The 576,716-nt window shown below is 45.0% G+C and overlaps 3 protein-coding genes across 20 annotated transcripts; 1 reads left to right on the top strand and 2 right to left on the bottom strand.

Annotated features, from left to right (window-relative positions):
- Window positions 1–94,709: 94,709 nt before the first annotated feature.
- LOC125522984 (uncharacterized) lies at window positions 94,710–98,875 on the bottom strand. 18 transcript variants are annotated; one of them, XM_087547240.1, is made up of 8 exons: window positions 98,383–98,874; window positions 98,191–98,280; window positions 97,994–98,107; window positions 97,340–97,578; window positions 97,097–97,209; window positions 96,371–96,487; window positions 96,217–96,293; window positions 95,703–96,132 (listed from the first exon to the last, which is right to left on the bottom strand). In XM_087547240.1, the coding sequence occupies exons 1-4, from the start codon at window positions 98,570–98,572 to the stop codon at window positions 97,556–97,558; spliced, it is 417 nt and encodes a 138-aa protein (XP_087403366.1). In that variant the 5' UTR covers window positions 98,573–98,874; the 3' UTR covers window positions 95,703–96,132; window positions 96,217–96,293; window positions 96,371–96,487; window positions 97,097–97,209; window positions 97,340–97,555. The 18 variants fall into 18 exon arrangements, with proteins under 18 accessions (XP_087403381.1, XP_087403379.1, XP_087403380.1 ...); XM_087547248.1 differs by having other exon boundaries at window positions 95,703–96,127; XM_087547244.1 differs by having other exon boundaries at window positions 96,389–96,487.
- Window positions 98,876–185,496: 86,621 nt separating this feature from the next.
- LOC125548416 (uncharacterized) lies at window positions 185,497–186,972 on the top strand. The gene has a single exon (XM_048712016.2). It carries the CDS (start codon window positions 185,643–185,645, stop codon window positions 186,639–186,641), a length of 999 nt encoding a protein of 332 aa, XP_048567973.2. The 5' UTR covers window positions 185,497–185,642; the 3' UTR covers window positions 186,642–186,972.
- A 296,243-nt stretch (window positions 186,973–483,215) lies between these two features.
- Window positions 483,216–484,933, bottom strand: LOC125548415 (heat stress transcription factor C-1a-like). Its single transcript, XM_048712015.2, has 2 exons — window positions 484,478–484,933; window positions 483,216–484,289 (listed from the first exon to the last, which is right to left on the bottom strand). The coding sequence occupies exons 1-2, from the start codon at window positions 484,724–484,726 to the stop codon at window positions 483,561–483,563; spliced, it is 978 nt and encodes a 325-aa protein (XP_048567972.1). The 5' UTR covers window positions 484,727–484,933; the 3' UTR covers window positions 483,216–483,560.
- Window positions 484,934–576,716: the final 91,783 nt, after the last annotated feature.

The raw sequence follows: 576,716 nt of genomic DNA, 5'->3' as shown, positions 1-576,716 counted from the left end.
GTTATATATATATACTCCATTGTCAGCGTATGGAAAAAGAAAATGCTTCCTCCTAGTGGTTTCCTGACATCTGGGACCCACGACATTGTCCGCGTATATAGTCAATAGACAAGAGAACAACACAAGATCGGCTGACACCTGGGACGTAGCTACTCGAGCGGTATTTTTTTGTTATTGTTGAGACGGAGCAGGGTTTCAACTGGGTTGTGGCCCGTCTAGCCCAGGCTTATATTTTATGTTCACCACATGACCAGCCCAGCTATTTTTTGTTTGTGAAAATGAGCCCAGTTTATTTTTTTCTGAAGAATACCCAATCTAGGCTTACTTATTTTTCTACGCCCTGATGGGCTGCAACTCTTTCAAGATGCCTACAAATCTTGAAAGCAATATGAAATGGGCTGTAAATATAAAAACAGATGACAAATTGGTAATTAGTTTATAATTTCTGAATTTTTTCACATTTTCAGATTCCAATTTCACTGGGCTTTAACCTAATTCAAATATATATTCAAAGTACTTTAAATCTGGCTCGACATTTCGGTATTAAAAATAGTTTGGAACCCACAGAAATATGCAAAATTTCGTTTAAATTTTTAATCCTGGCCCTGGCCAACCAAAAAATGGACTACAATAAATTGCATAAGAAGTTGCAATGAGCTATATATAAGTTATTAAAAAATAGGGAATGGTTTGACTTGTGGGCCTATTAAGTTGACGCGTATGCAAGGTTTTTTTTACTTATTATATACGACAACAAACGATTCTAGCACACGTAACCATTGGATGTCAATCCAACGGCCGTCGTGTTTCTTCAATCTCTGATCTTCTTGCTCCAGCCGCCAAATCCAACGCCGGCGGGACCGCCTGCTCCCGCCTCCCGTGGACAGTTGTGCTGTCGCGCAGGCCTCACCACTGGTCAGGCCATCCCTCTACTCACCCACATCCCTCAACTGCTGTGGCTTCGCCGCCTCCAGGTCATTCCCTTCCTGGATCTCACCGTCGTCCATCGCGCTGGTGTTCTCGGCACGGCATGGTAGACGTTGTCAACAAACGACAACATCGGAAGAGGGACGTACATGGAGAGACTGACAGTTGGGACCCACATGGTCCATGGCCGCACGCAAGCAAGTACCTCCTCCTTATTATGCCAAAAAGAATGAATACTCCCGCTGACAGCTCGGACCCACCAGCTATATCTTCGCACGCAAGGAAGTGCCTCCTTATTACGCACAAAAAAATGAATATTCCTCCTGCTAGCTGGGACCCACCATAGTGGGAGGCTGACTTGTGGGCCTACTAAGTTGACGCGGACGGAGGGCTTTGTCAACTTAGTCAACGAATGATTCTATCACAAGTGACCGTTGGATTGTTAACATCCAACGGTCGTCCTGCTTCTTCAACCTCTGATTTTCTTGCTCCAGCCATCCAAACCACTGCGTGCTCTTGCCTCCCGTGGGCAGCTGTGCTGCCGCGGAGGCGTCACCACCCCCTACTACTCCCAACGCTGGCCGGGCCCTGCAGCGACGGCAGCCTCACACCGCAGTCGAACCAGTGAACCCTCGTACTCCTCTCCGCGTGGGCATCCACTACCGCGTCTTCCTCGGCTCTTCGTCGTTCTGCCTCGCCGTCGTCCACCGCCTTGGTGCTCTTGACGCGGCATGGTCAATGTGGTCAACAAACGACTTCCATCGGAAGAGTACTGTACGTTGAGAGGCTGACAGTTGGGTCCACGGCCGCAACAAGGAAGTGCCTCCTTATTACGCGCAAAATAATTATTCCTCCACCTGAGCATGGACCCACCGGACGGGCCATCGTATTTCACAAAAAAATGTTTCCCCCTTGACTGCTGGGACCCACCAGCTACATCATTGCACGCAAGGAAGTGCGTCCATATTACGGGCAAAAAAATGATTCGCCCCCCTGACTGCTGGGACGCACCAGCTACATCTTTGCACGCAAGGAAGTGCCTGATAGTGGGACCCACCTGGTCGAAGCGTACGTAGTGTTTTCATTCTGGTCGCGAACGTGTATGTACATACGATCGGTCTGTCTGCAGGCTGCAGCGATGAACCGTGGTTGTGTAAGGAAGGGCACGTGTCATAGTAGGGGTGCACACGTAGCATGTACGCATACGTACATCAGCCAGGGTGCAAGAAAGTAAATACGGCCACGTACGTACATACGGGCGGGGTCTCGAACGCCTACTCGTGCATACGTATGGCCAGGGCTCATGTACATGGCTGGGTCGGAACAGAGAAGCTGCGCCGTCATCGTGATCATGGGGAGGCAACCGGCTGGGTCGGAACGGAATGCGTCGTCGTGTTCATTGGGAGCCAACCGGCTTGGAAGGAACAACCGATGGAAACAAAGCCCGGCGTACCGCAAAACAAAGGAAACGGCCTTGTGTTCGACCGGCCAAGGTTGAAACGGGATCCTGTTCATCGGGAGGGGTCTAGCGTACTACAAAATGGAGGAAACATACCTCCTAGGGTCGAAACGGGGTCCCGTTGATCGGGAGGGGTGTGGTGTACCACAAAACGGAGGAAACGGACTTGTGTTGGAGCGCTACGGCCGAAACGGGGGTCCTGTTCATTGGGAGGGGTGTGGCGTACCACAAAACGGGACTCCACGGGATACTGTTCATCTCCACCGTTGACTGCCTCCATGGGCTACTGTTCATCCACCGTCGACTGCCTCCACAGGCTCTTGTTCATCCACCGTCGACCTCCTCCAGCCTCCACCTGCGACTGTTCATCCACGGGCTCCTGTTCATCCAGCCTCCACCACGCGCTCCTCCACCGGCTACTGTTCAACCAGCCCTCTCCACGCGGTCCTATTCAACCACCCCTCCACGACAACTGTTCATCAAGCCCTCCACCGGCTACTGTTCAACCAGCCCTCCACCGGCTACTGTTCAACCAGCCCTCCACGGAGTCCTGTTCATCCAGCCCTCCACGGGCCCCTGTTCATCCACCGGCTCGATCGATCGGGGTACTGTTCATCTAGCAGGAACGGCCTCTACTACCATGAGGTCCTGTTCATCCAAACCCCACCGGGAACAGTTCATCCAACCCCCCCCCCCCAACAACACTCACTGTTCATCCAAAGGCAGCATCGATCGGCTTCAATTAGCAGCAGTAGCGAAGGAATCACTCATGTTCAGTTAACAGCAAGGGATCGATCGATCGCTCGGGTTCAGTAACACGTAGCCTGCAGTGCAATCGCTCGGGTTCAGTTAGAGCCCAATGACTCGCTCAGGTTCAGTTAGAGCCCAACGCCTCACACACATGCGCGTACGTACGAGAGAAATGCGCATCGCTCGGCCCCCGACCACCCACCATAACCGGGAACTCCCTGATATTTTCCTCGCCCTCGCTTCTACCATGGTTTTTTCTATCATGGACGGCCCAAAGAATGTCATGCAGCTGCGTCTCCGGCCCGCCCAGGACGAAAATCCCATTTTCTGTCATGATTTTTTCATAGAAGTAGGACCCCACCACATCTATGATGATACCCGGTTTTGTCACAATTATCGTCATAGAATTGTCATAAGTATGACAGAATTTTTTTTCGTTCGGCCCAAAATGCATGTCATGGGTGTGTCTTTTTTTTGTAGTGCGTGTTCTTATCGTCAAGGCATTCAATATGCAATGACCGATTCAAAGTAGGGTTAACCATTGATGCTTCATGGAAGAAGAAGATAAGAATAAACAAGAACTAAGAAGAAGATTATAACAATGGCTTAATGTAAATGGCTTAACTTGTAATTCAATTAACATGTGTAACCATAATGTGCCCCATATAACATTTGGAATCTTAGCATGTCACAGCAAACACAATTAATATAAGATTTCAAGTTAATATAGTCAATATATTTTTACTACTCATGAAGTAAAACATATAATAACTAAAAGTTGAATAGATTAAATTTCATCCTTAGTAACTGAACAAAAATTACTCATATATACAGTCCAACGCTGGAAATAACATTATTTTCCTTTGAACCATTAAAAATCCTAGTATTTCAGAGAAAATATAGTTAATATATCCAATATGTCGGTTGAACAAACCAAACAAATGAATTGAATCATCAGTGTGCAAAATACAAAAACAACGAGGACATTCGACAAAATATTATATATTTCAACTTTGGTACAACAAAATTAGTTATCAAGAAAAAATATGCAAATATAACATCCTTCTTGACCTAGCTTTTGATATAACTCCACTTGTATTGATGATAATCTGTATCTACTTTTGTAGATTGAGATAATAACTAATTTTACTTCAGGATTCCATTTCTTGTAAGATGAAATCAAACTAGAAAGAGAGATAGCAACGAACAAAAACATGGGAAGAAGAGATAGCTTTTATACTCCGAATGGATCGTTTTCCATGGGAGTTGTATAGGTGCAGACTCACTTATCGTATATACCCTACATGAATAGGTATCTATCCCCATAGAAAAACAAATATATGATTACAGACATATACAAAGTCTTATACAACACAAGGATCATATACACAAACATATGTGCGGATCTTGGCGCAGATCAACGGCCCACAAAGTGTGTGCCCCCGCACTCACGTGCCCTAAATCCTCTCTCGGAGGGCCACCAAAACATAATTACCAACAAGAAAAATGAAAGAGAAGCAGTGCATGTTTACACCGTAATAGCCACCGGTTAACGCGCGCCATCGAATTCAACAAATGTTTCCCACCGCCGCTAGCTGCAACGTGTGGCCAAATACTTACTTCAAATCTACAATAACAACTAACTCGGAACAACTGCAATGGAGGCCAAAGTACTCGCACAAGACTTTCTTAACAACTGCCAACAGTAAACCCGGACCTGTCGCCCCCCTTCAACGCTCCTAACGCCAAGCAACGACAAACATGAGTAAGAAAAGAAAAGAACAGTGGACACAAACATTAAATCGGGAACATGCAGAAGATAAAACCAATCCCGAACCTCAAACAGCCAAAGAAGCAAATGACATGGTGGCGGATGAAGCGAACAGGACACCAACAAGCGGCAACACCACCAGTGAAGCTGGGCAACCAAGCACGATCTGCAAGAAGCCAAGCGGAGCATGAACAAAGGATTTGGACTGCTCAAGAGTGAAACAAATACAAACCTTAGTCGTTGCGAAAAACGAACGATGGGCTGCCCGCCTCCAACAACAAAGAAGGAACGAAGGACGAGTAAGCTGGAAGAAACCCTAGCAGCAAGGCAAAGAGAGCGGTATGGGGTGGGTGGGGCGAGAAACAAATACTATAAGATCACCACCCCCATGTACCAAAACAACCTCATGCACGACACCCGGGTCCACATCAAACCGACATAGCTAACCCAAGGCACCCAACGGCTAGCACGCGAACATGTAGTTGGACGAGCTATTGTGCCAGACTTGGCCGAACACAATAGTATACCCGCACACATGCACATAGAATTCGGGTAGTCTAAGCAGCAGCTAGTGCACCCTCCTAGTCCAGATAGCCTACCCGACGGCCCCAAACATCAAGGCAACTCGAAAATAGCCGGGTGGGAAGAAGCTCTGGCAAACGCCCCTCGAATGTGATGGAAATATGCCCAAGAGGCAATAATAAAATGGTTATTATTATATTTCCTTATTCATGATAAAGGTTTATTATTTATGCTAGAATTGTATTGATTGGAAACTTAAATACATGTGTGAATACATAAACAAACACCGTGTCCCTAGTGAGCATCTACTAGACTAGCTCGTTGATCAAAGATGGTTAAGGTTTCCTAACCATGGACATGAGTTGTCATTTGATAATGGGATCACATCATTAGGAGAATGATGTGATGGAAAATATCCATCTGTTAGCTTAGCATAATGATCGTTCAATTTTATTGTTATTGCTTTCTTCATGTCAAATACACATTTCTTCGACTATGAGATTATGCAACTCTCGGATATCGGAGGAATGCCTTGTGTGCTATCAAACGTCACAACGTAACTGGGTGATTATAAAGATGCTCTACAGGTATCTCCGAAGGTGTTTGTTGAGTTGGCATAGATCAAGATTAGGATTTGTCACTCCGAGTATCGGAGAGGTAACTCTGGGCCCTCTCGGTAATACACATCATAAGCTTGCAAGCAAACGACTAAGGAGCTAGTCACGAGGTGATGTATTACGGAACGAGTAAAGAGACTTGGCGGTAACAAGATTGAACTAGGGATGAACATACCAACGATTGAATCTCGGACAAGTAACGTACCGATGGAGAAAGGGAATTACGTATGTTGTCATAACGGTTCGACCGATAAAGATCTTCGTAGAATATGTAGGAGCCAATATGGGCATCCAGGTTCCGCTATTGGTTATTGATTGGAGAGGTGTCTCAGTCATTTCTACATAGTTCTCGAACCCGTAGGGTCCGCACGCTTAACGTCCGATGACGATATGGTATTATATGAGTTATGTGATTTAGTGACCGAATGTTTTTTGGAGTCTCGGATGAGATCACAGACATGACGAGAAGGGGTTCCGGGCACCCCCGGCAAAAGATATGGGCCTTATGGGCCAAGAGGGGAAACACACCAGCCACAAGGGGCTGGTGCGCCCCCCATATGGGTCGGCCTAAGGAGGAGAAGGAAAGGGGAGAAGGGAAAGGAAAGTGTGGATTAGGATTCCCACTTCCTTCCCTCTCCCCCCTCTTTCCTTCCCCCTTGGGGAAACATGGCAGGGGGGTGCAGGGCAAGGCAGGGCCCCTAGGGGGGCGACGGCCAGCCCTAAGGCGCGCACTGGCCTCTCCCCTCCCCTACCACCTATATATATGTGGGAGGGGCGCCTAGCACACACCATATCAATTGTTAGCGGTGTGCGGCGCCCCCTCCACCGTTTACACTACCGGTCATGTTTTTGTAGTGCTTAGGCGAAGCCCTCCGGAGATCACTTCACCATCACCGTCACCATGCTGTCGTCCTGACGAAACTCATCTACTACCTCGACGTCATGCTGGATCAAGAAGGCGAGGGACGTCATCAAGCTGAATGTGTGCAGAAAGCGGAGGTTCCATGCGTTCGGTACTTGATCGCTTGATGCACGAATAAGTTCGACTACATCAACCACGTTGTGCAACGCTTCCACTTACGGTCTACGGGGGTATGTAGACACACTCTCCCCCTCGTTGCTATGCATCTCCATGGATAGATCATTGCGTGTGCGTAGAATTTTTTTGTTTTCCATGCAAGGATTCCCAAAAGTGACATCATGAGCCGGGTCTATGCGTAGATGATATGCACGAGCAGAACACAAAGAGTTGTGGGTGGTGTTAGTCATATTGCTTATGTTGGGGGGATGAACCCCGAGCAGGCAACAGAACCTGGATCCTATTCAAAAACATCGGGGCTGGCATCGCCCCTCAATCCGGCTCGGAACCGGTCGGGTTCCTCAACCTGGCCAAGTCCCTCAACCCGGCCAGGCCTGCTAGCGCAGGCCGACTAAACCCGACAAGCCAAGGCTTCTCCAACAAGCCAGCGCCCTCATGGCATCTTCCTCAACCCGGCCACGGGTCAGCTCCCATCCCATCCAAGGCGTACGACGGAACAAGTCCCCGTAGAGGGGATGAGCATGGCTATAGTGGCCCACCAACCCCGCTGACTGGCAGGAGTGTGGCTACAGTGGCCCACCTACTCCGTTAACCAAGGCCGGCATGGCAATAGTGCACCCCTCATCCCACTGATACAAGCCTCCAAAGTTCCTATCTAGTGGAGAACATACGAAGAAATCGTTTGTAGGGTACAAAACCACCTCGAAGATATTCTTTCCGATGGATCTATCCAAGAGTTCATACTAAAATAACACCAAATAATTTCAGATTCATAATACTCAATCCAATGCAAAGAACATCAAAGAGTGCCCCAAGATTTCTATCAGAGAAACAAAGACAAGAACATGCATCAACCCCTATGCGTAGATTACCCCAATGTCACCTCAGGAATCCGCGAGTTGAGTGCCAAAACACATATAAAGTGAATCAATATGATACCCCATTGTCACCACGAGTATTCATATGCAAGACATATATCAAGTGCTCTCAAATCCATAAAAGTATTCAGTCCGATAACAACCAAATCTCAAAGGAAAAAACTCAATTCATCACAACAAGATAGAGAGGGGGAAACTCCATATGATCCGACTATATTAACAAAGCCCACGATACATCAAGATTGTGCCATCTCAAGAACACGAGAGAGAGAGAGAGAGAGGGAGAGATTAAACACATAGCTACTGGTACAAACCCTCAGCCCCGAGGATGGACAGCTCCCTCCTCATTGTGGTGGCCGCCAGGATAGTGAAGATGGCCACCGGAGATGATTCCCCCCTCCGGCAGGGTGCCGGAACAGGGTCTAGATTGGTTTTTGGTGGCTATAGAGCCTTGTTGGGCGGGACTTCTGATCTAGATAAACCCTGAGGGTTTTGGGAATATTTGGAAATTTTGTAGTCTAAGGCATAGCCTCGTGGTGGGATGGGGTTGATGCCTTCCCAGCAACCCAGGTTCAAGGCATGGTACTTGCAATTTGGGTTTGTTGCACCAATTATAGTGTAGGGGGTTCCCTTACAGTCCTTCTATCAAAAAATATATTTGGGAATTTATAGGGCGAAGAGGGGGTGCGGGAGGCCACCGAGGTAGGCACAACCCACCTGGGCATGCATGGGCCCCCAGGCGTACCCTCGTGGGTTGTGCCCCCCTCAGGGCACCCCTAGGTGCTGCTCTAGCCCATTGGTGGTCTTCTGGTCCATAAAAATCCACAAAAAGTTTCATGGTGTTTGGGCTCCGTTTGATATTGATTTCCTGCTATGTAAAAAACATTCAAAAAACAACAACTGGCACTTGGCGCTATGTCAATAGGTTAGTAACAAAAAATGATATAAAGTTGCTATAAAATGATTGTAAAACATCCAAGAATGATAATATAACAGCATGGAACAATCAAAAATTATAGATATTTGGAGAAGTATCAGAGTGGTACGGTAATCCTGTCCTGGAAGTCATGTTACTAGACCATGGAAAACCTACAAACTATGAAGAAGCTATGATGAGCCCAGACTCAGATACATGGCTTGAGGCCATGAAATCTGAGATAGGATCAATGTATGAGAACAAAGTGTGGACTTTGGTGGACTTGCCCAATGATCGGCAAGCCATTAAGAAGAAGATAGACGCTGATGGTAATGTCACCATCTACAAAGCTTGACTTGTCGTGAAAGGTTTTCGACAAGTTCAAGGGATTGACTGCGATGAGACCTTCTCACCTGTAGCGATGCTCAAGTCAGTCCAAATCATGTTAGCAAGTGCCACATTTTATAATTATGAAATTTGGCAAATGGACGTCAAAATTGCATTCCTTAATGGATTTCTTAAACAAGAGTTGTATATGATGCAACCAGGAGGTTTTTTTGATCCTAAAGGTGCTAACAAAGTGTGCAAGCTCTAGCGATCCATTTATGGACTGGTGCAAGCATCTCGGAGTTGGAATATACGCTTTGATGAAGTGATCAAAGCATATGGTTTTATACGAACTTATGATGAAGCCTGTATTTATAAGAAAATGAGTGGGAGCTCTGATACGTCCATTTTGCATCATGCTTTTATATCGATATTTATTGCATTATGGGCTGTTATTACACATTATGTCACAATACTTATGCCTATTCTCTCTTATTTTACAAGGTTTACATGAAGAGGGAGAATGCCGGCAGCTGGGATTCCGGTCTGGAAAAGGAGCAAATATTAGAGACCTATTCTGCACAGCTCCAAAAGTCCTGAAACTTCACGGAAGCTATTTACAGAATATATAAAAAATACTGAGCGCAAGAAGTTCCAGAGGGGGCCACACCCTGGCCACGAGGGTGGGGGCGCGCCCTACCCCTTGGGCATGCCCCCTGCCTCGTGGGCCCCCTGGTGGCCCTCCGATGCCCATCTTATGATATATGGAGTCTTTCGTCGAGTAAAAAATGATAAGCAAGCTTTCGGGACAAGGCTCCGCCACCACGAGGCAGAACCAATCTAGGGCTCTGGCGGAGTTGTTCTGTCGGGGAAACTTCCCTCCGGGAGGGGGAAATCATCACCATCGTCATCACCAACGTTCCTCTCATCGGGAGGGGGTCAATCTCCATCAACATCTTCACCAGCACCATCTCATCTCAAACCCTAGTTCATCTCTTGTATCCAATCTTTATATCCAAACCTCAGATTGGTACCTGTGGGTTGCTAGTAGTGTTGATTACTCCTTGTTGTTGATGCTAGTTGGTTTACTTTGTGGAAGATTATATGTTCAGATCCATTATGCATATTAATACCCCTTTGATTATGAACATGAATATGCTTTGTGAGTAGTTATGCTTGTTCTTGAGGACATGGGAGAAGTCTTGCTATTAGTAGTCATGTGAATTTGGTATTCGTTCGATATTTTGATGAGATGTATGTTGTCATCCCTCTAGTGGTATCATGTGAACGTCGACTACATGATACTTCACCATTGTTTGGGCCTAGAGGGAGGCATTGGGAAGTAATAAGTAGATGATGGGTTGCTAGAGTGACAGAATCTTAAACCCTAGTTTATGCGTTGCTTCGTAAGGGGCTGATTTGTATCCATATGTTTCATGCTATGGTTAGGTTTACCTTAATACTTCTGTTGTAGTTGCGGATGCTTGAAATAGGGGTTAATCATAAGTGGGATGTTTGTCCAAGTAAGGACAATACCCAAGCACCGGTCCACCCACATATCAGATTATCAAAGTACCGAACGTGAATCATATGATCGTGATGAAAACTAGCTTGACGATAATTCCCATGTGTCTTCGGGAGCGCTTTCCTTCATATAAGAGTTTGTCCAGGCTTGTCTTTTGCTACAAAAAGGATTGGGCCATCTTGCTGCACCATATTTACTTTTTTTTACTTGCTACTTGTTACCAATTACCTTATCACAAAACTATCTGTTACTGATAATTTCAGTGCTCGCAGAGAATACCTTGCTGAAAACCGCTTATCATTTCCTTCTGCTCCTCGTTGGGTTCAACACTCTTACTTATCAAAAGGACTACGATAGATCCCCTATACTTATGGGTCCTCAAGACTCTTTTATGGTGCTGTTGCCAGGGAGTGAAGCGCCTTTGGTAGGTGGAATTTGGTAAGGAAAAATTTATATAGTGTGCTGAAATTTACTATCACTTGTTACTATGGAAAGTAATCCTTTGAGGGGCTTCTTCGGGGTATCTTCACCCCGACCGGTAGAGCAAATAGTTGCTCCTCAACCTACTAAACCTATTGAACCTACTGAAAATGAAAATGTTTACTTTGAAATTCCTTCGGCTATGATAGAGAAACTGCTAGCTAATCCTTTTGCAGGAGATGGAATATTGCATCCCGACTTACACTTAATCTATGTGGATGAAGTTTGTGGATTATTTAAGCTCACAGGTATGCCCGATGATGTTATCAATAAGAAGGTCTTCCCTTTATCTTTTAAGGGAGATGCATTGACATGGTATAGGCTATGTGATGATATGGGATCATGGGACTACAAATGGTTGAAATTGGAATTCCATCAGAAGTTTTATCCTATGCATCTTGTTCATCGTGATCGTAATTATATATATATAAGTTTTGGCCTCGCGAAGGAGAAAGCATCGCTCAAGCTTGGGGGAGGCTTAAGTCAATGTTATATTCATGCCCCATTCATGAGCTCTCAAGAGAAATGATTATTCAAAAAAATTATGCTCGGCTTTCTGACAACAATCGCTCCATGCTCGATACTTCTTGTACTGGTTCCTTTATGATGAAGACTATTGAATACAAATGGAATTTATTGGAGAGAATTAAACGCAACTCTGAAGATTGGGATCTCGACGAAGGTAAGGAGTCAGGTATAACACCTAAGTTTGATTGTGTTAAATCTTTTATGGATACCGATGTTTTCCGTAAATTTAGCACTAAATATGGACTTGACTCTGAGATAGTAGCTTCTTTCTGTGAATCCTTTGCTACTCATGTTGATCTCCCCAAGGATAAGTGGTTTAAATATAATCCTCCCATTGAAAGAAAAGTAGTTGCACCTATTAAAGTTGAAGAAAAGACTATCACTTATAATGATCCCGTTGTTCCCACTGTTTATGTTGAGAAACCACCTTTCCCTATTAGAATAAAGGATCATGCTAAAGTTTCAACTGTAGTCAATAAAAGTAATATTAGGACACACAAACCCCCTGATCAAGTTAAAGTTGAACCTAATATTGCTACGGTTAAAGATCTCTTGGCCGATAATATTGATGGGCATGTTATTTACTTCTGTGATGAGACTGCTAGAATTGCTAAACCTGGTGCTAAAGATAAACATAAACCTGTGGTAGGCATGCCTGAATTTCTGTTAAAATAGGAGATCATTGTTATCATGGCTTGTGTGATATGGGTGCTAGTGCCAGTGCAATACCTATTTCCTTATACAAAGAAATTATGCATGATATTGCACTAGCTAAGATAGAAGGTATTGATGTTACCATTAAGCTTGCTAATAGAGATACTATTTCACCAATTGGGATTGTTAGAGACGTTGAAGTCTTGTGTGGGAAGGCTAAATATCCTGCTGTTTTTCTTGTTCTTGGTTCCCCTCAAGATAGCTTTTGTCCCATTATATTTGGTAGACCCTTCTTGAACACTGTCAATGCTAAGATAGACTGCCATAAGGATATTGTTTCTGTTGGTTTAGGGGATATGTCTCATGAGTTTAATTTTGCTAAATTTCGTAGACAACCCCATGATAAAGAATTGCCTAGTAAAGATGTAATTATTGGTCTTGCTTCTATTGCCGTGCCTCCTACTGATCCATTAGAACAATATTTGCTAGACCATGAAAATGATATGTTCATGAATGAAAGAAGGGAAATAGATGAAGTATTCTTTAAACAAGGACCTATTTTGAAACACAATTTGCCTGTTGAAATCCTAGGGGATCTTCCTCCACCCAAGGGTGATCCCGTGTTTGAGCTTAAACCATTACCTGATACTCTTAAATATGCTTATCTTGATGAAAAGAAAATATATCCTATTATTATTAGTGCTAACCTTTCAGAGAAGGAGGAAGAGAAATTATTGAAAACTCTGAAGAAGCACCGTGCTGCTATTGGATATACTCTTGATGATCTTAAGGGCATTAGTCCCACTCTATGTCAACACAAAATAAATTTGGAGGAAGACGCCAAACCAGTTATTGATCACCAACGACGGCTGAATCCTAAGATGAAAGAAGTGGTAAGAAAAGAAATATTAAAGCTCCTTGAGGCAGGTATAATTTATCCCGTTGCTGATAGTAAGTGGGTAAGTCATGTCCATTCTATCCCTAAGAAGGGAGGTATTACTGTTGTTCCTAATGATAAAGATGAATTAATTCCGCAAAGAATTATTACAGGTTTGTAACACCCACAATGCGGCTATATCTCCCACGTGTCGGGGCACGACTTAGAGGCATAGCCGCATGGTAGGTCTGTCGCAAGAGGGGTAATCTTTACACATCCCATGTACTGAATAAGAAAGGGATAAAGAGTCGGCTTACAATCGCCACTTCACACAATACATAAATATATCATACATCAACCAAGGTACAAACAAAGGTCCGACGACGGAACCAAAATAAAGAAAGACAACCCCAAATGCTAGATCCCCGATCGCCCCAACTGGGCTCCTCTACTGATCATCCGGAAAACAAACATAGTAACGGCTCGAATCCTCGTCGAACTCCCACTTGAGTTCGGTAGCGTCCCCTGCACTGGCATCATCGGCACCTCCATCTGTTTGGAAGTATCTGTGAGTCACGAGGACTCAGAAATCTCACACCCTAGCGATCAAGACTATTTAAGCTTAAAGGTAGGAAAGGGGTAATGAGGTGGAGCTGCCGCAAGCACTAGCATAATATGGTGGCTAACTTACGCAAAAGAGAGCGAGAAGAGAAGCAACGCACGGTCCAGAAGCTAGTGGTGATCAAGAAGTGATCCTAATGCTACTTGCGTTCAAACATAACACGAGACCGTGTTCTCTTCTCGGACTCTGTAGAAAAGAGACCATCACGGATACACACGCGGTTGATTCATTTTAATTAAGTTAAGTGTCAAGTTCTCTACAACCGGATATTAACAAATTCCCATCCGCCCATAACCGCGGGCACGGCTTTCGGAAGTTCAAAACCCTGCAGGGGTGTCCCAACTTAGCCCATCACAAGCTCTCACGGTCAACGAAGGATATCCCTTCTCCCGAGAAGACCCGATCAGTCTCGGAATCCCGGTTACAAGACATTTCGACAATGGTAAAACAAGACCAGCAAAGCCGCCCGATGTGCCGACAATCCCGATAGGAGCTGCACATATCTCGTTCTCAGGGCAACACCAGATGAGCAGTCCGTACAACTAAAACCAGCCCTCAGGTTTCCCCAAGGTGGCGCTGCAAGGGGCTCTAGTTCGGGCCAACACTTAGAGAAGCACTGGCCCCGGGGGGTTAAAATAAAGATGACCCTTGAGTCTGCAGAACCCTAGGGAAGGTGATCGGTTGTTAGGCAAATATAAAACCAAGGTTGGGCCTTGTTGGAGGAGTTTTATTCAAAGTGAACTATCAAGGGGTTCCCACCCAACCGCGTAAGGGACGCAAAATCAAGGAACATAACACTCGTATGACGGAAACTAGGGCGGCAAGAGTGGAACAAAGCACCAGGCATAAGGCCGAGCCTTCCACCCTTTACCATGTATATAGATGCATTAAAGTAAATAAGAGATAATAATGATATCCCAACAATATCCATGTTCCAACATGGAACAAACTTCATCTTCACCTGCAACTAGCAACGCTATAAGAGGGGCCGAGCAAAGCGGTAACATAGCCAAACAATGGTTCGCTAGGAAAGGTGGGTTAGAGGCTTGACATGGCAATATGGGAGGCGTGATATAGAAAGTGGTAGGTAGAGCGGCATGGCAATAGAGTGAGCAACTAGCAAGCAAAGATAGAAGTGATTTTGAGGGTATGGTTATCTTGCCTGAAAAGTTCTCAGAGTTGACGAAAGCTTGATCCTCGTTAGCATACTCAATAGGTTCCTCGATCACGTACTCGTCTCCCGGCTCTACCCAAAGCAATAACACAAGCAAAGGATCAACAATCAATCATGGTGCAATACACAAGCAACATGATGCAAAACATGGCATGATATGCAATGCATATGCGTGCTCCAGAAGGGGAAGATTGATCAAGGCTTCAACTTGGAAAACCAAGTGTGCCGCTGGAAAGATGAGATGATTTTGGTCGAAATCGATATAAAGATCACCGGAAACGGAGGCACGGTTTGCAAATGGCAAGCAAAACAAGAATGGCACAATTCTGCGATTAACAGCACGATGCGATCTAGAATGCAACAAGAAACTAAGCTACTGCACTCCAACATAGCAACAAAGCATATGGTAGCAATCTACTCAAGATGCTTGACAAAACATGAACACTGAGCTACGGCTAAACCACACAAGAGCAGGTTCAAACAAGCATGTTAAAAGTGCAAAAGATATCAGCTTCACAGACTTAGTGAAAATAGTAACATGCCAGGAATAACATCAAGAAGCAATGTTTAGAGAAAGCAAACAACATGCCACAGGAACATATCATAGCAAACAAAGGCAAGGCATGAATCCAATAAATGCATAGATCAAAAGTCCCTTACAGTTCATGAGCCAAAATGGCACAGAAGATATGGTGGCACCCATGTAAACATAGCAAGTTTTATTAACAGTTTCAGACTTAGCAGAAAACAGAGCATGGCATAAACAGAATTATGAAGGCATCTTTGCGAGCTCAAATCACTCACCACAAGGCATTGCATGACAAGACAAGCATGTCAAAAGCAAGAAGACATGTTCATGAAGTAACCATGGCAAGAGCAAGTTCACTACCAACAACCATGGAAAAATTGATTAACATGTAAAACAATCTGCCAGGAACATTTTATATCAAAAGTAGAGCAACTTTAAGACATCCTAGGGCACTCGATAATTGCAAACATGGGAATGGATGGATAGAGCATAACCATACGTCCAAAACTCACTTATTGAAGATACTCAAAACAAGCATGGATCTCACTGTAGCAACATGTTTACATGGCATAAAAATAATAGCAGGCACAAGACTTGGCAAAATCCTAAGTCCTTGAAAACAACAATATCACGAAGGCTACTTTGCATGCTTGTTCTAGTCACCACATTGATCACAAAAATACATGGCAAGCACCCATGTAAATATGGCACGACATAGATCAAAACACATGTAGAGCTCATGCCGATATGGAGCACGCATCAAATGTGACAAAAATGACAAAACACCCTAAACTGATAAGTAGCAGCAGTAAACATTTTATGGCACTCTTGCATCAATGATTAGGGCATCAATATGAACTCAAACAAGCATGCCACAATGGAATGAAATGAAGAGCATCTCCCAGTTAACATTTTGATATATCATGCGTATGAAACAGAGCTATGGTCATGGAGTTATGATGCAATGAACAGGGGCATAAAATAATGCAGAAAAGGGACTTGCAGTTACAGGGAAAAAATGATGAGCGTGAAATAGTAAAAATCACACCGGGCATGACTTAGGCGGGGAGCTCACCATGGGCTCGGCCCATCTGGAAAGAGGCAAGGCGGGCCGGCGGATCTGGGCCGGACCACGGGGCCCACGTGGAGGGTCACGCGGCGCGACCGGTCGACTCCTCCCGATCGGACTCGGGAGCGGCGGCGGCGTGCAGCGATGAGCACCGACGAGGTGGGGCCGGTTGCCAGCGGATCTAGGGAAGGGCGGCGCGGGTCGCGCTCCGGCGAGCGGAGGGGCGTGCCGGCGGACGGTCTCCTTCAGATCCGGCAGGGAGGAGGCCAGAGCCGGGGTTGGCGCGGCCACCAGTGGTCGACGGCGGCGGCAGAAGCTTCGGGTGGCGTGGAGATGGCGGGACGCGGGCAGGTCGGCGGTGGAGTTTGGCGGCGACCGGCGCTGGAGGCGGGCCGGCGCTCGGGAGGCGAGGAGCGGAGGCGCGGGATCGGGCCACTCGGGCCCGGAGGGCCAGATCCGGTTCCCGGCGGGCCGGGCGCGGTGCGGGGGAGCAACGACGTTGACGTGGCGGTGGGGAAGGGCGACGTGGCGATGCGGGATTGGCCCGAGGCGGCGGCGCGGACATGTGCGGCGCGGGAAGATCTGTCCGGCGGCGCGAGGTGGAAGGAGGTTAGGGTTTCATCTGCGCGAATTTTGGACGGGGAAGACCTTTATATAGGTAGAGAGAGTTTGGAGTGTCCACATGAGGTTTAGTTTTCGCCCACACGATCGTGATCCCACGATGGAGGACATGCGAAAGGTTTGGATGTGTTATTGGGCCGTTTTGGAGGGGTGTTGGGCTGCAACACACAAGAGGCCTTCGCAGTTACCCGGTTAACCGTTGGAGCATCAAACAAACTCCAAATGGCACGAAATTTGACAGGCGGTCTACCGGTGGTGTACCAAGGCCACTTGGAAAATCTCGGTCCATTCCGAGAACATTTAACACCCGCTCACGAAAAGAGACAAAAGGGGGGCGCCGGGTGCATGAGGGAGTGTCGGATTGCGAAATGGACAATGGGAAAATGCTCGGATGCATGAGATGAACATGAATGCAAATTCGATGCACATGATGACATGATATGAAATGCATCACATGAACAAAAGCAAATCAAAGACAAAAACCCAACCACGAAGGGAATCTCATAACGCATCTCCGGAAAAGGCAAGAGTTGGAGTTAGAAATATGGAAAGTTGTATCCGGGGCGTTACAACACTCCACCACTACGAGAGGATCTCGTCTCGAGATCTAGGATGGCACCGGAGGGAAACGGAAGAGGAAGAGAAGAGGTAAAACTAAGTTGCTTCTTTTACAAATGAGTGAAACCAAAGAACCTTGAAAGGTTGAAGAACCTTAAAGAAAGAATACAATGGAGATGATCGAAGTTGAAAACACTCCGTTAGGAAAGAGGAACAAGGAAGAACAAATTCGGACAACACTCCGATTGAAAAGAGATGCAAGACTTGATAAGATGAAAAGAACTTGAGCAGAGGACACAACACTCCGGTTAAACAGATAAGCATGAAAAGAACACGATCCTCACAATTCGAGGTGATGAGTGAAGAGAGCAACATCACAATGCCTCTGGAAGAAATAATAGAAGCTAGATCGTTGGAATAATAGAATGGAGAAGAAAATGACAACTTCTTCCACAAAGAGCTTGGAAAGCACCCTTCCAAGAAGGTTATAACGGAGTTGTAGGGTAACCAACCACGAAACGAATAAGCTTGTAATGGGCTTATGGAAGACATCTCAAAATTATGAGGTGACAAACTGCCACTAACGAAAAACAATCGATTGGATTGATATGAATAAGGAGACGAGAAACTTATTTCACCGGAAGGATAAATGAAGAACTTGGGTCATTTATAAGCACCATAAATAGCAACAATCCTTAGGGAAAGCTTTAGGTGAAATATAATCCAATATAACTCCAAGGAAGAGATTGATGGATTGAGAAGAGCTCATGCTCGAAGAAATTGATGGGTTTAACTATCTCATTCTTGACAACCTGCGAATCATGAAACACGAAAGAAATTGTCATTAATGACATAACACCACCTCAAAAGATGAGATATGAAAGAATTGCACTTCGGAATGCAAGATGAAGAATGCTTGGACTCCACAAAATAAGACATGTGTTGAACACCATGTTTATTTGAGAGTATAGCTTGGCGGATCATAACTTCGAGAGAAATCTTGAAGAACGAATGAAGAATGAAGGAAATCCTTGATGAACCACCATGTAGAGCCTCCATGAAGAACTCCGGTAATAAAAGGATGATAAAAAGAAAGAGAAGTTGAAAGCACAAGGTGAATCCTTGCAATGATTTAGATGGAGCTTCACGATGATATAACCGAGAAAAACTTGGAACTTTGGAAAGAAATAAAGCATCTCAAACCGAGAATCTTGATGAACCTCCGGAATAAGGAGTTGAATATACTCGATGAAACGGGAATAAGAATTACATTATGCTTATCCTTCACAAATTTAAATTGATGACAAGCAACAGATTTGGCATACTACTTATTCTCGTAGAAAGGATTAAGATAGATATAGCGCAAACTTGGGAAGGTCTTCTACGAACCGCCGGTAGGATTGGAAAGATCGAATGAATTGATATGATAACCAAGGAAGATAACTCTTGAACGAACCACCATAAGAATTGAAAAACGAACGAAGTAAAGGGATGAATCACCGGTAAGAATTTGAAAACAAACAAAGATACTTGGGGAAATTTAGATACAAGAGAATGAAGAGATCACGAGCTAATTAGATAATACTTGAATGATGCACCGGTATGATTGGGAGAACGAGAGCTGAATGCTTGAATGAATAATTATGAGATGATGGGCTTTGGATGAATCAAACTGAAAAGACTCATTAATTGCTCCGGATGGTTGAAAAGAACTCTCACAATCGAAAACAATTATGAGAGGATGGCATAATGCTAGAACCACACATCTTGAGAGAACTGGTAAGACTAGGAGGAAAAACTCTTCTTCGGTCTTCAAAATCCGAGAATGACGACGAGAACACCACCATGAATCGTTGAGACACTCCGGAATGATTAAAACAGGAGAGGTTGAGCCAAAGATGAAAAGAATTTGAAAGCAATATTGGATATGGCAATTAACTGATGAAAATTCATTCTTACGTCAAACTTTAAAAGATTTGAGAATAGCTCTAGGAAAATTAGAAGAGTCGGGTAAGATCCTGGGAAAAGACCCATGGGTTAGGGCCCACTCAAAAGATACACCGTTGAAAAACTTAAGAGAGATTGAACCGGTTGAATTAAATGGCTTGAATGAGATAACATCCTCAAAAGAACTTGAATGAATTGAGAATGAAAACTTGAATCTTCTGAGACATCTTCAGCACTCCGGAACAAATGAATAGCGAGAGGTGAATGATTAGGGGTGTGCACCGGCATGAGAAAACATTTGAAACAAGGAAATGATCAACACCAAAATCTTGAATTGAATCCACTGGAGAAGAAAAAGAACGAAGAATGATGAACTTGAAGCTCCGTTAGTATCTTCTTGAGAATCACCGGATAAGAACATTGACGGAAAGGAATGGAGAGACTTCCCATCAGTAAAAGGATACTTGAATAAGAAATCTGAGTCCTCGAAGAAACAAAAGGGTGGGAGGGCGGGAAAACAAAGGCAACTTGGGACGGATGAAACAAATACCGTTGAGAAAAACTTAGAATTGATCTTGCGGATGTAGAAATGATCGGATCCACTTGAAGAGAGACACATCGGTTCAGAAGAAATTGAGATGGAGAAGGATTTGTACTCACATAAGAATATGAGAACACCGCTTAGGAAATTTATGGAATCAACATTTGACTTTGAAGCAACTCGAATACCACAACTCAAACACAAAACAAAGATTTGGCTTGCAAAATAAGCCAGAAACAAACATATGATAGATCCCATATCGTATCATGTGTCTGTTGGAAAGATATCTTACGTGATACTTGAATTCCCACTTATAAACTCCTGAAACTTCCTGGTTATGCAATCAGGTGTTGGGGATATAGGGGAAGCATAATGTCTCACCCAAACTAACAAATCCTACATCCAGTTGTATCCATCCTTCAACACATAACCAAGAAACCTTCGGAAATCATGTACCTCAACCTTCGAAAAGCATCCGTTATACGAGTTATGGCAATACTCCCGAACTCCCGCCCCAGTACTAGGTGGCGTCGAGGTTATCTCACCAACAACTGCATAAAAGAGATTTTCGATGTCGGCGAGCTCAGGTATTCCAGAACTGCAATGATAAAGTTGTGACGACAACACCTCGGAGCTCAACTCCCCAGGACACTGCCACAACCCCTAAATGTCAGGAGGCACCAAGAACAATGTTCTCGTCACAAAACCATCGGAACGATTCCAAGATACCCGCGTGATCCTAAAAAAATTGTGAAATTTGAGATGAGAAGAGTCAAAACTCTACGTAAGGAGGCCTCACCAGAGCGACGAAGCGACTGAGGAGTAAAAAGAATCCTAGTCTCTGATATATATAATCCTAAGACTCAAAACATTTTCTTCTAGACTCAACAACGTCACGATTCGATCAAGCAGGGGGCTCCTAAGTCGGGGAAGGCTCTGATTACCAACTTGTAACACCCACAATGCATCTATATCTCCCACGCGTCGGGGCACGACTTAGAGGCACAACGCATGGTAGGTCTGTCGCAAGAGCGGTAATCTTTACACATCCCATGTACTAAATAAGAAAGGGATAAAGAGTCGGCTTAGAATCGCCACTTCACACAATACATAAATATATCATACATCAACCAAGGTACAAACAAAGGTCCGACTACGGAACCAAAATAAAGAAAGACAACCCCAAATGCTAGATCCCCGATCGCCCCAACTGGGCTCCTGTACTGATCATCCGGAAAAGAAACATAGTAACGACCCGAATCCTCGTCGAACTCCCACTTGAGTTTGGTAGCGTCCCCTATACTGGCATCATCGGCACCTGCATCTATTTGGAAGTATCTGTGAGTCACGAGGACTCAGCAATCTCACACCCTCGCAATCAAGACTATTTAAGCTTAAAGGTAGGAAAGGGGTAGTGAGGTGGAGCTGCAGCAAGCACTAGCATAATATGGTGGCTAACTTATGCAAAAGAGAGCGAGAAGAGAAGCAATGCACGGTCGAGAAGCTAATAGTGATCAAGAAGTGATCCTGAAGCTACTTACGTTCAAACATAACACGAGATCGTGTTCTCTTCCCGGACTCCGCCGAAAAGAGACCATCACAGCTACACACACGGTTTATTCATTTTAATTAAGTTAAGTGTCAAGTTCTCTACAACCGGATATTAACATATTCTCATATGCCCATAACCACGGGCACGGCTTTCGAAAGTTCAAAACCCTACAGGGGTGTCCCAACTTAGCCCATCACAAGCTCTCACGGTCAACAAAGGATATTCCTTCTCCTGAGAAGACCCGATCAGTCTTGGAATCCCGGTTACAAGACATTTCGACAATGGTAAAACAAGACCAGCAAAGCTGCCCGATGTGCCGAAAATCCTGATAGGAGCTGCATATATATCGTTCTCAGGGCAACACCGGATGAGAAATTGGTACAACTAAAACTAGCCCTCAAGTTTCCCAGAGGTGGCGCTTCCAGGGGCTCTAGTTCGGACCAACACTTAGAGAAGCACTGGCCTGGGGGGTTAAAATAAAGATGACCCTTCAGTCTGCAGAACCCAAGGGAAGGTGATAGGTTGTTAGGCAAATGTAAAACCAAGGTTGGGCCTTGCTGGAGGAGTTTTATTCAAAGCGAACTGTCAAGGGGTTCCCATAACACCCAACCGCGTAAGGGACGCAAAATCAAGGAACATAACACCGGTATGACGGAAACTAGGGCGGCAAGAGTGGAACAAAACACCAGGCATAAGGCCGAGCCTTCCACCCTTTACCAAGTATATAGATGCATTAAAGTAAATAAGAGATAATAATGATATCCCAACAATATCCATGTTCCAACATGGAACAAACTTCATCTTCACCTGCAACTAGCAATGTTATAGGAGGGGCCGAGCAAAGCGGTAACCTAGCCAAACAATGGTTTGCTAGGAAAGGTGGGTTAGAGGCTTGACATGGCAATATGGGAGGCATGATATAGCAAGTGGTAGGTAGCGCGGCATGGCAATAGAGCGAGCAACTAGCAAGCAAAGATAGAAGTGACTTCGAGGGTATGGTCATCTTGCCTGAAAAGTTCTCAGAGTTGACGAAAGCTTGATCCTCATTAGCGTACTCAACAGGTTCCTCGATCACGTACTCATCTCCCGGCTCTACCCAAAGCAAGAACACAAGCAAAGGACCGACAATCAATCACGATGCAATGCACAAGCAACATGATGCAAAACATGGCATGATATGCAAGACATGATATGCAATGCATATGCGTGCTCCGGAAGGGGAAGATTAATCAAGACATCAACTTGGCAAACCAAGTGTGCCGCTGGAAAGATGAGATGATTTCGGTCGAAATTGATATAAAGATCCCCGGAAACGAAGGCACGGTTTGCAAATGGTAAGCAAAACAAGAATGGCACAATTCTGCGATTAACAGCACGATGCCATCTAGAATGCAACAAGAAACTAAGCTACTGCACTCCAACATAGCAACAAAGCATATGGTAGTGATCTACTCAATATGCTTGAAAAAACATGAACACTGAGATACGGCTAAACCACACAAGAGCAGGTTCAAACAAGCATGGCAAAAGTGCAAAAGATATCAGCTTCACAGACTTAGTGAAAATAGTAACATGCCAGGAATAACATCAGGAAGCAATGTTTAGAGCAAGCAAACAACATGCTACAGGAACATATCATAGCAACCAAAGGCATGGAATGAATCCAATAAATGCATAGATCAAAAGTCCCTTACCGATCATGAGCCAAAAAGGCACAGAAGATATGGTGGCACCCATGTAAACATAGCAAGTTTTATTAACAGTTTCAGACTTAGCAGAAAACAGAGCATGGCATAAACAGAATTATGAAGGCATCTTTGCGAGCTCAAATCACTCACAACAAGGCATTTCATGACAAGACAAGCATGGAAACAGCAAGAAGACATGTTCATGAAGCTAACCATGGCAAGAGCAAGTTCATAGCATGCATGGATCACTACCAACAACCATGGAAACATTGATTAACATGTAAAACAATCTGCTAGGAACATTTTATAGCAAAAGTAGAGCAAGATTAAGACATGCTAGGTTACTCCATAATTGCAAACATGGGTATGGATGGATATAGCATAACCATCTGTCCAAAACTCCCTTACTGAAGATACTCAAAAAAGGAATGGATCTCAATGTAGCAACATGTTTACATGGCATAAAAATAACAGTAGGCACAAGACTTAGCAAAATCCTAAGTCCATGAAAACAGCAATATCACGAATGCTACTTTGCATGCTCGTGCTAGTCACCATATTGATCACAAAAATATATGGCAAGCACCTCTGTAAAGATAGGATGGCATATATCAAAATAGATGTAGATCTCATGCCCATACGAAGCACACATCAAATGTGACAAAAATGACAAAACACACTAAACTGATAAGTAGTAGCAGTAAACATTTTATAGCACTCTTGAATCAATGATTAGGGCATCGAGATGAACTCAAACAAGCATGCCACAATGGAATGAAATGAAGAGCATCTCCCAATGAACATTTTGATATATCATGCGCAAGAAATGTAGCTACGGTCATGGAGTTATGATGCAATGAACAAGGGCATAAAATAATGCAGAAAAGGGACTTAGCAGTCATGGGAAAAAATGATGAGCGCGAAATAGTAAAAATTGCACTGGGCGTGACTTAGGCGGGGAGCTCACCATGGGCTTGGACCATCTGGAAAGAGGCAAGGCGGGCCGGCGGATCTGGGCCGGACCACGGGGCCCACGTGGAGGGTCACTCGGCGCGACCGGTCGGCTCCTCCCGATCGGACTCGGGAGCGGCGGCAGCGTGCAGCAATGAGCACTGGCGAGGCGGGGCTGGTTGCCGGCAGATCTGGGGAAGGGCGGCGCAGGTCGGCGCTTTGGCGAGCGGAGGGGCGCGTTGGCGGACGGGCTCCCTCAGATCCGGCAGGGAGGAGGTCGGAGCTGGGGTTGGCGTGGCCACCGGTGGTCGACGGTGGCGGCAGAAGCTCCGGGCGGCGCGGCGATGGCGGGACGCGGGCAGGTCGGCGGCGACCGGCGCTCGGGAGGCGAGGAGTGGAGGCGCGGGATCGGGCGGTTCGGGCCTGGAGGGCCAGATCCGGGTCCCAGCGGGCCGGGCGCGGTACGGGGGAGCGGCGGCGTTGACATGGCGGTGGGGAAGGGCGATGTGGCGACGCGGGATTGGCCCGGGGCGGCGGCGTGGACATGTCCGGCGCGGGAAGATCTGTCCGGCGGCGCGAGGTGGAAGGAGATTAGGGTTTCATCTGCGCGAATTTTGGACGGGGAAGACCTTTATATAGGTAGAGAGAGTTTGGAGTGTCCAAATGAGGTGTAGTTTTCGCCCACACGATCGTGATCTGACGATGGAGGACATGGGAAAGGTTTGGATGTGTTATTGGACCGTTTTGGAGGGGTGTTGGGCTGCAACACACAAGAGGCATTCGCGGTTACCCGGTTAACCGTTGGAGCATCAAACAGACTCCAAATGGCACAAAATTTGACAGGCGGTCTACCAGTGGTGTACCAAGGCCACTTGGCAAATCTCGGTCCATTCCGAGAACGTTTAACACCCGCTCACATAAAGAGACAAAGGGGGGGCGCTGGGTGCATGAGGGAGTGTCAGATTGCGAAACGGACAACGGGGAAAATGCTCGGATGCATGAGACGAACACGAATGCAAATTCGATGCACAAGATGACATGATATGAAATGCATGACATGAACAAAAGCAAATCAAAGACAAAAACGCAACCACGAAGGGAATCTCATAACGCATCTCCGGAAAAGGCAAGAGTTGGAGTTACAAATTTGGAAAGTTGTATCCGGGGCGTTACAAGGTTATAGGATGGTAATTGATTTCCGCAAATTAAATAAGGCTACTAAAAAAGATCATTACCCTTTACCTTTTATTGATCAAATGCTACAAATATTATCCAAACATACACATTTTTGCTTTCTAGATGGTTACTCTGGGTTCTCTCAAATACTGGTGTCAGCTGATGATCAATCAAAGACCACTTATACTTGCCCTTTCAGTACTTCTGCTTATAAACATATGCCTTTTGGTTTATGTAATGCACCTGCTACCTTTTAAAGATGCATGATGGCTATATTCTCTGACTTTTGTGAAAAGATATGTGAGGTTTTCATGGACGATTTCTCCGTCTATGGATCCTCTTTTGATGATTGCTTAAGCAACCTTGATCGAGTTTTGCAGAGATGTGAAGAAACTAATCTTGTCTTGAAAACAATGCCTGCCCGCGAGAAATTTTCCCAGGCCACCGCGGCATGGCCGGACCTCCATGCTGCTTTGGCGGCGCGGCAGGACATCTCTGCTGCTTCCGCGGCGTGGCCGGACCAGTCTACTACATCGACGACGTGGCAGGACCTCCGTGCTGCTTCGGCGGCGCGGCGGGACCTCTATGCTGCTACTGCTACGCGGCTGGACATGTCGTCTGCTTTCGTGGCGAGGCGGCACATCTCTCATGCTTCCTCTTCCATGCTCACCTCTCCCTGGTGGAAATCTCTCGACCCAGAACTCACGCTGGCCATGGCTTGATTGACTTGATTGTTTTTTGTGGATGAGGAGTTGAGGAGGAATGTGCAGTCATCTTAGCATAGTAGTATTTATAACCTAGTACTACTAATACATTCCTAAGTGGGAAACCGTTTAGGTTGTGATCGGTGTGAACAGGTTCGCAATTAAATATAGCGTGGTAGTAGTAGTAATTTGGAATGTGACGAGATGCGCTCAAAATTTATTGACGGTTCTAGTTTCGAAGTGCGGCACTATTCCCGGATGGCGTAACGTCAGCATGTTTTCTCGGCCGTGGTGTAGCATATGCCATGGTACTAGTTATTTTTCTACTGTTGTGTACGTGCAAAAACTGGCACCGTCAGATACATATCTTACGCTTGGCGTTCGACAGGAATAGCCTCGTGGCGAGCTATAGACTAGTCTTTTTTCAGACGCATTACACCTATCTCTCGGGACTTCTCGCATGCACCATCACTGCTCCCTAGATCGATGCCACCCACATACGCTTGTACTCTGAGAAGAGGTGCACGCACACACTCATCCTCTCTCACACACACATCTGTAGCTACGAATTCTAGTGTTCTCGACCATCCGATTGGCTCTATCATAGGTTTCACGTTGCTCCTTGGCCTTGAGATTGAGAAGTTTAAAACGCGGAGGCTAAGATGGAGGCGCGAGGTTTTGGTTAATGTGCAGGTCGCACACGGCACCAACACGACACGAGCTTCGTCTGCCTGGTGCGCATGTAGTCGGGTGAGTTGTCCAAGTATAGACACAACTAGGCCCTTGTTGGTATCCGCGCCTCGACTTTGGCTGGTCATAGTGGAGAGTAACATAGACTAGTTACTAGTCTATGTTACTAGTACCTTCATAGTGGGTAGTGTCATATAGTATATGAATAATTTGGCGACGAGCACTCTATATATGTACCACCTTCTTTCTTTAATTTCATCTTGTTAGTTTTGCTCCGTGGCGCAATCCATCGATACTACTACTGTACAAATGTATACAGTTTTTAAAAGGCTAGAGGGCGGGGCGCTCAAGCTTGGTCCTTTTCATGAGAGGTGTAGCGACCAGACCTCGAACAGTGTGATCTCTATGCTCCGGTGTCATCCCTGGATCAGTAATGCTGACACCACACAGTACTCGGAGGATTTATAGCAGAGTAGCAATCACACACTTATTACATCGAGTGTCTCAAAAGAGAACTTATTACAATAAATATTGCTTAAGGCCATCTAATAACGATAACAGCGGAAGGCTTGGACGATAAGTGAGTCCATCAACTCCAACGGCATCACTGAGTATAGAACCACGACCTAAAACTCCTCAATCGTCGTTTGAAAAGTCTGCAACATTAACGTTGCAGCCCGAAAACGGGTCAGCACATGGAATATGCTGGCAATGTAACACATAGAGAGTAATGGAATGAAACAGCTATACTATATGCATATTTGGGTGGTGGAAAGCTCTATGGTTACAATTTTTGCGTAAAGCCAATTTTTCCCTACTTCAAAGGAATAAATTTATTTAACTATCATGGTAGTTGTTAAACATTGAGAATGGTTGACAGCATTCTCAATCCCAATTAAGCATCATCATTAAACATAACCCAACAAAATTAATTTAGAGTAACATGTTGAGATTCACATGAAAATCCAGGTACTAGATACTCAAGATGTCCATAACCGGGGACACGGCTAATCATGATTAGTTTGTTACACTCTATAGAGGTTTGCGCACTTTTCCCCACAAGACTCGATCGCCTCCGTTTGGTTTCTCGCACTACATGGTGTTTGAGAAGACGGATGACCGAGACATAGTCTTTCAGAAGCGCTAGCACCTTACGATCGGGTAGACCGTACCACCTACATCCCCTACATCTACTAGTCTACCACTGTAAGAGTTCGCACGACTTAGTCAACTATGCTAGAGCCCATAATAGCTTGTGGCTGCACATGGAAGTTTCTAGTATGAATAGTCTTATGATCCCTTTGAGCCTGGGTGGCGGTCCAAAAGAAAACAGGCAAGTCCTGGAGTACCCAGGTGCCTCAATCCACCCAGATGTGTGTTTAAGTTGCCACCTTAGATAAACCATTAATTAACAATCTCACATCTGTCATGGATTTCACTCACCCAATCCACGTTGATGTCTACTACACAACCTTCTTCTTGTAGACGTTGTTGGGCCTCCAAGTGCACAGGTTTGTAGGACAGTAGCAAATTTCCCTCAAGTTGATGACCTAAGGTTTATCAATCCGTAGGAGGCGTAGGATGAAGATGGTCTCTCTCAAGCAACCCTGCAACCAAATAACAAAGAGTCTCTTGTGTCCCCAACACACCCAATACAATGGTAAATTGTATAGGTGCACTAGTTCGGTGAAGAGATGGTGATACAAGTGCAATATGGATGGTAGATAAAGGTATTTGTAATCTAAATTATAAAAACAGCAAGGTAACTAATGGTAAAAGTGAGCGTAAACGGTATTGCAATGATAGGAAATAAGGCCTAGGGTTCATATTTTCGCTAGTGTAAGTTCCCTCAACAATACTAACATAATCGGATCACATAACTATCCCTCAAAATGCAACAAAGAGTCACTCCAAAGTCACTAATAGCGGAGAACGAATGAAGAGATTATGGTAGGGTACGAAACCACCTCAAAGTTATTCTTTCCAATCAATCCGTTGGGCTATTCCTATAAGTGTCACAAATAGCCCTAGAGTTCATACTAGAATAACACCTTAAGATACAAATCAACCAAAACCCTAATGTCACCTAGATACTTCAATGTCACCTCAAGTATCCGTGGGCATGATTATACGATATGCATCACACAATCCCAATTCATCTATTCAACCAACACAAAGAACCTCAAAGAGTGCCCCAAAGTTTCTACCGGAGAATCGCGACGAAAACGTGTGCCAACCCCTATGCATAGGTTCCCAATGTCACGAAACCCGCAAGTTGGTCACCAAAACGTACATCAAGTGGCACGTGGTATCCCATTATCACCACAGATATCCACGGCAAGACATACATCAAGTGTTCTCAAGTCTTTAAAGACTCAATCCGATAAGATTACTTCAAAGGGGAAACTCGATTCATTACAAGAGAGAAGAGGGGGGAAGAAACATCATAGGATCCAAATATAATAGCAAAGCTCGCGATACATCAAGATCGTATCATCTTAAGAACACGAGAGAGAGAGAGAGAGAGAGAGATCAAACACATAGCTACTGGTACATACCCTCAGCCCCGAGGGAGAACTACTCCCTCCTCGTCATGGAGAGCACCGGGATGATGAAGATGGCCACCGGAGAAGGATTGCCCCCTCCGGCAGGGTGCCGGAACGGGTCTAGATTGAGTTTCGGTGGCTACGGAGGCTTCTGGCGGCGGAACTCCCGATCTATGTTGCCGTTCTGGAAGTTTTAGGGTATACGGAGTTATATAGGCAGAAGAAGCACGTTAGGGGAGCCATGGGGGCCTCACGAGGCAGGGGGCGCGCCCCCACCCTCGTGGGCAGCTCCCGTATCATCTGACGTGGGGTCTAAGTCCATCAGGTGTGTTTCCTTCCAAAAATAACTTCTCTAGTTGATTTCGTTCCATTTCGACTCCGTCTGATATCCTTTTCTTCAAAACACTGAAATAGGCATAAAACAGCAAATCTGGGCTGGGCCTCCGGTTAATAGGTTAGTCCCAAAAATAATATAAAAGTGGATAATAAAGCCCAATATTGCCCAAAACAGTAGATAATATAGCATGGAGCAATCAAAAATTATAGATACATTGGAGACGTATCAAGCATCCCCAAGCTTAATTCCTGCTCGTCCTCGAGTAGGTAAATGATAAAAAAGATAATTTTTGATGTGGAATGCTAGTTGGCATAATTTCAATGTAATTCTTCTTACTTGTGATATGAATATTCAGATCCGGAAGATTCAAGACAAAAGTTCATATTGACATAAAAATAATAATACTTCAAGCATACTAACAAAGCAATCATGTCTTCTCAAAATAACATGGCCAAAGAAAGTTATCCCTACAAAATCATATAGTCTGGTTATGCTCTATCTTCACCACACAAAATATTTAAATCATGCACAACCCCGATGACAAGCCAAGCAATTTGTTTCATACTTTTGATGTTCTCAAACTTTTTCAATCTTCACGCAATACATGAGCGTGAGCCATGGACATAGCACTATAGGTGGAATAGAATGGTGGTTGTGGTGAAGACAAAAAGGGAGAAGATAGTCTCACATCAACTAGGCGTATCAACGGGCTGGAGATGCCCATCAATAGATATCAATGTGAGTGAGTAGGGATTGCCATGCAACGGATGCACTAGAGCTACAAGTATATGAAAGCTCAAAAAGAAACTAAGTGGGTGTGCATCCAACTTGCTTTCTCATGAATACCTAGGGAAATTTGAGGAAGCCCATCATTGGAATATACAAGCCAAGTTCTATAATGAAAGATTCCCACTAGTATATGAAAGTGACAACATATGAGACTCTCTATCATGAAGATCATGGTGCTACTTTGAAGCACAAGTGTGGTAAAAGGATAGTAACATTGTCCCTTCTCTCTTTTTCTCTCATTTTTTTGGGCCTTCTCTTTTTTATGGCCTTTCTCTTTTTTTGGGCCTTCTCTTTTTTTATGGCATTTCTCTTTTTCTTTTTTTTCGTCCGGAGTCTCATCCCGACTTGTGGGGGAATCATAGTCTCCATCATTATTTCCTCACTGGGACAATGCTCTAATAATGATGATCATCACACTTTTATTTACTTACAACTCAAGAATTACAACTCGATACTTAGAACAAGATATGACTCTATATGAATGCCTCCGGTGGTGTACCGGGATGTGCAATGATGCATGAGTGACATGTATGGAAGAATTATGAATGGTGGCTTTGCCACAAATACGATGTCAACTACATGATCATGCAAGCAATATGACAATGATGGAGTGTGTCATAATAATGGAACGGTGGAAAGTTGCATGGCAATATATCTCGGAATGGCTATGGAAATGCCATAATAGGTAGGTATGGTGGCTGTTTTGAGGAAGGTATATGGTGGGTTTATGGTACCGGCGAAAGTTGCGCGGTACTAGAGAGGCTAGAAATGGTGGAAGGGTGAGAGTGCGTATAATCCATGGACTCAACATTAGTCATAAAGAACTCACATACTTAATGCAAAAATCTATTAGTTATCAAAACAAAGTACTACGCGCATGCTCCTAGGGGGATAGATTGGTAGGAAAAGACCATCGCTCGTCCCCGACCGCCACTCATAAGGAAGACAATCAATAAATAAATCATGCTCCAACTTCATCACATAATGGTTCACCATACGTGCATGCTACGGGAATCACAAACTTCAACACAAGTATTTATCAAATTCACAACTACTCAACTAGCATGACTCTAATATCACCATCTCCATATCTCAAAACAATCATCAAGCATCAAACTTCTCATAGTATCCAACACACTCATAAGAGAATTTTATTATTCTTGAATACCTAGCATATTAGGATTTTAAGCAAATTACCATGCTATTAAGACTCTCAAAATAATATAAGTGAAGCATGAGAGTTCATCTATTTCTTCAAAATAAAACTACCACCATGCTCTAAAAGGTATAAGTGAAGCACTAGAGCAAATGACAAACTACTCCGAAAGATATAAGTGAAGATCAATGAGTAGTTGAATAATTATGCAACTATGTGAAGACTCTCTAACATTTAATAATTTAAGATCTTGGTATTTTATTCAAACAGCAAGCAAAGCGAAATAAAATGACATTCTAAGAATATCAAACATCATGTGAAGAAGCAAAAACTTAGGATCAACCGATACTGACCGATAGTTGTTGAAGAAGAAAGGTGGGATGCCAACCGGGGCATCCCAAAGCTTAGACGCTTGAGACTTCTTGAAATATTATCTTGGGGTGCCTTGGGCATCCCCAAGCTTGAGCTTTTGTGTCTCCTTAATTCCTCTCATATCACGGTCTCCCTAAATCTCAAAAGCTTCATCCACACAAAACTCAACAAGGACTCGTGAGATAAGTTAGTATAAACCATTGCCAAAACCTTATCATACTCTACTGTAGAAAATCACTAAAATTATTATTCAACATTTCATACTAAATGCCTCTGCATATTTAATAGCCCTATCCTCAAATAGAATCATTAAAGAAGCAAACATATGCAAACAATGCAAACATAACAGCAATCTACCTAAACAGGATAGTCTGTAAAGAATGCAGCAACATCCATACTTACCTAGCTACAAAAATTATGAAAGAAAATTCACACTTTAGTAAATTTATCAGAGCTTAATATGTAAAAGGTTTCAACATTTTATCACATTCTGACTTTTCTAGGGAATTATTGCAACAGCGGTAAACTTTCTGTTTTCAAACAGCAACATGTGGACTTCTAAAATAGGCATAGTAAAGGCTATCAATGCCACTTTTATTGAAATAAAAGATGCAAAACATTGTTATAAATAACAGCAAGAAAATCCTAAAAAAATAAATTGATGCTCCAAGCAAAACACATATCATGTGGTGAATAAAAATATAGCTCCAAGTAAAGTTACCGATGAACGAAGACGAAAGAGGGGATGCCTTCCGGGGCATCACCAAGCTTAGGCTTTTGGTTGTCCTTGAATATTACCTTGTGGTGACTTGGGCATCCCCAAGCTTAGGCTCTTGCCACTCCTTATTCCATAGTCCATCAAATCCTTACCCAAAACTTGAAAACTTCACAACACAAAACTTAACAGAAAACTCGTATGCTCCGTTAGTATAAGAAAATAAATCACCACTTCAAGGTACTGTAATGAACTCATTATTCATTTATATTGGTTTTAAACCTACTGTATTCCAACTTCTCTATGGTTTATAAACTATTTTACTAGCCATAGATTCATTAAAATAAGCAAATAACACACGAAAAACAGAATCTATCAAAAACAGAACAGTCTGTAGTAATCTGGATCAAACGTATACTTCTGGAACGCATAAAATTCTCAAATAAATTGCTGGACCTTAGGAATTTATCTATTAATCATCTTAAAAAATAATTAACTAAATAGAACTCTCCAAATAAAAATGGCAGCAGTTCTCGTGAGCGCTAAAGTTTCTGTTTTTTACAGCATGATCAACAAGACTTTACCCAAGTCTTCCCAAAGGTTCTACTTGGCACAAACACTAATTAAAACATAAAAACACATATAAACAGAGTATAGATGAATTATTTATTACTAAACAGGAGCAAAAGGCAAGGAAGAAAAATAAAGTTGGGTTGCCTCCCAACAAGCGCTATCGTTTAACGCCCCTAGCTAGGCATGATGATTTCAACGATGCTCACATAAAAGATAAGAATTGTAATATAAAGAGAGCATCATAAAGAATATGACTAGTACATTTAAGTATAACATACTTCCTATGCATAGGGATTTTGTGAGCAAACAACTTGTGGGAACAAGAATCAACTTGCATAGGAAGGTAAAACAAGCATAACTTCAAAACTTTAAGCACATAGAGAGGAAACTTGATATTATTGCAATTCCTACAAGCATATGTTCCTCCCTCATAATAATTTTCAGTAGCATCATGAATGAATTCAACAATATAACCAGAACCTAAAGCATTATTTTCATGATCTACAAGCATATAAAATTTACTACTCTCCACATAAGCAAATTTCTTCTCAGTCGGAATAGTGGGAGTATCATAAGAGACTTGAATACTATAAATTGTTTCCACATTAAAAGAGTAATGTTCAGAGAAGGGGTATTCATAATCATGACAAGTTTTATAAATATAATCACTACTCTTTATAGCATAAGTATCATCATAATAATCATCATAAGTAGGAGGCATGCTATCATCATTATAAACTTGCATATCAAAACTTGGGAGAATAAAAATATCATCTTCATTAATCATAGCTTCCCCAAGCTTGGGACAAACATTAATTGCAGCAAATATATTCTCAAAAACATCATCTTCATCAAACATAGCATCCCCAAGCTTGGGCCTTTTCATATCATAAGCATAATCATTCTCATAATTAATAGTATGGATAGCACCAATAGTATAGCAATTATCATATTCTTCCAAGCAAGTGCCAAAAAGATTTTCAAGATCATAAGAAATATCATTATCTTCCACAATTATAGTTTCATGAGGCACAATATTAATAGGAGCAGCACTATTTGGGGGAGATATCTTTTTACCTCTCTTCCTTTTTCTTTTCTTCTTCTTCACCACATCATGTGTGGGTTCAATCCTCTTTTTGGAGCTCCTTATTAATGAGATTGGTTGAATAGGAGGCTCCTCCTCGTTACCTGATTCATCATAAGAAATAATAGGAGGATATTTGGAAGTCTCTTCCCTTTCATTAGTATTCTCTTCATCCTATATTTGTTTTCTTTTCTTTATGTAATTGGCAATATAAGGATTTTCAATGCAATTCACCGCACAATACATATAAATATTCTCTAGATCAAAATCAAGAACTCTATCAAGATTAAACTTTGGAATACCCTCAGTTATACATTTCATTTCTTCATAACCCAAAAGAAGGCTAAGCTCTTTATGATGCTCAAGGGTAATCACATTATCACAATGTTTGGACATGACTTGATCATGAAACAAATAGCATTGGAGCTTTAAATGACCATGTTCATTGCAAAGTTCACAAGGGGCACGAAAAATATTGAATCTTTCAGCACATTCATCTAGCTCTTCTTGCAACAATTTAGTTTCTAAGTACTTATGCCTCTTGCAATATCTATCTTCCCTATTTGGTGTGTACTTGCAAACCCAATGCACTCCACAAAAATTGACATGTTTATAGGAGACATTTTCATCATAACTAGTGCAATCATCATTAGTATCATAGATATTCAAAGAATTCGTACTAACAACATTGCAATCATGCTCATCATTCAAAGATTTAGTGCCAAACATTTTATAGATTTCTTCTTCTAGCACTTGAGCACAATTATCCTTTCCATCATACTCACAAAAGATATTAGAAAGGTGAAGCGTATGAGACAAACTCAATTCCATTTTTTACAGTTTTCTTTTATAAACTAAACTAGTGATAAAACAAGAAACTAAAAGACTCGATTGCAAGATCTAAATATATACCTTCAAGCACTCACCTCCCCGGCAACGGCGCCAGAAAAGAGCTTGATGTCTACTACACAACCTTCTTCTTGTAGACGTTGTTGGGCCTCCAAGTGCAGAGGTTTGTAGGACAGTAGAAAATTTCCCTCAAGTGGATGACCTAAGGTTTATCAATCCGTAGGAGGCGTAGGATGAAGATGGTCTCTCTCAAGCAACCCTGCAACCAAATAACAAAGAGTCTCTTGTGTCCCCAACACACCCAATACAATGGTAAATTGTATAGGTGCACTAGTTCGGCGAAGAGATGGTGATACAAGTGCAATATGGATGGTAGATAAAGGTATTTGTAATCTGAAATTATAAAAACAGCAAGGTAACTAATGGTAAAAGTGAGCGTAAATGGTATTGCAATGATAGGAAATAAGGCCTAGGGTTCATACTTTCGCTAGTGCAAGTTCCCTCAACAATACTAACATAATTGGATCACATAACTATCCCTCAACATGCAACAAAGAGTCACTCCAAAGTCACTAATAGCGGAGAACGAACGAAGAGATTATGGTAGGGTAAGAAACCACCTCAAAGTTATTCTTTCCAATCAATCCGTTGGGCTATTCCTATAAGTGTCACAAATAGCCCTAGAGTTCGTACTAGAATAACACCTTAAGATACAAATCAACCACAACCCTAATGTCACCTAGATACTTCAATTTCACCTCAAGTATCCGTGGGCATGATTATACGATATGCATCACACAATCTCAACTCATCTATTCAACCAACACAAAGAACCTCAAAGAGTGCCCCAAAGTTTCTACCAGAGAATCGCGACGAAGACGTGTGCCAACCCCTATGCATAGGTTCCCAATGTCACGAAACCCACAAGTTGGTCACCAAAACGTACATCAAGTGGCACGTGGTATCCCATTGTCACCACAGATATCCACGGCAAGACATACATCAAGTGTTCTCAAGTCTTTAAAGACTCAATCCGATAAGATTACTTCAAAGGGGAAACTCGATTCATTACAAGGGAGAAGAGGGGGGAAGAAACATCATAGGATCCAAATATAATAGCAAAGCTCACGATACATCAAGATCGTATCATCTCAAGAACACGAGAGAGAGAGAGAGATCAAACACATAGCTACTAGTACATACCCTCATCCCCGAGGGAGAACTACTCCCTCCTCATCATGGAGAGCACCGGGATGATGAAGATGGCCACCGGAGAAGGATTGCCCCCTCCGGCAGGGTGCCGGAATGGGTCTAGATTCAGTTTCGGTGGCAACGGAGGCTTCTGGCGGCGGAACTCTCGATCTATGTTGCCGTTCTAGAAGTTTTAGGGTATATGGAGTTATATAGGCAGAAGAAGCACGTCAGGGGAGCCACGGGGGCCCCACGAGGCAGGGGGTGCGCCCCCCACCCTCGTGGGCAGCTCCCGTATCATCTGACGTGGGGTCCAAGTCCATCAGGTGTGTTTCCTTCCAAAAATAACTTCTCCAGTTGATTTCGTTCCGTTTCGACTCCGTCTGATATTCCTTTTCTTCAAAACACTAAAATAGGCATAAAACAACAAATCTGGGCTGGGCCTCCGGTTAATAGGTTAGTCCCAAAAATAATATAAAAGTGGATAATAAAGCCCAATATTGCCCAAAACAGTAGATAATATAGCATGGAGCAATCAAAAATTATAGATACGTTGGAGACGTATCACACGTCTACTAGCATAGCATGGCATAATAAGCAAACATAGAAGTAACTCCCAAAGGTTTGAAAATAAACTGGTAATAGGTACTACCTCATCTACTTCCCATCCCACAATTTAATTAGATCCTAATCATGCAATGTGTGAGGATTGATCTAATGCAATAAAACTGGGTAGTAGAGAAGGTATGGTCAAAGTGTTACTTGCCTTGCTGATGATCCGGGAAACCTAGCGTTTCGAAATAACAGGCGGCGCACTCCGGATACTCTATCGCCAACAAACAAATGAGCATACAATAAGTACTCATCTACTGCACAGGTAAAACTCAAATAAGAGATCTAACCAGAAGGTTCAACTTAAGAACTTCGGTTGGCAAAAGAATCAAATCGAACGAAGCAACGAAAGACAAACGGCGAAAGAAAACAACTTCGTTCTAGCAATCTGGATCTAGGGCAAATTTTACAGTAGCAAAACCTTGTTCAAGTTGGTTAAACGAATAGAGGGTTTCGAGACAAATCCCTAGGCGCTTGAATCGCCTAATTTCGATAAACGAGCGAAAAGTTAAACTAAAACAAAAATCGGATCAGGAATCGCGATCAGAAAAATCGCGGATTTAATCCGAGAAAAGAAAACTGACGAACAGTTAATCGAACGGACGTTCGTTAACAAAAACTAACCGGTGAACACGTTCGCTAAAACGAACGGATCGGTGAACGTTCACTAATTAAATAAACCAGGGAAAAAAATAAACCGATCTAGGGTTTCGAAAAAAAATAAACCGAACGGCGAACGGCGGCGGCTATACCTCCGGTGAGGCACTCCGGCGGGCAGGGCAGGGCTCCGGCGGGTCGGCGGGGGTGCGGCGGGGTGCGGCGCAGCGACGGGAGGCGGCGGGCGGCGGCGCGCGGCTCGGGCGGCGGGGCGGCTGCGGCGTCGGATGGCGGTGCGGCTCGGCGGGCGGCTCGGGGCGGGGTGGGGTGAGGTGAGGGTCGGCGGGGGGTCCGGTATTTAAGGAGGGGGGGTGTGTGCTGCCTTGGGGGAGGGGGCACGGCGGGGCGGCTCCGAGTCAGACTTGGGCGGCGGCGCGGCTCCGGTCTCCTGGAGGGAGACGGCAGGCGGCGGGGTGGGCTGTCGGCTGGGCCTTGGCCTAGTCGGCGCGCGGCGCGTTTTTTTTAATATACTCCGCTCGGAAGAAAAGAATAAAAAGAAATACTAAACGGACTCCAAAAATTCCGAAATAAATTTTCACGGGCTTCTAAAATCAAGCCTCACATGGTGAACATTTATTTAGGACCTAAATGCAATTTTGAAAAATGCACTTTTTCCTAAATTCAAATAAAACACCAAAAAACTCCGAAATAAAATCTTATTTGATTTTATTATTAAATCCTCAATATTTCTTTATTTTGGGAAAGTCATTTTATTCCCTCTCTCATATTTTTGTAATAGAAATAATTGATGATAAAATAAATAAAATCAAATGATCCTATTCTCAAAATTTGAGAGAACTCAAATATGAAAATATCAAAATCCCCAACTCTCTCCGTGGGTCATTGAGTTGCGTAGAATTTCTAGCATCAACCACAATGCAAAAGAAATATGATATGCATTGATGATCTAATGTATAACATTCCAAATTGAAAATTTGGGATGTTACGAACCTACCCCCCTTAAGATGAATCTCGCCCTCGAGATTCAGGTTGGCTAGAAAATAGGTGAGGGTGGTCCTTGAACAAATCTTCCCCTCGCTCCCAGGTGGCTTCATCCTCTGAGTGGTGGCTCCACTGAACTTTGCAAAACTTGATAACCTTGCTGCGAGTAACTTGGTTGGCAAACTCGAGGATCTTGACTGGCTTCTCCTCGTAGGTCAAATCGTTATCCAACTGAATAGTTTCCAAAGGCACTGTATCTCTCAACGGTATGTCAGCCATCTCCGCGTGACACTTCTTCAGCTGAGAAACGTGGAACACATCATGAACTCCTGACAATCCTTCGGGCAATTCCAACTTGTAGGCCACTTCCCCCATACGTTCCAAAACTCGATATGGTCCTACAAATCATGGTGCTAACTTCCCTTTAACTCCAAAACGCTTTGTTCCCCGAAGTGGAGATACTCGAAGATAAGCTCTATCTCCAACTTCGTAAACTGTCTCCTTGCGTTTAGAATCTGCATAACTTTTCTGTCTAGACTGGGCTACCTTGAGCCTATCGCGAATCAACTTCACCTTCTATTCAGACTCTTTAATCAAGTCAGGACCAAACAACTGACGGTCTCCAACTTCGTCCCATGACAACGGTGTCCTGCACCTCCTTCCGTACAAGGCTTCGAAAGGGGCTATCTTTAAACTAGTTTGGTAACTGTTGTTGTAAGAGAACTCTCCATATGGCAAATTGTCGTCCCAACTAGATCCATAATCTAGCGCACAAGCTCTCAGCATATCCTCCAAAATCTGATTTACCCTCTCAGTCTGTCCATCTGTCTGTGGATGAAAAGCTTTACTGAAATCTAGCCTGGTACCCAAAGTTTCGTGCAACTGCTTCCAGAACTTTGAGGTAAACTGGGTTCCTCTATCCGGTACGATACTCCTTGGAACTCCATTCAGACATACGATCCTGGTCATGTATATCTTTGCCAACTTAGCACTGGTGTAAGTGGTCTTTACTGGGATGAAATGAGCTACTTTAGTCAATCGATCAACTACAACCCAAATTGAGTCATAGCCTGAACGAGTCCTGGGAAATCCCGTGATAAAATCCATGCCTAGTTTATCCCACTTCCATTCGGGTATCGGAAATGGTTGAAACAATCCTGCTGGCTTCTGATGCTCTGCCTTTACTCTCTGACATACATCACAAACGGCTACATACTCCGCTATATCCTTCTTCATTCTGGTCCACCAGAAAATATCCTTCAAATCCAGATACATCTTGGTATTTCCTGGATGAATTGAATATGGTGAATCGTGTGCCTCTTGCAAAATCAACTTCCTGATCTCTGGGTCATTGGGCACGTAAACGCGGTCTTCAAACCATAGGGTGTCGTGTTCATCCTCACGAAATCCTTTAGCTTTTTCTTTGCTCAGTTTCTCCTTTATAGCGGCAATCTCTTTGTCAGTTTTCTGAGCTTCTCTGATTCTATCCATCAAAGTTGACTGAATCTCCAATGCTGCTACATAGCCCCTCGGAACTATTTCCACACATAGTTCACAAAGATTATTCGCTAACTCCTTGGGTATCTCTCCCGTCATTAATGTATTGACATGGCTCTTACGGCTTAATGCGTCAGCTACTACATTAGCCTTTCTGGGGTGATAATGCAATTTCATATCATAATCCTTGATAAGCTCCAACCATCTCCTTTGTCTGAGATTCAACTTCTTCTGGGTGAAAATGTACTTCAAACTCTTATGATCCGTGTACACCTCACAATGATTACCAATGAGAAAATGTCTCCATGTTTTCAAAGCATGCACTACGGCTGCTAACTCCAAATCATGCGTAGCATAATTCAACTCATGAGGCTTCAGTTGTCTTGAGGCATATGAAACAACTCTCCCTTCCTGCATAAGCACTGCTCCAAGTCCTCGACGTGAAGCGTCGCAGTACACCTCATAATCTTTGGTCTGGTCTGGCAAAATCAACACTGGTGAGGTAACCAAACGTTTCTTCAACTCCTGGAAACTAGCCTCACATTCCTCTATCCATATGAACTTGGTATCCTTCTTTAATAACTCTGTCATAGGCTTCGCAATCTTTGAGAAATTCTCAATAAATCTCCGGTAGTATCCTGCGAGTCCAAGAAAACTCCAGATCTCTCCAACTGTTGTTGGGGCTTCCCACTTGGTCACGGTTTCAACTTTAGCGGGATCTACTGCTATACCTTCACCAGATATAACATGTCCGAGGAATCCTACTTCCTTTAACCAAAACTCGCATTTGCTGAACTTGGCATATAATTGATGTTCTCTGAGTTTTCCAAATACCAAATGCAAATGCTCCTTATGTTCCTCTTCATTCTTCGAATAAACCAGGATATCATCAATGAACACTACGACGAACTTATCCAAAAACTCCATAAACACTTTGTTCATCATGTTCATAAAATAGGCAGGTGTGTTAGTCACACCAAATGACATAACGGTATACTCATACAGCCCATATCTGGTAGTAAAAGCTGTCTTCGGAATATCCTGTTCTCGAATCTTCAACTGGTGGTATCCTGATCGCAGATCGATCTTGGAAAATACCTTAGCTCCTTGCAATCGATCAAACAGATCGTTGATCATTGGTAATGGGTACTTGTTCTTGATCGTTACTTCATTCAATCCTCGATAATCAACAACCATCCTTAACGATCCATCCTTCTTCTCCACTAGAAGTACTGGCGATCCCCAAGGTGAAGAAATTGGGCGAATATATCCCTTATCCAGTAACTCCTTAATCTGCTTCTTAATTTCCACCAAATCCTTTGCTGGCATCCTATATGGTCTCTTTGATATTGGCCCTGTGCCTGGCAATAGCTCAATCAAGAACTCAATATCTCTATCTGGTGGCATGCCTGGCAACTCTTCTGGAAATACATTAGGGAAATCCCTTACCACTGGTACTTCCTCCTGCACAACTCCTGTTAGGCAATTTACTTGGGCCCTCCTTGGCACATGCCGGGATACATACTTGATCCTTCTCCCTTCTGGGGTAGTAAGCAAAATTGACTTACTAGCACATTCAATATTCCCTTCATACTTTGATAACCAATCCATGCCTAATATCACATCCAATCCTTGAGATTCCAATACTATTAGGTCCAAGGGAAAAACATAGTTACCAATCCTTAATGGTAACCGGTCACACCATAGACTAGCCACATACTCTGCTCCGGGAGAGGTTACTAACATGGGTGACCTAAGGGCTTGGGTTGGTAGGTTATACTTATCCACAAATCCCCTTGAGATGTATGAATGCGATGCACCAGTATCAAAAAGAACTAGTGCAGTAAATGACTTAACCAAAAACTTACCTATTACTGCATCGGGCTGAGCTTCAACCTCCTCCACGCTAACGTGGTTCACCTATCCCCTGTTGAAAGGGTTCGGCTTCTTCCCAGAACTTCCATTGCCATTTTGGCCTTCAGGACATTCATTGGCATAATGTCCTGTCTTCGAATACTTAAAACAAGTGACTTGACTTAGGTCCTTCTTGGCTGGGGTTGAGGGATTGGTGCGGTTCTGGCCGTTGCTTCCTCCATTGCCATTACCATTCTTGGTGCCATTGTGATTGTGCGAGCTACCTCCTCCATGGGTATGTTGAAAGTGTCCTCCCGGTCTAGGGGTAAAGCGTGGCTTCTGCCGAGCTCCTGAATTGTACTTTCCTTGTCCATATTTCCTCTTGCGATTTTCAATTTGCTGCTGCTTCCCTTCAATCATAAGAGCACGATCTACCAACTCCTGGTAGTTGTTGAAGGTGGCTACCACCAACTGCATGCTCAACTCATCATTCAGTCCTTCCAGAAACTTCTCTTGCTTAGCTGCATCTGTAGCGACGTCATCTGGGGCATAACATGCTAACTTACTAAATTCCTCCACATACTGGCCAACTGTCCGTCCTCCTTGGCGCAAGTTACGAAACTCACGTTTCTTCATGGCCATAGCTCCTGCTGAAACATGGGCAGTACGGAAAGCCTACTGAAACTGGTCCCATGTGACAGTGTCTATAGGAAAAGTGGCTGTGAAATTCTCCCACCATGATGCTGCGGGTCCTTCTAGCTGATGTGCGGCAAACTTCACCTTCTCCGCATCTGTGCATCCTGCTGTGGTCAACTCCCTAGCTATCTTGCGGAGCCAATCATCTGCTACTATCGGCTCGGTGCTACTGGAAAACACCAGCGGATTCAGCCTAAGAAAACGGGCTAAGTGGTCAACAGGTGGTGGTGGTGGTGGGTTGTTGTTGTTGTTCCCCTGATTCCGATTCTGGACTAGCAACTGCATCAATGTGTTCTGCTGCTGAATCAACTGGATGAGCTCCGGTGGGAAAGCAAATCCGGGGTCACGTCTCGGAGGCATCTATGGGTTTAGAAAAGATGAGATATAAGAATAGAGGGGGTCTAAAGAGAAAACACTACCCATATGCACATGAGGAAAAACAAACAATTCACTTCAATCAATCAAACAAAGGCATACAATCGATCTAACTATCGCAAAAGTGCTCGGACTACTATATTTACATGGTGGACTACTACTACTGATGAGGTGGTCTACTAGAAATATTCTTCGGTTGCAGATTCCATGATATCTGCTCCAGCTTCATCAACATAGTCATCATCGCTACTATCTGCTTCCGAGTCGGTGCCGTCGATGATGATGTAGTCTTCCGGGCTAATCTCCTTGGGTTCTTCGTCTTCATCTACTGGCGTAGGGTCTCCCATAAATATTCCAATCTTCTTGATCAGGTCGTCATTCTTATCCACCAATATTTCAATTTCTTCTTCATAATCTTCACGTGTAGCCTTGAGTTCTTCCTCCAGTTCCTTGATTCTAGTCTTAGCCTTCTTCAGATCTATCATGTCGGCACACATCTGGTTCTCCTGTCGTCGAATGTGCTGGTTTAATTCCTGGATAAAAGCTACGATTGATCTATCCTTCCTGGTGCTGATCATCTCCCAGTGTTCATCTCGGCGCCCACAAATCTGGTAGATAGTATCCTTGAGATCCTTGCGGTAGACTTCTCCAATGCGTCCCATGGCGATGTGAGCTGCCATGCTCTTTCCTAGACCCCAAGTTGGTGCATCAAAAGAAAACTCTATGGGCTCAGTGACTGGCATGAACGTCCTGCCTGGAACTTGAACTTGAATCATCCAGTGCTCTTCTTCAGGTAAAGTGGCATTGTAGGTTCCCGTGAAGCTTGGTACTCCAATGTTCAGGTATCTAGTGACTTCCTTCAAGTGTCGTCCAAAGGGTGTATCTTCATCCGGTTGTGTGAACTTGTTCCTTGCATCCGCCATCCTAAAGAGTAGAAAAGATGAGAAGTCAGAAGAGAAGAGAGTGAATAGTGATCTAGGTCTTTTAGCTTAGTGGTCGTGTCCTACAGTCAGCGTGTGCTCTGATACCATCTCTGTAGCGACCAGACCTCAAACAGTCTGATCTTTGTGCTTCGGTGTCATCCCTGGATCAGTAATGCTGACACCACACAATACTCGGAGGATTTATAGCAGAGTAGCAATCACACACTTATTACATCGAGTGTCTCAAAAGAGAACTTATTACAATAAATATGGCTTAAGGCCATCTAATAACGATAACAGCGGAAGGCTTGGAAGATAAGTGAGTCCATCAACTCCAACGGCATCACTAAGTATAGAACCACGACCTAAAACTCCTCAATCATCATCTGAAAAGTCTGCAACATTAACGTTGCAGCCCGAAAACGGGTCAGCACATGGAATATGCTGGCAATGTAACACATAGAGAGTAATGGAATGAAACAGCTATACTATATGCATATTTGGCTGGTGGAAAGCTCTATGGTTATAGTTTTTGCGTAAAGCCAATTTTCCCATACTTCAAAGGAATAAATTTATTTAACTATCATGGTAGTTGTTAAACATTGAGAATGGTTGACAGCATTCTCAATCCCAATTAAGCATCATCATTAAACATAACCCAACAAAATTAATTTAGAGTAACATGTTGAGATTCACATGAAAATCCAGGTACTAGATACTCAAGATGTCCATAACCGGGGACACGGCTAATCATGATTAGTTTGTTACACTCTGCAGAGGTTTGCGCACTTTTCCCCACAAGACTCGATCGCCTCCGTTTGGTTTCTCGCACTACATGGTGTTTGAGAAGACGGATGACCGAGACATAGTCTTTCAGAAGCGCTAGCACCTTACGATCGGGTAGACCGTACCACCTACATCCCCTACATCTGCTAGTCTACCACTGTAAGAGTTCGCACGACTTAGTCAACTATGCTAGAGCCCATAATAGCTTGTGGCTGCACACGGAAGTTTCTCGTATGAATAGTCTTATGATCCCTTTGAGCCTGGGTGGCGGTCCAAAAGAAAACAGGCAAGTCCTGGAATACCCGGGTGCCTCAATCCACCCAGATGTGTGTTTAAGTTGCCACCTTAGATAAACCATTAATTAACAATCTCACATTTGTCATGGATTTCACTCACCCAATCCACGTCTACTAGCATAGCATGGCATAATAAGCAAACGTAGAAGTAACTCCCAAAGGTTTGAAAATAAACTGGTAATAGGTACTACCTCATCTACTTCCCGTCCCACAATTTAATTAGATCCTAATGATGCAATGTGTGAGGATTGATCTAATGCAATAAAACTGGGTAGTAGAGAAGGTATGATCAAAGTGTTACTTGCCTTGCTGATGATCCGGGAAACCTAGCGATTCCAAGTAACATGCGGCGCACTCTGGATACTCTATCGCAAATAAACAAACGAGCATACAATAAGTACTCATCTAATGCACAGGTAAAACTCAAATAAGAGATCTAACCAGAGGGTTCAACTTAAGAACTCCGGTTGGCAAAAGAATCAAATCAAACGAAGCAACGAAAGACAAACGGCGAAAGAAAACAACTTCGTTCTAGCAATCTGGATCTAGGGAAAATTTTACAGTAGCAAAACCTTGTTTAAGTTGGTTAAACGGATAGAGGGTTTCGAGACAAATCCCTAGGCGCTTGAATCGCCTGATTCCGATAAACGAGCGAAAAGTTAAACTAAAACGAAAATCGGATCAGGAATCGCGATCAGAAAAATCACGGATTTAATCCGAGAAAAGAAAACTGACGAATAGTTAATCGAACGGACGTTCGTTAACAGAAACTAACCGGTGAACACGTTCGCTAAAACGAACGGATCGGTGAACGTTCACTAATTAAATAAACCAGGGAAAAAAATAAACTGATCTAGGGTTTCAAAAAAAATAAACCGAGGCGGTTTTTAAAACAAAAACGAACGGCGAACGGCGGCGGCTATACCTCCGGCGAGGCACTCCGGCGGGCGGGGCGGGGCTCCGGCGGGTCGGCGGGGGTGCGGCGGGGTGCGGCGCGGCGGCGAGCGGCTCGGGCGGCGGCGGCACGGGCGGCGGGGCGGCTGCGGCGTCGGGCGGCGGTGCGGCGTTGGGCGGGCGGTGCGGCTCGGCGGGCGGCTCGGGGCGGAGTGGGGTGAGGTGAGGGGCGGTGGGGGGTCCGGTATTTAAGGAGGGGGTGTGTGCTGCCTTGGGGGAGGGGGCACGGCGGGGCGGCTCCGAGCCGGACTCGGGCGGCGGCGCGGCTCCGGTCTCCTGGAGGGAGACGGCAGGCGGCGGGGTGGGCTGTCGGCTGGGCCTTGGCCCAGTCGGCGCGCGGCGCGTTTTTTTTAATATATTCCGCTCGGAAGAAAAGAATAAAAAGAAATACTAAACGAACTCCAAAAATTCCGAAATAAATTTTCACGGGCTTCTGAAATCAAGCCTCACAAGGTGAACATTTATTTGGGACCTAAATGCAATTTTGAAAAACGCACTTTTTCCTAAATTCAAATAAAACACCGAAAAACTCCGAAATAAAATCTTATTTGATTTTATTATTAAATCCTCAATATTTCTTTATTTTGGGAAAGTCATTTTATTCCCTCTCTCATATTTTTGTAATAGAAATAATTGATGATAAAATAAATAAAATCAAATGATCCTATTCTCAAAATTTGAGAGAACTCAAATATGAAAATATCGAAATCCCCAACTCTCTCCGTGGGTCATTGAGTTGCGTAGAATTTCTAGGATCAACCAGAATGCAAAAGAAATATGATATGCATTGATGATCTAATGTATAACATTCCAAATTGAAAATTTGGGATGTTACAAGAGGCGAGGGCCTTTGTCATTTGACGACTCATTACTGCTGAAAGGCGGGGCCTTGTGATTTGACTGCTCGTATAAATGTGCCAACGACCTGAGGAGGAGCAAAGAACCATGCCGTATACTCAAGTTTTCCACTAGAGTAGTACTACGACGGAGGAGCATGAAACAGAACAGCCCAGTGCCATATGGAGATAAAAATGATCTAATTTGCTAGTCATCTCATTGTTAGCATTGTTCTATTCATTCCTTGCAGAGAACGTGACACGTGCGGTGAAACACCCGAAGCAAAAGAAGAAACACAGGAGCAAAAGAAGAAGGAAGATTATCATCCCAAATGATCTAATTCGCCATGGAGTCGTAACTGCTTCTTCATCGCCTCCACGACCTCCATCTCCTTGGGCGTATCCTCCGCCATCTTCTTCATTCTGTCCATGACGCGGGATTTCTCGACACGAGACTTCATCATCTGTTCCATGGCCGCATTACGTACCTTGACAGCAGCCGGGTGCTCGATGCGGAGCTTCACCAACTCCTCCTTCTGTTCCATGACGAGGGCCTGCACCATCTTCATCGAGGAACTACTAATCTCATGCAGCTTCTTCCAGCCGGCGTTCTTCTCCTTCAGTAGGTCGAGCTCGTGGCAGAGCTTCGCCTTGTCCTCCCGAAGTTGCAGGATTTCGCCGGTCGCCTTCTTCTCCGAGGCAATGCTCTTCTTCAGCAGCATCACCAAGTCGGCGGTCAACTTCCCCTACTTATTGAGCTCAGCGGGCATGTCGTCGAGGCTCGCCTTCAGCAGCTCCACCAAGCTGGGGATGAACTCCTTCTGCTTATTGAGGTTCTTATTGAGCTGATCGGGCATGCCATCGAGGGATAATGACTCCAGCGCCGCCAGCTCGGCACGTTCGCCTCCACGGCTAGGACGCTCCTGGGAGCCTTCGCCAGCTCGTGAGAGATCTTTCGAGGTCTCTGCGTGGCGGCGAGCCCACTTTTTTCCACAGCCTTGGTTGCCGCTCCCTTGTTACGAGTAGTTCTCGACCTAGAGCTCTGCGCACCGGACATGGCAAGGACGGACAAAGAAGAAGCACTTATGAGGAGGAAAGGTAGAGTAATCTTCGGTTAGGTAGTTCCCCTTTTTATAACCTAAGTACTAGCACTAGTACTAATACCTGCATAGTGGGAACACATTCAGGTTTGGTACGTACTAGTAGGTGTGAGCAGGCTTGCACTTAATTGTAGCACTAGTACTTTCGAATGTGATGGGAATAAGGTAAAGATAAATTGATGGGTTTTGGTTTCGAGGCCCGAAACGGCTCCCGATGAGTTTAGTGGAACATAAATTTCAAGTAGACTACACTGCTCAGATGCGTAAATATTATGTTACTGTCAAAAATTGGCACAAAATACGAAGGAGACCAATGGAAGTACTACTAGCAACCCATGATTTAACTACTCGCATGCGCGCAGTGGAGTAGTAATGTCTTTCTTCCGCCCTCACGTCCACTCAATTTGCATGTGTTGTATTAATTGACCATCAATGAAGTGAAGGACTTTACACGCGTCAAATTATCACATGGGGTAGATCTTGGTACAAAATTGCGTCCGCCCGTGTACCCGCGTGTGCGTGCGAGGGAATGAGTGCATGTGTGGCGTGCGTGCACATATTCGCTTCGTGCATGTACAGCCAGTGTGGCTCAGGGAGGACGAGTGGAACCAGCAGCACGTCAATGTGATCAATCCACACAAGGATGTCGCGACAACGCCTCCACATGTGCCACGTGGCTTCATGAACTGTAAGAGAGACACTGTGTAGCGTGCCATTGTGTTTTGCACATACTCGAAGTACTAGTAAGGTACAAGTGCATTGCACGCATTAGATTTTGCAACCAAATTATGAGTAAATACCACACTATAGCATGTAAGCTCTGAGTCATATATGCCTGATGTAGACCTTCGTTTAATTCTTATAGTTCATCTCGTTCAAAATCAATTAGTTTTTATAAAAAACCTAGGGCCTCTTTGATTCGTAGGATTTCGAAAATGCGAGAATAGGAAGAACATGGGATTAGAGTGGAATGTTGTCTTGAATCCTACAGGATTGTACGAGTGTTTGATTGTGCATAGAAAAAACGTAGAATTCTTTCAAAGAGGCTTGAGTGGATGGGATGTTTCCTATGAAATCTAGTGCAAATGAATCGTATGGAAAAATTCATATGGTTTACAATCCTACGAATCAAACAACCAACATAGGAAAAATTCCTAAGGATTAGAATCCTCCAAAATTCCTTTGAGAATCCTTTGAATCAAAGAAGCCCTTAATCTATTTTATGATTCATGGAATTGTGCGTTGTAAAGCATAAAGTAAAAAAATGGCAATTCAACTAGAAAAAAAGTTTGGGCAGTTATGATACGGAAGATTCTAGAACAAAGGAGAACCACTGTTGTTTTGAGATTTGTGCATTATGCTTAAGTTCAACCATGGAGTCTGCTAGATTGTACATGTGGCAAAATCCGGTGGGGGGCTAGAAGATGGTGCGAGGGGCTGGGTGGAGGGAGACTATGAAGGAGTGCAAAACTGCGAGATCGATATTTAGAGAGAGGGGACGAGAACGTGCGTTGTTGCACGCAGTGGCGGAGCCATGAAAAATGTCCCATGAGCTAGGGGGGCAAGCATTGCTAATCCTTTACGAGGAGGGCCAATTCATCAACTTAAACCATTTTTACCAGCTACTGTCTAATGATCACATTCATATTAGCCTCGATATATAGTGATGTTAAGGGGGAGGGCCCTTGATGCCCCCTGTCTTCGCCATTGTGCGCACGTCTGAGAGATGAAGCGGAAGGCATGGATGATGAGAGGGGGGCGTTGGATATATAATTAATGTGGGTGTATTAGCTATATATGTAATCCTATATAGAGAGGTATAGATTGATCGATGTGGACGTGGGAAAGAGGGTGAGACCTCACTAGATATATAGATTGATCAGTTTATCTGGAAAACTATGAAAGACCTAGCTATACACACACACACACACACACATAGAGGAACATCGATCGTTGCGCATGCACGTGAGACATAAAGAATGCCTGACATGATGGAGAGGGGGATGTGTGTGTGTGCGCCTTCATGGGAGACTGGCCTGAAGAAAAAGATTGCATGTGTGCGATGGATAATGCCGACTGGTAGTGTGTGTGCATGCATGCACGATAGGAAGTTAGTGGTAAAATTATAAAGAGAAGACCAATGTGTGGGTGTAAAAGACTAGGTGAGGTCATAATCAATGTAAAGTTGAATTAAAATATTTGAATAAGAGATCATGATGTTTGAAACCCATGCATGCATGAATATAACGGAGATCTGCGCGGTGTGGTTTGGAAACGAGCATGTTGTAATGTATACACATTGAACAAGGTCAAACTGGTTTGAATTTGAGATACCGACGGCAGACATCATTTGGCCACATTGCATCTGTGCATGGACACACTATTCTAATTGGAGATGATGGGTGGCTTTCGCATCACATATCTATATCTATACCCCTATATATATTATATTATATATTTTTTATATAGTGTGCGGATAACTTTAACTTTGAAAGATGGTCGTTGGATGAGGCCAATCTGATGGTGCAGAGCTGACAAATTTGAGCACTACTGGCCGTTGGATATCATCTAGATTCCACCAGATTTTGCCACATGTACAATCTAGAAGACTCTATGGTTGAACTTAAGCATAATACACAAACCTCAAAACACAAGCACTTATTCTTTGTTCTAGAATCTTCCGTATTAGAATTGCCCAAATGTTTTTCTACAAGATTTGTTTTTACTTTATGATTACAACGCACAATTCCATGAATCTTAAAATAGATTAGCTTTCTTATAAAAACTAGATGATTTTGAATGAAATGAACTATAAGAATTAAACGAACATCTACATCATGCATATATGACTCAAATCTTACATGCTATAATGTGGTATTTATTCATAATTTGGTTGCCAAATCTCATGCGTGCAATGCACGTGCACTTTACTAGTCTAAATGGTGTCTGTGTGTGTGTTGTGCGGGTTAAACACATTGTATGTAGTATATCATACTAGTCTAAATTGTCCTTTTTTGGTACACGTTAAGCTTGTTCTCCCAAAATTTCAAGCCACGCCTTGTTATGCCGAAATTTCAAGCTAGCATCTATGTCTATCGTGCTACGAAACTCCCGCCTCTTCAACCTGTGCCTTGTTACCCCGAAATATTTAAGATAAATCTTTGTCTCGTTGTGCTCCGACAACTCCCTCCATCTCAACCCGCGCCTTGCTATTCCAAAATTACAACGCGCGTGAAAACGCCCACCTCCTGTGAAATCCCGACACGCGAAATGCCCATGATGCCCCTGAACCAAAAGAACCGCCTCAAATCGGTGGGGGTACTTTCGTAACTTACCCCACATATCAGACAAGCGTGTCCCTAAGCCATGGTTCCCCACACCCATCCCATCCGCCCATCCATTCGTACACCAAGGCCGGGAAAACCCGCGAAGCCCCACACCCTCCTCCGTACGCCACCTAGTCGGAGCCTCTTCCCTGACGACGTCGTCCACAGCAACACCTCGATGTCCCTCATCCATCGTACCAGATGAGGATCCATCATCGATCTGGTCGTCCCGCCGGTTCAACCACCCTGTCCTCCACCTCCAAGGAGCAGCCCCAATGTTCCCCTTGTCTTTCGCGCCACCTCCATTCCCACACCGCCGTCTTCACCTGCACCACCAGAAGAGCATCATCATCACCATTTCCTCGGATGAAGCTGCGGCCTAATCAGCACCACCAAAGAGGTTGTACACTAATCGCCGCATTTTCTTATTGATTCGATCTCACGATGTTGCCAGAGCTCGGTCCCGAGCCGACACGGTGCGGCTCCATCCATGACAACATCGTCGGCCACTTCCTCCATGGCGGCGCTCCCTCGGCGGCGACGTCCACATCAGTAGGAGCTGCTGCTGCTGCTTTAGCTCTCGCTCGCGCTACTGCTCGGCTCTTGCTCTCGGTCCCCTGCCTTGTCTGCTCTTGCTCTTGCTCTTGCTTGTGATGCTGCTCCGATTTAGCTACACTTCAGTCGATTGAATCGACTTTTGGGTCAGTCGATTTTCAGGAGGTGGGGGGCTCGCCGGACTTAAGGAAGAACCAGCCGCAGCGGGGAGGGGGGCTCGCCGGAGAGGTACCCTACTATCTATCTTAGGGTTAAGGGTGGGGGCAGTGGTCGCCGGCGGTGGAGGGGCAGTGGTGTGGGGATCGCCGGAGAAAAAGCTCGGTATGGGGGGCCTAGAGGGATGGCCGGGGCGGCGGCGGACCGGTGGTGGGGAGTGTTTTCGGGGCGAGCGGGGTGGCGCACTGATGACCCACAAGTGTAGGGGATCTGTCGTAGCCTTTTCGATAAGTAACAGTGTCGAACCCAACGAGGGCAGAAGGAAATGATAAGCAGTTTACAGTAAGGTATTCTCTGCAAGCACTGTAATTATCAGTAACAGATAGTTTTGTGATAAGGTAATTTGTAACGAGTAGCAAGTAATAAAAGTAAATAAGGTGCGGCAAGATGGCCCAATCCTTTTGGTAGAAAAGGACAAGCCCGTACAAACTCTTATATGAAGGAAAACGCTCCCGAGCACACATGGGAATTATCGTCAAGCTAGTTTTCATCACGTTCATATGATTCGCGTTCGGTACTTTGATAATTTGATATGTGGGTGGACCGGTGCTTGGGTACTGCCCTTACTTGGACAAGCATCCCACTTATGATTAACCCTTATTGCAAGCATCCGCAACTACAACAGAAGTATTAAGGTAAACCTAACCATAGCATGAAACATATGGATCCAAATCAGCCCCTTACGAAGCAACGCATAAACTAGGGTTTAAGCTTCTGTCACTCTAGCAACCCATCATCTACTTATTACTTCCCAATGCCTCCCTCTAGGCCCAAATAATGGTGAAGCGTCATCTAGTCGACGTTCACATGACACCACTAGAGGGATGACAACATACATCTCATCGAAATATCGAACAAATACCAAATTCACATGACTAATTGTAGCAAGACTTCTCCCATGTCCTCAGGAACAAACGTAACTACTCACAAAGCATATTCATGTTCATAATCAGAGGGGTATTGATATGCATAATGGATCTGAACATATGATCTTCCACTAAGTAAACCAACTAGCATCAACTACAAGGAGTAATCAACACTACTAGCAACCCACAGGTACCAATCTGAGGTTTGGATACAAAGATTGGATACAAGAGATGAACTAGGGTTTGAGATGAGACGGTGCTGGTGAAGATGTTGATGGAGATTTACCCCCTCCCAATGAGAGGATCATTGGTGATGATGATGGTGATGATTTCCCCCTCCCGGAGGGAAGTTTCCCCGGCAGAACAGCTCCGCTGGAGTCCTGGATTGGTTCCACCAAGGTTCCGCCTCGTGGCGGCGGAGTTTCGTCCCGTAAGCTTGATTATGATTTTTTTCCTCGATGAAAGACTCCATATAGCCAAAGATGGGCATTGGAGGGCCACTAGTGGGCCCACGAGGCAGGGGGCACGCCCAGGGGGGTAGGGCGCTCCCCCCACCCTCGTGGACGGTGGGTGGCCCCCCTCTGGTACTTCTTTCACCCAATATTTTTTATATTTTTTGAAACATGCTCCCATGAAGTTTCAGGACTTTTGGAGATGTGCAGAATAGGTCTCTAATATTTGCTCCTTCTCCAGCCCAGAATTCCAGCTGCCGGCATTCCCCCTCGTCATGTAAACCTTGTAAAATAAGAGAGAATAGGCATAAGTATTGTGAAATAATGTGTAATAACAGCCCATAATGCAATAAATATCGATATAAAAGCATGATGCAAAATGGACGTATCAACTCCCCAAAGCTTAGACCTCACTTGTCCTCAAGCGAAAGCCGAAATCAAAAAATATGTCCACATGTTTAGAGATAGAGGTGTCGAGAAAATAAAATACGGACATGAGGGCACCATGATCATTCTTAGAATAGAAACATATATATATATACATATATATATATATTGTCATATGATCTCCCATGCTAAAGTAACAATTCATTCACATACTCAAATATCTATCAGAAACTTCATTGAAAACTAACAAACTATAATCTCAGTCACTGAAGCAATTGCAATTTATCATTACATAGGAAAGAGTCAATATAAGTGCTTCTCAGCAACTCCACATACTCAACCATCTTTTAGTCTTTCACAATTGCTAACACTCACGCGATATTTATGGTTATGAAGTTTTAGTCGGACACAGAGAAAGACAAGGGCTTATAGTTTTGCCTCCCAATGTTTTACCTCAAGGGTAATGTCAACAATAATAGTTCATGAAAACCCACATCCAATTAGCCATATATATCAGGATCTTTCCAACACATTGTGCTTGCCAACGGATAAAAAGTAAAAAGGAAAGGTGAAGATCACCATGACTCTTTGCATGAAGTATAAGACAAGAATAAAAGATAGGCCCTTCGTAGAGGGAAGCAGAGGTTGTCATGTGCTTTTATGGTTGGATGCACGAAATCTTAATGTAAAAGAATGTCACTTTATATTGCCACTTGTGATATGGACCTTTATTATGCAGTCTGTCGCTTTTATTTCTTCCACATCACAAGATCGTATAAAGCTTATTTTCTCCACACTAATAAGTCATACATATTTAGAGAGCAATTCTTATTGCTTGCAACGATGACAACTTACTTGATGGATCTTACTCAATCCATAGGTAGATATGGTGGACTCTCATGGCAAAACTGGGTTTAGGGATATTTGGAAGCACAAGTAGTATCTCTACTTGGTGCAAAGAAATTGGCTAGCAAGAGAGGGAAAGGCAAGCTCAACATGTTGGATGATCCATGACAATATAATTTATCTCAGATGTAAGAAAACATAACTCATTACGTTGTCTTCCTTGTCCAACATCAACTCTTTAGCATATCATACTTTAATGAGTGCTCACAATTATGAAAGATGTCCAAGATAGTATATTTATATGTGAAAAACTCTCTTTCTTTATTACTTCCTATTAATTGCAACGATGACCAAAACTATGTTTGTCAATTCTCAACAACTTTTATTCATCATACTCTTCATATGTGAAGTCACTACTCCCCATAAGATCCATATGATCTCTTTATTTCTTTTATTTCTTCTCTTTTATTTTATTCCCTCAAGATCATATAAAAATAATCAAGCCCTTTACTCAACACTAATCTTTATTATATATAGCTCATGGACTCGATTACATAGAAGGATCATAAAGCAAAAATCACAACTGGATCATACTAAAACTTTATTCTACTAGATTAAGATATTACCAAAAGGATCCAACTAAGAAAAACGGTAAAGATAAAAGTGATGGTGATACAATACCGGGGCACTCCCCCAAGCTTGGCGGTTTCCAAGGGGAGTGCCCATACCCATGTGTTTATGTCTCTTTCTTCGGGGTTGGTGATGTGATATTCTTGGCGATGATGCCCCTCAGGATACGATTCTCTTCCTCGAGCCTATTAACTTGCTGCTTGAGGTCCATTATTTCCTTACGGAGCTTTCCCATGACGGCTAAAGCTCCTTTCACCCAAGGATGTTGCATAGCTGCGGGAGAACAAGTAACACTCTTTTTCATATTTTCATAAGAAAGAAATCTAACATTGGAAGGGATGATCGAGTTTGGAATAGCCGAGCTCTGTAGTTCCCCCATAGTGAATCCCGCTCGGAAACGAGAAGTAACTTCTTCATCCTCCTCCATGGCATCTATCCTTTTCAAATCGGCCTCCATCTCTTCCTCAGTTGATGGCCCAAAGTGGTCGGCATTGCTGTTTGCTCTTGGCCCCGGTGTCGGATGAGACACCCGACTCTCCCTGACTGACTCTTGAGAAGACAACTTGCTCTAAATCTGCAGCAGAAACAACTCGAAACAAAGACATGATATATTTGCGTGATACGGTGGTCAAAACCTTCGGGAGATTATATAATGAATTTTTACCAACCAAAAGAAGTATCGTGCAAGAAAACGGAGTCTGGAGAGCACACGAGGTGCCCACGAGGCAGGGGGCACGCCCTCCACCCTCGTGGAAGCCTCGTATCCTTTCTGGTCTGCTTTTTATTTTCCTATTTTCTTAAATATTCCAAAACAGAGAAAAATTGCCATTAGAACTGTTTTGGAGTCGGTTTACTTACTATACCACGTACCTATTCCTTTTCGGAGTCTGAAACGTTTTGGAAAGTGTCCCTTATGTATTCCTCTGGGGTTATGGTTTCAATAACATTAGTTTCAACATTTATAGGATTACCTGAGATATAATGTTTGATTCTTTGACCGTTCACCACCCTCGGATTTGTGCCTTCGAAGTTGTTGATTTTTATGGCATCGGAATGGTAGACCTCCTCGATGATGTAAGAACCTTCCCATTTAGAGAGGAGTTTTCTTGCAAAAAATCTTAAACGAGAGTTGTATAACAATACATAATCACCTACATTAAACTCACATTTTTGTATCCTTTTGTCATGCCATCTTTTAACATTTTCTTTAAACAGTTTAACATTTTCGTAGGCCTGGGTTCTCCACTCATCAAGTGAGCTAATGTCAAAAAGCCTCTTCTCACCAGCCAGTTTGAAGTCATAGTTGAGCTCTTTAATAGCCCAATATGCCTTATGTTCTAATTCAAGAGGTAAGTGACATGCTTTACCATGAACCATTTTATATGGACACATACTCATAAGATTTTTATATGCAGTTCTATAAGCCCATAATGCATCATCAAGTTTCTTGGACCAATTCTTTCTAGATCTATTGACAGTCTTCTGAAAAATTAATTTAAGCTCTCTATTGCTAAGTTCTACTTGACCACTAGACTGTGGATGATATGGAGATGCAATTCTATGATTAACATCATACTTAGCAAGCATTTTAGGGAAAGCACCATGAATAAAATGTGAACCACCATCAGTCATTAAATATCTAGGGACTCCAAACCTCAGAAAAATAACTTCTTTAAGCATCTTAATAGAGGTGTTATGATCAGCACTACTAGTTGGAATAGCTTCTACCCACTTAGTAACATAATCAACAGCAGCTAAAATATGTGTATACCCATTAGAGGAAGGAAACGGTCCCATATAATCAAAGCCCCAGACATCAAATGGTTCAATAACAAGTGAATAATTCATAGGCATTTCTTGATGTCTACTAATATTAACAATTCTTTGACATTCATCACAAGACAAGACAAACTAACGGGCATCCTTGAAGAGAGTAGGCCAATAAAAACCGAATTGCAATGCCTTGTGTGCAGTTCTGTCTCCAGCATGGTGTCCTCCATAAGCTTCGGAGTGGCACTTGCGTAGGATTTGTTCATGTTCATGCTCAGGTACACAACGTCTAATAACACCATCTACTCGTTCTTTATAAAGATGTGGGTCATCCCAGAAGTAATGTCTTAAATCATAGAAGAACTTTTTCTTTTGCTGGTATGTGAAACTAGGTGGTATAAATTTAGCAACAATGTAATTAGCATAATCAACATACCATGGAGCAGTGCGAGAAGCATTTATGACAGCTAATTGTTCATCAGGAAAGCTATCATCAATAGGTAGTGGGTCATCAAGAACATTCTCTAACCTAGACAAGTTGTCTGCAACGGTTTTCTCAGCTCCCTTTCTATCAATAATATGCAAATCAAATTCTTGTAGCAAGAGAACCCATCTAATAAGTCTAGGTTTAGCATCTTTCTTTTCCATAAGATATTTAATAGCAGCATGATCAGTGTGAACAGTTACTTTAGAATTAACAATATAAGGTCTGAACTTATCACATGCAAATACAACTGCTAAAAATTCTTTTTCAGTAGTAGCATAATTTCTTTGGGCACTGTCTAGAGTTCCCCTAGCATATTGGATAACATTTAATTTCTTATCAACTCTTTGTCCTAGAACAGCCCCTACGGCATAATCACTAGGATCACACATAATTTCAAATGGTAAATTCCAATCGGGAGGTTGAACAATAGGTGCAGAAACTAAAGCTTTCTTAAATATTTCAAATGCTTCTACGCAATCATCATGAAAGACAAAAGGAACATCTTTTTGTAAGAGATTAGTCAGAGGCCGAGAGATTTTAGAAAATTCCTTAATGAACCTCCTATAAAAACCGTCATGACCAAGGAAACTCCTTATAACTTTAATGTCCTTAGGACATGGCATCTTTTCAATAGCATCAACTTTAGCTTTATCAACTTCAATACCTCTTTCAGAAATTTTATGCCCCAAGACAATACCTTCATTAACCATAAAGGGGCACTTCTCCCAATTCAAAACAAGATTAGTTTCTTCACATCTCTGCAAAACTCGATCAAGGTTGCTTAAGCAATCATCAAAAGAAGTCCCATAAAGAGAGAAATCATCCATGAATACCTCAACAATCTTTTCACAAAAGTCAGAGAATATAGCGGTCATACATCTTTGAAAGGTAGCAGGTGCATTACATAAACCAAAAGGCATACGTCTATAAGAAAAGGTACCAAAAGGGAAAGTAAAAGTTGTCTTTTCTTGATCCTCTTTTGACATGGGTATTTGAGAGAAACCAGAATAACCATCTAGAAAGCAAAAATGTGTATGCTTGGATAATATTTCTAGCATTTGATCAATAAAAGGTAAATGGTAATGATCCTTTTTAGTGGCTTTATTTAATTTGCGAAAATCAATTACCATTCTATAACCGCTATCAATTCTTTGTGGGATCAATTCATCTTTATCATTAGGAACAACAGTAATACCTCCCTTCTTAGGGACACAATGGATAGGACTTACCCATTGACTACCAGCAACGGGACAAATTATACCTGCCTCAAGAAGCTTTAGTATTTCTTTTCTTATCACTTCTTTCATCTTAGGATTTAACCGTCATTGGTGATCAACAACCGGTTTAGCGTCCTTCTCCAATTTTATTTTGTGCTGGCATAAAGTGGGACTAATGCCCTTAAGATCATCAAGAGTATATCCAATAGCAGCACGGTGCTTCTTCAGAGTTTTCAATAATTTCTTTTCTTCATGCTCTGAAAGGTTAGCACTAATAATAACATGATATATCTCTTTCTCATCAAGATAAGCATATTTGATGTTGGGTTCTACGGTAGGGTGCGCCGACTGCAAATTAAAATTTTCCTACGCGCAGAACAACCAAGAACATGCTACAGAAGATGGATCATAGTTCGTTACCACTAGACGCGCAGTGCTGTGCAGCAGAAGAAGAGTTGGGGCAGCGCGTCCGCGTGGATCGTCTCCTCCTTGTCCGATCTCCCTCGTACAGCCGGTAGTCGGTTCGCACGTATAGGTTCGCCCAAGCGGCGTAAGTGCACCGCCTCTAACGGTATCTGCGCGTGCAGGAGGAACTTCGTGCGGCGGACTGCTAGGTCTGATCACACAACCGGCAATGAGTGGAGGTGTCTATTCGCAACACATGCAAACCCTAGTGACAACGCCGAAGCGATCAACCACGTGAGTGTGCGGCACCTCCACTTTATATAGGCATCCGTGCAGGCTCAACACTTGGGCCTTGCACGGACCCTAAAGCCCATAAGTCTACTCGGCCACAATCCGAATACAGCTCGGATCACATCCGACCAGTGCTCTCGGATCCGACCTCATAGGTTCCTACCCTTAAGCGCGGGACCCCTTAGGTTCAAGCCAGCTTGGTCATAGTTCGGATCACCTCCGGACTACATGGCTGGTAGCGGCCTCTAGCAAGGCGTGCCGACCACCAAGCAGATGTTGAAGCTGGTTAGGCGAACCTCTACATCACACTTCCATTCCTTTTGCCACACGATATATGTTGTCGGGCTCAAGGCGAGTCTGTCATCCTTGTGCTAGCCTGACCTCTTTCTCGTTCCAGTCATGCCGACCACAAACCAGATTATCTCATAATCCTTGTCACATGGCCATGCTTATCCTAGTCGGACCACACGAGAGGCCCAGAGTATATCTCTCCTGATCGAAGGGGCAAATCCCATCTTGCTCGACCACGTCTCGCAACATGGTTTTGGAGAAACCCGAAACCTACCTTTATAACTACCCAGTTACGGAGTAGCGTTTGGTCGGCCCAAAGCAAGTCTGTATCCATCCCGAGTACATGCGTCAGCTCAGGTCTTAGGACATAGAACATATGTTGTACTAGAGACTCACAGATGACATATCGCTGCTTCTCATAGTTGGGTCTGTCCGACTCGGACCTTATCTCGACTCGGATCCGACTACGTCGAATCCGACCAGATCCTTCCAAATCCATATTATCTGGTTAGCATCCAATGCTCCATGGCTAGTGAGACCAAGCCATCGACCATGCCATATGCTAGTCTAGTTGGCTGCGCGTCCACATAGCCCTTTCGACTAGGGACCTTTTAGGACAATCATCATACAATGCATAGTCCCACAAACAAGTCATGTACTTGCTGATACACATTATTGATAATGTCCAAGGACTATCTTTATTCATAAACACATAGGAAATATCATCATACATAATTGCCTCTAGGGTTTCATATTCATAAACACATAGGAAATATCATATTCATAGACATTTGAGAGTATCAGGTAAAGGTTTAAGCTCAAACACGGGATCACCCTTAGGTGGAGGGGGATCCCCTAGGATTTCAACAGGCAAGTTGTGTTTCAAAATAGGTCCCTGTTTAAAGAATACTTCATCTATTTCCCTTCTTTCATTCATAAACATATCATTTTCATGGTCTAGCAAATATTGTTCTAAAGGATCAGTAGGAGGCACGGCAATAGAAGCAAGACCAATAATTTCATCCTTACTAGGCAATTCTTTATCATGGGGTTGTCTACGAAATTTAGCAAAATTAAACTCATGAGACATATCCCCTAAACCAAAGAAAAAATATCCTTATTGCAGTCTATCTTAGCATTAATAGTATTCAAGAAGGGTCTACCAAATATAATGGGACAAAAGTCATCTTTTGGGGAACCAAGAACAAGAAAATCAGTAGGATATTTAACTTTCCCACACAAGACTTCAACATCTCTAACAATCCCAACTGGTGAAATAGTATCTCTATTGGCAAGCTTAATTGTAACATCTATCTCTTCTATCTCAGCAGGTGCAATATTATGCATAATTTCTTGGTATAAGGAATGAGGTATTGCACTTGCACTAGCACCCATATCACATAAGCCATGATAGCAATGATCTCAATTTTAACAGAAATAACAGGCATGCCTACAACAGGTCTATGTTTATTTTTAGTATCTGGTCTAGCAATTCTAGCAGATTCATTGCAGAAGTAAATAACATGCCCATCCATATTATCGGCCAAGAGATCTTTAACCATAGCAATACTAGGTTCAACTTTAATTTTCTCAGGGGGTTTGGGTGTCTTAATATTACTTTTGTTGACCACAGTTGAAGCTTTAGCATGATCCTTTATTCTAATAGGGAAAGGTGGTTTCTCAATATAAGCAGTAGGAACAACAGGATCATTATAACTGATAGTATTTTCTTCAACTTTAATAGGTGCAACTACTTTTACTTCAATGGGAGGATTATATTTAAACCACTTCTCCTTAGGGAGATCAACATGACTAGCAAAGGATTCACAGAAAGAAGCTACTATCTCAGAGTCAAGTCCATATTTAGTGCTAAATTCACGGAAAGCATCGGTATCCATAAAAGATTTAACACAATCAAACTTAGGTGTTATACCTGACTCCTTACCTTCGTCAAGGTCCCAATATTCAGAGTTGCATTTAATTATTTCCAATAAATCCCATTTGAATTCAATAGTCTTCATCATAAAAGATCCAGTACAAGAAGTATCGAGCATGGAGCGATTACTGAGAGAAAGCCGAGCATAAATTTTTTGAATAATCATTTCTTTTGAGAGCTCATGATTGGGGCATGAATATAACATTGACTTAAGCCTCCCCCAAGCTTGAGCGATTCTTTCTCCTTCGCGAGGCCAAAAATTATATATATAATTACGATCACGATGAACAAGATGCATAGGATAAAACTTCTGATGAAATTCCAATTTCAATCGTTGGTAGTTCCATGATCCAATATCATCATATAGCCTCAACCATGTCAATACATCTCGCTTCAAAGATAAAGGGAAGACCTTCTTCTTGATAACATCCTCGGGCATACCTGCAAGCTTAAATAATCCACAAACTTCATCCACATAGATTAGGTGCAAATCGGGATGTAATGTTCCATCACCTGTGAAAGGATTAGCTAGCAGTTTCTCTATCATACCCGAAGGAATTTCAAAGTAAACATTTTCAATAGGTTCAGTAGGTTGAGGAGCAACTCTTTGCTCTACTGGTCGGCATTGTTGAGGAAATCGTTAACTGGTAGCTGCTCGGTTGGCTGGCGAGTAGGGGATTAATCAGCGAATCGGCAAGTTAATCGGCCATTTAATCAATTAATCGGACGATTTTTCAGTTTATCGGCTACTCGGTGACCCTACGAGTAGGGATTAATCGGCAAGTTAACTGGTTAATCGGATGAATTCTTGAACATGGCTGGTCGGGGTGAAGATACCCCGAACAAGCCCCTTAAAGGATTATGTTCCATAGTAACAAGTGATAGTAAATTTCAGCACACTATATAAATTTTTCCTTACCAAATTCCACCTACCAAAGGCGCTTCACTCCCCGGCAACGGCACCAAAAAAGAGTCTTGATGACCCACAAGTGTAGGGGATCTATCGTAGCCTTTTTGATAAGTAAGAGTGTCGAACCCAATGAGGAGCAGAAGGAAATGATAAGCAGTTTACAGTAAGGTATTCTCTGCAAGCACTGTAATTATCGGTAACAGATAGTTTTGTGATAAGGTAATTTGTAACGGGTAGCAAGTAATAAAAGTAAATAAGGTGCAGCAAGATGGCCCAATCCTTTTGGTAGAAAAGGACAAGCCTGTACAAACTCTTATATGAAGGAAAACGCTCCCGAGCACACATGGGAATTATCATCAAGCTAGTTTTCATCACGTTCATATGATTCGCGTTCGGTACTTTGATAATTTGATATGTGGGTGGACCGGTGCTTGGGTACTGCCCTTACTTGGACAAGCATCCCACTTATGATTAACCCCTATTGCAAGCATCCGCAACTACAACAGAAGTATTAAGGTAAACCTAACCATCGCATGAAACATATGGATCCAAATCAGCCCCTTACGAAGCAACGCATAAACTAGGGTTTAAGCTTCTGTCACTCTAGCAACCCATCATCTACTTATTACTTCCCAATGCCTCCCTCTAGGCCCAAATAATGGTGAAGCGTCATCTAGTCGACGTTCACATGACACCACTAGAGGGATGACAACATACATCTCATCGAAATATCGAACAAATACCAAATTCACATGACTAATTGTAGCAAGACTTCTCCCATGTCCTCAGGAACAAACGTAACTACTCACAAAGCATATTCATGTTCATAATCAGAGGGGTATTGATATGCATAATGGATCTGAACATATGATCTTCCACTAAGTAAACCAACTAGCATCAACTACAAGGAGTAATCAACACTACTAGCAACCCACAGGTACCAATCTGAGGTTTGGATACAAAGATTGGATACAAGAGATGAACTAGGGTTTGAGATGAGACGGTGCTGGTGAAGATGTTGATGGAGATTTACCCCCTCCCAATGAGAGGATCATTGGTGATGATGATGGTGATGATTTCCCCCTCCTGGAGGGAAGTTTCCCCGGCAGAACAGCTCCGCCGGAGTCCTGGATTGGTTCCGCCAAGGTTCCGCCTCGTGGCGGTGGAGTTTCGTCCCGTAAGCTTGATTATGATTTTTTTCCTCGACGAAAGACTCCATATAGCCAAAGATGGGCATTGGAGGGCCACTAGGGGGCCCACGAGGCAGGGGGCACGCCCAGGGGGGTAGGGCGCTCCCCCCACCCTCGTGGACGGTGGGTGGCCCCCCTCTGGTACTTCTTTCACCCAATATTTTTTATATTTTTTGAAACATGCTCCCATGAAGTTTCAGGACTTTTGGAGATGTGCAGAATAGGTCTCTAATATTTGCTCCTTCTCCAGCCCAGAATTCCAGCTGCCGGCATTCCCCCTCGTCATGTAAACCTTGTAAAATAAGAGAGAATAGGCATAATTATTGTGACGTAATGTGTAATAACATCCCATAATGCAGTAAATATCAATATAAAAGCATGATGCAAAATGGACGTATCACGCACCACCGGTCGCGGGCGGCTGTTTGGTCGGTGGTGGCTGGTGGCTCAGGGGGGTGGAGGTTGAAGATGAACTGCAGGCCCTTGATTTCGTATCCAACGGGTGCAAAATAGACTGACCAGAAATGAAAAAGTCTGTCGACTGACGTGTGGCCTCACCACTAGTGCGTTCAGTTTCGACAGTAAAATTCAGTTTCGACAGCAAAATTCAGTTTCGACAGTGAAGTTCAGTTTCGACAGTTAAATTCAGTTTCGACAATTAAGTTCAGAGATGAGCGGCTGATGTATTTTACATCTAGCACTTTGTGGTTATGTATTTTACGTCATCTATTGGAGATGCTGTTAGAATTCCACTCAGGTTAACTTTGTCTCTCTTGTCCTGCTTCAGCCTCAGCGTCGTACAACTCACCGGAGCTGCTCCAACGATGAAACCCTCCATCACACCGGAGCAGTACCTCGGGCACCATCTCCAGACGCCTAAGATCTTCTTCCCCTCCTCCGACAGCCAAGTCAGCTGGAGCATCCTCACCGGCCAACCCAATCACGCTGAGATCGACATGGCTTCACCAAGAGGTTGTACACTTGTTTCATATCTTTTTTACTCTACATGTCATATATTTTGTCCACTGACACACCGAGTAACGAGAAATACGATTATTTTATCCTACTATATGACAAGCAGTGAGGTACCAGGCAACTTAACTATCCGTGATGGACTCTCTTGAACGCCATCATTATTTATCTTTGCGCGTTTGAGCTGTGCATTTGTCGGTGGCCCTGGGAGTTGAGCTAGTAGGGCAGTGGCCTGGGTCCAAAGTAATAGAAGTAGCACAAAAACATTTTTTTGTGTAGGATTTTCCTTGCTCAAGCCTGCCTACTAGAATCACTAGTGCTTGAAAGGAAAAGTGAATGAAAAACATAGGAATTGGAAAGTTTCGTATGGTACTACTTTTAATGAATTTGACGCAAAGGAAAACTATAGGATTTGTTCCTTTAGTGTCTCCTTGAAAGAAAAACCATAGGAATTTTAATTTTCACTTGTCCTCCTTTTCAAATTCCTATTCATGAAGCACAAGACTAAGAGATAGTAGCATAATAGCATTATAACCGTACATTTTCTTGTGGTTTGACTTAATCCCACCATGCTTCTTTGCATCCTGTGATCTTCCGATTCTTGTGAACCAAACACTCAGATTGGCAGAAATCCTGTGTTTTTAAATTCTCTGTTTTGCACGTGCATTCCTATCCTATTCATGTCTATTTCCTATCCCTGCATTGTTAGAATCCTCAAATTCAAACAAGCCCTTACACAATTCCTTCTGTTACAGATATGTGTCAAAGAAAACCTTGTGTGGTTTGTCCTGCTCGTGCGGTGTTGTGTTCCACCCCAGCTCAGCTGCTCCAACGACGGAAGGGTTCACCACAGCAGGGATCCGCTCTCCAGACTGTCTTTCGCCGCCTCAGATCTTCTTCCCCGCCGCCGGAAGCCACAACAACTTCGTTACCATCATCAACTGAGCAGATGACCTTGAGGACTACACGGGTCCGCAAGAGAGGTCGCACTCTTCCATGTTTGCTTACGTTGTGCATCGCGTAGTATGATGACATGGTACTTTATCGTCGTGTTCACCTATTAGAGTCCGAGTCAGGTCCAAACTTATGCTGAATCTTGAGTTTTTAAATGGTTGTGGGGTACATATTGGGGCAGCAATCAGTACTATATGTCTACTATCTGGTTAATCTCGGGTGTCTACTATGAGTTTCATGTTGGGTGCAAACAAACATTAAAGGAGCCATTATCTGTAATTTTTTAACTAAAGCTATTATCCGCCTGCTATCATTGGTTTTGGGTCTATCCACAGTTTGCTACCATCACGCTGGATTTGTGCATGCAGTCCTTACATAATCTCACTATGTTTTATTCCTATGCATGTCAGTTATTGTACACAATGGAACTTAACATGTAGAGCAAAAGAGATGAGCCTTGCGTGGCAATAAAATTTCATGTAGACGTCGCTCCATGGTGGGCGCAAAGGCAGCCCCCTCCACCCATTTCGGATCATAATCAAGAGGAAGATAACTGTTCTGAGGGGGATTCGGAAGCAGAAGACCACTCCTATTTAACCCTATGAGGTCTTCGCTCTAACTTGACATGCCGATGTTGGTAATATCATGCATATGGTGCCTTGCATTGCTAATTTATGCATCAAAGATGTTATCTACTTAGTTTAGACATGCTTTGTGTCAATGCCATCTGTTTAGTTTCTTTATCGTATATGTGAATCATGCAATGCCATCTTGTTTAGCCAGGCATCATATATGTGAATTTTGCAATGCCACCCTGGTTAGCCAGTCATCTTATATGTGAATTATATCATGACATCATTTTTTATTACGTGTTAAATTTGTCAACATTTTTACTACATTGAATTACTCTTCATGTGCATCAGCCATTCGGCATGGTCATGGAAAAATCTGGAGTGGAAACAAGGTCTTCAGAGCAGACAATGCTATCTGACGAAGCGTGTGTCTTGCTGGTTACAGATATCTCCTCAGGGGAGGATTCAGAGACAGATGACCAGTCCTATTTCCCCCTCGAGGTGCATGCTCTAACTTGGCAGGGTTATGTTGCTCATATCGTGCGTATGGTATCTCGCATTGCTATGTCATTTGCTTAGTTTAGACATGCTTTGTGTGAATGCCACATGTTTAGTGTCTAATTGCCATATATGTGAATTATGCAATGCCATCTTGTTGCAAAACATTATATATGTGAATTATGCAATGCTATCTTGTTGCAAGGCATTATATATGTGAATTATGCAATGCTATCTTGTTGCAAGGCATTATATATGTGAATTATGCAATTCCATGTTGTTTAGCCAAGCGTCATATATGTGAATTATATCAAGCCATCCTTTTTTGTATTTCTCATTGCTTTTGTCGACAATGTTTGTATATTCAACTGCTCTTCCTGTGCATCAGCCATTTGAATTGGTGATGGAGAAATCTGGAGTGAAAACAAGATCTTCAAAGCAGACAATGCTACCTGCTGGAGCAGATATCTTGCTGGTTACAGATAGCTCTTCAGAGGAGGATTCAGAGGTAGATGACCAGTCCTATTATCCCCCTGAGGCGTATGCTCAAACTTGGCAGGGTTATATTACTCATATCATGCATATGTTGTATTGCAATGCTTAGTTTTTACATCATATACACGATATTGAATGCCATCTCCTTAGTTGGCACATCATATATGCGATTGCCCTCTGCTCACTTCCTTAGTATATAAATCATATATTTGAATTATATCATGCCATGATGTTTACATAGACAGCATGTATCTGAATTATGGCATGCCAACCCATTTTCTAAAGACATAATATAGTTACATGATCTCATCCTGTTCACATAGTCATCATATTTTGAATTATGTCATTCTATCCGTGAATTATACCATGCCATCATGTTTCCATCGACGGCATGTTTATGATTTATGGCATGCCAACCACTTTAATAGACACTGTAACATCCCAAAATTCTAAATTTTGGAATGTTATATTAAATAAATAGTTTTGATTGTTTGGGTGATTGATTGATTGATTGATTGAAATTGAGTGGAATTTGAAACTTTTGAAAAGTTGAATGAGAGGGAATGAAATGACTTTCCCAAACTTTCATCTTGCATTTTGATCTTCATGAATTCAAATCCATTTCATCACAAAAACCCTAGAGTGAAGATGATATGACTCCTTCCATTTAATTAAATGAAAAAGGGATTTGAAAATATTTGAATTCCATTTGAAAATATTTCAGATTCGAAACTTTATGCAACTCAATGATTTTCATGAGAGAAGATAAAATGACTTCTTCAAATTATATGAAATATGAGTTGGAAGTTAAAATAATCAAATTGAAAGTCATTTGGAAGTATTTTGAAACCCACTTTCAATTTAGGAGTTAATTGCCTTTTTCAAATTATTTTTTTCCTAAAAATAAATAAATGGAAATAAGGGTAAAATGATTCCCCTCAATGGAAAACTAGGAGAAAATAAATTTGAAATCATTTTGGTATTTTAAAAATGATTTTGTTGGGTTTTAAGGCAACAGTAGCATTGTTTGGTTTATTTTATTTTTTTGAATTTTATTTGTAGATGAAAATATGTTCATCTTTTAGGATTTCTTTTTCTGAACATTTTGATATATTATATGCCTATATAATATTTTTATGTATTTGTGATTTGTTTTTTTCTTGTCTGTGTTTAAATATAAATAGAAAAAAGGGCCGAAGCCTAGCGGACCCCTACCTCTCTACCCGGCCCACCTGGCTTTTCGGCCCAGCCAGCCCCGCACTGGCCGAAACAGTTACCTCCCGGTCGCCCGCTCCCTCTTCCCTCTCTCCCTCTCTCTCTCTCTCTCTCTCGCTCGCTGACCGGTGGACCCTGCCGTCTTCTTCCTCCTCACGCCAAGCCACGGCCACGCCCGACCTCACCCAACCGCCGTCGTATCCCGGATTCCTCGGGATCCTCTCCTCGATCCGCCCCCTCCTCCAAGCACCCTCCCCCTATATATACTCATCTCCCTTGACCGATTCGGCCCCAAAGCCCCCTCCGAGAACCCCCGCCTCCTTCTCAATTGCTCGCCGAAGCCGAGCGCCCCCGCCGCGCCATTGCCGCCCCACCGAGCTACTCCGACCCCCTCACCGCCTCCCGAGACCACCTCCGCACTCCCCTCGCTCATCCGCACCTCCCCATGCGCTCGCGCGAGCCCGAAACTCACCGGAGCACCGCCACCGCCGACGCCCGAACGCCACCGCCGCCTCGACCTCGCCGCCGACCGTCTCCGACCACCTCCACCGGCGCCATGACCACCGTTGGACTCGTCGTCGTCTGCTTCATCTCCCTGGCCACCCCACTGACGCCGAAGATCACCGGAGCGCCGCCACCGTCGTCGCCCGACGCACTCGCCGTCGACCACCACCGCGGTGAGCTCTCTCTTCCTCCTCAGCCGTCCGATCTAGATTATACGGTCGTGATTAGATTAGATCGAACAGTTAGGTTTTTTTACTAGATCGGTTTAGCTTCGGTTTATTTACGGTTTAGATCTAATCGGTTTAGCCGATCTGTCTTTCTCTTTTGGCCTGTACGCATTTCAGTTATTTTCCGCCCGAGCGCTGTTTAGTTTCAGCTCGCACACCTCGTAGCGCCCGTTAGTTTTTTTTGTTTTTTTTTGTTATTTTCGTTTCTGTTTTAAAAACAGAATAGTTATGATTTTATATTGCTTATAACTTTTATGTTTTCGATCCAAATTGATTGATTCTTTTTGCATTAGATAAAAAATTTGTTGAAGTTTATGTTTGTACCATTGGATTTCAAATTTGAGTAGTTTAAAGTTGAATTTGATGAAATTTATCCAAATCACTATTTTGGCCGTATCTTGAGTTTTATGAAATATCTTTGATTTATTCTTTTTGCTACTGTTTTGTCTATCCAGTAGCTTATAGTTATTCATTTTTAGTTTAATTTAATTAGGTTTATTGCGAAAATAGTACTATTTTTCTTATGTAGTTGTTTTAGTCATATAATTAGTGTTTTTAATTATTTTTAGTTAATTCTTTTTGTAAATTTTTACATGTTGTCATATGTTTATGTTAGACTGAAGTAGATAAATTTTTTTAGTTATTTATTAGTGTGTAGCTACTATTTTAGTATTTGTTTGTTTAGTTCATAGTGATAGTTGATAAAAGTAGTTCCATTAGTTTCAAAAGTAACTCTTTTTGCCACTTCATTATATGTTGTCATTGATTCTGTTATTTAGGAGTAAATTAGTTTGATAATTATTTTAGTATTGTTTACTTTTGTCTTTTGCTAGTTGTTATAGTTGTTCTGGTGTTAACTAGTCAGTTACAATAGTTTTCATACTAGTTCCTTTTGCTAGTAAATGCTTTAGTAAATATTTTGTTGTTGTTTTATTAGAATTATATTATCCATGATGTATAAGAGTTATTAGAGTAATTTAGTTTTAATAAGAAAGTTTTGATTGTTATTGTGTGAGTTGGTCTCTCCCTTGTTTTTGTGAAGTTTTCTTTGGAATTCTATTTGGTTTTCTTTGACTTCATTATTGTTTTATTTATGGCTTTTCGATTGTTATTTTGATTGCTAGTATTGTTTGATAAGATTATTGCTTATGTGAGTATAATGTTTGACTATATAGATTTTCTCGGAGTGACGAATAGTTTATCAAAGATTTCGAGAGCGTTATTATCTTCATCAAGTAATACCAGGCAAGTTCACTTTGACCATGTTTTCATACCTATGCTTTATTTGCATGTAGTAACACCCTTTCAATAATCCCTCCAGTAGTGTTATTGAATCTTGTAGTTGAGTAGAATGCATGAGGTAGAAACCCATCTCCCTGTTACCAAACCCGGGACGTTACATAGTTTTAATGCTACGCTATAGTAGACGGGGTTTGGTATGAGTGCATGAGAGTGGTGTGAAGAAGGAGGACTCTACGTCAATGGCGACAACTTCATGATGGCACCGGCAAGGACTGCATCTTCAGGACTCCTCAAGATTTCAAGACTCGAGATAAGAATTCAATACACACTACTAGGTGAAGAACGGTTGACGGGCACCCTGGAGAAACCAGTGGTTGGCCAGGATGCATGGAGAAGCGCCATGACATCTTGCGGAAAGCTTCACCCAGACTCAAAGAGACGGAAGAATACTTCATGCCCGGAAGCTTACCTATGCAACCGCAAGTCACTATGGGCTCTGGCTTGGTTGACCTTAGTTGTGACTTTGGCTAGGACGGTGCTAGCAGATGTAGAACTATGGTAGGATTGGATGAGCACCGGACAGTGGTCAGAGGAACTCTTCGGAAGACCATGTTTCGGTCATCTTGTTCTCAAACACCCTGAAGTGCAAGAATGTAAAGAGAGGGATCGAATCTTGCGGGTAAAGTGTAAAAACCTCTGCAGAGGGTTAAAACCTAATCGATTAGCCGTGTCCCCGGTTACGGACAATTTGAGCCTCTGGACTTGGATCTATCTCGGAACTCTCAACACTAGACTGCTAAATTAATTGTGGGCAACTTATGATGATTTGGGCTATGAGACATCGGTTGGCGGAACCATGTCATGATAGAAAACTCCGTAGTACAGACTCCGGATAATTCCTTTGATGTATGGAAAATAAAACCAGCTTTTACGCAAACAAAACTCAGATACAGAGCCACAAAGCCATATTGCATATAGTATAGTTTATCATCTGTTTTCTCTTATGGTGATCTTGCCGGTACATTCAATGTACTGACCTACACGGCTGCAACATCTCATGTTGCAAATATGTTTCTTCCGACGAGTAAGAGTTACGTCATAGGGTTACGGTCTACACTCAACCTGTCGATGGCGTTGATGGGACTCCACACCCGATTGTTTGTTTCCGCTGAGACTTATGAGGTATACATCAGTTTTACGTTATTTATACATGTGATTGCACTTTGATATATACATTGATGTACTGTGTGTGCCAGCATACCGATCCAGGGATGGCACAGATACAAAGAGGCTTGACCGTCTGAGGTCGGGTCGCTACAGATATGGTATTAGAGCACATGTTGACTCTAGGATGTGACCCTAGAAATCGGAAAGCCCCTAGGACAGGAAATCTCTAAAACTTTATTTTCAAAAGAATCTATTACTTCTTATCTTTTCTGATTTTATAAAATATCCTCTCTTACCTCAAATAGTTAGAATATACCCCTTTTCCCTTTTGACCACATGGAGGATCAACTGAAGCCGCTCCAAGAAATACAAGATATCGGAGAACTAATGACCATTTCCGAGTAAACAGGATTTGACCATGCATTAGAAGATTTGAAGCTACAACAGTTGAAGACTCCGGAGACTCGAAGAATCTGAAGGCTCTAAAGATTTATTTGTCTTTTAGAAGACCAAACCCCTGTTATATACTTACGTTAGATGCGACGATTTGTGAGCTGTCATTTGCTTGATGTTTTTCCGACAGCCACAAATAAAACCCATTTTCAAAACTATTGTTTGTATTGTGTGTATCCCTCCCCACCCCTCTCTTATCTCGCCCTAAAACCCTTGGACCCAGTAGATGATGAATGAAGTTGGACGGGTATTCTCTGGACCGAAAACCCAGCCGGAGGCAGAGCTATGGATTCAGAACATGGAGAATCACTTCGGGAGCAATTTGGTTTCAAGGAAGAATGAAGTATAGTATGCTCTTCAGTACTTTGAAGGAAGTGCTGCAACATGGTGACAGATGCATCAAGCTATACAGGGATGGAATGGAGCAAGGACTTGGGAAGAATTCAAGAAGACTCTGACAAGATCTCATCTTATCTGGAAGCACCATGATACCCCAAGAAATAAACCTTGTGCCTGCAAGATTTGCGGAGAAATAGGACACACCCAGGAGAAACACAAGGATGGATGCCCTCATTGTGAGGAGAAACACCCAGCTGAGGAATGCCCAACTAGTCAGGTGACTTGTTTCTTGTGTGAAGGAACCACCCACTACCGAGCTCAGTGTCACATTTACCCCATGGTGCAACAAACTATTCAGAAGCAGGAAAAAGGAATGAAAGAAGCCCTCCGAGAAGTTATGAAAGAACCTGTGATTAAGGGAAGTGTTGAAGACCCTGATGGAGAAAGCCTCAACATATTTTACTCCAATGCCTGTTATTTATGTGGAGAAGGACATTTTTCATAGTATTGCAACAAGGAAAGAAAAGAGTATCTGGGATACTTCCCGACAAAAGCAGTGGAGTTTGATCCACAGGGAATATAACATTTGATCAGAACGAAGAAAACCAGGAAGAGAACACAAAGACACCCTCAGAATAACCCAATTTCTGCAAAGAGGGACAAGAGTCATATTACCTGTTTTGAATGTAAGGACATCGGGCACTATGCCAATGATTGTCTCGAAAGGAAGCAAGGAACTCAAGGAGCAGGCACCATCACCAAGAAGCCTCGAGACATGCCGAAAGTTATTTGTTTTCGCTGCAAGGAAGCAGGACATTTTGCTAGGGATTGTACAAATCATGAGAAAGCTGGAGCTGAGTAAAGGAGATGTTAATATCAGTAATAAGGGTAGTAAGGAAAACACTTTTTCATGAGAATGCGGGGTTGAGTTATGTAATAGATTACTCAGAGATTGTAATAATTCATGACTCAATAAAGTTGATATGTCATATGCTGAAAGGCTTTAAGGAGTTGTTATGTCTTATCTTGGAAATTAATATTCTAGGTGAACATGAAAGAAAATGAGTTGCGATGCATAAACTGGATGTTGGAAATTGAGTTTGAAGTTTTGTTTGGATGATATGAATGTGTACCCAAGGAGATGTGTATCTTATGCTGAGCACCATTTTTTTACAACTGCAGATGACGACCCTTTATGAGTCTTTCCTTAAGGGCCCGGAAACAATCATGACCCTGACAAGTGATCATGACTACCCGAAGATCCTGAAGGACATGATGAAGCATATTCACCTTGAAGGAGATGCAGTCTACAAAGGCTACCCCTTCATGCAAAAGGGAGTGGAACTTTGGTATGTGGAGGTACACCTCCACCGTATGAAAGGAGTTTACCCAAAGACGATGGGGCAGTACTTTTTCATCTCACGTGTACCACAAGCAACTTTCTTCGATGCTGTTCGTGAAGCAGCCATGGAAGCCATACGCCAGATCAGAGAAATACTTGAAGCAAGACTCCGTTATACTCAGGAATACCTAAGAGAAGTGCATGCAGAGATGATGGAGATGAAGCTCAAGGCCACCATGATGAAACAGAAGATTGAAGATTTCAAGGCGCATGTCGCACAATTCCAGTGGGACTGAAGAATCCTCAAGGAGAAAAGATTAATAAAGTTGGACATAATGCTTGACCATACCAAACCATGTGGGTGGCAGCATTTGTAATAAAGTACTTTTTGGAAATTGGATTTACGAAAAATAGTTAAGGATGTAATAAAAGATTTGATATGAAATAATATGATAAACTAGTGCATTTCATTTTAGGTGTGGTAGTACTCCGTAAAGCCACATGGTCAATGAAGAAAGAAATGTGTTATTCATGACGGTCCATAGAAGGGAGCTGGACCAAATAAGTTGGAGTTTTGTATGGTCATCACCACAAGGGTATAAAGGAAGAAGTACTATTGGATTTAAAGACGATGATAATCCACTAAAGGATGAGTTAAAATTGTACAAGAGTTGAAGTGGGCCATAACCCACAGGCCCAGGAGTTCATAAGAAGCAAGCACACTCTTGCTGAAGGAAGATATTTTCGAAGAAAACTCTGAGTTAATCAGCCGACATTTTTGGGAGGATACGAAAACCCGAGAGATGTGAAGAAACGTTAGATGTCTTGTTTAGCTGGTAGGAACAATGGATTTATTCGAACTCAGTTCGTTGACAAGAGAAATTCTGCAATGCTAGTGAGTATGCCCAAGTATTAGAATACGTGATTCGATGTCTGCATATGTAGTAATGGTTCAAGTACGGGATGGATTGGCCCCCATACCGGAGACTTCTATCATGAACTATCATATGTTCATGGAAAATCAGAGAGCCTTGAAAACCTTAGAAGAATGTCGACACGATAGGCCAAAACCATAGAATGGTAGGATGATTGATCCATGTACCAGGCACCCGTTGCCAATCGTAAGATATACGATGAGATTCAACCAAACCCATTTTTCTACAGGAGAAACCATACATGGTTGACCACCATGAGAATTTCAATAGTTATTTAGTATTGGCGACAGACCAGTCTTCTAAGAAGACCCAGTCTCAGAAGAACGTCACCAGGATGAAAGGACACATGTTTGAGGAAAAGGTTATGCCCCGACCGGAAGAGGAACCGTGAAAGAGCTATTCCGGCATATATGAGAACACTGACACCAGCAACACAAAAGGATGGAGTACATGAGTTTTGTCAGAACCATACCCATGCTTTTAAGTGTGGTAGTACACTAGACCCTTCCGACCAAAATATTTGCTAGAAGACCCCCAACCCCTAACCTTTTCTTGCTAGCCTGTTCGAATCTCGACGACGAGATTCATTTTAAGTGTGGTAGGTTTGTAACATCCCAAAATTCTAAATTTTGGAATATTATATTAAATAAATAGTTTTGATTGTTTGGGTGATTGATTGATTGAGATTGAGTGGAATTTGAAACTTTTGAAAAGTTGAATGAGAGGGAATGAAATGACTTTCCCAAACTTTCATCTTGCATTTTGATCTTCATGAATTCAAATCCATTTCATCACAAAAACCCTAGAGTGAAGATGATATGACTTCTTCCATTTAATTAAATGAAAAAGGGATTTGAAAAGATTTGAATTCCATTTGAAAATATTTCAGATTCGAAACTTTATGCAACTCAATGATTTTCATGAGATAAGATAAAATGACTTCTTCAAATTATATGAAATATGAGTTGGAAGTTAAAAGAATCAAACTGAAAGTCATTTGGAAGTATTTTGAAACCCACTTTCAATTTAGGAGTCAATTGCCTTTTTTCAAATTATTTTTTTCCTAAAAATAAATAAATGGACATAAGGGTAAAATGATTCCCTTCAATGGAAAACTAGGAGAAAATAAATTTGAAATCATTTTGGTATTTTAAAAATGATTTTGTTGGGTTTTAAGGCAACAGTAGCACTGTTTGGTTTATTTATTTATTTTTTAATTTATTTGTAGATGGAAATATGTTCATCTTTTAGGATTTCTTTTTCTGAACATTTTGATATATTATATGCCTATATAATATTTTTATGTATTTGTGATTTTTTATCTTGTCTGTGTTTAAAAATAAATAGAAAAAAGGGTCGAAGCCTAGCGGACCCCTACCTCTCTCCCCGGCCCACCTGGCTTTTCGGCCCACCCAGTCCCGCACTGGCCGAAGCCGTTACCTCCCGGTCGCCCGCTCCCTCATCCCTCTCTCTCTCTCTCTCGCTGACCGGTGGATCCAGCCGTCTTCTTCCTCCTCACGCCAAGCCACGGCCACTCCCGACCTCACCCAACTGCCGCCGTATCCCGGATTCCTCGGGATCCTCTCCTCGATCCGCCCCCTCCTCCAAGCACCCTCCCCATATATATACTCATCTCCCTTGACCGATTCCGCCCCAAAGCCCCCTCCGAGAACCCCCGCCTCCTTCTCAATTGCTCACCGGAGCCGAGCGCCCCCGCCATGCCATTGCCGCCCCACCGAGCTACTCTGACCCCCTCGCCGCCTCCCGAGACCACCTCCGCACTCCCCTCGCTCATCCGCACCTCCCGTGCGCTCGCGCGAGCCCGAAACTCACCAGAGCGCCGCCACCGCCGACGCCCGAACGCCACCGTCGCCTCGACCTCGCTGCCGACCGTCTCCGACCACCTCCACCGGCGCCACGACCACCGTTGGACTCGTCGTCGTCTGCTTCATCTCCCTGGCCACCCCACTGACACCAAAGATCACCGGAGCGCCGCCACCATCGTCGCCCGACGCACTCTCCATCGACCACCACCGCGGTGAGCTCTCTCTCCCTCCTCGTCCGTCCGATCTAGATTATACTGTCGTGATTAGATTAGATCGAACAGTTAGGTTTTTTTACTAGATCGGTTTAGCTTCGGTTTATTTACGGTTTAGATCTAATCGGTTTAGCCAATCGGTCTTTCTATTTTGGCCCGTACGCGTTTCAGTTATTTTCCGCCTGAGCGCTGCTTAGTTTCAGCTCGCACACCCCGTAGCGCCCGTTAGTTTTTTTTTGTTTTTTTTGTTATTTTCGTTACTGTTTTAAAAACAGAATAGTTCTGATTTTATATTGCTTATAACTTTTATGTTTTAGATCCAAATTGATTGATTCTTTTTGCATTAGGTTAAAAATTTGTTGAAGTTTCTGTTTGTACCATTGGATTTCAAATTTGAGTAGTTTAAAATTGAATTTGATGAAATTTATCCAAATCACTATTTTGGTCGTATCTTGAGTTTTATGAAATATTTTTGATTTATTCTTTTTGCTACTGTTTTGTCTATCCAGTAGCTTATAGTTATTCATTTTTAGTTTAATTTAATTAGGTTTATTGCGAAAATAGTACTGTTTTTCTTATGTAGTTGTTTTAATCATATAATTAGTGTTTTTAATTATTTTTAGTTAATTATTTTTGTAAATTTTTACATGTTGTCATATGTTTATGTTAGACTGTAGTAGATAAATTTTTGTAGTTATTTATTAGTGTTTAGCTACTATTTTAGTATTTGTTTGTTTAGTTCATAGTGATAGTTGATAAAAGTAGTTCCATTAGTTTCAAAAGTAACTCTTTTTGCCACTTCATTATATGTTGTCATTGATTCTATTATTTAGGAGTAAATTAGTTTGATAATTATTTTAGTATTGTTTACTTTTGTCTTTTGCTAGTTGTTATAGTTGTTCTGGTGTTAACTAATCAGTTACAATAGTTTTCATACTAGTTCCTTTTGCTAGTAAATGCTTTAGTAAATTATTTTGTTGTTGTTTTATTAGAATTATATTTTCCATGTTGTATAAGAGTTATTAGATTAATTTAGTTTTAATAAGAAAGTTTTGACTGTTATTGTGTGAGTTGGTCTCTCCCTTGTTTTAGTGAAGTTTTCTTTGGAATTCTATTTGGTTTTCTTTGACTTCATTATTGTTTTATTTATGGCTTTTCGATTGTTATTTTGATTGCTAGTATTGTTTGCTAAGATTATTGCTTATGTGAGAATAATGTTTGACTATATTGATTTTCTCGGAGTGACGAATAGTTTATCAAAGATTTCGAGAGCGTTATTATCTTCATCAAGTAATACTAGGCAAGTTCACTTTGACCATGTTTTCATACCTATGCTTTATTTGCATGTAGTAACACCCTTTCAATAATCCCTCCAGTAGTGTTATTGAATCTTGTAGTTGAGTAGAATGCATGAGGTAGAAACCCATCTCCCTGTTACCAAACCCGGGACGTTACATAGTTTTAATGCTACGCTATAGTAGACGGGGTTTGGTATGAGTGCATGAGAGTGGTGTGAAGAAGGAGGACTCTACGTCAATGGCGACAACTTCATGATGGCACCGACAAGGACTGCATCTTCAGGACTCCTCAAGATTTCGAGACTCGAGATAAGAATTCAATACACACTACTGGGTGAAGGACAGTTGACGGGCACCCTGGAGAAACCAGTGGTTGGCCGGGATGCATGGAGAAGCGCCATGACATCTTGCGGAAAGCTTCACCCAGACTCAAAGAGACGGAAGAATACTTCATGCCCGGAAGCTTACCTGTGCAACGCAAGTCACTATGGGCTCTGGCTTGGTTGACCTTAGTTGTGACTTTGGCTGGGACGGTGCTAGCAGATGTAGAACTACGATAGGATTGGATGAGCACCGGACAGTGGTTAGAGGAACTCTTCGGAAGACCATGTTTCGGTCATCTTGTTCTCAAACACCCTGAAGTGCGAGAATGTAAAGAGAGGGATCGAATCTTGCGAGTAAAGTGTACAAACCTCTGCAGAGGGTTAAAACCTAATCGATTAGCCGCGTCCCCGGTTACGGACAATTTGAGCCTCTGGACTTGGATCTATCTCGGAACTCTCAACACCGGACTGCTAAATTAATTGTGGGCAACTTATGATGATTTGGGCTATGAGACATCGGTTGGTGGAACCATGTCATGATAGAAAACTCCGTAGTACAGACTCCGGATAATTCCTTTGATGTAGGGAAAAACCAGCTTTTACGCAAACAAAACTCAGATACAGAGCCACAAAGCCATATTGCATATAGTATAGTTTATCATCTGTTTTCTCTTATGGTGATCTTGCCGGTACATTCAATGTACTGACCTACACGGCTGCAACATCTCATGTTGCAAATTTGTTTCTTCCGACGAGTAAGAGTTACGTCATAGGGTTACGGTCTACACTCAACCTGCCGATGGCGTTGATGGGACTCCACACCCGATTGTTTGTTTCCGCTGAGACTTATGAGGTATACATCAGTTTTACGTTATTTATACATGTGATTGCACTTTGATATATACATTGATGTACTGTGTGTGCCAGCATACCGATCCAGGGATGGCACAGATACAAAGAGGCTTGACCGTCTGAGGTCGGGTCGCTACAGATATGGTATTAGAGCACATGTTGACTCTAGGATGTGACCCTAGAAATCGGAAAGCCCCTAGGACAGGAAATCTCTAAAACTTTATTTTCAAAAGAATCTATTACTTCTTATCTTTTCTGATTTTATAAAATATCCTCTCTTACCTCAAATAGTTAGAATATACCCCTTTTCCCTTTTGACCACATGGAGGATCAACTGAAGCCGCTCCAAGAAATACAAGATATCGGAGAACTAATGACCATTTCCGAGTAAACAGGATTTGACCATGCATTAGAAGATTTGAAGCTACAACAGTTGAAGACTCTGGAGACTCAAAGAATCTGAAGGCTCTAAAGATTTATTTGTCTTTTAGAAGACCAAACCCCTGTTATATACTTACGTTAGATGCGACGATTTGTGAGCTGTCATTTGCTTGATGTTTTTCCGACAGCCACAAATAAAACCCATTTTCAAAACTATTGTTTGTATTGTGTGTATCCCTCCCCACCCCTCTCTTATCTCACCCTAAAACCCTTGGACCCAGTAGATGATGAATGAAGTTGGACGGGTATTCTCTGGACCGAAAACCCAGCCGGAGGCAGAGCTATGGATTCAGAACATGTAGAATCACTTCAGGAGCAATTTGGTTTCAAGGAAGAATGTAGTATCGTATGCTCTTCAGTACTTTGAAGGAAGTGCTGCAACATGGTGGCAGATGCATCAAGCTATACAGGGATGGGATGGAGCAAGGACTTGGGAAGAATTCAAGAAGACTCTGACAAGATCTCGTCTTATCCGGAAGCACCATGATACCCCAAGAAATAAACCTTGTGCCTGCAAGATTTGCGGAGAAATAGGACACACCTAGTAGAAACACAAGGATGGATGCCCTCATTGTGAGGAGAAACACCCAGGTGAGGAATGCCCAACTAGTCAGGTGACTTGTTTCTTGTGTGAAGGAACCACCCACTACCCAGCTCAGTGTCACATTTACCCCACGGTGCAACAAACTATTCAGAAGCAGGAAGAAGGAATGAAAGAAGCCCTCCGAGAAGTTATGAAAGAACCTATGATTAAGGAAAGTGTTGAAGACCCTGATGGAGAAAGCCTCAACATATTTTACTCCAATGCCTGTTATTCATGTGGAGAAGGACATTTTTCACATTATTGCACCAAGGAAACAAAAGAGTATCTGGGATACTTCCCGACAGAAGCAGTGGAGTTTGATCCACAGGGAATAGAACGTTTGATCAGAACGAAGAAAGCCAGGAAGAGAACACAAAGACACCCTCAGAACAACCCAATTTCTGCAAAGAGGGACAAGGGTCATATTACCTGTTTTGAATGTAAGGACGTCGGGCACTATGCCAATGATTGTCTCGAAAGGAAGCAAGGAACTCAAGGAGCAGGCACCATCACCAAGAAGCCTCGAGACATGCCGGAAGTTATTTGTTTTCGCTGCAAGGAAGCATGACATTTTGCTAGGGATTGTACAAATCATGAGAAAGCTGGAGCTGAGTAAAGGAGATGTTGATATCAGTAATAAGGGTAGTAAGGAAAACACTTTTTCATGAGAATGCGGGGTTGAGTTATGTAATAGATTACTCATAGATTGTAATAATTCATGACTCAATAAAGCAAGACTCTATTATACTCAGGAATACCTAAGAGAAGTGCATGCAGAGATGATGGAGATGAAGCTCAAGGCCACCACGATGAAACAGAAGATTGAAGATTTCAACGCGCATGTCGCACAATTCCAATGGGACTGAAGAATCCTCAAGGAGAAAAGATTAATAAAGTTGGACGTAATGCCTGACCATACCAAACCATGTGGGTGGCAGCATTTGTAATAAAGTACTTTTTGGAAATTGGATTTATGAAAAATGGTTAAGGATGTAATAAAAGATTTCATATGAAATAGTATGATAAACTAGTGCATTTCATTTTAGGTGTGGTAGTACTCCGTAAAGCCACACGGTCAATGAAGAAAGAAATGTGTTATTCATGACGGTCCATAGAAGGGATCTGGACCAAATAAGTTGGAGTTTTGTATGATCGTCACCACAAGGGTATGAAGGAAGAAGTACTATTGGATTTAAAGAAGATGATAATCCTCGAAAGGATGAGTTAAAATTGTACAAGAGTTGAAGTGGGCCATAACCCACAGGCCCAGGAGTTCATAAGAAGCAAGCACACTCTTGCTGAAGGAAGATATTTTGGAAGAAAACTCTGAGTTAATCAGCCGACATTTTTGGGAGGATACGAAAACCCGAGAGATGTGAAGAAATGTTAGTTGTCTTGTTTAGCTGGCAGAAACAATGGATTTATTCGAACTCAGTTCGTCGACAAGAGAAATTCTGCAATGCTGGTGAGTATGCCCAAGTGTTAGAATACGTGATTCGATGTCTGCATATGTAGTAATGGTTCAAGTACGGGATGGATTGGCCCCCATACCGGAGACTTCTATCATGAACTATCATATGTTGATGGAAAATCAGAGAGCCTTGAAAACCTTAGAAGAGTGTCGACACGATAAGCCAAAACCATAGAATGGTAGGATGATTGATCCATATACGGTGAGATTCAACCAAACCCATTTTCTGCAGGAGAAACCATACATGGTTGACCACCATGACAATTTTGATAGTTATTTAGTATTGGCGACAGACCAGTCATGCTATCCTGTTTAATTAGCCATCATATATGTGAAATTATGTCCAGCTATTCTGTTTGGTTAGACAACATAAATGTGAATTATTTCATGCCCTGTTTTCTTCCCTATTATCCATTGCAACAGTCTATCTTACAATGTCTGTACATTCAATTACTTTTCTTGTTTATCAGCCATTTCAATTGGAGGGGATGATGGCATCTGTGGGAGTAAAAACACGGTCTTTAGAAAAGATCGTGCTACCTGTCGATAGAGATAGAACCACGGTTGTACTTGCCCAAGAACCAGCCCCACCACACATAACCCAGACTCACGCAGATTGTACCCCTAGCCAGTTGCACAGAGAACCAACTACACCCCTTCTAACCCCAACCCTAGCAGATAGTAACCCAGTTCCCGTTGACACGGCACCGTCTGCACCACAGAGCACCTAAACACAAGTAGTTAGTAATGCAACTGCGGTGCCCAAAGCACGAGTACCACCACTCCGAACCCCAAGTCAATGCTTAAAGTAGAAGAAGAATTGTTCTCAGGTCAGGTTCCATAGCTATGGTTCATACTACTTTGCTCTTGCATCACTATATTTACTCATACCAACTAATTTCAAATTTGAAGAATGCAATCAAAACTCCAATGGCTCAATAGATATGTTTTCAACCTGTTTCTTTAACGTGTTTGCTGTTGTAACTTGCTCTATGTTGATTTCAGTTTCAATTGAATAAATAGTTATGTTCTCATGCCATGCACATTACAAGTGTTGTTATTGATGTGTAGTTTCCCACACTTGTATTCTGTCTATGCTGCTTTGTCTTAAATAGATATGATTCGAACTGTATCTATCTTGATTTGGCAACATAAACTAGAATGATATAGACCATACAGTGACCATACTACATAGATATATGTTTGTTTCATGTTATTATCCTGTCCACCTTACTACTGAACTGGTTTACCAAAATGAGTTTCATGTACTACATTGTAAACCTGTGATGTGTTTGTTTGATTCTCTTTTAGAACGCGGATAAAATATTGGAGAAGAGTACCCCGTTATGCAATGGTAAAGGAAGTAATGCAGATAAGGTTCAAGATAGTGAGACATCCCTGTTGGTCTCCAAGAAAGCTGATAAAAACTATATTGAAGACATTGAGACAACCCCAAAGTCATGTCTTTATGTAGTGTTCGAGTTACTGGCTACTACTGCTGGCACCAGCTCTTCAAACTCGCTGCCTGAATTAGTTCGGCTTCTTGAGTCTCAACTTCAAGCTAAAATACATCGATTGGATGTTATGCGACAGGAAGCTGAAGGACTGAGGAAGTTCCTGCAGAATTCAGATGCATACTTTCTGGTGCAACAGCAAGTGCTGGAGGATTTAAGCGCCAAACAAGAGAAAGTTAATAATCTTGCTAAGCATCTTGCCAGCATTATGGGTACCCAGTATATTGTTTCCTGAGCTCTTCTGAAGTGGTTTAAGTTCTGGACTTGTTTTTCTGTGGCGTTTATATGCTGCTTTGTTCCCTATATTTGCACTGGTGGCGAACTTTGATGCCCAGTGGATGTAATATGTGTAATAGCCGTGATAGCCTAGCATAAGTTGCTTGCTTATTTATTTCCTTATTGTCTTGTTTATTTGTTTTCTTGTAGTCAGTGCAGTTATTTTTCCGTGGTTTTCTAGTGGCCGCAATAACCTATTTTTTAAAACTAGGCCACAATAACCATGGCTACATATTTACTGTAGTTAACATGGGCCTCCTACGGGTCATAGAAACAATGCGCCTTCTAAGGGTCGTAGAAACAATGGGCCTTCTGCGGTGTAGAAACAATGGGCCTTATACGGGCCGTATACACAATGGGCCTTCTATGGGCCGTATCATCAATGGGCCTTCAACGGGCCATATGATCGGTTGGTCAAACATGGGCCAATAACAGACCATATTATGACCGTAAATGGGCTAGAGTTGAAATCGCCCGTTCATGGGCTAACCATAACGGGCCATCGTTAATCGGCCGTATTTGATGATGCTATGAAAATGACCCAACGTATTAACGGGCTGACTGTAACCACGGGCTGAATTTGGCCCACAAGCAGAAAATGACAGTAACGGGCCGTAAGTAAATGAATGCTGGAAATGAGCCCAAGAATAAATGGGCCCTGAGAAGGCCGAAAGATAACATGGGCTGGAAACGGCACAGCGGAATAATGGGCCGTTAATGGGTATAAAGTGATACACTGTTCAATACGGGCCAGTTTCACCACGTGCCGTTAATGCATATAAAGTGATACACTGTTCATTACGGGCCAGTTTTACCATGGGCCGTTAATGGGCCGAGAGTTACTAAGGGCCTCATATGGGCCGAAAGACATCATGGGCCATACATGGGCCGGAAGTTAAAACAGGTTCGAATTATATTGGACGGCCCAGATGACGAAACTGGGCCTAATTCGGATAGGCCGTAAACGGGCCCTGGGTTAGCGGGTTGTAAATGGGCTATATGCGAACACGCCGTTAACAGGCTTGCCGTGGGCCGGCCCACCACCTTTTGACCAAGTCAAACGGGCTGGCCTTTTCACAGGAATGGGCCTCTATTGGGCCGTGCCATGTGTCGATGTATCATAGGCGCTTTGGGTCCAATGAGTGGATGACATCTGTCCCAACGGTGAGCTGACACGTGTTTCCTCCAGCCCATGATGATTTTACACGTGGAAAATCCCCATTGGTCGGGGTTGTTAACGGGTTATCGGATCCAAAACCGGACCCGATAGCTTAACGGCGTTCCGTTACGGTGGATGCCACGTGTCGGTCACCCTTGACGAAAGCACTTCTGTGACGCGTGATTTATCGTCATGGAAGTGGACACTTCCGTGATGATAATTTTGATAATGTCATGGAACACTTCTACGACAGCACAGGTATGACTATCTTGATTCTGTCATAAAATTGTCATGGATGTACATGCATGACAGAAAACGTGACCTACTGTGACAAACACGTATCATCGCGGAAGTGTATTTTTTGTAGTGCATGGACGCCAAGCCGACCTGCATCGAGCCTGCTTCCCCTGTAGGCGTGACCCCTGTTCGTCTCCAGCCGCGTCGTGCTTTGCCTTGAACCATTGTAAACATGGGCATGTGGACCTCCCCTGCCGCGCCTCCCCAACCTCCTCGCGCGTGGCCCAGCCGCCCCGTGCCCTGCTGCAGGCTTAGCCCACCAGATCTGCTGGCCCCAAGGCCCGCGAGGTGAGCACAAGCCAGCCCACCCCCCTGTTTGTTATGTGACGCCCTAGGCGCTGCATATTATCCTGCGCTCACCCAGATTTGGCCCTGTAGTGTTTTTTCCTGTTACATGAATTCAGCTTTTTATCCAAAGACTGCAGTTTAACAGAAAAGCCCTTGCACTTCATGCATTTAATAACTCACAAACCGTGCATCATATGTAAAAACTTTATATATGTAAAATGACTAGAATTTCATCTAGTTTCGTAATATCCAACTTTCATGCATGTTTAAAATGTTTAACTTGTTGTTTGCTTATAATTTGCATAAATGACATGTTAAAATGATTTATTTCATAACTAACTAACCGTAGCTCGATTTTAATCAAACTTTATATGTAAATGGGGTAGAAAAATGCCTAGTTTAACTTGGTGCTCTCATCTTGCATGTTTGACAACTCAAAAATATGGTTTAGGGCAGAACAGTACCAAATTCATAATATGCATATGGGGATTTTCTGGAATTGTTGTTTGTTATTTCCGGCCTCATTTAAACTTGCCTAAATAGGTAGTTTACTTTTGCCTCACCTCTTGCCATGTTAACCAACATTTTATATGGTTGAGTACCTAACCGAGAGTGAACTAAATAATCGAATGTGGTGTTTCATCAACATGCATCTTGTTACATGTTGAGCTCCACTTAACTTGTAGTTTTGCTTGTGCACTTTGCCATGCCATGCATATTTAAACCGGACATGCATCATACTTGATTGTGCATCATGCCATGTTTATGCTTGTTGGTTTACCATGTTGTTTGCTCCTTTCCGGTGTTGCTTCTTCTTGTTAGTTCCGGTAATGTCGCGTTTGTGAGGATCCGTTCGACTACGTCCGTTTGTCTTCTTCATGGACTCGTTCTTCTTCCTTGCGGGATTTCAGGCAAGATGATCATACCCTCGATATCACTTCTATCTTTGCTTGCTAGTTCTTTGCTCCATCGCTATGTCGCGCTACCTACCACTTGTTATATCATGCCTCCCATATTGCCATGTCAAGCCTCTAACCCACCTTCCTAGCAAACCGTTGTTTTGGCTATGTTACCGCTTTTGCTCAGCCCCTCTTATAGAGTTGTTAGTTGCAGGTGAAGATGAAGTTTTTTCCATGTTGGAACATGGATATTGTTGGGATATCTCTTATTTACTTTAATGCATATATATACTTGGTAAAGGGTGGAAGGATCGGCCTTATGCCTGGTGTTTTGTTCCACTCGTGCCACCCTAGTTTCCATCATACCGGTGTTATGTTCGTTGATTTTGCGTTCCTAACGCGGTTGGGGTTATGGGACCCCCTCGACAGTTTGCTTTGAATAAAACTCCTCCAGCAAGGCCCAACCTTGGTTTTACATTTGCCTAACACCCTAATACTTTTTTCCCTTGGGTTTCCGGAGCCCGAGGGTCATATTATTTTACCCCCCCCCCCCCCCGGGGCCAGTGCTCCTCTAAGCGTTGGTCCGAACTAGAGTCCTTTGCAGCGCCACCTCGGGGAAACTTGAGGGCTGATTTTAGTTGTATGGAGTGCTCATTCGGTGTGCCTTGAGAACGAGATATGTGCAACTCCTATCGGGATTTGTCGGCACAGTTGGGTGGTCTTGCTGGTCTTGTTTTACCATTGTCGAAATGTCTTGTAACCGGGATTCCGAGACTAATTGGGTCTTTCTGGGAGAAGGAATATCCTTTATTGATCGTGAGAGCTTGTGATGGGCTAAGTTGGGACACCGCTGCAGGGTATAAACTTTCGAGAGCCGTGCCCGCGGTTATGTGGAAGATGGGAATTTGTTAAAATCCGGTTGTAGAAAACTTGACACTTGACTTAATTAAAATGAATCAACCGCGTGTCTAGCCGTGATGGTCTCTTTTTTGGTGGAGCCCGGGAAGTGAACACGGTCTTGTGTTATGCTTGAACGTAAGTAGTTTCAGGATCACTTCTTGAGCACTTGTTAGCTTCGCGACCGTTGGGTGGCTTCTCATCTTACTCCTACTTGTGTATGTTAGCCACCATATTTTCTTAGCGCTTGCTGCAGCTCCACCTCATTACCACATACTACCCATAAGCTTAAATAGTCTTGATCTCGCGGGTGAGATTGCTGAGTCCTCGTGACTCACGGATACTTCCAAACAGTTGCAGGTGCCGATGAAACCAGTGCAGGTGACGCAACCAAGCTCAAGTGGGAGCTCGTTGAAGACCTTGGTCGTTACTATGTGTCATTTCCTGATGATCAATAGTGGAGCCCAGTTGGGACGATCGGAGATCTAGCATTTGGGGTTGTCTTCTTTTATGTTGGTTCCGTAGTCGGACCTTGATTGTATTTTGGATGATGTATGTTTAACTTGTTACTTGTGTGAAGTGGCGATTGTAAGCCAACTCTTTATCCCTTTCTTATTTAGTACATGGGATTGTGTGAAGATTACCCCTCTTGCGACAAAACCACCATGCGGTTATGCCTCTAAGTCATGCCTCGACACGTGGGAGATATAGCCGCATTGATACTTCTCCAACGTATCTAGAATTTTTGATTGCTCCATGCTATATTATCTACTGTTTTGGACTATATTGGGCTTTATTTTCCACTTTTATATTATTTTTGGGACTAACCTATTAACCGGAGGCCCAACCCAGAATTGTTGTTTTTTGCCTATTTCAGTGTTTCGTATAAACGGAATATCAAACGAAGTCCAAACGGAATAAAATCTTCGGGAACGTGATTTTCTCACCGAACGTGATCCAGGAGACTTGGACCCTGCTCCAAGGAACAAAAGAGGCGGTCACGAGGGTGCGCCCCCCTGCCTCGTGGGCCCCTCGTTGCTCCTCCGGCGTACTTCTTCCTCCTATATATACACACGTACCCCCAAACGATCAGAACAGGAGCCAAAAATCTAATTCCACCGCCGCAACTTTCTGTATCCACGAGATCCCATCTTGGGGCCTGTTCCAGAGCTCCGCCGGAAGAGGGTCGTCATCATGGAGGGCTTCTACATCATCCTAGCCCCTCCGATGAAGTGTGAGTAGTTTACCTCAGACCTTCGGGGCCATAGTTAGTAGCTAGATGGCTTCTTCTCTCTCTTTGAATCTCAATACAAAGTTCTCCCCCTCTCTTGTGGAGATCTATTCGATGTAATCTTCTTTTTGCGGTGTGTTTGTTGAGACCGATGAATTGTGGGTTTATGATCAAGTCTATCTATGAATAATATTTGAATCTTCTCTGAATTCTTTTATGTATGATTGGTTATCTTTGCAAGTCTCTTCGAATTATCCGTTTGGTTTGGCCAACTAGATTGGTAGTTCTTGCCATGGGAGAAGTGCTTAGCTTTGGGTACGATCTTGCGGTGTCCTTACCGAGTGACAGAAGGGGCAGCAAGGCACGTATTGTATCGTTGCCATCGAGGATAACAAGATGGGGTTTATTTCATATTGCATGAATTTATCTCTCTACATCATGTCATCTTGCTTAAGGCGTTACTCTGTTTTTAACTTAATACTCTAGATGCATGCTGGATAGTGGTCGACGAGTGGAGTAATAGTAGTAGATGCAGAATCGTTTCGATCTACTTGTCACGTACGTGATGCCTATATACATGATCATGCCTAGATATTCTCATAACTATGCTCAATTCTGTCAATTGCTCAACAGTAATTTTCCCCTACCGTAGAATACTTATGCTCTTGAGAGAAGCCACTAGTGAAACCTATGGCCCCCGGGTCTATTCTCATCATATCAATCTCCATCACTTTAATCTTTCTTTGCTTTTTTACTTTGCTTTTACTTTTTACTTTGCATCTTTATACCAAAATACCAAAAATATTATGTCTATCAGATCTCACTCTCGTAAGTTACCGTGAAGGGATTGACAACCACTAATCGCGTTGGTTGCGAGTAGCTATCGCTTTGTGCAGGTACGAGGGACTTGAGCGTGGGCTCCTACTGGATTGATACCTTGGTTCTCAAAAACTAAGGGAAATACTTACGCTACTCTGCTGCATCATCCCTTCCTCTTCGGGGAAAACCAACGCAAGCTCAAGACGTAGCAAGAAGGATTTCTGGCGCCGTTGCCGGGGAGTCTACGCAAAAAGTCAACATACCAAGTACCCATCACAATCCCTATCTCTCGCATTACATTATTTGACATTTGCCTCTCGTTTTGCTCTCCCCCCAATTCACCCTTGCCGTTTTATTCGCCCTCTCTCTCTCTCTATCCTCCCTCTCTATTTGCCTCTTTTTGCCCGTTTGCTTTTTGTTTGCCCGTGTGTTAGATTGCTTGTTTATCGCGATGGCTCAACCAAGATTTGGTGATCTTCACCTTAAAGGGTTAGAGGAGATCGAAACCAACGTCAGGAAGTTTATGGTTTTGCAATTTGAGCATAATAATTTCTTTAGAAACGAGCTTAAGGAACAAAAAAGTTTTATGAGTTATATGAATAAAGAGCTAGATGATATGTCTAAAGAATTTGATGGTATAAGATCCCAAATTGCTCGTTTAGAAAAGATGACTGCTGAAATTTCGGATATGCAAGCCACCTTAGTTAATAAGATGGCTGCTAAACCGGATACCTATGAAAATCAAGATGAAGATCTAAAAGTTATTGATGTATCTCCTATTAAATCTTTATTTTGCAATATGAATCTTGATGAAACTGAATATGATCTTCCTTTACCTACAAGGCGTTCTAATAATTCGAAATATTTAGATCTTAATGATGAAATTAATGAAAGTGGGATTGAAAGAAATAAAAATCTAGATGTTGCTAAACCCACTATATTGGATTTCAAGGAATTTAATTATGAAAGTTGCTCTTTAATTGATTGTATTTCCTTGTTGCAATCCGTGCTAAATTCTCCACATGCTTATAGTCAAAATAAAGCCTTCACCGAACATATTGTTGATGCCTTGATGCAATCTTATGAAGAAAAACTTGAGTTGAAAGTTTCTATCCCTAGAAAACTCTATGATGAGTGGAAACCAACTATTAAAATTAAAATTAAAAATCATGAGTTTTATGCTTTGTGTGATTTGGGTGCTAGTGTCTCTACTATTCCCAAGACTTTGTGTAATTTGCTAGATTTCCGTAATTGTGATGATTGCTCCCAAAACTTGCATCTTGCGGATTCCACTATTAAGAAACCTATGGGGAGGATTAATGATGTTATTATTGTTGCAAATAGGAATTATGTGCCCGTAGATTTCATTGTTCTTGATATAGATTGCAATCCTTCTTGCCCTATTATTCTTGGTAAACATTTTCTTAGAACGGTTGGTGCGATTATTGATATGAAGGAAGGAAATATTAGATTTCAATTTCCATTAAAAAAAGGGCATGGAACACTTTCCTAGAAAGAAAATAAAATTACCATATGAAACTATCATGAGAGCCACTTATGGATTGCCTACCAAAAATGGCAATACTTAGATCTATCCTCGCTTTTATGCCTAGCTAGGGGTGTTAAACGATAGCGCTTGTTGGGAGGCAACCCAATTTTATTTTTATTCCTTGCTTTTTTCTCCTGCTTAGTAATAAATAAATTATTTAGCCTCTGTTTTGGTTGTGTTTTTTGTGTTTAATTAGTGTTTGTGCCAAGTAGAATTGTTGGGAAGACTTGAGGAAAGTCTTGTTGAACTTGCTGTAAAAAACAGAAACTTTAGCGCTCACGAGAATTGCTGTCATTTTTATTTGAAGAGTGATATTTAGTTAATTATTTTTGCATATGATTAATATATAAATTCCTCACGTCTAGCAATTTATTTTAGAATTTTTGGGGTTCCAGATCTTGCGCTAGCTACAGATTACTACAGACTGTTCTGTTTTTGACAGATTCTGTTTTTCGTGTGTTGTTTGCTTATTTTGATGAATCTATAGCTAGTAAAATAGTTTATAATACATAGAGAAGTTGGAATACAGTAGGTTTAACACCAATATAAATAAATAATGAATTCATTACAGTACCTTAAAGTGGTCTTTTGTTTTCTTTCGCTAACGGAGCTCACGAGTTTTCTATTTTGAGTTTTGTGTTGTGAAGTTTTCAAGTTTTGGGTGAATTCTTTTGATGGATCATGGAACAAGGAGTGGCAAGAGCCTAAGCTTGGGGTTGCCCATGGAACCCCCAAGATAATCCAAGGACACCAAAAAGTCAAAGCTTGGGGATGCCCCGGAAGGCATCCCCTCTTTCGTCCACTTCCATCGGTAATTTATTTGGAGCTATATTTTTATTCACCAACATAATATGTGTTTTGCTTGGAGCGTCTTGTATTATTTGTGTCTTTGTGTCTTAGTATGCCACAATCATCCTTACTGTACACACCTTTTGAGAGAGCGATACATGAATTAAAATTTGATAGAATACTCTATGTGCTTCACTTATCTTTTGAGCGTAGTAGTTTTGCTTTATGTGCTTCACTTATATCTTTTGAGCTAAGTAGTTTTGCTCTATGTGCTTCACTTATATCTTTTGAGCTAGATAATTTTGCTCTATGTGCTTCACTTATATCTTTTGAGCTAGATAATTTTGCTCTATGTGCTTCACTTAGATCTTTTAGAGCATGGTGGTGGATTTGTTTTAAAGAAACTATTGATCTCTCATGCTTCACTTAAATTATTTTGAGAGTCTCTTAATAGCATGGTAATTTGCTTAATAATAATATGCTTGGTATTCAAGATTTGTGAAACTTTCTTTTGAGTGTGTTGAATACTAAGAAAATATTGAAGCGTGATAATTGTTTTGAAATATGAAGGTGATAATCTTAAAGTCATGCTAGTTGAGTAGTTATGAATTTAAAGAATACTTGTGTTAAGGTTTGTGATTCCCGTAGCATGCACGTATGGTGAACCGTTATGTAACTAAGTCGGAGCATGATTTATTTATTGATTGTCTTCCTTATGAGTGGCGGTCGGAGATGAGCGATGGTCTTTTCCTATCAATCTATCCCCCTAGAAGCATGTGCGTAATACTTTGCTTTAATAACTTCTAGATTTTTGCAATAAGTATATGAGTTCTTTATGACTAATGTTGAGTCTATGGATTATACGCACTCTCACCCTTCCACCTTTGCTAGCCTCTCTAATAACGCACACCTTTCGCCGGTATCATACACCTACCATATAGCTTCCTCAAAACAGCCACTATACCTACCCATTATGGCATTTCCATAGCCATTCTGAGATATATTGCCATGCAACTTTCCACCATCTAGTTCATCATGACACATTCATCATTGTCATATTGCTTAGCATGATTATGTAGTTGACATAAGTATTTGTGGCAAAACCACCGTTCATAATTTCTTCATACTTGTCACTCTTGATTCATTGCATATCCCAGTACACCGCTGGAGACATCCATATAAAGTCATACTTTGTTTTAGAATCGAGTTGTAATCATTGAGTTGTAAATAAATAAAAGTGTGATGATCATCATTCAATAGAGCATTGTCCCAATAAAAAGAAAAAAAGGCCAAAGAAAAAAAGAAGGCCAAAAAAAAGAAAATAAATAAAAAGGGGCAATGCTACTATCCTTTTACAACATTTGTGCTTCAAAGTAGCACCATGATATAGCGAGTCTCATATATTGTGCTTCAAAGTAGCACGATGTTCTTCATATAGAGAGTCTCATATGTTGTCACTTTCATATACTAGTGGGAATTTTACATTATAGAACTTGGCTTGTATATTCCAATAATTGGCTTTCTCAAATTGCCCTAGGTCTTTGTAAGTAAGCAAGTTGGATGCACACCCACTAGTTTTTTTTATTGAGCTTTCATACATTATAGCTCTAGTGCATCCGTTGCATGGCAATCCCTACTCACTCACATTGATATTTATTGATGGGCATCTCCATAGCCCGTTGATACGCCTAGTTGATGTGAGACTATCTTCCTCTCCTTTTTGTCTTCTCCACAACCACCATTCTATTTCACCTATAGTGCTACATCCATGGCTCATGCTCATATATTGCGTGAAGATTGAAAAGGTTTAAAAAAAGTTAAGTATGAAACAATTGCTTGGCTTGTCATCAAGGTTGTGCATGATTTGAATACTTTATGTGGTGAAGATGAAGCATAGCCAGACTATATGATTTTGTAGGGATAACTTTCTTTGGCTATGTTATTTTGAGAAGACATAATTGCTTTATTAGTATGCTTGAAGTAGTATTATTTTTATGTTAATATAAACCTTTGTCTTGAATCTTTTTAATCTGAATATTCATACCACAATTAAGAAGATTTGCATTGAAATTATGCCAAGTAGCACTCCGCATCAAAAATTCTCTTTTTATCATTTACCTACTCGAGGATGAGCAGGAATTAAGCTTGGGGATGCCTGATACGTCTCCAACGTATCTATAATGCTTCATGCTATATTATCTACTGTTCTGGATTATATTGGGATTTATTTTCCACTTTTATATCATTTTTGGGACTAACCTATTAACCGAAGGCCCAGCTCAGAATTGCTGTTTTTTGTCTATTTCAGTGTTTTGTATAAACGAAATATCAAACAGAGTCCAAACGAAATAAAATCTTCAAGGACGTGATTTTCTCACCGAACATGATTCAGGAGACTTGAACCCTGCTCCAAGGAACAAAAGAGGCGGTCACGAGGGTGGGGGCGCCCCCTCCCTAGGGCGCGCCCCCCTGCCTCATGGGCCCCTCGTTGCTCCTCTGGCGCACTTCTTTCTCCTATATATACACACGTACCCCAAACGATCAGAACAGAAGCCAAAAACCTAATTTCACCGCCGCAACTTTCTGTATCCACGAGATCCCATCTTGGGGCCTGTTCCAGAGCTCCGCCGGAAAAGGGCCGTCATCACGGAGGGCTTCTTCTACATCTTAACCCCTCGATGAAGTGTAAGTAGTTTACCTCAAACCTTCGGGTCCATAGTTAGTAGCTAGATGGCTTCTTCCCTCTTTTTGAATCTCAACTAGATGACCCGTTGCGCCCATGGCGCAAAAAGCGAGAGCAAACCATGAAAGTGAGAGTAATTTGGAACCAATTTAATAGATACTTAGGTACACATAGCGTTACATATTTTTTTACATGGTAGCATTATAGCTCAAAGGAAAGAAAGTTATAAGATCACTTGATGATAGCTTACATTGGCTTTATAAAGCATGTTATATTAGCAGATATGCATCATTGATATAGCTCATGTCTATTAACCTTTGGCTGAGTCTTGTATCTTCTACCAACAAGAAATATCAAGACATGAAGGCAGTGGTATTAGGTTCATGTCCCATCAGTATTAAACATGGTTTCATCGTTTAAGTAGCTGTGTCTTCATTCTACAATTATTATTTTCACGGTTCGTGCCACACACATTCTTTTTGAAGAATGATGCAAAGAACCATTGGCTGCTACACCTGCACAACTGCAGTATTAAACATTAAACCATTTGGCGCATCTAATAGGCTACAAAGTTGCTCGTAATAGTATATGCAAAGGTAGTGGAAAATATCATTGATTTGCACAATATCGTGAAACATCAGAACATCATGAAACGATTAGGTTAAATTATCATATACAGTTGAAATGCAGCAAAACGTTAAAACACAGAAAGGTACTTACCAACAATCCCAGGGAATGCACCTCGAGGGCCTGAACTATTTTTAGCTCTCCAAATGTCAATGATTTTCTTGATAGAAATTGATTTTTTGCACACAATCCAGGTAGAAATATATGAGTATGGTGGGAAAAAAAATCTTAGTACAAGAGGCTCATATTCATTACTGGAGCAGATGTGTATGGCAAAAAAATTGTAGAAGCGCAAACACCAGACAATGGTGCAACGTAGAAGCACCACACGCGGCAGATGCTCCAGGAATTATTCAGCTTAGCATCATGGATTCATGGTTCAGACAACTACCAAAATGTCAGCTTAAGTGATTATGTTATAGTTTCAGGACAAAGGATAACAAGAAAGTCCACCCATTAATTTGATTCAGGTTCAGCCTACCACAAGATCAGAGAAGTTAATCTTCGTCCACATTGGCTTCATCGGCTGGACCGTTCTGCTCCTGCGGCCCTGCCTCTTTATCCAATTTCCCCCGTTTTGCTACAGGCTGCATTTTTGCTTCTAAAGATTGCAGAAGGGGTCGAGTGCAATGAATAAAATTGAATGTTCTTTTTATATCGATTGTGTCTAAATACAATAGCTATTCGCTACAGGAAAAAGAAATCGCAAATTCATGCAATCCCTCATTCGTAAGGACATAGAGAGCTAATAAAATTCCATTTTTATTTATTTATGCTCCCATTTTATAACGATTGCCACTAAATACAATAGCTATTGCTACAGGCAAAGGAATGCCCAAAATTATACAAACCCTCGTTCATGAGGATATAGAGAACCAAAAATTTCTGTTGTTGTTAACAACTTGTATTTATTTATACTCCAATATTCTCGCCAACAATCTAAAGGGCTGAGCCACTGCACCCTTCATTTGCATTGTCACATAAAAGTTATTTATCCGTGCATCATCTAAATTCAAAGAACATATCCTTGATGGACACAACTGAGCAAGAACAACAGGTTGTAACGGAATGAAAGAGACAAGTAGACAACAGCACGACCTTCCAATCCTCAGGGGCTGTACAAACTGGGAACTCAAATCGTTTGCATCTTTCCTTCCTTGCACACAATCATCTGCCCTGCAAATAAGATCACACAGTTACTATCATCCTTAATGGTGCTGAGTAAATCAAATAGCAAGGACTAATAAGATGAGAATTTACCTGCCATGGCGTAGAATTGAGGAGGTAATTGGTTTAAGCAGCATGGAGGTAGAAACCAGCAGAACCTATCGATGGCACTATTGCATACAATAGAAATCAACACAAGTCAGTAAAAATCAAGAGAAGTGGACAACATAAATCAGCAGCACATCACCTGCATTCTAGAACATACTTTCAACAACTATCATACTGTAAAACTACAAGGCACATCAGCCATCAACTTGAATTTTGCAGTGCTCCTGAATTTATTTGGGCGCCGGTACCCTTACTACTGGAATGTAACAAAGGATCAATGGATTAGTACCAAAATTAACCGATTATACCTTGCATATATTTATATGTATTCACTATTTTATTGAGATATAGCAATACTATAAATGCTGAAAATGTAAGCAGATCAACAAAACTGCACAAAAAACACCCATACACGACACTAAAAATCATATGAGCATCTATAACTATTTTGTGGTTCAAATTTATAGAGACACTTTTGTAATATAGTTATAAAATATAGCTTCAACGAAATATGCATTTATACATGGATATAACACTAATCAAATGTACAAATCTGGCATCAACAATAGAGCTTCACAAGTAGCCTCAAGGATTTCTTTAGTTTCCATTGCCAGCAATGTAAGCGGTAATATAGTTATGAAGAAACAAATTCTGCATTGTAAAAACAGAGCATCTCAAAAAAAAGAATGAATAGGTGACATCAAACCTACAACAAATATATACCAACTATTGCCGGTTGATTTACTCACTAATCAGCAAAATATACTTAAATTTGAGGTTTTAGATTAAAAAAAGCTTGAGAAAAAGCTAACAATACACATGAGAAGATGAACAAAAAGGATAGAAGGAAGCGATAGAAGTATACCTTAAATTGAATAGCTTAATTGAGTATCTTGGCCAACCCTTTGTACCTCTCATATGTAGTTCTGAGGCAAAGAACGGAGAATAATCATTTGAATCGAGTGCACAACTGTAGACCTGAATGGAAGAGGAATGGTCAAGCACGGTATAGTAGAGTAGGACTATGAAAGCTAGAAATTTGTCCTTACAACGATGGAGACGTGCTACCAAAACGTAAGTTGGAGGAGATGAGGATCATACTACATACCGACAGCCTTCCCGGTGTCAGTCTTGATCACGGGCACTGGCCTGCTGTAGCCGCCTCCGGTCGCCTGGCAACACCCACGATGGGCTACGATGGACGACGCGTACCTGATTCCACAAGGAAGACGATCGAGGGCCGTCGCTCACAGCGCCGCTCTTGTCTTGACCGCCGCCGCCACGTGTCTAGGGAAACTTTTCTTTCCCTGAACTTGGTGAACCTTTAGCTTGTGTGCCTGAGATACTCTGCAAATATCAAATGGTATGAGAACAATAATGACTATTTAATGTAAAAGGGAGGTCATTGTATTTACTGATCTGAAAGTGTTGTGTATGATAAAATCAAAATAGCTAGAAGCCTAAAAGTGACCCAACAATACTTTCAACAGGTTGCTGTTTATGCAAGCAGTAGTATGCTTTTACCTCATAAATCAAAACATAACATGTTCAGGGCCAAAAATGTTGACCAAAATAAAGTGGTAGAAAGCCTATTTAAATTCATGACCGGTGCAGCCTCCTAGCTTAATAAATATATAATGGCAGTTCTGGCTGGTACTTAACATGGAGCAGCGGCAACCTCATATACTCAACTGACAACATCAACCTATAAAGAAAATGTGAACCAAATCAAAGTGGCATTGCTCCAAACCATAGAGCATACCTGAAAATCCGCTTCTCCATATCTTTTCTCTCAAATAGAGGCATGCTGAATCCTTCACGCAGGAGGTTGCCAATGCGTACGTCAAGCCAACAAAAAAGAACAGGAGAGCCCAACCTACAAAAAAAGAATGCAATTCTTTTACAACAACGAATCGTAGGGCAATCAAATGACAAGGGACCAAAAGAAAAGCAATCAACATGGCTCAGCATGCAAGCGGACGGCGTAATATGCCACTGCAGCAGCTTGGATTTTCATCGAACGCCTTATAGGTAGATACGAAAACGAATCTACACAAACAGGGATGAGATATTCTGTTGTTAAATTGAAAAAATAAGTGAAAAGGAGAGGGGAGAAGGCAAATCAAGAGGGGGGTGAAGAGGTGTGGGTACCTGTAGAGGCCAGATGCGGCAGAGGATTCATCGGAGCTATGTTACATAGAAGCTCAGCTGCGGCGGCCACCCGTGCTTCTCCTCTTGACCACGACCATGACGCCGCCCGGACTCCCGCCATGCTCCGCCACAACCAGGCCACCCGTGCTTCAGCTGCGGCGGCCACCCATGCTCCCTCCTCCAACGCCATCTTTCCACTGCCTAGATCTCGTTTTCCTCCTCCAACGCCATCTTCCCATCTCCACCTCCCCACGAAAAGGGCAAGACAAGGGGCATCGACCGGCGGGAGGCACCATCAGCAAGGAAGAGAGGAAGAGGCGGTGCAGGAAGGAGGAGGCCGTTGCGAGGAGAGGAGGGGAAAGAGGAGACATCAGGGGAGGAGAGAGGATGTGGTGGTGGTGGCGGCGGCGGCTGCTGGGAATTGGGAGGAGATGGGTGGCCTCTTTTCACCGCAGGGGAATCGCGTCTAGGTTAATCCCTGCCTCGGTAGGAACACGCTCACCCAATGCATCGAAAAACCACCTCATTTCTTGGCCTCACGACCAAACCAGCCCCACCCGTCATACAACATCAAACGAAAAGCTCAGGTAGACAAGGGATTAACGGTGTACCGACTGCCAGCAGACGAAAAAGCAATGTGGTAAAAGAATCATTCGGTCCACGACGGCGTGCGCGCGCGATGCCTCCGGAACGGTGGGTAGGGTAGCGTCTTTTAACTTGTCCATACAAAGTTCTCCTCCTCTCTTGTGGAGATCTATTCGATGTAATTTTTTTTTTGCGGTGTGTTTGTTAAGACCGATGAATTATGGGTTTATAATTAAGTCTATCTATGAATAATATTTGAATCTTCTCTGAATTCTTTTATGTATGATTGGTTATGTTTGCAAGTCTCTTTGAATTATCTGTTTTTGGTTTGGCCAACTAGATTGATAGTTCTTGCCATGGGAGAAGTGCTTAGCTTTGGGTTCGATCTTACGGTGTCCTTACCCAGTAACAGAAGGGGCAGCAAGGCACGTATTGTATCGTTGCCATCGAGGATAACAAGATGGGGTTTATTTCATATTGCATGAATTTATCTCTCTACATCATGTCATCTTGCTTAAGGCGTTACTCTGTTTTTAACTTAATACTCTAGATGCATGCTGAATAGTGGTCGATGAGTGGAGTAATAGTAGTAGATGCAGAATCGTTTCGATCTACTTGTCACGGACGTGATGCCTATATACATGATCATGCCTAGATATTCTCATAACTATGCTCAATTCTGTCAATTGCTCAACAGTAATTTGTTCACCCACCGTAGAATACTTATGCTCTTGAGAGAAGTCACTAGTGAAACCTATGGCCCCCGGGTCTATTCTCATCATATCAATCTCCATCGCTTTAATCTTGCTTTGCTTTTTTACTTTGCTTTTACTTTTTACTTTGCATCTTTATACCAAAAATACCAAAAATACCAAAAATATTATGTCTATCAGATATCACTCTCGTAAGTGACCGTGAAGAGATTGACAACCCCTAATCGCGTTGGTTGCGAGTAGCTATCGCTTTGTGCAGGTACGGGGGACTTGAGCGTGGGCTCCTACTGGATTGATACCTTGGTTCTCAAAAACTGAGGGAAATACTTACGCTACTCTGCTGCATCATCCCTTCCTCTTCGGGGAAAACCAACGCAAGCTCAAGACGTAGCACGCATCATGGGCGTTACATAGGTGGCCCCACCGGTGTTGGTTTGGTTTTGGCGGCTGCAGGAAGACAGGACTGAAGAAACACGACAGACTGTAAAAGCAGCAGGAGTACTTAACAACCTTAACTAAAACCAGCAGGGGCACTTAACAACCATAACTGAAAGCAGTATGAGTACTTATACAGGTTCAACCGTACAAAGCACGCCTCGGACAGTGCTACTTTGCCTATAGTTAACCAAAGGGTGAGGCCGCCAAGCCCCGGGACAAGGCCCAGGCGCCACCCCGCGCATCCACAACCTTCTGAAAGCGGCTTCATCTCACAATATGGTCAATAAACAGGATATTCGCTTTAGAGCCATGGAAAAACAGGAACATAATCTTCTGTCCTATTCTCCAAGATGGACGGGCCTTTCATTATTTGAGACCACTCATGAATAAGTATCTTTTCACCTCCAAGGGGAATGGAGTAGGTCGACATAAACATCATGTTGTGACCAAGCGCAAGTCTGACCTGACCATGGTCAGGCATCTGTATAGGAACAATAGACCTGGGCAGTTCCTGTTTCAAGAAGATCGCAGCTGTAAAACTATGCATAAGCAAGAGTTTATGAACAACATATATAACAGAAAATAGCTTGTACCATAAGTTTCTCAACACGGTTGGACCTGTTCAACGAGTGCAGCAGTGGCACACATGTCCCACGTGGCCTGCCACCATTGAAACGCCCCACAAGTACCTCAAGACGATCAATAAAGTGTATGAACTTGTGGATGTCGTCCAAGTCAACTTCAGTGGCATGAGTAACAGCTGAGTTCTTATAGAATAACAAACGAGTAGCCTGCTTAACTCTAAAAAAACCTACACGTGCCACCAATTATAAGAAAACATTAGTTAGAAGTAGCATCTTCGTGAGAGATTCGTTGCTACTTCTAAAGTTAATTTGTGATTAGTTAGACAGAATAGGTGGATTAAGAAGTAATCGAGGCAAGAAGCAAGAACCAAATACAAAATTAACATGGATGAACAATTGGAACGACGTTGGGGTGGAAGATCATAGTGAAGATGAGACGAGGTTCTGCTATTTCCATCGACATTCGTGCACTAACTTTCAGTCCGTAACACTTGAGAAAGTTTATCCAAATTCGGCCATAAAAAAGCAGCGATCTTCTTGGTTCATGATCCCAACTCGAAACTTATATCCATGGCTTGTCTTCACTGTGACCATTAAACTTGTGTATTCAGTTATGACAAGGCCGAGCATCTTGAGTACATGTGTTCTGGTAGAGCAAGGAATGCAATGTAGGAAAAATAATATGAGAACACAATGTATTCCCTGTATCCAAATCTAGAAATAATTTCCTCCTTCACGTCAGTGTTGACCATGGTACTAGTACCTTTTATACAAATATAGCAATCCAAATTTCCAAATTAGTCAACAACATGTTCAAAAAACCCCACCCTCCCGGATAGAAACGAGGATTCTAGAAACATATTGTGTGCGTTTCGAAATCCTGTGTTAGGATGAGAAGGAACAAGTGTGGCGTCTCGCCGAGGGCGCAGAAACCTGTAGGGTCCTCGCACTTTGGGCACTGCAAATAAACACACTAGATTCAGTAGGAAGAAAAATGCATCAACGGCGGCGGCTGCCATCCTAGGAGTACCCGCGACCAAGGGACTTGGATTTATCGGGGATGGATGAAGAATTCATACAAGGTTCTCCATGAGAAAACCCTATACAATCGCTGAGCGGGGGTTTTCTTTTTTTACGGGCGGGGGTTTTCTCTGAACAAGCAGACGAGGGAGAAGGGGATTCAGGCCCAGTGAAATATTGCTGCTTCGTCCGTCCAGCTTACTACTAAAGCTGGAAAGGTGGGGTTTTTTGTGATTTGACGGCTGATTGGGCATTACTATGGTGCTACGACCGGGGTGTGTCCACCATGTAGTTGTGCACTCTAATTTGGTGCATATGGCACGTGGACCCCGTTGTCGGATGCCCCACATATCAGTGAAAGGAAGTAGAAAGACAGGAGTAACTAGTTACACATAAATATATTTTTGATAGAGAGATACTCCCTCTGTAAAGAAATATAAAGATCTTTTATATCACAAATTTATACATAAGAAAAATCAAGAGGAATATATATATATAACATATATAATTATATAAAACATAGTTTTTTAACATGGTATAGACGAGTTGGTGATGATGATGTGCCTGCCATCCTGCAATATAGGCCGTTCGATTTATATCTGACGGATAGGAAGGAAACTATGGCAATTTTGCAAAAAGGTACCCACACACCTCTCCACATTTGCAAATAAGGCCTTCCCTCGTTCATCCTTTTCTCTCACAAGATAAAATACTCATACAAATGCATCTTGATGTTACGTGCAACGCATAGGCATTATGGGGGTTCAGCTGAGAAATACTCAGACAGGCTCACGGTTCTAGACTTTGGGCCATAGGCCGGTGGGCCTGCATGTTTGGGGGCCCATGTGTTCTACCTCAGCGCTTTTCATATTGCAAGCGGTCGGTACGGCGCTGGTTTTAGATGCTGTCGCAAGACGAATACACAAAATAGAATAAAGCACGACAGTTGTTGGAATGAAATCAAACGACAGTTCCTAACAAGCAATCAGAGCTGCAATTCTATCAATGATATTGTCGTACTACTTATACACACAGGACACTTGTCCAAGCTAGAGTATTACATCAAAATCTCTCGAAGGATAGATCAGTTCGGCAGTTGCGTGCTGCTACTGAAGAATTTTAAAGTTGATTTGGACCAGCTCTCCTTGCCGAGAAAGTTCGATTTTGACATCATCCCCTACCACAAGATATGATTTAGATTTGAACCTTGACCATCCTTTAGATTCAATCATTATGCGACCATCCTTTGTACTTACGGTATATTGAGCAGGTTCGTTCACACTAAGGCTGCGCATGGTAAGAGAAACTTGGCCACGGTCGCTCGGATTGTTGAACGACTCCCTCGTTGCTCTAGGAATTCTCTGTGTGCAAACAAGAAGACATACACAAACGGTTAGATCAACATAGTGAATCATGTGAAATAACATGGAAAGAAAAAAGAACGAAGCACTTGAGCAGCCAATGCTTACCAAGAAGGTGGACATGTCGGTTTTTGTAAGGACTTTGGTATATGAAGTGCGAACTGCAGCCTAGTCTGTTACCGGTGCAACTGTTGGTTCCGTTGCCGCTACACGGGCCGGAGCAGATGCAAGTGCAAGTGTTGGTGTAGGTGCCAAAGCCGTTGCTGGTGCCTGTGCCGGTGCGACTGGTAGTGCCGCTGCTGCTGCCGGAGATGGTGCTCCTTGTAGAGCTGGCGCCAGTGTCGATGCCCGATCCTCCAGTAGATCAGCCTGATCCGCTGGCGGTCGGTGCCCAATCCTCAGCTGGATCAAACTGAGCTGCTGCTGCTGTCAGTGCAGGAGCAACTGCCAGTGCTTGATCCGTTATTAAAGGTGGTACCGATGTGCGAGACAGCGGCGATCGTGTCTGATCTGCTATGATCAACTTTCTAAATTGAGTTCAATATACCGCGAAGGTTCCGTGACCGTGACCCAGTCTTTTTCTTCATTTCTTTTAAACGCGAGAAGGACTAATTGTGGCGTGTTTGTTAAACCAAACTGCAGTTCATCATAGCGATTCATCTTGTACTCAGACAACAGACTAATCCAATTTTTTTACAGTAATATAAATGATGGACAGTGCCTTCATTACTGACACGACATAAGAAGTGAAACCTGCAAAAATATCCATTGTAGAGCCAACCAAACGGTTTATTCTGTGATGAATGTCACATGGCAAAACCTGCATCGTAAAATTGCAACAAAAGAAAGAAAACATGACATTAAATCAATAAGATTTAGACAGTAAATCAATAAGATTTACTTGATGTGACACGAGTGAATCCTTACCAGGAAATCACTATGTTGAAGTACTAAACAGAAGATTGGTCGTTCAACTATGCATGGCATGCAGGGGCCCCGCCTACTCCCACTAGCAGGACAGTCCAAAGGTCGTGACAAATCGTATGGACCAAACATCCATGAGACTGGAAATCCTGGTGGGTGCGATAAACCCTTCAATGCATACAGATATTGGAGTGTAACCATAATTGATAAACCGTCCTCACAAAAAAGATGATCTGGATACTTCAAAATATACAAACTAAATCGAGTGGACAGACATTAACATAGACTATTCTCAGGACTCACCACACACCAAAAGCGGTAGTACTAAACAATACAGGGTTCACAAACACAAATCAAGTACTGAACAATAGTACTTACTATAGACAAGCAAAGTTGCACTAATTAAACTCTGCAGACCATTTCTTGCCACTGACTAGGCCATGGACTTCGTGAGAGATGTCTACCGGCACCATCACCATCTCCTCAACCTTGGAGAACCTAACAGAGTGGTATTTCCACTCATAAACATGACGATGAAGACAGGCCGCATCAGATTTGTCGGGAAGTTTTACAAGAACCACACCCTTCGTAATCGAAGGCACAACCAGTAAATTGTTGTGGTCAAGTACAACCTCGAGAACACACCTGACAACAATGCTACAGGAAAACACTAGTTCAGGACACGTGGCGACAAGGACATAGCAGTTGGATAGTTTAGCAGTAGAACTCATCCTCAGGTCTTCCAGTTCACACGGCATGACTTTGAGATCTTCATCTCCACCGCGGACCTGGTTCTAATTCAAACAGAAACCAACTATTTTATTACTACCTTCATTCAGAAATATAAGATGATTTTCGATATTTTACTTCATATATGACTACATATACACACAGAAATGAGTGAACAAAGACACTAGAACATGTCTTCAAAGGCATGAGAGCAGAGGGATTACTTGCAATATCCATAACGCAAGTTACTGATGCAAATATACCCTCTTCAAAGGTAGCATTGATGTTCATAAAGTAGTTGAAAGTAATCTATAAGAAATCAGTGTCAACCTCTCGCATGTTTTGGTCAAAATAGCAATTTAGAACCGCCATTTGGCACACAAAAATCACATGCAAGATCACCCGTAAAGTTGTACTACTAGTACTACTACTACGTGTTAGATGAAAAAACACGACCAAGATCGAGAAAAAGATCGTCAAGAAGAGATATTACCTGGACTTGCTTAATGAGGGATCCCTAAGAGGGGGGCTCGAAGAGGGCGATAGATTTGAGCTTGTCTGCGGTAGTCTCGGCGGGGTGCTTGCGCTTCTTTGTACCATGAGCCTCGACGGTTTTTGCCAGAGCCATAGACATCACTTTGGCCGGTGCTCCAACGTCCATCAAGAAACTGGCAAATAGAATGTAACATCCCAAAATTCTAAATTTTGGAATGCTATATTAAATAGATACATTTGATTGATTGACTGAAAGTGAGTGAATTCGAACTTTTTGAAAGTTAAATGAGAGGGAATAAAATAACTTTTCCCAAACTTCCATTTTTGTATTTATGATCTCCGTGAATTAAAATTCTTTTCAAATACAAAACCCTCGAGAGAAGATGACATGACTTCTTCCATTTAAATAAATGAAAAGGGTTTTGAAAAGATTTGAATTTCATTTGGAAATATTTTTAATTCAGAAACTTCAAGCAACTCAATGATTTTCATGAGAGAGGATAAAATGACTTCTTCAAATTATATTAAATATGAGTTGGGAGTTTAAAATGATCAAAATTTAAAATCCTTTTGAAATTATTTTCAATTTGGACTTATTTGGGTTTTATTCAAATTATTTTTCTCCAAAAATAAAAATATACAGAAAATAGGGTAACATGATTCCCTAAATCAGAAAATTGGAGAGAAATAAATTTGAATTAATTTTGGTATTTTTATAATGATTTTTATTGGATTTTATTTGACCAGTAGCACTCTTTGAATTATCTGAAATTTTGTGCATTTTATTTAATGCTAGGAAAATGTTCATCTTGTAGAAAATCTTTTTCTGAAAATTTTGATATATAATATGCCTATATAAAGTTTTATTTTTATTTCCGTTTTTCAGTTTATCGCTTTCTGTTAAAAAAACAAATAACAAATCTGCGCGTGCGCCTGAAACTAAATGTCTCCCACGTGCGCATCATAGTACTAGCTGGCGCCTCATCTTTTCTTTTTCTTTATCCTAAATGGGCCAGGCCCAGCCAGCCTTTTCATTTTTTAGGCCGAATTTTGTTTAAAAAAAACTGCAGCCGCAGCGTGCGCGCGGCCGGCTGAAGGCCTTTAGGCCCATCCGCCTCTTTTCTTCTCTGTTTCGTATATTTTCGTCTACGTTTAGTCCCACATTGCCTAGCCTTTAACCCCTAAGACTCTTTCCACCAATAAATATAGACCTATAGAGCCTCCAAAAATCATCCGATTCGAATTAAATCAATATTTTGGTTTGACTAGATTCATTTAAGAAAAATATTTTTCTCCTCTCCTGCGCGACTTTTGGAAGTTGTCTCCTTTCTCTAAAGTTGTCTTTTCTCTGCCTTATAAAGGTATTTTTCTTTGTTTTTTCTTCTTATACTTCCGTAGTTTATTTTTTAGACTAATACGATAAAATAATTAGATTATCAATTAGTCTATGTATTTATACATTAGACCTTAACTGTAGCTATTTTTCTTTTGTAAAACAGTTTGGCCCTGATTTTTCAAATAGCCATAACTTTTTACTCGTTTATCCAAATTAGATGAAACCAACGCCTATAGCTTCGTCTTGTTTTCACCTATCCAGTGAACCTGTCACATCAAATTTTTGAAATTTTCAAATTTCGAATTTTGTTCAGATTCATATTCAAATTTCTTTTGAACATAACTTGAGTTTCGTAACTCCGATTTAGTTGATTCTTTTTGCAAATCGAAACTCTTGACCTAAACTTTCTGATATAGCCAAATTCACTTAATTTTGGTACTGTTAGAAATTGTTTTATGTTGCAAGAGTTATTTGCTTGGTTTTGACGTTTACCGAATTGTCTTCTTCGATCTTCCCGATCTTTTGAGTGATTGCTTATGTGTGGTTACTATTGCTTACTTACGATAAATTGACCGGAGTGTGACGAGTAGAACTATCAAGAGTTTAGAGTGCGAATCATCTACATCAACATTGCAAGCAAGTTCTGTTGGGGAACATAGTAATTTCAAAAAAATTCCTACGCACACGCAAGATCATGGTGATGCATAGCAACGAGAGGGGAGAGTGTGATCTACGTACCCTTGTAGATCGACAACGGAAGCGTTTGGTTGATGTAGTCGTACGTCTCCATGGCCCGACTGATCAAGCACCGAAACTACGGCACCTCTGAGTTCTAGCACACGTTCAGCTCGATGACGATCCCCGGACTCCGATCCAGCAAAGTGTCGGGGAAGAGTTCCGTCAGCACGACGGCGTGGTGACGATCTTGATGCACTACCGTCGCAGGGCTTCGCCTAAGCACCGCTACAATATTATCGAGGACTATGGTGGAAGGGGGCACCGCACATGGCTAAGAATATGATCACGTGGATCAACTTGTGTGTCAAGGGGTGCCCCCTGCCCCCGTATATAAAGGATCAAGGGGAGGAGGCCGACCGGCCCTCTATGGCGCGCCAAGGAGGAGTCCTCCTCCTAGTAGGAGTAGGACTCCTACTAGGAGGGGGAAAGAAGTGGGGAGGGAGAGGGAAAGGGGGGCGCCGCCCCCCTCTCCTAGTCCAATTCGGACCAGGGGGGAGGAGGCGCGCGGCCCACCTTTGGCTGCCCCTCTCTCTCTCCACTAAAGCCCATATGGCCCATTACTTCTCCCGGGGGGGTTCCGGTAACCCTCCGGCTCTCCGGTTTTTTCCGAAATCACCCGGAACACTTCCGGTGTCCGAATATAGCCGTCCAATATATCAATCTTTATGTCTCGACCATTTCGAGACTCCTCGTCATGTCCGTGATCACATCCGGGACTCCGAACTAACTTCGGTACATCAAAACTCATAAACTCATAATATAACTGTCATCAAAACCTTAAGCGTGCGGACCCTACGGGTTCGAGAACAATGTAGACATGAACGAGACTCATCTCCGGTCAATAACCAATAGCGGAACCTGGATGCTCATATTGGCTCCTACATATTCTACGAAGATCTTTATCGGTCAGACCGCATAACAACATACGTTGTTCCCTTTGTCATCGGTATGTTACTTGCCCGCGATTCGATCGTCGGTATCTCAATACCTAGTTCAATCTCGTTACCGGCAAGTCTCTTTACTCGTTCTGTAATACATCATCTCGCAATTAACTCATTAGTTGCAATGCTTGCAAGGCTTATGTGATGTGCATTACCGAGAGGGCCCAGAGATACCTCTCCGACAATCGGAGTGACAAATCCTAATCTCGAAATACGCCAACCCAACATGTACCTTTGGAGACACCTGTAGAGCACCTTTATAATCACCCATTTATGTTGTGACGTTTGGTAGCACACAAAGTGTTCCTCCGGTGAACGGGAGTTGCATAATCTCATAGTCATAGGAACATGTATAAGTCATGAAGAAAGCAATAGCAACATACTAAACGATCGGGTGCTAAGCTAATGGAATGGGTCATGTCAATCAGATCATTCACCTAATGATGTGATCCCGTTAATCAAATAACAACTCCTTGTTCATGGTTAGGAAACATAACCATCTTTGATTAACGAGCTAGTCAAGTAGAGGCATACTAATGACACTCTTTTTGTCTATGTATTCACACATGTATTATGTTTCCGGTTAATACAATTCTAGCATGAATAATAAACATTTATCATGATATAAGGAAATAAATAATAACTTTATTATTGCCTCTAGGGCATATTTCCTTCAAGTTCACACTTTTATCATACCCCTTTATCACCCAGTTTTTATGCATTAGTTCCAATCCTCAAACATTGCATGGTTAGGATGTGATTTTAACATGTGGGTTGGGAAGTAGTTGATGAGGTAGAACCTATTACCCTATTACATTCAAACCCTTGGGAGTTACTTCTACGCGTTGCTTAATTTGCTATGCTATGCTCGTAGACGTGGTTTGGGTGAGTGAAATCCATGACAGATGTGAGATTGTTAATTAATGGTTCAACTTAAGGTGGCAACTTAAATACACATCTGGGTGGATTGAGGAACCTAGAGTACCCAGTGTTGCCTGTATTTTTGGAAATCCTGGAGTACCCGTGTGATTTTCCTATGGACCGCCACCCAGGCTCAAAGGGATCATAAGATTATTCATGCTAGAAACTTCTGTGTGCAGCCACAAGCTATTATGGGTTCTAGCAGAGTTGAGTATGTTACGTGAAGCTCTTGAAGAGGTGGATCAGCATGTAGAGGGTTGTAGGTTTGGTATGGTCTGCCCGGAGTAGAGAGTTAATGTTTCTGAAAGACTGTGTCTTGGTCATCCGTTTCTCAAACACCATGTAGTGGGAGAAATCCAATGGAGGCGATCGAGTCTTGTGGGGAAAAGTGCGCAAACCTGTAGCGACCTGACCTGAATGGATCACGTCTACTGTGCTACGGTGTCATCCCTGGATCAGTAATGCTGACACCACACAGTACATCGAGGTTTTATAGCAGAGTTGCAATCACACACTTATTACATCGATGGCTCAAAAGAACTTATTACAATAAATATGGCTGAAGGCCATCTAATATCGATAATAGCGGAAGACTCGGAAGATAAATGGGTCCATCAACTCCAGTGGCATCACTGAGTATAGAACCACGACCTAAAAGCACCTCAATCGTCGTCTGAAAAGTCTGCAACATTAACGTTGCAGCCCGAAAACGGGTCAGCACATGGAATATGCTGGCAAAGTAACACATAGAGAGTAATGGAATGAAACAGCTATACTATATGCATATATGGCTGGTGGAAAGCTCTATGGTTACAGTTTTGCGTAAAGCCAATTTTTCCCTACTGCAAAGGAATAAATTTATTTAACTATCATGGTGGTTGTGTAACATTGAGAATGGTTGACAGCATTCTCAATCCCAATTAAAAATAATTAAAACCCAATAACATTAATTAGAGGTAACATGTTGAGATTCACAATGATATTCAAGTACTAGATACTCAAGTTGTCCATAACCGGGGACACGGCTAATCATGATTAGTTTGTACACTCTGCAGAGGTTTGCGCACTTTTCCCCACATGACTCGATCGCCTCCGTTTGTTTTCTCGCACTACATGGTGTTTGAGAAACGGATGACCGAGACACAGTCTTTCAGAAGCGCTAGCACCTTACATGTGGGGTAGACCGGTACACCTACATCCCCTACATCTGCTAGTCCACCCCGTAAGAGTTCACACAACTTAGTCAACTATGCCAGAGCCCATAGTAGCATGTGGCTGCACACGGAAGTTTCTAGCATGAAAGATCTTATGATCCCTTTGAGCCTGGGTGGCGGTCCAAAAAAAAAACAGGCAAGTCCTGATAGACATCAGGTGCCTCAATCCACCCAGATGTGTGTTTAAGTTGCCACCTTAGATAAACCATTAAAATTATCAATCTCACATCTGTCATGGATATCACTCACCCAATCCACGTCTACTAGCATAGCATGGCATAATATTAAGCAAACGTAGAAGTAACTCCCAAGGTTTCATAATAATACAGGTAATAGGTACTACCTCATCTACTTCCCATCCCACAATTTAATTAGATCCTAATCATGCAGTGTGAGAGGATTGATCTAATGCAATAAAACATGGGTTGTAGAAAAGGTATGATCAAAGTGTTACTTGCCTTGCTGATGATCCGCGAGTCCTAGGGTTTCGAAGTAACAAGTGGCGCAATCCGGGTAATCTATCGCAGACAAACAACAAGCACACAATAATTACTCATCTAATGCACAGGTAAAACTCGAACAAGAGAACGAACCAGGTAGTTCAACTTAAGAACTCCGGTTGCAAAGAAAGAACGAAAAACAAACGGCGGAAGAAAACAACTCGGTTCTAGCAAGTTGAAACTAGGTCAAATTTTACTGTAGCAAAAGCTTGTTCAAGTTGATTAAACGGAACGGCGGTTTCGAAACGAAACTCCAGGCACTTGAATCACCTGATTCCGATAAACGAGCGAGAAGATAAACTAGAACGAAGATCGGATCTGAGATCACGATCGCGGAATAAATCCGACGAGAAGAAAAAGAAGAATGGTTAAACGAACGGATGTCGTTAACCTAGAAGAATCCGGTGATCACGTTCGTTAGGACAAACGGTCCAAAGGCAACTAAATCGGAGAAGAAAACGAATCCGATCTAGGGTTTCGGAGAAGAAAACCGAACGAAAAACCGATCTAGAAAACCGGAACGGTTTAGAGAAGAAAAGAATCGGAACGATTTGAAGAAAACGATCCGAGAAAAAGAGACGCGGGGCAACCTCGGCGAGGTCTCCGGTGAGGGGCTCCGGCGGCGGCGGCGTAGGGCGGCGGCGGCGGCTAGGTGCGGCGGCGGCGACGGTGACGCAGGGCGCGGGCGGCGGCTTAGGGCGGCGCGCGGGTGAGGGGTGGCGCGGCGCGGGGTGTGGTGGAGCTCTAGGCTTTGGGTTTGATGATTTAGAGGGGGGGTGTTGGGTTATTTATATTGGGGAGGGGTGAGGAGACTTGGGGTAGGGGACAAGAATTATACTAGGAATAGGAATAGAAAAGAGGGAAGGAAAAGATCTAGAAATAGAAAAGGAATATACGGAAGTAGGACCAAAGTCCTGCTAGGATTCGGTCCTAGCAAGAGGCGGCGGCGGCCGGCCGGCTCCTGGCGCTGCTGCATGCTGCGCGCGCAGGGAGGCTGAGGCGGTGGCTGGCTGGGCCTTGGCCCGGCTGGGCCTGCGGTAAGTTTTTTTAAAACGGTTCAGCGCGCAGAAAAAAAAACAAAAGGAGAACTAAATGAACTCCGAAAAATCTAAAGTAAATTTTCCTCGACTCCTAAAAATGAGCCGAACAAAATGAACTTTTCTATGGGCCTAAAATGCAATTTTCGAAAACGCGCATTTTTCCCTATCCAAATAAAATGCAAATAAACACCGGCAAACAAAATTGATCTATTTATTAAATCTTCATTTTTTTTCTAAATTTGGGAAAGTCATATTATTCCATCTCTCATATATTTTGACACCGGAAAAATTATTGAAGATAAAATAAATAAATCAAATGATCCTCCTTTTCAAAATTTGAGAAATCTCAAATATGAAAATAACGAAATCTCCAACTCTCCCCGGAGGTCCTTGAGTTGCGTGAAATTTCTAGGATCAACCAAAATGCAAGAAAAATATGATATGCATGATGATCTATGTATAACATTCCAAATTGAAAATTTGGGATGTTACAAAACCTCTGCAAAGTGTATAAACTAATCATGGTTAGCCGTGTCCCCGGTTATGGACAATTTTGAGTCTCTGGTCTTTGGATATTCATGTTGATCTCAACACTCTATTTAATCAACTTGATTGGGTTAATGATTATTATTTTGGGATTGAGTTGGAGGAACCTTCTCAATATTTTCAACCAACTTTGTAGTTAAATAAAATATATTTCTTTGCAGTAGGGAAAAATTGGCTTTCCGCAAAAACATTATAACCATAGAGCTTTTCCACCAGCCATATATGCATGTAGTGATAGCTATTATTCATCATTATCCTCCGGTGTGAATTTGCCAGTACATTCAATGTACTGACCCTTTGTGACTGCAACGTCTCATGTTGCAGGATTATCTTACGACGAGTAAGTGATACTTTTGGGTTACGATTTCTACACTCAACTTTGCTGTTGGTGTTGATGGGAATCCACAACCTTTGTTACTTCCGCTATTTGGATTGAGGTAATAGTATTTACGTTATTTTATACATGTGATTTACCTCTGTCATAAATCCTCGAGTACTGTGTGTGTCAGCATACCGATCCAGGGATGACACTTAAGCACAGAGACTTGACCGTCTGAGGTCGGGTCGCTACAAAATGGCATCAGAGCACATGTTGACTGTAGGACGTGACCCCTAGAAACTGGCAAGCCCATAGGAAAGATTTTCTCTACAACTTCATTTTTCAGAAAAAAAGATCTTTTACCTCTCCTCTCTTCTGAGCTTATTCAAATATTCCCTTTAGTGAGACCATACCCCTTTCCCCTTTTGACCACACGAAGATTTGACTGATGAGACCACTCCAAGAAGTACAAGATATCGGACAACTGAGACCATTCAGAATGAAGAGGATTTTACCATACATTATAATAATGGAAACTGCAATGGTTGAAGACTCCAAAGACTAGGAGAATTTGAAGGCCGTGTAGAATTTTCCAGATTTGTATGTCCTAGGAAGGCACCCCTTGTGGAACTTGGCAGACTATTGAAGCTGTCAATACCAGGATCAAGGTGTATCGGAGAAAGACTGAAACAAGGAGCATGAGAACTCGAAGTTTTGAAAACCCTAAGGCAGGAGATATCAACTATGGAATGATAGCTCATGGAAATGACAAGAGCAGAAACACGGTTATCCGTGATGTCATCGCCCGCTTATGCTATTTGTCACCGGGCTGAGTTAAGCAGGCATTTCTTCGGAAGGATTGGATGGTAGAAGGCTGATGGAGCACCTATCAGCAAAAGATGAAGTTTTAACCTTAGCCGGTGTATCACCAGAATCTGGAGTAGTACATCAAGAATTTTAAGATGGAGCTCCAGGAAGCCGTATTAGCCAAGGAAGCATTTTGTGAAGAACTCAGGAACCAGAAGCTGAAAGTAGCCAAGCTGGAGGAGCTACAACCCCGAGATACCGGAGATTTGTCAGGAACTGAAGGACAGTAGGACCATGGTTCATGCCAAGGATGATGAAACCTAAAAGTTTGGAACACAACTCCAGAATATTAAAGGACGTCACGAGAGACTTCGCGTCAACAGAGTTGATCTGGAAAAAGAACTTGAGAAAGACATGCATGATCGAAAGAAGCCATTGGAGACATGATCAAGACTTGAAGAGTTTGGCAATTTTGAAGATTTATTGACCTTTAGAAGACCAAACCCTTGTTATACCTACGTTAGATGCGGCGTTTGTGAGCTGTCATTTGTTTGATGTTTTTCCGACAGCCACAGATAAAATCTGTCTTTTCAAAACCATTGTTTGTATTGTGCATCCCTCTCCCTCTCTCTCATCTCACCCCAAAACCCTTGGACCCAATAGAGGATGAATGGAGATGAGCTTGTATTTTCTAGACCGATGAGTCAATTGGAGACAGACCGATGGATTCAGAACATGGAGGATCACATGGAGAATAACCCTATAGTTGGAAATGATATGACCCAGCATGCTCTTCAGTGCTTTGAAAGAGGTGCTGCTACTTGGTGGAGGATATACCAAACCATGAATGGATGTCAAGGAGTAACCACTTGGAGAGAATTAAAGTTGACTCTACAAAGATCTCACCTTGTGTCGCAGAAGTTGAAGCCTTATGGAAAGGATATGAGGAAACCTTGTGCATGCAAGATTTGTGGAGAACTAGGAGACACCCATAAAGAACACAAGGATGAATGCCCTAATTGTGAAGGAAGTCACCCAGTTGAAGAATGCCCAACTAGGCAGATTACTTGTTTCTTGTGTGAAGGGATTACCCACTATCCTACTCAGTGTCACATTTACCCCATGGTACGAAGAACCGTATAGCAGAAGAAAGAAGTAAAGAAAGGAGCCCTTATGGAAATTTTAGAAGAACCCGTGATGAAGGAAGATGTGGAGGACACACCTAAAGAGGACCCGAGTAAACCCTGCACTAAGTCTTGCTATTCATGTGGAGAAGAAGGACACATCTCCTAGAATTGTATGAATGGGGATCTAGTAGAATTCCCGATGGAGGAAGTAGAGTATGACCCACGAGAAATAGAATCCATGATTGGAACGGAAAAGTCTAGGAAGAGAAGTAGATTGGATACTAGGAAGGACCTGAGCCATATCACCTATTGCAGGTGCAAGGAGTCAAGGCACTACCTCAACAGTTGCCCAAAAAGGAAACCTTGATACTTGTCAGAAGTAATATGTTTTAGTTGTAATGGAGCAGGGCACTTTGCCAGAGAATGCCCCAAGGAGAAGGAAACTTGTGCTAGATAGTTGAGTTTGCAACAAAAGAAATGGAGTAGCAGAAGTGAGAACATTTTATTTTATATTGAGGTGTTGAGTTGAGACATGTAATGGAAAAGCGAGAGATTGTGATCATTTGAGAATGAATAAAGTTAGCATCATTGGTACTGATATGGATTTATGAGTTATTACTCTATGAAGAAGAATTTTGGCCATTTTGAGGATATGAGAAATATGGTCTATGGAAGATTTGTGCATTTTAAGGGTGGGAGTACCCTGTAAGAACCCTTGACCCCTGGAAAAGATAAGGATACTCCACTGAGTGGATTTCGGACAAAATGAATATGAGTTTTGTCTCGATATGTGTGATACCCCAAGAGTATGTAGGATAAAGTTGGAGACCGTCAGTTGTTTGGACCAAATGTGATCAAGGAGTCAGAAGAGAATGTTAAGTTGATTCGAGATAGACTGGAGGTAGCTCAGTCCAGGCAGAAGAGTTATGAAGACTAAAAAACGCAAGGAGGTAGTCTATGAAATTGGAGACAGAGCATGTCTTCGTGTGTCCCCTCTGTGAGGAGTTAAACGAATTGGAGTTAAGGGAAAGTTAGCCCCGAGATTTGTAGGACCATACCGAGTTTTGGAGCATATGGGAGAAGTGGCCAACAAGTTGGAGTCACCCGAAGGACTGTCAGGAGTTCATGATGTGTTTCACATTTCCCAGTTGAAGAAGTGCCATGCAGAGATGGCCAGTATTCCCCTGTAAGGACGCTTGACCCTGGAAAGGATAATGATGTTCCACAAAGTGGAATATGGACTTCATAAGTATAAGTTTTTATCTCGGTATGAGGGATATCCCACGAGGATGAAGAGATAAATTACTATTGGATATAAAGGAGGTATGATGTCGGAAATATGGATCAATGGAAACTCCATGATGAGTCTGAGTAATCATGTCCTAGTTTGGTGCCAATAGAAGGAAGGAAGACAGTACAATTGGATGGATTTAAGAATACTAGGAAGTTGGAAGTTGGAATAATGATTAGTTGCCCGATGATAAGTTCAAGGACTACAAGTGATGAGATGGGCCATAACCCACAGGCCCCAGGACCTGACAAGAAGCAAGCACATTCTTGCTGAAGGAAAAACCCTGGAGGAAGATACGACGTTTATCGGCAGACAATTTTATAGGAGTAACGCAAAACTTGGGAGTTGTGAAGGAACGATAGATGTTTGTTTAGCTTGTAGAATCAATGGATTATTCCGAACGCAGTTCATGGACAAGAGAAATTCTGCAATGCTTGTGAGGATGACCGAGTGTTAGAATGCGAGATTCGCTAAACCGTATACAAGGTAATGATTTGGGTGCGGGATGGATTGATCACCATACCGACTTACTCTTATTATTCGCCTTGCTATATGGGATGGTAAATCTGAGTGACTTACCTATAGTAGAGAGACGACGATCAAAACCTTGTTTAAGCCTTATAATGGTATAGGTATTTTTCCCTTGTACAAGGCAGTTTTTGCCAATTGTAGGTTATACGGTGAGGATAAACCCAGACCCATTTCCTGCAGGAGAAACCATAAATGGTTGACCACCATGAGATATCGATAGTTGTTTAGTATTGGCGCCAGACCCGTCAGCTAAGAAGACCCAGTCACAGAAGAACCTTACCTAGATGAAAGACACAAGAATTGAGGAAAAGGTTATGCCACTACCGAAAGAGCCCAGATAAGGAATTATCCTGAAGATCTGAGAAGACCAACACTGTTAACAATATGGATGAAGTATATGAGTTTTGATGGAACCGTAACCATGCTTCTAAGGGCGGTAGGACCCAAACCCCCTCATGCGACAATCAATGGATTTTGAGGAGACCCCAAACCTAACCTATTTCTTTCTAGCCTCTCCGAATCTCGAGGACGAGATTCATTTTAAGGGTGGTAGGTTTGTAACATCCCCAAATTCTAAATTTTGGAATGTTATATTAAATAGATACATTTGATTGATTGTTTGATTGATTGACTGAAAGTGAGTGAATTCGAACTTTTTGAAAGTTAAATGAGAGGGAATAAAATGACTTTCCCAAACTTCCATTTTTGTATTTATGATCTTTGTGAATTAAAATTCTTTTCAAATACAAAACCCTCGAGAGAAGATGACATAACTTCTTCCATTTAAATAAATGAAAAGGGTTTTGAAAAGATTTGAATTTCATTTGGAAATATTTTTAATTCAGAAACTTCAAGCAACTCAATTATTTTCATGAGAGAAGATAAAATGACTTCTTCAAATTATATGAAATATGAGTTGGGAGTTTAAAAGGATCAAAATTTAAAATCCTTTTGAAATTATTTTCAATTTGGAGTTATTTGGGTTTTATTCAAATTATTTTTCTCCAAAAATAAAATATACAGAAAATAGGGTAACATGATTCCCTACATCAGAAAATTGGAGAGAAATAAATTTGAATTAATTTTGGTATTTTTATAATGATTTTTATTGGATTTTATTTGACCAGTAGCACTCTTTGAATTATCTGAAATTTTGTGTATTTTATTTAATGCTAGGAAAATGTTCAGCTTGTAGGAGATCTTTTTCTAAATTTTTTGATATATAATATGCCTATATAAAGTTTTATTTTTATTTTCGTCTTTCAGTTTATCTCTTTCTATTAAAAAAACAAATAACAAATCTGCGTGTGCCTGAAACTAAATGTCGCCCACGTGCGCATCGTAGTACTAGCGAGCGCCCCATCTTTTCTTTTTCTTTATCCTAAATGGGCTAGGCCCAGCCAGCCTTTTCATTTTTTAGGCCGAATTTTGTTTTAAAAAAAACGGCAGCAGCAGCGTGCGCGCGGCCGGCCGAAGGCCTTTAGGCCCATCCGCCTCTTTTCTTCTCTGTTTCGTATATTTTCGTCTATGTTTAGTCCCACATTGCCTAGCCTTTAACCCGTAAGCCTCTTTTTCACCAATAACTATAGACCCATAGAGCCTCCAAAAATCATCCGATTCGGGTTAAATCAATATTTTGGTTTGACTAGATTCATTTAAGAAAAATATTTTTCTCCTCTCCGGCGCGACTTCTGGAAGTTGTCTCCTCTATCTGAAGTTGTCTTTTCTCTGCCTTATAAAGGTATCTTTATTTGTTTTTTTTCTTTTTATACTTCCGTAGTTTATTTTTTAGACTAATACGATAGAATAATTAGATTATCAATTAGTCTACGTATTTATACATTAGACCTTAACCGTAGCTATTTTTCTTCTGTAAAACAGTTTGGCCCTGATTTTTCAAATAGCCATAACTTTTTACTCGTTTATCCAAATTAGATGAAACCAACGCCTATAGCTTCGTCATGTTTTCACCTATCCAGTGAACCTGTCACATCAACTTTTTGAAATTTTCAAATTTCGGATTTTGTTCAGATTCATATTCAAATTTCTTTTGAACATAACTTGAGTTTCGTAACTCTGATTTAGTTGATTCTTTTTGCAAATCGAAGCTCTTGACCTAAACTTTCTGATAAGGCCAAATTCACTTAATTTTGGTACTGTTAGAAATTGTTTTATGTTGCAAGAGTTATTTGCTTGGTTTTGACATTTACCGAATTGTCTTTTTCGATCTTCCCGATCTTTTGAGTGATTGCTTATGTGTGGTTACTATTGCTTGCTTACGATAGATTGACCGGAGTGTGACGAGTAGAACTATCAAGAGTTTTGAGTGCGAATCATCTACATCAACATTGCAGGCAAGTTCACACTTTGATCATACCCCTTTATCACCCAGTTTTTATGCATTAGTTCCAATCCTCAAACATTGCATGGTTAGGATGTGATTTTAACATGTGGGTTGGGAAGTAGTTGATAAGGTAGAACCTATTACCCTGTTACATTCAAACCCTTGGGAGTTACTTCTACGCGTTGCTTAATTTGCTATGCTATGCTCGTAGACGTGGTTTGGGTGAGTGAAATCCATGACAGATGTGAGATTGTTAATTAATGGTTCAACTGAAGGTGGCAACTTAAATACACATCTGGGTGGATTGAGGCACCTCGAGTACCCAGTGTTGCCTGTATTTTTGGAAATCCCGGAGTACCCTCGTGATTTTCCTATGGACCGCCACCCAGGCTCAAAGGGATCATAAGATTATTCATGCTAGAAACTTCTGTGTGCAGCCACAAGCTATTATGGGCTCTAGCATAGTTGAGTAAGTTACATGAAGCTCTTGAAGAGGTGGATCAGCAGGTAGAGGGTTGTAGGTTTCGTATGGTCTGCCCGGAGTAGAGAGTTAATGTTTCTGAAAGACTGTGTCTCGGTCATCCATTTCTCAAACACCATGTAGTGCGAGAAATCCAACGGAGGCGATCGAGTCTTGTGGGGAAAAGTGCGCAAACCTCTGCAAAGTGTATAAACTAATCATGGTTAGTCGTGTCCCCGGTTATGGACAATTTTGAGTCTCTGGTCTTTGGATATTCATGTTGATCTCAACACTCTATTTAATCAACTTGATTGGGTTAATGATTATTATTTTGGGATTGAGTTGGAGGAACCTTCTCAATATTTTCAACCAACTTTGTAGTTAAATAAAATATATTTCTTTGCAGTAGGGAAAAATTGGCTTTTTGCAAAAACATTATAACCATAGAGCTTTTCCACCTGCCATATATGCATGTAGTGATAGCTATTATTCATCATTATCCTCTGGTGTGAATTTGCCAATACATTCAATGTACTAACCCTTTGTGGCTGTAACGTCTCATGTTGTAGGATTATCTTACGACGAGTAAGTGATACTTTAGGGTTACGATTTCTACACTCAACTTTGCCGTTGGTGTTGATGGGAATCCACAACCTTTGTTACTTCTGCTATTTGGATTGAGGTAATAGTATTTACGTTATTTTATACATGTGATTTACCTCTGTCATAAATCCTCGAGTACTGTGTGTGTCAGCATACCGATCCAGGGATGACACTTAAGCACAGAGACTTGACCGTGAGAGGTCGGGTCGCTACATAGAAATAAAAGAAAAGAAACCGTAATCACAAACCCAAAAGAAGAACAAAGAGGGAGTTATAGGATCAGTATCGGGGTTGCAAGACCGAGCCTTGGCCAGAATCAACACCATTGATGCGGTCACCTTTCCTTCTTTGGGAGAGAAGAACAATGGCAGAAGTAGGTTGGGGTTTTCTTGAAGAAATGAGCAACAATATGAGGGAGAAGCGAGGGTTGGGTAGAGAGGAAACTGAGAGAGAAGGGTGAAATGATGGTTGCTTCGTCCGTCCAACTTACTACTGGAAAGGAGGGTGTTTTGTGATTTGACGGCTCATTGGGCATTACTGCGATGCTTCGATCGGGGTAGTCTACCGTGCACTCGGGCACTCTATTATGGAGTAATTTACTGCATGGCTGGTGGACCCCGATGATGGTTGTCTCACACGTTTGCGAAAGTGAGTAGCAAAGTTCCCGACGACCGTCGAGGAGGATTCGGAAGGTAGAGCGAGTCCACTATTTTTTCTGAAGAAAAAATGATTACAGCAAGCGTTTCCACTCTTACGACGGAGGAGTGCGAAACACGTAGCCACTTGAACATACACAGTGCTCCTACTACTAGGCCTATGCAGTGGTTCATACATCAGTACTACATAATCTTGTTGCTAGTGCAGTAAGATATGACGATAACAAATGATGGTGTGCGCGTGTCAACTATATGAACATTAATGTAACATAGTACCGCTTTTTCGACTGTCCGATTGAGAATGAATGGTGAGATCAATGTTAACAGAACTAGGTCTACAGCACACGGAGAGTACGGTGCTACAGTACTCCACGAAACATGAACCATATGAAGCACGACGACTCAGTGTTAGGCAGGGTGTATGAAGGGTGCACGGGATGGGAGCAAAAGTTCCCTTCTCGACCCACTTTTGCGTGTTTGGCAGAGTGCATGAAGGGTGCATGAGTCCACACTAGTAGGTTAACAGAAATACACGAAGAGGGAACAACTAAATTGAGATGAGAATGCAACCAAACACACCCACACGCTTTGTGCTACAGTGACTGATCTGCATCGTCTGAGTTTGATCCAACGGTCATGTTGCCGCGAGACATGGACAGGCCCATGCAGAGGACGCCTAAACACCACCCAAGTCCCTCTGCTTCTCGAGGCACACGATGTTGGTGATGCAGCGTGCAACGGCCCGCAGAGCCCGCTCCCGGTCGACGGGAGCCAGCTCGTCAAAGACGGCGTCCAATGGCATGAATGGATTCTGGTGACGGAGCCCTGAGAGGATTCACCCGGCAATGGCGACGACAGCCCACAACCCCTCCTTGTCCAGCTCCGCCCCCACCATCGTGCGGAGACGGCTCAGCTGCTCGGAGATATATGTGAAGAAGGACACCAGGTCAGGAAGCCGCGGCTCATTAAAGTTGACGGGGTGGTCGAACGGGTTTAGCCTGACGGCTGGCATGGTCGCATTAGCACGACGGTAGGCATCGCGCAGCCGCAACACGTGCGTGGCAACTTGGTCCACCAAGTGGCTGAGGCGATCGTGGACCTTGTCACAATCGGCCCGCTCGCGCTCCAGTCGGCTCCCCTGACGGCCTATCGTATCTCCTGCTTTCAGCAACAGCGCCGCAGACGCCTCGAGCATCTTTGTGGTGGACGCCTGCCGCTTTTGAAGCTCCGTGAACTTCCGCACATAACGGAGGAGCATGGCAGTCCTCTCCTCCTTGAGCTCACCGAGCTCCACGTCCTTGGCCCTGAGCTCCACATCCTTGGCCTCGAGCTCCTGTGTCAGGCGCCTCACCTCAGACTCTGTGATCTGCTGCTCTGCCATGGCACCAGGTAGAAGCAATGGGGAGAGGAAGCAAAGGGGGCAAGCGACTGCTACCTCTTTAGCACTTCGTTGGGTTTCCCTTGAAGAGGAAAGGGTGATGCAGCAAAGTAGCGTAAGTATTTCCCTCGGTTTTTGAGACCAAGGTATCAATACAGTAGGAGATCACACTCAAGTCCCACGCACCTACACAAACAAATAAGGACCTCGCAAGCAATGTGATAAAGGGGTTGTCAAGCCCTTCACGGTCACTTACGAGAGTGAGATCTGATAGATATGATAAGATAATATTTTTGGTATTTTTATGATAAAGAGAAATAAAGATGCAAAGTAAAATAAACAGCAAAGGAAATAACTAAGTGTTGGAAGATTAATATGATGAAAGATAGACCCGGGGGCCATAGGTTTCACTAGTGGCTTCTCTCAAGAGCATAAGTATTACAGTGGGTAAACAAATTACTGTCAAGCAATTGATAGAAAAGCGAATACTTATGAGAATATCTAGGTATGATCATGTATATAGGCATCACGTCCGAGACAAGTAGACCGAAACGATTCTGCATCTACTACTATTACTCCACACATTGACCGCTATCCAGCATGCATCTAGAGTATTAAGTTCATAAGAACAGAGTAATGCTTTAAGGAAGATGACATGATCTAGAGGGATAAACTCATGCAATATGATATAAAACCCATCTTTTTATCCTCGATGGAAACAATACAATACGTGTCGGTTCCCTTTCTGTCACTGGGATCGAGCACCGCAAGATTGAACCCAAAGCTAAGCACTTCTCCCATTGCAAGAAACATCAATCTAGTAGGCCAAACCAAACTGATAATTCGGAGAGACTTGCAAAGATTAACCAATCATACATAAAAGAATTCAGAGGAGAATCAAATATTGTTCATAGATAATCTGGATCATAAACCCACAATTCATCGGATCTCGACAAACACACCGCAAAAGAAGATTACATTGAATAGATCTCCAAGAAGATCGAGGAGAACTTTGTATTGAGATCCAAAGAGAGAGAAGAAGCCATCTAGCTAATAACTATGCACCCATAGGTCTGAAGTAAACTACTCACACATCACTGGAGAGGCCATGGAGTTGATGTAGAGGCCCTCCGTGATCAATGCCCCCCTCCGGCGGAGCTCCGAAAAAGGCCCCGAGATGGGATCTCTCGAGTACAGAAGGTTGCGGCGGTGGAATTAGGTGTTCATGGTGCTCCTGGATGTTTAGGGGGTACGTTGATATATATAGGAGGAAGAAGTACGTCGGTGGAGCAACAGAGGGCCCACTAGGGTGGAGGGCGCGCCCAGGGGGTAGGCTCGCCCCCTGCCTCGTGCCTTCCTCCCTTGTTTCTTGACTCCCACTCCAAGTCTCCTGGATCACGTTTGTTGAGAAAATCACATTCCCAAAGGTTTCATTCCGTTTGGACTCCATTTTATATTCCTTTTCTTCGAAACCCTAAAATAGGCAAAAAAACAGCAATTTGGGTTGGGCCTCCGGTTAGTAGGTTAGTCCCAAAAATGATATAAAAGTGTAAAATAAAGCCCATTAACATCCAAAATAGATAATATAATAGCATGGAGCAATCAAAAATTATAGATACGTTGGAGACGTATCAAACATCCCCAAGCTTAATTCCTGCTCGTCCTTGAGTAGGTAAATGATAAAAGAAGAATTTTTGATGTGGAATGCTTTCTAACATATTTCTCAATGTAATTTTTCTTTATTGTGGCATGAATGTTCAGATCCGAAAGATTCAAGATAAAAGTTTAATATTGACATAAAAATAATAATACGTCAAGCATACTAACTAAGCAATCGTGTCTTCTCAAAATAACATGGCCAAAGAAAGTTATCCCTAGAAAATCATATAGTCTGGCTATGATCTATCTTCACCACACAAAATATTTAAATCATGCACAACCCCGATGACAAGCCAAGCAATTGTTTCATACTTTTGATGTTCTCAAACTTTTTCAATCTTCACGCAATATATGAGCGTGAGCCATGGATATAGCACTATGGTGGAATAGAATGGTGGTTGTGGAGAAGACAAAAAGGAGAAGATAGTCTCACATTAACTAGGCATATCAACGGGCTATGGAGATGCCCATAAATAGATATCAATGTGAGTGAGTAGGGATTTCCATGCAACGGATGCACTAGAGCTATAAGTATATGAAAGCTCAACAAAAGAAACTAAGTGGGTGTGCATCCAACTTGCTTTCTCACGAAGACCTAGGGTATTTTGAGGAAGCCCATCATTGGAATATACAAGAAAAGTTCTATAATGAAAAATTCCCACTAGTATATGAAAGTGATATAATAGGAGACTCTCTATATGAAGAACATGGTGCTACTTTGAAGCAAAAGTGTGGAAAAAGGATAGTAGCATTGTCCCTTCTCTCTTTTTCTCTCATTTTTTATTTGGGCCTTCTTTCTTTCTTTTTATTTTTGGCTTCTTTTCTTTTATTTTTTAAATTTTTCGTCCGGAGTCTCATCCCGGCTTGTGGGGGAATCATAGTCTCCATCATCCTTTCCTCACTTGGGGCAATGCTCTAATAATGATGATCATCACACTTTATTTACTTACAACTCAAAAATTACAACTCAATACTTAGAACAAAATATGACTCTATGTGAATGCCTCCGGCGGTGTACCGGGATGTGCAATGATGCATGAGTGACATGTATGAAAGAATTATGAACGGTGGCTTTGCCACAAATACGATGTCAACTACATGATCATGCAAGCAATATGACAATGATGAAGCGTGTCATATTAACGGAACGGTGGAAAGTTGCATGGCAATATATCTCGGAATGGTTATGGAAATGCCATAATAGGTAGGTATAGTGGCTGTTTTGAGGAAGGTGTATGGTGGTTTTATGGTACCGGCGAAAGTTACGCGATACTAGAGAGGCTAGCAATGGTGGAAGGGTGAGAATGCGTATAATCCATGGACTCAACATTAGTCATAAAGAACTCACATACTTATTGCAAACATCTACAAGTTATCAAAGCAAAGTATTACGCGCATGCTCCTAGGGGGATAGATTGGTAGGAAAAGACCATCGCTCGTCCCTGATCACCACTCATAAGGAAGATAATCAATAAATAAATCATGCTCCGACTTCATCACATAACGGTTCACCATACGTGCATGCTACGGGAATCACAAACTTCAACACAAGTATTTCTCAAACTCACAACTACTCAACTAGCATGACTCTAATATCACCATCTCCATATCTCAAAACAATTATCAAGTATCAAACTTCTCCTAGTATTCAATGCACTTATATGAAAGTTTTTATATTATAGCAAATCTCCATGTTGTTCTAAAGGACTCTCAAAATAATATAAGTGAAGCATGAGAGAACAATAGTTTATATAAAACAAATCCACCACCGTGCTCTAAAAGATATAAGTGAAGCACTAGAGCAAAAACTATATAGCTCAAAAGATATAAGTGAAGCACATAGAGTATTCTAATAAATTTCAAATCGTGTGAGTATCTCTCAAAAGGTGTGTACATCAAGGATGATTGTGGTAAACTAAAAATAAAAGACTCAAATCATACAAGACGCTCCAAGCAAAACACATATCATGTGGTGAATAAAAATATAGCTCCAAGTAAAGTTACCGATAGACGAAGACGAAAGAGGGGATGCCTTCCGGGGCATCCCCAAGCTTAGGCTTTTTGGTGTCCTTGAATTTTACCTTGGGGTGCCATGGGAATCCCCAAGCTTAGTCTCTTGCCACTCTTTGTTCCATAATCCATCAAATCTTTACCCAAAACTTGAAAACTTCACAACACAAAACTCAAGATAGAAAATCTCGCGAGCTCCGTTAGCGAAAGAAAACAAAACACCACTTCAAGGTACTGTAATGAACTCATTATTTATTTATATTGGTGTTAAACCTACTGTATTCCAACTTCTCTATGGTTTATAAACTCTTTTACTAGCCATAGATTCATCAAAATAAGCAAACAACACAAGAAAAAACAGAATCTGTTAAAATAGAACAGTCTGTAGTAATCTGTAGATAACGCAAGTTATGGAACCCCAAAAATTCTAAAATAAATTTCTGGACGTGAGGAATTTATCTATTAATCATCTGCAAAATGAATTAACTAAATAGCACCTTCCAAATAAAAATGGCAGCGATTCTCGTGAGCGCTAAAGTTTCTGTTTTTTACAGCAAGATCAAAAAGACTTTCCCCAAGTCTTCCCAACGGTTCTACTTGGCACAAACACTAATTAAACACAAAAAACAAAACCAAAACAGAGTCTAGATAAAGTATTTATTACTAAACAGGAGCAAAAGGCAAGTAATAAAAATAAATTTGGTTGCCTCCCAACAAGCGCTATCGTTTAACGCCCCTAGCTAGGCATAAAAGCGAAGATAGATCTAGGTATTGACATATTTGGTTTTAGGGAAGAAAAGAGCAAACTTATTATATATGGAATTAATCTTTCTATTTTGATAAAGCACATGGTTGTTAATGGTAGAAGAAATATTAAGCATTTTACGGAAATTTTCATCTAAGCTAGCTTTCATCTCTTTGATAGATTCTTTTTGGTAGGAGAGCAAAAGAGATGTGGATTCAACCTTCTCATTCATGGGGTGCCCAAATATGGTTTTCATCTTTTCATAAGTATCTACGACATCCCCTTCAAGAAAACCTTCTTCAAAAATAGAATCTAGGACATGCTTAAACAAAGAAGGTAGGGCAACATAAAAGCTCTTTAAGTAAATTTCAATTTGGTATTGGGGCACATAGCTGGCCCGGATCCTTAATAGTCTATCCCAAGCATCTTTCAAAGATTCATCGAGTGAATAACGAAAAATTCCGGAATCATCTTCGTCAAAATTATTAAGATTCTCATTGATAACTTCGGTAGGTCTTTCCATAGCATCATTTTTATGAGTTTAGAGGGAATAGAAGGATTGTCAAAAGTACTAAAACTCCGGAGAGAACCCCGGCAACGAATCTCCCCGGCAACGGCGCCAGAAATCCTTCTTGCTACCTCTTGAGCACTACGTTAGTTTTCCCTTGAAGAGGAAAGGGCGATGCAACAAAGTAGCGTAGGTATTTCCTTCGGTTTTTGAGAACCAAGGTATCAATCCAGTAGGAGATCACGCTCAAGTCCCACGCACCTACACAAACAAATAAGAACCTCGCAACCAACGCGATAAAGGGGTTGTCAAGCCCTTCGCGGTCACTTACGAGAGTGAGATCTGATAGATATGATAAGATAATATTTTTGGTATTTTTATGATAAAGAGAAATAAAGATGCAACATAAAATAAACGGCAAAGGAAATAACTAAGTGTTGGAAGACTAATATGATGAAAGATAGACCCGGGGGCCATAGGTTTCACTAGTGGCTTCTCTCAAGAGCATAAGTATTACGGTGGGTAAACGAATTACTGTCGAGCAATTGATAGAAAAGCGAATACTTATGAGAATATCTAGGTATGATCATGTATATAGGCATCACGTCCGAGACAAGTAGACCGAAACGATTCTGCATCTAGTACTATTACTCCACATATCGACCGCTATCCAGCATGCATCTAGAGTATTAAGTTCATAAGAACAGAGTAACGCTTTAAGGAAGATGACATGATGTAGAGGGATAAACTCATGCAATATGATATAAACCCCATCTTTTTATCCTCGATGGAAACAATACAATACGTGTCGGTTCCCTTTCTGTCACTGGGATCGAGCACCGCAAGATTGAACCGAAAGCTAAGCACTTCTCCCATTGCAAGAAACATCAATCTAGTAGGCCAAACCAAACTGATAATTCGGAGAGACTTGCAAAGATTAACCAATCATACATAAAAGAATTCAGAGGAGAATCAAATATTGTTCATAGATAATCTGGATCATAAACCCACAATTCATCGGATCTCGACAAACACACCGCAAAAGAAGATTACATCGAATAGATCTCCAAGAAGATCGAGGAGAACTTTGTATTGAGATCCAAAGAGAGAGAAGAATCCATCTAGCTAATAACTATGGACCCGTAGGTCTGAAGTAAACTACTCACACATCATCGGAGAGGCCATGGAGTTGATGTAGAGGCCGTCCGTGATCAATGCCCCCTCCGGCGGAGCTCCGGAAAAGGCCCCGAGATGGGATCTCTCGAGTACAGAAGATTGCGGCGGTGGAATTAGGTTTTCGTGGTGCTCCTGGATGTTTGGGGGGTACGCGGATATATATAGGAGGAAGAAGTACGTCGGTGGAGCAACGGAGGGCCCACGAGGGGGTGGGCGCGCCCCCTGCCTCGTGCCTTCCTCCCTTGTTTCTTGACGCCCACTCCAAGTCTCCTAGATCATGTTTGTTGAGAAAATCACGTTCCCGAAGGTTTCATTCCTTTTGGAATCCGTTTGATATTCCTTTTTTCGAAACCCTAAAATAGGCAAAAGAAACAACAATTTGAGCTGGGCCTCCGGTTAGTTGGTTAGTCCCAAAAATGATATAAAAGTGTAAAATAAAGCCCATTAACATCCAAAATAGATAATATAATAGCATGGAGCAATCAAAAATTATAGATACGTTGGAGACATATCAACGGTTGAAAGGCAATGCAATCTATGGGAAGGCGGAGGGAGCCAGCCGGGAGCGGGGAATCTTTAGGTTTTCACCATGGGAAAACACCAGTCGACGACGTCTCACATCAGGGAGGAGTGGGTTTTGCAGGCGGAGTCATCGTGACTAATTACTGCCGTGCCTGCTCCCGCCAATCAAAAAATTAAAAATCCCGTTGTGCCTGCTCCCGTCAATCAAAAAATTAAAAATCCTGCCGCGCCTGCCGCACCCAAAGACTAGAGCAACGTTGCGGTGGATATTTAAATTTACCTAGCGGCAAGGAGATAAAAAAAGGGTGAAAAAACATGGCGGCGGCCTAGCTAATCGGTCGCACTAACCCAACTAGCTAGCCACCGTGCTTCACTGATGTACTCGGCGGGAAAGGTGGTCTTTCGTGATTTGATGACTCATTTACTTGCTTCAGCGCTACGACCGAGGAGGACCCATAAAACGCGCGGTAGGGTGTCCCACGTCTCGGCAAGGAAGAATATATGCGTGCACCACCCGGGAGACCCCGAAACCATGCGGCAGGGTGTGCCACGTCTCGGCACGGAGGAAAAATGTGTGTGTAAAAATATATTGTATCAGACATAGTAGTACCTATGGTTCGACCTCGGTACCCAGCCAGTCGGCCAAAAACACCCCACTAGCTACACAGCTTCATCATGCTAACGTGGCTTAGAGGATAGGTGTGGTTAGCTCCGTCTCGACCAGCCACAACGTCTCTTGTTCTAGGCGATTCTTCTATTTTCCAAGTTTTTTTAGTTATAATGACACCACGGCAAGCTAGCGCCGCTCTTCATGTGTGCCCGTGCATCTAAAGGTTAGACGATGGAGAGGAGAGAGAGATCGCAGACCTGGGACCCACCAGTAAGTGAGTCAACGGTCATGCACGTGTTGACGAGGCACTCCCTCTACTCTACTCAATGTAATACTGTATAAAATCAAGTTATGGGACAAAGCCAACAACTGTTGTTGGTTCAGGCTATCGACTTATGCTTTGTAGTCCAGGTTGCCAGTTCGAATCTCGTCTTTCAGATTTGTTAGTTTTAGGTCCAAATTTGATCAATGACAAGTGGGACCCCGTGTGTTGTTTCGATATTTCAGTGTAGGATGGTTTTTGTGAACAAACATTTTGCGCGGTTAGACAAGTAACGACATGAGTTACACGTATTTTGCAAGTTTACGAACAAAAATGACAGCAACATAGAATATCACATCCACCCCGTAGCTTAGATGCTATGGTGATACGAGTTTTTACATCGTTGGAACTGAGATTCAATGGCTTGGGAGTAGTCTTTGTAATTATGCGCAATTTCCAAACTCTCCAAGTTTTTTTTGCAAATAAAAAATTTAGGCCTCGTGTGTGCCGCTGCATCTTGGATCCAACGGCTCCCCGTTGCTCATATTAGGTGCTCCCCGTAGCTTAATTAGCCGATACGGTGATACGAGCATCTAGGTCGTATGATCTGTGATTAGATGCCACATGCGTAGTACTTGTACTTTTTGCGCAATTCCCAAACTCTCTCAGGCGTATATTGCAAAAACATTCAAACCTCCTACTGTGAGCCGTTAGATCTCCGTGAACTCATATCACCATGGAATCTACGGTGCGGGGGCACCTCATATTCTCCCGTGCGAGAAAACATTAGGAGAATATGATCATTTGATCTAAGATACAATGGCATATGAGCAGTCTTTGTGCTTGTAAGCAGTGGCCGAACTCTTTGGGGGCTTTCCTACAAAAAACATTCGAACCACCGAGGAGTTGTTGGGTCACAAATCCAACGGCTCCGAAGATCTTGTATCACCAAAGCATCTAAGTTGTGTTAGCACATGATATTCTTACATACAGGAGAAAATGGTGTCCTCCTTCATCTTAGATGCTATGGTGATACGAGCTCGAGGTCGTTGGATATGGGATCCAAGGGAATCTGAGTAATTTTTGTACAAATTGTGTGCAATTCTCAAACTCATCAAGGTTTCCTGTAAAAATATTAAGACATCCTGTGAGCTCCTATATCTCAGATCTACAAGCTCCAAGAAACTCATATCAGTATATAGCATCTAAGGTGTGGGGGCACATGATATTCTCCCAGGGAGGAGGGGGTGTAGAACCAATCGGTGTTTGGGAGGGTGGGGACAAATATAATCTAAACAATCCTAAACATAGCTTCACAATTTTATCTAAGGTCGAGGGGTTAACCCCCGACAATCTACATAACTCTGCCTAAACACAACATTTGCATGTATTGTAGCACTAGACTTAATATTCATGTTTCAGTTTCCTGTTCATTTTGAATATTGAATTGAGGAACATGCATGTCTTACATTTTACTCCCTTCGTTCCTAAATATTAGTCTTTTTAGAGATTTCAAATGGACTGTCACATACAGATGTATATAGACATATTTTAGAGTGTAGATTCACTCATTTTGCTTCGTGTGTAGTCACTTGTTGAAATCTCTAAAAGACTAATATTTAGGAACAGAAGGAGTATTTTTGAATTCGTGTCATACATGCATGGTCTGGAAAAATAGATGCACTATACTTATTGGATTGTTGTTGTGTTCGTGTGTGTGTGTGGTCATATGCTTGATACATACTAAGTTTTCTCACCACCATATCCTTCATCTTTTAAATTTGAATTTTCAGTGAAAAACTTACTAGGGATACCATGAAATGTGAAATCCACATTGAGATCACCATATCACAAACTCATTCTAATTCAAGAACTCGTCTTAAATCAATTACTACGTTGAGATTACTATTTGCAAGGAAAATAGGGGCATTGTAATACACATAGATTCGTTCAGCGATTTGAAAGATTCATTTCGTATACTCGAAAGGACCCTACGGCGTACCAGCCAGACCTTGGCTCGTGTTGATCCTCAAAAAAGAAAAAAATCGGGCTCGTGTTGATCCTAAAAAAAAACAGGCTCGTGTCCTTCTGGTGGCGTGCGTGGTACGCACATTAGCCAACCCCAATCAGTCGAGCCTCCACGTTTCGAGTCGAAATATCTGGCGGCCAGAATTCCAGCCCTAGGAAATTCCCCTCATGTCCCCGGTCCATAGTGACTACCTATGAACAATGGAGGGATGCTTTAGTAACTAGACAACGTTACCTACCGTGCGGAGCACGGTTCAATTCCCTCGGTCGCCGCTACCCAAGGTCACTCGTCAACTGCATTGCCTAGTACTAATAGGAGTACTACACCAGGATGAGCACATAATTGAGCCCGTTTGTTCGTGCCTAGTACTTGACTTAATATATCAGGCAATGCACTGGTACAGAGGGATTATCCTTTTACTCTGCATATATAACTTGTTTGAAGTATAACTAAGCAAAATGTTTGACCAAATCCTTTCTTAAGAAATACAACAGGAAAGATGTATCGCTTGAAAATTTATTGCATGATGCAGGTTATGATATTGTTTCGAATCCTGGATTTTAAATTTGAGAAAATCCAAAAGTGACCAGAAATTCATGAAACCAAGCATGGTCACGTGATATGGCACAAATATTCCTACGTAATTTTTTCTTCAATTTGAGACAGGCTGCTTATGCGAAGTTGCACAAATGAAGAGCCAAGGTATTTATTGAAACCGTGGGTGTTTATGTGCCACCACGAGTCCCACTTCTCATCGGCAGGTGCCCGTCTGAGCAAGCATGTGAGTCGACGGGAGGCGTGCGAGCAGACCGCTGCGCCGGCTGATAGGACGCGTGCGAGCAGACCGCTGCTCAGGCTCACCGGAGGCGAGCCCTTTGACCAGGCTCCACCGCCCACCTTCGTCCTAACTGCTCCCACTTTTAATGTCGCCGGCGCCGCAGTTTAAAATCAACCCCGCACTACCTGGTATCGCTACAATCTTCTCTCTTCCTCTTCGATTCTCCTGTCGTCTACCTCCAACCAGCCTGACCTAACCATACGCCATGCCGCATCACCATGGTCTTCCCTTAGCCTTCCAGTTTCCTGAGGAAGACACCCAGCCGGAGTCTCAAGAGCATAAGGCGCTTTGGGACGAGCTTGAACCGGCCTTGCGGGAAGGCGTCGCGCCTGTCCCCGTTCCTGCTCTCGTCGCCCCGACTGCGCCAGCGCCCATACCCGTGGCATTGATGGGCTGGGAGCCGCACATCGTCACCGAGCTTGATGCCACGGGGTTCCACAAGGTCCCCACCGACTTTCACGCGCCCGTGCACCTGCGAGCGCATGCGCGTGCACGTGCATTGACGTGCATGCCCGTGCCGGTGCCCATGCACACGAATGTCTCCGCCGCGCCGTTGCCAGTGCATGTCCCCGCGCGGGTGCCAGTGCCCCCCTCAGCGGCATGGATTACCGCCGTCGAGCGCTTCCTTGCACCAACACCAGTTGCCTCCTCCCACCATTTGACTCGCTCCTGGAGACCGAAGTCCAGAACATTGTGGCCTTCCTTGAAGCTAAGGCCAACATCCAGGAGTACGCCAACAACGGCGCAAGACGCCACCGTCGCTGTTGATCCGTGGCCCGATGACACACATAGAGCACGGTAGAGGAGACGCTTCCCACCGCAAGACGCTGCCGCGTAATCTAATTTTGCCATGAAAAACATTCGGATTGCCATGCTTAAAATCGGAACATTTATCATTTCTGTTTATTTTAGATCGATCGTCGTATGAATGTAAAGTCTGAGTCAGAATGAATGAAATCTATGGTTTGATCGATTGAATGTTCTGCTAGAGCCGTATCAAATTAAATATAAAACATCATGAAGCCACATGTATTCCTTCTCATCCAACGACCAAGACTGCTTCAATGTCGAGCGCTCAACACGTTTAGCGTGCAGTTAATTTCATGCCAAAAATAGTGCTAATCACATAATAACACGCAAATAATATCCTACTTAATATCCGCATGCACTGAATATACTTCCAAATTAACGTGCAATACACGTGCACATTGACTAGTACTACTAGTACGTGAAACTGATGCCGTAACTTGTGAACGCGTCCAGATATGGTCAACGGCAACATCGCCCGTGAGTTCTTTGTGTTTGCCCGTGCGTCTAAACGCAGAAGGGGGAGAGAGAGAGCACACATGGAACCCACCAGTAAGTGAAGGCGAATAGTACTACGTGCTAACGAGCCGGTCCCACTAATATACTAAGAATAATAATACATGTTATCCATTAAATAGGATGTGGTAATATAAAAACATTATATGAACAAAGGGGGGGGGTACAACAAACATTCTTGTTCTACGTATGTTGCCTATTGACGTGCAGCTTGAAGGCCCTAGTCGCATGTTCGATCCTCGTCCTTTATTTTTTAATTTGTATATGGGTCCAAATTTGTTTCATGACAGGTGGGCCCCTCGGTGTGTAGTTTGTAGCACTTCAATTTGTGGGTCAAAATTTGTTCCATTCCAGGTGGACTATCGGTGTGTAGTTTTGTAGCTTATTTGTAATAATTAAAGAGAACAACAGAGTTTTTTGCAATAATACCATGGTGCGACGTTGAAGGCGAGAAAGGACGTGCGAGAGAGTGATGACTGAGCCAGAGGGAAATGAATTGGGGGAGGTGCGGGGCTTGCAACGGTGTTCGGAGTAGTTGTGGGCTGAATTGGTATGAAAATATAATCTAAACCCACCGAAATAAATGCCTACACAAATTAATCCAAGGTTGGAGTCCCCCTCACAGTGTAAATAGCTCCGGCTTTGCAAGGGATGGAGAGGTAGCTTCAATGTGTGGAAGATACGACGTGAGAAAGTGAGGTCAATCGAGAGACATATAGATAGAGAGACAAAGTGAGTGTGGTCCGACATTCATTGAAAAAATATATATATGCTCTGGAGAGATATTGTCAGATTGAGCTTTTGGGAAGGGTGAGGGCTGTAAGATAGAGCTTGAGAGATGATCCAACCACATACATGTAGATATATTTTGTGCATTGGAGGAAGCAAGGCCAATCGATTACATGTATAAAGGGAGAGAGAATGAGCGAGTGTGGGTCGTCGTGCGATCTAAAGAGTGAGACAGGTTGGAGAGAGTGACCTAGATAGACAATGTGCATGAGAGAGTATACAATATGAATATGTCGATTTGGGCTCAAACATGGAGATATATCGTTTGTGTCCGAGAAAGAGCGAGGTTAATCGAGACATACAAAGAGAGAGAGAGAGAGGGGGAGAGAGAGAGAGAGAGAGGGAGAGCGAGCGAGAGAGGGAGAGAGAGAGATTGAGCGAGCGTAGCCCGCCATGAGGTCGAAAGAGTGGGGGCGACTTGGATGGGCTGACCTAGATAGACAATCTGCGTGAGAGAGTATAGAGTGTGTCGATCGAGGACCGAATAGGGAGATATATCATTTGTGTGTGAAAGAAAACGAGGTTGATCGAGACTGAGATAAAGAGAGCGAGATTGAGCGAGTGTGGCCCGCCATGCGGAAGAAAGAGTGAGACAGTCTAGGGGTAGTGACCTAGATAGACAACATGCGTGCGTGGGCATGAGAGGTTGGGGGCTAGATTGGCAATGCATGTTTCTAGCGAGAGAAGGTGGGAGGGAGAGAGAGAGGGAGAGCTCAGCATGGGGTGCAATGACGGGTGTGTGAGGTAAATACATTTGGTAACAGAGTGGAAAAAGGGGGTTGTGTAGTTGAGAGAGTTAGAGATCGAAACATGGAGAGAAAGAATGAACATGTGTCGAAAACCGATAGCTTCCTAAGGTGGTTAGGAGAGGAAGATTGACCGATACATGAAGTATGTAGCATGTGTGCCGAGGGGGGGGGGGCTAAAAACAACATTTGAATGTAGATAGTACGAGACTTAATATCGATGTTTAAATTCCGTGTAGATTCTAAGATTTGAACTGAGGACCATGCATATGGGTAATTATTTCAAATTCGTGCCATATTAGGTTTGGAAAAGTTGACATTGACTCGATTGTTGTGCTATTTTGTAGGTCATATGTTTGAATCCATCCAAAGTTTTCTCATTACCATGGTGTTCATCATATACATATGAATTTGTATTAAAAGAGTAGCATGGATACCGTGAAATGCGAAATCCACATTAGAATTGGAGACTGCTATGTGACACACACTCTAATTCAAATAACTAATTATGTGACACACTCTAATCCACGTTAGCGTGGATACCGTTTCGATTTTTTTTTCAAATAACTCCTCCTTAATTAATTAATAGTATCTCATTTCGAATGACTAATTATTTGCAAGAAAAACACGGGCATGGTAATACATACAGATTCGTTTGCAAATGAAAGAAGATTCGTTTGCATTCTCAAATGTAGGCACACCAGGCAGACCAGGGTCATGTCGTGGTGGTCGCGTGTGTCGTACGGACGCTTAGCACCCAGCCACCCACCCCCTCCCTCCCTCCCCCCTCCCCCCACAAAAAAGAACGACGAAAAAATAAGTTCGCGCTTTGACGTTTCAGATTGAAATATCTGGCGGCCCCAATTCCAGCCCTGCAAAATCTCCCTTCTCTGCCGTCCCCTTCCGCGCCCAAATTGCTCAAATCCCTAATTCACCGCCAACCCAAGAAAAGTTTGAATCGCCCCTCGTCTTGTCTCTTTTCCCACCTCTGTGCCGGACGACAACGACGAAGACGACGGTCGCGCTTCACCACCGCACCGGAGCTACGTCATCTACGCCCTCGTCCACCACACCGGGTGGTCCACCGACAACGTCGGCCGCAGCAACCGACGTGCCACACAGACACCGACTTCCACCGCATCAGGTGCGCTTCACCGACGCTGTCTCCCATCTCACCGGGGCTACATCACCGAGCACATCGTCGCACCTCTACCCCCCAAGGCCGTTGGGGCTTCACCAATGGTCTCGTCCACCGCGTCATAGCACTCCGCTGCCACTCTAGATCTGCATCCGTGCGCGGCCAGCCAATGCTAGGGCATCACCCTCAACGGCTCTGAAGTGACCCGCACTCTAGCTAGGAGAGCATGCCCAAACTCCGGTCCAAACCAGGTATCCACACATCACTCCCTTGTGCACTGTTACGACGATGTTTGGATATCCTTTCACTGCTCTCTTAACTTACACGCCTATGCAACTCTGACTTTAACTCTTGTTTCTTCTGGAGATATCATTTGAAACAAACAAAACCATTTTTTAGCGAAGCATGACGGCACTACGGGATCTGGTACACATCCTGCACACCAGTATAACCTTGTAAGTATCTATCCTCCGGTACAACAACAAGGTCGATTCCTCTTATTTGATCAACCATTCGCTGTGTCAAAAATGCAGAGGGGGATGCAAGGAGCACAAGGCCTGCACATCCAAGGAAGTGCTAACACGGACTTGTACATGGAACATCCCAAGCGCAAGCAGAGCTGCAGTGAGCCTGTACAACAAGCTAGCGTAAGTCCCTGCATTTCATTTAATTCGTACTGGCCTGCGTGTATGATTTGTGTGCAGTGGCGGACCCATGAATTCAAGTTACCAGGGGCGAACATTTAACTTAAAAAATACGAAGGCACTTGCACTCCGGAAATCAACATAACTTGAGAAATGTGAAGCTACATGCACTTTGAAAACCAGCTAATGATCCAAAGTAGTTTAGATTATAAAACACTAAATGATGCAAGCACCAAAAAACACAAAATGCAACATGGTGTACAAGGACTACTAACATGGTCTGTACCTGCTTGAATTATTCGTTCTCTGGCTGAAAATATCGAAGTGTAATTGCACCTATAACCAGTGCGCAAACTGCATATCAATATATCTATCCTGCACAAGTATGCCAATAGTTTCAAACAACAGATTAGAAAAGTATTTATGCTACGTTGTCATAATACGAGGACTTTCTGGTAGATGGCCTCGACGTTTCCTGAAGCCATGAAAATGTACTATAATTTGCTTGTCATCAATGCCTGCAAATCTCTATGTCTCTCTCAACATAGCAGATCATCATTAGACACTAAATCCTTCAATGGGAGCTTGCAAAATGCTTGCATTAGATCCCTCATTAGACACTATATGTTCATCACCAAGAGCATGTAAAATGTTTGCATCAAATCCTTCATTAGCAGTATGTTCATTAGACACTTCAAGCTCAAGAACAACACGAGCTTGTATGTTTGCACCAGAAACTTGATTAGATACATCAGATTCAGTCAGTTCAGTATTGATTGGGGGAGTTATAAAATAAGCAGAAATTGGTTTCATTTTCTCATAGATTCCCTACATACAAGCAGTTTCACAACACCATCAGGTTTAACTATTGGCCAGAAATTGGACAGTTGAGTTAGATATAATCAAGGATGTGATTTACCTACTCGTTGCGCATGCTGCTCTTGCAAGCTGCGACTGTCCGTTTGCACAAGCTCGATGACATGCCCATGCTTCCGCTGCTGCCTCCGACGCAGGCTACACCCAAGGCTGGATCTTCATCGTCTTGTCCTTCCATTCGCTTGAAGCCCGGCGACCGCCCTCCAACGAGGGCGCGAGGAAGTGTTGTGTTGGTCTGTCCAGCGGCGGCTAGGTTAGGAGAGAACCAGACTGGAGGCTGGAGGGAACAAATTGGGATTTTCCTACTGTCAATCGATATGGGAGGCGTTCGTTTGGGCCGCGAGCCTGCTATAGGGCCTACCTTGCACTTACGTTATTCGCCCATCCAAATTGAAACGTTTTTCTTCATTTTTTACATTGCCTGCTCATGCGTTGGGACGAACATAACTAGCCTGGGCCAACCTAGACAACTCAAACTAGGTGCACACTTTCCATCCACCCGAGGCGGCCGCCCATACCAGCCCCTACGGTGGTGTCGCCCCTTTTTGCATGTATGATTGGGGTAGTGAAAAATATTCCAGTGGCGCTTTTGATTTACCCACAGAATGGTTGAATTGCTTGTTTCTATTAATTGAGTTCGCCAATAACGTGAAGGATGTCAGTCTTTCATCCTATTGTAGATTGCTTAGATCTCGATATGCCAAATGTAATCGCATGAAATATACAGTAAAAGCCAGTGTGATGTGTGTGGCTACAAATAGCATGACTACACGTCCTCATATAACATATCAAGGATGCACCATCTTACCAGATTAACCATTCGACTTACCAATGCAGTGTGGAAAGAAAGAAGTATTGCGACTGCGTATCCAAGCAATTGATGCCATGGACTCCTTCATAGAACCTTGTAAGCGAAAAAGAAGTTGCAGTGTGCCTGTACAAAGAGCTAGCATAACTTCAATTACTTGCTTCTCGGAATTTTAGTTAGCCACTTATTGCAAAATTGTTCAATTACGTTGCTTGGCTTCATTTAGTTTGCTACTGATTACATAATGCCATAGCCTGTTAATCCTATTATAGACTGCGCCTATCTATATGTTTGATACTTACTGTTAAGAATTACCTGTTTTCCTGAACTTAAATAGCTACTTAAGCACGTAGATAGCTGGTCATATGTACTTCTAGGTGCAGTAGAATTCATGTGTAATTTAAGTTCTGATACCCTGTTTGTTTAAATGGTTTGCTATTATCACTTGTAGCACTAGTAATGTTTGCATGTTCATAGATAGACAACTGTCAGGTTTATATGAGGGACGCTGTCTTTTTAACTTATATCTGTTTTGGAATCATTTTGCTTACATCAAAGAAATTTACAGATGTCTGTGTTGCTGGTAAACGGTACAGACTTGTTACTTTAATACGTTGCCAAGAACTTGTTAGTTTTACTAGTTCATGTGTAATTAAATACATTGCCAAAACTGGTTAGTTTTACTAGTTTGATGTTAGTTTCTTATGGCTCTTGCAAAACTTTATTTATTGATTGCTAACATTCAAGTTTGCAGGATCCAACTGAAACTCCGTTGGCACAACATGTATGTTTTCAGAAACTTCCTTGTTTACCTGGTTTGCTGCTGTAACTTGTTGATGTAATCATCTTACCAACTTCAAGTTTTCAGGATCCAATTGGAAGTCCAATTGCACAGTAGGTACATTTTCAAAAATATATTTGTGTACCAGGTTTGCTGTTGTAACTTGTTGCCCTAATTAAGTTACTGACTACTCAACTTTTCAGGATCCAAGAGAAACTCCAATGCCACAACAGGTTCCTTTTGCAAAACTTGTTTGTTTAACTGCTTTGCTGCTGCAACCGGTTGCTCTAATCACGTTACTGGCTACTCAACCTTTTAGGATCCAAGAGAAACTCCAATGCCACAACAGGTACCTTTTGCAAACTTGTTTGTTTAACTGCTTTGCTGCTGCAACAACCGGTTACAATGATGTTAATAACTACTTTTCAGCATCGAATTGAAACTCTTTATTTCCTTGTTTGTTTAACTGGTTTGCTGTTATAACTCCCAATTTAGATGTTTTGCTAACTTCAACTTTTCGGAATCTAATCGGAACTTTAATGGCAAAACAGGTTAGCCCAAGATCAAAGAGCGAGGTCCCCATGGACGTTGTATCATCCCACAGCAGTGGCACCGGCCCAATCATGCATCATGAATTGCCAACTGCTCATGCTCTAGAGGCTAAACTAGTGGTAGAAAGAGATTCTGCTTCTGCACTTAGAGATGAAGTTGACATGTTGAGGAAGCAAACAGCACAATCACAAGCAGTACTCAAGACAACCATTAAATATTTGGTGGATTTCAAAATGAAGCAAGCTGAGACTGACCGCATTGTTAAGGTCCTAAAGGAAAAAAGGAAATTAAATTCGCACTTGGTAAATCATAGGTGAAATGTTCTTTCCATCGTTGAATAACCTTTGTGTTGTTTGTTCATGTAATCGATCAAACCATTTGTTTTAGAGATCATGCAATAATAGTTTTTTGTTTTTTGGTTTGTAATTTTATTTGAGCACAAGTCTATATTAATTGATAAGACTCGGAGACATTTCATTTTGATTGTTGCACCAGACCTACAAATATGCCAATCGGGCTGAATGTGCATTCAGAAATAATAGTAGTATAGATGGACCATAAGTGGCACACATTGGAAAGGGCCAAGATGATGTACTAGCTTCGCTAAAAAAAGGATGCTCTTCTAGCAAAAAAAAGTACAGTGGCCTGGCTTATGTATGTTAGTTGATATTATTGATCCATATACTATATAAGTGTTTATATGTCTGTTAGTTTTGTACATTATTGGTTGATTGACTCGGTATTTGAATCTTGATACATCGCTTGTGTACATATCTAAATGGGAGTACACATCATGCTGCGTGTGACATTTGAGTTGGACATAAAGTGTTCCAAATATTCGAATTCACCTTAAACTGGATTCTAGCTTCTGAATTCGAGTATCGGCATTTGTAAATCATATTCATATATGACAGTGGAATACATCTTTGTCATGCTTTTGAAGATATATAAAAACACATAGAATGATTTATAAAGATTCGTATAGGAATACAAAATGGATTCGAATTTAGTTGCTAGGGTAAACATGGATGCTTATTGTCCCAAAATTCGAAAGAAGCGGCAAAATATCCACTCCCACATCGGCTGCCCGAAGCCAAGTGTTTGGGAGATGGAAATTACTGTCTACTCCTTACACGGACAATCCATCGGCCCGATTTCCACGGCTCTCAATAGGGGTAGGTTAGTAACTTCAATTAGACGTGACAGGACCGCCTCTGAGCCCATTCCGACACGGTGGGCGCCAAACATGGGCGGAAAAACACATTTGATTCAAGCTCGTCCGAAAGACCTCTGTTTCTCCCTCCATTTCCCCATTCATACACGGTGAGCGGTAAAACAAACTCGACTCGACCGAAATCGATGTAGGCAAATATTTTCAATAGGGGTAGGTTTGTAACTTCACTCAGACGTGACACAACCGCCCTACCTATCAGCCCCGTTCATACACCATGGGCTCCAACCATGGGCGCCAAAACACCCTCTCCTCGCCCGAAATCGCTCTAGGCAAATATTGGCGAGATGCGAGATTACCGTCCTATCCCCAACCGACGAGACGTCCAAATTTTAAACTGGGGCTAAGTTCGTAACTTTCCCATATTCAGACAGGCGCGTCCCAAAAACATGGTTCCCCGTACCTCTCCCTCCATTTTTCCATTCATACACCGTCCATGCTAGAACACCATCCCCACACCAGCCTCCTCCGTCCGCCACCCCATCCATCGCCACCGTCCTCCACCCCATCCATCATCGCCATCCTCCACCCCATCCATCCCCACCGTCCTCCACCATGCTGGAGCACCTACCAAGACCGTGTTGTCCACTGCTAGAGATGGATGTTTCTCATCCACAGTGACAGACCAAGAGCCTTGCATCACGTCCTCTCGCTTTATCGGCACCGTCGTCCTCTTTGCCGGGGCCGCTCACACGACCTTCTCTTCCACCGCAATGGGACTTATCCCCTGATGCACCCGTCTACCATCGCAGATCTTCTTCAACGCCACCGACAACCATCGCACCCCCGATGCCTACACGACGCCACAAGAGAGGTGGTACTTCATATCTCCACAACTTTTTTATCTCAACCAGAAAATAGATCGTAACTTGGTTACTGTACTTTCTTTTCAGCTCTTAGAATTTAGTTCTTAGTTCAAAGCAAACAATGGATGCTAAATAGCATTTCCCTGGTTTGCAACTTTAAATCTGCCATGGCACAGTGATAATAGGGTTTAATTGATCATGCTTAGGGTTTAATTGATCATGCTTAGGGTTTAATTAATCATGTTGGTTCCGTGGTGATTTATTTAATAGAAATTGGAGGGGAAACCCTCTTTTGCTCAAAAAAAATCTTAGGGTTTCCCCCTTTTATGATCACTATATGTGTCATAATAGCACTACTCCACCCATGAAGATAAACAAGCTTAGTTGTTCAAATACGAATATGATATTATTAAAACAAAGTCGTTTAATTGGCCAGCTAAATGTTCCTAATTTAATTTCAAAAATGCATGTTCACCGCTCAGGTGTGTATCTCTACAGGGTGCCCACGGTGGGCCGCGGCCCACCCTGGGATTTTGGGTCGGCCCAGGCCCTGATTCCCCTTTGTTCTGCTGTGTGCTTCCGATCTCTACTCGCCCCCAGCCGCCTGCCTCATCGGCAACTTGCCGTCCCCGAACGGCATGACTCTAGGAGGAGACGCCAGACTAACAGGAGGTCAAGAGCCGCTCGCCCAACAGCGTCACCGCTGCCCGGGCGCGCCGTCATGCCTACCTTCCCAGTCCATTCAGGGCTCAGGCGTGCAGCACCCACTAAGCCAACCCAATTTATCCCGAGATACGTCCTCAACACTCAGCAGCCACTCCTCGTCACCCATTTCCTAATTGATTCATTACTCATTAGGCAGGACTGTCATTAGGGTTTGTTGTGTGCTGAGTGCTACCTACACTTAATGGTTCAGATGTATTTCAGTAATCTTTAGTACCTGTAAAGTTCACAGGGTTCCAAAATTGTGGCCCTAGGAACAGACACTAGTCATATTGGATTGTTGGTCATAGTGACATTGACCCAGATTACTACTGCAGGCTAGGTTTGTTCACAATTTTACTTGCCTTTCTTACTCATTCGATATGATATCCAATTATCCATGTCGATTAGTTGCAAACAATAAGTGCTAGACAAACTTCTTGATTCGGATTTTGGACGGTCTCTTACTGCAGTTACAATTCTGCATATCTGTCCTAGTAAGCTCACAAGTAAATGATTGATTCACTACATCTATGCTTGCCTTGTCATATTTGTTGTCAATATTCTTTTAGGGCGTACCACACTGTTTCAAAATACTGGAACCGTAGACATGAGTGAATAGTATTTCTCTGTGTGATCTCTTCTGGGCAACGAGCACTGCATTGTATAGAAAGAAAGTGTCATTTCTAGCTTTTACATAGACTACGATCTTTTACATGGAATACAATCTGCCTACTTGCTTTGTGTCGCACTACCAGCACTCCACCCTTGAAGCTAAACATTATGCCACTGATAATTCCTTAGTTTATTTCTTCAAATACGAATTTGATATGATTCTAATGTTCCTACTTCAGTTTTGAAATGTGTATCTGCCTATTATAGAGACATAAGAGGTTTGTATTTCTATGTGTGGTCTGGTCAGCACGGTTGGGGGGTGAACTTTGCATATGTAGGGGTTTATAGGGAGACACTCTTCGAGTTGAATCCGCAATGCATTCCATAGATAATCTGACTACTTTTTATGTTTTCATGAATCTTAGATTCTGAATAGCTTCATAATGATTATGAGCTTGCGCGCATGAAAAGAATAAACATAACAATGTCATGGCTGTCAACCTTAGCGTTAAGGGACTGAAATCAAGACTGGATGCAATGCAATCCAAACGCTCTCCACCTACATATTCATGCTCAAAATATGATCCTAACAGTGATTCTGAGCTAGAGGGAGACCTAAGTCAATGTACCTCCCTAGTGGAGGAGTCAGAGGCAGATACCCTATCTTATTCACCCATCAAGGTGCTTGCTCTAACTTTCCAAGGTTATATTGGTCGCACATATCTTGCAACTGATGCTTTGCATTGTTTCTTCTTTGTTGCACTGCCATTAGCTTAGTGTACACATCGTGTATGTGAATACGCCCTGCCTGTCCATTTTCAGTACATATTCCATCTGTCATCATACCATATTTATCCATTCAAATGCGGTTCTTGTGTATCAGACATTCAAAAGGAAGAGGGCGATTGCTGATCGCGGAGGAGCACGAGCAAAGTATTTGGAAAAGGTAGTGACACCTGATAAATCAAATAGCCCATTAGGTGTAGTTGCAATATCACCTGACCCACAAAACACCCCAACTCTAGTAGACTCTAGCCCTACTACACTGGTCATTTCTGATGCCCCAACTCAACAGACCCCAACTGCAGCAAACAGTATGATAATGCCAGTTGACATAGCACCAGCTCTACGACACAAAACCCCCCATTCCAGCAAAGAGTACACCAAATCCAGTTGCCAAATCCCTTTTCGAACCAGAGAGAGCCCCAATTGCAGCAAATAGGACCCCTATTCCATTTCTTTGCAGTTTAGAAGATGAAGCTTATATTGTTGTCAGGAACTTTGTGCGCATCTTTCCTTCATGGAAAGATTATACCGCAGACACAAAACAATTTCCAGTCTTCCTCTGCAACTTGCGCGTAAGTAATGTACTAATGTTATTCATGGTAATTACTGCATATGTTTCTGCTGACAGAAGACACAAGATTTCATTCTTTTAAACATGCGAGGACCAAACTGGATTGTCAAGACGAGCAAGGGTTGGTTGCACTTTTCAAGCACTTATTGATGAAGTATCGTTCCTACTTGAGGCAAGCGCACTTCGATGGCAAGCCTCTAAATGAAATTTCTGTAAAGTCTCCGGTGCTACATTTATCAGACAGTGACTGAAATAATCTTGTTACACATTGGTCTTGTCTACAGCGTAAGGTACTGTCTATGATATCACATCACAATTTGAACTACATTTCTGCATTTTCCTTAACGTCTCACTTGTACGAAAACTGTTAGCAGAAGAACATTAATTCTCAAGGGACCACAAAATCTCGCAACTATACCGCACATTACATTGCTCTTGTGAGTACCTCTTGCCCTGTATGACCATACTTACTTTCATAGCTGGTTGATTATGTAGCATCACTGCACATGTTAGCCTCGTTATCGTCCATTTGGTGGACATTATAAGATCCGTATGGACTCTTACATAAATTTAGAATCAACCCAATGCTTTTGAAGAGGTTTAGCTCCGCAATCATCTTGTAAGGACCGAATGTTGTCTATCACTGTACTTATATTAACAGCTACTCCGTCCGTCCCATAATATAAGAACGTTTTGTACAGTACACCAGTGTTCAAAACACTCCTGTATTATGGAAAGAGGGATTGGTTCATTGTGTAGCATTCTGCATCTTATCTCCCTCGCCCACCATTTACTAAAAAAATATCAGATCTATATTTAATCTTACCAAAAAGTTGAATACACAGACAATGCCAGTGCAGAAGTGTAGCCCATTTCTCTTGTCAGTACATTTTGTCCTGTAACGCCTGTACTTCCAGGGATTAGTAGTTGATTATGTAGCATCAATCTGCATCTTATCTTCATTATCCTCTATCCCTTCCAGTATTATCATATCTATAATTACTCTCTACAAAATGTAGAGTACAGGCAATGCTTATGAAGAAGATTCTGTGCTGAAATTCTTGAGTTATCCTTCCCTTGACATGGAGAAGGGCATTATAAAGTTGGTGTTAACTGTTAATGTAAGTCATTCCTTCTAAAGCCTTTATCCTCAACTGTTGTTTAATTTGCTCATACTCCCTATCGTTTACTACTGTTTAGTTTGTTGTTTCTATCAGAATGCATGTTCGCAACAATAGTAAGTTCCAAGTTTTACTTGTAAAACCAAATTCCTTATTCATACCATGCACATTACTCAATACTCCCTATATGTATGCTTGTTTTTGTGGATCTATAATCCAGTGTGTGGTGAAGCAGCCCACATTTGCACCTTGTCATCTCCTGTTTTGTCTTATTGATGTGGCTGATTATATGAACAACATGCCATGCACATTAACCAAAATAGATACAATGATTGTCTTTGCCCTTCATCTATGCTTGTTATGTTGACATGGTAATCCAGTAGTGTGGTGAAGCTCCCGGCATTATGAACAATGCCAAATTATGCTATTGATATTTTGAACTTACTCTTTATTTTCTAATTTGAAATTGGATGGAATTGACAGCACAGTTATCATCTTTGTTTATACACGTGCAAAACATGTCATCTCTCTGCTTGTTTCAGGGTGATATGCCTGATGGCATGCACAAGTCTGCTGAAGGCTGTGACACAAACCCAACATATATTGCAGCAAAGAAGGCAAAACATCTTGAAGATAGCGAGACAACCCCAAAGTCTTGTCTTGATGCAGTGTTCAAGTTACTTGAGACTAGCAGTCAGACAAGCTCACAGAATTCGATGTCTGAATCAGTTTGACTTCTTTAGTCCCAAGTTCTAGCAAAAAGGCATTCTGCAACTAAACTTCGACTTGAAGTCCTATCTCTAAGAAAGATTGCGGAGAACACCAATGAGAACCTCATTGCTAAATAGCTACACCTGGAAGCTATGACCGACATGCTAGGCCGGTCTCACAGCCTTGCTCAGCAGCTTGCGCAGCAGTTCCCACGCAAGGCTAACCTTTCTTGAACTGTCTTGGAAGTGGTCTCGGTTCGGTATTATTTTGTTATGCTGCAATGGTGCCCAGTTTTTGTAATCTTCTTCTTCGTTGCGCTTTATGATCACTCGTGGCGAACTTTGATGCCCGGTGGATGTAATATACCATAAATGCTTTATTATATAGTGTAGGTTTATTCTAAGTTACTATGCCATCATTTCTTTATTGCATAGAGTAGGTTTGTTCTTAATTTCTACTAGTTACTTCCATCATTCGCTATCTGAAAAAAATCTGATGTAGTCGACCGGGCCGAAACATTCGCCTCTAACGGTCCTGGTTTTTAGCGGGCCGCAATTGGGCCGGCCTGCATCTTTCTTGGGCTCGAATGGCCATTGGGGCCTTCAAACTTTGCGCCAGGCCCACAACTTACTCTGGCCTATATTCGGCCCAAATTTTATTTGGGCCTTTTGTGGACCCAGTGCTTAGTTTGGCCCATGTAGCGTTGGGCCATTAACAGGCTGAATATTCTGGTGGCCTGTTACGGCCCAGAAGAAACCATGGGCCTTTAGCATGCCGGAATTCATGTTAGGCCTCAATTTTCACTAGTCGTCGACGGGCCTTCAGCAGGCTGAAAGGTAGACCGGGCCTTTTTTGGCCCAGTTATATGATAGGACGTTACCAGGCTAAAACATATTTTGGGCCTGAGTTGGCCCATTGATATCATGGACCTTTAAGAGGCTGAAAGCTTAGTACAGGCATCAACGGGCCGAATTATACGACAGGCCTTTAACAGGCCCAAAGTCACATTGGGCTGAACTATTGCCACCTTTATCGAGGGCCGTTAGTGGACTGGATGTAGCGTTGGACCATATATGGCCCATGGGCAGCACGGGCCATTCCCAAGCCGAAAGACACACCGGGCTGAAATGGGCCCATGTCGACATCGGGCCTCTAACAGTCCGAAAGTCACTGGGCAATAATTGGGCCCAAATATTCGGCGAACAATTAATGGGCCAGATCTGGCTTCGGGCCGTAAATGGGCCTTATTAAACATGCCATTATTGGGCTGGCCCACTAGTACCTGAGTAAGTACTACGTGCCTTTGACTGGGACGACCTTTTTAACCTATATGGGCCTTTGTTGGGCCGTGCCACGTGTGGATGTATCATAAGCGCCTCCTGTCCAATGAATGGATGACATCTGTCCCAACGGTGAGCCAACACGTGTTTCCTCCGGCCAATGACAATTTTACATGTGGAAAATCCTCATTGGTCCGGGCTGTTAACGGGTTATCAGATCCAAAACCGGACCCGATAGCTTAATGACGACCCGTTACGGTGGATGCCATGTGTCGGTCACCCATGACGAAAGCACTTCTATGACCCGCGGTTTATTGTCATGGAAGTGGGCACTTCCGTGATGATAATTTTGGTAATGTCATGGAACACTTCTATGACAGCACGGGTATGACTATCTTGATTTTGTCATAAAATTTTCATGGATGTACATGCATGACAGAAAACGTGACGTACTGTGACAAACACGTATCATCACGGAAGTGTCTTTTTTTTGTAGTGATGTGTGGTAGTATATAGGAAAGGGTCATAATTCTTTGGCAAACTTGATTTTCTTATCTAAATGGCATAGATCATCTTCTTTCCTTACGGATTGATGTGCTTCAAACATATGAATGCCCGAGCAAATATGTTGCTTCAAAAAGTTTTGAAGAAGTTTGCTTTGTTATCGTTCTTGTACAGCTTGGAAATTTCGTTGTTGATGTTGTTCTTTGTTACTTTTTAATTTTTCATCATCGAACAACTTTTGTGTTTGAGATTTGTATTATGATGAATTGGATCTTAAATGCAGCTATACTAACTGTCAGTACATGTAAAAAAATAGAGTCACCAAAACTTTATGTTTAGAAGGTTTATGGAGAAGTTACGGGTTATGAAACTTAAGATGAACGTAATACTTCTTTTATTTATTTATTTATTTATTTGTATAGATGCATACTTAGTCATGTTGAAATAATTCTGATAAACAAATGTTTCGACTAGATTGAATTATAGTACAATATTGATTTGGTATTATTAATCATCTTTATGTCTTTAAAATTCGGTTGTTTTTTAAACAATAATATTATTTCACATATTGTTTGAGATATTAACATTGTGAAGAATGCAAGTTTATGGTTTAGAACATTGTGAACAAAATCAGTTATTGCACATTTCTCCATTTAGAAAACATCAATTTAGGTTACGGAGACACGAATTAAATCTTAAGTAAGTTGTATTGAAAAAGTTAAACTGTAAATAGGACCACCACTATAGTGAAAGTTCACCACTAAATTGACGTGAAGTTGAAAAGTTATAAAACAACGATGCTTGTGTTTAGAAGAATGTCGAGCAATAACTATTGACAACAAGTCCACAGTTTAATGTACAGGAATAAATAAGAACCCTGAAAGTGGATGTAAATTCTGAAACAAAACACTAAACAGGGAACAACGGTTGCATCTACATTGTAATCTAAACATTCTAACCACTAAGGACTAAAGATTATTGCTGATATTTACTATCTCACCGATTTAAACCCTAGAACTAAACCTTAACCTTGAAACCTAAGCCCTAAAGGACATATTAGATTAATGAACCCTAAACAGTAAACCGTACAGACCTTAAGCCTAGGCTATAAATCCTAATCCCTAAACCCTAAAGCCTAACCCCTAAGCCCTAAACCATAAGCCATAAACCTTAAACCCTAAACTCTAAAGATAACAAAGTTATAAAAAAATAAAAAAAATAAAATGAATTGTTATTTAAGGGTATAAATTTGAGGATATAATAAATGTATGTGGCTCGACGTAGAGCATATGTATGATCGAATTTCGTGTAATTGTATTTCAAAAAGATTTGTCTATAAAAGGATGGATCAAAATATGTGCATATATGGACTAAAAAGAAAAGTGATTTGATATGTATTTCAAGAGTGTATGTTGCAAGATGATAGAAATTATTATTTTTTATGAAAATATTTTTGAACACTAAATTAAGATAGTATGTGACGTGGGAAGAACAATTGATTTGAATTAAAACATAACTTCACTTGTGGAGAATGTTGATAACATGACGATATACAATTACTGGAAGAAAAGAGTACAAATTAACTTCAGCACAACACATAGGAAACATTTTCAAAATTCATAATGATTATAAGGATGAGAAACAATTTGTTTTTAATTTTGGAGTTGGTCAAAGTGCGTATGACTGGGAAAATTATAGTCCATATGTGCCTCCTATTGATCCCTTGCACCCTACTCCTGAGGAAGAACTTGACATGCTTTGTAATCTTAGAACCGTCAATCTTATTGTTAGAGGATTACTAGAACTTGTTCTTGGATATATGCAAAAGTTTGGATGTGCCTATACCTTGTGGGAAGACTTGGAAGAGCGATATCAAATTACTCTCTAAAGAATCTTGCTGAGATTCTTCACAAGACTATTGCTTTTAATAAGATGAAGCCTAATAATCCAAACTTTAATAAATGTCTTTTCGAGCTTAGAGATCTTATGTGTGCTAAAGCAGGTTAGAACTATCAAAAACATTAGCTTATAAGCTATTCGAATTCATTCTCATGGAAATGTCATGACCATGAAATAACAAGTTCAATGCCTTAGGTGATGATGGTGAACAGGCCCTTAGTGATGATGACATTGATGGACATGGCTACTATGATGAGAGTGATGAATTTGATGAAGAATATGAGGAATCTTAATATCATGGCAAATCTTCAAGATTACACATCCGGAGGAAAATAATGGATTCTTGATAGTTGATGCACCGCTCACATGACTAGAGACAAAGACATGTTCTGTGAGCTTGCAAACAATGATGGTCCAGGCAAGTATGTGATTTTTGGAGACAACTCCAAGGGTAAGGTACTCGTCCTTGGTAAGGTGATCATATCCCATGATAGCTCCATTAAAAATGTCATGCTTGTTGAATCCCTTGGTTACAATCTTCTTTCTGTATCTAGACTTGCCGATTTTGGTTTCAATGTTCTATTTACCAAAGTAGTCTGCCAAGTGTTTCGTCGAGACAATCATAACATGGTCTTTACAGGCATACGTAGAGGTGATCTATACATTGTTGATTTCACTAAAAGATTCCAACCTCACACATGTCTTATTGCAAAATCTTCTAATGGTTGGTTATGGCATAGAAGGCCAGGACATGTTTGTATGCTAAATCTTGATAAGCTTATTAAAATAGATCATATTCTTGGTGTTAAAGATGATATCTTTGACAAAGATTGACTTTGTAGTGCTTGTCAGGCAGGAAAACAAGTTGGAGGAAGTCATCCCATAAAGAACATCATGACTACGAGGAGACCACATGAGCTACTTCATAGGGTCTTTTTGGTCCTAATGCCTACAAGAGTCTTAGTGTTAACTCTTTCGGTTTAGTCATATTTGATGATTTTTTTTCATATTTACATGGGTGTTCTTTCTTAATGACAAACCGCGGGTTCAATCAAGAACTTTGCAAGAAAGGCCCAAAATCAGTTTGAGGTGAAGATTAAGAAGGTTCGGAGTGACAACGAAATGAAGTTCAAGAACACAAATGTGGACACCTATCTTGACGATTAAGGTGTCTCACATGAGTTCTCGGCCATGTACACACCTCAAAAAATGGGGTTGTTGAGAGGAAGAATCGGACCCTTACCGAGATGGCAAGAACGATGCTAGATGAGTGTAGGATGACAAAACACTTTTGAGCAGAAGTGGTTGAGACGGCTTGCCATGCCATCAATAGGCTTTACCTTCACAAGTTTCTCGGTAAAATGGCATACGAGTACTCACCGGTAATAAACCCTAAGTTTGATACTTTCGAGTATCGCTATGGGTCGCATTCTTGATAAACATCATCATTGAATATTTCCCTCCAAATCACATGAAGGTTTTCTCCTTGGTTACGGATCAAACCCTCACACTTACCATGTCTACAATAACTTCAAATGAAAAATTGAAGAGATGGTAGATGTGAAGTTTGATGAGACTAACGACTCGCAAGTCGAGAAATTGCCAATTGATGTAGGAGACAAAGAGCCTTCGGAAGCAATTCAAGACGTGACTATTGGCAATATTCGCCCTGTGGAGGTGTAGGAGAGTACTTAATCTATTCAAGTGGAAGCCCTACTTCACGTTAAGATGAACCACAAAATGACATGGAGGCATCCACAAGTGGTACATGCCAAGATGAAGAAAACGAGGAAGTACAACAAGAAGATCCACCTCAAACTCCCTCTCTAGCACCTCAAGAGAATGACAATGTCAGCAACAATGAGGAAGAAGAAGAAGATGAGGAAGTTCCACTACAACCCAAGAAAAATCTACCTCAAGTTAGAGCAAGAATCGACAAGATTCATCCCGTTGATCAAATCCTTGGCAACATCAAATCCAAGAGAATCACTCACTCTAAAACTAGATTAGCTAACTTTTGTGAGCATTACTCATTTATCTCTAGTATTGAACCTATGAAGGTGGAAGAAGCCCTCAAAGACCCGGATTGGGTAAATGCCATCCATGAAGAACTACACAACTTCATGTAATATCCCAATTTTCAATTTGGATGTTTATAAATAGATCATTCATATGCGTCCATGATTTATGCATTTTTGCCTCCACTGGTTTTCATTTGAATCAGATCCAAGAGACTTCGAGAAACTCAAGGACAAAAAAAGAGAGTTGGAAGTTTCCCTAAATCCATTTTTGGAATTTCAAAATTTGGAATTCGGATCAAATTTGGTTTCATCCAAAATTCACTTCCATTATTTCAAAAAAGTAAAATAAAGAGAGAAGATAAAAGGACTTCTTCAAAAACATAAGGGAAATATTGGAAATTGAATTTGAAATCAAAATTTGTTTATTTGGTTTTGTTTGCAAATTATTTTGATACAAATTTTATTGGCATAGCAAAAATGTCTAATTTTTTTTTTAAAATTGCATTTTAGGCCAGATAAAAGTTCACAATGTAATATATAAGACCATATAATTATGTGAATTTTTCTGGGATTTTTATAATTTTTTGTTTGCCTTTTTGGTGTTCTAATGTTTGTGTAAAAAATATAGAAAACGAGTTTTGTTTTTAAAAAAAGGAGGTCCGGCCGGCCAGGCCAGCACGCACCAGCCGGCCCACCCGCCACTTCCCCGCGTGCAAGACTCCATGTGCCAATCGCCCCACCGCACCCCTCGCTCGCCCAATCTCTCTCTCCCTCTCTCTCTCTCGTTACCTCTCTCCCCCTAGCACTAGGCCCCGCGTACCTTCTTCCCCACGAACAGGGTAGAGCCCTGCTCGTTCACGCCACGCACCCGAGTTCATTTGTACTCGGGATTTCACCTTCTGAGTCAACCCCCTCCCAAGCTTTTATGTCCTATAAATACGCATGACCCCTCTCGACCAATTCCCCTTGGAACCCCTCGCCAAATCCACCCCAATCGCTTGCACTCGTTGTTCCAATCTCGCCAAAGCCACTACAGTTCATCGCCATTTTCCCACACCGGCGAGCCATCCCGAGCCTCCTCCTTATGTAGTTCGACTTCTCTTGATCGCGAGATTTGCTTTTACATGATCTTGCGACCTCTTTTCATCTACAGAAGCCATCCCGACCTCACCGTGTTCACCAGAGCACACAGAGTGCCCAAGCTTCACCACTTCGTTACATCGTCGTCCGTCGTCGCCGATCATCACCGAGATCACCACCGGTCGAGCCACTTTCCGCCGCATCCTCCAGACACTTTTGCCGCCGCCCACGATCACCGGAACCTCTGCCCCACCGTCGTCGTCCACGCTCGTACTTCTTTGTAGGTCACATGCGCCTCTGTTCACTCCTGTTAGAAAAAATGGTTCAGTTAGATCGGTTTTCTTTGGTTTAGATCGAACTGGCTTGCGGTCTTATTTTTTAGCCGCCACGATCCATTTTCCTTACCGATCGGTTGTCCACTTCTTCGCTTCATAGAAAACACCTTCCAGCTAACTAGAGAGCGCCACTTGGTCTCTGGCCGATATTTAATCTTTTTAGTAAAATTCCAATTTCAGATTTATGTCAGATTTTTCTTTTAGCATATCTTAAAATCTACAAATCAAATTCAGTTGATACTTTTTTCCTATGGTTTCACAAAAATCCCATCTATCTAGAGAACCAAACTAAAAATATTTTTGAAATTTGTAAAATTTGAATTCTATCAGATTTGTATATAAACTTCGTTAGGCCATAACTTGCGTTTTATAACTCCGGTTTAATTGATTCTTTTTGCAAATAGAAGCTTATGACGTGTACTTTCTGTTAAGATCAAAAACACATAATTTTGCTACTCTTAAAAATATGCCAATGTCTAGAAGCTTTATTTGGTTTTTTTGGAGTTTTTCACAAGTGTTTTCTTCGCTTTCTTTTTGGATCTTTGATTGTTTGTTTATGTATGTTATTATTTGATTATGCTAGATTGTCCGGAGTGCGAGGCTAAGTATTACCAATCCCTAGAGTCCAATGATCGTCAACAAGGCAAGTTCACACTTTGATCATACTTTATTACCCAGTTTTTACTATGCATTAGTTCCACCCAATATTTGCATGAGTAGGAATTGAGATTGTGGTTATGATTTGTAGTTCATTGAGGTAGGAACCTATCACCCTTGACAACACCCCGAGAATTATCGTTGTTTGTTAAGTTAGTTTTGCTTAGTCGTGCTTTTGTAGACGGGGGTATGTGAGATTCATGCAAGCTCTGAGAGAGAAATAATAATGTTTGGTCAACCTTAAGGTGGCAACATTAACATAACTCTAGGTGGAATGGTTGGGGCACCTGGAGAAACCAGTGCTTGCCCTAGGGGTTCTCGGAGGACCCGTGAGATCACCCTATGGAATGCCACCCAGGCTCAAAGGGATCATATGATACTTCATGCCTAGACGCTTCCGTGTGCAGCCACAAGCCATTATGGGCTCTGGCATAGTGGAGTACATTGTAGGAAACATTATCGGGTGGTACTACAGAAGTAGGGGTTTATAGTTGGGATGGGTGAGGGAGTCCTGGACTAAGGGGTCCTCGGGCATCCGGCCTATTGGATATGGGTCGGACTGATGGGCCGTGAAGATACAAAGGCCGAAGACTCTACTCGTGTCCGGATGGGACTCTCCTTGGCGTGGAAGGCAAGCTTGGCGACCAAATATGAAGATTCCTTTCTCTGCAACCGACTTTATGTAACCCTAGATCCCTCCGGTGTCTATATAAACCGGGGGGCTAGGTCTGTAGATAGATCTGAATAATCATAGTCAGACAGGCTAGACTTTTAGGGTTTAGCCATTATGATCTCATGGTAGATCAACTCTTGTAATACTCATATTCATCAAGATCAACAAGCAGGAAGTAGGGTATTACCTCCATAGAGAGGGCCCAAACCTGGGTAAACATTGTGTCCCCCGTCTCCTGTTACCATCGACCTTAGACGCACAGTTCGGGACCCCCTACCCGAGATCTACCGGTTTTGATACCGACATTGGTGCTTTCATTGAGAGTTCCACTGTGCTGTCGTCAAAAGGATTGATGGCTCCTTCTACCATCTTCAACGACACTGTCCAAGGGGAAGTCTTCCTCCCCGGACAGATATTTGTATTCGATGGCTTCGCACTGCGGGCCAACTCGCTTGGCCATCTGGAGCAGATCGAAAGCTACACCCCAGACCATCAGGTCAGATTTGGAAGCTTAAACTACGTCGCGGATATTCGTGAAGACTTGATCTTTGACGAATTCGAGACCGCGGCAGCCGCTCCCCGCCATCACGATGAGCATGGCATAAATCTGTCATCGGGCCATACCCAGGAGATAGTACCTTGTTGGAGATATGACCTAGAGGCAATCATGTATGATGATATTTCCTATGTGTTTATGAATAAAGATAGTCCTTGGACATTATCAATGATGTGTATCAGCAAGTACGTGACTTGTTTGTGGGACTATGCATTGTATGATGACTATCCTAAAAGGTCCCTAGTCGAAAGGGCTGTGTGGATGCGCAGCCAACTAGACTAGCATATGACACGGTCGATGGCTTGGTCTCACTAGCCATGGAGCATTGGATGCTAACCGGATAATATGGACTCAGAAGGATCTGGTCAGATTCGACGTAGTCGGATCCGAGTTGAGATAAGGTCCGAGTCGGACAGACCCAACTATGAGACATAGCGATATGTCATCTGTGAGTCTCTAGTACAACATACGTTCTATGTCCTAAGACATGAGTTGGCGCATGAACTCGGGATGGTGACAGACTTTCTTTAGGCCAACCAAACGCTACTCCGTGATTGGGTAGTTACAAAGGTAGGTTTCGTGCTTGTCCAGACCCATGTTGCGAGACATGGTCGAGCAAGATGGGATTTGCCCCTCCAATCAGGAGAGATATACTCTGGGCCCCTCGTGTGATCCGACCAAGATAAGCATGGCCATGTGACAAGGATTATGAGATAATCTGGTTTGTGGTTGGCATCACTGGAACGAGAAAGAGGTCGGGCTAGCACAAGGATGACAGACTGGCCTTGAGCCCGACAACATATATCGTGTGGCAAAAGGAATGGAAGTGTGATGTACAGGTTCGCCTAACCAGCTTCAACGTCTGCTTGGTGGTCGGCACGCCTTGCTAGAGGCCACTACCAGTCATGTAGTCCGGAGATGATCCGAACTAAGACCAAGCTGGCTTGAACCTAAGGGGTCACGCGCTTAAGGCAAGGAACCTACGAGGTCGGATCCGAGAACACTGGTCGGATGTGATCCGAGGTGTATTCAGATTGTGGCCGAGTAGACTTATGGGCTTTAGGGTCCGTGCGAGGCCCAAGTGTTGAGCCTGCGACAGACGTCTATATAAAGTGGAGGTGCCGCACACTCACGCGGTTGATCGCTTCGGCGTTGTCACTAGGGTTTGCATGTGTTGTGAATAGACACCTCCACTCGCTGCCGGTTGTGTGATCGGACCTAGTAGTTCGCCGCACGGCATTCCTCCTGCACGCGCGGATATCATTAGAGGCGGTGCACTTGCGCCGCTCTGGCGAACCTGTACGTGGGAACCAACTACCGGCTGTATGAGGGAGATCGGACGAGGAGGAGACGATCCACGGGGACGCGCTACCCCAACTCTTCTTCTGCTGCACAACACTACGCGTCTAGTGGTAAAGAACTGTGTTCCATCTTCCGTAGCATGTTCTTGGTTGTTCTGCGCGTAGGAAAATTTTAATTTGCAGTCGACGCACCCTACCGTAGAACCCAACATACCTGTAGCTGCTCTGGCCTTAGATCCAGAGCAGATTGCGCCCTCCGAGGATGGGAAGCTCAACCTCTCCACGGAAGCCACAGACTCAGTGGCGTTGGAGCCGCACACAGACTTAGCTTCAAGTGACATCAATGTCACCGGAACCATGGACTCGTCTCCGGCCACAGGTTCCGAACCTTGTGCGTCCGCGTACGTCGAGCTTGATCAGTCATCGATCATCGAATTCAGCTCCGCGGACATCTTCCGACACTCGCCCTTGGGCGACGTGTTAAACTCGTTAAGAGCACTATCCTTAGCGGGGGGTTCACATTTGGATTGTATCTGGTTTGAACTGGAGGCTGATGACGGAGAATTTCGCTTCCCACCCACTGCCCACTTCATAGCCACTGTCGAAGACTTAACTGACATGCTCGATTACGGCTCCGATGATATCGATGGTATGGACGACGATGCCGGAGAAGAAGAGGCCCAAAACGCTCCGTTTACCGGACGCTGGACGGCCACTTCCTCGTTGATACGTCTCCAACGTATCTATAATTTTTTATTGTTCCATGCTATATTATATTCTGTTTTGGACATTATTGGGCTTTATTATACACTTTTATATTATTTTTGGGACTAACCTATTAACCGGAGGCCCAACCTAGAATTGCTGTTTTTTTGCCTATTTCAGAGTTTCCCAGAAAAAGAATATCAAACGGAGTCCAAACGGAATGAAACCTTCGGGAACATAATTTTCGGAACGAACGTGATCCAGAGGACTTGGACCCTACGTCAAGAAGGAAACCAAGAAGGCACGAGGTAGGGGGCGCGCCTACCCCCCTCCCCCCCAGGCGCGCCCTCCACCCTCGTGGGGCCCATGTTGCTCCACCGACATACTTCTTCCTCCTATATATACCTACGTACCCCCAAACTACCAGATACGGAGCCAAAACCCCAATTCCACTGCCACAACCTTCTGTAACCGTGAGATCCCATCTTGGGGCCTTTTCCGGAGCTCCGCCGGAGGGGGCATCGATCACGAAGGCCTTCAACATCAACACCATAGCCTCTCCGATGATGTGTGAGTAGTTTACTTCAGACCTTCGGGTCCATAGTTATTAGCTAGATGGCTTATTCTCTCTTTTTGGATCTCAATACAATGTTCTCCCCCTCTCTTGTGGAGATCTACTCGATGTAATCTTCTTTTGCGGTGTGTTTGTTGAGACCAATGAATTGTGGGTTTATGATCAAGTTTATCTATGAACAATATTTGAATCTTCTTTGAATTCTTTTATGTATGATTGGTTATCTTTGCAAGTCTCTTCAAATTATCAGTTTGGTTTGGCCTACTAGATTGATCTTTCTTGCAATGGGAGAAGTGCTTAGCTTTGGGTTCAATCTTGCGGTGTCCTTTCCCAGTGACAGTAGGGGCAGCAAGGCACGTATTGTATTGTTGCCATCGAGGATAACAAGATGGGGTTTATATCATATTGCATGAGTTTATCCCTCTACATCATGTCATCTTGCTTAAAACGTTACTCTGTTCTTTTGAACTTAATACTCAAGATGCATGATGGATAGCGGTCGATGTGTGGAGTAATAGTAGTAGATGCAGGCAGGAGTCGGTCTACTTGTCTCGGATGTGATGCCTATATACATGATCATACCTAGATATTCTCATAACTATGCTCAATTCTGTCAATTGCTCAACAGTAATTTGTTTACCCACCGTAATACTTATGCTCTCGAGAGAAGCCACTAATGAAACCTATGGTCCCCGGGTCTATTTTCCATCATATTAATCTTCCATCAATAAGCTATTTCTTTTGCCGTTTTATTTTGCTTTATTTACTTTGCATCTTTATCATAAAAATACCAAAAATATTATCTTATCATATCTATCATATCTCACTTTCGTAAGTGACCGTGAAGGGATTGACAACCTCTTTATTGCGTTGGTTGCAAGGATTTTATTTGTTTGTGTAGGTGCGAGGGACTCGCGCGTGGCCTCCTACTGGATTGATACCTTGGTTCTCAAAAACTGAGGGAAATACTTACGCTACTTTGCTGCATCACCCTTTCCTCTTCAAGGGAAAACCAACGCTGTGCTCAAGAGGTAGCACTCGTATGATGTATACATGGTGGATTCACCAAAAGAGAATCGCGGTGATGACAAGGAAGATCCAGTTGAGGATAAACCTCCCGAGATACAATCAAAGCTCCGGCGTCAGCGGCGCCGCTCTAAGTCACGCCGCAGCAAAGACAGCAACACCGGCACAGGAGAAGATCACACTCCGGAAGGTGCCGAAGACAACGAAGACCCCGTTGATGCAACTTCCGAACAAAACGAACGGGAAGACGGGCAAGTTATCCCTGATGGACAGGCCACACACGAAGACTCGTAGGACAGTAATTATCTTCCGCTCTCCGAGGATGAGGCGAGCCTCGACACTGAGGATTTCATCGTGACTGAGGAACCTCTAGAGCAGGAGCGCTTCAAGCGCCAGCTAATAGCCACTGCAAGGAGCCTAAAAAAGAAGCAGCAGCAGCAGCTTCAATCTGACCAAGATCTGCTCAACGATAAATGGACCGATGTCCTAGCAGCCGAAGAATACGGCCTCAAGCGCCCAGCCAAAAGCTACCTGAAGCGCAAATTACTACCTCAGTTCGATGACGAGGCGCCGGAGCACATACCACCATCGCGCAATGCGGCTAACTGACCACCACGTGGTCGGGATAAAATGGCAACTCAAGCCGAACACCAGCCTGCCCCGCCTCATCACAAATGCGGAGGTAAAATAGCTTGCGGTCATACATATGACCTTCGGCAGGACCTGAACAATAGAGCAGGACATACCAGATCGATCTATGGATCGCGAGGACGTGCCTCGACACGTGACGATGGCTATCTATTCGGACATGACAAATCTAGTCATGCGCGGGCCGAAAGCCGCAGACGGACTCCATCGGAGCTACGTTACGATGCAGCCCGATATAGAGGCACTGCACACCCTCTTTGCTTCACCGACGAAGACATGGAACATGAATTCCTAGAAGGGTTCAAACCCGTGAATATCGGATCATACGATGGAACCACAGATCCCGCGGTATGGATCGAAGACTTCATTCTCCATATTCATATGGCCCGCGGCGATGACCTTCATGCCATTAAATACCCCCCCTAAAACTCAAAGGACCAGCCCGGCATCGGCTGAACAGCCTGCCCAAAAATTCCATCGGCAGCTGGGAGGACTTGGAAGAAGCCTTCCTTGACAACTTCCAAGGTACATACGTTCGACCCCCGGACGCTGATGACTTAAGACACATAGTTCAACAGTCTAGAGAGTCAGCCAGGAAATTCTGGACAAGGTTCCTAACTAAAAAGAACCAGATCGTTGACTGTCTGGATGCCGAAGCCCTAGCGGCCTTTAAACACAACATTCACGATGAATGTCAAGCCCGCCACCTCGGCCAAGAAAAGCCGAAGTCCATGCAGCCCTCACGGCACTCATGACCAGCTTTTGTGCGGGTGAGGATAGTTGGCTGGTCCGTAGCAAAAACAATACAAGCGACGCCGGCACCCCTGAAGCCAGAAATAACAACGACAAGTCCCGATGCAACAGACACAAGCGTCGAAACAACAATGACAACACCGATGATACGGCGGTCAATATCGGATTCAGTGGCTCTAAGTGCGTCCAGTGGAAGAAGCCGTTCAAAAAGAACAATTCGGGCCCATCCAGCTTGGACCGCATACTAGATCGTCCGTGCCAGATTCATGGCACCCCGGACAAACCACCCAATCACACCAACAGAGATTGTTGGGTCTTTAAACAGGCTAGCAAGTTAAATGCCGAAAGCAAGGAGAAGGGATCACAGAGCTAGGACGACGACGAGGACCCCCGGCCACCGAACATAGGGGGACAGAAGAATTTTTCCCCTCAGGTCAAAATGGTGAACATGATATATGCTACCCACATCCCCAAGAGGGAGCGCAAGCGCGCGCTCAGGGACACCTACGCGATAGAGCCAGTCACCCCAAAATTTAATCCATGGTCGTCATGCCCGATCATCTTCGATTGTCGGGATCACCCGACCAGTATCCATCACTACGGTTCAGCCGCACTGGTCCTGGACCCAATAATTGATGGGTTCCACCTGACGCGAGTCTTGATGGACGGTGGCAGCAACCTCAACCTGCTCTATCAGGATACAGTGCGCAAAATGGGCATCAATCCATCACGGATCAAGCCCACAAAGACTACCTTTAAAGGAGTCATACTAGGTGTAGAGGCCCGCTGTATGGGCTCAATCACACTAGAGGTTGTCTTCGGATCTCCGGACAACTTCCGAAGCAAGGAGTTAATCTTCGATATCCTCCCTTTTCATAGTGGCTATCATGCACTGCTCAGACGAACCGCATTTGCTCGATTCAACACGGTGCCACACTACGCTTATCTCAAGCTCAAGATGCCCGGACCATGAGGCGTCATAACAGTTAATGGAAATAAAGAATGCTCCCTCCGCACTAAGGAGCACACCGCTGCTTTAGCAGCACAAGTACAGAGCGGCCTTTTCAAGCAGAACCTCAATTCGGCGGCCGAGCCCCCGGACACCGTCAAGAGAGTCCGGACTATTCTGTAGCAGGACAGCTCAGCTCGTCAAGAGCTCGACTAGCAATTCAGCCTCTGTCCCAGTCCTGACCAAGTGGCAGCGATTGTACCGCGCGTACATAACTACGTACTAAAAATACCATGGGCATGGATGGAGGCATAACCAGCTTGTGATCCACAATACGGCTCGACCGCCCCGGACACACATACTTTTACTGTTTCCTTTTTCTCCTTTTTTCAGGTTTCTTTTTCACAGGCCTTCCCTGACGGCCTGACCATCGATGCTTTTCGAAAGATAAATACACCAAGACGACAAGAAGCATGGACGCACTGGGAAATTTTAGGTGGTTTCTTTAATGATCCCTCTATCTGTTTTCAGGACCCACACACAGCTCTCCCTTGGTTAAGGCATATTAAATAGCCTTCTGCTTATTGCACTACTTGTATAAATGCGCCTTAATGCACCAATGAAATTATAAGGGAAACAGTTTGAGGCCCAAATTTTAAGGCTCTAGCTTACTAACTTTTCTTCTTTTTATTTTTTTGGTAACTTTATCAGATAGCACCCGTACACTCTGGTGCGTTTCAATTTGCCAGGGGCTTCACAGCGCCCCACAACATGGCAACAAAGTCCGAACACTTTTTACAGTATAGTTTGGCACCCCGAATTTAGCACTATATGCATTGGCTCTGAATCATGTCTTTGGTCAATAGTTGGGTTGCCCGGCTCCTGTGCTTGCTACCTTATGTTCCGTTGTATCGGCTAGGGTAGTAAAGGGAGAACTACTCGATTGTGACCTGATTTACCCGGATGAGCACCTCAGTAGAGAAAGCCGAAAACTGACTGCCATGATGCGGCGAGAGCCAGTCAACTCTTCGGAGGTTTCAAATCCTTAGAGATTTTTTCCGCATTACGCGAGGGATTGGTACTTACCCGATCAGGTCTTTACAACATCCTAGTACGGATACTAGGGGCTGCACCTATATTTTTATTGTCAAACTCCTATGGCTAAGTGAGGGTGCTAAAGCCGCATAGTCCGATTGCCTAGTTCGTCGCGCTAAATACCTCCTTCAAGGACCAAACAATTGGATCAAGAGTGTTTAGATAACATCCCGAACACCCCTGTACTACCTACGTGGGGGCAGAAGCCGACGACTGGCCAACTCTCAGATTTCACGCAACACGGCCGCATAGGAGGTAAAATTCTTTAAATAACAAACATTGTATTACATAATGACTTTGTTTCATCATACAAGGCAGAGACAACATGAATGTATTCATTCAAAAATAATGTCTTGTGCACATTGCGTTGCCACAATACGAGACACCTCCAGGACATCTGGAAAATACCGCTCGGGTGTGCGGTGCTCCTTGCCCTCTGGTGGTCCTTCGGTCGTAAGCTTGACGGCGTCCATCTTCGCCCACCACACCTTGACGTGGGCGAAGGCCATGCGCGCACCCTCAATGCAGGTTGATCGCTTGACGACGTCCAGCCAGGGACAGGTGTTCACCAGCCGCTTCACGAGCCCGAAGTAGCTGCCGGGCATAGCTTCGGCAGGCCACAGCCGGATTATTAAATCCTTCATGGCCAGTTTGGCCACCCTATGTAGCTCGACCAGCTGTTTTAGCTGATCGCTAAAGGGCACTGGGTGTTCTTGCGCAAGATATTGCGACCAGAACAACTTCTCTGTTGAGCTCCCCTCTTTGGCTCGGAAGAACTCCGTAGCATCAGACACACTGCGCGGCAGATCTGCAAACGCCCCTGGAGAACTCTGAATCCGGGTTAGTAAGAAATACTTCTTCTTCACATACTTGCTTTGCATACTAAACGCCTTACCCGCCGCGATTTTCTTGGCCTCCTGGATATCCTGGAGGGTGCCCTGGGCCTCAACCCGGGCCTCTTCCATGCTTTGGCGGGCATTAGCAAGTTCGGTCTCTCGAGCCGAAACGTCGCGCTCCAAGGATTCGCATTTCTTAACTGCATCCTGGAGCTCTTGTTGGACCTCATCAAGACTGGCCTCATGCTGCTCTCGAGCGGCTTTTTCCTTGCTGGCCTTCTCTTTGGCCTCGGCCAGGCCCTATTTAAGGGCCTCGACCTCAGTCGCCGCTCCTACGCATGCCATGGCACCACGGTCAATACACATTAATTACTCTTTCTGAAATATACAGCCAACCAGTACATACCTTGATGGTCTTCCAGTTGCTTTCTCGCTTGGCCGAGCTCCTGCTCGGCCCGCTCTAGTCTCTGCTTTAGTCCGGAGACTTCGGCAGTGTGCGCGGTTGTGGCCAGCAACGACGCCCGCTTATTCATATAAAACATTTAGTTAGTTCCCTGCAAAAATAAATTGATCCTCTATTCGGCTCTTCTTTCCGAACACCGGACAGTGTCTTAGGGGATACCGTCTATATTAGGACTTTTTTTCCTTTTGGCGACACTTACCTCAAAGCCTGTCAGCAGTGTAACATCCCAAATTTTCAATTTGGAATGTTATACATTAGATCATCATTGCATATCATGTTTTATTGCTTTTTCGTTCCGTAATCCTCAAAATCCTAAGAAACTCAAGGACCCTCGGAGAGAGTTGGGGATTTCCCGGTTTTCATATTTGATTCTTTTATCAAATTTTGAAACGAGGATTTTGGTTGTAATTATTTTTCTCTTCGAAAATATTTCATATTAAACTACAAGAGAGGAGATAAGATGACTTCTCCAAAAATAAATGAAATATTGGAGGAAAAATATTAAAATCAAATATTTGTTCCATTTGGATTTTATTGCAATTTTGTTTGCATTAGAAAAAAATTGCACGTTTTCAAAATTGCATTTTAGGGCCAAGAAAATGTTCATCTCGTTCTAAATATTTCATTTAGATGGTGAAAATTTATTTTGGCATTTTTAGTTTTTTTATTTTTCTAGGATTTTATTTCGGTCGGCGAAATTATTTTTTTTAAAATAAGTTCCCGCGCCCGACTGGGCCTAAGGCCCAGCCGAGCCAGGCCGCCGCCGCCGCCTTCCCCGCGCGTGCGCCGCCGTCGCCGACTCGGACAAGGAGTCCGAGCCGGACTCCACCGCCGCCGCCTTGGCCCCTCCTCCAAGCCGCCCCGCCCCGCCCCTTTATATACGCGCCGCCCGAGCCCCACCCCCACAGCCACCGCCGCCTCGCGCCTAGCCGCCGCCGCCGCCGCAGCCGAGCGCCGCCGCCGCCTTGCCGCCGCAGCCGAGCGCCGCCGCCGCCTTGCCGCCGCAGCAGAGCGCCGCTGCCGCCTCGCCGCCACCTTGCCGCCGCCCCCATGAGCCGCTGCTCTGCCGCCGCACCTCGCCTCGCCGGACCTCTCGCCGGAGGTGGTCGCCGGACTCCGCCGCCGTTTTTTTATAAAACCATTCGTTTTTTTAGAAACCCTATATCTATTTTTTCGGATTCGCCGGTTTTTCTCGGTTCTTCTAGTTAGCGGACGTTCGTCCGAACGTTCGTTTTAGCGAACTGTTCTTCGCCCGTTAGATACAACTAACGAACGCTCGTTCGTTAGTCTGTTCGTCAGTTTGCTTTTATTGGATTTATTCCGCGATTTTCTCTGATCGCGATTTCTGATCTGATCTTAGTTTTTGTTTATGTTTTCGCTCGTTAGTCGAAATCAGGCGATTCAAGCGCCTAGAGTTTCATCTCGAAACCCTCTTTCCGTTTAACCAACTCAAACAAGTTTTCTCTACTGTAAAATTTGACCTAGTTTCAGATAGTAAACGAAGCTTCTTTCTTTCGCCGTTTGAGTTTCGTTGCTCCGTTTGATTTGATTTCTTTTTGCGAACCAGAGTTCTTAATTTGAACTTTCTGGTCAACCTCTTTTATTTGAGTTTTGCTTGTGCATCGTTGCTTGTTACTTATGTATGCTATTGTTTGCTTGCGATAGAACACCCGGAGTGTGAAGCGTGCTACTACGAGTCCCTAGGTTTCGCAGATCGTCAGCAAGGCAAGTAACACTTTGATCATACCCCTTTATCACCCAGTTTTTATGCATTAGTTCCAATCCTCGAACATTGCATTGATTAGGATGTCATTAACTTGTGGGTTGGGAAGTAGTTGATGAGGTAGAACATATTGCCCTATTACATTCAAACCATTGGGAGTTACTCTACGTGTTGCTTATATTACTATGCTATGCTATGCTCGTAGACGTGGTTTGGGTTTGAGTGAAATCCATGACAGATGTGAGATTGTTAAATTAATGGTTCAACTTAAGGTGGCAACTTAATCAAACAACTGGGTGGATTGAGGCACCTGGAGTACCCAGTGTTGCCTGTATTTTTTTGGAAATCTCGGAGTACCCGTGTGATCTTCCTATGGACCGCCACCCAGGCTCAAAGGGAACTGGGATGATTCATGCTAGAAACTTCCATGTGCAGCCACAAGCTATTATGGGCTCTAGCAGTTGAGTAAGTTACGTGAAGCTCTTGAAGAGGCAGATCAGCAGGTAGTGGGATGTAGGTTTGGTATGGTCTGTCCTGAGTAGAGAGTTAATTTTTCTGAAAGACTGTGCCTCGGTCATCCGTTTCTCAAACATCTTGTAGTGCGAGAAATCCAACGGAGGAGATCGAGTATTGTGGGGAAAAGTGTGCAAACCTCTGCAGAGTGTACAATCTATTCATGGTTAGCCGTGTCCCCGCTTATGGACAATTCTTGAGTATCTAGTACTTGGGTTATCACATGTATCTCATCATGTTTAAATAATATTGTTGGGTTGTTAATCACTTTAATTGGGATTGAGTTGGAGGAACCTTCTCAATGATGTTTCAACTACCATGGTAGTAAAAGTAAAATCTATTCCTTTGTTGTAGGGAAAAATTGGCTTTTCGCAAAAATTATAAACCATAGAGCTTTCCACCAGCCATATACGCATATAGTGATAGCATTATTTTGTTCTTGCTCTACTGTGTTACATTGCCAGCATATTCCATGTGCTGACCCGTTTTCGGGATACAACGTATTATGTTGCAGACTTTTCAGACGAGGAGTAAGGTTCGTTAGGTCGTTGCCGTGCAGCTCAGTTATGCCGTTGGAGTTGATGGTCTCACCTTATCTTCCAAGCCTTCCGCTGTTATCGTATTAGATGGTCTTAAGCCATATTATTGTAATAAGTTCTCTCTTGAGACATTCGATGTAATAAGTGTGTGATTGCTACTCTGATATAAATCCTTCGAGTATTGTGTGTGTCAGCATTATCGATCCAGGGATGACACTGAAGCACAGAGACTTGACCATCTTAGGTCGGGTCGCTACAAGATGGTATCAGAGCACACGCTGAGTGTAGGACACGACCACTAAGATAAACCCTAGGTCACACCTCTCTTCTCATTTCTGACTCCTCTCCATTTTCTACTCTTTAGGATGACGGAGATGAAGAACAAGTTTGCACAACCGGATGAATACACACCTTTTGGACGTCACTTGAAGGAAGTCACTAGGTACTTGAACATTGGAATACCAAGCTTCACCGGGACGTACAACGCCACTTTACCTGAAGAGGAGCATTGGATGATTCAAGTACAAGTTCTAGGAAGGACGTTCTCGCCAACTTCTAAACCCATGGAGTTTTCTTTCGAAGCACCCACCTGGAGTCTAGGCAAGAGCATGGCAGCCCACATTACCATTGGACGCATTGGAGAAGTTTACAACAGGGAGCTTAAGGACACTATTTACCAAATATGTGGGCGCCGAGACAAGCAATGGGAAGTAATCAGCACCAGGAAGGATGGATCCATTGCAGCTTTCATACAGGAGTTAAACCAGCACATCCGACGTTAGGAAAACCAGATGTGCGCGGACATGATGGACTTAAAGAGGGCGAAGACTAGAATCGTCGAGCTGGAGGAAGAACTCAAGTTTGTACACGATGGATGTGAGGAGGAAATCAAGACACTACTGGAGAAGAATGATGACCTAGTCAAGAAGATCGGAGTATTCATGGGAGGACCAGCACCAATAGAAGAAGAAGAAGAACCCAAGGAGATACGCCCCGAGGACTACATCATCATCGACGACACCGATTCCGATCCTAGTGATGATGACTATGAAGACGAAGCTGGAGCAGACATCATGGAGTCTTCCACCGATCAAAATTTCTAGATGACTACCATATATCACTAGTACTCCCCCATGTATTTAGTAGTAGTTGAGCACTTGTGCGATAGTTCTAGACCGTTTGTATGCCCTTGCTTGATTGATTGAGTGAAATGATTGTGTTTGTCTCATGTGCATATGGGTAGTGTTTTCTCATTAGACCTCTTTTCTATTCTAAATCTCTTCCATCTAAACCCCTCAGATGCCTCCGAGATGTGACACCGGTTTTGCCTTCCCACCGGAGCTCACCCAGTTGATCCAACAGCAGAATAAATTGATGCAATTGCTAGTTCAGAATCAGGGCAACAACAACAACCCGTCGCCCGTGGACAACCTAGCCCATTTTCTAAGATTACAGCTGCCGGTGTTTTCCAGTAGCACCGAGCCCATAGTTGCGGACGATTGGCTACGCCGTATTGGAAGGGAGTTGACCACCGCAGGTTGCACAGATGCTGAGAGAGTGCGCTTTGCCGCACATCAATTGGATGGACCAGCAGCCTCATGGTGGGAGAATTACACATCCACTTTTCCTATAGCCAATGTCACTTGGGACCAGTTTCAGCAAGCTTTCCGCACATCCCATGTCTTCACTAGAGCTATGCAAATGAAGAAGCAGGAGTTCCGCAACCTACGCCAGGGGAACCGTACTGTGGCTCAGTACGTGGATGAGTTTAGCAAGTTATCTCGCTACGCCCCTGATGATGTGGCCACAGATGCCGCGAAGCAGGAAAAGTTTATGGAAAGGCTGAATGATGAGATGAGTATGCAGTTGATGGTAGCAACCTTCAACAACTACTAGGAGTTGGTAGATAAGGCTCTTATGATTGAAGGGAAGCAGCAGCAGATTGAGAGCCGCAAGAGGAAGTATGGACAAGGGAAGTATAACTCAGGAGCTCAGCAGAAACCTTGCCTAACCCCGAACTCGGGAGGACTTGTTCATAACCATGGAGGTCACAACCACACTGGAGGAGGATCGCATAACCATAATGGTTCTAAGAATGGGAATGCGAACGGAACCAACAATAATCATAACCGCCCCAACCCAGCCACACACGCCAAAAGGGACTTAAGTCATGTTACTTGTTTCAAGTGCGGGAAGACTGGACACTACGCCACGGAGTGCCCTAAAGGAAAGAATGGAAATGGAAATGGGAGCGCTGGGAAGAAGCCAAATCCATTCAACAAAGGACAAGTGAACCACGTTAACGTGGAGGAGGTTGAAGAGCAGCCGGACGCGGTAATAGGTAAGTTTTTGGTTAAGTCATTTACCGCTCTTGGTCTTTTCGATACTGGTGCATCGCATTCATACATATCAAGGGGATTCGTGGATAAGTTTAAACTACCAACCCAAACCCTTAGGACCCCTCTTTTAGTAAGTTCACCTGGAGCAAAGTATATGGCCAGCCGATGGTGTGACCAGATACCCTTAACCATCGGTACACATGTTTTTCGTCCGACCTAATTATCTTGGAGTCACAAGGACTGGATGTGATATTGGGTATGGACTGGATGTCAAAGTTTGGAGGAAGCATTGACTGTGCTAGTAAGTCGATTTATCTCACCACCCCGGAAGGGAAAAGGATTAAGTATGTATCTAGGCATGTGCCTAGGAGGAGTCAAGTGAATGCCCTTACGGGAGTTGTTCAGGAGCAAGTGCCTGTAGTGAAGGATTACCCGGATGTTTTTCCAGAGGAGTTACCAGGCATGCCACCAGATAGAGACATTGAGTTTTTGATAGAGCTGTTGCCAGGTACAGGACCAATATCCAAGAGACCCTATCGGATGCCCGCAAATGATCTAGAAGAAATTAAGAAACATATCAAGGAGTTACTGGAGAATGGATACATCCGAAGAAGTTCATCACCTTGGGGAGCCCCAGTACTTTTGGTTGAGAAGAAGGATAAATCCTTGAGGATGGTTGTTGATTATCGAGCATTAAATGAAGTGACGATTAAGAACAAGTACCCACTACCGATGATCAACGATCTATTTGATCAGTTGCAAGGAGCTAAAGTGTTTTCGAAGATCGATTTGCGATCGGGGTATCATCAGTTGAAGATACGAGAGAAGGACATACCGAAGACAGCGTTCACAACACGATATGGATTATACGAGTACACGGTCATGTCATTTGGACTGACTAATGCCCCTGCCTATTTCATGAGCATGATGAACAAGGTGTTCATGGAGTATTTGGACAAGTTTGTTGTGGTGTTTATTGATGATATTATGGTATATTCGAAGAACGAGGAGGAGCACAAGGAGCATTTGCGCTTAGTTCTCGAGAAACTCAGGGAACACCAGTTGTATGCTAAGTTTAGCAAATGCGAATTTTGGTTGAAGGAAGTTGGGTTCCTTGGACATGTTATATCGGGAGAAGGTATAGCAGTAGACCCCAGCAAAATTCAGTCAGTCACTGAATGGTTGGCACCCACTTCAGTTAGCGAGATCCGTAGTTTTCTTGGACTCACAGGATACTACCAGAGATTCATCGAGAATTTTTCCAAGATTGCAAAGCCAATGACTGAACTGTTGAAGAAGGATACTAAGTTTAAATGGACAGAAGATTGCGAGGCAATTTTCCAGGAATTGAAGAAACGTTTGACTACAACGCTAGTGCTAACACTGCCAGATATACATAAGGAGTTCCAAGTGTACTGCGATGCCTCACGCTTAGGACTTGGATGTGTGCTTATGCAGGACGGGAGAGTTGTTTCGTATGCTTCACGACAATTGAAACCTCATGAGTTAAACTATGCCACTCATGATTTGGAGTTAGCAGCCGTAGTGCATGCATTGAAGACCTGGAGACATTACCTTATTGGAAGCCGTTGTGATGTGTACACGGACCATAAGAGCTTGAAGTACATTTTCACCCAGAAGTAGCTGAACCTTCGACAGAGGAGATGGTTGGAGCTTATAAAGGATTATGACATGAAGCTACACTATCATCCAGGGACGGCCAATGTCGTAGCAGACGCCTTGAGCCGGAAGAGTTATGCTAACATCCTTGAAAGCAAGGGACTGCCGAAGGAATTAGCAGAGGACATCATGGAACTTCGATTGGAGATTGTTCCTAGAGGATTTATTGCAACAATGGAGGTCCAGTCGACATTGCTGGACAAGATTCGAGAAGCCCAGAAAGAGGACAAGGAGATTGCTAAGATAAAGGAGAAGATGAGCAAAGGAAAGGCCAAAGGTTTTCGTTAAGATGAGCACGATACCCTATGGTTTGAGGACCGAGTTTATGTGCCCAATAACTAGGAGATCGGGAAGTTAATACTTCAAGAGGCCCATGACTCACCATACTCGATACACCCCAGAAACACCAAGATGTATTTGGATTTGAAGGAACATTTCTGGTGGACCGGTATGAAGAAGGATATTGCCGAGTATGTAGCCGTATGTGATGTATGTCAACACGTGAAGGTAGAGCATCAGAAGCCAGCAGGACTGTTACAGCCTATGCCAATACCCGAATGGAAGTGGGATAAACTGGGCATGGACTTTATCACCGGATTGCCCAGGACCAAAGCAGGTCCATATGGGTAGTAGTTGATCGCTTGACCAAAGTAGCTCACTTCATGCCAGTGAAAACCACCTATACGAGTGCAAAGTTGGCCAAGATATATATGTACATGATCGTATGTCTGCATGGAGTTCCGAGGACCATCGTATCAGATCGAGGAACACAGTTTACCTCAAAGTTTTGGCACCAGTTGCACCAGACCCTGGGAACGAGATTGGAGTTTAGTACAACATTTCACCCGCAGACGGATGGATAAACAGAGAGAGTCAACCAAATTTTGGAGGATATGTTGAGAGCCTGTGCGCTAGATTATGGATCTAGTTGGGATGACAATTTGCCATACACAGAGTTTTCCCACAACAATAGCTATCAAGCCAGTTTGAAGATGGCACCGTTTGAAGCCCTGTATGGACGAAGATGCAGAACACCGTTAATGTGGGATGAGGTAGGAGACCGACAGTTGTTTGGACCAGACTTGATCAAGGAGTCTGAGGAGAAGGTTAAATTGATTCGTGACAGACTGAAGATTGCTCAGTCCAGGCAGAAGAGTTATGCTGACTCAAAATGCAAGGAGGTAACCTATGAAATTGGAGACCCAGCATATCTGTGAGTATCACCCTTGCGAGGAGTGAAACGTTTTGGAGTTAAGGGAAAGTTAGCACCGAGATTTGTAGGACCGTATCGTATTTTGGAACGGATGGGAGAAGTTGCCTACAAGTTGGAGTTACCCGAGGGATTGTCAGGAGTTCATGATGTGTTTCACGTTTAACAGCTGAAGAAGTGTCATGCTGAGATGGCAGATATACCGCTAAGAGATACAGTACCCCTGGAGGCGATTCAGTTGGACAGTGATTTGACTTATGAGGAGAAACCGGTTAAGATTCTTGAGTTTGCCAGCAGAGTCACCCGAAGTAAGGTTACATGTTTTGTAAAGTTCAGTGGAGCCACCATACCGAGGACGAAGCCACCTGGGAACGAGAGGATGACCTTCGCAAAGACCACCCGCACCTATTTTCTAGCCAGCCCGAATCTCGAGGGCGAGATTCATCTTAAGGGGGGTAGGTTTGTAACATCCCAAATTTTCAATTTGGAATGTTATACATTAGATCATCATTGCATATCATGTTTTATTGCTTTTCCGTTCCGTAATCCTCGAAATCCTAAGCAACTCAAGGACCCTCGGAGAGAGTTGGGGATTTCCCGGTTTTCATATTTGATTCTTTTATCAAATTTTGAAACGAGGATTTTGGTTTTAATTATTTTTCTCTCCAGAAATATTTCATATTAAAATACAAGAGAGGAGATAAGATGACTTCTCCAAAATAAATGAAATATTGTAGGAAAATTATTAAAATCAAATATTTGTTCCATTTGGATTTTATTGCAATTTTGTTTGCATTAGAAAAAATTGCACGTTTTCAAAATTGCATTTTAGGGCCAAGAAAATGTTCATCTCGTTCTAAATATTTTATTTAGACGGTGAAAATTTATTTTGGCATTTTTAGTTTTTTTTATTTTTCTAGGATTTTATTTCGGTCGGCGAAATTAGTTTTTTTTAAAAAAAAGTTCCCGCGCCCGCCTGGGCCTAAGGCCCAGCCGAGCCAGGCTGCCGCCGCCGCCGACTCGGACAAGGAGTCCGAGCCGGACTCCACCGCCGCCGCCTTGGCCCCTCCTCCAAGCCGCCCCACCCCGCCCCTTTATATACGCGCCGCCTGAGCCCCATCCCCATAGCCACCGCCGCCACGCGCCGCGCCTAGCCGCCGCAGCCGAGCGCCGCCGCCGCCTTGCCGCCTCAGCCGAGCGCCATCGCCGCCGCCTTGCCGCCGCCGAACGCCCCCGTGAGCCGCTGCTCCGCCGCCGCACCTCGCCTCGCCGGACCTCTCGCCGGAGGTAGTCGCCGGACTCCGCCACCGGTTTTTTTAGAAACCTTAGATCCGTTTTTTTGGATTCGCCAGTTTTTCTCGGTTCTTCTAGTTAGCGGACGTTCGTCCGAACGTTCATTTTAACGAATGGTTCTTCACCCGTTAGATACAACTAACGAACGCTCGTTCGTTAGTCTGTTCGTCAGTTTTCTTTTATCGTATTTATTCCGCGATTTTCTCTGATCGCGATTTCTGATCCGATCTTAGTTTCTCTTTATCTTTTCGCTCGTTAGTCAGAATCAGGCGATTCAAGTGCCTAGAGTTTCATCTCGAACCCTTCTTTCCGTTTAACCAACTCAAACAAGTTTTCTCTACTGTAAAATTTGACCTAGTTTCAGATTAGTAAACGAAGCTTCTTTCTTTTGCCGTTTGAGTTTCGTTGCTCCGTTTGATTTGATTTCTTTTTGCGAACCAGAGTTCTTAATTTGAACTTTCTGGTCAACCTCTTTTATTTGAGTTTTGCTTGTGCATCGTTGCTTGTTACTTATGTATGCTATTGTTTGCTTGTGATAGAACACTCGGAGTGTGAAGCGTGCTATTACGAGTCCCTAGGTTTCGTAGATCGTCAGCAAGGCAAGTAACCCTTTGATCATACCCCTTTATCACCCAGTTTTTATGCATTAGTTCCAATCCTCAAACATTGCATTGATTAGGATGTCATTAACTTGTGGGTTGGGAAGTAGTTGATGAGGTAGAACCTATTGCCCTATTACATTCAAACCCTTGGGAGTTACTCTACGTGTTGCTTATATTACTATGCTATGCTATGCTCGTAGACGTGATTTGGGTTTGAGTGAAATCCATGACAGATGTGAGATTGTTAAATTAATGGTTCAACTTAAGGTGGCAACTTAATCAAACAACTGGGTGGATTGAGGCACCTGGAGTACCCAGTGTTGCATGTATTTTTTGGAAATCCCGGAGTACCCATGTGATCTTCCTATGGACCGCCACCCAGGCTCAAAGGGAACTGAGATGATTCATGCTAGAAACTTCCGTGTGCAGCCACAAGCTATTATGGGCTCTAGCATAGTTGAGTAAGTTACGTGAAGCTCTTGAAGAGGTAGATCGGCAGGTAGTGGGATGTAGGTTTGGTATGGTCTGTCCGGAGTAGAGAGTTAATGTTTCTGAAAGACTGTGTCTCAGTCATCCGTTTCTCAAACATCCTGTAGTGCGAGAAATCGAACGGAGGAGATCGAGTCTTGTGGGGAAAAGTGCGCAAACTTCTACAAAGTTTACAATCTAATCATGGTTAGTCGTGTCCCCAGTTATGGACAATTCTTGAGTATCTAGTACTTGGGTTATGACATGTATCTCATCATGTTTAAATAATATTGTTGGGTTGTTAATCACTTCAATTGGGATTGAGTTGGAGGAACCTTCTCAATGATGTTTCAACTACCATGATAGTAAAAGTAAAATCTATTCCTTTGTTGTAGGGAAAAATTGGCTTTTCGCAAAAATTATAAACCATAGAGCTTTCCACCAGCCATATATGCATATAGTGATAGCATTATTTTGTTCTTGCTTTACTGTGTTACATTGCCAGCATATTCCATGTGCTGACCCATTTTCGGGCTGCAACGTATTATGTTGCAGACTTTTCAGACGAGGAGTAAGGTTCGTTAGGTCGTTGTCGTGCATCTCAGTTATGTCGTTGGAGTTGATGGACTGACCTTATCTTCCAAGCCTTCCGCTGTTATCGTATTAGATGGCCTTAAGCCATATTATTGTAATAAGTTCTCTCTTGAGACATTCGATGTAATAAGTGTGTGATTGCTACTCTGATATAAATCCTTCGAGTACTGTGTGTGTCGGCATTACCGATCCAGGGATGACACTGAAGCACAAAGACTTGACCATCTGAGGTCGGGTCGCTACAAGCAGGCTGCCGCAGGCTTCGATCAGTCCGCTTTTGACGGACTAAACCCTCTCAATCACCGTACCCATAAGGATACGGTGTTCATCCACAATGGAAGCGCCTCGTAGCGCTTCCAGCAGATTATCCAGCGCCTCTGGATGGACGGAGGTCACTGGCGGAATATGCACACCCCTTCTTTCGAAGGAGGTTGCTTGCCGGAGTCCAGAGTCGTACAGGTCTCCGGACTTGTATTCGGCTGTGGGCCGAACTGAACAAAGCCCCCATCCTCAGCCGCCATGGGGGTTTGCCCCCCCATGTGTCCGGAAGCCGAGGCTTTTCCCCCTGGCGCCACCCTGGCGGCCTCCTGAACACCTCCCTGGCCGGGGAAGGTCCTTTGGGACAACACCTCGTCATCGCCCTTGGCCATGGGAGAGTGAGCGGCCAGCGGTGACTCGCTGGCCATCGCCTTCGAATCCAGCGAGCCTTTTGATGAGGATCGCTGGGAGCTATCATAGGCCGGACTGCAATGTCATAAATTAACATATGATATTATGAAGCAAGAGAGGATGGACCCATGGACATATGCGGGTTTTAGTACTTACGACGCGGCCGGAGGCTTGTTTCGGTGGCTCCGCTCTAGGCTGCTGTCAACGTCCCACACAGAGTTATCCGCAAGGGGACCCTTCCCCCTCTTGGGCGCTTCCGCCTCCGGATTCATGGAGGCCACCCTCTTCTTCCTCCCCCCATTAGGGGGAGAAGTGCTTTCTTCCTCCTCCTCGTCATCGTCTTTGGCGGCAGAGGAGTGAGTCTTGTCTTCGGACGACACGTCCGAAGCTCCCTTGTGGCGGGGTCACTCCAGACCCCCTTGGCCTTCTTCTTGGCCTTCTTCTCCTGCGCCTTATAGGGCGCTAGCACCAGCATCTTCGCCAGAAGTGGGATGACTGGCTCCTCGGGCAGCAGAGCCGAACAGTGAATCCGCTCCGCCCTCTCTGTCCATACCTAAAAAAACAATAGTGATGAGATTTGGATATCCTCCTTGAAACAAGTAAGTAGAGGATGCGTCTCGAGACGTGAAAGGCTTACCGCATTGGCAAAATGGGTAATATCGTGCCCGCGGTCCGAGTCTATGGCGGGCGGCGTCTCGTTGCCCGTAAAGAGCAACTTCCAGGCATCTTCGTGAGTGGTTCCGAAGAGCCTTTCCAAAGTTCTGTGCTTCTTTGGGTTGAATTCCCATAAGGGGCAGCTTCGGCTCTGGCATGGGAGGATCCAGCGAACCAGCATCACCTGGATTACGTCGACGAGCCTGATGTTTTTATCCACCATGCTTTGAATGCGCGTTTGTAGCGTGATCAGCTCATCAGATGAGGACCAATTCGGGCCCTTCTCTATCTAGGAGGTGAGCCGCATTGGGGCTCCGAACTTGAATTCGGATGCCGCAGCCCAGGTGGCGCCTCAGGGCTCTGTGATGTAGAACCGTAGTTTTTGCCACTCCTTGACGGTCTCCACAAAAGTACCCTGGGGCCACGTGACATTGGGAATCTTGCTCACCATGGCGCCTTCGCACTCCACGTGCTAACCGTCCACCACCTTCGGCTTCACGTTGAAGATCTTGAGCCACAGTCCGAAGTGGGGTTGGATGCGGAAGAAGGCCTCACACACGACAATGAATGCCGGCATGTTGAGGAAGGAGTTTGGGGCTAGATCATGGAAATCTAGCCCATAATAGAACATAAGCCTGTGGATGAAAGGGTGGAGAGGGAACCCTAACCCGCGGACGAAATGAGGAAGGAACACCACCCTCTCGTTGGGCTTCGGGGTGGGGACAATTTGTCCCTTAGTTGGAAGCCGGTGGGCGATTTCTTTCGCCAAATACCCGGCCTCCCAAAGCTTGGTGATGTCCTTCTCCCTAACGGAGGAGGACATCCACTTGCCTTGCCCTCCAGATCCGGACATGGCTGAGGGCTTTCTTCAGGCGGAAAAGATGAGAACTTGGGCACTAGAGCTCGAGAATGGAAGGGCAGAGAGAGAGAAGGCGTGGGTGAAGAAAGGGAGTCCTTATCTCCTTATAAAGGCAGTGAATATTAAGTGCCTCCCCACTAGCCTTAAAACTCGCCTGTTCCCAAGGGCTGTGTAAACGACACGGTTATATTACCCACCCTCGTATTGATGAGAATCCCGCAATAAGTGGACACGGTCTCTACTTTGACAAGACGTGCCTATTAAAACCGTGTCTCGAAACATGGGACGGCAGACGGAAAACGGTTCGAAATGATGACCAAGTAGATGTGATGTCACATTACAAAAGGACTGTCAGCGGATTGGACTCGTGCAAATATTATATTCTCTGTGGTTGTGTGTGGTACTTGTGTTGCAGATCCGGACACGTTCATTACGACCGAAGACTATCTTGGAGTATTCAGAAAGAGGAACCCGCCTTGCAATGCCGAAAGCAATCTGCGCCGGACACCTCGTCATTGAAGTCTGGTTCAGGGGCTACTGAGGGAGTCCTGGACTAAGGGGTCCACGGGCGTCCGGCCTATTGGATATGGGCCGGACTGATGGGCTGTGAAGATACAAAGGCCGAAGACTCTACTCATGTCCGGATGGGACTCTCCTTGGCGTGGAAGGCAAGCTTGGCAACCAAATATGAAGATTCCTTTCTCTGCAACCGACCTTATGTAACCCTAGATCTCTCCGGTGTCTATATAAACCGGGGGGCTAGGTCCGTAGATAGATCCGAATAATCATAGTCAGACAGGCTAGACTTTTAGGGTTTAGCCATTACAATCTCGTGGTAGATCAACTCTTGTAATACTCATATTCATCAAGGTCAATCAAGCAGGAAGTAGGGTATTACCTCCATAGAGAGGGCCCGAACCTGGGTAAACATGGTGTCCCCCGTCTCCTGTTACCATCAACCTTAGACGCACAGTTCGGGACCCCCTACCCGAGATCCGCCGATTTTGACACCGATAATGGGTACTACCCAGGGTTAAGGGGACCTCTTCAGAAAAACTATGTCTCGATCTTTCGATCATGGAGGTGGTCTAGTCTTGTGGGGAAAAGTGCACAGACCTTTGAGAATGTATAAACTAATCATGATTAGTCGTGTCCCCAATTATGGATAAATTTGAGTATCTAGAAGTGAATTATTGGTTGATCTCGTCAATTTATTTAATTAATGAATTGGGTTATTAATAACTTGGGGATTTTGGGATTGAGTTGGAGGAACCATCTCAATAATGGCAACAAATTTAGTAAATAAATTAATTCGTTTGTTGTAGGAAAAAATTTAGCTTTATGCAAAATTAAACTTAGAGCCTCCACCAGCCAAGTATGTATATAGAGATAGACTTTTTCATCATTATTATATGGTGTGAAATTGCCTGCATATTCCATGTGCTGGCCTACACGGCTACAACATCTCATGTTGCGGAATTTTTCAAGGAGGATTGAGGTGCGATAGGTCGTTGTTCTGCACTCAGTTTTGCCGTGTAGTTGGATGGACTCATTTACCTACGAAGCTTTCGCTGTTATTTTATTTAGATGGCCTTCAGCCATATTTATGTAATAAATACTGTTTTGAGGACCTCGATGTAATAAAGTGTGTGACTGAACTCTATTATAATTCCTCGAGTACTGTGTGTGCGAGCATACCAATATAGGGATGACACTTAAGCGTAGAGACTCTAATCCATGTGGATCGGGTTGCTATAAGATGGTATGAGAGCCAGGTTGACTCTAGGACGCGACCACTAGGAATGGAAAAACCATAGGATGAAAAACAATCTTATTTTACAATTTTCCTATATATCCGTTGGTCTAATGCTCTTCTCTATTCATTTCTAATTCTTCTCTATTTCAACAATATATATGTCAACCTCCAGGACCAAGTTTGCTCAGCTTGACGAGACCATGCCCTTCGGACAACGTCTTGAGAACATCGTGAAGTACCTGAACATCGTCGTGCCCACCATCACCGGAACTTTCACCGCGACCTTGCTGGAGGAGAAACGCTAGAGAACTAACATCCATGTTCTTGGAAGTACTGTTGGAGTTACCACCGAGGCTATGGATTTCTACTTGGATGCGCCAACCTGGAGCTTAGGCAAGATTATTGCCGCACATGTCACCTTTGGACGCATTTGTGAGGAGTATCACAAGGACCTCGAAAATACCACCTACAGGATATGTAGACGCCGGGATCACCAAGGGGAAATGGTCCACACCAGGGAAGATGACTCGATAGCATCATACATACAGGATTCGAAGCAGCACATCCGCCATTTGAGACTCAGTTGCATGGGACACCAGGACGCTGATCACCTAGAATATCGAGCTGGAAGAAGAACTCAAGGCAACTCGCAATGGATATGAAGAGGAAATCAACGTACTACTGAAAAGGTACGAGAAACTGAAGAAGAAGCTGGAAGAAGTCGAGGAAAAGCCGGATCAGGGAGAAAACATTCAGGAGGACGAATCTGATCGGTGTTTCATCAGCCAAGACAAGGATAACGAAGACGACGATGATGATGACATGATGGAGTCTTCTATCGATCATAACTTTTAGCCTATCGTCATTTTAGATATTAGTATTTTGATTTCCCAATTAGATTTTTTCGATTAGTTAGATGTCGTTTGTGAGACTCGGTGTAATAGTTATCTTAGGATCGATTATGTGAATCTTGTTTGAAATTGAATGGTGTGATTTGGAATTTATTTGTCTCATTTGCATATGGGTAGTGTGATTTTTTCATTAGGCCCCTATTATATTCTAATTTTCTCACTCGGTCTAAACCCATCAGATGCCTCCGAGACGTGACCCCGAATCCAACTTTCCACCGGAACTTACCCAGTTGATCCAAAACCAGAATGCACTCATGCAGATGCTCCTCCAGAACCAGAACAACAACAACAACAACCCACCGCCACCACCTCCAGTTGACAACCTTACCCGCTTCTTGAGGTTGAACCCCTCAGTGTTTTCAAGCTGCACCAAGCTGATTGTCACAGATGACTGTCTCCGCAAGATCATAAGGGAGCTAACCACCGCAGGATGCATTGATGCTGAGAAGGTGCGCTTTGCCGCACATCAACTAGATGGACCAACAACTTTGTAGTGGGATAACTACACCAGCACCTTCCCCATGTCCAATGTGACATGGGATCAGTTCGAGCAGGCTTTCTGCATCGCACATGTTTCATCTGGAGCCATGAGTCTGAAGAAGAGGGAATTCCACAACCTACGCCAAGGAAACCATTCAGTGGCTCAGTATGTGGATGAGTTCAGCCAGTTAGCCCGATATGCCCCAAGAGATGTGGCCACAGATGCCGCTAAATAGGAGAAATTTCTGGAGGGACTGAATGATGAGCTAAGTTTTTAGTTGAACATGGCTACCTTTAACAGTTACCAGGAATTGGTTGACAAGGCTATCATTCTTGAAGGCAAGCAACAGCAGATGGAGAACCACAAGAGGAAGTACCCATCGTGAAGGATTATCTTGATGTATTCCCGGAGGAATTGCCAGACATGCCACCGGACCGAGACATAGAATTTTTAATCAGGGTTATTGCCAGGCATCGGACCAATATCCCGATGGATCCTTGAGAATGGTTGTAGATTATCGTGTGTTGAACAAGGTGACTGTCAAGAACAAATATCCTCTGACGATGATCAACAATTTGTTTGACCAGCTACAAGGAGATAGAGTTTTCTCCAAGATCGATCTTCGATCAGGATATCATCAGTTGAAAATCCGAGATCAGGATATACCCAAGACCACTTTTACCAGGAGGTATGGGCTTTATGAGTATATGGTCATGTCTTTTGGTTTGACTAATGCCCCTACCTATTTTATGAGCATGATGAACAATTTATTCATGGAGGTTTTGGATACATAATTCGTGGTGTTCATTGATTATATATTGGTTTACTTGAAAGAATGAGGAAGAACACGAGGAACATTTGCGCTTAGTTCTGGAGAAGCTCAGGGAACATCAGTTGTACGCCAAGTACAACAAATGCGAGTTTTGGTTGAAGGAAGTCGAATTTCTCGGACATGTTGTATCAGGGGATGGAATAGCAGTAGACCCTTCCAAGGTAGAAGCTGTCACCAAATGGAAGGTACCCACCTCAATCGAAGAGATACACGGTTTCCATGGACTCGCAGGATATTACCGAAGGTTTATTGAGAATTTCTCCAAGATCGCGAAGCCCGTGATGAAGTTATTGAAGAAGTCGCCAATTTTAATTGGACCGATAATTATGAGGCCAGTTTTCAGGAGTTGATGAAACGTTTGGTTACAACCCTAGTGCTAATTCTTCCGAATATACGCAAGGACTTCCAAGTATATTGTGATGCTTCATGTCAAGGACTTGGAGGCGTTCTTATGTAGGAAGGAAGAGTTGTATCTTATACCTCACATCAGCTACGACCTCATGAGTTGAACTATGCCACACATGATTTGGAGTTAGCAGCCGTAGTGCATGCCCTCAAGACCTACAGACATTTTCTTATCGGAAATAGTTGTGATGTTTACACGGATCACAAGAGTTCTTCGTGCAAAAGGAGTTAAACATCAGGTAGAGGAGATGGTTGGAGCTCATAAAGCATTATGACATGAGCTTACATTATCACTGAGGGAAAGCCAATGTTGTGGCAGATACTTTGAGCCACAAGAGCTATGTTAATACTGTCACAGCAGGAGGTTTACCTCAGGAGTTAGCCGACGATCTCAAAGATATCCCATTGGAGATAGTTCCACGAGGTTTTATTGCAGCGCTAGAGATTTAGTTCACTTTATTAGGAAGGACACGAGAAGCCCAGAAGTTGGAAAAAGGAATTGCGGAGATAAAGGAAAGAATGAACCAAGGAAAGGCAGAAGGATTTCGTGAGGATGAACACGGAACCTTATGGTTTGAGCAGTGTATTTACGTGCCAAATGACCCAGAGATCAGGAAGTTGATTCTTCAGGAGGCTCATGATTCGCCTTACCCGATACACACAGGCAACACCAAGATGTATTTAGACTTGGAGGAAATTTCTGGTGGACATGTATGAAGAAGGATATTGCAGAGTATGTAGCAATATGCGACGCATGTCAAAGAGTCAAAGCAGAGCATCGGAAGCCAGCAGGATTACTTAAGACTTTACCGATACCCAATTGGAAATGGGACAAACTGGGCATGGATTTCATCACAGGATTGCCCAGGACTCGTTCAGGTTATGAGTCCATCTGGGTTATAGTTGATCGCTTGACCAAGGTAGCTCACTTCATCCCCGTGAAAACCACCTATACAAGTGCTAAGTTAGCCAAGATATGTATGACCATGATCGTATGTCTGCATGGAGTTCCGAGGACCATTGTATCAGATATAGGAACACAGTTTACCTCAAAGTATTGGAATTAGTTACACGAAACTTTGGGTTATAGGCTAGAGTTCAGTATTTCATCCGTAGACAGAAGGGCGGACAGAGAGAGTCAATCAGATTCTAGAGGACATGTTGAGAGCTTGTGCGCTAGATTATGGATCTATTTGGGATGATAATTTACCTTACGCAGAGTTCTCTTACAACAACAGCTATCAAACCAGTGTGAAGATGGCCCCTTTTGAGGCTTTGTACGGAAGGAGGTGTAGGGCACCGTTGATGTGGGATGGAGTTGGAGACCGTAAATTATTCGAACCAGATTTAATCCAAGATTCAGAGGAAAAGGTCAAGCTGATCCGTGACAAACTCAAGATAGCCCACTCCAGGCAGAAGAGTTATGCCGATGTTAAATGCAAGGAAGTAACTTAAGAAGTCAGAGACAGAGCATATCTTCGTGTGTCTCCTCTTCTAGGATTCAAATGGTTTGGAGTTAAAGGAAAGCTAGCACCACGATTTGTAGGGCCATGCAGAGTTTTGGAACGCAAAGGTGAAATTGCATACCAACTGGAATTACCCGAAGCCTTGTCAGGAGTTCATGATGTGTTTCACGTTTGCAAGTAAAGAAGTGCCACGCGGAGATGGTTGATATTCCTTTGAGAGATACAGTGCCACTGGAGGCAATTCAGTTGAAGAGTGACCTGACTTATGACGAGAAACCCGTCAAGATTCTCGAGTTTGCCAACAGAGTTACCCGCAACAAGGTCATCAAGTTTTGCAAGGTCGAGTGGAGTCACCATACCGAGGAGGAAGCCACCTGGGAATGAGAAGAAGACCTCCGACAGGACCACCCACACCTTTTCCCTAGCCAACCCAAATCTCGAGGGTGAGATTCATCTTAAGGGGGTAGGTTTGTAACATCCTAATTTTCAATTTGGATGCTTATAAATAGATCATTCATATGCATCCATGATTTATGCATTTTTGCCTCCACTAGTTTTCATTTGAATCAGATCCAAGGGAATTTGAGCAACTCAAGGACCAACAACAGAGAGTTGGAAGTTTCCCTAAATCCATTTTTGAAATTTCAAAATTTGGAATTAGGATCAAATTTGGTCTCATCCAAAATTCACTTCCATTATTTCAAAAAAAGATAAAAGATAAAAGGTCTTCTTCAAAAACAGAAGGGAAATATTGGAAACTGAATTTGAAATCAAAATTTATTTATTTGATTTTATTTGCAAATTATTTTGATACAAATTTTATTAGCATAGCAAAAATTATTATTTTTATAAAAAGTTGCATTTTAGGCCAGATAAAAGTTCACAAGGTCATATATAATACCATATAATTAAGTGAATTTTTCTGGGATTTTTAGAATTTTTTCCTTTTATCTTTTTAGTGTTTTAATGTTTCTATAAAAAATATATAGAAAGCGAGTTCTGTTTAAAAAAGGGGGATCCGGCCGGCCTGGCCCACCCGCCACTTCCACGCGCGCAAGACCCCACGGGCCGATCGCCCCACCGCACCCCTCGCTCGCCCGATCTCTCTCTCTCTCTCATATGAAGATACGAACGGATGAGAAATCTATATCTATATCTATATATTACCTACTAATAAAACAAGGTGCGTTTCGTTATTGTTTCATCTATTCACCGCCGAAAAGAATTTTTTCTATCCGTGGTGGTACTAATAAAGCAAGGTGCGTTTCTTTTTTTCGGCGGTGAATAGATGAAACAACAAGAGAACCAATAATGGGCTGGCCCATTTTTCTTTTTTTTATGTGTTTTACTTCTATTTTTATTTTCCTTCCCCTGTCCATTTTTCACTTCCAAGTTTACTTTTCTTATAGTATTTATTTCATAAATTCAAAATTCTAAAAAAATTGGAATTTCAAAAAAAATGTAGAAAATGTTCGGAATTCCAAATTTTGTTGCTATTTTGAAAATGGCACTTGAAAAAAGTTTCCCATTTTTTCAGAAACTTTATTGTTTTTCAAAATTGTTTGAGATTTCTAAAAATAGAAGGGCATTTTAAAAAAATGCTCCAAGTTCAACAAATATTCTGGTTTTATTGTTTCACAATTCAAAATAATGTTAAAAGATACACATATTTGGAAAATGTATGAATTTACAACACACGTTCCCGTTCTAAAAAAATGTTCACAAATTCAAATAATGTTTATTTTTTTATTAAAAAGTTGGTGTTTTCAAAAAATATTTGTGAGTTTTAAAACATGTTCTTTTATCAAATTTTGTTCGCATTTTTCTAAAAGTGGACATAATTTTCATAAAAACTATTCAGGATTTAAAGAATGGTTCATGTTTTCTACAATATTAAAAAACTTCATACCTTAAAATCTCCTTGATTGAAAAAAAATAGATTGAATAATTCACGAGCCTTCTCTGGCGTACGATGACGTAATAAAACTCTTAAATTCCTTCGATCAATGAATGAAAAAATAGTTACACCTGGCGAAATTGAGAAGCTAAATGTTCCTTTTTCATGCACATAAGGTTTTGTTTGCACATATAATTCTCATTAACTTTAAATGTATATTATTATTTTTCCCGTTGCAACGCACGAACATATGTGCTAGACAATATAAATATACATGATAGTGGGGTATGGATTAGTTCGAATTTTTAAACAAGTGTGTGGTGCCAGATGTACCGGTAGATACCGCTAGAGCGCAAAATAACTTTGCGGTAGAGTTAATGGTTCAAAACAAACTTGGAATGTCACGTTACCGCAGTTAACATCTAGACAGCGGGTGCATCGTATTACACGGTTGAGGTAAGTGTTTGTACTTTTCAAGTGCATGCGCTAAAGTAAACATGCGTGCAGCACCGCCTGTGCATATATATACCTAAAAAAAGAAATTAGTCACACGACTAGAATGGAGAACGTGACAAACTTGCTTACGTTTACATCCGTCGGCGGCCAACCAAATGTTGAGCCCGTGCCCACAGTCCCGTACACCTTACACATGGCTAATGTCGCCAGATTCTGCCCACTTGCTTCCTCAGGTTCTTAACCCCTCTCACTTGAAGCCTCACACTCAAAGCCACGACTGAGAGCCTGAGACTATAAACCAAAAACCAGTGTCCGAAACCAGACACCCCTCTCTCTTCTCCTCCTTGCTTTATTTCTATCTCCCGAGATCAACCATACACACACTGCGCACACCATTCATGGACGAAAGCCCCCAGTGCCGCACCGGCGTTGGCGCCGGAGTCCGCCTGAAGCAGAAACTCGCACAGCTCCTCGTGCGTTCTTCTTGCATCACCAACGCCACCAAGACCACAACCACCCCGGCCACGGCCTTCGTTAGCCTCGATAAGGCCGACACCAACCCCCACCAAGAGCCACGACATTCCCCTGACTTGTGCACCAACTGCACCTATCAGAGGCCCAACCTTGTGGAAGGCAGCCGCCACCGTCATCGCAGCGCGTCGGTCGTCCACGCCTCCGTCGACTACCCAGGTAGGGTCTCCGGTCGCCGTCCTGTTCACTCCATTGTTCCTCTCCTGCCGCCATCGGTGCAGACGAACGATGCAAAGAAGAGCACGGGTGCACGCTCTAGGTCGGTGTCAAGGCGGCATCGCTCAAACTCCTCTTGTCGGCGTCTGCGGCGGCCGCGGATGAACTCCGTGCCGTACAGCTGCTCTTCGTCCACCGCGACCGACGACGAAAGCGGCGAGGATGCCGAGACGACGACGCTCTTCTCGTCCCTCAGCTTCTCCTCCGACTCGACCTCCGAGTTTTACCACACCAACAGTGCCAATGCCTCCAGGAAGAGCCACCGGAACGCGCCCCGCAGAGCGCCCCGGCGCGCGTTGCCAAGTGCCAGGGACCCACCGGATGCCTTGCAACCGCGGGTTAACTTGGCGACGAAGCACCGCCACTGCAAGAACAGCAAAAGAGAGGAGGATGCGAATGCGATCAAGAAGATGCTCGTGGAAGAAACCGGAGCCATTGGCGTGGGCATGGCGGTGGTGAAGCGATCGAGCAATCCATACGCAGACTTCCGGAGCTCGATGGTGGAGATGGTCGTGGAGCGTCGTATCGCCAGCGTGGGGAAGATGGAGGAGCTCCTGGAGTCGTACCTCTCGCTCAACTCGCCGGAGCACCACCCGGCAATCATCGCCGCCTTCGAGGACGTCTGGGAGGCCGTCTTCGGCGAGGCGTGAGAGAGAGAACCAAGCTAAAGGTGTTCGTTGTAGTAGCTTGCTAGTTCAGGTCTTCAGGATCGATCGTACGCGCGGTGTAGTTGTGGTTTTCAGTTCGTCCTAGCTTAGTTTGCAGATGTATGTACATGCCCGATGCAGAATTCTCATGCAGAATTGGTGGCATCGCTCGTGCCTGTCTCTAGTTGAGCAATTTGAGTCTTGGAGTTCTATGATGAATATTTTGAGTTAGTTTTTGTGTCAGACACAGCGTTGTATGTTTGATGCTCGGATATGAATGGGTCCAAAGACATGCGTGCCATCGCTCCTCGTTGGCTGACGTTTTTCCTGTCAACTATGACATCACCACGTTCTATGTGTTTCAAATCAACTTGCTGTACGAACAAAAGAAAAAACAGCTACCTGCTGAGTGCTGACAACTACTAGATGTCCGGCTATTGAAACAGGACCAACAAGTACCAACAAGTGCGCTAGCTGAGCAGTGAGGCCAACTCGAACGCGCGATCCCAAACGGACATCTGTTTGATCCGGATTTGCTCCATATGGGATGGGTAAAAGGACTTCCATGTCCGGTTTGAGCCGGCCTTGTGTCGAGGGCACCCAACACGTGGCCGCGCCCCAATTTGTTCGTGCGGGACATAAAAAAACCCACAAAAGGCATGAAAAAACGAAAAAAAAATTATTGTAGAATAGCTTAAACATAAAAATATAATTACACAGTCCACCATCATCACGGCCAATGTAGAGTACTTAAGATAAAATTAAAAAACTTATAAAGATAATGCGGCCGCAGAAGCCGTCGCAGCCGCCGTCTTCAGGCGCCACCAACCTCGTCGTAGCTTGTCAGGTCGATGTACGGTGGGGGCGTCGGGCAATAGTACGGGCCGGGCGCGTGCTGTGCAGGTGGAGGGGGCGGTGGGGGCGCGGTGTGGCTGGTGGTGACCACGGCGCCCATGCACGTTCCTTCGTGGACTCCTCCTTGACCTCCTGCTTGACGTCCACCTCCAGCACGTACACGTCATCGGAGGCCGACAGCTCGAGCATCTCCTTGAGGCCCTCCCACTCCTCCTCCTGTTGGCGCTTGTACTCCTGCTCGAAGTCCTCCATGACGGCCTGAAGGAATCACTCCTCCTCCTTGACTGTCATGGCGGGAGGTTGCGGGGGTGGTGGCGACGGGGAGGAAGACGACATCGGCGTCAGGCCAAGCACCCGCGTGCGGCCGCTCACTCTTGGCGGGCTCGGTGCGTGCGCACGAGGGGCACGGGACGCACTCTGGGGCACACAGGGCGGGCTACGACCACGGCCGGCAAAAAAAATTTGTCGACGCATGTCGCGCTCGTCCTGGAACCATGTGTCCCAAAGAGGCGAGTCGACGTCATACCTGCGGTCGGAGAGGAGCTCACGCAGATTCCTGGCGTGAGGCGGGCGATCTCCTGGAGGTGGGCACGGCCGGTCACCGGGACGGGGGGAATGGGCACCCGATCCGGGCTCAGATGCCACCCATTGGGGAGGTGAGCATCTGACCACGTCAGCAGTGTGTCGGTCTTCCGGTAGCGGGGGCACACTTCAACCTTGACGTAGGACCGGAAGCGTGGCATAGCCGCCGGCACGAAGATGAAGAAGGAGGCCAAAGAGGTGGCGTGGCTGGCCCCGCTTCCGGACGAGGCGGACGACGACCCCGCCTGGCGGTCGTGCTTGCACTTCTTGCCGGGGTGCCACTTCCAGAACCCCGTGGCCCGCGGGGAGCAAGGTGGGCGGCGGCTAGGCTTTGTTGTCTCCAATGGAGGGGACAATGGTGGGGAAGTGGATGGGGACGGGGAAGTGGAAGTGGCAATGGAAGTCCATGGCTTCGCCATAAAAAAGGACGTGGTCGGGGGCTGTCTGGCTGGCTGAATTGCGGGCCCAACCAGCCTTGCGCATTGACTAGGGGCGATGGGAGGTAGTTGGACGGCCGACACGTGGGCCCGAGGTGGACGCCGAGACGCCGCCTGCCCGTCCGTTCGTTGTCCGCGCGACCGCAAAGCTCGCTCAACTATGCGCCTGGAATGCGTCGAGCGGGACAAAAAACGAACACGATGTAAGGATGGGGTTGCGTGTTGGGCCGGCTCGTCTGTCCATTTGGGCCCAAACGGACGCGGCCGGACCATTTGGTGGTCTGCGTTGGAGTTGGCCTAATAGCGTCTCCTAACCCAGTGATGCTAGAGCTATGGGCTTTCCTTACATAGTTCGTCGTACGGAGTGATGTGGAGAAAATACATTGGCTTAGGATTAGCGGGAAAGGCCCACCTCCCGAAATTGGGGGGAGCAAATTAGCGAGAGTGGGTCTGTAATAGACGCGTAAAAACCCCGTACATCTAGGATTATTGCTCCTGTATCAGACAGAGGAGACCAATCCGCGGACACGGATGAGGGAGCAGACCATCCAATTGTAGCGACCAGACCTCAAACGGTCTGATCTCTGTGCTCCGGTGTCATCCCTGGATCAGTAATGCTGACACCACACAGTACTCAAAGGATTTATAGCAGAGTAGCAATCACACACTTATTACATCGAGTGTCTCATAAGAGAACTTATTACAATAAATATGGCTTAAGGCCATCTAATAACGATAACAGCGGAAGGCTTGGAAGATAAGTGAGTCCATTAACTCCAACGACATCACTGAGTATAGAACCACGACCTAAAAACTCCTTAATCGTCGTCTGAAAAGTCTGCAACATTAACGTTGCAGCCCGAAACGGGTCAGCACATGGAATATGCTGGCAATGTAACACATAGAGAGTAATGGAATGAAACAGCTATTCTATATGCATATTTGGCTGGTGGAAAGCTCTATGGTTACAGTTTTGCGTAAAGCCAAATTTTCCCTACTTCAAAGAAATAAATTTATTTAACTATCATGATGGTTGTTAAACATTAAGAATTGTTGACAGCATTCTCAATCCCAATTAAGCATCATCATTAAACATAGCCCAATAAAATTAATTTTAGAGTAACATGTTGAGATTCACATGAAAATCCAGGTACTAGATACTCAAGATGTCCATAACCGGGGACACGGCTAACCATGATTAGTTTATTACACTCTGTAGAGGTTTGCGCACTTTTCCCTACAAGACTCAATCGCCTCCGTTTGGTTTCTCGCACTACATGGTGTTTGAGAAGACGGATGACCGAGACATAATCTTTCAGAAGCGCTAGCACCTTACGATCGGGTAGACCGTACCACCTACATCCCCTACATCTGCTAGTCTACCACTGTAAGAGTTTGCACAACTTAGTCAACTATGCTAGAGCCCATAATAGCTTGTGGCTGCACACGGAAGTTTCTAGTATGAATAGTCTCATGATCCCTTTGAGCCTGGGTGGCGGTCCAAAAGAAAACATGCAAGTCCTGGAATACCCAGGTGCCTCAATCCACCCAGATGTGTGTTTAAATTGCCACCTTAGATAAACCATTAATTAACAATCTCACATCTGTCATGGATATCACTCACCCAATCCACGTCTACTAGCATAGCATGTCATAATAAGCAAACGTAGAAGTAACTCCCAAAGGTTTGATAATAAACAGGTAATAGGTACTACCTCATCTACTTCCCATCCCACAATTTAATTAGATCCTAATCATGCAATGTGTGAGGATTGATCTAATGCAATAAAACAGGGTAGTAGAAAAGGTATGATCAAAGTGTTACTTGCCGTGCTGATGATCCGTGAAACCTAACGATTCAAAGTAACAGGCGGCGCACTCCGGGTATTCTATCGCAGACAAACAAACAAGCATACAGTAAGTACTCATCTAATGCACAGGTAAAACTCAAATAAGAGATCTAACCAGAAGGTTCAACTTAAGAATTCCGGTTGGCAAAAAGAATCAAATCGAACGAAGCAACGAAAATCAAACGGCGAAAGAAAACAACTTCGTTCTAGTAATCTGGATCTAGGGAAAATTTTACAATAGCAAAAACTTGTTTAAGTTGGTTAAACGGATAGAGGGTTTCGAGACGAATCTCTAGGCGCTTGAATCGCTTGATTCCGATAAACGAGCGAAAAGTTAAACTAAAACGAAAATCGGATCAGGAGTCGCGATCAGAAAAATCATGGATTTAATCCGAGAAAAAGAAAATGACGAACGTCGAATTTTTTTTTCTCTTTTTTTCGGCACGGAAAACGAGGCGCGACGAACCTCGGCGGCGAGATCCGGCGACGGCGGCGGCGGACGTCGTCGACGGCTTCTTAGGGCGGCGGCGGCTTAGGGCGCTTTAGGGTTTCCCCCGGGGCCGGGCCTCGGCTTATAAAGGCCTCCCGGTCGGTGTCCAGGTCGGGCACGGCCCGTTAAGTCGTTTTTTTATTATTCCGTTAAGGCCCAAAAAATAAAAAGAAATACTAAACGGACTCCAAAAATTCCGAAATAAATTTTCAAGGGCTTCTAAAATCAAGCCGCACAAGGTGAACATTTATTTGGGACCTAAATGCAATTTTGAAAAACACACTTTTTTTTCCTAAATTCAAATAAAACACCGAAAAACTCCGAAATAAAATCTTATTGTATTTTATTATCAAATCCTCAATATTTCTTTATTTTGGGAAAGTCATTTTATTCCCTCTCTCATATTTTTGTAATAGAAATAATTGATGATAAAATAAATAAAATCAAATAATCCTATTCTCAAAATTTGAGAGAACTCAAAAATGAAAATAATGAAATCCCCAACTCTCTCCGTGGGTCATTGAGTTGCGTAGAATTTTAGGATCAACCAAAATGCAAAATAAAATATGATATGCAATGATGATGTAATGTATAACATTCCAAATTGAAAATTTGGGATGTTACAAACCTACCCCCCTTAAGATGAATCTCGCCCTCGAGATTCGGGTTGGCTAGAAAATAGGTGAGGGTGGTTTTTGAGCAAATCTTCCTCTCGCTCCCAGGTGGCTTCATCCTCTGTGTGGTGACTCCACTGAACTTTGCAAAACTTGATAACCTTGCTGCGAGTAACTCGGCTGGCAAACTCGAGAATCTTGACTAGTTTCTTCTCGTAGGTCAAATCGTTATCCAACTGAATAGTTTCCAAAGGCACTGTGTCTCTCAACGGTATATCAGCCATCTTCGCGTGACATTTCTTTAACTGAGAAACGTGGAACACATCATGTACTCCTGACAATTCTTCGGGCAATTCCAACTTGTAGGCTACTTCTCCCATACGCTCCAAAACTCGATAGGGTCCTACAAATCGTGGTGCTAACTTCCCTTTAACTCCAAAACGCTTTGTTCCTCGAAGTGGAGATACTCGAAGATAAGCTCTATCTCCAACTTCGTAAACTGTCTCCTTGCATTTAGAATCCGCATAACTCTTCTGTCTGGACTGGGCTACCTTGAGCCTATCGCGAATCAATTTCACCTTCTGTTCAGACTCTTTAATCAAGTCAGGTGCAAACAACTGGCGGTCTCCAACTTTGTCCCATGACAGCGGTGTCCTGCAGCTCCTTCCGTACAAAGCTTCGAAAGGGGCCATCTTCAAACTGGTTTGGTAACTGTTGTTGTAAGAGAACTCTGCATATGGCAAATTATCGTCCCAACTAGATCCATAATCTAGCGCACAAGCTCTCAGCATATCCTCCAAAATCTGATTGACTCTCTCGGTCTGTTCATCTGTCTGTGGATGAAAAGCTGTACTGAATTCTAGCCTGGTACCCAAAGTTTCGTGCAACTGCTTCCAGAACTTTGAGGTAAATTGGGTTTCTCTATCTGATACGATACTCCTCGGAACTCCATGCAGACATACTATTCTGGTCATGTATATCTTTGCCAACTTAGCACTGGTATAAGTGGTCTTTACTGGGATGAAATGAGCTACTTTCGTCAATCGATCAACTACAACCCAAATCGAGTCATAGCCTGAACGGGTCCTGGGCAATCCCGTGATAAAATCCATACTTAGCTTATCCCACTTCCATTCGGGTATCGGCAATGGTTGTAACAATCCTGCTGGCTTCTGATGCTCTGCATTTACTCTCTGGCATACATCACAAACTGCTACATACTCCGCAATATCCTTCTTCATTCCGGTCCACCAGAAAATATCCTTCAAATCCAAATACATCTTGGTATTTCCTGGATGAATTAAATACGGTGAGTCGTGTGCCTCTTGCAGTATCAACTTCCCGATCTCCGGGTCATTGGGCACGTAAACGCGGTCTTCAAACCATAGGGTGTCGTTCTCATCCTCGCGAAATCCTTTAGCTTTTCCTTTATTGAGTTTCTCCTTTATAGCAGCAATCTCTTTGTCAGCTTTCTGAGCTTCTCTGATTCTATCCATCAAAGTTGACTGAATCTCCAATGCTGCTACATAGCCTCTCGGAACTATTTCCAAACATAGTTCACGAAGATTTTCTGCTAACTCTATGGGTATTTCTCCCGTCATTAATGTATTAACATGGCTCTTACGGCTTAATGCGTCAGCTACTACATTAGCCTTTTCGGGATGATAATGCAATTTCATATCATAATGCTTAATAAGCTCCAACCATCTCCTTTGTCTGAGATTCAACTCCTTCTGTGTGAAAATGTACTTCAAACTCTTATGATCCGTGTACACCTCACAATGATTTCCAATCAGAAAATGTCTCCATGTTTTCAATGCATGCACTACGGCTGCTAACTCCAAATCATGCGTGGCATAATTCAACTCATGAGGCTTCAGTTGTCTTGAGGCATATGAAACAACTCTCCCTTCCTGCATAAGCACTGCTCCAAGTCCTCAACGTGAAGCGTCGCAATACACCTCATAATCCTTGGTCTAGTCTGGCAAGATCAATACTGGTGAGGTAACTAAGCGTTTCTTCAACTCCTGGAAACTAGCCTCACATTCCTCTGTCCATATGAACTTGGTATCCTTCTTCAGCAACTCAGTCATAGGCTTCGCAATCTTTGAGAAATTCTCAATAAATCTCCGGTAGTATCCTGCGAGTCCAAGAAAACTCCGAATCTCTCCAACTGTTGTTGGGGCTTCCCACTTGGTCACGGTTTCAACTTTAGCGGGATCTACTGCTATACCTTCTCCTGATATAACGTGTCCGAGGAATCCTACTTCCTTCAACCAAAACTCACATTTGCTGAACTTGGCATATAATTGATGTTCTCTGAGCTTTCCAAGTACCAAACGCAAATGCTCCTTATGCTCCTCTTCATTCTTCGAATAAACCAGGATATCATCAATGAACACTACAACAAACTTATCCAAAAACTCCATAAACACTTTGTTCATCATGTTCATAAAATAGGCAGGTGCGTTAGTCAGACCAAATGACATAACGGTGTACTCATACAGCCCATACCTGGTGGTAAAAGCTATCTTCGGAATATCCTGTTCTCGAATCTTCAACTGGTGGTATCCTGATCGCAGATCGATCTTGGAAAATACCTTAACTCCTTGCAATCGATCAAACAGATCGTTGATCATTGGTAGCGGGTACTTGTTCTTGATCGTTACTTCATTCAATCCTCGGGAATCAACAACCATCCTTAACGATCCATCCTTCTTCTTCACTAGAAGTACTGGCGATCTCCAAGGCGAAGAACTTGGGCGAATATATCCCTTATCCAGTAACTCCTTAATCTGCTTCTTAATTTCCACCAAATCCTTTGCTGGCATCCTATATGGTCTCTTTGATATTGGCCCCGTGCCTGGCAATAGCTCAATCAAAAACTCAATATCTCTATCCGGTGGCATGCCTGGCAACTCTTTCGGAAATACATCAGGGAAATCCCTTACCACTGATACTTCCTCCTGCACAACTCCTGTTAGGCAATTTACTTGAGTCCTCTTTGGCACATGCCGGGATACATACTTGATCCTTCTCCCTTCTAGGGTGGTAAGCAATATTGACTTACTAGCACGTTCTATATTCCCTTCATACTTTGATAACCAATCCATGCCTAATATCACATCCAATCCTTGAGATTCCAATACTATTAGGTCTGAGGGAAAAACATAGTTACCAATCCTTAATGATAACCGATCACACCATAGACTAGCCACATACTCTGCTCCGGGCGAGGTTACTAACATGGGTGACCTAAGGGCTGCTGGATCAACTGGGTGAGCTCCGGTGGAAAGGCAAATCCGGGGTCACGTCTCGGAGGCATCTGAGGGTTTAGAAAAGATGAGATATAAGAATAGAGGGGGTCTAAAGAGAAAACACTACCCATATGCACATGAGGCAAAAGCAAACAATTCACTTCAATCAATCAAACAAAGGCATAGAATCGATCTAACTATCGCAAAAGTGCTCGGACTACTATATTTACATGGTGGACTACTACTACTAATGAGGTGGTCTACTAGAAATATTCTACGGTCGTTGACTCATGATATCTGCTCCGGCTTCATCAACATAGTCATCATCGCAACTATCTGCTTCCAAGTCGGTGCCGTCGATGATGATGTAGTCTTCCGGGCTAATCTCATTGGGTTCTTCGTCTTCTTCTACTGGCGTAGAGCCTCCCATAAATATTCCAATCTTCTTGATCAGGTCGTCATTCTTCTCCACCAATACTTCAATTTCTTCTTCATAATCTTCACGCGTAGCCTTGAGTTCTTCTTCCAATTCCTTGATTCTAGTCTTAGCCTTTTTCAGATCTATCATGTCGGCGCACATCTGGTTCTCCTGTCGTCGAATGTGCTGGTTTAGCTCCTGGATAAAAGCTGCAATTGATCTATCCTTCCTGGTGCTGATCATCTCCCAGTGTTCATCTCGGCGCCCACAAATCTGGTAGATAGTATCCTTGAGATCCTTGCGGTAGACTTCTCCAATGCGTCCCATGGCGATGTGAGCTGCCATGCTCTTTCCTAGACTCCAAGTTGGTGCACTAAAAGAAAACTCTATGGGCTCAGTGACTGGCATGAACGTCCTTCCTGGAACTTGAACTTGAATCATCCAGCGCTCTTCTTCAGGTAAAGTGGCGTTGTAGGTTCCCGTGAAACTTGGTACTCCTATGTTCAGGTATCTAGTGACTTCCTTCAAGTGTCGTCCAAAGGGTGTATCTTCATCCGGTTGTGTGAACTTGTTCCTTGCATCCGCCATCCTAAAGAGTAGAAAAGATGAGAAGTCAGGAGAGAAGAGAGTGAATAGTGATCTAGGTCTTGTGCTTAGTGGTCGTGTCCTACAGTCAGCGTGTGCTCTAATACCATCTCTGTAGCGACCAGACCTCAAACGGTCTGATCTCTGTGCTCCGGTGTCATCCCTGGATCAGTAATGCTGACACCACACAGTACTCAGAGGATTTATAGCAGAGTAGCAATCACACACTTATTACATCGAGTGTCTCATAAGAGAACTTATTACAATAAATATGACTTAAGGCCATCTAATAACGATAACAGCGGAAGGCTTGGAAGATAAGTGAGTCCATCAACTCCAACGGCATCACTGAGTATAGAACCACGACCTAAAAACTCCTTAATCATCGTCTGAAAAGTCTGCAACATTAACGTTGCAACCTGAAATGGGTCAGCACATGGAATATGCTGGCAATGTAACACATAGAGAGTAATGGAATGAAACAGCTATTCTATATGCATATTTGGCTGGTAGAAAGCTCTATGATTACAGTTTTGCGTAAAGCCAATTTTTCCCTACTTCAAAGGAATAAATTTATTTAACTATCATGGTGGTTGTTAAACATTGAGAATGGTTGACAGCATTCTCAATCCCAATTAAGCATCATCATTAAACATAGCCCAACAAAATTAATTTTAGAGTAACATGTTGAGATTCACATGAAAATCCAGGTACTAGATACTCAAGATGTCCATAACAGGGGACACGACTAACCATGATTAGTTTATTACACTCTGCAGAGGTTTGCGCATTTTTCCCCACAAGACTCGATCGCCTCCGTTTGGTTTCTCGCACTACATGGTGTTTGAGAAGACGGATGACCGAGACATAGTCTTTCAGAAGCGCTAGCACCTTACGATCGGGTAGACCGTACCACCTACACCCCCTACATCTGCTAGTCTACCACTTTAAGAGTTCGCACAACTTAGTCAACTATGCTAGAGCCCATAATAGCTTGTGGCTGCACACGAAAGTTTCTAGTATGAATAGTCTCATGATCCCTTTGAGCCTGGGTGGCGGTCCAAAAGAAAACAGGCAAGTTCTGGAATACCCAGGTGCCTCAATCCACCCAGATGTGTGTTTGAGTTGCCACCTTAGATAAACCATTAATTAACAATCTCACATCTGTCATGGATATCACTCACCCAATCCACGTCTACTAGCATAGCATGACATAATAAGCAAATGTAGAAGCAACTCCCAAAGGTTTGATAATAAACAGGTAATAGGTACTACCTCATCTACTTCCCATCTCACAATTTAATTAGATCCTAATCATGCAATGTGTGAGGATTGATCTAATGCAATAAAACTGGGTAGTAGAAAAGGTATGGTCAAAGTGTTATTTGCCTTGCTGATGATCCGCGAAACCTAACGATTCGAAGTAACAGGCGGCGCACTCCGGGTATTCTATCACAGACAAACAAACAAGCATATAATAATTACTCATCTAATGCACAAGTAAAACTCAAATAAGAGATCTAACCAGAAGGTTCAACTTAAGAACTCCGGTTGGCAAAAAGAATCAAATCGAACGAAGCAACGAAAGTCAAACGGCGAAAGAAAACAACTTCGTTCTAGTAACCTGGATCTAGGGAAAATTTTACAGTAGCAAAAACTTGTTTAAGTTGGTTAAACGGATAGAGGGTTTCGAGACGAATCTCTAGGCGCTTGAATCGCCTGATTTCGATAAACGAGCGAAAAGTTAAACTAAAACGAAAATCGGATCAGGAATCACGATCAGAAAAATCGCGGATTTAATTCGAGAAAAAGAAAAATGACGAACGCCGAATTTTTTTTCTCTTTTTTTTGGCACGGAAAACGAGGCGCGACGAACCTCGGCGGCGAGATCCGGCGACGGCGGCGGCGGACGTCGTTGTCGTCGGCTTCTTAGGGCGGCGGCGGCTTAGGGCGCTTTAGGGTTTCCCCCGGGGTCGGGCCTCGGCTTATAAAGGCCTCCCGGTCGGTGTTCAGGTCGGACATGGCCCGTTAAGTCGGTTCGTTTTTTTTATTATTCCGCTCGGAAGAAAAATAAAAAGAAATACTAAACGGACTCCAAAAATTCCGAAATAAATTTTCGCGGGCTTCTAAAATCAAGCCGCACAAGGTGAACATTTATTTGGGACCTAAATGCAATTTTGAAAAACGCACTTTTTTCCTAAATTCAAATAAAACACCGAAAAACTCCGAAATAAAATCTTATTTGATTTTATTATTAAATCCTCAATATTTCTTTATTTTGGGAAAGTCATTTTATTCCCTTTCTCATATTTTTGTAATAGAAATAATTGATGATAAAATAAATAAAATCAAATGATCCTATTCTCAAAATTTGAGAGAACTCAAAAATAAAAATAACGAAATCCCCAACTCTCTCCGTGGGTCATTGAGTTGCGTAGAATTTCTAGGATCAACCAAAATGCAAAATAAAATATGATATGCAATGATGATCTAATGTATAACATTCCAAATTGAAAATTTGGGATGTTACACCAATGTTACTCGCAGACAATTCAAAGCGGATTTAAACAAACCCGAAAAACTTCATGCAAACCGGATCATATTCATACAAATCGGATCAAAGCATTTACACTTCGGACATATTTTAACTAAAAACTATACCGAGCTGAGGTAATAAAACTAGCCTACTGTCATCGTCGGTTGATCTCCATTGTCACGACATGGATACCCTAAACTAGTCTACGGCAGGTCGCGGCGGATCTCCATTGTCTTCCGCATGTCCAGCAGCCTGCTGATCGGACTACCGTGAGCCTCGAAGGTATATGATTCAATGCAAAGGGCAAGAGTAGACTCCATGTATGGCTAGGCTGCCCATCGGAGTGGCTCGGGAGGGATATACCTCAACTGGAGGGGAGTGGTTCCCTCCACTTCCGTGAAGAACGGATCAGAGTTGGTTTTTGTGGCGGGGGACAACGGTGGCCTGCGAAGCCGGCAAGACACCGGCTATGCACGTCGGCGACAACGCGGCGGTGGCCTCCCATGTTCATTTTTTTCTCGATGATGGTGGCGGGCACGAACGTGCGGATCACTGCCATGTCTATCTTCGCAAAGCCGACAGGGCGCCGGTCCGTGGAAGTTGATGACGGATGGCACAGTCACATGCATGGGAGGAGCGGTATGACATGGCCTCATCCACGGCAGCCACGATGCTCGTGTCGTTGTGCTCCCTCGCGTGTCGGCCTGTAGCAACTAGCCACTACTCGACGAGTTGGCTTGGAGCGGCGAGCTGCTGAACCACAGGCCGGCTTGGAGTGGCCGCCACCGCGAGTTGGCCTGGAGCGGCGAGGGAGGTGAAGGAGAGCGTTGGATGGCTCGTATCCGGCGGGGCATCTAGTTGGCTTTTATGTTGGAGAACTCCTCTTCTTGCTCACCAGATGCTATGGAAAGTCTGGAGAAAATGGTGCAAGGAGGAGATGGGGAGCTGAGGTGTGTTGGGATTTTTGCCCGGCATCTGGCATCGTTGCGACGTTGTGTTTAATGTCAGTTGGCTCGCAAATGGACGTGTGACCAGAGTAGGTTTCTCGGCACACACGCGGGTTTAATGGAGGCAGGCATACAGTCTGTAGCCATTGAATGCGGTGAGGAGGCGTGTTCAGCCGGGCCTGAAGCGGGTAGCACTCTCTCGCTGCGTCTATTCTAGGTCGACATCAATGCGGACCGGCCGCTCTGCAGCGACATGTATGTGGGAATATGTCGTCGGGTGGCAACGCGCACAAGCGGGGGAGGAGGGTTTTTGGGTGGGCCACGGTTTCCAGATGCGGATGCGGCAGCGGTCTGGACGCCCACAAAACACCCCCCTCACTTTGTTTTTGATTTGTGGGAAAAAGCACGTCCGGACCAACCTGCGGATCAATGCAGTGCCGCATTGGATGGCAAAACACATCCGGACTGTGCGGCCTGGACGGTTGCAGGAGGTTTGAGGGTCAAAATTGGAGATGCCCTAAGTACTATGTACGTAACTTGGATAAGTTGGATTCAGTCGACAAAGTCATCACATACAAAAAAATTAGGCTAGTTCAGGCGGAGCTGAGCAAAGGTCATAGGCTACTCACCAGACCCACACGTATGGATAGTTTTTAGTCTCTCATAGTTTTAGTTTTTAGGTTGTTTATCGTCGTGGCTTCGGTGGCGGCAAAGGCGGTGCTGAAATTAAATTCTTTAGATCCCACTCTGATGATGTGATCGGTCCTATGGTTGGGGATGGATTTGAAAACCTGTCTATTCAAACAAGGATGGTGTGGGGGCAGCATCCTCGTTGTGGACATGTGTCATCGGGTTCTGCCGTTGCGATGGTGTTTGCTCCAGCGTTGTCGCGGAGCTTGGGATGTAGTCCAGGAGCGGATGCGGATTGTGGTATGCATTAGCGGCATCTGGAAGATGGTGAATCGTCTACTAGGTTCATGGTTCGTGGATGACAGGTATGATTTTCTCCTCCGACGTCTTAGTCATGTAGGGGTGCAGATCTGAAGTTCGATGGCGTGTCTGGGGTACTGCCATGGTCTGATTCGTATGGTAATGGTTTCATCTTTGGCGAGCCACCTTGAAGTTCCGCAAAGTTTCATATTTTATTAGTGTTGGAGCCGCGTCGAACTAAGGTGTAGAGGTGATCCGTCACTTTTTTTCCTTTGGTGGTTGCAGTGGTGGTGCCAGAGGTAGGTGATAGACGTCAGTGTCAAACTCAGAGGATTCTTCAGTCTTATTTGTAATTTTATTTCTTGGCTAGTGTTCCTTTGTGTAAAGGCTAGCTTTCTTCTTTCTTTTCAGTTTTGCCAGATTCATATGTATATGACTTGTACTGTTATACTTATGATATAAATGAAACATGTATTACAATGGAAAAAAGTGATCACGGGCTGCTATACTCACAAACAAGTCTTGTATTATACTCCTTTCATCTTAATGTAGTGATCTTTTGTGTGTTTTGCGAACCGCATACTACAAAAATAATGACCAACGGCAGCAGTGCTAAAACCTTTTTTTCTCTTTCCCCTCCCAGCAACAGAGGCGAAACCAAAGGCAACTCGGGTGCCAGCGTCCTCCGCCAGCGAGTCGAGGGGTTCCTCCTCTCTTTGCTGGATGCTCCAGTGACAGGAGAGGGGGGCTTTATCGACTCATCGATGGCACGTAGTTAGCTTAGGGTTGTGTTGTCTTCCTTCCATTGCTTCTGAATTGATGATTATGGTGGCGGCGACGTGGAATAACTCTGCTTCCGATTCGATTCCGGTGTGTTGCTATGAGGCATTTGTCGACATGTCTGGTAGTAGGATAACGAATCAAAGCTGGTGCGGCGGCGGTGCCGACCTTGAGGTGGATTTTATGCCTTGGTCCCGCCGTTGAGGTGACGCGCGCTCTGGCGTCGACATTTGAGGCATGGAGCTTTTGTAGGAGCATGGTGACTCCTGATTTGCATGTTGTCATCGGTGGTGGCGCTTCATCGTCGTCGTTCAACAAGGTGGTGTAAGTGCCGACACAGTTCAAATCTGGCTTATCTCCGGCGTGCTAGACCTCTTGGACCGAGGATGGTGACTTCCTGACGTTTTTAATCTGTACCCACAACCAATGGTTTTGTGTGCTCCGGCAGGAGCGACGGCGCGCCCTCATCCCACGTTGGAGGTGGGGCTAGATTGGTTCCCGAGGATACTATTTGTAATTTCTTATTTTTCGCGGGTTGTGTAGCACTGCTTATTTTCAATATAATTTAGGGTCCTTCTGGCCAAAAAGTGTGGACGACCACAAGACAACATATCCTGCTTGATTCATATTTGTGACTCGGTCGATACACACCAATTGTGTAGTACATTAGTGAACATCTTCGTGGGGCGGGCGTTTTTGCTCCTAGGAACATTGGCTTCCGCGTGAACAGTATCAGGAAAAAAATAATTATTGGTGACGTTTGAGGGTAACATTCGGTCTTCAGTTTGTTTTTTTTTTGCATGCGTAAAAATGCTTAACCTTTTTGCCTAAAAATTTATAGACAGTATTTAAATGTGACTATGAACACATATAATTTTGTTGGGATTTTCTTTTTGACATTTCAAGAATCACTTTCGCGCATAGGGCCAGGTACACCCTGGAAGCCAAATCGGATTTTCATACCTGTTCACTGTGTAGTGATCGCGGCAACCATGGCGGGTTCATGCACTAGTGCCATTGTAGGGCATATGGACTATAGTACCCCTCTTTTCTGATTTATAGGGCTCATCTTAAAAGAATTATGTTTTCATTTTATAAGTCTCAATTCTACTAGTTATCATCACCTGTTCAGATTTTAAGGTGCATTAAATCACTACATGTAAAAATTAGGAGAAAACTCTCTCGAACTAGGCTTTCGCCCTGCTTTATAAATAAAGCCAATATCCACACAGTCAAGTGCCGAACATGAAGGAAGATGCAAACAGCCGGGGCCACAGCACAAGCATGCCAAAAAAACAGAGAGAAAACACAAAAGACCACCTAGTGGCAAGCTCCTAAGGAAGTCTATGGAGCCGAAAGACGTCATGCCGAAGCCACCAGCGCATCCATCATCAACCCAAGCTGCTCGTGATCCCGCCGCCTAGCAAGCGGGTGCCAGTGCTCTAAAAATGCTAGAAATTTGAAGAATGAATCAGAGGCCTAGCGCGGGAAGATCTGCTCAATCACCATTTTATTGCGAGTAGTCCATAGGGTCCAGCCGCGAATATAAGCCAGAATAGGCGGCGCTTGCGCCCAGTCTGGGTCACCCTGGCCTGCAGGAATCCCGCCGGGTCTCTAGCCTCCCAGTCGGGCCCGAGTGCGTCCCACACAAAGCTCCACAGCGCCCTCACCATCGTGCAAGAAAACAGGATGTGAGAGCCTGTCTCCGGGACACTACAGAGAGGGCAAATGTCGTCGCCCAGGCCGTTGCGCTTACGGACCTCTATCCCCGAGGGCAAGCGGTCCCGAAGCAACTGCCATAGCAATATCTTTATTTTCAGGGGCACAAGAGACTTCCACAGAGGGGAAAGCCACTGTACGACCGGCGTGCGGCAAAGTGCCTGATACGCAGAACTAAAGGAGAACTCTCCCGAAGGAGAAAGGCTCCAGAAGACAATGTCTGGGGACTGAGATCATTCCACCGGGATGACATCTCCCAACCTATCCCATTCAAGAGCCTCCTCATGGCCAAATGACCGTAGGAATGTGATGTTCCACATGCCATCTAGACAAGACACAGATAATAGGATAGACGGGTCAGTACAGGTCGCAAATTATCTAGGGAATTGGGTATGTAATGGCTCATTGCCCATCCAAGGATCAAGCCAGAACCGAGTACCATTCCCATTGCCAACTGCAAAGGTGGCCGCAAGGAGAATCTCGTTCTTAATCTTTAGGATGGATTTCTAGAACTGGGAGCCATCTGGGCGGGAGCACGCCAAGAGAGGCGCACCCCCATAGGTTTTTGGCTTGGATAAGTTGCAGCCATAGACCACACTCTTCACGCAAGATCCGCCGGACCCAGCGTAGCATGAGGGCGAAGTTCATGCGTCGAGAGGCCGTGATGCCTAGCCCACCCCGATCCTTAGGTAGACAAATGTCCGCCCACTTGACCATGTGGTACTTTGGGCGGCCATCAGCAACTTGCCAGAAGAATCTTGCCAGCTCCTTATCAAAGGAAGCATGAACACCCTCCGGCAGTATATACATCCCCATCATATACATGGGGAGGCTAGCAAGGTAAGAGCCGATGAGGATGGTTTTGCTTCCTATAGAAGTGAACCGTCCACACCACGGCTTCGCACGGGGCGCTACTCGTCCAACAAGCGAGTCAAACTCCGTCGTCAAGATCCTTGAGTCCGACATCGGCATCCCCGGATAAGCTATGGGGAAGGCCTCAAGTTTACAGTTAAGGTTGTCCGCAATCCTCTGTTGATTTTCTACAAAGTATCCCAGGACTACTACCTCACTCTTGTCAAAATTACTTAAGTCCCGACATAGCCTCAAAGCATAGAAGTAAATTAGGAGAAAACTCAGCAATACATGTAAAAATTCTTCGTCATTTAGTGATCATGCATGCATGCATTGTAATTAATACATCATAACACAACTTTTTGAGAAAAAACAGCATACAAATGAAGTATTTTTGCAAACTATGAAATATATTCCAATACCCACCATCTATCTTGGTTGAAGAGGTTTTTAAATTGAGCCCTATAAGTCAAAAAAGAAGGTGTACTATGATATTTTTTATTAATATACTAAAATATTTACAGAGTAGAAAGAGAAAAGATCTAAGCTTATCCAATTCCAGTACGAGGAAACATCACAAAGATTTTTGGTACTACAACAATCTAAAAGTTGGATTCAATCCAATCTTTTAGGATACCTCTTCCGTTCAAGCCCGTGTTCAACAAGAGTAACAACGTTGCTACACACACGACGAATATTGGATGATCACCGAACAATGCTACGCATCAAACCGTCGATGCGTTAGAGCAAAAGTAGCTATCACCATTCATTCTTGCATCGTGCGGAGTTCAGCCGGGCAGTGTCGTCCGTGTAGTAGTTTCGCAAAAGTAATGTCTTGATCCTGTCTGAACCAAGGATTTTTTTTTTTTATGATTTGAAGATTGCTCACCACTCCTACCGTGTGGTAACAATCAAGGATGCTGATATCAAGAGCTATTGCTTGTGGGAAGCTCGTAGACACTGAGCTCGTGGAGGGTTTGAAATGAACTGCAGATTTTGTGTGGAGTATTGAAACGAAGTCGAGATTCAGAGATGGGCGGTGACTTACGTTAATCATGCCAAAACCAACTCATGATTAGACAATGAACTCACGGAACACGGCACATGCTTTCCAACAATGCACGACAAAAACATCGAGATGACTAACAAGCGATTCTTCCCTAATGATCCCCACCAGAACTTTTCACGAGTAATAACTGTACATCAGCCAACATGCGGGCCCAACATGTCAGCCTAACAGTACAAGTTTCTTTAATTAACTGTGCACAGCATCCTAAGCCCAGCTCCGCTCGCAGGAACAACTGAACAAGCACAAGCCGCCGGCGCGCTTGTCCGCACGCGGCGAGCAGGCCTCGGATTCGTGTCCCCGGACGCCGACGGTGGCGTTGGGCTGGTTCCTCGCCTGGATTGTCCATTTGCCGGTGGCCGCCGTAGCATGTGCGTGCGAGCTACGTATACGCTTCCGGATGGAGCAGCGGGTTGCTCGCTGACGTCGACGTGTTGTTTTTTCACCCACATTTTCATTTTCAAGTTACTATTGCTTAGTGCGATGCTCAGCGATTCCATGTTCTGCTTGTTGTCTTCTCCGTTGGTGGTTCTCGAGAATGCACATGTCAACATGTGATGTGGGCAACTTCAAAAGACAAAAGAGACATGTGATGTGGGCAGTATTTCTGTCAAGCCTCCCGGGGGGTAATTCTCAGATGGATGAATCAACAGCCGCGTACTACAAAATTGAAGCCTCGTATGTCTGTGGACAGGAGAGGGATCCTCTGACATGCAAGGTGGACAGGAGAGGGATCCTCTGACATGCAAGAGGAAAGTCAGGGAGCTACAGTAGCCTCTTTGTCTAAAATATGGAAGGCAAGTTAGAGATCCGACACTGCCCAGGAATCACTGTAGATGCACAGATTACTGTGGACAATCACTGTACATAATCGTTGTGTTAAATTGCAGCTTATGAAAATTTAGAGAAGGGAAGTCAGGCTACTGTAGCTTCCCCTGACTTCTCTTCCTAAGTCAGAGGATCTGAATCCCTGTGGACACGGGTGCGTCCGCGGAGATGGTCTAGTCACGTCATCTTTTTTTCTTTTCAAATGATAAGTACCACACGTGTGATATGAAGCACTTCGGTTCTCATGTTTTTTACAACTAAATTTATCATCACAAACTAAAAAAAAGTTAACACTTGCCATTTAAAGAGGAAGTTGACATGCTTGACAACTAAAATTATCATACTTGCATTATTACACTTCCTGAAAAAAATATCGGAGTTGCCACGTATTTAAGCCAACTGTATGCCATGTATTAGGGTCCATTTTTCCCAAATAATACTTAATACATTCAAAAGCTATGTACTTTTATGCTAAAAAAGCTACGTACTTCTTTTTCGATAAGGCATGTTTATTGACACAAAATGAATCAAAAGGATATAAGCATAATGATCAAATACCCAGCCAGAGCGAATGATTTTTTTTTACAACCGACCAAATCCGCAATTGAGAAACTGCAACTATGGCTATATCTGCATCAAACATCTCATGACACCAGAAAAGATAACGAGATTCTTCAACAACAACAACAACAACAACAACAACAACAACAACAACAACACCACCTCCTGGAAGGGAGCGTCGCTCAAGCGCCGCCGTGGCCAGATCCGGCCATCAAAGGCCAGATTCTAGATTTTTCACCCTGGAGAACGATACCAAGCATATCCGAGCAATGCCATCAACAAGGCAATGACGCAAAAACATCACCATTGTCAGTTAAGCAGCATGGGTACCTATGTTTTCACCCCAGAGCTTGTCGAAGTCAATTTTGTGTTGTGACCACCACTTTTTCGCAATCCATGTAGATATATATGTTGGGCTAGAAAATCGACCGTCGTCGCTGGACAACCACACTCTCTGCATAAACCCGTTGGGGTGATCACCATGGACGCCATCAACAGGGGGTGGAGGGTACCCGGTTGTGGACGGATCCTGGGTGGACGACACCGTAGTAAAAGGCGAGAGGGCGCGTGGGTGGTGGTTGCGGATGTCCGCAACGCCTGTGTGGTGACTTGAGAGGTACAAAGACATCATCAGAGGAGGGGGCGCGAATGCAAAGCAAGGGGGGCGAGGGCGGAGTGTAAGAGAATGGGACTGGGAGGGGGATTTGAGTGGGCCGGGGGTGTTGGAGTCCTTCGTGGTTGCAGTTCGGACTCCTGCAAAGCCCCCTAGTTTGCTTCCAATTTGCGAGAAAAAGTGCGTCCGGACCGGTCGGTGGACCGATACAGGCCCGTTTTGGCGATGCCCTAAAACAACGTACTAGTAGCTAAAAGCTAGCATACCACTAGTTGTCCTCGGAGATGTAGACAACCTTGTCGGATAGACCTGCCTCCCGTTCATTGGTCATTGCACGAAACTCCAGCTCTCGAACTCCATATCCACGAAGAGTTCGTTGCCATCCGTCTGCAGCTCGCGAAGGAAGCGATGGTTGGCCTCCACCGTTGCCTCCGACTGGATGGAGTCGAGGATGGCTTGCTGCTCCGCCACCTCCTCCACTTGGACGACCCCGAACTCTGCTTGTGCATCGCCCATGCCGAATCCGACAGTTGGAGCCACCGAATCCGCCTTGCCTTCATCCTTTTCCACCTCCTCCCCCATGTTCGCGTCCAGCGCCTGCTCCTCCTTCTCCTCTTTTGGAGAGTCCGAAGGCACGCCAACTGCATCTGAGCGGCGCGTCGGGTCTGGATCTACTCTAGGAGCGGCAACCCACGCCCAGAGTGAGCATGGCGTAAGTGGTGATCTGCTATCGTGCCATGGCTACCGGAGCTCCAAGCTGCGAGTGGATGGGGTTGCAGCAGGGGGGGAATGAGATTGGCTGGTGTTGGGGATCACAATCTGGCTTAAAATAGTCGGATGTGGCCCCTCGGGAGTCGTGCAGGAGTGGCGTCCTCACCGAACCGCAACGTAAAGACGGGTGTACGCTTGGGTCCTGCATGCCAGTCCAACGTGGCAGACACGCACGGCGTGTCTGGGCCCTCCTGATATCTGCCCCAGATATGGGCTCGATATGGGGGGTGTTGGTCAGCTGCTACTTCTTGAGCTTGCTTGATTTTTCCCTTGAAGAGAAAAGGGCGATGCAACATAGTAGAGATAATTATTTCACTCAGTTAAGAACCAAGGTATCAATCCAATAGGAGACGAACGTACAAATCACCAATACATGCATAAACAATCAAACACTTGCACCCAACGTGATAAAGGGGTTGTCAATTCTTCACGGTCACTTGCAAATGTGAGATCTGATAGAGATAGATAAATAAAACTAAACGGAAGATAAAATATTTTTGGATTTTTTTGGTTTATATATCTGAAAAATAAAAGATTGCAAAATAGTATATCGGAAACTAATATGATGGAAAATAGACCCGGGGGACATAGGTTTCACTAGAGGCTTCTCTCTTGAAGGCAAATAATACGTTGGGTGAACAAATTACTGTCGAGCAATTGATAGAAAAGCCCAAAGTTATGGCGATATCCAAGGCAATGATTATCTAATATAGGCATCACATCCGTATCAAGTAGACCGACTCCTGCCTGTATCTACTACTATTACTCCACACATCGACCAACTCCTACCTGCATCTAAAGTATTAAGTTCATGAAGAACAGATTAACGCTTTAAGTAAGATGACATGATGTAGAGGAATAAACTCAAGCAATATGATGTAAACCCATCTTTTTATCCTCGATGGCAACAATACAATACGTGTCTCGCTGCCCCTACTTTGTCACTGGGTGAGGACACCGCAAGATTGAACCCAAAGCTAAGCACTTATCCCATTGCAAGAAAAACCAATCTAGTTGGCCAAAGCAAACTGATAGTTCAAAGAGAATTACAAAGATATCAAATCCTGCATATAAGAATTCATAGAAGATTCAAATAATATTCATATATAATCTGATCATAAATCCACTATTCATCGGATCTCGACAATACACCGCAAAAGAAGATTACATCAGATAGATATCCAAGAACATCGAGGAGAACATGGTATTGAGAATCAAAGAGAGAGAAGAAGTCATCTAGCTACTAGCTATGGACCTGTAGGTCTGAGGTAAACTACTCATGCTTCATCGGAAGGGCAATAGAGTTGATGTAGATGCCCTCCGTGAAAGAATCCCCCTCCGGCAGGATGCCAAAAAAGGCCCCAAGATGGGATCTCATAGGAACAGGAGGTTGCGGCGGTGGAAAAGTGTTTTCATGCACGCCTCTGGAGGTTCGGGAATATATGTGAATATATAGGAGGAAGAACTAGGTCAGGGGAGTCACGAGGGGCCTACCCAGGACGCGCCCTCCACCCTTGTCGTCGCCTCGTGGCTCTTCTGACTTGAACTCCAAGTCTCCTAGGTGTCTTTTGGTCCAAGAAAAATTATCACGAAAGTTTTATTCCGTTTGGACTCCGTTTGATATTCCTTTTCCGTGAAGCTAAAAAACGAGGAAAAACAGAAACTGGTATTGGACTCTAGGTTGATAGGTTAGTCCTAAAAATAATATAAAATAGCATGTTAATGCATATAAAACATTCAAAACAGATAATATAATAGCATGAAACAATAAAAAAATATAGATATGTTGGAGACATATCATCAGCCTGGATGTAGAGGGCCAGTTTGAGAAGTCCGACCTGAGTCCAGTTGTAGATGCTCTTGCAACAAGTTACAATTGCTCAAGTAAAAAGATGGAAAAAAAGAGAGGAGAAATCCTGGTGGCACAAGCCAACGTTTTTGGCTTTTGGTATTGGAGAACTGTTAGGCCAACTCCAACCGTCGACCCAAAATGAACGTCTGCTTTATTTGGATTTTGTCTGTTTTGGTTGGGAAAACGAATGGCTGTGTCCGATTTTTTCCATCCGCATACTAGGGCACCCAACCGGGCGGTCGCATCGCATCTTGTCCATATCTCGAAAAAAGGCGGACGCACATTTAAAAACATACTATTAAACTTAATTAAATGGTACTAAAATATTTAAACCATTCAAACAAGTCCCAACGCACATTAAACTTAACTTAAAATTTTAAAAAACTTGCGTTGTCGCCGTGGTCGTCCTTGATGCCGCCATCTTCTTCACACGCCGCCATCCTCATCGTCGGCCCCGGTGAACTCGATGTACGGCGATGGCTGCCAAAGGTGGGCATGCAGCACCCACGGTGGCTGCGTGGCCGGAGGCGCCTGCATGGCAGGGATAGCGACCACGCCTCGGCGCCCACTTGCTAGGGCGGCATGGAGATGTACCCCATCGTGCACGGCATCGTGTTCGTCCACGCCAACATCTGCCCCACCATTGCCGTGAAATACGTCTTGACGACACCCTCCTCCTCCTTGACGACGGCCTCCTGCAACCCCGGGGGGATGGCGACGTCGCCCGCGGTGGAGAGGGCATCATCTCCTTGAGCCCCTGTCACTTGGCCTCGTCGTGGTCATAGACGAACTCCTCAAGAAACCTCTACACGAGCTCCTCCTCCTCCTCGGCGGACATGGGAGGTGGTGGTGGCAGGGACTGTTGGAAATATGCCCTAGAGGCAATAATAAAATTGTTATTATTATATTTCCTTGTTCATGATAATTGTCTATTGTTCATGCTATAATTGTGTTAACCGGAAATCGTAATACATGCGTGAATACATAGACCACAACATGTCCCTAGTGAGCCTCTAGTTCACTAGCTCGTTGATCAATAGATGGTTACGGTTTCCTGACCATGGACATTGGATGTCATTGATAACGGGATCACATCATTAGGAGAATGATGTGATGGACAAGACTCAATTCTAAGCATAGCACAAGATCGTGTAGTTCGTCTGCTAAAGCTTTTCTAATGTCAAGTATCTTTTCCTTAGACCATGAGATTGTGCAACTCCCGGATACTGTAGGAATGCTTTGGGTGTGCCAAACGTCACAACGTAACTGGTTTGCTATAAAGGTGCACTACGGGTATCTCCGAAAGTGTCTGTTGGGTTGGCGCGAATCAAGACTGGGATTTGTCACTCCGTATGACGGAGAGGTATCTCTGGGCCCACTCGGTAATGCATCATCATAATGAGCTCAATGTGTCTAAGCAGTTAGTCACGGGATCATGCATTACGAAACGAGTAAAGTGACTTGCCGGTAACGAGATTGAATGAGGTATTGGGATACCGACGATCGAATCTCGGGCAAGTAACGTACCGATTGACAAAGGGAATTGTATACGGGATTGATTGAATCCTCTTCATCGTGGTTCATCCGATAAAAGCGTCGTGGAACATATGGGAACCAACATGGGTATCCAGATCCCGCTGTTGGTTATTGGCCGAAGAGATGTCTCGGTCATGTCTGCATGATTCCCGAACCCGTAGGGTCTACACACTTAAGGTTCAGTGACGCTAGAGTTGTTATGGAAATTAGTATGCGGTTACCGAATGTTGTTCGGAGTCTCGGATGAGATCCCGGACATCACGAGGAGTTCCAGAATGGTCCGGAGATAAATTTTTGTATATGGGAAGTCTTTATTCGGTCGCGAGAAGTGTTCGGGGGTTTATCGGTATTGTACCGGGACCACCAAAAGGGTTCCGGAGGTCCACCGGGAGGGTCCACCTGCCCCAGAGGGCCCTATGGGATGAATATGGAGGGTAGGGATGGCAGCCGCAGGGTATGGGTATGGGTGGAGCTACCCCATACCCTTACCCGTCCGCCCTGAGTTTACCCATCACCCATACCCATACCCGTCAAGGGTACAATTGTTTCCCATACCCGTTACCCGACAGGGTATATGGATACCCGCGGGTAAAAATACCCGCGTTTACAACACATCAATTGAGTAGAAAATAGTTGTAAAAAGTAGGATATAATCATAAATTATTAATAGCAACACATTTTAAACAACAATGTACAACAACATATTGTAACAACAACATATTCTCATAAACAAAAATACTTGCCTATAAAGTGACATATAAAAATATTAAATAAGAACACATAATCATAAATAACAACACATATGCATACACTTTAAGTTCATGAAATCAGGATAAATTATAGAGATAATTTGAATATACATTAGAGTTTTTACCTAGCGTGATTAGGAGGGGAAATGAATACATTGGGATATTAACGAAAACCCACCTGCCAACATTTTAGATGGGTACATGGGTATGCGGGCATGGGTTATACGATCCTATACCCGTACCCTCTCTACCCGATGGGTATGATATTTTCCCATTTAAGTACCCATGGGTAATTTTCTGTCCCATACCCTTACCCTAATAGGGTTTTTACCCACAGGGTAGGCGGGTAATGGGTACCCATTGCCATCCCTAATGGAGGGGAACCAACCCCTAGGTGGGCTGGGCGCCAAACCCCCCTAGGGCCCATGCGCCTAGGGTTTAGGGGAAACCCTAAAGAGGGCGCCCCCTTGGCTTGGGGGGCAAGCCACCTCCCCTTGGCCGCTGCCCCCCTCTAGATCCATCTGGAGGGGGCCGCCCCCTCTCCCTTGACCCTATAAATAGAGAGGAGGTGGGAGGGCTGCCGCACCCTTCCCTTGGCGCAGCCCTCTCCCTCCCCAACACCTCATCCTCCGTAGTAGTGCTTGGCGAAGCCCTGCCGGAGAACCGCAAGCTCCACCACCACGCAGTCGTGCTGCCGGAGTTCTTCCTCAACTTATCTTCTCCCCTTGCTGGATCAAGAAGGAGGAGACGTCCCCGGGCTGTACGTGTGTTGAACGCGGAGGCGCCGTCCGTTCGGCGTTAGATCGGATCTTCCACGATTTGAATCGCCGCGAGTACGACTCCCTCATCCGCATTCTAGTAACACTTCCGCATCGCGATCTTCAAGGGTATGAAGATACACTCCCCTCTCTCTCGTTGCTAGTATCTCCATAGATTGATCTTGGTGATGCGTAGAATTTTTTTAATTTCTGCAACGATCCCCAACAGTGGCATCATGAGCTAGGTCTATGTGTAGTTTCTATGCACGAGTAGAACACAAGATGTTGTGGGCATCGATTTTGTCAATTTACTTGCCATTACTAGTCTTATCTTGATTCGGCGGCATCGCGGGATGAAGCAGCCCGGACCGACCTTACACGTACGCTTATGTGAGACTGGTTGCACCGACTGACATGCACTAGTTGCATAAGGTGGTTAGCGCGTGTCTGTCTCTCCCACTTTAGTCGGATCGGATTCGATGAAAAGGGTCCTTATGAAGGGTAAATAGAAATTAGCATATCACGTTGTGGTTTTGGCGTAGGTAAGAAACTTTCTTGCTAGAAACCTATAGCAGCCACGTAAAAACTTGCAACAACAATTAGAGGACGTCTAACTTGTTCTTGCAGCATATGTCGTGTGATGTGATATGGCCAAAAGGATGTGATGAATGATATATGTGATGTATGAGATTGATCATGTTCTTGTAATAGGAATCACAACTTGCATGTCAATGAGTATGACAACCGGCAGGAGCCATAGGAGTTGTCTTAATTTATTGTATGACCCATGTGTCAATGAAAACGCCATGTAATTACTTTATTTTATTGCTAACCGTTAGCCATAGTAGTAGAAGTAATAGTTGGCAAGACAACTTCATGAAGACAAGATGATGCAGATCATGGTGTCATGCCGGTGATGATGATGATCATGGCGCCCCGAAGATGGATAACAAAAGGAGCAAAATGATATTGGCCATATCATGTCACTATTTGATTGCATATGATGTTTATCATGTTTCTGCATCTTATTTTCTTAGAACGATGGTAGCATAAATAAGATGATCCCTCGCTAAAATTTCAAGAAAGTGTTCCCCCTAACTGTGCACCGTTGCGAAGGTTCGTTGTTTCGAAGCACCACGTGATGATCAGGTGTGATAGATTCTAACGTTCGAATACGACGGGTGTAAGCCAGATTTACACATGCAAAACACTTCGGTTGACTTGACGAGCCTAGCATGTACAGGCATGGCCTCGGAACACAAGAGACCGAAAGGTCGAACATGAGTCGTATAGTAGATACGATCAACATGGAGATGTTCACCGTTGATGACTAGTCCGTCTCACGTGATGATCGGACACGGCCTAGTCGATTCGGATCATGTATCACTTAGATGACTAGAGGGATGTCTATCTGAGTGGGAGTTCATTAAATAATTTGATTAGATGAACTTAATTATCATGAACTTAGTCTAAATATCTTTACAATATGTCTTGTAGATCAAATGGCCCACGCTAATGTTGCCCTCAACTTCAACACGTTTCTAGAGAAAACCAAGCTGAAAGATGATGGTAGCAACTATACGGACTGGATCCGGAACTTGAGGATCATCCTCATAGCTGCCAAGAAAGCATATGTCCTTGAAGCACCGCTAGGTGAAGCTCCTGTTTTCCCAGCAACTCAAGACATTATGAATGCCTGGCAGTCGCGTAGTGATGATTACTCCCTGGTTCAGTGCGGCATGCTTTACAGCTTAGAATCGGGGCTCCAAAAGTGTTTTGAGCAGCACAGACCATATGAGATGTTCCAAGAGCTGAAAATGGTTTTCCAAGCTCATGCCCGAGTCGAGAGATATGAAGTCTCCGACAAGTTCTACAGTTGTAAGATGGAGGAGAATAGTTCTGTCAGCAAGCACATACTCAAAATGTCTGGGTTGCACAACCGCTTGTCTCAGCTGGGAGTTAATCTCCCGGATGACGCGGTTGTTGACAGAATCCTTCAGTCGCTCCCACCTAGCTACAAGAGCTTTGTGATGAATTTCAATATGCAGGGATGGAGAAAACCATTTCTGAGGTATATTCAATGCTGAAATCAGTGGAGGTGGAGATCAAAAAAGGAACATCAAGTGTTGATGGTCAATAAAACCACTAGTTTCAAGAAAGGCAAGGGTAAGAAGAACTTCAAGAAGGACGGCAAGGTAGTTGTCGCGCCCGGTAAGCCAGTTGCCGAGAAGAATCCAAAGCATGGACCCAAGCCTGAGACTGAGTGCTTTTATTGCAAGGGAAACAGTCACTGGAAGCGGAACTGCCCCAAGTACTTAGAGGATAAGAAGGTCGACAATACCAAAGGTATATATGATATACATGTTATTGATGTGTACCTTACCAGCACTCGTAGTAGCTCCTGGGTATTTGATACCGATGTGGTTGCTCATATTTGTAACTCAAAACAGGAGCTGCGGAATAAGCGGAGACTGGCGAAGGATGAGGTGACGATGTGTGTCAGGAATGGTTCCAAGGTCGATGTGATCGCCGTCGGCACGCTACCTCTACATTTACCTACGGGATTAGTTTTAAACCTCAATAATTGTTATTTAGTGCCAGCTTTGAGCATGAACATTGTATCTGGATCTCGTTTAATGCGAGATGGCTACTCATTTAAGTCCGAGAATAATGGTTGTTCTATTTATATGAGAGATATGTTTTATGGTCATGCCCCGCTAGTTAATGGTTTATTCTTATTGAATCTCGAACGTGATGTTACACATATTCATAGTGTGAATGCCAAAAGATGTAAGGTTGATAATGATAGTTCCACATACTTGTGGCACTGCCGCCTTGGTCACATTGGTGTCAAACGCATGAAGAAACTCCATCCAGATGGACTTTTGGAGTCTCTTGATTATGAATCATTTGACACGTGCGAACCATGCCTCATGGGCAAAATGACCAAGACTCCGTTCTCCGGAACAATGGAGCGAGCAACCAACTTATTGGAAATCATACATACTGATGTGTGCGGTCCAATGAGCGTTGAGGCACGCGGTGGCTATTGTTATGTTCTCACCCTCACTGATGACTTGAGTAGATATGGGTGTGTCTACTTAATGAAACACAAGTCTGAGACCTTTGAAAAGTTCATGGAATTTCATAATGAGGTAGAGAATCAACGTGACAGGAAAATAAAGTTCTTATGATCAGATCATGGGGGAGAATATTTGAGTCACGAATTTGGCACGCACTTAAGGAAATGTGGAATTGTTTCGCAACTCACGCCGCCTGGAACACCTCAGCGTTATGGTGTGTCCAAACGTCGTAATCACACTCTATTGGATATGGTGCGATCTATGATGTCTCTTACCGATCTACCGCTATCATTTTGGGGTTATACTTTAGAGACTGCCGCATTCGCTTTAATAGGGCTCCGTCGTAATCCGTTGAGACGACACCGTATGAATTATGGTTTGGGAAGAAACCTAAGCTGTCGTTTCTAAAAGTTTGGGGATGCGATGCTTATGTCAAGAAAATTCAACCTGAAAAGCTTGAACCCAAGTCGGAAAAATGCGTCTTCATAGGATACCCTAAGGAAACTATTGGGTATACCTTCTACCTCAGATCCGAAGGCAAGATCTTTGTTGCCAAGAATGGATCCTTTCCGGAGAAAGAGTTTCTCTCGAAAGAAGTAAGTGGGAGGAAAGTAGAACTTGATGAGGTACTGCCTCTTGAACTGGAGAGTGGCGCAGCTCAGGAAGATGTTTCTGTGGTGCCTGCACCGACTAGAGAGGAAGTTAATGATGATGATCATGAAAGTTCGGATCAAGTTGCTAGTGAACTTCGTAGGTCCACAAGGACACGTTCCGCACGAGAGTGGTACGACAACCCTGTCCTAGAAATCATGTTGTTAGACAATGGTGAACCTTCAAACTATGAAGAAGCAATGGCGGGCCCGGATTCCAACAAATGGCTTGAAGCCATGAAATACGAGATAGGATCCATGTATGAAAACGAAGTATGGACTTTGACAGACTTGCCCGATGATCAGCAAGCCATAGAGAATAAATGGATCTTTAAGAAGAAGACAGATGCGGATGGTAATGTGACCATCTATAAGGCTCGGCTTGTCGCTAAGGGTTACCGACAAGTTCAAGGGGTTGACTAAGATGAGACCTTCTCACCCGGAGCGAAGCTGAAGTCCGTCCGAATCATGCTAGCGATAGCCGCATTCTATGATTATGAGATATGGCAAATGGACGTCGAAACGACATTCCTTAATAGTTTCCTTAAGGAAGAATTGTATATGATGCATCCGGAAGGTTTTGTCGATCCTAAGAATGCTGACAAGGTATGCAAGCTCCAGCGCTCAATCTATGGGCTGGTGCAAGCATCTCAGAGTTGGAACATTCACTTTGATCAGATGATCAAAGCGTTTCGGTTTACACAGACTTATGGAGAAGCCTGTGTTTACAAGAAAGTGAGTGGGAGCTCTGTAGCATTTCTCATATTATATGTGGATGACATACTATTGATGGGAAATGATATAGAATTCTTGGAAAGCATAAAGGCCTACTTGAATAAGTGTTTTTCAATGAAGGACCTTGGAAAAGCTGCTTACATATTAGGCATCAAGATCTATAGAGATAGATCAAGATGCCTCATTGGTCTTTCGCAAAGCACATACCGTTGGCGTTCTCGTAACGGGGGTCCCCAGACTTGCCTGCCTGCGGCCCACGGCGTGGATGAGCCAGTAGGCCGTACGGCCCATCTTCACCAACAAAGCACTCAAGATCCTCGCGAGGGGTCAAGCCTCGCGAGGGGGACGACGCAAGACCTCCTCTGGAGTCGCCTAGCTGGGCAGGCTCACGAGGAGCGGAGATATCAAGGCGGGGCGAACCTCACAAGGCTTTCGTGACGTGAGCCACGACGATCGACACCAGGCGGGCGCCGGCGTGCACAGCGTCTTTGTTTCCTCTTTGATGCAAAGGGGGCAAGCGCAGCCGCAGAGTACCAAGGCATCAGGCAAAGGTTGCCATTTCGGTGCAACAAGACCAAGACCAAGGACTGCAAGACGGAGGTCATCGTGGAGCCCGGAGCAGTGTCACCACCAGAAAATTGTGTAGGCGAAGACTACTTTTGTCAGGATAGCTTGTACTAGCTGTCCCCCTTCAAATTAGCTCGCCATTGTTGGCTCCCTTCCCGCTCAATATTTGGGAAGAGGACCAGGGCCTCTATAAATATGACTCGCCACCACAGTGGAGAGAGGAGGAGACACACAAGCTCACCAAGCCCAAGAACGCCTCAACCTCAGGAGGCCGGTCTTCCCTTGTATTGTTCATCATCAACCCAAGAGGCAATCCACCACCACCACACTGGAGTAGGGTGTTACACTGCAACGGTGGCCCGAACCAGTATAAACCCTGTGTCCATCTGTGTTGTGAGTTCGTCGAGTTCGTTCACGAGATCCTAGCAAGCTAGAGCGTAGATCGGTTGGAGGGATAGACTTCGCGCGCACCCCGGTGTTCGAACCTTAAGGGTTTGCCGGGACCCCAACCCCGACATTTGGCGTGCCAGGTAGGGGTGCACCGGAGCTTCTTCTCCGCCAATCAGCTCTCCGACATTCACCGGCTACGATGTCTGGCGACCCAAGAGCCGGCTCCGACCGCTGGGCAGCCTGGCTGGCCCGGACGGCGCCGCCTGCCCATGAAGATCTCGACCCCACACCCCAGGCGGCGCGGGCGTCACCAAGCTCCGCCAGGCGTGGACAGCGCGGCCAGGCATCATCCACCCTCACCCCGCGGCAAGCACGAGCCGTGGCGAGAGCAGCGAGTCACGCCGCTGCAACGGCGCCGCACTCACGGCGGGAGCAAGTGAACATGCGGGCGGCACTCTCTGTGGCAAGGGAGCTGCTGCGATGCAGACTGATGGAGAGCAGCCGGGACATGCTGCTCGAGCGAGTTGCTGAGCTCCTGGACGCAGCGACATCAGGAGCGCCACCCTTCAGGTATCGACTTCCTCCCCAGGCCAATGCAAGGTCGTGTGGCGAGCCTCACCACATCTCCGCGCCGTCGACTACGCCTGGGGGCTTCGCCAACGTTAGCACGGCCGATGGCGTAGGGGGCTCCAATCCCCCCATGCCGCCCTCGAGAAGCACGAGCGCAAGCGTCACCCCCATGGTCCTAGCTGGATGCCGTATTATCATCCCCAGGACGCCGTCATGGGCGGAGCAACATGGAGTGTGGGGCACCACGGTGAGGTGTTCGGGGTAACGGCCCCGAAGGCCTACGTGCCCCGCATGATGGACCAAGGGTACGCACCAGAGGACGACAGCGGCTCGTTCGTTGGGGAAGATTGGGGAGAGGGGGCGCTAGGAGCCGAAGCCTTCCAAGAGCCAACGGAGAACTACAGCGATCGCGCCGGCGACGACAACTACAGGGTACTGTTAACTTCTCAGGAACATGCTTATGCTAACCATGGGCTACAGATGAATCAGGTTGCAGCATCGATCGACGACCCCGGCATGGCGGCACCCATCTCAACACGGGAGACACGCTGGGTGCCGCTGAGGGAGTCCTGGATTAGGGGGTGTCCGGATGGCCGGACTATACCTTCATCCGGACTCCTGGACTATGAAGATACAAGATTGAAGACTTCGTCCCGTGTCCGGAAGGGACTTTCCTTGGCGTGGAAGGCAAGCTTGGCGATACGGATATATAGATCTCCTACCATTGTAACCGACTTTGTGTAACCCTAACCCTCTCCGGTGTCTATATAAACCGGAGGGTTTTAGTCCGTAGGACAACATACAGAACAACAATCATACCATAAGCTAGCTTCTAGGGTTTAGCCTCTCCGATCTCGTGGTAGATCTACTCTTGTACAACCATATCATCAATATTAATCAAGTAGGACGTAGGGTTTTACCTCCATCAAGAGGGCCCGAACCTGGGTAAAACTTCGTGTCCCTTGCCTCCTGTTACCATCCGGCCTAGACGCACAGTTCGGGACCCCCTACCCGAGATCTGCCGGTTTTGACACCGACATTGGTGCTTTCATTGAGAGTTCCTCTATGTCGTCGCCGTTAGGCTTGATGGCTCCTACGATCATCAATAGCGATGCAGTCCAGGGAGAGACCTTCCTCCCCGGACAGATCTTCGTATTCGGTGGCTTCGCACTGCGGGGCAATTCACTTGGCCATCTGGAGCAGATCGAAAGCTATGACCCTGGCCGTCAGGTCAGATTTGGAAGTTTAAACTACACGGCTGACATCCGCGGGGACTTGATCTTCGACGGATTCGAGCCACTGCCGAGCGCGCCGCACTGTCACGACGGGCATGATCTAGCTCTGCCGCCGAACAGTGCCCTGGAGGCCGCACCCGCATCAGCTTCGACCCTTAATTCGGAGCCAACTGCGCCGATCGAGGATGGGTGGTTGGACGCCGCCTCGGGGGATGCGATCCCAACGGCGATCGAGCCAAACAGCAGCCCCGCACTCCGCGAGACTCGTGACTCCAAGGAGCCGGACTCCTCTCCGAACTCCGAACCCTCCGCACCCCTGCCGATCGAATCCGATTGGGCGCCGATCATGGAGTTTACTGCCGCGGACATCTTTCAGCACTCGCCTTTCGGCGATATTCTGAAGACACTAAAGTCTCTCTCTTTATCAGGAGAGCCCTAGCCGGACTACGATCAGCAAGGTTGGGATACGGACGTGAAGAAATTCAAAGCCCACCCACCACCCAGTTTGTAGCCACTGTCGACGATTTAACGGACATGCTCGACTTCGACTCCGAAGACATCGACGGTATGGACGCCGATGAAGGAGACGATGAAAAACCAGCGCCTATTGGGCCCTGGAAAGCCGTCTCGTCATATGACGTATACATGGTGGACGCACCAAAAGATGATGACGAGGAGCGGAAGGACGCACCGAAGGCTTGTTCCCTCGAAAAGCAGTCAAAGCGGCGGTGCAAGCGCCGCCCCAAATCCTGCCTCGACAGAAATAACGATCACACAGACCCAGCGCTGGAGCAGGGCGAACCGCTGCCGAACAACGGCAATCCGGATAATCAAACCAAACAAACAAATTCTATCAAGGATAATGGTCCGGATGACATAACGCCGGACAGGCACCTGGAGCAGCAGAATGCCCGTAAAAGGCTTGTTGCCACCGCGAGGAGTTTTAAAAAGCAGAAGCAAAGGCTCAAGGCTGCGCAAGACACACTCCAAATCAGATGGAGTAAAATACTCAACACAACAGCGAGGTACGGCGACAATCGCCCCTCCAAGTGCTACCCAAAGCGGAAGCTGCTACCTGAATTCGATGAGGAGGCCTCAGACCCACCACAACCAAATATCAAAGCAGCCACCTGGCCGGATAGACGACCCCTCTACCAACACAGAGCGGCATACAACGCCACTCACAATACAACACGCGACCCATGCGAGGGCTCGCACCCAAAGGACGGCGCAACAAGATCCATCTATGGACCACGCAAGCGCGCCCCAGTATACAATGCAACACAACAAACATCCGAACAACGCGGTACACCCAGCTACAGGGGTGCCGCACACCCCCTATGTTTCACCGATGAGGTGCTGGACCATGAATTTCCAGAGGGATTCAAACCCATAAACATAGAGACATACGACGGAACAACAGACCCTGGGGTCTGGATTGAGGACTACATCCTTCATATCCATATGGCTCGAGGAGATGATCTCCACGCCATCAAGTACTTATCCCTCAAGCCCAAAGGGTCAGCTCGTCACTGGCTTAAAGGCCTCCCCGAAAGCTCCATTGGAAGTTGGGAAGAGCTCGAAGACGCCTTTCGGGCAAATTTTCAAGGGACTTATGTCCGACCTCTGGATGCGGACGATTTGAGTCATATAACTCAACAGCCCGGAGAGTTAGCCCGAAAGCTTTGAAACAGGTTTCTTACTAAAAAGAACCAGATTGTCGACTGTCCAGACGCTGAAGCCTTGGCAGCTTTTAAGCATAGCGTCCGTGACGAATGGCTCGCCAGACACCTCGGCCAAAATAAGCCAAGAACGATGGCCATATTAACAAGCCTCATGACCCGCTTTTGCGCGGGTGAGGACAGCTGGCTAGCCAGATGCAGCACCAGCGACCCCAGTACATCTGAAGTTAGAGATGAAAACGGGAAATCACGGCGCAACAGCAATAACAAACGCCGGAATAAAGAAGACAGCACGAAGGGCACGACAGTAAACGCCGGATTCAAAAGCTCTCGGCCAGGTCAAAAGCCGCCCTCTAAAGGCACCAGGGATGAACTGTCCAGCCTCAACAAAATTCTGGACCAAGTATGCCAGATCCATAGTACCCCTAGTAAACCTGCTAATCATACCCACAGAGAATGTTGGGTCTTCAAGCAGTCCGACAAGCTCAATGCCGTACACAAGGGGGAGGATACACCAAGTGAAGACGAGGACGAGCCTCCCAAGCAAGACACTGGGGAACAAAAGAAATTTCCACCAGAAGTCAAAACAGTAAACGTGTTACACGTGATCAAGGGAAAAACAACGCGGCACTCCCAGGAAAATATACCCAAGTGCCTATCAACGCGAAGTCCTACCACTGGTCGTCTCAACCGATCACTTTCGACCATCGCGATTACTCAGCAAGTATCCGACGCACAGGATGGGCTGCCCTGGTATTAGACCCAGTAGTTGGCGGATATCACTTCACACGAGTCTTGATGGACGGTGGCAGCAATCTAAACCTAATATATCAGGATACAATCCGCGGGATGGGGTTGGACCCAACAAAAATTCACCATAGCAATACTACCTTTAAAGGAGTAACGCCAGGCCCAGGGGCTCGTTGTACCGGCTCCCTCCTACTACAAGTTATATTCGGCTCCCCCGATAACTTTCGTCGCGAGCATTTAACCTTCCACATCGCTCCGTTCCAAAGTGGCTATCAAGCACTGCTCAGACGCGAAGCTTTCGCTCGCTTTAATGCAATACCACACTACGCCTCCCTCACACTCAAGATGCCCGGTCCATGTGGCATCATTTTAGTGAACGGAAATATCAAGCGATCTCTGCGCGCCGAAGAGAGTGCGGCTGCTTGGGCAGCCGCACACTAAAGGCGCCCGGACCAGCGAAAGCATCCAATAGGTCGTCAAGACCTCAGACACAACTAATCAAGTCCGGCACCGCTATTTATACTAAATAAATGGTCACACCCCTATTTGTCAATACAAGGGGCTCAACGCGCGCAGACAAGTGGCAATTTCTTCTCATCTTGAATTATACATGGTTTCTTTAAAAACTATCTTTCTGCACGACAACTTTTTCACCTAAATTCCTGTCTTTTACAGACGATCATCGTGCTACACCCGTCTAGGATACGACACAACGGAGACACAGGAGCAGACGTGCAGCAGGGACCCACTCCAAGGATTCTTTTTAGATTAAGACCCTGCGTAAACCTTTTTTACTGTCTCTTGTTGATACATATCCACCGTTGAGAAGGATGCTGACGTCTTAGCATGTGGCCACGCCAGAACAATGCATGTACCTGGACACAAGGGGCTTCTTATAAAGGCCATTATTTAGGCCCGGTTTATATCACAAAGACCGAATACCTTAGGGAGTGTTCGGCGTCGCGAGTTTGGCCCTATATGCATCAGCTCCGAATCATTGTCTTTGGTCAAATGTTGGGTTTGCCTGGCTCCTGTGTTTTGGTGCCTTACATTCCGCTTTACCGGTTAAGGTAGCACCAGGAGAACTACTGCGATTGTGCCCTGGTTCATCCGGACGAGCACCTTAGTAGAGAAAGCCGAAAACTGGCTGTCATGATATAGCATGAGACTGGTCAACCACTCGATGACCTGTTGGAATGTTAGAATTCCTCCGCCTTAACGAAGGGTCATTTTCCGGCCAGGCATGTACGCACCCCGGGATCGGGAGAGTGCGGAGCCACCAGGGGCTATCTAGTAGCCCCACTGTCAAACTCCTATGGCTAAGTGAAAGTGCTAAAGCATTATAGTCCGGTTGCCTCGCTCGCTCCGCTATCACCTTCTTAATAGGACCAAGACATTGGGTTAAGTGTGAACGCATGTTTTTTGCGAGCACCTCCGCATTATATGCGTGGGGGTTGAAGCCGACGGCTGCAATCTTTCAGGTTATACACATGTATACATAAACGGCCGCCCAGGAGGCATCATACTACTTTCAGGCAAAAGTATAAAAATAGCCTTATAAAAATTTGTAAAAGCATTTCGCTTACAATGAGATTACATATCACTCAAACATAATATCTTTTGAGCACTGGGTCTCTATCAAACGAGCACCCTCAAGAACTTCTTCAAAGTAGTGCTCAGCAGCCATTCGACCTATGGCCGAATCCCGCGCTGCAATAGTGGTAACATCCATCTCCGCCCAGTATGCTTTAACACGGGCAAAGGCCATCCATGAGCCCTCTATGCACGCCGACCTCTTCATCGCATTAATGCGCGACACCACGTCAAGGAACTGCTGCACCAAGCTGAAATAGCTATTCGGTTTTGGCCTTTCCGGCCATAGGTGATCCACAACAGACCTCATGGCGAGTCCGGACAACCTATTCACTTCGGCCCATTTGGCTAATTGGTCAGTCAATGAAAGCGGACGCTCGGGAGAATGGAATTGTGTCCAAAACAGTTGGTCCACTTCATGGTCCGTCTGACCCTGGAAGTACTTGGCCGCATCGGCAGCGCACGCCGCCAAATCCATATACACATCCTCCGAACTCCACAGCCGATCCAGAGAGGCATACCGTGGATCTCCGAACTTCCTCCGCAACATAAAGGATTTCCCAGCTACAATATCCCCGGCTTCCCGCAGCTCCTCCTTCTTCGCCCTCATAGCAGAGCGGATGTCTTTTCTCATCGCAACAGTCTTCTCAAGGTCCGATGCCTTCGCTAGGTTTTCCTTTTCAAGAACCCAGCAACGGTCGGCGGCGGCTTTTAATTCTATGACCATCTTGGCCATCTTATCTCGGCTCTCGCCATGCGCGGCCTTCTCGGCTTTCAACTCTTCGGCCGCCTTCAAAGCAGCCGCATTACCAAACCTCGCTTGTTCCTTGGCTCGGGCAAGTTCTGCCGGCAAGGCTTCAACAGTGGCAGCTCCATCTGTAGTCACAACATATTAAAGATACTGGCATCATGCTGCTCTTACTATGTGGCGTTTACCAGATAATGACACTTACCCTGTGCCTCGTCAAGCCTTTTGTTAACAAGCTCGATGTCGGCGTCTGCCGCATCCAACTGCCGTTTTAAATGGGCAAACTCGCTAGTCCGGCTGGCCACCGGAGCTTCCATCACCTGCACATAGAGGCAGTATGGTTATTACCTGGGAATATGATCCTCTGTTCGTCGTCGTTTCCGACAACAACCAGAGTCTCAGGAGCTACTATCTACACAGGGCACACCTAGCATGTGCAGGACTATCATACATTATTTTACATACCTCAAAGCCTGTCAGTAGACTCATAAAAGCTTCATGCAATCCACTTTCGGCGGACGAGAATCTCTCCATCATCGTATTCATCAGCACACGGTGTTCATCTTAGATGGCCGCTCGCCCCACCAACTCCCTCAGAACATCCGATCGCACACCAGACGGTGCCGGACTCTTTTGTCAGCTCTCTTCGGGAGACGGACACTAGGAGCTTCGGGGGTCAATCGGATTATCTTCTGGCCTCACCGGACTCGGAGAGGCCCTCTGCGACGACACTTCGGGGTCGCCCGCTTCCGGAGCGGAGGAGTCCGGAGGAGGCATTACGCTCTCCATCATCTCTGGAAGAAGATCCCCCAAAGACGAGCTCATTTGGGAGGGGCTAAGGCCCGAACTGCAAAGATATATGCGGTGGTTATTTTCTCAGAAGAAAAAGATGGCATACCTGTACTATTAAAGTATTTCGGGTCACTTACGACTCGCTGAAGAATTGATCCCCCCGCGGACTTTGTGCGGCAAAAGCACCCCCCAAGGTAGGACCCTCTCTGGGAGACTTTTTCTCCTGTTTGGAAGCTTCGGCTTCCGAATCCCCGGGCGCAGTCCTTTTCCTCCTCCGGTCGTCTTCCTTCATGGAGACGCTCGCTCCCTCGGTTAGAATGGGCAGCATTGGGGGCCCGCGTCCGCCCGTATTATCCTCCCCAGTATCTTCCTTCAAGGGCTCCGGGCAAGGTGCGACCTGGAGCATCTTTTCCAATACCGGATTGTCCAAACCCTCAGGGAGGGGGGCCGAACACCGAATCAACTTCGCCTTTGTTAGTCAGTCCTGGTCAAAAAGCAAACTCTCAGAAATAACTTCGTAACAAATGAGAGATAGTATGTTCGGCCGGAAGATTCCTTACCTGTTCGGCGACGTGGTTACTGCTCAGGCCCACGTCCTCGGTGATTTCCGGACACTCTACCTGAGGTCCGAAGAATGACTTGTACATCTCCTCGTGCGTCAGGCCGAGGAAATTTTGAATGACACGCGGTCCCTCAGGATTGAACTCCCACAAGCGAAGGGGCCGGCGTTTGCAAAGCTGGACTTGACGAACCAGCATAACTTGTATTACCGCAACCAAACTAAGATCTCCATTGAAGAGATCTCGAATGCAGCTCTGCAGTATAGGCACGTCCTTGGCTGGACCCCAGCTCAGACCTCTGCTGATCCATGACATCAGTTGTGGTGGAGGGCCCGAGCGGAAAACATGGGCGGCCGCCCACTTGGCACTTCTAGGAGCCATGATGTAGAACCACTCTTGTTGCCACAATTCAGACACCTCTGGAATGGAAACTTTGGGCCATGGAGCTCCCGTCATCTTGCATATTGAGGCACCTCCACACGCTGCATGTTGCCCCTCGATCATCTTCGGCTTTACTTCAAAGGTCTTGAGCCACAGGCCAAAGTGAGGGGTAACCCAGAGGAAGGCCTCACACACGACAATAAATGTCATGATATGAAGAAAGGAGTCCGGAGTTAGATCATGGAAATCTAGCCCGTAATAAAACATCAAACCCCTGACGAAAGGATCCAGAGCAAGGCCTAGACCTCGGAGGAAGTGGGAGACGAACACGATGTTCTCGTTGGGTTCGGGGGAGGGGACGGCCTGCCCTCGGGCAGGCAGCCGATGCAAAACCTTGGCGGTCAGATATCTGGCCTCCCTCAACTTTTTGATGTCTTCTTCCGTGACGGAGGAAGGCACCCATCAGCCTTGAAGGCTAGATCCAGACATGATTGAAGGTTCGGAGCACCTGACCTGAACTTTGGGTGTTTGAGCTTGAGGTGGGGGAAGGATTCGATTGAGCACGGGAGGGAAAAAATAAAAGCCTTGTCCCTTTATAAAGAGGGTGAATATCAAGCGTCCTCTCCGTGGCCGTTTGGACTTGCCTATAGTCTAGGAGTCCTAGAAGCGGTTGGGTTACCCACGCCCGTATTGATGAGAATCCCGGAATAAGGGGACACGATCTCTGCTTCGACGAGACATGCCAAGGAAACCGTCTCGCATGACACACTAAGGTGGGACAATAAAACGATTCGAATAAAGGCTTGGTCATGGTGCGATGTCACACTACGGAATACGTCAGCAGATTAGATTTGTGTAAATATTATTCTCTCTATGGCAATATGTAGAAACTTATTTTGCAGAGCCGGACACTATCTTTGTGTTCAAAATCTTCTATGAAGTACTTGGAGGAGGAACCCGCCTTGCAATGCCGAAAACAATCTGCGCGCCAGACTCGTTGTCATTGAAGCCTGGTTCAGGGGCTACTGAGGGATTCCTGGATTAGGGTGTGTCCGGATGGCCGGACTATACCTTCAGCCGGACTCCTGGACTATGAAGATACAAGATTGAAGACTTCGTCCCGTGTCCGGAAGGGACTTTCCTTGGCGTGGAAGGCAAGCTTGGCGATACAGATATATAGATCTCCTACCATTGTAACCGACTTTGTGTAACCCTAACCCTCTCCGGTGTCTATATAAACCGAAGGGTTTTAGTCCGTAGGACAACATACAGAACAACAATCATACCATAGGCTAGCTTCTAGGGTTTAGCCTCTCCGATCTCGTGGTAGATCTACTCTTGTACTACCCATATCATCAATATTAATCAAGCAGGACGTAGGGTTTTACCTCCATCAAGAGGGCCCGAACCTGGGTAAAACTTCGTGTCCCTTGCCTCCTATTACCATCCGGCCTAGACGCACAGTTTGGGACCCCCTACCCGAGATCTGGCATTTTTGACACCGCCAGCCGCTGAGAGGGAGACAGGAGCAAGGTCCCTCCCCAAGGCACGCGAAACCAGGGGACACCTGGAGGTAGGCCCTCTGCCGGGGTGGCTTCAACGACCCTTCCTCCGGCAGAGGACCCGTGGTCGCCAAGGGAACCACTGGCGTCCTCTTTCCCTCCTTTGTGCCGTCCTGGTCTCCGGCCAGCTCAAAGGAGGTCAAGAGTGGCGCAAGGCGGGGCCCTCGTCTGGCGATATGAAGCAAGGCCAGTACCTGTGAAGAAGGTCCGGTGCCTGTGAAGCTCGCCGCCCGTGACACTCTCACGTAATAATGAGTTGGGGCTGTACATGCCCCGGAGTCTCAGGAGTGCCGGCCTCAGGCCTTGGGGCTCCCTCCCACGCCTAGTGGACAACACTTAGCTCCGCGCTGGTGAGAAGACTTGAAGACCCGAAGACTAGACTAGGTGCCGGACGCGGCCTTTTGCTTTGGATCTCTCTTTTTGTGGCTTTGCTTTCTGATTCTGGACTTAAGTTGAAGCTGAATTTTTATCGTTGCACGCGGGGGGCGCCTTTTCTCGTTCGAGTCGTTTCTCGCCTTCTGGATCTTGTTTGGTTTGGGACTCACGTCCGTCACCTCTCCCTCGCAAACTTCTTGCGAGCCGGACCGCGCAGAGCACGCGCTAGCACTACGCCTGGTGCTCACCCTTCACGGGGCCCCACTTCAAACAGGGCGGCAAGCCCCGCAAGATTCTCCGGAACTTGTTGCCTCACGACCCAGCCCTAAGCAGGTGCTGACTAAGGTAATCCACGTCTGGAAACTCACCCACAGCTTCACAAGCTCACGAGGACACATACCCACTGTCGGGTTTCGGGTTCCGGCAGACCCTTGAGGTTTGAACACTGGGGTGCGCGCAGAGATCTCTCCCCTACCGATCTACGTCCGATCCTCTCGTGCGAACTAAGATGAAAATGATGAACAACACAAGGGACATGATGTTTATACTGGTTCGGGCCACCGTTGTGGTGTAATACCCTACTCCAGTGTGTGGTGTGGTGGATTGCCTCTGGGGCTGATGATGGACAGTACAAGGGAAGAACAACCTCACGAGAGGTGTTCTTGAGCTGGTGCGATGAACTGCCGGGGTTAGTTCAGTCGCCTCTCTCTCTCTCTGCTATGATTCTACTAGATTTCCAACCGTCGTGGTCGTCCTCCGTCTTCTGTGGTGGCTAGCTCTATTTATAGAGGCCCTGGGCCTCTCCCCAAATAATGAGCGGGAAGGGCGCCAACAATTGGCCATTTCGAAGGGGAACATCTAGTACAAATTATCCTGACCAAAGATGGTCTTCGGCTGCCAAAAGCACTGGCGATAACGCTGTCTAGGGCTCCACGGTGACCTCCGTCCTGCCGTTCGGCTGGTCTTGATCTCGTTGCACCGGAATGGTTACCTTTGCCTAATGCCTTGGCCTTTGCTTGCCCCCTTTGCACCAAAGGGGAAACAAGGGCACTGCGCTGGCCGGCGCCCGCCTGGTCTCGATCGTCATGGCTTGCGTCACGGGTTCCTCGCGAGGTACCCCTGCCTTGATCTCTCCGCCTCCTTGCGAGCTTGCCTGATTAGGCTGCCTCTAAGGAAGCTTCATGTCATCCGCTCCGCGAGGCTTGGCCCCTCGCGAGGGTCTTGAGCTTGAGCTGATGAAGATGGGCCATGTTGGGCCCCTGCTTGAGCCACGCCGCAGGCCCCAGGCAGGCAAGTCTGGGGACCCCCATTCCCAGAATGCCGACAGCAGCCCCCGGGCCCAAGGCGCGCGCGAGCTTGGCTTAGCAGAGAAGCGAAGGGGCAAGTGCGAAGCGTCGCGGGCCCTAACAGCCTGCGGCCTTGGGCGCCGCGTGGCGCTTGATTGGATGTGGGCGACTGCGCTTCCCCATGATGCCTCGGCAACTGCACGACTTGACAAGTCCCTGCATGCAAAGATATGGGTCACGATTACCTGAGGTCATGATGCCCGGCGATTGGCCTTCCCCGGCTATAAGTACGGGGCCGCGTGAGCTTTGCCTATTCACCCCTTTCCGTCACTCCTCTTCTTCTTCTTCCTCATCCTTGCTTCCACTTGCGCCAATGGCACCGATCCGCCGGTTTTCAGCTGAGGAGAAGGGAAAGGCCCCCAGAGAGGGTCCTGACCCCCTCCCGCTGAAGAAGCGGCCAATCCTTTATCACCGGGACGAAGCCGCCTGGCAGATGGTGTCGAGGCCGTGGTACGAGCGGCGGCCGCCTGGGTTTCCGCTGCCCTTGCACGCCCGCGTCGTAGGCCCCAGGGGGGAGGGCGCCGAGCAACATCGACAGCGTCGCCGTCGTCGCCGGCGAGTCACAGTAGTGCGCGTCGTCCCCCTGGAGTCCACGCGGAGCGCTCCTCTCGCGAGCTTGTGCTTCATGCCACCGTGCCACCAACTTCGTGGATCCGCCTTCCTCCCTCCTTCGCCTTCGAGATGCCGCCGAGTGGGGCCCTGGAGCTTTGGCTGCAGCACGCCGACTGTGGCACCCCTACAACCGGAGCGGAGGTCGCGGTCATCGCTCTGGGCAAGGTCTTCATGACCCGGGGCTGGGGTGAGATTGCTCGGGTCTGTCGCGTGGACGGCGCCTTGGTGATCCATCTTGAATACGACAGCGCCTCCTTGATGTTCTTCAAGGTCTTTGATGCAGAAGGACGCCGGCTGGAATGCTGCCCTAAGGGAAGCGGTAGTGGTGACGAACTAGCGAGGACCAGCCCCGCCTGTTGGTCCTCCTGCAGCTCCTCAGGCAGTAGCGGAGGGACTGCAGGCTTCAGCGGCTCCCCCAAACTCCTCGCGACCCTAGAGATGAGAGACGAAAGCTACGAGCCTCCGAGCTCGCGCCGCGCTCGGAGTGAGGTAGCTGCCTCGGGCCACCGACGCCACTGATCTGGATGGGGTTGGCGCCGACACTGGGCAGCCCACTGTTGATGATGGCGTCGCCTGGGGAGGTGCTAGCAAGTAGCGTTCCTTAGGGTTAGCACCTTTTGTTCCCTGCAAGGAATTAAAGCAACACCCCGCGGGGGTATGTAAGGCGTTTGTCGTGCTTTTGTAATTACTATATCCTTAATATGAATTAGCATGAGGTGTCCGTTCTGTTCCGGCTAAGCTCCCCCTTTCTATCCTCACGAGGACTTGGCGCTCTACGCTGACAGGTCCCACTCCCCAGGAAAGCTTCAGCCGTCGCTGGTATGCCAGGTCGTGATGCCGTTGTCAAGGCTAGGAGGTGAGCGGCCCGAGGTCTGGTAAGAGCCCCCGAGTCGCGATGCTCAGGAGGTCCCCTTTAGCGCTCAAGCAATCCCTGCTGGGCGAGAAAGGAAGGTAGCGTCGCCGTGATAGAGTTGCACTGGGCGGGGATTTAGCGCTGCGTTGGTCTAGCTTTTGCGACGGCGCGACTTATCTTGTGTGTCTGACGTAGTTCCTCGGAGAGGCGCCTGGCCCGAGAGGCGGTGGTCGAGGTACTGCTGGGTTAGGCCCTCGCAAGCTTCTTCCCACTCCCCTGCACTTTCCTTAATGCTCTACGTCCTCAGGTCCCGGCCCTCGAGCGAACTCAGCCGCCGCTGGTATGACAGGTCGCGATGCCGTGGGTCAAGGCCAGGGGGTGAGGGCTGGAGAGCCAGTAGGAGCCCATGAGTCGTGATGCTTAGGTACCCCCCTTTTAACATGCAAGCGGTCCGTGCCGAAGAGAGGGAGAGACAGCTCACGATGCCCCCAACGTTGCTCCTGGAGTAGGTCCTACACACCAATCATGAGGAGAAACAAGGCCTGTCGTTACGGTCGCCGGCCAACCTATGGTCACTCCGAGGGAGCGGTCAGGGCACTGAGGGCCTGGTGAGGTGGCGCCGTGCGGGGCTGCCGCGGCCAGAGCTCGACCACTCAGGTTTATCAACGCTGCAGGGACGAACCCGTGCGCACGCGCTGTGCCAGAGCAAGCGGCTCTTCAAATAGGCGTCGATCGAGCAGGTGATTAGGTTAGGTATGTTAAGCACATAGGAGGAAATCCAATTTCAAGCAAGCGCAGGTAAAAGCAACCACCGCTGGGTCGGGCCCGAGCGGCGTGGGGATGATGCAGCCCGAGGGGCGCCCCCAACAGGGTAAGTAAAGAGCATAACCAAAATGGATACATGCCGCGGGGACGGACCCACGCGGCCTGGGAATGGTGCAGCCCTGTGGGCGCTCCCAGCTGAAAGTAGAACTCTGAAAGATGTCACCTAGTGCTGTTGAGGATGAAGTGATGCTGAGGAAGTGAGCGATGCGCGGTGAAGATGTCGACCTTCATGAGCCCCCAGGCCCGGGGGCCTCGGGAGGCTCCGGTGGCACGTGCAGGTCTTCGGGGACCATCGCCACCTCCGCCGGGACCGCGCGATGCCTGACCTCCTGAGCCTCCAGAATGCTCCTCAACAGGCGCTGATGTGTGGCGACCGCGCTCGGCAGGCCGAAGGGCATGCGAACGTAGCTATGGGGTGGTCCCACGCAGCGCCCTACGGCCGAAGGCCATAGGCGCTCCTGGGACACAGCTCGGTTGAGCCCTGGTACGTTGACGCAGACGCGCAGTCCTCCATTCTCGCCTGGATGCGGGGCCACGGCAGGTAAGCGGCGGCTGCCGCGCATGACTCTGGACTCTTGTAGCTCTTGGGTATTCCTTGCGATGAACTCCTGAGGGTTTTATCTCCTTTGACTTGTACCTTTATAAGGGAAGCGTGCCTGAAAGCACCCCTCCAAGTGGTGCCTGAGCGCCTCCCCCGCGACCTTGGCAAGGTCGGTGGCTCTCCAAGAGAGAGCCCCGAGCCCTGCCTGAGGAGGGCACCGGGCGCGCCTTCCTATGCGTGAGAGGGCGGCGCTCCCTGATCAGGCGCGAATCCTGACGCAATACCTCCGGAGGTGCCTGCTTCCTTGTGGCTCTGGCCAGGTGAGGTCTTCTTCTTCTTGAGGGTCGCCTCAGGAGCCCCCCCGCTCCTGCAATCTGGGTCTTCGATTGCTGCGGCTTGGAACGGATGCTCGAGCGAGCACACTGCGTCCCTTTCTTCGCAGGGTACGGTGATGACTCCACCGCTTCCTGGCATCTTGAGGACATTGTAACCTTGGTGAGTCACTGCCATAAACTTAGCTAGGGCTGGGTACCTATCGGGTTTCGGGTTCCGGCAGACCCTTGAGGTTCGAACACTGGGGTGCACGCGGAGATCTCTCCCCTACCGATCTACGTCTGATACTCTCGTGCAAACTAAGATGAAAATGATGAACAACACAAGGGACACGATGTTTATACTGGTTCGGGCCACCGTTGTGGTGTAATACCCTACTCCAGTGTGTGGTGTGGTGGATTGCCTCTGGGATGATGATGGAGAGTACAAGGGAAGAACAGCCTCACGAGAGGTGTTCTTGAGCTAGTGCGATGAACTGCTAGGGTTAGTTCTGCCGCCTCTCTCTCTCTTTGCTATGGTTCTATTAGATTTCCAACCGTCGTGGTCGTCGTCCCCGTCTTCTGTGGTGGCTAGCTCTATTTATAGAGGCCCTGGTCCTCTCCCCAAATAATGAGCGGGAAGGGCGCAAACAATTGGCCATTTCGAAGGGGAACATCTAGTACAAGTTATCCTGACCAAAAGTGGTCTTCGGCTGCCAAAAGCACTGGCGATGACACCGTCTTGGGCTCCACGGTGACCTCCGTCCTGCCGTCCGGCTGGTCTTGGTCTTGTTGCACCGGAATGGTAACCTTTGTCTGATGCCTTGGCCTGTGCTTGCCCCCTTTGCACCAAAGGGGAAACAAGGACACTGCACAGGCCGGCGCCCGCCTGGTCTCGATCGTCATGGCTTGTGTCATGGGTTCCTCGCGAGGTACCCCTGCCTTGATCTCTCCGCCTCCTCGCGAGCCTGCCTGATGAGGCTGCCTCTGAGGAAGCTTCCCGTCGTCCGCCCCGCGAGGCTTGGCCCCTCGCGAGGGTCTTGAGCTTGAGCTGATGAAGATGGGCCGCGCTAGGCCCCTGCTTGAGCAACGCCGCAGGCCGCAGGCAGGCAAGTCTGGGGACCCCCGTTCCCAGAACGCCGACAGTAGCCCCCGGGCCCAAGGCGCGCGCGGGCTTGGCTTAGCAGAGAAGCGAAGGGGCAAGCACGAAGCGCCGCGGGCCCTAACATCCTGCGGCCTTGGGCGCCGCATGGCGGTTGGTTGGGCGTGGGCGTGGGCGTCTGCACTTCCCACGACGCCTCGGCAACTGCACGACTGACAAAAAAGGGGGGCCCCTGGCCAGGCTTACTTGCCCTGCTCTCGTCCATCTTGCCCTAGATCCCCTTTTTCGTTCTCTTTCCTCTTGCTCCCGAAATCCTCCAGATCTGTCTCAATCCTTCGCATCCAGCACGCCATGGCGCCTCGCAAGTCCCCGGCTGATGCTTGGTACTCGCCGCCCCTGGATTCCCCGAATTTGTTGGAGAAGAACCTCGCCCTCGCGCGCCTGATGACGATGGTGCAGGGCAGCGAGGGAGCGACTGTGCTCAAGGTCGGCTCCGATCAGCCTGAGGGCAAGGGGAGCACCTTCTACCCGTTCTTCGTGAGCACCATTGTCGCTGGTCTGGTGCATCCTTTCTCTGAGTTCTTCTATGCCGTTCTCCGCCAATACAACTTGCAGGCCCTGCATCTCCACCCCAACTATGTCCTTCTCCTGGCGATTTTCGCATACTATTGCGAGGCTCATGTTGGTGTGAAGCCCTCGGTGGCCTTGCTGCGCCACTTTTTCTCCCTCCGGGTTTCTGGCGCTCAGGTCTCCGCGTGCGCGAGCTTCATTGCATATTCCAGCTCCAACGCCATCTCGAAGCCTGGGAAGAGGATTGAAGGCTACCGGAGCAAGTGGGTCATGATGGATGTTGGGCGCCTCCACCCTCGTCTGGTATTGCCCATGGGGCAACCTAAGTCCGTTGACGCATGGTCCCACGCGGAGCTCGTCGACCATCGCACGAAGGCGGTGTTGAGGAGGATGAACGCGGACCTGAGATCAAGCAACTTGAAGGCGGCGAAGCTGACCGGGGCCACACTCCTGAGGGAGTTCTTGGAGCACCGTGTGGCTTCGCTCCAGGAGCACCCGCTCCCATTGTGGAGGCTAGGAGGAGCAGACGCCGCCCTGCGCCTGAGCTCCGAGGCCCTAACCGACGAGGATCTGGCCGCGGCCCTCCTTTCCTTGGTTGGGGGGGACGTGGCGAGCCTGGTGGGCGCCCTCGTCCCCCTGTTCCTTCATGACGACTGGGAGCTGGTGGTGAACGCCATGCCCACCTTCAACGGTGAGGGGCTGGTGCTCGCGGCAGCTCCCGAAGATCTGGCGGTCTTGGCGATGGTGAACTTGTCCTCCGGCAGCTCCAGCGAGGAAGAGGAGGAAGAAGAGGCGGAGGAGGAAGCGTCCGACTCGGAGGAGACTGGCGAGGATTGGGGGGAGTCCTTCCCTCGGTGCAGGTCCTAGGCCCTCCGCTCCATGCCGGACGACGACGAGGCCAGCTCCAGGCGAGGAAGGGAGGGCTCTTCCTCGGTCACGAGGAAGGGCATGTCGAGCCTGGTTCCCCCAGAGTCTGCTCTGGTCCCTGGGGGGGTCCAAGGCCAGCTCCATCACTCCTGACGCGCCTTCTGCTTCCGGGCCCTCTAAGGCTGACCCCCGCTGCAGGCTCTCGGGGTTCAAGTTTGTCCGGAAGTTGCTTGATTCCACGGACGACGTATAGTAAGTGCTCGATTCGTGCTCTGCTTGGTTTCTGCCACTGAGGCTTGACGTTTGCGCTCTTTTACCAGGCCGGCACCTGCGGCCAAGAGGTTGAAGGAGGCTCTTGCGGCCCTGCTTGGGGCGAATCCGTCTGCCGGGGCGACGCCTTCGGTTGTTGGGGGAGAGGACGGCAAGGCCCGCGCCTCTCTGACCCCACCGCCCTCGCGAGGCCAACTGGGGCACCCCGGCAAGGAGTCAGCCCCCGTGGCCCCGCTGGACCTGGAGTCGATTGTGCCCGGCGCTGCGGCCGTGGCGGCCAGGGCTCAGGAGGTCCCTTCCTGCCAAGCCGTGGCCACGCTACCATCTTCTCCGCCTGCTCCACAGGTTCTTGTCTCTTTTGCTCCCTCCGCTGCTGTCCTGGACCAGGTTGCCAACGAGCTGAGCCAGTTGCGGGAGGATCTCCTGAGCGCGGACCCTCGTTTGGTGGCCGGGCGCCTGGAGTTGGCCTATGGTTGGGCTAGTTCTGATGCCTCCGTCCGAGCGGTGTTGAGCCAGGCTGTGTCGTCCTCCGACGAGGAGAGGCGGGCCACCAACCAAGCCATGGCCGCTCGCGATGCTGCCCTGGGCGACGTCGCAAATGCCCAGGGCCGCTGCAAGATGCTTGAGGCCGAGCTGCAGGGCCTGCGCGACGAGCTCGCCAAGGAAGTGCGCAGCCGCCAGGAGAAGGAGAAGGATATGAAGGCTAGGGAGGCCGCCGCCAAGGACCGGGACACCAAGCTTGATGAACGCCACCGTCGACTGGAGACGCTGGAGCGGTCGCTGAAGGAGGAGAGGACCGAGCTGGGCGCCAAGGCAAAGGTCCTGAAGGAGGACCGGGCGGCCTTCGCGGAGATGGAGAAGAAGGCTTGAGGCATACTGAAGACGTTGTATGAGAGCGGCCTGGAGGAGCCGTTGGCTGGTGCGGACTACGGTCCGGCCAAGCTGCTCCCCTTCCTGGTTGATGCGCTTGAGGACGTCGCAGACGGCCTTGGCCCCATGGTCGAGGCCGAGGCGCGTGCCCTATCTTCTGCGGCGCTGACACGTGTCCTCATCCATGTCTACCTGCGCGACCCCAACGTCGACTTCGACAGCCTGCTGGAGCCCGTGAGTGGTGACCGTGCCGCTGCCGCTGCTGAGGCCGTGAGGGGCCGAGCCGAGGTTTTGCTGGGGAAGTTCCGCTCCCCCAGCGTCCTGCCCGGGCACGGTGCCGCCAGCCTTGCGACCTCGACCGGCGAAGCCGACCAGCGTGACTCCACCACCGGTGACAGCGTTACTGGGGCGTGATTCCTTCGCGACTTCCATCCTGTTTTATTCTTGCACATGCACCATGCCTCGCGGAGGCGTTAAAACTTATGTTTGGCGTTGTGGAACAATCTTATGGCTTGTAATATTTGCTTTGAATTTCCCGGAATTTGCATTTTCCTCTCCTACTTGTTTACGCTCTACGTCGGCAGGGCCCGGCCCCATGCGTACCTCACCCAGCGTTAACCCCGACCACAAACCAAGGACGGGACTAAGGAGTGAGGGGCTACGTGGCAAATTAGGCTCCTGAGTCGCGATGCTCAGGAGTCCCCATTGACGCGCGAGCAACAAGTAGGGAAGGGGGAGCGAGGAGTGGATTGATCGTTCTATGTCGGCAGGGCCCGGCCCCGCGTGTACCTCACCCAGCGTTAGCCCCGACCGGAAACCAAGGACGGGACTAAGGAGTGAGGGGCTACGTGGCAAGTTAGGCTCCTGAGCCGCGATGCTTAGGAGTCCCCCTAGACGCTCAAACGGGTTTCGTACCTTGGCTCCGCTTGGGGAGTGGCGCGCGATGACCAAGTCTAAGGGACCTGGCTGGGTGGCGTGCGCTCAGGCGAGGCCCGGGCGTAGCCCCCGTGTCCAGCCCCCTCGCGCGGCACTCCCGATGGGAGGTGTTGCGATGGTGCCGGACACTGAACTCTGGGCTCCCTGAGGTTGGTACGGCCATGGGCCGCCCTCAATTGTTTATCACCAGCGCGGAGCATAGTGCTTCCGTATGTGTACGGGCATAGCCGCTCCTCGGCAGTGTCGTCAGCCGGCACGGAGCATGGTGCTTCCACTGGTGCGTGGGAGGGGGCTCCCCTCCGGGAGGAGCCCCCGGGGCGTGTACAGCCCCGCCCTGACACGTGGCCGGCACGGTAGGGCTAGGAGAGGTGTATCTGGGCACCCGTGAGCCAGCGAGGGACTCACGAGGCCCTACCTCGAGGCGGGTTGTGCCTGGCTCTGGGCCTTTATCAATTGGTGTGTTCATGCAGGTTGTTAGAATGCAAATGCTCTACATCCTCAGGTCCCGGCCCCCGAGTGAGCTCAGCCGCCGCTGGTATGACAGATCGCGATGCCGTGGGTCAAGGCCAGGGGGTGAGGGCTGGAGAGCCAGTAAGAGACCATGAGTCGCGATGCTCAGGCGCCCCCCTTTTAACGTGCAAGCGCTTTGCACGACGACAAGCTGTAGGTGATAATTATGGGAATCAGATTAAGCATGAAAGAACAGCTTCATCCTAGGGTAAATGCTGGAAAAGCAACTGCCGCTGGGTCGGGCCCGAGCGGCGTGGGGATGATGCAGCCCGAGGGGCGCCCCCAACAGGGTAAGTAAAGAGCATAACCAAAATGGATACATGCCGTGGCGACGGACCCACGCGGCCTGGGAATGGTGCAGCCCTGTGGGCGCCCCCAGCTGAAAGTAGAACTCTGAAAGATGTCACCTGGTGCTGTTGAAGACGAAGTGATGCTGAGGAAGCGAGCGATGCGCGGTGAAGACGTCGGCCCTCATGAGCCCCCAGGCCTAGGGGCCTCGGGAGGCTCTGGTGGCACGTGCAGGTCTTCGGGGATCATCGCCAATTCCGCCAGGACCGCACGATGCCTGACCTCCTGAGCCTCCAGAATGCTCCTCAACAGGCGCTGATGTGCGGCGACCGCGCTCGGCAGGCCGAAGGGCATGCGGACATAGCTGTGGGTTGGTCCCATGCAGCGACGTACGGCCGAAGGCCATAGGCGCTCCTGGGACGCAGCTCGGTTGAGCCCTGGTATGTTGAAGCAGACGCGCAGTCCTCCATTGTCGCCTGGATGCGGGGCCATGGCAGGTAAGCGGTGGCTGCCGCGCATGACTCTCGACTCTTGTAGCTCTTGGGTATTCCTTGCGATGAACTCCTGAGGGTTTTGTCTCCTTTGACTTGTAACTTTCTAAGGGAAGCGTGCCTGAAAGCACCCCTCCAAGTGGTGCCCGAGCGCCTCCCTCGCAACCTTGGCAAGGTCGGTGGCTCTCCAAGAGAGAGCCCCCGAGCCCTGCCTGAGGAGGGCGCCGAGCGTGCCTTCCTATGCGCGAGAGGGCGGCGCTCCCTGATCGGGCGCGAATCCTGATGCAATACCTCCGGAGGTGCTTGCTTCCTTGTGGCTCTGGCCAGGTGAGGTCTTCTTCTTCTTGAGGGTCGCCTCGGGAGGCCCCCCGCTCCTGCGATCTGGGTCTTCGATTGCTGCGGCTTGGAACACACGCTCGAGCGAGCACACTGTGTCCCTTTCTTTGCAGGGTACGGTGATGACTCCACCGCTTCCTGGCATCTTGAGGACATTGTAACCATGGTGAGTCACTGCCATAAACTTGGCTAGGGCTAGGTACCCGAGGATGGCGTTGTACGGCAGGCGGATGTGAGCGACGTCGAAGTCGATGAGCTCGGTGCGGTAGTTGTTGCGTTGCCCGAAGGTGATCGAAAGGCAAACCTGCCCAATTGGAATAGTGGAACCATCGGTGACTCCTGAGAAAGGCTTGGTTGACTGAAGCTGGTCGTATGGCACTTGGAGATTGTCGAACGTCTCGACGGACAGGATGTTGAGTCCTGCCCCGCCATCGATGAGGGTCCTGGTGACCTGCACGTTGCTGATAACTGGGGAGCAAAGCATCGGGAGGACTCCGGCCGTTGCCGCACACTTGAGCTGTTCTGCGGAACTGAATGTGATCGCACACGAAGACCACCTGAGAGGGCGCGTGGCCTCAAGCTTGCGAAGGACTGCATTCACCTCGTGAGCAAACTGCTTGAAGATGCGCTGTGAGGCTGGGGCCTGGGCGCCGCCCAAGATGCAAGCAATTGCACGCGGCTCTTGGAAGCCCCCAGCCCCATCGTCTTGGTGTTGGTCTTCGTTCCTCCTTGGTGGAGGTGGCAGAGGAGGGAGGCCTGTGTTGCCGTGGGGACGGTCCTCACGAGGCTAGTCCCTCCAGCCTCCCTCGCGAGGCTAGTCCTGCCAGCGGTCCTCGCGAGGGCGGTCACGCCATCCCTGGCGAAGGCCCCGGTCTTCCCATCGTCCACCGCCTCTTCCTCCTCCTCGGCCATTGCCACTGTCGTTGCGCTCTGGGTGTCGGCCGATTCGCCCATCTCGCACGGCTCTAAGCTCTTGACATTCGTTGGTGTTGTGGGTGTGGAGGTCGTGGTACACGCAGTACCGTCCGCCCTTGGATGACTCAGGCTGATCCCTGCCTCGCTTGGTGTCTGGTTCCGCTGCTAGCACAACAGCCCCCTTGCGCTTCATGCCCTTGGCCTTGAGCTTCTTTTCTTCCAGGTCGGCTGTCGGGAGCTCGAGGAGGGAGAGACGCCCTTCCTCAGCCCTGGCGCACTTGGTCGCCAAGTTGAATAGCTCCAGGGATGTGCACAGGTCTTCATGGATTGCTAGCTCTTCCTTCATCTTGATGTCGCGCACGCCGTCGGAGAAGGCTGAGATGATGGCTTCTTTAGTCACCTTGTGGATCTTGAGGCGAGCGTAGTTGAAGCGCTGGATGTACTTATGCAGGGTTTCTCCTGGCTGTTGCTTGATGCGAAGCAGGTCGCTCATGGCCGGGGGCCGGTCGCGAGTGCCCTGGAAGTTGGCGATGAAGCGGGTGCGCATCTCGCTCCAGGAGGAGATCGTGCCGGGAGCCAGGTTCAGGAGCCAGGTGCGGGCGCCGTCCTTGAGCGCCATGGGGAACCAATTCGCCATGACCTTCTCGTCTCCGTTGGTGGCTACGATGCCTAGCTCGTAGAGCTGCAGGAACTCTGCGGGGTCCGTTGTGCCATCGTAGCGGGGAGGGAGGTTAGGCTTGAACTTGCCTGGCCATGTGACACCGCGCAGCTCGGGGGTGAAGGCGAGGCAGCCCGCCGTGGCCACCGGCACCCTTTGCTGGTGCTGGACTCGTTTTTGCGGGTCACCACGAGCCGCCACTGGGAGCAGCGCGGGGTTTTGTCGTGGAGGCGCTGGGGCGCGATCTTGGCGCGCCGGCGCTGGGAGAGCGCGAGCACCTTCCCGGGGACGTGGGATCTCTTGGCAACTCCCTTCTTGCCGCGCATGCGCTGGACGTAGAGGGTCTCGCCCCGGGGCTGCACGCCTAGGAGCCAAGGCACCTTCTTGGGGAGGAGGCGGCGAAGGCGCCTCCTGATCCTCGCCCCCTGCACGGGACGGAGGGCAAGGCAGCGAGAGGGACCGCAAGGGGGAGCCCCCTGCGGCACTAACGAGCTCGGTGATGTGGGCGAGCCAGTCCTCGTAGAGGTCGTCGACGGGGCGATATTGCAGGAGCTCCCGCGCCAAGAGCAGTGAGGCGTGCGCATCCATGGGTGCGCGACGGGCGTGGGACGACGAGCCGGCTGGAGTCAGTGACGTGGTGGCGGTACGGCCATCGCGCCGCACCGAGGGTTGCTGGGATGAGGCCTACTGCTCGTTTCCCGCCGGGCCGGTGGCGGCGTTGGCGGCGGGCGACGGGGAACGACGAGGGGGGCCGCCGACGGGCGCCGCCTGGGCGACGCGAGTGGCGTGAGCAGCCCGGTGCTCGGCACGAGCCCGACGAGCGTCAGCCACGGACACGACGGAAGATCACACGCGAACAGTGGAAGGAAGATTCCAGCGCACCCCTACCTGGTGCGCCAAATGTCGGGTTTCGGGTTCCGGCAGACCCTTGAGGTTCGAACACTGGGGTGCGCGCGGATATCTCTCCCCTACCGATCTACGTCCGATCCTCTCGTGCGAACTAAGATGAAAATGATGAACAACACAAGGGACACGATGTTTATACTGGTTCGGGCTATCGTTGTGGTGTAATACCCTACTCCACTGTGTGGTGTGGTAGATTGCCTCTGGAGATGATGATGGACAGTACAAGGGAAGAACAGCCTCGCGAGATGTGTTCTTGAGCTAGTGCGATGAACTGCTAGGGTTAGTTCAGTCGCCTCTCTCTCTCTCTCTCTCTTTGCTATGGTTCTACTAGATTTCCAGCCGTCGTGGTCGTCGTCCCCGTCTTCTGTGATGGCTAGCTCTATTTATAGAGGCCCTGGGCCTCTCCCCAAATAATGAGCGGGAAGGGCGCCAACAATTGGCCATTTCGAAGGGGAACATCTATTACAAGTTATCCTGACCAAAGGTGGTCTTCGGTTGCCAACAACACTGGCGATGATGCCGTCTTGGGCTCCACGGTGACCTCCGTCCTGCCGTCTGGCTGGTCTTGGTCTCGTTGCACCGGAATGGTAGCCTTTGCCTGATGCCTTGGCCAGTGCTTGCCCCCTTTGCACCAAAGGGGAAACAAGGACACTGCGCAGGCCGGCGCCCGCCTGGTCTCGATCATCATGGCTTGCGTCACGGGTTCCTCGCGAGGTACCCCTGCCTTGATCTCTCCGCCTCCTCGTGAGCCTGCCTGATGAGGCTGCCTCTGAGAAAGCTTCCTGTCGTCTTCCCCGCGAGGCTTGGCCCCTCGCGAGGGTCTTGAGCTTGAGCTGATGAAGATGGGCCGCGCTGGGCTCCCGCTTGAGCCACGCCGCAGGCCGCAGGCAGGCAAGTCTGGGGACCCCCGTTCCCAGAACGCCGACAGTACCCGAGGATGGCGTTGTAGCGCAGGCGGATGTGAGCGAGGTCGAAGTCGATGAGCTCGGTGCGGTAGTTGTTGCGTTGCCCGAAGGTGACCGGAAGGCGAACCTGCCCAATTGGAATAGTGGAACCATCGGTGACTCCTGAGAAAGGCTTGGTTGGCTGAAGCTGGTCGTATGGCACTTGGAGATTGTCGAACGTCTCAACGGACAGGAGTTGAGTCCTGCCTCGCCATCGATGAGGGTCCTGGTGACCTGCACGTTGTTGATGACTGGGGAGAAAAGCATCGGGAGGACTCCTGCCGTTGCCGCACACTTGAGCTGGTCTGCGGAACTGAATGTGATCGCGCATGAAGACCACCTGAGAGGGCGCGTGGCCTCAAGCTTGGGAAGGACTGCATTCACCTCGCGAGCAAACTGCTTGAAGATGTGCTGTGAGGTTGGGGCCTGGGCGCCGCCCAAGATGCAAGCAATTGCACACGGCTCTTGGAAGCCCCCAGCCCCATCGTCTTGGTGTTGGTCTTCGTTCCTCCTTGGTGTAGGTGGCAGAGGAGGGAGGCCTGCGTTGCCGTGGGGACGGTCCTCATGAGGCTGGTCCCTCCAGCCTCCCTCGCGAGGCTGGTCCTGCCAGCATTCCTCGCGAGGGTGGTCACGCCATCCCTGGCGAAGGCCACGGTCTTCCCATCATCCACCGCCTCTTCCTCCTCCTCGGCCATAGCCCCTGTCGTTGCGCTCTGGGCGTCGGCCGATTCGCCCATCTCGCACGGCTCTGAGCTCTTGACATTCGTTGGTGTTGTGGGTGTGGAGGTCGTGGTACACGCAGTACCATCCGCCCTTGGACGACTTAGGCTGATCCCTGCCCCGCTTGGTGTCCGGTTCCGCTGCTAGGACGGCAGCCCCCTTGCGCTTCATGTCCTTGGCCTTGAGCTTCTTTTCTTCCGGGTCGGCTGCCGGGAGCTCGAGGCGGGAGAGACGCCCTTCCTCAGCCCTGGCGCACTTGGTCGCCAAGTTGAATAGCTCCAGGGATGTGCACAGGTCTTCATGAATTGCTAGCTCTTCATCTTGATGTCGCGCACGCCGTCGGAGAAGGCTGAGATGATGGCTTCTTCAGTCACCTTGTGGATCTTGAGGCGAGCGTAGTTGAAGCGCTGGATGTACTTATGCAGGGTTTCTCCTGCCTGTTGCTTGATGCGGCGCAGGTCGCTCATGGCCGGGGGCCGATCGCGAGTGCCCTGGAAGTTGGCGATGAAGCGGGTGCGCATCTCGCTCCAGGAGGAGATCGTGCCGGGAGCCAGGTTCAGGAGCCAGGTGTGTGCGCCATCCTTGAGCGCCATGGGGAACCAATTCGCCATGACCTTCTCGTCTCCGTTGGCGGCTACGATGCCCAGCTCGTAGAGCTGCAGGAACTCCGTGGGGTCCGCTGTGCCATCCTAGCGGGGAGGGAGGTCAGGCTTGAACTTGCCTGGCCATGTGACGCCGTGCAGCTCGGGGGTGAAGGCGAGGCAGCCCGCCGTGGCCACCGGCGCCCTTTGCTGGTGCTGGACTCGTCCTTGCGGGTCACCACGCGTCACCACTGGGAGCAGCACGGGGTTTTGTCATGGAGGCCCTGGGGCACGATCTTGGCGCGCCGGCACTGGGAGCGCGCGAGCACCTTCCCGGGGACGTGGGATCTCTTGGTAGCTCCTTTCTTGCTGCGCAGGCGCCGGACGTGGAGGGTCTCGCCCTGGGGCTGCGCGCCTTGGAGCCAAGGCACCTTCTTGGCGAGGAGGCGACGGAGGCGCCTCCTGATCCTCGCCCCCTGCACGGGACGGAGGGCGAGGCGGTGAGAGGGACCGCAAGGGGGAGCCCCTACGACACTGACGAGCTCGGTGATGCGGGTGAGCCAGTCCTCGTAGAGGTCGTCGACGGGGCAATAGTGCAGGAGCTCCCGCGCCAAGAGCAGTGAGGCGTGCGCATCCATGGGTGCGCGACGGGCGTGGGACGATGAGCCGGCTGGAGTCAGCGACGTGGTGGCGGTGCGGCCATCCCGCCGCACCAAGGGGTGCTGGGACGAGGCCTGCTGCTCGTTCCCCGTCGGGCCGGTGGCGGCGTTGGCAGTGGGTGACTGGGAACGACGAGGGGGGCCGCCGATGGGCGCCGTCTGGGCGTCGCGAGCGGCGTGAGCAGCCCGGCGCTCGGCGCGAGCCCGATGAGCGTCAGCCATGGACACGACGGAAGATCACACGCGAACAGTAGAAGGAAGATTCCGACGCACCCCTACCTGGCGCGCCAAATGTCGGGTTTCGGGTTCCGGCAGACCCTTGAGGTTCGAACACTGGGGTGCGCGCGGAGATCTCTCCCCTACCGATCTACGCCCGATCCTCTCGTGCGAACTAAGATGAAAATAATGAACAACACAAGGGACATGATGTTTATACTGGTTCGGGCCACCGTTGTGGTGTAATACCCTACTCTAGTGTGTGGTGTGGTGGACTGCCTCTGGGGCTGATGATGGACAGTACAAGGGAAGAACACCCTCGTGAGAGGTGTTCTTGAGCTGGTGCGATGAACTGCGAGGGTTAGTTCAGCCGCCTCTCTCTCTCTGCTATGGTTCTACTAGATTTCCAGCCGTCGTGGTCGTCCTCCGTGTTTTGTGGTGGCTAGCTCTATTTATAGAGGCCCTGGGCCTCTCCCCAAATAATGAGAGGGAAGGGCGCCAAAAATTGGCCATGTCGAAGGGGAACATCTAGTACAAGTTATCCTGACCAAAGGTGGTCTTCGGCTGCCAAAAGCACTGGCGATGACGCCGTCTTGGGCTCCACGGTGACCTCCGTCCTGCCGTCCGGCTGGTCTTGGTCTCATTGCACCGGAATGGTAACCTTTGCCTGATGCCTTGGCCTGTGCTTGCCCCCTTTGCACCAAAGTGGAAAGAAGGGCACTGCGCAGGCCAGCGCCCACCTGGTCTCGATCGTCATGGCTTGCGTCACGGGTTCCTCGCGAGGTACCCCTGCCTTGATCTCTCCGCCTCCTCATGAGCCTGCCTGATGAGGCTGCCTCTGAGGAAACTTCCTGTCGTCCGCCCCGCGAGGCTTGGCCCCTTGCGTGGGTCTTGAGCTTGAGCTGATGAAGATGGGCCGCGCTGGGCCCCCGCTTGAGCTATGCCGCAGGCCGCAGGCAGGCAAGTCTGCCCCGTTCCCAGAACGCCGACACCCACGTCGCATAGGAAAATAAAAACTGTGATTCGTTTACAAGAGGGGTCCCCCTCTCAAAATGCTCTCACAAGTCGGAATCGTCGCCTTCGCCGGCAACACCCTCATCGCCGTCGTTGACCACGTCACCTTCGTCTGCGACGACCACCACCTCATCGTCCTCTGAGGTGAAGGCCCTGACCAACGCGTCGACATGATCCTCTAACCAACGCGCCAAGTCGCCCCGAACGGCAATGGGCACAGGAGCATTGGCGGCATCAAAGCCGAAGTTGGGGTCGGCGTTCAGGAGGTGGCTGAAGACACAAGAGAAGGTGCGCTGAAGCAGGCCACGACCCCTCTCCTCCACAAGCTACCGAGCTCTGGCAGATTGAGCCTCCAGGCGCTTCACCACCTCGGTGAAGAAGGTCAGGTGGCTGGCATAGTCACTCGAGTGAGGGGTCGGGGCGTTCTCGTCGCAGATATAGCCTTGGGCGGTGTTGGCCTTGTTCCGAAGATCTTGAAGCATGGGGCCATGCACGCACTCCAGCGTTCGGCGTTGGAGCACTTCTTCTTTGTTTTGCCGAGCAATGGCCTCGGCATCGTCAATTCGCCCTCGGAGGGAAAGCAGCTCGGCGCGGGCGGAGGCCAGGTCCGGTTGCATCGTAACCAGGGCGGCGGTTGTGGCCTCAGCACGCCTCTTGGCCTCGTCCAACGTGGGCCTGAGGGCGGCGGCCCTGCCCGCGCCCTCCTGTCCGGTGAGCTCCAGCCTCAAGCCGTACCTGCCCTCCAGATCGGCGCGAACCACGGCTACCCAATGATTGATCTCTTCTTCAAATCCGGCATTGCGGGCCCCGACGACATCTTCAGCTTGAGCGACTTGACGCTCCCTCGTCTCCAGCCACTCGAGCTCGAGGCTGCGCTCCACGGCCTCCAGGGCCAGCGCCTCCTCACGCCACCGGATCTCCTCTTCCTCCACAGGTGTGCCCCTCATCGACGCAATGGCGGCCCCACGCACCTCGACTTGCAGCTCAAGGGACGCGCTCCAGGCCTGGAGCTCCCATGTGCGCTCCTCTGCAGCCTCAGGGCGGCGATCGGCCTTGCGATCTTCCTCCAAAGCTTGCACGCGGGCCTCATTGGCAATCTTGAGGGACGCCTCGGCCTTCGCATTCTCGAGATCACGATGATAACGGCCAAGGTTGATGGCCACTCGCAGCTTGCGCCGCTCCTCCACCAACCGAAGACCTTCGGCCTCAAGACGCGAGTCGACGCCAGCAAGCTCTTCACCAAGGCGGTTCATCGCGCCCATCGCATCCTAGAAGAGCTTGTGGTGGACCACGCTGCGCCCGCGCTCGAGCTCGAATGCTCGCCCCATCTCGTCCTCCGCCTCAGGGGCTGTGGGTGGAGCATCAAATGACGCGCCATCTCCCAGTTGGGGGCTGGGGGCTGGCGCGGCCCCCGAAGCCGGCTGACCCTCGCGAGGGGCCCGGACCGAACAAGGCCCGCTGGTTGAAGGAGGCTCCAGCACCGAGGCTAGCCATCCACCAACCGTGACCAAGGGAGGAGCCCTTGGCACGCCCGCTACGCTCAAAGCAAGGCCGCGTAGGAAGGACGGCGAAGGCACAAGCTCGGGGTGCCCTAACGACGGACCAGCTCCCAAGGCTGACCCCATGCCACGGGCAGCGTCCGAGCCTGAAGCACTGGAGCTTGGCAGGTACGATGGGACGAGAGGGAGCTGCTTCTCTGAAGGTTTCGCGGCCTTAGCAGAAGGGAACCTGAGGGGGCAATCGTCAGGAAGGGAAGGCGGCACATAGAAGATCACTGAGGAGAGGTACTTACTCGTCGATGGCGATGTACTTCTGTCGCTTCAACGGCCCAAAGATGTTGCTGCCGCTAGGGGATCCCTTCCTCTTGCAGAGCTCCTCGAAGTCCATGCAAAGCTGACCGAAGCGCTGGACATGACGGACGGTGCGCGGCGGAGCCGAAGAAGAACCAAGAGGAAAGGCTTCAGGGGAGCCCGGCTGTGGCGAACAACACGACTCTCTCTCACCGCGACCTCCTGACGCTCCTGGAGCCTCGGCCTCGGGAGCCGCATGACGCATCCCTTCAGCGGCTGGCGCCTCAGGAGGGGCATCGCAAACTCCCGAGGACGACGCTCCTGGGTCACTGCTCGGCACGTGCTCCTCAGCACCTGAGCAGCTGGCCCCCGTCGCAGCTCGCTCCCCTGCACCATCACCTGGGGCGAGCTCGTCACCGACGATGAAGAACAGGACCACGATGACAGGATTCTCGCGGGGTCCCTCCAAGCCAATTGGGCGCAGCCCCCACTCATCAAAGGAAGGCATGGTCTCAACGAAGGTAACCTTGTTCTCGCTGCGGTACAACATGCAACTCTTCTTGGGCATCTCGTCCGGCAGAGGGACACCGGATAGCACTGTGAGCACAGTTTGCCGCGCAGCAAGAGGAAGCCCCTCCTCCTGAAACCTCATGTTGTCCTAACTGCTGAGCAAGTCCCACATCGGGCGAGAATGACGCTAAAGCGGGCCAACTCGACACCTGACGAACTCCCTCACCACCATGGGCGCAGTCACACCAAGGTCCTTCAACCACTGCAGCCTGGCCCAGACGGGGCCAAGGCAGGAGCTCGTGAGCCTCTGGTGACCCCAGTCGGAGTTTGGAATGGCAGGCCCCATCGGAGCTTGGAGCAGAGGGTTGAGCACACCAGCATCAACAAACACCCATCGTGTGCAGAATTCGCTCGTGGACGAAGGAAGCTCGAAGTCGATCCCCATGCCTGTCATCGCTGCCACGGCCTGAAAGCCCACACACACTGAGCTCCGCCGGGCACCGATGAGATGCAGTGAGAAGAAGTGGCGGAGGAGCGCCACGGAGGGGGTGATGCCCACCATGGCCTCGCACACGAAGGCGAAGACGGCAAGAAGGGTCACAGATTGAGGATCGAGATGAAGAATATGGATCTGATAGTGCTCGAGCACCGCGTTGAAGAAGGCGGAGAAGGGAGGAAGCAAGCCAGCCCAGAGGGCGTCAATGAAGATCGAGATCTCGGTGACTGCCCGAGCCATGCTAGAGTGAGACGCAGGCCAGGCCGGCGTCTCTCCCCACTCGTTAAAGCTGGAGACGATCATAGGGCAAACCTTGCCCATGGTCTCGTTGTTGAGCACCTGAGGCCGGCTGAGCACTGGCTCAAAGGATGGGGGGACAATTAGTGAGGACAGAGGTTTCTTCCCCTTGTCAGCTTGCTTCGGCGCCATGACGGTGAAGCGGGCGGAGCACTGGTCGGATTGAGGAGGCGGAGCAAGGCGATGAAGAAGCAGGGAGGTTGGAAGATTGGAAGAGCCAGGCGCGGCGAGGGAAGAATAACTGTGCAAGAAGCGGGGCCGCATAGCCAGGCGGATTCAAAGGCAGCGTGGGGAAGCGGAGACGCCCACGTCCAATCAACCGCCACGCGTCAACCGAGGCCGCAGGCTTTTGGGGCCCGCGGCACTTAGAGCTTGACCATTGGCTTCGCCGTGAAGCCAAGCCCGCGTGCACCTTGGGCCCGGGAGCTACTGTCGGCATTCTGGGAATGGGGGTCCCCAGACTTGCCTGCCTGCGGCCCACGGCGTGGATGAGCCAGCAGGCCATACGGCCCATCTTCACCAACAAAGCACTCAAGACCCTCACGAGGGGCCAAGCCTCGCGAGGGGGACGGTGCAAGACCTCCTCCGGAGTGGCCTAGATGGGCAGGCTCACAAGGAGCGGAGATATCAAGGCGGGGCGAACCTCACGAGGCTTTCGTGACGTGAGCCGTGATGATCGACACCAGGCGGGCACCAGCACGCACAACGTCCTTGTTTCCTCTTTAGTGCAAAGGGGGCAAGCGCAGCCGCGGAGTACCGAGGCATCAGGCAAAGGTTGCCATTTCGGTGCAACAAGACCAAGACCAAGGACTGCAAGACGGAGGTCATCATGGAGCCCGGAGCAGCGTCACCACCAGAACTTTGTGCAGGAGAAGACTACTTTTGTCAGGATAGCTTGTACTAGCTGTCCCCCTTCAAATTAGCCTGCCATTGTTGGCTCCCTTCCCGCTCGATATTTGGGAAGAGGACCAGGGCCTCTATAAATAGGACTCGCCACCACAGTCGAGAGAGGAGGAGACACACAAGCTCACCGAGCCCAAGAACGCCTCAACCTCATGAGGCCGTTCTTCCATTGTATTGTTCATCATCAGCCCAAGAGGCAATCCACCACCACCACACTGGAGTAGGGTGTTACACCACAACGGTGGCCCGAACCACTATAAATCCTGTGTCCATCTGTGTTGTGAGTTCGTCGAGTTCGTCCGCGAGATCCTAGCAAGCTAGAGCGTAGATCGGTTGGAGGGATAGACTTCGCGCGCACCCCAGTGTTCGAACCTTAAGGGTTTGCCGGGACCCCAACCCTGACACATACCTTGACAAGATATTTAAGAAGTTCAATATGGATCAGTACAAGAAAGGGTTCTTGCCTGTATTGCAAGGTGTGAGATTGAGCACGGCTCAATGCCCGACCACGGCAGAAGATAGAGAAAAGATGAGTGTCATCCCCTATGCCTCGGCCATAGGATCTATTATGTATGCCATGTTGTGTACCAGACCTGATGTGAACCTTGCCGTAAGTTTGGTAGGAAGGTACCAAAGTAATCCTGGCATGGAACACTGGACAGCGGTCAAGAATATCCTAAAGTGCCTGAAAAGGACTAAGGATATGTTTCTCGTTTATGGAGGTGACGATGAGCTCGCCGTAAAGGGTTACGTCGATGCTAGCTTCGACACAGATCTGGATGACTCCAAGTAAGAAATAGGATACTTGTATATTTTGAATGGTGGGGCAGTCACCTGGTGAAGTTGCAAGCAAAGCGTCGTGGCGGGATCTACATGTGAAGCGGAGTACATGGCAGCCTCAAAGGCAGCACATGAAGCAATATGGATGAAGGAGTTCATTACCGACCTAGGAGTTATTCCCAATGCGTCGGGCCCGATGACTCTCTTCTGTGACAACAATGGAGCTATTGCCCTTGCCAAGGAGCCCAGGTTTCACAAGAAGACCAGACATATCAAGCGTCGCTTCAGCTCCATTTGTGAAAATGTTCAAGATGGAGACATAGATATTTGTAAAGTGCATACAAACCTGAATGTCGCAGATCCGTTGACTAAACCTCTTCCGCGAGCAAAACATGATCAACACCAGAACTCTATGGGTGTTCGATTCATCACAATGTAACTACATTATCGACTCTAGTGCAAGTGGTAGACTATTGGAAATATGCCCTAGAGGCAATAATAAAATGGTTATTATTATATTTCCTTGTTCATGATAATTGTCTATTGTTCATGCTATAATTGTGTTATCCGGAAATCATAATACATGTGTGAATACATAGACCACAACATGTCCCTAATGAGCCTCTAGTTGAATAGCTCGTTGATCAATAGATGGTTACGGTTTCCTGACCATGGACATTGGATGTCATTGATAACAGGATCACATCATTAGGAGAATGATGTGATGGACAAGACCCAATCCTAAGCATAGCACAAGATCGTGTAGTTTGTCTGCTAAAGCTTTTCTAATGTCAAGTATCTTTTCCTTAGACCATGAGATTGTGCAACTCCTGGATACTGTAGGAATGCTTTGGGTGTGCCAAACGTCACAACGTAACTGGGTGGCTATAAAGGTGCACTATGGGTATCTCCGAAAGTGTCTGTTGGGTTGGCACGAATCGAGACTGGGATTTGTCACTCCGTATGATGGAGAGGTATCTCTGGGCCCACTCGGTAATGCATCATCATAATGAGCTCAATGTGTCTAAGCAGTTAGTCACGGGATCATGCATTATGGAACGAGTAAAATGACTTGCCGGTAACGAGATTGAACGAGGTATTGGGATACCGACGATCGAATCTCGGGCAAGTAACGTACCGATTGACAAAGGGAATTGTATACAGGATTGATTGAATCCTCAACATCATGGTTCATCCGATAAGATCATCATGGAACATGTGGGAACCAACATGGGTATCCAGATCCCGTTGTTGGTTATTGGCCGGAGAGATGTCTCGGTCATGTCTGCATGATTCCCGAACCCGTAGGGTCTACACACTTAAGGTTCGGTGACGCTAGAGTTGTTATGGAAATTAGTATGCGGTTGTAGAATGTTGTTCGGAGTCCCGGATGAGATCTCGGAGGTCACGAGGAGTTTCGGAATGCTCCGAAGATAAATATTTGTATATGGGAAGTCCTTATTCGGTCGCCGGAAGTGTTCGGGGGTTTATCGGTATTGTACCGGGACCACCGAAAGGGTTCCGGGGGTCCACCTGCCCCGGAGGGCCCTATGGGCTGAATATGGAGGGGAACCAACCCCTAGGTGGGCTGGGAGACAAATCCCCCTAGGGCCCATGCGCCTAGGGTTTAGGGGAAACCCTAAAGGGGGCGCCCCCTTGGCTTGGGGGGCAAGCCACCTCCCCCTGGCCGCCGCCCCCTCTAGATCCATCTAGAGGGGGGCGGTCCCCCTCTCCATTGCCCCTATAAATAGAGAGGAGGTGGGAGGGATACCACACCCTTTCCCTGACGCAGCCCTCTCCCTCCCCAACACCACCTCCTCCTCCGTAGTGCTTGGCGAAGCCCTGCTGGAGAACCACAAGCTCCACCACCACGCCGTCGTGCTGCCGGAGTTCTTCCTCAACTTCTCCTCTCCCCTTGCTGGATCAAGAAGGAGGAGACGTCCCTGGGTTGTATGTGTGTTGAACGCGGAGGCGCCGTCCGTTCCGCGTTAGATTGGATCTTCCGCGATTTGAATCGCCGCGAGTACGACTCCCTCATCCACGTTCTAGTAACGCTTCCGCATCGCGATCTTCAAGGGTACGAAGATACTCTCCCCTCTCTCTCGTTGCTAGTCTCTCCATAGATTGATCTTGGTGATGCGTAAAAACATTTTAATTTCTGCAACGATCCCCAATAGGGACGGCGATGAGGAAGTCGTCGGGGTAAGCCCACGGATCCATGCACAACCGTGCGGCTGGCTCGCTCAGACCATGACCGGTGAAGTAGAACTCCTGCCACAGGTCGTGCTCGTCGCGGAACCAAGTATCCCACGGTGCGGAGTCCATGGCATACCTCGGGGCAGGCGGACACGGCAACTGTTGGGGAACGCAGTTATTTCAAAAAAAAATCCTACGCACACGCAAGATCATGGTGATGCATAGCAATGAGAGGGGAGAGTGTTGTCCACGTACACTCATAGACCGTAAGTGGAAGCGTTATGACAACACGGTTGATGTAGTCGTACGTCTTCATGATCGACCGATCCTAGTACCTAAAGTACGACACCTCCGCGATCTGCACACGTTCGGCTCGGTGACGTCCCACGAACTCACAATCCAACATAGTGTCGAGGGAGAGCTTCATCAGCACAACAGCATGATGATTGTGTATATGATGCTACCGGAACAGGGCTTCGCCTAAGCACCGCTATGATATGACCGAGGTGGATTATGGTGGAGGGGGGCACCGCACACGGCTAAGAGATCAATGATCAACTTGTGTGTCCATGGGGTGCCCCCCTCCCCCGTATATAAAGGAGTGGAGGAGGGGAGGGGCCGGCGCTCTCTATGGCGCGCCCTAGGGGAGTCCTACTCCCACTGGGAGTAGGATTCCCCCCTTCCCTAGTTGGAGTAGGAGAGGAAGGGAAGGAGGCGTAGGAGGGAAGGAAAGCCCCCCCCCCCAAACCTATTCCAATTCGGCCTCCTGCCCAAGGGGGGCGCACCAGCCCCTTGTGGGCTGGTGTGCTTCCTTCTTATGGCCCATCAGGCCCATAACTTCTCCCGGGGGGTTCCAGTAACCTCCCAGTACTACGAAAAAATGCCCGAACCACTCGGAACCATTCCGATGTCCAAACATAGGCTTCCAATATATCGATCTTTATGTCTTGACCATTTCGAGACTCCTCGTCATGCCCATGATCACATCCGGGACTCCGAACAACCTTTGGTTCATCAAAACACATAAACTCATAATACCGATCGCCACCGAACGTTAAGCGTGCGGACCCTACGGGTTCGAGAACTATGTAGACATGACCGAGACTCACTTCCAGTCAATAACCAATAGCGGAACCTGGATGCTCATATTGGTTCCTACATATTCTACGAAGATCTTTATCGGTCAAACTGCATAACAACATACGTTGTTCCCTTTGTCATCGGTATGTTACTTGACCGAGATTCGATCGTCGGTATCTCAATACCTAGTTCAATCTCGTTACTGACATGTCTCTTTACTCGCTCCGTAAAGCATCATACCACAACTAACTCATTAGTCACAATGCTTGCAAGGCTTATAGTGATGTGCATTACCGAGAGGGCCCAGAGATACCTCTCTGATACTCGGAGTGACAAATCCTAATCTCGATCTATGCCAACTCAACAAACACCATTGGAGACACCTGTAGACACCTTTATAATCACCCAGTTACGTTGTGACGTTTGGTAGCACACAAAGTGTTCCTCCGGTATTCGGGAGTTGCATGATCTCATAGTCATAGGCACATGTATAAGTTACGGAGAAAGCAATAGCAACAAACTAAACGATCATCATGCTAAGCTAACGGATGGGTCAAGTCAACCACATCATTCTCTAATGATGTGATCTCGTTAATCAAATGACAACTCATGTGTATGGTTAGGAAACATAATCATCATTGATTCAACGAGCTAGTCAAGTAGAGGCAAACTAGTGACACTCTATTTGTCTATGTATTCACACATGTACTAACTTTCCTGTTAATACAATTCTAGCATGAATAATAAACATTTATCATGATATAAGGAAATATAAATAACAACTTTATTATTGCCTTTAGGGCATATTTCCTTCAGTCTCCCACTTGCACTAGAGTCAATAATCTAGTTCACATCACCATGTGATTTAACACCAATAGTTCACATCACCATGTGATTAGTTCACATCATCATGAGACTAACCCAAAGGGTTGTACTAGAGTCAATAATCTAGTTCACATCGCTATGTGATTAACACCCAGAGAGTACTAAGGCGTGATCAAGTTTTGCTTGTGAGAGAAGCTTAGTCAATTGGTCTGTCATATTCAGAGACGTATGTATTTTGCAAATTTCTATGTCAACAATGCTCTGCACAGAGCTACTCTAGCTAATTGCTCCCACTTTCAATATGTATCCAGATTGAGACTTAGAGTCATCTGGATCAGTGTCAAAACTTGCATCGACGTAACCCTTTACGATGAACCTTTTTTCACCTCCATAATCGAGAAACATATCCTTATTCCACTAAGGATAATTTTGACCGCCGTCCAGTGATCTACTCCTAGATCACTATTGTACTGCCTTGCCAAACTCAGTGTAGGGTATACAATAGATCTGGTACACATCATGGCATACTTCATAGAACCTATGGTTGAGGCATAGGGAATGACTTTCATTCTCTTCCTATCTTCTGCCGTGGTCGGGCTTTGAGTCTTACTCAACTTCACACCTTGCAACACACACAAGAACTCTTTCTTTGACTGTTCCATTTTGAACTACTTCAAAAACTTGTCAAGGTATGTACTCATTGAAAAATATATCAAGCATTTTGATCTATCTCTATAGATCTTGATGCTCAATATGTAAGTAGCTTCACCGAGGTCTTTCTTTGAAAAACTCCTTCCAAATGCTCATTTATGCTTTCTAGAAAATTCTACATTATTTCCGATCAAGAATATGTCATTCACATATACTTATCGGAAATGTTGTAGTGCTCCCACTCACTTTCTTGTAAATACAGGCTTCACCGCAAGTCTTTATAAAACCATATGCTTTGATCACTTTATCAAAGCATATATTCCAACTCCGAGATGCTTGCATGATACGTCTCCAGCGTATCTACTTTTCCAAACACTTTTGCCCTTGTTTTGGACTCTAACTTGCATGATTTGAATGGAACTAACCCGGACTGACGCTGTTTTCAGCAGAATTGCCATGGTGTTATTTTTGTGCAGAAATAAAAGTTCTTGGAATGACCTGAAAATCAACGGAGATTATTTTTGGAATATATAAAAAATACTGGCAAAAGAATCAATCCCAGGGGGCCCACACACTATCCACAAGGGTGGGGGGCGCACCTACCCCCCTGGTGCTCCTCCGACCTCAACTCCAACTCTATATATTCGTGTTCGGGGAGAAAAAAATAGGGAGAAGCATTCATCGCGTTTTATGATATGGAGCCGCCGCCAAGCCCTAAACTCTCTCGGGAGGGCTGGTCTGGAGTCCGTTTGGGGATCCGGAGAGGGGAATCCGTCGCCATCGTCATCATCAACCTTCCTCCATCACCAATTTCATGATGCTAACCGCCGTGCGTGAGTAATTCCGTCGTAGGCTTGCTGGACGGTGATGGGTTGGATGAGATTTATCATGTAATCGAGTTAGTTTTGTTAGGGTTTGATCCCTAGTATCCACTATGTTCTAAGATTGATGTTGTTGTGACTTTGCTATGCTTAATGCTTGTCACTAGGGCCTGAGTGCCATGATTTCAGATCTGAACCTATTATGTTTTCATGAATATATGTGAGTTCTTGATCCTATATTGCAAGTCTATAGTCACCTATTATTTGTTATGATCCGTTAACCCCTAAGTGAAAATAATCAGGATACTTACTGGTGATGACCGTAGTTTGAGGAGTTCATGTATTCACTAAGTGCTAATGCTTTGGCCCGGTACTCTACTAAAAGGAGGCCTTAATATCCCTTAGTTTCCAATAAGACCCCGCTGCCACGGGAGGGTAGGACAAAATATGCCATGCAAGTTCTTTTCCATAAGCACGTACGACTATATTCGGAATACATGCCTACATTACATTGATGAACTGGAGCTAGTTCTGTGTCACCCTAGGTTATAACTATTGCATGACGAATCGCATCCGACATAATCATCCATCATTGATCCGTTTCCTATGAGCTTTTCATATATTGTTCTTCGCTTATTTACTTTTCCTTTGCTACTGTTACAATCACTATGAAACCAAAAATATTACTTTTGCTATCATTACCACTACTATCATATTACTTTGCTACTAAATATCTTGCTGCAGATGTTAAGTTTCCAGGTGTGGTTGAATTGACAACTCAGCTGCTAATACTTGAGAATATTATTTGGCTCCACTTGTGTCGAATCAATAAATTTGGGTTGAATACTCTACCCTCGAAAACTGTTGCGATCCCCTATACTTGTGGGTTATTAAGACTATTTTCTGGCGCCATTGCCGGGGAGCATAGCTCTATTCTTTGAGTCACTTGGGATTTATATCTATTGATCACTATGAAGAACTTGAAAGATCAAAGAACAAAGACTTTTCCCTCAACTACGAGGGGAGGTAAGGAACTGCCATCTAGCTCTGCACTTGATTCACCTTCTGTTTTGAGTAAACTTGCGACACCTACTCCTGCTATTCATTCTGATATGTCGCATGTTATTGATGACGCCACTTCTGCTTTGCATGATTCTTATGATGAAACTACTTCTATGCTTGATAATACTGTGCCACTAGATGAATTTCTTGATGAACAACTTGCTAGGGTTAGAGAGAATGAAATTATTGAAATTGATAATATTGATGAAAGTGATGATTAAGATTCTCCCCCTAGATATGAATTGCCCGTTGTGCCTGAGGGTTATGTTATGGATGAAGAAACTGCTAGAGACTTCTTAGCTTGTAATGATAGATATGATCTTAAGAAATTATTAGCTAAGCTTAAAGAAAAGTCTTTGAATGCTAGAATGAAATATGACCCTGCTTTTGCTACTTCACCTATCTTTATTACTGATAAGGATGATGAGGATTTTGAGCGCTTTGCTGAAATAATTAGACCTATCTTTTTGCGTATGCGTTTGACTGATATGCTTAAAATGAACCCTTATGCTAAATACATAAAGGATATTGTTACTAATAAAAGAAAGATACCGGAAGCTGAAATTTCCACCATGCTTGCTAATTACACTTTTAAGGGTGGGATACCAAAGAAACTAGGAGATCCCGAAGTACCAACTATACCATGCTCCATTAAAAGAAACTATGTTAAAACTGCTTTATGTGATCTTGGAGCCCGTGTTAGTGTTATGCCTCTCTCTTTATATCATAGACTTTATTTGAATAAGTTGACACCTACTGAGATATCTTTGCAAATGGATGATAAATCAACTGCTATACCCGTCGGTATTTGTGAGGATGTGCCTGTTGTGGTTGCAAACGTTACTATTTTAACGGACTTTGTTATTCTTGATATTCCCGAGGACGATAGTATGTCGATTATCCTTGGTAGACCCTTTTTGAATACTGCAGGGGCTGGTATTGATTGCAACAAAGGCAATGTCACTTTTCATGTTAATGGTAATGAGCATACGGTACACTTTCCGAGGAAACAATCTCAAGTCCACAGTATCAATTCTATTGTAAAAATTCCAACAATGACTATTGGAGGTTTTAAATTTCCTCTTCCTACTGCCAAGAAGAAATATGATATTCTTATTATTGGGGATGTGCATATCCCAGTTGAGGTAAGCTAGTGTTATTCGAAATTTCTCTCGTTTCATGCGATTCGGAATGAGTTTGCTAACAAGACTTGATCAACCTTGTTAGTGGATTCCTTTTGATGAGCATGAGATGGATGAAGTTAGAAAGCACAACTTTCTCTACCCTCCTTTTACTTTCTGTTATTTAGTTTAAATAAAGTAAAAATAGTATTTTCTGTTTGTTTTCTGAATTATCCTTGCAATAAAAAATACCCCAAAAATAAAAGTTCTTCAAATGCCCTGAAAATAAAATATGATTTTTTTCCAGAATATTTAAGAATTATTGGCACTGAGAACACCTCAGGGGGACCCACCGTGTGCCCACGATGGTGGAGGGCGCGGCCCCCTGCCTCATGGACCCCATGTGGGTCCCCTCCACTTATCCTTGCACCCACACACTTTGTCTTGCTCCAGAAAAAATCACCCACCAGCTCAAACACGAGTTCTTGCTCATATTGCTGCCATTTTCGATCTCCTTGCTCAAAGCTCCATTCACAAAACTGCTTTGGGGGATTGTTCTTTGATATGTGACTCCTCCAATGGTCCAATTAGTTTTTGTTCTAGTGCTTTGTTTATTGAAATTTTTTGCTGCTTAGGTGACCCTGTTCTTGAGCTTGCATGTCAAATTTATGTGGTCAAAAGTAGTTTTAATGCATGATATAGCCTCTAGACACTTGTAGGAGTAGTTGCTGTCAATCTTGTTGAGTTTGGTTCACTTTTATTTTAAATTACGAAAAAATTCAGAAATTTTCAGAAAAAGATGAAGACATTTTTGAGGGGCTCATCGAGCCGAAGCTCTAAGGATAAGCAAAGTGAAGAGAATAAGAAGCCCAAGTATAATCTCCCTCGTACTGCGGAGGTTCGGCCGTGTGAATGGCCTTGTGATGAGTTCTTGGGAGAAGCCGGGATTTGTGAAGATTTCTATTATTTGGCTGAGAATGCAGGCCTCACCGACTTCCTCCACGACCAGCGCGAACAGTATCTCTTACTCATCAATATTTTTGTGCAAAAGTTTCATTTCCATGCTAGGAGATCACCACCTTCGGTGGAATTTTATTTATATGATGGGCATAAGGAGATGTCACTTTATGATTTTTGCCGGGTATGTAGGATACCCTTTGAGGGCAGCATAGAGGAACCACATCGTAATGATGTGGAGGGATTTATTGATACAATTGTTGTAGAGGAAACGAGGAAAGTTTTTGATGCAAGAATCACTAGCATACATTTTCCTGTTCTACGTTACTTTGCAATATTTGCTAGTAGATGCTTAATTGGTCGCAGGAACTGTGGAAATCTTAGTGCCCCTGATATTGTTATTTTGCGCCATGCTTTGTTTCCTAATATACTTTTAGTTTAGGCGCTATTGTTGCTAAACGGTTAAATCTGAACCGTACGAAGGGTCCCGTCTTAGGAGGCATCTTCGCCTCACGCCTTGCTGCACACTTTAACATACCTATTAGGCATTATGAGAAAGAGGAAAAGTTGCTGCCTCATATTTTTCTAGATTATAAGAGCATGGTAGCACATGATTTTATTGTTAAGAATAAGAATAAGATGCTTAACTGTAGACTGATGTTTGATAAGAAACTCGTTGAGACTATTACCTTGCATGCTCCCTCTCTGTTTGACATATTTTTAGGCACGTACCTTATTTTGCCGGAGGCCGTTCAGGCATACCGGAGCCTGACATCAGCTCCAGAGCCGGAGCCACTATCTGATCCTCACTGTCAGTCTGTTTATCAGTGGGATCCGGAGGAGATCGCCAACCAGTGGCACCCCGAAGACCCTCCTCAGTACACCGGAGAGGGCAGTTTTGATCCATGGGCATAGACCAACTTAGGCCAAAAGCCTAATCTTGGGGGATTATGTATTCCTCGACGACATTACATTCATGTTCACACACTCATGCCAGTTGTCAGTGCTCATACTTTTTCATTGTATCATCCATGCTAGTTTATTTTCTTTTTAAGCTTTCTTCTTGTGTGTTTGCAAAACCTTAAGAAAAACCAAAAAATAGTTGTAGCTTTTAGCTAGTTTACTTTCCATGCATGTAGTAGTAGTAATTAAAAAGAGAATCCAAAAATATTTCTCGTTCTTCTTTTGCTTGTTGGGAGCTTTCCCGTGTAAATAGTTTTGTTTCTTTTATCTTCTTTGGGGGTCGATAGGACAAGACCTTGATGAAAAAGTTGAGTGGCTCTCATATGCATTATTGTTGATCTAACAAAGAGCCCATATTACCTTGTCTTCTCTCTTGAGTTGAATGCTTGCAGATTCCAGCTTAGTCCAATGCACGTGCACTATTATTATTATCCACACCATTCGGTCATGCAAGTGAAAGGCAATAATGACGATGTATGATGAACTGATTGAGATGATAAAAGCTGGTATCAACTCGACCTCTCTTGTTTTTGTAAATATGATTAGTCCATCGTTCCTGATTCAGCCTATTATGAATGAAACATGTTTGCAATGACAATTAGAGATTATACTTTCTTATGCCATGCTTAATTTGCTAGGAGTTTATAATGGTTTACCTTGCGTGCCAACATTGCTATTAAAATGGTTGTGATGTGGTATGATAGGGTGGCATCCTCCTTTGAACGATTTGAGTGGCTTGACTTGGCACATGTTCATGCATCTAGTTGAAATAAAATCAACATAGCCTCCATGATATTTATGTTCATGGTAAATTATATCCTACTCATGCTTGCATTAAGTGTTGATTAATTTTAATGCATGTTCATGATTGTTGTCGCTCCCTAGCTGGTCGCTTCCTAGTCCCTTTCTAGCCTTCACTTGTACTAAGCGGGAATACTGCTTGTGCGTCCAACTACATAAACCCCAAAAGTTATTCCATATGAGTCCACCATACCTTCCTATATGCTGTATCAACCTGCCGTTCCAAGTAAATTTGTATGTGCCAAACTCTAAACCTTCAAATAAAAATTCTGTTTTGTATGCTCGAATAGCTCATGTATCAACTAGGGCTGTTTGTATCTTCCATGCTAGGCGGGTTATTCTCAAGAGGAGTGGACTTTGCTCCTCACTCATGAGAAAATGGCTGGTCACCGGGATGCCCAGTCCCATGCTCAAATCAAATCAAAATAATTGCAAACAAAACTCCCCCATGATTGTTGTTAGTTGGAGACACCCGTTGTTTCGGGCAAGCCATGGATTGATGCTTGTTGGTGGTGGGGGAGTATAAACTTTACCATTCTGCTTGGGAACCACCTATAATGTGTGTAGCATGGAAGATATCGAGATCTCTCGGTTGTTATGATGACAATGGAAGTATACCGCTCAAAATATTATTCATCTCTATTTCAAAATCGAGCTCTGGCACCTCTACAAATCCCTTCTTCCCTCTGCGAAGGGCCTATCCATTTACTTTTATGTTGAGTCATCATCCTCTTATTAAAAAGCACCAGTTGGAGAGCACCGCTGTCATTTGCATGTATTATTGTTAGTTTACATTGAGTATAACTGTGAATGGATCTCTTTTACCATGAATTACAATTTCCAGTCAGCCCTTGATCTTCATAGGTGCTCTGCATTTATGTTTTGCGGTGTCAGAAAGGGCTAGCGAGATACCATCTTGTTATATCATATTATGATTGTTTTGAGAAAGTGTTGTTATCCGAGATTTATTATTATTGCTCGCTAGTTGATTATGCCATTCATATGAGTAAACATGAGACCTAAATGTTATTGTGAATATGGTTAGCTCATAATCTTTGTTGAAAACTTGAATGTTGGTTTACATATTTACAACAACAAGAGCAAACAGAGTTTGCAAAAGTTTTTCTTTATCAATTTCAGTTTATCAACTGAATTGCTTGAGGACAAGCAAATGTTTAAGCTTGGGGGAGTTGATACATCTCCAACATATCTACTTTTCCAAACACTTTTGCCCTTGTTTTGGACTCTAACTTGCATGATTTGAATGGAACTAACCCGGACTGACGCTGTTTTCAGCAGAATTGCCATGGTGTTATTTTTGTGCAGAAATAAAAGTTCTTGGAATGACCTGAAAATCAACGGAGATTATTTTTGGAATATATAAAAAATACTGGCAAAAGAATCAATGCCAGGGGGCCCACACACTATCCACAAGGGTGGGGGCGCACCTACCCCCCTGGTGCTCCTCCGACCTCAACTCCAACTCTATATATTCATGTTCGGGGAGAAAAAACTAGGGAGAAGGATTCATCGCGTTTTACGATACGGAGCCGCCTCCAAGCCCTAAACTCTCTCGGGGGCTGATCTGGAGTCCGTTCGGGGCTCCGGAGAGGGGAATCCATCGCCATCGTCATCATCAACCTTCCTCCATCACCAATTTCATGATGCTAACCGCCGTGCGTGAGTAATTTCGTCGTAGGCTTGTTGGACGGTGATGGGTTGGATGAGATTTATCATGTAATCGAGTTAGTTTCGTTAGGGTTTGATCCCTAGTATCCACTATGTTCTGAGATTGATGTTGCTATGACTTTGCTATGCTTAATGCTTGTCACTAGGGCCCGAGTGCCATGATTTCAGATCTGAACCTATTATGTTTCCATGAATATATGTGAGTTCTTGATCCTATCTTGCAAGTCTATAGTCACCTATTATGTGTTATGATCCGTTAACCCCGAAGTGACAATAATCGGGATACTTACCGATGATGACCGTAGTTTGAAGAGTTCATGTATTCACTAAGTGCTAATGCTTTGGCCTAGTACTCTGCTAAAAGGAGGCCTTAATATCCATTAGTTTCCAATAGGACCTCGCTGCCATGGGAGGGTAGGACAAAAGATGTCATGCAAGTTCTTTTCCGTAAGCACGTATGACTATATTCAGAATACTTGCCTACATTACATTGATGAACTGGAGCTAGTTCTGTGTCACCCTAGGTTATAACTATTGCATGAGGAATCGCATCCGACATAATCATCCATCACTGATCCATTGCCTACGAGCTTTTCATATATTGTTCTTCGCTTATTTACTTTTCCGTTGCTACTGTTACAATCACTATGAAACCAAAAATATCACTCTTTCTATCGTTACCACCACTATCATATTACTTTGCTACTAAATATTTTGCTGCAGATGTTAAGTTTCCAGGTGTGGTTGAATTGACAACTTAGCTGCTAATACTTGAGAATATTCTTTTGCTCCCCTTGTGTTGAATCAATAAATTTGGGTTGAATACTCTACCCTCGAAAACTGTTGCGATCCCCTATACTTGTGGGTTATCATTGCACCAGTCCATAGATGGATCGCTGGAGCTTGCTTACCTTGTTAGCCCCTTTAGGATCGACAAAACCTTCTAGTTGCATCATATACAACTCTTCTTCCATTAAGGAATGCAGTTTTGACATCCATTTGCTAGATTTCATAAAATGCGGCAACTGTTAACATGATTCGGACAGACTTTTAAGCATCGATACGAGTGAGAAAATCTCATCGTAGTCAACACCTTGAACTTGTCAAAAACATTTTGTGACAATTCGAGCTTTGTAGATAGTAACATGATAACCCAAAAATATATGGGATCAATTGTAGCTTCTTTTGATAAGTAAGAGTGTCGAACCCAACGAGGAGCTAAAGGTAGAACAAATATTCCCTCAAGTTCTATCGACCACCGATACAACTCTACGCACGCTTAACGTTCGCCTTACCTAGAACAAGTATAAAACTAGAAGTACTTTGTAGGTGTGATAGGATAGGTTTGCAAGATAATAAAGAGTGCGTAAATAAAAAGTAGGGGCTGATTAGATAAAGACACAACTAAGTTAGTTTTAGTAGAGAGCTTGTTGTCACACAAGGAAGTTATTTGTCCCTAGGCAATCGATAACTAGACCAATAATCATTATTACAATTTTATTTGAGGGAGAGGCATAAGCTAACATACTTTATCTTCTTGGATCATATGCACTTATGATTGGAACTCTAGCAAGCATCCCCAACTACTAAAGATCATTAAGGTAAAACCCACCCATAGCATTATAAGACATCAAGTCCTCTTTATTCCCATACGAAACAACCTACTTACTCGGGTCTATGTTTGTATCACTCATGCCACCCACCATAAGCAAATCATGAACATATTGCAAAACCTATAGTGGGGATCCCTCACGCTTGCGCGACACGGAGAGCAACATAGGACAGTACCAATAATAAAACATGCAACTCAAACCAATCACGATCATCAATTAACCCATAGGACAAAACGGATCTACTCAAACATCATAGGATAGCCATACATCATTGGGAAATAATATATAGCATTGAGAACCATGTTTAAGTAGAGATTACAGCGGGTAAAAGAGGGGTTACACCGCTGCATAGAGGGGGGAAGAGTTGGTGATGATGGCGGTGAAGTTGTTGGTGTAGATTGCGGTGATGATGATGGCCCCGGCGGCGTTCCGGCGCCACTGGAAGAGAGGGGGAGAGAGCCCTCCTCCTTCTTCTTATTCCTTGACCTTCTCCCTAGATGTGAGAAGGGTTTCCCCTCTGGTCCATGGCCTCCATCGCGGCGGAGGGGCGAGAGTCCCTCCGAGATTGGATCTATCTCGGTCTCTCTCTTTCTGCGTTCCAGATTCTGCATTTTCACCGTTTCTTATATTCCCGGAGATCCGTAACTCCGATTGGGCTGAATTTTGGACACGATTTGTATCCGGATATTAGCTTTCTTGCGGCGAAAGAAGGGCACCAACCGCCTTATAGGGTGGCCACGAGGGCCCAGGGCACGCCTGACCCCCTAGGGCGCGCCCCCTGCCTCGTGGCCCCCTCGGGCATCGTCTCACGTTGATTCTTCTTCCCAAAAATCACATATATTCCAAAAAAAATCTCCGTCAGTTTTTATCCTGTTTGGACTCCGTTTGATATGGATTTTATGTGAAACAAAAAACATGCAAAAAACAGGAACTGGCACTGGGCACTGGATCAATATGATAGTCCTAAAAATAGTATAAAAAGTTGCCAAAAGTATATGAAAGTTGTATAATATTGGCATGGAACAATAAAAAATTATAGATATGATGGAGAGGTATCATAACACTACTATCAGCGTCCATCTTCCTCTTGAAGATCCATTTATTCTCAATGGCCTGCCGATCATCAGGCAAGTCAACCAAAGTCCACACTTTGTTCTCATACATGGATCCCATCTCAGATTTCATGGCCTCAAGCCATTTTGCGGAATCTGGGCTCATTATCGCTTCCTCATAGTTCGTATGTTCGTCATGGTCAAGTAACATGACTTCCAGAACAGGATTACCGTACCACTCTGGTGTGGATCTTACTCTGGTTGACCTACGAGGTTCGGTAGTAACTTGATCAGAAGTTTCATGATCATCATCATTAGCTTCCTCACTTACTGGTGTAGGAATCACTAGAACTGATTTCAATGATGAACTACTTTCCAATAAAGGAGAAGGTACAATTACCTCGTCAAGTTCTACTTTCCTCCCACTCACTTCTTTCGAGAGAAACTCCTTCTCTAGAAAGGATCCATTCTTAGCAACGAATATCTTGCCTTCGGATCTGTGATATAAGGTGTAACCAACGGTCTTCTTTGGGTATCCTATGAAGACACATTTCTCCGATTTCGGTTCGAGCTTATCAGGTTGAAGCTTTTTCACATAAGCATCGCAGCCCCAAACTTTAAGAAACGGCAACTTGGGTGTCTTGCCAAACCACAGTTCATAAGGTGTCGTCTCAACGCATTTAGATGGTGCCCGATTTAACGTGAATGCAGCTGTCTCCAATGCTTAACCCCAAAACGATAGTGGCAAATCGGTAAGAGACATCATAGATTGCACCATATCCAATAAAGTACGATTACAACATTCGGACACGCCATTATGCCGTGGTGTTCCAGGTGGTATGAGTTGCGAAACTATTCCACATTGTTTCAAATGAAGACCAAACTCGTAACTCAAATATTCGCCTCCGTGATCAGATCGTAGAAACTTTATTTTCTTGTTACGATGATTTTCCACTTCACTCTGATATTCTTTGAACTTTTCAAATGTTTCACACTTATGTTTCATTAAGTAGATATACCCATATCTGCTCAAATCATCTGTGAAGGTCAGAAAATAGCGATACCCGCCGCGAGCCTCAACACTCATCGGATTGCATACATCAGTATGTATTATTTCCAATAAGTCAGTTGCTTGCTTCACTCTTCCGGAGAACGGAGTTTTAGTCATCTTGCCCATGAGGCATGGTTCACAAGCATCAAGTGATTCTAAAAGCCCATCAGCATGGAGTTTCTTCATGCGCTTTACACCAATATGACCTAAACGACAGTGCCGCAAATAAGTTGCACTATAATTATTAACTTTGCATCTTTTGGCATCAATATTATCTGTATCATTGTGATCAAGATTCAGTAAACCATTTACATTGGATGTAAGACCATAAAAGGTTTTATTCATGTAAACAGAACAACAATTATTCTCTGACTTAAATGGATAACTGTATCGCAATAAACATGATCCAATCATATTTATGCTCAACGCAAACACCAAATAACATTTATTTAGTTCCAATATTAATCCCGAAGGTAGAGGGAGTATGCGATGGTGATCTTATCAACCTTGGAATCACTTCCAACACACATCGTCACGTCACCCTTAACTAGTCTCTGTTCATTTTGTAACTCATGCTTCAAGTTACTAATCATAGCAACTCAACCAGTATCAAATACCCAGGGGCTACTATAATTAAGAACTAGTAAAGTACACATCAATAACATGTATATCAAATATACCTTTGTGAAGGAAATATGCCCTAGAGGTAATAATAAAGTTATTATTTATTTCCTTATATCATGATAAATGTTTATTATTCATGCTAGAATTGTATTAACCGGAAACTTAGTACTTGTGTGAATACATAGACAAACAGAGTGTCACTAGTATGCCTCTACTTGACTAGCTCGTTGAATCAATGATGGTTATGTTTCCCAACCATAGACATGAGTTGTCATTTGATTAACGATATCACATCATTAGAGAATGATGTGATTGACTTGACCCACCCATTAGCTTAGCACGATGGTCGTTTAGTTTGTTGCTATTGCTTTCTTCATGACTTATACATGTTCCTATGACTATGAGATTATGCAACTCCCGAGTACCGGAGGAACACTTTGTGTGCTACCAAACGTCACAACATAACTGGGTGATTATAAAGGTGCTCTACAGGTGTCTCCGATGGTACTTGTTGAGTTGGCATAGATCGAGATTAGGATTTGTCACTCCAATTGTCGGAGAGGTATTTCTGGGCCCTCTCGGTAATGCACATCACTATAAGCCTTGCAAGCATTGTGACTAATGAGTTAGTTGCAGGATGATGCATTACATAAATGAGTAAAGATACTTGCCAGTAACGAGATTGAACTAGGTATTGAGATACCGACGATCGAATCTCGGGCAAGTAACATACCGATGACAAAGGGAACAACGTATGTTGTTATGCGGTTTGGCCGATAAAGATCTTCTTAGAATATGTAGGAGCCAATATGAACATCCAGGTTCCACTATTGGTTATTGACCAGAGACGTATCTTGCTCATGTCTACATAGTTCTCGAACCCGTAGGGTCCGCACGCTTAACGTTCGGTGACGATCGGTATTATGAGTTTATGTGATTTGATGTACCGAAGGTAGTTCGGAGTCCCGAATGAGATTGGGGACATGACGAGGAGTCTCGAAATGGCCGAGACGTAAAGATCAATATATTGGACGACTATATTCGGACATCGGAAAGGTTCCGAGTGATTCGGGTATTTTTCGGAGTACTGGGGAGTTACGGGAATACGGGGGAATAAGTATTGGGCCTCATGGGCCAAGTGGTGGAAGAGAGGAGGCAGGACAAGGCAGGGCGCGCGGCCCCCCTAGCCCAAACCGAATTGGACTAGGGGGCCGGGCCCCCTTTTCCTCCTTTCCTCCCCCTCTTTCCTTCTCCCTCTCCTCCTTCCTTTCCTCCTAGTAGGAGTTGGAAAGGGGAGTCCTACTCCTACTAGGAGGAGTACTCCTCCTCCTGGCGCGCCTTGCAAGGGCCGGTCGGCCTCCCCCTTGCTCCTTTATATACGGGGGCAGGGGGGCACCCCAAGACACATAAGCTGATCATTGATCCCTTAGCCGTGTGCGATGCCCCCTCCAACATAATCCACTTCGATCATATCGTAGTGGTGCTTAGGAGAAGCCCTGAGTCGGTAGAAACATTATCACCGTCATCACGCTGTCGTGTTGACGAAAATCTCCCGTGAAGCTCTGCTAAATTGGAGTTCGTGGGACGTCATCGAGCTGAACATGTGCTGAACTCGGAGGTGCCGTGCGTTCGGTACATGGATCGGTCGGATCGTGAAGACGTTCGACTACATCAACCGCGTTCCCATAACGCTTCCGCTTACGGTCTACGAGGGTACATGGACGATACTCTTCCCTCTCGTTGCTATGCATCACCATGATCTTGCGTGTGCATAGGAATTTTTTTGAAATTACTACGTTACCCAACAGTGGCATCCGAGCCAGGTTTATGTGTAGATGTTATATGCACGAGTAGAACACAAAGGAGTTGTGGGTGTGGGTATATACATATTGCTTGCCGTCACTAGTTGATTCTTGATTCGGCGGCATTGTTGGATGAAGCGTCCCAGACCGACATTATGCGTACGCTTACGAGAGACTGGTTCTGCCGACGTGCATCGCACACAGGTGGCTAGTGGGTGTCTATTTCTCCAGCTTTAGTTGAATCAGATCCAATTAACAGGGTTCTTTCTGAAGATCAAAAAGCAATCACTATGCCGCGTTGTGGTTTTTGATGCGTAGGTAAGAACGGTTCTTGCTCAGCCCGTAGCAGCCACGTAAAACTTGCAACAACAAAGTAGAGGACGTCTAACTTGTTTTTGCAGGGCATGTTGTGATGTGATATGGTCAAGACGTGATGAGATATAAATTGTTGTATGAGATGATCATGTTTTGTTAAAGTTATCGGCAACTGGCAGAAGCCTTATGGATGTCTCTTTATTGCATAAGATGCAAGCGCCATACAATTGCTTTACTTTGTCGCTATGCGATAGCAATAGTTGGCAAGACGACCATATGATGACACATTGATAGTGATCAAGATGATGGAGATCATGGTGTCATGCCAGTGACGATAGAGATCATGACGGTACTTTGGAGATGGAGATCAAAGGCGCAAGATGATCATGGCCATATCATGTCACATATTTTGAATGCATGTGATGTTTATCCTTTATGCATCTTATTTTGCTTAGTTCGACGGAAGCATTATAAGATGATCTCTCACTCAATTTCAAGGTAAAAGTGTTCTCCCTATGTATGCACCGTTGCCAAAGTTCGTTGTGCCGAGACATCACATGATGATCGGGTGTGATAAGCTCTACGTTCACATACAACGGGTGCAAGCCATTTTTGCACACACAGAAATACTTGGGTTAAACTTGACGAGCCTAGCATATGCAGATATGGCCTCGGAACACTGGAGACCGAAAGATCGAGCATGAATCATATAGTAGATATGATCAACATAGTGGTGTTCACCATTGAAAACTATTCCATCTCACGTGATGATCGGACATGGTTTAGTTGATTTGGATCACGTGATCATTTAGATGACTAGAGGGATGTCTGTCTAAGTGGGAGTTCTTAAGTAATATGATTAAGTGAACTTTAATTTATCATGAACTTAGTCCTGATAGTATTTGCATAACTATGTTGTAGATCAATAGCTCGCGGTGTAGCTCCCCATTTATTTTTGATATGTTCCTAGAGAAAAACTATGTTGAAAGATGATAGTAGCAATGATGCGGACTAGGTCCGTGATCTGAGGATTATCCTCATTGCTGCACAGAAGAATTACGTCCTGGAAGCACCGCTAGGTGACAAACCCACCGCAGGAGAAACGCCAGATGTTATGAACACCTAGCAGAGAAAAGCTGATGACTACTCGATAGTTCAGTATACCATGCTTTACGGCTTAGAACCGGGACTTCAACGACGTTTTGAACGTCATGGAGCATATGATATGTTCTAGGAGTTGAAGTTAATATTTCAAGCAAATACCCGGACTGAGAGATATGAAGTCTCCAATAAGTTCTATAGCTGCAAGATGGAAGAGAATAGTTCTGTCAGTGAACATATACTCAGAATGTATGGGTACCACAACCACTTGACTCAACTGGGAGTTAATCTTCCTGATGATAGTGTCATTGACAGAGTTCTTCAATCACTGCCACCAAGCTACAAGAGCTTCGTGATGAACTATAGTATGCAAGGGATGGATAAGACGATTCCTGAGCTCTTCGCAATGCTAAAGGCTGTAGAGGTAGAAATCAAGAAAAGCATCAAGTGTTGATGGTTGACAAGACCACTAGTTTCAAGAAAAGGGCAAAGGGAAGAAGGGGAACTTCAAGAAGAATGGCAAGCAAGTTGCTGCTCAAGTGAAGAAGCCCAAGTCTAGACCTAAGCCTGAGACTAGGTGCTTCTACTGCAAAGGGACTGGTCACTGGAAGCAGAACTGCCCCAAGTATTTGGCGGATAAGAAGGATGGCAAAGTGAACAAAGGTATACTTGGTATACATGTTATTGATGTGTACTTTACTAGAGTTTATAGCAACCCCTTAGTATTTGATACTAGTTCAGTTGCTAAAGATTAGTAACTCGAAACAGGAGTTGCAGAATGAACAGAGACTAGTTAAGGGTGAACTGATGATGTGTGTTGTAAGTGGTTCCAAGATTGATATGATCATCATCGCACACTCCCTATACTTTTGGGATTAGTGTTGAACCTAAATAAATGTTATTTGGTGTTTACGTTAAGCATGGATATGATTTGATCATGTTTAGTGCAATACGGTTATTCATTTGAAGTCAAAGAATAATTGTTGTTCTGTTTACATGAATAAAACCTTCAATGGTCTTACACCCAAGGTGAACGGTTTATTGAATCTCGATCGTAGTGATACACATATTCATAATATTGAAGCCAAAAGATACGAAGTTAATAATGATAGTGCAACTTATTTGTGGCACTGCCATTTAGGTCATATTTGTGTAAAGCACATGAAGAAAATCCATGCCGATGGGCTTTTGGAATCACTTGATTATGAATAAGTTGATGCTTGCGAACCATGCCACATAGGCAAGATGACTAAGACTCCGTTCTCCGGAACAATGGAGCAAGCAACTGACTTATTGGAAATAATACATACTGATGTATGCAATCCGATAAGTGTTGAGGCTCGCGGCGGGTATCGTTATTTTCTGAAATTCACAGATGATTTGAGAAGATATGGGTATATCTACTTAATGAAACATAAGTCTAAAACATTTGAAAAGTTCAAAGAATTTAAGAGTGAAGTGGAAAATCATCATAACAAGAAAATAAAGTTTCTACGATCTGGTCGCGGAGGCGAATATTTGAGTTACGAGTTTGGTCTTCATTTGAAACAAAGCGGAATAGTTTCGCAACTCACACCACCTGGAACACCACAGCGTAATGGTGTGTCCGAACATCGTAACCGTACTTTATTAGATATGCTGCAATCTATGCTGTCTCTTACCGATTTACCACTATCGTTTTGGGGTTATGCATTAGAGACAGTTGCATTCACGTTAAATAGGGCACCATCTAAACCAAAGTTGTCGTTTCTTAAAGTTTGGGCTTGCGATGCTTATGTGAAAAAGTTTCATCCTGATAAGCTCAAACCCAAATTAGAGAAATGTGTCTTCATAGGATACCCAAAGGAGAAAGTTGGGTACACCATCTATCACAGATCGGAAGGCAAGACATTCATTGCTAAGAGTGGATCCTTTCTAGAGAGGAAGTTTCTCTCGAAGAAGTGAGTGGGAGGAATGTAGAACTTGATAAGGTAATTGTACTACTACCTCTTGAGCACTGCGTTGGTTTTCCCCGAAGAGGAAGGGATGATGCAGCAAAGTAGCGTAAGTATTTCCCTCAGTTTTTGAGAACCAAGGTATCAATCCAGTAGGAGGCTACGCGTGAGTCCCTCGCACCTGCACAAAACAAATAAATCCTCGCAACCAATGCAAATTGGGGTTGTCAGTCCCTATAAGGCCACTTACGAGAGTGAGATCTGATAGATATGATAAGATAATATTTTTGGTATTTTTATGATAAAGATGCAAAGTAAAATAAAGGCAAAGGAAATAACTAAGTAGAAGGAGATTAATATGATAAAGATAGACCCGGGGGCCATAGGTTTCACTAGTGGCTTCTCTCGAGAGCATAAGTATTCTACGGTGGGTGAACCAATTACTGTTGAGCAATTGACAGAATTGAGCATAGTTATGAGAATATCTAGGTATGATCATGTATATAGGCATCACGTCCGAGACAAGTAGACCGACTCATGCCTGAATCTACTACTATTACTCCACTCATCGACCGCTATCCAGCATGCATCTAGAGTATTAAATTAAAAACAGAGTAACGCCTTAAGCAAGATGACATGATGTAGAGGGATAGACTCATGCAATATGAAGAAAACCCCATCTTGTTATCCTCGATGGCAACAATACAATACGTGCCTTGCTACCCCTACTGTCACTGGGAAAGGACACCGCAAGATTGAACCCAAAGCTAAGCACTTCTCCCATTTCAAGAAAGATCAATCTAGTAGGCCAAACCAAACTAATAATTCGAAGAGACTTGCAAAGATAACCAATCATACATAAAAGAATTCAGAGAATATTCAAATATTATTCATAGATAGACTTGATCATAAACCCACAATTCATCGGTCTCAAGAAACACACCACAAAAAGAAGATTAAATCGAATAGATCTCCACAAGAGAGGGGGAGAACATTGTATTGAGATCCAAAAAGAGAGAACAAGCCATCTAGCTACTAGCTATGGACCCGTAGGTCTGAGGTGAACTACTCACAGTTCATCGGAGGGGCCATGGTGTTGATGTAGAAGCCCTCCATGATCGATGCCCCGTCCGGCGGAGCTCCGGAACAGGCCCCAAGATGGGATCTCGTGGATACAGAAAGTTGCGGCGGTGGAATTAGGGTTTTGGCTCCGTATCTGATCGTTTGGGGGTACGTAGGTATATATAGGAGGAAGGAGTACGTCGGTGGAGCAACAGGGGGCCCACGAGGGTGGAGGGCGTGCCTGGGGGGGGGGGGGGGGGTAGGCGCGCCCCTACCTCGTGGCCTCCTCTTTTCTTTCTTGACGTAGGGTCCAGGTCTCCCTGGTCTTGTTCGTTGAGAAAATCACGTTCCCGAAGGTTTCATTCCATTTGGACTCCGTTTGATATTCCTTTTCCTCGAAACCCTAAAACAGGCAAAAAAAATAGCAATTCTGGGTTGGGCCTCTGGTTAATAGGTTAGTCCCAAAAATAATATAAAAGTGGATTATAAAGCCCAATAATGTCCAAAACAGTAGATAATATAGCATGGAGCAATCAAAAATATAGATACGTTGGAGACGTATCAAGCATCCCCAAGCTTAATTCCTGCTCGTCCTCGAGTAGGTAAATGATAAAAACAAATTTTTTGATGCGGAGTGCTACTTGGCATAATTTTAATGTAAGTCTTCTTAATTGTGGTATGAATATTCAGATCCGAAAGATTCAAGACAAAAGTTCATGTTAACATAAAAATAATAATACTTCAAGCATACTAACAAAGCAATTATGTTTTCTCAAAATAACATGGCTAAAGAAAGTTATCCCTACAAAATCATATAGTCTGGATATGCTCTATCTTCACCACTCAAATATTTAAATCATGCACAACCCCGATGACAAGCAAGCAATTGTTTCATACTTTTGACATTCTCAAAACTTTTTCAATCTTCACGCAATACATGAGCGTGAGTCATGGATATAGCACTATAGGTGGAATAGAGTGGTGATTGTGGAGAAGACAAAAAGGGAGAATATAGTCTCACATCAACTAGGCATATCAATGGGCTATGGAGATGCCCATCAATAAATATGAATGTGAGTGATTAGGGATTGCCATGCAACGGATGCACTAGAGCTATAAGTATATGAAAGCTCAAAAAGAAACTAAGTGGGTGTGCATCCAACTTGCTTGCTCATGAAGACCTAGGGCAATTTGAGGAAGCCCATCATTGTAATATACAAGCCAAGTTCTATAATGAAAGATTCCCACTAGTATATGAAAGTGATAACATGAGAGACTCTCTACTATGAAGATCATGGTGCTACTTTGAAGCACAAGTGTGGTAAAAGGATAGTAACATTGTCCCTTCTCTCTTTTTCTCTCATTTTTTATTTTTTTATTTGGGCCTTTTCTCTTTTTTATGGCCTCTTTTCTTTCTCTTTTTTTATTTTTATTTTTCGTCCGGAGTCTCATCCCGACTTGTGGGGGAATCATAGTCTCCATCATCCTTTCCTCACTGGGACAATGCTCTAATAATGATGATCATCACACTTTTATTTTTCTTACAACTCAACAATTACAACTCGATACTTAGAACAAAATATGACTCTATGTGAATGCCTCCGGCGGTGTACCGGGATATGCAATGATGCATGAGTGACATGTATGAAAGAATTATGAATGGTGGCTTTGCCACAAATACGATGTCAACTACATGATCATGCTAAGCAATATGACAATGAAGTAGTGTGTTATAATAAATGGAACGGTGGAAAGTTGCATGGCAATATATCTCGGAATGGCTATGGAAATGCCATAATAGGTAGGTATGGTGGTTGTTTTGAGGAAGGTATATGGTGGGTGTATGATACCGGCGAAAGGTGCGCGGTATTAGAGAGGCTAGCAAAGGTGGAAGGGTGAGATTGCGTATAATCCAAGGACTCAACATTAGTCATAAAGAACTCATATACTTATTGCAAAAATTTACAAGTTATCAAAGCAAAGTATTACGCACATGCTCCTAGGGGGAGAGATTGGTAGGAAAAGACCATCGCTCGTCCCCGACCGCCACTCATAAGGAAGACAATCAATAAATAAATCATGCTCCGACTTCATCACATAACGGTTCACCATACGTGCATGCTACGGGAATCACAAACTTCAACACAAGTATTTCTGAAATTCACAACTACTCAACTAGCATGACTTTAATATCACCATCTCCATATCTCAAAACAATTATCAAGTATCAAACTTATCATAGTATTCAACACACTCATAAGAAAGTTTTATTATTAATCTTGTATACCAAGCATATTAGGATTTTAAGCAAATTACCATGCTATTTAAGACTCTCAAAATAATCTAAGTGAAGCATGAGAGATCAATAGTTTCTATAAAACAAATCCACCATCGTGCTCTAAAAGATATAAGTGAAGTACTAGAGCAAAACTATATAACTCAAAACATATAAGCGAAGCACATAGAGTATTCTAACAAATTCCAAATCTTGTATGGCTCTCTCAAAAGGTGTGTACATCAAGGATGATTGTGGTAAACTAACAAGCAAAGACTCAAATAATACAAGACGCTCCAAGCAAAACACATATGATGTGGCGAATAAAAATATAGCTCCAAGTAAAGTTACCGATAGAAGTAGACGAAAGAGGGGATGCCTTCCGGGGCATCCCCAAGCTTTGGCTTTTAGGTGTCCTTATATTATGTTGGGGGTGCCATGGGAATCCCCAATATTAGGCTCTTGCCACTCCTTGTTCCATAATCCATCAAATTTTTACCCAAAACTTGAAAACTTCACAACACAAAACTTAAAGTAGAAAATCTCGTGAGCTCCGTTAGCGAAAGAAAATAAAAGACCACTTCAAGGTACTGTAATTAACTCATTCTTTATTTATATTGGTGTTATAACTACTGTATTACAACTTCTCTATGGTTTATAAACTATTTTACTAGCCATCGATTCATCAAAATAAGCAAACAACACACGAAAAACAGAGTCTGTCAAAAACAGAACAGTCTGTAGTAATCTGTAGCTAGCGCAAGATCTGGAACCCCAAAAATTCTAAAATAAATTTCTGGACATGCGGAATTTATCTATTAATCATCTTAAAAAATAATTAACTAAATATCACCTTCCAAATAAAAATGACAGCAGTTCTCGTGAGCGCTAAAGTTTCTGTTTTTTACAGCAAGTGTAACAAGACTTTCCCCAAGTCTTCCCAACGGTTCTACTTGGCACAAACACTAATTAAACACGAAAAACACAACCAAAACATAGGATAGATAAATTATTTATCACTAAACAGGATCAAATAGCAAGGAATAAATAAAATTGGGTTGCCTCCCAACAAGCGCTATCATTTAACGCCCCTAGCTAGGCATAACAAGCAAGAATAGATCTAGGTATTGCCATCTTTGGTAGGCAATCCATAAGTGGCTCTCATAATGGATTCATAAGGTAATTTAATTTTCTTTCTAGGAAAGTGTTCCATGCCTTTCCTTAATGGAAATTGGAATCTAATATTTCCTTCCTTCATATCAACAATTGCACCAATCGTTCTAAGAAAAGGTCTACCATGAATAATAGGACATGAAGGATTGCAATCTATGTCAAGAACAATAAAATCTACGGGCACATAATTCCTATTTGCAACAATAAGAACATCATTAATTCTTCCCATAGGTTTCTTAATAGTGGAATCCGCAAGGTGCAAGTTTAGAGGGCAATCATCAAAATCACGGAAAACCTAACAAATCACACAAAGTCTTTGGAATCGTGGAAACACTAGCACCCAAATCACATAAAGCATGGCATTCATGATCTTTAATTTTAATTTTAATAGTTGGTTCCCACTCATCATAAAGCTTTCTAGGGATAGAAACGTCCAATTCTAGTTTTTATTCATAAGATTGCATCAAGGCATCAACGATATGTTTAGTAAACGCTTTATTTTGACTATAAGCGTGAGGAGAATTTAGCACGGATTGCAACAAGGAAATACAATCAATCAAAGAGCAATTTTCATAGTTAAATTCCTTGAAATCCATAATAGTGGGTTTAGCAACATCTAGGGTTTTAATTTCTTCAATCCTACTTTTATCAAATTTAGCATCAAGATCAACAAATTCCGATTTCTTGGAACACCTTCTAGGTAAAGGTGGATCATATTCAGTCCCATCATTATCAAGATTAATATTTCAAAACAAAGATTTAATAGGGGACACATCAATAACTTTTATATCTTCATCTTTATTTTCATAGGAACTAGAAGAACACACTCTTATAAAGGCATCTTTCTTAGCACGCATCCTAGCGGTTCTTTCTTTGCACTCATCAATGGAAATTCTCATGGCTTTGAGAGACTCATTGATATCATGCTTAGGTGGAATAGATCTAAGTTTCAAAGAATCAACATCAAGAGAAATTCTATCAACGTTCCTAGCAAAATCATCAATCTTAAGCAATTTTTCTTCAATCATAGCATTAAAATTCTTTTGCGAAGTAATAAATTCTTTAATATTAGATTCAAAATCAGAGGGCATCTTATTATACCATAAGAATTGTTGTAGGAATTACCATAATTATTAGAGGGATTACTAGGATAAGACCTAGGATTAAAATTTCCTCTATACGCGTTGTTACCAAAATTGTTCCTACCAACAAAATTCACATCCATAGATTCATTATTATTCTCAATCAAAGTAGACAATGGCATATCATTAGGATCAGAAGAAACACTCTTATTAGCAAATAATTTCATAAGTTCATCCATCTTTCCACTCAAAACATTAATTTCTTCTATCGCATGCACCTTTTTATTAGTAGATATTTCAGTACGCCATTGAGAATAATTAACCATAATATTATCTAGGAGTTTAGTAGCTTCTCCAAAAGTGATTTCCATAAAAGTGCCTCCCGCGGCCGAATCTAAAAATTTCTAGAAGAAAAATTCAATCCGGCATAAAAATTCTAAACAATCATCCACAAATTTAAACCATGAGTAGGGCAATTACGTATCATTAATTTCATTCTCTCCCAAGCTTGTGCAACATGTTCATGATCAAGTTGCTTAAAATTCATAATATCGTTTCTAAGAGAGATGATCTTAGCGGGAGGAAAATACTTAGAGATAAAAGCATCTTTGCACTTGTTCCATGAACCAATACTATTTTTAGGCAAAGACGAAAACCAAGATTTAGCACGATCTCTAAGCGAAAAAGGAAATAGCTTCAGTTTAACAATATCATTATCCACATCTTTCTTCTTTTGCATGTCACACAAATCAACGAAGCTATTTAGATGGGTAGCGGCATCTTCACTAGGAAGGCCGGAAAACGGATCTTTCATGACAAGATTCAGCAAGGCAGTATTAATTTCACAAGATTCAGCATCGGTAAGAAGAGCAATCGGAGTGCTAATAAAATCATTGTTGTTGGTATTGGTGAAGTCACACAATTTAGTATTATCTTGAGCCATTGTGACAAGCAAGCAAACTAACACACAAGCAAACAAAAAGCAAGCAGGCAAAAAAGAGGCAAACGGGAAAGAGAGGGAGGATAGGGAGAGAGGGCGAATAAAACGGCAAGGGTGAAGTGGGGGATAGGAAAATGAGAGGCAAATGGAAAATAATGTAATGCGGGAGATAAGGGTATGTGATGGGTACTTGGTATGATGACTTTTGCGTAGACGTCCCCGGCAATGGCGCCAGAAATCCTTCTTGCTACCTCTTGAGCACTGCGTTGGTTTTCCCCAAAGAGGAAGGGATGATGCAGCAAAGTAGCGTAAGTATTTCCCTCAGTTTTTGAGAACCAAGGTATCAATCCAGTAGGAGGCTACGCGCGAGTCCCTCGCACCTACACAAAACAAATAAATCCTCGCAACCAACGCAAATAGGGGTTGTCAGTCCCTATAAGGCCACTTACGAGAGTGAGATCTGATAGATATGATAAGATAATATTTTTCGTATTTTTATGATAAAGATGCAAAGTAAAATAAAGGCAAAGTAAATAGCAAAGGAAATAACTAAGTAGTAGTAGATTAATATGATAAATATAGACCCGAGGGCCATAGGTTTCACTAGTGGCTTCTCTCGAGAGCATAAGTATTCTATGGTGGGTGAACAAATTACTGTTGAGCAATTGACAGAATTGAGCATAGTTATGAGAATACCTAGGTATGATCATGTATATAGGCATCACGTCCGAGACAATAGACCGACTCCTGCCTGAATCTACTACTATTACTCCACTCATCTACCGCTATCCAACATGCATCTAGAGTATTAAGTTAACAACAGAGTAACGCCTTAAGCAAGATGACATGATGTAGAGGGATAGACTCATGCAATATGAAGAAAAACCCATCTTGTTATCCTCGATGGCAACAATACAATACGTGCCTTGCTGCCCCTACTGTCACTGGGAAAGGACACCGCAAGATTGAACCCAAAGCTAAGCACTTCTCCCATTGCAAGAAAGATCAATCTAGTAGGCCAAACCAAACTAATAATTCGAAGAGACTTGCAAAGATAACCAATCATACATAAAAGAATTCAGAGAATATTCAAATATTATTTATAGATAGACTTGATCATAAACCCACAATTCATCGGTCTCAAGAAACACACCACAAAAAGAAGATTAAATCGAATAGATCTCCACAAGAGAGGGGGAGAACATTGTATTGAGATCCAAAAAGAGAGAACAAGCCATCTAGCTACTAGCTATGGACCCGTAGGTCTGAGGTGAACTACTCACAGTTCATCGGAGGGGCCATGGTGTTGATGTAGAAGCCCTCCATGATCGATGCCCCATCCGGCGGAGCTCTGGAACAGGCCCCAAGATGGGATCTTGTGGATACAGAAAGTTGCGGCGGTGGAATTAGGGTTTTGGCTCCGTATTTGATCGTTTGGGGTACGTAGGTATATATAGGAGGAAGGAGTACGTCGGTGGAGCAACAGGGGGCCCACAAGGATGGAGGGCGCGCCTGGGGGGTAGGCGCGCCCCCCTACCTCGTGGCCTCCGCTTTTCTTTCTTGACGTAGGGTCCAAGTCTCCCTTGTCTTGTTCGTTGAGAAAAGCACATTCCCGAAGGTTTCATTCCGTTTGGACTCCGTTTGATATTCCTTTTCTTCGAAACCCTAAAACAGGTAAAAAAACAACAATTCTGGGTTGGGCCTCTGGTTAATACGTTAGTCCCAAAAATAATATAAAAGTGGATAATAAAGCCCGATAATGTCCAAAACAGTAGATAATATAGCATGGAGCAATCAAAAATTATAGATACGTTGGAGACGTATCATGTACCTTCTCCCGAATTGGAAAGTAGTTCATCACAGAAATCAGTTCTAGTGATCTCTACACCAATTAGTGAGAAAGCTAATGATGATGATCATGAAACTTCAGATCAAGTTACTACCGAATCTCGTAGGACAACCAGAGTATGGTCCGCACCAGACTGGTACGGTAATCCTTCCTGGAAGTCATGTTACTAGAGCATGACGAACCTAAGAACTATGAGGAAGCGATGATGAGCCCAGATTCCGTGAAATGGCTTGAGGCCATGAAATCTGAGATGGGATCCATGTATGAGAACAAAGTATGGACTTTGATTGACTTGCCCGATGATCATAAGACATTAAGAATAAATGGATCTTCAAGAGGAAGACGAACGCTGATAGTAGTGTTACTGTCTACAAAACTCGACTTGTTGCGAAAGGTTTTCGACAAGTTCAAGGAGTTGACTACGATGAGACCTTCTCACCTGTAGCGATGCTTAAGTCCGTTCGAATCATGTTAGCAATTGCCGCATTTTATGATTATGAAATTTGGCAAATGGATGTAAAGACTGCATTCCTGAATGGATTTCTAGAAGAAGAGTTGTATATGATGCAACCTGAAGGTTTTATCGATCCAAAGGGTGCTAACAAAGTGTGCAAGCTCCAGTGATCCATTTATGGACTGGTGCAAGCATCTCGGAGTTCGAATATATGTTTGATAGTGTGATCAAAGCATATGGTTTTATACAGACTTGCGGTGAAGCCTATACTTACAAGAAAGTGAGTGGGAGCACTACAACATTTATGGTAAGTATATGTGAATGACATATTGTTGATCGGAAATAATGTAAAATTTTCTGGAAAGCATAAAGGAGTATCTGAAAGAAGTTTTTCAAAGAAAGACCTTGATGAAGCTTCTTACACATTGAGCATCAAGGTCTATAGAGATAGATAAAGACGCTTGATAAGTTTTTTCAATGAGTACATACCTTGACAAGATTTTGAAGTAGTTCAAAATGGAACAGTCAAAGAAGGAGTTCTTGCCTGTGTTGCAAGGTGTGAAGTTGAGTAAAGACTCAAAACCCGACCACAGCATAAAATAGAAAGAGAATGAAAAGTCATTCCCTATGGCTCAATCATAGGTTTTATAAAGTATGCTATGCTGTTTACCAGTCCTATTGTATACCTTAGCATGATTCTGGCAAGGGAGTACAATAGTGATCTAGGAGTAGATCACTGGATAGCGGTCAAAATTATCCTTAGAGGACTAAGGAAATATTTCTCGGTTATGGAGGTGACAAAAGAGTTCGTCGTAAAGAGTTACGTCGATGCAAGCTTTTTACATCGATCTAGATGACTCTAAGTGTCAATCTGGATACATATTGAAAGTGGGAGCAATTAGCTAGAGTAGCTTCATGCAGAGCATTGTAGACATAGAAATTTGCGAAATACATACGGATCTGAATGTTGCAGACCCGTAGACTAAACTTCTCTCACAAACAAAACATGATAACTCTTTGGGTGTTAATCACATAGCGATGTGAACTAGATTATTGACTCTAGTAAACCCTTTGGGTATTAGCCACATGAAGAGGTGAACTAATCACATGGAGATGTGAACTAGATTACTGAGTCTAGTGCAAGTGAGAGACTGAAGGAAATATGCCCTAGAGGCAATAATAAAGTTATTATTTATTTCCTTATATCATGATGAATGTTTATTATTCATGCTAGAATTGTATTAACCGAAAACTTAGTACTTGTGTGAATACATAGACAAACAGAGTGTCACTAGTATGCCTCTACTTGACTAGCTCGTTGAATCAATGATGGTTATGTTTCCTAACCATAGACATGAGTTGTCAATTGATTAACGGGGTCACATCATTAGAGAATGATGTGATTGACTTGACCCATCCGTTAGCTTAGCACGATGATCGTTTAGTTTGTTGTTATTGCTTTCTTCATGACTTATACATGTTTCTATGACTATGAGATTATGCAACTCCCGAGTACCGGAGGAACACTTTGTGTGCTACCAAACGTCACAACGTAACAGGGTGATTATAAAGGTGCTCTACAGGTGTCTCCCATGATACTTGTTGAGTTGGCATATATCGAGATTAGGATTTGTCACTCCGATTGTCGGAGAGGTATCTCTGGGCCCTCTCGATAATGCACATCACTATAAGCCTTGCAAGTATTATGACTAATGAGTTAGTTGCGGGATGATGCATTACGGAAACGAGTAAAGAGACTTGCCGGTAACGAGATTGAACTAGGTATTGAGATACCGACGATCGAATCTCGAGCAAGTAACATACCGATGACAAAGGGAACAACGTATCTTGTTATGCGGTTTGACCGATAAAGATCTTCATAGAATATGTAGGAGCTAATATGAACATCCAGGTTCCGCTATTGATTATTGACCAGAGATGTATCTCGGTCATGTCTACATAGTTCTCGAACCCGTAGGGTCCGCACGCTTAACGTTCGGTGACAATCGGTATTATGAGTTTATGTGATTTGATGTACCGAAGGTAGTTCGGAGTCCCGGATGAGATCGGGGACATGACGAGGAGTCTCGAAATGGTCGAGACGCAAAGATCGATATATTGGATGACTATATTCCGACATCGGAAAGGTTCCGAGTGATTCGAGTATTTTTTTGGAGTACGGGGGAGTTACGGGAATACGGGGGAAGAAGTATTGGGCCTCATGGGCCAAGTGGTGGAAGAGAGGAGGCAGGACGAGGCAGGGCGCGCGGCCCCCCTAGCCCAAACCTAATTGGACTAGGGGTCCGGCCCCCCTTTTCCTCCTTTCCTCCCTCTCTTTCCTTCTCCCTCTCCTCCTTCCTTTCCTCCTCCTAGTAGGAGTAGGAAAGGGGAGTCTTACTCCTACTAGGAGGAGGACTCCTCCTCCTAGCGCGCCCTGCAAGGGTCGGCCGGCCTCCCCCATTGCTCCTTTATATGGGGGCAGGGGGCACCCCAAGACACACAAGTTGATCATTGATCCCTTAGCCGTGTGCGGTGCCCTCCTCCACCATAGTCCACCTCGATCATATCGTAGCGGTGCTTAGGAGAAGCACTGCGTCTGTAGCAACATCATCACCGTCATCACGCCATCGTGCTGACGAAACTCTCCCGGGAAGCTCTGCTAGATCGGAGTTCGTGGGACGTCATCGAGTTGAACGTGTGCTGAACTCGGAGGTGTCGTGCGTTCGGTACTTGGATCTGTCGGATCGTGAAGACGTTCGACTACATCAACCGCGTTCTCATAACGCTTCCGCTTACGATCTACGAGGGTACATGGACGATACTCTTCCCTCTCATTGCTATGCATCACCATGATCTTGCGTGTGCGTATGAATTTTTTTGAAATTACTACGTTCCCCAACACTTTGTTCACTTTGCCATCCCTCTTATCTGCCAAGTATCTAGGGCAGTTCCACTTCTAGTGACCATTTCCTTTGCAGTAGAAGCACTCAGTTTCAGGCTTGGGTCTAGCTTTGGGCTTCTTCATGGGAGTGGCAACTTGCTTGCCATTCTTCTTGAAGTTCCCTTTCTTTCCCTCGCCCTTTTACTTGAAACTAGTGGTCTTGTCAACCATTGACACTTGATGCTTTTCTTGATTTCTACCTTCACTGATTTCAGCATCGCGAAGAGCTTGGGAATTACTCTCGTCATCCCTTGCATATTATAGTTCATCACTAAGTTCTAGTAACTTGGTGATAGTGACTAGAGAACTTTGTAAATTACTATCTTATCTGGAAGATTAACTCCCACTTGATTCAAGCATTTGTAATATCCAGACAATCTGAGCACATGCTCACTGGTTGAGCTATTCTCCTACATCTTGTAGGCAAAGTACTGTCAGAGGTCTCCTACCTCTCGACACGGGATACGTCTTAGAACATCTTATTTGCTCCGTGGCATTCAAAACGTTTTTGAAGTCCCGGTTCTAAGCCGTAAAGCATGGCGCACTAAACTATCAAGTAGTCATCATACCGAGCTTTGTGAAACGTTCATAACGTCTGCATTTGCTCCTGCAATAGTTATGTCACCTAGCGGTGCATCAAGGACATAATTCTTCTGTGCAGCAACGAGGATAATCCTCAGATCACAGATCCAATCCGCATCATTGCTACTATCATATTTAAACATAGTTTTCTCTAGGAACATATCATAAATAAAACGGGGAAGCTATACGCGAGCAATTCATCTACAACATAGATATGCTAATACTACCAGGACTAAGTTCATGGTAAATTTAAGTTCAATTAATCATATTACTTAAGAACTCCCACTTAGATAGGCATCTCTCTAGTCATCTAAATGATCAGGTGATCCAAATCAACTAAACCATGTCCGATCATCACGCGAGATGGAGTAGTTTTCAATGGTGAACATCACTATGTTGATCATATCTACTATATGATTCACGCTTGACCTTTCGGTCTCCATTGTTCTGAGGCCATATCTGCATATGCTAGGCTCGTCAAGTTTAACCCGGGTATTTCTGCGTGTGCAAAACTGGCTTGCACCCGTTGTATGTGAACGTAGAGCTTATCACACCCGATCATCACATGGTGTCTCGGCACGACGAACTGTTGCAACGGTGCATACTCTGGGAGAACACTTATACCTTGAAATTTAGTGAGAGATCATCTTATAATGCTACCATCGAACTAAGCAAAATAAGATGCATAAAGGATAAACATCACATGCAATCAAAATATGTGACATGATATGGCTATGATCATCTTGTGCCTTTGGTCTCCATCTCCAAAGTACCGTCATGATCTCTATCGTCACCAGCATGACACCATGATCTCCATCATCTTGATATCTATCAGCGTGTCGTCACATGGTCGTCTCGCTAACTATTGCTCTTGCAACTATTGCTATCGCATAGTGATAAAGTAAAGCAATTATTTAGGACTTGCATCTTATGCAATAAAGAGGGTCCGACTACGGAAACAGAACCAATGGCGCCCCCACCCTCCCACCCACACCTAAACCCTAGCCCACCGGTGATCTCCACTCCTCTCCACTAATCTGGTGGATTGATCCACTCATCTTGTTCGGCGTCTCAAGATCTCTCTGCTTATGTCTTCGGTGATGGATTCTTCTTTGGGATCTACCCTTGATCTGGATTTCTCCAGGGGTAGAGTTTTTGCTGATGAGATCTATAGGGCGTCTGGCCTCACTGTCCATCCCATGGATGGCAGAGGGGCATTTACCCTGGTTGTCTCCTTTAGCAGGTATGAATTTAGGCTTGATGAGGATTCTGTGGTTGCCGCTCTGGAGTCGGTGTTGGGAGGATCGGCCATTGATCTCTGGGTCTCATACATTGCTGATAAGGTATTTAGTTTCAATGTTTCATGCAAGGCTGTTGGTTTTCATATTGTGGACACTAGATCATACTCTTGCCCTCAATTCAAATGTTATTTTCATTTGTGGGGAAATGGGGGTCCAAATTGGTTACGTGAATTCAAAATTTGGAAGAAAGAGTGTGATGCTGAGTGGATCTTGGTCAGTCCGTCTAAACGTAGGGCAGCCTTGGGCCTTCTTGCAATGCACAATCCCCCATCAAAGTCAGCCATTAAATCCAGGTCTTCTGTTCATAAAAAGTTATCTTTTGCTACGTTTCAACAATATGATGCATGCAAAGGGTATAGATATCATGCTACGGCAGAATGTATTGCGGACTCTGTGAGTGTTGGCTATGAGATTTCCGAGAGGGAGCGACAGGTCATTACTCCGCCCCAATCTTATGTTCTTATTTGGACTGTTGCTTCACCACCGATCGTCTTTGGCATGGTGAGCTCGTCGGAGATCCAACAGCGTATCGCGTCAAGGGGTACTACCTCGGATCTTGTGCCGGCAGGTTCGGGCGGGATTTCTGGATCTCAAAATTTGCCTCTTTTGGGCCCTTCGGTGGCTGGCCCATCTAGCTCTACTGCCGTGCCGACCTCATCTCAGGCTGAGGCCTCTTTTGATCAAATGATAAATGATATGGTTGATGAAATTGTTACATGCCAGACCTGTTTTCAGCGTGGACATTTCTCTTCTTCATGCACGTCAACTTTAAAGTGCTTGGGTTGTTCTCGGGTTGGCCATACTAGGCGCGATTGCGCCCGTTTCGCTAAGAGATTGGGTCTGGTTTGTAAACCCAAGACCGCTAACGATTCAGTTTCCGAGGCAGTAGCCACAGGGAGCGAGAATATCTCTCTGTCAGGAATTCCACCTAACTTGGACTCCTCGGTTTTGATTGCACCGTCCACATCGACCAACTCTGTTCATCCTGATCCAAGCACGCCTCCAGGCTCTCCGCAAGCACCATCACCGCCGCCTTCTGAGCCACACTTGCCACCGCCAGCCATGGCCAACTTCCACATTGACCCAATGCAGTATGTCCCGGCTGGACATCACATCATCGATGCGGGGGATGCAAGATGGCCGCGTACCTTTGTCACGCCGCACGTCCCTATCGTGCGCCGTCATGAAGACTACATGCTGGCTGAAGTCATGCCCGTGCCTGCTGCCAATGAGATTGGTGCTGCTCGTGAGGAGGTAGCTGATTGGCTGGAAGCTCATGGATACCAGGTTCGTTCTGTTCAGCCCTGGATCAATGCTGTCGGGCTGTTTCGAGTCAGGGATCCCGCAGTGCGTTACTCTCTTCTCCAACTCCCCCCACAACACCTTGGCAATGATCGGTTTGTCCTCTTTATGAAACATGATGAGGGGGAGGGTTTTCGTGGAGCTCAGGGCTTTCGCCAGGGTTTGATTATGATGCTGGGCATCCCTCTGGATCTTCGCAATACTGATAATATTAGAGCGGCAGTGAATACTTTTGGCAAATTTCACCATTGGAACAGTGAGGATCCATATCTAGTCAGATCCCTTGTATTTGCTTCCTTTCCTGAGGATGTTCTGGTGCCTCGTGATGTTGTCTTCAATGACTACGCTGCATGGGGTGGGGCAAGAGTGTCTTGGACAGCGCCCATATACATTCTTGGTGCCAACTTTGCAGAACAGATGCCGCAAGATGAGGATTGGATGCCAATCAATGGAAATCCTCACCCCCTTCCTGGGGTGCCCTTTCCTGATCTTCCTCAGTTTATCTTGCCTAATTAACCTTCTTTAGGTTGGAATGAGGTGCCACCACCTCCTCCAGAGCAACCTGACATGGGTGACAACAATTGGGGTAATGCAGTTTGGGGGGAAGATGAGCAGGAGCAGAATGATGTGCAAGTGGAGAAAGAGTCTATGGTACTTGATAACTCTGAAGATCATTCTCTGTCAGTGGAACAGCATATTCAGCCAAATTTTGTGCTTATTGATGATGTAGATCAACCTGTGGAGCCAGCAGTGGGACTGGAGCAGCCAGTTGTGGAAAAAAATATTGCTCTCGTTTATAATCCAGAAGATTGGGCTTTAGTGGTCTATCAGCCACCTGCACATCATCCTGAAACTTCTTTGGAGGAATCTGCTGAGTTAGAGATGGTGATGGCTATTCCTCTGCCTGCTACAGTCGTCACTGCTAATAAAGTTATGTTTGGGCCTGAGTTGCCACCTGAGATGATCTTCAGAAGGAATTTTGAGGCCATCTTTTCAGATATCTGCTACGAAATCCCTAAGCCAATACAGGTGTTGCCTTTGCAGTCTGATCTGCTCTCTAAAAGAAGCTGGGACTTGGCCTTTGAGGTGCCAAGACTGACCTATGATAACACAAATATGGAGCATAGGCCTGTGGCTAGGGCTCTTTTCCCTGCTCAGTAGACTCAGTCATCTTCTATTGGTGAGGAAGTACAGTTTACTGAGCCACCTGAGCAACCTGAAGTTGAGCAGAGAAAGGTTAGAAGGCCCAGGAAAACTATGGCCCCCACTCCAGTTGTGGAAACCTCAATAAGAAGGTGCACTCGAGGATCTTTGTAGAGAGATGGCTTCAAGCCAACTTTTCAGGAGCTTCCAATACAGGCAAAAAGGAGGAAACCCAAGGCTAAGCCCTTCTCAGCTACAGTGTCACAGAACATGCAGGATGAGCAAGTTGAAGATCTCCCACCACCTACTCCCATATCCAAGCTGCAACAGATTGGCCAGGAACTGGGCATTGCTGATGATCTTATTACTGTGGAGCAGCTTATGGCTGATCCCTCTACTCCAACAACCAGTACTGCAAATGTTTAGTTCTCAAATGGCTAGTTGGGGGTGGCAGATGTTCTATTTATCATGGTTCTTGCCTTTTGTTCATGTCTGTAATAATTTAAATGAATCATGCTGGACATGTGTGCTTGTTGAGGGTGGTGGCATTAGGTGTCATCAGACTATTCTATCTGCTCCTTTTGGTTTAAATGAGTAATTCCTGTAAGAACTGGAGTGTTTTATGCTGGAATGTTAGGGGTCTAAATTCTGAAGCTAGGCAAAGAGCTGTCAGACAAAAGTTGGATGAAAGTCAGTGTGTTATTGCCTGCTTCCAAGAGACCAAATGTGATTCTTTTGATTTTAGATCTATTCGATCTTTTTGCCCTAAAAGATTTGATAGCTTTGCTTTCTCCCCTTCTGAGGGTGCCTCTGGGGGCATTTTGATAGTGTGGAATTCCTCTGTTTTCTGGGGCACTGTAGTTGAAATTCAGCAGTTTGTAGTTGTAATTCAGTTTACCTCCAAGCAAAATAATGAGCACTGGTCTCTTGTTTCTGTGTATGGTCCATGCCAAGGGGAAGCCAGGGACAATTTTGTCTCCTGGTTATATAACCTGCAAATTCCAATGGGTGATAACTGGCTCTTAGTGGGAGATTTTAACTTCATGAGATCTCTGGAGAATAGAAACTTACCTGGTGGTGATCTGAATGATATTTTCATTTTCAATGAAATAATTGCACATCTTGGGTTGCTTGAGCTTCCTCTTAAGGGCAGATCTTATACATGGTCTAATATGCAGGATAATCCCTTGCTAGAGCAGTTAGATTGGTTTTTTACTTCTGCTGATTGGATCTCTTCATATCCCATGACTGAAGTGTTGCCCCTGGCTAGAACTGCATCTGATCATGTGCCATGTGTGGTCACTATTAAGACCTCTATTCCTAAATCTTCTATATTTAGGTTTGAGAACTACTGGGTTGAGCTTGAGGGGTTTATGCAATGTGTATAGCATGCTTGGCAGAAGCCATCCCACAAATCTCATATCACTGCTAGAATTGCAGACAAGTTTAAAACCCTGAGAGGGGCCCTTAAGAGATGGCAGATGAGTATCTCTAAGATAAAAGTGCTGATCTCAAAATGCAATGAGGTCATTCTGTGTTTAGATGGCCTTGAAGAGGTTAGACCTTTATATAGAACTGAATTTAACTTCAGGAATGTGGTCAAACTGCATGTGGAAAAACTTTTGCATATTCAGTTTGTATACTGGAAGAAGAGGTGTACAATCAGGTATATTAAACTTGGTGGGGAGAACACCAAGTTCTTCCATGCTATGGCCACTGAGAGGCATAGAAGAAATTCCATTGCTTCTCTGACAAATATTGATGGGACCGTGGTCTCTAGTCATGCTCAGATGGAGGGCATCATATGGAATTGTTTCAAAAATAGAATGGGAGTTTCTGCTGGTATAGTAATGGGTTTTGACCTGAATGCTTTGCTCAAGCCAATAGAGGGGCTACACTTCTTAACTGAACCATTAACAAAAGAGGAAATGCATGACACTGTCAAGCAGATGCCCATTGACAAGGCCCCTGGCCCAGATGGTTTTAATGGGTTATTTTTCAAGAAATGTTGGCACACTATTTGTCATGATTTTTATGAGCTGGCTGAAGCTTTCCATAATGGCACTGCAAACTTGGAGAATATAAATGGTTCTTATATTACACTCATCCCCAAAAAATTGGCCCCTGAAGGTGTTGGAGATTATAGGCCAATCTCTTTGACTGGGATGGGCCTCAAATTTCTGTCCAAAATGGCTGCTAACAGGTTTCAGAGGATCATTATGAAATGTATACATAAGAACCAATATGGTTTTATTAAAAGCAGGACAATTTAGGATTGTATTGGCTGGACACTTGAATATCTGCACCAATGCCATCAGTCAAAGAGACCTATTGTTATTCTTAAATTTGATTTTGAGAAAGCCTTTGACTCCATAGAGCATGAAGCTATTCTGCTAATTCTCAAGCACAAGGGATTTAATCAAAAATGGATTTCTTGGGTCAAGCAACTGCTATCAACTAGAACTTCCTCTGTCCTCTTAAATGGAGTACCTAGTAGGCAATTCCTTTGTAAAAAGGGAGTTAGGCAAGGTGACTGTCTTTCACGCTTGCTTTTTGTAATTGCTGCTGACCTCTTGCAATCAGTAGTAAATGATATGTTCAAAAGAGGAATCTTAAAGCTGCCAATCCCATGTCATGACCAAGACTATCCTATAGTTCAGTATGCTGATGATACCCTAATCATGTTGCCAGCAGACAAAGCTCAAATTTTGGCTCTCAAGGACATGCTTCATGTGTTTTCCACCTCTACAGGACTACTGGTGAACTACCACAAATCTTCCATGGTTCCCATTAATGTGGATGAGAACACTATCACCAGTTTGGCTGCTGCCTTTGGTTGCCAGGTTGGCAAGATGCCCTTCACATATCTAGGACTTCCTGTTGGTACTACCAGACCAAGAATGGTGGATTTCATGCCCCTTGTGGATTGCATGGAGAGAAGAATGTCAGCTAGTTCTTATTTCTTAAACCAAGGGGAAAGGCTACAATTCTTAAATTCTGCACTGTCTTCCATGCCCATATTCTATCTTGGCAGCCTCCTTGTTCCTGCAGGGATTTTAAAGCAATTAGAGAGAATACAAAGACAATGCTTGTGGAGAAAACACAGAGATGAGCCCTCACCATCCTTGGCAACCTGGGACCTAATTTGTAGGCCCAAAAACAAAGGAGGGTTGGGCATTTTAAATCTGGGTGTGCAGAACATGGCTCTCTTGCTGAAACATTTGCATAAATTCTTAAATAGGTTGGACTTGCCATGGGTTTCACTTATATGGGATACATATTACCACTCTTCTGTACCACAGGGGACTGATAGTTGTGGTTCTTTTTGGTGGAAGGATATATGTAAATTGCTGGATCATTTCAGGAGCACAACTTGGGTTCAGATCAACTCTGGGACTTCAGCTTTGTTTTGGTCTGATAAGTGGAAGATAGATGAAACAGTAATCACCTTGCAAACCAGATTTCCAAGGCTCTTTTCCTATGTCAAAGATCCCTGGATTACTGTCTCTGAGGCTTTCCAACCACAGAATTTCGCAGAGTTGTTTCACTTACCTCTATCTGCACAGGCCTACCAGGAGTATATGACTGTGCAAAACATGATGGCCAATTGTAATAGGGAAGTGGAAGCAAATGACATCTGGTTCTGGCAGGGATCTAGCCAAGCTTTTAAGCCCAAGCTGTACTACTCCTTCTTGCATTCTCACATGTCTTTCAATCCTCTTCTTTTATGGATTTGGAGATCTGCCTGCATAATGAAAATCAAGGTGTTTGCTTGGATGTTAATCATGGATAGACTGAACACCAAAGATATGGTTGAAAGAAGGCACTGGCATCTGGAGGATGGGGTAAACTGTGTTCTCTGTCCTTTGGGGACACGTGAGACCAGAAACCACCTATTCTTTGAATGTAATTTCAGTGTAAGAATATGGAATTACCTTCAAATATCATGGCCACCTGGAGAGGATATGTCCACAATTGTCATGCAAGCTAAGCAAGATTTTGCTAAACCTTTCTTTACTGAGGTTGTCTTTGTTGCTTGCTGGAATATTTGGATAATGAGAAATGCTAGAGTTTTCAGACATGAGAGACAAAGCTTTAATAGATGGAGATGTGCCTTCATCCATGATATTACACTCATGCAACATAGAGTCAAGCAAAGATATAAGGAGGAGCTGCTTAGATGGATTTCTTTCTTGCCTCCTTGAGGTTCTTCTTTCCAGTTTCTTCGTGTAGTCTTTTTCTCTTTATGTATAGATTACCTCTTGTAATCCTTGTACTGTCATTTGCTTTATTAATAAATTCTTAATGTTGTGGGGGGTTTTCCCTACAGTCACCAGTCAAAAAAAATAAAGAGACAACCATAAGGCTTCTGCCAGTTGCCGATAACTTCAACAAAACATGATCATCTCATACAACAACTAATATCTCATCATGTCTTGACCATATCACATCACAACAAGCCCTGCAAAAACAAGTTAGACATCATCTACTTTGTTGTTGCAAGTTTTACGTGGCTGCTACGGGCTGAGCAAGAACCGTTCTTACCTATGTATCAAAAACCACAACGTGGTATAGTGATTGCTTTTCGATCTTCACAAAGAACCCTGTTCATTGAATCCGATTCAACTAAAGTTGGAGAAACTGACACCCACCAGCCACCTGTGTGCGAAGCACGTCGGTAGAACCAGTCTTGCGTAAGCGTACACGTAATGTCGGTCTGAGCCGCTTCATCCAACAATACCGCTGAATCAAGAATCAACTAGTGACGGCAAGCAATATGTATATACCCACGCCCACAACTATTGTGTGTTCTACTCTCGCATATAACATCTACGCATAAACCTGGCTCGGATGCCACTATTGGGGAACGCAGTAATTTCAAAAAAAATCCGACGCACACACAAGATCATGGTGATGCATAGCAACGATACGGGAGAGTGTTTTTCATGTACCCTCGTAGACTATAAGCGGAAGCGTTATGACAATGCGGTTGATGTAGTCGTACGTCTTCACGATCGACCGATCCTAGTACCGAAAGTACGGTACCTCCGCGATCTGCACACGTTCGGCTCGGTTACTGTAAGAGGAAGGCAAGGAGGAGTAGGAGAGAAGGAAAGCCCCCCCCCCCAAAGCTATTCCAATTTGGCCGCCTGCCCAAGGGGGGCGCACCAGCCCCTTGTGGGCTGGTGTGCTTCCTTCTTATGGCCCATAAGGCCCATAACTTATCTCGGGGGGTTCCGGTAACCTCCCGGTACTCCAGAAACTTGAGAACTATGTAGACATGACCGAGACTCACTTCCGGTCAATACCCAATAGCGGAACCTGGATGCTCATATTGGTTCCTACATATTCTACGAAGATCTTTATCGGTCTAACCGCATAACAACATACGTTGTTCCCTTTGTCATCGGTATGTTACTTGCCCAACATTCGATCGTAGGTATCTCAATACCTAGTTCAATCTTGTTACCGGCAAGTCTCTTTACTCGTTTCGTAATGCATCATCCCGCAACTAACTCATTAGTCACAATGCTTGCAAGGCTTATAGTGATGTGCATTACCGTGAGGGCCCAGAGATACCTCTCTGATACTCGAAGTGACAAATCCTAATCTCGATCTATGCCAACTCAACAAACACCATTGGAGACACCTGTAGAGCACCTTTATAATCACCCAGTTACGTTGTGACGTTTGATAGCACACAAAGTGTTCCTCCGATATTTGGGAGTTGCATGATCTCATAGTCATAGGAACATGTATAAATTATGGAGAAAGCAATAGCAACAAACTAAACGATCATCGTGCTAAGCTAACGGATGGGTCAAGTCAATCACATCATTCTCTAATGATGTGATCCCGTTAATCAAATGACAACTCATGTCTATGATTAGGAAACATAACCATCATTGATTTAATGAGCTAGTCAAGTAGAGGCAAAGTAGTGACACTCTGTTTGTCTATGTATTCACACATGTACTAAGTTTCCGGTTAATACAATTCTAGCATGAATAATAAACATTTATCATGATATAAGGAAATATAAATAACAACTTTATTATTGCCTCTAGGGCATATTTCCTTCTGCAACGCTGGATCTCCTCGCAACGAGCTCGGCCGCCGACCGGGCCCGGGGGGATGGGCACGCGGTCCGCAGAGAGATGCCAGTAGTTCGGGAGGTGGCCGTCGCTCCACGGCAGTGGCGTGCCCGTCTCCTAGTACCTCATGCAAATCTCGGCCTTAACATATGATAGGTGTGAGGCGCAGCTGTCCGCAGGGCGATGGTGAACGACAGAGAAGGTGGAGCGGCTGCAGCGGCCGAAGGACGACCCGACCTCGTGGTCGTGCCTCCCCTTGCGGCCGGGGATCCAATGCCAGCCCATAGCCGATGGCGAGGAGGTGGAAGAGTGGCGGCCGGAGCTAAGGTTTGGGCGTGTTGGGTTTCGAGGATGGACGTGTTATCGGGAGTGGAAGTGTGGATTGGCCGGTCCACGGCTTCCACATTAAAAAGGACGAGGATCGCGTAGCCGGGTGGCTGATAGGCGGGTCTGCCCGCGCGTGCGGATTAAATGTGGGCGGTGGGAAGTTGGTGGGTGGCTGCCACGCGGGCCTGAGAACGTGGAGCGGGTGCGTGGGCGTCTGTTTGGACACAAACCGGACGCAAGTTTGCACCGGAAATGAGGTGGGCCGAAAGCCAACCGGACAAAAATTGAGGATGGGGTCGGGCGTTGGGCCGTGGCGTCTGTTCGTTTGTACCAAAACGGATACATCCAGACCAAACAGGATCGTGGGGAGGTCCTGTGTGACGCTCTTTGCGTCAAAAAGTCGACGCGTCGCACATAGCGTAGGTCACCTGGGCCGGCCCATTTTTCGTTCGCGCTGTGGAAAAACACGGGAAAATTGAGCGTGCTGGGATTTGAACCGCTGACTTCGTAGCGACGCAGAAGCTGGGCTAGCCACTGCACCAAATTAGTCTTTGAGCATTCTCACAAAAAAAAACCCCAAAACAAAATTGGGATCGAACAGAGGACCTCCTACTACTGAGGTCACCAGGGACCTTCCTAGGAATCTGCGTCTAAAAACCTCGAACATTTGAGGAAATTGTTATCATTTTTGGGGATTCTCAAGCATTTTTCTAAAGAAGGAACAAAATTAAAAACAGTATAATTTTCTGAAATTACGAACAATTTTTCAAAAAACACAACATTTTCCAAAAACAGAACATTTTTTTTCAAAGTTATGAACAATTTTTTCAAAGAATGAACAATTTTCAAATTTCCTGAACAATTTTTCAAATTTGCAAACAAAACTTGTAAACATGACATTTTTTGAATTTGTGAATAAATTTTGAAAGCTGGAACATTTTTGGAAATTCCTAAACATTTTTTGAATTTGGGTACAAAAAATAAAAATGCAAACATATTATGAAATTCCCCAAACATTATTTGAATTTGGGAACAAATTTTCGAAACATGATCATTTTTTCATTTGTGAAAAAAATTGGATGTGGGAACATTTTTAAAAATTCCCCCAAATTATTTAAATTTGTGAACAAATTTTCAAAAGATGTACATTTTTTAAATTTTCATGTGGGAACAATATTTGAAATCACCAAACATTTTCTTAATTTTGAACATTTCTAAATTTTGACATTATTTTTTGTTGAAATCTTCAACATTTGTTGTAAAAAGAAGTGAACAAATATTTGAAAGTCTAAATGTTTTTAGAATTTTCGAACAAAATTTCAAACTAGAAATCATTTAGAAAAAATGGTCAAATGCCAACAGTTTTTACATTTCTGAACATTTGTTTAAAATAGGAAATAAACTTGAAAAAGATAAATGAAAGAAAATAAAAAAAGGAAAGAAAAGAAAGAAGAAAAAGGAAAAAACATAAAAAGGAGAGAAAAGAAAAAACGAAAAAAGATGGAAAATGAAAACCATAAAGAAACAGAAAAAATAAACCAGTTTGCAAAACCAGAAAGAACCGGATTGAACCTTCCAGAAGGTTCCCAAAACCGAGATCCCTGGAATGCAACCCTCGCTTCTAAATGGGTCGGTCCATCTCGGTTGATTCCTTCGATCTTCTGTGTCTTTGCCCAACATTTCGACGTAGAATGCGTAAATAGGAAATGTGTTGGAGGCTTAGATCTTTCTTCCATCTCCGACCATTAAACTGTTTTATAATTGGACAATGGACCAAAAAGTTAGTCAAGGGCCAGCCTTAGTCAGCCCAAAATACCTTTAAGAAAAACTAGTCCAGCGTAGCCATGCGGGCGTCCCTATGCTCGCCTTCAGCGAGAGGGGCAGGAATCCTCGTTGAAGGGGAGACCGAGTGGGCCGACCGAGGAGCGCGGGATGCCACAACCTCCTTTTTCTATTATGTTTTTACATTTTTTGTTTCATTTCTTCCTTTATTTTCTTCTTTTGTATATACTTTAGAATACCCATATAAAAATATTTGAAAAAATGTTGACCAAGCATTTGAAAAATGTTGAATGTGTATAAAGGAAATGTTTATCACGTATAAGAAAATGTATATAAAATGTGTATAAATTTTCTGATCATGTATTTAAAAAATGGTAATCAAGAATTTGAATCTTGTTTGCACAAGTATTAAAAAATTGTTGATCAAGCATTTGAAATTTGTTAAATGAGTATAGAAAAAAAGGTTTATCATGTATTAAAAAATGATGATTTTTTAATCATGTATATATAAATGTTAATCAATCATTTGAAAAACTTGTTGATCAAGCACTTAAAAAATGTTAAATGTCTATAGAAAAATGTTGACCATGTATTAAAAATGATGAATTATTTATATCATGTATATAAATATGTTAGTCAAGCATTTGAAAAAAATGTTAAACAAGTATTTGAAAAATGTTGATCAAGCATTTGAAAAATGTTAAATGACTATAGAAAAACATATTGACCATGTATTAAAAATTGATGAATTTTTTATCATGTATACAAAATGTTAATCAAGCATTTTTAAAATGTTGAACAAGTATTTGAAAAATGTTGATCAAACATTTGAAAATTGTTAAGTGTCTATAGAAAAAATATTGACTGTGTATTAAAAAATGATGAATTTTTTATCATATTAACATAGAGGGTTCCACGCAGGTCATCGTGGGTGCCGCCAGTCCAAGGGAGTGTTAAAATCAATGTAGACGGGACAGTGTCCATGAGGGAGAGGCATGGTGCAGTGGGAGAAGTGTGCAGAGACCAAAATGGCGCTTTTCTTGGGGCCTCAGCGATTGTTTTTAAAGCTCTAGCTATTAGGGAAACTCTTTCTATAGCAGATGATCTATATGCCCGACGTATTCATATTGCTTCAGATTGCAAGGTAGTTGTTGATGATTTGCATCAAGGCAAGTTAGCTGCTTATGGCGCGGTTCTTCGTGAGATTTCACACCGTTCGTCAATCTTTCTTTCATGTAATATAGTTCATGAATTTATGAGCTCAAACTATTAGGCTCACAACCTAGCGGAACACTCTCTTTTCCTCGCGATTGACCGCCATGTTTGGTTAGGCCATCCAGAAGATCTTCCATTCATCTGTGTAAACATTGTGACGAGTAAATAGTTTCGCGAGGTTGTCTAATTTTTTTTCATTTTCTTGTTTTATTTCCCTACTTTTGCTTGTATTTCAAAATATTCTGAATATATCTATTATGGAAATAACTTTATATCTAATTTATTTAAAAAGTTGTATAATGTGTATGAAAAAACATGAAAACATATATATGTAAAAATGTTTAAAATGTATTTGAATAATGTTAAACATGTAAATAAAATGTTCCTGATGGATACCGAAATGTAGAATGTTTATGGGAAAACTATACATCAAAAAATATATGTTCAAAAAAATGTTAATCATGCATTTTATTTTTATAAAAACTTTTCCCGATATACAAAACTTGTACAATGTGTGTGCAAAAACCTAGACATCAAAATATATATCTTCCAAAATTGTTAATAACGTATTTGGAAAATGTTGAATGTGTATAAAAAAATTGTTAATTATATATAAAAATGTAAACAAGTATATTTTTTGCATGGTAATACGTGTCTCATTCATATCATAAGATCAAAGTACAAGTCATGTAAAGACTGTCATGACAAAATTGAAAAGATAGCGGAACATCTCTGAGCTTGACACCAACGCCCGTCACCTATCTCCGGCACCACCACAGCAGCCACCGAAGAAAAGAATGACGAATCACCTTCTCACCTGAGCTCGATGCGGCTCCATCGCTGATATGTAGCTTTGCGGATCTCTAAGGTGGCTCACCAAAAGTGAAGCTCTTGCCGCTGTACGAATCAGACCTGACAACACCCCTGACACGCCATCGAACTCCAGATCTGGCACCCCATCACGACTAAGACGCAAAAGGAGGAAACCATACCTGCCATCCACGAACCACGAGCCCAGCACAAATTCCGTCTTCCAGATGTCGTCGATGCAGACCACAATCTGCATCCACTCCTGGACTACCTCCCAAGTTCCGCGTCGGTGCTGGAGCAAACACCATCGCAATGGCGGAGCCCGAGGACACATGTCCACCACGAGGATGTCGCTGCCGCCACGCCATCCTTGTCTGAACAGACTAGTTTTCAAATTCATCCCCAACCACAGAACCAATGGCCTCGTCAGGGAAGAATCCAAAGAACTTTTATTCAGTGCCGTCATCGTCGACGCCGAAGCAAAGACAATGAACAACATCAAAACCTAGACTACGAAGGAGTAGAAACGATTCACACGCGTGGATCCGGCGACCCCCCTCACAACCGACGACCGAGGGGAGCTGCCGGAGGACGGCAGATACGTCTCCAACGTATCTATACTTTTTTATTGTTTCATGTTGCTGTATTATCAATCTTGGATGTTTTATAATCATTTTATAGTCATTTTATATCATTTTTGGTAGTAACCTATTGATATAGTGCCAAGTGCCAGCTCCTATTTTTTGTGTTTTTTACATCACAGAAAATCAATATCAGACGGAGTCCAAATGCCACGAAACTTTACAGAGAATTTGTATGGGCCAGAAGGAACACAAAGGGCCCTGGCTACGCCTGGGGGGTGCCCCGAGGGGGGCACAACCCACCAGTGCGCGCCAGGAGGCCCAGGCGCGCCCTGATGGGTTGTGCCCACCTCAGGTGCCCCCGGACCGCCTCTGCTCTATAAATACCCCAAAAATCTAAGAACCCTAGGGGAGTCGACGAAACATCCATCCAGCCGCCGCAGAGTCCAGAACCACCAGATCTAATCTGGGCACCATCTCGGATGGGGTTCACCACCTTCATTGGTGCCTCTCCGATGATGCGTGATTAGTTCTTTGTAGACCTTCGGGTCCTTAGTTAGTAGCTAGATGGCTTCATCTCCCTCTATTGATTCTCAATACAATGGTCTCTTGGAGATCCATATGATGTAACTCTTTCGCGGTGTGTTTGTTGGGATCGATGAACTTTGAGTTTATGATCAGATCTATCTTTTTATATCCATGAAAGTATTTGAGTTTCTTTGATCTCTTTTATGCATGATTGGTTATAGCCTCGTATTTCTTCTCTGATATTTGGGTTTTGTTTGGCCAACTTGATCTATTTATCTTGCAACGGGAAGAGGTACTTTGTAGTGGGTTCGATCTTACGGTGCTTGATCCTAGTGACAGAAAAGGAAATGACACGTATGTACCGTTGCTACTAAGGATAAAACGATGGGGTCTATCTCTACATAGATAGATCTTGTCTACATCATGTCATCGTTCTTATTGCATCACTCTATTTCTCCATGAACTTAATACACTAGATGCATGCTGGATAGCGGTCGATGTGTGGAGTAATAGTAGTAGATGCAGGCAGGAGTCGGTCTACTAATCTTGGACGTGATGCCTATGTAATGATCATTGCCAGGATATCGTCATAATTATTTGAAGTTCTATAAATTTCCCAACAGTAATTTGTTCACCCACCGTTTGCTATTTTTCTCGAGAGAAGCCACTAGTGAAACGTACAACCCCCGGGTCTCTTTCTCATATTATTTGCCTTTGCGATCTACTTTTATTTGCATTTATTTTCAGATCTATTAATCCGAAAACCCAAAAATACTTTGCTACAATTTATATTATTTGCAATCTATTTATCCAATCTTGTACAACCTTTTTATCGTCACGCACCAATTTCTGGCACCATTACCCGAAAGAGATTGACAACCCCTTTAACACGTCGGGTTGCGAGGATTTGTTATCTGTTTGCATGTGATGTTTACGTTGTCTTGCTTGGTTCTCCTACTGGTTCGATAACCTTGGTTTCATATCTGAGGGAAATACCTACCGCCGCTGTGCTGCATCATCCCTTCCTCTTTGGGGAAATACCGACGTAGCTTCAAGCAACATCAAAAGGAATTTCTGGCGCCGTTGCCGGGGAGGATCTTCAACATATACTAGGTTCCTAATCACAAATCTCATCTCCTCACAATTTACATTATTTGCCATTTGCCTCTTATTTTCCTCTCCCCCACTTCACAAAAAATTGCCGTTTTATTCGCCTCTCTTTTCCGTTCACCGTTTTCTTGTCAGATTTATCCTTTGTTTGAAATCGTGACTGATTTCGGTATGGCACCAACAGATGATGGCCTAACTCCTAAGATTGGACGTATGGGAAATCTGGATGCTTAAACTTTTATCTTGGGGCAAGGAAACGTTATGGGAAAAGAACTTATCCAAGAATTTTTCAATTGTGTTGGGAATCTAAGTCTTGATGATTCTCCTATACTTAAAACTACTAGATCTTATGCGGATGCTATTTCAGCAGTAGTTCTGAAACTTGAAAGTAAATTTATTCGTACCCATCCTACCTTTCAAAGATTGTTTTTTGAGCTCCCCATTATAAAGAATCCTAGAGCTAAAAAGTTGGCCACTCTTGTTCTCATGAATGAGTTTGACTACATAATACGGGAAGCTAGGGAAATCTTTGACTTTTATGGTATGAATCGTGAAAAACCTGTGATAGTTGAAAATTCTTTACAATAGTGACTATGCTTTAAGACATTTGCCTGGGGACAATACAATCTTTGATGAGAATCTTAAAAAGGAAGTCTCGGTTCTAGATATAACCCAACAAGTTTTCAATAATGTTAATCAACATTACTCTTGGATTGTTGCGGGAAATGAAAGGGGGTATGACAAAAACCAACTTAGGATTACTAAGGCCTCTATGGATAACATGTTTTATGTTGTGTTTACAAAGCCTCATGATGAAAATACCTCTAAGAAAGTTAAGAAGAAAGATGACAAAACTTAGGTCCTTGCTTTATGCCTAGCTAAGGGCGTAAAACTATAGCGCTTGTTGGGAGGCAACCCAATGAATAAAATTTATTTTTGCTTTCTTCTTCCTATTTTTGAGTGTTAGCACAATTATGATACTGTTATGATTTTGTTTTTTGTGTTTTAGTTAGTGTTTGTGCCAAGTAAAGCCTTTAGGATCTTCTTGGGTGATAGTTGTTTGATGTTGCTGAGAAAAACAGAAAGTTTTGCACTCACAAAAATATTTATCATTTTGATAGCAATAAAATACCCATTCCACTTGACGTAGATCAATATACAAATTACCCAGGTCGCCCTAATTTTTCAGAATTTTTGGAGTCACAGAAGTATTCGAAATAGTCAGATTGCTACACACTGTTCTGTTTTGACATATTCTGTTTTCTTTGTGTTGTGTGGTTATTTAGATAGCTCTATGGTTTTCTTTGATGAGTTTTTGCAATAGAAAAGTTGGAATACAATTGATACAATACAAAAACAAAATATGAATTGGTTTGATACATCACTTATAGTAGTGATTTATTATTTTCTTATACTAACGGATCTCACGAAGGTTTTGTTGAGTTTTATGTGATTGAAGTTTTCAAGTTTTGGGTTATCTTATGATGGATGAAGGAAGGATATAAGAGCCTAAGATTGGGGATTCCCCAGCATCCCAAGCTATTATCCAAAAATGAGCAACCAACTAAGCTTGGGGATGCCCCCGAGTGGCATCCCCGCTTTCTTCCAATGACTATCGGTATTTTACTCGAAACTATATTTTTATTCGTCACATGATATGTGTTTTGCTTGGAGCGTCTTGTATGATATGAGTCTTTGCTTGTTTTATTTTGTGTTTTAAGTCTTGATCCCTTGCTGGACACACCTATTAGGGAGAGCCAAAATTATGTCATGACTTGTTAAAATTGCTCTCTATGCTTCATTTAAATTTGTATGAGCTATGGACTTGCTCTAGTGCTTCACTTATATCTTTTTTAGCACGGCGTGCTTAGTATTTTTTGAAGAAATGCTCTTTTGCTTCACTTAGATTTATTTGAGAGTTAGTAAAATTTTCAAGAAATTCTCTCTTGCTTCACTTAAATTATTTTGAGAGAAAGAAGAAAAATTATGCTCATGATCTTCACTTATATATGTTTGAGCTTATGAAAATCAACACATGAAAATTAGTCCCAAAGTGATAGATATTCAAGAAGGATATAATAGAAATTTTCATGAAGATCAATGGACAAAATAAACTTGATTCTTAGTAATAGTTTTGAGATATGATGATGTGATATGTGAGTTATGTTGATGAGTAATTATGCTTTAGTAAGAATATTGGTGTTAAGGTTTGTGATTCCCTATGCAAGTACGAAAGTCAATAGTCATGCAATGAAATTATATCCTACTTGTGGTGCATTATTCAGTGTTATTTATGCTTAATGCTTGCTTATGAGATTACCCGTTTCTTGGTTGGTCGCTTTCCAATCTTTTGCTAGCCTTCATTTTGCACCAAGTATGATCACTACTTGTGCATCCAAAAACCTTTAAACCAGTTTTGCCACATGAGTCCAGTATATCTACCTATATGCGGTATTCTTTTGCCGTTCTAAGAAAATTTTCATGTGCCATATCTAATTTTCAAAATAAACTTCTCTTTTGTGTGTTTGTTTCGCTCGCGGAGCGATGAGGGGTGGCTAATATTTTCCATGCTGGATGTGTTATTCTCACGACGAGTGTTTATTCACTTGTCATTGCACGAGAGTAAGGCAAAGGTCTTAGGGATGCCCAGTACCGAAATGCAAAAAAAATGAATTTACTTTATGTTGTCAAATAATAAATTTCTTGGAAAGTGTTGGTATGGAGGGCACCCGTGGATACGGTTAGCCATGGAAAGTGAAAGTATGGTGGAAAAAGGAATAAACTTTATTTTCTGTTTGGGAACCGCCTATGGCATATCTAGCATGGAAAGTGTTGGGAACTCTAAGTCGTTTTCATTGGTGGGATGGACACACCTTCCAAAATGTTTTTGTCTCTAAGTTTTTCGCTTTGAGTTCTGGCACCTCTACAAATCCATACTTTCCTCTGCGAAGGGCCTTTCTTTTACTTTATGCAATTTTTATTCGAGTCTCCATCTTCTCTTATAAAAGCACCAACTAGGAGGCAATATGATCGTACTTAAGTATTGGGTGTAGCTAATATTCGAGTGTGTTTCATGAATGGATCAATGTTTGAGCTTATGGGCTAGGGATAACTCATTTTAGCATTGCCATTTTAAAAGACATGGTTGCTTGTTGACATGCTTGAGTATCTAAATTACTATGTCAAAACTAGACTATTGCTTTGAACAATATAAAAGTCCAAATGTCCATGCTATAAAGAAAAGAAATATGATATAACATGTTAGGCAGCATTCCACATCAAAAATTCTGTTTTTAGCACTTACCTACTCGAGGACGAGCAGGAGTTAAGCTTGGGGATGTTGATACGTCTCCAACCTATCTATGATTTTTGATTGTTCCATGTTGTTATATTATCAATCTTGGATGCTTTATAATCATTTTATAGTCATTTTATACCATTTTTGTACTAACCTATTGACATAGTGCCATGTGCCAGTTCCTATTTTTCCGTATTTTTTACATCGCAGAAAATCAATATCAGACGGAGTCCAAATGCCATGAAACTTTACGGAGAATTTTTATGGTCCAGAAGGAACACAACGGGCCCTGACTGCACCTAGGGGGTGCCCCGAGGGTGGCACAACCCACCAGGGCGCGCCAGGAGGCCCAGGCGTGCCCTAGTGGGTTGTGCCCACCTCGGCAGCCCCCCGGACCGCATCTTTGCTCTATAAATACCCCAAAAATCCCAGAACCCTAGGGGAGTCGACGAAATATTCATCCAGCCGCCGCAGAGTCTAGAACCACCAGATCCAATCTAGACACCATCTCGGATGGGGTTCACCACCTCCATTGGTGCCTCTTCGTTGATGCGTGAGTAGTTCTTTGTAGACCTTCGGGTCCGTAGTTAGTAGCTAGATGGCTTCATCTCGATCTCTTGATTCTCAATACAATGGTCTCTTTGAGATCCATATGATGTAACTCTTTTGCGGTGTGTTTGTTGGGATCGATGAACTTTGAGTTTATGATCAGATCTATCTTTTTATATCCATGAAAGTATTTGAGTTTCTTTGATCTCTTTTATGCATGATTGCTTATAGCCTCGTATTTCTTCTCTGATATTTGGGTTTTGTTTGGCCAACTTGACCTATTTATCTTGCAATGGGAAGAGGTACTTTGTAGCGGGTTCGATCTTATGGTGCTTGATCCCAGTGACAGAAAGGGAAACGACACGTATGTATCGTTGCTACTAAGGATAAAACGATGGGGTCTATCTCTACATAGATAGATCTTGTCTACATCATGTCATCGTTCTTATCGCATTACTCCGTTTCTCCATGAACTTAATACCCTAGATGCATGCTGGATAGCGGTCGATATGTGGAGTAATAGTAGTAGATGCAGGCAGGAGTCGGTCTACTAATCTTGGACGTGATGCCTATGTAATGATCATTGCCTAGATATCGTCATAATTATTTGAAGTTCTATCAATTTCTCAACAGTAATTTGTTCACCCACCGTTTGCTATTTTTCTCGAGAGAAGCCACTAGTGAAACCTACGGCCCCCGGGTCTCTTTCTCATATTATTTGCCTTTGCGATCTACTTTTATTTGCATTTATTTTCAAATCTATTAATCCAAAAACCCCAAAATACTTTGCTGCAGTTTATTTTATTCGAGATCTATTTATCCAATCTATTACAACCTTTTTACCGTCACGCACCAATTTCTGGCACCGTTACCCGAAAGGGATTGACAACCTCATTAACACGTCGGGTTGCGAGGATTTGTTTTCTGTGTGAAGCGGCTGTTTACGTTGTGTTGCTTGGTTCTCCTACTGGTTCGATAACCTTGGTTTAATATCTGAGGTAAATACCTACCGCCGCTGTGCTACATCATCCCTTCCTCTTTGGGGAAATATCGACGTAGCTTCAAGCAACATCAACGGCGCTGGAAGACTGGCCTCTCCTGGCGGCGGCTAGGGTTATAGCGTATATGAAAATTGCATGTGTATGGACTAAGGTAGACATAAGAAAATACGAGTTCTCGAATATGTTGATCAAGTATTTGAACAATGTTAAACATGTATATAAAAATGCTCCTGATTTGTAAGAAAAATGTTGAATGTGTATGTAAAAGCTTGATATCAAAATATATGTTTGAAAAAATTGTTAATTATGTATCTGAAAAATGTTCAACATGTAAAGAAAAAATGTTTTGAATGTATGCGAAAAATATTGTGTGTAATAGGAAAAAATAAATGTTTAGGAAAGTATATTCTTGTTCTATATGGAAAAGGATAGAAAAATCCAATGAAAATACACAAAAGAAGCAACAAAACCAATTAAAACCAGTGCAAAATAATGAAAAGAGTGAAAACCAAGAAAAAAGAAAAAAGAAGAAAATTGATTAAAAAAACTAGAAGAAGAAAAGGAAAAGAGAAGAAAAATAAAGAAAATATCAAACAAAAGATAAAAACATTGAAAAGAAGAAAGAAACAAAAACTGAAGAAAAAAGAGGAAAATATAGAAACCGGTAACAATCCAGAAAAGAAATGAAAAAATCCGGTGAAAAACAAAGAAATAACACAAAACCTGAAAAAGTGGTGAAGAAACAAAAGCCCAGAAGAAAAAACGAAAAGAAAGGTAAAAGGCAAAGAAAACGGAAGCAACAACGAACATGCAATGAGCGAGCGAGGTATGCACAAATATTGGCATGCACATAGAGTAATTTAGAATAATATAACCAAATCGGCATTTTTCTTTACTTGTCCTACTCATTCCCTCAAAACAAAAAGAAAATAACATACATAAAGTAACTTGAAATAATCAAACCAAACCGGCACTTCCCTTTCCCCGTCCTACTCATTCACTCACTCAATTCGATAGTGGGTAAGGAATATATTTTTGTCAACAAAGAGAATATATTAATATCAAGATGATACAAATTACACCCAACCTCTACAACAACATAATATTCAGAGTAAGTCTAGACATCACAGATGCACACAACAAAAGAATAAAAAGAAGAAAAATGGAAACAAATGCCCTATTGAAAAAAAGAGGCTTGCAGCAGCAAGAAGGCACCACCAATGATGACAACACCTAGACTCCAAAAAAGTTTCTCCAAAAATGACGCTTTCTAGAAGGTTATAGTGCACAAACACCATTGTCGTCCGGTCATCATAGTTAGATCCTGGGTTTTCACCCTTGAGAAGGTCCAATCTCCAAACAATGCCTTCGACAAGAAAATGACTAGGAAGCTTCCATTGCTAGGTACAAGACCTCGGGTTTTCGCCCCGGAAACTGAGACCGCCAAGAATGAAGTCTGCCAGTGTCGCCGCCCCACTCGCTGAGATTACTATTGCAAACTCCAATCGTCCTACACATAAACTTCTTCCAATCTATCCCATCGAGTCATCCTCTCACATCACTGCCATTACCAAGAAGTCTCACATAGTATAAGTGTGTAGAACCTCTGGCCTTCGATTCGTCTTGACATACCCACCTCCATTAATCCCTAGCCAACAAGGTGGATAGTGTGATGTGGTGGCGCCGCCGCTTGTACCTCGTCGTGGCGATCCATGCATACTGTCGAAGACCTAGGGCAAAGCCCGCACAACGATACCAGACAAGGAATATCTATGGGAAACCGCAGGTGGCATCATACCCGTCGCCTCTGTCACTATGGACGACGTCGGATGGAGGGGCGCGCGCCTCTTGCAAAAATATAAAGGTGTTTAAAATTCAAGTAAATATCTATGAAATTCAAAATTGTTCATGTAATTTGAAAAATGTTCGCATATTTATTTTTCATAAAATAAAAATGTTAATTATCTTTTTAGATGTTCATGTGTTAAATAAAAACTTTTCATGAATTTTAAAAATATGAAAATTTATAAACTTCCAACAGTCCATATTTCTAGAAAAAAGTATCTTGTGTATTTCATTTCCATTCCCACAAAAAATACTATAATTCACATTCCCGTTCTCTGCTTTTCCTTCGTGGCAAACTATCCCAAAAAGTTGGAATTAGAAAACAGAAAAGTAAAACAAAGAAAACCATAAAAAATTGATAGAAAATAAAAGGGGGAAATCTAGAAGACCACCATAGAAAAAACCAGTAGAGAACAAAAAAAAGGAAATGACGCAAGTCGTTGTTGTAGCTAGGCCTGTTCATATGGCAGTGCTAGGTGTTTTGTACTAACTATTATTCAATATGAGTCGAATAATATGAATTTCAATAATAAGAAAATTATGCTGATGCATGCAAGTGTTTCTATTTTCCAGATGTCATAAATCAGTTGAGCCTGAAATATTAGTGCTACTCGGAGGGATCACCCCTGTGAATTCTTATTTTTCATCTTACATACGGTATTATTCTCTTTGACCTAGAAATTATTGCTTAACTATCTCTTCCTCTCGCCTCCCTCTCAGATCTAACTTCCTCATATCCATTCACCCACGCCTCTCGTCAGTGTTGTTGTTGACCCGCCAAACCTTCATTGGCCATACGAGCCTTGGAGGTGCTGGGGATGATGACCCATCGCATATCTTAACCCGCCATTCCTCTCTCGCTCCTCTAAGATTCGATCTCTTGAGATCCAGCCGCCCACGCCTATCGTCGCTGTCGCCACCGGCCCGCCCAGTCTCAGGTGACCATATGGGCGTTGGAGGTATGGTGGACCTCGACTCTCCGTCGACTGGAGGGATCTTTTCCTTTTTTTCAGTTAGGTTTGTGTATGTTACGGGGCGTCAAGACAACACCAACACTTTTGAGTCCACTAGTATAAAACAAGGCTTTGGGGGCGATTCTCGAACACACCCATGTGGCGGTCATTCCACTTGTTGGCAAGTACCGCTAATATTCGTACTAATGGAGGCCGTTTCAAACCGCCTCCAATACTTGAAGAACCAGGCAGTTTCAGCCTATGAGCTGCTACTACTAGTTTAACTTTTCATGTGGTTCCACATGCAAAACCACCTCCATTTCTAGTTCAGGTTTGGCATTTTCTTTTAGCTTGATCTATATTTCAAATTTACAACACACTTTCATAATCTCTCACAAACAAAATCTTGAATCGCATACACACACACGCATGCACACTATCGTTTCTCACATAAGTGCATTGCATCTCATAATACATTTACCGTTTTCCAATCATTGGAAGACAACATATACATTTCAATAGTTCACTACCAACATATAAAACAAGTGCCGAACTCTGAAAAGTTGTATTGCGCAAACCAAAAAATAAGCATATCTTCATTGGCTATGTCATTGTTGTCATCTCAAGTAGTCTACCAATATGGCATCTTCATGTCGCCTTTCCAGGCCAACTACCAGATATCTTCTTGATGGATATCTCAGCTCTATCCTACTAAAAATAATTTTGAGTTAGAATATAAACATGATTATACATATACTAAACAAAGCTAATTTAAATGATTACATACTTAGAATTGTGGAGATCGAGCTACTGCAGAGAGATGGCGAGAATGATTATCTCACAAATCTCTATTCGACTTTCTGAACCAATAGTTGATGCAATGAGCCGACTCTGATTCGATAAATTTGTAATGTGATTGGCGATCTAATTCGTGTAGTGCGACTAAAATATAATACCCCCATGATACACATACAGATTAAGGCGACCAATATAACCTAATGGTTTGTTGAATGGATGCAGTCAAAAAGATCATACCCCCTCGCTTGGGAGGTCGTTCACAAATGAATGTACATAGTCGGTAATTCCAAAATAAATAGCCAATGTAAACGATTTTCAAGCGGAGCTAATAAAATTACAATTGATTAGTATACAATTTTAAGTCTCTTAGCTCTACTCTCAGTTCGTATACACTATCAACTAACTACATGATCATCAATAAATCTTTTGCAACACCACTAAAATTGATGTACATATGTTCGCACAAAGTGGGAAAACATGTTCAACTCAGTGCAAAACTAGTAAAAGCAAACTCAAGTATTAAATATACCTAAACTCAAATTAACACACAAGTAATAGCTTAACCAAAACTCCTCTCAAACTGGACTAGGGCGGTGGCGTGATGATGGACAAACATCACTATTGGAAGTTATCCATATTATGCTAAAAATCCAGAGCAAGGACCTAATGCAAAATAGAGGCATTGCCATCCATTTTTGAGTGCCCGCCTGCTTGTCCGAGAAAAGAAATAGATCATGTGGACTCTCTCACATCTCCACCATGTATGAGGTAAGGGGAAACCCAATAGTCTTTGTTGGTTACGTCGACAAATTTGGGTATCTAGTTAAAAAGAACACTTATCAAATTTTTGAGAGACAATAACTTAGGCACACTAGAGGTGAGAGAGATCAAAGTGTGTGTAACTTTTAGGAGCGATAAAAATGAAGAATTTGAAATATATATGAGGCGTGAGATAAAAGAAGTTATACACCTAAGATAACTCAATGAATCTTATGTTGTACATAAAAGGTACATTTGCCATGGTAGCATGAGTTACAGAATTTCAATTATTCATCAACACACTGCCAAATCTAGTTGGACCTTTAATATGTCTAAATGCCATGAGTTTCATCATTGGTCTATAAGTTTTGGGTGCTAGGAGAACATACACCACTCTTGTTTATGATAGCAGCATAAAAGGCGAGTCCAACTCCATTTGCTCAACTATCTCTATGACTTCTATGTCCTGCTCTAGCATTAAACATTCTATGCATGACCGCGCAAACGGAGATACCGACACTTCCTTGGAATGTCAGCGAATCCGTGTTGTTCATATTTTGAAGAACATAGACCCCTGGAAATTTTGGTAAGCTTCGGAGCCTCTTGTCAACAAATATAACTCAGGCGTAGGAGAAGAAAGTGTTTGTCGTGGAATTGTCACGGCAGATGTCCTGGTAGAAGGACTTAGTCATAGGGCCATCGCAGCTAGGTTAGCTTAAAGGGGTTAAACGGGACAAAGGACACAGAGAGTTTATACTGGTTCGGCCCCTGACGATGAAGGTAAAGGCCTACTCCAGTTTGGGATTGTATTGCTAGGGTTTCGATTACCAGGGAGCGAATACGCTTGAACTAGTTCTCGATCTCTTGTTTCTTGTCCTAAACCGCCGCCTGGTCGTCCCTTTATATACAGAGGTTGACACCCGACGGCTTACAGAGTCCCGGCCGTCTTATACAATGTGTCCCGCTCGGTGACTAACTACGTCTGTCTTACAATACAAGTCACACATACATGGCGGTTCATCCACCTGGGCCGTAAGTCACCTCTGGGTCTTGGGCCGTCACCAGGCTCGGATGATCCGCCATCTTCATTGGTAAACCACCAGTGGTATAACCCAACGCCTCCTAGGCGGTTCATACCCAGTAGTTATATCCCCAACATTAGGCCCCAAGTTGATGTGAACTTGTTCATATCAATCTTCAATACTTAGAAAAAATCCTTCCTCATTTGCTCTTACGAGATCTTGTAACCCGTCGTGACGTCATCTCCTAGGATTATGCTAACCCGCCGTGACATCATATGTCATTAATATTACGCAAGGCCCAAATCTTAATATACCCTCTCTTTTAATGAGCCTCTGAAAATCAAGGCGTCTGTGCTGTCACATATCCATTTTTAACCTCCTCGATTCCCACGTATGCCACTTTATCTTTCCAGCCTTATAAATAGGGCCAGGGGTCCCTTCTCACTTTCCCCCTTCGCCTTCTCGTCTCCATCTTCTACCTCACGACGCCTCTGCGCCTGAGCTCCGCCGCCGCCGTCGACCTTCACCACTGCCTCGTCTACGGCTGCCGCATCAACCTGAACTGACCAAAGTCCGTCCGCGCATCTCCGCCATTCAACAGCTCCGGTGAGTTCTCCCTTTTCCTTTCGCCGTAGATTCCATTAGGGTTTCCACAAGTTCGTCGCAGTTCATCTCTGCCTTTCTTTGTTCTTCACTGTATTTTGAGATTTCGATCCAAACTTTATACTCCTCCAGCACGGTGGTAGTTGTCATACTAATTTTTGATATTAAAACATCTCCTCTGCGTGAGAAACCCAATCTGGACACATGAACTGCTCAACTACTGCCACTTAGGTTTAGATATTTTCCATTATTTGAAGTGTTGTAGATCCAAAATCATAGCATCAATTTGTGAAATCTGTTTTTCCAACACTTCGCAACTTTTCCACTCTCAGATCTGTAAATCAATAATTGTATGGGCGGCTTAGCTCAGAAACCGTAACCCGCCGGGTACCATTAACCCGCTTTTAAGCCGCCAATAACTCACCTTTATGATTTCAATGTTATCCTCCGGTTTAACACCTTTGCATGCATGATTCATTATTATTTGCTGTTAAACCAATAGACGGTTTAACCATATAATCTTTAAACCGGCATAATCCTCCTTTCAGATCAGCAAAAAATGACTAAGACATACACTGCTTGCAACTGGGTTCGATCTCGGGTTACCGAAGAAGACCTAAACAATTTTGTTGCAACCGACACCTTAGCTAAGAAAGAGGACATCCACTGGAGGGTCCCTGGTGAAGAAAATCCACCTAAGCCCAAGGATGGAGAAGTGATTGTTTCACTGACCACATGATTCGGGGGTTTAGCCCACCGGGCTCAAAGTTTTTCCGCGACGTTCTTCATTTTTTCCAACTTCACCCTCAAGATATTGGGCCCAATTCTGTGTCCAATATTTGCAACTTTCAAGTATTTTATGAAGCTTATCTTCAAGAGGAGCCCATAGTTGAATTATTCAGAGAATTTAACTACTTAAACCGTCAAACAGAGTTTGCTGACGGGCCCAGCTTGGAACTCGTTGGGGTTTCAATTCAGAAGAGGCAAGAAGCCAGCTTTCCCTACGCCAAGCCGCCGAGTCACCCCAAAGATTGGAACCACACTTGGTTTTACTGCCAAGATACATCTCCAGCAGACGAAAATCCTTTGTCGGGTTACCGCGATCATCGGCTTAGCAACACACATCCACTTCCCCCACAGATCAATGCAAAGGAACGGGCCAAATATGCACCGGCTTTTTCAAAGCTCAGAGCCTTCATGGCTAATGGCCTAACCGGCATCGACTTTGTTCGATGCTGGGTGTCCGGGAGCATCTTGCCATTAAGCCATCACCCCGGCTTAATGTGCGAATACACTGGCAATTTAAAAGGTTCCCAACGCCATTGCAACATTCAACTGTCTGATGTAGAAATTACTGAAGCCACCATGCTGAACAAATCTTCGGCAGATTGCAGTAAAACAGGACTTAGTCCTTTCTGCTCCTTCAACAAACCGCCAGCTGTAAGTATTGCACACCTTCCGGTTAATCACATTTGCATTAATATTGCCTACTTATGACCTTTTGATTTTAACAGGCCAACTCTTCATTTTGGAAAAAGAAACCGCAAAAAAAACTGGCGAAACCGGCTCATACCAAGACGAAGGTCACCAAGAGGCCTGCTAAGAAGAAAACCATCGAACCCGCCGGGTTAAACTCGGATGATGACAGTGATGATGATGAGTCGGAGTTAGAACTTGACTCTCCTGGCTCATTTTTTATACATCTCATTGACAATGATTGTTATCAGGAGGAAGCTGAAGCCAGCCGTGCGGGTGACAACGAGGTAATTGTTCTTCCCTCCGGCTCAGAGTCTGTGCCAAAACAGAAAATTCGTCAGGCAAGCCGGAAAGTAAGGTTTTCTCATCCTTTGGCTTATTTGGATCCCAACTTTCTTTTGAAGAAGCAGGAACATGAAGCTCGCCGGACAACCCGGAATAGTGGTAGTGGAGTTTTATCCTCTGGCTTACCAAACACCCCAGCACCTCACAAACGTCGACCGTAGGTCTTAAAAATTTCCGACTTAGACTACCCCAAGGCGGGTTTCGTCAACCTCTTAACCCGTCTGATTCAAATTATCAGGGAACATCTCACTCTTCCTATGGTGACTCAACGGGAACCCAAATCCCAGCTTTCAAGACTGTACCTGGGTAAGGGTATATGTAATTATTCAAAACTTCGTGCCTGATCAATATGCTGACCTCTTTGTGCTTCTTATTTTCAGGGGCCAGGCCAAGCCCAGCAAAAAGGCAAAACTGAACAAAACGGTCGACGACTCCAACCCATCTGAGTCGAAACAACAACAACCAGAACTCTCTCATCCAACTGCTGAAGCTATTGTTGATGATCTACCACTAGAAGAGAATGAAGTTACCATGGATCGAATGGATGTTGAACCGGTCATCCCTAATCCTCCAAATCCCATCAAGCCTTCGGAAACAAAGGCTGACGATGTTGTTGTCACTGGGTTCGGATATACCACGCCGGGTAACCCCACTGCTCTGTCCAAGCACAGTGCCAAAGAAGAGTTTTCCACTGTTGATAAAGGCAAGTGGAAAATAGACTTAGAAGGCTACTCACATTTCAGCGTTCAAGAAATCCATTCCGGTTATTTAAACTGTCTACACACAAGCCGCGACTTTGAAGCCGGCTTAGTCAACTTGATGAAGGAACGCTATGAGGTACTCTAATCCCTATTCTCTTCATAATCATATGTCTATCGGCCGCCAAGTCTATAGAGTATGATAGGATTGAATATTCTGTAGACTTTTCAAATAGCCACAAAGTAGAAGATCTCCCTCACTAGTAGCCCCCAAGGGCCGGCTTAATTATCATGTTAAGTCAGGACTTTAAATATCAGGATTCAACTTTGGATCTGTAGCCCCCAAGGGCCGGTTTAAACTTGTCAAGTTAAAATGGGACTTAACAACATTGATAGATCAACACTTCAATAATTTTGATAAACCGGATCATTTCACCCAAGTCATCAGATAAATTCATCTTTCAAAAGAGCAATAGGCATTAGACCCCAAGTGCCAAGGATAATACTTGTATTGTGCTTGGGACTTCAAAAATTTGTCTTAAAAGAGCAATATGCATTAGCACCCAAGGGCCAAGGATAATACTTGTATTGTTCTTGGGACTAAAAAAATAATCATGATTGTAATACTTTCCATGTGTGCTCATGTCACATGCTAGATTAACTGAGAAAGACTCACAGCTCAATGATCTAAAGGCCAACATCAAAACGCAGCAATCTGAAACATCCAAGGCCAAGTCAGAACTGAAAGCTGCTTTGGAGAACATTGAGCAGCTTAAACAAAACTTCAACACTGATAAGGATGGCTGGGAGAACGAAAAAATGGCTCTATTGAAGAGAGCAGAAGAAGCTGAAGCCACGCTTAAACCGGTGACTGATGAACTGTCCGGTTTACAGCAGCAAATCAATAATATGTCATTGGCCATCTTCGGTAAGTAATGATCATGACTGCTTTCATCGTTATCAATCCATTATAAACACCTACCGGCTTATCAACAAATTAACTAATGCAGGTTCTCGGAGCGTCAAGTTGGGCTCAGACATGCGTATCAGGTTGAAAGCCGTCTACACTCTTGTAGAACAATTATACACTAGTGCTCAACGGACCATTGCTGCTGCTCTGCACAAGAAATAGCCGCCCACTCTTATCAAGGACGCACATGGGAAAGTTTGTCAGTGGTACCCAAGAGGATTGAAGAATTAAAGCGAGCCTCTGCCAGAGCCGGCACTTTAACTGCGTTAAGCCGGGCCAAGGTGTGGCAAGCAGATCTTGATCCGGAAAACCTGGCCAATGGTTCCCCAAGTGTAAAGGAAGATGGGTCACCCTTTAGTGCTGACGACTTTGCCGATATAGTAAGATCAATGCGTCCATTAGCAACCCGGCTGGCTAAAGAAACCAATTTATCTCAATACCAGGCAGCTTATGACGCTGATAATAAAAAGGTGAAGGTGCCGGTTCATTAGGAGACAGATCTCATCCCACCGATTTGTAAGCACACCTTCGCTCCTGATATTGATCCATCCAACCTTATCGATGATGAAGCTGTGTTTAGAGCGTTGACCTGTACCAACTGGGCTACGCCTGACTTCCAACTGATGGATAATCAAGGAGCTGAAGAAGAAGAAGAAGACGCAGCGCAGGATGACCCGGAGGCTTCAACCCGTCAGGAGCCATGAACCGGCGTATTAAGCATAACACTTTGATGTTTGCGTCTCAAAAACACTTCCTCTTTGGGGCATTGTATGCCTTGTAATAGGCTAGTTGAACTTTTGATCTGCTGTGCTCATGCACATTTCGTCTACTTAACACTGGTGATCCATGGATTGAAGATCTACCACTTGTGTTCATGATATTATCAAATATGCGGATCAGATTTATTATTGTACCTGCACCCAAATAGATTGCAAGTGCCCTGGCGGTTTACCCCAGGGCGGGTCATAACACCCTATATAAAAACCACTTGGGACTTACTCTGTCCATAACCAGGGCCGGTTTAATCATAATTATAACAAAATATCATACTTGTGATATTTGTGTACACTGTCGGTTTATCATACCTGTGCAGTAAGGGTTACAACCCACAGATTGAGAGAACAAAACCATGTTTAATTGATTTATACTACCGGTTTATAACGCTGCATGCAGCAAAGGACATTAGTCCATATCCTAGAGCATAACACTCCAAGCATATCCTGGCGACTTATAGTCTAAAACCAGGCTGGGTGAAATAAACCCCAAAGAGGTTCACAATATGAAACACAAGCTATAATAGTCATCAATAGTTTCCAATCATGTATCAATATGTCACAAGGAAAAAAACCTCAAAAAAGTAATCTTCAAATCAAATAAAAATCAGAAAACAAGGATTTCATAGGCGGCCGGGCCTAAAACCGAAGTGTTTTTCATGGGCTTGCACAACCACTAGCTAATGCTTCAAACCTTCTAAGCCGGACCTCACATGAGCAACCACCATTTTAACCTTGACAAGTTCAGGGTCTTTAATAAGATTGACTGTCAAGAGTTCAGCGGGTCATTCCAGGATTACCTGGGCGGAGTGGCAGATGTACAAGGCAGGATTAACTAATTTTTTGGTGTTATACACCTGGCGTTTCAAGCCAAGGGGTTGTTTTGTGAACAGGGAGCCCCCAACTGATATATTTTTAGCTGTGCTCACTGGGTACCTATGTTAGAAATGAAATGACAGAGGCCCTGAATTATCAGGGATCCCAGCTTTATTATATTCATCATAATATATACACTGAAATATGTACATCACAAGTGCCAATGGCTCAAGTGTAATAAGGCCTAAGATGAGAAATATTCCACGGCCGGTGGGTCTCCTCCTCCGACGTGCGTGAGTCCTTGTGGTCTCGAACATCGATAAGGTAGTATGACCCCTTGTTTAGATTCTTGCTGACCACAAAGGGCCCTTCCCAAGGCGGGGATAGCTTGTGCATATCAGTTTGATCTTGGATAAGTCGGAGCACCAAATCACCTTCTTGAAAGGTCCTGGTTTTAACCCGGCAGCTGTTGTAACGACGAAGATCTTGCTGGTAAATCACCGAACGAGCCACCGCAAGGTCGCGCTCCTCATCCAACAGGTCCAGTGCATCTTGGCATGCCTTTTCATTATCTGCTTCAACATAAGCCGCCACTCGAGGCGAGTCATGATGGATGTCACTAGGGAGAACCGGCTCTGCCCTGTCAACCATGAAGAAAGGCGTGTAACCCGTCGATCTGTTGGGGTAGTATTGATACTCCATAACACTGAGGGTAACTCCTCCACCCAACAACCCGGCATCCTCTGCAAAGGAACCATAAGCCAGGGCTTGATACCTCTCAAAATTTCTTGATTGGCTCTCTCAGCTTGACCATTGGACTAGGGATGAGCCACTGATGATACATCAAGTCGAATATGCTCTCGTTGACGAAATTCTTTCATAGCACCTTTGGACAGATTAGTGTCATTATCAGTTATAATGTTGTGGGGAAAACCAAAACAAAAAATCACCTTTTTGATGAATTGAACCACCGTTGCCGCATCACACTTACTAACCGGCTCTGCTTCAACCCACTTTGTAAATTTATCAATCGCCACCAAAAGGTGGGTCTTTTTATCTTTGAAGCTTTTGAAAGGTCCAACCATATCAAGCCCCTAGACTCCATATGGCCAAGCAGTTGGAATCATCCTCAATTCTTGATCTGGCACATGAGCTCGTCGTGAGAATTTCTGACAACCATCACATTTACTGACCAAATCCTCCGCATGAGCGTGAGCTGTGAGCCAATAAAACCCATGACGGAAAGCCTTGGCTATGAGAGACTTAGAGCCGGCATGATGACCACAATCTCCTTCATGAATCTCTCGTAAGGTCTCACAGCCTTCCTTGGGAGAAACACAACGTTGAAACGCCCATGTAACATTGCGACGATGCAACTCTCCATTGACAATAGACATTGACTTAGAGTGCCGAGTTATCTTCCTGGCCAAAGCTTCATCTTCAGGTAACTCACCCCGGGTCATATATGCCAAATATGGAACTGTACAATCAGGAATAGCATGAAGAGCCGCCACCAGCTGTCCTTCCGGGTCAGGAATAGTAAGATCTTCCTCTATAGGCAGTTTGACTGAAGGATTGTGTAGAATATCAAGGAAAGTATTGGGTGGTACCAGCTTACGCTGGGATCCCAACCGGCTTAAAGCATTCGCTGCCTCGTTTTCCTTCGATCAACATGCTATACTTGATATCCCTTGAAGTGACCAGCAGTAATATCAACCTCTCGGTGATAAGCCGCCATGAGTGGGTCCTTAGAATCCCAAGTGCCAGAAACTTGCCGAGCAACCAAATCTAAGTCACCAAAACAGCTCACTCGGCTTAAGTTCATCTCCTTAGCCATCCGAAGACCATGGAGCAAGGCCTCATACTCGGCTGCATTGTTAGTACAAGGGAACATCAATCATAAAACATAACAAAATTTATCACCTCATGGGGAAGTCAAGATAACTCCAGCTCCCGAGCCTTCCAACTGCTTGGATCCATCGAAGTGAATAGTCCAATATTTGCTATCCGGCTTCTCCTCGGGCATCTGCAACTCTGTACAATCATTGATGAAATCCACAAGTGCTTGAGACTTGATGGCTGTGTGAGGCATATACGTCAAACCATGGGGTCTAAGCTCAATGGCCCACTTGGCTACCCGACCTGTGGCTTCTCTGTTTTGAATAATATCCCCTAAAGGGGCAGAACTAACCACAGTAATGGGATGACCCATAAAATATTGCTTGAGCTTTCGACTAGCCATGAACACCCCATATACAAGCTTCTGCCAATGCGGATATCTCTGCTTGGACTCAATAAGCACCTCACTGATATAATAAACCAGCCGCTGAACCGGATATTCTTTGCCCGACTCCTTCCTTTCTACCACTATCGACACGCTGACAGCTCGACTATTAGCAGCCACATACAACAAGGGCTCTTTATCAATGGGAGCAGCAAGAATCGGCGGCTCAGCTAACTGTTTCTTCAAGGCCTCAAACGCCTTATCAGCAGCATCACTCTAGACAAAGTGATCTGTCTTCTTCATCATCTGGTATATAGGGATAGCCTTCTCACCCAACCGGCTTATGAACCAGCTTAGGGCCGCAATATGACCCGCCAGACGTGGAACATCATTGATACATGCCGGTTTAGCCAGGGAGGTGATGGCCTTTATTTTATCTGGGTTAGCTTCAATGTCTCGTTCAGAAACCAGAAAACCTAAGATCTTGCCTGCTTGTACGCCAAAGACACACTTGGCTGGGTTAAGCATCATCTTGTAGATCCGGAGATTGTCAAAGGTCTCTTGCAAATCATCTATCAAGGTGTCCTTCCTGGACTTCACCATGATATCATCCACATAAGCATGAACATTGCGCCCGATCTGATCATGAAGGAAATTTTGCACACACCGTTGGTAAGTCGCATGGGCACTCTTGAGCCAAAAAGGCATATACACATAACAGAAGGCTCCGAAGGGCGTGATGAAGGTTGTCTTCTCCTGGTCCTTAACTGCCATCTTGATCTGATGATAGCCAGAATAAGCATCCAAAAAGCTCAAACGCTCACAACCCATCGTAGCATCAATAATCTGATCAATACGGGGGAGAGCAAAAGGATTAGCCGGATAGGCCTTGTTAAGAATTATATAATCCACACACATGCGACAAATACCGTTTTTCTTAAGTACCAGCACTGGGTTAGCCAACCACTCAGGATGAAAAACTTCAACAATGAATCCAGCCACCAAGAGCCGAGCTACTTCTTCACCAATGGCCTTGCGCCTCTCTTCATTGAAATGACGAAGGAATTGCTTGACCGGTTTAAACTTCAGATCAATATTGAGAGTGTGCTCAGCGAGTTCCCTCAGTACACCTAGCATGTATGAAGATTTCCATGCAAAGATGTCCCGATTCTCACGGATCAACTCGATGAGCGTGCTTTTCTATTTTGGATCCAGATTAGCACTAATATTGAACTGCTTGGATGAATCTCCAGGAACGAAATCAACTAGCTTAGTGTAATCCGCTGACTTAAACTTCAACAGGAGGCCATGCTCTGTGGTTGGCTTCTTCAAAGATGTCATGTCCGTCGGGTCAACATTATCCTTGTAAAATTTCAATTCTTCTGTTGCACAGACAGACTCAGCATAAGCAGCATCACCTTCCTCATACTCCAATGCTATCCTCTGGCTTCCATGCACTATGATGGTGCCCTTGTGACCCGGCATCTTAAGCTACAAATAAACATAACAAGGTCGTGCCATGAATTTTGCATAAGCCGGCCGCCCAAACAGAGCGTGATACGAGCTCTGGATCTTGACCACCTCAAAGGTCAACGTCTCAGCTCTGGAGTCATGCTCATCCTCAAAGGCTACTACCAAAGCAATCTTTCCCACCGGGTACGCTGACTTGCCAGGCACCACTCCATGGAAAACAGTATTGGAAGGTTTAAGATTTTTGTCGATCAGTCCCATGCGACAGAAAGTATCATAATAAAGGATATTGATGATACTGCCTCCATCACTGCCCTTTTATGGAGCTTCTGATCCCGCTTGCATAAAATTGTGATGAAGACGTGGTACTGTCCACTATTCAACTGCTTTGGGTTATTCTGATAACCAGACTGCTGCTTCTGATTCCCTTGACCAAACTGTTGATTATAACCACCTTGATTGCCTTGGCCCTGAAAACCAGAATTAAAACCGCCACTACCAAAGCCCGATCCATGAGAGCCGAATCCTGAACCGCCGTTTGGGCTATGGTTGTTCTGAAAAAGATTGGAAGCCTTGAACTCCTTCATAATAAAACAGTCCTTCCACAAATGAGTGGGCGGCCTCTTGCGTGTACCGTGCCTCGGACAAGGCTTATTCATCACTGCTTCGAGGTCGAATTTCGACCCTCCGGGCTGAGCCGGCCTTCCTTTGCAACGCTGACTATTATTCTGCGCTCTGGTGTTAGCAACAAAATCTAAACTATCGTCGGCTTTACGCTTACCATTACCACCTTGGCTTGTCGGGTTATATTGCTGCCCTTTCATGTTGTCGCTCTTCTTTCCCTTTCCCGGCTTTTCATCATCAGACTCAGGGTCCTTGGTACTGTTGAAGTCAGCATACTTGACAAGAGCCGCCATGAGCACCCCCATGTCACTGCAGTGGTGCTTAATCCGTCTGAGCTTCTACTTGAGGGGGAGGAAACAACATTTTTCTCCAACATCAAAACCGTTGAGTCGACGTTGATGCTGTCTAACAAGTGTATAATAGTCGAGATCCGGCGCACCCAGTGGATTGTTGACTCGCCCTCACCTTGGACACAAGAATCCAAATCCAGGATTGACATGGGTTGCTTGCATCTGTCTTTGAAATTTTGGATAAAATGGGCCTTCAGCTCCCCCCATGAACCGATGGAGTTGGCAGGCAGCCCTTTCAACAAAGTACGAGCCGACCCGTCCAACATCACGGTGAAATACTTAGCACATGCAGCATCGCTAACATCCAGCTTCTCCATGGCCATCTCATAACTTTCAATCCAAGCTTCAGCTGCTATGTAATTAGGCACCTTGCGAGGACCCTTGAAATCCTTGGGTAAACGCTCGTTATGCAGAGCTGACACTAGACATGGCACACCCAAGGTTTTTGAAATCACGCCTGCCTCCACTGAAACTGACGGATAAGCCGGAGAGTGTTGATGAGTAGCTTGCTGAGCCGCCAGCTCGGCCTCCCGACGCGCTCTGCCCTGATCCACCAGAGTTTGAGCATTGGTACCACCACGCGCCGGGTCATGTCCACGTAGCTGGTTACGGCACTGTTCACTGCTTGACACCGCCGGAGAGTCAATGTGCCTGTTGTAACTCTGTCTTGGATGAGGGGTTGAATGGATCCGCTCACGACTGTAAGAATAAGCCGCCTGCTGAGCCACAGCTGTCTGAAGAAGTTCTCTGGCCCTCCGAGTCTCTATCACCGTCGGAGACTTGCCTTTGACCGGTAAAGCCGCCAATCGCGTTGCCACGACAATCATATTGTCCAACGGGTTAAAATAGTGACCCGAAGGTGTTGGACTACACTGAGGCGGAGTATTATCCAAACGTGGCGGGTCCAGTGCCCGTGGCTGAACCGGCGCTCTAGTCCCAAGTGCTTCGACCGCCCAGTTCACCACCGACGGGTCACTGGTCCCTGCTCCAGGTGTGTTGAAGAGGTTCCTCGGTTCATAAACCTAGGGGTAGATAACTCCGGTGCCTCCTCCTCATGGACTCATTTGAAGCGTTCTGATCTAACGTAAGCCGGAAGGAATTTGCTTGGATCCGCTGTGCCCGGGCATCCAAAACTGCCCGCTCTGCAGCCATCCTAGTGTTCTCAACGGCCAACTCTCCCTTGGCTTGAGCTATCTCATATCGTAATTTTGCTAGTTCCATCTTGTGTTGTTCCTGGTTGTCCAGGGTTACCTCCACCCCCATCAGAGTCGCCAGAGCCTCTAATAACTCTGTGAGAATTTGAGCCGGCGGGCGTGCAGAACTGCCAGCACCAGCCGCTGCCGCAGTCATTGAGCCAGAGGTCATAGCCGCGGTGGTTGTTGAACCAAGCAACGGTTGTGTACCAGCCATGAAGATAGCGACCCTATTCAGCGGCTCGTAGGGGTCCGGAATGCTGTCACCATCGGAACAGCTCCCAAGCCGGCCATCTTGCAGTTGATACAATGAATTAGTCTTACCTGTGGACGACTCACCATCAGAGTGGACGGTTGTCTCATCACCAGACACATATCTAATACGTCCATTTTGCATGATGCTTTTATATCGATATTTATTGCATTATGGGCTGTTATTACACATTATGTCACAATACTTATGCCTATCTCTCTTATTTTACAAGGTTTACATGAAGAGGGAGAATGCTAGCAACTGGAATTCTGGGCTGGAAAAGGAGCAAATATTAGAGACCTATTCTGCACAACTCCAAAAGTCCTGAAACTTCATGGGAGCACGTTTCAGAATATATAGAAAATATTGGGCGAAGGAAGCACCAGAGGGGGGCCACCCACCATCCACGAGGGTGGGGGGCGCGCCCCCTGCCTCGTGGGCCCTCTGGCAGCCCTCTGATGCTCATCTTCTGCTATATGAGGTCTTTCGTTCAGAAAAAAATCATAAGCAAGCTCACGGGATGAAACTCCGCTGCCACGAGGCGAAACCAATCTAGGGCTCTGGCGGAGCTGTTCTGCCAGGGAAACTTTCCTCCGGGAGGGGAAATCATCACCGTCGTCATCACCATCGATCCTCTTATTGGGAGGGGGTCACTATCCATCAACATCTTCACCAGCACCATCTCATCTCAAACCCTAGTTCATCTCTTGTATCCAATCTTTGTCCCAAAGCCTCAAATTGGTACCCACGGATTGCTAGTAGTGTTGATTACTCCTTGTAGTTGATGCTAGTTGGTTTATTCGGTGGAAGATCATATGTTCAGATCCTTTATGAATATTAATACCCCTCTGATTATGAACATGAATATGATTTGTGAGTAGTTAGGTTTGTTCCTGAGGACATGGGAGAAGTCTTGCTGTAAGTAGTCATGTGAATTTGGTATTCGTTTGATATTTTGATGAGATGTATGTTGTCTTTCCTCTAGTGGTGTCATGTGAACGTCGACTACATGACACTTCACCATTGTTTGGGCCTAGAGGAAGGCATTGGGAAGTAATAAGTAGATGATGGGTTGCTAGAATGACAAAAGCTTAAACCCTAGTTTATGAGTTGCTTCATAAGGGGCTGATTTGGATCCATATGTTTCATGCTATGGTTAGGTTTACCTTAATACTTCTTTTGTAGTTGCAGATGGTTGAAAGAGGGGTTAATTATAAGTGGGATGCTTGTCCAAGGAAGGGCAGCACCCAAGCACTAGTCCACCCACATATCAAATTATCAAAGTAATGAACGTGAATCATATGAGCATGATGAAAACTAGCTTGACGATAATTCCCATGTGTCCTCGGGAGTGTTTTCCTTCATATAAGAGTTTGTCCAGGCTTGTCCTTGGCTACAAAAAGGATTGGGCCATCTTCCTTCACCTTATTTACTTTTACTATTTGTTACCCGTTACAAATTACCTTATCACAAAATTACCTGTTACCGATAATTTCAATGCTTGCAGAGAATACCTTGCTGAAAACTGCTTATCATTTCCTTTTGCTCCTTGTTGGGTTCGACACTCTTACTTATAGAAAGGACTACGATAGATCCCCTATACTTGTGGGTCATCAAGACTCTTTTCTGGCGCCGTTGCCGGGGAGTGAAGCGCCTTTGGTGAGTGGAATTTGGTAAGGAAAAATTTATATAGTGTGCTAAAATTTACTATCACTTGTTACTATGGAACATAATCCTTTGAGGGGCTTGTTCGGGGTATATTCACCCCGACCAGTAGAGCAAAGAGTTGCTCCTCAACCTACCGAACCTACTGAAATTGTTTACTTTGAAATCCCTTCGGGTATGATAGAGAAACTGCTAGCTAATCCTTTCACAGGTGATGGAACATTACATCCTGATTTGCACCTAATCTATGTGGATGAAGTTTGTGGATTATTTAATCTTGCACGTATGCCCGAGGATGTTATCAAGAAGAAGGTCCTCCCTTTATCTTTGAAGGGAAAGGCATTTACATGGTTTAGGCTATGTGATGATTTGGGATCATGGAACTGCAACCGATTGAAATTGGAATTTCATCAAAAGTTCTATCCTATGCATCTTGTTCATCGTGATCGTAATTATATATATAATTTTTGGCCTCACGAAGGAGAAAGCATCGCTCAAGCTTGGGGGAGGCTTAAGTCAATGTTATATTCATGCCCCAATCATGATCTCTCAAGAGAAATTATTATTCAAAAAAATTATGCTCGGCTTTCTCTCAATAATAGCTCCATGCTCGATACTTCTTGTACTGGCTCTTTTATGATGAAGATTGTTGAATTCAAATGGGATTTATTAGAAAGAATTAAACGCAACTCTGAATATTGGGATCTCGACGAAGGTAAGGATTCAGGTATAACCCCAAAGTTTGATTGTGTTAAATCTTTTATGGATACTGATGCCTTTCGTGAATTTAGCACTAAATATGGACTTGACTCTGAGATAGTAGCTTCTTTCTATGAATCCTTCGCTACTCATGTTGATTTACCTAAGGAGAAGTGGTTTAAATATAATCCTCCCGTTGAAGTACAAGTAGTCTCACCTATTAAAGTTGAAGAAAAGACTAACACTTATAATGTTGATTATGTTGTTCCTACTACTTATATTGAGAAACCACCTTTCCCTGCTAGAATAAAGGATCATGCTAAAGCATCAATTGTGGTTCGTAAGAGTAATACTAGAACACCTACACCCTCTGAGCAAATTAAAGTTGAACCTAGTATTGCTATGGTTAAGGATCTCTTGGTCGATAATATTGATGGGCATGTTATTTACTTCTGTGATGAAGCTGCTAGAATTGCTAGACCCGATACTAAAATAAGCATAGACCTGTTATAGGCATGCCTGTTATTTCTGTTAAAATAGGAGATCATTGCTATCATGGCTTATGTGATATGGGTGCTAGTGCAATACCTCATTCCTTATATAAAGAAATTATGCATGATATTGCACCTGCTGAGATAGAGGAAATTGATGTTACACTTAAGCTTGCCAATAGAGACACTATTTCACCAGTTGGGATTGTTAGAGATGTTGAAGTCTTGTGTGGGAAAGTTCAATATCCTGCTGATTTTCTTGTTCTTGGTTCCCCACAAGATAACTTTTGTCCCATTATATTTGGTAGACCCTTCTTGAATACTGTTAATGCTAGGATAGATTGCAAAAAGGATGCTGTTACTATTGGTTTGGGGGATATGTCTCATGAGTTTAATTTTGCTAAATTTCATAGACAACCCCATGATAAAGAATTTCCTAGTGAAGATGAAATTATAGGTCTTGCTTCTATTGCCATGCCCCCTAATGATCCTTTAGAATAATATTTGCTCGACCATGAAAATGATATGTTTATGAATGAAAGAAGGGAAATAGATGAAGTATTATTTAAATAGGGACCTATTTTGAAACACAACTTGCCTGTTGAAATTCTAGGGGATCCTCCTCCACCCAAAGGTGATCCCGTGTTTGAGCTTAAGCCATTACCTGATACTATTAAGTATGCTTATCTTGATGAGAAAAAGATATATCCTGTTATTATTAGTGCTAACCTTTCAGAGCATGAAGAAAATAAATTGTTGAAAACTCTGAAGAAGCACTGTGCTGCTATTGGATATACTTTTGATGATGTTAAGGGCATTAGTCCCACTCAATGCCAGCACAAAATAAAATTGGAGAAAGACACGAAGCCGGTTGTTGATCACCAACAACGGTTAAATCCTAAGATAAAAGAAGTGGTAAGAAAAGAAATACTAAAGCTTTTGGAGGCAGGTATAATTTATTCTGTTCCTGATAGTCAGTGGGTAAGTCATGTCCATTGTGTCCCTAAGAAGGGAGGTATTACTGTTGTTCCTAATGATAAAGATGAATTGATCCCACAAAGAATTGTTATAGGTTATAGAAATGGTAATTGATTTCCGCAAAATAAATAAAGCTACTAAAAAGGATCATTACCCTTTACCTTTTATTGATCAAATGCTAGAAAGATTATCCAAACATACAAATTTTTGCTTTCTAGATGGTTATTCTGGTTTCTCTCAAATACCTGTGTCAAAAGAGGATAAAGAAAATACCACTTTTACTTGCCCTTTGGTACCTTTGCTTATAGACGTATGCTTTTTGGTTTATGCAATGCACCTGCGACCTTTCAAAGATGTATGACTGCTATATTCTCTGACTTTTGTGAAAAGATTGTTGAGGTATTCATGGAAGATTTTTCTGTATATGGAACTTCTTTTGATGATTGCTTAAGCAACCTTGATTGAGTTTTGCAGAGATGTCAAGAAACTAATCTTGTCTTGAATTGGGAGAAGTGCCACTTTATGGTTAATGAAGGTATTGTCTTGGGGCATAAAATTTCTGAAAGAGGTATTGAAGTTGATAAAGCTAAGGTTGATGCTATTGAAAAGATGCCGTGTCCTAAGGACATTAAAGGTATAAGAAGTTTCCTTGGTCATGCCGGTTTTTATAGGAGGTTCATTAAAGACTTCTCAAAACTCTCTAGGCATCTGACTAATCTCTTACAAAAACATGTTCCTTTTGTCTTTGATGATGATTGTGTAGAAGCATTTGAAATACTTAATAAAGCTTTGATTGCTGCACCTATTGTTTAGCCTCCTGATTGGAATTTACCCTTTGAAATTATGTGTGATGCTAGTGATTATGCTGTAGGTGTTGTTCTAGGACAAAGCGTTGATAATAAATTAAATGTTATCCAATATGCTAGTAAGACTCTGGACAATGCCCAGAGAAATTATGCTACTACTGAAAAAGGATTTTTAGCAGCTGTATTTGCTTGTGATAAGTTTAGACCTTATATTGTTGATTCTAAAGTAACTGTTCACATTGATCATGCTGTTATTAAATATCTTATGGAGAAGAGAGATGCTAAACCTAGACTTATTAGATGGGTTATCTTGCTAAAAGAATTTGATTTGCATATTATTGATAGAAAGGGAGCTAAGAACCCCGTTGAAGACAACTTGTCTAGGTTAGAGAATGTTCTTGATGACCCACTACCTATTGATGATAGTTTTCCTGATGAACAATTAGCTGTCATACATGCTTCTCGTACTGCTCCATGGAGTGCTGATTATGCTAATTACATTGTTGATAAATTTATACCACCTAGTTTCACATACCAACAAAAGAAAAAGTTTTTCTATGATTTAAGAAATTACTTCTGGGATGACCCACACCTTCATAAAGAAGGAGTAGATGGTGTTATTAGATGTTGTGTACCTGAGCATGAACAGGAACAGATCCTATGCAAGTGTCACTCTGAGGCTTATGGAGGACACCATGCTGGAGATAGAACTGCACATAAGGTATTGCAATCCGGTTTTTATTGGCCTACTCCCTTCAAGGATGCCCGTAAGTTTGTCTTGTCTTGTGATGAATGTCAAAGAATTGGTAATATTAGTAGACGCCAAGAAATGCCTATGAATTATTCACTTGTTATTGAACCATTTGATGTTTGGGGCTTTGATTATATGGGACCGTTTCCTTCCTCTAATGGGTATACACATATTTTAGTTGTTGTTGATTACGTTACTAAGTGGGTAGAAGCTATTCCAACTAGTAGTGCTGATCATAACACCTCTATTAAGATGCTTAAAGAAATTATTTTTCTGAGGTTTGGAGTCCCTGGATACTTAATGACTGATGGTGGTTCACATTTTATTCATGGTGCCTTTTGTAAAATGCTTGCTAAGTATGATGTTAATCATAGAATTGCATCTCCATATCATCCACAGTCTAGTGGTCGAGTAGAATTAAGTAATAGAGAGCTTAAATTAATTTTGCAGAAGACTGTAAATAGATCTAGAAAGAATTGGTCCAAGAAACTTGATGATGCATTATGGGCTTATAGAACTGCATATAAAAATCCTTTGGGTATGTCTCCGTATAAGATGGTTTATGGAAAAGCATGTCACTTACCTCTAGAACTAGAACATAAGGCGTATTGGGCCATTAAAGAGCTCAATTATGATTTCAAACTTGCCGGCGAGAAGAGGCTTTTTGACATTAGCTCACTTGATGAATGGAGAACCTAGGCCTATGAGAATGCCAAACTGTTTAAAGAAAAAGTCAAAAGATGGCATGATAAAAGGATACAAAAACGTGAGTTTAATGTAGGTGATTATGTATTGCTATATAACTCTCGTTTAAGATTTTTTTGCAGGCAAACTCCTTTCTAAATGGGAAGGCCCTTACGTCATTGAGGAGGTCTATCGTTCCGATGCTATAAAAATCAACAACTTCGAAGGCACGAATCCAGGGTGGTGAACGGTCAAAGAATCAAACATTATATCTCATGTAATCCTATAAATGTTGAAACTAATGTTATTGAAACCGTAACCCCGGAGGAATACATAAGGGACACTTTCCAGAACGTTTCAGACTCCGAAAAGGAAGAGGTATGTGGTACGGTAAGTAAACCGACTCCAAAACAGTTCTAATAGCAATTTTTCTCCGTTGTGGAATATTTAAAAAAAATAGGAAAATAAAAAGTAGTCCGGGAAGGACACGAGGCGTCCACAAGGGTGGAAGGCACGCCCTACCCCCTGGGCGCGCCCCCTGCCTCGTGGGCACCTCGTGTGCTCTCTAGACTCTGTTTTCTTGCACGATACTTCTTTTGGTCGATAAAAATTCATAATATAATCTCCCAAAGGTCTTGACCATCGTACCACGCAAAGATCCTCTGTTTTTGTTTAGAGCTGTTCTGTTGCAGATTAGATCAAGATGTCTTCCCAAGACTCCGACAGAGAGAGCTATGTCTCACATCTCATTGCTGACCCAAAGACCTACGGGGACCTATCTCCTTGTAGTCGAACTACGGATGATGAGGAGGATGCTCACTTGAGGATGATCAATGACTCAAGTTCGTAGGAGGAGGATGTCCCTCTACCTCAACCTGGGGATATGCACGTGAAGTTCAAGAAGTCTAGTCTCCCCAAGAGGGCCAAACTGTCTAACAACCGATCTATTCCTTCTCGTTTTCAGCAGAAAAGCAAAGGATATTTATGTGACAAGATCTTGAAGCTGGAATCGGAGGTCGATGATTTAAAGGGGGAGATCGCCCTTCTCAATTACAATATGAAAAGGACGAAGGCACAATCATCAACAACTCCAACATCACCACCCCGAAGAAAGAGACATAAACGGATGGTATGGGCACTCCCCTAGGCAACTTCCAAGCTTCGGGGAGTGCCCCGGTATCGTATCACCATCACACTTTTATGTTTACCGTTTTTCTTAGTTCGATCCTTTTTTGGTAATATCTTGATCCAGTAGAATAAAGTTTTAGCATGATCTAGTTTTGAATTTTTGCTTTATGATCCTTCTATGTAATCGAGTCTGTGAGCTATATATAATAAAGATTAGTGTTGAGTCAAGGGCTTGATTATCTTGCTATGATCTTGAGGGAATACAAATAAAAGAGAAAGAGTAAAAATAAATAAAGAGATCATATGGATCTTGTGGAGAGTAATGACTTCACATATAAATGGTATGATGAATAAAAGTTGTTGAGAGTTGACAAACATAGTTTTGGTCATCGTTGCAATTAATAGGAAGTAATGAAGAAAGAGAGGTTTTCACATATAAATATACAATCTTGGACATCTTTTATGATTGTGAGCACTCATTAAATTATGACATGCTAAAAAGTTGATGTTGGACAAGGAAGACAACGTAATGGGTTATGTTTTCTTACATCTGAAATAAATTATATTGTCATGGATCATCCGACATGTTGAGCTTGCATTTCCCTCTCATGCTAGCCAAATTCTTTGCACCAAGTAGAGATACTACTTGTGCTTCCAAATATCCTTAAACCCAGTTTTTCCATGCGAGTCCACCATATCTACCTATGGATTGAGTAAGATCCTTCAAGTAAGTTGTCATTGTTGCAAGCAATAAAAATTGCTCTCTAAATATATATGATTTATTAGTGTGGAGAAAATAAGCTTTATACGATCTTGTGATGTGGAAGAAATAAAAGTGATGAACTACATAATAAAGGTCCATATCACAAGTGGCAATATAAAGTGCCGTTCTTTCGCATTAAGATTTTGTGCATCCAACCATAAAAGCACATGACAACCTCTGCTTCCCTCTGCGAAGGGCCTGTCTTTTATTCTTGTCTTATACTTCATGCAAGAGTCACGGTGATCTTCACCTTTCCTTTTTACATTTTATCCTTTAGCAAGCACAATGTGTTGGAAAGATCCTGATATATATAGCTAATTGGATGTGAGTTTTCATGAACTATTATTGCTGACATTACCCTTGAGGTAAAAGGTTGGGAGGCAAAACTATAAGCCCCTATCTTTCTTTGTGTCTGACTAAAACTTCATACCCATAAATATTGCGCGAGTTTTAGCAATTGTGAAAGACTAAATGATAGTTGAGTATGTGGACTTGCTGAAAAGCTCTTATATTGACTCTTTTTGATGTTATGATAAATTGTAACTGCTTCAATGACTAAGATTATAGTTTGTTAGTTTTTCATGAAGTTTATGATTCATATTTGAAATTGTGAATGAATTGTTACTTTAGCATAAGAAATCATATGACAATATATATATGTTGATGTTATAAGAATGATGATGATGCCCTCATGTCCGTATTTTATTTTATCGACACCTCTATCTCTAAACATGTGGACATATTTTTCGATTTCAGCTTCCGCTTGAGGACAAGCGAGGTCTAAGCTTGGGGGAGTTGATACGTCCATTTTGCATCATGCTTTTATATCGATATTTATTGAATTATGGTCTGTTATTACACATTATGTCACAATACATGAAGAGGGAGAATGCCGGCAGCGGGAATTCTGGGCTGGAAAAGGAGCAAATATTAGACACCTATTCTGCACAACTCCAAAAGTCCTGAAACTTCACGGGAGCATGTTTCAGAATATATAAAAAATATTGGGTGAAGGAAGCACCAGAGGGGGGCCACCCACCATCCATGAGGGTCGGGGCGCGCCCCCTGCCTCGTGGGCTCTATAGCAGCCCTCTGATGCCCATCTTCTGCTATATGAGGTCTTTCGTCCGGGAAAAAAAATCATAAGCAAGCTCGCGGGACGAAACTCCGCCGCCACGAGGAGGAACCAATCTAGGGCTCCAGCAGAGCTATTCTGCCAGGGAAACTTTCCTCCGGGAGGGGGAAATCATCACCATCGTCATCACCATCGATCCTCTCATTGGGAGGGGATCAATCTCCATCAACATCTTCACCAGCACCATCTCATCTCAAACCCTAGTTCATCTCTTGTATCCAATCTTTGTCCTAAAGACTCAAATTGGTACCTGTGGGTTGCTAGTAGTGTTTACTCCTTGTTGTTGATGCTAGTTGGTTTATTCGGTGGAATATCATATGTTCAGATCCTTTATGAATATCAATACCCCTCTGATTATGAACATGAATATGATTTGTGAGTAGTTACGTTTGTTCCCGAGGACATGGGAGAAGTCTTGCTGTAAGTAGTCATGTGAATTTGGTATTCTTTCGATAGTTTGATGAGATGTATGTTGTCTTCCCTCTAGTGGTGTCATGTGAACATCGACTACATGACACTTCACCATTGTTTGGGCCTAGAGGAAGGCATTGGGAAGTAATAAGTAGATGATGGGTTGCTAGAGTGACAGAAGCTTAAACCCTAGTTTATGAGTTGCTTCATAAGGGGCTAATTTGGATCCATATGTTTCATGCTATGGTTAGGTTTACCTTAATACTTCTTTTGTAGTTGCAATGCTTGCAAGAGAGGTTAATCATAAGTGGGATGCTTGTCCAAGGAAGGGAAGCACCCAAGCACCGGTCCACCCACATATCAAATTATCAAAGTAACGAACGCGAATCATATGAGCGTGATGAAAACTAGCTTGATGATAATTCCCATGTGTCCTCGGGAGCGTTTTCCTTCATATAAGAGTTTGTCCAGGCTTGTCCTTTGCTACAAAAGGATTGGGACATCTTGCTGCATCTTATTTACTTTTACTATTTGTTACCGTTACAAATTACCTTATCAAAAAATTACCTGTTACCGGTAATTTCAGTGCTTGCAAAGAATACCTTGCTGAAAACTGCTAAGGCCTCCTTTGGTTTGGAGGAATTTCATAGGAATTCTAGAGGATAGGATTCTTATAGGGTTTTTTTCCTTTAGAGCCCTTTGGTTCATAGGAATAGATTCCTATTACTACATAGGATTGGTTCCTATCCTCCACATTTCATAGGAAAAAAATGAGCCTGGACTCAATGAAAAAATTCCTTTGGTGTCAACCAAATGACATCTCATTTCCTATTCCTACTCATAGGATTTGAGATACATGCCATATCATTTCCTACAAAATTCCTATTCCTACGATAATCCTATCCTATGAACCAAAAGAGGCCTTATCATTTCCTTCTGCTCCTCGTTGGGATCGACACTCTTACTTATTGAAAGGACTACGATAGATCCCCTATACTTGTGGGTCATCAAGATCCTTCTCCAATTTCCGTCCCGTGGATGAAACCAACGAAGGCACGCTTCATGGCGGTTTGAACCGGGGCGGGTCGTGCACGCTGAGCCGTCTCGATGATGTCGGTGCAGATGTCCGGCTCAGGGCCTAGTTCGCCGATCTTGCCGATGAAGACGTGGATTCTGCCGAAGGGGACCCGGTACCCGTACTTGATTGAGCCGGCCTCGGGGCCCCAGCCTGCGTCATCGATGTAGAGTTTGCCGCGATGAGTCTTGGTCATCCGGCCCACAACATATCCTTTGATCCCTTCGAAGTTGCCCTTCAAGGACTCGAAACCACCGTGCGCTGGCCCCACGGTGGGCGCCAACTGTCGTGGAATTGTCACGGAAGATGTCCTAGTAGAAGGACTTAGTGCAGGGCCATCGCAACTAGGTTAGCTTAAAGGGGTTAAACGGGATAAAGGACACAAAGAGTTTATACTGGTTCGGCCCCCTTACGATGAAGGTAAAGGCCTACTCCAGTTTGGGATTGTATTGCTAGGGTTTCAATTACCAGGGAGCGAATACGCTTGACCTAGTTCTCGATCTCTTGTTTCTTGTCCTAAACCGCCGCCGGGTCGTCCCTTTATATACACAGGTTGACGCCCTGCGGCTTCCAGAGTCCCGGCCGGCTTATACAACATGTCCGGCTCGGTGACTAACTACGCCTGCCTTACAATACAAGTCACACATACATGGCGGTTCATCCACCTGGGCCGTAAGTCACCTCTGGGTCTTGGGCCGTCACGAGGCTCGTATGATCCACCATCTTCATTGGTAAACCGCCAGTGGTATAACCCTACCCCTCCTAGGCGGTTCATACCCAGTAGTTATATCCCCAACAGTGTTCGAGAAAGTTGAGATAAGTTGAGTCAGAATTACAAGTTTATGTTGTCATAAATAAGAGTGTGTATAGATGGGTGTGGAAGCTACATACATGATTATCTTTCATACATTTTTTTAACATAGCCATGATACACATTCAAATTAAAATATGCACATTTCAAATTACCCATAAGCATTTGATCAAGTTATCTTAACACATAAATTATATCAAATTAATGACTATGTTCAAATAACATAGGCACCTAACTAACCACAACATAAACATAATTAACACAACCCTAAAATCAATCCATTGCATATATTTTACCCAAAATATATAAATTGAAATGAAGGCTAGTACCATGCTGGATCTCACTGTGCGTTGCGATGGGGTTGGCGGCGACATTATTCTCCCGGGTCCGTGAAGGAACCACCGACAACCAATGTTTTAAATAGCGGGCTATGGAAAATAGCGGCGGGCCTCCAAATCAGCTACAGCGGAACTATAGCGGGCTATTTGTGAAGGCCACCATTTAGCGGCACCCTATTGAAAAGGCTATAGCGGGTTATAGCGGAGCTATAGCCAGCTATTTAAAACTATGCCCACAACCCATGCTGATGGATCCTGTCAGTGGAGGACATGGTGGAGGGCAACACTGCTGACCTTCTCCATTGATTTATTATAGACAACTAGTTATGGGCTGAAAATTGCCTCCGAGGACCGACTCCAACGCTCGTTTTGTTAGTAGTAATCCTTTCCCCTCTGACCCTGCCCCGACAATGCATCCAATATCAATGAAGGGCGTGTGAAGGTTTAGTCCCACCATATCTGGTTGGATCCTAGCTACTTGGTGTGCCAGTGTAGTTGGCATAGGTGTGTCGAGATTCATGAAGCTATGTTGACATGGGGTCTTTGTGTATTCCTTTGTATCGAGGTTGTCCGTGCTCATCCTCCCCCCTGCTCGTGCAGAGGGGGAGGTGGCACTACTAGGAAAACCCATTTAGGCGATCACTTAACAGTGGTGTGGGGTAAAATGGTGGCAAAATACAATGCTGCAGGTCAACTTTAGAAGTAGTGCGGGCACAGGTACACCGCGCTACTGCTAAGTGGTCCCCGCTGTGCCCCTGGGAGAGGCCACAGCAGCAGCCTTGGGTCTAAAGACCGCTCTATAGCTAACAAGATAGCCGCAATACTACTATGGATACACAGTGCCAGTTGGTGCGCCGCACTTAGTAGTGATGCGGCCAACACACCCCGCTCTACAGCTACGGTGCTTAGCAGTAGCGCGGGTATCTGGCCCCGTGCTACTACTAAGCGTAGCACCCTCAACTCTCCCTGCCTGTACAATTTCCTCACTCTCTCACCGTCGCTCTCGCTCCTCTTCCCGCTGTCGCCGCCGTCCCGGGCCTCGGTAAGCCTCCCCCTCCTCCCCTTCCCCTACTGGGCACCAACCCTCCTCCCTCCTCCCCTTCCCCTACCGGGGCACTGGCCCTCCTTCCTCTTCCTCCCCTTCCTCCACTCTTCCCGTACTATGTGCTATTTCGAAATTTCACTAATTGTCCCCATGTGCTATTTCACTTAGTGTCCACATGTGTTATCTCACATGTACGTTGGCTGATATGTCCCCAACGTATCTAATTTTCCAAACACTTTTGCCCTTGTTTTGGACTCTAACTTGCATGATTTGAATGGAAATAACCCGGACTGACGCTATTTTCAGCATAATTGCCATGGTGTTATTTTTGTGCAGAAATAAAAGTTCTTGGAATGACCTGAAAATCAATGGAGATTATTTTTGGAATATACAAAAAATACTGGCGAAAGAATCAAGGCCAGGGGGCCCACACCCTGTCCATGAGGGTGGGGGCGCGCCTACCCCCTAGGTGCGCCCCTGCCTTGTGGGCCCCCTGGTGCTCCTTCGACCTCAACTCCTACTCTATATATTCGTGTTCGGGAAGAAACAAATCAGAGAGAAGGATTGATCATGTTTTACGATACGGAGCCACCGCCAAGCCCTAATTTCTCTCGGGAGGGCTGATCTGGAGTCCGTTCGGGGCTCCGGAGAGGGGAATCCGTCGCCATCGTCATCATCAACCTTCCTCCATCACCAATTTCATGATGCTCACGGCCTTCTGTGAGTAATTCCATCGTAGGCTTGCTGGACGATGATGGGTTGGATGAGATTTATCATGTAATCGAGTTAGTTTTGTTAGGGTTTGATCCCTTGTATCCACTATGTTCTGAGATTGATGTTGCTATGACTTTGCTATGCTTAATGCTTGTCACTAGGGCCCGAGTGCCATGATTTCACATCTGAACCTATTATGTTTTCATGAATATATGTGAGTTCTTGATCCTATCTTGCAAGTCTATAGTCACATATTATGTGTTATGATCCGTTAACCCCGAAGTGACAATAATCGGGACACTTACCGGTGATGACCATAGTTTGAGGAGTTCATGTATTCACTAAGTGTTAATGCTTTGGTCTGGTACTCTATTAAAAGGAGGCCTTAATATCCCTTAGTTTCCAATAGGACCCCGCTGCCACGGGAGGGTAGGACAAAAGATGTCATGCAAGTTCTTTTCCATAAGCACGTATGACTATATTCGGAATACATGCCTACATTATATTGATGAACTGGAGCTAGTTCTGTGTCACCCTATGTTATAACCATTGCATGAGGAATCGCATCCGACATAATTATCCATCACTAGTCCATTGCCTACGAGCTTTTCATATATTGATCTTCGCTTATTTACTTTTTCGTTGCTACTGTTACAATCACTATAAAACCAAAAATATTACTTTTGCTACCGTCACCACTACTATCATATTACTTTGCTACTAAATACTTTGCTGCAGATATTAAGTTTCCAGGTGTGGTTGAATTGACAACTCAGCTGCTAATACTTGAGAATATTCTTTGGCTCCCCTTGTGTCGAATCAATAAATTTGGGTTGAATACTCTACCCTCGAAAACTGTTGCGATCCCCTATACTTGTGGGTTATCAAGACTATTTTCTGGCACCGTTGCCGGGGAGCATAGCTCTATTATTTGAGTCACTTGGGATTTATATCTGCTGGTCACTATGAAGAATTTGAAAGATCAAAGAACCAACATTTTTCCCTCAACTACGAGGGGAGGTAAGGAACTGCCATCTAGCTCTGCACTTGATTCACCTTCTGTTTTGAGTAAACTCGCGACACCTACACCTGCTATTCATTCTGATATGTTGCATGTTATTGATGATGCCACTTCTGCTTTACATGATACTTATGATGAAACTACTTCTATGATTTATAATACCGTGCCACTAGGTGAATTTCTTGATGAACAACTAGCTAGGGTTAGAGAGAATGAAATTATTGAAACTGATAATATTGATGGAAGTGATGATGAAGATTCTCCCCCTAGATATGAATTGCCTGTTGTGCCTGAGGGTTATGTTATGGATGAAGAAACTGCTAGAGACTTTCTTGCTTGCAATGATAGATCTGATCTTAAGAAATTATTAGCTAAGCTTAAAGAAAAGTCTTTGAATGCTAGAATGAAATATGACCCTGCTTTTGCTACTTCACCTATCTTTATTACAGATAAGGATTATGATTTCTCTGTCGATCCTGAGTTAATTACTTTGTTTGAATCTGATCCTTTTTATGGCTATAAATCTGAAACTGTTGTGGCACATCTTACTAAATTAAATGATATAGCCATCCTGTTTACTCATGATGAGAAAACTCGCTATTACTTTATCCTTAAGTTGTTTCCGTTCTCATTAAAGGGTGATGCTAAAACATGGTTTAATTCTCTTGATCCTGGTTGTGTGTGTAGTCCCCAGGATATGATTTATTACTTCTCTGCTAAATATTTCCCGCTCATAAGAAACAAGCTGCCTTAAGGGAAATATATAATTTTGTTAAAATTGAAGAAGAGAGTCTCCCACAAGCTTGGGGGAGGCTTCTCCTATTACTTAAGTCTTTGCCTGATCATCCTATCAAGAAAAATGAAATACTTGATATCTTTTATAATGGACTAACCGATGATTCTAGAGACCACCTGGATAGTTGTGCTGGTTGTGTTTTCAGGTAAAGAACAGTTGATCAAGCTGAATTGTTATTGAATAATATGTTGAGTAATGAAAATGATTGGACACTTCCTGAACCAACTCCTAAGCCAACTCCGAAGAAAAGGAGTATTCTATTTCTCAGTCCTGAAGATATGCAAGAGGCAAAGAAATCTATGAAAGAAAAAGGTATTAAAGCTGAAGATGTTAAGAATTTACCACCTATTGAAGAAATACATGGTCTTGATAACCCGACACAGGTAGTAAAGGTAAATTCTCTCTATAGATTTGATGAAGGTGATATTCCTCGTTATAAGTCTGCTAGCCAATGCTTAGATGAGTTTGATAATTTTACTGTTAAGCAAGAAAACTTCAATGCTTATGTTGGTAGACAATTGAAACACAATGCTAATATGCTTGAACACTTGAGTGATTATATGTCTAGAGTTAAAGGCGAACTTAAACTTATTAGTAAACATGCTTCTATGGTTACCACTCAAGTAGAACAAGTACTTAAAGCTCAGAATGATTTTCTCAGTGAATTAAATAATAAGAAAAATGATAATGCTGTTAGAGTTATGACTAGAGGGGGTAAAATGACTCAGGAACCTTTCTATCCTGAGGGCCATCCTAAGAGAATTGAGTAAGATTCTCAAAGAACTACTGTTGATGCACCCAGTTCTTCTAAGAAGAAGAAGAAGAAGAAGAAGAAGAAAAATGATAGGACTTTACATGCTTCTAGTGAACCTGTTGTTGACACACATGAGAATCCCAATGATATTTCTATTTCTGATGCTGAAACACAATCTGGCAATGAACATGAACCTAGTGATAATGTTAATGATGATGTTCATGTTGATGCTCAACCTAGCAATGATAATGCTGTAGAAACCCATGTAGAGATTGAAGCTTCTGTTGATCTTGATAACCCACAATCAAAGAATCAACGTTATGATAAGAGAGACTTTGTTGCTAGGAAGCACGGTAAGGAAAGAGAACCATGGGTTCAGAAACCCATGCCTTTTCCTCCTAAACCATCCAAGAAAAAGGATGATGAGGATTTTGAGCGCTTTGCTGAAATGATTAGACCTATATTTTTGCGTATGCGTCTGACTGTTATGCTTAAAATGAATCCTTATGCTAAGTACATGAAAGATATTGTTACTAATAAAAGAAAGATACCGAAAGCTGAAATTTTCACCATGCTTGCTAATTACACTTTTAAGGGTGGAATACCAAAGAAACTTGGAGATCCATGAGTACCAACTATACCATGCTCCATTAAAACAAACTATGTTAAAACTGCTTTATGTGATCTTGGAGCCGGTGTTAGTGTTATGCCTCTCTCTTTATATCATAGACTTGATTTGAATAAGTTGACACCTACTGAAATATCTTTGCAAATGGCTGATAAATCAACTGCTATACCTATCGGTATTTGTGAGGATGTGCCTGTTGTGGTTGGAAACGTTACTATTTTAACGGACTTTGTTATTCTTGATATTCCTGAGGACGATAGTATGTCGATTATCCTTGGTAGACCCTTTTTGAATACTGCAGGGGCTGTTATTGATTGCAACAAAGGCAATGTCACTTTTCATGTTAATGGTAATAAGCATACGGTACACTTTTCGAGGAAACAACCTCAAGTCCACTGTATTAATTCCATTGGAAAAATTTCAACAATCACTATTGGAGGTTTTGAATTTTCTCTTCCTACTGTCAAGAAGAAATATGATATTCTTATTGTTGAGGATGTGCATATCCCCATTGAGGTAACCTAGTGTTATACGAAATTTCTCCGGTTTCATGTTATTCGAAATGAGTTTGTTAACAAGACTTGATCAACCTTGTTAGTGGATTCCTTTTGATGAGCATGAGATGGATGAAGTTAGAAAGCCCAACCTTCTATAACCTCCTTTTACTTTCTGTTATTTATATTAAATAAAGCAAAAATAGTATCTTCTGTCTGTTTTCTGAATAATCCTTGCAATGAAAAAATACCCCAAAAATAAAAGTTCTCCAAATGCCCTGAAAATGAAATATGTTTTTTTCCAGAATATTTAAGAATTATTGGCACTGAGAACACACCAGGGGGACCCACCATGTGCCCACGAGGGTGGAGGGCGCGCCCCCTGTCTCGTGGACCCCACGTGGGTCCCTTCCACTTATCCTTGCACCCACACACTTCGTCTTGCTCCAGAAAAAATCATCCACCAGCTCAAACCCGAGTTCTTCCTCATATTGCTGCCATTTTCGATCTCCTTGCTCAAAGCTCCATTCGCAAAACTGCTTTGGGGGATTGTTCTTCGGTAGGTGACTCCTCTAATGGTCCAATTAGTTTTTGTTCTAGTGCTTTATTTATTGTAAATTTTTGCTGCTTAGGTGACCCCTGTTCCTGAGCTTGCATGTCAAATTTATGTGGTCAAAAGTAGTTTTAATGCATGATATAGCCTCTAGACACTTGTAGGAGTAGTTGCTATCAATTTCGTTGAGTTTGGTTCACTTTTATTTTGAGTTGCTAAAAAATTCAGAAATTTTTCAGAGGAATAAATATGTTTAGGAAAATGTACCAAGGTAGTTCCTCAAGGAAGCAAGGCCCAAGGCCCCGCAATACGTGAGCCGGACAATGAACTACCAAGGGAGGCTCAAGTGCGGCCTTGTGAATGGCTGTCAGAGGATTTCATGGTTTGGGCAGGCATCAAGGAAGAATTTGATGCATATGTGCGTAACTCTGATCTGGAGAGCTTCGAGGTAGATAAGTGTCGGCAATACCTTTACTTAACTGATTCATTTGTGAGAAGCTTTAAATTTACATCCTCGTGCAATTCTCACACTGTCCTATTTGATCTTTATGACAAATCTTATACTATGGACTTAGAAGATTTTAATACTACTTGTAAACTCCCGCAGCGGGGTAGTGATAGTGAACCTCGCAAATCTGAATTTAAACAATTTCTTGCTAGTATCACTGTGGGGGGATCTAGAGAAATCACGCAAGCCACCATAGGGAGTATTCATTTTTCCGCCATACATTATTTTGCTCTCTTTATTGGTAGATGCATTAATGGTAAGGATGAGGCTTGTCACATGTGCGCTCCAGATCTTAGTGCCCTCAAGAGTGCTTTATTAGGTGATAAACAATATAACTTGGGGGCCATTGTTGCACGTAGGTTGCATAATAATAGTATTAATGGAGATTTCTTCGGTGGAATTTATGCAACCCGTTTAGCTGATTTTCTTGAGATACCCATACGCAGAGATGAATTGATTTTCCTCCTGCTTATTTAGATTATAATGCTATGGTTCGTCATTAGTTTGTTGAGAGGAACGATCAGTCCCTCCAGTACCGACTAATCTTTGACAGATGGCGAACCTTCCATGTCGCTCTCCCTACTCCTGCTTTATTTGACTTTTAGACAAAAGGGATATATGTTATAACCAGGGAGGAGGCGAGTGAGTACGATAGGAGGACGGAGGCAGCTCGCCTCCAAGCTGCAGCTCATGAGACAATTGCCGCTGCCTCTCAGTATGACCCCAACTACAACTTTGATCCTTGGGCGTAGACCAACTTAGGCCAAAAGCCTAAGCTTGGGGGAGTACGTATTTCTCACCGACATTACATTTATGTTCACACACTCATGCCAGTTGTCGGTGCTCATACTTTTTCATTGTATCATCCATGCTAGTTTATTTTATTTTTAAGCTTTCTTCTTGTGTGTTTGAAAAACCTTAAGAAAAACCAAAAACAATTTAGTTCTAGCTTTTAGCTAGTTTACTTTTCATGCATGTAGTAGTAGTAATTAAAAAGAAAACCCAAAAAGATTTCTCGTTCTTCTTCTGCTTGTTGGGAGCTTTCCCGTGTAAATAGTTTTGTTCCTTTCTTTGCTTCGGGGGGTCGAGAGTAGAAGACCATGATGAAAATGTTGAGTGGCTCTCAGATGCATTATTGTTGATCTAACAATGAGCCCATATTACCTTGTCTTCTCCCTTGAATTGAATGCTTGCAGATTCCATCTTAGTCCAATGCACGTGCACTATTATTATTATTATCCACACTATTCGGTCGTGCAAGTTAAAGGCAATAATGACGATATATGATGAACTGATTGAGATGAGAAAAGCTGGTATGAACTCGAACTCTCTTGTTTTTGTAAATATGATTAGTTCATCATTCCTGATTCAGCCTATTATGAATGAAACATGTTTGCAATGACAATTAGAGATTATAGTTGCTCATGCCATGCTTAATTTTCTAGGAGTTTATAATGGTTTACCTTGCGTGCCAACATGCTATTAAAATGGTTGTGATGTGGTATGATAAGGTGGTGTCCTCCTTTGAACGACTCGAGTGGCTTGACTAGGCACATGTTCACGCATGTAGTTGAAACAAAATCAACATAGCCTCCATGATATTTATGTTCATGGTGAATTATATCCTACTCATGCTTGCATTCAATGTTGATTAATTTTAATGCATGTTCATGACTGTGGTCGCTCTCTAGCTGGTCGCTTCCCAGTCTCTTTCTAGCCTTCACTTGTACTAAGCGGGAATACTGCTTGTGCATCCAACTCCATAAACCCCAAAAGTTATTCCATATGAGTCCACCATACCTTCCTATATACGGTATCTACCTGCCGTTCCAAGTAAATTTGTATGTGCCAAACTCTAAACCTTCAAATAAACATTATGTTTTGTATGCTCGAATAGCTCATGTATCAACTAGGGTTGTCTGTATCTTCTATGCTAGGCGGGTTATTCTCAAGAGGAGTGGACTCCGCTCCTCACTCATGAGAAAATGGCTGGTCACCGGGATGCCCAGTCCCATGCTCAAATCAAATCAAAATAATTGCAAACAAAACTCCCCCAGGATTGTGGTTAGTTGGAGGCACCCGTTGTTTCGGGCAAGCCATGGATTGATGCTTGTTGGTGGTGGGGGAGTATAAAATTTACCATTCTGCTTGGGAACCGCCTATAATGTGTGTAGCATGGAAGATATCGAGATCTCTCGGTTGTTATGTTGACAATGAAAATATACCGCTCAAAATATTATTCATCTCTATTTCAAAATCGAGCTCTGGCACCTCTACAAATCCCTGCTTCCCTCTGCGAAGGGCCTATCCATTTACTTTTATGTTGAGTCATCATCCTCTTATTAAAAAGCACCAGTTGGAGAGCACCGCTGTCATTTGCATGTATTATTATTAGTTTACATTGAGTATGACTTGACTGGATCTCTTTTACCATGAATTAAAATTTCCAGGCAGCCCTTGATCTTCAGGGGTGCTCTGCATTTATGTTTTGCGGTTTCATAAGGGGCTAGCGAGATACCATCTTGTTATATCATATTATGATTGTTTTGAGAAAGTGTTGTCATCCGAGATTTATTATTATTGCTCACTAGTTGATTATGCCATTGATATGAGTAAACATGAGACCTAAATATTATTGTGAATATGGTTAGTTCATAATCTTTGCCGAAATCATGAATGCTGGCTTTACATATTTACAACAACAAGAGCAAACAGAGTTTGTAAAAGTTTTTCTTTATCACTTTCAGTTTGTCAACTGAATTGCTTGAGGACAAGCAAAGGTTTAAACTTGGGGGAGTTGATACGTCTCCAACGTATCTACTTTTCCAAACACTTTTGCCCTTGTTTTGGACTATAACTTGCATGATTTGAATGGAACTAACCCGGACTGACGTTGTTTTCAGCAGAATTGCCATGGTGTTCTTTTTGTGCAGAAATAAAAGTTCTTGGAATGACCTAAAAATCAACGGAGATTATTTTTGAAATATATAAAAAATACTGGCGAAAGAATCAAGGCTAGGGAGCCCACACCCTGTCCACGTGGGTGGGGGCGCGCCTACCCCCCTGGGAGCGCCCCCTGCCTCGTGAGCCCCTGGTGCTCCTCCGACCTCAACTCCAACTCTATATATTCGTGTTCAGGGAGAAAAAATTGGAGAGAAGGATTCCTCACGTTTTACGATATAGAGCCGTCGCCAAGCCCTAATCTCTCTCGGGAGGGCTGATCTAGAGTCCGTTTGGGGCTCCAGAGAGGGGAATCCGTCGTCATCGTCATCATCAACCTTTCTTCATCACCAATTTCATGATGCTCACCGCCGTGTGTGAGTAATTCCATCGTAGGCTTGTTGGACGGTGATGCGTTGGATGAGATTTATCATGTAATCGAGTTAGTTTTGTTAGGGTTTGATCCCTAATATCCACTATGTTCCGAGGTTGATGTTGCTATGACTTTGCTATGCTTAATGCTTGTCACTAGGGCCCGAGTGCCATGATTTCAGATCTGAACCTATTATGTTTTCATGAATATATGTGAGTTCTTGATCCTATCTTGCAAGTCTATAGTCACCTATTATGTGCTATGATCCGTTAACCCCGAAGTGACAATAATCGGGACACTTACCGGTGATGACCGTAGTTTGAGGAGTTCATGTATTCACTAAGTGTTAATGCTTTGGTCTGGTACTCTATTAAAAGGAGGCCTTAATATCCCTTAGTTTCCAATAGGACCTCGCTGCCACGGGAGGATAGGACAAAATATGTCATGCAAGTTCTTTTCCATAAGCACATATGACTATATTCGGAATACATGCTTACATTACATTGATGAACTGGAGCTAGTTCTGTGTCACCCTATGTTATAACCATTGCATGAGGAATCGCATCCGACATAATTATCCATCACTGGTCCATTGCCTACGAGCATTTAATATATTGATCTTCGCTTATTTACTTTTCCGTTTCTACTGTTACAATCACTATAAAACTAAAAATATTACTTTTGCTACCGTTACCACTACTATCATATTACTTTGCTACTAAATACTTTGCTGCGGATATTAAGTTTCCAGGTGTGGTTGAATTGACAACTTAGCTGCTAATACTTGAGAATATTCTTTGGCTCCCCTTGTGTCGAAGCAATAAATTTGGGTTGAATAATCTACCCTCGAAAACTGTTGCGAGCCCCTATACTTGTGGGTTATCATTGGCCACTAGAAACAATGTGCTAATGATTTTAGTGAGAATGCAAATGACATGGGCAAGTAGTACACATAAAAATAATCAACAGATCGATAAGACATGAATTTATAAGATGCACAGGGATTAAGTTATGAATTTTGCAAAATGCCAAGTTTTATTGAAATATGAGAAACTTATAGGTTAACAATAAGATGCCTAATTTGACCATATCAAACAGAGGCTATACAAAATGATAAATTCATGCAAATGGTTTGTAAACGCAGTAGGCACAAATCTTAACAAAACATATATAGGACATGCACACAAAAGAGCTTAATCTACAATGTCTGACACAAAAGGGCTAAAAAGTATAGGACCTTGTGGATGCGAGGGTGCAGCTCTAACCACTGCACTGGGGCACCGACGGAGGAATACTATGTGCTTGTTTAGGAAAAAATTGCATGATATGGAACAACTTTCATATATATCTTTTATTCATATGATGCAAGACTGAATTACTATGGAATTTACAGAAGGCAACTTTGTAACAACATGAATCCATAATGATGCAATGTTTTGTAGGGAACTTACGGGTTCCTATGTTTTGCCGCAATGTTGATTAATTTCTGTTTCGGTAAATTTTGGGAACTTGATATGTCCTATTTTTAGCAACGATCATGAATAATTTTTTCGTGGATTTCGGCATGACTTTTGGTAAAAAAAAAGTAGGACATATCGAGTGCCCAGACATTTTGGCACGATTTTCCATATATGTAATGTTTATCGATACTTAGGGTTGACTTTCAGTCTGATGGTCAAAATATCAGTGAGGGAGTGTCCACCATATATACACCAATATTATTTGTACTAGTGTAGATCGATGTTCTTGAGGGAAGGATCCCGACTGTTGTCCTGGCGGTCGCTTCTCCTTCTTCTCCTTGTGCTAGACCTTGGTAATGCACTAGGGGAAGGAGGAGTAGTGACCATCACCGATGGTCGAAATATTAGTGAGAGAGTGTCCACCATATATACACGAACTTTATTAGTACTAGTATGGATCGATGTTCTTGATGGAAGGATCCTGATTGTTGTCGTGGGGGTCGCTTCTCCTTCTTCTCCTTGTCCTAGACCTTGGTAATGCATTAGGGGGGAGGAGGAGTAGTGACCATCACCGGCGGTCAAAATATCAGTGAGGGAGTGCCCATCATATACACATCGAAAGTAGCCATGCTGAATAGTGATCTTTGTGTTCACTTCTTGGTATTTGTAGTCGATTCTTAATCTTGCAATTATGAACAAGGGAAATGGATGACAAAGATAGGATTCTCGAGTGCGATAACTGTATCGACGAGGGGCTATGTGCGACAATCCTCACTTGGAAATGGTAGGTGCTTCTTCCTCACGCTTATAGAGGCATTCAAATATTATACAGTATATAACTTTAGCGGCAGTTATTTCTTCTTAATTAAGCAAGGCTTAAGATTTTTTTCTTTAACATGTAATTTCGTTTTTTATAATTTGATTAGTGCATCCCCTTCTATGCAAGACACTATGTACTAGGGAAGCTCTCTTTCGGCGACATGGATAATGTGGATACGAGGAAAGCTTACCTTAAGACAAGACAACGAGACATGGTTTCATTTTTTAGGCTAAGGTCTTAAATGAAGTAGGTCACATATTTTGATTGTGCAAATTGGAGAGGATTATGCAATGTTTGAGGATTTGAGGAGGGTATGAGAATAACCATTGATATTGGTATTCCTCAATATGATCGAGTCACCAGTCCTTAATTTGATAAAGACATTTGGATGGATCTAGACATGATTCCAATTCTACCTCCGTGTGAGTTTGCTAAACAAATTTGTTAAATAATCTATATTGCTTATTGAAAATAGTTGTTATTCATCCCTAACTTAACTTGTTTATTTATAATTGACAACTTATTTTCAATCTTCAAGAAATACACGGAGGATAGTAGATGAGACCTATTACACTCAAAGCTAACTTGGGAGGAGAACAATTATCTTGTCTCCTTTGTTAACGACGTTCTGTCGTTTAAGAGTATTTATGGAGCTGGCGAAAATACTACATGATACGTGCCACTATTCCACAAATTGAGCAATGCTAACATTCGTACAAATATCATGGTATGATTTTTTTTACTATTGTCTCACTAGTCCATCTTTTTCACACATTCTTCTTAAGTAAACTACATTGCTAACTATGTTACTATTATGTTCTTCAATAGAAGCTCCCAAATGTGGTTGTGCATGTGCTGATGGATATCGAAGGTGAGACGGCAATTGTTTGCCCTTTGAGGACCAGTTCCAAATATACATACTTGACTGAACGTCAACCAAATGGATGCCTCAAAATTGAAGGATGGAGGCAAATAGTGAATGAGCGCAGGCCACAAATTGGAGACCAGTGGATCTTTGTGCTCCATCATGGAGATGGATAGTTTTTTCTTTTTTTCTATTTTTCCTAAGAGAGAGGAGTAGGTCCTAGTACTTGTTATGTGCTCGGAAGTTATTTACCTAGGATGATAACAATTGGCTAGTGGTTAACTTATCATGATGATGATGAGGATGATGATGATGATGATGATGAGACATTATTATATCACTATGATGATAATGAATTTTTATATCACTACGATGATGATGATGAGACATTGTTATATCATTATGATGATGATGACGAGACATTGTTATAAACTATGATGATGAGACATTGTTGTATCAATGATGTATGTATATATTGGATTGTATAAAAATTCTCTATAATTGTTGCATAAGTACAACATAAATACACAGAAAATAAATACATGGAGTTAGGAGTTGCGTGGGGTTTGCCACCGCGATACAGCTAGTTAGTAGTAGCGCGGGTCAAACCCCGCACTTCTGCTAACGTAAGTAGTAGTAGCACGGGGCCTGACCGACGCTGCTACTAACCAGTTAGCTGTAGGACGCTAGCCGTAGTGTGGCCACCCGCGCTACTGCTAGGCTTTTACCACCCCCAATGCTAGGCTTATCCCTAGTAGTGTGGGGTGGCTTGCTTGCACGAGGAGATCCCTCAACCGATGTTCATTCTCCAAGATTCATATTCCACCACCCGGGATAGGTGATTATTATGGTTTTCATATCCCGTGGTGGCAACAACTTGGGTAGGCTTGACAAAAGTTGTCGAGCTTCATTTTGTTCCGCGGTTGCACAACCGAGATGAAGGAGGGAGGACACTGGAGAAGACAACACAGTTGAACACAATATTCTACGTGGACTTATTTTTAAAGAAGCTGTGTAAGGGCCTCTTTGCAATGTATAGGACTTGTTGTCCCACCTGTCTGCTTTATGTCCCATAATTGTTCAACATAATAATACAATAGATATATGTAAATTATATGAATTTTTAATTAGATAAGTCAATTTTGTGGGAGGGGAATGATTGGAGGAGGAAGAAAGCTGGAGGAAGAAGAAAGAAGAACAGTTGTCGGATCTTAATCGAATGACCGACAAAACTGACTTATCTAAAAAGTTATTCGTTTGGTTAGGTCGGCATAAGTGGTATACCCCCTTCGCTCCTCACACATGCAAGGGCAGCCGCCGTCCTCCTCATCTCCTATGGCCTTAGGGCCATGGAGGCGCGATGGGTTCCGGTCGTTGCCACCGAGAGGGCTCCGGTTTAGGTATTTTTAAGTTTTGGTAGGGTTTGAGTCCTGCTCAAGAAGACGAGGTGGTGGCGGCTTCCTGAAGAAGGAATAAGGTTCTTCTCACCTAGCCCTCGTCCCGGTGGTGCTTCTAGTGCCGTTAGAGGGTGCGTGGAGGTTTGTCTCCGATGAATCTGGCAGGATTCCGGCGATGTTTGTCTTCGGTGGATCTGCTTGGATCTAGTCTTCCTTCGTCTATGTTCGTGTGTCTACATGTTAGATCCTTCTGATCTATGCTTCTCTTCATCGGCGGTGGTTACTGTTCTGACTTGTTGGTCCTGTGGGGCTATAGCACAACGATTTTCTGACTTTCTACTACAATAAGGTTTGCCTGGCTCCTGTGATGGTGGAACGATAATGCCGGCACACCTTCCAGTGCTTGCAGTCGTCGCTAGGTGGTCTACTGAGCTAACAGTTAATGAATAGATCAGATTTTTTTTCCAAAAGTAAAATAAAAATTGACTTATCTAAAATAATCTTTTAGGCGACCTATGTATAATCGGTCTCATAATAAAATGTCGTCGGTGTTTTTATCAAATAACATAAGATGTTGTTTAAGCGTTAAAAAGGATTATTGATGCATAAATGTAAAAAGTAAAAGGAAATGTATAAGAAAAGAAAGAAAGAAGCGTTCCCTCATGCGAACCGATGATCAACTGACTATCCGTATATCTTGTACTCCCTCTGTAAACTACTCTCTCCGTTCCAAATTACTCGTCGTGGTTTTAGTTTAAATTTGAACTACAACCACGACGAGTAATTTGGAACGGAAGGAGTAATATAAGAGCGTTTAGAACATTAAAGTAGTAATCTAATCACTCTTATATTAATTTACAGAGGGAGTAATTCTTTTACAGAGTAGGAGTATATCCTAATATATCATCTGGATAACAATCCAATCCAGGCCTGGATATAATACAGTAATATATAAATTCGATGAACCTTGCAATTGATCGAATAATCGATCGGCGGCCCACACATGTATGCGTCTAATATTCCGCGCATGGCATCCTATGCAGGAATGCAGGATCGCAGGGGAGCACACATGCGTGCATGCATTCGGGAGCAGAAAGGCACTTTCGCACACGGACGTGGAGTTTCTGCACCCGAGCTCAAATGAGCCCGGGTGAACAGTAAAATGAAAATTAAATCAAAAAAAATTCAAAAAAATCTAATTTTTTTTGGGAGAAACATTGACAAAAGTTTTAAGTGCTTGCAAAAATTCATCATGAAATCACATTTCTAGAAGGCGTGGCAAAAAAAACAAAATCAGTACTCTGAAAAAGCTACTTTCAACAGCATTTTGGAGCACTGAATTTGTTTTTTTGCCACGCCTTACAGGAATGTGATTTCATGATGAATTTTTGCAAGCACTTAGAACTTTTATCAATGTTTCTTCTAAAAAAAATTAGAATTTTTTGAATTTGTTTCGATTTTGTTTCGATTTTACTGTTCACCGAGCTCAAATGAGCTCGGGAGCATAAAGGCACTTTCGCACACGCTATCCTTATATTCAGGCTCCCATGATATTCCCATTGCCATCTGTCGAAGCATCCCAAAGGGGGGGCATGCCCCAGCTGTGCCACGTGCGTAACCCGTGAACCTACATGGATGCCATGCACATGTGCTATGCTATGTACGTACATCACGCAAGAACAGCGAGATCGATCGCATGTACCGCACGGCCCTGACGTTTTATTGCGTACGTGAAGCTGGCGGAGTACCCCGAAGTCCCCCCCCCCCCCCCCCCCCTTCCAAAATATAATGCGTCATCGGTTTCCGCACTTCAACTTTGATTATAAATTTAACCAACGAGATCGACTGTAGTGGGAGCAAAAATTATATCAGTGAATTTGTATTCAAAAGAAGTTTTCAATTATGTAATCTTTGCCCCGGCCGTGGTCGGTTTCGTTGGTTAAATTTATAGTCAAAGTTGAACCTCGAAAAACACGAGCATACTATATTTTAGAATGGAGAGAGTATTTTTTTAAGTAGGTGTCACAGTTTATGTATGAAAAACTGAAAATAGCATGCAGACACGGAAGGATAGCATGGGCAGAGATAATGTATTTTACACATGACACGCGGGGCCCGGACCAGGTAACATGCAATTAAATGCGCGACAGTGCAGGTTAGATCCGTTTGCATATGGATCGATCTGCATGCATGAACTCGCAGGCAATCCTACAGTCGCACGTCACGTCATCATGCATCTTTTTTTTTGCTCTCATCCTCTCATACGCTGCCTTCGTTCACATGCTTGCTTCGATCGCTAGTCTGCCGTTCAATGAGATTTGCACGAGATGCGGTACACAGGAATCATATGCATACTTTCAAGTTAACCACACTTTAGAAAGAAAAATATGATGAGCTAGATACGTCACCTGACGGGAATGGCGGGCCACCTGCAAATGGCTGGGCCCGACTTATTTCGGCCGTATACGTTTACTTTGCCGATTTGCTACAGCCTCGACGAGTGAGACAGCTTTCTTGCTTTCAAACCTTCGTACGATGCGTACAGTAAGCTTAGCCCTGGGCATTTAATCACCACGCCATCGGACACTAACACTAGCGTCTCGAATTAAATACGTACAGGACAGCGTCGTTTCTTCTTAATTAAGGGTCACTATCATCCGGCTATATTTCGATTTGGGGTGGGGGCGTGAACATTTCATGTCAAGTGCACACTAGCTACCTCCTACTCCCTCGGTAAAATACAATCATTTAGAACCTGCTAGTGGCCTAATAGCTTTTTCTTCACTTGCTATATACTTTTTTTTCGTGAATACACATTATTGCGTATCATTTCATTGATAAGTGGATAGAAACATACAAGGTAGCACTCGAGGGGGCGTGCATGCAACGGCGTCCCCAGGAGTGTGGTGTGAGCCTTGGGCGCCGGCTTTAGACCAAAGCCGGGCTTCCTCCTTGATGTGTGGACAAAGGCGTCGGTAGATGGTCGGAGGTCATTAAAGAGAGCGGCTTTTGGATGCCTCCTTTAGACCAATGCCTTGCTATATACTTCCTCTGTTCTAAAATATTTGTCGTGTTTATACAGAGAGTATTAGCTAACCTATGACCATCTATCACGCTCATTAATTACGAGCTTAATAATCCATTGACACTGGTAGTACTAATGTGTGGCACCTCTGTCGGCCGGACAACTAAATCTTTGTAGACATTTCGTCCCGTCTTTTCGGAATCGTATCCTGGATAGCGACACGCACACACAGAAAATGTATCAAATTGACCACCTTTCGCACCACCGAAGTTAACAAGGATTTCAGATGCGTAGTCACAATTAAGCCACGATCTCGCCCAGAGTATACAAAGTACTCCTACATCAATGTGCTTGTGATTAAGAAATGTACCTACGCTCCAACTACCAGCGCGCTCGGGCGGGCGATGGAGACCGAGGGAAAATCACGTCCAAATCGGCCAATCGCGCCCTCTCGTGACTCTAGGGGCCTTTAATAATTTGATTCCCATCGACGTCCAGATCCCTACTTTAATTAACACCATATATATAATGTACTTGTGCCACTAAAATAATGGAGCTACGCAACACCTGGACTATTAATAGCTAAGCATACTCCTCTGGTCCGTTTCACTCCGCCTATAAGATTTATATGAAGTTAAACTATTAGAAATATGTCATAGAGGCAATATTTATTGTATTATTATATTTTCATCTTCATCATTAAAAGTTTATATTTATGCTATAACTGCTATGATCCCGAAATATGTGATTTTGTAGAAAACTCATAGGGCACTCTAGGCACTGGCGCACCGACCGAAAATTTCGGCCGGTCAGATCCCATCTGCTCAATTAGCCGCATTCCATCGTTGAATTTGGATCCCCTCGAGTCGTCTTCTTCCTTCCTCCTCGGCTTCACCCTCCCCCGTGCCACCGGCCGGGGGCCGCGCACGACGCCGCGCTCGCCAGCCACCCCCGCGCCGCCTTGCTTGTCCTCGTCGGTCACCCAGCGTTGTCACCGTCGGCCGCCATCACCGCCGATCTCCGTCACCTCCCCTAGCTCCCTCTCCTCACCGCCGCATCTCCTCCTCACATCCTCCCCACCCTGCTCTCGCTCCATGGTAGCTCCTGACGCGCCGCCGTCCCCTCGCCATCGAAGCTCGCTGCACGGGGTTGCCTGAGCAACGACCAGGAGTCAATGTCATTTCATGGACGTAGCAGAAAAAGACGCCGGTCGTAGAAAAAAAGAAACGGTTGCAACAATCCATCATTGCCACCGTCGTGGGTCGCGCCCCCGGCATGATGGATGTAGCAAAATCCTCGCTGGTAGTAGCAAAATCCAACTATGGTTGCGGCAAATTATCTCATCGCCGTCGCCGGTCTCAGCTCTGGCATGATGGATGTAGAAAAAAAAATCCACCGATAGTAGCAAAATCGAAGGATGGTTGCAGCAAATCATCTTGCTGCCATCGCCGGTCTCAGCTCCGGCATGTCGGGTGTAGCCAAATCCCCGTGGTAGTAGAAAAATCTGAGGGCGGCTGCAACAAAAAATCCTCCTACGTAGTAGATCGCAGCTCCGCCGTGATGGATGTAGCAAATCCGTCATCGGTAGTAGCAAAATTCTACGACGGTTGCAGCTTCTGGCTCAGCTGGTTGTAGCTTCTAGGGGTGGAGGTTTCGCTTCGTCGGAGTGGAGCTAGACGGATGGACGGAGTGGTTTCCATGGCGGTGCTGCGACAGTAACTCATCGCCCTGGCCGTCCGCGCTCGTCACCCCGGCCGCACGCTTGTCGTCCTGGCCGCCCACGCTCGCCGGTCATCCGCGTGAAGGAAGTGGGCCGCGTCAAAAAAGGTTGTTGTGTGTCCCACACACACTACTAGGAAAAGGGCTATAGATGATATGGCCACTAATAGCGCACCAGACATGTGGTGCGCCACTATTATATAGCAGTGGCGCACCATGTGTTGGTGCGCCATTAGTGTGATAGACACTAATGGCGTACCAGACCCTCGGTGCGTCACTAGTAACAATTTTTTTTCCAAAAATACTAATGGCGCACGAGGGCACAGTGCGTCATTACTAGTTTTAACTAGTAATGGCGCACCTGCCACACAGTGCGCCACTACTATAATTTTTTTTGCAAAACTATTAATGGCGCACCACAAGCACCTCCCGCACCCTTCCCGCTCCACCGTCGCCGACGACCCACCGCACCCTCCCCCGCTCCACCGTCGCCGATGACCCACCGCACCCTCCCCGCTCCGCCGCCGCCGACGACCCACCGCAACCTCCCCCGCTCCACCGCCACCGAGGACACCCCCGCACCCTCTCCCGCTCCACCACCGCCGACGACCCACCACACCCTCCCCCGCTCCACCGTCACCGACGACCGACCGCACCCTCCCCCGCTCCACCGCCGTCGAGGACACCCCCGCACCCTCCCCCGCTTCACCGCCGCCGAGGACACCACCGCACCCTCCCCCGCTCCACCGCCGCCGAGGACACCCCCACAGCGTCCCCCGCTCCACCGCCGCCGACGACCCACCACACCCTCTCCCGCTCCACCGTCGCCGACGACCCACCGCACCCTCCCCCGCTCCACTGCCGCCGAGGACAGCCCCGCACCCTCCCCCGCTGCACCGCGACCGACGACCCACCGCACTCCTCCCCCGCTCCACCGCCGCCGACGACCCACCGCACCCTCCCCCGCTCCATCGCCGTCGAGGACCCCCCGCACCCTCCCCCGCTCCACCTTCACAAATGAATGCAACTAAAAATCCAAAAAAACAAATTTGATTATATTTTCAAATAACAAATTTGATTATATTTTCAAATAACAATTTGATGATATTTTTTTATATTCATAAATATTTTCAAATAACAAATTTGATGATATTTTTTAAAAAATTATTACTGTTTTTATAAAAATTTATTACTGTTTCATATTCATTTTCTAAAAAATTATTAGATGCAACAAAAAATAATAATAATAAAATTACTTATGGCGCACCGCTGGCTGGTGCACCATTGCTATCTAAAAAAAGATTACTTATGGCGCACCGCTCGGGGGTGCGCCATTGCTATAAAAAAACATACTAATGGCACACCGCCAGGGGGTGCGCCATTAGTAATCTTCCCCCCTAGCTAATTCGCCCTATCCCTTCGTCCCTCCCTCGCCAGATTCACTTCCCCCCTCGGTCCACACCCGCTCCGACGACCCCCGCGCCCCGCCTCGCCGTCTCGGTCCTCGCGGCCGACGGCCTGCCACCACGACTGCCAGCCCCCAGAGCACTAGGAGGAGGAGGCCCGCGTCCACCAGGAGAGGAGGCCCGAGCACTTCTTCTTCCTCCGCTCGCCGTCGCCACCGCTGCTCCCCATCTCGCCGTCGCCACCGTGGTGAGCTCCTCCCTCGCCCCTTTCCCCCTTCGAGTTAGATGTCGTAGGACGCCGACTCCATCGTGCCCGAACCCTCACTACTAGGAAAAGGGCTACTAATGGCGCACCAGTTTTGCCTACTAATGGTGCATCACTGGGTAGATACGGGGCTTTTGCCTCACTACTAGGAAAAGTTACATCCGAATTTAACATTTTCAAAATCCTCAAAAACCTAACAGAAAAAAAGATACGGGGCTTTAAGATCTGGAGAGGCAAAAAAATTCAAACTTACTAATGGCGCACCTACCCATGGTGCACCATTACCATCTTCCCGCCTTCAAAATTCAAAATAAGTCAAAAAAATAAAAAAAGTTACTAATGGCGCACCTGCCCATGGTGCGCCATTAGTATCTTCCCGCCTTCAAAATTCAAAATAAATCAAAAAAATAAAAAAGCTAGTAATGGCGCACCTGCCCGCGGTGCGCCATTACTATGCCGTATATATGGCTGGGCGTGGTCCTCTCCTCCTTACCTCTTTATTCTTCTCCTCCACTCCACCTCTCCTCCACTCCATCTCCTCCTCTCCTCCACTCCGTCTTCCCTTCTCTCCTCCACCATACTACCCTCCTCCTCTCCGGCGACCTCCTCCTCCTCTCCGGCGACCTCCTCCTCCTCTCCGGCGACCTCCTCCTCCCTCCTCTCCTCCCCTCCCCTCCCCTCACGGTTTCTCCTCCCTCCTCTCCGGTGAGCTCCTCTTCCCTCCTCTCCGGTGAGCTCCTCCTCCCTCCTCTCCTCCCATCCCCTCATGGTTTCTCCTTCCTCCTCTCCGGTTAACTCCTCTCCGGTGAACTCCTCTCCGGCGACCTCCTCCTCCTCCTCCTCTCTGGCGAACTCCTCCTCCTCCTCTCCGGCGATGTAGGCGAGCGCCTCTCCGGTGACCTCCTCCTCCTCCTCTCCGGCGAACTCCTCTCTGGCAAAAGAACACGGCAAAAGAACGTACAAGATCCAAAAATAGGAACAAAATTTGAAATAATATCATGCCAAAAAACAAGCAAAAAATGGGCAAAAAAATCACGATCCAGATCCAAATTCAAAATTCAAAAATAGCAATGGCGCACGGTGGGGGTTAGACGGTGCGCCACTACTATTTTCCCGCCTTCAAAATTCAAAAATACTAATGGCGCACCAGTGGTCTATACTAATGGCGCACCAGTGGCCTATACTAATGGCGCGTCATGGCCTATACTAATGGCGCACCAGTGATGCGCCATTAGTATACCAGATACTAATGGCGCACCAGTGGTGCGCCATTAGTAAAATATACTAGTGGCGTGATACTAATGGCGCACCAGTGATGGGTAGGAAAAGTTCAAAAAAAACTGGTGCACCTACCCATTAGATGTAACTTTTCGAGTAGATGATTTTTCATATAAAAAACTTTTTCATCCGAGTTCGTACGCAAAAGTTATGCCCATTTTACAAATTCTCGAGAGATTTCGCAAATAAAGTCAAAATTCATATTTGTAAATTTTCACAACAACTAGACCACATATCACATGGGAAACTTATTTTCTTTTATTTTTTTGACATTTCCATCATTTTTTTTATTTTTTTAAACTGAAAAGGCGGTCCACGGGGGGGGGGGGTGCATTCGGTGGAAGTGGTGTCCAAGTTACTAATGGCGCACCGTGGCATGGTGCGCCATTACTAGCTCCCAGGGTGCGCCATTAGTAGCTTTGAAAAAAAATTAATTTTTTTTTACTAATGGCGCACCGTGGATGTGGTGCGCCATTAGTATTTGGACACTAATGGCGCACCAACACACGGTGCGCCATTAGTATATAGTAATGGCGCACCACATGTCTAGTGCGCCATTAGTGTCAATTCCATCTATAGCCCTTTTCCTAGTAGTGCCTACTGCTGCTGCGCGGCATACAGCCTCGCCGCGTGCCGGGCTTCCTTCTGCTGCCCCGTCCTGCTGCACGCGCGCCGTGCCCGGCCGCGCCTCTGAAGTCCCTGGCCGCGAGCCCCGCCTCACCTGGTCGGTAGCCCTGCGCCCATGCTCGCCTTCCCCTGACCCCCAGGCCATCCCCTGCTCGTGCTGGCCGCCCTCTGCCTCACGCCCGCTCGTCCACACCGAGTGTTGCTGCTGCCGCTGCTTGTCGAAGCTGCTGGTGCCTGCGCATGCGGCCGTCCGGGCTGCCCTGCTGCTCCCTGATCCCGCTCTCCTCTGCTACTAACTGCCGCTGCATTTCAGTGACTGAGATTTTCTTCTAATTTAGTTAGTTAGTCTAGTTAGTTTAGTTTAGGCACTAGTTTAGTTAGTTAGTCTAATTAGTTAGTTAGTTAGTCTAATTAGTTAGTTAATTAATTAGTTAGTTTAGGCTCCTTGTTTAGGGACTAGTTTAGTTAGTTAGTCTAATTAGTTAGTTTAGTTTAGGCACTAGTTTTGTTGCCCTGTGTGTCCATTTCAGTGACTGAGATTTTCTTCTAGTTCCCAGGAGAAAAGAATTTGTAAATGCACCATTTACCTGATTAAATGGCCTCCTCCTCTGCTCTGCTGCTTACCCAAATACATGTGCATGGGGTAGTGGTACCTTGAGCAGCGGAGTGTCAAAGGCTTCTTGTATTTTTCTGCTGTGTATTTCTACATATGCTCCTTTCCTTTAAACCTCCTCTGCTGCTTGCTGAAATAGTGATTAAGGAGTTATGTCAGTTTTGTTTTGTAACTAGAAGACCAAAGTGTGTTACTCACCTGGGATCTTAACTGTTAATTTTGTAATATTCCTTATATTGAAATCGAACATGATGGTGCTACTTGATATTTTTGAGACATGGCATCTCCCATGACTGAATCGGCAACAAGGGGAGTTGATTCCATTTCTTGGTTTCTGTAAGAATTTAATGGACCTGGGCCTAGTTAAGTATAGGCTTGGGCTTGTGGTTGAATGCTACCGTTGTCCTAGCCATGTATTTTCAGAATTGAGCTAAAGATTTGGGGGGTAGTATTTCTGATTTTAGAGCACCTTTGCTGGATGTATTTTACAGCAGCTGTTGGAATCAAAACAATGCTTGTGGGTTGTCCTGTTAAGTTGAGTGAGTCATTAGAGGGCAGCTAGAGTCACCCACACCAATTAATGTTTATGAAGAAGAAGAATAAACCTGCTGCTGCTGCTGTTATGCCTGTATTCACTGCTGCTGCTGCTGCTGTACTTGTGATGATGTTGTACTTGTGATGATGCTACTTGTGATCTTCTGAAATGACCCATTGGCGACTTCATTATGCGGGGATAATGATTTTGCAGGTACCCCGAGAGGCCCTTGAGTTTGCTGGAATGTCGATTAACTTCCGTTCCGGCAAATTCGGGTACTCCATATGTCCTATTTTCAGCAAAGGTCATGCTAAAATTTTCCGTGAATTTTAGCATGACTTTGCTAAAAATAGGACATATGGGGTACTTGCGACTAATGCATGGCCTGGGGTATCTTAGTACTTAATTAAGTAGGATCAAATGCCTCTTGTGTTATACATATAGAAGTGTGATATCAACTCATATTTATTACTAATGTCAGTTGCTCGTCATCGATAAACCCTAATCTGGTAGGATGACCTACTAAAAAAGCCCATACCACATATTCTATTTGGATGGCCCTACTAACCCTTGACCATAAATACTTGAGATGGATGTAGCAGGCTTAAAGAAAGAAATGTTTTTAGGCCAACTCCACTGGGCCTGGCTGAAAATGCACAAGTGTGTATGACTAACAATATTCTATTGTAAAGCTAAACAGGAAAGAGGAACCACTCATCCTAACCATTTGCTCTCAAAATTACCACTTCACTTCTTACAACTGAAAATCTTAGACCATCTCATTCACCAATAGCTCAAACCAGTTCGAAGGGCGTGTTTTCACCACACTGTGGATTATCTTATTGGACCCAACGCAAGAGGTGATGTAGTTTTGAACTATGAACGTAGGATATGTCGTCATCGGACGACGAAAGTCTCCCGGGGGAGTGCGGCCGGTGCCACGACGATCGAGGTCTGTGCGACATGCCTCACCTGGACGATGATCGACGCTTCAGCATTAAGCTCGAGGAGACCTTCCAAGTTGAAACGGTACACAACGACGACAAGTGTTATTTTCATAATTAAGCATGACTTCAACTATTTTCAACGTGTAATTTTCATCTTTTACAATTCGATTATAGCTTATCCCATGCCATGCAAGACGCTATGTCTTGGAGAGGATGGATTTTGAAGACCATGAAATTTCTGAAACAAAGAAAATTCACCTAAGTACTCATCACGATGTGGATTTTGAAGTAAATCTGTATAATTCTGGGAGCGTAACCCATTTTGGTTGCAAAAATTGGGAAGCATTTTGCAAGATGTATGGTTTTGATGAGGGTATGCTTGTCACCATGGATCTTGGTGATCCTAAAATCGAGCAAGACAATATGGACATTAGGGTCCTTGTTGATACACCTCCAATTCTACAGCTATGTGAGTTTCTCAAACATAGTTATTAGCTAATTTATATTGTTTATTTCAAAATAGTTGATAGCTTATTTCCATTGACAACTTATTTTCATTGTTCAAAGAATGTGCGGGAGATGGTAGACAAAACCCACTACACCAATGGCTTCGAATTAACATCTTATAAGGAGAAAAATCATCTGGTCAGATTTTGTACTGACATTGAGAATTACAATATCTACAATCAAACTCCTCAACATTATGGTCAATACGTGCCACTAGTGCATGTGTTCAACTACGGTAACTACCATGGAGATACCCTGGTAAGATTTTTTACTATCACGACATCTGTGCATCTTTTGCATACTTCTAAAACTAGTACATCATTGCTAACTATGAAGTTATTACTATGTTTTTCAACAGATAATCCCAGATAATTGTGTGCCTCATTTGATGTATCAGAAAGGTAGCCTTAATTTTTTGAACATACAGCTAGGTCATCCTACGAATCTCAACTGTCCATACCAGATTTCTAAAAGAAGTGGAGACATGCAAATCAAAGGATGGAAAAAATGTATGGACAGTCCTAAGGAGGTTCTTGGAAGCAAAAGGAAGCGAAGCGCAAGAATTGGAGACAGGATGATCTCCATTCTCCATAATGGAGAGTCAGGGTCTATATTGTTTTATGCCATTTTACCTTAAATAGGGTATTTAGGTCGTGCCTAATACTGATGATCATGTGCTAAGAACAATTAAGTAGGGTTGGTTCGATGACTATCAAGATGATGATCGTATGACTTGTTATTAATAACGAGTAGAAGTTGTATGATGATGATTAGTAGAACTTGTTAGGATTAGTATTACTTCCGAAAAACTCGCTACTCGCGGTCTCGAGACTTGTAATGTTCTATCTTTGTTTGGTCTTTTGAATTCGGAGACTAATATGATGAACTGTATTCGGAGACTAATCGTTTATTGTATTCGATGAATCTGCTGTTTATATGTTGTGCTCTCTATATTATGTGCAGTAATATGTTTTGTAACCTGTGCAAATATTAGAAAAAAATAATCCCTAATATTCATACTAGTGGCGCACCACTCAGCACACTAATGGCGCACTGCAAAAAGGACTCTAATGGCGCATCATCCACTAGTGCGCCATTAGTATGCCAAAGCACATGGGTAAATATGGCCCCCTGGGAGGCATACTAATGGCGCACCGTGGGCTATACTAATGGCGCACTGCATGGTGCGCCATTAGTATACCAGATACTAATGGCGCACCACAGGTGCGCCATTAGTAAAAAATACTAATGGCGTGATACTAGTGGCGCACCTGTAGTGTGCCATTAGTAGGCAAAACAGGTGCTCCACTAGTAGGCCTTTTCCTAGTAGTGGCACCAGCGCCTCGCGCGACGAAGTGACCTGCCGAAAGATCCGACCGGCGTGTAGGCGGGAAGAGTTTCCCAAACTCATGATGCATGTGTGGAATGTTAAATGGTAAAGAATAAGTTCCTAGTCTTGCCTCTCTAAGACTGACTCAAGTGTTGTTGGTGATCGTATTTTCCTGATCTTAGGATATCGTAAAGTGTAACAATTGTCTTAAAACAACATTGAGAGTATGATGTTAGAAGAATGATCATATTGAATCAACCCAAATTTGTTTGTTATACTTTGAGATAATATCATATGAAATCAATTGATATAACACAGAGTGTTAACATGTGTTTTCAGTTTCTCGGACCATGAGAGTACCATAGTCACTTCCTACCATTTGGTGGACCTTGGGGTTGCTCAAACGTCATCTGTAACACAGTGATCATAACAACAACTTACAGGTTCATTGGAAATTTTGACAAGGGACTAGATAGCTCAAGAGTGGTATTTGCTCCTTAGATGACAGAGAGATCTTAGGGCCCTCTCGGCATGACGACATCTATCGATATCTGGCCAGACACAGGTGACTATGTCACGGGGATGCCGGAACATATCAACGAGAAAGAAGAACAAAACCGGCAACGAGGATGATGGTATAGTGAGCATGTGTATGACTCAAGAGGATACCGATGCATCTCGGGTTTTGTAAAGTATCACGACGCAAAGGGAACATCACATGATAATCAAAGGTTCACTCGAATATCATTCGTGTAATCATGGGGATCGATATTGCTGTGCACGGTTTCACCATCGGTCATTGAACAAAGGGGTTTCGTTCATATCTATGTTTTACTGAACCTACGGGGTCACAAACTTAAAGTAATCACGATCTGCTAAATATTAGTAGGATGAGGGTATCGAGGATTTAATTGTGGAATTTTTTCATTAATATTCAGAATAGTTCTGAGAGGAATCGGAAGCGTTTCGGGGTTGCCAGAAGGGTTTTGGAGTTTATCGGGCAATTTAGGATATTTCTGATAAATAATATATAGGTAGAAAATATTTTTGATGATGTATAATTAATAATAAAAATCTCTAGTAATTTTTAGGAGGCTTTTTATATTTAATTAAATATCAACGAGCCTTAAAAGGCCAAGAGGTGGAAGGCAACTTGGGCACAAGGTCCCAAGTGGAGGTTGCGCCGCCCTTTCATATAGGGGATGCGGAATTGGAGGTGGGGGAATCCCCCCTCCCTTGGTCGACGCACCAAGAGGGACTTTACCTCCTTGGTGGCAGCCCCTCCTCTTCCCTCAAACCTATATATACTAGAGGATTTTGTCCTTAGGGATACACAAGTCTTGTAGCCTCCTGTCATTACTTTAGTTCTAGTTCTAGTTCTAGTTGGTCCTAGTTGATCAATTAGAGCTTGACCTAGATCCTCTCATCCTCATAATTAGAAGCCCGATGTGGTTTCTAATCTCATCCCTTTAATTCTCTAGCGGTAATTAGCTCTGACGGCGAAGCGCTACCGGATCGTGAAGACCGTACGCTTGCAAGCAAGTTGAGAGGTTGTGCTTTCGGTCTTCCATTCAAGGGATCATTCGTGGGTGGTTCTGAGGATCGTTCATCTATGGTTCGAGGGAATCCATGTATGATCTACACTGCCTCGTTTACTTCTACTGCACCTCGGAGTCGGTAACAATAGTAATCCCAATCTTATATGTATCTTCATATTGTTCCTGGGTGATCGTAGGGCGATTTTTTTTGTTTTCTACTATGTTTCCCAGCAGTGACATACTCTGAAGTTGATGTATGATGCCAATATTGGTAGGTGAAGCAATTGTGGATCCGATTGCTAGGGTGGTATTGTGCAGAGTACCCTATGCCCTGGCAGCAAAAGGGGCAATGAGAGTTGAGTGGCGATGACACAAGGCTGCATGAAGCGACAAACGAAATTTCAAAGGAAACGGACTACTTGATCTCATTGGGAAGTTGCATGTATTCCTATTTCCCCTATTTTCCACTTGTGTGTATAGCTAATAATTGTTTCATGTTGGTTATTATATTAGCATCATCGCTCCCTGCCACTATCGCCACCTATTCTCGTCTTGGTGGCACGGTATCATCCTACTTGACCAAAGTGGTGGTCGACCCCCGAAAGGTGTTCGACAAAAAAATTCAAAGGTATTTTCGTTTGTAATTCTTATGATCAGTGCAAACTGAAATTGACGTATGTGGTGTATATTGTGTCCATGAGTTCTCTTTTGGTCCATTATTTGTATGATTCGTTATCTGACAATGATAACACGGTGAATATCTTATTTCTCGCCAACACTAAGAGTGGTATGATCATATGAGTCTAAATCATGGTGATTGTACTTGTTCGCATCACCATTAGTGAAAATAGAATTAAATCCATGCCTATCTTGGTGACAAATTACTTCAAAATGACCAAGTTGAGCATATTGTAGCTCCATAGGAAACTATTTCTTATGTGTCTTCATGTTTTATTTAGATTGTTTATTTTATTTGGACCCTAGTTCATATATGAATTTAAAATTTATGGATTTGGAATATCACTAAATTGTATGCAGTGGAAACATAAATGTTTGAACTATCTTGATGTCAAAGAGGAGTTTAAATGTGTTGAAGATATGCCCAAGAGGCAATCACGTATGATTATATTTCTTATGTGTTTATGAATATAGATAGTCCTTGGATGTTATCAATGATGCGCATCAGCAAGTTCGTGACTTGTTTGTGGGACTATGCATTCACTAGAGTAGGATCTTGCTAACGCGACACTATGATCAGAGACCCTTTGACGAAATTGTGTGCGATGCATTAATCGCAAACAGTGACGTAAAAAACCCATCAAAAAATATGCAAAACGTTTGCGATGAAGGATACATCAAACACAATTCAAATTTTAGTTGCGTGTGCAATGTGGTGCATACGGTTTAGTTCAATTAACTATTTGCGATGAGGCAGAACAAAAGAAATGGGCAGCCAAATAAAGGCATGTGTGATATACGGCATACAGTTCACTCGGATAAACTATTTTTGATGAGGCGGAACAACAGAAACGGATAACCAGATGAAGGTGTGTGTGATATACGGCATATAGTTCACTCGGATGAACTATTTGTGATTAGGCAACACAAAAGAAACGCTCAGCCTGATCAAGGTGTGTGCGATATACGACATATGGTTCACTCGGATGAATTGTTTTCGATTAGGCAACGCAACAGAAACGGTTCATACAGATCAATGTGTGTGCAATGGAGACATACAGTTCATTCCTATAAACTGTTTGTGTTGAGCCAAGAGAACAAAAATGTTTCACATAAACAATATGTGTGTAATACACGGCAAACATCCAATTACATAGGTGGCTAGTACACACATGACATTTCCACTCACCAAAGTAAACTATTACATGCATAATTAACTAGGATAAACGATCATCTGATCATCATCTACTTCTTGTGCTAGCTCGATGTTCTTTCTATGCTAAGTTTCCATTAATTGATGGCATTTTATGAACACACCACTGTTTCCCGCCATTTCCTCACTGGTTTCCCACCACCCAGCAATATTGCACATAAACCTAGGTCGCGCACGACGCACGGAGGCAACAAGCGCACCCTGTAGTACATCCACCTTTTCAAGCATGGCAACCCACCAAAGCGCCGCCTCTGCCATCAATCTCATCAAGGAAAATGAGAAGGCGCCACGGCCCGTTGAGGCCGAGACGCTCCCCGGCAACGCGATGGATGACACCGTGATGCGCATCATCACCAGGGTTGAGCAGACCCTTGGCGCATGACGCTTCAGCGCCGTGGATCAAGATAGGCATGTCAGCGCCGAGAGGCTGCAGCTCGCCGCACAATATGATCGATGGCTGATACGTCTCTAACGTATCTATAATTTTTGATTGCTCCATGCTATATTATCTACTGTTTTGGATGTTTATGGGCTTTATTATACACTTTTATATCATTTTTTGGGACTAACCTATTAACCCAGAGCCCAGTGCCAGTTTTTGTTTTTACCTTGTTTTAGGGTTTCGAAGAAAAGGAAAACCAAACGGAGTCCAATTGACCTGAAACTTCACGGAACTCATTTTTGGAAGGAAAGAAGCCCAGAAGACTTGGAGTGCATGCCAGGGGACTTACGAGGAGGCCACGAGGCAGGGGGCGCGCCCATCCCCCTAGGCGCGCCCTCCACCCTCGTGGGCCCCTCGTGGCCCCCTGACGTACTTCTTCCGCCTATATATCTCCATATACCCTAAAACCATCGGGGAGCACAATAGATCGGGAGTTCCGCCGCCAGAAGTCTCCGTAGCCACCGAAAGCCAATCTAGACCCGTTCCGGCACCCTGCTGGAGGGGGAATCCTTCTCCGGTGGCCATCTTCATCATCCCGGTGCTCTCCATGACGAGGAGGGAGTAGTTCAACCTCGGGGCTGGGGGTATGTACCAGTAGCTATGTGTTTGATCTCTCTCTCTCTCTCTCTCGTGTTCTTGAGGTGATACGATCTTGATGTATCGCGAGCTTTGCTATTATATTTGGATCCTATGATGTTTGTTCCCCCTCTACTCTCTTGTAATGAATTGAGTTTCCCCTTTGAAGTTATCTTATCGGATTGAGTCTTTAAAGATTTGAGACCACTTGATGTAGGTCTTGCCATGGATATCTGTGGTGACAATGGGATATCACGTGATTCACTTGATGTATGTTTTGGTGATCAACTTGCAGGTTCCGCCCATGAACCTACGCATAGGGGTTGACACACATTTTCGTCGTGATTCTCCGGTAGAAAATTTGGGGCACTCTTTGAGGTCCTTTGTGTTGGTTGAATTGATGAATCTGAGATTGTGTGACGCATATCATATAATCATACCCACGGATACTTGAGGTGACATTGGAGTATCTAGGTGACATTAGGGTTTTGGTTGATTTGTGTCTTAAGGTGTTATTCTAGTACGAACTCTAGGGCTGTTGGTGACACTTATAGGAATAGCCCAACGGATTGATTGGAAAGAATAACTTTGAGGTGGTTTCGTACCCTACCATAATCTCTTCGTTCGTTGTCCTCTATTAGTGACTTTGGAGTGACTCTTTGTTGCATGTTGAGGGATAGTTATGATCCAATTATGTTAGTATTTTTGAGGGAACTTACACTAGCGAAAGTATGAACCCTAGGCCTTATTTCCATGCATTGCAATACCATTTACGCTCACTTTTATCATTAGTTACCTTGCTGTTTTTATATTTTCAGATTACAAAAACTATTATCTACTATCCATATTGCACTTGTATCACCATCTCTTCGCCGAACTAGTGCACCTATACAATTTACCATTGTATTGGGTGTGTTGGGGACACAAGAGACTCTTTGTTATTTGGTTGCAGGGTTGCTTGAGAGAGACCATCTTCATCCTACGCCTCCTACGGATTGATAAACCTTAGGTCATCCACTTGAGGGAAATTTGCTACTGTCCTACAATCCTCTGCACTTGGAGGCCCAATAACGTCTACAAGAAGAAGGTTGTGTAGTAGACATCAAGCTCTTTTCTGGCGCCGTTGCCGGGGAGGTGAGTGCTTGAAGGTATATCTTTAGATCTTGCAATCGAGTCTTTTAGTTTCTTGTTTTATCACCAGTTTAGTTTATAAAAGAAAACTATAAAAAAATGGAATTGAGTATGTCTCATACGCTTCACCTTTTTAATATCTTTCATGAGTATGATGGAAAGGATAATTGTGCTCAAGTGCTAGAAGAAGAAATCTATAAAATGTTTGGCACTAAATCTTTGAATGATGAGCATGATTGCAATGTTGTTAGTACGAATTCTTTGAATATCCATGATACTAATGATGATTGCACTAGTTATGATGAAAATGTCTCCTATAAACATGTCAATTTTTGTGGAGTACATTGGGTTTGTAAGTACACACCAAATAGGGAAGATAGATATTGCAAGAGGCATAAGTACTTAGAAACTAAACTGTTGCAAGAAGAGCTAGATGAATGTGCTGAAAATTTAAATTATGTTGGCCATGCTTGTGAGCTTTGCAATGAACATGATCATTTCAATACCCAATGCAAATTGTTTCATGATCGTATCGTGTCCAAAAATTGTGATGACTTGATTTCCCTTACACATTATAATGAACTTAGTTTGCTTATGGGTTACAAAGAAATGAAACGTATAACTAAGCATCTTCCAGAATTTGCTCGTTTATAAACTTCTTGATTTTGATCTATAGGAAATTTATATGTATTGTGCGGTGAATTGTATTGAAAATCCTTATATTGCCAACTACATAAAGAAAAGAGAACAAATAGAAGATGAAGAGAATACTAACGAAAGGGAAGAGACTTCCCAATATCCTCCTATTATTTCTTATGACGAATCAGGTAACGAGGAGGAGCCTCCTATTCAACCAATCTCATTAATAAGGAGCTCCAAAAAGAGGATTGGACCCACACATGATGTGGTGAAGAAGAAGAAAAAAAAGGAAGAGAGGTAAAAAGATATCTCTCCCAAATAATGTTGCTCCTATTACTATTGTGCCTCATGAAAATATAATTGTGGAAGATAATGATGCTTCTTATGATCTTGAAAATCTTTTTGGCACTTGCTTGGAAGAATATGATAATTGCTATACTATTGGTGCTATCCATACTATTAATGATGAGAGTGATTATGCTTATGATATGAAAAGGCCCAAGCTTGGGGATGCTATATTTGATGAAGATGATGTTTTTGAGAATATATTTGCTGCAATTAATGTTTGTCTCGAGCTTGGGGATGCTACGTTTAATGAAGATGATATTTTTAGTCTCCCAAGTTTTGATATGCAAATTTATAATGATGATAGCATGCCTCCTACTTATGATGATTATTGTGATGATACTTATGCTATAAAAAGTAGCAATTATATTTATAAAACTTTTCATGATTATGGTTACCCCTTTTCTGAACATTACTCTTTTAATGTAGAAACAATTTATAGTATTCGAGTCTCTTATGATACTCCCACTATTCATGAGAAGAAATTTGCTTATGTGGAGAGTAATAAAAATTCTATGCTTATGCATCATGAAAATAATGCTTTATGTGATATCTATATTGTTGAATTCATTTATGATGCTACTGAAAATTATTATGAGGGAGGAACATATGCTTGTAGGAATTGCAATAACGCCGTTCGCATGGGCCACGCCGTTCGCCTTGTCCGCGGCCCGCTCGATGCCAACACGCTGGTCGCTAGGCTCGACCCCCTCCTTGGCCCAGATGTCCACCTGGGCGCAGTAGAGGAACATGGCCGTCGCATCCTCGAACTAGTGATCTTCAATGAAATAGCCAACTTGGAGCTCGATATCGCACTCCAGATGTACCACGAGCGTGTCGACCGCTTGGACGAACGCCTGCACGAGTTTAGGCAGAGCCAAGAGCTACCGTAGGCAAGGGCTTCTAGTCATGGTCTCATGGACGCGTTTTTATTTTGTTGAGTCCTTTTGATGTGGATCTCTATGTATTCACAACAATCATAATATTGCTCTATTTATTTCTCCATTTCAATGTGTGTACTCTGTTTTTCGTTTTTATATGTTCTGTTTCAATGTGTGTATATATGCTTTCCATTTTGTATATGTGGATGACAACAGCTAGATACAAATTAGTATGCAAAAATAGATAGAAAACGGAATTCATAATATATATATATGTATATTAATTGTTTATTAGTTCATCACAGAATATATATAATATCATCATATATACATGATGATACTTAACTACTAGGTACAATGCATAAAATTTAAAACGAGCAATACTAAAACTAATAATTACTCCTCGGGGCAGTATCCCGGCAGCCCCTCGCCAGCAAATCCCTGGTGCACGACGTCTTCCCAGCGCGGAGGCAGTACTCCACCTCCTCCGCCTCGCAACGCTTGATGTACTAATTGCTCTCTGACTATAGCGCCAGAAAAGCTCCTGTCTGCTAGGACTACGTCGGTATTTCCCCAAAGAGGAAGGGATGATGCAGCACAACGGCGGTAGGTATTTCCCTCAGTGAAGAAACCAAGGTTATCGAACCAGTAGGAGAACCAAGCAACACAAAGTAAACATCACCTGCACACAAATAACAACACCTCGCAACCCGACGTGTTAAAGGGGTTGTCAATCCCTTTCAGGTAACGATGCCAGAAAACTATAGTAGATTGAAACAATAGATCGCAAATAAAATAAAGTGCAGAAAAGTATTTATATATTTTTGTTTTAATAAATCTGAATAAAAATACAAAGTAAAATTAGATCGCAAGCAAATATATGAGGAAGAAGACACGGGGGCCATAGGTTTCACTAGTGGCTTCTCTCGAGAAAGATAGCAAACATCGGGTAAACAAATTACTGTTGCGCAATTGATAGAACCTCAAATAATTATGACAATATCCATGCAATGATCATTACATAGGCATCACGTCCAAGATTAGTAGACCGACTCCTGCCTGCATCTACTACTATTACTCCACACATCGACCGCTATTCGGCATGCATCTAGTGTATTAATTTCATGGAAAAACAGAGTAATGCAATAAGAACGATGACATGATGTAGACAAGATCCGTTTATCTATTGCATAGATATAGATCCCATCTTTTCATCCTTAGTAGCAACATTACATATGTGTCGGTTTCCTTCCTATCACTGGGATCAAGCACCGTAAGATCGAACCCACTACCGGGCACCTCTTCCCATTGCAAGATAAATAGATCAAGTTGGCCAAACAAAACCCAACTATCGGAGAAGAAATACGAGGCTATAAGAGATCATGCATATAAGAGATCAAAGAAACTCAAATAACTTTCTTGGATATAAAAAGATATGACTCATCATAAACTCAAAGTTCATCAGATCCCAACAAACACACCGTAAAAAGAGTTACATCATATGGATCTCCAAGAGACCATTGTATTGAGAATCAAGAGAGAGAGAGAGAGAGATGAAGCCATCTAGCTACTAACTACGGACCCGAAGGTCTACAAAGAACTACTCACGCATCATCGAAGAGGCGCCAATGAAGGTGGTGAACCCCATCGGAGATGGTGTCTAGATTGGATCTGGTGGTTCTAGACTCTACGGCGGCTGGATGAATATTTCGTCGACTCCCCTAGGGTTTCTAGAATATTTGGGTATTTATAGAGCAAAGAGGTGGTCCCGGGGCACCCAAGGTGGGCACAACCCACCAGGGCGCGCCTGGGCCTCCTGGCGTGCCCTGGTGGGTTTTCCCCTCCTCGGACTCCCCCCAGGGGCAACCAGGGCCCAACATGTTCCTTCTGATCCATAAAAAATCTCCGTAAAGTTTCGTGGCATTTGGACTCCGTCTGATATTCATTTTCTACGATGTAAAAAACACAGAAAAATAGGAACTGGCACTTGGCACTATGTCAATAGGTTAGTACAAAAAATGATATAAAATGACTATAAAATGATTATAAAACATCCAAGATTGATAATATAACAACATGGAACAATAAAAATTTATAGATACATTGGAGACGTATCAGCATCCCCAAGCTTAACTCCTACCTGTCCTCGAGTAGTGATAAAAACAGAATTTTTGATGTGGAGTGCTGTTTAACATGTCATATCATATTCTTTTCTTTATAGCATGGACAATTGGACTTTTTATGTGATCCAAAGCAATAGTCTAGTGTTGACATAATGATTTAGATACTCAAGCATATCAACAAGCAACCATGTCTTTCAAAATATCAATGCTAAAATAAGTTATCCCTACAAAATCATATAGTCTTGTCATGCTCTATCTTCTTAACACAAACTATTTATCATGCACAGCCCCGATGACAAGCTGAGAAATTGGTTCATACTTTTTAACGCGCTTCAGCTTTTTCAACTCTTACGCAATATATGAGTGCAAGCCATGGATATAGCAGTACGGGTGGAATAGAGTATGATGATAGGGGTAAATATAGAGAAGATAAAAAAGTAAGAAAGTCTCACATTTATGTGGCTATCCAACGGGCTATGGAGATGCCCATCAATCGATATCAACGTGAGGAGTAGGGATTGCCATGCAACGAATGCACTAAGAGCTATAAGTGTATGAAAGCTCAATATGAAAACTAAGTGGGTGTGCATCTAATCCTATAATGAAAAATTCCCACTAGTATATGAAAGTGACAACATAGGAGACTCTCCATATGAAAAACATGGTGCTACTTTGAAGCACAAGTGTGGTAAAGGATACTAGCAATGCCCCTTCTCTCTTTGTTTATTTTTTTCCTTTTCCTTTTCCTTTTCCTTTTTCTTTTTCTTTATTTTTCCTTTTATTTTCTCTTTTTTTCTTTCTCTCATTGTCTGGAGTCTCATCTCGACTTGTGGGGGAATCATAATCTCCATCATCCTTTCCTCACTAAGGCACTGCTCTAAAAATGAATAATGATGATCATCACACTTCTATTTACTTATAATTCAAAAGAAATAAAAATTACAACTCGATACCTATGACAGGTATGACTATATGAATGCCTCTGGCAATGATCCAGCGTAACATGTATGAAAAATGATGAACGGTGGTTGGGCCACAAACACTATGTCAACTATATGATCATGCAAAGCAATATGACAATGAATGCTCAAGTCATCAAACGGAAGCGGTGACATCAAAGCAATATATCTCGGAATGGCCATGGAAAAGCCGTAATAGGTAGATATGGTGGTTGTTTTGAGGAATATATAATGAGGCTTATGTATGATAGAGCGTATCATATCACGGGGTTTGGATGCACATGCGAAGTTTGCACCACATTTCAATGTGAGAAAGGGCAATGCAAGGTACCGTAGAGGCTAGCAAATTGCGAAAAGGTAAGAGTGTGTATAATCCATGGACTCACATTAGTCATAAAGAACTCATATACTTATCGCAAAAGTTTATTAGCCCTCGAAGCAAAGTATTACTACGCATGCCCCTAGGGGGATAGATTGGCAGGAAAAGACCATCGCTCGTCCCCCACCGCCACTCATAAGGGAGACAATCAAAAATAAATTATGCTCCAACATCATAGCATAACGAGAGACTATACATGCATGCTTCAGTAATCACAAACATTAACACCAATATTCCTACTAGAGCATAATTACTCACCAACATAACTCACATATCACATCATCATATCTCAAAAATATTACTAAAAATCAAGTTTATTTTGTCCAATGATCTACATGACATTTTTATTTTCTTTATCCTTCTTGGATATCTATCATTTTGGGACTAATTTTCATGTGTTGCTTTTCATAAGCTCAAACAAATATAAGTGAAGATCATGAGCATAATATTTTTTTTCTCAAAACAATTTAAGTGAAGCAAGAGATAATTTCTTCAAAATTTTACTAACTCTCAAATAAATCTAAGTGAAGCAAGAGAGCATTTCTTCAAAAATACTAAGCACACCGTTCTCAAAAAGATATAAGTGAAGCACTAGAGCAAGTCCTAGCTCATAAAAGATTTAAGTGAAGCATAGAGAGCAATTCTAACAAGGCATGACATAATTTTGGCTCTCTCCAATAGGTGTGTCCAGCAAGTATTGATGACTTAAAACACGAAATAAAACAAGCAAAGACTCATATCATACAAGACGCTCCAAGCAAAACACATATCATGTGACGAATAAAAATATAGTATCGAGTTAAATACCGATAGTTGTTGGAAGAAAGCGGGGATGCCACTCGGGGGCATCCCCAAGCTTAGTTGGTTGCTCATTTTTGGATAATAGCTTGGGATGGCGGGGCATCCCCAAGCTTAGGCTCTTCCATCCTTCCTCCATCCATCGTAAGATAACCCAAAACTTGAAAACTTCAATCACACAAAACTCAATAAAACCTTCGTGAGATCCGTTAGTATAAGAATAATAAACAACTACTATAAGTGTTGTATAAAACCAATTCATAGTTTGTTTTTGTATTATATATACTGTATTCCAACTTTTCTATGGCAAAAACTCATCAAAGAAAACCATAGAGCCATCAAAATAAGCACACAACACAAAGAAAACAGAATCTATCAAAACAGAACAGTTTGTAGCAATCTGACTATTTCGAATACTTCTGTAACTCCAAAAATCCTAAAAATTTAGGAAGGCATGAGAAATTTGTATATTGATCTACTTCAAGTGGAATGGGTATTTTATCGCTCTCTAGAAAAAGATGAAAATTAATTTCGTGAGCGTAAAAGTTTCTGTTTTTTCAGCTAGATCAAACAACTATCACCCAAAAAGATCCTAAAGGCTTTACTTGGCACAAACACTAACTAAACATAAAAAACACAATCATAATAGTAGAATAATTGTGCTAACACACAAGAATAGGAAGCAAAAAGCAAAAATAAAATTTATCCATTGGGTTGCCTCCCAACAAGCGCTATAGTTTTACGCCCTTAGCTAGGCATAAAGCAAGGATCTAAGTTTTGTCATCTTTGGTTCGAGATCCATAAGATGCCCTCATGATTGATTCATAGGGTGGCTTAATTATAGTTCTACGAAAGTGTTCCATACCCTTCCTCAAAGGAAATTGGAACTTAATATTGCCTTCTTTCATATCAATCACGGCACCAATAGTGCATAAAAATGGTCTACCAAGAATAATTGGACAAGACGGATTGCAATCAATATCAAGAACAATAAAATCTATGGGCACATAATTCCTATTTGCAAGAATAATGACATCATTAGTTCTTCTCATAAGCTTTTTAATAGTAGAACCCACCAAGTGCAAATTTAAAGAGCATGATTCAAGATCGGTAAGACCAAGCACATCAGATAAAGATTTCAGAATTGTAGAAACACTAGCACCCAAGTCACACAAAGAAAAATACTCCTAATTTTTAATCTTGAATTTGATAGTAGGTTCCCATTCATCATGCAATTTTCTAGGAATTGATACTTCTAATTCCAATTTTTCTTTAAGAGCTTTCATCATAGCATAAACAACATGTTTAGTAAAAGCTTTATGTTGTTCATAAGCATGGGGTGACTTTATCATCGATTGCAACAAAGAAATACAATCAATCAAAGATGAAATATCATAATTAAAGTCTTTGTGATCCAAAAGAGTGGGCACATCACTAGCTAAAGTTTTGACCTCTTCAAACCCACTTTCATCAATTTTTTCAACAAGATTTTCACCCTCCGAAATATTGGGACGCCTTCTAACTAAAGTTGACTCTTTTCCAGTCCCTTTTTCATCAATATTAACTTTACTAAATAAGGAATCAATAGAAGAAACACCAATTATTTTAAGATCTTCATCACTTTTGCGAAAGAAATCACTAGAAAACGTTTTTTCTAAAAATTCTCTTTTAGCTCTAAGCATAGCGGTTCTTTTCTTACTTTCATCCATAGAAACATAAATAGATTTAATTGATTCATCTACTTTAGGCACAAAAAAGTTCATCTTGAGATTTTCCACATCATGAGCAATTCTATCAACACTTTTAGACAAATCATCAATCTTATTCAACTTTTCTTCTATGGAAGTGTTGAAAACTTTTTTGCGTGTTGATAAATTCTTTAATATTGTTCTCAAGATCAGAGGTGTTCCTATTATTATTATAAGATTGATTTCCATAGGAATTACCATAATTATTAGAGGAATTACTAGGAAAAGGCCTAGGATTAAAATTACCTCTATAAGCATTGTTGTTCAAATTATGTCTAGAAATTAAATTCACATCAATGGCATCACTATTTTGCTCAATCAAAGTAGAAAAAGGCATATAAATAAGATCAATAGGAGCACTTCTACTAGCAACCAGTTTCACAAGAGCATGAACTTTTTCACTCAAAGAAGAAATTTCTTCAACCGAATTAACTTTTTTACTAGTAGGAGCCCTTTCGGTATGCCATTGCGAATAATTTTCCATGATATTGTCAAGAAATTTGGTGGCTTCACCCAAAGTAATTTCCATAAAGGTACCACCCACGGTGGAATCTAAAAAATTACGAGAAACGAAATTCAACCCCGCATAAAAATTTTGTATGATCATCCAAAGATTTAACCCATGAGTTGGGCAATTCCTTAGCATCATTTTCGTCCTTTCCCAAGATTGTGCAACATGCTCATGTTCAAGTTGATTGAAATTCATGATCTGGGTTCTAAGGGAAATAAATTTTGCGGGAGGAAAATACTTAGTGATAAAAGCATCTTTGCACTTATTCCAAGAATCGATACTATTGCGAGGCAAAGAAGAGAACCTAAATTTTGTAGAATCATGCAAGGAAAACGGAAATAATTTCATCTTGACCACATCATTGTCCACATCTTTTTTATTTTGCATATCACATAATTCCATGAAGGTATTAATATGGGATGCGGCATTCTCATTAGGAGTACCGAAAAATTGGTCTTTCATAACAAGATTCAGCAAAGCAGTATTAATATCACAAGTCTCCACACTAGTGGCGGGAGGAGCAAGCGGAGTGCCAATAAAATCATTGTTGTTGGTATTTCAGAAATCACATAAGTTCGTGTTCTCTTGAGTCATGATTACCACACAACAAGATTGCACTCAAAAACAGATCCGGCAAGAAAACAGCGAACGAAAAAAGAGAGGCGAATAAAATGGCAAATTTTTGTGAAGTGGGGGAGAGGAAAATGAGAGGCAAATGGCGAATAATGTAAATTGCGAGGAGATGAGATTTGTGATTAGGAACATGGTTATGTTGAAGATCCTCCCCAGCAACGGCGCCAGAAATTCCTTTTGATTGCTTGCTGACTATAGCGCCAGAAATGCTCCTGTCTGCTAGGACTATGTCGGTATTTCCCCAAAGAGGAAGGGATGATGCAACACAACGACGGTAGGTATTTACCTCAGTGAAGAAACCAAGCTTATCGAACCAGTAGGAGAACAAAGCAACACAACGTAAACAACACCTGCACACAAATAACAACACCCCGCAACCCGACATGTTAAAGGGGTTGTCAATCGCTTTCGGGTAACGATGCCATAATATTGTAGTAGATTGAAATAATAGATCACAAATGAAATAAAGTGCAGCAAAGTATTTTTATATTTTTGGTTTAATAGATCTGAATAAAAATGCAAAGGAAAAGAATATCACAAGCAAATATATGAGGAAGAAGACCCGGGGCCGTAGGTTTCACTAGTGGCTTCTCTCGAGAAAGATAGCAAACGGCGGGTAACAAATTACTTTTGGGAAATTGATAGAACCTCAAATAATTATGATGGTATCCAGGCAATGATCATTACATAGGCATCACGTCCAAGATTAGTATACCAGCTCCTGCCTGCATCTACTAGTATTACTCCACACATCGACCGCTATCCAGCATGCATCTAGTGTACTAAGTTCATGGAAAAATGGAGTAATGCAATAAGAACGATGACATGATGTAGACAAGATCCATTTATCTATTGCGTTGATATAGATCCCATCTTTTTATCCTTAGTAGAAACGATACATACGTGTCGGTTCCCTTTCTATCACTGGGATCAAGCACCGTAAGATCGAACCCACTACCTGGCACCTCTTCCCATTGCGAGATAAATAGATCAAGTTGGCCAAACAAAATCCAAATATCGGAGAAGAAATACGAGGCTATAAGAGATCAAAGAAACTCAAATAACTTTCATGGATATAAAAAGATATGACTGATCATAAACTCAAAGTTCATCAGATCCCAACAAACACACCGTAAAAAGAGTTACATCATATGGATCTCCAAGAGACCATTGTATTGAGAATCAAGAGAGAGAGAGAGATGAAGCCATCTAGCTACTAACTACGGACCCGAAGGTCTACAAATAACTACTCACGCATCATCGAAGAGGCACCAATGAAGGTGGTGAACCCCATCGGAGATGGTGTCTAGATTGGATCTGGTGGTTCTAGACTTTGCGGCGGCTGGATGAATATTTCGTCGACTCCCCTAGGGTTTCTGGAATATTTGGGTATTTATAGAGCAAAGAGGCGGTCCGAGGGCCACCCGAGGTGGGCACAATCCCCCATGGCGCGCCTGGGCCTCCTGGCGTGCCCTGGTGGGTTGTCCCCTCCTCGGGACTCCCCCAGGTGCAACCAAGGCCCAACATGTTCCTTTTGGTCCATAAAAAATCACGGTAAAGTTTTGTGGCATTTGGACTCCGTCTGATATTGATTTTCTGCGATGTAAAAAACACGGAAAAAACAGGAACTGGCACTTGGCACTATGTCAATAGGTTAGTACCAAAAAAGATATAAAATGACTATAAAATGATTATAAAACATCCAAGAATGATAATATAACAACATAGAACAATCAAAAATTATAGATATGTTGGAGACGTATCACGTACCGATCTGCCTCTTGCTGGCGGACGAGCACTAACAATCTTGCCATTTCGTTGGGCACCCACCAGAGCTCCTCTTCGGTGGCACGCTGGAGCTTATTAGCCCACCTCTGCGCAGCGATGAGGTGCCTAGCACCTTTGACCTTCCTTGGAAAGTACCCGTCTTCGTACAGCTCCTCGGCACGACGACGCGCCCGCCCTCAAAGCTCCACTGCCTCCTTTTTCCAGGCAGCATCACGGGCTTCACATGCCATCTGGTACCTGACTTCCTCCTCCGCCATCTCCTTCTTGAACGCCACTTGCCTGGCTTTCTCAGCCGGCCATAGTGACTTCCACAGACAAAGTTTGTACTGGCCCCAAAACCAATCCAAAGTTGGGGGGTCTGGTGCAACCTCGTCCGGCGGCGCGTAGGGGTCCTCCTCGTCGCTGCTCTTCGACTGAGCGTCCTCGGGGAGCGGTGACTCCTTTGTCGGCATGTGGGCAGATCGGCGGTGCCATGGCAGAGATTTGAGAGAGAGAGAGGGCGAGCGAGGGGAAGATGTAAATGAGAATGCAGGTGGGACGACGTGAGCAAGGTAGTATTTATTGGCAGCCGGAATCTAGATCGACGGGAACAGTACACACGTCGGTCACTGGAATTTACGAGTACTGTAGTTTGAAATTACACATGATTCTCACAGCAAAATCCGTGTGAACTTAATAGCTGACGGTTTCCAATACAGAACCATGTCTGATTAATTACCCGTGCCGCTTGCCTTCCAAACCTCGAGGCGTGAAATAGAGTGCCAATCGTGTGGGGGCGGTTGTCTTGCCACATCTTTACATTTTCTTTTTTGAACACCAGATATTTACATCGTTTGATGATTTTTTTTTAATTTTTTGGAATTTAAATGCCATAGCACTCCATCCATGTGTCCAAGCCGTGACACCAATATGTTTGAAAATTCATTCCAATTTACTGCACATGGAGTTAACTCGCACACAAGTACACAATTTTTTTCAAACTGTTATGGTTAGCCGCTGCATGTAGATGCAGTTCAAATTTGGATTAAATGGTTAGAAAATCACTTAAATGTCTTAAAAAGGTCAAATGACCCCTGAATTTTTCCAAATTTTGACATGACAGTTGTATTAGTGCATGTTAAATGTAGATTTTTTTGAAGCTCATAAGAGGAAGCTATCGCCCGTTCTTCATCAAACATGCATTGTTCCCTCTCAAAACCACGAGTCTTCTAGTGAGTTGCTCCGGTTTGTGAGGGGTGTGTGTCCAAACTTTCGTCAAATAGGCCAATTATTTTACCACATCATCTTGGTGGCATGACATTACATCAAGTAAGGTTTCATGTGTTTCTGATCTTTTTTTAATTTTGTGGAATTTAAATGCCATGGCACTCCATGCATGTGTCCACGGCGTGAGACCAACATGTTTGAATATTCCTTCCAATTTACTGCACATGGAATTAACTCGCACACAAGTACACAAGTATGATTTTTCAAACCGTTATGGTTAGCCGTTGCATGTAGATGTATGATAACCCACAAGTATAGGGGATTACAACAGTTTTCGAGGGTAGAGTATTCAACCCAAATTTATAGATTCGACACAAGGGGAGCCAAAGAATATTTGAAGGTATTAGCAACTGAGTTGTCAATTCAACCACACCTGGAGATTAATTATCTACAACAACGTGAACAGCAGCAAAGTAATATGATAGTTTTGATAATAGTAGCAGTAGTAATGGAAACAGTAACAGTGATAGCAATAATTTTGTAACAAGTGCAACAGTAACGATAGTAGTAGTAACTTAGCAAGAACAATATAGGATAAATTCATAGGCATGGGATTGGTGACTTGTTGGATGATATTCATCATGAGACGGTTATAACCTAGGGCGATATGACACTAGCTCCAGTTCATCAATATAATTTAGGCGTGTATTTTGTAAATAGTCATACATGCTTATGGAAAGAACTTGCATGACATCTTTTGTCCTACCCTCCCGTGACAGCGGGGTCCTGTTGGAAACTAAGGGATATTAAGGCCTCCTTTTAATAGAGAACCAAAACAAAGCATTAAAACACGATGAATACATGAACTCCTCAAACTACGGTCATCACCGGGAGTGGTCCCGACTATTGTCACTCCGGCGTTGCCGGATCATAACACGTAGTAGGTGACTATATGTAGGATCGGAAGTATTTCTAGAGGGGGGGGTGATTAGACTACTTGACCAAATAAAAATCTAGCCTTTTCCCAATTTTAAGTCTTGGCAGTTTTAGCAACTTAGCACTAGTCAAATAAACAACCTACACATGCAAGTCTAAGAGTATAGCAGTGGAATGTAAAACATTGCACATGAAGATAAAGGGAGGAGTTTGGAGGGAGCAAACGCAATCTAGACATGGATATTTTTTGTGTGGTTCCGATAGGTGGTGCTATCATACGTCCATGTTGATGGAGACTTCAACCCACGAAGGGTAATGGTTGCACAAGTCCACGGAGGGCTCCACCCACGAAGGGTCCGTGAAGAAGCAACCTTGTCTATCCCACCATGGCCATTGCCCACGAAGGACTTTCCTCACTAGGGTAGATCTTCACGAATTAGGCGATCTCCTTGCCCATACAAACTTCTTGGTTCAACTCCACAATCTTGACGGAGGCTCCCAAGTGACACCTAACCAATCTAGGAGACACCACTCTCCAAAAGGTAATATATGGTGTGTTGATGATGAACTCCTTGCTCTTATGCTTCAAATGATAGTCTCCCCAACACTCAACTCTCTCTCACTGATTTGGATTTGGTGGAAAGATGATTTGTGTGGAAAGCAACTTGGAGAAGGCTAGAGATCAAGATTCATATGGCTGGAATGGAATATCTTGACCTCAACACATGAGTAGGTGGTTCTCTCTCAGAAAATGTATGATGGAAGTGTAGGCATGTTCTGGTGGCTCTCTCCTCGAATGAAGAGTGGGTGGAGGGGTATATATTGCCTCCACACAAAATCTAACCATTACACACAAACCGAACTCGGTGGGACTAAATAATGAAACTCGGTTGGACCGATTTAGTTCAAAATGTGAACGTTAGGATTTTCGGTGGGACCGACATGTAAACTTGGTGAGACCGATTTCATTAGGGTTAGGGCATAACGTAATCTCGGTGAGACTGATTACACAAACTCGGTGAGACCGACTTTGGTAATAAGATAACCAGAGAGTTGGTCAGGCAAACTCGATGGGACCGATTCACTCACCTCGGTGAGACCGAAACGTTACGAAGGGGAAACAGAGAGTTTGCATTGTGAACTTGGTGGGACCGATCGCTCATTTCGGTTGGACCGAAATGTTAAGATGGGAAATAGAGAGTTTACAATCCCATCTCGGTGAGACCGAGACCCCTATCGGTGAGACCGAAAAGACTAGGGTTTTGTGGCAGTGGCTATGTCAAATGAACTCGGTGGCGCCGGATAGAAAGTTTCGGTGGGGCCGAGTTTGACTTTTGGTTTGGGATATATGTGGATATGAGAAAGTGGTTGAGGGTTTTGGAGCATATCACTAAGCATTTTGAGCAAGTAACCCATTAAGCAACACCTCATCCCCTTTTAATAGTATTGGATTTTCCTATGGACTCAATGTGATCTTGGATCACTAAAAGGTAAAATGTAGAGTCTTGAGCTTTAGAGCTTGGGCCAATCTTTTGTCCTTAGCATTTTGAGGGGTCCACATATCCATGCCATGCCAATCATTGAGCTTTCCTGAAATATTTATCTTGAAATAGTATTAGCTCAATGAGCTATATGTTGTTAGGAATTACCAAAACCACCCAGGGATAGTTGCACTTTCAATCTCCCCCTTTTTGGTAATTGATGACAACATATAGCTCAAAGATTCGACAAATGATTATAAGATTGAAATACATCGTCGTTTTGAGAAGTATGTGATAAGCAAGAGCCCCCCCCCTAAATTTGTGCATTATTTAAAATTTACTTTTGAATGCAAATGCACAATCGATTAGGATCATGGGTCACTCTTCCATGTCACATACATCTTGGTGGAGCGCTCAAAATGATAAACATTAAAAACATGCACTCATCACCAAGCAAAGTGAATGATCATATATGGAATATAAGAGATTATATCATCCAAGCAAGCATTAAGGTAGCATATGATCAATCACATGATCAAACAAGTATCTCACACAGACAAAGACATAGTGTATCAACCAAGCACATAAAAAGGTTCAACCAAAAACGAGAGAGATAAAAGGTAAAACACACACTCTCTCTATTAGCCTATGATCTATACATATTTCTCCCCCTTTGGCAACAAGTTACCAAAAAGTTCGAAAATGCATAGTGCTATAAGTCTCTCATGCTCGGTCTTTGGAGGTGGTGTAGAGAGAACTCCAAGTACGAAGGCATCCGTCGATGTAGTTGGAGCTGGTGGAGTGGCTGCTGGAGGTGGTACTGACGTTGTAGCTGCTGGTGCTGACAAAGTAGTTCTAGAAACTGGTACTGGCATTGCGGGAGACCTCTGACCTCGTGGCACACGCTAAAAAGCATCAGTAGTTGTCTTCCCTCTCCTCTCTTCTGCTTCCTCCTGGAGCTGATCAACTGCAGTCTGTATCTCAGTTACCTTGAGGTCAAGATCATAGAATTTTGTCTCAACAATTCTCTCGAGGATCTCCTGATTCTGAGTCAGGGTGGCCAAGCCCTTCTCAATCCTTAGTGTAGCTTGAATCAGATAGCCCAAGTGATCTTGTTTTGACTTGAGGAACACCTGAGATGCTTCTTCTGCACTTGGCATCCTTGCAGCTTTCTCTGCCTTAGCTTTGGCTCTCTTCTCTTGTGCTTGAGCTGATGACGGTTCATTCTCATTCATGACAACTTCATTATCTTCAAATTCAGGATATAGGGGTAGATGCTCCTTGTCCAACAAGTATGTTCCTGTGCCCATCTTAGAATTGATGAGCTCCTGAATATGTGGAGCATACTCAAAACTTCTCTTTTGGTCACCAGCCGTCCTCTTGACTGTCTCTACAATCAGGCTCATGACTTTAAACTTCTGAGGGACATCAAAGATTTGTAGCATGTTGATGGAATGTCCTCTTATCATCTTGTGATCTCCTGACTTGGGTATCAATGTGTGCCTTAGGATCCAGTTGATGGTAGGCAGACCAGACAACAAGTAATGTATAGATCCAAGCTTGTGACTCTCCAAAGCTTTATCAGGGATCTCTTTGTACATGTTTGCCATGGAGTTGTGGTCTTTCTTCTTCTTGGCATACACATCCAAGTCATCCTCATGTTCCTTTGGGGCATTGATCAGCTTGGCCCATTCTTCAACAGTGGATTGGTACCTAGTACCTTCATACATCCATATGATCTTCCCATCTGGGTAAAAGTGAGCAGTGGAGTAAAACTGCATGATCAGCTCATCATTCCATTTTGTGAGCTTTTGTCCAACAAACTCATCTACTCCACATGCTTTGAAGCTTTCATACTCCTGGGAAGTGATCTTTATTCTCCTTGATGTATTCCCAATCAACCATCTCATGTCACAAACAATGGGCTTCTTGTCGAGCAAAATTGTCTCATAGAAGTCGTACTGTTCTTTGGTATGAAATCTGTAATCAACTGCAGTCCTTCTCCTAACAACATAGGGATCAGACTGTCTCCACAATCTCAGTCCAGCATCTTTTTTGATGTGCATGTCTTCAACCACTGGATGAGCATCATTGTGGTCTCGGATCTTGGGTTTCAATTTCCTCAAAACAAGAGATTCATCATCCTCTTCTTCAGCTTGAGGCACTAGGGCCTTGTTCTTCTCTTCTGCAGGAATACTTCTAGTGTTTCTCTTGGACTTTGACTTCTGAGCTTGAGCTTTGGGAGCAGACTTGGGCTTTGATGTTGCAGCCCCTGACTTAATAGCATCTCCCATGAGCTTCTAAGCTTTGGGTGCTGGAGCATCCTCTTCCTCTTCCTCTTCTTCTGCGGGATCCTTAAACATGGATGATCTCCCTAGAACTCTAGGAGTGGTCTTCTTGACCCTCTCCTTTCTCTTCTTGCCTTCTCCAGCCTCTTTGGGTTCAAGAGTGAACTCCATAGTTTCTTCCAAGGTTGCTTTCCTAGGCTTGGATGCTGGCATTCTCTTGGCAAGTGCCTTCTTGTGCATCCCTGGCTTTGTTGTAGCAGTTGAGCCATACTCCTTGAACACTTTCTTCTTTGAGGTGGCCTCATCCTCAGCAGCCACATAGTCTTCATCCTCAGAGTTTGAGGTTTTCTTCTTCCTTGCTCTAGTGGCTGCCTTGGGCAAGTTACTAGGTGTACTTCTACTGCCCTCATCATAGCTACTTGAGGGATCTGAATCCTCACTCAATTGCACATGTTCCTCAGATTTCTTCTGACTGTCACTCTGGTCAGACATCTTGGCAATCACTGATAGCAAACCCTGTGAATAGATGTAGATGAGGTAGAGTGGATGAGCATCACAAAGTGTAGAGTTTTTGCAAAACAAATGACTTAAAAACTTAGTTTTAGTCCTCCACAGAAAGCATTTCGGAGCTACCGATTTGATAAACTCGGTGATACCGAAGGAACTTTTGGAACCTAAACTAGTAGTAACAGTTCGGTGGCACCGAGACTGCTAGGGATTCACAAATAATCGAACTCGGTCACACCTATTTGCAATTTTCAGTCAGACCGAAAATGCATGTGCTATGGCCTAAGCCAAATCGGTGAGACCGATTTCTACAATTCGGTCGGTCAGAGATGAGTCCGGCAGAGACCTAACCCTAAATTTTCAAATCCAATCTAATCAAAAGGAAGTTTTCAGTGGATGGATTGTTTGCATACATGGTCATGATCATGGCAAAGTAATGTGCTATGAATCAGAGTTAAGGAATTAGCACATAGAGTCAAACACATACCCTAGTTCGGCGGAGGTTCTCTACGGCGGCAACGGCGGAGCAGAATTCCGTCGACGGCGATGGAAACCAGCGGCGAGAGGTCATTGGCGGCGAGGAGATGATTCGGATAACTGAGGAGGCAGAGCAGGACACACGCGCGGGCTGAGGAGTTTGAAGAAATTTCCAAAATCTCACCCGTGGGTATATATATCCCAACCCTGTCGGTGTGACCGAGTGGAACAACTCAGTGGCACCGAGATGCAGAATCGCGAGCGGTTAATGCAACTCGTGTGACCGAAAAGTTCAAATCGGTTGCACCGAGATGGAAAACCTAGATCAACTTAGTGAACTTGGTGTGACCGAAGTGGATGACTTGGTCATACCGAAATGCACAAAGAGGTTTTGGAAGTTTAAGTCTATGATGAATCGGGGACTCCGAGTGCTCCTCACACAGAGTGGTTCGAATCTGACTTGATCAAACTTTGTGATGTAGCATGAATAGAGTTTGAGACGAGAAAAGCATCGATAGCTAGAGGAAGTTCTTAGGCATTCTTGTTCATCCACTTGGCAAAAGAGAATAATGCCAAACAATCAAAACAACAAGTCGATGTCCTCGAATGAGTAAAATATGCAACCAACATGCTCACACAATAAAATGGCAAATGAAATATGTGGCAGAGCATGCACAATCACTCTAGCATCTATCAAGCAATTGGCGATGACTAGGTCATCTATATATGAGTATATTGACTGAGGAGTCAAATGAGAACATTTGATCGTAGGGCATACTCATCGTTTAAGCATAAGTGGGGTTGCCACTTTTACATAAAGCTTTGTTGTGTTCACACCATTAGAGTTGCTTTAGCTCAATTGATTAGAGTAAAACTCCCCCTAGATGTGATATCCCCCCTAAGAGGGATGAACTAACCTTGGGTTTTGTCTATGATGACTTCATGTAGGTGTTGAAGATGTAGATGCTCAATTTTGATGTAGATCATTTGGAGCAATCCATTAGAGTGAGTTGCACTTTCAGTACCTACACGGGTTAGTCCCACAAGGAACAAACAAGGATAACCATAGACATAGAGTGATGTTCACATAAGATGATGTCCATGAAAGCATTAGGTTACCTTGTCCCTTGTCTTACCAACAAGAGGGTTTGTTACTCCTTGAACTAGTGCAAGATATGGAAGTTGTTTGCACGTGTCCTTGCCAAAAGATACGAGTGAAGTATGTTGGCGTAGTCACCCTCAAGAACTCTCTAGTTCTTTTTCTTCAGGATCCACACCATCTTGATGGGAATCCTTGGAGTTGTAGTCGTACTTGATGAAGTGGAACTTGATGTAGTCTTGGGAACCCACTTGACCAAGGCTTTGGGAGCTTCTTCAAATGTATCAATCTCCTCTTGAAGCTTGTCCTTGCCTTTTTGCTTGCAGTCTTGTGGTGGAAGATCATCTTGAGCTTGTGTTCCTTGGAAAGAAGTAGGATCATACTTCTCTTGTTGAGGAACAAACTTCGTCTTGGTGTATTGATCTTCTTCCCACTCCACTCCATTAGTATTGAACCTTCGTTCAAAACCAATTCCTTGATTCTTCCGGTGTCTTCCCTTTGGGCCTTTAGCCATGAAGCTTCTTCCAATTCCTTCATTTGATGACTCAAATATGTCGTAGGAGTTGCTTGACACAAGTGCTAGACTGGCAACACCTTCATCTTGAGTATATACGGAGTCGGAGTGATAACTTCTCTCAGAGTGATTGTCGGAATAAGAGCCGGATACACATTCACCAACATGAGCTTGATGTCTTCATTTTGTGTAGATCCTTGATGATTTGTCCTTCATTTCCGAATCCTTGCTTGTCCGTGATGTTCTTCGTTCATAACGGTCATCTCTACTCCTTCTCTCTCTTGGTGGTGATTTTTCTCTTCTACTTCTTCTTTTGGGAGAATCTTCTCTTCTTTTGTTGGGAGCCGTACACTCATTGGAGTAGTGTCCGGGTCTTCCACAATTCTAGCAATTACGTTCACGACATGAAGATCTTTTGTCATTGTAGGACCTTGACCTGGAACTTCTTTCCTTGCTTCTACTCTTGTAGAACTTGTTGAAATTCTTCACCATTAGGCTCAATTCTTCATTGAAGGCTTGTTTCTCACTTGATGATGTGGGAGCATCACATGAGGCTTTGTAAGCATCACTTGACTTGTTGTGAAGCTCTTCCTTATCCTTGAGTGACATCTCATGAGCAACAATTCTTCCAATGACTTCCGTTGGCTTGAGATCTTTGTAATTGGGCATCATTTGGATCAATGTGCACATGATATCATATTTTCCATCCAAGGCTCTTAGGATCTTCTTGATGATGAATCTATCGGTCATCTCTTCACTCCCTAAGCCGGCAATCTCATTTGTGATGAGAGCAAGCCTAGAGTACATTTCAGCGACACCTTCACCATCCTTCATTTTGAAATTGTCAAGTTGACTTTGAAGCACATCCAATTTGGATTCCTTGACGGAGTCAGTACCTTCGTGCATATCAATCAAAGTCTCCCAAATTTCCTTTGCATTCTCGAGACGGCTGATTTTGTTGAATTCTTCGGGGCACAATGCATTGAAGAGAATATCACAAGCTTGGGCATTCTATTGCAGCATCTTCAACTCTTCCACGCTAGCTTCACGGTATGGTTCTCTCCCATTAAAGAATTCACCTTGCAAGCCAATACACACAATAGGCCAAATGGCGGGGTTATGTCCAAGAATATGCATTTTCATCTTATGCTTCCAACTAACAAAATTTGTACCATCAAAGTAAGGACCTCTACGGTGGTAATTTCCCTCGCTAGACGCCATATTCTCCTAGGTTGTGAAACCAAGGCTATGATCACCAAAAGCTATGGAAATCAAGGCAAATGGAGACCAAAGCTCTGATGCCACTTGTAGGATCGAAAGTATGTATAGAGGGGGGGGGGTGATTAGACTACTTGACCAAATAAAAATCTAGCCTTTTCCCAATTTGAAGTCTTGGCGGATTTTGGCAACTTAGCACTAGTCAAGTAAACAACCTACACATGCAAGTCTAAGAGTATAGCAGTGAATGTAAAGCATCGCACATGAAGGTAAAGGGAGGAGTTTGGAGGGAGCAAACGCAATGTAGACACAGAGATTTTTGGCGTGGTTCCGATAGGTGGTGCTATCGTACATCCACGTTGATGGAGACTTCAACCCACGAAGAGTAACGATTGCGCGAGTCCACGGAGGGCTCCACCCACGAAGGGTCCACGAAGAAGCAACCTTGTCTATCCCACCATGGCCATCGCCCACGAAGGACTTGCCTCACTAGGGTAGATCTTCACGAAGTAGGCGATCTCCTTGCCCGTACAAACTTGTTGGTTCAACTCCACAATCTTGACGGAGGCCCCCAAGTGACACCTAACCAATCTAGGAGACACCACTCTCCAAAAGGTAATAGATGGTGTGTTGATGATGAACTCCTTGCTCTTGTGCTTTAAATGATAGTCTCTCCGACATTCAACTCTCTCTCACTGATTTGGATTTGGTGAAAATATGACTTGATTGGAAAGCAACTTGGAGAAGGCTAGAGATCAAGATTCATATGGTTGGAATGGAATATCTTGACCTCAACACATGAGTAGGTGGTTCTCTCTCAGAAAATGTACAATGGAAGTGTAGGCATGTTCTGATGGCTCTCTCCTCAAATGAAGAGTGGGTGGAGGGGTATATATGGCCTCCACACAAAATCTAACCGTTACACACAAATCACCAAACTCGGTGGGACCAAATAATGAAACTTGGTTGGACCGATTTAGTTCAAAATGTGAACGTTGGGATTTTTGGTGGGACCGACATGTCAACTCGGTGAGACCGATTTAATTAGGGTTAGGGCATAACGTAATCTCAGTGAGACCGATTACACAAACTCGGTGAGACCGACTTTGGTAATAAGCTAACTAGAGAGTTGGTCAGGCAAACTCGGTGGGATCGATTCGCTCATCTCGGTGAGACCGAAACGTTATGAAGGGGAAACAAAGAGTTTGCATTGCGAACTCAGTGGGACCGATCGCTCATTTCGGTTGGAGCAAATTGTTACGAAGGGACACAGAGAGTTTACAATGCCATCTCAGTGAGACCGAGATCGCTATCGGTGAGACCGAAAAGACTTGGGTTTTGTGGTAGTGGCTATGTCAATTGAACTCGGTGGCGCGAGATAGAAAGTTTCGGTGGGGCCGAGTTTGACTTTTGGTTTGGGACATATGTAGATATGAGAAAGTGGTTGAGGGTTTTGGAGCATATAACTAAGCATTTTGAGCAAGTAATCCATTAAGCAACACCTCATCCCCTTTTAATAGTATTGGCTTTCTTATGGACTCAATGTGATCTTGGATCACTAAAAGGTAAAATGTAGAGTCTTGAGCTTTAGAGCTTGAGCCAATCTTTTGTCCTTAGCATTTTGAGGGGTCCACATTTCTAATCCTTTCCATGCCAATCATTGAGCTTTCCTGAAATATTTATCTTGAAATAGTATTAGCTCAATGAGCTATATGTTGTTAGGAATTACCAAAACCACTCAGGGATAGTTGCACTTTCACTATAACTTGCAAGATCGGATCTAGAACATGGATATAATGGTGATAACATAAACAGTTCAGATCTGAAATCATGGCACCCGGGCCCAAAGTGACAAGCATTAAGCATGGCAAAGTCATAGCAACATCAATCTTAGAACATAGTGGATACTAGGGATCAAGCCCTAACAAAACTAACTCGATTACATGATGAATCTCATCCAACTCCTCACCGACCAACGAGCCTACGAAGGAATTACTCACTCCCGGTGGGGAGCATCATGGAATTAGCGATGGACAAGGGTTGGTGATGATGAAGAACGAAGACCCCCCTCTCCGGAGCCCCAAACAGACTCCTGATCTGGCCTCCCGATGAAGAATAGGAGGTGATGACGGCTCCATCTTGTGGATCGCGATAATTCTTTCTCCCTGATTTTTTTCTGGGAAAATAGGTATTTATGGAGTTGGAATCAGGGTTTGCGGGGCCACTAGGTGGGGACAACCCACCTGGGCACGCCAGGAGGGGGGCGCCCTGGTGGGTTGCGCCCACCCAGGTGCCCCCCTCCAGTGGTTCTTGGCTCCAGAAATTCTTGTTTATTGTATAAAAAATCCTCGCAAAGTTTCGTTCCATTCCGAGAACTTTTGTTTCTGCATAAAACAACATCATGGTAGTTCTACTGAAAACAACGTCAGCCCGGGTTAGTTTCATTCAAATCATGCAAGTTAGAGTCCAAAACAAGAGGAAAAGCGTTAGGAAAAGTAGATACGTTGGAGACGTATCAACTCCCCCAAGCTTAAACCTTTGCTTAGCCTCAAGCAATTCAGTTGATAAACTGAAAGTGAAAAAGAAAAACTTTTACGAACTCTTTTGCACTTGTTTGCATAAATAAGCTTAAACAGCACCCAGATTTTCAGCCAACATTATAACTAACCATGCCGACAATAACTCTTAAAGATTGTATTAACTCATATCAAAAACATAATCAGCTAGCGAGCAATAATAAGATATCTCAAACAACAACACGTTGTCAAAACAACCATGATATAATATGACAATAGTGGTATATTGTTAGCGCTTTCTAAGACCGCAAAACATAAATGCGGAGCACCTCCAAAGTCCAAGCAATGACTAAACATTGTAATTCATGATTGAAAAGATGCAGTCATGATGCAACCAACATTAGCTACACATAATGCATAAGTCATGACAACAGTGCTCTCAGGTTCTGGTGCTTGTTTTAGAAGGTGATGACACAACATAAAAGTAAATAGATAGTCCCTTCGCAAAGGGAAGCAGTGATTTGCAGAGGTGCCACAACTCAAGTTTTTAAAACAGAGGTAAATGATATTTTGAGACATGCACCCTTCTCATTTACTCCAGGACTATCAATTATCAATATTTTCCATGCTAAGCATGCTAGTGGCAGTTCCCAAGCGATAAAAGCAAAGGTTTAACTCCATTGGGAGTTTTTATTTGATTATTTGTAAGCTTTTTCTGTTTGCAGTTTGCGACTGGGCATCCCTATTACCGCCCTTTTCTCGTGCGATGGCAAGTGAATAAACACTCGACCTGAGAATAACCTGCTTAGCATGGAAGATACCGACCACCTCCTGTCATTCCATGAATGATCCATGCACACAAAAGGATATTTTTTAGAAGCTTTTTAGAGGTGGCACATGCAAATTTACTTAGGACGGCAGGGTAATACTGCATATAGGTAGGTATGGTGGACTCATCTGGAATAACTTTGGGTTCAAGGTTTTTGATGTACAAGCAGAATTCCCACTTACTACAGGCGAAAGCTAGCAATTAGATTGAGAAGCGGCTAGCTAGAGAGCAACAACGATCATGAACATGCATTATGCATAAGTAATATTGGACACTAGCATGAGTAGGATATGAACACCATGAACATAAATATCATAGAGGCTATGTTGGTTTTGATTCAACTACATGCATGAACATGTGACAAGTCAAGCAACTCGAACATTCAGAGGAGGATACCATATCATCATACTACATCACAATCATTTTAACGCAATGTTGATATCCAAGGTAAATCATTATCCACTCCTAGCTACTTATGCATGGCATGAGAAACTATAATCTCTAATTTTCATTACAAACATGTTTAATCATAATCGGCTGATTCATGGGTACTAGGTTAAAAAAATTTACACAAACAAAACAAGTCGAGTTCATACCCGTTTCTCTCTGCCACGGCCAGTTCATCGAATATCGTTGTCGGATTTTGGGTTCCGGCAAAACCCTTGAGGTTCGAACACTGGGGTGCGCACGAAGATCTCTCCCCCTCTCTAGCTCGCACACTCTACGATCTCATGGCCTAGCTCGACGAACCCAAAGAACACAAGACACAAGATTTATACTAGTTCGGGCCACCGTTGTGGTGTAATACCCTACTCTAGTATGGTGTGGTGGATTGCCTCTTGGGCCGAGGATGAAAAGTTACAAGGGAAGAACAACATCGCGAGGAGAGGTGTTCTTGTGTTTAGTGTACTTGAGTGGCTAGGGTGATATGGATCTAATTTAGTTCCGAATCAGATGCCTCCCTATGGTGGTGGCTTGTCCTATATATAGAGGCCCTGGTTCTCTTCCCAAATATTGAGCGGGAAGGGATCCCACAACGGCCAAATCCGAAGGGAGACAACTAGTACAAGCTATCCTGACAAAAGTAGTCTTCTCCTGCCAAAGGCTCTGGTGGTGACGCCGTCTTGGGCTCTGAGGGAGTCCTGGACTAAGGGGTCCTCGGGCGTCCGACCTGTTAGCCATGGGCCGGACTGATGGGCTGTGAAGATGCGAAGACCGAAGACTGCACCCGTGCCCGGATGGGACTCTCCCTAGTGTGGGAGGCAAGCTGAGCTACCGAATATGTAGATTCCTTCCCTTTGTAACGGACCTTGTGTAACCCTAGATCCTCCCGATGTTTATATAAACCGGAGGACTTAGTCCGGAGAGAGATATTCATTATCATAGCCATACAAGCTAGATCTCTAGGGTTTAGCTATTATGATCTCGTGGTAGATCAACTCTTGTAATACTCGTATTTATCAGTATCAATCAAGAAGGACATAGGTTATTACCTCCATAGAGAGAGCCTGAACCTGGGTAAACAACGTGTCCCCTGTCTCCTGTTACCATCGACCTTAGACGCACAGTTTGGGACCCCCTACCCGAGATCCGCCGGTTTTGACACCGACATTGGTGCTTTCATTGAGAGTTCCACTGTGCCATCCTCAAAAGGTTCGATGGCCCCTTCAATCATCAACAATGACACAGTCCAAGGAGAAACCTTCCTCCCTGGACAGATTTTCGTGTTCGACGGCTTCACACTGCGGGCCAACTCGTTTGGCCATCTGGAGCAGATCGATAGCTACGCCCCTGGCCACCATGTAAGATTTGGGAGCTTGAACTACGTCGCGTACATCCATGGAGATTTGATCTTCGCTGGATTCGAGACCGCTGCGATCGCTCCTAGTCACCTCAATGAACGTGACCTAAATCTATCATCGGACCATATTCAGAAGATAGCTCCTGTAACTGCTCTGGCCTTAGATCCGAAGCATACGGCGCCATCCAAGGACGGGAGGTTCAACCCCACCACGGAGGCCACAGATTCCCTGGCGTTGGAGCCGCACATGGACTTAAACCCACACAATATTCTTGTCACCGGAACCCCGGACTCGTCTCTGGGTGTAAGTTCCGAACCATGTGAGTCCACGGATGCCGAACTTGATCGTTTATAGACCTTCGAGTTCAGCGCCGCAGACATCTTCCAGCACTCACCTTTGGGCGACGTGCTAAGCTCATTAAAGAACCTGTCCTTGGCGGGGGACTCACAACCAAACTATATCTGGTTCGAACTAGAAGCTGGTGATAGGGAATTTCGCTCCCCACCCGCCATGCACTTTATAGCCACTGTCTAAGACTTAACCGACATGCTTGATTACGGCTCCGATGACATCGACGGGACGACGATGCCGGAGAAGAAGAGGCCCAGAACCCTCCATTCATCGGACGCTGGACGGCTACCTCCTTGTATGACGTATACATGGTGGATGCACCAAAGGAGAACTTCGGCGATGACAAGGAAGATCTAGCTGAGGATAAACCTTCCGAAATACAATCCAAGCGCCGGCGTCAGAGGCGCCGCTCTAAGTCACGCCGCAGTAAAGACAAAAACTCCGACACAGGAGAAGATAACACTCCAGAAGGTGCCGAAGACAATGAAGACCCCGTTGAAATAGCTAATAAACAAGATGAACGAGAAGATGGGCAGGCTAGCCCTGATGAGCAGGCCATAAATGAAGACTCGGAGGATAGTAATTATCTTCCGCTCTCCGAGGAAGAGGAGAGCCTCGGCAACGAGGATTTCATCGTGCCTAAGGAACCTCTCGAGTAGGAGCGCTTTAAACGCCGGCTAATAGCCATTGCAAGGAGCCTAAAAAGGAAGCAACTGCAGCTTCAAGTGGACCAGGATCTGCTCAATGACAGATGGGCCGAAGTCCTGGCAGCCGAAGAATACGGCCTTAGTGGCCAAGCCAAAAGTTACCCGAAGCATAGATCACTACCTCAGTTCGATGACGAGGCGTTAGAGCCTGTACCATCATCACACAATGCGGCAGGCCGACCACAACTTGGTCAGGATAAAGCGGCAACTCAGGACGAAAACCAGACCGCCCAACCTCGCCGTAAAGGCAAGAATACAATAGCTCGGGGTTGTACATATGACCTTCGACATGACTTGGATAGTAGAGCAGGACACACAAGATCGATCTGCGGATCGCGAGGACGTGTCTGGACACACGACGACGGCTACCTTTACGGATGTAACAAACCTAGCCACGCCCGGGATGAAAACGGAAAATGGACCCCATCGGAGATACGTCGCAGTGTGGCCCAATATAGAGGCGCCGCACACCCGCTTGCTTCACAGACGAAGTGATCCATGAAATATCGAATCATACGACGGAACAACAGATCCCGCGGTATGGATCGAGGACTTCCTCCTCCATATCCACATGGCCCGTGGAGATGACCTTCATGCCATCAAATACCTACCACTAAAACTCAAAGGACTAGCTCGATACTGGTTAAACAGTCTGCCAAAATATTCTATTGGCAGTTGGGAAGATTTGGAAGACTCCTTTCGCGACAACTTCCAAGGAACATATGTCCGGCCACCGGATGCCGATGACTTAAGTCACATTGTCCAACAGCCCGGAGAGTCAGCCAGGAAGCTCTGGACCAGGTTCTTAGTTAAAAAGAACCAAATCATCGACTATCCGGGCACGGAAACCCTTGTGGCCTTCAAACACAGCGTTCGGGATGAATGGCTTGCACGCCACCTCGATCAAGAAGGACCTAAATCCGTGATAGCCCTTACCACTCTAATGACCTGCTTTTGCGCGCGAGAAGACAGCTGGCTCGCTCGTAGAAGCAACAACGCCAGTGACTCGGGCACTTCCGAAATCCGAGACGGCAACGACAAACCACGATGAAGCAAACACAACAGTCGCAATGATAATGAAAGATCACGCGACACAGTGGTCAACGCAGGATTCAGCAATCCCAAACCCAGTTAATGGAAAAAGCCATTCAAGGCAAATAGAGACGAACCATCCAACCTAGACAGGATATTGGACCGACCCTGCCAGATTCATGGCCACCCCGATAAACCAGCCAATCATACCAACAGAAGCTGTTGGGTCTTCAAGCAGGCCGGCAAGCTCAATGCCGAACACAAGGGGAGGAGGCCGCCAGGCGATAGGGACGACGAAGAAGTTCGCCAACCAAAAACCGGGGGTCAGAAGCAATTTCCCCCCAAGGATCGACCAATCTCGGAGCGAAACTAGCAGTTCGTCTTCCGCCGCCCACCTCATATACCTGTGAAATTTGTATCACGCATACATCACTACGCGCTTAAGATACCATGAGCATCGGCGAAAGCACAATACGGACAAGCCCGCAAGCACTCTTGTAACGTTTTTCTTCACTTTACTATTTTCTTTCTTTATTATCTCTTAAAAAACAGGTGACACAAAGGACAAACATCTAAACTGACTCTATCGCAGTTCGGATCCGTACACTCACCTAAGGGGCTACTTCCGTCAAGGATTCCCCTCGCCGAGGACAAGCGGCACAGACGTGCGACAGGAGGTCCAAAATAAACTTTTTGTAGACCGCACTCTTTATTTCGAGCCTGTAATATGCCTTTTTCCTCTGCCTTCGACCCCAGGCATGTCAAATAGATGGGGTTGAGGTCTTTTTATATATAAAGTAACCATTGGCATACCGCTCAGGTCCCAGTAAACATTTCCTAATTAATCATTCGTTTCTTTTTCACAAATGAATTTGGCCCCTATAGCTGTTTCACAGCCATACCTCGGCACAACCTGCCAGGGGCTTGGTATGGGAACAAATGAGTTGCCAACAAAGTCTGAACAGCTTTATAAGCGTACTTTGGCATCACGAGTTTGGCCTTATATGCATCAGCTCCGAATCATGTCTTGGGTCAATGGTTGGGTTGCCCGGCTCCTGTGCTTGCTACCTTACGTTCTGCTCTATCGGCTAGGGTAGTAAAGGGAGAACTACTGCGATTGTGCTTCCGGTTCATCTGGTCAAGCACCTCAGTAGAGAAAGCCAAAAACCGACTGTCATGATGCCGCGAGAGCTGGTCAACCACTCGATGACTTATTGGAATCTGTCATGATTCCCTCCGTGTGACATGAAGGACCTTTTTTAGGTCATATATGTAACGCACCATATTGGAATAAGCCGTACACATACCAGGGGCTATATCGTAGTCCCCCCCCCTATAAAACTCCTATGGCTAAGTGAAAGTGTTAACGCCCTATAGTCTGATTGCCTGGTTCACCGCATTGTCACCTCTTTCATGGACCAAGACGTTGGGTCAAGAGTGATCAAATGCTTTTCTGAACACCCCCATACTTCCTACGAGGGGGCTGAAGCCGATGACTGGAAAACTTTCAGATTATATAAAAACGGCCGCATAGGAGGACCACAAGCTTTGGATCAAAACATAAAAATAGATTAACTATAAAATTGTCTTTTACAATTCCCATACACTTCACTCGAATATCATGCCTTTCGAGCATTGACCCTCTATCAAGCGAGCGGCCTCTAAGACGTCTTCGAAATAATACTCCGGTGCGTGACGGTCCTTGCCTTCGGGTGGACTCTTCGCTGCGACATCGATGGCCTTCATCTTCCCCAGAACGTCTTGACATGGGCAAAAGCCATCCGTGCATCTTCAATGCACGCCGACCGCTTCACAGCATCGATATGTGCCACCGCATCAACAAGCCGCTGCACTAAGCCGAAGTAGCTATTCGGAACACGCTCAGACGGCCACAGCCGAATCATGATGTTCTTCATGGCAGCGCCGGATATTCTATGAAGCTCGGCCCATTGGGACATTTGTTCATTCAGCAACAAAGGGTGCTTTGACACGCCAAATTGTGACCAGAAAAGCTTCTCCGCTGCATACCCCTCTCGTGCTTGGTAAAACTGCGTAGCATCGGAAGAACTCTTCGGCAAGTCTAAAAACTTGTCCGGAGAACTCCACACTTGGTTAAGATGAGCATAATTCGGATCGCCAAACTTAGCTTGTAGCAAAAAGGGATTACCGGCCGCAATCTCCCCAGCCTGTCGGATCTCCTCACGGGCTGCTCTGGATTCAAATCGCGCTTCTCTCGCCTCCCGTAAGGCCTTGTCAAGTTCAGCCGTTTTGGCTTCATTCTCCTTCTCAAGAAGTTCACAGTGGCTAGCAGCATTCTTTAGTTCAAGCGCCATCGTGGATATCTTCTCCTCGTCTTGGTGCCGAGCAGCTCGTTCGGCTTTTAACTCAGCTGATGCCTTTTCGGTAGCCGCATTACTAAACCGGGCCTGCTCCGCCCGAAGAATTTCAACGGCGGCAGCACCATCTGCAGTCATGCATATCCCAGTATATAACTTTCAGCGTCATGCTTATATTACAAAAATGTATGTGAAAGGACTGCTGTCGGTGTCAAAACCGGCGGATCTCGGGTAGGGGGTCCCGAACTGTGCGTCTAAGGCGGATGGTAACAGGAGGCAGGGGACACGATGTTTTACCCAGGTTCGGGCCCTCTTGATGGAGGTAAAACCCTATGTCCTGCTTGATTTATTCTTGATAATATGAGTAGTACAAGAGTTGATCTACCACGAGATCGGAGAGGCTAAACCCTAGAAGCTAGCCTATGGTATGATTGTATGTTGTCCTACGGACTAAAACCCTCCGGTTTATATAGACACCGGAGGGGGCTAGGGTTACACAAGGTCGGTTACAAAGGAGGAGATATACATATCCGTATTGCCTAGCTTGCCTTCCACGCCAAGTAGAGTCCCATCCGGACACGGGACGAAGTCTTCAATCTCGTATCTTCATAGTCCAACAGTCCGGCCAAAGGATATAGTCCGGCTGTCCGGAGACCCCCTAATCCAGGACTCCCTCAGTAGCCCCTGAACCAGGCTTCAATGACGATGAGTCCGACGCGCAGTGTTGTCTTCGGCATTGCAAGGCGGGTTCCTCCTCCGAATACACCACGAAAGAATTTGAATACAAGGATAGTGTCCGGCCCTGCAAAATAAGTTCCACATACCACCGTAGAGAGAATAATATTACCACAAATCTAATCTGCCGACATGTTTTGGCAGCATGACATCACGCCACGGCCCGGTAATTATTTGAGCCGTTTTTCTTTAGCCAGCCCTGCACATATCGTGAGGCGGTTTCTTGACACGTCTTGTCAAAGCAGAGATCGTGTTCCCCTTATTACGGGATTATCATTGATACGTCTCCAACGTATCTATAACTTTTGATTGCTCCATGCTATATTATCTACTGTTTTGGACTATATTGGGCTTTATTTTCCACTTTTATATTATTTTTGGGACTAACCTATTAACCGGAGGCCCAGCCCAGAATTACTGTTTTTTTTGCCTATTTCAGTGTTTCGAAGAAACGGAATATCAAACGGAGTCCAAACAGAATAAAATCTTCGGGAACGTGATTTTCTCACCGAACGTGATCCAGGAGACTTGGACCCTGCTCCAAGGAACAAAAGAGGTGGTCACACCTTTTGAGAGAACCATACATGAATTAAAATTTGATAGAATACTCTATGTGCTTCACTTATATCTTTTGAGCTAAGTAGTTTTGCTCTATGTGCTTCGCTTATATCTTTTGAGCTAGTTAATTTTGCTCTATGTGCTTCACTTATATCTTTTGAGCGTCATAATTTTGCTCTATGTGCTTCACTTAGATCTTTTAGAGCGCGGTGGTGGATTTGTTTTAAAGAAACTATTGATCTCTCATGCTTCACTTAAATTATTTTGAGAGTCTCTTGATAGCATGGTAATTTGCTTAATAATAATATGCTTGGTATTCAAGATTTGTGAAACTTTCTTTTGAGTGTGTTGAATACTAAGAAAAGATTGAAACATGATAATTGTTTTGATATATGGAGGTGATAATATTAAAGTTATGCTAGTTGAGTAGTTGTGAATTTAAAGAATACTTGTGTTAAAGTTTGTCATTCCCGTAGCATGCACGTATGGTGAACCGTTATGTGATGAAGTTGGAGCATGATTTATTTATTGATTGTCTTCCTTATGAGTGGCAGTCGGGGACGAGCGATGGTCTTTTCCTACCAATCTATCCCCCTAGGAGCATGCGCGTAATACTTTGCTTTGATAACTTCTAGATTTTTGCAATAAGTATATGAGTTCTTTATGACTAATGTTGAGTCCATGGATTATACGCACTCCCACCCTTCCACCTTTGCTAGCCTCTCTAATACCGCGCACCTTTCGCCGGTATCATACACCTACCATATACCTTCCTCAAAACAGCCACCATACCTACCTATTATGACATTTCCATAGCCATTCCGAGATATATTGCCATGCAACTTTCCACCATCTAGTTCATCATGACACATTCATCATTGTCATATTGCTTAGCATGATCATGTAGTAGACATAGTATTTGTGGCAAAGCCACCGTTCATAATTTTTTCATACTTGTCACTCTTGATTCATTGCATATCCTGGTGCACTGCCGGAGGCATCCATATAGAGTCATACTTTGTTTTAGAATCGAGTTGCAAATAAATAGAAGTGTGATGATCATCATTCAATAGAGCATTGTCCCAAAAAAATAGAAAGGCCAAAGAAAAAAAAGAAGGCCCAAAGAAAAGAAAATAAATAAAAAGGGGCAATGTTACTATCCTCTTACCACACTTGTGCTTCAAAGTAGCACCATGATCTTCATAGTAGAGAGTCTCTCATGTTATCACTTTCATATACTAGTGGGAATTTTACATTATAGAACTTGGCTTGTATATTCCAATGATGGGCTTCCTTAAATTACCCTAGGTCTTCATGAGCAAGCAAGTTGGATGCACACCCACTTAGTTTCTTTTTGAGCTTTCATATACTTATAGCTCTAGTGCATCCGTTGCATGGCAATCCCTACTCACTCACATTGATATCTATTGATGGGCATCTCCACAGCCCGTTGATACGCCTAGTTGATGTGAGACTATCTTCTCCTTTTTTTCTTCTCCACAACCACCATTCTATTCCACCTATAGTGCTATATCCATGCTCACGCTCATGTATTGCGTGAAGATTGAAAAAGTTTTGAAAAAGTTAGAGTATGAAACAATTGCTTGGCTTGTCATCGGGGTTGTGCATGATTTAAATACTTTGTGTGGTGAAGATAGAGCATAGCCAGACTATATGATTTTGTAGGGATAACTTTCTTTGGCCATGTTATTTTGAGAAGACATAATTGCTTTGTTAGTATGCTTGAAGTATTATTATTTTTATGTCAATATAAACTTTTGTCTTGAATCTTTCGAATCTGAATATTCATGCCACAATTAAGAAGATTTGCATTGAAATTATGCCAAGTAGCACTCCGCATCAAAAATTCTCTTTTTATCATTTACCTACTCGAGGACGAGTAGGAATTAAGCTTGGGGATGCCTGATACGTCTCCAACGTATCTATAATTTTTGATTCATCCATGCTATATTATCTACTGTTTTGGACTATATTGGGCTTTATTTTCCACTTTTATAATATTTTTGGGACTAACCTATTAACCGGAGGCCCAGCCCAGAATTGCCGTTTTTTGCCTATTTCAGTGTTTCGAAGAAACGTAATATCAAACGGAGTCCAAACGGAATAAAATCTTCGGGAACGTGAGTTTCTCACCGAACGTGATCCAGGAGACTTGGACCCTGTCCAAGGAACAAAAGAGGCGGTCACGAGGGTGGGGGAGGGGGCGCCCCCCCCTAGGGCACGCCCCCTGCCTCGTGGGCCCCTCGGTGCTCCTCCGGCGTACTTCTTCCTCCTATATATACACGCGTACCCCCAAACGATCATAACAGGAGCCAAAAACCTAATTCCACCGCCGCAACTTTCTGTATCCACGAGATCCCATCTTGGGGCCTGTTTCGGAGCTCCGCCGGAAGAGGGCCGTCATCATGGAGGGCTTCTACATCATCATAGCCTCTCCGATGAAGTGTGAGTAGTTTACCTCAGACCTTCGGGTCCATAGTTAGTAGCTAGATGGCTTCTTCTCTCTCTCTTTGAATCTCAATACAAAGTTCTCCCCCTCTCTTGTGGAGATCTATTTGATATAATCTTGTTTTTGCGGTGTGTTTGTTGAGACCGATGAATTGTGGGTTTATGATCAAGTCTATCTATGAATAATATTTGAATCTTCTCTGAATTCTTTTATGTATGATTGGTTATCTTTGCAAGTCCCTTCAAATTATCCGTTTGGTTTGGCCAACTAGATTGGTAGTTCTTACCATGGGAGAAGTGCTTAGCTTTGGGTTCGATCTTGCGGCGTCCTTACCCACTAACAGAAGGGGCAGCAAGGCACGTATTGTATCGTTGCCATCAAGGATAAAAAGATGGGGTTTATTTCATATTGCATGAATTTATCTCTCTACATCATGTCATCTTGCTTAAGGCATTACTCTGTTTTTAACTTAATACTCTGGATGCATGCTGGATAGCGGTCGATGAGTGGAGTAATAGTAGTAGATGCAGAATCGTTTCGATCTACTTGTCATGGACGTGATGCCTATATACATGATCATGCCTAGATATTCTCATAACTATGCTCAATTCTGTCAATTGCTCAACAATAATTTGTTCACCCACCGTAGAATACTTATGCTCTTGAGAGATGCCACTAGTGAAACCTATGGCCCCCGGGTCTATTCTCATCGTATCAATCTCCATCACTTTAATCTTGCTTTGCTTTTACTTTTTACTTTGCATTTTTATACCAAAAATACCAAAAATATTATATCTATCAGATCTCACTCTCGTAAGTGACCGTGAAGGGATTGACAACCCCTAATCGCGTTGGTTGCAGGTAGCTATCGCTTTGTGCAGGTACGAGGGACTTGAGCGTGGCCTCCTACTGGATTGATACCTTGGTTCTCAAAAACTGAGGGAAATACTTACGCTACTCTGCTGCATCATCCCTTCCTCTTCGGGGAAAATCAATGCAAGCTCAAGACGTAGCACTCATCAATACAGACGTGGATAACCCAACCGTGCCTAGGACTCCTAGATTTTAGGCAAGTCCCAAACGGCCACGAGGAGAACGCTTGATATTCACCCTCTTTATAAAGGGACAAGGCTGTTACTTTTTTCCCCTCCCGTGCTCAATCGAATCCCTCCCCCGCCTCGAGTTCTAACACCCAAAGCCAAGGTCAGGTGCTTCGGACCTTCAATCATGTCTGGATCCAGCCTTCAAGGTCAGTGGATGTCTTCCTCCGTCACGGAGGAGGACATCAAGAAGTTGCGGGAGGCCAGATATCTGACCGCCGAAATTTCGCATAGGCTGCCCACCCGAGGGCAGGTCGTCCCTACTCCCGAACCCAACGAGAGCGTTGTGTTCGTCTCCCACTTCCTCCGAGGACTAGGCCTCGCTCTGGATCCCTTTGTCAGGGGTCTTATGTTCTATTATGGGCTGGATTTTCATGATCTGGCCCCGGACTCCCTTCTTCACATCTCGTCATTTATTGTCGTTTGTGAGGCCTTCCTCCGCATTACCCCTCACTTCGGCTTGTGGCTCAAGACCTTCGATGTGTAGCCGAAGATGGTCTAGGGACAGTACGCAGCGTGCGGAGGTGCTTTAATAAGCAAAATTGCTGATGCTCCATGGCCAAAGGGTTCCTTTCCAGAGGTGCCCGGATTGTGGCAACGGGAGTGGTTTTACGTCACAGCTCCCCGAAGTGCCATGTGTGCAGCTGCCCCCACCTTTCGCTCGGGCCCTCCACCACAACTGATGTCATGGATCAGCAGGGGACTAAGCTCGGGTCCAGCCAAGGACGTGCCAATATTGCAGAGCCGTATCCAAGATCTCTTCAAGGGAGATTTCAGTCTGGTTATGGTAATGCAAGTCATGCTGGTTCGTCAAGTCCAGCCTTGCAAACGCCGGCCCCTCCGCATGTGGGAATTCAACCCAGAAGGACCGCACAGTATTCAGAACTTCCTCGCCATGACGCGCGAGGAGATGTACAAATAATTCTTCAGACCCCAAATAGAGTGTCCGGACACTACCGAGGACGTGGGCCTGAGCAGCAACCGCACCGCTGCCCAAGTAAGTAATCCCATGGCCGAACACACCGTCCTTTTATTTATCAGGACATCATTCTGAAGAATCGCTCTTTGACTAGGACTGGATAACAAAGGCGAAGATGATCCGGTGTTTGGCCCACCTTCCTGAAGGCTTGGATAATCCGGTGCTGGAAAAGATGCTCGAGCCAGCACCTTGTCCGGTGCCCTCGAAGGAAGATGAAGGGGGAATAGAGAGGGCGAAAGCGGGCATCCATCGCTACCTATTCCAACAGAGAGAATGAGCGCCTCCGCGAGGGAGGATAACCGAGGGGAAGAATCTGACATTCTCTCTCCCCGGGGAAGGAAGAGGACTACCTCCGAAGATCCCGATATCAAGGTTTCCAAACGGGAGAAGAAATCTCCGCCAGAGGGTCCTGCCTCGGAGGGAGTTCTTGCCGCACAATGTCCGCGTGGGGATCAGCCCTCTAACGAGCTGTAAGTAATCAAAAGGTATTTAATAGTGAAGATATCCTACCTTACTTCTGAGGAAAATAACCGAAGTATTTATCTTGCAGTTTGGATCTTAGCCCTTCTCGGCTGAGCTCGTCTTCGGGGGATCTTCTTCCAGAGATGATGGAGAGCGAAACGCCTCCCCCTGCCACACCGCCTTACGAAGCGGGTGACCTTGAGGTGTCATCGCGGAGGGCTTCTCTTGATCCGGCAAGGCCAGAAGGTAATCCTAGGGCCACCCGAAGTCCTCAGTATCCGGCTCTCGAAGAGAGCAATCAACATAGTCCGATACCGTCTGGTGCGCGATCGGATGTACGGAAGGATCTGCTGGAGAAGGAGGCTATCTCAGAAGAGCACCGCACATTGATGGGTATTTCGTCTGCCGAAAGCGGGCTACATGAAGCCTTTGTGAGTCTACTGACGGGTTTTGAGGTACGTGAAATGATGTATATTTTTGAAAGTACCGCACATTTTTAGATGTGCCCTATGTAGATAGTAGCCCCTGAGACTCTGGTTGTCGTCGAAACGGCGGTAAACAGAGGATCATAGTCCCAGGCAATAACCAAACTGCCTTTATGTGCAGGTGGTGGAAGCTCTGGTGGCTAGCCGGACTGATGGGTATGCCGAACTAAAGCGGCAGCTGGATGCGGCAGATGCCGACATCGTGCTTGTCAACGAGCAGCTTGACGAGGCACGGGGTAAGTGGCCTTTCTGGTGTTCGTCACATAATAAGAGCAGCATGATGCCAGTATCTTTAATATGTTGTGACTGCAGATGGAGCGGCCACCATGGAGACCCTTCGGGCTGAGCTTGCCCGAGCCAAGGAGCAAGCCAGGAGTAGCAATGCGGCTGCTTTGCGAGCGGCCGAAGAGTTAAGGGCCGAATAGGCCGCAGATTGCGAGAGCAAAGAGAAAATAGCCAAGATGGCTATAAAGTTAAAAGATACTGCCGACCGTTGCCAGCTTCTTGAAGAAGAAAACCGGACGAAGGCGACGGACCTGGAAAAGGCCACAATGGCGACCAAAGACACCCGCTCTGTGATGAGAGCGAAAAAGGTGGAGCTGCATCAAGCCGGGGATATCGCGGCTGGGAAACCCTTTATGCTGCGGAGGAGTTTGGAGATCCTCGGTATGCCCCTCTCGACCGGCTGTGGAGTTCGACGGACGCATATCTGGACTTGGCGGCAAGTGCTGTCGATGGGGCTGAATACTTCCATGATCAAACAGATCGTGAAGTGGACAAGCTATTCTGGTCACAATTTAACGTTCTACAGCGCCCGCTTCCATTGACTGATCGGCTTGCCGAATGGGCCAAGCTGAATAGATTGTCCGGACTCGCCATGAGGTCTGTTGTGGATCATCTGTGGCCGGAAAGGCCAAAGCCGAACAACTATTTTAGTTTGGTGCAGCAGTTCCTTGGTGCGGTGTCGCACATCAATGCGATGAAGAGGTCGGCGTGCATAGAAGGCTCGCGGATGGCCCTTGCCCGTGTCAAAACATACTGGGCGGAGATGGATGCCACCACTGTTGCGGCGCAAGGTTCGGCCATAGGCCGAGTGGCTGCCGAGCACTATTTTGAAGAAGTTCTTGAAGGCGCTCGTTCGGTAGAGGCCGAGTGCTCGAAGAATATTATGTTTGAGTGACATGTATTCCCATTGTTAAAACAATGTTTTATTAAGTTTATCAAGGCTGTATTTATACTTTTGCCCAAAAGTATTATGACGCCTCCTGTGCGGCCGTTTATGTATATATGTATATAACCTGAAAGATTGCAGTCGTCGGCTTCAGCCCCCACTCATATAAATGCGGGGGTGTTTGTAGAAGACGCATGTTCACACTTGATCTAACGTCTTGGTCCATTAAGGAGGTGATAGCACAGCGAACTAGACAACCAGACTATAATGCTTTAACACTTTCACTTAGCCAGAGGAGTTTGACAGTGGGGCTACTATATAGCCCCTGGTGGCTCCGCACTCATCCGAATTCGGGGTGCATACATGCTTGGCCGGGAAACGGCCCTTCGTTAAGGCGGAGGAATCCCGAAGATTACGATAGGTCATCGAGTGGTTGACCAGTCTCATGCTATATCATGACAGTCAGTTTTCGGCTTTCTCTACTAAGGTGCTCGCCCGGATGAACCAGGGCACAGTCGCAGTAGTTCTCCTGGTGCCGCCTTAGCCGATAGAGCGGAACGTAAGGCAGCAAAACACAGGAGTCGGGCAAACCCAACATTTGACCAAAGACATGATTCGGAGCTGATGCATATAAGGCCAAACTCGTGACGCCGAACACTCCCTATGGTATTCGGTCTTTATGGTGTAAACCGGGCCTAAACAGTGCCCTTTGTAATAAGCCCCTGGTGTCCAGGTACGTGCAATATTCTGACGTGGCCACATGCCAATACGTCAGCATCCTTCTCAATTGTACTGAGAATCCGAGGGATGTGTATCAACAAGAGACAGTAAAAAAGGTTTACGCGGGGTCTTAATCTAAAAAGAATCCTTGGGACGGGTCCCTGTTGCACGTCTGCGCCTGTGTCTCCGTTGTGCCGTATTCTGGACGGGTGTAGCACGATGGTCATCTGAAAAAGAGAGGAACTTAATTGAAAAGTTGCCATGCAAAAGGTAAGTTATACTAAATAAACAATATGAGTAAAGCTGAGCTTGATTGTCACTTGTGCACGCGTGCGTTGAGCCCCTTGTATTGTAATAGGGGTATAGCCATCAAACCTGTATCAATTACATATAGCAGTACCAGACTCGTCCAACCGTGTCCGTGGTCTTAACGACCTGTTAGATGCTTTAGTTGGTGAGGCCGTTTAGTGTGCGGCTGCCAAGGTGGCCGCACGGTCTTCCGCGCGCAAGGAGCGCTCAATATTTCCATTTACTGTAATGATGCCACGTGGACCGGGCATCTTATGCATGAGGGAAGCATAATGCGGTATTGCGTTAATGCGAGCGAAAGCTGCGCGTCCGAGTAGTGCTTGATAGCCACTTTGGAACGAAGCGATGTGGAACGTTAAATTTTCGCTACGGAAGTTATCGGGAAAGCCGAATATAACCTCTAGTAGCAGGGAGCCCGTGCAATGGGCCTCTAGGCCTGGCATTACTCCTTTGAAGGTAGTATTGCTGCGGCTAATTTTTGTTGGGTCTATCCCCATTTTGCGGACTGTGTCCTGGTATATCAGGTTTAGACTGCTGCCACCGTCCTTCAGGACTCGTGTGAAGTGGTATCCGTCAATTATTGGGTCTAATACCAAGGCAGCCCATCCTGCACGCCGGATACTTGCCGAGTAATCTCGATGGTCGAAGGTGACCGGTTGGAACGACCAGTGGCAGGACTCCGCGGTGATAGGCCCTGGGGCACGTGTCTCTAGGAGTGCCGCTTTTTTTCTCTCCTTTGTCACGTGTAATACGTTTACTATTTTGACTTCTGGTGGGAACTTCTTCTGTTCCCCAGTGCTTTGCTTGCGAGGCTCGTCCTCATCTTCGCTTGGTGTATCCTGCCCCTTGTGTTTGGCGTTGAGCTTGCCGGACTGCTTGAAGACCCAACATTCTCTATGGGTATGATTTGCAGGTTTATCGGGGGTGCTATGGATCTGACATATTTGGTCCAGAATCTTGTTTAGGCAGGATAGTTCGTCTTTGTTGCCTTTGGGGGTGGCTTTTGCTGACCTGGCTGAGAGCTTTTGAATCTGACGTTTACCGCTGTGCTCTTCGGGCTGTCTTCTTTATTCCGGCGCTTGTTTTTGCTGCGTCATGATTTCCCGTTTCCATCCCTGACTTCGGATGTACTTGGGTCGCTGGTGCTGCATCGGGCTAACCAGCTGTCCTCGCCTGCGCAAAAGCAGGTCATGAGGCTTGTTAATTCTGCCATTGTTCTCGGCTTTTCTTGGCCGAGGTGTCTGGCAAGCCATTCGTCTCGAATGCTGTGCTTGAAAGCTGCTAAGGCTTCGGCGTCCGGACAGTCGACTATTTGGTTCTTTTTAGTGAGGAACCTGTTCCAAAGCTTTCGGGCTGACTCTTTGGGCTATTGAGTTATATGACTTAAATCGTCTGCATCCGGTGGTCGGACATAGGTTCCTTGAAAATTTGCCCGAAAGGCGTCTTCAAGCTCTTTCCAGCTTCTAATGGAGTTTTCGGGGAGGCTTTTAAGCCAGTGCCGAGCTGGCCCATTGAGCTTGAGGGGTAAGTATTTGATGGCGTGGAGATCGTCTCCTCGAGCCATATGGATATGGAGGATGTAGTCCTCAATACAGACCCCAGGGTCTGCCGTTCCATCGTACACCTCTATGTTTACTGGTTTGAATCCCTCTGGAAATTCATGGTCCATCACCTCATCGGTGAAACATACGGGGTGTGTGGCACCCTTGTATTTGGGTGTACCATGATGTTCGGATGTTTGTTGTGTTGCATTGCATACTGGAGCGCGCTTGCGTGGCCCGTATATGGATCTGGTTGCGCCGTCCTTTTGATGTGAGCCCTCACGTGGATCGCGTACTGGCTTGTGTGCGGCGTCGTTTGCCGCTCTATGTTGGCCACAAGGTCGTCTATCCGACCGGATGGCCGTTTTGTTTTTCAATTACGGGGGATCTAAGGCCTCCTCATCGAATTCTGGTAGCAGCTTTCGCTTCGGGTAGCTCTTGGTGTGGTGATTACCGCCGTACTGCGCTGCAGTGTTGAGTACTTCACTCCATCTGATTCTGAGTGTGTCTTGTGCAGCCCTGAGCCTTTACTTCTACTTTTTCAGACTCCTCGCAGTGGCAACCAGCCTTTGATGGGCACCCTGTTTCTCCGGGTGCCTGTCCGGTGTGATGTCGTCCAGACTGTTTGTTGGAAATATGCCCTAGAGGCAATAATAAAATGGTTATTGTTATATTTCGTTGTTCATGATAATTGTCTATTGTTCATGCTATAATAGTATTAACCGGAAACCGTAATACATGTGTGAATACATAGATCGTAATATGTCCCTACTAAGCCTCTAGTTGACTAGCTCGTTGATCAATAGATGGTCATGGTTTCCTGACCATGGACATTGGATGTCATTGGTAACGGGATCACATCATTGGGAGAATGATGTGATGGACAAGACCCAATCTTAAGCGTAGCACAAGATCATGTAGTTCGTTTGCTAAAGCTTTTCTAATGTCAAGTATCATTTCGTTAGACCATGAGATTGTGCAACTCCCGGATACCGTAGGAATGCTTTGGGTGTACCAAACATCACAGTGTAACTGGGTGGCTATAAAGGTGCATTACAGGTATCTCCGAAAGTATCTGTTGGGTTGGCACGAATCGAGACTGGGATTTTTCACTTCGTATGACGGAGATGTATCTCTGGGCCCACTCGGTAATGCATCATCATAAGGAGCTCAATGTGACTAAGGAGTTGGTCACGGGATCATGCATTCTGGAACGAGTAAAGAGACTTGCCAGTAACGAGATTGAACGAGGTATAGGGATACCGACGATCGAATCCCAGGCAAGTAACATACCGATAGACAAAGGGAATTGTATACGGGATTGATTGAATCCTCGACATCGTGGTTGATCCGATGAGATCATCGTGGAACATGTAGGAGCCAACATGGGTATCCAGATCCCGCTGTTGGTTAGTGGCCAGAGAGATGTCTCGGTCATGTCTACATGGTTCCCGAACCCGTAGGGTCTACACACTTAAGGTTCAGTGACGCTAGAGTTGTTATGGGAAATAGTATGTGGTTACCGAAGGTTGTTCAGAGTCCCGGATGAGATCCCAGATGTCACGAGGAGTTCCGGAATGGTCCGGGGGTGAAGATCGATATATTGGACGAAGGGTATTGGAGTCCGAAATTGTTCCGGGGGTACCGGGTGACGACCAGCGTGTCCGAAAAGGGTTTCGGAGGCCCCGACAAGCGTTGGGGGGCCTTATGGGCCAAGGGGAGGGGGCACATCAGCCCACTAAGGGGCTGAGCGCCCCTCCCACCCAATCTCACGTAACTTGGAGAGGTGGGGGCGCCTCCCGTAGGGCAGCCACCCCTCCCGGCTTGGGGGGCAAGTTTCCTAGGGGTGGGGGCGCCCAAACCCATCTAGGGTTTCCCCTATGGCCGCCACCCCTCCCCTAGGGAACCCTAGGGCGCCTCCTCCACCCCCTTCCCCCTATATATAGTGAGGGAGAGAGAGGGCAACCGAGACCCCTTCTCTGGTGCAGCCCCTCCGTCCTCCAACTCTTCCTTCTCCTCCGTAGAGCTTGGCGAAGCCCTGCAGGAATACCACAAGCTCCACCACCACGCCGTCGTGCTGCCGGAGTCCTCCCTCAACTTCTCCTCTCCCCTTGCTGGATCAAGAAGGAGGAGACGTCCCCGGGCTGTACGTGTGTTGAACCCGGAGGCGCCGTCCGTTCGGCGCTAGATCGAATCTTCCGCGATTTGAATCGCTGCGAGTATGACTCCATCAACTGCGTTCTTGTAACGCTTCCGCTTGGCAATCTTAAAGGGTATGAAGATGCACTCCCTCTCTCTCGTTGCTAGTATCTCCTAGATTGATCTTGGTGACATGTAGGAAAATTTTGAATTATTGCTACGTTCCCCAACAGTGGCATCATGAGCTAGGACTATGCGTAGATTCTATGGACGAGTAGAACACAAAGCAGTTGTGGCGATGATTTGTTCAATTTGCTTAACGTTACTAGTCTTATCTTGATCCGGCGGCATTGTGGGATGAAGCGGCCCGGACCGACCTTACACGTACGCTTACGTGAGACTGGTTCCACCGATTGACATGCACTTGATGCATAAGGTGGCTGGCGGGTGTCTGTCTCTCCCACTTTAGTCGGATCGGATTCGATGAAAAGGGTCCTTATGAATGGTAAATAGCAATTGGCATATCACCATTGTGGTTTTGCGTAGGTAAGAAACGTTCTTGCTAGAAACCCATAGCAGCCACGTAAAACATGCAACAACAATTAGAGGACGTCTAACTTGTTTTTGCAGGGTATGCTATGTGATGTGATATGGCCAAAAGGATGTGATGAATGATATATGTGATGTATGAAATTGATCATGTTCTTGTAATAGGAATCACGACTTGCATGTTGATGAGTATGACGACCGGAAGGAGCCATAGGAGTTGTCTTAATTTATTTATGACATGCGTGTCAATGAAAACGCCATGTAATTACTTTACTTTATTGCTAACCATTAGCCATAGTAGTAGAAGTAATAGTTGGCGAGGCAACTTCATGAAGACACGATGATGGAGATCATGGTGTCATGCCGGTGACAATGGTGTTCATGCCGTGCCTCGAAGATGGAGATCAAAGGCACAAGATGATATTGGCCATATCATGTCACTTTATGATTTGCATGTGATGTTTGTCATGTTTACGTCTTATTTGCTTAGAACGACGGTAGCATAAATAAAATGACCCCTCACTAAAATTTCAAGAAAGTGTTCCCCCTAACTGTGCACCGTTGCGAAGGTTCGTTGTTTCGAAGCACCACGTGATGATCGGGTGCGATAGATTCTAACGTTCGAATACAACGGGTGTAAGCCAGATTTACACATGCAAAACACTTAGGTTGACTTGACGAGCCTAGCATGTACATACATGGCCTCGGAACACAGAAGACCGAAAGGTCGAAATGAGTCGTATAGAAGATACGATCAACATGGAGATGTTCACCGTTGATGACTAGTCTATCTCACGTGATGATCGGACACGGCCTAGTCAATTCTGATCATGTATCACTTAGATGACTAGAGGGATGACTATTTGAGTGGGAGTTCATTGAATAATTTGATTAGATGAACTTAATTGTCATGAACATAGTCTAAATTATCTTTGCAAATTATGTTGTGGTTTAATAGCTCGCGCTTTAGCTCTTTGTTTTAATACGTTCCTAGAGAAAGACTAAGGTGAAAAATATTGTAAGCAATTGTGCGAACTAGGGCCATAGTCTGAGGATTGTCCTCACTGCTACACAGAAGGCTTCTGTCCTTGATGCACCGCTCGGTGTGCCAACCCCTCTGGCGTCGTCTGTGGATGTTGTGAACATTTGGTAGACACGTTCTGATGACTACCTGATAATTTAGTGCGCCATGCTTTACGTCTTAGAGTCCGGGCCCCAAAAGCGTTTTGAACGCCATAGAACATATGAGATGTTCGAAGAGGTGAAATTGGTATTTCAGGCTCATGCCCGTGTTGAGAGGTTGAGACCTCTGACAAAGACCTTTGCCTACAAGATGGAGGAGAATAGCTCAGCCAGTGAGCATGTGCTCAGGATGTCTGGGTACTTCAATCACTTGAATCAAGTGGGAGTTAATCTTATAGAGAAGAGAGTGATTGACAAAGTTCTCCAGTCGCTATCACCAAGATACTAGAGTTTCATGATGAAATACAACATGCAAGGGAAGATAATCCCGGAGCTGTTCGTCGTGCTTAAGGCCGTAAAGGTAGAAATCAAGAAGGATCATCAAGTGTTGATGGTTAACAAGAGCACTGGTTTCAAAGAAGGGCAAGGGCAAGAAGGGAAACTTCTTGAATGGCAAGTCAGTTGCCGCTCCAGTGAAGAAACCCAAGAACCCAAACCCGAGACAAAGTGCTTCTATTAGGGGAACGGTCACTGGTAGCGGAACTGCCTCAAATACTTGGTAGATAAGAAGGCTGTCAACTTCAACAAAAGTATGTTTGATATGTGTGTGTTATTGATGTGTACCTTACTAGTACTCCTAGTAGAACCTGGGTATTAGATACCGGTTCAGTTGCTAATATTGGTAACTCGAAACAAAAGCTACAGAATTAACGGGGACTAGCTAAGGGCGAGGCGACGATGTGTGTTGGAAGTGTTTCCAAGGTTGATGTGATCACCATCGCACGCTCCCTCTACCTTCGGGATTAGTGTTGAACCTAGATAAATGCTGTTTACATTGGTGTCTGCGTTGAGCATGAACATGATTAGATCATGTTTATTGCAATACGGTTATTCATTTAAGTCAGACAATAATGGTTATTCTGTTTACATGAATAATACCTTCTATGGTCATGCACCCAATGCGAATGGTTTATTGAATCCCGGTCGTAGTTATACACATATTCATAACATTGATGCCAAAAATTGTAGAGTTGATAATGATAGTACCACTTTCATGTGGCACTGCCGCTTAGGTCATATTGGTGTAAAGCGCATGAAAGAACCTCCACGCTAATGGACTTTTGAAGTCACTTGATTTTGAATCACTTGACACATGCGAACAATGCCTCTTTGGCAAGATGACTAAAACCCCGTTCTTTGGAACAATGGAATGGGCAAGTGACTTGTTGGAAATCGTACATGCTAATGTGTGCAGTCCGATGAGCGTTGACGCGCGTGGTGGATATCGTTATTTTCTCACCTTCACCGGTGAATTGAGTAGATATGAGTATATTTACTTAATGAAGCATAAGTCTGAAATGTTTGAAAAGTTCAAGCAGTTTCAGAGTTAAGTTGAGAATCATCGTAACAACAAGATCAAGTTCCTTCGATCTGATCAAAGGGAAAGTATCTGAGTTATGAGTTTGGCAATCACTAAAGACAAGGTGGAATCGTTTCACAGTTGACGCCGCCTGGAACACCATAGCATGATGGTGTGTCCGAACATCATAATCGAACCTTATTGGATATGGTGTATGATGTCTCTTACCAATCTACCGCTTTTTTGGGGTTATGCATTAAAGACAATTACATTCACTTTAAATAGGGCACCATCTAAGTCCGTGGAGACGACATCGTATGAACTATGGTTTGGCAAGAAACCAAAGTTGTTGTTTCTTAAGGTTTGGGGATATGATGCTTATTTCAATAGGCTTCGGTCGGAAAAGCTCGAACCCAAAGCTAAAAATCATATCTTCATAGAATACCCAAACAAGACGATTGGGTATACCTTCTATCTCAGATCTGAGGGCAAAGTGTTTGTCGCTAAGAACAAGTCCTTTCTCGAGAAAGAGTTTCTCTCGAAAGAATTGAGTGGGAGGAATATAGAACTTGATGAGGTTGTTGAACCTTCACTTCAACCAGAGAGTAGCACATCACAGAAAGATGTTTCTGTGGCAACTACGTCAGTTGAAGAGAAAGCTAATGATGATGATCATGAAACTTCAGATCAAATTACTATCGAACCTCATAGGTCGACAAGGGTGTGTACAACTTCTTAGTGGTAACCCTGTCTTAAAGGTCATGTTGTTGGACAACGATGAACCTATGAGCTATGAAGAAGCAATGGTGGGCCCAGGTTCCAACAAATGGCTAGAAGCCATGAAATCCGAGATAGGATCCATGTATGAGAACAAAGTATGGACTTTGGTGGAGTTGCCCGATGAACGGCAAGCCATTGAGAATAAATGGATCTTTAAGAAGAAGACAGACGTTGATGGCAATGTCACCATTTGTGAAGCTCGACTTGTCTCAAAGAAGTTTCCGACAAGTTCAAGGAGTTGACTATGATGAGACTCTCTCAATCATAGCGATGCTAAAGTCTATTAGAACTATGTTAGCAGTTGCTGCATTTTCATTTACAAAATCAGGTAGATGGATGTCAAAACAAAGTTTCCTTGACGGTTTCCGTGAGGAAAGGTTGTATGTGATACAACCAAAAGGTTTTGTCAATCCTAAGGATGCTAAAAAGTATGCAAACTCCAGCGATCTTTCTATGGACTGGATCAAGCATCTCGGAGTTGGAACATACGCTTTGATGAGGCGATCAAAGCATTTGGGTTTATACAAATTTTGCAAGAAACTTGTATTTGCGAGAAAGTGAGTGGGAGCACTACAACATTTCTGATAGGTATATATGGATGACATATTGTTGATCGGAAATGATGTAGAATTTCTAGAAAGCATTAAGGGTTGTTTGAATGGAGTTTTTCAAAGGAAGACCTGTGTAAAACTGCTTACATGTTGGGTATCAAGATCTATAGAGATAGATCAAGACACCTGATAAGACTTTCACAGAGCACATACCTTGACATGATCTTGAAGGAGTTCAAGATGGATCAGTCAAAGAAGGAATTCTTGCCTGAGTTGTGAGGTGTGAAGTTAAGACTTGAAGCTCGACCATGGTAGAAGAAAGAGAAAGGACGAAAGTCGTCCCCTATGCCTTAGCCATAGGCTCTATACGATATGCCATGTTGTGTACTGTGATGTGCCTTGCCACGTGTTTTGCAAGGGGGTACAAGAGTGATCCAGGAGTGGATCATTGGACAATGATCAAAATTGTCCTTAGGAATAAGGAATTGTTTCTCGGTTATGGAGGTGATAAAGAGTTCGGCGTAAAGGGTTACGTCGATGCAAGCTTTAACACCTATCCGGATGACTCTGAGTAGCAAACCGGATACGTATAGTGGAGCAACCATTTGGTATAGCTCCAAGTGGAGCATAGTAGCAACATCTACAATATGAAATCGAGATTTGTGAAGAACACATGGATCTGAATGTTGCAGACCCGTTGACTAAAACCTCTCTCGTAACCATAACATGATCAAACCCTAGAACTCATTGAGTGTTAATCACATGGTGATGTGAGCTAGATTATTGGATCTAGTAAACTCTTGGGTGTTAATCACATGGCAATGTGAGCTAGATTATTGACTCTAGTAAAATCTTCGGGTGTTAGTCACATGGCGATGTGAACTATGAGTGTTAATCACATAACAGTGTGAACTAGATTATTGACTCTAGTGCAAGTGGGATACTGTTGGAAATATGCCCTAGAGGCAATAATAAAATGGTAATTGTTATATTTCCTTGTTCATGATAATTGTCTATTGTTCATGCTATAATTGTATTAACCGGAAACCGTAATACATGTGTGAATACATAGATCATAATATGCCCCTAGTAAGCCTCTAGTTGACTAGCTCGTTGATCAATAGATATTCATGGTTTCCTGACCATGGACATTGGATGTCATTGGTAACGGGATCACATCATTGGGAGAATGATGTGATGGACAAGACCCAATCTTAAGCATAGCACAAGATTGTGTAGTTCGTTTGCTAAAGCTTTTCTAATGTCAAGTATCATTTCCTTAGACCATGAGATTGTGCAACTCCCGGATACCGTAGGAATGCTTTGGGTGTACCAAACGTCACAACATAACTGGGTGGCTACAAAGGTGCATTACAGGTATCTCCGAAAGTATTTGTTGGGTTGGCACGAATCGAGACTGGGATTTGTCACTTCGTATGACGGAGAGGTATCTCGGGGCCCACTCGGTAATGCATCATCATAATGAGCTCAATGTGACTAAGGAGTTGGTCACGGGATCATGCATTATGGAACGAGTAAAGAGACTTGCCAGTAACGAGATTGAACGAGGTATAGTAACATACCGGGCAAGTAGCATACCGATAGACAAAGGGAATTGTATACGGGATTGATTGAATCCTCGACATCGTGATTCATCCGGTGAGATCATCGTGGAACATGTAGGAGCTAACATGGGTATCCAGATCCCGCTGTTGGTTATTGGCCAGAGAGATGTCTCGGTCATGTCTACATGGACCCCGAACCCGTAGGGTCTACACACTTAAGGTTCGGTGACGCTAGAGTTGTTATGGGAAATAGTATGTGGTTACCGAAGGTTGTTTGGAGTCCCGGATGAGATCACGGACGTCACGAGGAGTTTCGGAATGGTCTGGGGGTGAAGATCGATATATTGGACGAAGGGTATTGGAGTCCGGAATTGTACCGGGGGTACCGGGTGACGACCAGCGTGTCCGAAAGGGGTTTCGGAGGCCCCGACAAGCGTTGGGGGCCTTATGGGCCAAGGGGATGAAGGAAATATGCCCTAGAGGCAATAATAAAGTTATTATTTATTTCCTTATATCATGATAAATGTTTATTATTCATGCTAGAATTGTATTAACCGAAAACATAATACATGTGTGAATACATAGACAAACAGAGTGTCACTAGTATGCCTCTACTAGACTAGCTCGTTAATCAAAGATGGTTATGTTTCCTAACCATGGACAAAGAGTTGTTATTTTATTAACGGGATCACATCATTAGGTGAATGATCTGATTGACATGAACCATTCCATTAGCTTAGCACCCGATCGTTTAGTATGTTGCTATTGCTTTCTTCATGACTTATACATGTTCCTATGACTATGAGATTATGCAACTCCCATTTACCGGAGGAACACTTTGTGTGCTACCAAACGTCACAACGTAACTGGGTGATTATAAAGATGCTCTACAGGTGTCTCCAAAGGTACATGTTGGGTTGGCGTATTTCGAGATTAGGATTTGTCACTCCGATTGTCGGAGCGGTATCTCTGGGCCCTCTCGGTAATGCACATCACATAAGCCTTGCAAGCATTGCAACTAATGAGTTAGTTGTGAGATGATGTATTACGGAACGAGTAAAGAGACTTGCCAGTAACGAGATTGAACTAGGTATTGAGATACCGACGATCGAATCTCGGGCAAGTAACATACCGATGACAAAGGGAACAACGTATGTTGTTATGCGGTCTGACCGATAAAAGATCTTCGTAGAATATGTAGGAGCCAATATGAGCATCCAGGTTCCGCTATTGCTTATTGACCGGAGACGTGTCTCGGTCATGTCTACATTGTTCTCGAACCCGTAGGGTCCGCACGCTTAAGGTTTTGATGTCAGTTATATTATGAGTTTATGCATTTTGATATACCAAAGTTTGTTCGGAGTCCCGGATGTGATCACGGACATGACGAGGAGTCTCGAAATGGTCGAGACATAAAGATTAATATATTGGAAGCCTATATTTGGATATCGGAAGTGTTCCGGGTGAAATCGGGATTTTACCGGATTACCGGGAGGTTACCGGAACCCCCCGGGAGGTATATGGGCCTTAGTGGGCCTTAGTGGAAGAGAGGAGAAGTGGCCAGGGCTGGGCCGCGCGCCCCTCCCCCTAGTCCGAATAGGACAAGGAGAGGGGGCCGGCGCCCCCCTTCCTTCTCTCTCTCCTCTTTCCCCCCTCCCGAATCCTATTCCAACTAGGAAAGGGGGGGAATCCTACTCCCGGAGGGAGTAGGACTCCTCCAGGTGCGCCCTCTCCTGGCCGCCCCCCCTTTGATCCTTTATATACGGAGGCAGGGAGCACCCCTAGAGACACAAGTTGATCCACGTGATCATATTCTTAGCCGTGTGCGGTGCCGCCTTCCACCATAGTCCTCGATAATATTGTAGCGGTGCTTAGGCGAAGCCCTGCAACGGTAGTACATCAAGATCGTCAGCACGCCGTCGTGCTGACGGAACTCTTCCCCGACACTTTGCTGGATCGGAGTCCGGGGATCGTCATCGAGCTGAACGTGTGCTAGAACTCGGAGGTGCCGTAGTTTCGGTGCTTGATCGGTCGGGCCGTGAAGACGTACGACTACATCAACCACGTTCTGCTAACGCTTCCGTTGTCGATCTACAAGGGTACGTAGATCATACTCTCCCCTCTCATTGCTATGCATCACCATGATCTTGCGTGTGCGTAGGAAAATTTTGAAATTACTACGTTACCCAACAGTGGCATCCGAGCCTAGGTTTTATGTGTTGATGTTATTTGCACGAGTAGAACACAAGTGAGTTGTGGGCGATATAAGTCATACTGCTTACCAGCATGTCATACTTTGGTTCGGCGGTATTGTTGGACGAAGCGGCCCGGACCGACATTACGCGTACGCTTACGCGAGACCGGTTCTCCCGACGTGCTTTGCACAAAGGTGGCTAGCGGGTGACAGTTTCTCCAACTCTAGTTGAACCGAGTGTGGCTACGCCCGGTCCTTGCGAAGGTTAAAACAACACCAACTTGACAAACTATCGTTGTGGTTTTGATGCGTAGGTAAGATTGGTTCTTGCTTAAGCCCGTAGCAGCCACGTAAAACTTGCAACAACAAAGTAGAGGACGTCTAACTTGTTTTTGCAGGGCGTGTTGTGATGTGATATGGTCAAGACATGATGCTGAATTTTATTGTATGAGATGATCATGTTTTGTAACCGAGTTATCGGCAACTGGCAAGAGCCATATGGTTGTCGCTTTATTGTATGCAATGCAATCGCGCTGTAATGCTTTACTTTATCACTAAGCGGTAGCGATAGTCGTGGAAGCATAAGATTGGCGAGACGAAAATGATGCTACGATGGAGATCAAGGTGTCGCGCAGGTGACGATGGTGATCATGACGGTGCTTCGAAGATGGACATCACAAGCACAAGATGATGATGGCCATATGTTACACCCCGGATGTAACTTTCCCAATTTGTACTCAATCTCTTACCGTTTTCGGCGTTAAGTTATATTTAGTTCCTCGGGTTCGGGTTTTGTCTCCGTGTGTTGTTGTCGTTGTCATGCATCTCATATCATGTCATCATGTGCATTGCATTTGCATACGTGTTCGTCTCATGCATTCGAGCATTTTCCCCGTTGTCCGTTTTGCATTCTGGCGCTTCGTTCTCCTCCGGTGGTCGTTTCTAGCTTTCTTTCGTGTGTGGGGTTAAACATTTCCGGATTGGACCGAGACTTGCCAAGCGGCCTTGGTTTACTACCGGTAGACCGCCTGTCAAGTTTCGTATCATTTGGACTTCGTTTGATACTCCAACGGTTAACCGAGGGACCGAAAAGGCCTCGTGTGTGTTGCAGCCCAACACCCATCCAATTTGGCCCAAAACCCACCAAAATCTGCTCCTTCATCTAGAGCGTTCAATCACGATCGCGTGGCCGAAAACCGCACCTCATTTGGACTCTCCTAGCTCCCTCTATGCCTATTTAAACACCCCCCGATTTTCGGATCTCCTCCTACCTCCGAAACCCTAATTTTCCACCGCGCGCCACCGGACATTGTCCGCCCGGGGCGTACACACCGCCGCCAGCCAACCGCCTCCTGCCACGTGGCACCCGCCGCCGCCTCCCACCGCGCGGCCCGGGAACCCACGGCCGGCCCCCGCGGCCCGTAGCCGCCTGCCGCCTTGCGCCGCGCTCCGCCGCCGCCGCCTCGCGCCGCGCCCCGCGCCGCCGCCTCGTCCAGCTGCTGCCGCCGCCGCCTCGCCCGGCCGCCGCCTCCGCCGCCTCGCCCGGCCGCCGCCTTCGCCGCCGCCGCCGCCTCGCCCGGCCGCCGGCCTCGCCCTGCCGCCTCCCGCCGTCAATGCCGGCTCCGGCGAGCTCCTTCCCCGCCGGTCTACAGTGCTCGGGCCGCCTCGATTTCCATACGCGAGATCTAGATCAAAAAAAAACCCTAGGTCAAATTTTTCGTCCGAGTCCCAGAATTTCAGTCCATGTGCACATGTTCGCGGCTCCGTAACTTTGCATCCGTAGCTCCGATTCATGCATAAAGCATATCAAAATGTTCATCTCAGAGAGTACATCATTTCATTCCATTGCATCATTTTCATTTGAGTTCATCTTGATGCCCGAAATGCTGTTAGAAGAGGGCTACTTGAGATAATTGTCAGATCTGCTAACCCGTTTAGGTTTTTGTCATTTTTGCCATGATTAATATGTGCATGCTATGCCCATGAGTTCTACATGTGTTTTGTTAAGGGTTTTGTCATCTCTCCAGAGGTGCAACCCATGTATTTTTAGGATGTGTGTGGTGACTAGTGCAAGCTTGCAAAGTGGTGCACTTGCTAATTCTGTTTTCAGGGACTTAGTAATTCTACTAAGTCCTGGAGCTGTTTAGCTCATGATGCCATATGTTCATGTTGTTTCCTAGTGATCCATGCCTCTTTTGAGGATGATCAGTAAGGAAGTTTTGTTAATGTTGTAGTGCTCTATCCATCCATGTCTTTGTTTGCAATTATGGAGCACCCTAGCTTGAGTCAATCGAGCTCTACTTTTGCTACTTTGTGAATCTGGGCAGATTGTCAACTTGTTTGCAATTTTGCCGATGTTGTTGTAGTTGATCCGTGCATGATATGCTATTGTTCTTGCCATGTCTAGATTGCATTTTGTGCCTTATTGATGGGTGCATGCTTATCTTGCCATGACTTGCACCCTAGTGAGTGCATCGAGCTCGTAAACATGCCTACTTGAGTTATATTTCAGCATGTGCCAGTTTTCACTAAGTCTGAAAACTGATTATGTTTTTGCTATGTTCACATGCTTGCAATTGTATTTTCTGATCCCTTTTGGCTCAAGGTAACTAAGGGACTTTTGTTAAGATCTTTGAGTAGCTCCATTCCATGCTTTACTTTGCCATGTTCAGGTCCCGTAGCTTGTATTTTTGTGGCTCTGAAGAGGGCTATCTGGTCTGAAATTCCAGACAAGTGTTAATTTCACTAAGTCTGAGATCTGTTTGTCATATGCATTTTTGCCATGCTTGTTTGAACCTGTTAATGGCTGAATTGGCCGTAGCTCAGTGCTAGACTTTTGTTAAGCATCTTGTATGCATCCCTGCCATATATTTTGTTGTCATGTTTGGGTGCTGTAGCATGTTCATCTCATTGCATTTAGATGCCTACTTGCTGTAAATCGCAGACCGGTGTCATTTTTGGATCGCTTGCCATTTCCAAACCGTAACTCCGATTCCGGCGTTCTTTATATCGTTTTCAAGCGATTTCATCTCATATTTCCAGTGGCACACTTGGTTTTCCAAGTTGAGGCCAGGTTCATGCATTTCCTGTCATATCTTGCATTTTACATCCCGCATCGCATCCCGCATAGCATATCATCTTTGCATCGTGTTGTTTGAGTTTGCACGTGGTTGATTGTATATTTGTTGCTTGTTTGTCTTTTTTGGGTAGAGCCAGGAGACGAGTTCGCTAACGAGGAGCCCGTTGAGTTTGCTTTCGAGGATCCAGTCAACTCTGACAACTGTGCAGGCAAGATGATCATACCCTCGAAATCAATACTATCTTTGCTATGCTAGTTTGCTCGCTCTTTTGCTATGCCAATGCTACGATGGCTACTACTTGCTTGCAAGCCTCCCAAATTGCCATGTCAAACCTCTAACCCACCATTGTCCTAGCAAACCGTTGATTGGCTATGTTACCGCTTTGCTCAGCCCCTCTTATAGCGTTGCTAGTTGCAGGTGAAGATTGGAGGCCGTTCCTTGTTGGAACATCATTTATTTACTTGTTGGGATATCATTATATTGCCATGTTATCTTAATGCATCTATATACTTGGTACAGGGTGGAAGGCTCGGCCTCTCGCCTAGTGTTTTGTTCCACTCTTGCCGCCCTAGTTTCCGTCATATCGGTGTTATGTTCCCGGATTTTGCGTTCCTTATGCAGTTGGGTTATAATGGGAACCCCTTGATATTTCGCCTTGATTAAAGCTTTTCCAGCAATGCCCAACCTTGGTCTTACCATTTGCCACCTAGCCTCTTTTTCCCTCGGGTTTCCGGAGCCCGCGGGTCATCGTATTTAAACCCCCTGGGCCAGTGCTCCTCTGAGTGTTGGTCCAAACTAGAGTCCTGTGTAGCGCCCCCTCGGGGAAACTCGAGGTTTGGTTATAGTTGTATGGAGCGCTCATCTGAGTGTGCCCTGAGAAAGAGATATGTGCAGCTCCTATCGGGATTTATTGGCACATTCGGGCGGTGTTGCTGGTCTTGTTTTAACCTATCGAAGTGTCTTGAGTTACCGAGATATCGAGTCTGATCGGAACGTCTTGGGAGGAGGTCTATTCCTTCGTTGACCATGAGAGCTTGTCATGGGCTAAGTTGGGACTCCCCTGTAGGGATTTGAACTTTCAAAAGCCGTGCCCGCGGTTATGGGCAGATGGGAATTTGTTAATGTCCGGTTTTAGATAACTTGAACCTTAATTAATTAAAATGAATCAACTGAGTGTGTTACCGTGATGGCCCCTTCTCGGCGTAGTCCGGGAAGTGGACACGGTGTTGGAGTAATGTTTGCGCAGGTTGCTCTCTAGTTTCTAGCTCGCGCTTTGCCTCCTCTTCTCGCTCTCTTCTGCGTATAAGTTAGCCACCATATTTTGCTAGTCGCTTGCTGCAGCTCCACTCATATTTACCTTGCCTTACCTATAAGCTTAAATAGTCTAGATCGCGAGGGTGCGAGATTGCTGAGTCCCTGTGGCTCACAGTTTACTATTACACCAGATGCAGGGCCTGATGATTCTGCTCCAGGAGACGCGTATGAGCTCAAGTGGGAGTTCGACGAGGACTCTCAACGTTACTATGTTTCCTTCCCCGATGATCAGTAGTGGTGCCCAGTTGGGGGTGATTGGGACCGTGTCGCATGTTGGGTTCTCTTTTATTTTGGCGCCGTAGTCGGGCCATGAGTGTTTGGATGATGTAATGTTATTTATGTACTTGATTGACGTGGCGAGTGTAAGCCAACTATGTTATCTCCCCTTTATTATTTATATTACATGGGATGTTGTGAAGATTGCCTAACTTGCGACATATGCCTTCAATGCGATTATGTCTCTAAGTCGTGCCTCGACACGTGGGAGCTATAGTCGCATCGAGGGTGTTACACCATATCATATCACTTATATTGATTGCATGTGATGTTTATCTTTTATGCATCTTATCTTGCTTTGATTGACGGTAGCATTATAAGATGATCTCTCACTAATTATCAAGAAGTGTTCTCCCTGAGTATGCACCGTTGCAAAAGTTCTTCGTGCTGAGACACCACGTGATGATCGGGTGTGATAGGCTCTACGTTCAAATACAACGGGTGCAAAACAGTTGCACACGCGGAATACTCAGGTTATACTTGACGAGCCAAGCATATACAGATATGGCCTCGGAACACGGAGACCGAAAGGTCGAGCGTGAATCATATAGTAGATATGATCAACATAGTGATGTTCACCAATGAAGCTACTCCATCTCACGTGATGATCGGACATGGTTTAGTTGATTTTGATCACGTAATCACTTAGAGGATTAGAGGGATGTCTATCTAAGTGGGAGTTCTTTAAGTAATATGATTAATTGAACCTAAGTTTATCATGAACTTAGTACCTGATAGTATCTTGCTTATTCATGTTTGATTGTAGATAGATGGCCCGTGCTGTTGTTCCGTTGAATTTTAATGCGTTCCTTGAGAAAGCAAAGTTGAAAGATGATGGTAGCAATTACACGGACTGGGTCCGTAACTTGAGGATTATCCTCATTCCTGCACAGAAGAATTACGTCCTGGAAGCACCGCTGGGTGCCAGGCCTGCTGCTGGAGCAACACCAGATGTTATGAACGTCTGGCAGAGCAAAGCTGATGACTACTCGATAGTTCAGTGTGCCATGCTTTATGGCTTAGAATCGGGACTTCAACGACGTTTTGAACGTCATGGAGCATATGAGATGTTCCAGGAGTTGAAGTTAATATTTCAAGCAAATGCCCGGATTGAGAGATATGAAGTCTCCAATAAATTCTATAGCTGCAAGATGGAGGAGAACAGTTCAGTCAGTGAGCATATACTCAAAATGTCTGGGTATAATAATCACTTGATTCAATTGGGAGTTAATCTTCCAGATGATTGCGTCATTGACAGAATTCTCCAATCACTGCCACCAAACTACAAGAGCTTCGTGATGAACTATAATATGCAAGGGATGAATAAAGACTATTCCTGAGCTCTTCGCAATGCTGAAAGCTGCGGAGGTAGAAATCAAGAAGGAGCATCAAGTGTTGATGGTCAACAAGACCACTAGTTTCAAGAAAAAGGGCAAAGGGAAGAAGAAGGGGAACTTCAAAAGGAACAGCAAGCAAGTTGCTGCTCAAGAGAAGAAACCCAAACCTGGACCTAAGCCTGAAACTGAGTTCTTCTACTGCAAGCAGACTGGTCACTGGAAGCGGAACTGCCTCAAGTATTTGGCGGATAAGAAGGATGGCAAGGTGAACAAAGGTATATGTGATATACATGTTATTGATGTGTACCTTACTAATGCTCGCAGTAGCACCTAGGTATTTGATACTGGTTCTGTTGCTAATATTTGCAACTTGAAACAGGGACTACGGATTAAGCGAAGATTGGCTAAGGACGAGGTGACGATGCGTGTGGGAAATGGTTCCAAAGTCGATGTGATCGCAGTTGGCACGCTACCTCTACATCTACCTTCGGGATTAATATTAGACCTAAATAATTGTTATTTGGTGCCAGCGTTAAGCATGAACATTATATCTGGATCTTGTTTGATGCGAGACGGTTATTCATTTAAATCAGAGAATAATGGTTGTTCTATTTACATGAGTAATATCTTTTGTGGTCATGCACCCTTAAAGAGTGGTCTATTCTTATTAAATCTCGATAGTAGTGACACACATATTCATAGTGTTGAAACCAAAAGATGCAGAGTTGATAATGATAGTGCAACTTATTTGTGGCACTGCCGTTTAGGTCATATCGGTATAAAGCGCATGAAGAAACTCCATACTGATGGGCTTTTGGAACCACTTGATTATGAATCACTTGGTACTTGCGAACCGTGCCTTATGGGTAAGATGACAAAAACACCGTTCTCCGGTACTATGGAGAGAGCAACAAATTTGTTAGAAATCATACATACATATGTATGTGGTCCGATGAATATTGAGGCTCGTGGCGGATATCGTTATTTTCTCACCTTCACAGATGACTTAAGCAGATATGGGTATATCTACTTAATGAAACACAAGTCTGAAACGTTTGAAAAGTTCAAAGAATTTCAGAGTGAAGTTGAAAATCATCGTAACAAGAAAATAAAATTCCTACGATCTGATCATGGAGGAGAATATTTGAGTTACGAGTTTGGTGTACATTTGAAACAATGTGGAATAGTTTCGCAACTCACGCCACCCGGAACACCACAGCGTAATGGTGTGTCCGAACGTCGTAATCGTACTTTACTAGATATGGTACGATCTATGATGTCTCTTACTGATTTACCGCTATCATTTTGGGGATATGCTCTAGAGACGGCCGCATTCATGTTAAATAGGGCACCATCAAAATCCGTTGAGACGACGCCTTATGAACTGTGGTTTGGCAAGAAACCAAAGTTGTCCTTTCTGAAAGTTTGGGGCTGCGATGCTTATGTGAAAAAGCTTCAACCTGATAAGCTCGAACCCAAATCGGAAAAATGTGTCTTCATAGGATATCCAAAGGAAACTATTGGATACACCTTCTATCATAGATCCGAAGGCAAGACTTTTGTTGCTAAATTTAGAAACTTTCTGGAGAAGGAGTTTCTCTCGAAAGAAGTGAGTGGGAGGAAAGTAGAACTTGACAGGTAACTGTACCTACTCCCTTATTGGAAAGTAGTACATCACAGAAACCTGGTTCTGTGACACCTACACCAATTAGTGAGGAAGCTAATGATAATGATCATGAAACTTCAGAACAACATACTACTAAACCTCGTAGATCAACCAGAGTAAGATCCGCACCAGAGTGGTATGGTAACCCTGTTCTGGAAGTCATGCTACTAGATCATGATGAACCTACGAACTATGAAGAAGCGATGGTGAGCCCAGATTCCGCAAAATGGCTTGAAGCCATGAAATCTGAGATGGGATCCATATATGAGAACAAACTATGGACTTTGGTTGACTTGCCCAATGATCGGGAAGCAATTGAGAATAAATGGATCTTCAAGAAGAAGACAGACGCTGACGGTAATATTACTGTCTACAAAGCTCGATTTGTTGCAAAAGGTTTTCGGCAAGTTCAAGGGATTGACTACGATGAGACCTTCTCACCCGTAGCGATGCTTAAGTCTGTCCGAATCATGTTAGCAATTGCCGCATTTTATGATTATGAAATTTGGCAGATGGATGTCAAAACTGCATTCCTGAATGGATTTCTGGAAGAAGAGTTGTATATGATACAACCAGAAGGTTTTGTCGATCCAAAGGGAGCTAACAAAGTGTGCAAGCTCCAGCGATCCATTTATGGACTGGTGCAAGCCTCTCGGAGTTGGAATAAACTCTTTGATAGTGTGATCAAAGCATTTGGTTTTGTACAGACTTTTGGAGAAGCCTGTATTTACAAGAAAGTGAGTGGGAGCTCTGTAGCATTTCTGATATTATATGTGGATGACATATTACTAATTGGAAATGATGTAGAATTTCTGGATAGCATAAAGGGATTCCCATGAGCAAAAAATTATGTAGCAGATTCGTTGACTAAGCCTCTTCCACGAGCAAAACATGATCAGCACCAAGGCTCCATGGGTGTTAGAATCATTACTGTATAATCTAGATTATTGACTCTAGTGCAAGTGGGAGACTGAAGGAAATATGCCCTAGAGGCAATAATAAAGTTATTATTTATTTCCTTATATCATGATAAATGTTTATTATTCATGCTAGAATTGTATTAACCGGAAACATAATACATGTGTGAATACATAGACAAACAGAGTGTCACTAGTATGCCTCTACTAGACTAGCTCGTTAATCAAAGATGGTTATGTTTCCTAACCATGGACAAAGAGTTGTTATTTGATTAACGGGATCACATCATTAGGTGAATGATCTGATTGACATGACCCATTCCATTAGCTTAGCACCCGATCGTTTAGTATGTTGCTATTGCTTTCTTCATGACTTATACATGTTCCTATGACTATGAGATTATGCAACTCCCGTTTACCGGAGGAACACTTTGTGTGCTACCAAACGTCACGACGTAACTGGGTGATTATAAAGGTGCTCTACAGGTGTCTCCAAAGGTACATGTTGGGTTGGCGTATTTCGAGATTAGGATTTGTCACTCCGATTGTCGGAGAGGTATCTCTGGGCCCTCTCGGTAATGCACATCACATAAGCCTTGCAAGCATTGAAACTAATGAGTTAGTTGTGAGATGATGTATTATGGAACGAGTAAAGAGACTTGCCAGTAACGAGATTGAACTAGGTATTGAGATACCGACGATCGAATCTCGGGCAAGTAACATACCGATGACAAAGGGAACAACGTATGTTGTTATGCGGTCTGACCGATAAAAGATCTTCGTAGAATATGTAGGAGCCAATATGAGCATCCAGGTTCCACTATTTCTTATTGACCGGAGACGTGTCTCGGTCATGTCTACATTGTTCTCGAACCCGTAGGGTCCGCACGCTTAAGGTTTTGATGACAGTTATATTATGAGTTTATGCATTTTGATGTAGCGAAGTTTGTTCGGAGTCCCGGATGTGATCACGGACATGACTAGGAGTCTCGAAATGGTCGAGGCATAGAGATTAATATATTGGAAGCCTATATTTGGATATCGGAAGTGTTCCGGGTGAAATCGGGATTTTACCGGATTACCGGGAGGTTACCGGAACCCCCCGGGAGGTATATGGGCCTTAGTGGGCCTTAATGGAAGAGAGGAGAAGTGGCCAGGGCTGGGCCGCACGCCCCTCCCCCTAGTCCGAATAGGACAAGGAGAGGGGGCCGGCGCCCCCTTCCTTCTCTCTCTCCTCTTTCCCCCCTCCCGAATCCTATTCCAACTAGGAAAGGGGGGGAATCCTACTCCTGGAGGGAGTAGGACTCCTCCTAGCGCGCCCTCTCCTGGCCGGCCGCACCCCCCTTTGATCCTTTATATACGGAGGCAGGGAGCACCCCTAGAGACACAAGTTGATCCACGTGATCATATTCTTAGCCGTGTGCGGTGCCCCCTTCCACCATAGTCCTCGATAATATTGTAGCGGTGCTTAGGCGAAGCCCTACAACGGTAGTACATCAAGATCGTCACCACGCCGTCATGCTGACAGAACTCTTCCCCGACACTTTGCTGGATCGGAGTCTGGGGATCGTCATCGAGCTGAATGTGTGCTAGAACTTGGAGGTGTCGTAGTTTCGGTGCTTGATCGGTCGGGCCGTGAAGACGTACGACTACATCAACCACGTTGTGCTAACACTTCCGTTGTCGATCTACAAGGGTACGTAGATCATACTCTCCCCTCTCGTTGCTATGCATCACCATGATCTTGTGTGTGCGTAGGAAAATTTTGAAATTACTACGTTACCCAATAGGGGAGGGGCACATCAGCCCACTAAGCGGCTGAGCGCCCCTCCCACCCAATCTCATGTAACTTGGAGAGGTGGAGGAGCCTCCCATAGGGCAGCCACCCCTCCCGGCTTGGGGGGCAAGTTTCCTAGGGGTGGGGGCGCCCAAACCCATCTAGGGTTTCCCCTGTGGCCGCCACCCCTCCCCTAGGGAACCCTAGGGCGCCTCCTCCACCCCTTCCCCCTATATATAGTGAGGGAGAGAGAGGGCAACCGAGACCCCTTCTCTGGCGCAGCCCCTCCCTCCTCCAACTCTTCCTTCTCCTCCGTAGAGCTTGGCGAAGCCCTGCAGGAATACCACAAGCTCCACCACCACGCCGTCGTGCTGCCAGAGTCCTCCCTCAACTTCTCCTCTCCCCTTGCTGGATCAAGAAGGAGGAGATGTCCCTGGGCTGTACGTGTGTTGAACACGGAGGCGCCGTCCGTTCGGCGCTAGATCGGATCTTCCACGATTTGAATCGCCGCGAGTACGACTCCATCAACCGCGTTCTTGTAACGCTTCCGCTTGGCAATCTTAAAGGGTATGAAGATGCACTCCCTCTCTCTCGTTGCTAGCATCTTCTAGATTGATCTTGGTGACATGTAGGAAAATTTTGAATTATTGCTACGTTCCCCAACACTGTTATCCTCGACGGGTTCGGGTTGTTCGGTTTGATTCTCCTTGTTGCCCTGGTCGGGCGATGGTTCACCCTGCTCAATCGCTGGGTCTATATGACCGCTGTTTATGCCGAGGCAGGATTTGGAGCGGCGCTTACATCGCCGCTTTGACTGCTTCTCGAGGGAACAACCCTTCACTGCGTCCTTCCGTTCCTCTTCGTCGTTTTTTTTGGGTGTGTCCACCATGTATACATCATATGATGAAGTCGGTGTCCAGTGCCCTCTGGACAGTGTTTCCTGTTTGTCTCCTGCATCGTCGTCCATACCGTTGATGTCTTCGGAGTCGAAGTCTAGCATGTCGGTCAAATCGCCGACAATGGCTACTAAGTGGGTGGTGGGTGGGCAGCGAATTTCTTCGTCATCCGCATCCCAATCCTGCCGGACATAGTTCTGCCAGGACTCTCCTGACAAGGAGAGAGACCTTAATGAGTTCAGTATGTCGCCGAAGGGCGAGTGCTGAAAAATATCCGCGGAGGTAAACTCCATGATCGGCGCCCAGTCAGATTCGATAGGCACGGGCGCAGGCGGTTCGAAGTCCGTGGGCGGGGAAGAATCCAGTAGTTCGGCGTCACGGCTCCCGTGAAGGGTAAGGTCGACACTCGGCTCGATCACCGATGAGAGTGCGGCCTCCGTGGTGGGGTCTATCCACCCGTCCATGGATGGCGCAACTGGCTCCGAATTAAGGGTCGGAGCGGTTGCCTGAACACTGTCCGATGGTAGAGCTAAATCATGCTCATCGTGACCGTGCGACGCTCTTGGCAAGGGCTCGAATCCGTCGAAGATCAAGTCTCCGCGAATGTTGGCCGTGTAGTTTAAGCTTCCGAACCTGACCTGGTGGCCAGGGGCGTAACTCTCGATCTGCTCTAGATGGCCAAGCAAGTTGGCCCGCAGTATGAAGCCGCTGAATACAAGGATCTGTTCGTGGAGAAAAGTCTCACCCTAGACTGCATCGCTATCGATGATCGAAGGAGCCATCTAGCCTAATGATGACAACACAGAGGAACTCTCAATGAAAGCACCAATGTCGGTGTCAAAACCGGCGGATCTCGGGTAGGGGGTCCCGAACTGTGCGTCTAAGGCGGATGGTAACAGGAGGCAGGGGACACGATGTTTTACCCAGGTTCGGGCACTCTTGATGGAGGTAAAACCCCACGTCCTTCTTGATTTATTCTTGATAATATGAGTAGTACAAGAGTTGATCTACCATGAGATTGGAGAGGCTAAACCCTAGAAGCTAGCCTATGGTATGATTGTATGTTGTCCTACGGACTAAAACCCTCCGGTTTATATAGACACCGGAGGGGGCTAGGGTTACACAAGGTCGGTTACAAAGGAGGAGATATACATATCTGTATTGCATAGCTTGCCTTCCATGCCAAGTAGAGTCCCATCCGGACATGGGACGAAGTCTTCAATCTCGTATCTTCATAGTCCAATAGTCCGGCCAAAGGATATAGTCCGGCTGTCCGGAGACCCCCTAATCCAGGACTCCCTCAACTGCTCCCAATACATACCTTGCGACTCGTCAAGACGCATATTGATTAACACAATGTCGTCCCCTGCCACATCAAGCTTCCGCTGCTGCTCGGCAAATTCCGTAGTACGAGAAGTAGCCAGGGGGAAGCAGCCTGTATTCCAATTAATCAGATTAGTCCTTGAGTATTTCTTCTTGATCCTCCGTTCGCCTCCCATGGGAAGCCAACCTGAGTCTCAGGGGCTACTACCTATACACAGGTGCATCTTTGCAAATACAATAGTTGAAAATATTACATCACAAACCTCGAAGCCTCTTAGCAGGCTCATGAAGGTTACATTCAATCCGCTCTTCGCGGACAGAATCTTCTCAACCACCGTACCCATCAAGGTACGATATTCCTCCGTGACAGATGCTTTTTGCAGCATATCCCTCAACATATCCGGCGCCGCCGGGTCTCCGGAAGCCGCTATAGGAGCACGACCATCCTTTGTAGGATCCCGTTCACCTGTCTCCAGAATCATCGCTAGCTGAAAACCGGATAGTCCGGGGCCTTTATTGTTGGCCCCCAAATCTTGGGCCACCGAAGTATCACCTTCGGGTAATGTCTTCATCATCACTTGCACCACCTGTTGGTCGGGGGAGACCCTCCACGATGACACCTCGAAATCGTCCGCCCTATTGGCCGGAGAAGCCGGTGGAGGCGCCTCGCTTTCCATCATCTCGGGGAGAAGGTCCCCCGAAGAGGAGGATTGTTGTAGAAGACTGCGTGCCGAGCTGCAAAAAACATATATTCCAGGCATTACAAGAAAAGAACGGGATATGTTTAAAAGATCCTTGTTCACTTACGATTTGGCCTGAGGCTTGTCCTCGTCATGAGACTGTTCTTCGACGTCCTCCAAGCCCGAGCCACCCAACAGAGGCATCTTGCCTCGCTTAGGAGCCTGTTTCTCCAAATCTTCGGAGGCGGCCCTTTTCTTCCCATGAGGGGAGGAGCCAGTGTCCTCCCCTTCACTTTTGTCTTCGGATGAGGGAATTTTGATTCCTCCAGACACAATGTCTGATGTACCCTTGGAAATTGGAATAGGGGCCATCTTTGGTTCCCCCACTCTCCGTCTCGCCCTCCTTCACAGGCATCTGGTATGGTGCCAGGGGCAGCATCCTTGTTAGAACAGGATTCGCGGGGCCTTCAAGAAGAGGGGCCGAACACATAATTAGTTCCGCCTTCTTTATCCAGCCCTGGAAAAAGATAGCTTGCTCAGTACCATATTACGGTATGCGTAATTACAAAGTGTTCGGGAGACAAGTGCTTACCGGGGTATCCGGACGGTGGCAGTTAAGGCTAGTGTCTTCAGTAGTGTCCGACCAATGTTTTCGCTTCCCGAAAAACAACTTCCACATCCCTTCGTGCGTAGTGCCGAAGAAGTGCTGGAGGGTTCGTGATCCTTCTGGATTAAGCTCCCACATATGCCGAGACCTGCGCTGGCATGGCAGGATTCGGCGAACTAGCATCACTTGAATCACGTTGACAAGATGGATGTCTCTATCAAGGAGGGTTCGGATGCGGCTCTGTAGAGTCTGCACTTCATCAACTGATCCCCAGTCTAGCCCCTTGTTAATCAATGATGCAAGCTATGGCGGAGGCCGGAGCGGAACGCAAGTATAGCTTCCCACTTGGTACTACGGAGTTCCGTGAGATAAAACCACTCTCGCTGCCATTGGTTGGAGGTTTCGGTGAAAGAGCCTTTTGGCCAGGGAGTGTTAGTAAGTTTGCTCACTACAGCACCACCGCACTCTGCCTGTTCCCCGTCAATTACCTTCGGCTTCACACTAAAGGTCTTGAGCCATAAGCCGAAGTGTGGGGGGATTCGGAGGAAGGCCTCGCATGTGATGATAAACGTGGAGATGTGGAGGAAGGAGTCCGGAGCTAGATCGTGAAAATCTAGTCCGTAGTAAAACATTAGCCCCCGGACGAAGGGGTGAAGACTGAACCCTAGCCCTCGGAGGAAGTGGGAGATGAATACGGCCCTCTCGCCAGATCTGGGGGTCGGAATAAACTGTCCTTGAGCAGGAAGTCTGTGGTGTATCTCCATGGTCAAGTATCTGACCTCCCGAAGCTTTGCAATATCCTCCTCTATAATGGAGGAAGCTACCCATCGGCCTTGAGGACTGGGTCCGGACATGATGGGGAGGCTTGAAGCAATAAAGTCGAACCTTGGGTGCTAGAACTCGAGGTTGGGAAGGCTGAGGAGAAGTTTGGCATAAAAAAGACTGCCCTTGGTTCCTTTATAAAGGCATCAGGTATTGAACGCCTCCTCCTAAGCCTAAGAACCTGCCTATTCCTAAGGAATCTTTCCCGCGGGACGGTTGGGTTACCCACGCTCGTGTTGATGAAAATCCCGCAATAAGGGGACACGATCTCTTCTTCGACAAGACGTGCCAATAAAACCACGCCCGAAACGTGGAACGGCGGGACGGGAAACGGTTCAAAATAAATGACTGAGAAAGCGTGACGTCACATTACTAAAGTTGTCAGCAGATCGGATTCGTGAAATACTATACTCTCTACGGCTGTGCGATGCAGATTCGGACACGTTTGTTTTGTCCGAAGACTATCTTGGGGTTCAGAAGGAGGAACCCGCCTTGCAATGCCGAAGACAGATCTACGTGCCGGATACCTTGTCATTGAAGCCAGGTTCACGGGCTACTGAGGGAGTCCTGGACTAAGGGGTCCTCGGGCGTCCGGCCTGTTAGCCATGGGCCGGACTGATGGGCTGTGAAGATGCGAAGACCGAAGACCGCACCCGTGTCCAGATGGGACTCTTCCTAGCGTGGGAGGCAAGCTGAGCTACCGAATATGTAGATTCCTTTCCTTTGTAATGGACCTTGTGTGACCCTAGATCCTCCTAGTGTCTATATAAACCGGAGGACTTAGTCCGGAGAGAGATATTCATTATCATAGCCATACAAGCTAGATCTCTAGGGTTTAGCTATTACGATCTCGTGGTAGATCAACTCTTGTAATACTCGTATTTATCAGTATCAATCAAGAAGGACGTATGGTATTACCTCCATAGAGAGGGTCCAAACCTGGGTAAACATCGTGTTCCCTGTCTCCTGTTACCATTGACCTTAGACGCACAGTTAAGGACCCCCTACCCGAGATCCTCCGTTTTTGACACCGACAGGCTCCATGGTGACCTCCATCCAGCTGGTCTTGGTCTTGTTGCACCGATATGGAAACCTTTGCCTGACGCCTCGGGACTCCTCGCCTGCGCTTGCCCTTTTAGCACCAAAGAGGAAACAAGGACACTACACGCGCTGGCGCCCGCCTGGCTCCAATCGTCACGGCTTGCGTCACAGAAACCTCGTCAGGCGCCCCTTGCCTTGATCTCTCCGCCCCTCGCGAGCCAGCCTAGTGAGGCCGCCCCTGAGGAGGTCCTACATCGTTCGCCTCACGAGGCTTGGCCCCTCGCGAGCGTCTTCAATGTTTGCTGGTGAAGATGGGCCGTACAGGGCCGCTGGTGGAGCCACGTCGCGGGCCGCAGGCTGGCAAGTCTGGGGACCCCTGTTCCCATAACGCCGACAGTAGCCCCCGGGCCCAAGGCACGATCGGGCTTGGCTTTGAGGGGAAGCCAAAGGGCAAGCGCGAAGGGCCGCGGGCCCCATCAGCCTGCAGCCACGGTTGGCGCGTGGCGACTGATTGGACATGGGCGTCTCCGCTTCCCCATGCCGCCTCAGCAAATGCCCGACTTGACGGGACTTGCTGCATGCAGAAAAAAGATCATTATTACCTTAGGTCAAGGAGGCCAGCGGTTGGCCTCCCCTTGGTTATAAATGGGAAGTGGGGGCAGAGCCCCCGTCACCCATCTCTTCCTTGCTTCTCCCACTTCTTCTTCTTCTTCCTTGTTCCACTGCCGGCAACGACACCCATGGCGCCTGCGAAGAGGCTCTCGGTTGTGGAGAAGGGAAAGGCTCGCCAGGAGGGGCCTGGCTCACCGCCGCCCAAGAGGGGGCGCGGCCATCCCCGCAAGCACATCGCGACCCCCGCCGTGGCCCCTCGCGGCCGCGGCGGCGCCTCTTCTCATGGCGACAGCCGCCCAGGTCATGACAGTCCTATTGATGAGGTGAGGCATTCAGTGGTTGTGCGGCCCCCTGATCGCGCTTCCATTCGGCGGAGGTGATGCCGGAGTTCAACGTGTGGTTGGAGAACTCGGCCGGCACCTGGCTTCAGCTCTCACGCTTCTTTGCCGGCGAGCTTCCTGCCACTGGTGCAGGCGGTCTTTGGCTGCAGGCGGACAACTGCTGCAGCAAGGCTTCTTGGGTCGCGGTCGAGGTCTCCACCGCAGGCAACGCGGTCCTGGCTCGCGGCTGGCAGACATTCGTCCCCGCGCGTGGACTGGGCAGGCGGTGTGCCCTCCACTTCAGGTAAGACGGCGACGCGACCCTCTTCATGAGGGTATTTGGGGAAGATGGTCGCCGCATCGGGTGCGTCCCCGAGGACAACGACGATGACGAGGTGCTCGGCCTTGGCGATGGTCGTGACGAGGAGGAGGGCGGCTTCGTCCTCGGCGCTGGCCATGGCTCGTCCAGCTACGGCGGCTCCTCTTCCGACAGCAGCTCCACCAGTGGCGGCTATGACCAGCCGCCATGTCGCCGCGCCTGCTTCGAAGGTGGCAGCGGGTCGTCCCGTCATCGCGCTACGGTGAAGCGCGAGGAGGGGTCTGGCTAAACCCATGAGAGCGCCACGGGCCCGTCCTCGCGACCTGCCACGGGAGCACGTTTCACTTTTGTTTCGTTCTTCCTTTCCTTCCTGCATTAGAGAGAGACAAGTATGGGACCCTGCTAGGGTGTGCAACAATTATGATTTCTAAGTGGCCGTGCTATGTTTATCATTCCTGTGTTGTGTTGCAGCGTTATGTTTTATGTATGCGCATAGAATGACTTAGCTCGATGTGTACGAAGTAGGTTCCGCCTTGCGAGACGCGCGTTCCCCAGTGCCTGATGAGGCCTCCTGTGCTCGGGAGGCGCCTGAGAACTGCAAAAATTTGTTAGGGAATCCTTATTCTTCCGGACCCTGGTCGTAGGCACTGCCGGCCGTAACCCAGTGCATCGCATCACGGTACCCGGGGGGCACGGATTGAGAGGGGAGCGCTAGCTTGCGGTGCCTTGTGAAAGACAAGAAAACAAAAACACTCACGAGGGCACCTGTCCAGCCCCCTCGCGAGGCACCACTACAAAAAAATACACTTCCGTGATGATACGTGTTTGTCACAGTAGGTCGCTTTTTTGTCATCCATGTACATCCATGACAAATTTATGACAAAATCAAGATAGGCATACCTGTGCTGTCGTAGAAGTGTTCCATGACATTACCAAAATTATCATCACAGAAGTGTCCACTTCCATGACGATAAATCGTCCGTCACAGAAGTGCTTTTGTCAAGGGTGACCGACACGTGGCATCCACCGTAACGGAACACCCTTAAGCTATCAGGTCGGGTTTTGGATCCGATAACCCATTAACAGCCCCGACCAATGGGGATTTTCCACGTGTAAAATCATCGTTGGCTGGAGGAAACACGTGTCGGCTCATCGTCGGGACAGATGTCAACCACTCATTGGACGGAAGGCGCCTATGATACGTCGACACATGGCACGGCCCAACAGAGGCCCATTCCTGTGAAAAGGCCGGCCTGTTTGACTTGGTCAAAAGGTGGCGGGCTGGCCCATGGAAAGCCTGTTAATGGCCTGTTCGCATATAGCCCATTTACAGCCCGCTAACCCAAGGCCCGTTATGCCCTATCCGAATTAGGCCCAGTAGCGTCATCTGGGCCATCCAATATGATTCCAGCCCGTTTTCACTTCTGGCCCATGTATGGCCCATGACGTCTTTCGGCCCATATGAGGCCCTATGTAACTCTTGGCCTATTAACGGCCCGTGGTGAAACTGGCCTGTAATGAACAGTGTATCACTTTACACCCATTAACTGCCCATGGTGAAACTGGCCCGTAATGAATAGTGTATCACTTTATACCCATTAACGGCTCGTTATTCCGTTGGGCCGTTTCTAGCCCATGTTATCTTTCGGCCTTCTCAGAGGCCATTTATTCTTGGGCTCATTTCCAGCATTCGTTTACTTACAGCCCGTTACTGTCATTTTCTGCTTGTGGGCCAAATTCAGCCCGTGGTTACAGTCAGCCCGTTTGTGGTCCGTTAATACATTGGGGCGTTTTCATAGCGTCATCAAATACGGCCTATTAACGATGGCCCATTACAGTCGGCCCATGAACGGACGATTCCCACTCTAGCCCGTTTACGGCCATAATGCGGCCTGTTATTGGCCCATGTTTGGCCAATCGATCATACGGCCCGTATAAGGCCCATTGATGATATGGCCCATAGAAGGCCCATTGTTTCTACGGCCCTAGAAGGCCTATTGTATCTACGACCCGTAGAAGGCCCACTATTTCTACGGCCCGTAGGAGGCCCAGTGTCACTACAGTAAATATTAGCCCATGGTTATTGTGGCCTAGTTTAAAAAAATAGGTTATTGCAGCCACTAGTTAACCGTGGAAAAAGAACTGCAATGACTACAAGCAAACAAATAAACAAGACAACAAGGAAATAAATAGGCAAGCAACTAACGCTAGGCTATCACGGGTATTACACATATTACATCTACTGGGCATCAAAGTTCGCCACCAGTGCAAATATAGGGAACAAAGCAGCATATCATATACACTGGCCGTCGAAATTGGCCACCAGTGCAAATAAACACGGCAGCAAAACAAGAGCATAACTGAAACAACTTCATAAGAGCTCAAGAAACGTTATCCTGGGTATCCACCATGCTGGCAATAAGCTTGGCAACCTGATTAGCTTTGTCCTGTTTGGCGCTAAAATCCTCCAGGGACTTCCATAGTCCTTCCGCTTCTTGTCGCAGCACAGCTGATCGATGTCTTTTAGCTTGTAGTTGAGACTCAAGAAACCGAACTGATTCAAACAATGAGTTTGAATAGCTTGTGCAAGCGGTAGTGGCCAGTAACTCCAACACTAAACCAAGACAGGATGTGTCACTATCCTGAACCTTATCTGCATTACTTCCTTTACCGTTGCTTAATAGGGCACTCTTCCCCAATATTCTGTCAGCATTCTAAAAGAAGAAACAAGCAGACACATAACAAGTTTAGCAAGTACTAGTATATGAAACTCATTTCGGTGAACCAGTTCATTAGTAAGGTGGACAGGATTAAACTACCAAGTCTTCTATTGCCAAGTACTAGTACATAATAAAAGCATCAAACAAACATATATCTATGTCCTATGGTAGCAATGGAATCTTATATTAGAACAGTTGTTCTTCAGGTTTAGGCACTTGTTCTACATGAACAGAGTACAGTAAGATGCAAGAATATAATACTTAAAAATAGAAAATGAGCTCATAGACCTTACCACATTCTTGGTTTGGGACCAGTACAGAACAAGGCGTTCCCAGTCATCGTCTAGTAAATGTGTCTCAGGAGAACGTAAGGGAATTTGATGAGTTTCTTTGCCGGTGAAGTACGTTTTGTTTCCGATACTGCCACCAAGCATTCTTGAAGATAGCAGAGTATTAGCATAGGTTACCTCATCCTGAGTTTCCAAATCGGTCCTTCTCTATAGAGAAAAATGGGAAATTTTGTTGTATTATAACCATCATGGAGGTAGGATGTATGGGACGAAGCAAAGTAATTGCCATGCATAACATTACTTACACATAACTCCTGGACAAACACCTGCAACTGGCATTTTCATTCATCTTTAGTATAATATTTCCAAGATGGGAAGATATGCACATACGATTTAACAACAACAAATCCGATAGATGCTAAACTACGACTAGCTGGTTGTGCTTCCTCCACAGGAATAGGCGTACTAACTGGTGGAGTTGGGGTTCGCCGTGATAGTACTGGCCCTATGGGCACTGGACCTGCTTTACTAACTGCTCTTGTTTGGGAGCTCTATGGTGGAGATGGTGCTGTGTCAACAGGAACTGGGTTACTATCGGCTGGGGTTGGGGTTAGATTGGGTGAAGCTGGTTCTCTGTCCATCGTAGTAGGGGTACAATCTGCGAGAGTTTGGGTTATGTGTGGTAGGGCTGGTTCTTGTGCATGTACAACCGGGGGGCTATCTCCACCAAGAGGTAGCACTGTTTTATTTGAAGACCATGTTTTTAGTCCGCTAGATACTGGCATCACCTGCTCCAATTCAAATGGCTGATAAACAGGAAACATAGTTGAATGTACAGACATTGTATGAGAGACAGATGCAATAGATAGTGTGGGAAAAAGAGGGCATGAAATAGTTGACATGTATATTGTTTAACTAAAACGGATAGCATGACATAATTTCACATATATGATGTCTATCTAAACTGGATAGCATAGCATAACATAATTCAAAGATATGATGAATAACTAAACAGGATCGCATGACATAATTCACCTACATGTTATCTAAGTAATCAGGATCCCATCATTTAATTCACATATGTGATTTATATGCTAAACAGAGGGCATTCGATATAATGTCTGAACTAAGAACATGGTGTTGAATATTGTGTATATGATGTCTAAACTATGCAATGCAAGACACCGTATGCATGATATGAGCAGTATAACCATGCCAAGTTAGAGCATACACCTTAGTGGGGGAATAGGACTGGCCATCTATCTCTGAATCCATCTCTGAGGAGCTATCGGGACCCAACAAGAGATCTGCTTCAACAGGTAGCACTGTCTGCTCTGAAGGCCTTGTTTTCACTCCAGATTTTTCCATCTCCCACCCAAATGGCTGATTCACAGGAAGAGTAGTTTAATGTACAAACATTGTCGACAAATGGAAATGTAATGAAGAAAAGGATGGGCAAGATATCATTCAAATATATGATGCCTGGTTAAACAGGATGGCATTGCACATTTCACATATAGTATGGTTGGCTAAAAGACATGAGACTGCATAATTCCCATATATGATATAGAAACTAAACAGGTGGCATTACAGAACATGTCTAAACTAAGAAGATGACATATATGATGTCAAAAGTAGGCACTGCAAGGCAACATATGCATGATATGACTAACATCATCATGCCAAGGTAGAGCAAACACCTTGGGGGGTAAATAGGAGTGGTCAGCGGCGTCCGAATCCGCCTTAGAACAGATATCTTCCTCTTGATTACAATCTGGAGAGGGGTGGGGAGGGTTTGCCATTGAACCCACCATGGAGCGATGTCTGCATGACATTGTATTGCCGCGCAAAACTCTTCTCTTTTTCTCTACATGTTCAGCATGACTGTGTACAATATCTGACATGCATACGAAAAAAATATGGTGAGATTATGTAAGGAGAGCATGCAGAAATTTAGGATGATGGTAACAACCAGTGGATCGATGTTTTTCCATTGAACCAAAATAGCCCTAATGGGTCGACGTGAATGTATAGTAATAAGTGATGCAACAAGTGTACAACCTCTTGGCCGTAGCCGTATCGACCTCAGCATCATTGGGTTGGTCGGTGAAGTAGTTGAGGCAGAGGTGGTTGTCGGAAGTGTGGAGGAAGATCTGAGGAATCTGTAGACGGTGTCCAGGGCACTGCTCTATTGTGACGGATCGTTCTGTCGTTGGAGCAGCTCCGGTGAGCCGTAAGACGTCAAGGCTGAAGCAGCACAAGACAGACATCGTCAATCTCAAGTGGGATTCTAATAGCATCTCCAATAGATGATGTAAAATGGATGTAAAATTAACATCACCAAAAACCACCTGACTACAACAGATGAGGTAAAAACTGTTGACTCTGAACTTAACTGTCGAAACTGAAATTTACTATGGAATCTAAATGCTACTGTCAAAACTGAACGCAATGGTAGCAGAGAGGCACTTGACATGTAGTTTAGGGAGGGCCTGCAGTTCATCTTCAACCTGCACCCCCCTGAGCCGCCAGCCACCACCGGCCGAACCGCCGGCCCCAGCGCCGCCTCGCCACCCCGAAACAACTCGCCACCACCGCCCCGGCCAGCCCTCTAGGCCCCCCGCCCCCACCCTGAACCCTAAGATGGATAGTAGGGTACCTCTCCGGCGAGCCCCCGTCCCCGCTGCGGGTGGTTCTTCCTTAACTCCGGCGAGCCCCCCAACCCCTGAAAATCGACAGACCCAAAAGTCAATTCAGTCGACTGAAGTGTGGCTTAATCAAAGTAGAGCAGCAGCACGAGCGAGGGGGAGAGCAGCAGCAGCAGCTGGGCGAGCGAGAGCCGAAGGGGCCTCGCACTGGGGGAGAGCCGCCGTGGAGATGTCGCCCACGGCGCCGGCTTCAAGGTAGCCACTCCATGGGGGTGCGGGATGGAGCACCGTCGGCGCCGGGAGGTCGAGTTAAGGAGAAGGTGCGATGCGATGAGTGTACAACCTCTTTGGTGGCGCCGAGTAGGCCTCGAATTCGTCGGAGGAGTCGGTAAGGATGCTGCGGTTCCGGTGGAGCAGGTTAAGGTGGCGCTGTGGGGATGGAGCAGCCACGATAGACGAGGCGATCGTCGGAGCAGCTCCTTGGAGGTGGAGGACGGGGCGGCTGGACCGGCGGGATGGCGAGATGGACGACAGATCCTCATCCGGGGAGGTGGACGAGGGACATCGAGCTGTTGCGCTGGACGACGTCGTCGGGGAAGAGGCTCTAGCTGTGCAGCGGTGACGTGGTGGACGGAGGAGGGTGGGGTTTCGCGGCTGGAGCCGAGAGGTTATGGCGGCCTGGGATTTCGAATGGCGAAAAGGGGGCGATGGGAGGGGGTGAAGCATGACTTAGGAACGCGCTTGTCCAAAATGTAGGGTGTGTTACAAAAGTACCCCCTACCGATTTGAACTAGCGGCCCTTTCGGCTCAAGGTTAGAAGGGGGATTTCGCATGTCGAGATTTGGCAGCTGGAGGGAATTTTGGCGCGCGTTCTAATTTCGGTATAGCAAGGCGCGGGTTGTGAAGGCGCCAGTTTTGGGGGCACGATATCTGAATTTTCGGGATATAACAAGACGCGGGTTGAATTTTAGGGACAAGCCTAACGTGTAGTAATATTGTACTTGTACGTACCAAATCAATTCACACTTCCCTCAACCAAAAAGAAAATGAAAAAAATAAAACTATTCACACCACACAAAGAGAGAGTCTTGCCCCGTTTTACTATACAAATGCTATTCAAAGCTACTCCCTCCTTCCATCTATATAGGGCCTAATGCGTTTTTCGATGCTAACTTCGACCAAATATTAGAGCAATGATATATGACATGCAACTTACACAAAGCACACCGTTAAATTCATCTATGAAAGGTTCTTTCAATGATATAATTTTCACATTGTGCATGTTATGTACTATTAATCTTGTCAATAGTCAAAGGCGGTCTTAAAAATCTCATTACGCCCTATATAGATGGAAGGAGGGAGTATGAATCCATGTTATGTCTGATTAAATTTTTTCGCTTGCTGTATAATGCATGTAACCTACTCATACCAGCATTTTAGTGCATTCCAAATGTATACACTGCCGCTGCAATTCGAACTAAATTTGAATTCATTTCTCTATTTCAATAAGAATCTACAATCATGATTGTTGCCAACTTCAACCATCATAGTTTCCTTGCTATCCGCCAGATATAAACCAGACGGCCTGTAATGCAGGATGGCAGGCACACCATCATCAACAACTCCGTTTTTTATAAGAGTAGAGATAAAACATATTAAATGTAGTATACCATGTTCATAACCACACCATGTGTATCACCGTTATATATATTCACACATCTGTCTGTTTGAAACACTATGATAAATTCTTCAAATATCCGAATTCGCTTTTTATAATGAAGTATATATGATCTCTGTTCATCTTTTACACCCACACAACCCTCTTATCTTTGTAGCTAGCGCTAACTTTCTCTTGTGCATGCACACGCCCGCATCCCTCTCACCCTCCCTCAGCATTCTCTAGCTCCATCGCGCAAATTCGTCTTTTCACTTTAGGTCGTTCACCCACGGTGTGTGTAGGCCCCCCAGTTCCTTCTTTACGGCACACATCGATCGATATGCCTCTCTAGCCAGGTGTGCCTAGCACAAACACAAGCTTCCCCTCTTCTCTTATCACCGTCCATGACTCACTCCCACCACTCTTTTCATCGTTCTCGTACTCGCACACTCCTCCCCCTCGATATAGTATACCTCTCGTACCACCTCCTACATGCATCCCTCTCTCTCCATCCTTCTCCTCGTGCCTCAGTTGCTTCTAACACACACATGCATGTATACCGATCGATCTCCCAACATATACCTAGATCGACTTTAACTACCCCCCATCGATCGACGTACCTCACAAGTTATGTCTCTCCTTTCTCTTACAAAGGGTAATTGATCTTCCTATGTAGTTACGTCTCCTTACCACAGCCACATCGTCCCCCCTCATCATTCGTGCATGCCTCCTAACCCGTCTCTCACACGCACGTGCACAGACAACAAGCAGCCATCTCCTCTCTTATTGATATTCCAGGCGTGCCCTCCGTTTGTCTAGCAAGCCTATCCCACCATTTGTTAGAAGCAACTCCACTACCACCCCCTCCAACACTCTAGCTCTGTCTCTCTCCCAACCTTATTCATCTCCTGCACATATGCATGGATGTCGATCGATCTCCCTTAATACATGAGGCAGATCGATCTCCTTAATACATGAGGTAGGCCTCTCTCCTCCTCCACACATATACCAGCCATTGTACCTCTATAGTTAATTGGGCCTCCCTCTTCCCCCACCACACACCGATAGTCGAGTGCTGCAGGTAGGTATCCATGCCACAGAGACAAACTACACATGTCCCATATCATGTTCCAGTAGGCCAACCACTCTATATCTTTGACGTGGGCACACACAAATTCGATGGCACTCTTTATCGATCGCGCACGCACACACACACACACACATCATCCCTCTCTTCGGTTCTATGGAAACCTCAAGCCGATGATACCTCCACTCTCTTCTCGTGGATCGCCCCCTCTATATATATGTTATATCCAGGACTCTATTTCACACACATTGCATATGTTAAATTTTTTGATTGACCCCCCCCCCCACAAAAAAACTCTCAAGAACCCACACACTATATCTCTCTAGGTTTGTATCTCTCTCACACAACCCCACGCAGGTGGTGTACGTATACAAGAAGAGAATAGGTGCATCGTGCACGTACTCACGCTTCGTGCCCAGCCACACCCGCGCGGGTACACGGTGGAGCTCATTTCTTTACGAAATGGCAGCCCACGTGCTAATTTGAACGCCTGTAGCGGTTGTTTACCTAGGGAGGTCGTGTACCACGCGTGCACGAAACAAAGTTTGACTTGACGCATTGCCGCATTATTTTTAAATAAAGTTATAGCGCTCAATGGCACGTACACAGAATATAAAACGATTTTTATGGAGGCAAAGGTAGTCCGCTCTTCAGAGTATCTCACACAAGGCTCCGGTGGCCTCTCTCTCTCTCTCACCGTTGGTCACTGATCCGGCCGCATCCCATCCGCCGGGGGAAAGGGAGTGCGGTGGCCTCTCTCCCTCTCTCACCGTTCGTCACTGATCCGGCCGCATCCCGTCCGCCGGGGGAAAGGGAGGAAGTGCATCGTTTCTCTGTTTGACGGTGCCGAGGCAGGACGTCCCGATCTACGGTACACGCCGTTCTCTCTGACCAAGCTCCGGCGCAGTAGGGCCTACGCCACCTGCTCGCAGATTCCACCCGCCGCCGCTCACCTAGTTACATCCCGACGACCTCCAGGTATCCCCTCTGGCCTTGCTCCACTGCCTGTTTTCCCACGTCACTGCATGTGGATCTTCCATAGTTCTTTGCCCAAAACGTCACTCGTCCGGCGTACTTTCCATATTGCATTCTCGTCCTCACACCATTTTAGACAAACACAGTCGTGTTGTTATCTTCCCTTAGGACAAGGAATATGCTTCTTTTTTGTCGTCGCATGTGTCATCAACTGTTATTGGCCAGTAATTGTTTCCTTTCTACCTCTTTTTTGCAAACAGGGCTATCCATTTCACGTCGTTGCTATTGCGACCTTTTGGTGAACTGCACAAATCACTTTTTTCTTAAGAGTGTTTTGTGCAGTTGTACTAAAATGTCATACGGGTAGTGCGACTGCACAAAGGGAGATTGGTTTTGCTCTATCCTCCGCATCCAACTCCGAGCCTAATCTTCTCCAACTAGTTAGTCTTAAGAGACACTACAAAGTTGACCGGCTTCTATTTGTGTGTTTATTGTTTCATCAGCAGTCCTCTATTATCGTAATCACACTTGATATCTTTGGAACAGGGATGCTCAGCCCTATTTTAGTGGAACTGCACAAAATGATCGGAATGTTGCATGCTCCAGACATCTACTTTTTCCCAACATGCCTTGTTGATTTAGACAGAGCTGGGGGGACGTTGCTACCAATGAAAGCATGGATCAATTTTAATTTAACACCTTCTCACAACTTTGTCTTCAGTTGTGATGTAATTATTAGCTCTGATCTGCTAATAATTGACATGCATTAGCAAGGAAGTTAGTTTTTTATTGTTTCCGAAAGAGCATCAATGGCAAGACACGCGAAACAAAACCTGAAAGCTCACACCATTGTACAATTTCATGTCGCTGGAAAATTATTTGTATGGTATGTCAATTATGTAAACAAATGATGGAAGCTTGATAGCATTGCCAGAAGCCTCTTCATCATCCGGGTCCATGTGCCATGCACAAAATAATACTCCTTTGTTCCTAAATATTTGTCTTTTTACAAATTTCAAACGGGCATATTTTAGAGTGTAGATTCACTCATTTTGCTTCATATGTGTACTCCCTCCGTTCCTAAATATTCTATTCGTCTTAACAGATATTTCAACAAGTGACTACATACAGAGCAAAATGAGTGAATCTACACTCTAAAATATGTCTATATACATCCGTATGTGCCAGTCCATTTGAAATCTCTAAAAAGACAAATATTTGAGAGAGAGAGAGAGAGAGAGTAGTCACTCATTGAAATCTCTAGAAAGACAAATACTCCGAAGTATATTTAAGAACCGAGGGGGTAGTGCACAACCGCATGGGAGACTCAGCCCGGTCATTGCGCCGCATTAATAGAGAGTAATGAGAAGTCAAATCATAAGCCCCACCTTTCCCACTGTAAGTTGCTCTGAAGAAGCAACCATCAATACGCTCTTCTTTGAATCCGCTCATACTACTCCATCCGTCACTGTTTATACAACGCGCTTCAGAAAAAACAAAAAAAATCTATGGGACCAAGGCGACTAGCGATCAGCCTGAAAAATAGCATTGGTAGTTATAGCACGGCATCTATTACTAGAGGGAATAATGCGTACACACATGCATGCAGTGCTTCCACCCCGGGTACACACATGCATGCACTCCATAGTAGTACAGTACATGGGGAGAAAATTGTGGACTTGATTGCGGTTACCACGCCCTAATTAATTGAGCATTATACCAAACGCATCTAAAGTCTCTCTGGTGGTGGAAATGCATCGAGAGAAATGCATCATAATGAAGCGCGCCCTGTAAAGTGTGATGGAGGGTGGAGCGGTATGAAGGTGCAAAACCAAGTATGTGTACTACTGCGCTTGGCTCTTCGCCCCTTCGTGAAGTCGAACAATGATGGTACTTCGCATGTTGGGTACTATAGTGTATGCCTCTGACAATCTGACACCGAATGGACTGATGCATGTCCACCGAGGGTAGGTTGCATTAGTCAAAAGGCGTAAGCAAGCTTCACCTTGTCCTGCAAGCTTCTCCTCGTTCTGCGAGTTGACGGGACACACCAAAAAGTAGTGCTAGTCCATACTTTCTCCTTTCCGATTAATATGGCTTAATCTTTTTTGCGGGTAAATGAGAGAGCTTTATTCATATATAAGCATTCTTAGGACGATCAGCCAAGATACTAGTCACTTGGAAGCGAGGTACCCCGCAAAAAAAGAATTAGGAAGCGAGGTGTTTCATCAAGCCAGCTCTCGGCCACATTCAAAGTGCAGCAAGCACGGTTCGCACAAAGATGCGCCGCAAGGTTTGCTCACCTGTTTACATGCTGAATAACAAAAAAAGAGGAAATATTACCGAGCGCTACTATTTGTAACAGGATATGAGTCAGAATTAAGCAAGAATTGTGGCGAGTGTTCCATGCAATCAACTTCCATTATCACATGCGAGAACCCTCAAAGAGAACCAAATGTGTTGAAGATTGCTTTATCACATTTTAAAATTATAATAAGAGTGCAGATGCTCCTCCATCTGGTTCCTAGTACTAGTATAGTACGTACCTTTATGGACTATAGTAGTAGTACTAGTAAACTTTGCGCTTGGCTGTTCGGGAAGTCAAACAATAATAGCACTAGTAGTATAGTGTATGCTTCTGGCAATCTGACACCGAATTAACTGTTGCACGTCCACTGCCTGAGCGAGGGAGAGCTTGCATTAGTCAAAAGTTTCTCCTTGTCCTACGAGCCACCGCGCGCAAGCTTCTCCCGCCCTGCAACCTTCTCCTCGTTCGGCAAGTTGACGGGACACAACAAAGTAATGCTAGTCCATGCTACCTCCTCTCCGGTTAATATGGCTTAATTTCAAACGAGATAAATACACTGTTTGTCACTGTATATTTGTAAAAATACGGTCAGTGGACTTCATAATACGCTCATTGCGCTCAATATATATATATATATATTCCGGTGTTCGTACGGTCAGTAGCTCACCCTGACTGAGTATGTGTGTGCATGCACGTGTAGGTTGAGCACTTGAGCGTGACCGTGTGTGTTCCATCGTGTGCTCAGACATGCATGCATTAGGGCGTCGCGCGCGTTTTTGCGTCCATGTGTACGTGTGACTGTTGCATACACGTAGGGGGAGTACATGTAGGGGCCACTAAGGAGCAGTCAAATCACACAGTAAGTTAGTCGGAAGAAGCAACCATCATCTCACTCTTGAATGACACATACGCAATATAAAATGGTTGATATGGAGAGAAAAATAAAACCACTATATATACACTAGCAGGAGCCTAAGCTACAAGCCTGCTTGCTTAGGTTGCTCTCTTCACAAGCATAGAACGACGGGCCTGATCCCGCAGCTCGGGGAAGGGAACAATGTTCTGCGTAGACGCGGTCGACATCGGCGAGGGAGAAAACCCACAGTCGGTGCCTCCCAATCGGGGGTCACCGCAGTATGGGCCGATGCCGCGTCCCAACCGCCCTTCTAGCTACAGCCCGACGTCCCAGGTAGTCCATCTTCCTTTTGGAGCCGGCTTGCTCCACTGCCGTAGCTCCATCTCCATGTCGATCTTTCTCTACTTCTACCGGCTTCTATTTGTGATGAGTTTATGTCTCATGAACTAGTGTCGGTACTATTATTCTAATCACACTTCTTCAATATCTTTGCCATCAGGGATGCTCAGGTCAATTTTAGTGGAACTGCACAAAAGCATCGTATGATCTGAGGGTGCCAGCCGTCTTTCCTTCCCGACATGGAAAGTTCTATGGAACAAGAGGTACCAGAAGGTGGAGAATCAAAGAGTGCTGCTTCTATTGTTGCTGACATTCTCACTAAAGAATCTCCCTCTAGCACATTCCTTTGATAGGTTCTACCTGCCAGGAAATTAAATCATGTTTAGGGTTTAGGGTTTAAGTCGTAGTGACCCCATCAGTAGTTTTTGTATCGTACACGCTCTCACAACTTTTTTCTTTAGTTGTGAAGTAAATATTGGCTATGATCTCTGAATCATTGAGATGCATCAGCCTGCGTGTTAGTTTTCCTTTGTATTTGATGGAATGTTGTAACGGGGCAACCTTGGAATAGGAATGAAAATGGAGTGGAAAAGTTTCCATTTTTTCAGAGAAAAATGGAAACGGAGAGAAACCAACGTTTCGTTTCGTTGGATCGCGCCATCGAGCAAAACCAACGTTTAAATCACATCTGTCGTGTTCGTGTCTCACCCTCCTCCACGGCTCGACCCCACACGGTCGCTCGGCATGCCACTCACCGCAAACCGAGTAGTATACCATAACTTTCCCGCCTGCTTGTCGATGGATCGCGCCATGGAGTACTAGCACTACTGGAAGAGATTGACGAGTTGGGGGAGGACAACTATTTGTAGCACGGACTCCCGAGAACTTACTACTGGAAGAGATCGCGCATGTTGTAGCCGGCTATTGCGACCTTTGAACGCGGAGCAGCCGCGTGCACCCGAAAGCGGCGCGGGCGACGCTCTCTCGGCCGGCGCGCCGCAATCAATGTCGGCGCCAGTGAGAGGTCGCGTCCGCTCTGGCCGGGCATGAATGCGGCACTGACCGTTTCGAGCGGGAAGCACGCGCGGGTGATGAAGAGGGTTCGGGTTGGTCAGGACCGGCCGTGGCAGCGGTCCGGACATGCGCAAACAAGATATGATGTACGTTAATATTGCTGCGTATATAATTAACAACGTAAATAATGTGCCAGTTGGACAAATATGATTGGAGATGGAGATGGAAATGGAATTTTACTTAAACACGGATATGCATGTCTATGTCTATGTGTGTGTGCGCGACGACTCTCGCGACCTGGAAGCGGGGGCGTGTTTTTGATCAAGTTTTGTTTCTTGGTTCGTTAGAAAATCAGTTTTTCCAATTCACATCTAGATGTTATTTAAGGATATCACATCTAAGCTCCCACAAGTATATAATGTAGCAACAAGAAATAAAAAAAACTAGGAAAAGACCACAAACAGAGTGGAGATCAACTTATATGTGACATAACTATGTCACATCTAGATGTGTCCTAGACAAACCCTTAAAAAATTGTCCGCCAGTTTTCGTTTCTTTTTTTCAGGAACGCGCGTATTCTATTTAAAACCACTGCTATGGAGAGATTTTTTTACTCCATTATAGCCTCTTGTTTGATAGAGTTTCTCGCGTCTCGCTCTCTCACCCTCTCCATATCAAAACAAGATGACAGTGTCCACTCTATCTCTCTCCTCATCGGTGGTCACAGATCCGGCTGAATCCCGTCCGCTGTGGGAGGTGAGGAGGTGCAGCGTTGATGTTGTCGCCGTCGGCGATGGAGGAAGCCGATGCGCACTGTCCTCTCGGAGTCGGTGCTAGCACGGACGAAGATCCTCCGCGCCCTTGTTCGCTATCGTCGTGTGGGAAGATCCCGCCCACCCGCCTAAACGACATCTCGCCCACCTGAGGTATAACTTCTTGTACTGGTCCAGCTCCCCAGGTCGCTGCGTGCGGGTTTTCTTCTATGCGACTACTCCCCAGCTCCCCATGCATAGTAGCTAGGGTTCGTCGGCTGGTCCAACATCACCTACTAGTACTATTATAGAGGAAATGCCACTCAAAAAGTTGTCTTGATTTATGCCTCGGTGGAGGTATACATGTTTTTTCGACAAAAAGTACATGGTGGTTGTGCGGTCATTGTCCATATGGTGGTAGTACTATCACTAGTTAAATGAAGAAATGCTTTTTCTCTCGGGTATCCTGGTTTAGTTCCCATCAAGATAATTATGATGCTTCTGTTTGTTGGTGTACTTTTCGTTAATTCTTATTGACAATTGAGATGTCGTTGCTAACCCTTTTTTTATATTTTTGGAAACAGCGATGCGTGTCTCCATACCCTGGCATGTCTTCCTCAATTTTAGTGGAATTGCACAAAATTGGATGGCCATTGTTGTTCCGCCTCACCGTCCTCTGCCACGTGGTTCTTCCTTCCTCGAGCTTGATTACTGAGAAGAGACAGACCACAGTGAGGATTTGTCGAACTTCTTAGGTGCCTCACCCAAACTTGATGCCAAATGGATGATGCATCACCACGATGACCTATTGATGCTCATGGTTGCGCCTCATGGTTGCGTCGGCTGGTGAAGTTGATCGATTTTCGACGAAAAACAAGTTGTCTTCCATCAGTGCTCTTTGCTTGTTACGCACAAAGATGATATCCTTCGTCAGTTCACCTTGGTTGCATTGGAGACGCAGTCATCTTTCACATTGGTGCAATTTTCGCTATGGTTTTACGACACGTGGGCCCAAAATGTGGCTGGCTCACCTGTCATACAGCCAAAAGCAGGTTCAGTGAAGGCACCGGAGCTCAGTATGTACTACAATAGTATATATATAAGCGGGAGCCTCAGCGCTTGTTCACTAGGGTTTGCACTCTCCACACGCTCGCCGCACTACATATATGTTACTCCCTCCGTTCCGAATTACTTGTCTTAGATTTGTCTAGATACGGAAGTATCTAGCACTAAAATGAGTCTAGATACATTTGCTAGGGTTTGCTATATTCACAGTCTCTCACCCTCTCTTCACCAGATCTAAACAAGACTGCGTTGGCCTCTTGTCTCTCCCCCCCCCTCACAGCTGGTGAAGGAGGCGTCCATATCCCATCGCACCGGGAAGGGGAGGAGGTGCAGCGTTCACTCTATCGCCTTCGGTGAGGGAGGCAACCCACTGCTGGCTACACTGTTCTCTTTCACCCAGCACCTGTGCGGGAGGGCCACCGACCCCTTCTTCCTTGATTTCATACTTAGTGTCCGGCCTCCCGCCGCATGCCTTGCCACATCTCGACGACCCTAAGGTATAAGTTTCTCTGAAACCGTCGTTGCTCTAGCTGCATGTGGATCTTTTTCGATCTGTAGTCGAATCTAGGTCTTGGTTCAAAGAGGAATGAAGGGTGCGGTGGGCTAGAGCAAGAATCTAGGACGTGGTTCAATGAGGAAAGGAGGGACGGAAAGTAGTATAGACTGGCTATCCAACCGCTTTGTAGGTCGAAAAGGGAAAAAGGGGGTAACCCAGTACACACATCTGTAAGGAACCGATCTCTTTGTTGAAAAGGGAAAGAAACTGGGGGGTTGGGTAGTTTGTGCACGACTAGATTTGCTGCCCTCACATAGGAAGAAGGTTCAAAGAGAACAAATATGGGACCAGTGCATATATGTTGCTTGGCTACATACTCTGCATCACCCATTTATACGTGTGGACGCACATGGTGCTGGCATGTCCCATGCAGCTATTTTGCTGTTGTTAATCTCAGAATCAACTACGGATCTGTTTTAAAAGAATTTCTCTGTTAATATGAATCAATGCAACCGTTTTAGAAATGCTACTGTCCTATACTTTGTTTTCCATCAAGATAAGGTAGATGCTTCTTTTTGTGGCCGCATGTTTCATCCTCCTTTATTGGCCAGTAATTGTTTTCTTTTTTGCCTCTTAAAACAGGGATATCTATTCAACTTGTTCCTATAGAAAACTTAAATGTCACACTGGCAACTTTGCTTGATTTCAGTGCAACTGCACAAAACTTGATTGGATTTCCTATTCGTGTTGGTAGATTCGTATTTTATGTTGGTCGTCTCATGAAAGGTCAGTACAGGCCTTCATCCACATGATTGTGAAGTGTGCTTTGAGATGTTGTGCTACTTGTATTGGTACTGTTTTAAATAAATGATGAATTGAAGCTATTGTATTGCTGTCTTTTCCTATTAAGTAGTGAACAAAAATGGGACCAACCCAGACATGATGCTTGTTGCTTTGTTACAACAAATTCAGCATCACCCCCTTTATAAGCCAGTAATTGATGCCACTCTCAGAATTAACTACTGAATCTTCTTTCAAAACTGCAACACTTGTTAGGGATTGGCGGGATTACCATTTTTGTGGCCGCATGTTTCATCCTCCTTTATTAGCCAGCAATTGATTCCTTTTTTGCCTCTGTTTATACAGGAATATCTATTCAACTTGTTGCTATTGTGACATTTTGCTTTGCTACGCGAAACACTTTGCTTGATTTCAGTGCAACTGCACAAAACGAGATTGGATTTCCTATTCGTGTTGGCAGATTCTTATGTGATATTGTGTGTGTCATGACAGGTTGGTACTTGCCTTCATCCACATGATCGTGCAGTGTGTTTTGAGATGTTGTGCTACTTGTATAGGTACTGTTTTAAATAAATGATGAATTGAAGCTATTGTATTGCTGTCTTTTCCCATTAAGTACTGAACAAAAATGGGACCAACCCAGACATGATGCTTGTTGCTTTGTTACAACAAATTCAGCATCACCCCCTTTATAAGCTTTGTCGTTCTTTATACATGTTGAAACAAGGCATTGTTAAGATAATGTCTCAGTCAATATGAATGAATCACACTGATGGAGAATTGCTACTCTCCTGCTTTGTTTCCCATTAAGATAAAGTAGATCAGTAGATGCTTTTCTTCTGGGAGTACAAGTCATCAACTGTTATTTCTTAGTAATTGTTTCCCTTATACCCATTGTTGCTTACAGGGATATCAAAATTAAAGCTCGGTTTTATTCCGACTTCAATTTTAGTTGAACTGCACAAAAGGAGCCAATGTGTAAGGCAAACTGCTGCATTACTGCGTCTAGTTGGTCGTTCCACTTTGCAGAAAGAAGCAGTCACTGTTTGCGCTACATTACAGAAGGAATGACCGAGAAGCTTTACAGAGTATTATTAGACACCGGTGACATGACTAGTCTACAGAGACCATTGGCAATTTAACAATACGTGGAGTGCCCTGGGCAAAAAGTGCCCAAGCAAGTATAAAAGCTACGACATGACTCCACGATCATAGGCATTACATATTTTGAATGGGAAAAGCTTGTCAAAGTTTAATCATTGATGTTAGCAAGAAGATGTTAGTTTAATATATTGGAATTGGAAAACCTTGTCAAAATTTGCTCAATGATGTTAGCCAGAAGACATGCATTTGATATTTTTGAGTGGGACGCCCTTGCTGTGAGCAGCGTCGAGTGTTTTTTCCTATTCCTGTGTTCAGTTTAGAAGTAAATAGTTACTCTGCTGAGATATTCCTGTGTTAAGAGTTTGTTCTGAATATTGTCTATGTAATGCCAGGCCTTGTGTTTGATTGCAAAGATGATCTTGGAATGTTGTGGCATGCGGCATCATGAGCTGTTCACCGTGCCTCCTGAGAATAATGCTTTGTATTGTTTTGCATGTCGATCTAATGGCAGTGATTTGCTTGTTAAGAAGATCATCCTGTTCTGTTGTTTCCTTGCTTAAGAAGTTCATCGTCTGATGTTTCATTCATAGCCTATACGACAAGTCGGGTAGGTTAGACGTGAAACCATATGATCTTCCGACCAACTCATGATATTAGGCCATGATTGGATCATCGTTTTCCAACCAAAACCGCTTGTAAAACTGACGCTTGTAAATTAAAGCAGATGGTCTCGGGCGAAGGCACTTGGTTAGTCGATTTCGACTAGTAAAATATCGGAAGTACTTGACACATGATATAAACGCTGAACGACACTCGGACGATTGCTAATCCAGCCGTTAGCTTCTATTTCAGCCTTGCCCATGGATGGCATGATACGCACGTCATGCATGTATCGTCTGGTAATGCCGTCCATATAGCAGTGCTCGTAAAATATACACTGGTCTCTCAAATTACACGCATAACCCGCCGGTTTTACTTACAGACCTCGGGCCCTCGGTTTCATTACGCCTGTATTTTATGCGCTGTTTTCGATGACGAGTAAATTACACTTGTATGTTAATACATGTTTGAAATAAACCAGAGCTCCCAAGCGCGGCCTTACCATTTCATGCCTTCTCAGTTTCTCGAAGGTTCTCATAGGTGTCCGATGATCCTGGCTTCCTGAGTGAGCAACGGGCGCTGTATCAGACCATCCGTAGGGCCCGCGAGGCCCTCTCCGTTGTCCTTCGAGTTGTTGTGTTCGCCGTGGAGCCGAGCATTGTTAACATCGTCAACGAACATGGGGATTCAGGAGATGACTTTATTTTGACTGGATGACACTAGGGACCCACTAGGGCCATAGCCGTACATACGCAAGTGCCTCCTTATTATGTACAACTATATTTTTTTGCTTTCTCCTGGTTTCATGAAATCACGGTCCCACACCATTGTCAACCTATGTAGTCAATATAAACGAGAGAATTGCACAAGGTGCGGCCGACAGATTGGAGCAAGCAGCTCGAGCAGTATTTGTGTTTTTGAGGCATGAGCACTGCAAAGTTTTTCTTGGTGATGATTTCGTTGTTGTTCAGAGGAGAGCAGGGTATTAACTGGGCGGGCTGTGGCCTGTCTAGCCCAGGCCAGATATCCAGCCCAGATACTAATTTTTTCAAGATGAAAATGGCTAGCCCAACTATACGTCTTTTTGAGGAATACCCAGGCAAGGTCAACTTGTTATTCCCCACCCCGCTGGGCTACAAATCTTTCCTAGGAGGGATGCATTGGGCTTAACAGGAAAATGGGCTTTAAAAAATAATAAATAGGATGTAATTATAAAAACTAGGCAGTAACTATAAAAAATGCACCAAACACGAAATTAGTTTATAAAATATTATTTATGAATTTTGAAAATCTTAAATTTTCATTGTTGCGCGCGCAATGTTTCGTTGGATTTTTACGTAATACAAATTTATATTTAATCTGACTAGAAATTTCGGGATAAAATTATTTTGGAGCCCATCAAAATGTGGGAATTTTTATTGAATTCTGTCTTCAACGGTTGGTTGAAATTATTAATCATTGTTCCAGCTAGAAAATGGGTTGTACTTTTAACAAACTGTAAATGGGTTGTTGTAAATTCCATTAGAATTCCAAAATGGGTTGTACATTCTTACAAAACGCAAATGGGCTATAAGTTCTCTGCCACACACTTGTGGGCCTACTAAGTGATGCGTCCCCTAAAAAAATAAGTTGACGCGTATGCAAGGCTTTGCCAACTTATTATAGTCAACACATGGTTCTAGCAGCAGTGGCCCTTGGATGTCTATCCAACGGATGTCGTACTTCTTGTTCAATCTCGGATATTCATAGCTTCGGCCGCCCAAAAAATGATTCCTCCCCCTGAGATATGGGGCGCACTGTTGCGGAGGCTGACCTGTGGGCCTACTAAGTTGGAGCGTACCAAGGGCTTTGTCAACTTAGTCAATAATAAACGTCTCTAGCTTCAGTGACCGTACGATGTCCATCCAACGGCCGTAGTGCTTCTTCAACCTCTGTTCTTCTTGGTCCAGCCGCCCAAAGCAGCGCCGGTTGTGCCGCCTGCTCCTGCCTCCCGTGGCCGGCTGTGCTGCCGCGGAGGCCTCACTGCCCCCATACTACTCCCACCGCTGGCCAGGCCATCCCTCCACTCCCCCACACCCCCAGTTATTCTGCGGCGATGGCAGCTTCACACCGCAGCCGAACCAGTGAACCCTCGTACTCCTCTCCGCGCGGGCTTCCACTGCTGTGTCTTCCCCGGCTCCACGTTGTCCCCTTCCAAGGCCTCGTCGTCGTCCAGACCACCGCCCTGGTGCTCTCGGCACGGCGTGGTCAACGTGGTCAACGACCGACTTCGATTGGAAGAGTACTATATGTGGAGAGGTTGACAGCTGGGTCCAGGCGGCCGCAAGGAAGTGCCTCCTTTTTACGCGCAAAATAATTATTCCTCCACCTTACAGCAGGGACCCACCGGACAGGCCACCTTATTTCGTGAAAAAAACGTTTCCCCCTGACTGCTCTGACCCACCGGACAGGCCAGCATATTTCGCGAAAAAAACTTTCCCCCCGCTGTCAGCTCGGACCCACCGGAAGTGCCTCCTTATTACGCACAAAAAAATTAGTACTGCCCCTGCTAGCTGGGACCCACCATGGTGGGAGGCTGACTTGTGGGCCTACTAAGTTGACTGGGACGGGGGCCTTTGTCAACTTTAGTCAATATGAATGATTCTAGCTCCAGTGACCGTACGGTATCCATCCAACGGCCGTAGTGCTTCTTCAACCTCTGGTCTTCTTGCTCCAGCCGCCCAAAGCAGCGTCGGTCGTGCCGCATGCTCCTGCCTCCCGTGGCCGGCTGTGCTGCCGCGGAGGCCTCACCGCCCCCTACTATTCCCACCGCTGGCCAGGCCCTGCGGCGACGGCAGCCTCACACCGCAGCCGAAACATTGAACCATCGTACTCCTCTCCGCGCGGGCTTCCACTGCCACGTCTTCCCCGGCTCCCTGTCGTCCCCTTCCTAGGCCTCTCCGTTGTCCACCGCCCTGGTGCTCTCGGCGCGGCGTGGTCAACGTGGTCAAGGAACGACTTCCATTGGACGTGGACTGTACGTGGAGAGGCTGACAGCTGGGTCCACGGCCGCAGCGAGGAAGTGCCTCCTTATTACGTGCAAAATAATTATTCCTCCACCTGACAGCGGGGACCCACCTGATGGGCCACCGTATTTCACGAAAAAAACGTTTCCCCCTGACTACTGGGACCCACCAGCTACACCTTCGCACGCAAGGAAGTGCGTCCGGGAAAAAAAAACAAAATGATTCGCCCCGCTGACTGCTGGGACCCACCAGCTACATCTTCGACCGCAAGGAAGTGCCTGACAGTCGGGACCCACCTGGTCGAAGCGTACGTAGCGTTGTCATTCTGGTCGCAAACGTGTACGTACATATATACTGGTCGATGTAGAGGCGCGCACGTGTCGTAGTAGAGGCACGCATGTAGCATGTACACGTACGTACAGCGGTCAGGGTGCAAGAAAGAAAATACGTCCATGTATGTGTACATACGGGCAAGGTCTCGAACGCCTACTCGCGCATACGTACGGCGAGGGCTCGTGTACATGGCTGGGTCGGAACGGAGAAACAGCGTCATCGTCGTGTTCATGGGGAGGCAACGGAATGCGTCGTGTTCATGGGGAGGCAACGGAATGCGTCGTGTTCATCGGGAGGGCTTGGACGGAACAGGCGATGGAAACGAGGCCTGGCGTACTGCAGAACGGAGGAAACGGCCCTGTGTTCGACCGGCCACGTTCGAAACGGGATCCTATTGATCGGGAGGGGTCTGGCATACCGCAAAACGGAGGAAACGGACCTCGTACGGTCGAAACGGGGGTCCTGTTGATCGAGAGGGGTGTGGCGTACTGCAAAACGGACGAAACGGACTTGTGTTGGAGCACTACGGTCGAAACGGGGGTCCTGTTCATCGGGAGGGGTGTGGCGTACCGCAAAACGGGACTCCACGGGATACTGTTCATCTCCACCGTCGACCCCCTCCAGCCTCCATGAGCTACTGTTCATCCACCGTCGACGTCCTCCGGCCTCCACCTGCGACTGTTCATCCACGGGCTCCTGTTCATCCAGCCTCCACCGCGCGCTACTCCACCGACTACTGTTCAACCAGCCCTCTCCACGGGCTCCTGTCCAACCACCCCTTCGCAGGCTACTGTTCATCCTGCCCTCCACCATCTACTGTTCATCCTTCCCTCCACGGGGTGGTCCTGTTCATCCAGCCCTCCACGGGGTCCTATTCATCCAGCCCCAACCGGCTTGATCGATCGGGGTCCTGTTCATCCAGAGGCAACACCACGGGGTCCTGTTCATCCACCCCACCAGGAACTGTTCATCCACCCCCCCCCCCCCCCCGCGCAACACTCACTGTTCATCCAGAGGCAGCATCAATCGGCTTCAGTTAGCAACAGTAGCGAAGGAATCGCTCGGTCTGGTTCAGTTAACAGCCATCGATCGATCGCTCGGGTTCAGTAATGTGTAGCCTGCAGTGCAATCCCTCGGGTTCAGTTAGAGCCCAACGCCTCGCTCGGGTTCAGTTAGAGCCAACGCCTCGCACACACGCGTGTACGTGTACGAGAGAAATGTGCATCGCTCGGCCCTCGACCTCCCACCATAACCGGGAACTCCCCAAAATTTTCCTCCCCCTCGCTTCTACCACGGTTTTTTCCGTCATGGACGGCCCAAAGAAAGTCATGCAGCTGCGTCTCCAGCCCGCCCAGGACGAAAAGCCCATTTTCTGTCATGATTTTTTGTCATAGAAGTAGGAGCCCACCACATCTATGATGATACCGGGTTTTGTCACAATTATCGTCATAGAAGTGTCATATGTATGATAGAAAAAAATCGTTCGGCCCAAAATGTCATGGATGTGTCTTTTTTTGTAGTGCACGCAAGGGAGAGGATGGGTCAAAAACGAGGAACCAAGGGCAGAAAAGGAGACACCAAGGACAATGGAACCAGGCCAGCAAGGAACACCAGAAAGCAAATCCTCACTTAAAAGAGGGGGCAACCAACTGCGGAAAGCAAATAAAAAGCCGCACCCGGCACCTAGTCTAGTCTTCTTGTCTTCTCACCAGCGCGGAGCTAAATGCTGCCACTAGGCATGGGACGGTGGGAGCGAGCCCCCGAGGCCCGAGGGCGGCACTCCTGAGACTCTGGGGCGTGTATATCCCCACTCATTATTACGTGAGAGTGTCACGAGCGGAGATTCTTCCTAGGAACTTGGCCTTGCTTCACAAGCACCAGGCCTTGCTTCATGGGTAGAACTTCCGGAGGTGCTGGATGTTCCAGGCGTTCTGGATGGGGATCCCGTCATGTGTCTCCAGGCGTGCGGCGCCAGGCGTGGAGACGTGGGTGACCCGAAATGGGCCCTCCCACAAGGGCGAGAGCTTTTGCAGCCCTTCCCTGGAGAGCACCCGCCTCAGGACAAGATCACCCACCTCGAGCATCCTGGAGCAGACGCTGCAGCAGTGGTACCGCCGCAGCGCCTGCTGGTACCTTGCAGCTCGGAGCGAGGCTTCTCGGCGGCGTTCCTCCCCCAGCACGAGATCCATCCCCTGCGTGGAGCGATGCCTGACCTCGTGTGGGAGAACCGCTTCTGCTCCGTAGACGAGGAAGAACGGGGTCTCGCCTGTCGGCCTGGTGGCGGTGGTGCGGATGGACCATATCACAGACTGGAGCTCGTCGTGCCAGCCCCTGCCGCAGGCCTCGAGCTTCTTCTTGAAGGTCCTTGTCTTGAGACCCCTGAGGACCTCCACGTTGGCGCGTTTGGCCTGGCCGTTGCTCCTGGGGTGCGCCACGGAGGCGTAGCAGATTTGCGTTCCAAGGTTAGCACAATACGTTTTGAAGAGATTGCAGCCGTTGTCGGTGATGATGCGATTAGGGACCCCAAATCGGCTTACGAGGCCCTTGATGAACTTGACTGCTGACCCAGCTGGGATGGTGCGGACAGCTTCCACTTCCGCCCATTTGGTGAATTTGTCAATGGCGACGTAGAGGTAGCGGTAGCCTCCAGGCGCTCGAGGGAATAGGCCCAGGATATCCACCCCCAGACCGCGAACGTCCTTGAGAGCGGAATAGTCTGGAGGCCCTGAGCAGGCTGGTGGATCTGCTTAGCGTGGAACTGGCAGGCCTCGCAGGATTTTACCAGCTCAGCCGCGTTGCTGAGTGTCATGGGCCAGTAGAACCCGCTGCGGAAAGCCTTGCCGACCAGGGTGCGCCACGACGAGTGGTGCCTGCAGTCTCCGCCATGTATGTCAGTCAGTAGCTCATTCCCTTGTTCCCTGGAAATGCATCATAGAGAAACATCATTTGGCCGCTTCCTGTATAGCTCACTGTCCTGAATGCAGTATGCCGTAGCCTGTCGGGCCACATGCTCCACGTCTTCCTCCTTCTCTGGCAATGCAGGTACGCCTTGAACTCCTCGATCCAGCACCCCTCCCAAGGCTCCAGCACTAAGAGGAGGCGCGCTCCTGAGGTCGGGCCGCATGCGGGGGCTCCCGAGGCTGGAGGCTGGGGGAGTTCCTCCTGAGATGGCATCGGCTCCGCAGGCGGAGGTGCTGCCGAAGGCTTGAAGAGCCGCTCCTCCAAGATGCCATGCTCTTGGGGCAGCCGCTTGGATGCTCTTCTGGCGATGTCATCGGCCTCTTTGTTGGTGCCACGAGGCACATGCTGTAGCTCCAGGCCCAGGAACTGCTTCTCCATTTTGCACACCTCCGCGAGGTATGCCTCCATGTGCTCATCCTTTGGCTCATACACCTTGTTGGAGAAGTTGACGAGGAGTTGCGAGCCTCCCTTGACGGTGAGGCGCTTCACCCCCTGGGCCACCGCCGCTTTGAGGCCGACGATGAGACCCTCGTACTCTGCGATGTTGTTGGAGACCTTCTTGCCCCGCTGGAAGCAAAGCTGCACGGAGTAGTAAAGCTTTTCCTCAGTGGGCGAGATGAGCACGGCTCCAGCCCCCGCGCCCTGCCGTGCAAACGCGCCACCGAAGTACATGACCCAACCATCTGCTGCTTCACTTCCCCGCGAGAGGGATCAGCTCTCGCCTTCTTTGAGCTCCGGGGTGTCGGTCCATTCCGCCACAAAGTCGGCGAGTGCAGCCCCCTTGATGACTCTGGTTGTGCTGAACTCCAGGTCGAACGCTTGCAGCTCAATGTTCCATTCGGAACCCTTCCCACAGCATTGGGGCTTATGAGCATGTGACGCCCCAAGACCGGAGCTTCGTCGTGTGAGTTGTTGGTTTGTTGCATTCATCTTTGCATCATGTGCATTGCATCATGTCATCATGTCATTTCTTTTTCTCAACTCAACTAAATAAATTGCATGGATCTTCGGTCCATTTAAACCGAGGGAATTCACGTGGTGATTCTCTTTATAACATATCCTCCCAATATTAGGGGGCTGTAATAAATATTCCATCCCTTGGAAATTACCGCAACACACTTGCAAAATATTCCATGCTTTTCTTACTATATTCCTCGTCTCCAAACTTTGCACTAAATTCTTTCTTCACTTTTCGGAATTCCACCAAAAACCTCAACATTTTTGGACACTTCTATAACCAAGCCCTAGTTCAAACCCATTTAAATTAAATTCATATGAGTTTGAATGACATCTTCCAATCTTGCCTCTCCTATTTTTCGTGGACCGTGCACACTTTTACGAGTCCATGAAAATAATCCCTGTGCCCAGATTCTTTGTTCTTCCATTTTCTTCTCCACTTATTTTTTTTCTTTCCTCTCTTTCTTTTCTTTCTTCTCTTAATGAGAAGAGTTAGAGGGAGAGAGAGCCCATCCCAGCCAGGCGGCCCAATTGCCCTAAGGCCCATCTAACCTGTCAGCAGCCTCAGCCCACCTGCAGCTAACCCTAACGCAGCGAGAGAGCCCATCTCCTCTCCCTCTCAATCTCTCCCTCTGCCCGCCGCCACCACGTGCGATCCCCTCGCGCTTCTCTCTTTCCCTCGATCCCGCACGTCTCCCTCTCCTCCTCTTGCGCCACCAGAGGAGACCCTCTCCTCGATCCTCACCCTCCCCTTGGCTCTGCCATGCCGGCCTGTGACGCTACCGCCAAGCTCCACAAGGACCACGCCGGCCTCTCCTCCTTCCTCGTCGTGCCTCTGCCTCCGGCCGTCGCTAGTGAGCAGCTCCCCTCCTTCGTCCATGGCCGCCGCTTCTGTCTTCCCCACTGCCAAGCATCACCGTCGCGCCCTCCTCCTTGCCTTGGAGCCCCGCGCCTCGTCCTCGTGTCTCCTGACTCGTCCCCGACCACAGCAAGGCCGCCGCTCCGGTCAAGTTCCTCGCCGGATCCGGCGAACTCCACCTTGAACCCGCCGTCTCCGTCCTGTTTCGGGCCTTCTCCGTCCACGCCCTCCTCCACCAGCAGCGTCGCCGCCCCGCCGGACCTCCTTCCTCAGCGCCATATCCCACCTTCGCCTTGGCCTCATCCAGGAGATGAGCGAACGCATCTTCCCAATGTTGACTTCCCCGGCATCGCCCCGTGCTGCCCTGCATTGAGCAGAGCTGCTGCTCACTTGGACCGCTGCCCTGCCACGACGAAGACTGCCCTGTACCACGTCGCCTCGCTTGGTCGTCGAGATCGTCTCGAATTGCGCCAAGTACAGGGGAGGCCTGTGCGTTTCCGTTGCTTCATACCCGTTGAATCGTCAAGGCCCTCTGTTCGACTCCATGTACAACTACACGGTGAGACACCAAGTACCACGACTATAGTCGTTGCCCCGAGGACACCGAGTATGACTACACACGACGATGCGCCAAGTACCTCTACCCATGACCCGAGAACGTCTACGACCCGTGTACAACTACCGTCGCCAAGACCGGACCGACAAGTACCCCAACAACGTGTGTACCACTACCGTCGACTCTCGAAGACTCCGTGGACGTCAAGTTCCTCGTCATGCCCCTGAACATCTACGGAAACTTGTGAGACTAAGAACGTGAATGACTACCGTCGCCAAGAGAACTACTACTTCCCACAACGAACCGTGAACAACTACTTCCTCTACCATCGCCGAGTACCACTACGTCCCACCACGATCGTGAACGACTACACCGCTTGACCCGAACCGCTCCGATAACGCACGCTTCGAAGGTATAACCCCGAGACAACCGCCCGTGAACGAATGCATGTGTGATGTATGAGATGCTCGTGCTTGCTCCATGCTCGAATTGTCGGTGCACTTTGCCCCTCTTTTGCCTTGTCACCATCGTCGACTCATGGGACACCCGGCATCCGGGAGTGCCCCACCATCTTTTGCACGCATCCGCACACTTCTCCTTTGCATCGGTATCTCAATCGAATTACCAGAACCGGAACGTTGTCGTGGCACCGTTTTCGTTATCATTGTCGTGGCACCCCTTTTCTTTCCACCACGGTGACAAATTGCTTCATAATGATCTTTTCAACTTTTAATAAAATTGCATAAACTTGCACATGTCATCCGCATCGTGATAACAACTTTTAAAATGTTTAAAATTGTTGTTGCATTAAATTGCTAATGCATATGGGGATTTACCGGATTTGTTGTTTGTTATATCCGGCCCCATTTAAATTGTTTAAATGGTATAGTTTTCTTATGCTTCACCCTCTTGCCATGTTTAACAACATTTAATATTGTTGGGTACGTAAACGAGATCGAACTAAATAACTTGAATGTGGTGTTTCGTCAATATGCAACGGAGTTGCATGTTGAGCTCCACTTAATTTGTAGGATTGTTTGTGCATTTTGCCATGCCATGTTTCTTAAAACCAGACATGCATCATACTCGGTTGTGCATCATGCCATGTTTATGTGATGTTTGTTTACTATGTTGTTTGCTTCTTTCCGGTGTTGCTTCTTCGGGTTAGTTCCGATAATGTCGCGATTGTGAGGATCTGTTCGACTACGTCCGTTTTTCTTCTTCATGGACTCGTTCTTCTTCCTTGCGGGATCTCAGGCAAGATGACCATACCCTCGAAATCACTTCTATCTTTGCTTGCTAGTTTGCTCGCTCTTTTGCTATGCCTATGCTGCGATACCTACCACTTGCTATATCATGCCTCCCATATTGTTAAGCCAAGCCTCTAACCCACCTTGTCCTAGCAAACCGTTGTTTGGCTATGTTACCGCTTTGCTCAGCCCCTCTTATCGCATTGTTAGTTGTAGGTGAAGATTGGAGTTTGTTCCATGTTGGAACATGGATTATTGTTGGGATATTACAATATCTCTTATTTAATTAATGCATCTATATACTTGGTAAAGGGTGGAAGGCTCGGCCTTATGCCTGGTGTTTTGTTCTAGTCTTGCTGCCCTAGTTTCCGTCATACTCGTGTTATGTTCTTTGATTTTGCGTTCCTTACGCGGTTGGGTTATAATGGGAACCCCTTGACAGTTCGCTTTGAATAAAACTCCTCCAGCAAGGCCCAACCTTGGTTTTATCATTTGCCACCTAGCCTTTTCCCTTGGGAGTCGCGCATCCCAGGGGTCATATTTATTTAACCCCCCCGGGCCAATGCTTCTCTAAGTGTTGGTCCAACCTGAGTGATGTCCGGCGCCCCCTGGGCAACCAGGGTTTATGCCAACCCGACGTCCTGCTCATCCGATGTGCCCTGAGAACGAGATATGTGCAGCTCCTATCGGGATTTGTCGGCACATCTGGGTGGCTTTGCTGGTCTTGTTTTACCATTGCCGAAATGTCTTGTAACCGGGATTCCGAGCCTGATCGGGTCTTCCTGGGAGAAGGAATATCCTTCGTTGACCGTGAGAGCTTGTGATGGGCTAAGTTGGGACACCCCTGCAGGGTTATGAACTTTCGAAAGCCGTGCCCGCGGTTATGGACAGATGGGAATTTGTTAATGTCCGGTTGTAGAAAACCTGAAACTTATCTTAATTAAAATGCATCAACGGCGTGTGTAGCCGTGATGGTCTCTTTCCGGCGGTGTCCGGGAAGTGAACACGGCGTTGGAGTTATGCTTGAACGTAAGTAGTTTCAGAATCACTTCTTGATCACTTCTAGTTCACGACCGTGCTTTGCCTTCTCTTCTCGCTCTCTTTTGCGTAAGTTTAGCCACCATATATGCTAGTGCTTGCTGCAGCTCCACCTCATACCTTTTACCTACCCATAAGCTTAAATAGTCTTGATCTCGCGGGTGTGAGATTGCTGAGTCCCTGTGACTCACAGATTACTTCCAAAACCATCTTGCAGGTGCCGATGATATCGTGCAGGTGACGCAACCGAGCTCAAGGAGGAGCTCGATGAAGACCTTGTTCATTATGTTGTTTCGTTTCCAGTTGATCAGTAGTGGAGCCCAGTTGGGACGATCGAGGATCTGTAGCATTAGGGGTAGTCTTCTTTTATTTTGGTTCCGTAGTCGGACCTTGTTTTGTATCTGTTGATGTAATGCTTTATTCATGTATTGTGTGAAGTGGAGATTGTAAGCCGACTTGGTACCTCTTTCTTATTCAGTACATGGGATGTGTAAAGATTACCCCTCTTGCGACATGCCTACAATGCGGTTATGCCTCTAAGTCGTGCTCCGACACGTGGGAGATATAGCCGCATCGTGGGTGTTACAGAGCACTCTCTCCAATGGGTAAGCTGAAACGACCTTGATGGGGTGACCTTGGAAGTAGTGGCGCAGCTTGCGCGAGGCCACCAGGAGCGCGAGCAAGAGCTTCTGAGGCATGGGGTATCGCGCCCTCGCATCTCGCAGGACCGTGCTGACAAAGTACACTGGGTGCTCGACAAGGGTGGGATAGCTGACGGAGTTTTTGGCTCCCGAGGACTGAGGTGTTTCCTGCGGGTTTCCAACTCCTGTGGCTTGATGACCTGTCGGGGCAGCCGCTGTCTCAGGAGCATCGCCTTGGTGCTGAGCTACCTCCTCCGGCTTGGCGACTCCACTTGGCGGGTCCTCAACCTCGGGCCCCTCCCTGAGGGCCACCAGCGCCACGCTGGCGGAGTGGGGTGTGGCAGACAGGTAGAGTACCAAGGGCTCGCGAGGACGAGGCGTCACCATCACCGGCGGGCTGGTCAAGTATCTCTTGAGGTCTTGAAATGCCAGGTCGGCCTCGGGGTCCACTCGAACGGATCCTTCTTCTTCATCAGCTTGAAGAACGGCAATGCGCGCTCCCCTAACTTGGAGATGAAGCGCCCCAACGAAGTCATGCAGCCTGCAAGCTTCTGCATCTCCTTGAGGTTTTGTGGTGGGCTCATGTCTTCGATTGCCTTGACCTTCTCCGGGTTGGCCTCGATCCCCCTTGTGATACACGAGGAAGCCCGGCAGCTTGCCCGAAGGGACACCAAACACGCACTTCTCCGGGTTGAGCCGCAGGTCCACCTGGCATAGGCTCGCGAAGGTCTCCTCTAGGTCCTGAATCAGAGTTCTTGCCTCCCGAGACTTCACCACAATGTCATCGATGTAGGCCTCTGTGTTTCTTCTGAGCTGTTGCCCCAAGGCGATGTGCATCAGTCGCTGGAAGGTCGCTCCTGCGTTGCTCAGTCCGAATGGCATGCAAGTGTAGAAGTACACCCCGCATGGGGGTCAAGAAAGTTGTTTTCTCCTCATCTTCCACCGCCATCTTGATCTGGTGGTAGCCTGAGAACGCATCCAGGAAACATAGCAGATCGCACTCGGCGGTGGAGTCGACAATCTGGTCGATGCGCGGCAGCAGGAACGGGTCTTGAGGGCAAGCCTTGTTGAGGTTGGTGAAGTCGACACACATGCGCTCCTTCCCTCCTTTCTTCGGCATGACGAACGGATTCGCCAGCCACTCTGGGTACCGGACTTCGTGAATGACACTCGCTACCTCCAGCTTGCGGGTTTCCTGAACGATGAAGGACTGCTTCTCCGTGGATTGCCGCCTTGCCCTCTGCTTCACAGGACGCACGTTGGGACATACCCTTAGGTGATGCTCGATCACTCTTCTCGGGACCCTAGCCAGCTGCTTGGGTTCCCAGGCGAATACTTCCCTGTTCGCCCGCAAGAAGTCCACCAACTCTTTTTCTTGATCCGGGGCGAGGTCGGCGCCAATGCTAAAGGTGGTGACAGAGGCCCTGTCTTTGTCAATCGGTATCTGCTTCGTCTTGGCTTAACCCTAAGTGAACAGCTGCTTCTTCTTGATCGGCGCAGCCCCCTTGGTTCTGGACACTGCCTTGTCGGTCAGGCAAGATGCCGCCGTGGCCCTGAAGGCGAGCTTGAGGGCCGCCACGGCTTCCTTGTTGTCTCCGACCACGGTTAGGACCTCCTTGCTTCCTGGCATCTTCATGAGGTCGTAGGCAGGATGAGTGGCCGCCATGAACTGGGACAGCGCCGGGTACCCGAGGATGGCGTTGTACGGCAAGCCGATGCGGGCGATGTCGAAGTCGATCAGGTCGGTGCGGTAGTTGTCGCGTGTGCCGAAAGTCACGGGGAGACGGATCTGCCCCAGGGGGTAGGAGGAGCCACCGCTGGCTCCGGAAAAAGGCTTGCTGGGGCGGAGCCGCTCAAGTGGTACGTGAAGGAGGCTGAAAGACTCCATGGAGAGCACGTTGAGGTCGGCACCGCCGTCGATGAGGGTCTTGGTAACGGCTACGCCGCAGATGGTGGGCATGCAAAGCATCGGAAGCATGCCCGAGCCGACGGTGGTGACTAGGTGATCCCCTGAGTTGAAGATCAGGTCGGCCTTGGGCGCCGCCCAGCCCGGGGGAGCCCCCTGCCGCGTGGAGGCGGCGCTGATCTGGCGAAAGAATGGCTTGGCGTGACGATTCGAGGGCGGCACCTACGAGCCACCGAGGAGAGCCGCGACGACAGGGGGTGCTGGCCCTCCGGAGCACGCGATGAAGAGGTCACGCAGCTCCTCCCAGGAGGCCACAGAAGATTCTGATAGATGGAGGAGCCAGGCACGCGGCACGCCAACCAGGTCCATTGGGAGCCAGTTGGCCATGACTTTACCATTGCCCCTAGCCTCCAAGACGGCCTCCTCGTATGCCAGCAAGAAGGCTACCGGATCCGCCGCACCATCGTAACGGGGCGGCATCTCCGGCTTGAACTTGTGTGGCCACTGCACCCGCCGAAAGGCGGGGGTGAAGGCCCGGAGTCCCCCAGCGCTGCTGAGGGCGCCCGTCGATCCAGTCGGAGAAGAAGCGGCGTCCATGAGAGTCGGCCGGAGAGGCGAGGCCGTCGGGGGGCAAGGCTTTGGCGCACCCCTACCTGGCGTGCCAAATGTCGGATTTCGGGTTCCGGCAAAACCCTTGAGGTTCGAACACTAGGGTGTGCACGAACATCTCTCAGCCTCTCTATCTCGCACACTCTACGATCTCACGGCCTAACTCGGCGAACCCAAAGAACACAAGACACAAGAATTATACAGGTTCGGGCCACCGTTGTGGTGTAATACCCTACTCCAGTGTGGTGTGGTGGATTGCCTCTTGGGCTGAGGATGAACAATTACAAGGGAAGAACAGCCTCGCGAGGAGAGGTGTTCTCATGCTTAGTGAACTTGAGTGGTTGGGGTGATATGGATCTGATTTAGTTCCAAATCAGATGTCTCCCTATGGTGGTGGCTAGTCCTATATATAGAGGCCCTGGTCCTCTTCCCAAATATTGAGCGGGAAGGGATCCCACAACGGCCAAATTCAAAGGGAGACAACTAGTACAAGCTATCCTGACAAAAGTAGTCTTCACCTGCCAAAGGCTCTGGTGGTGACGCCGTCTTGGGCTCCACGGTGACCTCCGTCCTGCCGGTCTTGGTCTTGTTGCACCGATATGGAAACCTTTGCCTGACGCCTCAGGACTCCTCGCCTGCGCTTGCCCCTTTAGCACCAAAGAGGAAACGAGGACACTGCACACGCTGGCGCCCGCCTAGCGCCAGTCGTCAAGGCTTGCATCACAGAAACCTCGTGACGCACCCCTTGCCTTGATCTCTCCGCCCCTCGCGAGCCAGCCTGGTGAGGCCGCCCTTGAGGACATCTTGCGTCGTCGGCCTCACGAGGCTTGGCCCCTCGCGAGGGTCTTGAATGTGTTGGTGAAGATGGGCCATACAGGGCCGCTGGTGGAGCCACGTTGCGGGCCGCAGGCAGGCAAGTCTGGGGACCCCCGTTCCCAGAACACCGACAATCATCATTATTGCCTTTCACTTGCACGACCGGACGATGTGAAAATAATAATAGTGCAAGAGGCCCGTGGACTAAGCTGGAATCTGCAAACATTTTATTTAATAGGAGAAGACAAGGTAAATGGGCTCTTTATTAGGTCAACAGTTATTCATATGAGAGCCACTCAACATTTTCATCGTGGTCTTCTCCTCGGTACAACTCGAATAAAAAGAAAAGAAATTCAGAGAAACACACTGAAATATTTTTGGAGTTTTTGGTTTTCTAGACAAGCAAATAAAAGGGAAAACCAAAAACGAGAAAAACTATTTACATGGGAAAGCTCCCAACAAGTAGAAGAAGAACAAGGAAATCTTTTTGGGTTTTCTTTTTAGTGCTACAGCTAAGCATGCAAAGAAAGTAAATTAACTACAACTAATTATTTTTTGGTTTTTCTAAGGTTTTTCAAACACACAAGAAGAAAGCAAGAAAATAAAATTAAGCATGGATGATACAATGAAAAAGTGTGGACACCGACAACTGGAATGAAATGGACATGAATATAAAGTCAGTGGAAACACGTACTCCCCCAAGCTTAGTCTTTTGGCCTAACTTGGTAATCAATTAGAAGCCTGGATAGTAGTTGGCATGGTAGCTCACAGAGGCTCTCAGTGCGGATGCCTCGACCTGTCGTGCTGCCTCCACTGTCACGTTGTGAGCTCGGGCCTTGCTCTTAAGAACAAAATATTTTCCTTTGCTATGATAGTCAAAAAGAGCAGGAGCGGGTTAACATGTGTGCACAATAGATGTTTGGTTAAACAACAGAATGTAAGTGAAGTTATGAATTTTTCCTTTGAGGATCATATGATCTTTTAAAGCATCAAAGTATAAATACTGCGTGGGTAAGATAGGGTTAAAGGGCAAAGGTGAAACACCCAACCCTCGTGCTAAACGTGTGGCATAAATTCCAACATAGAAACAACCACTTTTAGTGTTGTGCTACAGTCTGCGTGCAACAATCGCTGCAAGGTTATAACTCCTTTCACCGGTGAGAGCGATGCATATGAGGCTCAAGTCTGGAGCACAGAGCGCGCTAAAGTCTTGCTTGCCTACTATACATTTCCCGTTAAATAATGCAAAGTATTGAATTGCAGGAAAATGAATGCTCTTTATTCTACCTTGAGTCACTCCCCTTGTCTCATCGTAGCAAAGACTAGTCAAGAATGATTGGTACTCAGCCCTTGGCGGTTCGTCAAGCGAACCCCAGAATGGGAGTTTGCAGTGGTGAGCAAAACTCTAGGGAGATGGTAAATGAATTTGCATAAAGCTTAAATGACACCCTAGACTCACGGGGATGGAATTTAAATCCTTTGACAAATGATTCAGTAAGAGTGTGGCGTTGCTCGCACTTATCTGCAATGTAGGGACCGAGACCGGCATTGTGAACATATTTCTCAAATTCCTCCTTAATGCCCGCACGCATCATATAATCATCGCAAGTCCATAAGCATGTTTTGGTGGCTGCATCTTGAATGAAACTTTCACTTGGTTCGACATAAGACAGATGAGCGGAGCTGTCACTAGAAGGTGCTCCCGAGGATCTCCTCCTTGAAGAACTCCTTCCAAATATGTTCATCATATTCGTGTACAATTTTTTGAAAAAAAAATTGAGTGAGAAAAATTTATCAACAAAACTTTATAAGATTGATACCAACTACTCATAGGGATACATAGAGGCCATAGCAAGCATTCGAACTACTTAGAACTCTAAGAATTCAACATGCAAGCTCATCTACAACAGCACCAAGAGTAGCTAATTATTCGAAATATAAACCACTAAAAAAACTAATTGGACAAATAGTGGAGTCACATACCAAGCAACAATCCCCCGAAACAGTTTCGGAAATGGAGCTTGAAGCAAAGAGGTCGAAATCCTCAGGCTTGAGAGCAAGAACACGAGAGAGAGAGAGAGAGAGAGAGAGAGATGGGGAATTTTTTCTGGAGGTAAGTGATGATGTGGTGTAAAGAGATAAGTGAGAGGCCCACATGGGGACCACAACCCACCAGGGCGCGCCTGGGGGTCCTGGCGCGCCCAGGTGGGTTGTGCCCACCTGGTGCACCTCCCTCGGATATTATTTGCACCAGAAATTCAGAATATTCAAAAAAAATGTATTAATTTTTCAGGGCATTCTGAGAACTTTTATTTTTGGGTCATTTTTTATTGCACGGGAAATTTAGAAAACAAACAAAACATGGCATTTTACTTTATTTAACTAATAAAAACAGAAAACAAAAATTAGGGACAGAAGGTAGTGCTTACTAAATTCATCAACTTCATACCGCTCAAAAATGATCCATTAATAAGGTTGATCAAGTCTTATTAACAACCACTTTCGATTAGCGTGAAACCAAAGAAATTTCGTAAATCACTAAGTTACCTTAACGGGGATATGAATGTCCCCAACAATAAGAATTTCACATTTCTTTTTGACAGTAGGTAGAGGTATTTGAAAACTTCCAATATTGATTGTCGGAGATTTTTCAATAACATTAATACCATTCACTTGGAATTGTTTCTTCGGAAAGTGCACCATATGCTCATTACCTGTAACACCCTCGATGTGACTATAGCTCCCACGTGTCGAGGCATGACTTAGAGACATAATCGCATTGAAGGCATATGTCGCAAGTTAGGCAATCTTCACAACATCCCATGTAGTATGAATAATAAAGGGGAGAACATAGTTGGCTTACACTCGCCACGTCAATCAAGAACATAAATAACATTACATCATCCAAAACACTCATGGCCCGACTACGGTGCCAAAATAGAAGAGAACCCAACATGCGACACGGTCCCAATCACCCCCAACTGGGCACCACTACTGATCATCGGGAAAGGAAACGTAGTAACGCTGAGAGTCCTCGTCGAACTCCCACTTGAGCTCGTACTCGTCACCTGGAGCGGAATCACCTGGACCTGCATCTGGAGTTATAGTAATCTGTGAGTCACAGGGACTCAGCAATCTCGCACCCTCGCGATCAAGACTATTTAAGCTTATAGGAATGGTAAGGCAAATATATGTGGAGCTGCAGCAAGCGACTAGCAAGTAGGGTGGCTAACTTATACGCAAAAGAGAGCGAGAAGAGGAGGCAAAGCACGGGCGAGAAGCTAGAGAACAACCTGCGCAAACATTACTCCAACACCGTGTCCCCTTCCCGGACTCCGCCGAGAAGAGGCCATCACGGTAACACACTCAGTTGATTCATTTTAATTAATTAAGGTTCAAGTTATCTACAACCGGACATTAACAAATTCCCATCTGCCCATAACCGCGGGCACGGCTTTCGAAAGTTCAATCCCTGCAGGGGAGTCCCAACTTAGCCCATGACAAGCTCTCACGGTCAACGAAGGAATAGACCTCCTCCCAAGACATTCCGATCAGACTCGGCATCTCGGTAACTCAAGACACTTCGACAGGTTAAAACAAGACCAGCAACACCGCCCGAATGTGCCGACAAATCCCGATAGGAGCTGCACATATCTCGTTCTCAGGGCACACTCAGATGAGACTAGCTACGAGTAAAACCAACCCTCAAGTTTCCCCGAGGTGGCCCCGCAGGCAGCTCAGTTCGGACCAACACTCAGAGGAACACTGGCCTGTGGGGGGGCTAAAATAAGATGACCCTTGAGTCTGCAGAACCCAAGGGAAAGAAAAGGCTAGGTGGCAAATGGTAAGACCAATGTTGGGCATTGCTGGACAAGCTTTAATCAAGGCGAAATATCAAGGGGTTCCCATTATAACCCAACCGCGTAAGGAACGCAACAATCCGGGAACATAACACCGATATGACGGAAACTAGGGCGGCAAGAGTGGAACAAAACACTAGACGAGAGGCCGAGCCTTCCACCCTTTACCAAGTATATAGATGCATTAAGATAACATAGCAATATAATGATATCCCAACAAGTAAATAAAAGATGTTCCAACAAGGAACGGCCTCCAATCTTCACCTGCAACTAGCAACGCTATAAGAGGGGCTGAGCAGAGCGGTAACATAGCCAATCAACGGTTTGCTAGGACATGGTGGGTTAGAGGTTGACATGGCAATTTGGAGGCTGAAAAGAAAATGGTAGGCATCGTAGCATTGCCATAGCAAAGAGCGAGCAAACTAGCATAGCAAAGATAGTAGTGATTTCGAGGGTATGATCATGTTGCCTGCAAGGCTGTGAGAGTTGACTGGATCCTCAAAAGCAAACCCAACGGGCTCCTCGTTAGCAAACTCGTCTCCCGGCTCTACCCAACAAGACAAACAAGCAACAAGGATACAATCAACCACGTGCAAACTCAAACAATAAGATGCAATGATGGTATGCTATGCGGGATGCAATGCGGGATGCAAAATGCGAGATATGACAGGAAATGCATGAACCTGGCCTCAACTTGAAATTCCAAGGGTGCCACTAGAAATATGAGATGAAATCGCTTGAAAACGATATAAAGAACGCCGGAATCGGAGTTACGGTTTGGAAATGGCAAGTGTTTTAAGAATGACACCGGTCTGCAATTTAGGCAACTAAATGCAACGAAATGAACATGCTACAGCACCCAATCATGACAACAAAATACATGTCAAGGATGAACACAAGATGCTTAACAAAAGACTAGCACTGAGCCACGGCCAATTCATCCATTATGAGGTTCAAACAAGCATGGCAAAAACGCAAATGCAAAACAGATTCCAGACTTACTGAAATTAACACTTGTCTGAAATTTCAGATCATGAAGCCCTCTTCGGAGCAGCAAAACAACATGATACATGACCTGATTAAGACAAGTAAGAACATGGCATGGAGCTACTCAACAAGCTTAACAAAAGACCCAAAGTGACCTGGGGCCAAAAGGGTTCACAAAATATACTAACGGGCACACGAACATAGCTAAAACACAATCAGTTTTCAGACTTAATGAAAACTGAGACATGCTGAAATATAACTCACAAAGGCATGTAAACGAGCTCGATGCACTCACTACGGTGCAAGTCATGGCAAGGCAAGCATACATCCATTAATAAGGCACAAAATACAAGCTAGACATGGCAAGAACAATGGCATAGCATGCATGGATCAACTACAATAACATCGGCAAAAATCGCAAACAAGTTGACGATCTGCCCAGATTCACAACGAAGCAAAAGTAGAGCTCGATTGACTCAAGCTAGGGCGCTCCATAATTGCAGGTAAAGACATTGATGGATAGAGCATAACATGATTAACAAAACTTCTTTACTGATCATCCTCAAAAGAGGCACGGATCACTAGGAAACAAGCTGAACATATGGCATCATGAACTAAATAATCCCAGACTTAGTGAAAACTACTAAGTCCCTGAAAACAGATTTACCGGGTGCCTCACTTTGCAAGCTTGCACAAGTCACCACACACATCCTAAAAATGCATGGGTTGCACCTCTAAAAAGATAACAAGATGCTTAACAAAACATATGAAGGACTCACAGGCATAGCATGCACACAATAATCATGGCAAAAATGACAAGTCTAAGATGAACTAGCAGATCTGACAATTAACTCACGAAGCCTCCTTCTAACAGCATTTCAGGCATCAAGATGAACTCAAATGAAAATTATGCAATGGAATGAAATGATGTACTCGTCGATACGAACATTTTGATATACTATATGCCCAAATCGGAGCTACAGATGCAAAGTTACGGAGCCTCGAACAGGAGCATATGGAGTAAAAATCTAGGGACTTAGCAAAAAAAACAACCTCGCGGATTAGGGTTACTGTAGCTGGATCTGAGTCCAGATCGGGCGCACGGAACCCGAAGTTGGCCGGCGCGAGCTGGAGCTCGCGGGAGTGGACGCCGGTGGCCGGAGCCGGCGAGGGCGAGGCGGGGTTGGCGGAGGCGGCGGCGGCGGAGATCCGCGGGGCGCGGCGCGAGCTGCTGGCCGGCGTTGATGGCGGCGGCGGCGGTGGCAGCCTCGGGTGGCGGCGCGGCTGAGGAGGCGGCGGGATCCGGCGATCCAGGCGGCGGGGCGACGTGTGGGGAGGCGCGGGCGGCGATGGGCCGGGCGGGCCCGCTGCGGGCTCGCCGGGCCGCGGCGGCGGCTGGCGGTGGAGGGACACGTGGCGCTCTGCCACTGGTCCGGGCGGACGGCGGACGATGTCCGGCCGGGGACGGACACGTCCGGCGCGGCGCGAGGGCGATTTAGGGTTTCGGAGAGGGAGAGAGATCCGAATTTCGGGGGGGGTGTATTTATAGGCATAAGTGGAGTTAGGAGAGTCCAAATGAGGTGCGGTTTTCGGCCACGCGATCGTGATCGAACGCTCTAGGACATGGAGCAGAGTTTGGTAGGTTTGGGGCCAAATTGGAGGGGTGTTGGGCTGCAACACACACGAGGCCTTTTCGGTCCCTCGGTTAACCGTTGGAGTATCAAACGAAGTCCAAATGATACGAAACTTGACAGGCGGTCTACCGGTAGTAAACCAAGGCCGCTTGGCAAGTCTTGGTCCAATCCGGAAATGTTTAATCCCCACACACGAAAGAAAGCTAGAAATGACCACCGGAGGAGAACGAAGCGCCGGAATGCAAAACGGACAACGGGGAAAATGCTCGAATGCATGAGATGAACACGTATGCAAATGCAATGCACATGATGACATGATATGAGATGCATGACAAAGAAGACAACACACGGAGACAAAGACCCGAACCCGAGAAATAAATATAACTTAACGCCGGAAACGGCAAGAGTTGGAGTACAAATTGGGAAAGTTATATCCGGGGCGTTACATTACCATTGATATGAAAAGTGACCTTGTTTTTATTGCAATCAATAACAGCCCATGTAGTATTCAAGAAGGGTCTACCAAGGATAATCGACATGTTGTCGTCCTCGGGCATCTCAAGTATAACAAAGTCAGTCAAAATAGTAACATTAGTAACAACAAAGGGCACATCCTCACAGATACCGATAGGTATGGCAGTTGATTTATCAACCATTTGCAAAGATATTTCAGTAGGTGTGAGTTTACTCAAATCAAATCGTTTATATAAAGAGAAAGGCATAACACTAACACCAGCTCCTAAATCACACAAAACAGTTTTCACATAATTCTTTTTGATGGAGCAAGGTATAGATGGTATTCCTAGATCTCCAAGTTTTTTAGGTACTCCATCTTTAAAAGTATAATTAGCAAGCATAGTGGAGATTTCAGCTTCCGGTGTTTTTCTCTTATTAGTGATGATGTCTTTCATGTACTTTGCATAAGGAGGCATTTTCAAGATATCAGTCAAGCGAGTATGCAAAAAGATTGGCCTCGGCATTTCATCAAAGAGTTCAAATTCTTCATCATCATTCTTTTTAGTTGACCTAGGTGGAAAAGCCTTTGGTTTTTGAACCCACGGTTCTCTTTCTTTACCGTGTTTTCTAGCCACAAAGTATTTTTTTATCATACCTTTTATTTTTAGGTTGTGGTTTATCAAGATCAACAGGTGGTTCTATCTCAACATCATTGTCTTGTTCTTTATTATTTGGTTGAGAGTCTTCATGAACATCAACATTATCTTTTTCATTATCACTAGGTGAATGTTCATTACCAGACTGAGTTTCAGCATCAGAGGTAGAAACTTCATTACCATTGTCAGGAAGTTTTTCTATTTCAGGTTCACTAGGAGCATGCAAAGTCCTATCAATGTTCTTCTTCTTTTTCTTTTTAGAAGAACTAGGTGCAGTGGTGTTATTCCTTTGTGAATCATGTTCTATTCTTTTTGGGTGTCCCTCGGGATAAAGTGGTTCTTGAGTCATTTTACCTCCTCTAGTTGCAACTCTAACAACAAAGTCATGTATATTATTATTCATTTCATCAAGCAATTCTCTTTTGAGATTTAGCAACTTGTTCTAACTGGGTTTATACCATGGAAGCATGCTTTCCAACACCTCTAACATCATTTGAAATTCTAAATAACAAGTCACTCAAGTGAGCGATCATATCAGAATTGTACTTCAATTGTTTCATAACATTTGCATTGAAGTGATCTTGTTTTCTAATATAGTTTTCAAACTCGTAAAGACATTGTCTAGGGTGCATATTGTGAGGATTGTCATTATAATTGAACTTCATAAGAGAATTTACCTCTACCACCTTAGGAGGTGGTGATGTATTAAGCCCATGTATTTCTTCAATAGGAGGTAAATTTTTGACATCCTCAGCTTTAATACCTTTTCCTTCATAGATTTCTTTGCCTCTTGCATATCTTCAGGACCGAGATATAATATACCTCTCTTCTTCGGAGTGGGTTTAGCCAGTGGTTCAGGAAGAGTCCAATCATCATAATTTTTCAATATATTATTCAATAATTCCTTAGCTTTTCCAACAGTTTGTTCCCTGAAAACACAACCAACACACCTATCTAGGAAATCCCTAGAAGCATCGGTTAGTCCATTATAGAAGATATCAAGTATTTCATTTTTCTTAAGAGGATGATCAGGCAAAGCATTAAGTAATTGGCAAAGCCTCCCCCAAGCTTGTGGGAGACTCTCTTCTTTAATTTGCACAAATTTAAATATTTCCTGTAAAGCAGCTTGTTTCTTATGAGCAGGGAAATATTTTTCAAAGAAGTAATAAATCATATCCTAGGGACTATGCACACAACCAGGAACAAGAGTATTGTACCAACCTTTAGCATCACCCTTTAATGAGAACAGACATAATTTGAGAATAAAGTAATAGCGAGTTTTCTCATCATGAGTAAAAAGGGTGGCTATGCCATTCAACTTAGTAAGATGTGCCACAACAGTTTCAGTTTCATAACCATGGAAAGTATCAGATTCAACCAAAGTAATTAACTCTGGTCGACAGAGATTTCATAATCCTTATCATCAATAAAGATAGGTGAAGTAGCAAACTTAGGATCATATTGCATTCTAGCATTCAGAGATTTTTATTTATACTTGCATAATAATTTCTCTAGATCATCTCTATCCTTACAAGCAAGAATATCTCTAGTTGTCTCCTCATTCATAACATAACCTTCCGGTACCTTAGGTAATTCATATCTAGGAACGCTAGTTCTAGCAGGTGTTTCAAGAGTTTCAGTTTCAAGCTCATCGTCAGATTCAACAACATCATGTTGTATTACTCTAGCAATTTGTTTATCAAGAAATTCACCAAGTGGCACATCATCATTATCAAGCAAGGTACTAGCATCATCATAAGCATTATCCATAGTATAAGTAGCATCAGCATATCATAATAGCATGTGGTGGTGTTGCAAGTTTACTTATAACCAAAGGTAAATCTAAAGCAGAACTGGATGGCAGTTCCTTACCTCCCCTCGTCTTTGAGGGAAAAATCTTAGTCTTAGCATCCTTAAGATTCTTCATAGTGATAAATTGATAATAATCCCATGTGACTCAACAAATATAGCTATGCTCCCCGGCAACGGCGCCGGAAAAAGGTCTTGATAACCCACAAGTATAGGGGATCGCAACAGTTTTCGAGGGTAGAGTATTCAACCCAAATTGATAGATTCAACACAACGGGAGCCAAAGAATATTTGAAGGTATTAGCAGATGAGTTGTCAATTCAACCACACCTGGAGATTAATTATTTGCAGCAACGCGATCAATACCAAAGTAATATGATAGTTTTGATAATAGTAGTTGTAGTAATGGTAACAGTGATAGCAATAGTTTTGTAACAGGTGCAACAGTAATGATAGCAGTAGTAACTTAGCAAGAACAATATAGGATAAATTCATAGGCATTGGATTAGTGACTTGTTGGATGATATTCATTACGAGACAGTTATAACCTAGGGCGATACGGCACTAGCTCCAGTTCATCAGTATAATGTAGGCATGTATTTCGTAAATAATCATGCGTGCTTATGGAAAGAACTTGCATGACATCTTTTGTCCTACCCTCCCGTGGCAGCGGGGTCCTATTGGAAACTAAGGGATATTAAGGCATCCTTTTAATAGAGAACCGGAACAAAGCATTAACACACGGTGAATACATGAACTCCTCAAACTACGGTCATCACTGGGAGTGGTCCCGACTATTGTCACTCCGGGGTTGCCGGATCATAACACGTAGTAGGTGACTATAACTTGCCAGATCGGATCTAGAACATGGATATAATGGTGATAACATAAACGGTTCAGATCTAAAATCATGGCACCCAAGCCCAAATTGACAAGCATTAAGCATGGCAAAGTCATAACAACATCAATCTTATAACGTAGTGGATACTAGGGATCAGGCCCTAACAAAACTAACTCGATTACATGATGAATCGCATCCAACTCCTCACTGACCAGGGAGCCTACGAAGGAATTACTCACTCCCGGTGGGGTGCATCACGTAATTGGTGATGGAGAAGGGTTGGTGATGAAGAAGAACGAAGATCCCCCTCTCCGGAGCCCCAAACGGACTCCAGATTTGGCCTCCTGGTGAAGAATAGCAGGTGACGGCGGCTCCATCTCGTGGATCGCAATAATTCTTTCTCCCTGATTTTTTTGGAGAAAAATAGGTATTTATGGAGTTTGAATCAGGGTCTGCGGGGCCACCAGGTGGGGACAACCCACCTGGGCGCGCCAGGAGGGAGGCGCCCTGGTGGGTTATTCCCACCCACGTGCCCCCCTCCGGTGGTTCTTGGCTCCATAAATTCTTGTTTATTGTATAAAAATTCCTTGCAAAGTTTCGTTCCATTCTGAGAACTTTTATTTTTGCACAAAAACAACACCATTATAGTTCTGTAGAAAACAACGCCAGTCCGGGGTTAGTTTCATTCAAATCATGCAAATTAGAGTCCAAAACAAGAGGAAAAGCGTTAGGAAAAGTAGATATGTTGGAGACGTATCAATGTAGTTCAAATTTGGATTATGGTCATTAAATGGCTAGAAAATCACTTAAATGTCTTAAAAAGGTCAAATGACCCCTGAAATTTTCCAAATATTGACATGACAGTTGTATTAGTGCATGTTAACTGCAAAAAAATTTTGAAGCCCGTAAGAGGAAGCTATCGCCCATTCGTCATCAAACATGCACTGTTCCATCTTGGAACCATAAGCCTTCTAGTGAGTTGCTTCAGTTTGTGAGTGCTGTGTGTCCAAACTTTCGTCAAATATGCCAAATTTTTTACCACATCATCTTGGTGGCATGACATTACATCAAGCAAGGTTTCATGTGTTCCAGATCTTTTTTTTTATTTTTTCGAAATTAAATGACATGGCACTCCATGCTTAACAGTGTCCAGGGTGTGAGACCAATATGATTGAAAATTCCTCCCAATTTACTGCAGATGGAATTAACTCGCACACAAGTACACAAATATGATTTTTCAAACCATTATGGTTAGCCATTGCATGTAGATGTAGTTCAAATTTGGATTACGATCATTAAATGGCTAGAAAATCACTTAAATGTCTTAAAAAGGTCAAGTGACCCTTGAAATTTTCCAAATTTTGACACAACAATTCTTTTAGTGCACGTCAACTGTAGAAATTTTTAAAGCCCGCAAGAGGAAGCTATTGCCCGTTCGTCATCAAACATGCATTGTTCCCACTTGGAACCACGAGTCTTCTAGTGAGTTGTTTCGGTTTCTGAGGGGTGTGTGTCCAAACTTTCGTCAGACATGCCAAAAATTTTACCACATCATCTTGGTGGCATGACATTACATCAAGCAAGGTTTCATGTGTTTCTGATCTTTTTTTTTATTTTTTGGAATTTAAATGCCATGGCACTCCATGCTTAATTGTGTCATAGCCGTGAGACCAATATGTTTGAAAATTCCTTCCAATTTACTACACATGGAATTAACTCACGCACAAGTACACAAAATATGAATTTTCAAACCGTTATGGTTAGCTGTTGCATGTACATGTAATTCAAATTTGAATTACGGTCATTAAATGGCTAGAAAATCACTTAAATGTCTTAAAAGGTCAAATGACCCCAAAATTTTTCCAAAATTTGACATGACAGTTGTATTAGTACTACAATTTTTCTTGTAAATTTAAAACACCATCCGTTGCCACTTTACACCAAATTCGTCTTTCACAGCTAATAAAAAATATCAACAACAACAACACACATAGTTTTTTTAAGGAACCGTTTGCGATGAAAATTTGTGGGTCTATTTATGTCTTCCTCCTTAAGCTTTGCCAGCTCGTCTGCTTCAGTGTCGGCAACCCTCGAATCCACTAATCCCAATCCACATTCCCGCAACCCCTTCTTGCAAAGATGACGCCGTGGAAATGCTTCATAAAGGCCCGTACGAAGGCTGCGTCCACCCCGAGCGCCGCCGCCTGCGCTGAGAGCGCCGCCGCATCTGCATTGAGCGCCGCCGCATCCACCGGGAGGGCGTCTGTGGGAGCCGACAAGGCAGCTGCAGCAGGCAAACACCGAGAGCGCTCGAGCTGCCGTCCGTGCCGCCGACGTCGCCCTGGCCCGGGTCGAGGCCATCCATGCCAAAATCGAGGACGCACACGCCAAGATATACCAGGGTACCTCGGAATCCAGCATGCAACCCACGTCTGGAAAGGCGGCGGTGGCCATGGAGCACCTGTTTCCTCATGAGATCGCCGAGCGGGAGCTGGAGATGCAGGAGGCGGCGGAGATCTAGGAGCGCCGGGAGGAGGAGTTGCGCGTGGCCGAGGTCGAGGTAGAGAAGAGTCTGTCTGTCGAGGAATCGACGGTGGAGTACCAATGCGAGCTCTGGCGCAACCACTACTACAAGTACTACAACCTTGAGGGCGACGCCGAGGATGAGGACGTGTTCGACTTCAGTAGGGGGGCGCGGAGTCCACCAACGGCGGCATGTCACCAGTATAAGTCCTCGACGTCTCATCTCACACCGGCGAAGCATAGGCCGGTGCGGCGGTGGCTTTGTTAAAATTATGCGTACTTAGGCTTTGTTTTTAATGTTGATCTTTTGTTAGGGCAATGTTTAGGTCAACTGGCTCTGTTTAATTACTCAAATTACTTGATTCAATAAGTGTGGTCTGTGTGTTGTACGCTCTTTTGTGTGCCGGAATTAGCAAGCGATGTTAAATTATGCAATGACGTGGATGAGGACAGTATCCAGGGAAATTTCCACCAAAATTTGAATTATCAAACTCATCCCATGCACGTAAAGTTGAAAAATCATTTGCGATGCGTACGGTCATTCAAAGTGAATGGTGTCCGGCAGCACCGTGCGTAAAGTTTCCCTCCACATTTCGAAATTTTTGGCCTACCGCCGAAATATCTACCCCCGCCCCCCTTCCCCATCCCCTTTTCTCCCCGACCACAAGTCACATTTTCCCTGTTTCCTCCTTCCTTGCTTCCTTCCTAAGCTATAGCTGCTTCCTCGCTTGCTTCCTCGCTCTCGTCGTCTCGCATCCTACCGCCGCGGTCGCCATGGTCTTCTTCAATGACCACTCCAGCGGTCCCTCCTCCTCGACGACTCCTTCACCACCCGGGTATGCCTCTCTTCTCTCTCTCGGGCTATGACTTGGCATGAAGGATTTTAATCCAGCGGTCGATTTGAGTCATTTCTTCCTCTTGTAGCTCCCTAGGACCATCAGTTGCAACGAATGGAGCGGGGTGACTGAAGATCTTTCTGCTCATTGTCACCATCAACCTCTATGCGTGAAAGCTAGTTGCGTTTGAATCTATGGAAAGTGGGAGGAAGTTAATGGCATGTGCAGAGAATCTGTGGACAGTGGGAGGAAGTTAATGGCATGTGCAGAGAAGGTTAGCCCCATTTTCGTTGTTATAAATCATTTGTTAGATGTGATTCATACACTGTCACGGTCCCAACCCATTCATACCACACCTTCAACCAAACGCATCCTAAGACAGTGTCACAGTTTGTACCTAGTATCTAAAAATATTACCATCTCATCAGCGGTGCCATTAGAAAATTATTTGGCACCGCTTCGGCAGTTTGTGCAGCCAACTTTGGTCCACACATCCGAGCAGTCAAGCAGTAAAATACTAAATCCGGGAAGCCACTCTGACGGCAGGTCCGGAGACGACGAGGAGCTGGCACTCTGTATCGCGCTCGAGCGGTCGCGGGTCGATATGGGCAACAGCTCCGGGTCTGGTGCAGCGCCACCTGTCGCCCATCGCGGCAGTGTCGATGCCGACGCCAGCCCTTCAGGCCCCACATGCGGACTTGTGAGGCCTGCCTGATCTGCTCCTCCCGCCCGACGACCTCTTCTGCCTCTGGTCGCTGCTTTGCGCGGGCAGCGCTGAGTTCTAGTGCCCGCTCCGCCCATGCAGCAGATGCAGACTCCGGAGTCGGGGGCACGTGCCGCCTGTTGCGAGAGGCGGAGGACAAGGGAGATGACGAGCGGGTCCGATGGGTCTGCGCAGTCCGCCCGCCGCCATCGGGTGCCCGGCAAGGAGGACCATCTCTTCGAGTGGGCGTGCCGCCGATCACTGACTGAGGTGGAGACGAAGGCCCGATGGCTCCGGAGGCTCAACGCCAAGCAGCTCCAGCACGGCATTGAGCAATCCGAGCGGGAGGCGGCGAAGGCGGCGCAGGAGGCGGCGAGGGTGGCCAAGCTCAAGCGCAAGCAAGACCGCGTCGTCCGGTGCTTGCAAGGCTACATCGTCATCTCCGATTCCTCCTCCGACGACTACGGGTCTGACAGCTCAACATGGACCCACCTCCTGCCGCGGACTCCTACAGCCGTGCCAGCGACCGAAAGGGCAAAGGGCCGGCGAGGAAGCGGTGAAGACCCATCTTAATTTGAAGTTTTAGATGTAGTTTGAATGTGCCAGCCGTATTATATGTATTACATGAACTTTGGCTATCTTTTGATGGTCTGGTTGTGTCTTTTGATAAACCGATTGTGCATTTGTATGTTTGCTCAGGATCTATGTAGTTTTTAACAACATTGCATGGTTTAGTATGAATGTAAACAATGTTTTAAATAGCGGGCTATGGGAAATAACGGCGGACCTCCAAATCAGCTATAGTGGGATAAAGCGGGTTATAACGGGCTATTTGTGAAGGCGACCATTTAGCAGCACCCTGCTAAAAAGGTTATAGCGGGCTATAGCGAAGCTATAGCCGGCTATTTAAAACTAGAGAACACACGTGGAGGGAAAATTAAAGAACACACGTGAAGGAAAAATTTCACAAGTTTTGGGTGACATTACACCTGAGTAATTGACATGAGAAAATAGAGGAGCTTGCCCGATATAAGGAAATGTAATCAAATCCTTAAAAAAAATATCCAAACGAGTGTTGCAACGCAATACATCTTATATTTTGGTTTTTTCTTAAAAATCTAGACACCTTGTATCAAGGAATGGAGGGAGTATAAGAGAGGGAATATGAGATACAACGGTGTGGAGGCGCGAATACATGAAGTGCCCGATCAATGTCGACGGGTGTGCTCGAACGCGTCCGCGGTATGCAAGTCCGGCTAAGAGCATGGGCTGGCCTAATCTAACGGCCGCGCGGCGACTGACCGAATTTTGGCCGGTCGACAGCGCCTAGTGGCCTAAGAATATTCAGAGCACGTACCGATGCTGGTATTACTGAATGAGTATAGCAGAGCTAATATAACATTGTTTTTTGTAGGTGTGTACAAATGATTGCTAATTGCTAAATTAGTAAGTAGAAGAAGGTAGTGCATGTGCATGCACGATGCGCGCGCCGTGTTTAGAAGAAACACTGGCCCAGTAGGCAGAACGGGAAGGGGGTCTCCACCGCGGTCCCACCGTCAGTTATGCCCATGCTGCTGCCGCTCCGGCCGCCCTCGAACTCCGGCACCTGCTGCACCCCGGAGCTCGCGGAGGGCTGCTCGAAGGTTGTGAGCGCCAGTGGCATCGGCTCCGCCCATTGCCAGACTCTGACCCCGCCCATGGTCGGGTCGCCGAGCGCCAATAGCGGTGGCGGCGGCGGTGAAGGCGCGGGATGAAGAGGAAGTGCGACGGGAAAGGAAGTAAAATCACGGGAAGGGCACTGCATGCGCTGGCGCTTCTTCTCGGCTGCCTGTTCGAGAAGGTGGAGGGAGGTGGCGTTGGGATCCTCGGCGAGCTTGGAGAGGAAGGACATGAGCCGGTCAGGCCGCCGCTCTGTCGCCTGCAGTCGCCGGCTCATCTTCGCCAGCTGCTCCCCGATGGCCGTCTGCTCCTGCCGCAGCCTCTGAACCTCCTCGAGCAGCGCCTCCCTTCCCTCCTCATCCTCTTCCTCCTCCACTTGGTCTCCCATATTGGCCACCACGTGCTGGTGCTGCTCGCCGCCGCCGACTGCAGACGAGCAGGAGGCGCCAGCACCGGCCTCGCCGCGCTTCTTGCGGCGCACGATGCGCGGCAGCAGGTGCGTCTGGCCGCGCAGGAACGACTCGTGCGCGAACTCCCATCGGTCCGGGTGCACCTTCCGGAAGCCCTGCACAAGAATTCCATCTAATAAGCAAATCAAGCAGACATTTCTTCAAGCAAGTGTACAGTGCACGTGCAAGCTCAGAGTACCCTTCGTACAAGCAAGTACCATTTACAGACCACTCCTTGCTAGGACACCAGAAGACAAAAGACGGCGGCACTGGAAGCCTCACTAGGTAGGATAGGAGTACTCACATATGTGTTGAGCTGGCGGACGAAGCTGGAGAAGTTGCCGTGCTTGAAGAAGCAGGGGAGGAGGAGCTGCGAGAAGCCGGCGACGTCGGTGACGAGGAAGCTGTTGTTGCCCTTCCCCCACCTGACGAGCGCGTCCGTCCTAGGGTCGCACACCATCTGGTACGTCTTGGCCACGAACGGCGCCGTCTGGAGGTCGCCATGGCCGCACCCGATCAGCCCCAGCGCCAGCTCCGTGTGGAGGCCGTCCATCCTGCTCCTATCTATGTACCTCCTGCGTACTTGCCTCAGGCACTGGGAGTTCGCTCCCTCTACTCTAACTCACCCGCACACGTCAAAGTCCCTCAAAAGGCAGGCAGGCAGGCAGGTGTGGTTGCTTGCAGAGAGGGGCCGGGCGCCGCCCAATTAGGCTATGGTTACTAATTATGGGCAGCGTGCGTGACAGGAGGACATGGCTAAACAAATAACCCATGTGATGAGCTTACCTGTTCGGGGTTAATCTATATATATAGACGTCTCTGGCGCTCGGAAAACGGGACAAGTGTCGTGTGTCGATCCTTCACACGGACTAGCAGCATGTCGATCGATCCCCAGCCTTCCTGGCGTCGCCATCGCCTGAGATTTCCGGTGATATATGTGATTAAAACCGTGCCGCCTTTTGGACCGGAGCGTGCTCCAACAGTGCGGACAATGAGCAGGAGATCGCATCAAAACCCAACTGCCTCGATCATCCATCCGGTGTGGTCTCTCTCAAGCTTGCTCCTCTCGATCTGGCCGTGGAGTAGGGGCTAGCAGCTTAATGGTTGTCCGTCCACTTGCTCCTCTCGCATTGTGCTGGTGTTGTGATCGGTCGCTTCGATCGACTGTACACTGACTGAGAAGGTAGTACAAACACCAGCTTGTACTAGAAAAATGTAAGGTTGGGCTCATTCATGGACCAGGTTTAGTCCGTGCGAGCGTGCCACCGGCCGGCGAAACCCCACCGGAAAGGGGTGAAACGGTGTTTGGTCCTCGCAAGATGCTCACTTACGTGTCAATGCTGCACGTACGTACGGCGGATTAATTAGCTAATCCATCGTATATATTAATCCTCGACCAATCAAAGCAACCCGGGTGGACAATATCAAATGATACTCGCAAAAAAAAAGACAGTATCAAATGATAACGCGGCAGATATGGACGACTATGCTTGCTCGTAACAAAATATGGGCCGGGCCCACCCCCCCTGCTCTTTACGGGATTGATCAATTAAAGTACTACGATGCTATGATGTAGGTGTGCTCTCTTCGAAAATATCTTGTCTCCTCCAAGGCTTTTGTGAGTGGATGGGTATAATTGGGATCAGTCGTGCTGCCTCCTTGCGTTTGGTTGGTCCCCAGACTCGCTGAACTGGTGCTCCTTGACCCTCTTTCCAAAATGGGGATGTTCTCTTGAATATCCACTCATCTTGTGCCCATGTGGTCTTATCAACTACTAGCACTAGCGTAATAATTGAGTACTAATCATAGTTAAACTAGCTAGGTTGCTTAATTTGAATCGGTGGTGGTTGGTGGTTTAATTTGTGAGGTGTTCGAAAATTAGGCAAGTTCATGAATAACTTCGGTAAATAATTCATGACTAGGGCCGAAACTAGCATGCAACAATCTAGCAAACTAAAAGATTCACAAATCATGTACAGCAGCATCACACACAAAATAGCAACTTCAGAGAGAGACATGAACAGATCACGATTGACATATTGTTCGGTACTTGCAGCAGAAGTGATGGTGTTGATAATGATGTTGGCGGCGATCTGTTGTTGACGACGATGGAGACGACGATGAGTAGCACCGTCCGACTTGGACGGAAGACGGCCAGTGATGACGAACTTGAGCAGTCGCGCAGAGAGCTTCCAAAAAACCTAATCCATCCTCTCTCGGTGCAGGATCGCAAATACGAACGGTTCTGGAGACCTGCTCTCCCGCACGCCGATGCACGTCGGCATTCGGAATAGAGTAGACTACGGTGGCTGCACAAGTTGTGAGACGAGGCAAAACCCTAGGTGTTTTTCGATGTGTTTATGGCCACAGCCGGTAGCAGTATATATATTAGGACCAGAGGCGGTATTGTGTCGCGATCACAATCCCAAACCGACTTGGTTTCTAAGTCGTATAGTTATGGGACAATAAATCATTAACTTGTCTGCCAAGACATAAAAATAAAATGGCAAAAGGAAGTCACGCCCCCGCAAGACAACGGACCGGATTTTGGCGGACCATTCACGCGCATGTCGCAAATATGCGCCGCCTCGCGCCACCACGCCACGCCCCGGCCCGGCTTGCCAGGCAAGGCGAGCGAGCGCGCGCGCGTGTGATCTTCCCTTTCTCTTCTCAACACACCATTTGGAGTGGTGGAGAAAACCCACTATACAAAGAGGTCCAACTTTTCTTCAACTTTCGGGGTGGGACTAAACTTTAACACCACCAGTTGCCATTTTATACATGGGCTCATTTGAGATTTCAGATTTTGTTAATGGGCATGCCCATTATTTCTTACAATCCCCCACCAGATCTCAAATACCCATTTAGAGTTTTATCTTTTCCCACCACTTGTTTAATATACCAATGTAGTAGAGACTGTTAAGTTGAACTTCTGCCTAGAGCTTTAAACTACATCCATTCACAAGTTGACAATGGAATATGCCTTGAATTGCTAGTTTTATGTGAAAATGTTTCACTCAAAGTCTTAACCAATACCTGGCTGCCAGCAGGCTACCCTGCGGTTTGGAGCATATACGTCATACTCCCTGGTCTCTTTGTGAGCTTATAGAGATCACCCAAATCTCATAGACAGTGACATTTACAATTGGAACTCATATATGTGCGTTCTTTCATGACTGCTCTGTAGGAGAACATCTTTGCTAATCATAGCCAATACAACCACATTAAGGCATGTTGCCAACCATCCTTATAGCTTTGAGCATTACGACTTTGATAGTTTTGCATCTTCACCTAGAGATGGTCACTTAGTACTCTCCTCAGTTAACCAATAGCTTATTCTTCCCAGATCCTAATTCACGGGATCTCCAATCACAAAGGTTGGGTTACTACTATGGTGTAACATCCATGGGTCTCATACCCATCTCCCTTGATGCAATATCTATCGCATTTCATGATAGTCCCTTTGTAAAGGGATCTGCCAGGTTTTTGTCTATTTGAATATACGTAACAGTTATTACTCAGGAGTTGTTTAACTTCCTGACAGACTTCAAACATCTCTTCACGTGTCTTGATGACTCCGCATTATCCTTAGAATTATTCACTTTAGCGATAACCGTTTGGTTATCATAATTCATAAGAATAGTCGGTACAGGTTTTTCAACCATAGGCAAGTCCATCAAGAGCTCACGCATCCATTCTGCCTCAAAAGTGATTGTGTCTAAAGCAGTTAGTTCTGCTTCCATAGTTGACCTCGTCAATATGGTTTGTTTGCAAGACATCCGTGACACTGCGCCACCTCCCTGAGTAAATAGATACCCACTTTTTGCCTAGAGTACATCAACATCGGAGATCCAATTTGAATCATTGTATCCTTCTAGCACAGCAGGATGCCCTGAATAAGTAATTTCGTAACTCATAGTACCTCTCAGATAGCGCAAGAACCTTTCTAGTGCATGCCAATGATCATCACCTGGGTTGGACATGAACCTACTCGGTTTGCTCATAGCAAAAGAGATATCTGGCCTTGTAGCACTAGCTAAGTACATGAGTGAACCGACAATTTGAGAGTATCTTAATTGATCTCTCGTTTCTTTCTTGTTCTTCCTGAGTGTGACACTGGGATCATAAGGTGTTGGAGAAGGCTTGTTATACATAAAGCCGAACCGGCTCAAGACCTTGTCAACATAGTGAGAATGTGTTAGAGTAATCCCACTCTCATCCTTAATAAGTTTGATGTTTAGAATTGCATCGGCTTCTTCCAGATCTTTCATATCAAAACTTTTTGATAAAAAAGACTTGACCTCATCCACATACAAACATAATATAACACTATTGCCCATACCATGGCGATAGTAAACACACCTATTAGCCTCGTTAATGGCAAATCCTGCAGAAGTCGGAGTTCTTTCAAACTTCTCATGTCATTGCTTAGGTGCCTGTTTCAGACCATACTAAAATTTTAACAACTTGCACACCTTTCTCTCTTCCCCCTTTACCACAAACCCATCAGGCTGATCCATATAAATTTCCTCTTCCAACTCTCCATTGAGGAAAGTTGTCTTTACATCCATTTGATGAATGATAAGACCAGAAGAGGCAGCCAGGGAAAGTAACACTCGAATGGTGGTCATTCTAGCAACAGGTGAATGGGTGTCATAGTAATCTTTGCCTTCTTTTTGTGTGTAGCCCTTGTCCACAAGTCGCACCTTGTACTTATCAATAGTACCATCAGGCTTTAGCTTCTTTTTGAACACCCACAGGTTTACAACCATATGGTCTATCAGTTATTTCCCAAGTTCCATTAGAAAGAACTGAGTCCATCTCATTATGAACAGCTTCTTTCCAATCGTCTACATCCGGAGATGCATATGCCTCTACAATAGACTTGGGTGTGTCGTCCACAAGGTATACAATGAAATCATCACCAAAGGATTTGCAACCCTTTGTCTCTTGCTCCTTATAGGAGCTTCATCATTATTCTTCTCAAGGACTTCCTCGTATGATTGTTCGAAATATTCATCACTTATACTTGATTCAGGAATTATCTCAGAAGAAAATCTAGCGTGCTATGCATATCTTTCATAGGAAATATATTCTCAAAGAATGTTGCATCACGAGATTTCATTATAGTATCAACATGCATATCAGGTACTTCAGATTCTACAACAAAAAATCTATAAGCAATGCTCTGTTGAGAATATCCTAGAAAGACAAAATCCACTGTCTTTGGTGTGAGTTTGCGTTTATTAGGAATAGGAATATTGACCGTTTCCAAGCATCCTCAAGTGCTCAAATAAGAGAGTGATGGTTTTCTCCCAACCCACTCCTCATAAGGGGTTTTCTCCTTATTCTTGTTAGGAACTCTATTTAGGACATGACATGAAGTCAATAGGGCCTCCCCCCACCATGCCTTGGATAAACCGGCAGTGTCTAACATGGCATTCACCAAGTCAGTCAATGTGTGGTTTTTCCTCTCGGCAACCCGGTTTGATTGGGGTGAATAGGGAGGCGTCCTCTCATGAATAATACCATGTTCCTCATAAATTCATCAAATACTTTGGGAAAATACTCTCCACCACGATCGGACCTAAGACATTTGATCTTTCTCTCTAGTTTATTTTTAACTTCACCTTTATAGATTTTAAACTAGTCTAATGCTTCATCTTTAGTTCGCAATAAATAAACATAGCAAAATCTAGTCGCATCATCAATCAAAGTCATCAAATATCTCTTTCCACCTTTTGTCAACACACTATTCATCTGACAAAGATCAGAATGTATGAGTTTTAGAGGTGCCAAGTTTCTCTCCTCGACAGCCATATAAGGCATTCGAGGTTGCTTCGATTGCACACAACCATGGCACTTAGAACCTTTGGGAATGGTGAAATTCAGCATTAAACTCATACTTGATAGCCGAGACATTAAACCAAAATTAATATGACATAAATGAGAGTGCCAAACACTTGCATCATCATTAACACTAGCACAAATTTGGTTTACTGACTTATTGCAAAAAACTGAAAGGGAAAAGCGGAACAAGCCTCCACACTCGTAGCCTTTGCCTATAAACTATCCAAATCTCGACACGATTACTTTATTTGACTCTAAAAACACCTTAAACCCATCTCGACATAGAAGAGAGCCGCTAAATAGATTCTTGTTCATAGTAGGGACATGTTGCACGTTTCTCAGTTGCATGATCTTTCCCGAAGTAAACTTCAGATCCACTGGGCCAATGCCACAAAAAGAAGCATGTGACCCATTCCCCATTAAGACGGAAGAATCCCTTGTTACCTGATAAGAAGTAAACAAATATAGGCTATCACACACATGAACGTTAGCACCTAAATCAATCCACCACGAAGATGATTGAAATATTGAAAGCACAATAGGTAAAAGACCATACCCATCAGTATTGCTAGCGGTCACCATGTTGACAGTCTTCGACCTCGTTTTCCCTCTGCGGTCTACACGTTCTCGGCATTCCTTGGAAAAGTGTCCAGGCTTCTCACAGGCGTAGCACTCTAGCTCAGCCTTGTTAAACTTCTTCTTCTTGAAGGTAGTAGTCTTGGTACGCTTGTTGAAAACATATTTGTTCTTCCCTTTGTTCTTGTTCTTTGGGTACCTCCGCACCATATTGGCGGTAGGCTAAACATCACCTCCTTTCTTAGTAGTGTCTTTAGCCTGAGCTTTTTCTTCAATATCAAGATATGCAATCCGATTTTCAACTGATATCTCTTGTCTCTTATGTTTCAGAGTTGTGGCGAAATTCCTCCATGAAGGAGGCAACTTTGCAATCATGCACCCAGCCACAAATTTGTCGGGTAGTACACCCTTAAGGAGTTCAAGTTCATTCACAATGCACTATATCTCATGATCTTGTTCAACCATATAACGATTATTCACTATCTTGTAGTCATGAAAACTCTCCATGATGTGCAATTCACTGTCTACATCTGTTGCATGGAATTTTGCATTCAGTGCATCCCACAGTGTATTTATGTCATCTATGTGCATGTACACATCACATAGACGGTCAACAAGAACACTCAGAATGCATCCCACAAACATAGTATTGGCTTCCTAAAAATTTCTATGATCTTCGTCAGACATTTCCTTTGGAGCACCAACACTAACGTGGAAAACTTTTAGAGCAGTAAGCCAGAGCGTGGTCTTCACCTGCCACCTCTTAAAGTGCACACCGGTAAACTTATCCGGCCTCAGTGCATCAGCGAATCTAGTCATAGTTAACTCGGGAAATTGCCTACAACTAGGTTTTTGGATTGTTGGAAAATTAGGCAAGTTCGTGAATAATTCCAGTAAACAATTCATGACTAGAACAGAAATTAGCATGCAACAATCTAGCAAACTAAAAGATCCAAAAATCATGTACATCAACATTGCACACAAAATAGCAACTCAAGAGAGAGACATGAACAGATCATGATTGATGTACTGTTCGATAGTTGGAGCAGAAGCAACGGTGTTGATGATGATGTTGGCGACGATATGTTGTTGACGACGATGGAGACGACGATGAGTAGCACCGTACGAATTGGACGGAAGACGACCCGTGATGACGAACTTGAGCAGTCGCGCAGAGCGCTTCCCAAATACCTAATTCGTCCTCTCCCGGTGAAAGATCGCAAAGACAACCGGTTCCGAAGACCGGCTCTCCCACACGCCAATGCATGTCGACGTTCGTAATAGAGTAGACTACGATGGCGGCACAAGTTGTGAGACGAGGCAAAATCCTATGTGTTTTTCGGTGTGTCTATGGCCGCAGCCGGTAGCATTATATATATTAGGACGAGAGGTGGTATTGTGTCGCGATCACAATCCCAAACCGACTTTGTTTCTAAGTCGTATATTTACCAGACAAGAAATCATTAACTTGTCTGTTAAAACATAAAAATAAAACGGCAAAAGGAAGCCGCGCCCCTGCAAGGCAACAGACCGAATTTCAGCGGACCATTCACGCGCATGTTGCACATACGCGCCGCCTCGCCACGGCCCGGCTAGGCGAGCGAGCACGCGCGTGTGGTCTTCTTTTTCTCTTCTCAACACACAACTTAGAGTGGTGGAGAGAACTCACTATATAAAAAGGTCCAACTCTTCTTCAACTTCTGGGATGGACTAAATTTTAGTACCACCACTTGTCATTTTACAGATGGGCTCATTTGAGATTTCAGATTTTGTTAATGGGTCAGGCCATTAATTCTAACATGAGGCACTCCTGCTCTCGGTTTTCATATTCAGATCGATGCAGGGTGATGATGGTCAACTGACGCCATGTCACTCACTGGTTTCTGCATGAAGAAAGTCATATCATCAAGCTAGGCATGTTTGTTGTGGAGGTGGGCGTTCCTTTGCAAACTTATACTCCGATCGATGCATACTGATGGTTAAGGCTATTCATAGTGGGGGAGTAACTTAAACTAGTAACATGTATATGTTACTAGTTTATGATACTAACTTTATAGTGGGGAATAAGACTAGCCACAATGGGAGTAACTTCAGCAGTAACATCGAGTCCAACTCAGCAAATTTGCTTATGTGGCAATGAGTTAATGAGGAGAGAGATAGTTACAGTAACTTAGCTAGTTACTGTAACATCACATGTCCCAAAGCAATATGAGTCTATAACCTAATAAATGAATGTTTGCATGTTATCACACTTATGTTACTACCCACTATGAAGGTAGTAACATAGTCTAGGGATATGTGTATGTTACTAGTGTATGTTACCCTCCATTGTGGCTAGTCTAACATATATGTGGTATCATGCAAATCATGATGTAGACTTATTTTGTCTTGGGATATGCTATGTTACAGTAATATATCCAACCATCTCTCTCCTCATTAAATACATGCCATGTAAGCAAACTTTTCTTGGATGTGTTATGTTACTTGGTAAGTTACTCCCATTATGACCAGCCTAAGACTACTCACAATGAAAGTAACATAAGTAGTAACATCACACATATCTTTTTTTTCTTTTCATAAAAGGGAAAGACCCCGGCCTCTGCATCAACATCACACATATGTAGATAAATTAGATGATGTGGCAGACAATAAATGAAGAAAGAGAGAAAAGTGGTAGCATAGCTAGTTACTAGTAGTATGGGTAACATCACACATATCAAGGCAAGTTGTGTCTATAGCCTAATAAATAAAGGGTTGCATGTTATCACACATATGTTATTCTCCACTATAATAGTAACATAGAGTAGTAACATGGGCATGTTACTAGTTTATGTTATTACTCATTGTGGCTAATCTAATTGACTCAGTTTGGCCCCAAGTGAGCCAACAAGCCGAGTTAATAGACCATTCCATTGCATTTTCTTAATTTTATGGACTAAATGTCCCCTAAATGCCAACTGCCAAGTTGTTGTATCTCCAATGCAATTACGTATACTGCACCAGCACCAGTACTTTTGCAAACGGGTATGCCTTTAATTGATTCCTCAACTCAAAGGAAGTAGACAACTGATCACTTGTGAGAACTTTGGATTTATTTATATATTTAGTTTATACTTCTTTTGTAAACTAAAATAAAAACGTTTAGATTATTATTTTAGTATTCTAAACGCTTTTATATTAGTTTGCGAAGGGAGTAGTAAAAATCAAATTTGCACTTTTTATGTAGAGCGCATGCGCATCTTCGTTCCTTCTAAGCTACTGCAGCCTGGTCCAAATTGAATATCCTCTTGGATAGCTAGCTGTCGACTAGGCCGCGTCTGCAGGAGATTTAAGCATACTTTATGTGGCAGGTGATTCTTAATTAAATCAAAGCTGCGTGTAAGCGACTACTTTCTCCGGTCTTTTTTAGTTCGCATATAAAATTTTTCTGAAGTCAAACATCGTAAACTTTGATTAAATTTATAGAAAAACTACCAACATTCAGAATGTGAAATCAACAACATTAGATGCGTCATGACTTTAGCTTTTATATTGTATAAATTTAGCATAGATGTTAATATTTTTTATATAAATATGGTCAAACTTTACAAAGTTTGACTTCAGACAATCCTTATATGCAGAGTAAAAAGAACCGGAGGGAGTACTTTAAGTAATAAATAGGAAAATAATGACCGGCCGCGTCCTTTGCTGGTTGCACGCACGCGCGCCACGTCGTGCCATGGGGCTCATGCACCGACCAACACATCATCCTTTCGCCTCATCCTTATCATCGGCTCCAATCTCGCATGCCTCTAGTCTCTCTCGTTTTGTCTTCCCCGGAGAGCGAAACCCACAAAATTGCGCTCCTCCTTGTGAACCAAATCCAATGTCCGGCATGGCTCTACAAATGACCACCGTTGTAAGCCCGGATGACCACCTTGCCGCGACGAGAGGCGATGCATGTCGGTCGACGAGTAGGGGGGGGGGGCAGATGTTGCACGCTAGATGGGGGAGGGACGCGTTGGTGCTGCAAATCGACTCGCCTGGGTGCTGCCAGCGGCAATGAGCGGGGGCGGTGCCGCAACATCAGGCTGCTGAAAGGGTCGGCCGGGCACGATGGGGCGAGCTGCAACCGGTACCCACCAGTATTGCATCCGGCCCGAGGACAAACTGCACTGGCGGCGTGGGGTGCTACGACCGTCACACCGACGAGATGCAACTGCCACGGCAATGAGCTGCAACCAGCGGTGTCGGGTGCTAGGACTGACACAGCGGCAAGCTGCTACCGACGGTGTTGGGAGCCATGATCGCGCAGATACACGCGACCAGACTTTGCTGGAGTCGAGATCGACTGGTGCTTGAATCAGGGCACGCAGATGTTATGTTTGTATTGGTCAGTGCTGCAACCGGGCACACACCTGATGTCCTCCAAGTGCACATGGTTTAGATGTAGATTTTTTGAAGTAAGAGTATCGATCCCACAAGAAGCACAAGAATTGGATCTTGTCTCCCAAAATGATATAAATTATAATGCGTGCAAGTTTGTTGTGATCCCAAGCAAAGCACATATAAAGGCTTAAAGTATTTAGTAGTTTCTGTGAACATGAAAATAAAGAGCAAGAGTAAAATAAAAGAGCGTGAGGCGGACAATTGTTGGAATTGCTGGGATTAAGGCGTTCTCAGGGAGTCGGGATTCTATGTGTCTACACGATCGATGCCTAAGCATAATTTTTAATTGAAATTCCTAAGCCGCTTTATATGTTTCTACAAGTGGGCAAAGCCAAGTATAGATACATGCATACATGCAATAATTTCATATACCATACGCCACTACCATTCATCCCCACTACAACTACCGAATGGTAATTGAGGATTCCCCCATGGACGCAACTAAAGTGGTCTCCGTTTATCCTCTATTGCAATTATCCAGGAAGGAGAAAGATACACATCGTCACTACCGATGTCCGCATGCCACCTTCACACCAGTAGTAATAATCTTCCATCCAAAGAAGGCACATATTTGATGGTCAATTTCATCCAATATGAAGAAGATCATTAACATACAAACATATAAAAAGGATATCAAATCCTATTATCATTTCAGGGTCCTACATATCCCCGAGAACGAGGGAAACTACTCGCACATCGAAGGCATTAGCATTGCGGAGTAAGTCATGATGAAGATGGCGATCTAAATAATACAAAGGTGAGTCCCCACCGACTTGTGTATTACAAAGAGATGGGTATGAGATAGCAACGATAAATACGGGTGGTGATGAAGCCCTCTCCATGCGGTGGTCCCTAGATCAATTCCCCCTCCAGAATTCTTCCGGAGTCTAGGGTTCTTACTTATAGATGAGTTTCTGGTGGTTGTAGGCATTTGATGCCAAATCCAATTGTACGGGGGTGAAGTAGTCGACCAGAAGGAGGTGGCAGCAAGCGGTACGATCATTGGTACTAGTACGAGCGCTTGTGCTCATTCCAAAGGTCGTCGAGCTCTCTAGTTGCCCTGCGGAGTCCCGGGCTTCTCCCAAAATGCTTTTATTCCTAAGGTCATTATCTATCACATTGATTGACATGGTTTCATCACCCTTTCTTGGCATTCTTTCAAAAAAACTCCAAATGCATAAAAAACAACATCCTGGAGAAAACAAACAAAAAGAAGTGTGCAAACGCGATAAATCCTGACAAAGCATATTGTGTACGCACAAAATAAAAGGTAAAAACATCACAGAATTTTACTCATTAGCACCTCCGTACTATGCTACGGCCCGCTGCCACATTTGTTGCACGATGCTGAGACCAACGGTGGCTGGTACTGCAAGCGGACGAAATCAGTGAACGATGTTGCACCAGTGGTTGCCAATGCGGGAGACGCGAACATCGATTGCTACAACCTAGTTGGGCGGTGTCGATGCTAAAGATGATGCGCCAACAGACGCCTTTTTTTGCTGCAACCAAAACCCGTTGGTGCTGGAGATGTGGCCACTAGATGCTACAAACACTGAAATAAAAGCATGTGCTGCAAACATCGATGATAGAGGTACGACGGCAGCGACCGGTGCCCCAGTCGGCAACTCCATCTGTGGCGAGTGGCAATGAACGGGTCAAGGCCGAGTGGCGTGGCCAACGTGGGCCTTCATTTTCCCGCGCTGCTGTCGATGGGGGTCTTGTGCGGGGATAGTTTTGACTATGGGGCGATGGGTTTTTTCAAGTGCAGGGCAAGAGGATGCGAGGAAAAAAAAGCAGAATCTAACTATTGTAGACATACTAATCGTGAGATTCAGGGGGACTGATATGGGCTTTTATGCCGGTCGGCCGGCGCCAAGCACCGCTCTATTGAGTAACCTAACTATCTTGCACTCCCTTCATGCTTGATAAGCGTATAAGAAGTATGCATATAATAAGTGTGTCCTGATATTTGTTCATCTCTTCCTCGATTGCCCTTTTACCAAAGAAGTATGGCATTTTGTCGATGCTTCTCTTCAGCAAGCCAGTATGGATGGATTATCCTCCCTAACAATTTTTTAACCCAGAACCATAGAATAATCGTTCTATAGTATTTATTATTAAAACAATCAAGTATATGTACAAAAAGGAAAATAAATACAAAAGCCTTGGGCCAAAAAATACCAAATCTAGGAAGCATCATAGAATTAGGTGAAAACTTTAACTAAGAGGTTCAACAATCCAATTCTTGAACTCTGCCACATGTTTCATCTAGATTCTATGAGATATGAGCATGAGATAACTTTTAGTAGGATTCTTCAAGAGGCAGCACTGGGATTTTCACATCTACATATCTAATCGTTTCTCTACATCCAAATGTGCCAACAACCCATGATGAGGATGCTTAGTGCAAAAAAATTAGGCAGAGACTCCAAACTCAAAAGGGTTTCATCAAGTATTAAATACCTTTATTTCTTGTGGCAATAAGGGATTCCCAATAGTTCATGGCAGAAGGCATTCCCAGAAAACATGGAGGGTAGATTCCTTCGAATTAAGGGTGCAGAAAGCACAATTGTAGGAAGGCATGTTGAAGCAAATTCCTTGTATTGATGCTATCTTGTAGAAGCAACCATAAGAAGATTTTGTATTTGAGGATTACATAGCTTTTCTAGAGTAGTTTGAATATGAAGTTTGCATCCAAACCTTGTCTCAAACATTTGTAGATTCTCATTTCAAAAAAAATTTGTACATTCTTAGTGAAGAATAACTAGTGGACTTCCAGGGATATGACATTTTTCAGGATAATCTTGGAGCTGAATGTTCTAAATCAGAAGTTGAAGCTATTGGAATTGTACGAATACTAGGAAAGAGATTGGAGTATGAAAAAAATTGAAGCAAACAATCTTTCTCCGGAACCTCCTTTATTGAGATATCTTCATGGAGGGTAAAGGAAAAAAGTTATGGAAACTTGGTTTTAAGAGGAATATCACACCATACGGCATGCCATAGCATAATAAAATTATAGTGCCTGATAGTACATCTTGACATCTGCTTGAACTCTAGAATGAGCTTAACTAACTTTTCCACCTTAAAGTACCCACTTCCCTAGAACAATGGATCTCCTTTCATAGTGAGTTTCCTAGATCAATTTAACCCAAGCCAAATCCATATAATTGAGGAATTTTTGCAGGTGTTTCATGAGGAGGCATTTAATATGAGTGGCCAAATCTTGGACTCCCAGTCCACCCTGTTCTTTGGGGACGCATACTTTGTCCAATGCAATCAACATAGTACCTTTATCTTTCATCCCATACTTTCTCCAAACATGGTGCCCTAAATATTTGTTGGGATCATTAACCACCCCGGCAGGTAGAGACGGAGAGGGTACTCATGTAAAAAAAACCCGGGAGACTTGTGAAACAACAACGACAAGCTTCCCCCATATGACAAAAATTGGAACAGCCAGCCAATCTTTTTTACACTCTTTGCATGATGGCCATAAAATCTTCCAAGTTAGGCTTGTTAAGACCGAGTGGTAGCCCTAAGTAGGTAAAAGAGATAGAACTAGTGGAGCAGCCAAAAGTATCTACCAGCTCAATCATCTAGTTGAGGAGGTGTCGATTGGTACAATGATACTTTCTTAGGTGACTCTAAATCCAGTATGGGTAGAATAATGCAATAAGACATTCTTGATCTGCATAATCTGGGTTGAGCAAGTAAGCATCACAATAATAGCATCATTAGTATACTCGATCACAGGGAAATCAGGGCAAGAGTTGATATTAAGAGGAGCATGTAACACCCCAATAGTCATTCTACAGTGATCTCTAACTAATGATGCCATGCCACCATGATTTGCTAAGTTAAATGGACACTTGGTAAAAATTCAAAGCAATTTCAGATTTAATTTGAAGTCAACATTAATATTTCTTCAAACATTAAAACTAAAATGTTTGCATTATTCTAAAAATTCCCTTGATCATTTATCATGTTTAACCAACATGATTTGACTCACTAATTAATGCCTTGGAAATTATTTTAGTGGTTGCTACTTGCTACTTCTTGAGCTTGCGTTGGTTTTTCCCCTAAAGAGGAAATGATGATGCAGAAAAGTAGAGATAAGTATTTCCCTCAGTTAAGAACCAAGGTATCAATCCAGTAGGATATACAAGCAAGTCTCCAATCTATGCACCTGCACAAACAATCAAACAGTTGCACCCAATGCGATAAATGGGTTGTCAATCCCTTCACAGTCATTTGCAAAGGTGATATCTGATAGAGATAGATATAAAAGATTACTAAAACGTAAAACAAAATAAAAGTAAATAAATTGCAGCGAGATATTTTTGGGTTTTTTTATTTTATAGATATGAAAATATATGATGGAAAATATATGATGGAATATATATGAAAATATATGACCTGGGGGCCATAGGTTTCACTAGAGGCTTCTCTCTTGAAGGAAAATAACACGGTGGGTGAACAAATTACTGTCGAGCAATTGATAGAAAAGCGTAAAGTTATGACGATATCCAAGGCAATCATTATGCATATAGGCATCACGTCCGTGTCAAGTAGACCAAAACGATTCTGCATCTACTACTATTACTCCACACATCGACCGCTATCCAGCATGCATCTAGAGTATTAAGTTCATAAGAACGGAGTAACGCCTTAAGTAAGATGACATGATGTAGAGGGATAAACTCAAGCAATATGATGAAAACCCCATCTTTTTACCCTTGATGGCAACAATACAATACGTGTCTTGCTACCCCTACTTTATCACTGGGTGAGATCACCGCAAGATTGAACCCAAAACTAAGCACCTCTCCAATTGCGAGAAAAACCAATGTAGTTGGCCAAACCAAACCGATAATTCAAGGGAAATACAAAGATATCAAATCATGCGTATAAGATTTTAGAGAAGATTCAAATAATATTCATAGATAAACTGATCATAAATCCACAATTCATCGGATCTCGACAAACACACCGCAAAAGAACATTACATCGGATATATCCCCAAGAACATCGAGGAGAACATGTTATTGAGGATCAAAGAGAGAGGAGAAGCCATCTAGCTACTAGCTATGGACTCGTAGGTCTGTGGTAAACTACTCACGCTTCATCAGAAGGGCAATAGAGTTGATGTAGAAGCCCTCTGTGATCAAATCCCCCTCCGGCAGGGTGCCGGAAAAGGTCCCTCGATGGGATCTCATGGGTATTTTGCATCTACTACTATTACTCCACAAATGGTACAGAAGTTTACGGTGGCGGAAAAGTATTTTGGTGGACTCTTCTGGTCGTTTCGGAATATTTCTGAATTTACAGGCCAAAGATTAGGGTTGGAGGACTCCCGTGGGGCCCACAAGCCAGGGGCGCCCCCCTAGGGCGCACCTAGAGGGCTTGTGGAGCCCTCGGGACTCTTATGACTTCCTCTCCAAGTCCTAAGCGTGTCTTCTGGTCCAACAAAATTCATCATAAAGTTTTATTCCGTTTGGACTCCGTTTGATATTCCATTTCTGTAAAACTCAAAAACAAGGAAAAACAGAAACTGGCACTAGGCTCTGGGTGTCACACCCACGATGCGGCTATATCTCCCACGTGTCAGAGCATGACTTAGAGGCATAACCGCATAGTAGGCATGTCACAAGAGGGGTAATCTTTACACATCCCATGTACTGAATAAGAAAGGGATAAAGAGTTGGCTTACAATCGCCACTTCACACAATACATAAATATAGCATTACATCATCCATATACAATCAAGGTCCGACTACGAAACCAAATAAAGAAAGACAACCCCTAATGCATAGATCCTCGATCGCCCCGACTGGGCTCCACTACTGATCAACTGGAAATGAAACAACACAACGAACAACGATCTTCATCGAGCTCCCACTTGAGCTGGGTTGCGTCACCTGCACTGATATCATCGCCACCTGCAACTGTTTGGATGTATGTGTGAGCCATGAGGACTCAGCAATCTCACACACTCGCGATCAAGACTATTTAAGCTTATGGGTAGGAAAAGGTAGTGAAGTGGAGCTGCAGCAAGCACTAGCATATATGGTGGCTAACTTACGCAAATGAGAGCGAGAAGAGAGGCAAAGCACGATCGTGAACTAGAAGTGATCCTGAAACTAATTACGTCCAAGCATAACACAAGAACCGTGTTCACTTCCCGGACTCCGCCGAGAAGAGACCATCACGGCTACACACGCGGTTGGTGTATTTTAGTTAAATTAAGTGTCAAGTTCTCTACAACCGGACATTAACAAATTCCTATCTGCCCATAACCGCGGGCACGACTTTAGAAAGTTCAAAACCCTGCAGGGGTGTCCCAACTTAGCCCATCACAAGCTCTCACGGTCAACAAAGGATATTCCTTCTCCCAGGAAGACCCGATCAGACTCGGAATCCCGGTTACAAGACATTTCGACAATGGTAAAACAAGACCAACAAGACCACCCGTTGTGCCGACAAATCCCGATAGGAGCTGCACATATCTCGTTCTCAGGGTACACCGGATGAGCAAGACGTCGGGTTGGCATAGACCTTGGTTGCCCAGGGGGCGCCGGACATCGCTTAGTTTGGACCAACACTTAGAGAAGCACTGGCCCCGGGGGGGGGGGGGGGTTAAAATAAAGATGACCCTCGGGCTCTGGAAACCCAAGGGGAAAAAGGCTAGGTGAGGCAAATGTAAAACCAAGGTTGGGCCTTGCTGGAGGAGTTTTATTCAAAGCAAACTGTTAAGGGGTTCCCATAACACCCAACCGCGTAAGGAACGCAAAAATCAAGGAACATAACACCGGTATGACGGAAACTAGGGCGGCAAGAGTGGAACAAAATACCAGGCATAAGGCCGAGCCTTCCCCCCTTTACCAAGTATATAGATGCATTAAGTAAATAAGATATATTGTGATATCCCAACAATAATCATGTTTCAACAAGGAAAAAACTTCATCTTCACCTGCAACTAGCAACGCTATAAGAGGGGCTGAGCAAAGCGGTAACATAGCCAAACAATGGTTTGCTAGGACAAGGTGGGTTAGAGGTTTGACATGGCATTATGGGAGGCATGATATAGCAAGTGGTAGGTATCGCAGCATAGCAAAAGAGTGAGCAACTAGCAAGCAAAGATAGAAGTGATTTCGAGGGTATGGTCATCTTGCCTGAGATCCCGCAAGGAAGAAGAACGAGTCCATGAAGAAGACAAACGGACGTAGTCGAACGGATCCTCACAAACGCGACGTTATCGGAACTAACCCGAAGAAGCAACACCGGAAAGAAGCAAACAACATAATAAACAACCATCACATAAACATGGCATGATGCACAATCAAGTATGATGCATGTCCGGTTTAATGAAGCATGGACTGGTAAAGTGCACAAGCAATCCTACAAATTAAGTGGAGCTCAATATGCAACGAGTTGCATATTGACGAAACACCACGTGACTTATTTAGTTCTCTCCCGTTTATGTACTCAACAATATTAAATGTTGGTTAGCATGGCAAGAGGAGAAGCATATGAAAACTACCTATCTAGGCAAGTTTAAATGAGGCCGGAACAACAAACAACAAGTCCGGAAACTCCTCATGTGCATATTTTTAGGTTTGGTACTGTTCTACCCTAAACCATATTTTAGAGTTGTGAAACATGCAAAGTAAGGTCACCATGATAATCTATGCATTTTTCTACCCCATTTACATATATAGTTTATTGAATTTGGAGCTACGGTTATTAAGTTATGAATTAAATCATTTTAACATGGCATTTAAGCAAATTAATGCAAAAAACAAGTTAAAAATTTTAAACATGGATGAAAATTGCAAATTATGAAACTACATGAAATTCTAAGCATTTTACCTATTTAAAACATTTTAATCTGATGCACGGTTTGTGAGATATTAAATGCATGAACATGAAGGACTGTTCTGCAAATATGCAGTTTTCTGGATAATTGCTAAAATCGCAGCAGCAGAAAAAAAACAGAACGGGCTGAAACTAGCTGGCCCGATAGTGCACAGGGGGATCTCGGGCGGCCGCTCACATAGCGGGCCATGGCCCAGGACGGCGAGGCCGGATCTGGATGTGGCCTTGGCGCGGTGCAGTAGAAGCGGCCCAAGGCGAAGAGGCCACGCGCACGATGCATGCCCAGGAGCACGAAGCAGAGGGCGGTCAACGGGATCGAGCGGTTCCAGGCGCGGGGGAACTTGGCGCCGGTCAAAGTAGGGGGAACGGCAACGCTCTCCCAAACCGGACGGAGCAGAGGCGAGGCTCTCACCGGGAAGAAACAGGACGGCGGCAGCGGGCGTGCAGGGAAAGGCCGGTGAGGACCAGACTCAGGTGGAGCCGCGAGGGACTTGGCGTGCGGGCACAGCGATGGCGAAGGGAACATGCATCTCGTCCTCCCCGTTCGATGCAGAGGAGGCGCTCGGAGGAGCTCTGGTGGCCGGCCGGTGCTCGGCTGCAGGAGGTGGACGAGGCCGGGACCTGGACAAGGACGTCGTGGATGTGGCGGCCGGTGGCAGAGATCCACGCGACAACAGCGGTAGTGGAGAAGCTTCAGGCGGCCATGGCGTTGAGGCGATGTAGGCCATGGCGACGGCGGCAGTCGCTAGTTCAGAGAGAGAGAGATGTGAGAGGAGAGCGGGATAGGGGAAGAAGAAGGAAGCGCAGGGGCAGACCTGCGAGGGGCGGCACCGTTGCTGGAGTTCGAGAGGGGCTCATCTCCCTGCGCCGACGAGGAGAGCGGGGAGGCTACGAGGACAAAGGATGATGGCGGCTCGGTCCTGCTGGCCGACAGCGCGAGGCTTGATGCGGGACTGCTGCGGGAGGAGTCCGTGCTCAGGCACGAGCAGAGGCGCATGGGAGGCGGCGAAGGGCACGGGGCTCGGGGCTCCGAGGGTGCTGTGCTCCGGCGAGGTGGTCGGCAGGGTCAGGCGGAGTCGGGCACGGTAGGATCGAGGGAGGCAGGGAGCACTTGCTCTCATGCGGTGGATCGATTGGAGGAAGTGGGTGGCTGGATGGATTTGGATCGGGAAGGATTTGGTGGAGTGGCGGCGGTGACGAGTGGAGGATGGGACAACTCGCCTAAAATTTAGGGTTGCCCTCTTATATACGTTATTGGATTAGGTTAGGGGGGGTATTCGGTCCATCCGATCATAATCGGGTGGTCGAGAAAAATAGGCTAGGGAGTCCAAATAAGAAAATGGTGATGTTTTGTAGATGTTTGGGGATGTTCCGGACCCATCGGTCATGACTGTTCGAGTCGGGTCCGGGACAGCTTTCGGACGCGCGCGTGAGGAGGGCCGCAGGCTGACGAGAGGAGGTTAGGTTGGGCCTGGCGGACTGTGGAGAGCGGGTTCGGCTGAGAGAAGAGGGGAGAGATGCAGCCCGGCAGGGTTTTCGGAGACCGAAAACGTCCGACGATTTGACCGACTATAATGCCGCTATAGTTTAACGGTTGGGCTATCAAACGAGCTCCGGATGCGATGAAACTTGGCAGGCGGCCTACTGACAACAAAACAACACCGCACGCCAACTTTCATCCCATTCCAAGAGCATTTCCCGGCCACTTATAAAAATAATATTTCGGACGTGCCACAGGCGCGTGCGAGTGTGTCTGGGCTCAGAACGGACAACGGAAGTAACTGGGGGAACCCGGACGGATGCAAGTTTTAAAAAACATGATGATGCAATGCACATGATGACATGCTTGTTGGGGAGCGCAGTAATTTCAAAATTTTCCTACGCACACGCAAGATCATGGTGATGCATAGCAACGAGAGGGGAGAGTGTTGTCTTCGTACCCACGCAGACCGACTGCGGAAGCATTGACGCAACGTAGAGGAAGTAGTCGTACGTCTTCCCGATCCGACCGATCCAAGCACCGTTACTCCGGCACCCCCGAGTTCTTAGCACACGTACAGCTCGATGACGATCCCCGGGCTCTGATCCAGCAAAGCGTCGGGGAGGAGTTCCGTCAGCACGACGGCGTGGTGACGATCTTGATGTTCTACTGTCGCAGGGCTTCGCCTAAGCACCGCTACAATATGATCGAGGTGGAATATAGTGGCAGGGGGCACCGCACACGGCTAAGGAACGATCTCAAGGATCAACTTGTGTGTCTAGGGGTGTCCCCTGCCTCCGTATATAAAGGATCCAAGGGGAGGGGCTGGCAGGCCAAGGGGGGCGCGCCAGGAGAGTCCTACTCCCTCTAGGAGTAGGATTCCCCCCCCCCCCAATCCTAGTTGGAATAGGACTCCTTGAGGGGGGGAAAGAGAGAGAGGGGGGCTGGCCACCTCTCCTAGTCCTAATAGGACTAGGGGAGGGGGGAGGTGCGCGGCCACCTTGAGCTGCCCCTTTCTCCTTTCCACTAAAGCCCACTAAGGCCCATACAGCTCCCAGGGGGTTCCGGTAACCTCCCGGTACTCCGGTAAAATACCGATTTCACCCGGAACACTTCCGATATCCAAACATAGGCTTCCAATATATCAATCTTTATGTCTCGACCATTTCGAGACTCCTCGTCATGTCCGTGATCACATCCGGGACTCCGAACTAACTTCGGTACATCAAAATGCATAAACTCATAATAACTGTCATCGTAACGTTAAGCGTGCGGACCCTACGGTTCGAGAATAATGCAGACATGACTGAGACACATCTCCGGTCAATAACCAATAGCGGGACCTGGATGCCCATATTGGCTCCTACATATTCTACGAAGAACTTTATCGGTCAGACCGCATAACAACATACATTGTTCCCTTTGTCATCGGTATGTTACTTGCCCGAGATTCGATCGTCGGTATCCAATACCTAGTTCAATCTCGTTACCGGCAAGTCTCTTTACTCGTTCCATAATACATCATCTCGCAACTAACTCATTGGCTGCAATGCTTGCAAGGCTTATGTGATGTGCATTACCGAGAGGGCCCAAAGATACCTCTCCGACAATCGGAGTGACAAATCCTAATCTTGAAATACGCCAACCCAACATCTATCTTTGGAGACACCTGTAGAGATCCTTTATAATCACCCAGTTACGTTGTGACGTTTGGTAGCACACAAAGTGTTCCTCCGGTAAACGGGAGTTGCATAATCTCATAGTCATAGGAACATGTATAAGTCATGAAGAAAGCAATAGCAACATACTAAACGATCGGGTGCTAAGCTAATGAAATGGGTCATGTCAATCAGATCATTCAACTAATGATGTGACCTCGTTAATCAAATAACAACACCTTGTTCATGGTTAGGAAACATAACCATCTTTGATTAACGAGCTAGTCAAGTAGAGGCATACTAGTGACACTAAGTTTGTCTATGTATTCACACATGTATTATGTTTCCGGTTAATACAATTCTAGCATGAATAATAAACATTTATCATGATATAAGGAAATAAATAATAATTTTATTATTGCCTCTAGGGCATATTTCCTTTAGTCTCCCACTTGCACTAGAGTCAATAATCTAGATTACACAGTAATGATTCTAACACCCATGGAGCCTTGGTGCTGATCATGTTTTGCTCGTGGAAGAGGCTTAGTCAACGGGTCTGCAACATTCAGATCCGTATGTATCTTGCAAATCTCTATGTCTCCCACCTGGACTAGATCCCGGATGGAATTGAAGCGTCTCTTGATGTGCTTGGTCCTCTTGTGAAATCTGGATTCCTTTGCCAAGGCAATTGCACCAGTATTGTCACAAAAGATTTTCATTGGACCCGATGCACTAGGTATGACACCTAGATCGGATATGAACTCCTTCATCCAGACTCCTTCGTTCGCTGCTTCCGAAGTAGCTATGTACTCCGCTTCACATGTAGATCCCGCTACGACGCTTTGTTTAGAATTGCACCAACTGACAGCTCCACCGTTTAATGTAAACACGTATCCGGTTTGCGATTTAGAATCGTCCGGATCAGTGTCAAAGCTTGCATCAACGTAACCTTTTACGATGAGCTCTTTGTCACCTCCATATACAAGAAACATATCCTTAGTCCTTTTCAGGTATTTCAGGATGTTCTTGACCGCTGTCCAGTGATCCACTCCTGGATTACTTTGGTACCTCCCTGCTAAACTTATAGCAAGGCACACATCAGGTCTGGTACACAGCATTGCATACATGATAGAGCCTATGGCTGAAGCATAGGGAACATCTTTCATTTTCTCTCTATCTTCTGCAGTGGTCAGGCATTGAGTCTTACTCAACTTCACACCTTGTAACACAGGCAAGAACCCTTTCTTTGCTTGATCCATTTTGAACTTCTTCAAAACTTTGTCAAGGTATGTGCTTTGTGAAAGTCCAATTAAGCGTCTTGATCTATCTCTATAGATCTTAATGCCTAATATGTAAGCAGCTTCACCGAGGTCTTTCATTGAAAAACTTTTATTCAAGTATCCCTTTATGCTATCCAGAAATTCTATATCATTTCCAATTAGTAATATGTCATCCACATATAATATCAAAAATGCTACAGAGCTCCCACTCACTTTCTTGTAAATACAGGCTTCTCCAAAAGTCTGTATAAAACCAAATGCTTTGATCACACTATCAAAGCGTTTATTCCAACTCCGAGAGGCTTGCACCAGTCCATAAATGGATCGCTGGAGCTTGCACAATTTGTTAGCTCCCTTTGGATTGACAAAACCTTCTGGTTGCATCATATACAACTCTTCTTCCAGAAATCCATTCAGGAATGCAGTTTTGACATCCATCTGCCAAATTTCATAATCATAAAATGCGGCAATTGCTAACATGATTCGGACAGACTTAAGCATCGCTACGGGTGAGAAGGTCTCATCGTAGTCAATCCCTTGAACTTGCCGAAAACCTTTTGCGACAAGTCGAGCTTTGTAGACAGTAATATTACCGTCAGCGTCAGTCTTCTTCTTGAAGATCCATTTATTCTCAATTGCTTGCCGATCAGCGGGCAAGTCAACCAAAGTCCATACTTTGTTCTCATACATGGATCCCATCTCAGATTTCATGGCTTCAAGCCACTTTGCGGAATCTGGGCTCACCATTGCTTCTTCATAGTTCGTAGGTTCATCATGATCTAGTAGCATGACTTCCAGAACTGGATTACCGTACCACTCTGGCGTGGATCTCACTCTGGTTGATCTACGAGGTTCAGTAGTATCTTGTTCTGAAGTTTCATGATCATTATCATTAACTTCCTCACTTATTGGAGTAGGTGTCGCAGAAACAGTTTTCTGTTATGTACAACTTTCCAACAAGGGAGCAGGTACAGTTACCTCGTCAAGTTCTACTTTCCTCCCACTCACTTCTTTCGAGAGAAACTCCTTCTCCAGAAAGTTTCCGAATTTAGCAACAAAAGTCTTGCCTTCGGATTTGTGATAGAAGGTGTATCCAATTGTTTCCTTTGGATATCCTATGAAGACACATTTCTCCGATTTGGGTTCGAGCTTATCAGGTTGAAGCTTTTTTACATAAGCATCGCAGCCCCAAACTTTCACAAACGACAACTTTGGTTTCTTGCCAAACCACAGTTCATAAGGCGTCATCTTAACGGATTTTGATGGTGCCCTATTTAACGTGAATGCGGCCGTCTCTAGAGCGTATCCCCAAAATGATAGCGGTAAATCAGTAAGAGACATCATAGATCGCACCATATCTAGTAAAGTACGATTACGACGTTCGGACACACCATTACGCTGTGGTGTTCCGGGTGGCGTGAGTTGCGAAACTATTCCACAATTTTTCAAATGTACACCAAACTCGTAACTCAAATATTCTCCTCCACGATCAGATCGTAGAAATTTTATTTTCTTGTTACGATGATTTTCAACTTCACTCTGAAATTCTTTGAACTTTTCAAATGTTTCAGACTTATGTTTCATTAAGTAGATATACCCGTATCTGCTTAAATCATCTGTGAAGGTGAGAAAATAACGATATCCGCCACGAGCTTCAATATTCATCGGACCACATATGTAGCGACCAGACCTCAAACAGTCTGATCTCTGTGCTCCGGTGTCATCCCTGGATCAGTAATGCTGACACCACACAGTACTCGGAGGATTTATAGCAGAGTAGCAATCACACACTTATTACATCGAGTGTCTCAAAAGAGAACTAATTACAATAAATATGGCTTAAGGCCATCTAGTGTTGAAAACAGCGGAAGGCTTGGAAGATAAGTGAGTCCATCAACTCCAACGGCATCACTGAGTATAGAACCACGACCTAAAGACTCCTTAATCATCGTCTGAAAAGTCTGCAACATTAACGTTGCAGCCCGAAATCGGGTCAGCACATGGAATATGCTGGCAAGATAACACATAGAGAATAATGGAATGCAACAGCTATACTATATGCATATTTGGCTGGTGGAAAGCTCTATGGTTACTGTTTTTGCGTAAAGCCAATTTTTCCCTACTTCAAAGGAATAAAGTTAATTACTATCATGGTGGTTGTGAAACATTGAGAATGGTTGACAGCATTCTCAATCCCAATTAAGTAGCATCATTAAAACCCATCAAAATTAATTTAGAGTAACATGTTGAGATTCACATAATAATCCAGGTACTAGATACTCAAGATGTCCATAACCGGGGACACGGCTAACCATGATTAGTTTATTACACTCTGCAGAGGTTTGCGCACTTTTCCCCACAAGACTCGATCGCCTCCGTTTGGTTTCTCGCACTACAGGGTGTTTGAGAAGACGGATGACCGAGACATAGTCTTTCAGAAGCGCTAGCACCTTACGATCGGGTAGACCGTACCACCTACAACCCCTACATCTGCTAGTCCACCACTGTAAGAGTTCGCACAACTTAGTCAACTATGCCAGAGCCCATAATGGCTTGTGGCTGCACACGGAAGTTTCTAGTATGAATAATCTCATGATCCCTTTGGGCATGGGTGGCGGTCCAATAAAAACAGGCAAGTCCTGGAAACCCCAGGTGCCTCAATCCACCCAGATGTGTGTTAGGTTGCCACCTTAGATAAACCATTAATTAACAATCTCACATCTGTCATGGATATCACTCACCCAATCCACGTCTACTAGCATAGCATGGCATAATAAGCAAACGTAGAAGTAACTCCCAAAGGTTTGATAATAAACAGGTAATAGGTACTACCTCATCTACTTCCCATCCCACAGTTTAATCAGATCCTAATCATGCAATGTGTGAGAATTGATCTAATGCAATAAAACTGGGTTGTAGAAAAGGTATGATCAAAGTGTTACCTGCCTTGCTGATGATCCGCGTAACCTAGAGATTCAACGTCACAAGCGGCGCACTCCGGGTATTCTATCGCAGACAAACAACAAGCATACAATAAGTACTCATCTAATGCACAGGTAAAACTCAAATAGAAGATCTAACCAGAAAGTTCAACTTAAGAACTCCGGTTGGCAAAAAGAATCAAATCGAACGAAGCAAAAGAAATCAAACGGCGAAAGAAAACAACTCCGTACTAGTAATCTGGATCTAGGGCAAATTTTACAGTAGCAAAAACTTGTTTAAGTTGATTATTCGGAAAGAGGGTTTCGAGACGAAACTCCAGGCGCTTGAATCGCCTGATTCCGATAAACGAGCGAAAAGTTATACTAAAACGAAAATCGGATCAGAAATCGCGATCAAAAAATAACCGCGGAAAATCCGACGAAAAAGACAAATGACGAACTGAATTTTTTTTTAAAAAAACTGCACGGAAAACGAGGCGGCGACGGCGAACCTCGGGCGGCGCGCTCCGGCGACGGCGGCGGCGGGCGGCGGCGGTGGCAGACAGGGGCTAGGGTTAGGGTTTCGTGGGGCTCTCCTCTCGCGGGCCTTCGGCGCTATATAAAGGCCCCGGGCCAGGGAGTCCTGGCCGGGTACGGCCCGAAGTCGGTTTGCGTTTTTTTCTTTTATAAATCCGCTCGGAAAAAAATAAAAGAAATACTAAACGGACTCCAAAAATCACGAAATAAATTTTGCCGGGTTTCTAAAATCAAGCCCGATAAAGTGAACATTTATCTGGGCCCAAACTACAACTTTGAAAAACGCGCATTTTTCCTCAATTCAAATAGAAATACAGAAAAACTCCGAAATAAAACTTATTTGATTTTTTTATTAAATCTTCAATATTTCTATATTTTGGGAAAGTCATTTTATTCCCTCTCTCATATTTTTGTAATAGAAATAATTGATGATAAAATAAATAAAATCAAATGATCCTGTTTACATAATTTTGAGAAAACTCAAATATGTAAATAACGAAATCCCCAACTCTCTCCGTGGGTCCTTGAGTTGCTTAGGATTTTCTAGGATCAAAACCAAAAGCAAAAATAAAATATGATATGCATGATGACCTAATGTATAACATTCCAAATTGAAAATTTGGGATGTTACAAACCTACCCCCCTTAAGATGAATCTCGCCCTCAAGATTCGGGTTGGCTAGAAAATAGGTGAGGGTGGTCTTTGAGCAACTCTTCCTCTCGCTCCCAGGTGGCTTCATCCTCCGTGTGGTGGCTCCATTGAACTTTGCAAAACTTGATAACCTTGCTACGAGTAACTCGGCTGGCAAACTCGAGGATCTTGACTGGTTTCTCCTCATAGGTCAAATTGTTATCCAACTGAATTGCTTCTAATGGCACTGTGTCTCTCAAAGGTATGTCAGCCATCTCTGCGTGACACTTCTTCAACTGAGAAACGTGGAACACATCATGCACTCCGGCCAATCCTTCTGGCAATTCCAACTTGTAGGCCACTTCTCCCATACGCTCCAAAACTCGATATGGTCCTACAAATCGTGGCGCTAACTTCCCCATAACTCCAAAGCGTTTAATCCCTCGAAGTGGGGATACTCGAAGATAAGCTCTATCTCCAACTTCGTAAACTGTCTCCTTGCGTTTAGAATCTGCGTAGCTCTTCTGCCTGGACTGGGCTACCTTGAGCCTATCGCGAATCAACTTCACTTTCTGTTCAGACTCTTTGATCAGATCTGGTCCAAACAAATGGCGGTCTCCAACTTCGTCCCATGACAACGGTGTCCTGCACCTCCTTCCGTACAAAGCCTCGAAAGGTGCCATCTTCAAACTGGTCTGATAGCTATTATTGTAAGAAAACTCTGCATATGGCAAATTATCGTCCCAACTAGATCCATAATCTAGCGCACAAGCTCTCAGCATATCTTCCAAAATCTGATTGACTCTCTCAGTCTGTCCATCTGTTTGCGGGTGAAAAGCTGTACTAAACTCTAGCCTAGTACCCAAAGTCTCATGCAACTGCTTCCAAAACTTTGAGGTAAACTGGGTTCCTCTATCTGATACGATGCTCCTCGGAACTCCATGCAAACATACGATCCTGGTCATGTATATCTTTGCCAACTTAGCACTGGTGTAAGTGGTCTTTACTGGGATGAAATGAGCTACCTTCGTCAATCGATCAACTACGACCCAAATCGAGTCATAGCCTGAACGAGTCCTTGGTAATCCCGTGATAAAATCCATACCTAGCTTATCCCACTTCCATTCGGGTATCGGCAATGGCTGCAACAATCCTGCTGGCTTCTGATGTTCTGCCTTTACTCTCTGACATACACCACAAACTGCTACATACTCCGCAATATCCATCTTCATTCCGGTCCACCAGAAAATATCCTTCAAATCCAAATACATCTTGGTACTTCCTGGGTGAATCGAATACAGTGAGTCATGTGCCTCTTGCAAAATCAACTTTCTGATCTCCGGGTCATTGGGCACGTAAACATGGTCTTCAAACCATAGGGTGTCGTGCTCATCCTCACGAAATCCTTTAGCTTTTCCTTTGCTCAGTTTCTCCTTTATGGCGGCAATCTCTTTGTCCATTTTCTGAGCTTCTCTGATTCTATCCATCAAGGTTGACTGAATCTCTAGTGCTGCTACATAGCCTCTCAGAACTATTTCCACACATAGTTTACGAAGATTTTCTGCTAACTCCTTGGGTGTTTCTCCCGTCATTACTCTATTGACATGGCTCTTGCGGCTTAATGCATCAGCTACTACATTAGCCTTCCCGGGATGATAATGCAATTTCATATAATAATCCTTGATAAGCTCCAACCATCTCCTTTGTCTGAGATTCAACTCCTTCTGCGTGAAAATATACTTCAAACTCTTATGATCCGTGTACACCTCACAATGATTTCCAATAAGGAAATGTCTCCATGTCTTCAGTGCATGCACTACGGCTGCTAACTCCAAATCATGCGTAGCATAATTCAATTCGTGGGGCTTCAGTTGTCGTGAAGCATACGAAACAACTCTCCCTTCCTGCATAAGCACTGCTCCAAGTCCTCGACGTGAAGCATCGCAATACACCTCATAATCCTTGGTTTGATTTGGCAAAATCAACACTGGTGAGGTAACCAAACATTTCTTCAACTCCTGGAAACTTGCCTCACAATCCTCAGTCCATTTGAACTTAGTATTCTTCTTCAGCAACTCCGTCATAGGTTTTGCAATCTTTGAGAAATTCTCAATAAATCTCCGGTAGTATCCTGCGAGTCCAAGAAAACTCCGGATCTCTCCAACTGTTGTTGGTGCTTCCCACTTGGTCACGGTTTCGACTTTAGCGGGATCTACTGCTATACCTTCTCCGGATATAACGTGTCCGAGGAATCCTACTTCCTTCAACCAAAACTCACATTTGCTGAATTTGGCATATAACTGATGTTCTCTGAGTTTTCCAAGTACCAAATGCAAATGCTCCTTATGCTCATCTTCATTCTTCGAATAAACCAGGATATCATCAATGAACACTACGACGAACTTATCCAAAAATTCCATAAACACTTTGTTCATCATGTTCATAAAATAGGCAGGCGCGTTAGTCAGTCCAAATGACATAACGGTATACTCATACAGCCCATATCTGGTGGTAAAAGCTGTCTTAGGTATATCTTGTTCTCGAATCTTCAACTGATGGTATCCTGATCGCAAATCGATCTTGGAAAACACTTTAGCTCCTTGCAACCGATCAAACAGATCGTTGATCATTGGTAGTGGGTACTTGTTCTTGATCGTTACTTCATTCAATCCTCGATAATCAACAACCATCCTTAACGATCCATCCTTCTTCTCCACTAGAAGTACTGGCGATCCCCAAGGCGAAGAACTTAGGCGAATATATCCCTTATCCAGTAACTCCTTAATCTGCTTCTTAATTTCCACCAAATCTTTTGCTGGCATCCTATATGGTCTCTTCGATATTGGCCCAGTGCCTGGCAAAAGCTCAATCAAAAACTCAATGTCTCTATCTGGTGGCATGCCTGGCAACTCTTCAGGAAATACATCTGGAAAATCCTTTACCACTGGTACTTCCTCCCGCACAACTCCTGTTAGGCAATTCACTTGTGTCCTTTTTGGTACATGCCGGGATACATACTTGATCCTTCTCCCTTCTGGTGTGGTAAGCAAAATTGACTTACTAGCACACTCAATATTCCCTTTTTACTTTGATAACCAATCCATGCCTAATATCACATCCAATCCTTGAGATTCCAATACTATTAGGTCTGAGGGAAAAACATAGTTACCAATCCTTAATGGTAACTGATCACACCATAAACTTGCCACATACTCTGCTCCTGGCGAGGTTACTAACATGGGTGACCTAAGGGCTTGGGTTGGTAGGTTATACTTATCCACAAATCTCCTTGATATGTATGAATGCGATGCACCAGTGTCAAAAAGAACGAGTGCAGTAAATGACTTAACCAAAAACTTACCTATTACTGCATCGGGCTGAGCTTCAACCTCCTCCACACTAACGTGGTTCACCTGTCCCCTGTTGAAAGGGTTCGGCTTCTTCCCAGAACTTCCATTTCCGTTTTTTCCTTCAGGACATTCATTTGCAAAATGTCCTGGCTTCGAACACTTATAGCCAGTGACGTGGCTCAAATCCTTCTTGGCTGGGGTTGATGGGGTGCTGCGGTTCTGTCCATTACTTCCTCCATTCCCATTACCATTCTTGGTGCCATTGTGATTGTGTGAGCTACCTACTCCATGGGTATGCTGAAAATGTCCTCCTGGTCTAGGGGTAAAACGTGGCTTCTGCTGAGCTCCTGAATTATACTTTCCTTGTCCATACTTCCTCTTGCGGTTCTCAATTTGCTGCTGCTTCCCTTCAATCATAAGAGCACGATCTACCAACTCCTGGTAGTTGTTGAAGGTGGCTACCATCAACTGCATACTCAACTCATCATTTAATCCTTCCAGGAATTTCTCCTGCTTAGCTGCATCTGTAGCAACGTCATCTGGGGCATAACGTGCTAGCTTACTAAACTCCTCCACATACTGGCCAACTGTCCGTCCTCCTTGGCGCAAGTTACGAAACTCACGCTTCTTCATGGCCATTGCTCCTGCTGAAACATGGGCAGTACGAAAAGCTTGCTGAAACTGGTCCCATGTGACAGTGTCGACTGGGAAGGTGGCTGTGAAATTCTCCCACCAAGATGCTGCGGGTCCTTCTAACTGATGTGCGGCAAACTTCACCTTCTCCACATCTGTGCATCCTGCTGTGGTCAACTCCCTAGATATCTTGCGGAGCCAATCATCTGCTACTATCGGCTCGGTGCTACTGGAAAACACCGGCGGATTTAGCCTAAGAAAACGGGCTAAGTGGTCAACAGGTGGTGGTGGTGGTGGGTTGTTGTTGTTGTTGTTCCCCTGATTCTGATTCTGAACTAGTAACTGCATCAAGGTGTTCTGCTGCTGGATCAACTGGGTGAGCTCCGGTGGAAAGGCAAATCCGGGGTCACGTCTCGGAGGCATCTGAGGGTTTAGAAAAGATGAGATATAAGAATAGAGGGGGTCTAAAGGGAAAACACTACCCATATGCACATGAGGCAAAAGCACACAATTCACTTCAATCAATCAAACAAGACATACAATCGATCTAACTATCGCAAAAGTGCTCGGACTACTATTTTTACATGGTGGACTACTACTACTGATGAGGTGGTCTACTAGAAATATTCTATGGTTGTAGACTCCATGATATCCGCTCCTGCTTCATCCACATAGTCATCATCACTACTATCTTGTTCCAAGTCAGTGGCGTCAATGATGATGTAGTCTTCCGGGCTAATCTCCTTGGGTTCTTCGTCTTCATCTACTAGTGTTGGGCCTCCCATAAATATTCCAATCTTCTTGATCAGATCGTCATTCTTCTCCACCAATACTTCAATTTCTTCTTCATAATCTTCGCGTGTAGCCTTGAGTTCTTCCTCCAGTTCCTTGATTCTAGTCTTAGCCTTCTTCAGATCTATCATGTCGGTGCACACCTGATTCTCCTGTCGTCGAATGTGCTGGTTTAACTCCTGAATAAAAGCTGCTATTGATCTATCTTTCCTGGTGCTGATCATCTCCCAGTGTTCATCTCGGTGCCCACAAATCTGGTAGATAGTATCCTTGAGATCCTTGCGGTAGACTTCTCCAATGCGTCCCATGGTGATATGAGCTGCCATACTCTTTCCTAGACTCCAAGTTGGTGCATCAAAAGAAAACTCTATGGGCTCAGTGACTGGCATGAACGTCCTTCCTGGAACTTGAACTTGAATCATCCAGCGCTCTTCTTCGGGTAAAGTGGCGTTGTAGGTTCCCGTGAAGCTTGGTATTCCTATGTTCAGGTATCTAGTGACTTCCTTCAAGTGGCGTCCAAAGGGTGTATCTTCATCTGGTTGTGTGAACTTGTTCCTTGCATCCGCCATCCTAAAGAGTAGAAAAGATGAGAAGTCAGAAGAGAAGAGAGTGAGTAGTGATCTAGGTCTTTAGCTTAGTGGTCGTGTCCTACAGTTAGTGTGTGCTCTGATACCATCTCTGTAGCGACCAGACCTCAAACAGTCTAATCTCTGTGCTCCGGTGTCATCCCTGGATCAGTAATGCTGACACCACACAGTACTCGGAGGATTTATAGCAGAGTAGCAATCACACACTTATTACATCGAGTGTCTCAAAAGAGAACTAATTACAATAAATATGGCTTAAGGCCATCTAGTGTCGAAAACAGCGGAAGGCTTGGAAGATAAGTGAGTCCATCAACTCCAACGGCATCACTGAGTATAGAACCACGACCTAAAGACTCCTTAATCGTCGTCTGAAAAGTCTGCAACATTAACGTTGCAGCCCGAAATCGGGTCAGCACATGGAATATGCTGGCAAGATAACACATAGAGAATAATGGAATGCAACAGCTATACTATATGCATATTTGGCTGGTGGAAAGCTCTATGGTTACTGTTTTTGCGTAAAGCCAATTTTTCCCTACTTCAAAGGAATAAAGTTAATGACTATCATGGTGGTTGTGAAACATTGAGAATGGTTGACAGCATTCTCAATCCCAATTAAGTAGCATCATTAAAACCCATCAAAATTAATTTAGAGTAACATGTTGAGATTCACATGATAATCCAGGTACTAGATACTCAAGATGTCCATAACCGGGGACACGGCTAACCATGATTAGTTTATTACACTCTGCAGAGGTTTGCGCACTTTTCCCCACAAGACTCGATCGCCTCAGTTTGGTTTCTTGCACTACAGGGTGTTTGAGAAGACGGATGACCGAGACATAGTCTTTCAGAAGCGCTAGCACCTTACGATCGGGTAGACCGTACCACCTACAACCCCTACATCTGCTAGTCCACCACTGTAAGAGTTCGCACAACTTAGTCAACTATGCCAGAGCCCATAATGGCTTGTGGCTGCACACGGAAGTTTCTAGTATGAATAATCTCATGATCCCTTTGGGCCTGGGTGGCGGTCCAATAAAAACAGGCAAGTCCTGGAAACCCCAGGTGCCTCAATCCACCCAGATGTGTGTTAGGTTGCCACCTTAGATAAACCATTAATTAACAATCTCACATCTGTCATGGATATCACTCACCCAATCCACGTCTACTAGCATAGCATGGCATAATAAGCAAACGTAGAAGTAACTCCCAAAGGTTTGATAATAAACAGGTAATAGGTACTACCTCATCTACTTCCCATCCCACAGTTTAATTAGATCCTAATCATGCAATGTGTGAGAATTGATCCTAATCATGTAACCTAGAGATTCAACGTCACAAGCGGCACACTCCGGGTATTCTATCGCAGACAAACAACAAGCATACAATAAGTACTCATCTAATGCACAGGTAAAACTCAAATAGAAGATCTAACCAGAAAGTTCAACTTAAGAACTCCGGTTGGCAAAAAGAATCAAATCGAACGAAGCAAAAGAAATCAAACCGCGAAAGAAAACAACTCCGTACTAGTAATCTGGATCTAGGGCAAATTTTACAGTAGCAAAAACTTGTTTAAGTTGATTATTCGAAAAGAGGGTTTCGAGACGAAACTCCAGGCGCTTGAATCGCCTCATTCCGATAAACGAGCGAAAAGCTATACTAAAACAAAAATCGGATCAGAAATCGCGATCAGAAAATAACCGTGGAAAATCCGACGAAAAAGACAAACGACGAACTGAATTTTAAAAAAAAAAACTGCACGGAAAACGAGGCGGCGGCGGCGAACCTCGGGCGGCGCGCTCCGGCGACGGCGGCGGCGGGCGGCGGCGGCGGCGGACAGGGGCTAGGGTTAGGGTTTCGTGGGGCTCTCCTCTCGCGGGCCTTCGGGCGCTATATAAAGGCCCCGGGCCAGGGAGTCCTGGCCGGGTACGGCCCGAAGTCGGTTTGCGTTTTTTTTTCTTTTATAAATCCGCTCGGAAAAAAAAAGAAATACTAAACGGACTCCAAAAATCACGAAATAAATTTTGCCGGGTTTCTAAAATCAAGCCCGATAAAGTGAACATTTATCTGGGCCCAAACTACAACTTTGAAAAACGCGCATTTTTCCTAAATTCAAATAAAAATACCGAAAAACTCCGAAATAAAACTTATTTGATTTTTTTATTAAATCTTCAATATTTCTATATTTTGGGAAAGTCATTTTATTCCCTCTCTCATATTTTTGTAATAGAAATAATTGATGATAAAATAAATAAAATCAAATGATCCTGTTTACATAATTTTGAGAAAACTCAAATATGTAAATAACGAAATCCCCAACTCTCTCCGTGGGTCCTTGAGTTGCTTAGGATTTTCTAGGATCAAAACCAAAAGCAAAAATAAAATATGATATGCATGATGACCTAATGTATAACATTCCAAATTGAAAATTTGGGATGTTACAACATACATCTGTATCTATGATTTCCAACAAATCTGTTGCTCTCTCCATAGTACCGGAGAACGGTGTTTTAGTCATCTTGCCCATGAGGCACGGTTCGCAAGTACCAAGCGATTCATAATCAAGTGGTTCCAAAAGCCCATCAGTATGGAGTTTCTTCATGCGCTTTACACCGATATGACCTAAATGGCAGTGCCACAAATAAGTTGCACTATCATCATCAACTCTGCATCTTTTGGCTTCAACATTATGAATATGTGTATTACTACTATCGAGATTCAATAAGAATAGACCACTCTTCAAGGGTGCATGACCATAAAAGATATTACTCATATAAATAGAACAACCATTATTCTCTGGTTTAAATGAATAACCGTCTCGCATTAAACAAGATCCAGATATAATGTTCATGCTCAACACTGGCACCAAATAACAATTATTTAGGTCTAATATTAATCCCGAAGGTAGATGTAGAGGTAGCGTGCCGACCGCGATCACATCGACTTTGGAACCGTTTCCCACGCGCATCGTCACCTCGTCCTTAGCCAATCTTCGCTTAATCCGTAGTCCCTGTTTCGAGTTGCAAATATTAGCAACAGAACCAGTATCAAATACCCAGGTGCTACTGCGAGCATTAGTAAGGTACACATTAATAACATGTATATCACATATACCTTTGTTCACCTTGCCATCCTTCTTATCCGCCAAATACTTGGGGCAGTTCCGCTTCCAGTGACCAGTCTGCTTGCAGTAGAAGCACTCAGTTTCAGGCTTAGGTCCAGACTTGGGTTTCTTCTCTTGAGTAGCGACTTGCTTGCTGTTCTTTTTGAAGTTCCCCTTCTTCTTCCCTTTGCCCTTTTTCTTGAAACTAGTGGTCTTGTTGACCATCAACACTTGATGCTCCTTTTTGATTTCTACCTCCGCAGCTTTCAGCATTGCGAAGAGCTCGGGAATAGTCTTGTTCATCCCTTGCATATTATAGTTCATCACGAAGCTCTTGTAGCTTGGTGGCAGTGATTGGAGAATTCTGTCAATGACGCAATCATCTGGAAGATAAACTCCCATCTGAATCAAGTGATTATTATACCCAGACATTTTGAGTATATGCTCACTGACAGAACTGTTCTCCTCCATCTTGCAGCTATAGAACTTATTGGAGACTTCATATCTCTCAATTCGGGCATTTGCTTGAAATATTAACTTCAACTCCTGAAACATCTCATATGCTCCATGACGTTCAAAACATCGTTGAAGTCCCGATTCTAAGCCGTAAAGCATGGCACACTGAACTATCGAGTAGTCATCAGCTTTGCTCTGCCAGACGTTCATAACATCTGGTGTTGCTCCAGCAGCAGGCCTGGCACCCAGTGGTGCTTCCAGGACGTAATTCTTCTGTGCAGCAATGAGGATAATCCTCAAGTTACGGACCCAGTCCGTGTAAGTGCTACCATCATCTTTCAACTTTGCTTTCTCAAGGAACGCATTAAAATTCAACGGAACAACAGCACGAGCCATCTATCTACAATCAACATAAACAAGCAAGATACTATCAGGGACTAAGTTCATGATAAATTTAAGTTCAATTAATCATATTACTTAAGAACTCCCACTTAGATAGACATCCCTCTAATCCTCTAAGTGATCACGTGATCCAAATCAACTAAACCATGTCCGATCATCACGTGAGATGGAGTAGTTTCATTGGTGAACATCACTATGTTGATCATATCTACTATATGATTCACGCTCGACCTTTCGGTCTCCGTGTTCCGAGGCCATATCTGTATATGCTTGGCTCGTCAAGTATAACCTGAGTATTCCGCGTGTGTAACTGTTTTGCACCCGTTGTATTTGAACGTAGAGCCTATCACACCCGATCATCATGTGGTGTCTCAGCACGAAGAACTTTCGCAACGGTGCATACTCAGGGAGGACACTTCTTGATAATTTAGTGAGAGATCATCTTATAATGCTACCGTCAATCAAAGCAAGATAAGATGCATAAAAGATAAACATCACATGCAATCAATATAAGTGATATGATATGGCCATCATCATCTTGTGCCTGTGATCTCCATCTCCGAAGCACCGTCATGATCACCATCGTCACCGGCGCGACACCTTGATCTCCATCGTAGCATCGTTGTCGTCTCGCCAATCTTATGCTTCCACGACTATCGCTACCGCTTAGTGATAAAGTAAAGCATTACATCGCGATTGCATTGCATACAATAAAGCGACAACCATATGGCTCCTGCCAGTTGCCGATAACTCGGTTAGAAAACATGATCATCTCATACAATAAAATTCAGCATCATGCCTTGACCATATCACATCACAACATGCCCTGCAAAAACAAGTTAGACGTCCTCTACTTTGTTGTTGCAAGTTTTACGTGGCTGCTACGGGCTTAAGCAAGAACCAATCTCACCTACGCATCAAAACCACAATGATAGTTTGTCAAATAGACTCCGTTTTAACCTTCGCAAGGACCGGGCGTAGCCACACTTGGTTCAACTAAAGTTGGAGAGACTGTCGCCCGCAAGCCACCTATGTGCAAAGCACGTCGGGAGAACTGGTCTCGCGTAAGCGTACGCGTAATGTCGGTCCGGGTCGTCTCGTCCAACAATACCGCCAAACCAAAGTATGACATGCTGGTAGGCAGTATGACTTATATCGCCACAACTCACTTGTGTTCTACTCGTGCATATAACATCAAACCATAAAACCTAGGCTCGGATGCCACTGTTGGGGAACGCAGTAATTTCAAAATTTTCCTACACACACGCAAGATCATGGTGATGCATAGCAACGAGAGGGGAGAGTGTTGTCTACGTACCCACGTAGACCGACTGCGGAAGCGTTGACGCAACGTAGAGGAAGTAGTCGTACGTCTTCCCGATCCGACCGATCCAAGCACTGTTACTCCGGCACCTCCGAGTTCTTAGCACACGTACAGCTCGATGATGATCCTCGGGCTTCGATCCAGCAAAGCATCGGGGAGGAGTTCCGTCAGCACGACGGCGTGGTGACGATCTTGATGTTCTACTGTCGCAGGGCTTCGCCTAAGCACCGCTACAATATGATCGAGGTGGAATATAGTGGCAGGGGGCACCGCACACGGCTAAGGAACGATCTCAAGGATCAACTTGTGTGTCTAGGGGTGTCCCCTGCCTCCGTATATAAATGATCCAAGGGGAGGGGCTGGCCGGCCAAGGGGGGCGCGCCAGGAGAGTCCTACTCCCTCTAGGAGTAGGATTCCCCCCCAATCCTAGTTGGAATAGGACTCCTTGAGGGGGGGAAAGAGAGAGAGGGGGGCCGGCCACCTCTCCTAGTCCTAATAGGACTAGGGGAGGGGGGAGGCGCGCGGCCACCTTGGGCTGCCCCTTTCTCCTTTCCACTAAAGCCCACTAAGGCCCATAAAGCTCCCGGGGTGTTCCGGTAACCTCCCGGTACTCCGGTAAAATACCGATTTCACCCGGAACACTTCCGATATCCAAACATAGGCTTCCAATATATCAATCTTTATGTCTCGACCATTTCGAGACTCCTCGTCATGTCCGTGATCACATCCGGGACTCCGAACTAACTTCGGTACATCAAAATGCATAAACTCATAATAACTGTCATCGTAACGTTAAGCGTGCGGACCCTACGGTTCGAGAATAATGCAGACATGACTGAGACACATCTCCGGTCAATAACCAATAGCGGGACCTGGATTCCCATATTGGCTCCTACATATTCTACGAAGATCTTTATCGGTCAGACCGCATAACAACATACGTTGTTCCCTTTGTCATCGGTATGTTACTTGCCCGAGATTCGATCGTCGGTATCCAATACCTAGTTCAATCTCGTTACCGGCAAGTCTCTTTACTCGTTCCATAATACATCATCTCGCAACTAACTCATTGGCTGCAATGCTTGCAAGGCTTATGTGATGTGCATTACCGAGAGGGCCCAGAGATACCTCTCCGACAATCGGAGTGACAAATCCTAATCTCGAAATATGCCAACCCAACATCTATCTTTGGAGACACCTGTAGAGCTCCTTTATAATCACCCAGTTACGTTGTGACATTTGGTAGCACACAAAGTGTTCCTCCGGTAAACGGGAGTTGCATAATCTCATAGTCATAGGAACATGTATAAGTCATGAAGAAAGCAATAGCAACATACTAAACGATCGGGTGCTAAGCTAATGAAATGGGTCATGTCAATCAGATCATTCAACTAATGATGTGACCTTGTTAATCAAATAACAACACCTTGTTCATGGTTAGGAAACATAACCATCTTTGATTAACGAGCTAGTCAAGTAGAGGCATACTAGTGACACTAAGTTTGTCTATGTATTCAGACATGTATTATGTTTCCGGTTAATACAATTCTAGCATGAATAATAAACATTTATCATGATATAAGGAAATAAATAATAACTTTATTATTGCCTCTAGGGCATATTTCCTTCAATGCTAAGATGCGACACGCAAGCAAATGACAAGGCAACAACAGCGAAAAACTGGAAGACACCTGGTGCAACGGTTTCGGGGCGTCACACTGGGTTAACAAGTTAGTCCCAAAACTAATATAAAATAGCATATTAATGCATATAAAACATCCAAAATAGACAATATAATAGCATGGAACAATCAAAAATTATAGATACGTTGTAGACGTATCAGCATGTGTGCGTATGTGCGCCGCTGTGCCCCCGCTCCCTTGCTGCTGTTCGCCCCCACGCTAGCCGCGTCTGCCATGCACTCGCCGCTGCGCCCCTGGCCAGGGCCGTGGCTGCCGGCGCTCTCATCCGTGAGCACAGCCACACAGAGGGCTGGTTGGGCCACTGCCTAGTAGGTGTTGGAGAACGTTGCATGGAAAACAACAAAAATTCTATGCACACGCAAGATCTATCCATGGAGATGCATAGCAACGAGAGGGGAGGGTATGTCTACATACCCTCATAGACCGTAAAGCAGAAGCATTTAACAACGCGGTTGATGTAGTCGAACACCTTCACGATCCAACCGATCAAGTACTGAACGTACGACACCTCCGCGTTCAGCATAAGTTCAGCACGATGACGTACTCGCCTTCTTGATCCAGCAAGACGGGCGGAGTAGTAGATGAGTTCCGGCAGCATGACGACGTGGTGACGGTGATGGTGAAGTTGTTCCCGCTGGGCTACGCCATGCACTGCGGAACCCCAAGGTGGCCGGCCGGCCGGCCCCCTTGGGCGCCTGCCCTTTGGCGCCCCCTCCTTGTTTGCCTGCAGGCGGGGGGGGGGGGAGGAAAGAGGGGCTAGCCCTCCCTCCTTTCCAACCCTAGGGCCAGCGGCCAAGGGAAGGGGCGCGCCAGCCCCTTGTGGGCTGGTGTGTTCCCCCTCTTGGCCCATAAGGCCCATTAACGTCCCGGGGCTTCCCGGAACCCCTTTCGGTGATCCAATGACTACCCGATACACTCCGAAACCTTTCCGGTGACCAAATAGCATTGTCCTATATATATCAATCTTTACCTCCAGACCATTCCGGAGCTCCTCGTCAGGTCCATGATCTCATCCAGGACTCTAAACAACATTCGGTCACCAAATCACATATCTCATATAATACTATATCGTCAATGAACGTTAAGCGTGCGGACCCTACGGGTTCGAGAATGATGTAGACATGACCAAGACGCCTCTCTGGTCAATAACCAATAGTGAAACCTGGATGCGCATATTGGTTCCTACATATACTATGAAGATCTTTATGGGTCGCTGATACGTCTCCAACGTATCTATAATTTTTGATTGTTCCATGCTATTATATTATCTGTTTGGATGTTTTATATAGATTTATATGCTATTTTATATTATTTTTGGGACTAACCTATTAACCTAGAGCCCAGTGCCAATTCCTGTTTTCACCTGTTTTGAGTTTCACCGAAAAAGAATACCAAACGAAGTCCAAACGGAATGAAACCTTCGCGATGATTTTTCTTGGACCAGAAGCAAACCAAGAGACTTGGAGATGAAGTCGGAGAAGCCACGAGGCGGCCACAAGGATGGAGGGCGCACCCAGGGGGTAGGGCGCGCCCCCACCCTTGTGGGCCCCGTGCACCTCCTAACCTATAATTCTTTTGCCTATATATTCCCATATATCCCCAAACCACCAGAGGCATCCACGAAAACACTTTTCCGCCTCCGCAACCTTCTGTACCCGTGAGATCCCATCTAGGGACTTTTTCCGGCACCCTACCGGAGGGGGATTTGATCACGGAGGGCTTCTACATCAACTCTATTGCCCTTCCGATGAAGCGTGAGTAGTCTACCTTAGACCTACGGGTCCATAGCTAGTAGCTAGATGGCTTCTTCTCTCTCTTTGATTCTCAATACCATGTTCTCCTCGATGTTCTTGGAGATCTATCCGATGTAATATTCTTTTGCGGTGTGTTTGCCGAGATCCGATAAATTGTGGATTTATGATCAGCTTATCTATGAATATTGTTTGAATATTCTCTAAATTCTTTTATGCATGATTTGATATCTTTGTAATTCTCTTCGAACTATCGGTTTGGTTTGGCCAACTAGATTGGTTTTTCTTGCAATGGGAGAAGTGCTTAGCTTTGGGTTCAATCTTGTGGTGTCCTTTCCTAGTGACAGTAGGGGTAGCAAGGCACGTATTGTATTGTTGCCATCGAGGATAAAAAGATGGGGTTTTCATCAGATTGCTTGAGTTAATTAATTCCTCTACATCATGTCATCTTACTTAATGTGTTACTCTATTCTTAATGAACTTAATACTCTAGATGCAGGCAGGAATCGGTCGATGTCCGGAGAGGGGAATCCGTCGCCATCGTCATCATCAACCATCCTCCATCACCAATTTCATGATGCTCACCGCCGTGCGTGAGTAATTCCATCGTAAGCTTGCTGGACGGTGATGGGTTGGATGAGATCTATCATGTAATCGGGTTAGTTTTGTTAGGGTATGATCCCTAGTATCCACTATGTTCTGAGATTGATGTTGCTATGACTTTGCTATGCTTAATGCTTGTCACTAGGGCCCGAGTGTTGCTACCTCTTTTAGCACTGCGTTGGTTTTCCCTGAAGAGGAAGGGATGATGCAGCAAAGTAGCGTAAGTATTTCCCTCAGTTTTTGAGAACCAAGGTATCAATCCAGTAGGAGGCTACGCGCGAGTCCCTCGCACCTGCAGAAAACAAATAAATCCTCGCAACCAACACAAATAGGGGTTGTCAATCCCTATAGGGCCACTTACGTGAGTGAGATCTGATAGATATAACAAGATAATATTTTTGGTATTTTTATGATAAAGATGTAAAGTAAAATAAAGGCAAAGTAAATGGAAAAGTAAATAACTAAGTAGTAGGAGATTGGTATGATAAAGATAGACCCGGGGGCCACAGGTTTCACTAGTGGCTTCTCTCGAGAGCATAAGTATTCTACGGTGGGTGAACAAATTACTGTTGAGAAATTGACAGAATTGAGCATAGTTATGAGAATATCTAGGGTATTAAGTTCATAAGAACAGAGTAACGCATTAAGTTAGATGACATGATGTAGCGGGATTAACTCAAGCAATATGATGAAAATCCCATCTTGTTATCCTTGATGGCAGCAATACAATACGTGTCGGTTCCCCTTCTGTCACTAGGATCAAGCACCGCAAGATTGAAACCAAAGCTAAGCACTTCTCCCATTGCAAGAAAAACCAATCTAGTTGGCCAAACCAAATCTATAGTTTGAAGAGACTTGCAAAGATATCAAATCATGCATAAAAGAATTTAGAGGAGATTCAAATAATATTCATAGATAAGCTGATCATAAATCCACAATTCATCGGATCTCGGCAAACACACCGCAAAAGAGTATTACATCGAATATATCTCCAAGAACATCGAGGAGAACTTTGTATTGAGAATCAAAGAGAGAGAAGAAGCCATCTAGCTACTAGCTATGGACCCATAGGTCTGAAGTAAACTACTCACGGTTCATCGGAGAGGCAATGGTGTTGATGTAGAAGCCCTCCGTGATCGAATCCCCCTCCAGCAGGAAGACGGAAAAGGCCCCAAGATGAGATCTCACGGGTATAGAAGGTTGCGGCGGTGGAAAAGTGGTTTCGTGGCTCCCTGGATGTTTTTGGGGTATATATATATATATAGGAGGAAGATCAAAGTCAGGAAGTCGCCGAGGGGCCCACAAGGTTGGGGGATGCACCCTCCACCCTTGTGGCCGCCTCGCGGCTCTTCTAACTTGCACTCCAAGTCTCCTGGTTGTCTTTTGGTCCAAGAAAAAGCATCGCGAAAGTTTCATTCCGTTTGGTATTCTTTTCTGTGAAACTCTAAAACAAGGAAAAACAGAAACTGGCACTGGGCTCTAGGTTAATAGGTTAGTCCCAAAAATCATATAAAATAGCATATTAATGCATATAAAACATCCAAAACAGATAATATAATAGCATGGAACAATAAAAAATTATAGATACGTTGGAGATGTATCACTATGTCATGCTTTGTGTGCTGCATCTGTGTGCTTTATATTTACTGTTCCTTCCCCCTCTTCTTCTCTGCTCGACCTCGAGACCGACACGGACGCCACTAAGTACGACTACGCTACAAACGTCCAGCTACTTGCCAGAGAGCTTCCAGGCAAGCGAAACCCCCTTGACCATTCCTATATGGCCCATTCTTTCTCTCTCATCCTTGCATTAGATTTTACTACTATTGTTGGATAGCTCCTATTCTGATGCATAGCCTGCTTTTATAACCTGCTGTTATTACTTTACCTGTTATCCTATATGCTTAGTATAGGCTGGTTACTGATCCATCAGAGGCCTTACACCCTTGTCTGTGTTGCCATGCCTTGCTTCCAGATGACTCGATCAATGTGATCGAGGTGCGGAGACCAACACATTGACACCTGCTTTAGTTGTATGACTCTGCAGAGCTACTATCGAGTGCTGAGGGTGATACCTAGAATCTAACTCCTGATGATCTCTACTCCTAATGTCTGAGTTGCTTGAATAGTATGGTTTATTTTTGTCCCACCACTTTCAGCCTTTTTTCGGTGGTTTTTTTGTCTCCCCTCCCACCACCACTCTCCATGTTGGTTTATTTTTCTCTTCATTTTTTAGCAAACCAGAACTTCCCTAATGTACAAAAAATCACGGACTAAATTTTCCTAATTTATCGCAATCAATCGATCTGTCTTATTAATGCAAATTATTTTAGGAAACAAATAACAGATTTTCTGGAAACAAATAAACCTCATCATGAAAGCGTTTATGTACCTATTTAATTTGTTATCTGTTTAGTGATTTTTTGTTGTTTTTTTCATCACACCAACACCCTCGTCCATGGGTTGTTTCATCCTATTTGGCAAGCGAACGGTTCTGCTCAAAGGCAGCCCGCTCAGAAGCTAGGTTTGTGCGCCGCCACTGTCTTCCTGGTCGACGCCGACCTCCCACGGGGCGCCGTCTTCCTAGAAGTTGACGACCTACCGCGACTTCATTGGCCACACCCATCCCCGCCTCCCAATCTCTACACCTAAAGAGGAGTCTGCGGTCGTGATGGTAGGTCATGGTACATCGTTCATTTCGATCGTTTCGCTTCCAATCATACATCAGATCTCTTTCCTTCGCCAAGGTCTCTCCTGATGGAATAATCAGCATATTATCTCCCCATTTTCTAGTAATAATGCAATCTCCTTGCATAATAATCCATGATGGAGTGGAAGAAAAAAGGAGCGCCGCCTTCTCCCACCCCCACCACGCTGCGTCCACATCACTGATGCCGACCCTCCCACCAGATGGACCACCACCCCATCGGTGACCCTGGCGGCCTAACACATGACGGTCATTAAACCTAAGCACGCCCCCTACCGCGATGCCCTAGCCATTGAATGTCCCTCCGCCGGTAGCCTCGTGGCAACCAGGGAATGGGATCCAGTGGCATCTTGGAACAACGAGAGGTGATGGAGAGAGGCTTGGAACAACATCCAGTAGTGGCCTCTCATCCGCCCAGGTTAGGTGGTTGTTTCCTATCTGCTGATGCACCTTGTAATAAGGTGAATCTAGGTTGGGTCAGGCTTGGGCAGGCGTAGCTCGAACAGATGGAGCGAAGCGGAAGGTACATCAGGTATGCAGCTGCGTCGGGCGAGACTGCTGTAAAAGAAGTGGACGAGTTCTTGAAGATTCTTTGGCTTGCCGTGTTCGTCAGGCTCTCTTACTAATTTGTTATTGGGCATGCCAACTTACTGATTTGATTTGATAAGTTGGCTTCGAGAATTGGCGGTTGGGATTGAATGAAGTTGTTAATACAAATTCTTTTGGTGCGTTCTAATGACATATCCCTAAACCTGCATCTCTATTGTTTGTGTGTCAGGGCTATATTGTTGTGGATAAGGCTGATGGGCATTGATGAATTTCATATGGAGCTTATAGCACAGCGAGGGAGAACCTTGATTTCTGTCTCGTGTTACATCTTGTGCCGGTAATGTTTCATGCTGTGTTGGTGCACCAAATTTTCAGAAATATAAGCATTAAGCATAAAACATTTCTCTTTCTCATCATGACAATTGATGTGGTTGTGAACGAGTCATAGTTTAGATGAATATATACTAAAGTTGGACCGAATAATTTTGTAGCTTGCCCCTAGCCCCTAACTGCATGTGCACATGTACATGCTGAATTTGTAGCGTGTTTTACCTTTGAGTAAAAGGGATCAGGTAAAAAGTAGATGTAAGAATATAAATTTTCATAACATATACAAATTCCAAATTTATATTCAGTCTCGTGGCCAGTTCAAATACTTCTCTTTTGATGTTATTGGTGATATAAAAAATTGGCTTTTTAATTTTCCACATCATTGCAATTTAAAATAATTTAGTCCACACTATTTTGGAGATTAGTTTTGTCAGCAAAAAAATACGAATTGAATTGGATGCACATATACTAGCACACTCACTGACATTTACTAGGTGCACATTCACTTTCCATGTTTAAGTAATGTTAGAGACCTGACCTTTGTAGCAGCAAGTAGAAAGGAGCAGATCAAGGAACTAGAGTAGAAAAGAACAAAAAGATTGGGTATGGGCAGCTGCAACAACAACAGGTAGAATCAGAGCAGAGGAGGATACATGGTTCATGTTCAATTTACAATCTGCCCAAAAGCAACCAGCCTATAGAGTAAGCAAAAGCTACTAAAAGAAAAATCAATAAACACCTACATGCCGGCTCCTCATTGGACACAACCAATCTCATTACTTGGTCCGTTCGGGGCCAGTGATGTGCGCTGGACGCTAACTGAAAGGTCGAAGCTTCCTCCTGTTTACCTGTCGGCTTTCGTTCAGTGTAGCTTCTAGGCCCTAAGCATTTGCAATATGCAGGTCCATGACAAATAATCTATAGCTTGATTCTCATTTATGAAATATTTATATTTTTTCCTATAGGGGCTTATCCAGTAATACGTTGAAGGATACAGTCCCGCATTCTCTTAACTTACATAGTTGTATCTGGTTTTCTTCATGTGCATAAACATGTGAACATGGTATGGTTATGTGTTGTGAGTCCATGAAAAAATGATTATTTTCACAACCTATCTAGCAACCTATGCATGAAGTTTCTAATAGGAGTAATACTATAAGATAACTTGCCAATTTTATTGAAACTTTGTGAGTTATCTTTTAGTTTGTTACTTGTATCTATCTAATTCAATCTGCATATTCAATTCATAAATGCATAGATATTGTTGTCATATACTTGCTCTTTCTTTAAGACCACCAATGATAAGCTATGTTACGTTCCTTTTATACTGTTTCAGCCGTATTTTCATATGTTAATGCAGATTTACTGGAAATCCAATAAATAAAACCTTGTTTGGCATTGAAGAATAAATAGAAGATGAAGCAACTTGCACCTATTATCTGGTATTCTTTTTCCAATTCTAACAACACTTACTTTTCTTGCCTTATAAATATGTTGGGCGTGTTCGAAGTGTAGTGGATGCGGTTGTGTTGGCATCGGCGGCTGCGAGTGGGCCAAGTCCTGGCCAGATTCGATAGGGTTGTAGCTAGGATTTAACTTGTGGCGCGGGGCGTGGGCAGAGGACCTCTGGGTCTCTGGTGGGGAGTGATCTGCCATGGTGGTTTGGGCGTGGCAGGAGTTGCTCCGGCTTGCCTGGTCCGTTCCAATTTGGATCCAGCTGGTGGAGGGCTTGGGCATGGTGGGATGTGCAACCGGCCTGGCGGTGGCGTGCTGGCTTTGTTCAAGCCATCTCCTTTAGCGGATGGTGTAGAGCGGGCAACACGGGGTGGTGGCGGAGACCCTTGCAGGTCGAGGCGATGGGCGTGGTGAAGGCGGTGCAATCATGTACAGACATCAGCATCAAGGATCTGATGGCCTGGTCTTGGATCTAGGGCTCGTGCTCAGGCGGACCAGATCTAGGCTCGAGGCGGGACGGTGGTTCCTACTTTGGGCAGGTGTGGTTGGGCTCGGTCAGGGTGATGCCCGCGAGCAGCAAGATTTCTCCTTATGGGAACGATCCGAGGTGGAGGTGGTCGTTACATTGCCACACCATCGAGTGCATCGACGACGATGGTCACAGACGTGGCGTCGTGATTTCTTTTCTGGGACAAGGTCATAAGGTATGGTCGAGGCTTGCTTCACGGCGGTCAGCAGGAGGCAATGGACCCCCATCCCCCGGTCCACCAAGATTGGCTGGGGACGCAAGTGTGGTTGGTTCCTACCGTGGAGGCGCTGACCCAGACCCAGTTCCTGATGCTAGGCTAGTAGTGGATGGGATAAATCTGTTTCTTCTTCTACGGTTCAGTCAGTTACCATTGAATACTTATATCATGTTGTATGTCTCATCCCTAGAAGCAACCAAAAAGGTTATTCGTCTATGCTTTGAAACAGTAAGAAATACAGCTAATTATTCACCTTTCAGGGTATAGCTTTTATAACATTCCTTATATTCCACAAGTTTTGGAGCTACTGAGTAAACATAAATTGGATGAACAAATTGAGGGTGCTCGTGAAATTTTCTTTGAAGTTCATCAAATCCCTTTGACAATGGTTAAAACAGATTGGCTTCAACTATTTCTCAACCGATTTCAAAGCCATTGGTTAGTTACTGAATAATAATTGACAAGTTTTTTTGTATACCTCTTTCTTTCTTGGTTCTTATTTAGCTTTTTACAGTAGGATCAAAGTGGATTTGGAGCAAGGTGATGACGTAACATACTGGTGACGCAATGTCCAAAGAGGTTCTCATTTAGTTATATTCTATAGAATCGAAGTGGAAGGGCTTGTGGAGGAGAAGATGTGATGACAACGATGCAAAAAAAAAGTCTTAGGGTATCTCTAACACTGACCTTCAAACCGCAGGCAACCCTCCGGTTGTGTTCTTCCATCGGACGCGGTCCTGTATCGGTCCGTAGGCCAGTCCGGAAATGCTTTTCCCCGCAAACGGAGACAAAGAGGGAGGGGGCTTTGCGAGTGTATGGACCGCTACCATGCCCGCTCTTGACTAACTTGACTCACCCAAACCCTCTCCACTTACCTGTGTGCATTCTCGAGGGACGCTAGATGTCCAACATTCATGCCACTGTAGAGCGGCCGCTTCGCAATGACGCAGGCCCAAAGCGGATGCAACATTTCACTAGCACCGACATTGGAATGGTGTGTGCGTTATTTCATGTCCATATGCCACTTTTTCTTATTATTTTTAGTACAGTGAGGTGCCTTATATCTCACATCTTTTATGGCATTTCACTTTAGACGGCGTACATATTAAGAGTGAGACGAGAAAATGATGACATAGAAGCTACATGTAGAGTCAGGGGGAACGATTGAGAGGATAAATGATGTATGGGAAGCAAGGGGCAATGATTGAGATGCTAAATGATGTACGGGAAGAGAATGTGATGGATGACAAGTTCAATGAGAAAGAGCAGCTAAAGTGATGCACGGTGTTTGTTAGAATAGAGAGAAGAATTGATTGTTGGCCCGTGGCAACACACGGGCAGTCAACTAGTATCTCTATAGTGTAGCTAATCGGCCGTGGATTACTGAGGGTGATTCCTCATTCACCACTCCCTATGATGACTCTATCGTGCAACACCTGAAGTGTGAACCCTTCGAGGGTGATTCCTCCAAGGTCACCTTGACAGTTGCATCGAGTGGGAATCGATCGAGGGTGATTCCTCCTTGATGTTATGGACACACGGATACCCCTTCACTTCAGTCCTTTGTTGAAGTCAGGTGATACGTCTCCAACGTATCTATATTTTTTGATTGTTCCATGCTATTGTATTATCTGTTTTGGATGTTTTATATGCATTAATATGCTATTTTATATTATTTTTGGGACTAACTTATTAACCTAGAGCTTAGTGCCAGTTTCCGTTTTTCCTTGTTTTTGAGTTCGGAGTCCAAACAGAATAAAACTTTCGCGATGATTTTCTTGGACCAGAAGACACACGTAGGACTTGGAAATGAAGTCAGATGAGTCCCAAGGTGGCCACAAGCCACAGGGGCGCGCCCTGAGGGCTTGTGGGCCCCAAGGAGATCCTCTAACCCTAATTCTTGGCCTATAAATTTCGAAATATTCCCAAACGACCAGAAGCGTCCACCAAAATACTTTTCCGTCACTGTAACCTTCTATACCCGTGAGATCCCATCTAGGGACCTTTTTCGGCACCTTGCCAGAGGGGGATTCGATCACGGAGGGCTTCTACATCAACTCTATTTCCCTTCTGATGAAGCGTTAGTAGTTTACCACAGACCTACGGGTCCATAGCTAGTAGCTAGATGGCTTCTTCTCTCTCTTTGATCCTCAATACCATGTTCTCCTCGATGTTCTTGGAGATTTATTCGATGTAATCTTCTTTTGTGGTGTGTTTGTCGAGATCCGATGGATTGTGGATTTATGATTAGCTTATCTATGAATATTATTTGAATCTTCTCTGAATTCTTATATGCATGATTTGATATCTTTGTATTTCTCTTCGACTATCGGTTTGGTTTGGCCAAATAGATTGGTTTTTCTTGCAATGGGAGAGATGCTTAGTTTTGGGTTCAATCTTGCGGTGATCTCACCCAGTGACAAAGTAGGGATAGCGAGACACGTATTGTATTGTTGCCATCAAGGGCAAAAAGATCGGGTTTTCATCATATTGCTTGAGTTTATCCCTCTACATCATGTCATCTTGCTTAAGGCGTTACTCCATTCTTATGAACTTAATACTCTAGATGCATGCTGGATAGCGGTCCATGTGTGGAGTAATAGTAGTAGATGCAGGCAGGAGTCGTTCTACTTGACACAGGCGTGATGCCTATATTCATAATCATTACCTTGGATATCATCATAACTTTGCGCTTTTCTATCAATTGCTCGACAGTAATTTGTTCACCCACTGTATTATTTTCCGTTAAGAGAGAAGCCTCTAGTGAAACCTATGGCCCCCGGGTCTATTTTCCATCATATATTTTCAGATCTATAAACCAAAAAACCCAAAAATATCTCGCTACAATTTATTTACTTTTACTTTGTTTTACATTTTAGTAATCTTTTATATCTATCTCTATAAGATCTCACCTTTGCAAGTGACCGTGAATGGATTGGAAACCCCTTTATCACGTTGGGTGCAAGTGTTTGATTGTTTGTGTAGGTGCATGGATTGGAGACTTGCGTGTATCTCCTACTGGATTGATACCTTGGTTCTTAACTGAGGGAAATATTTATCTCTACTTTGCCGCATCACCCTTTCCTCTTCATGGGAAAAACCAACGCAAGCTCAAGAAGTAGCATCGGGTCGACCCAAGGGGTTCCCACGAGAGTTATTGAAGTAAGCTTGACCATGAGGGTACCCGCGAGATAATGACGCGACACGATCGGGCAAGAAGACACCGCCCTAGAGTGGGATGGGCCTAGCCCTTGTCGTAAGTCCGCGAGACAGGGCGACAGGATCACTGATCATTTCCGCAAGCTCCCAATACAGTAACGGGTTTGGATATGTGATGTTTTCGCACTAACCACCACGCGTGAATAAGTATGGGCTTTCGGCATCGTACAATTCTTCCAGAAGCTCACAAATGTCAGTAGTTGAGCGGGATGCGCCCGGTTGGGCGGTAACCGCCTAGGCTTGTATAAGGAGGTGAGTCTGCTCCAGGCCGTGTATGCAACATGCAAGAGTGCTTAGGGTGATTTGCCCATGACCCCTTTGCACTTAGGACATAGACCGGTGTGTTGACCTCTATGTTGAGCCTAGGTAGGACTACGGTGTGTCGATCAGCCAAGGCTGGGCATGACTAGGAAAAGTGTGTTTGGCCAGAGTTAATCGATCGTGTTGGGTAAGTTGGTTCACCCCTGGAGCGAAGTAATCTATTCGAATAGCCGTATCCACGGTAACAGACGATCAGAATTGTATCCCAATCTACCACAACTAGAACTGGATACTTGTGACACTAAACTGATATTATAGCTCCGGGGTCGCTTCCTCCCGGGGTAGATGAGGAAGGATCTCTAGGTGTTGCTATGATATACTTGTTACTATATGTTATGTTACTCTACTCTCTTTTGTTGCTGCATTTTGCTAGTCTTCGTTAGGCTAGGTCTTCCCTTCTATTCTAGGATTTCTATAGTATAGTCCACAGATACAGCCTCTTCCCTTTGATACTGATGCATACTAAGTATAGATCTGATGTAAGTCTTGCGAGTACTTTGGATGAGTACTCACAGTTTCTTCGCTAACTTTTTCCCCTTTACCAGATTGCTGCGATTAGATGACAGAGCTCAGGAGCCAGCTAATCCCGCCGATGACTACTACTACACCGCCGGAGCCTACTACTACGTGGAGATCGATGACCGGGAGTAGTTAGGAGGCCCCAGGCAGGACGCCTGTGCCATTTTGATATTGTTGTCATTGTTTTGCTAGGCTTCTTAAGGTAAACTTGCTTAATTATGTTTGTACTCAAATATTGTTGCTTTCGTCGACTCATGTATTCAGGTCCCCGCGACCCTTGGTTTGTAATATATCTCCCTTATGTTTGAATTTGTGTCTAGAGTTGTGTTGTGATATCTTCACATGAGTCTCCGGCCTTAATCGTGCATATATGCATGTATCATTAGTGCACGGTCGAGGTTGGGGCATCACAGAGCCACGATCACACAACCACATATTCGGATAGCACATAACCCTCATCACTGACTAGCCCATGACCACTCGGCAGTGATGAGCCTTAATACCAACTGACCTCTTGATGACCCACAAGTATAGGGGATCAATTTTAGCTCTTTTTGATAAGTAAGAGTGTCGAACCCAATGAGGAGCAGAAGGAAATGACAAGTGGTTTTCAGCAAGGTAATGTCTGTAAGTGCTGAAATTATAAGTAGTAGAGTAGTTTGATAGCAAGGCAATTTGTAACGAGCAAGTAACAATAGTAGTAACAAAAGTTCAGCAAGGTAGCCCAATCCTTTTGAGGTAAAGGACAGGCCAAAACGGTCTCCTATGATAAGCAAAGTGTTCTTGAGGGTACACGGGATTTTCATCTAGTCACTTTCACCATATTGGTTTGATTTGTGTTCGGTACTTTGATAATTTGATATGTGGGTGGACCGGAACATAGGTGATGTTCTTACTTGAACAAACCTCCTACTTATGATTAACCCTCTCGCAAGCATCTGCAAGTACGAGAAAAGTATTAAGAATAAATTATTACCATAGGATTAAACTTTTGGATCCAATCAGTCCCTTACGGAATAGCGCATAAACTGGGGTTTAAGCTTCTGTCACTCTCCCAACCCATCATCTAATTGCTGCTCCACAATGCATTCCCTTAGTACCAAATATGGTGAAGTGTCATGTAGTCGACGTTCACATGACACCACTAAGGGAATCACAACATACATACTATCAAAATATCGAACACATATCAAGTTCACATGATTACTTGCAATATGATTTCTCTCGTGACCTCAAGAACAAAAGTAACTACTCACAAATGATAATCATGCTCAAGATCAGAGGGGTATTAAATAGCATATTGGATCTAAACATATAATCTTCCAGCAAATAAACCATATAGTAATCAACTACAAGATGTAATCAACACTACTAGTCACCCACAAGCACCAATCTATAGTTCTGGTAACAAGATTGAACACAAGAGATGAACTAGGGTTTGAGATGAGATGGTGCTGTTGAAGATGTTGATGGATATTGCCCTCCCCAATATGGGAGAGTTGTTGGTGATGATGATGACGATGATTTCCCCCTTCGGGAGGGAAGTTCCCCCGATGGAATCGCTCCACCGGAGGGCAAAAGTGCTCCTGCCCAAGTTCCGCCTCGAGACGGCGGCACTTCGTCCCGAAAGTCCTCGCCTTATTTTTCTAGGTCAAAACGACCTATATAACAAAAGATGGGCACCGGAGGTGGGCCTGGGTGAGCACAACCCACCAGAGCGCGCCTGGGCTCCCTGGCGCGCCCAGGTGGGTTGTGCCCACCTGGTGGGGCCCCTCTGGTAGTTATTTGCTCCAATATTCATCATATATTTGATAAAAAATCTCCGTGAAGTTTCACTTGGTTTGGAGTTGTGCAGAATAGGTGGCCTGACGTAGCTTTTCCAGGTCCAGATTTCCAGCTGTCGGTATTCTCCCTCTTTGTGTATACCTTGCATATTATGAGAGAGAAGGCATTAGAATTACTCCAAAATGCATTATTATGGATAAAACATCATAAATAACAGTAAGAAAACATGATGCAAAATGGACGTATCAACTCCCCCAAGGTTAGACCTCGCTTGTCCTCAAGCGAAAACCGAAATCGAAAAACATGTCCACATGCTTAGAGAGAGAGAGAGGTGTCAATAAAAACAAAATACGGACATAGAAGCATCATGTAGATTATTATAACAGCAACAAACTTAAACATAAGACTCTTATCATAGAACTTTTATCATATACTTCTCATGAATAAGTGACAATTCATCACACTATTGAAGTAAAGCAAAAACTCTATTAATAACCAACAAAATATGTTCTCGGTCAACTTTGCAACTACAATTCATCATATTTTCAGGAAGGGTCACGTATCGGAGCCTTTAGGCAAGTCCACATACTCAACCATCATATAGTCTTCTATGATTGCTAACACTTACCGCGTACACATGAGTAAAATGTTTCAACCGAACACATAGGAAGATAGGAGCTTATAGTTTTGGCTCCCAACATATTGATCCAGTGCCTAGTGCCAGTTCTTGTTTGTTGTATATTTGTTTGTTTCGCAGGAAATCCATATCAAATGGAGTCCAAACGGGATAAAAACTGAAGGAGATTGTTTTGGAATATATATGATTTTTGGGAAGAAGAATCAACGCGAGACGATGCCCGAGGAGGCCACGAGGCAGGGGGGCGCGCCCTGGGCCCTCGTGGCCACCCCATAAGGCGGTTGGTGCCCTTCTTTCGCCGCAAGAAAGATAATATCCGGATAATAATCGTGTCCAAAATTCAGCCCAATCGGAGTTACGGATCTCCAGGAATTTAAGAAACGGTGAAAGGGAAGAATCAGGGAACGCAGAAACAGAGAGAGACAGAGAGACAAATCCCATATCGGAGGGCTCTCGCCCCTCCGCCACCATGGAGGCCATGGACCAGAGGGGAAACCCTTCTCCCATCTAGGGAGAAGGTCAAGGTAGAAGAAGAATAAGGGGGAATTGTTGGATTTCGGGTTCCGGCAGACCGTTAAGGTTCGAACTCTGGGGTGCGCACGAAGATCTTTCCCCTACCGACTCGCGCTTCTATGCCCGCAAGAAATCTAGGCTAGAAAGAAGAACACACAAAGGACACGAGGTTTATACTGGTTCGGGCCACCGATGTGGTGTAATACCCTACTCCAGTGTGTGGCGTGGTGGATTGCCTCAGGGGCTGATGATGTACAATACAGGGGGCAGAACGGCCTCGGGAGAGGTGTTCTTGAGCTGGTGCAGTGTGTTCTACTCGGTCTGGATCCCCCTCCCTCTATGGTGGCTAGTACTAATTATAGAGGCCCTGGTCTTCTTCCCAAAATGTGAGCGGGAAGGGCGCCAACAATTGGCCATTTTCAAGGGGAACATCTAGTACAGGTTATCCTGACCAAAGGTGGTCTTCGGCTGCCAAAAGCACTGGTGATGACGCCGTCTTGGGGTCCACGATGACCTCCGTCCTGCCGCTCTGCTGGTCTTGGTCTCGTTGCACCGGAATGGTAACCTTTGCCCAATACCTTGGACTGTGCTTGTTCCCTTTGCATCGAAGGGGAAACAAGGACACTGCACAGGCCGGTGCCCGCCTGGCGCCCACCTGATCTCGATCGTCATGGCTTGCGTCATGGGTTCCTCGCGAGGTGCCCCTGCCTTGATCTCTCCGCCTCCTCGCGAGCCTGCCTGATGAGGCTGCTCCTGAGGAAGCTTCCTATCGTCCGCCCCGCAGGGCTTGGCCCCTCACGAGGGTCTTGAGTTTGAGCTTATGAAGCTGGGCCGCACTGGGCCCCCACTCGAGCCACGCCGCAGGCCGCAGGCAGGCAAGTATGGGGACCCCCATTCCCAGAACGCCGACAGTAGCCCCCGGGCCTAGTAGAGAAACGAAGGGGAAAGCGCGAAGCACCGCGGGCCCCAATAGCCTGCGGCCTTGGGCGCCGCGTGGCGACAGATTGGACGTGGGCATATGCGCTTCCCCACGACGCCTCGGCAACCGCACGACTTGACAAGTCCCTGCATGCAGAGAAATGGGTCATGATTACCTGCGATCGTGGTGGTCAGCGGTTGGCCTTCTCCAGCTATAAGTATGGGACTGTGCGAGCCTCATTAGCGTATCCCTTCCTGCTACTCCTTTTCTTCTTCTTGGCTACTCGCCATTCCCATGGCTCCGCCGAAGAGATTCTCGGCTACGGAGAAAGGAAAAGCTCGTCCGGCAGGGCCAGACTCCCCACCGACCAAGCGGGGCCGGGGCCGCCCTGGCAAGCACCCCGCGGTCCTCGTAGTGGCTTCCCGTGGCCATGGGGGCGGTTCCCTACGCAGTGGTGAGCGCCTGGTTGCCGATGGGAGGCACGCCGTGGCCGCGAGGCCCCCCAGGCTGCGCTTTCGCTCGACGGAGGTGCTGCCGGAGTTCGTCGTGTGGTCAGCGGACCCGACCAGCACCTGGCTCCAGCTTCCCCATTTCTTCGTAGGTGAACTGCCAGCCGGCGCTCGAGGCGGCCTCTGGCTTCAGGAAGATGGTTGCTGCAGCAGGGCCTCCTGGGCTTCGCTGGAGGTCTCCGCTTCAGGGAATGCGGTCCTGACCCGCGGCTGGCAAACGTTTGCCCGTGCGCGCGGCCTGAGCCGGCGGTGCACCCTGCACTTCAAATTCGATGGCGACGCCACCCTCTACGTGAGGGTGTTCGGGGAAGACGGTCGCTGCGCTGGGTGCTGCCCCGAAGACGATGACCGCGGCCGCCTGCCCAGCCCGGTGCTGACCAGGATGAAGACGGCAGCAGGCGTGAACGCGGCGGCGCTCGGGGCTCGCCAAGCTTCGGTGACTCTTTCTCAGGCAGCAGCTCCTCCAGCGGTGGCCGCGACCAGCCCCCGCGCCGTCGCGCCCGTCTGGGTGAAGGTAGCGGGTCAGCCCGCCGTCGCGCCCTGGTGAAGCGAGAGGAGGGATCCGCCTGAGCCCCCAGAGGCAGCTCGAGCTTTCGCCGCAAGTTGGTGCCGAGCAAGTCGTGCCCATTTTGTTTTTCTTCTTTCCCTGCGCAGAAAAAGAAGGTAGTATAGGGCCCTACGGGGGCGTGTTAGAACTGTTGCTGTTAATCATCGTGCTTCTTCCGCTATTCCTGCGCTATGTTTTCGCGTCGCGTGCCCATGTGCGGGGATTATTTAGCTCAGCGGGGCTTGATGCGGTCCTCGCCTCCCGAGGCTGAGGCCTCGCCGTGCGCTTCATGTCCTGTAAGGATTAGCAGGAGGAGTAGCCTTCGGTCTGGTTGTGGGGGCAATCGGCCCAGGTCCTGCGCTCGTGTCGCGATGCTCGTGGGGCACGGACTGGGAGGGGTGTCCCGCAGCAGACCCGGACAGGAAAGCTTCAAACGACTAGGGCAGAAAACACTCGCGAGGGTGCCCGTGAACCTCCCTCGCGAGATTTGTGAGAGAAAACGAGGCAAGCGAGTGAAAAAGATAAAGAGTCACAAGCCTGGGACGGCAACAACTCCAGTAAAACTTCAAACAGGAACGAACAAGCCAACTGCAGAAAGCAAATGAAAAAGCCGCGTCCGACACCTATTCTAGTCTTCGACGTCTTCTCACTAGCGCGGAGCTAAGTGCTGCCACTGGGCGTGGGCGGGAGCCCCCGGGGCCCAAGGGCGGCACTCCGGAGACACCGGGGCATGTAGAGCCCCACTCATTATTACGTGAGAGTGTCACGCGCGGCGAGCTTCACAGGCATTGGCCTTCTTCACAGGCACCGGGCCTTTCCCAAAACGCGGCAGCTTCACAGGCATTGGCCTTCTTCACAGGCACCGGGCCTTTCCCGAAATGCGGCGGCTTCACATGCATTGGCCTTCTTCATAGGCACCGGGCCTTTCCCAAATTGCGGCAGCTTCACAGGCATTGGCCTTCTTCACAGGCACCAGGCCATTCCCAAAATGCGGCAGCTTCACAGGCATTGGCCTTCTTCACAGGCACCGGGCCTTTCCATAGGCGCTAGGCCTCGCTCAGGGATAGAACCTCCGGAGATGTTGAATGTTCCACGTGTTCTGGACGGGTACCCCCTCCGGGGTCTCCAAGCGCGCGGAGCCAGGCCTGGAAACATGAACAACCTTGAATGGGCCCTCCCACATGGGAGAGAGCTTGTGCAGCCCCTCCCTGGAGAGAACCCGTCTGAACACGAGGTCCCCTACCTCAAGAGTTCTGGGGTGGATGTTGCGGCAGTGGTATTGCCGTAGCGCCTGTTGATACCTTGCCCCTCGCAGCGCGGCTTCTCGACGGTGTTCCTCCCCCATCATGAGATCCGTCCCCCGCATGGCGTCCTGCTGCGTCTCGTCAAACACCAGGACCCGCGCGGAGCGATGCCTGACCTCATGAGGGAGGACAGCCTCTGCTCCATAGACGCGGAAGAACGGGGTCTCGCCAGTCGGCTTGGCTGCGGTTGTGCGGATAGACCACAACACGGACTGGAGCTCGTCGTACCAGCCCCTGCCGCAAGCCTCCAGCTTCTTCTTGAAGGTCCTGGCTTTGAGGCCCCTCGGGACCTCCGCGTTGGCTCTCTCGGCCTGGCCGTTGCTCCGGGGGTGTGCCACTGAGGCGTAGCATATCTGCGTTCCAAGGTTAGCACAGTATGTTTTGAAGAGATTACTGGTGAATTGCGAACCGTTGTCGGTGATGATGCGGTTAAGCACCCCAAACTGGCTCACGAGACCCTTGATGAACTTGACTGCGGAGCCTGCTGGAATGGTGCGGACAACTTCAACCTTAGCCCACTTGGTGAACTTGCCCACAACGACGTAGAGGTAGCGATAGTCCCCCCAGCGCCCGAGGGAATGGGCCCAGAATGTCTAGCCCCCAAACTGCGAACGACCACGAGAGGGGTATAGTCTGTAGACCCCCCGCCAGCTGATGGATCTGCCTAGCATGGAACTGGCAGGCCTCACAAGCCTTCACCAGCTCAACGGCGTCGCTGAGTGCCGTGGGCCAGTAGAATCCACTGCGAAACGCCTTGCCGACGAGGGTTCGCGACGATGAGTGGTGCCCACAGTCTCCGCCGTGTATGTCCGCCAGCAGCTCCTTCCCTTGCTCTCTGGAGATGCAACGTAGGGACACGTCGTTCGGTCGCTTCCGGTAGAGCTCCCCATCCTTGATGCAGTAAGCCGTGGCCTGCCGCGCTACACGCTCTACCTCCTCCTCGCTCTCCGGCAGGGTCCCTTGCATCAAGTAGTTCTTGAGCTTTGCGATCCAACACCCTTCCTGAGGCTCTAACGCCAGCAGCAGGCGTGCCCCTGAAGCCGGGCCGCAGGCCGGAGCTCCCGAGGTAGGCGGCTGAGGGAGCTCCTCCCTTGGTTGCACCGTGCTCGATAGTGACGGTGCCGCCGAGGGTTTGAAGAGCCGCTCCTCGAAGACACCAGGCTCCTGAGGCCGCCGCTTGGATGCCCTCTTGGCAACGTCATCAGCCTCTTGATTGGTGCTGCGAGGCACATGCTGCAACTCCAGCCCCCAGAACTGCTTCTCCATCTTGCGAACCTCAGCGAGGTAGGCTTCCATGTGCTCATCCTTTGGTTCGTATATCTTGTTGGAGAAGTTGACGAGGAGCTGCGAATCGCCCTTGATGATGAGGCGCTTTACCCCTAAGGCGATTGCGGCTTTCAAGCCTGCTATCAGGCCTTCGTACTCTGCTATGTTGTTGGAGACCTTTTCCTGCGCTGGAAACAGAGTTGCACGGTGTAGTAGAGTTTGTCCTGGGTAGGGGATACGAGCACTGCGCCAGCTCCTGCGCCGTGTCGGGAGAATGCCCCATCGAAGTACATGACCCAGACGTCTGGTGCCTCACTTCCCGGGGAAAGTGATCGGTCCTCGCCTGCCTCGAGACCCGGTGCTTCTGCCCATTCTGCCACGAAATCCGCAAGTGCGGCTCCCTTGATGACTCTGGTCGTATTGAATTCTAGCTGAAATGCCTGTAGTTCGATGTTCCATTCAGTGACTCTTCCAGCTGAGTTGGGGCTCCTGAGTACCCTTTCCAAGGGGTATGTTGAGACAACTTTGATGGGATGGCCTTGGAAATAGTGCCACAGCTTGCGTGAGGCCACTAATAGCACGAGGAGGAGTTTTTGAGGCATGGGGTACCGCGCCCTTGTGTCCCGTAGCACCGTGCTGACGAAGTACACGGGATGCTCGACGAGGCTGAGGGTGCTAGCGCAGCTTGCATCCTCCAGAGGTCGAGGCGTCTTCTGAGATGGTGGAGCCCCCAGTGCTTGGTCGCTTGGAGAGGCCTCTCTTGCCCCGAGCGCGTTCTCCTGCTGCGGCTGTTCCCCTCCGGCTGCGGTCGTGGTCCTTGCGAGGCCCTCTTGGCTTTGCTTTGCTTCAGCCCGGACGGTTGTTGCGGCCTTGGTCCGGCGCTCCTCCCTGACCGCCACCAGGGCTGCGCTAGCGGAGTAGGGGGTGGCCGCAAGGTAGAGCACCAGGGGCTCCCGTGGACTCGGAGCTACCATCACTGGTGGGCTGGTAAGGTACCTCTTGAGATCTTGGAATGCCTTGTCGGCCTCTTCAGTCCATTCGAAGGGGCCCTTCTTCTTCATCAGCTTGAAGAAGGGCAGTGCTCGTTCCCCCATCTTGGAGATGAAGCGCCCTAGCACGGTTACATGCCCGGTGAGCTTCCGCATCTCCCTGAGGGTCCTTGGCGGGCTCATGTCTTCGACTGCTTTGACCTTCTCCGGGTTGGCCTCGATGCCCCTGTGGGACATGAGAAAACCTAGGAGCTTGCCCGAGGGGACCCCAAACACGCACTTCTCCGGGTTGAGCCATAGGTCCACTTCGTTGAGGCTCGCAAAGGTTTCTTCCAGGTCTTGTATCAGGGTTTTTGCCTCCCGGGACTTCACCACAATATCGTCGACGTAAGCTTCAGCGTTCCTCCCGAGCTGCCGGCCTAAGGCGACATGCATCAGCCGCTGAAAGGTTGGGCCTGCGTTGCGTAACCCAAATGGCATGCACGTGTAGCAGTACACTCCACATGGGGTTAGGAAAGCCATTTTTTCCACGTCTTCTACCGCCATCTTGATCTGGTGATAGCCCAAGAAGGCATCTAGGAAGCACAATAGGTCACACTCTGTGGTAGAGTCGACTATCTGGTCAATGCGGGGGAGCGGAAATGGATCCTGTGGGCATGCTTTGTTGAGGTTGGTGAAGTCGACACACATGCGTTCCTTTCCTCCCTTTTTCGGCACAACGACCGGATTAGCTAGCCAATCAGGGTAGCAGACCTCGCGGATAACTCCTGCCGCTTCTAGCTTCCGGGTCTCTTGAACGATGAAAGCTTGTTTCTCTGTGGACTGTCGCCTCGCCTTCTGCTTCACGGGGCGCACGTTGGGGCACACGTTAAGGTGATGCTCAATCACACCCCTCGGGACCCCTGCTAACTGATCAGGTTCCCATGCGAACACCTTCTTGTTCGCATGCAGGAACCTCACCAGGGCCTTCTCCTGCTCGGGCTCGAGGTTGGCTCCTATGGTGAAGGTAGCGTCAGTGGATCCGTCCTCGTCGACCGGTACCTGCTTGGTTTCCGACTTGTCTTGGGTGAACAACTGCTTCTTTTTAGCCGGCGCAGCCCCCTTGGGCTCAAGGGCGTCGGTGTTGGTGGTCTGCGCCACCGCGGCCGCCCTGAAAGCAAGCCTGAGCGCCTGCAGCGCATCTCTTGTGTCTCCTGACACGGTAAGGACGCCGCTGCTTTCGGGCATCTTCATGAGGTTGTACGCCGGGTGAGTTGCTGCCATGAACCGGGCCAAGGCCGGATAGTCGAGGATGGCGTTGTAGGGAAGGCCGATGGGGGCGATGTCGAAGTCGATCAGCTCTGTGCGGAAGTTTTCGTGGGTGCCGAAGGTCACTGGGAGGCGGATCTATCCCAAGGAGGCGATGGAACCGACTCCGACACCCGAGAAAGGCCTGCTAGGCAGAAGCCGGTCTAGCAGCACAGGGAGGAGGCTGAAGGCCTCCACCAAGAGCACGTTGAGGCCGGCACCACCGTCGATGGGGGTCCTAGTGACGGCCACCTGGCAGATGGTGGGGGTGCACAACATCGGCAGCGTGCCCGAACCGATGGGGTTAAAGGGGTAATCATCCGAGTCGAAGGTTAGATCGGCCTCCGGCGCCACCCAGCACGGGGGGCTTCTCGACGCTTGGAGGCGGTGCTGATCCGGCGGGTGAATGGCTTGACGTGGTGGCTCGAGGGTGGTGCCTATGAGCAACCCAGGAGAGATGCGACGACGGGCGGCACTGGTGCGGCATAACGGGCGAGGAAGAGGTAGCGTGGCTCCTCCCAGGAGGTCCCAGAAGCCACCGGCAGGTGGAGGAGCCATGCGCGCGGGTCACCGGCGAGGGCCATGGGAAACCAGTTGGCCATCACCCAGTTGTCGCCCCTGGCTTCGAGGACGGCCTCCTCATATGCCAGCAGGAAAACCAGCGGATCCGTCGCGCCGTTGTAACACGGCGGCATCTCAGGCTTGAACGTGTGCGGCCACTGCACTTGTCGCAAGGTGGGGGCCAAGGCTCGGAGCCCCTCGGCCCCAGTGCCGGCATCGGTTGCCAGAGCGGGCGGCGCGTTGTCCGCCGTGAGGGCGAAATGCGATGTTGGTGGAGAGCGGGTCGTCGAGAGGGAGAACTCCGGCGCACCCCTACCTGGCGCGCCAAATGTCGGATTTCGGGTTCTGGCAGACCCTTAAGGTTCGAACTCTGGGGTGCGCACGGAGATCTTTCCCCTACCGACTCGCACTTCTATGCTCGCAAGAAATCTAGGCTAGAAAGAAGAACACACAAAGGACACGAGGTTTATACTGGTTCGCCCACCGATGTGGTGTAATACCCTACTCTAGTGTGTGGCATGGTGGATTGCCTCAGGGGCTGATGATGAACAATACAGGGGACATAACGGCCTCGCGAGAGGTGTTCTTGAGCTGGTGCGGTGTGTTCTACTCGGTCTGGATCCCCCTCCCTCTATGGTGGCTAGTCCTACTTATAGAGGCCCTGGTCCTCTTCCCAAAATGTGAGCGGGAAGGGCGCTAACAATTGGCCATTTTGAAGGGGAACATCTAGTATAAGTTATCCTGACCAAAGGTGGTCTTCGGCTGCCAAAAGCACTAGTGATGACACCGTCTTGGGCTCCATGATGACCTCCTTCCCGCCGCTCTTCTGATCTTGGTCTCGTTGCACCGGAATGGTAACCTTTGCCTGATGCCTTGGACTGTGCTTGTTCCCTTTGCACCGAAGGGGAAACAAGGACACTGCATAGGCCGGTGCCCGCCTGGCGCCCGCCTGATCTCGATCGTCATGGCTTGCATCACGTGTTCCTCGCGAGGTGCCCCTGCCTTGATCTCTTTGCCTCCTCGCGAGCCTGCCTGATGAGGCTGCTCCTGAGGAAGCTTCCTGTCGTCCGCCCCGTAGGGCTTGGCCCCTTGCGAGGGTCTTGAGTTTGAGCTGATGAAGCTGGGCCGCACTGGGCCCCCACTCGAGCCACGCCGCAGGCCGCAGGCAGGCAAGTCTGGGGACCCCCATTCCTAGAACGCCGACAGGGCTCTCTCCCCCTCTCTCTCGATGGCGCCGGAATGCCGCCGGGGCCATCATTGTGTGACGGCGATCTATACCAACATCTCTGTCATCTTCACCAACATCTTCATCACCTTCCCCCATCTATCTATAGCGGTCCACTCTCCCGCAACCCGCTGTACCCTCTACTTGAACATGGTGCTTTATGCTTCATATTATTATCCAATGATGTGTTGCCATCCTATGATGTCTGAGTAGATTTTCGTTGTCCTATCGGTAATTGGGGAATTGCTATGATTTTTTTAATTTGCTTGTGGTTATGTTGCTATCCTTTGGTACCCATCATATGAGCGCGCGCGTGGATCACATCATAGGGTTAGTTGTATGTTGATAGGACTATGTATTGGAGGGCAAGCGTGACAGAAGCTTCAACCTAGCATAGAAATTGATGCATACGGGATTGAAGGGGGACCAATATATCTTAATGCTATGGTTGGGTTTTACCTTAATGAACGTTAGTAGTTGCGGATGCTTTCTAATAGTTCCAATCATAAGTGCATAGAATTCCAAGTCAGGGATGACATGCTAGCAGTAGCCTCTCCCACATAAAACTTACTATCGGTCTAGTAAAGTAGTCAATTGCTTATGGACAATTTAGCAACTCCTACCACCACTTTTCCACACTCGCTATACTAACTTTATTGCTTATTTTCCTAAAACAGCCCCTAGTTTTTATTTACGCGCTCTTTATTATCTTGCAAATCTATCCAAAAACACCTACAAAGTACTTCTAGTTTTATACTTGTTCTAGGTAAAGCGAACGTCAAGCGTGCGTAGAGTTGTATCGGTGGTCGATAAAACTTGAGGGAATATTTGTTCTACCTTTAGCTCCTCGTTGAGTTCGACACTCTTACTTATCGAAAGAGGCTACAATTGATCCCCTATACTTGTGGGTTCTCACGTATTCACCTCAAGGGTGATGTCAACAATAATAACTCATGCTATCCATATTCAACTAGACATATGTGCCTAGATCTTTCCTCACCACATGATGCTTGCCAAAGGAGAAAAATAAAAGGAATAGAAGGAAAACATTGACTTTTTGCATAAAAGTAAATACATAAAAGTAAAATATTGGCCCTTCGTAGAGGGAAGCAGAGGTTCCCATGCGCTTATTTGTTTGTATGCTCAACCCCTTAGTGCAAAAGAACGTCAAGTTGCATTGCCCCTTGTGATAGCAACCTTTATTATGCAGTTTGTCACTTTTATTATTCACCATCACAAGTTTGTGCAATGCTCAATTTTCTCTTACACTAAATGATCTCACACTTTTAGAAGAAATTTTTATTGCCTTTTTGCACCGATGACAACTTACTTGAGGGATCTTGCTGAATCCCTAGGTAGGTATGGTGGACACTTGAAAATAAGATTTGGGTTTAAGGGTTTTTGGATGCACAAGTACTATCTCTACTTAGTGCGGAATTTTTGGTTAGCAAAGATAGGGGCAAGCACCACATGTTAAAGGATCTATGACAATATGACTTCTATGTGAATATAAACAAACATAAACCATTAAGTTGTCTTCCTTGTCCAACGTCAAAATTTTTGGCATATAATATTTTGATGAGGACTCACAATCACAAAAGATTTCTAGGATAGTATATTTGTATGTGAATCTTCTCTTCCCTTATTAATTCTTTCATGAGTTGCATCATTGACTAATGATATGTTTGTCAATCTCTAATAAAATTTTCTACTTATACTTTTCCTTATGTGGTGTCATCACCGACCATAAGATTTGCATATGATCTTTTTCATTTATTTCCTTTCTTTTATTTATTTCCTTTATCTTTTTCTTTTATTTGCAACATGAAAGTAAAGAAAGCAAAAACTCGAACTAAACCTTATTATATATCTTGCACACGATTACAAGGATCGATCACTAAGCAAACTCTCAAAGAAGAAAGGACCAAACTAAACTTTTATTCATCTAAAGTAAAAGATTGAACTAAAATAAGTAAAGGCAAAAAGATAGTGGGGTGATATGATACCAGGGCACCTCCCCCAAGCTTGGCGAAAGCCAAGGGGAGTGCCCATACCCGTGAAGGAAATATTCCCTAGAGGCAATAATAAAGTTGTTATTTATATTTCCTTATATCATGATAAATGTTTATTATTCATGCTAGAATTGTATTAACCGGAAACTTAGTACATGTGTGAATATATAGACAAACAGAGTGCCACTAGTTTGCCTCTACTTGACTAGCTTGTTGAATCAATGATGGTTATGTTTCCTAACCATAGACGTGAGTTGTCATTTGATTAACGGGATCACATCATTAGAGAATGATGTGATTGACTTGACCCACCTGTTAGCTTAGCACGATGATCGTTTAGTTTGTTGCTATTGCTTTCTCCATAACTTATACATGTTCCTATGACTATGAGATCATGCAACTCCCAGATACTAGAGGAACACTTTGTGTGCTACCAAACGTCACAACGTAACTGGGTGATTATAAAGGTGCTCTACAGGTGTCTCCGATGGTGTTTGTTGAGTTGGCATAGATCGAGATTAGGATTTGTCACTCCGATTGTCGGAGAGGTATCTCTGGGCCCTCTCGGTAATGCACATCAATATAAGCCTTGCAAGCAATGTGACTAATGAGTTAGTTGCAGGATGATGCATTACGGAATGAGTAAAGAGACTTGCCGGTAACGAGATTGAACTAGGTATTAAGATACCGACGATCGAATCTCGGGCAAGTAACATATACCGATGACAAAGGCAAGAACGTATATCGTTATGCGGTTTGACCGATAAAGATCTTCGTAGAATATGTGGGAGCCAATATGAACATCTAGGTTCCGCTATTGGTTATTGACCGGAGACATGTCTCGGTCATGTATACATAGTTCTCGAACCCGTAGGGTCCGCACGCTTAACGTTCGGTGACGATCGGTATTATGAGTTTATATGTTTTGATGAACCGACGGTTGTTCGGAGTCCTGGATGTGATCACGGGCATGATGAGGAGTCTCGAAATGGTCGAGACATAAAGATCGATGTATTGGAAGCCTATGATTGGACATCGGAAAGGTTTCGAGTGAGTTCGGATATATACTAGAGTACCGGGGGGTTACCGGAACCCCCCGGGGAGTATATGGGCCCTAATGGGCTTTAGCGGAGAGAGAGAGGCAGCCAGGGTAGGCCGCGCGCCCCCTCCCCCTCTAGTACGAATTGGACTAGGAAGGGGGGTGGCGCCCTCGGAGGGAGTAGGACTCCTCCAGGGCACGCCATAGAGGGACGGCCCTCCCCCTCCTCCACTCCTTTATATACGAGGGAGGGGGTACTCCATAGACATCCAGGTTGATCATTGATCCCTTAGCCATGTGCGGTGCCCCCCTCCACCATAATCCACCTCGGTCATATCGTAGTGGTGCTTAGGTGAAGCCCTGTTCCGGTAGCATCATCGTCACCGTCATCACGCTGTCGTGCTGACGAAGCTCACCCTTTACACTCAACTGGATCGAGAGTTCGTAGGACGTCACCAAGCCGAACGTGTGCAGATCACGGAGGTGCCGTACTTTCGGTACTAGGATCAGTCAATCGTGAAGACGTACGACTACATCAACCGCATTGTCATAACTCTTCCGCTTACGGTCTATGAGGGTACGTGGATAACACTCTCCCCTCTCGTTGCTATGCATCACCATGATCTTGCGTGTGCGTACGAACTTTTTTGAAATTAATGCGTTACCCAACAGTGGCATCCGAGCCAGGTTTATGCGTAGATGTTATATGCACGAGTAGAACACAAAGGAGTTGTGGGCGTGGGTATATATATATATTGCTTGCAGCTACCTCTTGAGCACTTGCGTTGGTTTTCCCTTGAAAAGGAAAGGGTGGTGCAGCAATGTAGCGTAAGTGTTTCCCTTAGTTTTTGAGAACCAAGGTATCAATCCAGTAGGAGCCTACGCGCGAGTCCCTCGCACCTACACAAAACAAATAAATCCTCGCAACCAACGCGATAAGGGGTTGTCAATCCCTACACGGTCACTTACGAGAGTGAGATCTGATAGATATGATAAGATAATATTTTTGGTATTTTTATGATAAAGATGCAAAGTAAAATAAAAGGCAATGAGAATAAATAACTAGTGGAAGATTAATATGATAAAGATAGACCCTGGGCCATAGGTTTCACTAGTGGCTTCTCTCAAGAGCATAAGTATTTTACGGTGGGTGAACAAATTACTATTGAGCAATTGACAGAATTGAGCATAGTTATGAGAATATTTAGGTATGATCATGTATATAGGCATCACGTCCGAGACAAGTAGACCGACTCCTGCCTGCATCTACTACTATTACTCCACACATCGACCGCTATCCAGCATGCATCTAGAGTATTAAGTTCATAAGAACAGAGTAACGCCTTAAGCAAGATGACATGATGTAGAGGGATAAATTTATGCAATATGATAAAAGACCATCTTGTTATCCTCGATGGCAGCAATACAATACGTGCCTTGCTGCCCCTACTGTCACTGGGAAAGGACACCACAAGATTGAACCCAAAGCTAAGCACTTCTCCCATTGCAAGAAAGATCAATCTAGTAGGCCAAACCAAACTGATAATTCGAAGAGACTTGCAAAGATAACCAATCATACATAAAAGAATTCAGAGATTCAAATATTGTTCATAGATAAACTTGATCATAAACCCAGAATTCATCGGTCTCAACAAACACACCGCAAAAGAAGATTACATCGAATAGATCTCCACAAGAGAGGGGGAGAACATTGTATTGAGATCCAAAAAGAGAGAAGAAGCCATCTAGGTAATAACTATGGACCTGAAGGTCTGAGTTAAACTACTCACACTTCATCGGAGAGGCTATGGTGTTGATGTAGAAGCCCTCCGTGATCGATGCCCCCCCCGACGGAGCTCCAGAACAGGCCCCAAGATGGGATCTCGTGGATACAGAAAGTTACGGTGGTGGAATTAGGGTTTTGGCTCCGTATCTGATCGTTTGGGGGTACGTAGGTATATATAGGAGGAAGAAGTACGTCGGTGGAGCAACAGGGGGCCCACGAGGGTGGAGGGCGCGCCTGGGGCGGTAGGCGCGACCCCTACCTCGTGGCCTCCCTGTTGGTTGCTTGACGTAGGGTCCAAGTCTCCTGTATCATGTTCGGTGAGAAAATCACGTTCCCGAAGGTTTCATTCCGTTTGGACTCCGTTTGATATTCCTTTTCTTCGGAACCCTAAAATAGGCAAAAAACAACAATTCTGGCCTGGGCCTCCGGTTAGTAGGTTCGTCCCAAAAATAATATAAAAGTGTATAATAAAGCCCAATAATGTCCAAAACAGTAGATAATATAGCATGGAGCAATCAAAAATTATAGATACGTTGGAGACGTATCAAGCATCCCCAAGCTTAATTCCTGCTCATCCTCGAGTAGGTAAATGATAAAAATAGAATTTTTATGTGGAATGCTACTTGGCATATTTTCAATGTAATTCTTCTTAATTGTGGTATGAATATTCAGATCCGAAAGATTCAAGACAAAAGTTCAATATTGACATAGAAATAATAATACTTCAAGCATACTAACTAAGCAATTATGTCTTCTCAAAATAACATGGCTAAAGAAAGTTATCCCTACAAAACCATATAGTCTGGCTATGCTCTATCTTCACCACACAAAGTATTTAAGTCATGCACAACCCCGATGACAAGCCAAGCAATTGTTTCATACTTTTGACATTCTCAAAACTTTTTCAATCTCACGCAATACATGAGCGTGAGCCATGGACATAGCACTTTAGGTGGAATAGAATGGTGGTTGTGGAGGAGACAAAAAGGAGAAGATAGTCTCACATCGACTAGGCGTATCGACGGGCTATGGAGATGCCCATCAATAGATATCAATATGAGTGAGTAGGGATTGCCAGGCAACAGATGCACTAGAGCTATAAGTATATGAAAGCTCAAAAAGAAACTAAGTGGGTGTGCATCCAACTTGCTTGCTCATGAAGACCTAGGGCATTTTGAGGAAGCCCATCATTGGAATATACAAGCCAAGTTCTATAATGAAAAACTCCCACTAGTATACGAAGGTGATAACATAGGAGACTCTCTATCATGAAGATCATGGTGCTACTTTGAAGCACAAGTGTGGTAAAAGGATAGTAGCATTGTCCCTTCTCTCTTTTTCTCTCATTTTTTTTATTTGGGCCTTTTCTCTTTTTTTATGGCCTCTTTTTATTTTATTTTATTTTTCGTCTGGAGTTTCATCCCGACTTGTGGGGGAATCATAGTCTCCATCATCCTTTCCTCACTAGGACAATGCTCTAATAATGATGATCATCACACTTTTATTTTCTTACAACTCAAGAATTACAACTCGATACTTAGAACAAGATATGACTCTATATGAATGCCTCCGGCGGTGTACCGGGATATGCAATGACTCATGAGTGACATGTATGAAAGAATTATGAACGGTGGCTTTGCCACAAATACAATGACAACTACATGATCATGCAAAGCAATATGAAAATGATGGAGCGTGTCATAATAAACGAAATGGTGGAAAGTTGCATGGCAATATATCTCGGAATGGCTATGGAAATGCCATGATAGGTAGGTATGGTGGCTGTTTTGAGGAAGGTATATGGTGGGTGTATGATACCGGCAAAAGGTGCGCGGTATTAGAGAGGCTAGCAATGATGGAAGGGTGAGAGTGCGTATGATCCATAGACTCAACATTAGTCATAAAGAACTCACATACTTATTGCAAAAATCTACAAGTTATCAAAGCAAAGTATTACGCGCATGCTCCTAGGGGGATAGATTGGTAGGAAAATACCATCGCTCGTCCCCGACCGCCACTCATAAGGAAGACAATCAATAAATAAATCATGCTCCGACTTCATCACATAACGGTTCACCATACGTGCATGATACGGGAATCACAAACTTTAACACAAGTATTTCTCAAATTCACAACTACTCAACTAGCATGACTCTAATATCACCATCTCCATATCTCAAAACAATTATCAAGCGTCAAACTTCTCTTAGTATTCAACACACTCATAAGAGAATTTTATTATTAATCTTGTATACCTAGCATATTAGGATTATTTAAGCAAATTACCATGCTATTTAAGACTCTCAAAATAATATAAGTGAAGCATGAGAGATCAATAGTTTCTATAAAACAAATCCACCACCGTGCTCTAAAAGTTATAAGTGAAGTACTAGAGCAAAACTATATAACTCAAAAGATATAAGTGAAGCACATAGAGTATTCTAATGATTTCTGAATCATGTGTGTCTCTCTCAAAAGGTGTGTACAGCAAAGATGATTGTGGTAAACTAACAAATAAAGACTCAAATCATACAAGACGCTCCAATCAAAACACATATCATGTGGTGAATAAAAATATAGCTCCAAGTAAAGTTACCGATAGAAGTAGACGAAAGAGGGGATGCCTTCCGGGGCATCCCCAAGCTTTGGCTTTTAGATGTCCTTAGATTATCTTGGGGGTTCCATGGGCATGCCCAAGCTTAGGCTCTTGCCACTCCTTGTTCCATAATCCATCAAATCTTTACCCAAAACTTGAAAACTTCACAACACAAAACTCAAAGTAGAAAATCTCGTGAGCTCCGTTAGCGAAAGAAAACAAAAGACCACTTCAAGGTACTGTAATGAACTCATTATTTATTTATATTGGTGTTAAACCTACTGTATTCCAACTTCTCTATGGTTTATAAACTATTTTACTAGCCATAGATTCATCAAAATAAGCAAACAACACACAAAAAACAGAATCTGTCAAAAACAGAACAGTCTATAGTAATCTGTAGCTAGCGCAAGATCTGGAACCCCAAAAATTCTGAAATAAATTTCTTGACGTGAGGAATTTATCTATTAATCATCTGCAAAAGGAATTAACTAAATAGTACTTTCCAAATAAAAATGGCAGCAGTTCTCGTGAGCGCTAAAGTTTCTGTTTTTTACAGCAAGATTAACAAGACTTTCCCCAAGTCTTCCCAACGGTTCTACTTGGCACTAACACTAATTAAACACAAAAACACAACCAAAACAGAGGCTAGATAAATTATTTATCAATAAACAGGAGCAAAAATCAAGGAATAAAAATAAAATTGGGTTGCCTCCCAACAAGCGCTATCGTTTAACGCACCTAGCTAGGCATAAAAAGCAAGGATAGATCTAGGTATTGCCATCTTTGGTTTTAGGGAAGAAAAGAGCAAACTTGCTATCTATGGAATTAATCTTTCTATTTTGATAAAGCACATGGCTATTAATGGTAGAAGAAAGATTAAGTATGTTACAGAAATTTGTATCTAAGCTAGCCTTCATCCCTTTGATAGATTCATTTTGGTAAGCGAGCAAAAGAGATGTAGATTCAATTTTCTCATTTATGGGGTGCCCACATATGGTTTTCATCTTTTCATAAGTTTCTACGGAATCCCCTCAAGAAAGCCTTCTTCAAATATAGAATTTAAGACATGCTTAAAAGAAGAAGGAAGGGCAATATAAAAGCTTTTTAAGTAAATTTCAATTTGGTATTGAGGCACATAGCTAGCCCTGATCCTTAATAGTCTATACCAAGCATCTTTCACAGATTCATCAAGTAAATAACGAAAAATTCCAGAATCATCTTCATCAAAATTATTAGGATTATCATTGATAACTTGCGTAGGTTTTTCGATAGTATCCTTATTTATAAGCTTAGCGAGAATAGAAGGGTTGTCCAAAGTACTAAAACACGGGAGAGAACCCCCAACCCTTTTTGATTCAGACATGGAGGGGAAAGGCAAGCGAGAAAAAGAAAGGGCGGATAAAACGGCAAGGGTGAAGTGGGGGAGAGGAAAACAAGAGGCAAATGGCAAATAATGTAATGCGGGAGATAAGGGTTTGTGATGGGTACTTGGTATGTTGACTTTTGCGTAGACCTCCCCGGCAACGGCGCCATAAATAGCTCGTTGTCGGGAGTCAAATCTTGACTTGCGCGAACCTCCCCGCCAACGGTGCCAGAAATCCTTCTTGCTACCTCTTGAGCACTTGCATTAGTTTTCCCTTGAAGAGGAAAGGGTGGTGCAGCAAAGTAGCGTAAGTATTTCCCTCAGTTTTTGAGAACCAAGGTATCAATCCAGTAGGAGGCTACGCACAAGTCCCTCGCACCTACACAAAACAAATAAATCCTCGCAACCAACGCGATAAGGGGTTGTCAATCCCTACACGGTCACTTACGAGAGTGAGATCTGATAGATATGATAAGATAATATTTTTGGTATTTTTATGATAAATATGCAAAGTAAAATAAAAGGCAATGAAAATAAATAACTAGTGGAACATTAATATGATAAAGATAGACCCGGGGGCCATAGGTTTCACTAGTGACTTCTTTCAAGAGCATAAGTATTTTACGGTGGGTGAACAAATTACTGTTGAGCAATTGACAGAATTGAGCATAGTTATGAGAATATCTAGGTATGATCATGTATATAGGCATCACGTTCGATACAAGTACACCGACTCCTGCCTGCATCTACTACTATTACTCCACACATCGACCGCTATCCAGCATGCATCTAGAGTATTAAGTTCATAAGAACAGAGTAACGCCTTAAGCAAGATTACATGATGTAGAGGGATAAATTTATGCAATATGATAAAAGACCATCTTGTTATCCTCGATGGCAGCAATACAATACGTGCCTTGCTGCCCCTACTGTCACTGGGAAAGGACACCACAAGATTGAACCCAAAGCTAAGCACTTCTCCCATTGCAAGAAAGATCAATCTAGTAGGCCAAACCAAACTGATAATTCGAAGAGACTTGCAAAGATAACCAATCATACACAAAAGAATTCAGAGAAGATTCAAATATTGTTCATAGATAAACTTGATCATAAACCCACAATTCATCGGTCTCAACAAACACACCGCAAAAGAAGATTACATCGAATAGATCTCCACAAGAGAGGGGGAGAACATTGTATTGAGATCCAAAAAGAGAGAAGAAGCCATCTAGGTAATAACTATGGACCCGAAGGTCTGAGGTAAACTACTCACACTTCATCGGAGAGGCTATGGTGTTGATGTAGAAGCCCTCTGTGATCGATGCCCCCTCCGGCAGAGCTCCGGAACAGGCCCCAAGACGGGATCTCGTGGATAAAGAAAGTTACGGCGGTGGAATTAGGGTTTTGGCTCTGTATCTGATCGCTTGGGGTACGTAGGTATATATAGGAGGAAGAAGTACGTCGGTGGAGCAACAGGGGGCCCACGAGGGTGGAGGGCGCGCCTGGGGGGGTAGGCGCGCCCCCTACCTCGTGGCCTCCCTGTTGGTTGCTTGACGTAGGGTCCAAGTCTCCTGGATCATGTTCAGTGAGAAAATCACGTTCCCGAAGGTTTCATTCCATTTGGACTCCGTTTGATATTCCTTTTCTTCGGAACCCTAAAATAGGCCAAAAAAACTGCTATGCTGGGCTGGGCCTCCGGTTAGTAGGTTAGTCCCAAAAATAATATAAAAGTGGATAATAAAGCCCAATAATGTCCAAAACAGTAGATAATATAGCATGGAGCAATCAAAAATTATAGATACGTTGGGTACGTATCACTTGCCGTCACTAGTTGCACTAAAAAAAATACACTTCCGTGATGATACGTGTCTATCACAGTAGGTCGCATTTTTTGTCATGCATGTACATCCATGACGATTTTATGATAGAATCAAGATAGTCATACCTGTGCTGTCATAGAAGTGTTCCATGACATTACCAAAATTATCATCACAGAAGTGTCCACTTCCATGACGATAAATCGCGCGTCACAGAAGTGCTTTCGTCAAGGGTGACCGACACGTGGCGTCCACCGTAACGGAACGCTGTTAAGCTATCGGGTCGGGTTTTGGATCCGATAACCCGTTAAAAGCCCCGCCGAATGGGGATTTTCCACGTGTAAAACCATCATTGGCTGGAGGAAACACGTGTCGGCTCATCGTTGGGACAGATTTCATCCACTCATTGGACAGAAGGCGCCTATGATACATCGACACATGGCACGGCCCAACAGAGGCCCATTCATGTGAAAAGGCCGTCCCGTTTGACTTGGTCAAAAGGTGGCGGGCAGGCCCATGGAAAGCCTGTTAACGGCCTGTTCGCATTTAGCCCATTTACAGCCCGCTAACCCAAGGCCCGTTACGCCCTATCCGAATTAGGCCCAGTAGTATCATCTGGGCCATCCAATATGATTCCAGCCCGTTTTCACTTCTGGCGCATGTATGGCCCATGACGTCTTTCGGCCCATATGAGGCCCTATGTAAGTCTTGGCCTATTAATAGCCCGTGGTGAAACTAGCCCATAATGAACAATGTATCACTTTACACCCATTAACGGCCCATGGTGAAACTGGCCCGTAATGAACAGTGTATCACTTTATACCCATTAACGGCCCGTTATTCCATTGGGCCGTTTCCATCCCATGTTATCTTTCGGCCTTCTCAGAGCCCATTTATTCTTGGTCTCATTTCCAGCATTCGTTTACTTACGGCCCGTTACTGTCAGTTTCTGCTTGTGGGCCAAATTCAGCCCATGGTTACAGTCGGCCCGTTTGTGGTCCGTTAATACGTTGGGCCGTTTTCATAGCGTCATCAATACGGCCTATTAACGATGGCCCATTATGGTCGGCCCATGAACGGACGATTCCAACTCTAGCCCGTTTACGGCCATAATGCGGTCTGTTTGGCCAATCGATCATACAGCCCGTATAAGGCCCATTGATGATACGGCCCGCAGAATGCCCATTGTTTCTACGACCCATAGAAGGCCCATTGTTTCTACGGCCCATAGAAGGCCCATTGTTTCTACGGCCCTTAGAAGGCCCACTGTTTCTACGGCCAGTAGGACGCCCAGTGTCACTACAGTAAATATTAGCCCATGGTTATTGTGGCCTAGTTTTAAAAAATAGGTTATTGCAGCCACTAGCTAACCGTGGAAAAAGAACTGCAATGACTACAAGCAAACAAATCAACAAGACAACAAGGAAATAAATAAGCAAGCAACTAACGCTAGGCTATCACGGCTATTACACATATTACATCCACTGGGCATCAAAGTTCGCCACCAGTGCAAATATAGGGAACAAAGCAGCATATCATATACACTGGTTGTCAAAGTTGGCGACCAGCGCAAATAAACACCGCAGCAAAACAAATCCAGAACTGAAACCACTTCAGAAGATCTCAAGAAACAATATCCTGGGTACCCATAATGCTGGCAAGATGCTTAGCAAGCTTATTAACTTTCTCTTGTTTGGCGCTTAAATCCTCTAGCGCTTGCTGTTGCACCAGAAAATATGCATCTGAATTCTGCAGGGACTTCCTCAGTCCTTCAGCTTCCTGTCGCAGCACATCTGATCGATGTCTTTCAACTTGAAGTTGAGACTCAAGAAGGTGAACTGATTCAGGCAGCGAGTTTGAAGAGCTTGTGCCAGCAGTAGTGGCCAGTAACTTGAACACTACATCAAGATAGGACTTTTGGGTTCCCTCACTGTCATCAAGATAGTTTTTATCAGCTTTCTTGGAGACCAACAGGGATGTCTCACTCTCTTGAACCTTATCTGCATTACTTCCTTTACCATTGGATAACGCGGTACTGTTCTCCAATGTTTTGTCCGCATTCTAAAAGAGAAACAAGCAGACACATCACATGTTTACCATGTTGTATATGAAACTCATTTTGGTAAATGAGTTCAGTAGTAAAGTGGACAGGATAACAACATGAAACAAACATATATCTATGTACCATGGTCACTTTATGGTCTATATCATTCTAGTTTTTGTTGCCAAATCAAGATAGAGACACAGTTCAAATAATATTTGTTCAAGACAAAGCAGAATAGACAAAATATAAGTGTGGGTAACTATAGAGCAATAAAAACACTTGTAATGTGCATGACATGAGAACATAACTGTTTATTCAATTGAAACTAAAATCAACATAGAGCAGGTTACAACAGCAAACCAGTTAAAGAAACAGGTTTAAAACATACCTGTTGCGCCATTGGAGTTTCAATTCCATCCTTCAAATTTGAAAATAGTTGGTATGAGTAAATACAGTAATGCAAGAGCAAAGGAGTATGAACCATAGCTACAGAACCTGACCTGAGAACAAATCTTCTTCTCCTTTAAGCGTTGAGTTGGGATTTGGAGTGGTCGTCCTTGTGCTTTGGGCACTGCAGTTCCCTTACTAACTGCTTGTGTTTGGGTGCTCTGTGGTGGAGACAGTGTTGTGTCAACTGGAATTGGGTTACTATCTGCCGGGGTTGGGGTTAGAAGGGGTGTAGCTGGTTCTCTGTCCAACTGGGTAGGGGTACAATCTGCGAGAGTCTGGGTTATGTGTGGTGGATCTGGTCCTTGGGCAAGTACAACCGTGGTTCTATCTGCATCAACTGGTAGCACTATCTTTTCTAAAGACCGTGTTGTTACTCCCTTAGATACTGCAATCACGCTCTCCAATTCAAATGGCTGATAAACAAGAAAAGTAATTGAAAGTATAGACATTGTATGATAGACAGGTGCAATGGATAGTGGGGAATAAAAGAGGGCATGAAATAATTCATATTTATGTTGTCTAACCAAACAGGATAGCATGACACAATTTCACATATATGATGGCTAACTAAACAGGATAGCATGACACAATTTCACATTATGATGGCTAACTAAAAAAGATGGAAAGACATAGTTCAAAATATGAGACTATGTAAATAGGATGACATGACATAACTATATAATGTGTTTATTAAATAGGTTGGCATGCCATAATTCACATACATTCACGGATAGAATGCCATAATTCAAAATATGATGATCGTAAACACTAAACAGGATGAGATGATATAACTATATGATGTCTTTATTAAATGGGTTGCCATGCCATAATTCAGATAGATGATGTGTATGTACTATGTAAACATGATGGCATGATATAATTCAAATATATGATTTATATAGTAAGCAAGTAAGCAGATGGCAATCCATATATGATGTAAAAACTAAGCAATGCAAGACAACATGCATGACATGGGTAATATAACCCTGCCAAGTTTGAGCATAGACCTCGGGGGGGAAATAGGACTGGTCATCAGTCTCTGAATCCTCCTCTGAGGAGCTCTCTGTAACCAGCAAGATGTCTGCTTCGGCAGGTAGCATTGTCTGCTCTGAATACCTTGTTTTCACTCCAGATACTTCCATCACCGCTTCAAATGGCTGATGCACAGGAAGATTAGTTGAATATACAAACGTTGTCGACAAATGGAACACGTAATACAAAAAATGATAGCATGATATAATTCACATACATGATGATTGGCTAAACAGCATGGCATTGCATAATTCACATATATAATGCCTTTGCAACAAGATAGCATTGTATAATTCACATATATAATGTCTTGCAACAAGATGGCAATGCATAATTCACATATATGGTAATTAGACACTGAACAGGTGGCATTCACACAAAGCATGTCTAAACTAATCAAATGACATAGCAATGCGAGACACCATACGCACGATATGAGCAACATAACCCTGCCAAGTTAGAGCATACACCTCGGGGGGGATAGGACTGGTCATCTGTCTCTGAATCCTCCTCTAAGGAGCTATCCGTAACCAGCGAGATATGCGCTTCGTCAGATAGCATAGTCTGCTCTGAAGACCTTGTTTTCACTCCAGAATTTGCCATCACCGTGTCAAATGGCTGATGCACATGAAGAGCAGTTGAATGTACTAGCATTGTTGACAAATGTAATATGTAATGAAAAAAAAGGATGGCCTGATATAATTTACATATAAGATGACTAGCTAAGCAGGATGGCATTGCAAAATTCACATATATGATGCCTGGCTAAACAAGATGGCGTTGCATAATTCACATAAACGATGAATAAACTAAATAGATGGCATTCGCACAAAGGATGTCTAAACTAAGCAGATGACATATTTGATGTATAAAGTAAGCAATGCAAGACACCATATGCATGATATAACCAACATCAGCATGCTAAGTTAGAGCCAAGACCTCAGGGGTAAATAGGAGTTGTCTTCTCCTTCTGAATCCCCCTCAGAACAGATATCTTCCTCTTGATTACAATCTGAAATGCGTGGAGGGGGGCTGCCTTTGCGCCTACCATGGAGCGACGTCTGCATGAAATTTTATTGCCATGCAAGGCTCATCTCTTTTGCTCTACATGTTCAGTTCCATTGTTTACAATAACTATCATGCATAGGAATAAAACATAGTGAGATTATGTAAGGAGTGCATGCAGAAATCCAGAGTGATGGTAGCAACCTGTGGATAGACCCAAAACCAATAATAGCAGGCAGATAATGGCTTCAGTTAAAAAATACAGATAATGGCTTCTTTACTGTTTGTTTCCCACCCAACATGAAACTCATAGTAGACACCGGAGATTAACCAGATAGTAGATAGATACTATTGATAGCGGCCCCGATATGTACCCCACAACCATTTAAAAACTCAAGTTTGACCATTAGTTTGGAGCTGACTCAGAGTCTAATCGGTGAACATGACGATAAAGTAGCATGTAATATTAAGCGATGCATAACGTAAGCAGACACGAAAGAGTGCGACCTCTCTTGCGGACCCGTGTAGTCCTTGAGGTCATCTGCTCGGTTGATGATGGTAATGCAGTTTTCATGGCTGCCAGCGGCGGGGAAGAAGATCTGAGGTGGCGAAAGACAGTCTGGAGGCCGGATCCCTGCTGTGCTGGACCCTTCTGTCGTTGGAGGAGCTGAGCTGGGGTGGACGACGGCGCAGCAGGAGCGGGACAAACCACGCAAGGTTTTCTTTGACAACTATATGTAAGAGAAGTAATTCTGTAAGGGCTCATTTGAATTGGAGGATTGCAACAATGTAGGGATAGGAAATAGACCGGAATAGGATAGGAATGCACGTGCAAAACAGAGAATTTAAAAACACAGGATTTCTGCCAATCTGGGTGTTTGATTCACAACAATTGGAAGATCACAGGATGCAAATAAGCACGGTGAGATTAAGTCAAACCACAAGAAAATGTACGGTTATAATGCTATTATGCTACTATCTCTTAGTCTTGTGCTTCATGAATAGGAATTTGAAAAGGAGGACAAGTGAAAATTAAAATTCCTACGTTTTTTCTTTCAAGGAGACACTAAAGGAACAAATCCGTGTGCTCAGTGGACAATATATATAACATGTAGAGTAAAAAAGAGATGCAACAAGTGTACAACCTCTTTGGCGAAGCCATGTCGATCTCGGCATGATTGGGTTGGCCGGTGATGATGCTCCAGCTGACTTTGCTGTTGGAGGAGGGGAAGAAGATCTTAGGCGTCTGGAGATGGAGCCCGAGGTACTGCTCTGCTGTGATGGAGGGTTTCGTCGTTGGAGCAGCTCGGGTGAGTTGTACGACGCCGAGGCTGAAGCAGGACAAGAGAGACAATGAACAACGTTAACCTGAGTGGAATTCTAATAGCATCTCCAATACATGACGTAAAATACATAACCACAAAGTGCTAGATGTAAAATACATCAGCCGCTCTTCTCAGAACTTAGTTGTCGAAACTGAACTTAACTGTCGAAACTGAACTTAAGTGTCGAAACTGAACTTAACTGTCGAAACTGAATTTTGCTGTCGAAACTGAACGCACTAGCAAGGTGAGGCTACATGTCGGTCGACTGACTTTTTCATCTCTAGTCAGTCAATTTTGCAGCCCTTGGATACGAAATCAAGGGCCTGCGGTTCATCTTCAACCTCCACCCCCCTGAGCCGCCAGCCACCACCGGCCAAACAGCAACCCCCCGCCGCCCATGGCCGGCAGTGCGCCGCCCCGCCTGCCCCGAAAACACTCCCCACCGCCGGTCTGCCGCCGCCTCGGCCATCCTTCTAGCCCCCCCGTCGTGCTGAGATTTTTCTCCGGCGATCCCCACACCACCGCCCCGCCAACGCCCCGCCACCGCCGGCGACCACCGCCCCCATCTTGAACCCTAAGATAGATAGTGGGGTACCTCTCCGGCGAGCCCCTCTCCCCTCTGCGGATGGTTCTTCCTTTACCCCGGCGAGCCCGCCCCCACCCCCTGAAAATTGACTGAACCAAAAGTCGATTCAGTCGACTAAAGTGTAGCTAAATCAGAGCAGCATCACAAGCAAGAGCAAGAGCGAGAGCAGCAGCGCGAGCAAGAGCAATAGCAAGAGCAGACCAGGCAGGGGACCGAGAGCAAGAGCAGAGCAGCAGCGTGAGCGAGAGCTAAAGCAGCAGCACCTCCTACTGATGTGGACGTCGCCGCCGAGGGAGCGACGCCGTGGAGGAAGTGGCCGGCGACGCCGCTGTGGATGGAGCCGCGCCGTGTCGGCTCGGGACCGAGCTTCGGCAGCACCGAGCGTCGGTGGCGATTAGTGTACAACCTCTTTGGTGGCACCGATTAGGCCGCAACTTCATCCGAGGAAACGGTGATGATGATGCTCTTCCGGTGGTGCAGGTGAAGACGGCAGTGTGGGAATGGAGGTGGTGCGAAAGACGAGGGGAATGTCGGGACAGCGCCCTGGAGGTGGAGTACGGGGTGGCTGAACCGGCGGGACGATGAGATCGACGACGGATCCTCATCTGGTACGGTGGATGAGGGACGTCGAGGTGTTGCTGTGGACGACGTCGTCGGGGAAGAGGCTTCGGCTGGGTGGCGGATGGAGCGGGGTGTGCGGTTTCGTCACGGGTTGTCCCGGCCTCGGTGCATGAATGGGTGGGCGGATGGGATGGCAGTGGGGAACCATGGCTTACAGACGCGCTTGTCCAAAATGTGGGGTAGGTTACGAAAGTACCCCCACCAATTTGAGGCGGTTCTTTCGGTTCAGGGGTACCACGGGCATTTCACATGTCGGGATTTCACAGGAGGTGGGCGTTTTTGCGCGCGTTGTAATTTCGGAATAGCAAGGCGCGGGTTGAGATGGAGGGAGTTGTCGAAGCACAACGAGACAAAGAGATATCTTAAATATTTTGGGCTAACAAGGCGCGGGTTGAAATTTCCGGACAAGCCTAACGTGTACTGTACCAAATCAATGCGCACTACAAATGTCATTCAAAACTTTGAATTCATGTTATGTTCAATTGAAATATTTCGCTACGTGTATAATGCATGCAACCTACTACTCAAATGAACGTTTTAGTGCATTCCAAACGTATATACTACCGCTTCAATATGAACTAAATTTGAATTCGTTTCTCTATTTGAATAAGATCTACAGTAATGATTGTTGTGAAGTCAAAGCATTTGAATTCATTTCTCTGTTTTAATTAGATCTACAATCATCATTATTGTCAAGTTAAACCATCGTTTGTGTATTATCTTCACTGCACACCACATGATTAGTCTCGAGTTACATATGAACTATGTGTACTATATGAACTCGAACTAGATTTTTGAATCCACTTTATTTTGATTTCAAATCACATTACATTTCTAGCTCTAGCTAGATCTTCATAATCTAAACCATGTCTCATATGTATAATGTGTTTATCACATTATGTATGGTGCCCCGCCCCCTACGCCTACAAGTATTTAGATGTGAGTTGCAAACACCACACATTACCACAAATTCAAATAAAATGTGAGAATGTTCGATACATAGTATTGTTTAGATTGTTCGATATTTAGTTGTAAGCTGCAAACGCCACACATTATCACAAATTCAAATAAAATGTGAGATTGTTTGATGTATAGTATGGTTTAGATTGTTCGACATTTAGCTATGAGTTGCAAACGCCATGCATTATCACATTATGGTATAACATGTGCACAGCACGTGTATCACCGCTATATTCATGCATGTAATGTTTAAAACACTATGATCTCCTATTCAAATATATGAATCCGCTTTCATATCAAATTATGATCTTTGTTAGTCTCTTGCACCCACACAATCCTCTAACCTTTGTAGCTACCACTAACTTTCTCTCGTGCATGCACACGCCCTCCTCGCCCTCCCCCTCCCTCGGCATTCTATCCACCGGGCACATTCATTTTTTTCTTTAGGTCGTTCTCCCAGAGTCTCCACAAATCCTTTCCGACACACACCGATCGATAAACCTCTCCAACAATGCCTGCCTACAACATACACACACACCTTCAATCTCCTCCTTTATGTGTCCTTGCCTCGTGTCTCTCATACGGTTAGACACACGTGTAAACTCTCGCCCCTCTTTTCATCGATCTCACAACCGCACACTCCTCCCCCTATCTAGCTAGTAGTTGGGCCTCTCGCGCCACCTCCTAGCTCCATTCTCTCTGTCTATCCGTCTCGCTGGGCCTTGGACGTACACCGACCGATCTCTCGCTATACATATAGCTAGCTAGGTCCTTATAACTCGTTTTTCCCCACACGTCAATCGATCTACCTCATTAGCTATGTCTCTCCCTTCCTCCGACAAACAACAATTGATCTACCGATCTAGTTAGGTTTTCTTACCAAACACATAGTTCCCCTTCATCATCCATGGATGCGTCCCAACAGATCTATCACGCACAGGCACACACAGAAACACATCCCCACTCTTATTGATAACATTGCAGTTCCACCCTCAGTTTATCTAGTAGGCCTCTCCCACCATCTTCGAGAAGCAACTCCATCACCCATCCAGCACTCTACCCCTCTCCCTCCCTCTCCCTCCCTCTCTCTCTCTCCTCTCTCTCTCTCTGTCCCATCATATTTCCCGTCCTTCAGTTATGTATGGATGTCGACCAATCTCCCCCAAGACATAGCCGGGTCTCTCCTTCTCAACACATATACGAGTCGTTCTACCTCTATAGTTAGGCCTCTGCCTACCCCTCCCCCCCACACACACCAATACATCGAGCGCTCTAGTCATGTCTCCCTACCACACACAAACTTGACATGTGCCCTCTAACATTCCGGTAGGCCAGTCGCCCTATATCTTTGACTTGCGCACACACACACAATTTCGATGGCTCTCTTCATTGATCTCGCACCCACCCACTTGATCGTCTCTTCGACTCTATCGATAGCTATGAACCCTCCCTCTCTTCTCGTGGATTGCCCAACCCTCTATGTATGATATGGATAGGCCTCCATTTCACACACATTGCATGCAAAATTTTGTTTGAGATGTCATTGACACATATTCCCACAAATAATTCACGAAATCAACCCCCACCCCAGCCCCACCCCAAAACAAAAACACTCACGAACGCGGTTTGTATCTCTCACACACACCCACATAGGTGGGGGACGTGCACGAAGAGAAGAGGTGCATGCACGGCACACGTACTCCCGTCTCTTTCCCAACCACACCTGCGCGGGTACACGGTGGAGCTCATTTCTGTACGAAAAAGGCAGCCCACGTGGTAATTTGGCACGTGTATTGGTTGTCCACTTGGTGGAGGAAGGATCGTCTACCACGGGTGAACAAACAAATTGGGACTTGACGTGTTATGTTAAAAAAAGAGGCAAACCATGTGGGGCCTATCTTAGAGGCAAGGCTCTTTACATTGGAGTACTTTTGATGTGTCCTGTCAACGCACAGAATGAGGAGAAGCTTGCTTAGTACGCCGTCTCCCCCGCCCACGGGCGCGGTGGCTCGCAGGATGAGGTGAAGCTTGCTCCGCCTTACACCCGCTCCCTCGCCCATCTGCGCGGTGGCTCGTAGGACGAGGAGAAAAATTTACTACTCCCTCCGTTTACTCCTCGTCCCTACTACCTTGGTTATAGAGATTATATCATATTGTTTGGAATATATATGTCCTTTAGTAGATTTCAATATGAACTAGTAGTACATACTCCAAACACTGATGTATATGGACGTATTTTAGAGTGTAGATTCACTCATTTTTCTCCGTATGTAGCACTCCCTCTCGCCCCTCGCCCCTCGCCCACGTGGTGGACGTGCCGCAATTCATTCGGTCTCATATAGCCAGAATGATATATACTGCACTACCATTATTGCTCGACTTCCCGAAGAGGCGAAGAGCCAATCGCAAGGTTAATATTTTGGAGATGCCAAGCGCAAGGTTATAGGAGAACGAGTAGTAGGTGCCGCGTCATTTATAGATAAAGTTTTTTTTCTTCAGTGGCACGTACGCAGTATGATAGGTTCATATGGAGAGAAAAGGAAACTGCTCCACTATATACATAGTCAGGACGGGCCAGCCTACACGGTTGCTTGCTGGGGTTGCTCTCTTCACATTCTCTCGCACAAAATGACTGTGGCCACATCTCTAACATCCCGGCGGATCACGTCCACTTGGGGAAGGGGTGGATGCTTAGTGTAGATGCGGTGGCCGTCGCCGACGGTGAAAACCCACTGTCGGCACGTCCCGATCAGGGGTCCCCGCCGTTCTCTCTCACAAAGCCGGTGAGGTTGCCTTCGTCCCATGCTCACAGCCGTGACGTGGGCAGTTGCCGCCTCCCGCCGCCCTCCTCAAGGTTGAGCTACGTCCCTCAGGTACAACTCCCTTTACAGCCGGCTTGCACCACTGCTCCAGCTGCCCACATCACTCCCTGTGGATATTTCTCTACTTCTTTGCCCGCACATACCTCTACTGGCTTCTACGTACTGTATTTGTGATGAGTTTATGTCTCATCAACTAGTCCTAGTAATCTTATTCTAATCACGCTTCTTCAATTTCTTTGCCACAGGGATGCTCATCTCGATTTTGGTGAAACTGCACAAAATGATCCGATGGTCAAAAGGTTGCAAACTTCATTTATTAGGAAGCTCGAATGTTGCCAGAAAATTGAAGCCTGGTCAGGGTTCACGGTTCAAGGGCTAGGGACTGCATGGATCGTTTTTTTTCTTTAGCTGCCTCTATTCCAAAATAAGTGTTAACTTTCGTAGTAGTACAACTTGGTACTAAAGTTTGCACAAAGTTGAGACACTTATTTTGGAACGGAGGGAGTACATATTTGCTATGATCTGTCAATCATTGAGATGCAATAGGATGCATGTTAGTCTCCTTTGTATTTGATGAAATGTTGCAATGGGCAACCTTGGACGCAAGATACATGTAACAGAAGCTGGAAGCTTCATAGAATTGTACAAATTTATCTCGCTGATAAATTATAGTACGTACTATACTAGTACTTCCTCCATTCCTAAATATAAGTCTTTGTAGAGATTTCACCATGAACCACATGCGGATGTATATAGATGCTTTTTAAGTGTAGATTCATTCATTTTGTTCCGTATGTAGTGGAATCTCTACAAAGACTTATCTACTAGTAATAGCTAGCCCCCACTACTAGTAATTCTCTATCCTCTCCTTGAGCCACATCATCAAAATTGATGTAGCTGTTAGATGAAGTAAATCAGTCCATAATAGCCGTCTGATCTAGACGTTGAGAGGCTCCGCACTAAGCCACATGCAAGCATGCAGAAATACCGTGGCACATGCATGTGAGTGGGTTTTAAATCACATCAACATGTCTGCATGCAAGCATGCACCGGTAGCATGCATGTAAGTGAGCTTTTAAGTCCCATTAACATGTCAAAAAGAAAAATATAATCCCATTATGCAGTAGGAGTTGGCTGATCTTTTTTCCTTGCATGGGATGATCTAAATGATATGGGAGTTTATTTAGTTTGGCTACCACATTTGTCATGCAGTTATAGAGTTTTTTTAGTTCTATGAAATCGATAATTTTGCGCAGAGAGATATACCGCTGTTCCGCGGCAACGTGCGGGGACTCATCTAGTAATATTTAGGAACAGAGGGAGTACTATGTAAAGAGTTAGGTGTCGCACGGTGATAGTGTGAGGTGGGCCATGTAATCACTGAGCCTGTGTGTTTTCACTGCTCTTGCACACCTCCGCTGTAAGAATGGAGAAAATTGTAATCTAGTAGTAGTACCTCCTTTCGCCGAAAGCATGGGACATCCAGCAGTCCTACCACCTCAGCAATAAATACCAATGAGCCGTCAAATCACATAGACCCAGTAGTAAGTTGGACGGACGAAACAACCATCACTCTTGCGCCAGTAAGAGGTCGCGTCCGCTCTGCCCGAGCATGAATTCGGCACCGATTCTTTCGTGCGGCGCTGCCTGTTTCGGGTGGGAAGCGCACGCGGGTGATGGAGGGGCTTTGGGTGGGCCAGGCTGGTCAGGAGCGGGCATGGAAGTTGTCCGCATGTCCCTACCGGACACACGGGGAAATGAGAGGATGCACCGACTCTCGCGGCTAAAATCGTACACTACACAACATCTCTCTGTAGGAGTAGGTCGATCTGTCGCTCTCTCTAATACACACATGTTGTTAAACACACACACACACACACACACACACGCACACACGCACGCACCTTGGTCCCGTTGCACCTTCTAACGTGACTTATTACACCTAGACAGAGGGAGTAGTAATTATTTGAGATACGGTGGCACACTGACTTAAGTCGAATACAAGTGCCCAAAATTTTGTGTGCATGTTATAATAAGGATTCACTTAAAATAGTACGTGAGCGAACAGAGGGATCAACTGGACAGTGTTCCCGAGCAGTAGCGAGATGTGTGAGGTAAGATACACCGCTGGCGCTTTTAATTTTTCTTATTAATTTGTTTGTTTCACCCTCTGACTGGTGGGACCCAACGTACTATGTGGAGAGAGGTAAGGTGACTAAGGCTGCATTATTTCTGCACCAATGTGGATAGTCTTACCACCAAAGCCACATGACACGATTATAATTGAATTCCCAATGACTCCCACACACAAAAAAACACGACATTCTTGTCACACGAATGCATGAATGTATAAAAGGTTATTTCCCTCTCGTTGAACATAACGGGAGGGTCGTGTAGCTGGTTAGCCTATTCGCTCATCAAACTTGAGGTCTCGGGTTCGATAACTACACTTGAGCATAATTTGTGCCAGGAGGATTCTTTGACTGGTCAAAATGTTTTCTAGGGCATGCTTCACACTCTCTCTCCAGTATGTATATACACGCTGGAGCCTCAGCGCTTGTAGTTGCTCTCTTCACACTCTCTCGCCCTCTCCCACTGGAGCCTCAGCACTTGTAGTTGCTCTATTCACACTCTCTCGCCCTCTCCAGATCTAAACAAGACTTCGTTGGCCTCTCTCTCCCCTCACTGCTGCTCAAAGAGCCGACAGGATCCGTCCGCCGGGAAGGGAAGGAGGCTTAACGCTGTCGCCGTCGGCGAGGGACTACCAGCACAGCTATTCACTTTCCACCCAGCGGTGGCGCGGGAGGGCCTCCGACCCCTTCTTCTTCGCCGCCGTCCTGTCGCCCACCGAACCACGCCCCAAGAACCTTAAGGTATAATTTACTTACTCCACATGCATTGCTCTAGCTGCATGTATACCATGAATCTAGGACGTGGTTCAAAGAGGAAATGAAGGGGGAAAGTTGTATAGCATGAATCTAGGACGTGGTTCAAAGAGGAAAGGAATGGGGGAAAGTAGTGGGGAAAGTTGTATCGCATAAATCTAGGACGTGGTTCAAAGAGGAAAGGAAGGGGCGAAAGTACTAGTTCAAAAAGGAAAGGAAGGGACAAGGCTGTAGAGTTTGAGCAGGACTAGATTTGCTGTGCTCACATAGGGAAATGTGTCTAAAGATAACAAAACTAGGACCTACACAAATATGCTCCTTGGTTGTTTGTTCTTTGTTGCAACAGACTGTGCATGACCACAGTGCATCGTTAGATGCACATGGTGCTGGTGCATCCACTGTCCCGTGCAACTCATTAGCTGTTGTTAATCTAAGGCCCTGTTTGGTTAAAAACTCCCTAGTCCCTACCTGCTTGGTTCCAGGGACTAAACATGGACTAGAGGTTATTAAATGACATGCTAAAAGACCATGTTACCCCTAGTAATGAACTAATAGGGACAAGGTGCGATGCGTGGCAGGGGCAACTGTTGGAAAAAGTCCCAAAAAGACTCCCTCGGTGTCTTCTTTCTTTAGTCCCAAATGCCCACTTTTAGTCCCTAAAAGTCCCTCCTGTTTGGTTTAGATGGGACTGACACGGAGTTTTTTTAGTCCCTACACCAAAATGTTCCTGTAAACAAACACCCTCTAATAATGTCACTGAAAATTGATGCAATGCCACAGTTAAAAGCAAATTACATGTTTAATGAATTTTATTGTTAATATAATCTCTATGTTAATATTAATCAATGCCACCGTTTGAGAAATGCTACTATCTTACTTTCTTTCCCATTTAGATAAGGTAGATGCTTCTTTTTGTTGGCTTCTGTGTCATCCACCGTTATTGATCACTAATTTTTTTCCTTTGCACCTCTGTGTAAACAGGGTTATCTACTTCACCTCGTTGCCATTGTGACCTTTTGTTGCATTGCACAAAACACTTTTGTTTTAAGAGTGTTTTGTGCAGTTCAACCAAAATGTCACACTGACAACGTTGCTTGATTGCTTGATCTTAGTGGAACTGCACAAGAGGAGATCTTACTTCCTATCCGTTAAGGCGAATTTGGTTCAGATCTTCTTCTTGTGAGTTGTTTGAATTCCGCATCATGAGAGGTCAGTACTAGCCTTCTTTCACATGATTCTGCAGTGTGCTTTCATATGTTGTGCTACTTGTACGATAATGTTGCTTGATTTTAGTGAACTGCACAAATGGAGACAAGACTTCCAATCTGTATGTGCACCATAATATCCCATTGAGGTAAGATAAGGATATTTCACAACTGTTGGCCTGTATTTTGCCACTTTCATCAGAAAATTAAGTTTAGTACTATACTTGTGCTCCCTAATTGACATGCCAAATCTTACATTGAAGGCGAAGCCTGTTTGTTATTTAACCAAGTGATGAAGGGGAAGAACAAGCGGAAGAAAAACAAAAATCAACTCTCGGTGCTGTAATGAAGCACTGGAACTGTGATGACACAAGTAATGATATAGTTTTGCATCTTAATTTATTACTATGGCTGGAATGAGCAATTGTTTTGCCACTGATTTGATGCCACTCTTAATGTAATATGTAATTATCTCTACTTGTGCAAAAAGGGATCTTCTTTGAAGATACCATATATTTTAGTGGAACTGCACAAGAAGATGTTGGAAACATTAAACTAATCGAGGAGTATATAGTAAGCATGGCCACCACCGTTGATAGCAACAGATGGTTCCAGAGAAGTGCTTCATCTATATGCTCTACACAATAAGCCTCCTGACAAAGGTTGGTACTCTCCCACTGATTTCATCCATATGATTGAGCTTTGTCATCTCTATTGGTGTTGTGCTACTGTTTAGATACTGTCATGAAAAAGTGGTATTGTCCTTGAGAAGTGCTTCATCTGTGTTGTTTTAAATATTTCCTTTCCTTTTTTCAAGCAAACAGGGATGCTAGCATTTAGTAGTCCTCTTGTCTTTGCACAACAGGATCATCTTCCTCTGAAGAAGAATATGGAGTACGTGAAGTGACTAGTTCCGATTATGCCAGGATGAAGAAGCACTGACTATATTCTCATCAGAAGGAGCAGTTGAAGGATGGTTACATTACTCCCCACAAGACCAAACTAACTTCAGCTCATAAGGACTGACAAATCTCCATTTTTTTGCTTTGATGCGCAAGTACAATGTTGTTCTAGGATTCTTTCTGGTGAGTTCCATTTTTCTAAAAGTGTGCTCTACATGGACCACGTATGTGCCTGTTGAAACTGTCAATTCATAGTACAGTTTGCTTTATACTAATCACTTTTTTGTATTTGTGCAAACAGGGGTGCTCAGCTTGATTTCAATGAGAACTGCACAAAATATTCATGAATACATCGAATCATTCATTTCCACCACAAGAAAGGAGGTGCCAATAAGTTCAAGGCATTGCAACATATAAGGGTGAAATCATACAAGCTACGCGCGAATTTGGTTGATTTTGGTGGAACTGCACGAAAAGAACAGCTGGTTTATTTAGCACGAGGTGCCATGTCAATGTCCGAACTGATGAAAAACCCTGCCCATTCCACAATCGTAGGCATTTGATATTTTGGAATGGGACAACCTTGTCAAATTTTGCTCATTGATTTTAGCAAGACATGCATTTGATATTTTCGAATGGGACGCCCTTTGTTGTCAGCAACATCGATCAATTTTTTCTTTATTCTTTAGTTGTGAAGTAAATATTGCCTCTGACATGTGAGTCGCTGAGATGCATAATCATCGATTGTTTTGAATGTTCTCTATGAATTGCCAGGCCTGTGTGTTTGATTGCAATGTACAGAAACGCTAAAAAGCTGCTCAAACTCTTTGTACTCCTTTTGTTCCTTTTTCCTTCGCACATTGTGAAAGTGCATACATTTTGTATAAGATTGGTCAAAGTAGAGATACTTTGACTGCAGACAAAACTTGTATGCAGACTAGAAAGGACCGGAGGGAGTACATGTGAAACTACTGCAAACGAGGTGATCACCCTGGGAATAATGCTAGTATGTATTGTTTTGCATGTTCATCCAATGCCACTAATACAGGAATTCAAACTAATCGAAATAAATTCATTCATACATGGTTGGATTTCATATAAACATGCCAGATTTCATTACATTTCATACATTCTTCAACTAAAAAGGAGTGCGCTGGAGGTATAATTAATTAACCAAAGCTACCCACCTGTGTCCCGCTGAGCCGAACAGAAGCTTCAGTGACTTAACTGCAGGTGCAGTTGCGTAACTGACATGTGGCCTGTTGGGCCCACGTGTCAGACAACCAACTGCACCAGCAATTAAGTAGAAGCAGCGTTCTTCTCCAGCGCAGCTCTCCGACTCCACATCGCTGCCAAGAAGCTAACCGGCCGTTAATGGTCAACCCGCCTAGCTTGGCGTCAACCGAAGGGTAGCAGCGGTGGCCTTACTTGGACCCGAGCGACGGCGACCTACCATGTTCTACTCTTCCTCGTTTTCTGTGTGGCGCGGCCTCGTTGGCAGCGGGGCGGGGCCTCGGCGGAGCCGACAATGTCCTCTGTCTCGTTGCCGGCGGGCGGCGCCTCAGCGGAGCGGTGGAAATCCTCCCCACGTTGCCGGCAGGGTGGGGCCTCGGCTGAGCCGGTGATGTCCTCTGCCTCGTTGTTGGCGGGGTGGGGCCTCGGCAGAGCCGGCGGTGTCCTCTGCCTCGTTGTTGGCGCCGCGGGGCCTCGGCGGAGCAGGGCCTCGTCGACGCCAGCGAACGGGGACTCGTCGGAGCCGGCATTGTCCTCTGGCTTGTCCTCGGTCTCGCCAAACAGCGCCTCGCCCGCTTCATCGCCCTCTTTGCTAACATCTTTGGAGGCGGCCGCAGCATCCGCCACCCACATGCGGTACCGACAGCGCTCGAGGCGGCCCTTGCGGAAGGAGCGGTACGAGTCGAGCAGCGCCTCCTGCTCCGCCCGCTCTGCGGCGATCTGCTCCTCCGCCTGTAGGTGCTCCTGGAGGAGATGGTGGTCGTAGGCGGCGTTGTCCTGCGCCTCCCTGAACTGCTCCTCACGCATTTGCCTCACCCTGTCCATATATTGGGCACGGGCCTCGCCGATGGTCATGGTGCAATGCACCGGTGAGGATGGCACGGAGGAGGGGGTTGGCGCCGGATCGTCGACTACCATGTTCTCCATTGGGATGTTGTCGTCCTCCGGCTGCCTGTCGGCCAGCCGGTCGGCAGCAATGGCTGCCATCTCCTTGTGGTCCGTCGTCCGCCCGTCCCGAAGAGCGCTGGAGTGCGAGGAAGCCATGGTGGGCAGTTGTGGTGTGGATATGAGAAAGGGAACGGATGCGGATGACTGCGGCTATGGCCGGCGCAGCAGTTTATATAGCAATGGTGGGTGGGCGGAGGGGCAGACATGTGGCGCCGGAGTAGCCGCCTCGGCAACCGAGTATCATTAATGTGGGCGACAGATGGACGGACGGACGGCACTTGTGTTGTTTGAAGGCGGAGCAATCACCTGCACCGGGAAGCGGGGCGGGCGGCGATGACTGTTTCGGGTGAAAAGCGCACGCAGGCGAGGAGATGACTTTACTTGGAGAGGATGACAATGGGGACCCACCAGGTCCATAGCCTCACGTATGCAAGTGCCTCCTTATTATATATATATAACTATAATTTATTTTGCTTCCTCCTGGTTTCCTGACATCACGGTCCCACACCATAGTCAACCTATGTAGTAGTCAATAAACGAGAGAATTGCACAAGAAGCGGCTGACAGCTGGGA

The sequence above is a fragment of the Triticum urartu genome, chromosome 3A (genome assembly GCF_056163025.1).
Source record: "Triticum urartu cultivar PI428250 chromosome 3A, HENAU_Tu73, whole genome shotgun sequence".
Lineage (NCBI taxonomy): Eukaryota > Viridiplantae > Streptophyta > Magnoliopsida > Poales > Poaceae > Triticum > Triticum urartu.
Note: the sequence above shows the minus strand (reverse complement) of the source record. Positions and strands in the feature narration are given on the sequence as shown.

What these genes read in the sequence shown, in the direction of transcription:
- LOC125548416 (XM_048712016.2), top strand. Translation starts at nt 185,643, where the DNA reads ATGGACGAAAGCCCCCAGTGCCGCACCGGCGTTGGCGCCGGAGTCCGC.
- LOC125548415 (XM_048712015.2), bottom strand. Translation starts at nt 484,726, where the DNA reads ATGGACGGCCTCCACACGGAGCTGGCGCTGGGGCTGATCGGGTGCGGC. An exon ending in TCCGCCAGCTCAACACATAT is followed by an intron (nt 484,290 to 484,477) that starts GTGAGTACTCCT and finishes ATTCTTGTGCAG; the next exon opens with GGCTTCCGGAAGGTGCACCC.
- LOC125522984 (XM_087547242.1), bottom strand. Translation starts at nt 98,572, where the DNA reads ATGGCGTTGGAGGAGGGAGCATGGGTGGCCGCCGCAGCTGAAGCACGG. An exon ending in GCCGCATCTGGCCTCTACAG is followed by an intron (nt 98,281 to 98,382) that starts GTACCCACACCT and finishes CTGTTTGTGTAG; the next exon opens with ATTCGTTTTCGTATCTACCT. An exon ending in CCGCTTGCATGCTGAGCCAT is followed by an intron (nt 98,108 to 98,190) that starts GTTGATTGCTTT and finishes CTTTTTTTGTAG; the next exon opens with GTTGGGCTCTCCTGTTCTTT.